This window comes from Ambystoma mexicanum, chromosome 1q (genome assembly GCF_040938575.1).
Source record: "Ambystoma mexicanum isolate Mex_15411 chromosome 1q, UKY_AmexF1_1, whole genome shotgun sequence".
Classification (NCBI taxonomy): domain Eukaryota; kingdom Metazoa; phylum Chordata; class Amphibia; order Caudata; family Ambystomatidae; genus Ambystoma; species Ambystoma mexicanum.
Window position 1 is genome coordinate 994,442,650 of NC_090922.1, and position 576,716 is coordinate 995,019,365.

Below are 576,716 nucleotides of genomic sequence, written 5' to 3' on the forward strand. Positions count from 1 at the left end.
TTACTTGAACTGTAACTATACACCTCGTCATGCCTAAATGTAACTATCAATTGGTATATGTTCTGCCCTGTTATTCACCCCATCACCACCACTCACGATCACGGGTTTTGCTAATTACCAATCTGTTGCCACAATGTGTTTCCATTCCTCATTACTGAAACTATTTATTAAATACATGCATATTGAATGGAATATATATGTCATAAATACCAATGGGTATCACTATGTCACTTCACGGTGCACATCACAACTTCACTAAATCACAGCCTTGAAAAAGACTTAGGTTGAAACGCGCGTCGGCTGTGTAGCGAGTTACCATGTCAAAACACTTGTCATTAATTTCTACAATGATGTTTTCTTTGGTGCTAACTAACCAAAAATAAACAAATTAATGACTATGACCTGATTGGACCATATAATTGATCAAATCGCTCAACAGCGACCATTGGACCACCATACCCTACCAGCGCCCAACTGATCCAGAGTTTGTCATCCCCACAATTCTAACTAAAAGAAAACTTGAAACTATTTGGAGACTCTCTCCTTCAGCCGAAAACAAACTTAACCTCTCCAAGGCATCATCCCAATACGGAAAAACTGTTGCCCATTATATTACCACAACTGAACTCGGTCCCAGACAATATGGATCCCAATGTGCTAGTTGAACAACATAATGAAGCTATTAATACAGCCCTTGACCACATAGCTCCGCTCAAACTACGGAATAGTAAACCGAAAAAACATCTTAACTCATGGTTCACTCCTCATCTAAAAAATCTTAGGCTAACTAAAAGAAAACTTGAAACTATTTGGAGACTCTCTCCTTCAGCCGAAAACAAACTTAACCTCTCCAAGGCATCATCCCAATACAAGAAAGACATCCTACTAGCCAAACAGGAAACGTATAATACTAGAATATCTCAAGCTAAATCTAGTGTCAGAGAATTGTTCAGCATTCTGAAAGAACTGGAAACACCTATTGTTCCTCAAGAAAACTGCACCAAGGATAAAATATGGTGCTCCAGCATACAGTCTGCCCTAACCAACAAAGTAGCCAACCTACAAACTAAAATTGCCCTAAAAAAAGCATCACTAACGCCTCACATCCCGCAGACTATAGCACCACCACCAAACCCCAAACAAGAATCACGATTCTGCTTCTCTAAGGTATTGACCATTGAGGTAGAAAAGGTTATTCTGGGACTTAAAGCGTCCAACTGTAAAGGCGATCAATGCCCAGTCCAACTGATTAAAGATGCTGCGAGAGAATTATCGCCATTCATAACTAAACTCATCAACTCATCCTTTACCACAGGCCCTGTACCAAATAACTTAAAAGAGTCTTGGGTACTGCCACTTTTAAAGAAGCAAACCCTTGACCCGGCCATTCCCACTAACTTCAGGCCAATCACGACCGTGCCCTTTCTTCTAAAAATTCTAGACAAAGTGGCGTACATGAGAATACAAAACTTCCTTGAATCCAACCATCTACTCGGACCCCGTCAATCCGGATTCCGCCCGCAACACGGGACTGAGACAGCCTTAATCGATCTTAAGGCCCAAATAGATCAGTGCAGAGACAATGGCCAAGCAGCCCTACTCCTCCTGCTAGACCTCTCAGCTGCATTTGATTTAGTTGACCATACAGTCTTATGCAGCCACTTAGACTCTGCAGCCCACTTCTCTAAAGAGGCCATAATATGGATCAAGTCATTCCTGAGTAACCGAACTATGAGAGTCTTCTCTCCATCAGCCTCGGCAGACCCGATCCCCATAACATGTGGTGTACCACAAGGATCTTGTGTGTCACCTACCCTTTACAATGTATTCTCAAAGCCCTTCTTTGACGAAATGGATCATCTGGGTATCGCCTACACGAATTACGCAGACGATACCCAGATCCTCCTTCCGCTATCAGGAGACGGTATCAGGTAATATGATCCCCATATATATGGTAACCGTAAATAATATTGCCGGGAAAAGGTTGCGGCGATATTATATGGGTGACCATATATATAGGGACAAGGTCAAAAAATGTATTTATATATATATATTTATTTTTTTTAAATTGGGGGTTGCGGGGGTGTCCCCCGCATGTTCAATGCAATAATGTCGCCACAAAAAACGGCCATTTTTCGGCAATATTTTTGCATGGCGAGATTTTTGTGGCGACATTATTACATGGAACCCAGGAGACTACGTCAAGGATCTGGCCCTAGTGAATAGAATCTACAGCATCGTTCAGGCATGGATGGCCACACACGGCTTATGCCTGAACGATGACAAAACAGAGCTCATTGTCCTAGGCACCCCGACATACATATCCAAACTCAGCCCTGACTATGCCAATTTCATTATCGATGGGAATAACATAAAAGTAGCTAAGGAAGTGAAGACCCTAGGCTTTTACCTAGATGCCACCATGAACTTTGCTAAACAAGTTAACTCTCTAGCCTCAGCTACTGCATACACATGCAAACTTATAAGAGCAAGCAAACAATTCCTCTCTACAGACAGCTGCATCACGCTTGCCAGAGCCCTTATACTTTCCAAATTGGATTATTGTAATGGACTATACATTGGGTCTAATAAACAGACCATCCATAAAATCCAGGTCCTCCAGAATAATGCCTTGAGAGCAGCTCTCAAGATTAACAGAAATGAGCATATCTTCGGTAAGAAGAGAATTCAAATGGCTATCCACTTCTGATAAAATTCAACTCAAAATCGCTTCCTTTACCCACAAGTGCCTCAACAACAAAGCACCCCCCTACCTCAAGGATAGGCTACGTATAAGAACCTCGACCAGACCCACAAGAACAGCGAACGCAAACTGCCTACAAGTCCCGCGATTTAAACTCGCTACTATAGGCGGACACAGCTTCCCAGTCAAGGCTGCTTAGCTGGGGAACTCGCTACCCCATGGCATTAGAGAACCCCAGCCCTTTGTGAAATTCCGACAGAACTTGACCAATTGGTTGAGAGCAAATGACACCTAACTACCCTGACATGCTTGTATCCCTTGACGCACTAACCTGAAGCTCTACTTGCACCCATTACCAGGCTATTTAAATCTGCTTCATTCTCCTTGCAATGTAATGTTCCTGGTGCCTGTATATTATTACTGTGTATATTATTATCTTATATCCTCTCAAGAATACCTGCACCTGTAAAACTTTGTTTCTGGACCTAGATCCTGCCTTGTATATATCTGCCTACAGTAACTTGTCTGATGTCCCTGTACTGTCCTACTTACCATGTACCTGTAACTAAGTTGAGCATATTCCTGTCATCCTCGCCCTGATGCCCCAGGGTCTGGCGTGCTCTATAAATAATAAACTAAACTAAACTAAACTAAACACGGAATAGTAACTCACACTCTCTTTGTGGCATTGAACTGCTCCTGTTACCGGACCTGAGAGTGCGCAGGCAGGAGGCCAGCACTCACCCCAGAGATAAGTCTCTCTTTGGCTTGCATTTGACCCATTTTGTACAATGTGTATGAAGAACATGGTGTCGCTGAATGAGTATGTGTTATTGTCAATAGTTGTATTTTGTCTTTGGCCTACTTTCCCTTGACCATCCACCTCCCCTCTCCTGACCCTCTATCCGGTTATCCTGAATACTGATGCCTATCCAAAGACCGGATCCCTAACCCTCTTGTCCAGGATGACATACATTGAATGGCATTTGATCATACATTCCATGCCCACTCTGGCTCAGTCCTGCATCACGCTGATGTTTAGGGTGTCACAGTCTGTGTGGGGCACAGGCCTCCCCCTGTTTCAGGCCCCCTGACTCTGTTCAACTGGTGTAGTGGCTTCTGCACACATCGGTGTACTACTGAGGGTTCATCATGTGTCCTGCTTACTGTCCCATTCTCATCTGCTGTGTTGTCAGTTGACTCAGATGATGCAATTGACGCTAGTCAACACTGTCTGCCAATGCACAGTTTTCTAGTCACACTTTCACTGCCATGCAATTCCTCCCTGCATTTTCACTTAGGGGGTGGGGTTTGCCTGTAGGCATGCAACCCATTGTATGCACATTGCACGTGATGCCTGAACTTGCCCTTACACTGCCTTCATGTTTATTTATTGACATCATAATGTACTTGTTCATGTAGATAGTGGGTAAGGTAAACATGTTCTGCACTGCATCAACCCACTTCTGTGCCGTGTTACACTGTTCTGCATGCCTACTCACTGCTGCAATGTCAAAGTGACCTGGCATGTAAGGTCAGATTTTAATCCCTTCTCTGTCATGTATGCCACGGGCAGAGGTGCATCATGTGACACATGTACTCAGTATTGGAACTCCCTAGTGGGTGTTTAGCTAAGTTGATAGGTCAATGTGCGGCCTAAACCAACTGGTATGGGGCACAGATTGAATGTATCCTGCAAATCAGTTTGTAATGACTGTGGAGCTGCCTTCACGTGTGTCTACTTTCACATACATCAAAGAAAGCAGCGTTGTAGCTGCTTGCTTTGCTGTATTGGATGCTGTTCATGTTCACAATACAGGTTTACAGGGAAAGGGGTGTTTTGGAATGCTTTCACAGATACATATGCAAGCAGCTTCAATGTTCTGTAGTGCAACATTGCAGCTACTCACTTATGTGTGTGTACAAGAGTTCATTTACACATGTCTTCCGCAGCTTTTTTGTTGACTGACTGATATGTAGTTGATTGATGTTAATGCTGGCTGGTGAGATTTCAGTATTGCGCACGTTATGTTCAACTGGCATAATCCTTAAGGTGCACTGTTGTGCAGTATGTGTACGCCTAGGCCCACTTAGCTGATATGGTGGGGCCTGGCCGTGCAGAATTTACACACGGAATAATGGAATAGGTCACATTCATAGCACAATGTGCTCAATAAGGCCCTGAGGGGTGTTCAGGAAGCTTCATGACCTGCAGCTCGGACCGCACTGGCCGTTTTGGTCCCTCATGCCTGGTTGCAGGCCCTTACTTTGCTCAGGACATTCACTATATATACATGGCCCATAACACCCGGTACGGGCCGAGCTGCAGATGCATGAAGCTATATTGGTCATGATGGTTTAGTGATGCATGTGTACATGCATATTACGTGTGTCATTGTGTGTTTGGATCCACTTGCAGCTGTGGTCAATTTTCAGTTCAGACATGCTTATGGTATGTGCCATCACTTTGTTGCCATCTGTCTTTTCTGCCTGTGACATGTGTCAGAACGAGGTGGTGTCTGATGGAGGTGATATACTACATTTTGTACTTGTTTAGGCTTTGCTATTTAGATACATTCATTTCTACTTTTGGGATGTGTTTGCATATCAATGCCACTGGATGCATACAAGGTTCTCATTTGTGTGTGACATGTCTGCTTCATGTGTTGGCTGTCGATGTGATGTCTATGTGTGTGTGGGTTATGTGCTTCTGACATGTAAACTCATGTTTGTTTTTTCCACTTTTCAGATGATGATGCAATGGAGGCAGAGGATGGTGATGTCATACCAGACACAGGGTTGCTATCACACCACTTGTGTATAGGCGCGTTACAAATGCCATAACATAACCCAGCACAGGTGGGGGTCGTGGGGTTGTAGGCCATGAGAGCCCACTTGTGCTCCAGACCACTGTGTCTAGGGCTGGCAATGAGTCTAGCCCGGATGATCACTCTGATGACAATGTTGAGTTGGATGCGCATCATGTCCATTCATCAACAGGGTGTGATTCTGATGTGGATGATCCTCTGTCTGCGACACCTGCACTGAGGGGCCACGCGGTGGTGGAACGTCCGCCTGTGGTGGATTGGGACGCATGGTCACACTCCACACCAGTTGCTGATGTGCCTGGGGCATCACGTCAATGGAGGAATGTAGTCCTGTAGCCGCGGGCGGTGACAACCCAACAAGGACCGCAGCTCCTTGGGCCCCGTGGGTGTCAGGCCCAGCAACGTGGTGGTCGTGTGCCACCGAGGTATACTGAGTGGGAGCAAGCCATGGTTGCCAATTCCGAACACCAGGGGGCAGCTACTGATAATATCGCTCAGAGCATGGAACGTGTGACCCAATCCGTACTCCCCCCTGCCAGGCAAGTGGATATCCAGCAGCAGGCAGCACATTCCACGGCCCGCTCGCTCAGGCTGGGCATGGCGGACTCAGACAGGGCACACCGGGCTGAAATGGTGTCTCTGCATCAAGCAATTGCTGCTCACGCAGAGGCACACAGGGAGGCCCTGAGGGATGACCATAAATCCCTCCGATCTACTCTGGGTGTGCTCTTGATGTCCAAGAGGCAGCGGACAGAGGAGAGGTTGGAACAGCTTGAGAATACCATCTCGGCTGAGTTACGTGCTTGCCGGGAGGTGTTCCAGATGTCATGCCAGGCCATGCAGGAATAACTCTGTGTTACACGTGCTACCTTGCAAGAGGAAGCACGCATATCACGCGAGGTTCTGGATGCTGACCTGCGTGTCATCGCCACACAGAACCAGGCTCACCGTTTCCGCAGACATGCTGGCGACAAGGGGCAAGCTGCGCATAGGCATGATCATGGTGCTGTGACACGTCCACCTGTTGAGTCAGAGGGTGAGGAGGACGACGACTTATCTCCCACACAGGTCGGGCCGTGCAGGCGTTGAGCCCATGGAGGTTTTTTTTTATCTCGACATCATCGCATGTGGGTGTTGAGGTGCACCCTGTACCTCCCCTCTCCTGGGTGCCTTCCCCCCCGGGTCGTATGTGGCCATTTTTGATTTTTATAGTTAGTTTAATTAGTTAATATAGTTTAAAATTGCTTGTCTATTGTGCATTTATGTGACGGTGTGGTGCTTTGTGGCTTTTGAAAGCCTCCACTGTCTGTTCCAGCTGGGCCCTTCAAGCTTGTCTCGTGTATGTGTTTGCAGCTTGGGGTCCTGACTCACATATGCCACTTCTGTTTCCCCAATCCATGGGCTTGCAAGGATGGTTCGGTGTTACAACCATTTACACAAGGGCATTGGACTTTCATCATATCTGTGGGCTGTCTGCTGCTGTACTACTTGTGTTAACACCCGTAGTGGGGATTTTGTATGCTTTCTCCACAGCATGTATGCAATCAATTTTGGTGAGTAGATTATTGATATGTCCAATTATTGATGTTGATGTATGATCTTTTCCTGCATATGTGCTTGATGCACTTCATGCTGTAGACAGTAGCCTGCACCCTTTGGCTGTCAAAGACACAGTGATGGTGGGAGGAGGTCGGATGTAGGTCTCAGACATGGCCCAGTGGCAACCAGCATGAAGGCACACACACAGGAATATTTCCAGCCTTATTAAAAGCTTTTATGCCCTTTCTGCAGGAAATTGAGCCTCCAGACTGCCTTTCCCAGCAGACATGGGGCCAAGAACTACAAAACCCTGGCCACATTGGGTGATGCACACATGTGCATGCATGCGCAAGTAGAAGTACTGGGCTTGTCGTCAGACGTCCGACAGAAGCAGACGTGTTCCAAGGAGCTCCTAGCAAGGTGAGCAGCACGAGGGGCCACACCCCAGATGACATTCCTCCAGGCCCCTCATACATGCATGCTAAGTAGCACCAGTGCTGGGGAGCTTGGCCAGGCATTGGGGAAGATGTGCACAGTACAGCTAAGCCGCGTTCAGGACCAAATGTCAAGTAGCTTTCAAAGTTGTCAGGGGCCCACACAGGGGGTATCGCCCATATCCTCGAGTCCCCCCTGCTCCATAGAAGCTAAGTTATTAGTGCAGTAGCGTTCCTAGCCAGAAACTAATTCAGTGCATGGGGGCACCCAGCAATGCATAGACTTGAGTGCAGTGCATATCATTTGCATATGCAAATTGCCACATGCGCTACCTATGGACATTTGTGGCCGCCAGAACACGACTTGTACTGAATTCATACCTCGCCACATGCGTCTAGCAGCTTACCCAAGGACCATTGTATCATGTGTGATCCTTGACACATTGCTCTTCCATTTACCGCGGGGCCACATGCGGCTGCCTTACCGCATTGACAGTGTATGACCCATCATGGGGGCAAGCAAAAGTATAAGAGCAAAGCAGCAGACAAGAGTGTTTCTTTGGGGAGGAGTCACTGGGCCTCATTACGAGTTTGGCGGCAGCCATGGAGCGATTAGCTCCATGGCTGCGGCCAAACTGGGCTCCTTTACCGGGTTCCCAGAATGGGGAATTACCAGGCCATTCTGAGTTCGGAGGGCCCGGTAATTCCTCCCTCTGGGAACCCGGGCCCGGACCTTCCCCATTCCCATCTGAGCCCCCATAGGGCTCAATGGGAATGGGAAAGGGAGCTAACAACGGGCCGATTACGACCGGCCTGTTGTTAGCTCTCTCTTTCCCTCGTGGGACTCGGTAACGATGCCTGGTTTTACCAGGTGTCCTTACTGGGTCCCGCGAGGGGACCTGGTTATGAGGCCCACTAAGTTTGAGACATGAATGGTGTTGTGTGTGTGGTGAAAACATGCCGACCGCCGCTACGGAGTAGGAGCAGTGTACCCCCTGGTGAAGGTGGAGCAGGAGCTCCCTTCATGAAGGTAAGGCCGCAGTCTATTCCTGCCTATTTCCACTGATTTTGCCACATCTGGCTCCAATTTGTGCAAAAGTGTGTTTAATGCGCACAGACACCGTGCACACCCCCATCTAGCCCAGCAAGGCTGCCCGTACCTGCACCTGAGCCATATTCATTTATTGCACCCTATTTGGATGCACGAGGCGACCACTCCAAGATGGCCACCTAGCCCCCTTTGTGTCCACTTCCTGGCTGCTCAGCCCAGCTGGGCCATGGACATCACCCATTGGCCTGCACCTTCCTCAAGAGACCCAATCCGGTGCCGGGAGCCGTGAGCCGGCCTCCGGAACGAAGGCCAACAGGAACTAAGGCTGATTCCTGTCTCAGCCTGTCTTTGCCTGATCTTGCCTCTTGCCAGAGACCCTGCTTCACCGCACCTGTAACCAGGGCACAGACCCAAGGTACTGTCGCATTGCACACTATTCTGATATCTACTACTACAGCCTTTTTTAGTGACCTACTTCCTGGCTGCTATCATGCATGTGCGTCGCCGCTGACACTATTCAAACGGTTTATTGTGCCATCCTATGGCTGATGCACAGCTACCAATTATACTATGTTTGCTCCTCTAGCCTCATACATTTCGGCACTCAGCCACTTGTAATCAACCTCCCCGATTGCTAGCATAGTCACTGTATCCACAGCGCTTCCTGTCTATTCAATGTATGTTTTGCATACTACGTGCTCTACGTTAGTCTCTCCCACTGGCCCTATGCCAACTAACACGCGCATGCGTATACATAAAAATGTACTCAGCCAAATGTAAATGAAGAACCCATGGCTTACATCGATTGATAGATGCAGGCAATATAACGATCACTACCAAGTGTGAAGGGGTTCTATACTTGCTTTTTGCATTTGAGAGCCTGCTGACTAAACTGCATCTCCACCTTGCTAACTGCACCCAGCCTACCTATATTCCAACTCCTGTAACTGGACCTTACCAGACAGTGGCACTTACCTTGTCTACGCTCAGCCAGATGACACTGTACTCAGCCTTGATAACTGCATTCAGATTGTTGTAAACTGTGAAACTGTACCTAGCCCATCTATGTCCTGCTACCTAAAACTATTCAAAGCCTAATAGTCGCATCTAGCCTGCCTATACTTAGCCATTTGAAAATGTACTTTGATATCTAAAACTGTACCTAACCGGATAGTCGCATCTAGCCTGCCTGTACTGAGCAATTTTAAAATGTACTGTGATATCTAAACGGTACCTAGCTTGTTAGTCACATCTAGCCTGCCTGTGCTGAGCAATTTTAAAGTGCACTTTGATATCTAAACTGTACCTAGCTGGTTAGTCGCATCCAGCCTGCCGGTACTTAGCCAGTTAGCATGTACTCTCTAAATCCAGGTAAACAAACTATCGCTGCCCATTATAGGATAGCTAGACCACCTCTCTACATCGCTTCTTCCATCATATTAATAGCATTATCACTTAGCTTGGCTACCAAAGCTAACATATTGATCCACTACACCAGGTCCCACCCTACTCACCTCACTTACCTCACCATGCCTGACACACAACAAATTACAGGACCTATAGTGAACCAGTATCAAGAAGATACTATCATACAAAGGCCATGTAGTACAGCGGACAGAAACCTAAGACTACGCGCGCGCCTGTCTAAACTGTATGAGCTACCAGCAAAACAAAATTGAACAACTAAATCTCCTAAAAAAAAAACACCTACCCTTGAAGGCAACTGCAGAGTGTATTAGGAAATATTGCAATCCCAAAAGACCTACACAAAACTGCACTAAACCTACCGCTATAGACAAACTCAGTATCACGCTCCCCAACTCAGAAAGCCACAAACATTATCTCAAAGGTGCGCTTATAAACGCTAGGTCTCTAGTCGCACACGCAACAGAGATCTCAGATATCATTCTCGCAGAGAACCTCGATTTCCTGGCTATTTCAGAATCTTGGCTTCATGATACGGCAGGCCCTGCCCTATCATTAGCAGTTCCCGACAATTATACCATCTTACGAGCAGACAGACACACCTCATAGCTAAGATCAGTCTTGACATGAGAATTACTACAACCCCCACTATGAAATCCTGTGAATGCCTCACGGTCAAAATTGCCACTGCTAGCTCCCAAACATTAAACCTCTTACTTATCTATAGACCTCCAGGTCCTATTGGAACCTTCGCTGAGGATATCTCTACGACCCTGTCCAATAACCTAAAAAATACCTCCCAAACAATAGTGCTAGATGACTTCAACTTAGGCTACAATGACATTAAGGCTATCCAGTTGTTAGGCGGAAACCTGTGCAGTTCCCTCTGGGACCACTGCAAAAGATTTAGGACTACAGGTGTTGCGATGAACCCACTTGGTAGCAGTCTGCACCACACAGATTCAAGTGGTAGCTGTGGCTGAGCAGTCAGACTTCTCTCAAGAAAAGTTGGTCAGTATAGGGAGTATACAAGATAGGGCAATCCCTTGCAGCAAAACAAGTAAACACGCAACGAGACTTAGTGTAAAGATAGTAAGTTATTTAATTATAACAGGACGTCTATAAAAAACACTAAGCAAACCACGGCAAACAAATCAAAACACAATTACTCTGCGGAATAGAAAACGATCAATCCCCCTGAACACAATATCGACAACTCTAGGTTTTTACAGTATCACTTATTTTCAGACAGAGGTGTATACCTCAACCTAGATGACACTCAAATTTTTAGTTAGGATGGGAGAGATAAGATAGGCAGGTAATGAAGTCAACACGGTTCACACTGAAGCGGACAAAATGCAAGGCAGGAAGGCAGTAATCACGATAGTCATAAAGTTCAGTGGCTAGGCCCACTCGGCGAGAGGCAAGGCACGATGTCCCAGAAAGTCTCTACTGATGATGCATTCAAGTCTTTGTTAGCAAATTGTTTAGCGACAGGTCGAACCAGTTCCGAACAAAGAATGAGAAAAGCTTGGAGGCAACCCAACGGAACGGAGAGGATACAGACACCTCACTCGGACCGATCAAAAAAGGAAGCCAGGCGGTTACGGTACCTTGTTGTGGATGGCAGCTCCGGCGGGGGCAGTTGTTCCTGGTGGTGGATGCACGATGGGTCTTGGCTAAGAGAAGAGATGATCTTGTCGTCGAAGAAAAGATAGTCCGGTGCACCACCAGGGAAGAGACCAGCCGCGGAGTGCTCCGTCACAAGGCACCACCTTTCGGTCGCGGTACAGGGGTAGTGGCTATCCGGTTGCCGGGTGCTCTGCACGGGCAATTCGACCACTGCGTCCTGGGGCGAATAAAAAGCACAAGAGAGACTGGTTGTTCCCACCAGCCAGGGGAAGAGACTCTCCGGTGGGGAGATCTCTCCTGTCGTCGGGAGATTGTGAGACGGTTCTGCAGGGCTCCACCGGAGGTGTCGTCGTGCAGGTCGGCTCAGCGTTACCCTCGTCGGATTCTTTAGGTCCTGTGGCGACTTCCAAAGATCCAGTCCTAAAAGCCCTGCTTTTATGCAGACGACCCCCATTCATTCAGCCTAGCTGTCAATCAACACATGCTAAGTGGTGAGCGGGAAGGTTCACCACCTGGGCCAATCACTCCAGAGTGCGACCTGAGTTGGCAAGGCAACTCGGTCCAGGGTGTCTAAACCCCCTCCCACACCCCTGAGGTAACCCAGACAGAATGGCACCACTTTGGAGGGTCTCTGTCCAGAGGCCCGCCAAAAGTGGAACAAAAGGGCTCAACCTTTGGTTTAGGAGTCACAGAGACGAACACAGACGCCATTTTACAAACCGAGTTCTGGCAGAAAATACCACTCGATAAACTTATTTAAGATAAGTAGATCGGTGGTACGTTAGAGATTAATGAGAAAAAGTATCAATCTCCAACAATGGGATGAATCCCATAGGGTTATGCTCGGGGTCGAACATAACAAGTGGTTTCCACTGCCACCAGCCAAAACTCGACGAGGGGGGACGGGACAGTGCCCCCTCAAGTAACAGATCCAGGAGTAATCAAATTACCCCTACAAGTACGTCCACAATAAGATGGTTGGTACTAGTTCTGTTAGCAAATTTAGGTCTAGTAAAGCCAATGGTGACTTTACATGCCCGGGGAGACAGTAGTCAGTCCCCGGGTATGGAGTCTATGGTGGGGGGACCCGCTAGGGCGCCCCCGTGCCACGACACGTAGGGTGCAGGGTGACACACATAGAAAAACATATGAGACCCTATGGAGTAAAAGACCCCATAGCCCATTGACCACATTGACATATCAAAGGAATTACACCCTTCCATGTCCAAGAGTGGGAGAAAAGAGCCACACTCTTGGCAGGATGGAAAAAAAACAACTCCTGAAATCCAGCAAAGCTGCTGGGGGACTCACTAGGTTAGGAAATTCAGCCTAAACAGAGAATTCTCCCTAACACTCGCCCCCCCCAGACTAAGGGACAGGAGGATTTAATCCACTCCTGGATGAATCTCATACCTCTAGTAGATGACATACATCCTAGAGAGACCATCAGCATTTTGGTGGTGACACCCTGACCTGTGCTCAATGGTGAAATCAAACCCTTGCAGGCAGATCGACCATCTCAGTAGTTTCGGGTTTTCCCCTTTCACTTGCATTAACCATCTCAAGGGTTGGTGGTCAGTCTGAATAACAAAAGTAGAACCATACAAGTACGGCCTAAACTTCTTCAGAGCCCACACGATAGCAAAGCACTCTCTTTCGATTGTTGCCCACCTTGTTTCAGGATCCTTCAGCTTGCGGCTGATGAAGCAAACGGGGTGCTCCCTACCTTTCCCATCCAGTTGACTGAGTACGGCACCTATCCCTACATTGGAAGTGTCTGTCTGCACAATGAAGTGTTGGTGGTAATCAGGAGCTCTGAGTACTGGGGCTTGGCAAAGAGCCTTCTTCAGGTTTTCAAAAGCCTGATTGCACTCCTCGTTCCATTTAACCTTTTTAGGAAATTTGGGCGAGGAGATGACATTCAGTGGAGAAGCTATGGTCCCATAGTTCTCTATGAAATTCCTGTAATACCCGGTGAGGCCTAGGAAGGCTCTCACCTGGGTTTGAGTAGTCGGTGTTGTCCAATTTTGCACAGCTTCGATCTTGCTGAACAAAGGCCTTATTTCTCCACCGCCTACCTCATGCCCAAGATAGACTACCTTACTCTGTCCAATTTGGCATTTACTCGCCTTTATGGTCAGATTGGCTCGTCCAAGAGCCTGCAAAACATCTCTCAGGTGGGTTACATGTTCTTCCCAGGAATTGCTGAACACTGCGATGTCATCCAAGTATGCCATGCAGAAGTCCTCCATCCCATTCAGAACCTGGTTTACCATCCGTTGAAATGTAGCAGGTGCATTCTTCAGTCCGAAAGGCATTACCTTAAACTGGTATAAGCCAACGGGAGTAGAAAATGCAGTTTTCTCCTTGGCATGGTCGGTCAAGGCTATTTGCCAATAGCCTGACGTCAAGTCAAATGTGCTGAGGAACTTGGCGGCGCCAAGTTTATCCACCAACTCATCTGTTCTTGGTAAAGGGTGGGCATCAGTCGTGGTGACTGCGTTAAGAGCTCTATAATCCACGCAGAATCTAAGTTCTTTAGATCCGGCCTTTGGTACTAACACAACTGGGCTAGACCATGGACTAGTAGAGGGCTCTATTACCCCGAGATCAAGCATCTTGCTGACCTCACCTTTGATGTGGGTTCGTACGTTTTCTGACATGCGGTATCCTCTGCTTTTGACAGGCAGACAGTCACTAGTGAGTATGTCGTGCTGGCCCCAAGGGGTCAAGCCTGGTGAGAGCGAGAACAGAGAGGCAAACTGATTCAACATAGACTTGCACTCCTCTTGTTGCTCAGGTGTCAGATTGGAGGAGAGATTTACTCCTTCAATTTTTTCATCTAAAGGTAAGCCTCTGAGGAGATCCGGAAGAGCTTCACTCTCTTCTTCTTCCTCGGATGATGCTAGAAGCAACGCTCCTACATCAGGTCGTGAGACATACGCTTTAAGTCGGTTGGTGTGGAAGACTGTCGGAGCCTCCTTGGGATTGCCCAAGTCCACCAGATAGTTAACCTCGCCGAGTTTACCCACTACTCGGTAGGGTCCCATCCATTTATCTTGCAAGGCCCTCTGCCTTGTTGGGATCATAACGAGAACGAGCTGGTCTTGAGCGAACTCAACCATGTTAGCTTTTTGATCGTGCCAGTGCTTGACCAATGCTTGTCCAGCTTTCAAGTTATCGCTTGCTTCCGTCATCAGGTGCGACATTCTCCTCCGGAGACCTATCACGTAGTCAGTCACTCTGACTGGCTTGGGGGAAGGAGCACTCTCCAACCCCTCCTTAATCAGGGCCAATGGACCTCTGACGGGATGACCATAGAGTAGTTCGAAGGGAGAGTAACCTACTCCCTCCTGAGGGACTTCTCTATAAGCAAAGAGAAGGCATGGCAATAGAAGGTCCCACTTACGCTTAAGGGGTTCTTCTAGAGCACCTATAATGCTCTTCATGGTTCGGTTGAACCGTTCTACCAACCCATTGGTTTGTGGGTGGTAAGCCGTTGAGAACTTGTAAGTTACTCCGCAGGTTTTCCACATGGCTTTCATGTAGTGGGACATAAAGTTTGACCCCCTGTCAGAGATTACTTCCTTAGGAAATCCAACCCTAGTAAAAATACCAAGGAGGGCCTTAGCCACAGCCGGAGCTGTAACAGTCCTCATAGGAATTGCCTCAGGATACCTAGTAGCATGGTCTACTGCAACAAGTATAAACCTGTTGCCTGAGGAGGTTGGAGGATCAAGGGGACCAACGATATCGATCCCTACTCTCTCAAATGGGACTCACACAACGGGGAGAGGCACTAACGGTGCCACATTCTTGGACCCCACCTTACCAGACAGCTGGCAGGTGTGGCAGCTCCTGCAGTGCTTTTCTACTTCGGCCCCCATCTTTGGCCAAAAGAAGTAGAGTGAGAGCCTTTCCTTAGCGTTCTTGAAACTCAAGTGACCAGCCAAAGGAATCTCGTGGGCTAACTGCAAGAACTGTAGTCTGTTCTCTTGGGGTACTACAAGGCGTTTGTAGTCTCCAGGTGCAGACTCGGTCGGTTCACTGTAGAAGAGGCCATCTTCCCAGTGCAACCTATGTTTCCCAGGCTCTTGTCCTTCAGCCTGAGCTTCTGCCTGATGGCGAAGACCTTCCAGAGTTGGACATTCTCTCTGTCCCTTACTGAAGTCTGCCCTGCTGGGTCCACCTTCTGCCAGTAACGACTGCAGCTCAGGATGGTCAACAGGATCCAGATCTCCAATGAGTTCTTGGCCTTCCATTAGCTCTTCCTCAGAGTCTAATTCCACCACACAGGGTTGTACCTCCCTCTCAGCCTCAGCTGGAGGTGGAGTTACGGGTGTGACGTTGGACAACCGCGGGGAAGTCCGTGTCAGTTGCATTGGAATGCGGGCTGTTGGTTTCGGGTTAGAAGTTTTAGGTTTCCCTTTTGCTTCTGTTTTCCTAGAGACAGCGGCCGCCATTTCCAATGGAGCAGGAGTGATTTCCTTCTTCATCATCTCCCCGAGAGTACCGCGCATGGTCCTCTCTCTTGCAGGTCTGGTTAGTTCCTGTAACCGTTTACTAGGAGGTCTGGGAGTATGCGATACAACTCCGAGAGTTTTCAGATCGTTACCCAACAGTACGCGTCCTGGTACCTCACTCTGTATGCTGACAGGTATCTTTACAGTCATGCCGTTACACTGGATGAGAACTGGTAATTGGGGAAGCATCTGCACAGGCCCTCCAGCTAACTTGGTGAGGCGTTTGGGTGCCTTAGCAACATCCTCAGCCTGAAAAAACGATGTATCCACCACAGTTATGCTGGCCCCAGTGTCCCTAATGGCAGGAGTCTCCTAACCATTCACCTGGACACTGTCCTTATAATACTCTTTAGTATTATCGGGGATAGAATTATAGACATCTAAATTCTGTTGTTCCCACAACCCCAGAGATACTAAAGAAACGCTGGCTGAGACTCCAATGGGTTCGTCAGCTAGCAGTAGAAGGTTTCCACTTGCCATTTGGACTTCCTCCTCTGGAGCGAAGGCTAAGGAGACAAGCTGGACCCCTGAAGGTTTACCCTTACATCTGGGATCTCCTTTCACATGATCAGTCGAGCCGCAAACAAAGCATTTACCGAACGCTTTCTGGAATGGTGGCTTGTTCTGACCTCCTTCCGGTTTGGCACCAGAAGACACACTATTCTGCTGTGGTTTTCCGGGTGGCTTACCCTTCTGGTTTTGTTTGGGGCCCTCTTTGGAATGTGAGTTATTCGAATTCTCTTTTGAGTCTTTTTTTGGCTGTTTTCCCTCATCCTTTTTCTGAGTTGCCCCAGAATCCTTAGGAGTGGCCCTGTTGGCAACCCATAAGTCAGCAGCCTTAGCTAGAGCCCTGGAATCCAATTCCTTCGAATCAGCCAAGTGCTGTCTGAGCTCAGGAGAACAGGCATCATAAATCGACTCCAACATAAAAAGATTTCGCATACCCTCGTAAGTGTCAACTCTGTAACCCTTAATCCATCCCTCTAAATTTTTCAACCCTTCACTCACCCAGGTAGCCCAAGGGGTACCATCATGCTTTTTGAGGGTTCTAAACCTCTTAAGATACTGGGAAGGGGTCTTCCCGAATATAGCTATCAAAGCTAGTTTCACACTTTCGTAATCCGTCTTATCCGCCTCCCCCAATTCCATTACCACATCAGTCGCAACAGGAGGGAGCCTAGAGAACAACCAGGGAAGCAACGCGTTCCCGGTGATGTCCTGGAGCCCATGATTGTATTCAAACAGTTTCAACCAATCCAACACATCCAATCTCGGTTCATACATACCCACTAATTCCTTCGGCATCCGGGGTCTTTTGGGACTGGAGCTCCTAGAGGAACCAGAGGAGAGAGAAGCACTTTCCATAGACAACTTTTTCATTTCTAATTCGTGATTAAGCTCTATTTCTCTGAGTCTCAACTCAGCTTGCTTCTGCTCAGCCTGGGCATTCATCCGTCTGAACTTGAGCTCTTGGTTTCGTTCAGATTGAGCCAAGAACCATTTATATTCTAATTCGAGCTTCATTTTTTCAAGTTCAAAATAAGCAGGGTTACTTGTGGGACCTGGTATGGGCCCCGTAGGCACAGCTGGTAAGGCAGGTAGAGGAGCAGGGGAGACAGTTTTGTTAGCCTCGCCGTCCTCGTCAGCCTCTTCATCGCTATCATCAGAATTACGATTCAGATCAACACCATTACTGTTATCTACAGTTGCTGGAGAGTTTGGTTCCTCTGAACCAGTACCCAGACTTTGGTTCGCCAGCAATCTCTCTATCAGTTCTGACTTTTTGCCTTTTACAGAAAGATTCTCTTGTCTACAGAGAGCTCGCAGACTCTCAGTATTTTTACCTGACAAAGACTCTTGGCTGTAAATTTCCATCGTAGACATGTTTTTTGAAAGTTGCTTTTTGTGCAAAGTTTTGTGGTTAGTTGTCCTACAGCGTCGAAAAGCACTCTAAACTGTATACTCGATACTAATCCCACCGCTGTACACCAGTGTTAGGCGGAAACCTGTGCAGTTCCCTCTGGGACCACTGCAAAAGATTTAGGACTACAGGTGTTGCGATGAACCCACTTGGTAGCAGTCTGCACCACACAGATTCAAGTGGTAGCTGTGGCTGAGCAGTCAGACTTCTCTCAAGAAAAGTTGGTCAGTATAGGGAGTATACAAGATAGGGCAATCCCTCGCAGCAAAACAAGTAAACACGCAACAAGACTTAGTGTAAAGATAGTAAGTTATTTAATTATAACAGAACGTCTATAAAAAACACTAAGCAAACCACGGCAAACAAATCAAAACACAATTACTCTGCGGAATGGAAAACGATCAATCCCCCTGAACACAATATCGACAACTCTAGGTTTTTACAGTATCACTTATTTTCAGACAGAGGTGTATACCTCAACCTAGATGACACTCGAATTTTTAGTTAGGATGGGAGAGATAAGATAGGCAGGTAATGAAGTCAACACGGTTCACACTGAAGCGGACAAAATGCAAGGCAGGAAGGCAGTAATCACGATAGTCATAAAGTTCAGCGGCCAGGCCCACTCGGCGAGAGGCAAGGCACGATGTCCCAGAAAGTCTCTACTGATGATGCATTCAAGTCTTTGTTAGCAAATTGTTTAGCGACAGGTCGAACCAGTTCCGAACAAAGAATGAGAAAAGCTTGGAGGCAACCCAACGGAACGGAGAGGATTCAGACACCTCACTCGGACCGATCAAAAAAGGAAGCCAGGCGGTTACGGTACCTTGTTGTGGATGGCAGCTCCGGCGGGGGCAGTTGTTCCTGGTGGTGGATGCACGATGGGTCTTGGCTAAGAGAAGAGATGATCTCGTCGTCGAAGAAAAGATAGTCCGGTGCACCACCAGGGAAGAGACCAGCCGCGGAGTGCTCCGTCACAAGGCACCACCTTTCGGTCGCGGTACAGGGGTAGTGGCTATCCGGTTGCCGGGTGCTCTGCACGGGCAATTCGACCACTGCGTCCTGGGGCGAATAAAAAGCACAAGAGAGACTGGTTGTTCCCACCAGCCAGGGGAAGAGTCTCTCCGGCAGGGAGATCTCTCCTTTCGTCGGGAGATTGTGAGACGGTTCTGCAGGGCTTCACCGGAGGTGTCGTCGTGCAGGTCGGCTCAGCGTTACCCTCGTCGGATTCTTTAGGTCCTGTGGCGACTTCCGAAGATCCAGTCCTAAAAGCCCTGCTTTTATGCAGACGACCCCCATTCATTCAGCCTAGCTGTCAATCAACACATGCTAAGTGGTGAGCGGGAAGGTTCACCACCTGGGCCAATCACTCCAGAGTGCGACCTGAGTTGGCAAGGCAACTCGGTCCAGGGTGTCTAAACCCCCTCCCACACCCCTGAGGTAACCCAGACAGAATGGCACCACTTTGGAGGGTCTCTGTCCAGAGGCCCGCCAAAAGTGGAACAAAAGGGCTCAACCTTTGGTTTAGGAGTCACAGAGACGAACACAGACGCCATTTTACAAACCGAGTTCTGGCAGAAAATACCACTCGATAAACTTATTTAAGATAAGTAGATCGGTGGTACGTTAGAGATTAATGAGAAAAAGTATCAATCTCCAACAATGGGATGAATCCCATAGGGTTATGCTCGGGGTCGAACATAAGTAGTTTCCACTGCCACCAGCCAAAACTCGACGAGGGGGGACGGGGCAGTGCCCCCTCGAGTAACAGATCCAGGAGTAATCGAATTACCCCTACAAGTACGTCCACAATAAGATGGTTGGTACTAGTTCTGTTAGCAAATTTAGGTCTAGTAAAGCCAATGGTGACTTTACATGCCCGGGGAGACAGTAGTCAGTCCCCGGGTATGGAGTCTATGGTGGGGGGACCCGCTAGGGCGCCCCCGTGCCACGACACGTAGGGTGCAGGGTGACACACATAGAAAAACATATGAGACCCTATGGAGTAAAAGACCCCATAGCCCATTGACCACATTGACATATCAAAGGAATTACACCCTTCCATGTCCAAGAGTGGGAGAAAAGAGCCACACTCTTGGCAGGATGGAAAAAAAACAACTCCCGAAATCCAGCAAAGCTGCTGGGGGACTCACTAGGTTAGGAAATTCAGCCTAAACAGAGAATTCTCCCTAACACCAGTCAACAGCTACTGCCTTGACCCTAAGAGAGCTGGGATTCTCCCAGAAAGTTAACCTTCCCACACATAACAAAGGTCGAACCCTTGACTGGATAGCGGAACACAACTGTGAAGTAACCATCACAGATACTGTACCCCAGATCTGGACTGACCACCATCTGCTATTATTTACAGCAGCAACAAACACTGCCACAGCCCAGTCCTCACTTGCCCCTCCTGTGCCCACGAGGAACAAAAACTCATGACAGCGGAAAAACTGTTGCCCATTATATTACCGCAACTGAACTCGGTCCCAGACAATATCGATCCCAATGTGCTAGTTGAACAATATAATGAAGCTATTAATACAGCCCTTGACCACATAGCTCCGCTCAAACTACGGAATAGTAAACCGAAAAAACATCTTAACTCATGGTTCACTCCTCATCTAAAAAATCTTAGGCTAACTAAAAGAAAACTTGAAACTATTTGGAGACTCTCTCCTTCAGCCGAAAACAAACTTAACCTCACCAAGGCATCATCCCAATACAAGAAAGACATCCTACTAGCCAAACAGGAAACGTATAATACTAGAATATCTCAAGCTAAATCTAGTGTCAGAGAATTGTTCAGCATTCTGAAAGAACTGGAAACACCTATTGTTCCTCAAGAAAACTGCACCAAGGATAAAATATGGTGCTCCAGCATACAGTCTGCCCTAACCAACAAAGTAGCCAACCTACAAACTAAAATTGCCCTAAAAAAGCATCACTAACGCCTCACATCCCGCAGACTATAGCACCACCACCAAACCCCAAACAAGAATCGCGATTCTGCTTCTCTAAGGTATTGACCATTGAGGTAGAAAAGGTTATTCTGGGACTTAAAGCGTCCAACTGTAAAGGCGATCAATGCCCAGCCCAACTGATTAAAGATGCTGCGAGAGAATTATCGCCATTCATAACTAAACTCATCAACTCATCCTTTACCACAGGCACTGTACCGAATAACTTAAAAGAGTCTTGGGTACTGCCACTTTTAAAGAAGCAAACCCTTGACCCGGCCATTCCTACTAACTTCAGGCCCATCACGACCGTGCCCTTTCTTCTAAAAATTCTAGACAAAGTGGCGTACATGCGAATGCAAAACTTCCTTGAATCCAACCATCTACTCGGAACCCGCCAGTCTGGATTGCGCCCTCACACGGGACTGAGACAGCCTTAATCGATCTTAAGGCCCAAATAGATCAGTGCAGAGACAATGGCCAAGCAGCCCTACTCCTCCTGCTAGACCTCTCAGCTGCATTTGATTTAGTTGACCATACAGTCTTATGCAGCCACTTAGACTCTGCAGCCCACTTCTCTGAAGAGGCCATAATATGGATCAAGTCATTCCTGAGTAACCGAACTATGAGAGTCTTCTCTCCATCAGCCTCGGCAGACCCGATCCCCATAACATGTGGTGTACCACAAGGATCTTGTGTGTCACCTACCCTTTACAATGTATTCACAAAGCCCCTCTTTGACGAAATGGATCATCTGGGTATCGCCTGCACGAATTATGCAGACGATACCCAGATCCTCCTTCTGCTATCAGGAGACTACGTCAAGGATCTGGCCCTAGTAAATAGAATCTACAGCATCGTTCAGGCATGGATGGCCACACACGACTTATGCCTGAACGATGACAAAACAGAGCTCATTATCCAAGGCACCCCGACATACATATCCAAACTCAGCCCTGACTATGCCAATTTCATTATCGATGGTAATAACATAAAAGTAGCTAAGGAAGTGAAGACCCTAGGCTTTTACCTAGATGCCACCATGAACTTTGCTAAACAAGTTAACTCTCTAGCCTCAGCTACTGCATACACATGCAAACTTATCAGAGCTAGAAAACAATTCCTCTCTACAGACAGCTGCATCACGCTTGCCAGAGCCCTTATACTTTCCGAATTGGATTCTTGTAATGGACTATACATTGGGGCTAATAAACAGACCATCTATAAAATCCAGGTCCTCCAGAATAATTCCTTGAGAGCAGCTCTCAAGATTAACAGAAATGAGCATATATCTTCGGTAAGAAGAGAATTCAAATGGCTATCCACTTCTGATAAAATTCAACTCAAAATCGCTTCCCTTACCCACAAGTGCCTGAACAACAAAGCACCACCCTACCTCAAGGATAGGGTACGTATAAGAACCTCGACCAGACCCACAAGAACAGCGAACGCAAACTGCCTACAAGTCCCGCGATTTAAACTCGCTACTATAGGAGGACACAGCTTCCCAGTCAAGGCTGTGCAGCTCTGGAACTCCCTACCCCATGGCATTAGAGAACCCCAGCCCTTTGTGAAATTCAGACAGAACTTGACCAATTGGTTGAGAGCAAATGACACCTAACTACCTTGACATGCTTGTATCCCTTGACGCACTAACCTGAAGCTCTACTTGCACCCATTACCAGGCTATTTGAATCTGCTTCTTTCTCCTTGCAATGTAATGTTCCTGGTGCCTGTATATTATTACTGTGTATATTATTATCTTATATCCTCTCAAGAATACCTGCACCTGTAAAACTTTGTTTCTGGACCTAGATCCTGCCTTGTATATATCTGCCTACAGTAACTTGTCTGATGTCCCTGTACTGTCCTACTTACCATGTACCTGTAACTAAGTTGAGCATATTCCTGTCATTCTCGCCCTGATGCCCCAGGGTCTGGCGTGCTCTATTAATAATAAACCAAACTAAACTAAACTAAACACAGAATAGTAACTCACACTCTCTTTGTAGCATTGAACTGCTCCTGTTACCGGACCTGAGAGTGCGCAGGCAGGAGGCCAGCACTCACCCCAAAGATAAGTCTCTCTTTGGCTTGCATTTGACCCATTTTGTACAATGTGTATGAAGAACTTGGTTTCGCTGAATGAGTATGTGTTATTGTCAATAGTTGTATTTTGTCTTTGGCCTACTTTCCCTTGCCCATCTACCTCCCCTCTCCTGACCGTCTATCCGGTTATCCTGAATACTGATGCCTATCCAAAGGACGGATCCCTAACCCTCTTGTCCAGGATAACATACATTGAATGGCATTTGATCATCCATTCCATGCCCACTCTGGCTCAGTCCTGCATCACGCTGATGTTTAGGGTGTCACAGTCAGTGTGGGGCACAGGCCTTCCCCTGTTTCAGGCCCCCTGACTCTGTTCAACTGGTGTAGTGGCTTCTGCACACATGGGTGTACTACTGAGGGTTCATCATGTGTCCTGCTTACTGTCCCATTCTCATCTGCTGTGTTGTCAGTTGACTCAGATGATGCAATTGATGCTAGTCAACACTGTCTGCCAATACACAGTTCTCTGGTCACACCTTTGCTGCCATGCAATGCCTCCCTGCATTTTGACTTAGGGGGCGAGGTTTGCCTGTAGGCACGCAAACCCATTGCATGCACATTGCACCTGATGCCTGAACTTGCCCTTACACTGCCTTCATGTTTATTTATTGACATCATAATGTACTTGTTTATGTAGATAGTGGGTAAGGTAAACATGTTCTGCACTGCATTAACCCACTTCTGTGCCGTGTTACACTGTTCTACATGCCTACTCACTGCTGCAATGTCAAAGTGACCTGGCATGTAAGGTCAGATTTTCATCCCTTCTCTGTCATGTATGCCACGGGCACAGGTGCATCCTGTGACACATGTACTCAGTATTGGAACTCCCTAGTGGGTGTTTAGCTAAGTTGATAGGTCAATGTGCGGCCTATACCAACTGGTATGGGGCACAGATTGAATGTAGCCTGCAAATCGGTTTGTAATGACTGTGGAGCTGCCTTCACGTGTGTCCACTTTCACATACATCAAAGAAATCAGCGTTGTAGCTGCTTGCTTTGCTGTATTGGATGCTGTTCATGTTCACAATACAGGTGTACAGGGAAAGGGGTGTTTTGGAATGCTTTCACATGTACATATGCAAGCAGCTTCAATGTTGTGTAGTGCAACATTGCGGCTACTCACTTATGTGTGTGTAAAAGAGTTAATTTACACATGTCTTCCGCAGCTTTTTTGTTGACTGACTGATATGTAGTTGATTGACGTTAATGCTGGCCGGTGAATTTCAGCATTGCGCACGTTATGTTCAACTGGCATAATCCTTAAGGTGCACTGTTGTGCAGTATGTGTACGCCCAGGCCCACTTAGCTGATATGGTGGGGCCTGGCCGTGCAGAATTTACACACGGAATAATGGAATAGGTCACATTCACAGCACAATGTGCTCAATCAGGCCCTGAGGGGTGTTCAGGAAGCTTCATGACCTGCAGCTCGGACCGTACTGCCCGTTATGGTCCCTCATGCCTGGTTGCAGGCCCTTACTTTGCTCGGGACATTCACTATACATACATGGCCCATAACACCCGGTACGGGCCGAGCTGCAGATGGATGAAGCTATATTGGTCATGATGGTTTAGTGATGCATGTGTACATGCATATTACGTGTGTCATTGTGTGTTTGGATCCACTTGCAGCTGTGGTCAATTTGCAGTTCAGGCATGCTTATGGTATGTGCCATCTCTTTGTTGCCATCTGTCTTTTCTGCCTGTGACATGTGTCAGAACGAGGTGGTGTCTGATGGAGGTGATATACTACATTTTGTACTTGTTTAGGCTTTGCTATTTAGACACATCCATTTCTGCTTTTGGGATGTGTTTGCATATCAATGCCACTGGATGCATGCCAGGTTCTCATTTGTGTATGACATGTCTGCTTCATGTGTTGGCTGTCGATGTGATGTCTATGTGTGTGTGGGTTATGTGCTTCTGACATGTAAACTCATGTTTGTTTCTTCCACTTTTCAGATGATGACGCAATGGAGGCAGAGGATGGTGATGTCATACCAGACACAGGGTTGCTATCACACCAGCAACCCAGCACAGGTGGGGGTCGTGGGGTGGTAGGTCACGAGAACCCACTTGTGCTCCAGACCACCGTGTCTAGGGCTGGCAATGAGTCTAGCCCGGATGATCACTCTGACGACAATGTCGAGTTGGATGAGCATCATCAGCATTCATCAACAGTGAGTGATTCTGATGTGGACGATCCTCTGTCCGCGACACCTGCACTGAGGGGCCAGACGGTGGTGGGACGTCCGCCTGTGGTGGATCGGGATGCATGGTCACACTCCACACCAGTTGCTGATGTGCCTGGGGCATCACGTCAATGGAGGAATGTAGTCCTGCAGCCGCGGGTGGTGCCAACCCAACAAGGACCGCGGCTCCTTGGGCCCCGTGGGTGTCAAGCCCAGCAATGCGGTGGCCGTGCGCCACCGAGGTATACTGAGTGCGAGCAAGCCATGGTTGCCAATTCCGAACACCAGGGGGCAGCTATTGATAATATCGCTCAGAGCATGGAACGTGTGACCCAATCCGTGCTCCCCCCTGCCAGGCAAGTGGATCGCCATCAGCAGGCAGCACAGTCCACGGCCCGCTCGCTCAGGCTGGGCATGGGCACACCGGGCTGAAATGGTTACTCTGCATCAAGCAATTGCTGCTCACGCAGAGGCAGACAGGAAGGCCCTGAGGGATGACCATAAATCCCTCCGATCTACTCTGGGTGTGCTCTTGATGTCCCAGAGGCAGCGGACAGAGGAGAGGTTGGAACAGCTTGAGAATACCATCTCGGCTGAGCTACGTGCTTGCCTGGAGGTGTTCCAGATGTCATGCCAGGCCATGCAGGAAGAACTCTGTGTTACACGTGCTACCTTGCAAGAGGAAGCACACGTATCACGTGAGGTTCTGGATGCTGACCTGCATGTCATCGCCGCACAGAACCAGGCTCACCGGTCCCGCAGACTTGCTGGTGACAAGGGGCAAGCTGCGCATAGGCGTGATCATGATACTGTGACACGTCCACCTTTTGAATCAGAGGGTGAGGAGGACAACGACTTATCTCCCACACAGGTCGGGCCGTGCAGGCGTTGAGCCCATGGAGGTTTTTTTTTTTATCTCGACATCATCGCATGTGGGTGTTGAGGTGCACCCTGTACCTCCCCCCTCCTGGGTGCCTTCCCCCCCGGGTCGTATGTGGCCATTTTTGATTTTTATAGTTAGTTTAATTAGTTAATATAGTTTAAAATTGCTTGTCTATTGTGCATTTATGTGATGGTGTGGTGCTTTGTGGCTTTTGAAAGCCTCCACTGTCTGTTCCAGCTGGGGCCTTCAAGCTTGTCTCATGTATGTGTTTGCAGCTTGGGGTCCTAACTCACATATGCCACTCCTGCTTCCCCTATCCATGGGCTCGCAAGGATGGTTCGGTGTTACAACCATTTACACAAGGGCATTGGACTTTCGTCATATCTGTGGGCTGTCTGCTGCTGTACTACTTGTGTTAACACCCCTAGTGGGGATTTTGTATGCTTTCTCCACAGTATGTATGCAATCAATTTTGGTGAGTAGATTATTGATATGTCCAATTATTGATTTTGATGTATGTTCTTTTCTTGCCTGCATATGTGCTTGATGCACTTCATGCTGTAGACAGCAGCCTGCACCCTTTGGCTGTCAAAGTCACACTGATGGTGGGAGGAGGTCGGATGTAGGTCTCAGACATGGCCCAGTGACAACCAGTATGAAGGCACACACACAGGAATATTTCCAGCCTTATTAAAAGCTTTTATGCCCTTTCTGCAGGAAATTGAGCCTCCAAACTGCCTTTCCCAGCAGACATGGGGCCAAGAACTACAAAACCCTGGCCACGTTGGGTGATGCACACGTGTGCATGCATGCGCAAGCAGAAGCACTGGGCTTGTCGTCAGACGTCCGACAGAAGCAGACGTGTTCCCAGGAGCTCCAAGCAAGGTGAGGAGCACGAGGGGCCACACCCCAGACGACATTCCTCCAGGCCCCTCATACATGCATGCTAAGTAGCTCCAGTGCTGGGGAGCTTGGCCAGGCATTGGGGAAGATGTGCACAGTACAGCTAAGCTGCGTTGAGGACCAAATGTCAAGTAGCTTTCAAAGTTGTCAGGGGCCCACACAGGGGGCATTGCCCATATCCTCGAGTCCCCCCTGCTCCATAGAAGGTAAGTTATTAGCACAGTAGCGTTCCTAGCCAGAAACTAATTCTGCGCATGGGGGGCACCCAGCAATGCGCAGACTTCAGTGCAGTGCATATCATTTGCATATGCAAATTGCCACATGCGCTACCTATGGACATTTGTGGCTGCCAGAACACGACGTGTACTGAAGTCGCACCTCGCCACATGCGTCTAGCAGCTCACTCAAGGACCATTGTATCATGTGTGATCCTTGACACATTGCTCTTCCATTTACTGCGGGCCCACATGCGGCTGCCTTACCGCATTGACAGTGTATGACCCATCATGGGGGCAAGCAAAAGTATAAGAACAAAGCAGCAGACAAGAGTGTTTCTTTGGGGAGGAGTCACTGGGCCTCATTACGAGTTTGGCGGCAGCCATGGAGCTACTAGCTCCATGGCTGCCGCCAAACCGGGCTCCTTTACCGGGTTCCCAGAATGGGGAATTACCAGGCCATTCCGAGTTCGGAGGGCTCGGTAATTCCTCCCTCTGGGAACCCGGGCCCGGACCTTCCCCATTCCCATCTGAGCCCCCATACGGCTCAATGGGAATTGGAAAGGGAGCTAACAATGGGCCGATTACGACCGGCCTGATGTTAGCTCCCTCTTTCCCTCGCGGGACCTGGTAATGATGCCTTGTTTTACCAGGCGTCCTTACCGGTTCCCGCGAGGTGACCTGGTAATGAGGCCCACTAAGTTTGAGGCATGAATGGTGTTGTGTGTGTGGTGAAAACACACACAGAATAGTAACTCACACTCTCTTTGTAGCATTGAACTGCTCCTGTTACCGGACCTGAGAGTGTGCAGGCAGGAGGCCAGCACTCACCCCAGAGATAAGTCTCTCTTTGGCTTGCATTTGACCCATTTTGTACAATGTGTTTGAAGAACATGGTTTCGCTGATTGAGTATGTGTTATTGTCAATAGTTGTATTTTGTCTTTGGCCTACTTTCCCTTGCCCATCTACCTCTCCTCTCCTGACCCTCTATCCGGTTATCCTGAATACTGATGCCTATCCAAAGAACGGATCCCTAACCCTCTTTCCCCGCTGGGGTCTCTGAGGCCTGTGTATGTTTTACCTTGCCGGCGCCCAGGCCGCGGTGGGGGTGGTTGGTTTGTGCCACTCTTGCGCCTGGAGACCAGAGCTGTGACACTACCTATCAGTTGTTGCATCCTCATTGATTATTGTGTACTGAAAATGCTACCCATCCTGTTTAACCATTGTTGAACTGTGTTACCTGGGTTGTACTTCTATCGTTCTGCTTGGACTTGAACTTGGCAATTTTCAGTGACTTCTATTCATCTACTGGAGACTCTGCCAGGATTTTTTTTTTGTGGCTACAGGCTTCTTCCCTAGTTTGGGGGTTTGGCTCTTTGGAGTTCTCTGCGATTTGGTATTTTTACCAGTCAAGGTGGCCTCTGAGGGGGCTGGACCCAATTTACACGCAAGGTAGAACATGGAAACCAAGGGGTAGGGGGATTCTGAAGCCAGGTAGACTAGAAGGAAGAAGGCAACGGACCCCAGACACAGTTCTTCAGAAGGTCATGGTGATGTGTCAACGAAGGAGGGCCTTTTGTTGTGGGACTGTACGCTTGGGCACTCTCTGACATTCAAATTGTGGGGTAGTATGTGCATGATGTGTTCTGATGGTCAATGGCTGTTCCTGTGTTGTGTTTACTTTTCAGGTGTCAGAGGATTGTTGTGGTTTGACATGCTGGGGTGTACACATGGGCAATGTTCACATGTGATGTGTACAGGACACTGAGGATCACTTGATTTCACATGCATGTATTGAGTGCATGTCCCTACTGACACACACACTTACACAATACTCCACCACACATACAACCACCCTTCCATGCCCACAAGTGCACACAGATTGCCTTCTCTGGCATGCTGTGTCCCTCCAGCGCATGATCACTTACCATTTGGGGATCGTGTACATGCGTCAGTAGGTTATTTTTGTTGCTTGTCCTTTTATATGATGCTCAAGGTGTATCTCCAACACAATGGCTGCTCACTGTGCTGTGTGCTGAGCAGAGTGTCGCAGGAGACACACACAGCACATGGGTTAGGGATTAGCGATTTTGGCTTGGCCAATGTGCATGACAACAGACATTCAGTGGGTCATTACGACCCAGGCGGTAAGTACGCCAACTTTACCACCATGGTGTAAACTACGTTTACACCATGGTGGATGGCGGATTTACCGCCCCATTCCAAGGTGAGTGGGGCGGTAAATCCCCATTTCCCATTTTACCCTTCCCCATTCCCATTTTTGCCCCATAGGGCATAATGGGAGTGGGGAAGGCGCTAATTACGCCACCGTAAATTATGGTGGCGTAATTAGCACCAAGGCGGTTTAGCGCCATGGATTTTAACGGCTGCTAAAAGCAGCCGTTAAAATCGGAATCAGGCGTTAAGGGTTAACGACGGCGTTAACCCTTAACGCCTGAGTTGTAATGAGGCCCTCAGTGTTTTGTTGATGCTACCACTGGTGGCATGCATTTGTGTATGACTTTGTATGTGTGGGAGGTTGTTGGTCGGTCATTTCATCTGATTCCATGTCAGGTGTGATTGTCTCGGGCCTCTTTCCATTTATCACATGCCACATTGTATCTAATTGGTCATGTGTTGGGCTTTTGCTGTTGCATGCCATGTCATGGTGTGGCTGACAAGGGTGATGTGGGCTGGCAGGGTTTGGGGTCATGCCCTGTTTTGCAGGGGGTGGTGTGATACACACCTTGCATGTGTTCCTTTTGGTCACACAGGATTGGTTATGTTTAAGTAGCTAGAGATGCACACAATGTAGCACTTCTGTGGCAACATTCTCAGGGTGGTAAGGTTGTGACAGTTGACTGTCTCTTGTCATCATCGATTGTCACCTGGTATGTGCCAGGCCTGTGTGCACTCCGCAGGGGTGGGAGTTTAGGTGAAAAATGTGGCCACAAGCTGGGTACGGGCTGACTCGCCACGTGCCCTTTCCCCACCCATGGGCAGCACCTGTGCCTGGGGATGTGGGGGCACCACCATGTCCACCGGTACGTCCTGCCGTGTTACAACATTGTGCAGGACACATGCTGCCACAATGATCCTGCACACTACTGGGGGTGCATATAGTAGCTGCCCGCCAGAGCGGTCAAGGGAGCGGAAGCGTGACTTGAGCACTCCGAATGTGCGCTCCACTATGCCCCTGGTTGCAATATGGGCAGCGTTGTATCTTACCTGGGGTGGTGTGGTGGGGTTCCGTATTGGCGTCATCATGTGGTTGCTCAGAGGGTAGGCACTGTCCCCTGGGGAGGTGAAAATGGTTGTGATTAGTTGGGTTTGTGTATTTGTCTGTGTGTGACATGCATGCATGTGCACAGGAATTTGTACTCACCTAGGAGCAATGTGTCGCCATGCTTCACAGCTTCCAGGGACCGGCTCAGGGTGGAAATTCTGTATATGAAACTGTCATGGGTAGACCCAGGGTGGTTTGCATAGACAGAGGTGATGATTCCCTTGGCATCGCATACAACTTGCACGTTGATGGAATGCCAGTGCTTGCGGTTTCGATAGATGTGCTCAGTGGCCCGAGGTGGACTTAGGGCCATATGGGTGCAATCTATGGTACCAAGCACTTTGGGGAATTGTGCCACCCTGTAAAAGTCCTGGACCATGGCCTGCCTTTCTGCGGGTGCTCTGGGCATGTATATGTGCCTGCGGACTGAGGGGCGCGCAGTCATTATTGCCAACACCTGGTGTAGGCAGCGTGACTGCGTGGCCTGTGAGACACCCCCGACTAAGGCAGTTGTCTGCTGAAATGACCCAGTGGCCAAAAAATGCAGGACATTGAGCACCTTCTCCAAGGGGCTGAATGCTTGGGAGCACAGGGTGGGTGATGTAAGGTCATCTTTCCACTCCCTGACCAGGTCTAGGATGATACGAGGTGGAAACCTATACCTGCCATAGACCTGGTCGTCAGGCATCCCAAAAAGGCTGGTCAGGGGCAATAAAATGTGGGGCCTGGCTATTCTCCTCCTCCTGCGGTGTCCCACGATCAGTGCTGCGACAAATGGGGCATTCATTGTAGCTGTGTATACGTGTTTGTTGTTTGCGCGCACTTTTATACTGCGCGGGGACACGTCCGTCTGCCTTCGTGTGGCAGACGTGTTGACACCTGTGCGCGTCTTTTGGCATGCGCGGGTTTCCCGTATTCGATTCCATGAATACGTGTAGTTCGCTTGCGTGTGGGCGTTCCGTGTATTTCCCAGCAGTACTTCCCCAGTTATGCCCTCATTTTCACCTGTTGTTCCCCATTCCGCGTGTTCTGCCCTGTGTTCTGCCCCCTTTTGGTGTGTGCACTACACGTTGTGCGCTTTAGCTGTGCGCGTCCACGCACGGCATTCGGGATGTTGCAATGACGTGTGCGCCCGTGTGTGCCACCCGCGGATTTGGCGCACGTCCCTGGGTAAACACGTGCAGGGCCTTCAATGAATCACACGTGTGCGCTTGCTTTTTCATTGTTGCTCCAACTTGCGCCACATTTTTTGGTGCATATTTGTTCCAAGAATTGGCCCCAAAGTCTATAGGCACTATATAAATAAACTATCATATCATACTTCCTGCATCTAAGGGGGCAGATGCTCAGAAAGGTGATATAGCTGTAATTGGGAGCTTTGGCAAGGGGAGACAGTGGAGTATAACAATGTAAATTCATTGCCTCTGGAGTCTGCAACCTCCCAGGCAGTGAATTTGAGGTGATCCCCTCTACTGTCAGCATTCCCAGTTGATTCTAGGCAGGATTCAGAGGCATCTAACCTTAATGACTCTGTTTTCTCTCCTGATATTCAAACTCAAAAACTGCAAGTAGGTGGGGCATTGATGTCGCAAATTCAATCCGTGATCATGTCAGTACTAACAATCTCCTTGGCGCTTTTATTAAACTGTATGAAGCAATCAGTGAGGATTTTAAAGACCAAGCAACCCTGCTAGCAATGGTCCACTCTAAGTTGGTCTACCTGGAAGCTGAACAATCTAAGAAATGGCAAAATAGATTATGGAACATGGCAAGTGTAGATCAGGCTGATAAAACAGCAATGATGGACGCGATCGTGGATTCGCAGAAATGGATCAGAAGAACTACCGATTTGAGAGACAATCGGGGCCCAAGTAAAGAAGGCAATCGAGAAAGAACCCCGCTCAGAAGAAAGGTAGAGGGAAAACAGAGACCCCAATCTAAACCCCAGGTACCTCTACTACAAAAAAAAGGAAATTGAAACCTGGGTGATGACCAGATTACACCCACCAAACCTAAAGTACTAGTATTGGAAGCCCCCCACGTTATTGCCTGAAGGACAAAACCAGGCTCGTAGTGGTATAACAACTAACACTGATGCTACTGACGCTACCCATAATCTATCATCGGGGATAGCAATATAAATAGTGTCCAAAAGGGAACAACAGGGGTAGTTTTAATCAATGAACCCGGGCCATTGCTCGTCAATCCAGCTAACCCAGATCCTATTTACTCCATTTTTGACAAAAAGCCAAAATCTAAGCGACCAAGCGATTTAATTCAACAGAAAAAATCCCAAAACCTGTCTCTGTGGAAGAAAGCAAAGTCAAATACCTCCAGAACCTTTATACCAAATTTTAAATCCATACAAGTTTCAACTAACACAGCTATTATACCAAGGAGTCTGGCAGAGGCTAATAGAGGCACAACCCCTCTACTTGAGAAATGACCAAGTGCTCAATCCGGCCCTGATAGCCCGAGAGAGGTGAGATTTCGAACCCCTGAGAATGATGGCAATGAATCGGCCTCCTCGATGGAATTTTCAGTGTACTCTATTGAATCGTCCAATGAGGCTCTCCCAAGGAAGCAGGAACTGGCTGAGGTTCAATATCAGATAGAGGCCATACGGGAGGACTAATCATGTTTTGCCCTTGGCACCGAAGAGGAAAAAGATCAACTCAACCAGACTAGGAGAAGAGAGGTTTGTGACATTGGGCCAGAAAAAACTGCTACCTAAAGATTCCCCTGTGTTTCTAGCAGTTGTAACCAATAAATATGGAATCGTAAAAGAGGTCCCAAAAGCTAAAAGAAACAAAGTGCAGTCAATAACTATATCTTTAGAGCGCCAAACTCAACTAAGAGCGTCTTATATTAAATAGAAGTAATTTAATGATTCTACTGCATCATATACCGACACTGCTCTCAAAATCCTCAAATGACATCCTTGTAGTGGAGTTTGTTAAAGAAGCGAGAACTGACTGGGTACTACTACATGTTAGATCCGAGCTCAATAAAAATACTTTGGGAAGCTGTTTCCACGTTTTGGTCATTAGGATTTGAGTTAACGCAAGAACTAACCTGCGAAGAAAGGTTCAGCGAACCAATACACAAGCAAGGAAACATCCTAAGGAGGAAGCAAAAAATTATTTGGACCGTCTTAGGGGGAAAAAACTGGAGAGTGAAGTTAGCCTGCAATTTGGTGAACACGAAATTAAAGTAGATTCTAGTTCACTGGTAATCATGGATATGTAGTCCAGTGATCACTCTCTTTTGAAAATTCAATGGGCCTGTCTGTTTAGAGCAAAGCGGGAAACCAAAGGTATATAGATTCAGATTTCACAAGGTCATAAAAGACTTTGGGCCTCATCACGACTAGGTCGGTATTACCGCCGGGACTATTAGCGTTACCGCCAAACCCCCCGGTGCTATTAGTGCTGGATCATGGGTTTGGTGGAACGGTAAGTCCCCATTCCTCATTGGGCCCATTCGGAATTCCTCATTCCCCATTGGGCCCAATGGGGAATTTTCAGAGCTATTACCGCCGGCAGTAATAGCACCGAAAATCAACAAAATCGCAGCTGATTTGTCCCCAGCTCAGAGCTGGGGATAAATCTGCCAAGCCCGTGATTTGGCGCAGCCTTAAATGTGGCGGTATTAGCGTTACCGCTGCATTTAAGTCTGAACCCATAGGCTGTCTTAGACATGACATCAACTTTAAACTCAAGACTGGATCTGAACATTGTAGATTACTTTCCACTATTAGCCAAATACGAACAGGTTAAGCACAATGTGGGCAAACCTGATTTTGTCCAGCAACATAAATTCAATACAAAACGTGTGAAAGAACGTAAGATGTATAGAGCTGATTTGAAAGCCTTAAATCACATGCGCCTGGTCAACGCAGTTTTAGAGCAGAGCGTATGCAAGTGGACAGGGAAAATATGCTCGAAGTGCTGAGCAAAAAGAATTCCAGATTAACGTTGGAGTGAATTAATAAGGTGGGTACCACGCAAGGAGCCTTACAGACCATAATGGTTGATGAACAACAATGGATCGACCATTTTGGATCTCTCTTCCCAACAAAATTGACCAACTCCCCGAAGCATCTGTCCACAAAGTCTACCCAGTGGACATGGGAGCTAGATAAACAGGAGATTTTAGACTCAATCCTGAAATTGAGCACCTCCAGGGCCCCTGGCCCAGATGGCCTTTCTAACCATGAACTAAAGCAAGCTCCCAAGCAGTGGACTGAATTTGCTTGCACCCTATTCCATCAAATACTGAGAGAAAATAAAATACCACCCTCCTGGAAAAAGGCGGTGATCATACCCATTTTTAAAAAGGGTTTAAGAACAGAACCGAGTAACTATCGACAGATAGCTTTACTTGATAGTCTTAAAATGTCCAAACAAAGTGGGCTAGCGACTCAGGACACCAAGATCCCCGTCAAATGGGATTCGTAAAGGGCATAGGCACCGGCTTGAACCTATTTCTATTGAACCTACTCAAGCTCCAATCCACCATGAAAAAAACTAAACTTGTGTACGAGCGCGATATAAATAAAATATCATTTCATCATTTCATTTCATTTCATTTAATTTGGAGCAGGCTTTTGATAGTGTCAACAGGAAACGTTTATGGACCAAGCTGAGGGACTGGAATTGCCCTGGGGACGTAGTTGAACCAATGGAAGAGTAGCATACTGATACAAAAATGCAAGTCCGCCTGATACGCCAGGGGCTTCTATCTGATGTAATCAGGGTTAACAAGGGCCTAAAGCAGGGCTGGGCATTGGCGCCTGTCCTTTCTAACCTCTATATCTCTGATATGGAGTCAACCCAAAACATGGTACGAGGATTTCTGCCTAAGATTAATAGGAGACCTGTACCGTGGATTGTGAATGTGGATGGTCTGCTCCTGGTGGATAGAACTCCCCTAGGACTGCAAAGGTGCCCAGAGGCCCTTCAATCTTACATGACCCTAAATGAATTGAGAGTCAATGTTGAAAAATCAAAGATCATGGTGTTCAACGCTAAAAAATGAAAACAAACCCTGACAGTCTGATGGTGATTAAACCAAGAACCACTAGAATGCATTGACTCAATTACCTACTTAGGAGTTTGTGTTAAGCAGAGTGTGGCAGAAACCCCCTGGGCCAACCTATTAAGATCAAAAGTAAAATATCTATATGCCCAGCGCATGATCTTGCATCAGAGATTCAGGAAATTTTCCATGACCCCACTGATTACTCTTTACAATCAAAAGGTAATCCCTATCCTTTCGTATGGAGCAGAGTCAAGGCTAAACCTTAAATGGCAAATATGGTAAATCCTGAAAGGAGCCTTCTGGAAGTGAGTTCCTCGACTTCCTAAGAGTCTCCCCACGGCATCTATCTGATTTGAACTCAGTCTTCTGTCCTCATATTCAGTATCCTTGTGGAAATCTGTATCCCTGTTTCACAAAATCCTGTTGGCACATAATGCCCTCCAACTGACCATCTTGGTAGACAATGCCCGGGCGACAAACACTGGTCACTTCAATCTCTGGAAGGAGAAATGTGTTAACTGCCTGACAGAATTAAATTTGACAACTAAGTCCTTAATAACCAATCCTGCACTGATAAAAAAGAAACTCTAGCAACAGGATTGGATATTGACCCAGGCAAAAAGAAATCATTTAGTGCTGATGAAAGACTATGCTTTGGATTGTAAGGCCCTAATGGCGGTCCACAAATACTTGAAGAAGTTCCCATGCCCAGCTATCAGAGGGAATTTTCTGAGAATGCGCTTCAATCTTTATCCTACTCGACAGGTGCTGGTAGCTCGGAAACCATTGAGTAAGACTCAGGCGATCTGTAGGTTTTGCTTAAAAACTGCTGAAACGGTATCATTGAAACATTTGTTAACTTCTTGTGTAGGATTAACAGAGTGTCACACATTGTTTTTGGGATCCACTTTCGCAAAAGCTCCTACACTATCTCTGGATGAATGGTGGTCAACATTTTAAATGGAAGAAAGCCAATCGTTAGCCTTTGAGCTTGTGAAGTTTGTAAATTGAATTTTTATTGAGCCATTGTGATGATTGTATATAAAGAATTAGGAGCCAACTGCAATGGAGTGGGAATTTTAACATAATTATCTGTGGCTCTCTTGGGGAGATACATGTTTAAAAGGAATGCATGGACATTCTTTGTTAAAGGTTTGAAATAAACTAATAATAAAAAAAAGAACTATGCCATCAATCGATTTGGGACAAAATATCAACCATACTCAGTCTGTCAATACTAATACAGATCTAATCCAGATTTAATGCAGAGTCCCTAGATACTGCATATAATCTCCTCACTATTTCTTGGCAGTTGAAGTTCCCAGCAGAAGCAGTCATATAAATCAGTGATTAGTTTTAGGGATTCTGTATAACGATTCCAATAGATGCCATAAAAAGTGAATTTAGAGGATGTGTCTGATGCGGTGAGGCTCCTGTCTGCTAAGTGTATGGCTTCTATATTCATCTCGGTTTTCTTCGATAATCGTCTGGCCAGTAGTTTGCCACGTTTATCTTGCTGCTAGTAGAATACTTAACATGTGAAGAAGACTGACTTCTCACACCTCATGGAGTTTTGGGAATTCAATTAATTTCACAATTTCCACAAAGAAGTCCCATTACCCGTGTATAGGGTTTTGGTATATCTAGGTTCTGCATATTTCAAGTTGTCTTTCAGTCCATTAACTTTTTATTTTCTTAATTAACTAGTATGTGCTGTCCAGCGGGCGAACTCAGCCGTAAGATTGGCTTTCAAAGCATCCCAAATCACTCATCTGTTGCAGTGACCTTCTTAACATCTAGAAAGAATTTTATTTTGCCCATTGTGTGCTTTTCCACCACTGCATTTCCTGCTAAAAAAAAAGTCAGGAAAACTCATCTGTTTTTGCTTTCCTGGTTAGTTCCAACTTGGAAGGGTAACATTTGCAAGAAAAGGGATCGCTATTACATCATTATCCACGGTGGACATTGCATTAACAAGTATTCTAGAAACAATGATATAGGGCCTCATTCCGGGTTTGGAGCTAACCATGGAGTAATTAGCTCCATGGTTGCCTCCGAAACCGTCCCAAATCCGGCAGGGTGAATGGAGTAATTACCAGTCCATTCCAGGGTTGGAGGGACCGGTAATTCCCCATTCCCATTTCTGCCCCTTAGGGCTCAATGGGTAAGGAGGTAATTACGGCACCGTAAATTACGGTACCGTAATTACCTCCGAAGTACCTTTGCGGGTCCCGTACTTTACTCCTGCTAAAAGCAGGAGGTAAGGAAGGACCCGCAAAGGGACCTTGGAATACGGAGGTAAGGGATTACCGGCATCGGCACCCTTACCGGTACCGGTAATTCCTTACCTCCAACTTCAGAATGACCCCCATAGTCTATTATAAAATATGAATCAAGCAGAAGTGAATAAAATGAGTATTGCCTTTCATAGGGGTGGTGAATTAACCAACATCGAACAAATTAAATGTATCTAACAATTTATCTTGCCTGGAAGAGGTACTAACTTGACAGTAGTGCCCACCTCTTTGATTGGTCTAAAGTGTTATTTAGTTCTAGGTTAATGTTTCCTCCCAAAATCGCAGTTGAACAGTGTAGGCTGAATAGCACCAGTGACAGATCATCAAAACATTCCCTAGACACCACGTTATGAACATAAATACAGCCAAATATATACTTCACCGCAAAGACCAACATCAATCTTAACAAATTTGTCTCTAAGGTTTGGGTTGCCGGTCGTGGCCCATTCGAAGTCATGGGGAATGCTCTTCTGCCCAACTTCAATTCAAGAGTCACCAATTGGCTTGCTTGGCTGGTGGACATTATAGGCCTCATTACACGGAATGCGGTAAGGGTTTGCTGGTAACGGTAAGGGCACCGGTACCGGTAAACCCTTACTGCCTTACTACGAGGTCCCTTTGCGGGACCTGACCTTAATGGCTGGTTTAACCAGCCGTTAAGGAACGGGCCCGCAAAGGGACCTTGGTGCTAATTACAGTACTGCAATTTGCGGTACCGTAATTAGCTCCTTCCCCATTCCCATTGAGCTCAATGGGGGCAAAAATGGGAATGGGGAAGTGCCTTGGTGAATGGGGAATTACCGCCCCCGCTCACCTTGGAGTATGGCGGTAATTCCGCCATCCACCAAGGCGGACACGGTAAAATACCGGCGGCAACCATGGCACTAATAGCGCCATGGTTACCGCATACCGTGTAATGAGGCCCTATTTCTCTAATCAAGCTGAAAGGGATTCTTTTAGCTTTTCCTCTGTTGCCCAAAGTACTCCTAACATTCAGTGGGGATGGATGACCTGTGGTTGAGGAGAAAAACACTGTTCCCTTTGCCACTTGATATTTCTACATTGCCACTCCCACCCCTCTATCCGGCATAACTAACCACTCAGAGTTCACTGTGTGCCCTAAATTTGAAAGGAGAGGCCTATAAATGAAGAGAATGTCCACCCAAGCAGTAGCTTCAGCGATTCAGAGGTCAAAAGACCATTCACATTTAAATCTCACTTGAGAGACTTGAAGTCATTTTGCAGATAGTGCGGCAGAATGGATTACATTCCTCATGCACGTGGCACATTTAGAGTCCTGGATTTCCGAGGGAGAGTTTGTTTTGGGACTATTGACTCTCTCTGTTGTCAGCTTGCTTCTGTCAGAGCATTCAGTAAGCCACAAACTTCATGGTGGAGGACTATGAATGCCATGTTGATGTGCATTGAGATGTCAAAATCAAGGTTGCACTCTCCTTTTCCTTTTTGGGACCATCTAATTGTTCTGAATACCCAGGCTTCTCTTTCGGAAACTATGGCAGACTTTATTTTTAATTTGCTCTACTTTAAAGTTTGTTTCCTGGGGTCCTTCACCCCAACTAGATGATTAGCTAAATTGGGGGTTCTTCTCTGTACTTCTCCTTTCACAGGTTCTCTTTTTTACATTCTCATGATTCCAAAGTACTTTCTAATTTCCACATCAATCATGATATTCTTCTTTTGAAACTCTTCCTACCTGGGGCATTGGGGATTCATATCCTGCCGTGCACTGGAAGAGCGTTGAGGATTCATCTTGAGTACAGTATGTCATTCCCTCTCTCTCTGTTCTGGTTGAGTCTGGGTGCAAGAGTAGGGAAAGGCTTATTCCCACTCCGAGAGTGGATCAGGTCAGCTATATATCTATGGCTTACCATAGTTCATAGGTTGCATTTTCTTCAATGATTACCAATCTACCAGGGGCATGAACAACTCCTGGTCATCTTTGAAAGCTGATGTTCGTATCTTATATCTGCAGGGCAGTGACATGGATTTCTCCTACCAGGTGTGTTTACAAACCTTTTTTTTGGTATTACCCAAATTGTTCGTTTACAATTGTTCGAATGAACAATTGACCGAATTTAAAGGGTCACAATTGACCTTTTCACAATTGACTGTATATATATATATATAAATATATATATATATCTGTTTGGTAATATATATTTATATATATATATTGGGGTTTTGGGGGTTTGGCGTTAGGTGGGTGGTTGTGGGGGTTTCCCCCCACAAATATGTTACAATTGACCTTCACAATTCGGTCAGTTGTGAAAAGGTCAATTGTAATTCGAGCAATTGTCAAACGAACAATTCGTATACATCCTTTTTTTTTTAGTATCCTGCAAAATGCCAGAGATAGCAGATTCCAATATTGATTCAATCTACATGTGTGATGCTGTATTGAATAAAGGATCCCAGATTGTGCAGTATGTTAAACGTTTTGTTTACAATCAATATTTCATGTCTGGTAGGAGGAATAGGGATGAAGTGGAAACATTCTGCTTATGAGTAATTCTTATTACACCGAGACCTACTCTTGCTTGTCACAATATCACTTCCAACCCTCCTTTACCCAGACAGGTGCTATCACTATCGGCTTTTCTGTTACTTTGCTTATCAGAAAAAGAGTTTGACCGGAAATATTCCAACCACTGATGGTAGGGGGGTTTAATCTTTTTTGTTATTAGGGAGGGAATAGGGTACCTGTTCCTATGCATAGGACACACTCACATTATTTAGATCTGTGACGAGGAAGAGTACGACTCGGTTCAATGAAAATTGCTAGCAAGTTAGCGAAGCATGCATTCTTCTGGACACAGTGACATCAAGAGATTTCAAAGACACCAGCTATGGGGCATAAGTGCACCTTTGGCCATAAAACAAACACAATAAAGCAAAGATAACATACATTGATTTCCTGATTTTTGTTAATGTAAAGCACTATTATTCCAATGTGTCTTCATTTTGTTTAAAGTGGAAATTGTGGGTGATTTTTCCTAGGTATTTTAACTTAAAAAACATACCGCACCCACATATAAACTAAACCATTTACATTGACTGGTGTATCCAATATGCGTTAAAGTGCTGATTCTGTTCAAATGTACCTATTAAATAAGCAATGGTTTAATAACATTATGCGCAGTATTTTGGTGAAAATGTGACTGCCATCATTTTGTCTTTCATGGCAATGAAGTAATGGAGTAAAAAGCTGGTAGTCTGTGCTCAGAAAATCGCCTACAGCAATATCATATATATTGTAGTTTGGGGTTTATATCCATGGCAGAGTTACAAGTCAGTCTTCAAAGTTCTGCTGTGTAACATGTTTTGGCTAGTAGAATAGGTAGTTGGCGGCATTGCAGCTTGAGACAAGCTCCACCTATACACATGAGGAGTATTAGATCGGGATTGTGTTCCGTGGTATAACGCAGTACATGGTACTTCGCAGAAAAAGTGGACTACACCACATTTCCTGCACTATTATGATTATGCTTTTACACCAGACAGAAACTGCATTCTATTATTTTGTGTTTTCCCCAAAAATGTAAATACGGATATATTTTTAAACAGACATCCGGTGAGTAGCTTGTATGGGTGTCTTAATACTGCATACATATATAATTCTATGTATTTTCATATGAATAAATATATATATATGAAAACAAAGCACTCTACATATAAATCATTATTTTGTTTTTCATGGAAATGTGTATTGTAATAATACATTTGTTAATTTCAGTGTTTTAAAAAGTGTAACAGGTGGCATTGATACCACTTCCCTCTTCAGTGACTGATTTTGTACAATTGTCTAAGATAAAATGGCCTCATTACGAGTTTGGAGGTAGCCATGCCCTTAATAAGGCTACCCCAAACCTGGGTCTGGGTCCTGCAAAAGGGGACTTACCAGGCCATTCCGACCTTAGAGGGTGAGGTAAATCCCTTTCGCGGGACCCGGACCAGGTACGTCCCCATTCCCATTTGAGCCCCCATAGGGCTCAAATGGGAATTGGGAGGATGGTAACAAAGGCCCCGTTGATAACAGGTTGTTGCTGCCATCCGGTACTGCTCGCGGGTGCCGCTCTGCACGCCTGGTCTGAGCATACTCGGAATGTTGTGGCGAGGTAACAACGGCGCCGGTAGCACTACCAGCGCCGTTGTTGCCTTACCACAATACTCCAAATGAGGCCTAATGATTTATTTAAATGCAAAGCCAACATGCAGTAGCCCATCAATTGACTAAGAGGAGCATGTAGAAAATGCTCCTAAAGCAAGACATACAATAAAAAAATAGAGATAGTGTAATGGCACTGGAATATATTTTTCATTATTTAATACAGTATGCACCTGTGCTTTATAATTGTGTGTGCTGTGAATGGCAGCTTCTGAACCTGTATAATTGAGAAAAACATTGCCCTGGTCAGCCAAACTATTAGTATCAAGGTATATTGTGGCTGGAGCAAATTGAGAGTATCCAGGTATAGTAGGGCCCCTTAGCTGCCCCCTGACCACGATCTTGCACTTTTCCCAAATATTCTAGGACTGGAGTTGGATTAGTAAATTAGCCAGTCCTTCAATATGTGAGAAGTGCTTTTTGCTATTGGGAAATAAATGGTATTCCAGCAATATTATCACACAAATTAGGTGTCATCGTTGCAACTAGCATCCAGAAAGTAGTTATGTATGCTTTAATAATAATGTTATATAAAAATGATAAGCAAAATACAAAATCACTTATTTCAACATATTTTGCTATTTTTAATATATATAATTTTTAGGAAATACTTTCTAAGTGTGGGGAGCCAAGAAGGGGGCTGTATCCTTTACGGGAAGCCAGTGGAGATTCCTTAGTGTTCCTCACATGGACTGCAAGGGATTTCCTCTCAACCAGAACCTTTCAGAGGAATTGTGCATATTTTGAAATTCAGAGGATGGTTATCTGTGAAGAAAAAGAGTATTTGGCTTTTGTGCAGCAGCTGTGGCCTTACTTGGGTGTGATTTCTGGAGGAGACATTAGCACAAGGGTCAGAACGTGCAGCGCATAAAGGAAGAGTCTATCTCGATCCAACCATCCAAGCTCTTGTTTTGGGGGTAACCTGGACGTTAGAAAATCTGGTGTTTGGTTTGAGGATACTGCAATATGGGTAATGATGCAGAGACAAAGCAGTTCTAGCATCTAGCTATCCATGTCTTTTAAGAAACAGTTATTTCTGTGAAAGCTGTTGAGGGGTCCTGTCAATAGGCACTAGAGCTGTAGGTCATCTGCACACGACTGCAGACTCACGCCGTGAACGTGTATGATAATCAAGAGCAGGTGCAAGTGAATGCTTAAGAGGATAGGAGAGAACCCTGCTGGACGGTGAAATTCATAGGGTAGGTGGGGACATGGCTCCAGGTTTCTACACTTTCCCAGGAATGAGCACCACGGACTCTGAGTTGTCGGGTAGGGCCATTTGTAAGGATGTGTAGTAGCAATCTACAGATGCTCAGTCTGTGAGAGGTTCCTTGAAGAGATGTGACTCAGCCTTCCTGATTTGAAGGAGAGAAGGGGCCAGCCTGATGTCAGGCAGACTGTTGTTTCATATTCTCAAAGAACTAAACGTGGTGCCACTATGGATAGTCCCATTTGTAAAGTGTGAGGTGATGTGCGTATGCTTCAGGTGGGTGAAGAACCTAATCTCGTCTTGCGTTCTCTCTACTTTTATGAGTAAGAAGCTCACAAGGTCTTCAAATATCATACTGGATGTTGTTACAGCAGAGACAATACATTTTTGGGAGATAAGAGGTCTAAATATGTTGAATATCTCTTGCACACTTGTATTCTTGCAGTTTTGTGTGGTGGGCAAATCAGCATTTTTTAATGCAATGACTGAATGCATGAGTTTGGCAAGGTTATCCTAGTAGTTGTGTTTTCTGTAGTCTTTCTTTGCTTTCTAGTGTTAGGTGGAGTGAGACCAGCACAATTTAATGATTTTCTTGTGGGCGTATCTTAGATGTACGCTTTTGGAAGGTAAGTCAAAGCAGCTGTCAGTAGGAGATGCATGCCCTGTGTTGGTGCCGAAATCTCAACTCGGTGCAAAGAATTGAAATTTGAAGGAATTTTGTCTGAGGGTGCCCCTATAAAAGGTCCTTGTGAGTAGATGTGAGCAGCACATGCCTCGTGTGTTACCATGTGCAACTGTGGCCTAGTTATTTTGTTTAGCCACAAAGTATCAGTTTAATTTAATGATTCATTGAGAACATGAGGCAGCATGTTAATTTTGGTTGTTGGTTGGGCTGCAGATATCAATTACACAACAGCAGTACAATTTTGGTTGTGCTAGACATCTTTGCTGAATTTGATGTTATATTTTCTAGCTGTGACGTCTCTCTGGTTGGGACTTTATTGGTTCTGTTTGGAGACTCAAGCATGCTTGAGTACGAGGCAGCTTTGCTGTATGAAGACAAATTGGTTAAAAAAAAATATGCAACTCAATTGCTCCTTTCAATTGGTGAACTCAGAACAGTGCATTTTACTTACAAAAATATACATATTGAATGCAAATAAGTGAAGCTCACTGTGCCCTTCAATGAGTGAGATAAAAACAACAGGGCAGAGCCTAAAAAACATGTGCCTATCAATGAGATGAGCAATGGCACAAAAATGCGCCTGCACAATCATGCATCGCATTGCGCTGCACGTGTTCAGAGAAAACAACCAAAAATGCACTTTGCGCAAGAGAGTGCAAACTGTTGTGAAAAAGATGTGCAAATAAGTGCAACATAAGAATGATTTGATGCTAATGAAATATGTATCAAATAAGGCAGCCCATGCCCACTGCTTATAGAAAAAAAGGGAACTCTCTACCACCAGGGGACTGTGCTCCAATTGTAATCAGACTTTTGGGGTCCTGTGTAGCAAAGACCAATTGTCAGTTGCCTTTTGATTCTAAATCTACTATGCTTCAAATGAGGTGGTGAACACGTCTGAGGTATCCAAAGTAGGAAACCTGAACTTGCTATGTAATGTAAAAAAAGTAATAGCTGTATGCAGGGGTGGACTGGCCTACAGGGATCTCTGGAGATTTACCGGTAGGCCTCTGCATCCTGGGCCTCTTTTGTGTGCTAACCTATTGCATTTTCAAATGTTCCCATATGAAAAGCGTTGGACTCGCTGAAAATATGTAATACGGGCTGTGCGAAGGAACACAGCTAACTCGAAAAGTCTTGCTAATCTGTGAACATCTGGCGCAGTGGATCAGAACCATACCAGTAGACATAAAAGGGAGTGCTATCATAAAGTGCTATCATAAAGTACATCTGCTACCTCGTAATCAAACACCATGCCAACCATACATTGCCCTTTATGGGCACAGCAGTGGCTAAGACCATGACAGTGGAGTCCTTTAGGTCTCCAGTCACACGCAAGAATACAAAGACCACATGCCTACTCACAAATTCATACTAAGCAACTCATGAAAAGAGTCTTGTAAAATAGTTTAACTTTCCAGAAATGGATATCGATTACGTGGATGGTAGCATTGGTACTGCTTTGCCTTATGAAAAGGCCCCATGCTGTCGCATCCTCTCATTTATGGAATCTACCCAATCCTGATATGTTTTGTCAGACGTAGAGGGACATAACATGCGGCATACAACCTTGTCAATGGCTGATGAAATCACTACTGACTTCTCGGTGTAAGGACTCAGAAGCAACCAGGGTATCCCAAGAAGCATTGATTTTGACCCAAAGGTCTTGCCAAAGAAAAATAAGAATGTCTTTATCAAGCCTGGCCAGAAATGGATACGTGTTACTGATTAGCACCATTTGATTCTTTACATCCCTTGAAACCTTTAGAATGTGGAAACATGACTTTTGGTGCACTCTTAAGTTCACAGAGACAGAAGAAAGTTGAGTTAGTGTCTTTTCTGAAAATACTACAGACACTATTGCCCTACCTACAAAAATGTTCTGAAGGCTTGTGTACCTACTCGAGAATGTGTACTGTTAATAGAAGCTGCATATCTGAGTGCAACATACGATGGAAAAAGATACCTATTTCAGAGCACTTCTAAACATTTCTATGACTCAGACACACCACAATCTTTAGGGTGCGGCAAATCCAAAGGATTCAAACAATGGTTGCTCCATCGAAATGGTGTGTGTTGCAGAGATTTCATCAGATCAAACAAAATCTGACGAGATGGAGGAATGGAGTCCAATCATTGGCATTCCAGGTCATGTCTAAAACCTTTCTGAAGATTTACTTCACACCCACATCATGAAGATGGAAACGCTGACACAGCATTTTTCCACAGAACCTGATATGTAAAGGAGAGGAACAGAAAATAATTGTGAGTCTTTTACTATTCCACTATTGTGCACTTGTTTATACAATAAAGATGTAGGCTGTACCAGGAGCACATAGGATAAGGCACCAAAGGCAGAATCAAAATGAGTGCTTGTTGTGGCAAGCAGTCGTGTCAATTAGGAGTAGCTAAGGTAGCAATCGCTAGCTCTATGTAGTAGCCTACATCCGGCTGCTTGCACCACCCAAGAAGTTACCATTCTTACTACTTATCCTTCATAAGGAAGTGTGCGTTTAGGTTGTTAGTGGCAGGTATCAATCACTGTATATTAACATGATGTTTCCTTGAAAAGTCTTACGTGATTGTTAATTTATTCAAATAATGCAATGAAACGCCGATCATTGCAGTAAAAGATAATGGGCCTCATTACGACCCAGGCGGTAGGGGGTTAACCACGCCGATAGAGCTGCCAGTGCCTTTAACCCCCTACTGCCTCATTACATGGTTTTACCAGGCATCCTTAGCGGGTCCCACAAGCAGACCAGGATTCTAACAACGGGCCTGTCGTTAACGGACCCGTTGTTAGCATCCTCCCCATTCCCATTGAGCCTATGTACCGGGTCCCGGTTCCTTGAATGGGGAAATACCGGGCCCTCCACGGTCGGTATGGCCCAGTATTTCCCCATTCAAGGAAGCCGGACCCGGTACCCGGTATGGGGGTAGCCATGCCACTAATAGCGGCATGGCTACCTCCATACTCGGAATGAAGCCCAATGTGGTTTAACATCTGGAAAGGTCATCTGGGCATCAAAGGGCACATGCCATCAGGTTTGATGCCTCTATTATTTAGGTAAAATGATGCACATTTCTTACCAGGATGAGAACCATACTTGGTACCCAATATGGGTATCAAGGAGCTGTGCAGTGAAATTGGATCGGCCCATTAAATGCATGTCTGAGTGCTGGGACCTATGAAGAACTCCATTATCAAAACCCAAAGATGAACGGGTAGAGGAGAGCATTGGAATAAGGCTCCAGATATCTGGAGCTGAGTCCAGAAGAAAGGCTACTCCACTAGGGCAGTACTATGTTCCAGATAAGCGGTACAGTATTAGATGGTATCTTTCAGCAGATAAAGATTCCAAACTGGGTGATGACATGTTAGACTCGCTCTCGGAAGATGGCGAGCTATTGACTATCCCCAGGCCAATGCTCCATAGGTCTCCTGTTCTCATCAGAAAGATCCTGCTCTCATCAGAAAGAGGGAGCAGGACAGAATTCCCAGCATCACAAAAACCAGATTCCCTTTTAGAAAAAGGAGCCTGACACATTATGAGCTGACTTGTCTCCAAATGGATTCATTTGCCCTCGTTGATGATTTAGGTTGAGAGTTCTCAGCGTTGGCTTTCACTGGTAGTGCAGCAACTCGAATGCAACAAGGCACAACAAGCTCATCAGAATATAAAGTGGTTATGTCAGGAATAAAAATGATCTCTATTGACTAGACAATTTTGGAACACAGCAGGCACATTGATATAGGGGTTAGGCCCTGGTGCGTAAAGCAGAAATCTTGAGTCGGGAACCTTTATTGACAGAGCCTGTTGCAAGATGGTAGCTGCGGTGCTGGGCCACGATAGTCTTTAGATGGTCTAGCAGCACCTCCACCATGAGCAGGGGACGCACTATCAAACCTTCAGTGCACGTTCAGCAGCAAATCATGAGAATTTAGTAGGAAATGTTACAGTCCAATCAGTGGAGAGAGCTGAAAGGATGGTCAACACGGGTGACGCAGCGTTTCCGGACCAATAAAATCATGAAGTCTGATTTCTATGTCAAGTAACCTGAAAGACAAAAAACACAGACATTAACAAATGGCAGTTCATTAAATCACACAAAAGATGGAGTACGTTTCTGAGCTAAAATAAATGAATTTATGTTGAACAGATCAAATGGATTTGAAGAAAGGAGCTATATTGTAACAAACACTGGTAAAAGCAACAGTGCTGGATTTTTGTAAACGCATGATTTGTTTAGTATAGAGTCAGGTGCATTGCAAGAGAGTGGGTGAGTGTATTGTTTGCAATGTGTTTGCATGTGTCAGTATTTTAGTTTCTGGGTTGTATTTTGTATATGTGCAATATTACAGTTGGAGTGTTGTACATGGTGTGTAACAGGCTGGGAAAAGCACAATACAAACAAGATGTGCCAAATGTTTAGGCAGGTAATATGGTCAAATGCCAGATACTTTGATAATATGAGCATGTGTCCTCTGAGTAGTCAAATAATATAGAATGTATTGCCATCGAGTCGATAGGTACTGGCACCAAATAAAAGGCGTTGCTATCATACGGCATATTTATATTAGATAGCCTAGTACTACTGACAAAAGCAAGACATTACCATCCGAAGCTAAGAACCAAATGTCACCTACTTCAATAATATGCCATGGTACTCGAATCATAGGCGCATGACCGTTCATATGATCTGGAACTCTCATATCTGATAGGTCTTGCCATTATATGACCAGCCATTCCATAGCACATGCCCAGTTAAAATCCTTAAATGCTACATATAGACAAGATAGGATTGTGAACTCCCATCATCAAACAGAACACAAAAAAACATGCACTAGCACATATGCAGGAACACAAATGAAGTAGATACTGATACACTCCCACATATTTATCCTTTCACTAAGATACAAATATGCATACACACATATGTATCATGGTGTGACGTTGCCGCGACGTATTTAGGTGCTGCTTGTAGCCTAGAAGAATCTAGTTAGCATGACATCAAAAGGTACCAGGAGTTACTTCTGACTCCCCAGCCCAACCAGTATCATCCAAATATACCTACCTGACATTGATGTTGAACCTATGTTTGGAATGTATCTAAGGGAGAATAGGGACATGTAAGGAACACATGTAAACCACATTGGGCCCGATTTATAGAAAAAGTGTATAGACCTTGCAAAGTACTATGCGCGTAAAAGTACGTTGTGCACAACTGCGCGTGAACATCTCTTTGCGCGTATCGCGTATTTATGGAATCCAAAGTGGTAAGTAACCTGACCCCTGAAGCAAACCGAGCTGCACTAGGAATGCCCACAACATGCCCACACGCAAACCAAAACCATTGCCAAAGACCAACCTATGAGCAAACTTTTGTGTCCAACTGTGGCCCGCAATCCAGCACCCCAGCGAAACTGCACACGACCCCCCGTAAGTCAGGGCTGCACTCCGGCGAAACTGCAAGTGAACCCCATGTAAATAATTGCTTCACCCATGCAAAATTACGCGCTGTCCTCTGTAAGCAATGGCTGCACCCCTGCTAAAGTACAAGCTACATCCCGTAAATCAAGGCTGCACCCTATCGAAACTGCGCAAGGTCCCCCGTAAGTAACGGCTGCACCCCGTCAAATTTGTGCAAGGTCCCCCGTAAATAATGGCTGCACTCCTGCAAAACTGTGCATGCTCCCCAATAAGCAACGGCTGCTTTCCTGGAAACTGTGCAAGCTCCCCTGTAAGAAACAGATGCACCCCTGTGAAACTGCAGAGCGTCCCCCTACTCCCAAGGCATAAAAACTGCTGCCAGATACCCCTAAGTCATAGGAGCCCCCTCTAGCACTGACAACACCTACCAGCCCCCCTCAACTCTGCCACTACCCCCAGGCAGCCCCCTCAAGTCCTGACACCAACCACCCCTCGTCTCCGCCACTACCCAGCCAGCACCCTCAAGCCCCCACACCACCCACCAGCCCCATTCTCTTCCAACACTACCTTAGGCAGCACCCTCAAGTCCCCATACCACCCAACAGCTCCATTCTCTTCCAACACTACCTCAGGCAGCACCCTCAAGTCCCAAGACCACCCACCAGCCCCCCTCACCTCCAACTCTACCCCAGGCTGCTATCTAGTCCTCACACTACCCACTAGCCACCATCACCTCCGCCACTACCCAAGCATCCCCATCAAGTCCACACACCACCCATCAGCACCCCTTGCCTCTGCCACTACCCCAGACAGCACCCTCAAGTCCTCACACCACCAACCAGACCCCTTACCGCCTTAACTACACCGGGCAGCACCATCAAGTCCTAACACCACACACCAGACCCCCTCACCTCTGACACTACCATAGGCAACACCCTCAAGTCCTAACAACACCCAGAAGCCCCTCTAGACTTCGCCACTACCCCATGCAGCACCCTCAAGTTCCCACACTACCCACCAGCTTCTTCCCTTCTGCCACTACCCCAGGCAACATCCTCAAGTCCCCACACCACCCACCAGCCCCCCTCACCTCTGAAACTACCCCAGAGAGCATCCTGAACTCGAGACACCACCCACCCCTCACCGCCAACACTACCCCAGGCAGTACCTCAAGTCCCCACACCACCCACCAGCTTCCCTCACCACCATCACTACCCCAGGCAGCACCGTCAAGCCCTGACACCACCCACCAGTCCTCCATCTCTCTGCCACTACCACAGGCAGCCCCCTCAAGTCCCCACACCACCCACCAGCCCCCCTCACCTCCGAAAATACCCCAGGCAGCACTCAAAAGTCCTTAAGCCACCCACCAGCCCCCCTCAACTCCAACAATACCCCCAGGCAGCAGCCTAACAGGGTACCACCCGCCACTCACCCCCTGAGATTGGCCAGTACCCCCAGGCTGGAGCTTTCGATCGACATTCCTACCAGTGCAATGTCATTGACCAACTCACCTCAACAACACCTGCCTGTAGCAAACACGAAGTACACTGGCCACATATCCACCTAAAATTTAAACAACTGGCAGCACTGCTGCAAAATCCATGTCCGGAGCTCATCACAGGACTCCCTGGTACATCGCACTGTGGGATGTTTTGACCCACTCTGCTGTGCCCTGCGGCATCACTGTGTGCTGGTGGCACCAGAATCATCATAATGGCCATGAAAACCCCATGCGCGCCAAAACCTAAGGAAATTGCACTCTACCAAGCACAAAAAGATGGCTGCCAAATCTACCATGCATGTTGTCAGTGGTGGAATGTAGACCGCACTTCTGAAACATGTCATTGGGCTGCCCAACATGTAAAAATGGAGCAGAGATGAAAAGCAGTGCTTGCTGAAAGAAATCCGAAATCTTGCAGTTAAATCTTTTCTTGGTTGCTGAAAATATGAAATGCTGGTCCTAAACACCCGCAAACATTCAATCTTCTTGTAGGGTGTCACATTTTACTGAGGTCAAGAAAGCATTGTGGAATTGCAATATCCTGGTAAGCTGAATCGGTCACAAAAACATCCACAGCCAGTTTGCCTGCCTGTGAAAACTGTCAAAATATGGGCGCAGTACCAGCGGCTGTCTGAAGGACTATTTCAAAAGCCTGTTTTAAAACTGTCAATTTGTACCATTAAGATCTGATGTCTAAAATCTAAGTGACCTGTTATCAAGAGCAAACTAGGTTGTAACTATTTAAAACTCATGGTTTAGAGTCTGGAATCAGTGTTCTAGATGTTTGTTTTAAAATTGCAAGTTTATTTTTAACAAAGAAAAATGTAACAAAGTGACTTTTAAAGTAAGCCTGTTTCAAGCCAAAACTACAAAACAACTTCCCCACTAGGCAAGGCACCTCCCTTCTGCTCTCTGGGCCAGGAAATCACATTAATGTGCTGATTAAGAGGGGAGCGGCACTGGGGCTTCTCTGGGAAGAGCACAATGGGCTTCCTCCCAGGCATGGAGATGCTAATCAGGAAGGATTGTGAAGGGCCTCTGCCAGAAGTAAGTGGGTGGAGATTGCTGCTGAAGCTGCAAGAAGGAGAATGAGGTAGGGACAGACAATGTTGTTGATTCACAATGGACAAAAAGCAGATTTCTAATAAGACTGATAATTTACTGTGGACAATTGTAGAAAAATATATAAACCCCAGACTTCTGAACCTAAATTATTGCTGCACATTTTAAGAGGAGCCAGAAGTCTGTGCTATGTTCTGGACATAACTGTCGAAATTGTGGTTTTATAGCAAATGTATTGATGTCAGGAGCTTGAAACCTCACACACTTATGCCCATATACAATGCGCACATGTGTACCAATTTTGGACAAACGAGATATTGAGTCCCGGACAAAAGTGCGAAATTCATTCAAATCCAGACCCAAGATACTACAATGAAGGGGATTGGAAGAATATTTGCTCCACAATTTATGTGATATAGATATGCTATTGTTATCAAGTTTGTAAAATTGTAAATATGTATTATATGAAAAGTAGATTTCATGTTCAAAAACCAAGGGGAGGATTATCTGACTCATAAAACCACATCATCATGATGACACACTGTTTTCTCCTCCAATCAAGGGAGAGAGCAGATTCTATACTATAGCCAAACAAGGGGGCACGCTTAGGATAATTCAGCATACACACCCCTTTATCAAATGCATAACTAGAGACAGGTGAGGACTTAGAAACAGACACATTCACCCACCAACCGATTGCTGGCAGAACACTTTGCAAGAGAACTATCCATATTCCAGACTGCAGAAACTTGGCAAGCAGAAAGGCCAAATTTCCATAGCTGAACCACTCTCAGCTAGGTCTTGAAAATTCCAGAAACCAGAATTTACCCCAGACCTCTAAGGGGAACCAAAGAACAGCCTGGCTGTGCTGTACTGCTTTCCTGCTAAGAATTATTGGCAGAATCCAAAAACCCAACCCAGTAGAGCTGTGCTGTGACCAGATAGCTGTGAACCAGAGCCATTGCAGATCCAGTCCAGTCCTACCGTGCAGTGACCAGAGCGTCTTGCTGATTGCAGACCAGAGCACCTTGCTGTCCAGTCCGGTGTGCCCAGCAGAATTCCTGTCCAGAAATCTTGACTGACCTGACTCCCTGACGGTTCTGTCCAAAACTATATAGTGAGTATCCTTAGTATAGGACTGTCACTAGCCTCTGTACTGTCCATAGTCATCCCTATCCAAACCCATCCTATTATACTCAGAACTGCATTGTTAGAATCATTTTTGAACTGCCTGAACTCTCTATCTCATCCCTATTATCTTCTGTACTAGTAGTCTTAAACCGATTTTTGCGCTCATATATATTTTTCTGAAGAAGGCGAGCATCTCGGCAGGCAAAAACCTGATCCAGAGAGCTGTCCTGGGCTGGTGGCTCTTCTATTGTGTAGTTTGTTTCTTCATAGTCCATCTCCAGTGTAAAGAAATCCTGCTTGCTTTTTTAAAAGCGCATCCTTGTTTTACAATTTGCCTCCATCTGAAAAAAACGACCTCCACAGAAATGTCCATAACTTCTTCAATTTTCATGCTAAAAATGGCAGGTAAGTATCTGCTTGTAGCTAACATCCCAAGCTTTCGAAAGTACCCAAAACCACATCTCAAATCTATAAAGTGTAAAATAGCTTTTCATTGCACCCGACCTCAAATTTAAGTTTTCACATTGCTTATTACTCTTAAATCATTGCTAGTGTTTGTCTACAACCATACAAAGCGGGTCCCATTAGAATTTAAATAATTTCAGTGATTTAAGCCCATTTTTAGTGTTTTCCCCATTCCATTCAAAGCCAACTTTAAAACCATTTTGACAGTTTGCCAATCAGTTCTGTTTCTCTCTTGTGTTTGCTGAAGGGAAATTGGGATTGATATATTTGCTTGAATTCTGTATTCCTGAAACCTGTTCTCTCTCCTTCTATCTCTCTACATTGCATATTGGGGGGTTGAGGGGTGTGCAGGGGGAAATAGTAACCACACTGCTATTTGATTTGAATATACCCACAGAAGTATTATTTCTGTGTTGCATTGTTTTTGCTCATTATTACTCCTTATGATTAAAGAGATTGTTTAAGATGAAGTGACGGATTGAAAGCACTTACAAGATTGGGGGCTCGTCATGAGATCTCTAAATTAGACATATCACTTGTGACAGTCTAATACAGCGTACTATCTGACGGGGTACATAAACCCTGGTGGGCTACCACACTGTGTTACTCTGTAAAAACACCCTTCAATACGAACACTCTAAGGAATTTGGCCTGTTTTGCAAAAATAAAATAACTTCTCTAAGTCAGAAAGGAAATTAATATTGCCGGAATGGCGAACCTAGTAGAAATTAATATGGCAAGGGTACACCTACTGCACAAATTATTTGTCAGGGGTGAATGGACAGAACAGGATCAGACCGTTTGGTTGCAGGAAATTAAAGAACAGGCCACTACCACAGGATTAGACATATGGAAGGATCAGGGTCCATTACACATGGCACTTAGTGAATTGTACATGGCCCCTAAGGTAAAAGAAGAGCAAAGTAAAATTACCAGAACAGCGGCACATCTATACCTCCATATTGGAGCAATACAGGAAAAATATGCTGAAAACCTAGATCTGGCAAATAGGCATGTACAATCACTAGAAAAAGCCCAAACTGATCTGGACTCTGCAGAGCAAAGGCTACAAAAGAGCCTAGAATCAGAAAATGAAACCGGACAGTACCTGGTAAAGATAAAAGGAGATCTGGATATCCTGCAGCAGGAGAAGGTAGAGCGAGTGCCAAGAAAGTTTGGACTCCCTACTATGGAGCCAACAAAAGCTGGAGCAGCAACTGACCTACAATAGAGTATGTGCAGAGCAGATAGTCACCCTGCAAAACCGCCTAGACCAAGAAAAAGAAGAAAATAATAAATTAATTCTCAAAGATCTTGACACCCAGTCAGAATTTGATGAAGAGCACCAGAACGCTGGTGCACTTCAAAGACAAAGGGATGACCTGGCTGCACAGGGGGGTACTCTAATTCAGGAAAGGGACACCCTAGGCCAGGAGGTCAGTTATCTAAAAGCCAAAATAGAGGAAAATCACCTGGCCCTTCGGGGACTGGGTGAACTCCAAAAAGACCACGGAAAACTGTTAGAGCACGCCAGGAGGGTGGAAGATGCTCTAGCCAAGAAGGACCAGGCCAGTAAGGACAGGACTCAGGAGGTAACCCTCCTGCAGCAAAGATTGGCCCAATATTCTAAAATGACCCAGGAAGCACAGAGAGACAATGAGGCTCCATAGGCAGGTGGCTATGCAGGAACAGCTAATGGAGACAAGTAAGGCATTGATAGAAGAGCAAACGGGCCAGATTCTTGCATGGCAACAGGGAGTAGGGCCTGAGAGAGATGAGGTCCGCTGGGAAAGGGAAACACCTGAGCATAACCTCAGGAACCCTAGTACCAGAGACTTTCCTCTCTTCAACTCCATGGACTCTGCCACCCCCATGTCAACTGGCGCACATGAGCCATGGGCCAGGGGGATGGCAGACTTCAACCCAATGAGGAATATGGGGCTCATAGATCAGCACCCCCGAGGAATGGATGGAAGGGCATCTGTGTATGGGTTCCCAATTGCTAGAGCCATATTCTCTGATCAGGGAGACTCCAATGAGGGGAGGGTCAGAGAACTGGATCATCAAAAATATAATTTACCCAGAGACCAGATGGTAAAATTTAGTGGGGAACTCCATGAGAGTAGGCCCACTAAGGGCATCCTGAAAACCTCTTCCCAGCTAGGACAGTGGGGGGGTATTCAGCCAATCCTGGGAGCAACTAAGAATCAGAAGACTCAAGACTCAGAAGACTCAAGAAGTGCCACAGGGCTCAAGAAACTAGGCCCCCACATTCTGCCAGCCATTCCCTAGCTCGCAGAATGCCCGAGAGCCTAGCAGACCAGACAGGCACCTCTGGTAGCAGTGCCTCTGTGTCAGAGGATGAGTGGACCAGGGTCAACCGAACCAAAAAAGCCAACAAGGTCAAGAGGGCCTTGCAGAAACAAAAAGAACGTTACCCCTGAAAATCTGATCCCACTGATCGCACCGACCTTGAATGCCATTCCGGATCACACAGATCCCTTCATGATGGTAGACATATACAATAGAGTCATGCTCTCATCTCTTGATGTCATAGCCCCATTGAAGCAGAAAAAGAGCAAACCTCGAAAACATATCAACTCGTGGTTCTCTCCTCACCTTAAAGCCCTCAGACAGGAAAAGCGACACTGTGAAAAAACTTGGAGAACACATCCTTCAGAAAAAAATAAGAAAAATCTGAGTAGAATAGCATCCCAATATAAAAAAGAAATTATCCTGGCCAAACAAATGTCCTACAGCACTCGAATCTCACAAGCCAAATCCAACACCAGAGAGCTCTTTACAATACTAAAAGAGGTTGACTCCCCTATCCAAGCTCCTGACTCGTGCCTCAAGGACAAAAATTGGTGCACGGGTATACAAAATGCCTTAGCAAACAAAATCTCCTCTCTCAAAACGAAGATAAGCATTAAAAAAGATTCCCTTCTCTCGCCACTAAACCAAGTATCCTCATTCCCAAAAAGACTCACCATACTCAGTCGCACCCCCCTGCGCACAATCCCCATTTTAACTTCCACAAAGTATCCACCAAAGAGGTAGAAAATGTTATTCTCACCCTTAAGCCATCGAACTGCCACGTGGACCTATGCCCTTCACAATTGATAAAGGACGCGGCTCGTGATCTCGCACCATTTATTACCAAACTAATAAATGCATTATTCACATCAGGCACCGTACCTAACAACTTGAAACAATCTTGGGTCCTACCCCTGCTCAAAAAAACGAATCTAGACCCCTCCACTCCCACTAATTACCGCCCTATCACTACAGTACCGTTCCTTCTTAAAATCCTCGAAAAAACAGCATACCAACAAATCCAACATTACCTCGAGCACTATCATCTCTTAGGAGTCCCACAATCGAGCTTCAGGCCACAACATGGTACCGAAACTGCACTCATAGATCTTAAGGCACAGATAGATTAGCTGAGAGATCAGGGTAAGACTGCACTACTGCTACTTCTTGATCCCTCAGCTGCCTTCGACCTGGTCGACCACGAGATCCTATGCGACCACCTACAAAAAGCAGCCCATTTCTCTCAAGAGGCAACTGACTGGATCCAATCCTTCCTAAATAACTGCACGATGAGAGTCTTCTCCCTACTAGCAGCAGCCGACCCAACGCACATCACCTGTGGCGTGCCTCAGGGATCCTGCGTCTCCCCAACAATGTACAACATCCTCACGAAGCCCCTTTATCGATGGTCTAGATGGTCTGGGTATCACCTACACTAATTACGCTGATGATACCCAGATCCTCATCCCGGTGATGGGGGATAATGACAAGGATTTGGCCCTCGTCAATAAGGTGTACCTCATCATCCAGGCATGGATGGCCACACACGGTCTATGCCTGAATGATGACAAAACAGAACTCCTCATTCTAGGGTCCTCACATAACCTCAACAAACTAGACCAAAACTACTCCTCTTTCATAATTGACAACAATAAGATTACTGTAGCCAAGGAGGTCAAAACCCTCGGCTTCTACTTAGACTCCACTCTCACCTTCAAAAAAAAAGTTAATGCTATGGCATCCGCCACATCCTACACATGCAAACTCATCAGAGCAGCCAAACCTTTTCTCTCTCCTTCTAACTGCATCACACTAGCCAGGGCTCTGATTTTGTCCAAGTTAGACTATTGCAATGCATTATATGTAGGCTGCAACAAATATATTACGAATAAAATTCAAATCCTTCAGAACAATGTCCTAAGAGCGGCCCTCAGTATCCCAAGGAAAGCCCACATTTCTGACTCCAGAAGGTCTGTCAACTGGCTATCTACTAAAGACAAAATATTCCTCAAATTGGTTTCTCTGACTCATAAATGCCTCCACCAAGCAGCGCCTCAATACCTCATCACTAGATTCACCAAACCTACTTCTTCTCGCCCCTCTAGAACGGCCAATTCCAATCTCCTCCTGGTGCCCAGGTTTAAACGTATAATGTCGGGAGGGAACAGCTTTCCTGTAAAAGCAGCACAATTCTGGAACTCCCTTCCACCTCCTTGCAGGGAGGACCTCCCCTACTGCCAATTTAGAGCTAAGACCATCCACTGGCTCAGGGCGCACAATATATAACAACCTCCTGCTGCCCTGATGCTCCACACCACAACGATTGTAAATATGTACACTTAGGTTGTCTACTGTTCGGCGTAGATACCTTTCATGAGATAACCGGCATCGTGCATATAGTATTGCTTATATTGTATATTTCTGTAACGTATACCTCTTCAGAGTGATGTGTTTCTTTTTGACGTTCGCAGCACTGTAACCACAGCTGGACCTCATTCCTTTGTATGTAACTAAGCTTTGCAATCCTCTTGATGCCTCTGTGCCTGGCTAGCCCCAGGTTAGATGTGCAATTTAAATAAATAAATACTAAATACTAAATGCTCAAGGATCCCCTAAAACAAATAAAAGCCATTAGGAGCGTCATCACGCCTTATCATAAGAATGTAAAATATTCGGTTTGGGAGCACCTTCAGCTATTTGAACAAATGATGGAAACTTTCCATTTGAAGGACAGCCAAAGCTGTATTCAATATTTAAAGTGGACCTTTTCTCCCGAGTACTCGTGCTTCTTTGTGGGGCTGGAGGATCAGAATCATTCCAGATGGTCCACCTATAGGGCAGTCATCTTGAAAAACGTTTCTATTCACAGGAATCCTCAGGAGGCTCACAAGGCAGCCTATAACTTGCAATGTGGGGAAGATCAGGCCCCACAGGAATTTGTTCAAGAGTTAAAACATGCCTTCGCGCTGACCACTAGAAGGGTGCGCACTGACAACAAAGAGTTTGTAAATACTTTCTTCCATGCTCTCCCTAAGTATAGCATGACCCAGCTAGTGAGGGACTTTCACAAGAAAAGATCACTAGACTGGGTCATTGAACAAGCCACACGCATTTATGAGGTGCAAAAGCCACCCCTGCTGCTGCTAAAGTAGCAGAGGTGAAGGTTGCTCCCATTTTAGATTTAGAGATGGGAAGGCCTAAAAATCTGCCCGCACAGAATCAAAACAACCCCAAACTCAGAAGGCCCTCGGGCCAATCACAAACAGGTAGCCAGGGAGGCAATCCCACAAATGGGACCCCTAACTCTCCTGACTACATCAGCCCACGCTACAAGGGCAATAGACCCATCCTGGGTTATGTGTGGACTCCTCCAGACCCAGGGGGGGATCCTACCAGACAGCAGCTCACCCAGGGAACTTCCCTCCTCACTTTCCCCAGGAGGGAAGTAATCCCCCAAATACTGGACAAAATTTCTTTCCAAGATACCCGCCAAACTTTAACGCCAAAACAATCCATCCTTCTTTCCCCACTTTCCTGAGCCCAGACAGCCCAATCCGGGAGAGGGGAGGCCAAGGGTGGAGGGGTACCCACATTTTCCTAACCCGGGGTATTTTGGGAGAAGGGATAGCTACCCTTCCCGGGATCAGCCCAGGGGAGACATGAGGACCCCGTACCAGCCCGAGTGGATGTCCCAAATAGAGCGCCAAGTCCAGAACATGGCACAGGATCTGGGTCGCATGCTGAGGGCTCAACAGAACCCTCAGATGAGCATGGCGGCACAGAATGCCTCAAATCCAGGACCTGGTGTTCCAGAGCAATGACGGGGGAAGAACCCTGACAATACACCAGTTCCCAGGGAGGAGGCACAAGTGGAAGGGGGGGTTTAAAGCCTTGGAGGAAGCTTCCCAGCTGGAGGAGGCCGCTGAGATAGCAAAACCAGAAGTCTTTCCAGGCTTCAGGCAGATGGTTGAAGAGAGAGTCAACCTAGCTGATGCCTGTGAGACTCTGGAGCAAAAGCAAAAATGTAAACAAGTTTTCTTAGATTTTCAAGATCTCTTTGCGGTGGACTCATATGATTGTGGTCGCACCGACATTCACACCACAACAATTCCCACGGACCCTGGCATGACTCCAGTGTTTGTGAAGCAATATCGCTTGCATCTCGCATCAATGGAGTCCCTTACTGAAATAATTAAGAACCTTGAGTCCCGTGGGATAATTCGTGCAGTCCACAGCACCTTCAATAATCCAGTGCTGGGGATTTTGAAGCCAAACGGCCAGTGGAGACTCTGCGCCGACCTTAGGGAGCTCAACAAACGGGTCCATACTTCCCGATGGCCTCTCCCCTACATTGACCAAGGGCTGGCCCAGATCCAGGGGTCACAGGTATTCACTGCAATAGACCTGACCAATGGGTACTGGACTGTACCTGTCAGTAGGGAGGAACAATACAAGCTGGCTTTCACCTTCGGGGGGCAGCAATACACATGGACCCGGACTCCCTTCGGATACATCAACGCCGGCAATGAATTTCACATTTTTCTACACAAGGCCATGCCCAACCTGGGTGAAAGGCGTAACCTGGCCTATGTAGATGATTGTTTTAGTCAAAAGCTCAACTGTGGAGGAACACATAGCAGAGATCCGTTATGTTCTGACACAGTTGAGGGCTGCTGGAGCAAAACTCTCCTTTCAAAAGGTACAGTGTTGCAGAACCCGTGTCAATTTCTTGGGGCATGAGATTACTCTTCAGGGTCTCTGTCCCCAGGAAAAGAAAGTGGAAGCACTTAAGAAATTAAAAGACCCCACAACTCTGCGGGAACTAAGGAGCCTCTTTGGACTAACTAATTACAGCAGAAAGTTCATCAAGGATTATGCAGAGATCATAAGACCCCTGATCCGTCTTTTGAAGGGTGAGCCAAGTGGGAGTGGGGTCCAGAACAAGCCAAGGCAGTAAGACAACTCAAAAGAAGCCTCTCACAAGCACCTTGCCTAGCTTACCCTGTCAAAAACAAGGAGTTCCTCTAGGAGTCAGGGTTCTCAAATACATGCTTGACTGCAGTATTATATCAAAAGCATGACAAGGTCAATAAAGTAATCTCCTATGCAAGTAAAACTTTATCCTCTGTGGAGGAAAAATTCAACGATTGTGAGAAGGCACTCCTGGCAATGGTGTGGGCATTGAAGAGTTACCGCCCGTTTATCCAGGGGGAATACATCATAGTGGAGACTCCACACCAGCCTGGGCAATATCTCCAAAGTGACAGAATCCAGGCCGAAAATGTGAGTAAATACCCAAATTACTTCCTGGATTCTGTCAATGAAAGGCTTTCCTGTGGAGTTCAGATATGGCCAAAACAAGAAGAGTCCCCTCGCGCAAGGTCTGGCTGACTTGCATGATTGTGCCAGAGAAAACTGTCTCGAGGAAGAAAGTCTTAAAATCAAGGACAACATGGAGGCATGCCTTAATTCCCCACACAAAGTCTATGAAGAAGACCAGTGTGAGGGAATACCCACTGTCTATGTGGATGGATGCTCCTACCATGTTGACAACAAAGGGGAAAAATAACTTGTGGCTGGCGTAGGGAATGCATGGGTGAACGATGCCCCAGAACCCTGCGCTGGGTACAAAATCGGTCCCCAAAGTAGTCAAGTGGCAGAGTTGATGGCTGTGCATCAAGCCATCCTCACTGCTGTCCAACACCAACTCCGCGACTGATCATAATCACTGATTCGGATTATGTACGGAACGGGTTTGTGGAGCACCTGGTTAACTGGAAAACCAGAGGCATGCTATGTGCTAATAACAAACCATTAAAACCTGGGAAATTAATCCAAAATATTGATGATCTGGTCACCTCGAATGGGATGACCATCTAGTGGAAAATGATCAAGAGTCATTCTAAAGTAGAGGGACCAGACAAAACTAGAAATTACCTAGTTGATCAGGTGGCCAAAACCAGAGCCATCCAAGGGGATCTACTTGAGATCAAGTCCCTGTTGGAGGAAATCCAGGTCACTGCTATCACTAGATCCCAGACAAATGCTCACAATGAATTCTCAACTGCACAATGGAGTAAGGAGACCACAGATGCTGATTTGATTACGGCTCAAAAAGCGGATCCAATAATTGGTAAATTTTATCAACACATTGAGGACCCTGAGAACTTTCCCCTGACCGATACCGATTGCATAGGGAAAGAGGACCGCATAGTGTTGATGAAATGTCCAAAAATGTTCCGAATCCAAGACGGTTTGTTGGTGAGGAGATCCCTAGCTGGCCATGATCAGTGGGTGGTCCCTACCTCATTCCGAAGCCTGATGCTTAGTCACGCCCATGATGCGGCCACAGCCAGTCATCGGGGGTTTCATACAACACTTGAAATCTTAAGAAAGGTTGCATACTGGCCACACCTGGGGCAGGACCTCGACCAATACTTGAAGGGGTGTCTTGTGTGTGCACAATTTCAGCCAACATCACTCACACACCATGCTCCCCTCCAAAAGAGGGGGATGACACTGCCTTGGTCAGATCTACAAGTCGATTTTATCGGGCCCGTGATTCGCTCCTCTGTGGGGAACAAGTACACGTTGACCATGACATGCTTGTTCACTAAATGGGGGGAATGTCTCCCGGCCCCAAATTGCAAGGCAGAAACAGCAGCTGCCCTGATGATCAACCACATATTTTTGCGTTTTGGACTACCCCAAAGCATCAAGTCAGACCAAGGTAGCCACTTCTTGGGGTCAAAAGGAAACTACACATTGCCTACCGGCTAGCCTCTAGTGGTGGAGTTGGGAGATACAAGACAATTGTGAGCATATCAAAAACATGTGTGGCAGATTCTGGGCCAAGTTGGGACATTTGATAACCTCTTGTCCTGATGGCCATCAGATCTATCCCTTCTTCTGCAAAAAAAATGGCACTGTTTGAGCTCATGACTGGATGAAGGATGGTGCTTCCCCAGCATCTGCTCGACAGAACCCAAGAGTAGACCTTGATAAATGCCTCCACAACTCATGTGTATGTTGAAAATCTGAGAAAACACCTTCAACATGCTTTTGCCTATGCTCAGCGAAATCTAGAAAGATCTGCAGACAGTATGAAGACCCACTATGAACTTAAGACAACTAGAAAAGAATACCAAGTAGGAGACCGGGTCTACTTGTACAATTTCCAAAGGAACCAGTCCAAACAGCGCAAATTTCTTACTAGCTGGCGGGGACCATTTGAAATTTTAGACAGAATCTCAACAGTAGCCTAAAAAATCCATATCCCCAAAGGCAGTTTGGCAGAAGGGGAAGATAAGTGGGTCCACAACAACCAGATGAAGTGCTGCCATCCTCGGCACACTCTGCAGCAACTAGAGAATTCATCTGGAAACCAAGAGGGGACATTCCAGGTCTCTAGGAAATTCTGACTGTAAAAAACATTCCATCTGTATAATCAGTAATAATTGCAAGTAGGAAAGAGTGTAAATTATATATCAAATGTATGCGCCTGCCCCACTACATGAATAGTGGTGGGGAAATGTCTACAAAAATGCTCTGTTTTGTCATCCTAGGACTGAAACCATGGGGTATTGCTCCATACACTTCCATCTGGAACCGGCGAGGAGAACCTGTCGATCCACTATTGATGGGAGAAGCAGACACATTTTTCCACGTGGATCGAAAAGAAAACTGAACATTCCAATCTCCCGACTTCCCCTTGACGGGCGGGTAAAAGTCTGCCGCGAGGGGGGGCTTTGTGGGATGTTTTGACCCACTCTGCTCTGCCCTGCAGCATCACTGTGTGCTGGTGGCACCAGAATCATCAAAATGTCAGCGAAAACCCCATGCGCGCCAAAACCTAAGGAAATTGCGCTTTACCAAGTACAAAAAGATGGCTGCCAAATCTACCAAGCATGTTGTCAGTGGTGGAATGGAGACCGCACTTCTGAAACATGTAATTGGGATGCCCAACATGTAAAATTGGAGCACAGATGAAAAGCAGTGCTTGCTGAAAGAAATCCAAAATCTGAATCTTGCAGTTAAATCTTTTCTTGGTTGCTGAAAATACGAAATGCTGGTCCTAAACACCTGCAAACATCCAATCTTCTTGTGGGGTGTCACATTTTACTGAAGTCAAGAAAGCATTGTGGAATTGCAATATCCTGGAAAGCTGAATTGGTCACAAAAACATCCACAGCCAGTTTGCCTGCCTGTGAAAGCTGTCAAAATCTGGACACAGTACCAGCGGCTGCCTGAAGGACTATTTCAAAAGCCTGTTTTAAAACTGTAAATTTATACCATTAAGATCTAATTTCTAAAATCTAAGTGACCTGTTATCAAGAGCAAACTTGGTTATAAATATTTAAACTTCATGGTTTAGAGTCTGGAATCAGTGTTCTAGATGTTTGTTTTAAAATTGCAAGTTTATTTTTAACAAAGAAAAATGTAACAACGTGACATTTAAAGTAAGCCTGATTCAAGCCAAAACTACAAAAAAACTTCCCCCACTGGGCAATGCACCTCCCTTCTGCTCTCTGGGCCAGGAACTCACATTCATGTAGAGGGGAGGGGCGCTGGGGCTGCTCTGGGAAGAGCACAATGAGTTTCCTCCCAGGCATGGAGATGCTAATCAGGAAGGATTGTGAATGGCCTCTGCCAGAAGGAAGTGGGCGGAGATTGTTGCTGAAGCTGCAAGAAGGAGGCTGGGACAGACAATTTTGTTGATTCACAATGGACAAAAAGCAGATTTCTAATAAGACTGATAATTTACTGTGGACAATTGTAAAAAAAAATATATAAACCCCGGGGGGTACACCAGGGGTAGCCATCAGACGAGAACTAAGCTTACAATCCTTAGAATGTACACTGACCTCTAACTCCATTATGTTATACAGGAAATGCAGAATGGCCCACAGCAACAAGGTTTTCAGGTTGCTGAAATGTGAAATGGAAATGTGAAATGGATACCAAAAATTGTGCCATGTTAAAATCCTGGCAAGATGAAAATTAAGCGGTTCTAAATAACATCACATCAAATGAAGAAGAACTCATCAACAATCCATGTAAAATCCTAAGAAAAATAAAAGATGACGACTGGGACTCTACAATAGATAACGCAGCGAAATTGAAACTCACTCTCCATCTACCAAGCAACACGCTAAAACGCAACGAGTTGCAGAGTTATGTAAAGCAATGTCCAAGCAGGCAGGCGCGAAATTCAATTCTGCGAGCACGTCTCAATCTATGTAAAACGAATGAGATTCTGCACATTCGAGGCCAAGCACCAACAATGGTTGCCGTTTTTGTGAAAATGGCTCCTATCCACCAAAAGAGACCATAAGACACCTGATCATGTTATTCCCAGCCACTGCCACCATCAGACAACAATATCTATCGCGAATGGCAGGCTTTGGCATTTTGGCTGAAGAATACACTTGGTGGTGCCGGCTCATTGGAGGCGAGAAAACAACATGGAAGATAGCAATGGCCAAAATGATAGAATACATTGAAAAAAACTTACTTAATGATGAACGAGGTCATTAAGTAGTCAAACAAACATTTTCAATACCCGACGAATTCAGCTGGATTCTGATACAACATCTATCCTGTGTCAAAGTCTTGTCTTTTCTTGTTTCCTGATGAAATTCGCAAGTATAAATGTATTATAAAAAATCTTATTTGATTAAACAATAAAAAATAAATGAACCCTGGACTTCTGAACCTAAATATTTGCTGCACATTTTCAGAGGGGCCATTACTCTGTGCTATGTTCTTGGACATAACTGTCGAAATTGTGGTTTTATAGCAAATGTACTGATGTCAGAAGCATGAAACTTCACACACTTATACCCATATACAATGCGCACATGTGTACCAATTTTGGACAAACGAGATATTGTGTCCCGGACAAAAAGTGCGAAATTCAGTCAAATCCAGACCCAAGATCCTACAATGAAGGGGATTAGAAGAATATTTGCTCCACAAAGTATGTGATATAGATATGCTATTGTTATCAAGTTTGTAAAATTGTAAATATGTATTATATGAAAAGTACATTTCATGTTCAAAAACCAAGGGGAGGATTCTCTGACTCATAAAACCACATCATCATGATGACACACTGTTTTCTCCTCCAATCAAGGGAGAGAGCGGATTCTAGCCTACAGCCAACCAAACAGGCGCCTTTAGGATAATTCCGCATACACACCCCTTTATCAAATGCATAAATAGAGACAGCTGAGGAATTAGAAACAGAAACATTCACCCATCAACCGATTGCTGGCGGAGCAGTTTGCAAGAGAACTATCCATATTCCAGACTCCAGAAACTTGGCAAGCAGAAAGGCCCATTTCCATAGCTGAACCACTCACAGCTAGGCCTTGAAAATTCCAGAAACCAGAATGTACCCCAGACCTCTATGGGGAACCAAAGAACAGCCTGGCTGTGCTGTGCTGCTTTCCTGCTAAGAATTATTGCCAGAATCAAAAAACCCAACCCAGTAGAGCTGTGTTGTGAACAGATAGCTGTGAACCAGAGCCATTGCAGATCCAGTCTAGTTCTACCGTGCAGTGTAAAGACTGGAGGGGGGTGTCTGCACTTCTGCTCTCTATATGGTAGAGGAGAGGCACAGAGGACCCCAGCCAAGATTCTCTATTCGGTAGCTATGGTCAAGCAATCAAGGCCTAGCTTCTCAGGAAGGTGATGCGGGCTGGTCCTTAAGTACAGTGTAGTCCCCAAGCACCCCTGCACATTGTATCGGTTAAAACACAGTCTTTATATAATTAATATTCAAGGTTATATACAATATCACGATAACGTACTTTGTAATCGGTTATCTATAATGGCAAATATATACAATTCTACGTGGTACCACAATTACTATTAGATCTCTTTAAAGTGCATCAACTGTACGGTTAAATGTCACGCAAATCAGTTAATAAAGGAAACCAACAATAGATATAAGAGAAAAGCAGTTGGTGAGCAATTGGCAAAATACTGGCATCGTTACCTAGACAAAGTTCTGCATGGAGATCCCCCCACCTGGGCAACCTGTAGAATAAAGAGATATAACAAGCCCAGTCCATATATTGTTCACAAGAGACTTCCCAATAGTTCTGCAACCCCAAAGTACCTGGCGCTGTAGCGTTCCTTGTCGGGGAATCGACGGCCCAGTGCTCATTGACGGGGAAGCGTAAACGTCCTGCAAGGAAGAGGCTTACGGGGCACCTCAGTGTCGATAGTTCTGGACAGCAAAGAGTTTGAATAACTGTGGTCCAGCAAGGGCGTTGAGTCGTCGGCGTCTCTGTGGTCTTTGGGTGGCAGGAAACCCACCGACGGATGCTCCTCGGCGCGTCAACAGTCAGGCCTTCTCCAGCAGGATACATCGGCGACGATGCGGACGAGAGCGTCCTTGGATCAAATGAAGTTCTTAGGCAAACGGGAGCATGGCCGCTCCGGTCGGCGATGGCGGTCTTCGACAGTGGCAGACAACAGTCCGGGTGCTTCTCCTTGGGATTCCGCAGCAGTCCCTGTCTCGGGTCAGCAGCCTGTCGAAGGTCTGTCTACCAGGGAGCTTTGGCAAAGATCAGCTGGTGCACGATGGTCCCTCGTAGCTCGGGAAGAGGGCGCCTTACCAGGTCCTCTCTGGGTCAGTCCTTGGAGACACAGCAGCTTTCAGATTGATGAAGGAGAGCAACAGCAAGTCTTCTCTTCCAGCAGGGCATCAAGGTCACGCTTCAGTTACTCCAGTTACTTGTCGTAGTGGACTTCAGCTTCTGAACACGAATTCTAGCAGTGAGAGGCCCCCAGATATACTAGTTGATCTCCCATTCATTCTGCTGGGTCACACTCTGGCAACCAATCAGTCAGAGGGCATTCATGCAGGCAGGCAGCCAATCAGGTGCATAGTGCATCAGGCCATTCACTTCTCTCCAGACACTCACAACAAGTTATGTGTATTGGGACAAGTACCCAGCCATTCAACACTCCACACTGCATTCATACCAGTTTCGGGCAGGGCTGTCTCAGTCATTGGGGGTTATTACGACCCGGGTGCAAAGGGATACTGGGCACCGGTAATGACACTGGTGCCTGTAATCCTTTTGCATCCTATTCCGAGGTCCCTTTGCGGGTCCCTCCCTTAATGCCTGGTTTTAGCAGGCGTGAAGGACGGGACCCGCAAAGGGATACCGGGGTCAATAACGGTACCGTAACTTACGGTACCGTTATTGCCGCCTTCCCTCTTCCCATTGAGCCCTATTGGGGCTCAAATGGGAATGGGGAATGGCATTTCAAATGGGGACTTACCGGTCCCGCAAAGGGCGGAATGGACCTGTAAATCCCCATACCGCCACGTAAGTGGCGGTACCGCTAATAGCACCATGACTAGCACCAACCTCGGAATGAGGGCCATTGTGTCAAACATCAGATACTAGACACCCACAACACAGAATGTGTATTTGTCACACACTCCATTCACCCAGGTCCCACCCACAGGCGTACCCACAACATACAGTCATTGGGAAGGCTCCAACCAGTCTGGCCTGGCCTTCACAACAACACCATATATGGAACTTCCACCCAACAGCCGGTCAGGGGGAAGGGACAGAGTCAGGGCTTCCCAGGACTTCGGGAAGATCAAGGTAACAGGCGATGGAAGGCAAGAGGCCATGGGGGCCATTTTGTCTCCATCAGGAATCTACTGATTCCAATGACAGGGCCTGGGCATCCCAAAATGGAGGAAGCTCAGGGCACCAGTCAATTCAGCACTGAGCTGCCACCAGCCAATACCCTGCTCTGTGGGTCACACACAGGTGTCCAAAAACATAAACTAGGGGCACAGGGTTGCACCCCTACCCACGGGTGCCATAAGGGTATCCCATGGGTCTCTTCACCAAAACCAAAGGAGAGAGCTGCACCGCCAGGAGTACCACATGAACTGCTGCGCGGAAAACACGACAGAACACATGATAAAAAGCAGTAAAGGACAAGGATACGGAGGCCCTGTCCCTCCGATGCATTTCCAGCATCACATGCGGTTACCAGAGCGCCTTGCTGATTGCAGACCAGAGCGCCTTGCTGTCCAGTCCAGTGTGCCCAGCAGAATTCCTGTCCAGAAATCTTGACTGACCTGAATCCCTGACGGTTCTGTCCAAAACTATATAGTGAGTATCCTTAGTATAGGACTGTCACTAGCCTCTGTACTTTCCATAGTCATCCCTATACAAACCCATCCTATTATACTCAGAACTGCATTGTTAGAATCATTTTTGAACTGCCTGAACTCTCTATCTCATCCCTATTATCTTCTGTACTAGTAGTATTAAACCGATCTTTGCACTAATATATATTTTTCTGAAGAAGGCGAGCGTCTCGCAGGCAAAAACCTGATCCAAATACGTCCTGGGCTGGTGGCTGTGCTGTCGTGTAGTTTGTTTCTTCATAGTCCATCCCTAGTGTAAAGAAATCCTGTTTGTGTTTTTAAAAGCGCATCCTTGTTTTACAATTTGCCTGTATCTGAAAAAAACGACCTCCACGAAAATGTCCATAACTTCTTCAATTTTCATGCTAGAAACGAAATTTAAGTGTCTGCTTGTAGCTAACATCCTAAGCTTTCCAGAGAATCTCAAATCCTTATAGTTCTCTTGCGATCGCGATTACCACGCGCGGAAAAGTTTGCTGCAAATTTTGTCTCAGGAGATTTCTATAAAGTGTAAAATAGCTTTTCATTGCATAGACCTCAAATTTAAGTTTTCCCATTGCTTATTACTTTCAAATCTTTGCTAGTGTTTGTCTATAACCATACACAGCAGCATCCCATTAGAATTTAAATAATTTCAGTGATTTAAGCCGATTTTTAATGTTTTCCCCATTCCATTCTAAGCAAACTTTAAAACCATTTTGACAGTTTGCCAATCAGTTCTGTTTCTCTCTTGTGTTTGCTGGGGGGAAATTGGGATTGATATATTTGTGTGAATTCTGCATTCCTGAAACCTGTTCTCTCTCCTCCTGTCTCTCGACATTGCATATTGGGGGGTTGAGGGGTGTGCAGAAGGAAATAGTAACCACACTGCTATATGATTTGAATATACCCACAAAAGTTTTATTTCTGTGGTGCATTGTTTTTGCTCATTATTACGCCTTATGATTAAAGAGATTGTTTAGTGTGACATCACCCAATTGGTGATTATTGTATCCCCATTAAAAATAGTGTGATTATCTTGTGAAAATACCTAAATAAATATTTTAACTTTGCAAACCAGCCTGATTCCTGGTTCAGTGTGACAGGGGGGATTCAAAGAGAGGGGCGTGATATAAGTGGTACATCGTTCAGAATAAAAGAACTTATAGACACAAATAATTAAATAAGGGTTTCAGTTGTGCATTCCACACTAGGCATTGACTTGGGTGAAGTGCCGGATTGAAATCACTTACAGCACTTATCTGCACATCAGCAGGACTGCATAACTTCACAAAAGCAACACTGTGACCATACCATGTGCATGTGACATGCCAATGAAATACAATGCAATGAAGATATAATTCTGCACATGTGCCATTGCAATGGACTCAAAGCACTGTGAATGGCTGTGTAGGCCCCAAGTGTGGGACATCACATCTAATCTGTGTGTGCATAGTAGCCCATACAAAGGAATGAAGGAAGTCAGTGAGGTAGGTATTCATGGGGTGGCAAAGCCCCCACAAGTGACACACGTCCAACTGGCATGTGGGTGTGTGATGTGAAAGCTGTCTGGGAGTGTGCCAGTCACAAAGATGGACAATGTCCACAGGCAGACCAAATAACAAAGAATCACAGAATCCTGCATGTCAGTGGCTGATGTGCAGTATGATGCGAGACCAGGTTGTGGGTGACTGCAGATGTGTGCTGGTGGGGCTCTATGCCTTGTGAAGGATACAACTAACGAATAATGCACGCACAAGTGATGAGTACAGCACACACATTCACAGTGAGTCCACAACCCATGTGACAGGACAGTCATAGTTGAAATGCAATATAAAAACATTGTAAAAGTAATTTTGCACCTAGATAAAATGAGACTGCAACAAGTGTGTGAGTATGAAACATAAAACTGCATTACGAAATGCACACAACAAAACCAAAACATGGGAAGGTTGAAATGTCCATGGGTGAAAGGAAAACAAAATACAAAATTAAACCTAACACTAAGAACTATGTGCACAGGCAGCGGGCCTACATGTCCTTCAAAGCGTCCACCAGGGCAGAGTCATATTCATCATCTTCCTCCTGGAGGCAGGCCTCCTTTCTTCCCTGATAGTCTTGCAGGCCCTCCATCATCCTCCTCTCCTCCTCTGCATCCCTGCAAGCTTCCTCCAGGATGGCATGCCACCCGCCAGCCCCTCTCACCTCCTAAACTACCCCAGCCAGCACCCTCAAATCCCCACACCACCCACCAGCCCCCCTCACCTCCGACAATACCCCAAGGTAGAAGCCTAACAGGGTACCCCATCCCCTCACCACCTGAGATCTGCCAGTACCCCCAGGCTGGATCTGCCGATCGACATACCTACCAGTGCAATGTCGTTGAACAACTCACCTCAACCAAGTCCCCAAGTGCCAGCTGTCCGACCACTGCCAGTGCCTGGGTTACTGCCTCAGCAGGAACAGTGACCTTTTCATCAATCGCATGTTGGACTTCCACCGGAGGCAGGGACATACTCACCACCAGACCGGGCAGTGTGGGTGGGATTGTTGTACAGGAGGCTGTGATGGAATGTGGCAAAGTCCAGATCCTAAGTCCAAAGAGGCATATGCTTCTACTGGAGAGGAAATAGAGGACACTGCTGTACACACTGCAGTGGCCCTGGTTTCACTGATCTCAGGGTTATCTACTAGGGTAGAACAGAATCTAAGGTGGAGGACACAATCGCTCCAGAATTGTGAGGCATGGCAGAACTGACTGAGGTGTCTTCAGCTGGAGGCCCAAGTCATGCTGACTTTTGTGGGGTGCAAAGAGCTGGCCCCACACTGGCTGCTCTGCGTGAGCATGCAGCAAGCAAAACAGGCCCACTGCATGTCCAGGATGTACTGGGAAGATAATAGCCTGTACAGTGAGCTAAAGAATTCTGAGACAGAATCCTGAGACCCCAGTGCCACAGAAGGTTCCTACTGGGCGTGGCTCATGACATTCTTTTGGCAGGTCATTTAGGAAGCTTTGGGTGAAGCAGGTTATAGTAGTCACGTTGCAGGTGTTAATAGGCAGTCCAGGTAAATCCTTCTATTGGCTGCACTCACAATGTTACCTCCCATTGCGGGAGATGTGGAATTTCTTACATTTAAGATCAGTCTTACCTATCTGGCTTTAAATACAGTGGCGGTGAGGGCCAGCATGAGCAACAACAGGTCATATCGTTAAAGGGAAACCTTATGTTATGAAGTCCTGTACCTGGTTATAAGGGCATCTAGGTGGGCGACCCAGATGTTCACATGTTCACCCTTCCTTATCCCCATTCACATGACCGAGGGAAGTCAAAGGAGGAATCTGTACATTCCCCGTCCCCATGTGAAAGAGCCTGAAGGTCCTACTAGTGAGACTCAAGGTCCCAGAGAAGGAAAACAAGTAAACCAATACATATGTACACATGATGCATTTAAACTCCATTAATGTTGCCAAACATTCCGCAGTAGAAAACAACTCACTTAAAAGGCCCAGGTAACGTCTCCCTGAGTCCACATTCCAGAGCATGACACAATGTGAACAGTTTGAGGTTTTCCTGCAACAATTGTATTGTCCAAGAGATAAACTTACCAGCCCATTGTATACTGGCAGTGTTCCATTCTGGATCATACAAAGATGGAATTCCTTTCACGCTCAAAGGGAGTAAAAAGGTTCTCAAAAGTTTGACCAACACCTGTTTCACATGATGGAGAGACAAGGGATATGTAGCGTTCCCAAACAAGGCTCTGAAGTAACCAAAAAGGGGAATTGGATTATTCAAGATGATGGAAAGACCAAATGCAAACCTTGCCCAGCCCATGAAAACCAGGAGTAAGCTCTGGTGGGCCTGTGAAAGGAAGCTAGCCTCAGCCCCTTCTCAATTTCAGGACACAGAGGCAGACCCTCAAAAAAAGCCCAGCCTGGTAGGGAGGAAACACAGGACTATAAAAGCCCACTGGCTCTGTCTAGCAGGTAGCTGTTTTAAGAGACAAGGTTTGATCTTAGAGAAGGAGCTGGAGTTGGAAAAGGACTATGGTTGAGGGCGGCAAGCTTGTGGAGTACAGTCAGAAGGTTGGAAGAGCGATCCAGGAGCCTCGGTGAGGCTAACCAAGGGAGAACTGTGGTTGGAAGAAAATACATGAGGCTTGTTGAGGCCATGTGGAGCTGGGTGAGCCCATGCCAGGAAGGACCCAACGTGGATAAAGAGGCAGGAGGCAGGAGGTGAGATCTAGAAAGCAATGAAGAGGTGTTTATGGAGAAGCTTGATGTCAGTATGGAGAAGGTTGGGAAACAGGGCGGTGGTGAGTTGGAGTTTAAGGAAGGGGTTGGTGAAGATATGCAGGATGTCTTTACAGAGTGTAAAGAGAAGATAAGCAAGTTTGAGCTCAAGGAGGACGTTGGGGAAAATCTGGAGGATGGGTTTAAGAAGGGTGCTGTGAGAGTAAGGTAGTACGTGGGGTACCTAAAGAGTAGCCTAAAGAGGAGATTGGTGAGAGAAAGTAGGAGCATGGTGTATGAAAGGAGGAGGTTGGAAAATGTAAGGAGGAGGTTGGTGAACATAAAGAGGTGGTTGGTAAGACTAAAGAGAGGGTTGGCAAAACTAAAGAGGGAATTGGTGAATATCAGGAAGAGGAGGCAGAAGAATGTCAATTAGTAGTTGGTGGAGAACGTCAAAAGGTGGCAGGATGAGCATGTTAGAAGGTGGTAAGAGTAGAATGTCACAAGGGGTAGGAGAACATCGGAAAGGTGGTAGGAGGAGAATGGCAAGAGAGGGAGTTCGAGAGGAGATTAAAAAGAAGCAGTTCAGACTCCAGAAGCAGAAAGGGATTCCATGTCATAACGTTACCATGAGATGATAGGACAACTAAGGAGAATGCCAAATATTAGGAGTATGTAATGAGAGAAAGGAATGGAGAGAATACCTTCTGGAGGAGAGAGAATATACTCGGCTCAGGAACGTTCCGGCAAGCTAGGTTGGCCCTAGCCAAGTGGTGAAATGAGCACCCAGTACAGAATTTACTACAGGTTCAGAGACAGCTGATGCAGGAGAGTAGGACCGATACCCAGATAGGAAGGGATAGACCGGTCCGGGAGATTAAGCCCTCAGCCGGACCAGAAGACCTTCCTCCTAAGTCTATCAACCAACAAGGCAGCATTTTCCCAAAGAATGGGAAATGGCGGATGAAGAGATAGGCAAGGTGGAACTTCCCCAAGAGCCCAAGGGCAGGAGATAAAAGGCTTTGTGAACCTCTGGAAGCCAACAATGCTACATTTCGTGAATCTATGGAAACCTGAAACATGGGACTATGGATGGACCCAGTTCCTAGCCTATCAGAAACATTTGTTGAGCACTTTATTTTCCCTCAGACACCCTTCCATCCATTCACTTTGCTTAGGCACAATGCAAACTCAGGAAAGAATATCCATCTTGTCTATTTTAGTTAATAAAGAGACATTGTGTTTGTTGTAATGGCCATCCTTGGTGCCACCTCTACAATGGAAACCATCTAGGATTCAACCACAACTTTGTGCCATCCAATATTTCCCTGTATTATAAATGGAGGTCTGTCTTGGGTTTTTGATTTGGGCATGGCCATTCAGGAGGACACCTGAGTGCATATATTATGATGTATCCCCCATAACAATAAATGTTCGGCTTACACAGCAGAAGATCTGCTTCAGGTGATACTGGTATACTGCCAGGATCCACAAGCATAACCTGTCGAATGCACCGATCCCTTGCAAATGTGGGAAATCTAGCATAATCTTAAGTGCCTTCAAAGAGCTCTTTGGCAAAATTAACCTAGTTTTAGGCATGTTCTTGACCCTATAACCTTTGCTGATTATATTACCTTGTTGACAACCCCCTCATCAAATCGATCCATGGCAGACAAATGCTGAGGAAAGTCATTGAAGTAGGAAAGAACAACATTTTTCAAAGCTGGAAAACAGACAGAATGCTTAAGGTCGACAAATGCATGTTCCACTTCTGAGACTTCTATGACGTTTCTCTGACCTTTGTTTGTTGCTGGATAGTGCGGTTTCCATTTAGCAAGCTGCATCTGAAGATGTAACGTTGAGCAAGGCATTTGTTGCTACAGCATTGGGCAGGGGTGTTCTGCTTTGTGAGGACCCCTGACCCCCACTCCACCATTTTGAATTTAGCAGCTGTCAACCTCACTGTTGTGGCCTTCATCTGGACCACAGTATGATGTCAGCAGGCCGACCAGCACCTGCAGGCCCCGGGGGTCAGGGTACGCAATGATACACGGTTGTCTGCTTCCAGTGCAACCTCTTTTATTTCCCTCTACATGGGTCTGGCCAGGATCTTGTATCCCCTCCTCTTCCGACCTCAACCCTCATGCCAAGTCCAACCTTCTCCTCCTTAAGGTCGTCCGTGATTTAAGGAGGCCCGACCTTGTTTGCTCTCCAACACTCACCTAGCATGACAGAGGTTGGTTGTGCTTATCCTGAACATTTTGTGTTTTGTACAATAAGTCACTGTGATGCTCTTTCTAGTACTAGTAGACAGAAGATGGCATGTGTATAGCACTCTAAAAGAAAAACAGAGTAGGAAAAGTGGGGAAGGGGGTGGGCACAGATTGCATCACTAGTTGGTGTCTGGTAAAGTATGGTGCCTGGGGCACAGTTGTTTGTAGTGCATATCTCGTTGCATCTCAAGTCTTGAATTGTGGGGTCAGCGGAGGAACACATACCAGGATAACAAAATTGTCCTTGGATGACAACTGTTGTGATTCCTTTGGCTATGATCTCGCTGATGGTGCTCGAGCACCCCTTTCCAGAGGGTGAATGGTGTATTAAATACACAAAATTGTACTTTTCTGGAGCTCTTGTACCTTCGGCCTAGGGAAAGGCTTCTGCTGATCTGGCACCTTGCCTCCTAATTGCCGTCAGGTGTTGGAGTCGTACTGACCACGTGGATGTGTACACAGACAGTCGATTAGGCAAAGACAGTTTTATGAAAGGCTTGAGGGAACTATATTTGCCACTTTCGAGCGCACTGATCTACTTTGGAAGTGTTGCAGTGTGGCCTTGAACTCCCATCGTGGGGTGCCTTTGGTATACAGTTTTCTGGGATGCAATGGTTGGGCTTTACGTTTGCTGTAAAACTTATGGTTGCTCTTGTTATTCTCCTGGGGACTATTCTGAGCTGGTGTAATTTCTCTTGAAATGTGATGCATATGTGCCAGTGCTGATTTTATTGAGGTAAATTGGTGATTTCGCCTAGAATCGCTTAAGATGGCAGGGTGGGTGCAAGGCTGAGAAGTGATTCTACACTGATAGGAGGAACTTGAGAATGGAGGTCGTGGTTGGTGAGGGGTAATTGTAGAGGATACAGGGAGCAGAGTTGAGAATACCGTCTAGGGAGCAATATTATATACATGGCCGGCCTTAAGGGCAGCAGTGCCCTGAGCGAATTGGCGCCCCCCATTGCCCACCGCGCCCCCCTGGTTAACAGGGGGCAGGGTCCAGAGGGGCCTCTTTTTTTTTTTACCTCCTCGCTCCTAGCACCCCATTGCCATTGAATGAGCCCGCCGCCGCGGGTTCATTCAATGACAATGAGGCGCCTCCCACGCCTTCTGCCACCACGCCAGCTCGGGGGAGCCCTTGAAAGACTCCCCGGAGCTGGCGTGGTGGGGGGGCTAATGGCTAATGGCTCCTTTTCTTGTGAAAAGTGCCCAAGGCGGAGGGGCGCATTTTAATGCACCCGCCGCCATGGGCATATTTTACAGTAAAAGGCCGCCTGCTGTGCCTTTTCCCACAACGCCAGCTCGGGGGAGCCCTTAAAAGACTCCTCCGAGCTGTAGTGGTGGGGGCAAAATGGCACACTGGGGGGCGTGGTGCCCTGGGTGGTCGCCCGGCTCGCCCCCCCCTCTCCCAGGGCCAGCTCTGATTATATATACCATCTGCAAATTAAAGTTGGGAGGACCCGAAAGGAGGTGATGAGTTGCCCACTGGAGGAGGTATAATGGGTGAATGAGAGGTAGGGACACCTAACGGTAGTGGGTTGAGTCCCTCTAGGAGACCAACCGTTTGAAGAGCGGTTCCCGGGATGTCAAGGCTGGTGAGGTTGAGGAGAGAAGCGTAGGCGACTCTATAGGAGGCGGCTGAGTGATGTGCAGAGGTGATGTTCTGAGACCTGATTAATGGCTGATTCGGTAAAAATGACTACGAAATCCGAATTGGAAATGGTGGCATAGATATTGAGGCCATGCCTGCTGAATGCCACTGATTGTTCTGTGCATTTGTGTGGCCTTGGTGCTAATTTGTTTAGAATTCATTACAGGCCAAATCCTCGGAACAAGCTTTGTGTTCCATAATATGGTTACTTTGCATGCCTTCTGACTTTTGCGGTGTGGGCAAGGTATGAGTGGCAGCATGAATCCAGGTAACCATGAGACTGTGCCAAGGGTGTTAAGAGCCTTAATACTGTGCCGACCTTAACGGTAGTGGTGTGGTGCCAGTGCCTCTTCTGAGCAAAATGGTGTATAGCAGGGGGAAGTGTAAGATAGGTGCAGAGAATGGGGATCATAGATACTTGCTTATGGAATCCGTACACTAATTATAGTGATCACACTGTAGCTGTGGGTGCAAGGATTCTGAGCAGCCACTGTACCGGTTTTATGTTGATGCACTTTGAGAGTAGCCAGTGTACTGAATGTAAGCACTACTAATCATCCCTGCTCCTCGCTCCTCTTCTGCATAGCTCCCATGTACCACACACGCCCACATGGGCTAGCCTTACTACACACAAACTCACAAGAACAAAACTGCTGCAAACAACCCAAACACTGTACGTTGCCCCTCCGGACGCAATAACCCAAGTGCACACAACCAAAACATACTCGGAACGCCAGCAAGCAGAGATGCCAGTTTCTCCTGGTTCTGCAAACATAGGGTGACCAGAGTTTAAAAGTTAAAAACCGGGACAGGGCAACTAACATGAAAGTAGGACCAACTCATGAAAGTGGCTGTCAAGGCACTACACTTCAGTAGTGTTCAGAGGGGAAGGGTTCTGAGTGTTACTGTCCAAAGAAACACATATTATAAATACATTTATCACAAACTAACACTATATTGAGTTGTAAAATGCAGTATTTCTTCTGTGCGAGATTGTGCATTCCTGCCTGCCAGCTATGAAGACCTACTACAAAAAAAAGGGACCACTGTAGTTTCCAATGGGACCATAATCTTGACAAAGGGGGACGGAGCACCAAAAAACGGGACAGTCCCGGTAAAACCGGGACGTCTGGTCACCCTATGCAAACACCAACAGAAGAGCACAACCTCTATCCTATCACTCTTCCCTCACTAACCTATGCCCCGCCCACTTTCCTACAGAGCCACGTGAGCGCCTGGAGAGCGTGCAAAGGGTAGTGGTGCACGGCATAAGTCAACATAGCATAACATAGCATGTGACAGGAAAAGATGCCATGCTTGAAGAGATATAGCACCCATACCTGGACCTCCATGAATAAAAGTGTATTACTGGGATCCTCCTGAACTCGGGGTACGGACTGCTCTTAAGTATTGTTTTACATGATATTGTTAAAAATACATTTTTCCATTTGATACTTTTCTAGTTTTCAGTTGTAGATTTAACTTGCTTATGATTCCGTGTTTAACTCCAATAAAGATTATAAAAAAGAACATTACTTTTGCAATGTTATCTTTCGAATAATTCTCATTATTGTGCCTCTAAATAGTTTAGCTTTTTTGCATTTTATATTGTTTTGTAAACATGCCAATTTTAATAACTGTTTGTAGTATCATTTTCTGTTAATTATATCTTAGTATCTTAGGACATAATGGCAGTTTTTTAAAACATCCGCCATAAAAATCAGGGTTTTAAGTGGGTGGGGCTAGCTGGGGCATAGCCCTCACCGTCACAAAAACATACTTTTGAACTGGGTCTCTTTCGGGCTCCCCTCGAATCCCCCTACTGATGGCTTTAAACGATGATGTTAAAAGTGGTTATTTATCGCCATCATGTGGCTAAAATTTGAAGTAGGTATTGTATACCAGTTCACATTTATTAGGGGGCCGTGTTCGGTTTTTCTCCCCTGACCACGCTGTAAAGTGATGGGCGAACATTCATTAACACGCTGCGAGTTAAATGTCCAGTTGCTGTCACATGATGTTAGGCCCCATCACATCACTGAGGACTCTGTTTTGCAGCAGGTCACAATTGCTGCCTGATTCATGGAATTATTTGTGTTAAAAACGCAGATTTGAGAGCCTTTCTGCCCGAAAATCCCCATACTTCTAACAAGGGTTTTCAGGCAGAAAGGGGCACAAATCTGCGTTTTTCACGCAAATAATTCCATGAATCAGGATGAGCGCCTGGGGACCGATTTGGTGACCGTGCGCGGTATATAACATTAACATTAACATTCACAGTTTACGATATTACTTGCTAACTTAATTCAGTCTATTGTTTTAAAGAAGTTGGAATACCGTACTATAAAGACGCACCGTTCAGATTTCTTTTGCTTTAAAATACACAGGTTCTTCAGAGTTAGTGCCATTTTAATTACTATTTTATATAGAAGGTATTAACTTCGAAGATCCTGGGTTGTTTCCAACTGCCCTAAAAAAGCTGGAGACGCTAGCATGGTCCAAGTTACAAAGTAAAAAAAAATTCGGACACTGAAAACCACCAGTTGATTTCTGTAAATTGTGTGCTATGTGGGAATACACACCCACCACTATTTAGGTCATGCCCTCGGTTAGAGCCAGCTCTCCTCAATTTCTCATCCCACTTAAAGCATTGTGCAATGTTTTTCTAAGGAGATTAGAAGACATTGGAATAAAATCTTTACTACTTCTGACAGGGAGAACGAAGACCACTATCCTGGCTGTCCACAGCCACACCTACCAACCTGTACAGTACCTCAAGGATCAGTCCTGGCACCTCGCCTGATCAACATTTACATTACTCCTCTGCTGGCTGGTCTGACCTGCCACAATTTCGCTGATGACAAAGATAATGCAGAAACTCAAAAATAACCACTCAACGGCATCACTTGACCTACAAAATGTCCCAGCAGCGATGAGCCCTTGCATGACAACAAACAACTAAAGGCTACCCCCACCCAAAACAGAACTCGTGATCTGCAGTGTGGCTGCATCAGACAGCACCTTATCCTTCGGCCCAATGAGATGGGCCCATCCCAGTACTAAAGTCCTCATTTAAGAAATTCAGAACCACCTCACCATGATAACCATGGTCAGAAGTAGCTTTTTCCAACTTTGCATTGAACAACGTATCATGTCTTATCTGTCTCTTGCTGACAGGAGCAAGCCATGGTATGATTAGTTCTGCCAAGACTACACAAACAGCCCATATCTCAGCCTCCCCGAATACCTCAAGAAAAAAGTTCAAAATGCAGCAGCTAGACTACTCCTTAGAATAATAACATGTGAACACATTACTCCTGCTCTGTGCATTCTCCGTTGGCTCCCGGATAAGAAAATAATACACTTCAAAACCCTGTGCATTGCCCACCACACTTAACATGGCCCAGTTTGTATTTATTTGGGTTTTATATAGTGCCTTAAGCCAAGGGGCTGTACAGAGAATCACAGTGGTACAATAAAAATGAATATCAATAAATGAATATCAATAACAATAAAAGCAATCTGTCATATCAGCCAGAGTGAAGAAAATGGGACTTCAATGACTAATGATATAAAGAATAAACAGAGATAGAGTGAAGAGGGTAGGGAAGAGCATCCCAGTGTAGGGGAGCCAAGAGGGTGAAGGACTGAAAGCGTGATTGAGCACAAAGAGGACGTGGAGCTACAAGAAGAACTTGAGAAGACGAACCGAGAGAATGGGAGGGAGTGTAGAATGAGACCAAAGAAGAGAGGCAGCATGGTGCAAGACCAGAAAGAGACTTGAAAACAAGACATAGAAAGTTCAACTTAAATTGAGATTGGAAATATAGCCAGCCAAGAGTAGAAAGGGAGGAAGAAATAGAGTCATGAGTAGAGAGAAGACAAAGAAGACGGATGGAAGCATTAAAAACAGATTTCAGGGGAGCAAGTTGGCCAAGTAGAAGAGCAAAGAGAGCAGTAGAACAATAGAAAAGCCGAGAGAAAATTAAGGAAGATATCAACATTTTAGTGGCTTGAAAAGTCAGAGAGGGACAAGCTTTCCGAATATTGTATAAATGGAAGTGACAAGTGTGCAAGGACAGAGAAATAAGGTGGTTAAATGATAAAGCAGATTTAAAATACAACCCCAAGTTGCGAGCAGTTGAAGAAATAGAAAGGAAATAGAAATAGAAATGTCCTTCATAAGTTCCAGCACTACACACCATTGAGGGCTTTTAGGTCCAGTAACACTTCTTTAGAACTACTTCCTAGCTTCAGCAGGAAAAGGCGGCAGGGTCCTCTTGTTCGCTACTGGCCACCAAACTCTGTAGCTCACATCCCAAACATCTTTGCATTGAAGAGGAACATCGGACTTTCAGGAAACAGATCAAGACGTGGCTCTAACGGCTGTAACCACCTATCTAAAGCTGAGCAAGGAGTCGGTCTCCTTTAAATCTCATTTATAAACTACAACGCAGCAGATACCTTTGTTTGAAAGCTTTATACCTTATCCACAATTGTCAAAACCGACTATACCCACAACAATTAAAGAAGGACTCCACCTTGCGGATGAGGATGTTTTTTATGGGCGCCCTCACTACCTTTTCCCCTTTCCCTAATTTTCCTAACTATGGAACACTGAGTGAGTACTCCACAGTCTGCATATTGTTCAATATACCAACTAGCATGGAACGGATTATGTGTGTTGCTTGGGTTGCACACACTGTAAGTATGTATTACTTTGGTTCTCGAAGTTATTAAGAGAGGTATTTTCCGCTTATTCAATTTCTGGAGCAAGGTTGTGAATTATTAAAATCAACAAATTAAATTCTGCTCTCTCACACTATCTTATGTAGACGGTTTCATGTCCCTTTGCCGACACCCATTTTTTCAAAGTCATTTTCTTCAAAGAAATTACTTCGGAAAAACTCTACATTTGTATATTTTAATTTTGGGTCGGGGGTCCCCCCAAACCCACCCCCTTTACTATCTATACTATCACGCCTATCCCAACACCCTCCTTTCAACCCCTTAATGCCATGTATTTCATCATAGATAATTACTTCGAAAAAACGAGTGTAGGCAAAATAACGCAATACCTATGTAGACTACATGTAACTAGGGATAAAGTCCATAACTGGAAAGAAAGTGCTTCTGAGACGACACTTTTTTTTTTTTTTTTGCAAACGCACCAGGTAGACCATGATGAGTGGCAAGAAAATGGTATTCCATTATATTATTGAAGTGAATTACATTGTGGTAATGCACATCAACAAAAAAACTTTGTGAGGAAGTAAAAACAAATACATGTATTGAAGCATAGTAGATATCGGTTGGTAGTAAAGTAATTCACTTTAAAATGAAAATGTAGAACCAGGAAAAGGGTACAAGTAAGCTTGTGTCAAGAGTTTCAACATGCGCAGATGACATGAGGAGTCTGTACAAAATGCAAAATAATATATAAAAGAATACAGTATTGCGCTAAAAGGAAATTTGCACACATTGATCAACTGCACTGTTTACCCTAAGGTACTATGAATTCCTAAGCAAACAATATTGAGTACTTCATTGACTGGAATAAAACTGCTTTGACAGCAAAAGCTTTCCCGTGAAAGCAATTTGTAGACCAACCCGCATGGGAGAAAACTGGTACTAGAAAGCTGGTGTAAAGAGTCCCAGGTGGTGGCACTTAAACTGCTCTGTGGTACGCATCCCCGCCCATGAAAACGCAGAAGGGGATGCTTTTTTGAAGTGAAAAACACAGAGGTCTGCCTCCTTGAAATGCCTGATAAAGGTTGCTTTGAAGTAATGTTATGGTAAACCCATAGAAGGGGGGGGGGCATCACAGGCCCTAGGCCATTGTGCAAGTCTGTGTCTTTCAAGTCTTATCTTTAACTACTGGGCTGGGGCAGGCACAGGTTGAAATGGAGAGTGTTAAAGGCCAGAGGCATAGACAGAGTAGGGCCTGAGTGGGCAAGGCCATGCAAAATCTGTAAATGCCCACACAGCACCACTGAATTGGCATTTACAGATGTTAATGTCACTGTGGGGGCCCAAGTACATTAGATTCAGACCCCAATTTTTAGACAATTGTGGCTCCACCTCTGCTAATGGCCCCCTTCTCTGTGAAATTACAGCTCACTGGGAAGAGGGTATTCCCACTCCAAAGCCTCTCATTCTGTCTATAACCCACAGTGAATACCTCCACCATTTAACCCTGATGTTGTGTTACCAATGCTAACTAGTCTGTGATGTGTCTAATGTGTTGATAATAAAGCATTGTATGTGCACGTGCACCTTTTTGTGTAAAACAATGAATTCTGTGTTGTGAAGACAAAAGGGTGGTACAGAGACATGTCTGTCTTTCTTGTGCAAGTAAGAACATTTCAAGCATAAGGGTGTTGTATTGTTTTACTGACTACTTTATTTCGGGAATAAGGGGTGTTTAAAATAAATCAATGTTGAAAACAAGGAAAGGGGGTGTTTTAAAAATAGTGCAGACGAGCATGGGTACAACTTTAGATTGAGAGTGCCACCACCGGTCTCCACAACATCATACATGAAGTGTCTATAAAAACATGGCAAAGAATGTGTGCAGTGCATGCTTAGGCAACTAAGGAGAAATGTATGCACATTAATAGACCACCCAGCCTTAAGGAAAACAATTCTAATAAAGCGAGTGCAGAGACATAGGGCGCTCAGAGATCATCAGGACCCATGAAGTTCACCCTACATAAAGAGTCAGTGTGAAATATGTCAAAGAATGGGCAAAGTGCAGCATCTGGATATAAAGGGAGACGTTTGTTCATTGGTCCACTGTACCACCAAACATTTAAAAGAAAAGTGTTTTCAGTGAAAGCAATTCCCCAAAGGAACCCCTACAGGCCAAACAAGGAAGGCTCGCTCACATGGTTAAACTGAACCATGCCCATACCCTGAAGACTCACCCTGATTTAATTGTAAAGCAGTGAAGCTATACACGGCCCTTAACAGGTCACTGTGCTACACGCTGAGTGTCCCTCTGGCCCAAAGCACACTGAAGGCCAATGATGAAAACATATATATTTTTTTACAGTAGAGATAAATTAAGTTACAAAATTCAAGCTGCAGAAAAAGGAAATTCAACAGTTGGGCAAGACACTGAACTGGGACAGGGGTTGAAAGCCACAGAATGGTGTATTTCTGGCAACAAACATCCTAATGTACTTGGGCTGAAATGCTCTCCAAAATAACAAGAAAATGTCAGGCGTTCAAGTAACCCCACTGTAAAAGGTTCATCAAATCATGTAGGCGGCACTAAACACTCTGCCACCCTCATGGTGAACTTTGCATAAAACATGGCTGGCGTCTCCCCAAAAAATCTTATGACTCCTGCACGGAAGATCTCTGGTGTGCTACAAGCAGCATCAGAAATGGGAGCCCTAAAGGGAGAAGAGGAAGTCAGCCTCTGTGTGAGTCATTTATCTCAGCGTCCCCGAGCAGGGAACCAAGAATCCAAAATGGCGGCCAATCGTAACATAGGCTAAGTCCACCTCACCACACATTGCGTTCATTAAGCACTGGTGAGTTCTCTCAGCCCGAATCACAGAATGAATGTTCACGGGTTACATTTATGCTCAACAGTGCTTCCCAAAACGGAGAGAGATAACCCAGAATGGCAGGTTTTCCAATGTAAAAGGGGAATTTATTTCGGACACATTGGGGGTGTTTGGAGGTGGACTAGGATCTGTTTACAAAAGCAGAAGGAGTTGGGACTAGGAGGATGGAGGCTAGACAACGGGGGCTAGAGGGGAGGAGAGTAAGTTGGAGGTGGCAATGAACAAGAATGTGGTTACGAAGAACCCGAAAGGAAGGAGAAGAAGGTAAAGGAAACAAGGAGGTGGGTAGGAGGAACATCAAAAGAAGAAAAAAAGAAGTACATGAGAATAAGGCGGTGATAAGGAAGAACATGAGGAGGAGTGAGGTGTAACTGGAGAGGAGTAAGATGGGGTAAGTAGAAAAAGCAGCAGGAGTGAGGAGAAGGTAAAGAGTCTGGAGGAGTTTGGCAGAGATTCCATATGAAAGTTTGCCATCTGGCAAGGTTGTAAATGTCCTAGCTTTTTTATTTTTACTAATACTAAAATGATGAAGGTAATCTATCTCAGATAGGGAGGTCTGCTAACCAGAACCCCTTTCATTAAACTCCATACCAAAATCATAGTGTATACCTCTGCCATGCTGCATCAGTATCCTGATCTGCAGTCCCTGCTCTTCAGTGGTGCAGTACAGGCTCGGAGTTCGAGGGTGCCTTGACAGCTCCTGTAACAGTCAAGTGACCACAGTGCAGCGGTTGCATTTAAGTCTGCACCTCTGATCCCAAACCATCATAACTAATGATGTAGGTAATCCATCTCAGAAAGGGAGGGCTGCTAACCAGACCACCTTTCATTAAACTCTGTGCCAAATTCATAGTGTACACCTCTGCCATGCTGCATCAGTAGTCTGCACCTCTGATCCCAAACCATCATAACTATGATAAACTACCCTCCTAGTGGCAGGATAATCTGGAATATATGACACATCTGATTTGTAGAAAACCAGTGTGATCCTGAACAGATAGGGGAACACCTCGAAAGCCCAAGCAAGCAGGGGGTAGTTCACAGATCTGATTAAACTGCTCTATCATGATCCTAAATCAGCAGTGGTCTCGAACGGCCGGAGGTCGGATTCCTTTCCGGCTACATATGGGCATACGACAGGGCTGCCCATTATCTCTGCTATTGTACGCATTGACTATCGAGCCATTAGTCTTCCAGTTACGAGAAGATGATACCCTTAGGGGCATCCCCACAGCCAATATATAACACTGTAGGCCTCATTATGACCCTGGCGGTAGCTGTGCCTTTATTACAGGCATGGCTGCTGCTGGAGTCATCTTTTTTTCTGGTGCCCTGGAATGGGCAAGTATTACAACCCCGGCGGACCCGGTAATTGGCCATTCCAGGGCGCCGTAAAAAAATCTTCCCCTTTCCCATTGAGCCACGTAGGGCTCAATGGGAATGGGGAAGCCGGATGCACCGGCACGATCGTTGAATGGTGCCGGTGCAGCCGACGTGTTGTGCTCGTGGGTGCCTCTGTGCCTGCCAGGTCAGACCTGGCGGGCAGAAAGGCGGCCGCAAGCACAACTCGTAGTCTGCCGGTCCGGGAACTACAGTACTGGCAAGTTTACCAGTACTGTAGTTCCCAGACCGGCAGACCCGTAATGAGGCCCAGTGTCTCCGTGTATACAGACGATGTGCTACTATATATTAGCAATTGATCTACAAAACTTACATGGGTATACAAAATACTGCAAGAGTTAGGCATGATTACTAGATACAAAATGAATTGCGACAAATCAGCAGTAATGCCACTGCAGAGGGATATTCCCTGCATCTAAGAGGGGCTTCCCCATTCGAACTTAAGATGCGGGTGATCAAATACTTACGTATATACGTGAGCACAGACTTTCAAGATCTGGTTCTAAATAACTACCCCCATATTCTACAGAAAATTAAATATGACATGATTAGATGAAAAGTCGTACCGCTATCTCTCACAGGCAGGATTAAAGCAGTGAAAATGAAAAACGTACCCAAACTTGTTTATCTGTTTTAAATGATTCCTACATGTCGGCCTGGATATATGATCTGGGATTTAGAAAGACTTGTTGGGAGATTTCTGTAGTGTGTTGGGATGAACGTTCAGATCCCAGCCCCTCCTAAACGATTCAGATTGCAGAAAACATATTAATACACAGGAAATGCATATGAGTGGGCACAGGGGCGAGGAGGGCTCTAGCGAGACATAGTTGAATGGCGTAGGACATGCTTACTGTAGGATTTTACATAAATCTAAGGTAGACTAATAACAATCTTTATAAAGTGCTAAGTGGATCTATTGCATGTGCATGACAAATACACATAGCATGACTCCCAATGGCAAGAAACGTGGAAGTGGTACTACATTTCAAGGTAGGCCTGAATCCTTGCAGGCCATGATGGAAACACAGAACAATGAGGCGCTGTGGCTGAATATTACCCCCACCGTAGGCAAAGTAGGGAACGACCCAGCATGAGTAAGGACTGCAGCCGGTTATGAAGGACATACTCATGGGAGTCAGGGCAGAGGTCTTGAGCTGCCAAAATGCAAGCTGAGAATTAGGGCACTAGCACCCCCAGGATAATGGCCATCCTGTAGAGGAGCAGTTACATGCCTCTGCAGGAAATCCCGGCCCCCTACCTCCTTTATGTTGGAAGCCTGAGATAGTGCCATGCTTGACACCAGCAGTTGTGACCATACCACGGCGAGAATTTGAAAGAAGATATCTGCTGAGAAAGCCCTATCAAATGTATCCCTGAAGAGACGACAATTTGAGGGAGGAACTCCCTGAAGGAATATGAAAAAGAGTGAAAGAGACGCCAGTGACGAGTGTGACGCCCTGAGGATACTAGCTGAAGAGAATGCATGGATCTTATAGAAACTGATGATGAAGTTAAGAATCGAGTAAACTTTCATATGCGAAAAGAAAATTGCACATGTGAGAAGCACTGAAGAAAATGCAAGCCGTTCAATAACTGCCAGATGCTGTAACGCAAGTAGATTAAGTAATCTTATAAAATGGCTATGTGTAGTGACTAAATTGCAGGCAAAGCCGCCATTATATAAAAACTGGACATCAGTGCTTTGAATTTTAGTAAGCCCGGACCCGTGGAGAGGAAAGGCCGAGAACTGTGTCGCAGCAAGAATAAGATGAGATTGTGGAAATGAATGGCGAGGCTATCTGGCTAGTGTCAAAAATCGGAGGTAGGCAAGGCCAGTTATCTATTCTTGAAGGCACTGAACGTGAGAAGCTGAATCATCCCTTGTTAAGGTGCAAAGAAAGAACACCAAGCGTGCTGAGCTTTATTCATTTAAGACATTTAATTGCTGCAAAATTGACCAAATAATGGTCTCTTGTCACTTGAGCCCACAATGGAAATAGAGTTGATCGTGGAGTTCTAGAACAATGATAGTGCATGCTCACACTCCCATATAATCCCAGAGACAAGAATACTCTGCAAAGCCAAGTTCAAAGATAATCTTCATGGCAGAAGGCATGGGTGATGAGTGATGTTGGGCTAATTGGGTGGGGAGTGTTAGGGAGAATTCTCCAGAATGGCTAATTTCCCTTACCTGTTGAGTCCCTCAGGAGCTTTGCTGGATTTCTAGGGTTTGATTTTTTCACCTGGTAAGAGTGTGAGCCTTTTTTCCCACTCTTACGTGTGTTTTGCTCCTTGTTGTACATTTTTATGCTCACGGACTATGGAGTCTCACCCACCCCATATGCATCATCTTTTTACTGTGTGTCACCCAGCACCTTTAGTGCAGTGACAGAGGGTTGTCTTTTCAGACTTCCCACTTTAAACTCCATTTTCTGGGACTGACAACTGTCCCCCAGAACATGTAAAGTTACCATTGACTTTACTAGTCTTTTTAAATGTACAGAGCCAGTACACGCTATCCTCCAATAGAGTACTAGAGGGGTTAAGAGTTATCCCCTTTTGTCTGATTGTCATGGAACATTATTATGTTCCCCTTTCTCTAGGATTTGGCTGGTGGCAGTGGTATCTACCATTTTTATTCTACCGCAGACTATGAAAATAGCCTTTGGTACCATTGGAGGCTATGGTGGTAGCCTCAAACTCAAACCCGGTAATCCACTTTTATTTTTACTTGGTTCCGGTCGAGTTCTTTTGCCATATCTATTTGTAAAGGTCTCTCTAGTGTTTTACTCTGAGCGCCAAACCAGGTTTGTTTCGTTTGTTTGCCGTCCTTTGGCGGGCTTCTGCACAGAAGCCCTCCTTAGGCGCCTGAGTGTCTGGGTGGACAGGATGTGAGGGAGGGGTTTGAGGCCCCATGCACAGGGTCTCCTTGGAGAGCCAAGTCGCAATTTTGTTTGATTGGCTAGGTGGCTGCCAGGACAGCCACCCTGGTGTGTGATTGACAGCCAGGCTGTGTGAATGGGGGTTTTGGTGCATAAAAAGCCTGTCTCTGGGACTGGAAGGCAGAGTCGCCACTGGAACAAGAGAACCAACGAGAAGCTGAAGGAAGATGACTGCTGCAACTACTGGACACCTCGTCAAACCCTGCTGCAGGTTCGAATCGCCTGAAAATTTCGACGACAGAGGAGATCTGCAAGGAATCTTCTTCCCTTGAGGTTGGTGGGAACAACCAGCTCGCCAAACAACAGACACCGGTCCTCATCCTGGTCGAATTTACTGTGCATCGCTGCAGTAGATCGGATAGCCAGTGGGAAGCAAACCAGTTTGGGTTTTAAGGAGTGCGCCTTTTATGCGTCGTTTTGCTCCACTGCTGGCTTCTTCCCTGGGCAGGACCATCCAGCTGTCCTCCTTCTTGTCACCACGACTGAAGCTTCAGGAACCGCGAGCCTGCAGGAACTTCCAGGAACAACTGCCTCAGCTACAGCATTCTTCTTCTTTAAATGTACTGTGAAAATGTGGTCGTTCTTCTGTCCGACTGCGCTGAAAGTGTGGGAAATCTTTCGCCTTCTGAAGGCTCATCCTTCTCTTCTCCTTTAAATAACTTTTCCTCCAACTAACTTTATTTTGAACTATTGGCAAAGACTTAACCGCAAACTACTTTGAACTGTGTGATCCTCTGCAAAGACTCTGAACCCTTAACATTGGCCCAGACCTATTGACATGAATCCTAGTTGTAGTAGCCTTTTCTAGATTGCCCTTCCTTTAACTTGTTGGTGCTATTGATTTTGAATAACCTTGTCTTTTCTCCCTTTTAAATTGCTGGAGTGCCATTATGCTCACACTTCATTTTGAGCTTAAATTGTTCAGAATTGATTGGGTGTTGTTGTAGCATATTAAGACTGTGATTTTCTGCTGCTTTATGATAGTGAACTGTTTTATAAATGATGGTGTAAATAAATGTATATTCTTTTACTCAGAAACACTGAATCAGTGTTTGTTTGAACCATAGTAATTGTTATCCTTTGTGTAATCTCTTGTACTGCTCACTTTACTCTTGAGATAAGTCTAGCTGCTCAGCCATCGCTACCACTTTACTGTGTAGTACAGGCTTGTACCAAAGGTGAATTTGTACTTACACTTGTAGGCTTAATTGTGTGTAGTGTTCCCAAAGGGTACTGCATATGATTCTGCCTAACAGGGAGGTAAAGTCATGTCCACCTCCTGGCTTCTGGGTCTGAGTTTACGTGCTGCTAAGTGAACCGAATGTTCCAGACATGGCACGAGCATGCCAACCAATTATAGAGGGCCGTATAACGAAGGGCGTTATAGTTGGAAGACCCATGATATACTATGTACTTAATATTGTTGAAGATGACATGTTTTAGAGATAGGCATAAGTTGTCCACCTGACAGTAGACACAATCCCAACCTGTATAGACAGTATACTTAGATGTTCCCTTTGAAAGTATCATAATCCCTCATAGGTTTTTCTCATTTGCCACTTAATATGACGTCACCTATGACAGGTTTTTAGTATATAAATGTGTTTTTATGAGAAATTCGCTGAGAGCTCGAGCAAACGTCCCTTGATTCCCGTTCTAACTCCCTGTTTTAGATCATTGTTGATAAAATAGCAACCTCTGCCATCTTCCAGAGTAGGTTCGATTATTTGGTGTCAGGGTTATTCTGCATCCCCATCCATTGCATGCACGATACCCAAAGGGCTCTACGCTCAATCCCATTTGAACTACTAGATGCCCATGAGCAAAACTCCTAAATCCTTCACTATTTAGACTGATTAGTGGGACCAGCAGGAAACCCAGATGTGTCCCTCGGGAGGAGTAGCTGATAAAGGCGGATCAGCAGATGAGGCCTGTGATTTGTACCAGGGAGAGCATGGTATCAGAGCTCCTGTCTGTTCTTTGGAGCGGGCGCTGGCCCCGGATTGTGCAGGCCGTTGATGGGATCCCATGATGGACGATTTCGGGTGAACACGTAGACGTTAGTGCACCTTTTTTTCGGCAAAAAAGAAGTGGGATACAGGAGGGGAGTAAGAATGTTTGAAGGTGTGACAAATGATGAGAGTGTAGTATGAGAAGAATGGTAAGTAGATTGGAAAACCATGTGGTGTTATATATAGTTTGGTGAAACCATGCACCTCTTTAAATAACACACTGCAGCAAACAAAGAAGGAAAAAGCAAGATTAGCCAAAATTGCATGGCTACAGACTCACAACTCAACCAAAAGCCCCCAATACCCAGAACCTACCAACACCAAAACTCTACTCAAAGCAAAAAGACTATCAATGGACATAACAGAAATAGAATCAATCATGTCAAGCCTTGACAAACGCAAAGAAATATTTAGTACAACTACAGGAAACCAACAATTACAGATGACATCAACCCTGTGTCTAACACAAGCAACCGGAAAAAGAATCCTCAAGACAGAAAGCGACACGAACCAAATAGGAAACCAGAATATTCCCAACCGATTTAACTACGACACGATAGAATCCTTCTACACACCAGATAACATAAACAAAAACGACAACCCAATGCCGCTAGCAGAACCAACAGAACGCAATTCTCCTACCTCAACACCCAACAAACCGGAAAACGACGAAAATACCAACCTAAGAATTCCAACTACAATGATCGATTTGCAAAACATGTTGATGGCAGTACTTTCTCAAACCATGATACCTTTCATCAAACTACACGAATCCATGAACGATAACATCAAAGACCAAGGAACCCTCTTAGCAATGATCCACGCCAAACAGATTTATATCGAAAATTTCCTAAACAAAACAGAGGCCTGTCTCAATTCAGAAGCAGAGCATTCAAATCGATGGCAACAACGTCTAACAGAAATGGCTAGAAGTGATCGACAGGAAAAAACCAACTTAAACAACAAACTTCTAGCTCTACTTAAACTACAACAACAACTTCAATCAAACCAAAAATTAGTCTCAAAGAGCATTCAACCTCAACTACCTCAGCGTTCAAACATCCAACAGACTGCCACACAAACTGAAAGCTCGGACACAAGCCTCGCACAACAACCCGTGTCATCGGCTTCTGCCACTCTAACAGAGACCCAAGTCTCTTGCCAACCACAAGCGACCAAACCAGAACAGTTCAAGATCTTCCTGAAAGAAAAACCAATCCCCACAACCAAATCAACACAGCCCAAGACAACTAAGAAAAAACAAACAGGCTCTAGAGCCTTCCTCAGAACAATAAAATCTACGGATCAAGCTATACAAGCGTCAAAAGAAAAAACACTGATACAGGCTCATCAAGCACCTTTGGATCAGGCACTACCACAGCTGGCAAAACCTTCAAACAGACTACAAGCCTCTAAAGATACTTCAATGCAACTGCCACAACTCCTCCCACATTCTCCCTCCACCGATGAAGAACTTCTAAACTGTTCAACACACGAAGACTGCGAACTAGATGACACACTGCCACCCATTCACTCTACAACACCACCAAGATATATTATTCTTGACGAATACTCCACCACCCGCGAATCACAACCCTCATATCAATATGAAGATATTTCAGAACATCCCTTACAGGAAACGTCCAAGATTTCCTCTAATACTTCCGACTGCAGATTACTTCCTGATGACTATGACCAAGTCTCAGATGGTTCCTTTGTCTCTCATACAATGGATTCTACTGACTGCACATTCCCTTCCTTCATCAATCCGCTAGAACAAACCCAAATCTATCAAATTCACATTGAAAATCAAACTACCAGACCAAAACCTTTAATACTCAATAGAACTAACACCCTTAGACTATTTGGAGCGATATCACAGCTAAAACACATAACAACTAACAAGATCGATTCAATAATTTTCAAAGACGAAAAGCACCTAGATAGAATCATTGTAGAATTATCTGACCCAGATGATCAAGAACTAATCATAACAAAACGCGACCAACTCCTCAAACTTGGATTCAATTGCTGGGCCTCAACGTCATCAAGGAAAAATCCTACAAAAAAGTACACGCAAAATCGTAACAAAAATTACTCAACGAAATACCCAAACTCGCCGTACTTCCCAATTCCAGAAGAATCGAACACACACGAGAGACCATTCAAGAGAATTTATGATCCAGAAACGTCATTTACAGATACCATCTCCTCAAGAAGTTCAACCTACTCCCACTCATAACAACTAATCAATAACAATATAACATGGTCACTCTGTTCATGGAACACAAGAGGAAACCTACATTTGTTTACTCAACCCTCGCCTGACCTCGAGAAATATCTTATCATTTGTCTCCAAGAGACTTGGATCACTGAAACACCAGCATGCGACGGCTATCTTACTTTCCTAAATCCTGCCATAAAAAAACACCAAGGAAGACCAGCATCAGGTCTACTCACACTAATCAAAATTACCCCGCAATGGAAAGTAGTGCGCAATGAAAATATAAATCCCTGGACTCAATTGCTTATAATAACAACACAAGCGCACCAACAACGAAAAAAAGGAACTGACGAAACAACAATCGCCATCTTGAACTTGTACTGGAATCCTGCAGCCATTTCACCTGTCGCATTCATCGATGGCGTATTCACGACAATAGACAACTTAGTAACGACCCATCAATGCCTCGAACTTATACTGTGCGGAGATCTCAATATCAACCTAATCACACCAAATGGAACCCCGCGCCCACTCGAACAACTGGCAGGCAAAGCAGCGACATGGATGAACGAAATCAGAACGCGAAATCTTACTCTCCTAAATCATGCAAAAGATAACTCCACCCCCTTTGTCCCAACATGGAACAGAGGCCATTCAGCAGCAATTATCGACTACATATTTCTTTCGCAAAACCTTCATGAATCGGTCAAGACAGCTCTAACACTAACGTCTGACCACAGCGACCATAACAAGATAACTGTCACCTCACACACCATCAGCCAACAAAACGCAAAAGTTGCAACGCTCGAACTTACTGGCACATCTTCAAGGCTACGAATACCACAATCAGCGCTATCACTCCTGCCGATGAAACTACACGCCTCAACAAAACCAGATCTTGAAAAGTTGAATTATGAATGGATTTTGCTCCCATTTCACCAAACTTTAAAAAACCGTCCGCAAAGAACTCATATACACTCCTACAATGAAGAAATAGCACAAAGAAAAAAGGAGCTAGCTAAACAGACACGCCAACTCAAGAAAAACAAAACATCAGAAAACATGACGGAGAGTAGAAAACTGAAACTTCGATACAACAACTGGAGGAAATCACAACAAGCAATCCTCCTCCAGACAGATGCAGAAACAATAATGAAGACCTATAAGGCAAATAATACAAGAGAATTGTGGAATTTACTGAACGACAACCAGCAAAAACAACACAAGCTCACAGCTAACGTACCAGAACAAACATGGATTACTCATTTCTCGACCATGTACGCAGCACACGAACAACAATCTCAAGAAAACTTCAACCCCAAACCCAAAACAAAATGGACTGTAGTCATCATGTACGAAGAGCTACTACACATGATCCAAAACCTCAATCCCTCAAGAGCTCCGGGCCCTGATGGACTTTCCAATGCTGTCCTTAAACAAGATCCTGCGGCATGGGCTGAATTTATGACACAGATTTTGGAAATTATAAACAGAAACAACCGAATTCCAACTACATGGAGAACAGCCACCATAGTGCTGATCCACAAACAAGGACCACGTGACCTTCCTCAGAACTTTCGTCCGATTGCCTTGCTTGACCCACTCGGAAAAATCTTTGCAACGGCTCTCTTGAGGCAACTCACTGCATGGGCCACTTCCACTGGACGACTATCACCGCGACAAACAGGCTTCACACGTAACGTTGGAACTAACATCAATCTTCTCCTATTGCACGTCATTAAGCACAAAGCAATAAACAACAAGTCCATGATCTACACGGCCTTCATTGACTTAAAGATGGCCTTTGATGCAATACCTCGCCAAAAACTCTGGGCTAAATTGAACAAATGGAACTGCCCTGCGAATATCCTAGAACCCATTATACAACTTTACTCAAACACTTCAATAAAAATTAGACTCACAAAACAAGGTTTGACAACGGAGCCTATCAACACAGCGAATGGTCTAAAACAAGGATGTCCCCTCGCAGCGACTTTATACAACCTGTTTACATCAGACATTGATCAATACCTCTCCAACACTCAAACAAACCCTCCGAAAATAAACTCAATAACGGTCCCCATTATGTCCTATGCAGACGACATCGTCTTGCTCGACAGAACACCATTTGGTCTCCAATTTTCTCTTACAGCACTAAGCGACTACATGAAACAAAATGAGCTAACAATTAACAGCACAAAAACAAAAACCATGGCTCTAACTAAATCTAAACCAAAAGCAAAAAAAACACTGGATTTCAACATCAATGGAATACGCCTGGAAAATGTCACAACATTTAAATACCTTGGCATCATTATCAATCAATCAAAGACAGAAAGAGATTGGCTAGACTACCTAGAACAAAAGGCTCAAGCACTCGCACGACAGGGTTCCATCCTACACAGAAAATACGGAAAATTTTCATTTAAGCCCATCATCATGTTCTACAGACAAAAATACATTCCCATCATAACATATGGAACGGAAACAATGATGAACGCAGACCAGGTAGACTGGGTGAAATTTGAAGCAATATTTTGGCGCAGGATCTTAACCCTTCCTCAATCATATCCCATGGCGAGAATTCGATACGAAGTAGCTACCCAATCCATCGGTTCCATGGTACGATGGAAAAGACTAGACATATACCGAAAAATACTGTCGGATGACAAGACCCTGGCAACCCAGATTCTGAAAACTAACTCAACTGCTCTAAATAACACAATACTACAAACCTGGAAAAAAACAATAACCAAAGAAATGGAACAAGAAAACATATCGGAAGAACTTCTAACGAAACGTCCTCAACACGCTAAAACCAAAATGCTACAAAACGATTGGATCAAAACCATCGAAAAGAAAAATACATACAAACGGACTTTGCAGTGCAACAAGGACAACAGAAAACTACATGAACCGCAACCATACATCTTGTCATTCCCTGATCCAACTATCAGATCAACCTTCTTAAGAATCCGCCTGAACACTTTACCAACTAATGATTACTTGGCATCAATAAGACAGATCCCAAAAAACCAGAACCACTGTCGATTCTGTGAAATCATCACGACACCAGAAACCATATTCCATTAGCTCATGGAGTGTCCCTCTCTCGCCAACCACCGCAAGCAGTTTGGGGCTTATTTTGACATGGCCTCGCAGCAAATGACAACAGATGAAAGATGGGCTGCGATTCTCAGTGGACAAAATAACAAATACACATTCACAGCTGTCCTTTACCTTCACAGCATTCTCGAGATTAATGGAGGAAAAATGCTTTCCTAGCAATGTAGACTACATTGCTGTCTATTCTTTTATCCACGTACTTCGCACGAATCACAAGATGAAAAAGTTTGAGACAAAACTAAAACATCAAAAAAAAAAAATATATATATATATATAGTTTGGTATGATTATGCTATAGAGGACTGTGGTGTCACAGGACCCTTCCCTATGTTATTAAGGGAGAAGACAGAACGGTGGACAAGGTATGGATAGAGGATCTGTATATTTAGTGAGCCTGGGATCTCTCCACCCAGTATAAGCATGGCGTGAGAATGAGAAGTATTTGTGGTAGAGGCCCCTTGTGGACCTTGGTGCTCCCCACCTAATATACAGGAGGTGTGTGAATGAAGAAGTAATTTTTTGTTATTGTGATTTTGGTGTTGAATTTTTTATTGTGGTAAGGAGAGGCCGAGGGGGTGGCCGTTTTTGTTGTTTGGGGGCGATTTGAGTATGTACGTGAGATTGTGAGAGGGGAGAGTGCATGGGATTGTGAGTGAGGGGGGAGGTTTACATGCAAGACCAGCCACGTTAGTTCAGAGCACGGTTAGGAAAAATATTGTATAATGATGATAAGGGGAGTGGCTATGATGGAGCCAACAACGCCATTGGACTATATGTGTAACGCTCTTCCCCTGTACCGAGGTAACATTCTTAAATACCATAAAGAATGGCTAGTAGAAACAAAGGGAAGCATGTATGAGCCATGGCCAGAACAGGGAACAAGAAATAAAGATATATTGAGCCATACATATACCTTTTTGGTAGCTATGTACAGAGGGAAAAAGTAGAAAAATGGAAAGGAAGTGCTAGAATTGTGGAAGATGGTGGAGGATTTGGAAGCTGCCCCTGCCGATGTGTCCCATACAGATTGTGTGGAACCTACTATTACACCTGCTGCTACTGGTGCTGCAGGATCCCCCGCCCCAGTGTCTTCAGTAGAAACAGAGCAGTCTCCTCACCCACTAAGGTGTTACCCCACCCATGCAGCATCAGGATATACCAACCCCACGTATGTCCCTTTGACCACTACTGCTGCCCCACATCCTGCACCGCCTCAGTACCAGAACCTCCCTAACTCCATAGCGTCTTCCGCGATGAGGGCTAGAGCATTGGAGGAAATAGACAGGAAACCACAGAAGGAGTTAGAAAAAGTGTTGAGGAAGGCAGATGAAGAACTAGCCAGGTTGAAGTTAGAAAGGAGAGACGGACAATAAGCACCTGTAGGAACCGATGAATGGAGAGCAGGAATCATTCTGTTTCAAATAGATAGCACTGCTATTAAGGATCTACATATAGAGAAAGAGAGGGCAGATAGAAGGAGAAAGCAGGCAGATAGTTTTGATTATGGAATGGAACGATCATATGAAGAGTACGAATGACGAGAATAGGGAAAGAGGAGTGGGATACCGTAGAGGAATAGCTGCCCGTAATCTCCACAAGTGAAGAGTTTGTGGGGATCTAGGCTACGAAATACATACAGACACATGGCAGGGACAGAGAGATTGTTAGTGGGGAAGAAGACAGCGGCCAAGACAGTGGGTGCGCAGTTCCCATTATTGCGCAAGGGACCAGGAAGGGATCAGTGCATACCATGGGCCCACATGGAAAAAAAACGATCTCCTAAATGTACTCCCTTCTCTCACTGCCAAAGCAGGTAAGTAGATATATGCATTTGAGAAGCAGACAGCTGGTACCACTTTGGCTAAAATGGATTTGAAAAGCTTATTTGTTTCAATATTGGGGGACCAGGGTGATGGCATTTGGGTTGAGGCAGGGTACCCAGGAGTGAAGTTCGGGGATGATAGCCTAGTGGACCACATTTCAACGCTATCAGGCCCCAGATATGGGCAGCGCTGCAGCATACTTTTCCGGCTATGCCTGGTCTTCAATAAATAATGCGGTAGAGAATGACAGATGAAAAAGATCCCGCTCAGGATATTTTTCAAATACAGGAAATGTGGAGGGCAGAAACAGGAGACACTTGGGACCCAGCAATTCAATTATTTTATTTCGTAGTAAAAATAGGACTCCCTAAGAAGGTGCAGAAGGCCCTTGATAAGATAGTGGAGATTGCAGCTAACGGCTGGGTGGAAATACAGACTGTTATCGTACATCATTGTAAACGGCTGAAAGAAAAGAAAGGAGAAGGAAATGGCTCAATGTGCACAAATAGAGGAAGCAAAATTAGTGCAGAAGAAGCTAGCAAAAATTGCACTGGAAGGGGCAGTGATGGTGGTACAGACAGAGGGACAGGCAGAGCCTAGGGTGGTCCAGGCAGACATAAAAGCGGTGCCTAGGTGGAGAGGTTGGTGCCTGGGTGGAGAAGTGAGTATGACTGGATGGGTGGGTACCAGCCTCAGTACCCAGGGGGGGGGGGGGGTTTCCAGATGGATTCCAGCGAGGAAGAGGCAGAGCAGGGCAATGTTGGACATGTGAGCGGGTGGGCCACTTTTCTAGGGAATGCAGGAGCAGACAATTGGAGCAGTACCCATACCCCCAGGGCAGCCTAGCCCAGTACCCCCAGCCCTATGTGCAAGCACCACTGACAGTTACATATGGTGCGCCACTGCCTGCAGCCCTGCCTGCTCCCCAACCCTCATTTTCACAGACATGGACCCTGGCTAGGACAGCCCACAGAGAGCCTCAGCATGCCAAGTTCTGTCAGTCACTATCAAACCAGAGGAGGAACCCTTGGTGGGCATGGAGATAGGCAATAAACCATTCATTTGGATGGAACATACAGGTTTAACAAAATCATGCATTAGCGATGGAGGATTCCCTTTGTCAGGTGAGGTAATGGGCATGCAGGGCTTCTCTGGGGCAGTACAATCAGTTCCGTTCATGAAGGAGTTACCCATTGAAGTAGGGGCATAGAGATACAAGCCCCAGTGTTGTTTTGTACTACAACCCCCATCAATTTATTGGACAGGGCTATCCTCCGTTAGCTCAACATGACCATCTTGTTCACTGAGAGGGGTGTGGTATGCTCGACCCCAGGCGTGTGTTATGTGATGGTCATGTTGATCATACATGCTTTGGGAAGAGAAGCAGTGTTAAGAGGAATACCAATGGCCCCTGATTTGTTTATATATGGAATCACAATCTTTTACAGTGCAGTTCCGCAGGTGGCCAATCAGTCCTGGTGGGTACCCTCTGAATTCTTGATCCGACCTGCTCAGCCTCAGGAACTCGTTGCAGGGACCATTATCATGCTTGATATAGAAGGAGTACTGGTGTTGAAATAAAGGATTGTGCTGACAGCAACTGATTCTGATAGAGGAGAGTGGTGCACAATTCTGGGTATTGATCCCACGCAGCCCCTGAGAGATATAACAGATGAGGATCTTTTTGAGAACAAAGAAAACGACAGTCCCCTGTGAGATAATGATACAGTACCTGCACGTCCCATGACCCATGTTATTGGTAAGGAATGTCCCTCTGTTTGCTTCAGAAGACTTATCCCTGGTACCTGATACATTTTGGATGTGTAATCCGCATGATGTAGGGCTTTTGCGGAGCGTTGCACCAATACGTATTACACTGAAAACAGGCGTAGTGTTACCTAGGGTTAAGCAATATCCTTTATCCAAGGCAGCTGAGGAGGGAATTTATGACACTATCATGGCCCTTTTACACCAGGGTATTATAGTTCCATAAAACTCTCCATGTAATACAGCTATTTATGCAGTGCAAAAATCAAAGGGGGCAAGTTGGAGGATGATCCAGGATGTATGCCCCCTCAATTATGTGGTACAGGCAGAGTTCCCTATAGTTCCTAACCCTGCCACAATATTGTGTAACATACCCACCATGGCCACACACTGTGGTGGACCTGAAGAATGCCTTCTTCTCGGTCCACCACAGTCTTCTTTGCATCCAGATTCCAAGTACCTCACTGTGTTTACATTTGCCTGGGGGCGGTTCCGACATACTAGGCTTTCTCATGGGTACTGTGAGTCCCATCGCATTTTTAACAGTGTCCTGCGTGAAGATATAGGGAACATCCATGTCCCAAGTACCATCATTCAGTATGTGGATGACCTGTTGGTGTGTAGCACTACTGAGCAACAGTGTAGGGAAGATTCCATCACATTATTACAGTTGTTGACTGACAAGGGGTACAAGTTGGACAGAGCGAACTTGCAGTATTGTCAGCAAGAGGTGTTATATTTGGGTCAGTTGATTTCAGTACATGGTAAGAGAGTGACTCCAGAACATGCCGCAGCAGTGCGCAGCACACCCCAGCCAGTAAATGTTAAGGACATGCAAAAATTCCTCGACCTGTGTAATGACTGTAGGGCACGATCTTTGACTTTTCATCATACACTCGACCACTGCTGCAGGCCCTTAAAGAAGCCCAATGGATGAACAATACCATTATCTGGACTAACGAGATGCTTACCAGTTTTCAAGAGCTGATTAATGTAATTTCCACTGCCCTTGTTTTAGCGACCCCTGATTACACAAAAGAATTGTACCCCTTTTTACACTCTGATGGCCAAATGATGACGGCAGTTCTGACACAACACAGTTCCATGGGCCTTTAGCTTACTATAGTGGTATGTAAAAGCGGAGTGACACCATGGAGGGTGTCAAGGAGAGAGGAATAGAATACCAAAGTTGTCGTCCTGACCCAGGGAGAAGAGTCTGTGAGACGCAGTCCCAAGACCACTAAGGTAACAGGAAGAGCGGGAGAACCTGCGAGGGTAGTGAGTATAATGAATGCAATACTCATACTGGTCTAAATAAGACGTGAGTAACCCAAAGAGTGACAATAACTACTACTGGGCCCTCATACTCATCCCAGTGAGAGACGAAGTAACAAGAAGACTGAGAAGCATTGTTGAAACAATCATACTCGTCCTAGCGAGAGGCCAAGTAATCAAGGGGGTAAAACTCAGTATGGGGCCCATCATACTTGTCCAAATGAGAGATGAAGTAAAAAGAAGAGTGAGAAGCACTATTGGGACAATCATGGGTGTCCCCGTGGGATTCCAAGTAGCCAAGAAAATGAGAGCCAGCACTGGGCCCATCATACTCGTACCAGTGAGAAATAAAGTAACCAGAAGAGTGAGTTTAATTACTGGGCACTTCATACTTGTCCCACTGGGAGACCAAATCCCGAGAAGAGTGAGAATCATCACTTGGATCATCATACTCACCTCAGTGAAAATCGAAGCAATAACAGGTTTGAGTACTGTTACCATAAGAAGGTTATTTATAATTCTCAAGATATAAGTTGGGCATCAGAGAGAGACTTTCAAGTAAATGTATATGTATATGAGAAATACAGATTGCAAGAACCTCCAGGAAACAGTGCACCTGTAAAGAGAATCTTACAAAGCTTGTGGAAAGGGAAGCCAGGGAATTGGAAAAGTCTGCCAAGTGAACTGAACAAACTGTTGCAGTTGATCGCCAAGAAATATTTAAAAAAAGACCTTGCTTAGAAATCAGCCACAGGAGAAGGGAGTCATTCTCCTGGTGCTTAGTTGTTTTGCATTAGCGGTATTGGATGGAGGACAGACTATTATTTGGACTTCACAATGGATGACAAGCACCCTAGTTCGTTGTGTTGGATAGGGAGACCCATAGCTCAGGGAAAATGAAGCATCTTTCTTATGATTTGAATAAAACCTTGTTGAAGATGGAAAAATCTAGTCTGTCTCCTTCTTCTAACACGGAGCGAGGCTTACTTCACCCCTGCAAGGCCTCATGTGCCCTTGTGCATTTTGTTACCCATCATCAGCACTTAGACCACATCACCACCACTTAGTGCACTACTTCCTGCAGCCATCTTCGATCAGCCCCATCTCCAGCTGAAGCCCATATGAGACTCATCTGGGAACACCAATCAGGAAGAAATCGCCTCATCCCAGCGACACCAAGGACAATATCAGAGAGCCCATCCACTGATGGACTAGGTGATTAGGTGACAAGAGTGTGCGTCATCCATTCTGGTTTTTGCCTTCACTTTCTGTCTGGAACTTCACTTCAAGTGGCCATCATGGATTGGTGACATCAGTACCAGCAGAAGCAAAAGATTAGGTAAAATACCCATTCATACAGCCGCTCTCTGAAATCCCAATCTGGGTTTTATGTTAGTTGACATTTTTCTAAATGCAGTTACTGTGACCATTACAGCTGATTCAAGAAAAAAATCAAACTTGTTGTAGTTTTCAATGTTGGTTTTATCCTTCAAACTAAAGTTTTTTGTAAAAAAGTAATGAATAATCACTAATATTGTCCTTAGTGAGGAGGAATATGCCACAAGTCACTCTATCTGTAGACGTATATTGTGCCAATGCATTTCGGAATAAAACAATTCCTTCATCAGGGCAAGTCTAATCCATTTAAACATAATATATGCATGAAATCGTGCCAGCCATAACATAGATAGTGTCCATATATAATCAATCCCATATCCAACAAAGCATGTGTATGTAAACATGAACATGAACAGTCATCATTCAAATGGTTAAATAAAATAACATAAAATAACATGTGAAAGATTGCACATACCCGGTAGTATCGTATGCAGAATCAGAAGGCAGGAAATGACAGAAAAATAAAGAAAATACAGAAAACAGATCAGTACCACGGTTAGAAGTGGTGTCAAGTAACCAATTCAGAAGGGAAAATGGTCCATTACCTTGTGTAGGTAAATAGTGGCGTTTTCTAAGCTTCAAAAAACAGACAGCAGCACCAGGCTCGGTGAGCAGTGGCTGCAAACAAGAAGGTGTGCATAAGGAGCCTTTTCAAGCATATAGTAACGCATCGAGTAGTGGCAAGCGTGGAAAATGCCTTGCCGCTTAAAGGAAATGGTGCGGAGCTGTTCTCTCCGTGTCTGCCGAAAGCAGACTGTCCTTGTTGCATCGGCGCGTCGCCGAGCAACCTCATTTTATGTGACACGTGATCGCGGCTCCTTGCTAGAGAGCGCGAGCCACGATCTGTGTCTGCAAGCAGGCCAATGGGCTTGAAAATCATGAAAACAAATAATTATGGGACATCCTGGGCATATTATAGAAAAAGTGATCACAAAAAATGAAAAGCAAAGAAAATTGCGTAATTCATGGAAATAGAAAAAATACCAAATATTACCATGCCGGTTAATCAATGGGGACATCAAAATCAATGGGGATAATCAGAGGGAAAAAATTAAAATAAAATCAAATAAAATAAAATGTTAACAGTAATTGTTGTTCGTTGAACACAGGTCGGGAGAAAATGTAGCACAGTATTTATGTGTGCCTAAATGTAATTATACAATCAACAACCCCTTAAAACCAAAACTCGTGGCTATATTATACAATATATGCGTTTCCCTTAATGCTGCTAGTGGTGTCGTCCAGGAAGGCGACACCTTGGGTCCTGGAAGAGACTCCAGGATGCGCAGCCTGTAGGTCACTATATGAGAATCATTTATATGTGTATGTGAGAAGTTATATCCATTCCAAATGACCATCAACATTCAGGTCATGTGTGTAGTGGTGCCATCTGTACCTAGGTGCTGGTCCAAACAGAAGATTGCGACATACACTAAGAGAAAACAAAAGATTGCGACATACAATTAGAGAAAACATTTAGAGGAAACAGTGAAAGTTAATCTCCTCATTTAGTCCATTAGGTACCAAACTGCCAAGTTTGTCAATCCAGTACGTTTCTCTGCGGTTCAAACGTTGGCATAAATCCTCATGAGGACTATTCTTGGTTAGCACTTGTGACACGTTATGTCCATTGGCCATCCAATGACGTGCCACGGCAGAATTAGTGTTTGCATTACGAATGCAGGACCGGGGTTCACCCCACCTCAACTGGGCTGTTCGTGTCAACTGTCCAACAAAGAATTTCCCACATGGGCATTTAATACCATAGATGACGTTACTGCTGTCACAGGTGCCAAAAGTTTCAAGCAAAATGTTCTGCCCTGTTCTTGGATAGTTAATGATGTTCCCTTTGATAACAAAGTTGCAGTTGACAGAATGAAGACAAGGATAAGTCCCAGTACGCATTGTCATGAGTTCTTTTGTTGTGGGTTTAGTTTGCACCAGTTCGTCTCTGAGGTTCCTACTGCATTGGTAAGCAAAGACAGGTTTCTCGCTGAATAGATCTTGTACTCGGACGTCATTCTTAAAGATCTCCCACTGTTTCATGATGGTTCTCTTGATTTTATTACTTTGCGTGGAAAACTTGGACACATATATAACACTAATTCTGCCGTGGCACGTCATTGGATGGCCAATGGACATAACGTGTCACAGATAAGATTTGTGATTTTGGAAGTGCTAACCAAGAATAGTCCTCATGAGGATTTATGCCAACGTTTGAACCGCAGAGAAACGTACTGGATTGACAAACTTGGCAGTTTGGTACCTAATGGACCAAATGAGGAGATTAACTTTCACTATTTCCTCTAAATGTTTTCTCTAATTGTATGTCGCAATCTTTTGTTTTCTCTTAGTGTATGTCGCAATCTTCTGTTTGGATCAGCACCTAGGTGCAGATGGCACCACTACACACATGACCTGAATGTTGATGGTCATTTGGAATGAATATAACTTCTCACATACACATGTAAATGATTCTCATATAGTGATTTACAGGCTGCGCATCCTGGAGTCTCTTCCAGGACCCAAGGTGCCGTCTTCCTGGACTACACCACTAGCAGCATTAAGGGACACGCATATATTGTATAATATAGCCACGAGTTTTGGTTTTAAGGGGTTGTTGATTGTATAATTACATTTAGGCACACATAAATACTGTGCTACATTTTCTCCCGACCTGTGTTCAATGAACAATAATTACTGTTAACATTTTATTTTATTTTATTTTATTTTAATTGTTTTCCCTCTGATTATCCCCATTGATTTTGATGTCCCCATTGATTAACCGGCATGGCATTTTTTGGTATTTTTTCTATTTCCATGAATTGCGCAATTTTCTTTGCTTTTCATTTTTTGTGATCACTTTTTCTATAATATGCCCAGGATGTCCCATAATTATTTGTTTTCATGATTTTCAAGCCCATTGGCTTGCTTGCAGACACGGATTGTGGCTCGCGCTCACGTGTCACATGAAATGAGGTTGCTCGGCAACGCGCCGATGCAACAAGGACAGTCTGCTTTGGGCAGACACGGAAAGAACAGCTCCGCACCGTTTCCTTTAAGCGGTAAGGCATTTTCCACGCTTGCCACTACTCGATGCGTTACTATATGCTTGAAAAGGCTCCTTATGCACACCTTCTTGTTTGCAGCCACTGCTCACCGAGCCTGGTGCTGCTGTCTGTTTTTTGAAGCTTAGAAAACGCCACTATTTACCTACTCAAGGTAATGGACCATTTTCCCTTCTGAATTGGTTACTTGACACCACTTCTAACCGTGGTACTGATCTGTTTTCTGTATTTTCTTTATTTTTCAGTCATTTCCTGCCTTCTGATTCTGCATACGATACTACCGGGTATGTGCAATCTTTCACATGTTATTTTATGTTATTTTATTTAACCATTTGAATGATGACTGTTCATGTTCATGTTTACATACACATGCTTTGTTGGATGTGGGATTGATTATATATGGACACTATCTATGTTATGGCTGGCACGATTTCATGCATATATTATGTTTAAATGGATTAGACTTGCCCTGATGAAGGAATGGTTTTATTCCGAAATGCATTGGCACAATATAAGTCTACAGATAGAGTGACTTGTGGCAAATTCCTCCTCACTAAGGACAATATTAGTGATTATTCGTTACTTTTTAACAAAAAACTTTGGTTTGAAGGATAAAACCAACATTGAAAACTACAACAAGTTTGAATTTGTTCTTGAATCAGCTGTAATGGTCACACTAACTGCATTTAGAAAAATTTCAACTAACATAAAACCCAGATTGGGTTTTCAGAGAGCGGCTGTATGAATGGGTATTTTACCTAATCTTTTGCTTCTACTGTTTTTGGGTTTGGGTGTCTCCAAACCTTTTTCAGCCGGCTCCTGTACATTAAACCATATTTCTTTAAAAAGACTCATCACATTAGAGACCTTTAAGGACACTAAACAGGTTTATACTCCCGTGGTGCCCACTCATTTGCTTCCGACATCAGTACCAGCAGCCATATTGGATTGTGACATCACTTCATGTGGCCATCTAGGATCGGTGACATCACCGCCTGTGGCCATCTTGGAACAGTCCCATCTGCAGCTGAAGGCCATGGGAGGCTGCTTTGGAAACACCAATCAGGAAGTAATCGCCTCATCCCATCAACGTAACATGTAACCTAAGTTGAACAACCCTCTTTCTGCCTTTGCGCCTGAATACCCTTGGGTCTGGTGCGCAATATAAATAAACAAACAAACAAACAAACAAACAAACAAACGCCAGGGACAATATCAGAGAGACCATCAAATTATGGAAAAAAGCGATTAGATGACAAGAGTGTGTGTCTGGTTTTTGGCTTCACTTTCTGTCTGGAACTTCACTTCCAGTGGCCATCTTGGATTGGTAACATCACTTCCAGTGGCCATACTTGGATTAGTATCGTCCCTTCCTGTGGCCATCTTAGATCAGCCCCATCTCCAGCTGAAGGCCACAAGAGCCTCCTCTGGGAACACCAATCAGGAATAAATAGCCTCATCCCAGCAACACCAGGGACAATATCAGAGAGACCAACCACTGATGGACGGTAACCCAGTCATTTTACTGAAAATAAAACAGAGTAGTAAGATTTACCAAAACACAAATACCAAAAAAACTACAGAAAATGTTAATTAAATATATATATGGTGGTGGGTAAGGGGTTAAAATGGGTGGGGAGGGGGTGGGGTTAAAAGGATAGAAAAGCAGGGGTTTGGGGGGAACCCCCCTAAATAAAACTAAAAAACTTTTTAGTATGTTTTCAGTATTTTGGCTTCAGTGAATTTTACCACTCTGATTTTACCTTTGGTAAAATCACATATAACCCTGATAGACTAGGCAATCAGGTGACAAGAACATGTGTCTTCCCTTCTGAACTCCCTAGGGGTGCCCAGCGAGGGGTGTCCCAGTTAAGGGTGGAACAATGAAGAGTGAAGACCAGCTGTTGACCAGCTTCTTTGCTTGTTCAGCTATGAGCTTTTCTTTGCTGTATCCTGCTACTTGTCTGTAAATACACTTAATTGCCCTTTCTTCTTAGCTGCACCCTTGCCATGTACTTCTCATACTATCTCTTCCTTTCCTTTCTACTTCTCTCTTCACTCTCCTACACTCAGAACCATCCTAACTCTCGCCCCATCCCTATCATCTCTTCTCCTGGAGGCCACCTCTCTTCTCATTCCACTACTCTTTCTATTCACAAAACCAACACCAACCCTAACTTCCATTACACATCCTCGTCTCACATCTACCTCCAGCTCCTCTCTATTTCTTAGACCCAACATCGCTATCCTTCTACATCGCTCTCTCTTTCCATTGCTCTTTGGAATGCAACGGCTGTCTGCAATAAAGCCTCCTTTACCTCTGACTTCTTCCTTTTTCATTCTCCTTCTCTTGACCTCAATACCCTTTCTGAAACCTGGATCACTCCCTCGGACTCTGCAACCCTTCATGACCCTGCCTTCACCTTCACTCACTCGCCCTGATCCACTGGCAGGGGTGGTGATGTAGGACTGTTCCTCCTCCAAACTTCCTATCTATCCTACTCCCCTATGTCCTGCTAATTATCCCTCACCAAATACACTCTCTCCACAATCACTGCCCCCTATAGCATACATATTATCTCTCTTAACTGGCCACCTGGTCCAATAGATCAATTCTTCGACCACATATCACAACAAATTGACTCTCTCCCTCCCAATCAGCACCTCATTGTCATTGGTGACTTCAACGTTCCCTCTCTCCCTGTTGCTCAAATCACTGACTTTAACTGTCTACTATCTGCACACCTATTCAACTGGAAAATCCCTTGACCTTATTATCATCTCCTCTCAACTCTCTGCCTCTAATATCTCCACTACGCCTTCTCCCTTTGATTACTCTATTGTCTTTGCCTTCATCTCTACTCCTGCTTCTTCCACTCTCTCATCTGCTACAACTATTACTAAATGCAAGTTTCTTCCTCCAAACTCCCCGATTACCTCTCTGACCTACACCCCTCTCTCTCCTCCTACTATGAATTCACTTTTCTAGCCACTGAAGAAGACTTCACTAACTTTAAGACTTCTCTTTATGCTCCCTTTTACTCTCACTACTTTTTGTGGCGGGTCGGAAGAAGGAGTCGGACCCAACGGGGACATTATGAGGTTATCTTATTTAAATAATAAAGAAAAGACCTATCTCACCCTATCTCCATAGGGAATTTCCGCACCTAGCTAAATTAATTAAAGGTGCTCGTTCATCATCAGGAAGTCAAAAACCACAATGTTCTCAGTCCAAACCTAAATGTACCTGACCCTACCGCTAATTAATAACTAAGCTAAGCCAAAAGAATGCCTCACTTCTGGTAGCCTCAACTTTGTCTATATCTTGAGATGTTCTTTCAGTGTTTTCTTATTCAGCATAATTCTCCAATGTGCAAATGTCTCTGTTTGGAAAAACAGCTACTTATGGTGATCTTTTCTGATAAGGTTTTAAGGTTTTGTTTACTAGCTCATGTAGCTCTTCCCAACTGTTCATGGATCTTGCCTTCCACACCATTTGACCATTATCTTGGTCCTTCTTCAGATAGTCTCTCAAACATCTTCCTTTTGCTTTATGTTGTTCACTTGATTTATCAGCTTTGTGAGTTCCCCAGCCCTGTGGTCTCCTTAATGAACTCTTCTCCTCCTTGTTTATCTCATTCTGTATTCTTAACTCCAACATGTGCTATAACCTCTCCTTAAATGATCTCCCCACACCTATTTATTTTTTTATTTGGATTCATCAAGCGCCCAGCAGTCCAGAGGCATTGTGGCGCCGTTACAGAATATTCAGTTTGTTACAGATTAGCAACAATGGTCACAAGCAGGTATAAAAACATTGTTTCATGTTCTGTGGTTACAGCGAAACCGTTTTGGAGGCAAGGCAGAGTAATGAAACAGTTTAGTTGAACACCTTTGTTTTCAGGGTTTTTCTGAAAGTAAAGATGGATTGTTCGCTTCTCAGATGGGGTGGTAGCGAGTTCCATGCATTGGGGGCTAGAACTTCAAAGCTGGTTCCACCAGCTTTCACTCTGTTAAATGCTGGGACTGAGAGTTGGTGTGAGTATTTGTTGCGTTTTGGCCTGTGGGTTGGTGCTTGGTGTATCTACTAAGTACGCTGGTGCGGTTTGGGTAAGGCATCTGTGTTTGATTGTGTGGGCTTTAAATGTTATGCGTTCTTTGACTGGGAGCCAATGAGCCTCCCTTCTTGCCTGGGTGATGTGCTCTCTCTTCGTAATGCTGAGTGCCGCTCTGAGGGCATTGTTTTATGCTACTTGAAAATGATTGATGTTATGTGTAACAGTGCTGAGGCGTAAGATATTGCAATAGTCTAGTTTTGCGCCTATTGTGGCTCTGGCAATGTTGAGGTGGTTCTTTTGTCATAGGTAGGGTTTCACTGCATTTATGATTTTAGAGGTGAGAGCTGCTGCTAATGAGATGGCACTGACTTGTCTGTCCATAGATAGTGTGGAATCTAAGTAGACACCTAAGGTTTTCACTGAGGCTGAAGTTGTAATGACTGTTTCTTCGATGATGAAGGAACTATACGTGTTGTCAAGTCTTTTTAGGGCTTCTTTGGGGCCTACTAGTAGTATTTCATTTTTTCCCCATTTAGACATAGTCCGTTTGCTGCCATCCAAGCCTGGATGCGGGTGTATAGGTCTTGGAGTGTTTTGAGGTCTTGGTCATAGTTGCCTGTTAGGGGAATAAGAATTTGTGTGTCGTCGGCATAGTTGGTGAAGACTATGCCGAAGTCTTCTAGGTCGCTGAATAGTGGGGGGTAAAAAGATTGCAGAGCGTGGGGGAAGTGCATGAGCCTTGTGGGACTCCACACTCGATGAGTGAAGGTAGGGCAGATGCTTGGTCTGAGAAAACTCTCATGGCTCGACCATCCAGGAAGGAGGTGATCCATATGGTGGCTTCCTTAGAGAAGTGGGCTGTGTTGGTAAGATGTTTACATAGGATCTTGTGGTCAACCAAGTCAAAGGCTGCCGAGAGGTCTAGGAGTAGGAGGAGTGAGGTTTTACCTTTGTCCATGTTTTCGAGTAGTTGGTTCTTGAGGTCGAGTAAGGCTGATTCTGTACCGTGGCGGGGGCGGATGCCTGATTGTCTTTTTCCAAGGATGTTGTGCGTTTCTAGGTAAGCTTGAATCTGTAGATATGCAGCTTTATCTAGAATTTTCATTAGAAATGGCACTGTGGTGATGGGGCGGTAGTTGTTTGGGGAGTCTGGGTCGAGGGAAGGTTTTTTTCAGTAAGGGCCGCACCCAGGCTTCCTTGACGGTGGTTGGAACAGTGCTGTTGGCGAAGGATGAAGGATGAAGGAGGTGATAAAAGGGGCAAGTGCTGTGACACAGTCTTTGATTAGGTTGGTCGGGCAGATGTCACCTTTGCATATTGCTGGTTTGATGTGCTTCATGATATGGAGGACCTCAGGAGTGTTTACTTGTCTGAAAGTGAATGAATTGGTTGGTTTGCTGCTGTTTTTGGCGTGTCCGTCTGGCTTGTCTGTGGATGGCTTATGTGCAGGGCTGGATTTAGGCAGTTTGTCAAATTGAGTTTTGATTTTGTTTTTGAGTGTATTGATTTTATTTAGCATGGCGTGTTGGATGCTGTTGCACCATGTGGAGTTTTTCTCAGTGGGTTGAGCAGAAGTGGTGGGGATAGTAAGCTCATTATAGATGACGAATAGCTCTTTAGACTGTGAGTTAGCTTTCTCAATTCTGGCATTGTAAGTGGCTGCATTGGCTGTAGAGATGGCCTTTTTGTATTGTTTAGCGACAGTGAGGTAGGTGTCCCTTGTGGTAGAGGACGGATTAACCTGCTAAGCGGTTAGTGCTATTCTTTTGGCAGTGCATGCATCCTTTACTTCTTGTGTGAACCAGGAGTTAGCATGGAGCATTTTTTTGGCTTTTTTCTTTTGTAGTGGCGCTACCTCTTCTATTATGTCTTTTAGCGTGTTGTTGTAGATCTCAACTAGTGTTGTAGGGTCTTTGGAGGTAAAGTGAGCGAGTGCTGAGGTTTCCAGGAGCGGGATTAGTCTATCTGCGGTGAGCCATTTTTTTGATCTTGCCATGGTAGCTGGTGAAGGTGGATAGGGGTTCCCTGTTGTTTCTGGTGGCATGAAGAAGTGTAGTAGGTGGTGATCGGTCCATGGTCTGGGAGTGTTAGAGCTGATGTCGGCCACACAGTTGTGAGGGCGATCCAGTAAAGGATTCGGCCTTTGGTGTGGGTAGGTTCATTTACTCGTTGAGTGAAGCCTAGATCTAGGAGGGCTTTGGCGAGGGCTTTGCTTTTTTTATCTTTTGGGTCTTTAAAGCCCAGGGTGAGGTCACCTAAGAGAATGACTTTTGAGTTTGCTTTCAGGTTATCACCTAGGATGTGCGTGATGTTAGACTGGAAGTCGAGAGTTTGGCCTGGTGAGTGATAGACAATCGGAAAGGGGTTTGCGGCAGCGTTAGCTGCGCCAACCCCTTTCCGCCAATTACGAGTTCCCTTTCCGCCATGGCGGTTTTTACACCTGCTTTTAGCGGGTGTAAAAAACCATGGCGGTAAGGGAACTTGGTGTTAATTACGCCACCGTAATTTACGGTGGCGTAATTAGCGCCTTCCCCACTCCCATTATGCCCTATGGGGCAAAAATGGGAATGGGGAAGGGTAAATGGGGATTGGGGATTTACCGCCCCGCCAAGGTCGGAATGGGGCGGTAAATCCCCTTACCGCCATGGCGTAAACGTAGTTTGCGCCATGGCGGTAAAGTCACGGCCCTGGCGGTAACTTACCGCCAGGGTCGTGATGAGGCCCAATGTATATTGTTATAGTGTCATTTGGCGAGGGAGATATTTTGGCAGATAATGAGTCAAAGTTGTCAGCATCATTAGTCTTTAACTGTCTGGCGTTGAGGATTTCTTTGATGATTAGGGCGACCCCTCCTCCTTTACTGGAGATTCTGTCTTGCTGCAGGATGATGTACCCTGCTGGCAGTGTTTGGCAGACAGCTGGACCGGAGGCTTCGAGTAACCAAGTTTCGGTTATAGCTAATATGTCTAGGTCAGTGATGAGATCTGTCGCATGCGCAGGTGGGGAGTGTGCGTTGATGAGTGCACATTGAAATTGTGTTTTCTGGTTGTTCTTAGGTAAGGTAGGGGCAGGGGTGACGTGGGGAGTGTCAGTTGTGCTAGATGTGTTTAGTGTGGATGTAATGGTTGGCGGTGGGGTATGAAGGGAGTGTTTTTTGGGGAGTGGTTGGTGGTGATTGCAGGTTGATTTGATCGACAGCAGCCTAACCTTAGGTTTCTCATGTGGAGAGGCATAGGTCTGGTATGATTATTTCTGGGTGGTTTAGAGGGAGTGAAAGTTTGGTTAGACCTACTAGTGCATGTGGCGTGACTAGGGATAATACTCCTAGTGGATAGAGCTGGTAGGAATGGTGTAGGTGGTATGGTGTGGGAGCAAGGGAGTGAGAGTGCCATGCTTTATGGGAGGGAGCAGGCAAGTGTGTGAGTTCGTTGTAGGCTATGCTAGGGAGTAGGGAGGGCTCCCAGTTAAGGGTGGTTGTGGTGGATGGAGTATTGTGATGACAAGCTGGCATCCAGGTGTTGTGTTCTGGTTCCCTTGCGCAGGTGGGGAGCAGTGCAAACAATTCACTCAAAGTAGGCTAGTCCCATTGGGCAACAGGACAGTGGTGCGCAGTGCAAACAATTCACTGAACGTATGCTAGTCCCACTGGGCAACAAGGCAGTGGTGAGCAATGCAGACAATTCATTTATAGTAGCAGTGGTGGGCAGAGCATACAAATCACTCAAAATAGGCTAGGCCCATTGGGCAACAAGGCAGTGGTGGGCAATGTATACAAATCGCTCACAGTATCAGTGTTGGGCAGTGCAAAACAATGCACCCAAAAGTAGGTTAGTCCAGTTTGGCTACGCAGCATTATTGGGCTAGTTGGGCAGTTTGGGTGTAGTTGGAACAGTGTCTGGATGACAGACGTAATGGGAACACTTTTTTAAGTACTGGGATTATTTAAGTACTTACAGTAAGTGTCAGAGGAGCGGTGTGCAGACTGTTTAAAGCGCTGACCGGCGCAGACAGGCGAAAGACAGGGTCGGCCCTTGCTCTGCAGCCCTTCCTGTGCCGGATCATGCCTTCCGGTGAGGCTGGGGCAAGGAAGTGGCTTGTTGGGCCAATGGGCGGCCTGGAGGTGTGTATGGTCGCCTAGCAATCTCTTGGCTTCATGACGGCGGCCATTTTGGCAGCGCCGTAGGCTGCAATAGACACACGGATTTCACCACACAATGAGGCAAGGTGGATGGCAAAATGGCACAAAATGGCACACACGTGCTGACGGGACGTAGTAGGCGGGCAGCAATGGTATAAATAAAATCATCAGGATGGGAACGTTGAGGGCATCACCTTTGAATGCAGGAAGGGCTGGACTGGAGGGCTGGTCTTCTCCTGACTCTGCGATCAGGTCTCGTCATTGATCCTGCTGGGGAGAGGCGGGCTCCTGCCCTTCTCCAGCTGGAACTGGATGCGAGTGAGGACAGGCAAAAGACAGGCTCTGCCTTTGCTCTGCGGCCCTTCCTGTGCCGGCTCACGCCTTCCAGTGAGGCTTGTGCAAGGAAGTGGCTCGCTGGGCCATTAGGCGGCCTGTGGGTGTGTATGGTTGCCTAGCAACCTCTTGGATTCATGGCGGCGGCCATTTTGGTGGCACCGTAGGCTGCAATAGACATGCGGATTTCACCGCACAACGAGGCGAGGTGGATGGCAAAATGGCACAAAATGGCACACACGCGCTGACGGGACGTGTTAGACGGGCAGCAATGGTATGAATAAAATGATCAGGATGGGAACGTTGAGGGTATCACCTGTGAATGCAGGAAGGGCTAGACTGGAGGGCTGGTCTTCTCCTGACTCGGCGATCAGGTCTCGTCGTTGAATCTGCTGGGGAGAGGCGGACTCCTGCCCTTCTCCGGCTGGAGCTGGATGCGAGTGAAAACAGGTGAAAGACAGGCTCGGCCCTTGCTCTGCGGCCTTTCCTGTGCCGGCACACGCCTTAGGGTGAGGCTGGGGCAAGGAAGTGGCTCGCTGGGCCAATGGGCGGCCTGGAGGTGTGTATGGTTGCCTAGCAACCTCTTGGCTTCATGACGGCGGCCATTTTGGTGGCACCGTAGGCTGCAATAGACACACGGATTTCCCCGCACAACGAGGCGAGGTGGATGACAAAATGGCACAAAATGGCACACACGTGATGACAGGAAGTAGTAGACGGGCAGCAATGGTATAAATAAAATGATCAGGATGGGAATGTTGAGGGCATCACCTTTGAATGCAGGAAGGGCTGGACTGGAAGGCTGGTCTTCTCCTGACTCGGCGATCAGGTCTCGTTGTTGATCCTGCTGGGGAGAGGCGGGCTCCTGCCCTTCTTCGGCTGGAGCTGGATATCTCCTGGGGTTCTTTCTCTTTCCCCCAGGATCTTTGTCTCTCCTTTGTCAATGCTACACAGTTATTCATATTGTTTAGGTTTCTGAGCAGTTCCTTAGTTAGCTCATTATGCTGGTTCCTTATTCCGTTATGACCCATATGGCCATCACAGTCACTGGTCTTTATATTCCCCTGGGTTTCTTTCTCTCCCCCCCAGTATCTTTGTCTCCACTTTCTTAATGCTTCACAGTTATTCTTATTGTGTAGGTTTCTGAACAGTTCCTTAGATATCTTGTTATGCTGGTTCCTAGTGCGTTATTACCCTTATGGCCATCACCGTCACAGCCTCCCGCTACTTCAGTCTAACCCCAGTATCTGTGTTTGTTGAGGGTGACCTTGCAGAGCTTGGCACTAACTCTGGCAGGTTAGTCTGCTTTCTCGCTTCCTCTTCTTCAGGTGTTTTGCTCGTTTCAATTTTGGCGTCTCTGCACCTTGCGTTTTCTCTGAACTACGGTGGATGTGAGCTTTCTACACTTCTGGTCTTCCAGGTTTCAGCACTTTTATGCAGGCACCAGGCCCACAACAGCACCTTTGTGGTCACAACATCTCATTGGATGGTTCCTTGCTCCTCGTTCTGACAACAGCTTGCCTGCTGTCCGCTTTGCAGGAGCTCTGACATTTCCAATTGGCGTCTTCTGCTTCTTGGAGTGCCACAGGTTCTGCTGCCACACTTGGCTCTGCCTCTCCACGGCATTTGACGTAGGAGAGATTCCCTTGCATACCGTTTTGTCCTCATGCCTCCTTGTTCCATTTGTATAGAAGCCATTTCTTAAAGGGGTATTCCCTTTTCATGTAGACGACTTGCTTGATTCAACATCATGGATCATGGAGTTCTCCCCATATTGACCTATGAGTTCCGTTCCCGGCTTCTCCTTTTTCGCTTGATTTTAACCTATCTGTACTGTTGTTTGTTTTGTTATTTTGTGTGAGCGCCTTGAGGCCTGCCGGCATGAGGCACGATGGTACAAGAATTCTTAATAAATAATAAATAAATAAAAAAATGCTTATAGCCAAACCGAAGGAAGAAACAGGGCCAGATTCCGGGTAATATGTGCCCAGTTCAAAGTAAATATGCACTGCTGAAAAGTGACCTTGCACTGCCGACACAAACCCTGATTAATGGAACCGTGCAAAGTGCACTTTGGGAATGGCAGTCCTTGTCCCCTAAGGGGGAGTCACTCCCACTGAGTTCCCACTTTCCCAGACCCCTATGAAGGTTCTTGCGGAGCAGGCTCACCTCCCTAGCCTCAAAGGGGGTGGCTTGACCCTGGGGAGAAGAGATTAATACTCCCAATTCTCAACGAAACTAACTAATGAGAGAGTCTTTCTCAGGATGTCCATAATAAAGTTCTACATCCTGTGTCCAAAACCTAATCTGACCCTCACACTCTGAATTCTACAAACCCGTGCGACAAGAGTAAAAAATAAAGTGTCTCTCGGCTGCTCCTCTGCAGCGTTGTGATGTTCTCTAACACAAAGTTCCAATAGGTAAAGTAAAAACCCAATGTTTTCCAAAAGATAGTTCCACATCTCCAAAGGGTCTTCAAGGATGTTTTGGGGACAACATCGGGACAGGTGCCCTTTTTCTCCACAGGACAAACAAGTAGGAAAAATAGGAAAGGGTGTGTTTATTCCAGTTATGTCCTCTCCAGAGGAGAGTCTGGGTTTTGTTGAAGATATGGATGGGATTCTTTTAGTGACTTCATCCTTTATTATGGTTTCTCGAGGAGATATTCTCTCAGGTCTATGGGATCTTTCAAGGTGTGAGAATCTGGGAGGTGGCCTAAGGTCTCTTTTTTGTTCTATGACTATACCAGTATTTTTAAGATACTTGGCGGCCAGAATGGAGCTGTGCTGTCTGGATAGCGGTTTCCAGGGAGGGATGAGGCTGTTGCAATAAACCTTGCTGGAGAGAGGGAGGTAGGGCACTCAAAAACTGCTCTAAGGCCAGAGCTTCTAATATTTCTGGTAGGGTTTTTTCCCCAGCCTTTGGGGACGGATGTTTTGCACCCAGCCTGCTCGTTTCAGGGGGATTTAATTCTGGAGCAGTTGCAGATCACAACATTTTAAACTATAAAAAGCCTCTGTTTAGTCCACATGATCTAGCAGGGCCCTCTTAATATTAGAGAAAGAGGTTGTCCCTTGGGGATTTACAATTTTGTACGAGGCGTCTATTTCTCAGTTTAGCAAGGGGGCCAGATAGCAGACCTTAAGGTTCTCATCCCAATTAAATTGGGCCGCTAGTCATTCAAAGTTTATGAAGAAAGCCTCTGCATCTTCCCCCTCATGATAATTTCTGAGTATACCATGATGTAGTTCCCAGTGAGTGGGAACTGCTCGTAGTTGGTTGAGACTCTCTTGGAAACATTGATCCGCCTCGATCTGGTAGTTTACTATTCGCTCTAGGAAGGTTTAGAGCCTGCTCATTTAAACCTCTAAAGGTTTTGAGGAGGAAGAAATCTCTGTAAAGATATTGTATACTTCTTCCTCCTTGTCAGAATCTTTAGAGGTCTGGAAGTGAATGCTGTGGAGTCTACTTTGGTTGGGCTACCAAGTTTGGACTTCACTTCGAGAGGTGGAGATATGCCCCAACGTCATATGGCTTGGTGTTTATCAATGGGCATTGCCATATAAATAGCACCTGGGTCTGACTCTCTATCGGGTTAACAAGATCCCACTACTGACACGAAATATGATGGATCAGAAGGAGTAGGACACAACATGCACATTTTGAGGTCCTTTTATTTAAATAATAAAGAAAAGGCATATCTCACCCTATCGCTATAGGGCAATTCCCTACCTAACTAAATAAACTAAAGGTGCTCTACATTGTCAGGAAGTCAAAAACCAAAATGTCCTCAGTCCAAACCTAAATCTACCTGACCTTACCACTAATAACTAATAACTAAGCTGAACCAAAAACATTTCTCTCTTCTGGTGGCCTCCCCTTTGTCTTTTATCTTGAGACATTCCTTCAGGATTTTCTGATTCAGTACAACTCTTCAATGTGCAAATGTCTCTGTTTGGAAAAACAGCTTCTTCTGATAGGCTCTCTTTTCATAGGTTTGAGGGTTTTGTTTTACTAGCTCATGTTGCTCTTCCCAACTGTTCATAGATCTTGCCTTTCAGACCATATGTTGGTTCTCTTTGAGATCGTATTTCAGACATCTTCCTTTCTCTCTATGTTATTCACTTGCTTTATCAGCTTTGCGAGGTCTACAGCTCTGGGTTCTCCTTAATGAACTCGTCTCCTCCTTGTTTATCTCACTCTGTATTCTTAACTCACAACATGTGCTATAACTTCCTGTTAAGTGGTCTCCCCACTCTTCAACATGTATCTCTCTTTGAGTTATCTCCTGGGGTTCTTTCTCTCTCACACAGGATCCTTGTCTCCACTTTCCTAATGCTTCACAGTTGTTCTTATTGTTTAGGTTTCTGAACAGTTCCTTAGTTATCTCGTTATGCTGGTTCTACATTGCGTTATTGCTCTGTCATGAGCACTGCTCCCGAGAAGCCAAGTCAAGCCCAGCATCCCCGGAAGCAGGCTCACGACCCTCGTCCCCGGCTCCTGCAAACCCCTATTGGGGCCCTTTGGACCATGTCCTGGCGCCTCTGGCGCCAGGCTCATAAGGAACCTCAGTCCCGGCGCCAGGGGCGTCGGGCTCATAATTCTTGCAAAGGTACTTGGGTGGACCTACCTGTAGCAGACCATGCTGCATACTCACCTTTGCAAATGCTGGCAGGATGAAGTCCCCAGCCTGCTGCTGGGAGGAACTATTCCCTGAACTGGGACTACTTTCTTACCTGGGTGGGGCTGGTGCCACTCCTTAGCTCTGGAACACAGGAACTCTTTTACCTGGGCGAGGCTGAGGAAGAAGACACCCAATCACTCCAACACTATTTAAACCACACCCGTTTGGGAAAACGTGCTTCGCGTTATTCTGCATCTACAGCAGGATGCTCACCGAGTCAGCTCCAGCATTCCAGTGACATCTCCAGCTTCAGGTCAACAACCTGTGGAAGAAAGACACGAGAACTATACTTACCATCCAGGAATCCAGACACCGGCAGAACCTGCAAGCAAAAGAAACATAAGGTTAGCAAGTTGCAACACGTTCTCAGCCGCGCTCGCTTACCTGATCCATCTGTGCTTTCACGGATTCTCCGCGGCCTTCTCTTCAGCAGCCTAACGGCACCTGTAAAGACAAAGAACATTGTTAAGTAGGAATCGTGTGAAGGCGGCCGCATTTACTTTTCTTACCTGCTTTTGTGCGCGTATTACGATCTCTTCAACCGCAGCAGCCCGGCACCTGAAAACAAGAAAAGACATTATGTAAGTGCCACTAAAGACTGCAAGAAAGCCTAACACTTACGTGTTTCCCCACGTGCATCCGCGACTGGGAAAACGCCCGCAAGGTCCCGACACCTGCAAATAAGAAAAGAACATTGTTAGAGGTGCTATAATAAGGTCACAGATCATTATACTCACGTACTTCGCACGTGCAACGGCAACGGACGAACAACGCCCGCAACATCTCAAGACCTGAAAACAGAAAACAAGGGACATTATTGAGGTGTCATTGAAATTCCCATAGCTACGTACAACCGCACATGTCGTGCTCTCAGTGACCACGCCCTCAGCATCCAGGCACCTGAAAAAGACAATGCAAAGACTTCATTAAAGGTGTTCATCTCTTCAAGACTATAAACTCTTTATACCTACTGGCATCCGCTCGTGCAGTAACGGCGGCATCACCTTTTGGCATCTCAGCACCTGTGCCACTTCTAAGGCCACAAAAGACTTTGAGGACCTCCAGTGACGTAACTGGAACCCACGCACCCCTGCATAAGTCGCAGGATGGAGAGCCGAGCATTTATACGCCTAAGGTGAGAGCTCACCAGGACATTGGACTTTAGGAGAGTTGGCGATTAGTGAGGAGGAAGTCCAGCCAAATGGTCATTAACCCTTTTTTCTTCCGCCTGCAGAAACCTTACACTGCAAGCCAGACGGTCAATAAGAGGAAGCCCAGTCCAGAGAGTCATCCGAGCTATACGCTTCTCAATTGAAGAGAGTATAACAGTTCAGCCGGGACCAGCGCCTCCGTGGGAATAAGGTGAGCGTTACAGCTCTTATGTCAATCACAGTCACTGTTCTCTATTAGAGGTTTTCCTGGTGGCCTCCCGCTACTCCAGTTCAAACCTTGTACCTGTGTTTGTTGTGGGTGACCCGTCCACTAGACCGGGGTGCCAGCATCTCTGATTGGCATCCTCTGCTTCTCTGGGTACAACAGATTCAGTGCCCACACTTTGCTCTGACTTTTCATAGCGTTGTGACTTAGGGGGACATCCCTCTGTACCGTTCTCTTGCTTCTTCTCGGGCCTCCTTGTCCCATTTTTATACAAACTGTTTCTTAAAGGTGTATTCACTTTTCACATAGATAATGTGCTTGATTCAACATTGCCTATAGCCAAACAGAAGGAGGACACATGTTTTGGATGAGGGGCAGCCCCATATATGCGGAAAGAGTCCTCCACAGGGAGTTCTCTTTGGGAACGGGAGTCCTTGTCCCATAACAGGGAGTTACTCCCAGTGAGGTTCCTCTTACCCAAACCTATATGGAGTATCAGGTGGAGCAGGCTCACCTCCCTAGCCTCAAAGGAAGTGGCTCCCCAAGATTTGTAACACCTTTTACTATACGCATTCCTAAATCCTCCCTTCTACGACCCAGATTACACATCTGATCTGCACCCTGAAAACATTAATGCAGAAATGTCTTCGCACTTGGCAAAGGTCAAGGCACTCCTCTGATCTCCAACTCTATCTCACTGCTCTTCAAAACTATTCCTCTACTCTTGACTCTGCCAAACGTGACTTCTATCTCTCTCTCATTTACCCTCAATCCTCCCAACCTGGGCATCTCCAAAAATCTCTCAGCTCAATTCTCTCACTTCCTAAATTCACCTTCATCTCCTCTACTCTTTCTGCAAATGATCTTGCTCTCTACTTTGCATCTAATATTTCTACAATTCACAATACCCTCACTAATTACCTTCTATCCCAACCTCCTTCTCACTTCTCTCCACCACTCCTACCCTCCTCTCCCAGTACTATGTCTTCCATTGCTCCCACCAATCTTGATGAGATTATTGCCCTACAACTAAAGGCTAAGCCTTCCTGTGCCGCCACTGACTCACTGTCCCTGCACATTGTAAAGTACATAGCTCTCAGTGTTGCTCCACAGTTTACTTCCCTCTTCAACTCCTCGCTTGACAGTGCCACTTTTCCCTCATCATATAAGACAGCTACTGTCATTCCTCTCCTTAAGAAACCTGATCTAGATCCTAACTGTCCTGCCAACCTTTGCCCTGTCTCTCATCTACTACACTATTGCAAAATCTTAGAGCAATTAGTATTCAACCGACTCACTGAGTTCCTTGATACTCACAACATCTGGGACCCACTTCAATCTGGCTTTCGACCTCTGCATTTCACTGAGACAGCTCTCTTCAATGTCAGTAACTTCATCTCTTCGTCTCGGCATTCAAACCTTTCATCTATTCTCATTCAGCGCGAACACTCTGCTGCTGTCGGTACTGTCGACCATTCTGACCATCTCTCTACATTATATCTCGTTGGCATCAGCCATAAAGCCCTCAGTTGGTTTGCTTCGCCTTGCACCCGAACACTTTCAGGTGTCAAGCAACAGCCTTACCTCCCACTCACCCTCTTACTGCTTGAGTTCCCCAAGGGTCTGTCCTTGGTCCACTTCTCTTCACTCTCTATACTGATGTCCTATCATGGATTCTCCGATCAACATTTTGATGACTACATCAGATATTCTACTCCTTTCACTCCCTATCCAACAAGCTGTTGTCAAAAATGTCAAACTGTCTCTCTGCCATCAAATATTGGATGGCGTCTCACTCACTCATGCTCAGCTCAACTAAGAATGAAGTTCTCTACTTCTGAGCCAAACAGGCTCTCTGTTCTCCTCCTTCTCATGTTCTCATCTCTCCTGACTACCTTCCATACTCTGCTTCCACTTAAAACCTCAGTGTTAACTTACACCATCACACATCTCACTCTTCATCTCCAAATCTGCCAAAGTAGCCAGACTCAGCCTCCTCAAAATCAGAAAAATCTGTCACCTTTTTCCTTGAATACCGCTAAACAGTTAGGCTCCTTAGTCCTGTCTAGATCTGACTACTATGCCAGTCTCCTGTATGGCCTTTCCAACTATGTTTTTTCACCTCTGGACTAAGTCCTCAACTTGACTGTCTGCAGACTTTTCAACCCTTCCCACTTTACCTCGACCTCCTCTGCCTATTTTGCTGGATATCTATGAAAGCATTAGTATGAACTTCTTCTCATCATCTTTGAATATATCCATAGACTCACCCCACCCTACCTATCTGCTCATCTCACTCCCTACTCTCCTTCTCACTTGTTAACATTGTCCTTGCCACCACTCGAGCCCCCTGTGCTCCCTCTTGTTTCTGTTCTCTCTCTCTCTCATCGCTCCCCTACTCTAGAATGAGCTTTCTCTCCATCTCCATACTACTCCAACTCTAAATCCAACCTCAAACCTCTCCTTCTTTCTGAAGAACCTGTTTCCTAACACTCTACACTACTTCATCACCCTGTTTTGCATTCTCCCTAACTCTTCATGGAAAACCCTACATCACGTTCCCAACACCCCTCTATCCTTAATACAACATTTTCTCCACTATCCCATTCCTATGTCATTCGGTCCCATCCTCGTCCGTAGTTTATGTTTCCACCTTCTCCTGCAACATCTGGTCTTCAAGTCACAATCTCTCACCTTATTGTAAAGGACCCATGTACCCCTCTCTGTTATCAAGTACATTCTATAACTGTTTTTGTTATAAATATATATTGCTTTCCCTGTGGTTTTATGTTAATAAATAAATACAAAACAAAAAATAAATAATATTGCCGGTGCCTCTATGCCTCGATGATAATAATGGCTGTCATTCTGCACTGTCCGAGGCTCATCCATATCCTCAGATCTATAAGTAAAATTTCACAACTGTCCCAGCATCTGCCCACAAGGCAATGGAAAGAGGTTCAAGCGCTAATGTAGCACTCTGTGTTGTGATGTGAATACTGTTGGGCTGTCTGGGAAGTGAGGTGGAAGCGTGGGGTTGTTGTGCAAGATGGAGCGGGGTTCGGGAGGTGCCCCCGTGTTGTCTGACATAATTCTGACAACACAAATGTTGAAGTGAAATACACATGTACACATGTTAGTGCCACTTCCACTGCACTGTCATCACATATGAAAATATCGTCATACACTTCAGTGTCCATAGAGAGTGTGTATGGCCTGATGCTTACTGTCAGAAGAACGCTGTCACTACATGCTGTCTGATAATCAGCACTGCTCGCACATCCCTCTTGGGCTATGTGGCTTCTTATCCATTTCCATCATCATCATCACTGTCAGGTTCTATGACAATTCTAGGAGACAGCGGCACATTGCGGTGTATGCATGAATTGTGCAACATGCATCAGACAATAATATGACCAACATTCTGACAGGGGAAAAAATGGTGCCACCAGTTTTCTGCTGGTGTCTGAACCTGGCTTTCAATATTCTAAAGGCTCTCTCCCTGTATGTACCCATGTATATCAATGCAGCAGTGTATCTCCCCAGGCCTCTGGAGGTCATGATATGTCAAAATCATCTAGAGCATGAGTGGGTAGCCTGAATCACCTGTATGCATGGGATGACATTTCGATTTTACATGTAACAATGTAGAGTTTGTACATGCTGTGGTGTATAGCCCTTGTTACTGCAGGGCCCATGATGTAGCAGCTAATTCCCACATCACCCCTAAGCAGACTTGCTGATGATCCTACTGTTCAACGTTACCCTGGGGATCACCCCACTCTCCCCACTACTACCTTATGTTTGCTTACCTAAAAGCTATGTAATGTGTCCCCTGTGCACAGCCTTGTAAGATAATAGGGTACTATTGGGCAGGGCCATTGAGTCGTTTGTTGATCCTGGGAAACATGCACAACACTGTGGGATGGGCATGTCGATGTCTCAGGTCATTTGCATGTTCAGTGTATGACGCTGTTTCTTGTTTTGGTACAATTGCTCAGTGGTTTTGGGTGCACCAGTGTCATGTGCATGCAGTCCAGGGCCCCAATGCTATTTGGGAATTGGGAACCATCACAGAAACATCCTTGGATGGCATTCGTTGCTGCAGGTTTGTTGACAGGCCTGTGTGTGCCGATGCATGGTGCAGTTGGGCTAGTAGGACTTATTTGTGGGCTGTGCCATTCCTGAATGAGCTGCAGGATGTACATGATGGTGGCTTTGTAAGACAATTATATTTGCATGAACTGCAAATCCGTTTCTGTCCCATGGGGACAGCTTGGGCATGGGTATTAAGCTATGTACTAGTTTAGAAATGCTCGAATATTTGGAGTGCAATCATAAATTGTTAGCCCTGACCATAGCTCTGTGTAACATTTCGGTCCGTAGAGAAATGGTACCACTGAAGGATGAAGTTAGACCTAGGGATTGTGCTGTACTTTGGCAACCCTCGGCTGCAAAACAGTTTAATACAACAGTACAGAGGTGTTATGATACAGGAAATTATGACTCCATTAACTCACAAGAATATGTTGCTATATTATTGTCAATTTTGAGAGGTCTAAAAACTGGAAAAAATCTAAATTTGCTATTCCTTGCTACTTGCTGTTTCACAGGCGTTTGACTGAGTTATTAGATCTGGATTATGGGAAATAATGCAAGTATCGGGATGTCCTCCTGCTCTAGTAAGTATTTTAGAAGCGAATTGATCAGAATGGTAAATTCACAAGGTGGATTGATACTTATCGTGCGTTGCACCAGGGATACATTCTAGGCCCCTCCTTTCTTTTTAATATTTATATTAGTGACTTGGATAGGGCTTTTGAAAACATTTTGGCAAGTCCAACAAAATTAGGGACATAACGCCTGCACCATTTGGTGTATGCTGACAATATTGTTGTATGTGGCCTTACTACTGTAGGTTTGCAGAGATCGCTGTCTGCTCTAAATGGATATTTGACTGATTTGGGTTTGAGGTTGAATTCCACTAAATCTAAAGTTCTTATTCTTAACCCATCAAGGAAACGTTTGAATAGAAATATGAGTAAGTGGTTTATAAATAATAACAAATTGGAGGTTTGTAAAAACTTTAGATACTTGAGGACTATGGTCTACTCTAAATATGTGAAACAGGATGATTATTGGAGCTGTTGGAGCTGGATCTGCTTTACAATTACATCAGTTCGATAAAACGTATGGTTGATTCTAATTGATACCAGTGCTGCATTTCTATAATCAAATTATCCCAAAATTACTATATGGTACGGAGACAATGGAACAAAGATTGAACTGGTCTAAGCTGGTGGCCCTTTTATGGAGGAACACTCTTTTTTGCCACAAGCGTTCCAGTTGCAGTTATTTGTCACAAGTTTGGTCTTGTTTCTCTACAGGCATGGATAAACTGGAGGGTTCTGTATTCATATGGAAAGCTTCTTTCTTCCCCTCATGGTAGTTTATTTGAAAGTCTTCGGGAGGAGTTGACCATGGGCACGTGTAAGGTATTGTAACAATTATAATTCCAGTATAATTCAAGTATACTTATAGTTTTCCAGAATTGGCATGGAGATTGTAGGACCCATGGAAAGATCTAAGTTAGGGAACAAATATATACTTGTAATAATAGACTATGCCACGCAGTATATGGAAGCCTTCCCCTAATTGTTCTTTTGAAAAGTTATCTCTGATTCCCTGTTGTTAGGTACTAATTCTATGGTAGAGGAATTCATTCTTCTCCCAGATAAAACTAAGACTAAGATTTGGGAGGTGGATTTGATAAGTAACAGAGAGTTGCTGATGAACTATCAACTATATGAATATTTTAGATGGAATAATACATCTTTTAATATAATATCAAAGTATTTATTAAAACATCCTTCACAAGATTTAGGAACGCTATTTTAAGAATCAAAATGAATCCCTATCTGACCAGAGATGTTTTAGGTCGAAGAAATAATATCCCAAAAAATCAGAGGCTTTGTCGCCATTGGAACCTTTCAGTAGAAACCTTAAGACATATTTTTATTGACTATATTTCCTTATTTCACGTGTGTTACCAATTATTTGGAAATTCTGTTTGGAATGCAGATGCTATATTGTCACCGGGCTGTTGGAAACTTATTTTAAATGCAAATTACATTTCTGTATGTATTGCTGCTATAGATTGCTTAATAATAGTTTTAATAGAGTAATGTCTCGTATTTGATAATGTTGTATATGGTTTTGTTTGACTATTTGTGTAAAGGTTTGTATTTAAGCAATAAACCCGGAGCCGTGGAGGCATTAGAGAGTCAGGTAATGCCCCGGGGCCCATAGTTATAGGGGCATTACCTGACGAATGCCCTGGGGCATTAGCTAACTCGGTAATGCAGCAGCAGCGAGGGGTTTAAAGCTATTAGTAGCCCGGCCTGCCGGAATGGGGTACTCGCAGCGTTTTGGAACAGGAAAAATAAATAAAAATGTCAAAGGAAACGCATCAAGGAAACGTTTGAATAGAAATATGAGTAAGTGGTTTATAAATAATAACAAATTGGAGGTTTGTAAAAACTTTAGATACTTGAGGACTATGGTCTACTCTAAATATGTGAAACAGGATGATTATTGGAGCTGTTGGAGCTGGATCTGCTTTACAATTACATCAGTTCGATAAAACGTATGGTTGATTCTAATTGATACCAGTGCTGCATTTCTATAATCAGAAAATTATCCCAAAATTACTATATGGTACGGAGACAATGGAACAAAGATTGAACTGGTCTAAGCTGGTGGCCCTTTTATGGAGGAACACTCTTTTTTGCCACAAGCGTTCCAGTTGCAGTTATTTGTCACAAGTTTGGTCTTGTTTCTCTACAGGCATGGATAAACTGGAGGGTTCTGTATTCATATGGAAAGCTTCTTTCTTCCCCTCATGGTAGTTTATTTGAAAGTCTTCGGGAGGAGTTGACCATGGGCACGTGTAAGGTATTGTAACAATTATAATTCCAGTATAATTCAAGTATACTTATAGTTTTCCAGAATTGGCATGGACATTGTAGGACCCATGGAAAGATCTAAGTTAGGGAACAAATATATACTTGTAATAATAGACTATGCCACGCAGTATATGGAAGCCTTCCCCTAATTGTTCTTTTGAAAAGTTATCTCTGATTCCCTGTTGTTAGGTACTAATTCTACGGTAGAGGAATTCATTCTTCTCCCAGATAAAACTAAGACTAAGATTTGGGAGGTGGATTTGATAAGTAACAGAGAGTTGCTGATGAACTATCAACTATATGAATATTTTAGATGGAATAATACATCTTTTAATATAATATCAAAGTATTTAATAAAACATCCTTCACAAGATTTAGGAACGCTATTTTAAGAATCAAAATGAATCCCTATCTGACCAGAGATGTTTTAGGTCGAAGAAATAATATCCCAAAAAATCAGAGGCTTTGTCGCCATTGGAACCTTTCAGTAGAAACCTTAAGACATATTTTTATTGACTATATTTCCTTATTTCACGTGTGTTACCAATTATTTGGAAATTCTGTTTGGAATGCAGATGCTATATTGTCACTGGGCTGTTGGAAACTTATTTTAAATGCAAATTACATTTCTGTATGTATTGCTGCTATAGATTGCTTAATAATAGTTTTAATAGAGTAATGTCTCGTATTTGATAATGTTGTATATGGTTTTGTTTGACTATTTGTGTAAAGGTTTGTATTTAAGCAATAAACCCGGAGCCGTGGAGGCATTAGAGAGTCAGGTAATGCCCCGGGGCCCATAGTTATAGGGGCATTACCTGACGAATGCCCTGGGGCATTAGCTGACTCGGTAATGCAGCAGCAGCGAGGGGTTTAAAGCTATTAGTAGCCCGGCCTGCCGGAATGGGGTACTCGCAGCGTTTTGGAACAGGAAAAATAAATAAAAATGTCAAAGGAAAGGGCCGCCGGTAAGGGAAAACGGTGTCTGTTTTCCCTTTCCATGGCAGCCATCGGGAGTGAACGCACTGGGGACAGAAGTGATCCCAGCGCGTTCGCTCCCAAAAAGAAGAAATACGAAGGTAAGTGGGGTTTGAGGGCGGGGAGGGGATTGTGTGCAGGGGAGTGGGGAAAAAAACGTACCTGATTCCCCGGTGGGGGACGATGGTGGCCTCCAGCCATGTGGAGGCTCAGAGCAGTGATGGCCCCGCTTCAAGCCTCCTCATTGGCTGAGGGGCTGCCACGCCCCCTGCCGGGAACAAAAGAGTGGAATCCCGGCTGGGTAAAGCCCCGGCGAGGGCCAATCAGAATGGTTGTTACATTCTGGTTGACCCTCGCCGGGTACTAATAAACTGTAACACACAATAAATAAATAATAATAGGAGCCTGAAGATTGTCCTCCCTGCCTTTAGTGGCCTCTGCCGTGTTGGGTGTCTTGACCCACGTTCAAGTTATTATGCTACAAAATTTGGTGCTGTGGGCTTAGAAAATCCAAGATGGCGGAAAAACCCACATTTGCGCCAAAATCCAGGAATCCCGCACAGTTTGTGCGCACACCAAAATGGTCGCCTGACCTGCCACCCACCAGGGTGAGCGTGAGGGGCCAGAAGCGCCATGAGCGAAATCAGTGATAAGGAATATGGTGCTGTTCAAAATCTGTTGTTATTAATGTCAAAAATGGGTGCAATAGTGATGCTCACCACTACCAGAAAGCCGGCGTTTTAAAACCACCAGACACTTGTGTAAAACTGAACAAATGAACCCAAACCAGGCCAAAGAAAGACTTGCTAAGAGGTGGATACAATGTAAAACTATATTCTGAAATGACGGGAAGGAAGTAATTGTCTAATGTATGTATTGAAAATAGCTGGGGATGTCAGCAGCTTAAGTGAATTTGGGTTTAAAGCCACTAAAATCGAAATGTTTAGAATAAATGAGTGACCTACTTTTGAGTGTCACATAGGTTGCAATTGTTTAAATGTCATAGTTTTGAACTTAGAATCAGCGTTCTAGCTGCATGTGTAAAAACTGCACGTTTGGTTTGAATGTAGAAAACTGGGAACCAAAGTGACATTTAGCTGAAGCCTGGCTTAAAATGATTGAATTCTGCCTGACAACTACCCCCGACAGGAGTTGAATCTTGATCAGCAGCTGTGTTCCCAGGCCCGGCTGCATTCTGCTGCCCCTGCCAAAAGGAGATGACACCTCTCTGATTGAATTAGGGGAGTGGCACCTGGGGACTGCAGGAAACTGAACAATGAGCCTTCCTTGGCCCAGGCAAATGTTAAATTAGGGGGGCCGTAAATGGCTTCCTCTTGGAAGGAAATGGGAGGGGCGCTCCATCTGTGAACAACTTGAGTTGGAGGAAGTGGACAAACCAGAAATTCCACCATGTGCTTTGGGAAACCACACCCCTCTGGGCCAGAGCATAATTTTAAAAAGATGGATAATTCATAGAACGGACTTGTCAAAATTATATAATTAATATCATTATTCTTGTGATTTTTCTGTGCACATTTTAAGAGGTGTTAGAACTCTGTACCATGTTCTGAGGCAAAACCCCATGAATTATGGAGATTGCAGACACAGGGTTCATGCTAGAAAAATGAAAATTTACTGGAATATGTGTAGAAGGGCAGTGTACATTTGTGCCATTTTTGGTAAACGTCCGACATTGGTAAACCAACTAAAAACGAAAATAAGTTGTCATTTTTGAATGCAAGCTCTTAGGAAGATTAGAGTTGAACAAGAATGTACCTTAAGTCATCTGCAATCTATACATGTAATGTCAACCACTTGTGTATCTGGGAAATATGTTTAGTTATGAAAAGGATTTTCTAAGGTAAAAGCAAAGGGGCGTTTCTTCAATAGACTGTAAGACTCTGACTCACTCTGACTCACTGCTCCCTTCTCAAATCAGGTCGAAGTGAAATCCCTGACCTATCAAATCGTGAGTGGGTTGGGCAAAGAAAGTTAGCATCCACACCCATTTTCAAAAGACATAAAAAGAGCCACTGGAAGCCAGAGAGGGACATTCACTTTCCACTTTCTTGCGGGACGCTTTTCCGGGAGACTCCAGACTTCAAATCCATCAATCTCCAGAGACCAGAACTTTGAATCCAGACTCCAGAACCTGTAGCAGAGAGGCCTGAATCCACAAGCTGAATCCTTTTTCAGCAGGCCTCAAAATCATTTGCAAATTATTCAAACAGCCGGGCTGAGCTGTCGGATTCTGGCCTAGAACCCTGTGCCAGAAACACCCAGAAAGCAGAGCTGTATCCAGGACCGCAGACCGGACCCTGACCAGATCACTGTGAGCAGAACCAGAGATCCAGAACAGACTAGACCAGAACCAGAGATCCAGAACCAGAGAACCAGTACCAGAAACCGCCCAGAAGTCCAGTCCAACCTGTTGACCAGATCCGTGACGAGGCCCATTCCTTCCAAAATTAGGAGTGAGTACCCAGCTAGAACTGTGCAAAACCAATCTCTTAGCTTAAAATAATCTGATTCAAAACATTTAACCTGTCCAAAACTGCATCATAGAATCGTGTCCCTTCTCCGATTTTAAGCCTGTAAAAGTGTCATTTTGCCATTTTGAATCATTATTTCATTTCTGAAAATCTACCTTCACGAAATCGTCCGTATCTCTTGAACCGATTTAACTTTCATTTTATAGCTAAGATTCTAGGCTTTCCAACGAACCCAGAACCGACTTTCTATTCATTATACTTTTTCCGTAATCGCGCTCAACACACTCAGAAAAAGTGCCGCGATTTGCGATTTGGCTCAAATTTCTTCACTTGTCAAAATAGCAGCTTCTTGCTTTCCTTTGCTGAAATTCGTTTGCAACCTGACAATCATTCATAGAACATTGCTAAAGTGATCCTGAACTAATTTGAAGTAGCTATCACGCACCCTGAATCTCTTATAGGGAATTAAACTCATTTTTAGCATATTTTTCCCTTCTTTGCATACCACCTTTAAAGTACTTTGCCTGTGTTTAAAATCATCCCTGTTTCTCTAAGCTTGCAAGGGGGGAACTGAATTCGTATTGTACTGTGATTGTATTCCTGAAGACTGTGTGTGTTACTTCCATCTCCTTACATTGCATAAAAGGGGAGTGAATTGTCAGAGAAAAAGTGATCATATTATCTTTTGCTGAAATCATATCAAGTTTATTCCTGTGTTGCTTCTTTTCCACCTTGCATTTCCTTGTACCATATAAAGCATTCTCAGCTACCTTATCCTCTATACTACTCCTAAGTAATTAAACCAGTGTGCTAGTATAACATCATCCAGTGTTGATCACTGTCATATGTGTAAGTGCGATATCAAATATTAATTTATTATAAAAGTGTGATATATATCTATTGTCTAATTTTTCGAATAAACCTTTTTAATTTGCAAAACAAACCTACTTCTTGGCTCAGTGAGGTCAGGGGGATTCAAAGAGAGGGGTGTTATATAAGGGTTTATTATCCAAAGTATAACTTGTCATAGAAATATATAAATAAGGGCTTCCCTTGGGCGTCCCAGACGAGGCACTGACTTAGTGGGATTGCTGAATTGAAGTTGCTTAACAGCCGCATGATGCCTGAATTCCGATGGACCTCATTCTGTAGGTACATCTCACGCAAGTGCAGTGGTAGTGCTCCTCTGGCCTGCATGTTGGTGTGTGTGTTGGGATTGGTTGTGGAATTAGCTTTTTATTCTGGGTGGTCTTTTCTGGCACCTGAAAGTGAATTCCAATCACCAAGTGCTAATTTACACCTGCATTTAGCAGCTGGTAATTACCACATGTGTTATTTCATTCAGCATTTTTAGTCATAATCATGCAGTTTTTACTGCATCCGTTAATGGAATGTTTCCGCCTCCAGTAGTTAACGCATACAGATGTGCACTGATACTGCATGCATTAACTTCGTATTCTATCCATCCGCTAGGCCCGCACACAGTATTTGCTCGCAATGTGGCGAAGCAGTAAAGCATTTCATCCTAGTTGGTCCTTTCTGGCACCTAGGAGTGAATTTCATTCACCTGGAGGTCATTTATACCTGATTTTGGCAGCTTGAAATTACCAGGCCTTTCACATGTGTTATTTTCCGCATTCAGTAATGACATGTTTTTGTATCTGGTATTTAATGCATGTGGCAATGGGTTGACGCTACATGTGTTCTAACTTCGAATGCTGTCTATTCGCTAGGTCTGCATGCAGTATTTGGCTCATAATGTGGAGGGGTGGTAAAACATCTGGCAGTGGACATTTCGGAATCTTTTACTACTCCGACCAAACTCGTAACCAGGCTCTGATTGCATTGGTAACTAGATGTTCATGCAGCGGCTGCTAGTGGATTGCCGGTGTTTAGGTGTAGCCTCACTTATTCAGCAGCAGTCATCGCTCATTATGTCATGCATAGCTGTGCATTTCAGGGGTGGCATCCAGAACACAGCAGCCTGGATACGTTCCCTTTCTTCAGTTGATCTGGGAACAATTGTTTGATTATGCTATAAGCATATTTTAATTAGACATTGAATTCCGTGCGACAAATTTTATATATTTTGAGTAAATAAATTTACTGAAACTTAAGTTGACAAGAAACTGTTTGGAAAAGTTTAGTGTCTAATAATAGCAAAATGTAATAGTCAGAATGCTTTCAAATGAATACTGCACTGAATCATTGTTTTGAGAATGGAACTATTTTTGTCCATGAATCTAGAAAAGGTAAGGACTGTTGCATATGTATGTGATGTATCATTTTAGTTTCCTTGTTCTTTTCAATTGTTTTCCTTTTATTGTATTGAATTTCTTAGTTTTTTGTGATACGCTCCTTCTGGGCTCTTTTTCGTTGAGCACAGTTGCATTCTGACATTTGCATCTTTTATTGTGACAAATTATGGAATGCATTTCAATTTCCTATTAACTACTTTTTGATAGGCATATTTGTAAACATTGAGTAAAACTTGTATTATTATTGATTGGTAAGTAAAGTATTGTCTTCAGGAACTGTATTTGTTTTTGTTATCAACAAAAACAGTGCCAGGCTCATCATGCATTTCAGTGCACGCAAAGAAAGTACTTGGTAAGGTGGAGCACTGGCAAGCCTGCAGCGAGCAAGAGCATAGGATGAGTGTGGGACCCAACAGGCCATTACACACAGTCTGAAGGTTGCTACAGCAGTGCAAAATGCCATGTTTGCACTCCAGTCATGAAGAGCATTTGCACAGCAACAATAGCATGCTGCTTGCTAGGGAGAAGATCAAGAAGGCTTGTCTGAGTATAGTGTAATTGCTCAGACCGTTAGTAACTACATCAGATAAATAAAGAAAATACAAGAAAGAATAAACTTAAGCAAAGTCCAAAGTGATGGGGAGTAAAGTTTAGTGACACACACACAGACATCAGTTGACAGTACAGTAAGGAACCCTCTGGACGTCTGCCAGCAATATTTGGGCATTGTACCAAGTGTTTAAGAGGGATACTATTTGGCTATGATGGCCCAAGAAGAGAGTGAATTGGTGGAAAATAATGACAGCATTAAGAGAGCATGAGACCACTTACAAATTCAGAGGACAACTAAAAGACTGCTGACTAATTTATGTTATATTGTAGGGACAGTAAAGTGAAGGAGGTGTTCTTAGTGGTGCTGAAGAGGGTTGACCAAATACTGCCGTGGTATCTCCTCTTCCCAATAAACCCTCGTTTGACCCCACTATACCCTCCAAATTCTGTCCAATTTCTCTCCTCCCTTTATCCACTCCTTGGCAGCTTTAGGGGAGGCATGGTATCACAAATGAAGACAGAAACAAATGATTCAATGTTCAAGAGTGTTTATTGAACAATGAGGATTGTATAAATGCCTATCTGGCCCTATCTCTAAGGATGGGAGCACGCTTGACCATCAAATAATAAATAACGCAGTCCTAGCAGTGTCTGTCAACAGAAAATGGCCTATACTAACAAAATCTATTGCCTGCCCTTACACTATAATAACAAATGTGTGTGGGGAAAATGTGCATGTAAAGAAAATAGTGTTCTGAAATGGCTGCCACCTTTTTAGCCCAGGACAAGGTGACACACTCGGGCTTTAGAACATATGGGCTTCTACAACACAAGGATGGAGCTCAGGACACAATGCAGGCCTTTCTACAATAAAGACTCCTTCCAAGACAAAGGGAAAAGTCTCTTTCTCGTAGGGTGCCTTGTATGTATACAAAAACAAAGTTCCTTTAATAGTTTAACCACATTCCTTTTTCAACTGGATTCACAATTCACCATCACTTTTAGAATTCATGGTTCATAAAACTCAAGATTCACAGTTCACCAAAAGGTCCACACCGGTCCCTCTCTGTCGGGCTCAGACCTCTTCAAACAAAAGTTCACATTACTTGCAGCAGGTCCCTTCCCCAAGCTTTTTACACTTCTTTCGACTTCACCACAGGTCTCCCTCTGCTGGGCTCGGAACTTAATTCTTTCGACTTTACCACACGTCTCCCTCTGCCGGGCTCAGACCTTAATTCATTACAATTTTCTCTGTCGAAGACTTTCGACTGTTTCAAGGTTTTCGCAAATGCCTCTGCAGGGCCACTTCGATTTATAGCTCACTACAACCCCCAGAATGCAATACTTCCTTTTCTTCTTTCCACTTCCAAACAATGTTCAACAAAAAGTTCATGCCGGTCCCCCTCTGTCGGGCTCAGACCTTTCGTAAACAAAGTTCACATGGGTCCCCCACTGCCGGGCTCAGACCTTTCACCAACACAGTTCACATAAGTCCCCCTCTGTCAGGCTCAGGCCTCTCAACTTATAACATCCACTTTTCTTCCTGTGCTACTTTAGCCTCTCACACACCACTGGGTAACTTTCCCTTTAACTCGCCCAGGTGGTGCGGCACCAGCATTCAACTCCTCAGGATCTGTGGATTGAGGTCAAGGTCTCACCGCCTGCCTCTCTGACTACCTAGGGACCAGCATCTGTCCCAGGAGAAGCAGAACTGGCCAGGATTTGGCCTGCCTGGAGCAGCCCTCCTTTGCTCTGGCGCCCTCGCCACGCTACAAGTCTCCAGCCACACCAGGTCAGCGTTCTGATGTCCCGCTCTGCTTTGGCCCAGGTAGCAAGTGCGGCTGCGATTGAAAAGGTATTCCCTGATTGACTCAGCCATGCAGCCTCCCTTCAGTTCTCCCAACTGCTGCTCCCTGTTCTGCCAGGAACTCCACCTTTCATATGCCTGTGCTCCTTTAAGAGGCTGCAGGTGTGAGTTCTGGGCTCTGCTGGCCTGACTTGCCTGACCCTCGTTAGTGGGACATTCGTTTTTTCTATAGTTGGTTTCCATTATTTTTATCAGGCTGTTCTTCTGGGAAATCATCATCCTTCCTAGTCTCCTCTTCCTCGTCCCAGTGTTAGATGGAAGTGGGGATGGGGAGTTGTGTCTTTGATAATAAGTAGGCGCTGTTCTTACCTCAGGACTAGAGTTTTGTGTATGATGTTCCTAACTTCCTCAGATGGGGAGTATCAGGATAACTGAAATGAATGGGTAGTTGTTCCTGTCTTGGTAAATTATTTGGGCAAGACAGTCAGGAAGGAAAGGAAAGGTTTGTTTTACCCTAAGCTGTAGATTTATTTATCTTCCTTCCTTTTGAGGGGGAGTCAAGGGGTAAGATGGGGTCTGGATGGAAATACCCCACGAAAGTCTCAGTGACTTTATCTTCCTTGCTTCTTGAGATGTGAGGATACCGCACTGCACCCAGGGTACCCTCCATGATTCCCCTACCCAGGTGATCATCCTACAGTGGTCCACCCCCAGGATCTGGATCCAAAGGTGATGGCCGTGCCCCGGCCACCTCAATAGAGGATCTGTAGATTTCTCACAGGGAGCTGCCACAGTCCAACTTCAATTGTCTGTTGAGAGGCATGACATTCTTGACCCATTTTAGACCACATTCTGCATGGGCTGAGGGACAGAGGCAACCCGGCTTGCTATCTTTGATTGCTATCAGCTTCCGGCTGACAACCAACAGTGGAGTGTCTTGCGATGCTTCACCTGACTGCAGCATTCAATATTGTGGACCATGATACCCTTTTATTTTACATTCTCATTTACCTGGGGCAGACTCAGAGGGAATGGGTGGCTCAGGGAAATTGTTCTCTCCTGGCTGTCATCTTTTCTACCTCTATGTTCCCGCTGTTGTTCAATATTTACATCCAACCACTGTTAAACTTCTTTTCGGAGTTTGGGCTGCGGTATTACTCTTATGTTGACGATATACACATTTATGTCCAGCTTGAACAACCGTATGACGCTATGGATCGAGTTCTTAAGTGTGCTGGAAAAATTAAAACCTGAATGCTGAATAAAAAAACTCCAGTTGAACCCATCGAAAACAAAAGTGATTGTTTTTGGTCCAAAACGGAAAGTGGTAAACATGCTCTAAACCTCTCCTTGCCCACATCTATTTGGTGCACCCACAAAGTTCTCTAATAAAGATAAGAATCTTGGTTGTATCTAGCAGTCCAGTATGGACGGCAATGTGTATGTTAATCAGTCAAATCCATATACTACCAGCTGAAATTGATTAAGCCATTATAACCTCTCATTGCAGAAAAAGATTGTTCAACAGTGATTGGTATATTAACAAATTCTAAACTGGACTACTGTAATGCACTTCTTATGGGAGTAAAGACTGCAGGTAGGATAGAACTCTGCAGTCAGACTGATTTTTTACCTTGCAAAGGAGATCATCCGTCTCTCAGTATCAGAAATGTCTCCATTGCCTGCCGATCCAACAGCAAATTCTGGTTAAGGTTCTGTGCCTGGTATTTAGATGCATTCATGGCCCCGACATACCTAGTGTCTAAAATCCAATGTCATCAGCGCACTCGATCACTTCGATCAGTCAGACAAAATCTGTTGGTCATCCCTTTTGCAAAAAGGAATACTTGGGGCAATAGGTGTTTTTATCCTTTGGCCCCCGTTTCTGCAAATCTTTATCTGAGGACCTTCGACAGATTGAGTCCTTACTTATATTTAGGAAGAAATTTAAAATGTATCTCTTTGTGTAACCATCTGAGTTACCTCCTAGTTTTTATGTTGGCATATTGATGCAACTATCGACTCTAATAACCATCGGCGCCTAGATGCAGCTCCTGCTTGGACCGTATTTTTTGCCTATGCGCTCGATAAATGCTAAAATCAAATCAAATCTAATCTATGATCTCACTATGTCTATATACCTCTGTTCTCATATACTTACCAGCCCTTTACAGGTGGTATCCGTCAAGATACACCCATGATCTTTATCTTTATGTGCAAACCTTTGCTTCTCTCGATCTCACCTATGGCTTTACTTTTTATACTTGCAGAGATGACACCCAAGTGCTAGTCCACCTGGACAGTGAGCTTAGTATCACCCTTCTCAGTTTTAATTGCGCATGCTGGCTCTTTCTCGATAAATTCTCTGTAATCCTCTCATGCTAAATTCAGACAAGACCAATGTCATTGTATTGTATAGCTTCTCTAATGGCTGGAGTCCTCCGTTTGAGTCTGCATCTCTTGGCAAATGCCATGTCACAGGGCCCCAGGTTAAGAACCGTAATTGTGAACTGGACAAGTCTCTTTCTCTGCTTCTACAGATCAGCCAGGTACCTCCCTCCTGCTCATACTATCTTCGCCATCTTCACAAGATATTCCCAATTCACTTTCAGTTCACTCACATCTCTGCCTCTTCAGGACTCATTCAATCCTGCCTTTACTATTTTAACTCCCTTTATTTTGTTCTACCTTTCGCCCACAATAGGCACCATCAAATTCTGCAGGATTCCACAGTCCCATTCATCTACAGCCCTTGTCACTCTTCTCACAGTTCTTGGTCACTTGTAAAAGCTCACTGGATGTCGCTAAAAGAGCGCATACAGCTTAAGACCCTTTTAGCTGCCTGCCATTGTATTTCTGGTACCGCCCTCAGTCTCTTTCCTTGAGAATTATTCATTGGATCTCTTTAATTCTCTTATCACAAGCTCCATGATCACTACATTGAATTTTTCCAGTGAAGGGGACTTTCCTTCCCTGCCCCTCTCCCTCTTTTGGATTCTCTTTGCCTGGAAATTTGCTTTTTCATCTCCTATTCCATCTTCCAACACAAGCTTGAAACCTGACTTTTTAAAATACACTTTATTTGCTAATCTAGCCTTTCACGCTACCATTGCCAATAATCGTCTCCTATGTTATACATGTGCTTTATAAATATAACTAGATATACAGTATACTAGAGAAAAAAAGTAAGGGGAGATAAGCAATGTAGAACAAACGCTACAGAGGAACATCCAAAAAGCATTACCAAAGAGAAGTGGTAGTAAACTCCCTCAAACCCCTGTCAAGAGAAGAATTGGAGAGAAGAGATGAGTCAGAGAAAGAATTGTCACAAGTGTGGCAGCTTGTATCATCTAGCTAACAGCCCATATTTCTCAGCTATCCGGGAGTTATGCAGAAAGTGTGGGTGCAAATATCCCTTTGCCTGGTGCTGAAGGTTTTGTCACACCAATATGACAGAGGAAGTATATCTAAATGATGGGCCTGTGGTACTCATGGTATGTTGTGCTAATGAGGACGAGTAAGAAGAAAATCCCAAAGCCTTAGCTATAAATAATATGAATAATGATAAACTCCTGGAAAAATATATGAAGCCGCAATGAAGGGTGCCCCAACTGTGAAGAAACCGAGGAGCATAGATGACAATTCTATAGCTTATGGTGGAAACACATTAACCAGTGGGATCATGTTGGGCCATAGTACCCTTTAAAGGAAGCAAGCCACAGGGTAAACATTATCCCTCAGAGAATAGATCTGCCCCTTTCCTTAGCTGGACCCATCAAAAGGGCCCCCAAGCAGAATAGGTCATTCATAAGGTGTTTGACGAGTGAGGATGCAGGAGAGTCATGCAGGAAAGGTGTTGGTTCATCTGAAGTTGTAGCCACAAGATTAGATTAAGGAAGGGTTCCTTTCAGGTAGTACAGAAGTGAGATCTGTTCCATTCACCCTGAGGCGTGACATCAAGGAAGAACTGGAAAGATGGGAATGATGAAATGAACTGTGGCATTGGAATGGGTTTCTCCACTAGTAGTTGCAAACCAGTAGGGAAGCTCACATTCTGTATGGATCAAAGGTCTCTGAACAGATGTGTGGTACAAGATAGGCATCCACTATTCAGAATAAATGCCATGCTGGAAATGACTGATAAAGCTTGTGTACCCCCAGTGAAGGAAGTGACCACATCATATCATCATATATGTTTGCACCCCTATTTAATACGATTTGCAGCTTATATCCCTGCAGGGTCTGTTCCAGTTAATTCACATGCCATTCAAGTTAATGTCTACAGATATTTTTTTCTACAGCATATTCATCATCTGTTTAATGGCAAAGAAGGCATTCTAATCTTTCAAGATGCTGTTTTAAAACACAGAAAGTAGGTAGCTGAACATGACGCTCCTTTGAACATAGAGCACTAACCATTATTTTTTTTATTTGCATTTTTGTATTGTGTTTTGGTGAAAACAATTGACTTTTCACACAAAACTAAGGCATATAGACCCTCTAGGTATCCTTTCCAAGAGTCCTCCATTACCGAATTCCTTTGTAGGAGGACTTGTGGATTATTAAAGTGATGTACGAGCGATCCGAAATTCTGTGTATTTTTTTTATGCTAGGGTATGTAACATTTGCTCTCCATCCCTTTGTGCGACTAAGTACCAGTGTGCTCTAAGCCAATTTTTATAGTCCTGTCTCAGGCATCTTTTCTTCATTTCATAATCTTTATTTGATATAATCGCCTTTTTTAGAAATCTCAAATTTCTTTTCAAATGCTTCTTTTCCTGTACCTCATGATGAAAGGTATGTCGCCGGGCCATTGTGGGATTACCAACAATTCCTTGAGCGGGATCTTTACCCACTATAAACTGTGCAAAATGTGTGATCGTCAAAGCTTTTACATTTTCAGACCATGATTCAGTCATTATGAATTTCCATATATTTTCTATCAGAATTTCCCCACCCCTAGAAAATCTGGACAGCCTATTACCCTTTCGATTAACTAGCACATTGGTATGCATAGATGTACCTGATGAAGTTATGCTGATGACATATTGTGATCACTGAAGGAAGGTTCCTCCACATAAAAAAAATGAATTTTGCAAACATTTGTGAGGAAACAATAATATAATCAATAACTGATGAGTGTGTACCATTAACCCAAATTGATTGAACAGATCTATCTCCCTCAATGCTTCCATTAGCCATTTTCAATTCCCAATCACTAAAGAATGTATTCCATCTCTTACCATTTTGAAAACGGGGGCATTCTTATTATTCACACATGCTTAGCCAATAAATTGTGAGTTTAAATCTCCTGCTAACATGACATAATTCTTGGTATGTGTATCATAAAATCCCCCAGGATCTCAGCCACATCATTAATGAACACTTCCATTTCAACACGTATAGGATTCTAGTATAAATCAACCAATATAATAACTATTGATGTTGTTTCATCCTTTAAATTAATGTTTGCAACCAAAATTCCCTCTTTTTCTATTGATACTGCCTCTAGCAACTTTACCACAGAATGTTTGTTGCAATTAGTAATCCCCCAGATGGCCGACCTCCATTTTGGAATCTTTGATTGTTGTAATATTGTATAACCATCTGTATTAATAGAAAAGGTACGCCAGGCCTCCTGGAGGATACTAATATCCAATTCTGTGAATAAAACACTTTGTCGAGTGCTTCTCAACCCTTTTGATAACACAACAGGTAACCAAGACCAGTCACTACCATTTGCAGGTGCTGCGTTGTAAATAGAAGCTTCCAGATGAACAGTGTGACCACAATCCACAGAGTTTTTACATGTGATTGTTAACTTGTCACTTGATGATTCATTTCCAAGGGAATCATTTTGGGTACGAGGATAGGAGAAATTCCCCTTGGTTACACTATTCAATTTCCTTGGATAGATATCATATCCTAATTCATAAATTGCCTCAGCTGCCTGTAACAATAGTTTATCCACCAGTGAAGATTTCATACACAATTCCACTCTATCGTTACTTTCCTCATGGAGAAAAAAAAACAGTTTCAATGTCTCATATGGATAACAGAGCTAATGATGGAACTTTGTGGAAGAGGGCCAGTAGATTAGATCTATTCAGTTGGATAGAATAATCAGATTTCACGGTACATTCCAAAATCAACTGGTTGGAAATCGGATTCTCCTTAGTGCTACATTATGGTTTGAATTTGATGTTTTTGAAAGGTCTTGAGAATGTTCTTGAGCTGTATATGAAAGACCACTTGTAGGCTGTAAGGAACGTAAGGAGACTGCTTTTGGAAAAGCTTGTCGACAGTCTGGGTTGTAGACTTTTGAGTACTTCAATTCGACTCACGACATTGAGCACTCGATGGGCCAAACATACTGCTCATTGCCATATTGGCCTGAGAGTATGAAGATACTACAGACTGTGCAGAATGGCTCCAGTGGAAGTTAGAGGGGTTTAATATTATGTTCTTCCTCCCCAAAAATCAATATTAATAGGAGGGCTTGGAAAGGGTATCGTCTGTGTTACTGCCTCTTCAGACTTCAGTGTTTCTGTCGTTCTGCTTAAAGGTGAGCTGCAACTGAGAGTTGAACATCTTCCAACATTTCCCACCTTCACATTCAATCGAGACATCTCGGCTGCTTCTTCTGATAAGCGAAGATTCCGAAGAAACTTCCTTGAAGTTTTCCTGTTGCTATTTTTACCTTGATTAATCATTTTGACATTTGCCACAGACGGTGAAGGTGGGGTAATTGAGTGAAGTGGTGTTAGTTTACTCACTTGATTTAGTCAGGGTGTCAATTCTCTTTCTTTTGCCTGTGGCATTTTTTGAATAATCTACAGTGTGATTTCTAACTTTCCTAAAATGTAAGGTGTGAGCGGATAATTTCAACTTAATGTTGGTGTAAAAAGTAACAAATGAGCTCAATACCAAGTTCAGAGCTGAAATCGACAAAGCCGTTATTTTGACCTGCTCGTCCAGTTCTCACAAAGTGTGATCTAGTGCCTGGTTAGGGGTATCATCTTCTAAGGAAGACGTACTGACTGAGGCTGAAAATGTATGTTCTGTTACGAATAATGGAATTTTCATCAAAATTACAGCTTTTATTTCAAGCTGAATAACCCCCTCTTGATGGACTTGAGTGACAACACACTCAGTCGCATTTAATTCTATCTCCAATAAACTTTTGTTGTTAATGAAATTTGACTAATTGTGTATTATTGTGCATGGGGCATTAGTTGGACGTAAATCTAGCATTTGTTTCTGCAGTTTAATCGGTGGGTTGTAATAGTTACTTTCTGCAGGAATTGCATCTGCAACTGCAATTGCAATTGCCAGTTGTTCTCCAGTCGTGCCAAGTCCAGACCCAGCTTGCCCTTCAGCAGAGCAATTTACTTTTAAATGCACAGCTTCTGGACCCTTTGATTTATCCTCGGAAAAATTACCTACATCTTGAATAAGCAAGATGACTTCGGGTTGTACTTCGCCCCGGGGAGAAGATGTCTGTTGGTTATGAACCACACCCCTCATATCAAGGTTTTCCTCCCCTATCAACAGGCCAAGTTGTTGGTTAGTTTGGGTGGCCAGTTTCACAGAATGCTGTGTTTCAAAAACTGGATCCCCAGTCCTGTTGATATGTTTTGTATGAAGCCCGGCCAGTAAACACTTTTCTGGCATTGACTTCTCAAATTATACATTACTCTGTGTATGTTCAAGTAGCAGAATGGCAAGCAAATATGAATAAGAATACCTAGTCCGAGCAAACCACCACCTCCACCGTAAACTACTAAACTGCAACACTGCACTACAAACTGCTGCACACTTCGTGCTCGCTACGCACTGCTGCCAAGATCTTGAAAGTCTTGGGGATGTGGCTCTAATTCCACACAGGTAGGCACTGTAGACAGACTCCATGGACAAACAAACTCTGCAGCGCTTCCTGCAAAACTGCTCTACACAATGTCACACACTTTGTGCCCACTTCACGCTGCAGCCAGGCTCTTGAAGGTCTGGTGGGTGTGGCTCCAACTCTGCACAGGTAGGCACTTTAGACAGACTCCACAGACAAATGAAATCAGCAGCGTTTCCTGCAAAACTGCTCTGCACACTGCTGCCCACTCTTATTAACAATTTTTATTTGTATTTTATACTTTAATGGGTTAGTCAAAGACCTTACACATAAAGGAGAAAAGAAAAAACAAAAATAATTAAATAAAACACATGTGTACAATATATTACAATATGCAAAATTAACATAATTGCAGGATTTACAGATTTACAGTATTTAGGGAATTTCAAGAAATTGCAGATTGTAAGCACCATAAAACCGTTAATAATTTAAGAGAGAATCCATAATTTGCAGTCATTCAAAAAGACATCAGAGACTCCCAAAGCAGCAGGTTAAGAGCAGATTATGTCCATGACATACAGAGTGAATGGCATAGAGAACGGTAGTATGGTAATATTGTCTATTTCCGTTTTCTGTTTGCTATTTACTATATTCTATTTTCTCGCTTCACCCCATGTTATCCGGCCAAGCTTGAATTGTATCTTCAGCTCAACACGTGTCAACATTTGCCCAAATGATAGCCATACACAATATAGCACCAGTTGTAGTTTGCTATTACTTGTGTTTAGGCAGCAAAGCCAGAAGGCACTGCCGCTGATTGAAGACAGATCATGTACGTATCCAGCCAAATTTGATATAATAGCTGTAACCATGCAGGGGCACTCAGTTAGGAAATGCTTCTCAGTCTCCAAGCAACTTTTGTTTTTACAGGCACGGCAGAATCGTTCACTGTGCTTCATTTGCCTTGCTGGTCCGGTGTTGCCAGTACAAGCAGCCTGTTTCTCCAGAGGAGCAATATGAACCTACAGAGATTTCTTGATGGGCATAACATGAGATAGCACTGTGCTACTCCCGGGTTATACAGCATATATGATGTAAACTGTTATGATTTCAACTTCTGTAGGTGTGTGTGATCTTTTATCCTGTCCCAGTCTAACATTTTGATCTCAAACTCCTTTTGGAAATTCCAGTATCCAAGATTCAAGTTTGGTGACGAATTGATTAGTCCAAACTGGTCCAAGACGGACTTGACATATAGAGAATTCTCTCTATTCTCAATATCCAGGCTCATCAGTTTTAGTAATGGACACTGTGGTTTAATTAAAGCCTTTATGTATAGCAGGCCACGCCTTATCAGGATCAATGTTTCCACTGAACAGAGACCCATTTCCAGGCATATGGCCTCGATTGGGATACAGGGTGGTAGTCCCAAGATACGTCGCCAAAAACAGGCCTCTGTGCCGGCAACCCAGGGCATATCCGTCAACGTGAAGGATTCCAGGCCATATATCACAGCAGTACAGAAACATTGTTTGTATAGCCTCAGGATTCCCTTCAGGCTGTACCCCACGGTGCTCTTACTGAAAGTGGCAATCAAAGCAGTCAATTGCATTGCTTTCCTTTTCCTAGCAGCTTCACACACCGGGTAATTCCGTTTGCTCTAGAACTCCACCCCCAGGTATCGATAGCTGTCAGTGTAATCAATTTTAACTACTTCAATCAGAAGTGCAGGACAAGCTACTCTCTTCTGATTGAATAGCATTAGCTGCATCTTTTGCCTATTAATTACTAAATTGTTTTCCGCAGCATATCTCCGTAAGCCCTCAGCAAGCTTTCTCATACCAGTAAAGGTCATATCAATAAGCACCAGATCATTGGCGTAAGCCAAATATTTAATATGCGCAGATGCTACCCTAGGCGGGCATGTTTCCAGCCCATCTAGATATTCTGGTGGATCTGCCAAATACATATTAAACAGAAATGGTGCCAGGCCACACCCCCGTTTGACCCCTCCTTGAGTTTGCCATGGGTCATGACAGAGTCCCCCATTATCTAACTTCACCTGTACGGTGTTATTAGTATGAAGCAGTTTTACCAAATTTAATAAGATTGGTGTACTTCCCATTCCTTCAAGCTTTAACCAAAGTCTCGCCCTAGGAACCAGGTCAAAAGCAGATGTAAAGTCCACAAAAAGCGCATACACGCCGTGACCACGTGTATTCCCTGTGCCCTCAATCAACAGGTCCATAGCCCTGAGCTTGTGGCTGTAGAGGTGCCTGGGTTCAAGCCTGTCTGAAATCGGTCTAAGATTATATTAGCATCAGACCATTTTTGCTGACGGTCCAATTTGAAGGAGGCAAACAGCTTCCCGGAGACTTCCAACATGCCAACAGGCGATAGTTTGTGACCAGCATCCTATTGCCTTTCTGAAAAACTGGAACTAATATTGACGGTAGCACTGATGCCGGAACCCTGCCTTCTCTCATCACTTTCCCAAACAGTATTTCTAGGATTATCGCCCAATGTTCCGGGGTGTTCTTTATCACTACCGCAGCCAACCCAGCTGGGCCTGGGTATTTGGATGGCTTAAGATTCTTAATTTTAAGGTTTTATCTTCCTGGTCGATCTTGAAATGACCGTCTCGCCAGTTCCCGCCTTCAGGGTTAGTCTGTTCAGTTGACACTGTTTCTACGTGGCCAATCCATTGCGCTTCACTCACCGGATTGACAACTTTTTCACAAACACTCCCCTTAGCTGTCCCCAGGGCTTGCCAAACCTTCCTCGTATCCCTCGAGCACAGCACTCTAGTTATCTTTGCCACCTTTCCTATTTTAGAGAGTGGCGCCACAACGTGGCCCCACTTCTGAATTGGTTTTTAATTGTTTTAATTTGCGATTGGGCATTTAAAGTGCAGGTCTTATTTTTTACTTGACGAATCTCCCCATCTCATTTCTCTTTTCCTATCTCTAAGCCTTTTACTATACTGGTAGCGCATATCATAATCTAGTATTGTGCAAGGGTTTTTACTCTGCATGGCCTTTAGTATAATAGCTGAAATCCATTCCTCTATCTCATCTACCGTCATATTGTCCAGATCTACAAATACCTCTTTTTTAATGGTATATAGGTAGTTATTAACCCACTGAATGTTTCTCTCTGTCCAATTGAGACAGTTGGCAGCATGATTTTCTTGCAGCTCTCCAACAGGTGAATAGGTTTTGACAGTGGCATTCAATGGAACCTCTAAGATTAGGGTGGCATGGTCGCTCCTTTCATTAAACTGTGTCCTTATTTGGATAGTGTGTTGTGTTAAGGTTGGATTAGCAAATAGATAGTCTAATGTGGCTTGTTTTTTACCTGTCCTCCTCGTAGTTTGACCCGGAATGTCACCCATTGTGCGACCATTAAGCATGTACAAGTTCCAATTGCTCAAAAGCTTTAGCCATTTACTACCTTGTAAATTTCGCTTAGGGTTGGCATTTTAGATTCACTGACAACGTTATCATAAGGAGTAATGCTATAAGGGCATCTACATCAGGCGTTAAAGTCCCCCCCAACGAGGATGAGTCCACCCTTATTTTCCCATTTCCAACCAGCAAAAATATTAGCTAGTGCATCCAAAATGTCATCAGTATGTATTCCTCCAGGGGCGCAATATTGACAAATAGCCAGGAAACATGTTTCAATGTCCCTCAACTTGACCTCGACCTCTACCACGAGGATGTGGTCCAAACACTCAGTGAGCACAATTCTAAAAAGTTTCAAAGGATGCCTCATGCCAATCAAGAGGCCCCCTATACGGGCGCCCGTTTGTCCCTATTTTTGCAAAAACCTGACTGATGTCAAATCCATCGACAACATAATGGTTCTGCATCCAATTCTCCAGTAGTATAAACGGTATCAGGTAATATTATGCCCATATATATGGTTGCCGTGAATAATATCGCCAGGAAAAGGTTGCAGCGATATTATATGGGTGACCATATATATGGGGACAGGGGCAAAAAAAATGCAATAATGTCGCCACAAAAAACGGCAATTTTTCGGCGATATTTTTGCATGGCGAGATTTTTGTGGCGACGTTATTACATGGAACCGCATAAACAGGTGGTTGGCTGCTAGCCATTTCATTGAGTCTCAAGACCCAAGGAGGTGAGCAAACCCCTGGGTGTTCCATGAGGAGATGGAAATTCTTCATTGATCTTTTATGGTTATTGCTAGAAACGCTGCCGCCAGAGTCGAGATCTCGTCAATGTTTGCCTCTCCTTCCGATCCCTCTTTCAGCTTCTGCTTTGAGGGAAGTTGTTAAGAGGGAATCTACTTCCCTGAATCGGCAGGTCAGGATCAAGAGTCTTGGGGTCCACATCTAGTTCCAATCTAAGTTTGCATAGTTGACTTTTATAGTTACGAATCAAGATGGGCGAGCCAAGGACCTTACAATGTATTTGAGATATATTTGCATTAAGATATTTAAGGGGCTCCACAAAGTCAATGTCTTGCGAGCTGTGGGCTGATGCATCTAGTGGGCAGCGCTTCACGCTTCTCTTTACTCCATCTGGGGTTGAGCAAGTATTTTGCCTACGTTCGTTAGGCTTATGCTCTATCTGATTTTCCCCATCTGCCACAGATTTGACATCCGAGTCATTACTATCCGTTGACTTATCACTGGGCAGCATCCAACTTGTTAGGGTGCCCGATCTCTTATCCGATCTCCTTTTCTGATGTGCACACTTCTTGAGAGCTCTGTTAAATTTCTTTGCCAGATTACCTGGATCCAAAGAAGCAACGCCGATCTTTTTTGTCTGACAGGATTGCTTCTTGATGTCCTTGCAGGCTTGTTGTTTTTCTCAACGTGTCTGATAGATGGTAGGGGATGCTGGGCCTTGGCCTCCATCTGTTCCCCCCGAAGGTATCACAATCTCGTCCTCTGTTAACGCTCAGTTAACCTTGGTCTGCCGTTCACCTTCTTCAGTCACATTGCCACTTGGTTTCCTATTGGATGGTAAGATTAAAGGATGAGGAATCTTGGCCTGAGCAGATCTAGTGCACTCCACTTCAGCCCCCGCCAAATTGTCACTTATCCGTCCACAAAGTTTAAGCAGACCAAGTTAAATCAGCTCTGCTAGTGTAAGTACCTGTTTGTGGGGCGTTGTACTAGGAAGATAGCTGAACAGAGCAGAAACAAGTCACGGGCGATCGAAACTTAATACAGTGAAACGATTGAAAAAGTGACTGCAATGTTGTCTGTTCAGAAAGGGTCTGTTTATACTTGTTGAGGAAAGAGGCATCCTGGCATTTCCATGGAGACACGTCAATAGCTTGGGCACAGACAACGTTAGCATGTGACGTGCATTGGCATTGTTAAAAGGGGCGTAAGCATCTAGTGGTGTCAGTTTGAGGGGCGGGCGATCTGTATTCTGGCCGCTAGGGCACTTGAATTTAGGGTGATGCATCAACAGATAAGATTACCACAAGATGGCAGTACCCAAACCGGTGTGTGGTGGTGTAGGCAATTAAAGCTATGAGCACTCTTCAGATTTCCAGTGGGAATTTCAATGCTGCTCTTCACAGTTTAAATCATATAGTTAGATTGTTAGAAGCTTTGCAGCATCAGGCTGAGGGATTATGGCTGCTGGGGATACTCAATGCCTCCTGTGAACTCCGCCCCTGTATCCTGATAATAGGTTGCAAGTTAAACTTACATCAATAGTTTGAAAGAATCCCTAGAGTATGCACTTTCAAACCTGCGTCTGCTCATCTTTCCAAAAGCGCTGTGCACACTATGCGTTTTCAGTGGACAGATGAGAATGGGCATGCATCATAATATCCATAGCGGATCTGTGTAGCTTCACCTTCATCATTATGTGCAAGGCAACAGCAGGTCTCCTAATCTTCCACCACAGAGCCCTTCTTCATGATGCGGTGCCCGCATAAGGACAGGGGCAAGCATTAGTTCCGTACTCCCATCTCACTGTAGGTACATGCTTCCAGCAAACATTTGTCAGGATTTTTTTCACCTTTCTGTCAGCAGTAAACATCTGACTGCAGCCAGCAACAATTCCACAAAAGTATGTGTTTCTGGGCAAATCATTAATATTACTGGGATTATCTGCTAAAATTGGGACTTCCTGATTGGAAGAGATTCAGTTCACAGAGTAGAGTGTATGCTGCTAGTGTACAGTGTATGCTGCTAGACAAGTGCTTCACTTATGGTTTGCTGGTCGATGATGTTGTTGCTCATTATACAATAATAGAAATGGTGCCCATTCATATGTCGCACACCACAAGGTTATTTATCTCTCGGATTACTCATCGCAACGTCTTGTAATGCCAACATCCTTAAAGGCCTCCAGTATTAAATACTGTGAGTGATGACACTAATGCCCTTTGTAATGGCATTAACTTTGATGATGGCAATGCAAATTAGGGGGTCCTATGTCTTTTGCTGCATTTATCAGTGTCATGATTTTAGATAGTGCTTCTTGTAATTTGTGTTTTTAATTTCCAGCTTAATGGTACTACATTTATCAACCTTGAAGGTCTGGGTCAGACGTGTCAGTATTTAAACCTGTGTTGTTCAAGCTGAACACAGATGTTTGGTACTCTCAGTCTGAGATATTGTATAACACTGACATTATACCACACCTGGCATATGCAGCAGTCAAGCCTTGCAAGGTTGTTTGCTTCTAGAACATATCCACGAAATACCTGCAATTCAAATGTTTATCATAACTAGTGCAGAGAACAGTGCTGAACCCAGAAAAGACCACGTGCAAAACCCCATTATAAACTTAAATGACCAGATTAGCATAACAGCTAGAAGTGCCTTAGTGAAGGGCTTGCCTGTCTTGTTGCCACTTGTTATCAGTCTGCCATTTGTTCCCTTTCTTATACCTATTATCATTATGAACACAGAGTAGCAGTTCTAGCTCACATTTCACTGACAGTTACAGAGTGCCAAGAGATGGTTTGGGTAGCGCTAGAAAAACTTGGCTCATGTACAAGTCTTATCTTCTTTTTTCCCTGCCCCTTGTTCCAGCTCTGCAAAGCCTCTTGAAGTTAGACACGTCAAAATGATTGGTAGGGCCTAATTACAAGTGTGGCGGTCTAGAATTACCAGGTTGCTCACCGTAGTGACCACCTTACTCCTAGTGCATAGTCCCCTTTCCTCCATACTTATGAGACATCTCTCCGTCCTGTGGGACATGACCGGAGCACTTTGTAAAAAGCATCCACATTTTTTTCCAAAAATGTGTCCCTCCTCTCTTTCCTGTGCCGGGCCGAGCACACGGCCGTAACCCCGCCCACCTTGGCTCCGCCCCGCACATCTCCCATCAGTCCTTTTCTATCGCAGGGTCAAAGACCCATTAGCAATAACAGAGGAACCTTATTAGAGGGGACGGCGGGCGGGCGTATGGAGGAAAGGGGACTATGGACTAGGAGTAAGGTGGTCACTACGGTGAGTAACCTGGTAATACTCCTACGTCCCGTCCCCTTTCCTCCATACTTATGGGAGATTCCCAAGCACTCCTTACAGGAACTATGGGTGGATGGAAATACCCCTTACTAAAACAGGTTCTTCAGCACAGCCTGGCCGAACTGAGCGTCAGCTCTAGAGCTCATATCGAGGCAGTAATGCTTACAGAAAGCAGATGGGGAGGCCCAAGTAGCCGCTTTAGCGATGGACTCCCAGGGAACATACTTCTGAAAAGCAACCGCGGCTGCGTTGCCTCGCACCTGGTGTGCATGGATACCCTTAGGAGGTTTCAGCTTTTGGACGGTGAAAGATTCCGTGATACAGGCGGTAATCCATCTGGAAATAGATGCCTTAGATGCCGGCCTTCCCTGAGGCTTACCGAAGGTCACAAACAGTTGGGAAGAGCTCCGAAGCTCGGAAGTCCTGTCCAGGTAGAACCTAAGAGCTCTTCGGACATCCAGGCAGTGTAGAACCCTTTCCGCCTCTGAGGCAGGGTTCGGAAAAAGACCGGAAGGGAAATCAACTGATTCAGATGGAATTCGGTCACTACCTTTGGTAGGAAAGCTTGGTTTGTCCGAAGGACTACCTTGTCCTTGTGAAAGACCAAGAAAGGGTGCTCCACCGACAATGCCTGGAACTCACTCACTCTCCTCGCTGACGTAACGGCTCCCAGAAAGGACACTTTCCAGGACACATACTTGAGGTCAACCGTAGCCATTGGCTCAGAGAGTTCATGGCACAGCGCCGTCAGGACTACATTTAGGTCCCAAGGTGGGTGCGGACTACGAACCGGAGGGTAGAGGAGTGTCAAGCCTGCAAAATGCCTCTTAACCACTGGGTTACTCAGAGAATAAGAGCATTGGTCTATAGCAAGATAAGCGGAAAACGCTGAAAGGTAAGTTCTGCATGACAGAACGTAAACACCCGACTCTGCTAGGGAGGACACGAGGGACAGCACCTTGTCAATCGTAGCCACCCTTGGATCCAACCGCTTTTTCAAACACCAATGACAGAACCTGAGCCATTTACTCCTGTATTGGGATCTGGTCGAGGGTTCCCTGGCTGGATAATACGCATGTTATCCGTAGACAAGTTAAAACGCTCTAAGACTTGAACTCAGGCACCATGCCGCCAAGCTGAGCGATTGTTGGGAGGGGTGCCACATCTGCTGTTCCTCTTGATGAAGAAGATCTGGGGTTACTGGTAACCTGATCAGCAGAAACACCGACAGGTGTTGAAGTTCTGAGAACCAAAAAACTGGCCGGCCACCACGGGGCCATGAGCATAAGGGAACAGTTCACAGAGTTCTTCAGCTTCCCAATTGCTCGATGAAACTAGAGGCAGAGGCAGGACGGCGTAAGCTCTCATGTTGTGCCATGGAATCTCAAGAGCATCCTCCGAGAGGAGGCTCTCAGCCCCCCTCTGGAGGCATACCGAGGAAGCTTCCTGTTTACCACCATAGCGTAGAGGTCCACCTCCGGTGTACCCCAACGCAAGAAAATCCATAAGAGGATCTCCGCCTTCAACTCCCACTCGTAGCTGACCACTGTCCGCCGGCTGAGGGCATCCTCTGTGACATTCAGCTGGCCGCGGATGTGCACCGCAAGCAGCCAGACGGCATGAAGCATGGCCCACTCCTATATCTGGATGGACAGATCAACCAAAGGTGCCCACCCCGCAGGCAACAAATAATTGTGCGGAAGGGGTATACGAGCATTCCGGTCATAAACTGACCGATAAGGATGCGCACAAGGCCGAGAAACCAGCCCTACACCTGAGGCCGATGGCGCAGCTGTAGGGGTAGTGTTCAAAATGGCCACCACGGTCGTGGCGGGAACGTGTGCCATTTTGTCATCACCTGAGGGGAACTGCGGCACGTGAGGAAGTGAGGCAGGGGTCCCCGTCGATGGATCAGGGGTATTAACTTTAGCCTTAACATAAGGAACCTCGGCAGAGCCGGTGCTATGAGGCCTGGAATGTTTCTGAGACATGCCAACCGCCAAATTAGCCTTCTCAGGAAGGACCTCGGCGCTGCCGGTAAAAGGAGAATTTCCCTTCTTTGCCCCCTCAACAGATCTGGTGTCGCCGCAAGAGCAGGAACGGTGAGAAACAACCTTCACCGATAAGGCCTTGCAAGACCCTCAGAAATGTTGGTAGCTTTAGCCTCTGTACGAGGGACCTCGGACCCAGGTCCGGTAACAGTCTTACTCGCGCGGGCCTCGAACATCCGTTCGGTAGCACCAAGCCCCACCAAGGCTTCGGGGCGGACCCCGGCATAAGAGCCAGTCGTCCAAATACGGATACTCATGGATACCCTGGAGACGAAGTTAGGCCGCAATCATCAACATCATCTTCGTGAAGACACGCGGCACCGAGCTGAGCCAAAAGAAGCACTTGAAACTGGAAGTGCTCCTCTCCCAAAGAGAAGCAGAGATATCTCCTTTGTGGGTTCCAAATCAGGATATGCATGTATGCGTCCTGAAGATCCACAACGCTGAGCCAATCGCCCATCTGCAAGGAGGAGCGTATCTGGCTGGGCGTGATCATCTTGAATTTCTCTTGGGGTAGGAAAAGATTGAACTGTGAAAGGTCTAGGATGGTGCGCAGGCCAGCCTGGTTGGGTTTGGGCACCGTAAACAGCCGGGAGTAGAAGCCCCCCCCCTCGCTCCCCAAGGGGAATGGTTCCACAGCTCTGAGGTGCAGAAGTTTCTGAACCTCGGCCTTGAGGGAGGGTGAGCCCGACAGCAGAAAAGGAGGGTTGAGGGGTGGGGTAGGGGTAAAGGTAAGCGGAAACCCGCTCGAGCGACTGACAAGACCCATCTGTCTTCTGTGATGGCCTGTCACCCCCCCCAATGAGACGCAATACATCCTCCCACCGGGGTCTGGTGCGAGCGCGGAAAACCCTCATTTGGCAGGCTTATCGTGGCAGTGCCACCTGAACCTGATGAGGAGGCTGAGGAGCGGGCGAAAACCCGCGTACGCTGTTGTCTACGGCAGTTATTCCCCGCAGGAGTATCCACTCTGCGAGATTTGCGGTCGAGGAAGCCCCTAAAACCAGAGGAAGGTCGACCTTGCGACAACGGCCTTTGACACTTGAAGGGAGCTTTAACCAGAACAGACAATGATTTAGCCGTCTGAGTGCTATCTTTGGTTTTGGTGAGCTCTACATCAGTAGAAGAGTGAAACAGCTCCTTACCATCAAATGGAAGGTCCAGAACCTTGTCTTGCACCTCCTTGAAGAACTTAGTGGCATGCAGCCACGCTTGCCGTGAGGTATCAACCCCAAGCATCAAACCCCGAGCAGAGGTGTCTACGTGATGAGCCGCAGCCTCCAGGAGATCCTGGGCCAAGACCCTGGCATCAGAAAGGCCTCCTCTGAAATCCTCCAACTTCTCGACCGGAATGTGGTCCTCAAACTCTGACAGCCCTCTCCACATCTGCATGTTAGCTCCTGCCAAAATCAATTCTGCATTGGCCTGCCTGAGCTGCAAGGCCGAATTGGCAAAGATTTTCCTCCCTAAGGAGTTCAGGAGCTTGTCCTCCTTTCCCAAGACCTGAGTAGCTGTTAGGAAAGATTTCGTATTAGTGGGTAATTTTCCATTCCATGTGGCGACCCCTAAACTTTTTGCTGTTGTTTTCACCATGATCTAGACTTTGCCAGAGAAGTGCAGCCTTCTGCTGCACTCCTCTGGGCTTTCGCTCCATTCTTACGGGGAAACTGGCATGCCCTTAAGACAGTCAGTACCGGGAAACGCTGTTTCCCGTAGTTTCTTTATCATGTTGGAGCTTTCGTGCAACATGACACAAGAGGGCACTGTAAGCTAAGTTACTGCTCTCTTGGGTCTCTAGTCTTCTACAGGCCCTAGATACTCTGCTTGGATTGTAAATGATCGGTGCAAGTGAATCACGGACGGGAATGGTGGCAGCGATCTTTTCTTGTGTTTTTGAGCTCCTTTTGGCGTTTTAAGCGCGTTTCTCGCGCTTAGCCCAAAATGGTGGCCTGGCTCCCAAAATGGCCAGGCCACGAGGCTCTTTGTCCTGCCGCTAACCGTCTTGCCCCCTTCACCTTCCCCAGGTCGAGCCAACCCGGGGCCTTCCTTATTTGGGCATGTACTTTCCCGCAAAACACAGATGCTTTTGCGGGCTTCTACAGGCCTTGTGTGTGCCTCCAGGATGTGGGTTGGGATGTCTGGTCCCAATACACATCCTGGATGCCAGAGAGTCTAGTGTGGTATGAATGCCTGCGACCACCATGGTCCGTGATAGGTCCATGTATGGTGTGAGTGTTTGATGAGCGGATCTCCCATTGGGTCCCCTCCGTTTTGGCGCAAAGGGAACCGTGGATAAGAGGGGGCTGGAAACACCACTACCAGGTCGATCTCCTGAGTTCTCACGAACAAAGGAATACAGGAGCCAAGTATCCTGCAACCACGAGGCTGAACCGAGGAATCGCTGGTGACCCGCTGAAGGACTGTTCCTCTGCACTGCTGTCGCTTTGTGAAACCCTTTCTACCTCTGATCGAACCAGAAGGCCTGTACTGGTACTTCGACCCTTGGAATAGTGGGAACAACTATTCTCGGCATCTTCACCATCTCCTGCACGTAAGCCTTCGGAAGTGTCTCTGGGCCATCCAGCAGACTGACCAGCCTACCCAGGAGTCTTGTTCTGTAACCGCCGCCAGGTTATGTTGTAATTCGAGTCCTTGTCACTCTCACACGATTCGTACACTTGGCATTCCCAGGTCTGAAGTGAGTAGTGTACATTTGGCTGAGATACACATGGCCGCTCAGTTGCCCTGCTGTGGTAACAAACGGTGCAGGTTCACTGCGTTTGGGACGCCCTCAACTCAACTCTGCTGCTGCAGAATCTACATGACGAGACGTCCCCTGCTCCGCTGAACCTGCCAGCACTGAAACTGACACTGAGAAGCCTGGGTCTGCTTGCATCGGGGACCGGTGAGTAACATAGCTAGGAACTGGTCGCCCTCCTGCAGGAGCCCATAACTTTTCCCCGCTGTGTCAAACAGCACACCTTTCCGTACTCGCGCTCTGCTTCTGCCCACGGTGGAGGCTGCGCTTGAGTCGCGGAGCTCTGTTCATCTTCATTTGTTCACCGAACTGAACTGCCTGATTCCCTCGAAGAGACTCCCCTTTTTGCCTGTTGGCACCAGCGTGTGCAGGTACTTTTGAGCACAAGGCTCCACTCTTGGTAGGGCTTGGACTTCTTTTTAGTTAGGTGCCTCTGAAGGCGGACTGGGTCTAATTATTATTTCGCACTGCCTGTTTTCCTCCCCTTCTAGGTGGACTACACATTTCGTGCGTCTAACTCTTTAGACTCGTTTGTATTTGTATATATATTGTATTGGTTTGGTATGTGTTGGTTTACTAGAGTTTTATTGTGATTTCTCGCTACGGTCATTGTTGCAAAGGCCTTGGAATAAATGTGTATATATTTTTAATATAACACCGGTTTGGAATAATTTGTAAGTGTCCTTGCTTTGTGTGCTCATTGCTGGCTTTCAGTCACCCTCACCCCTCCTGAGACCTAGTCTTGACCGACGCGATCGCTACCCTGATTGGTCTGGCTTGTCCAGAGGTTACCCTTTTCCAAGTAATTAGGTTGGCCTTCTGAACCTCTGCGCCTCCAGGACAGAGTTCAGAAATCCGTCTTAACAAATTGGTGTACAACGGTGGGATACGACTGAAGGTATCCAGTGTTGCGCACGAGCGAAGGCATTTCAAGTTATTCCTACCAGGACACGTAGTGAATTGTCGTAGTATAACTTTAAAAAGGCCATAGTCCTATCTAACAGTATGGAAACAAATACCTTATTAACTTTAAATGCTTCCAAATCCGAAACATTGAAAAAGATGTGTGCGGAGAGAGGTGTCTCCTCTCAAGGCACCAAATTGGATATGATCCCAAGAATCGTGGCGTGGCAAGAAGCGCAGCTTGACGCTATAACTTCTGAGGACAGTGCGGAAGGAGGTGGGGCTGCTCTCACTGGTAGAACCGACGGTTCTGCCGCTGCACTGGTCCACCGCGACCACGAGGACAGGGAGGATGTGATGTCTAATGTTTCCTCTGCCAGTGTCGATGGGGAGGCCATGCTTGAATTCAAGAAGCAAGAGCTGCTGTTTAGGCAGAAGGAGCTTGAGTTCAATATGGCCAAACTACAGAAAGAGCTTGAGTTCAATAGGGTCAAGCTAAAAATCTAGAAAGACAGGGATCACCAGTTGGAACTGGCCAAGCTTCAGGTTGCAAATGGATCCAAGGGTCCCGGACATGGGTCTGGGGCCTCCTCTCATCCACGGTTGCCGAAAGATCTGCTCAGTGTGTATGAGGAAAGGAATGACATTATGGACTGGCTGAATACGTTTGAGTATGCATGTGAAGTTCAACAAGTTGACAATGCTGATAAGATTGCCTGGTTACTCAGCAGACTGCCCCATTCTGGCTGTAGTGCCATTATGGAAATGTCGAAGGCTGAGCGAGCTGATTTCGCAATGTTAAAGCAAACTCTCATTTTAAAGTTTGGAAAGACTCCTGCCCAATATTTAAAACGATTCCGCGCGTACAAGAAAAAATAAGGTGGTACTTGGGTACCTTATGTAACCGAATCCTTAAAAAACTTGACTGGCTGGCTCGAAGGTTATAAGGTTTCTACCTTTGAAGGCATGATAAATCTTGTCATGCTGGAACACATTTTTGCATCTTCTTCCCCGGAGCTTAAGCAGCATTTGGCCGATTCGAAGGAGATAGATCCTAAGAAGCTGGCCATTGCAGCAGACTTATGGGTGTCACATCAAGTGTCCCATAAGGACAAAACTCATCCTGGTAAGCAGGAGGAAGGGAAAAAGTCCAAAGATAAGGAGGGTGGAGAATCTGATAAATCTTCTTCTCAAAAGGGCCACAAAAAGAAAAATAAGGGTAAGACACAAGAGAACTCACAGGGTAGTGGAGGTCAGCCTCCGAAACAGAACTCTGGTTACAATAAGCCTCCCTATGTAAACAGACCCAATGGATCTTGTTTTGCTTGTGGAGCAACTGACCACGGGAAGGGGGATCCCCAGTGTAAGGTTAAACCTTTGGGGGTCCACTCTGCTAATCTGGCCTTCTCCTCCTACGAGGAAGAAGAGATTACAGGAGCATCCTTCTCCTCAGACTCCTTCCCCAGTGGGATAGAAGCTGAGGTAGTTTTAGTTTCCCTGGGTTCCTGGGAGCCTAAAGTCGCAGAGGCTTATGCTAGGATTCCAGATAATACCAAGCACTACTTTAAAGACAGTGTGCTGATCAATGGAGTAGACACTCCAGCTCTTAGGGATGGTGGGTGCAGTCGAACTGTAGTGGATCCTACCTTGGTAGACTCAGAGGAAGTTGCCAGAGCTACTCTGATGCCCACTAAGTTGGCTGACGGGCCACCTCACATGTTTCCAGTAATACCTGTAAATCTTACTTTGAATGGTACAGCAGTCAGGATTCCAGTGAGCATTCAGAGAAACGCCCCAGGAAAGGTCTTGTTAGGCAATGATCTCAGAGCTTTAGGGCTCGTAGGAGACACTGCCGACAGACCCTGCACACGGTCTCAAACATGGGCAGCATTGGCCAAGACCAATACGCCGCCCCAGCCGAAGGGGAAACCCAAGACGAAAGGAGTAAACAAGTCAAGACGAGGGAAAGAGAACATTCCCCCGAGCTCGCCTACCACTGCGGTGGAGGAAGTTGGTCAATCGCCCGGGCCTGACGAGGAGATGGCGATGCCTGAAGTATTTTTTTTTTTTTTAACATATCTTTATTATTTTCATTAGTCGTAACACAACAAACAGAGAAAATTCGTGCCAACATTTCTCCCCCAACTCACCCTCCCCCCTCCCCCCCCCGGGACCTTGGGACTCAATTCGTGGACGTCTTTATGCATTGAAAATGTCCGTGACCTTTATGTTGTGGGGGCACCATTGTTCCATAAAGTCTGACTGCAGGTGTTCCAGAACCCGCCCCATTCTTCGGAGAACCTGCTCCTAGTGCCTTGGATTATGTGGGTGACTTTTTCCATTGCCAGCTGCGCCCATACTTTTTGAAGCCACATAAATATTAGCGGGGTATCCTTCTTTTTCCAGTTTTGCGCAATTGTTGTCCATGCCGCGATGAGAAGTCCCATAAAGCTTCTCCGTTGTGCTTTCGTGTAGCTTCTTGTAGTGTCGTCTCCCATGCCACACATCCATACGCTCTCATCTAGTTGTCCCACATCTGGAAAAATCTTGCCCATTTCTCCTTTAACTTCTTCCCAGAACGGCACTATCCCCCTGCAGGCCCACCAGATGTGTCTCCACGTCCCTACTTCTCCGCACTCCCTCCAGCATAGGTTAGATGTTCCTGGGAACATAGTATGTAGCCTCTCAGGCGTGTAGTGCCACTGAGTCACTATTTTTATCCACATTTCTCTCATCTGCACCGCTCTCGTCAGTTTAGGGATCTGGGCCCAAATGTCCTCCCACTGTTTTCTCATTGGTTCCCTTCCCAGCGTTTTATCCCATTTGCGCATATATGCCCATTTGGTCTCTTCATCTTGTTTGTTAATAAAGGAGTATAGTGTCGAGATCCATTTCTTTGCCCCCGAGTTGGTTGTGATGTATTTCTCAAATGGGGTTAGGGTTCTCGTGGCCGCCTTCGTTATTTCGGGGGTTTTTAGCCAGTGCTTGAGTTGTTCATAAGTATATCTGTTCCGTGTGGTTCTTGTTGGGAGTGCAAGGCATGTTTCGTATTGCATAATTTCATTGTTGCAGAACATTTCCCCTATTTTTGTTATGCCCGCCTCTTCCCATTTGTCTGATGTTCCTTGCTCCAGCCCTGGCGGAAACTGCGGGTTCCTCCATAATGGAGTGAATGGGCCTGTTGTGTTGGTCATTGTGCCCTTTCTTGTTTGGGTGTCCCATACCTCCAGGGTCGTGCTCAGTATAACGCTGATCCCTGTGTTGGGGTCTCTGTGTTGTTTCTGCTTCCAGAGTAATTCCACTAGTGGGGTTCTAGCCACCGCCCTATCTTGTGCGGCCCATAATTGTTGTGGGTCATCTCCCAGCCATTCCCGGAGCACCTTCAATTGGGCCGCTTGGTAATATTTTTGAAAGTGGGGCAGTGCCATCCCTCCTTCCCCAGTTGCCGAGGTTAAGACCGCCCTACATAGCCTCGGAGTTTTCCCATTCCACACAAAGTGTGAGACTACCCTCAGGAGTGATCTGAAGAATGATCGGGGAATCCCCACCGGCAGGGCCTGGAAGTGGTACAGAAGCCTTGGGAGTATGGTCATCTTTACTGCCTGAATTCTACCCCACCATGATATTAGCAGTGGGTTCCATCTTTCTATGTCTCTTCTAACGTTAGCAAGTAGCTGCGGGTAGTTTCTGCTGTAGAGTTGGTCTACCCTGTGTGTGAGAGTGATTCCCAGGTATTTAATACCCTCCGTTGCTATCTTTAGGTTGAGTGCCCTTGCTTCTCTCTTAATTTTATCCTCGTCGCCTGCTAGTATTAGTATTTCCGATTTGTTTCTGTTAATTTTTAGCCCCGAAATGGCTCCGAATGTTTCTAGCTCTCCCATTACTGCTGCTAGTGATCTATCCGGCTCCTCTAGTGCCAACAGCATATCGTCCGCATATGCGGTAATCTTGTGCTGCATGCCTGCCATCGCTATCCCCTTAACATCCCCAGCTTCCCTAATTTTCATCAGTAGTGGTTCCAGGAATATAGCATATAATAGGGGGGAGAGTGGACACCCTTGCTTAGTTCCCCGAGAAATGTACACCTTTTCCGATATCTCCCCATTGATGGCCACCCTGCAGGTTGGGGCATTGTAATTTGCTTTTATTCTGGCAATAAAATGTTCCCCAAATCCCATACATTGAAGTGTCTTAAACAACATGGACCATTCCACCCGGTCAAATGCTTTCTCGGCATCAAGTGCCAGGAGTATTGCTGGGTTTCGTTTTATACCAATCTTTTCCACCAGATGGATGACCCTTCTGAGATTGTCATGGGTTTGTCTCCCTGGGATAAAGCCTGATTGATCTAGGTGAATTAGGTTAGGGAGTAACGGGGAGAGCCTGGCTGCTAAAATCTTGGTGTATATTTTGGCATCTATATTTATCAGTGAAATTGGTCTGTAAGAAGCCGGGGAAGAAGGGTCCTTCCCTTGTTTGTGAAATACCAGGACCTTCGCTTCGTTCATGGAGGGGGTCACATTGCCACTTTCTTTAAAGGTGTTAAATAATCTGGTTAGAACCGGGGTCAATTGGACCGCATATTTTTTATAGAATGGGGCCGTATAGCCATCCGGTCCAGGGGCTTTATTTTTCGGTAATTCGTTTATAGCTTTACTTACTTCTTCTTCCCTTATGGGGTCATCTAAGGCCTGCTTGTCTGCCGGTGAGATTTGCTGGAATGTGAGGGTTTTCAGATAAGTGTCCTGTGCGTCTGCTCCCGGTTGGTCTGTGGTGTACAGTTTCTGATAGTATTCTCTGAAGGCTTCCCCTATGTCTTGTGTGCGTGTACAGTGTTCCCCTTTCATGTTTGTGATACTTTTGATTGTTATGTCTTTCTGTTTGGCCCGCAGTTGTCTCGCCAGCAACTTATCTGCTCTATTTGCTTTGATGTAGTACCTCTGTCTTAGGTATAGAAGGCTCCTTTCCGCTCCCTTAGTGCGCAGCGTTTCCAGCTGGCCCTGCGTGTGTCTAAGGGTCCTCTGGAGTTCCCTGGAGGGTTGTGTCAAGATTTTCCTTTGTATCTCAGTGATTGACCTTTCCAGTTCCTTTTCCCAATCCGACCTCTGTTTCTCCCTCGCCATTTTTAGTGCCATTAGTTTCCCTCGGATCACTGCTTTGAACGCCTCCCATACTGTGGAGATAGATACTTCCCCAGTGTCATTGTCCGTAAAGTATTCATCTATCATTCCCCTTATAGTTTCCCCCATGACCATGTCCTGGATTATGTCCTCCGGCAATCTCCACCTCCACAGGCCCCTAGATTTCCCTTGTAGTTTCATATCAAGCCACACGGGTGCGTGATCCGATAGTGCGATTGTCCCCTTTTCCACCTCCTGAATTCTGCCCATGAGGCCTACCGAAGCCCATAGGTAGTCTATTCGTGACATCGAGTTGTGGACATGAGAGAAGTACGTGTATCCATGTTGGTCCCCCCTGAGTTCCCTCCATACATCACTCAGTGTCAAATGATCCATTTGCTGCTTAAGACTCTTCGATGGGGCCCCCTGACTATATGCCCCTCCGGTACTTCTGTCCCTTTGTGGGTCCCACGCCATATTCAGATCTCCTCCCAGGATCACTTCCCCCCTTGCAAAGGATTCTAATTTGTCCAGGGTGTCTCTTAGAAAGCTGTCCTGTCCCACATTGGGCGCATATACTGACGCTAGGGTAATCCTCTGTCCTTCCAGCAGCACATTTGCAAACGCATACCTCCCCTCCTTATCTGTGACAGAGTTCTCCAGTACGGCGTCCCTTCCGTTCCTCATAGCTATTAAGACTCCCGCTCTCTTGTCTGTGGCGTTAGCCTGAGCCCATATTGTAAATCCCCTTATTCTTGTCTTTTGTTTGTCTTTTGCTCTTATATGTGTTTCTTGTATAAGAAGGAGGTCCGCTCCTTCCCTTTTGAAAAATTTCTCCAATTTCACCCTCTTTGCGGGGTGATTCATCCCTCTTATGTTATAGGTCACTATGCGTATCTTCCCCATTTTGTTAGGTAAATGTTCAGAGTACTTGTCGTCCATTCCTTCTCCGCTGCCCTCTGGCTGTTGTCCCGATCCCTCATCCCCCACCCTCTCAACTCCCCCCCCCCCAACTGATAACCAGAACTAAACCAAACTTGTTGTCCCCGAGTAGGGCACGGGTTCCTACTGATGCCCGAGCGTTGCGCCCGAGGCTCCCTGCCCTCCTCCTCTCGGGGAATGTGTGCGTGGGGGCTCCTAAACCCCACATAATAGTCTTGTCTTACCCGATTCCAAGCCGCCTGGTCCATTCCGGGCCGCCTTCTTCAGTTCTTGTGCAGCTGTTGTGTTCTCTTCCGCCCCCTTCCCCAGAGTCAGATGCGTTGTCATTTGGCGTCCTCCGTTGTCTCCGTGGGTTTTCTTCTTCTTTTCATGTCTACTTCCCCGGATTTTCTCTTCCTTTGATTGGTCTATTGCGCTTAATCGTTTCCCATCCTTTAGGTCTTCTCCTCTGCTCTCCGCTGGGGGCTGCTTGTTCCACTTCCTAAGTGTCACCCCTAAGGTCCATTATGCTGAGGCCTTCTTCCCAAGTGGTAGCTCTCCGCTGTTTCCCTTCCCATGTGAACATCAGCCCGAATGGAAACGTCCACTTGTATCGGATTCCTTTCTCCTGTAGGGCCTTGACTAGTGGGGCCATCGCCCTTCTCTTCTGCAGTGTACTCAATGCCAGATCTTGGTACAGTTGTATTTCTTGACCGTTCATTCTAATGTGATCCATATCTCTGGCTTTCCTCAGGATTTGTTCTTTTTGCGGGTAGGAGGTAAGTGCCACAAGGACGTCCCTCGGTCTCTCCCCCGGCGCCCCCGATCGTTTTGGGCCGACCCTATGGACTCTGTCGATTCCGATTGCGTCCGGCTCCGCTGTTTCTATGATGTTGCTGAACACCTCCTTCACTGCCGACATTAGGTCTCTGTCCTGTACTGTTTCCGCCATGTTTTTGATGCGGATGTTGGAGCGTCTGGAGCGGTTCTCCAAGTCCTCGCACTGGATCTCTAAGTTATGGGTGAGTCTCATCAAGTGTTCCTGGGTTTCACTCGTCTGCTGCGTTTCCTCATCTATCCCCTGGAGCGTTCTTTCCAGTATATCGGTTCTTTCCTCCAGTTTCGCTACATCTATCCTGAGGTCTTGGATCGCTTGCTTCATGTCGTTTTTCATCATCGTGAACTGTTCCTGTACGGAGGACATGAATTTTTCTTGGAGTTCCTGAAACCATGATTGCATGTCATCCCTGGATGGGGGTTGTGCGGGGGTCGCCTGTGCCATTTCTTCTCTTTGTTGATTGTCTTGCAACCTTCCCTTCGCTTGTGGCGTGGAGTCCGCCGACCACAGTTGCAGGATGTTTGCGTCTTGCTTCGAGGGGAGCGTGGTCTGCTGGGAGGCACTATTTTTACTTTTTGCCCTTGACATGGTATGATTGTCACTTGGTATAATTGGGGGCTTCTTATGGTCCCCTGTGCTGTGTGTTTTAGTGCTGTGCCCCCTCTGTAACTCGAGTGGGTGCTTTCTTGGTTCGCCCCTGAGCGTCCTGTTCCAATATGTCTATGCCTGCATTGGGTCTGCTCAGGCGGGTCCTCTCTTCCCCGGGTGTGTTCCTTTCCTTGCGAAGCTTTCCTGTCTTGGCCTCGGGGGTTCTTTCCTATGGTCCCAGCACTCGGCTGGGCCTCGGCTGGGGTTCCTATATCTTGTTGCTGGGTCTATTCTCCTTGTGTCCCCTGTCTGTGGGGCCCTGCTCCAGCTCTTCCTTTGGAGTCTGTGTTGTCTGAGGGGGTTGTATATCACCCTGCTGCCGTTAGGTGTGGCTGCGCCTGATGGTATCCTTCTACTTGTTACCCCTCCTTCACGCTGCTCCTGTCCCTTCTTGGGTGGGGGGGTATCTCTTCTCACTGGGTTACTGTGTTCTCCTCACTCTCTCCCCCTTCCGTGGTGCTCACCGTCTTTCTCCGCTACTGCGCCTTGGTCCTGGGGGTCTCGCTAGTGTCTCGGTGTCCCAGTGCCTCTGGTGCCGGTCTCCGGGCGTCTTCGCTGCGTCCCTCTTGCTCTGGGAGGGGCGCCGGGGGTGGGGGGGGGGGGTCCTGATCGTTCCCCCTCCCGCTGCTGCCGCCAGCGGTGGTCCGGTTCCCTCTGGAGGGGGGGATGCCTCGGCGTCGCCCCCTCTTCTATGCCTTCTTCTGCGGTTCCGTTGCTGTCCGTCCGCCCCCTCCGCTTCTCTGTGTGGAGGCGCCGGCTCGGCGGCGGGAATCACCCGATGGGGGAGGGGAGAGTTCCCCGAGAGTGCCGTCCGCGGCGTTCGGCGCCCCGCAGTCGAGCCCCCTGTCGCCTGGAGCTTACTGGTGGCGATTGGAGCGGCGATCCGCTCCCGTGCTGCGCTGCTTCGCTTCGATTTGTGCTGTTTTTGGCGGCCCGGATCGAGCGCGGCTTAGTCACGTCCCGTCTCCGCGGCGGCCATCTTGGAATCCGATGCCTGAAGTATTTGACCCCAACGACCATCCGGAACTAAAAGACTTGTTAGTAGAAGGTGGTCCTGACAGGTAAGAATTCAGTAAAGGCCAACGTGAGTGCCCGTCTCTGGAAGGCCCAAGGAGACAGGCCTGCTCCCAGCTTGAGGGTGAACCTCCTGGGATGCATCGGATTTATTGGGAAGGTGGACTCCTGTATAGTGAGCCCACAGAGTCTACAGAAGGAGACCATAGGAGGTTGGTGGTTCCCCTTGCTGTTAGACCCTTCCTCCTGCAGTTGGCGCATGAAGTGCCCCTTGCTGGTCACCTTGGTATTAAGAGGACCAAGCAAAGATTATCAATGCACTTCTACTGGCTCCAAGATGGGGGTGCAAGTAGAAAGTCACTGCAGGAGTTGTGCCTCCTGCCAGTTATCTGGTAAGGTTGGCTCGACAATCCAAGCTCCATTGGTACCACTCCCAGTTGTGGGAATACCATTCGAAAGGGTAGGGATCGACATTGTTGGTCCCCTTGACCCGCAAACATCCTCAGGCAATAGGTTTATCCTGGTGCTGGTCGACCATGCAACCAGATATCCTGAGGCCATCCCATTGAAAACTGTAACTGCCAAGTCAGTTGCAAAAGCGTTACTTGGCATATTTACTAGGGTTGGCTTCCCTAAAGAAGTTGTGTCGGATCGTGGCAGCAACTTTATGTCGAAGTATATGCATGCTATGTGGAAAGAATGTGGGGTCACCTACAAGTTCTCTTCTGCATACCACCCCCAGACCAATGGTCTGGTGGAACGTTTCAACAGAACGTTAAAGAGCATGATTGGGGCTCTGGAAGAACCTCAGAGAAGAAAATGGGATCTTCTTTTACCATGCTTACTGTTTGCCTACCGAGAGGTACCACAGGAGGGTGTTGGCTTCAGCCCCTTCGAACTTCTGTTCGGTCATCCTGTACGGGGACCCTCAGCCATAGTCAAAGAGGGATGGGAGATGCCCACTCCCCCTGTTACTACCAACATAGTAGATTATGTGCTGGGGCTCAGAAAACGGATGGTACTTCTGATGGGCTTGGCTAGTGATAAATTGAAGGCAGGACAAGCGCTGGTGAAACATTGGTACGACCAGAAAGCTTCCCACATCAACTTTACACCTGGTCAGCAAGTCCTGATCATGAATCCCATAAGGCCTCAAGCTTTACAGGACAAATGGTCAGGCCCTTACACAGTGGTGGAGCCCCTGGGTGAGGTTAAATATTTAGTGGACCTTGGAAGGCCTGGACAGGCTCCAAAAGTGTTTCACGTAAATAGGCTGAAGGCTTTCATCCCAAGAGTCGAAATCGCAGCACTGCTACTGGCTTCAGATGTTGAGGAAGAGGAATCTGAACCTCTCCCCGACCTGTTCCAAAGCGGTCCTTCAGATAGCTCCTTTGGGGGTGTCCGAGTGGCCCCTCACCTGACTTCTAATCAGCAGGCTGAGGTGCAAAGTTTGCCTAGGCAGTTTTCCCCCCTGTTTTCACAGTCGCCTGGTTTGACACATTGGTGCAAACATAACATATACACACGAGACAGTGTACCTACCAAAAGTAGGGGATACAGGATGTCAGACAAAGTACGGACTTATATTACGACCAAAGTCAACAAGATGTTAGACCTTGGGGTGATTGAACCCTCTAATAGTCATTGGTCCAGCCCTGTGGTTTTGGTTCCAAAGGCAGGCACTTCTGAATTGAGGTTCTGCGTGGATTACAGGGCTCTGAATGCTGTCACCAAGACGGATGCACACCCCTTGCCTCGAACAGATGAGCTGGTGGATACTTTGGGTGCCTCCAAGTATCTCAGCACATTTGACCTCACTGCTGGCTATTGGCAAATAGCTTTAGCAGAACATGCCAAGGAGAAGACAGCGTTTTCTACTCCAGACGGCCTTTACCAATTCAGGGTAATGCCGTTCGGGTTGAAAAATGCACCTGCCACTTTCCAGAGGCTTGTGAATCATGTGTTGAATGGGTTGGACGAATGCTGTCTTGCATATCTGGACGATATAGCAGTTTTCAGTGCCACCTGGGAAGACCATGTGAAACACCTCGGGATTGTGCTCCAGGCTCTTCAGAAAGCACACTTGACCATAAAGGCTAGTAAATGCCAGATTGGACAAGGCTCAGTGGTTTACCTTGGACATGAAGTAGGTGGAGGGAGGATACAGCCTCTCCCAGTAAAGTACAAGCAGTACAAGACTGGCCTACCCTCACTACACAGACCCAAGTGAGAGCCTTCTTAGGACTCACTGGGTATTACCATAGCTGCCCCTCTGACTGCCCTCACCACTCCGAAGAAACCCAAGAAGGTAACTTGGACCGACGAGTGTGAGAAGGCCTTCAATGGCTTAAAAGACTCCTTGTGCCAGGCCCCTGTCCTCAGGGCCCCTGATTATCAAAGACCTTTTATTGTGCAGACGGACGCCTCTGACACTGGGATAGGAGCTGTACTATCGCAAGTAGATGAGAAGGGTAAGAAACACCCTATTGGTTTTATTAGTCGCTAGCTTAAGGACAGAGAGCTCAGATGGTCCACAGTGGAGAAAGAATGTTTCTCTGTTGTGTGGGCCCTACGGAAGCTGATGCCCTACCTCTATGGGACCCACTTCACTGTGCAAACTGACCATAAGCCCTTAAAGTGGCTAATGAACATGAAGGGAGAGAATCCAAAGTTGCTTAGGTGGTCCATAAGTCTACAAGGCTTCGACTTCACTATTGAGCATAGGCCAGGTGTCCAACATAGCAATGCTGATGGGTTGTCCAGAATGTTTAACCGACCTGAACAAGAGACTCATCCAGGGGTGGATTAGTTCCCCCTGTCCATAGTCTGGGAGGGGCGAGTGTTAGGAAAGATTTCGTAATTGTGGGTAATTTTCCTTCCATGTGGCAACCCCTAAACTTTTTGCTGTTGTTTTCACCATGATCTAGACTTTGCCAGAGAAGTGCAGCCTTCTGCTGCACTCCTCTGGGCTTTCGCTCCATTCTTACGGGGAAACTGACATGCCCTTAAGACAGTCAGCACCGGGAAACGCTGTTTCCCCTAGTTTCTATCATGTTGCAGCTTTCGTGCAACATGACACAAGAGGGCACTGTAAGCTAAGTTACTGCTCTCTTGGGTCTCTAGTCTTCTACAGGCCCTAGATACTCTGCTTGGATTGTAAATGATCGGTGAAAGTGAATCACGGACGGGAATGGTGGCAGCGATCGTTTCTTGCGTTTTTGAGCTCCTTTTGGTGTTTTAACCGCGTTTCTCGCGCTTAGCCCAAAATGGTGGCCTGGATCCCAAAATGGCCAGGCCACGAGGCTCTTTGTCCTGTCTGCTGACCGTCTTGCCCCCTTCATCTTCCCCAGGTCGAGCCGACCAAGGGCCTTCCTTATTTGGGCATGTACTTTCCCGCAAAACACAGATGCTTTTGCGGGCTTCTACAGGACTTGTGTGTGCCTCCAGGATGTGGGCTGGGATGTCTGGTCCCAATACACATCCTGGGTGCCAGAGAGTCTAGTGTGGTATGAATGCCTGGGACCACCGTGGTTCGTGATAGGTCCACGTGATAGGTCCACGTATGGTGTGAGTGTTTGATGACCGGATCTCCCATTGGGTCCCCTCCGTTTTGGCGCGAAGGGAACCGTGGATAAGAGGGGGCTGGAAACACCACTACCAGGTCGATCTCCTGAGTTCTCACGAACAAAGGAATACAGGAGCCAAGTATCCTGCAACCACAAGGCTGAACCAAGGAATCGCTGGTGACCCGCTGAAGGACTGCTCCTCTGCACTGCTGTCACTTTGTGAAACCCTTTCTACCTCTGATCGAACCAGAAGGCCTGTACTGGTACTTCGACCCTTGGAATAGTGGAACAACTATTCTCGGCATCTTCACCATCTCCTGCACGTAAGCCTTCAGACGTGTCTCTTGGCCATCCAGCAGACTGACCAGCCTACCCAGGAGTCTTGCTCTGTAACCGCCGCCAGGTTGTGTTGTATTTCGAGTCCTTGTCACTCTCACACGATTCGTACACTTGGCATTCCCAGGTCTGAAGTAAGTAGCGTACATTTGGCTGAGATACACACGGCCGCTCCGTTGCCCTGCTGTGGTAACAAACTGTGCGGGTTCACTGCGTTTGGAACGCCCTCAACTCAACTCTGCTGCTGCAGAATCTACATGACAACGAGACGTCCCCTGCTCCCCTGAACCTGCCAGCACTGAAACTGACGCGGAGAAGCCTGGGTCTGCTTGCATCGGGGACCGGTGAGTAGCATAGCTAGGAACTGGTCGCCCTCCTGCAGGAGCCCATAGCTTTTCCCCGCTGTGTCAAACAGCACGCTTTTCCGTACTCACGCTCTGCTTCTGCCCACGGTGGAGGCTGCGCTTGAGTCGCGGAGCTCTGTTCATCTTCATTTGTTCACCGAACTGAACTGCCTGATTCCCTCGAAGAGACTCCCCTTTTTGCCCGTTGGCACCAGCGTCTGCAGGTACTTTTGAGCACAAGGCTCCACTCTTCGTGGGGCTTGGACTTCCTTTTAGTTAGGTGCCTCTGAAGGCGGACTGGGTCTAATTATTATTTCGCACTTCCTGTTTTCCTCCCCTTTTAGGTGGACTATACATTTCGTGCGTCTAACTCTTTAGACTCGTTTGTATTTGTATATATATTGTATTGGTTTGTATGTGTTGGTTTACTAGAGTTTTATTGTAATTTCTCGCTACAGTCATTGTTGCAAAGGCCTTGGAATAAATGTGTATATATGTTTAATATAACACCGGTTTGGAGTAATTTGTAAGTGTCCTTGCTTTGTGTGCTCATTGCGGGCTTTCAGTCACCCTCACCCCTCTTGAGACCTAGTCTTGACCGCCGCGATCGCTACCATGATTGGTCTGGCTTGTCCAGAGGTTACCCTGTTCCAAGTAATTAGGTTGGCCTTCTGAACATCTGCGCCTCCAGGACAGAGTTCAGAAATCCGTCTTAACAGTAGCCGTCACGGAGGAGGATGCTGCAGGCTTGGATTGCAACGTAGCTGCAGCCACCACTGTGGAGGAGGGAGGCGGACAAGACGACAAGGCCACTTCTTCTGAAGAATGCAGCCTGTACCTCGCTTCAATCTTTTTATTGACAAAAAGTCCCGAGTGTGGCTTTTCCCAAACTGTTCGGACCTCGGCCAGAACATCCTTCTGCAGGAAAAGGCCGGTACACTCCAAAGGAGACAGGGTGAACTCCCCAGAAAGCACGCCCTCCTGTGGAGCAGGTGCCTCGGGAACCGGAACATCTAAGAAATTCATCATGTCCAGTACCCGGTCATGAAAAGCTCTAACAGAGCGGGGAAGGTCCTCGTTGTCCTGCTCTCCTTGAGGGTCATCTGACAGGTCAGGATCCTGCTGAACCATGTCAGGCACTGCCTTGTCCACTGGGGACAACGGTGGCAAAGGCGGAAGAGCAGGGGCAGGCACCACGGGCAAAGGAGGCGCCGGCGGAACCACCAGAGGAACGGGTGGAGCCGCAGGCACTGGTGGACAAATTTCCTTAAAAAGCCCTTTGAACTACTCCCTCATAGGGTCGGTGCACATAAGCGCTTGAAATTTACCGAAAAAAGCATCCTCAGGAGATTGTTTCGGAACCTGAGGAGGCCTCTCATGGGGTGGACAAATCCAGGGACGTAACGGAGAAGGGTGCCACGTCGCGCCTCCGCCAACGTATCCACATAAATCAAAGGGGCCGCCCCTGCAGGCAACGAAACATTGTGCGGAAGAGGCATCCGGGCGTTCCAATCATAAACGGGCCGGTAAGGATACGCACAAGTGACCTTAGTTTCACCCAAAGGACCAAACCCTACACCAGGGGCCGATGGCGTAGTTGTAGGGGTAGTACCTAAAATGGCCGCTGTGGTCGTGGCGGCAACGGCCGCCATTTTGTCTTCATCTGAGGGGAACTGCGGCACATGAGGAGGTGAGGCAGGGGTCCCCGCCGATGGATCAGGGGTCTTAATTTTAGCCTTAACATAAGGAACCTCGGCAGAGCCAGTACTATGAGGCCTGGAATGTGTCTGCGACATACCAACCGCCAACTGAGCCTTCGAAGGAAGGACCTCGGCACTGCCGGTAAAAGAAGAACCTTGCTTCTTTGCCCCCTCAACAGATCTGGTATCACCACAAGAGCAGGAACGGTGAGAAACTGCTTTCACCGACAGGGCCCTGCCCGGCCCCTCAGAACTGTTGGTAGCCTTAGCCTCTGTACGAGGGACCTCGGGCCTAGGCCTGGTAATAGCTTTATCGGCACGGGCTTCGAACATCCGTTCGGTAAACACAAGCCCAGCCAAGGCCTTGGGGCACACCCCAGTCTTGTTTTTGAGGGAAGCCGAAAGAGAGGCCTCAGAGCAAGCTCCGGTACCCTGTGACTCAGCAGAACTGGGTCTACACACAGCCCTCACAGGAGGGGCCTCGGAAGTTACTCCTGTGTACACAGGCCCCTTACGGAGACCCTCGGAGAAAACTCCGGTAGAATTATTAGGCCCGACAGGCACCTCAGGGCGACCCCGGTGACAGAGCGATCAACGCCCCTCCCGGCTCGAGAGGAACATCGGAAGGTATCCCCTGGCCGGGGTGCTCTGAAAAGTAAAGAACTTACCGGGCGTTTCTTCTTCTCGTCGATGAACCCCTGAAAATGAGATGGAGGAGTGCATCGGAACACCTCCTCCCACCGTTCCAACCGACGTTGAAGAGCCCGGACCAAAAGGGAGTCACAGTAAAAACAGGAGTCCCAACGGTGTTCCGGACCCAAACACTCTAAACAAAGAGGATGGGGATCCGCCATCGCGAAGCGACGATGACACGAAGAACAGTCTGGAAAGTCTAATTTAAAGACATAGACAGACTAGAAGACGAACGCTAGCGAGAGCCAGAGAGGAAAACAGGGAAGAAAATCTTCCGAGGATGCAAGTGCGTCCGGCCCCGATCGAGCAGAGAAAAGGACTGATGGGCGATGCGTGGGGCGGAGCCAAGGTGGGCGGGGTTACGGCCGCGTGACAGGCCCCGCGCAGGAAAGAGAGTAGGGACACATTTTTGGAAAAAAATTTGGATGCTTTTTACAAAGTGCTCCGGTCCCGTCCCACAGGACGGAGAGATGTCCCATAAGTATGGAGGAAAGGGAACGGGATGTAGGAGTATTATGGGTGCCAGTCGCATGTGCTTCTAGACACAAGGAATATGCCTGTGGTACAGCATTCCATCCTTTCTAGTTTTACTCCAATGTTTAGAGCTGCTATATGCAAATTGGTTGATCCCAAGCTGTGAAGCCCCATCCTCCCCAAACGACTAAGCTAGTCATGCTGCAATGACGAATGCCAGCGAGGACTAGAAACAGCTGGCGTTACTTCTCTTGTCCAGATGCGAAATGCCAATGTAGTACAGCAGATAGTTGATCTATTTGGAAGAATTGTGCTATTGATAATAGTAAAATGAAACTTGGGGCAAACATACTACATATGGAAAGGTTTTATTTTGGCTATGAGGCCATCCCAGATTTGCCCCAACACTAATGGCAGACATTTAAAATGGCAGCCACAGAACATTATTAATCTGCTGTTTCGTATGTTATTTGATGCGTGTACTTCCATATTAATGTGATTTTACATAGCATATGTATGCTAGAAATTGTTTGCAAAACCTCCAATAGTTCATAGAAATGCATACACAAAAAAGGGTGCGAGTAGTGTAGTATTATTATCATTGTTTGTTCATAGACGAAGGAGTTTGTATGACAATTTAAGAAGAAAAATAAGATAAAGTACATAAACTAATGAATCTGTGCCTGATCCGTCTAGCCAAATCACAGAAAAAGAGTGGAACAAGTGCTTCATCTAAAAAGACAATTCAGAGGTTATTAGCTGTCCAGCAGAGACTAAACGTGATGCAAAGGGAGCTAGTTATAAGACAATATCCGGTCTGCTTTGGGGTTTAGTACTGTTGGGTGTTTACCAAGGACAATTAATCTGGCGCTTCTGGATGAAGGTGGATGGATCGAGGCAACATTGGTACGGTGTAAAGCTCGGTTTCACGAATCATGTAGATTGCCGTTCAATAAAAACAAAACTGCAAAAAAGCAGAGAAAAGGAAGATATCACCAGTGATAATGCTCATAATTCTATGAAATTCACCCATCAGAGTGTTCAAGAAAAAAGTTAAGTGAATACAAAACCAATATACTTTTTTTGTGACATGCCTGCCCCAGCTGGAAGATCATTGTGTACAGCATCTTCGCCCTTGATAACTTTCATTTGGCGCTGCCCTTAAACTAGAAGACAAACCCCTGCTTTTTAAACTGAGTGAAGGTAATCTTATTGCACAAGATTCCATGTACCATATGAATTGCCTCTTATTATTATATAATAGAGCAAGAGACAAATAATCAGCACAAGAAACTGAGATGGGCCAAATTAACCATGGTATTACATTTGCAGAACTTATGTCATACATCGAAGATGCTCGAACGGACAATGAAATTGTGCCCACATTTTAACCAGTTGACCTATGCAATCTATACAGCATGAGGATGAAGAACTTGGTAGTGATCTTCCAGGACGCATACATTCCATGAAACTGAAAAACATGATACTTGCATACTTTCCTCACATGGAAGCACATAAGCGAGGCTGTAATGTGATGTTTATATTTAATAATTAAATTGGATCTGCACAGAGAAAAGCATGTGGCTACGATGCGGATAGTGACGCTGTTCATCTTGCTAAAGCAGCAAATATAGTGAGAAGAGACATCTTTAAAATGAAAAAACTATTCAATTGATCTTTTGGAAGCAAGTGTCAGGAAGACTCTGTGCCAGCATCTCTGTTAGCACTTGTTGCTATGGTTATGAATGGCCCAAACACTAAAGCGCAGTCACATTTTTCAACAATGCCACAACCAATCCTCACTGTTGCACAGTTACTAATGTACAACAGTTTGGTGAGATGACGGGAGTATGAGCCTGAAATTTTCCCCTCTAAACGTGCGATTTGAATCAGAAGCCTAGTTCAGGCTCTGCACGCACGGTGTAGCTCAGAACTAAAATACCCAGTGGTATTGTAGTTTTGCCAGGCAATTTATTTGCAGTTCAGGCGCGAACGCAACTAGCTGGTTTGTGCCGGTTCATGCACAGGTGAGTGCAAGAGATTCTGCTTTCTGGTCTCTCACTACTGCAAGTTTCTCCTACCGTAAACTTCTCTCTATGTTTGCCTTTTCCTTCTCTCACCAAATGTCACGAAACGATTAGATTAGACAAATCCACCTCAACTGGAAAAAAGGCTGCAGGCTGAGCAATATGATCTGGACTCAGACTCTCCCTCTCTTTTGCTGGATAGAGCTCATAGCACTTCCCAAACTACTGGGTCGCCTGTACCAGCACCAGATTTGCCAGCTGTTGAATTACTCCCTGTGCAGGATGTCCGTGTTCAATTGTTTACACCTGAACCGATCTGCACTTACTTGAGTTGTAACATGCCGCTAAAAACAGACCTACTAAATATGCACTCGCTAGTTGGACACTCTACGGACATTGTGGATTACATCCTGTCCTTTAATCTCGATATCATGCTTCTAACAGAGACATGGCTCAGTGATACTAATCTACATTCCTTGCATCTGGCTACGCTGAAGGGCTACAAAATTATGCATACCAACTGAATAGATCAGAGAGGCGGTGGTGTGGCTATAATCTTTAGGGAAAAGTGTAATTTCTCCTTATCCAGCACTCTGGCATTGGATGCTTGCGAAGGCATGATGGTCAAACTTAGGGTCAGCTCCACTGCTACGTTCAGCCTCCTGATACTCTATTGTCCCCCGGTTAGCTTGCCAGACTTTCAGGAACAGTTTATTGCATTTCTTGGCTCCCATACTAAACAACAAACTCCCCTGCTGGTGGCTGGTGATGTTAACCTGTGGGCCAATGACCCTCGGGACTCAGAGGCTGGTACCCTCTTGAATCTCCTGGAGGGTTTGGGGCTTAAACAACAGATTATGGCTCCCACCCACCAAGCAGGTAATATACTCGACTGGATACTATGCAGAAATCAGCGTGTTATACCTATAGACATAAGTACATGCTGCTGGTCAGACCACTATATTGTCTCTTTCTCAATTCTGCTTCCCGATTATGCATCAGTCAATGCACGCTGGCGCTCTAGTTTGTGCAGAGGCACTCGGTCTATCACAAAAGCAGCTTTTAAATCAGCGGTCTCTCCCCAGCTGGAGAATATCATGGAGGAGGGCACCTTGAAATCATCTGCTGTTCACCTGCGCTATGTTTTAGATGCTGCATAGGATCACCTACAACCTCTGAAAAGCATAACACAGAAAGAAGTTCACTCTACTGCCATCCACTGGTTTTCCCCAGACATCCTGGTTTCTAGACAAATCAAACGCGCTGCAGAAAGAGAATGGAGGAAAAACCCAGATATTAACTCCCTAGCCCTTTATACGTAATCAGCCAAATACTATAAAGATGCTATCTTGGCTGCTAAAAGAGTTAACGTGGAAGATAGTATTCTTGAAGCCAAATCAAGTACCAGATAGCTATTTAGAATCCTGATTGAGCTAATGGGAAAATAACAAGAACCACAATTAATGGTGGATGATGCCTGGTGCCAAAGGCTGCATTACTGTATGGCCCAAAAAGTTAGACAACACCTAGATAGTTTCTCGATCAATACTCAATCTCCTCAGGTGGCGAGTGTCGATACTGGAATTCTCGATTCAGACAAAGATGCTTAAATTGATTCCTTCTCTTTCAAACATGTTTCAGTTGATGAACTGACTGCCTTGGTAACTATTATAAAACCTACCCAATGCAAAGGGGATGCCTTTCCATCAATACTGTTGAACTTGTTCCTTCTCCAGCATGGGGTCTGGCATGGATTCACATGCTCATGAACATAAGAATACATAGCAGTACACACATGCACAACCACAGGAGGTGGCAACGGCTCAACATTAAGCATTACATCAAAACTCAACATTAAACATTTCTTAACTCCTCACTCGCTCACCTTAGGCGAACAGGTTGCGCAGCACTGCTTGGCCGACCCTGGACTCCTCCCTGGAATCCCGGTCGACGCAGTAGAATCTCGTGAAGGTGTGCATCGACCTCCACGTAGCAGCCCTGCAGATGTCCAGCAGGGGCACACCAGACAAGAACGCCGTGGTAGCAGCGATAGCTCTGGTCGAATGGGCTCTCGGACGGCCGGGTAACGGTCGGTTTGCCAACCGATGACAGTGCATGATGCAGCCGGAGAGCCATCTGGAAATGGAAGCCTTCGAGAGAGCCTTTCCTTGGTTCACAGGTCCAAAGTTCACAAACAGCTGCAATGTCCTCCGAAAACTCTTTGTTCGGTCCACGTAGAACTTCAGCGCTCTAGCTACATTCAGCGAGTGCAAAGTCCTCTCGGTCGGTAACGAAGGCGACGGGAAAAAAACTGGTAACACCAAGGGCTCGTTGAGATGGAAGTCTGACGGCACCTTGGGCATGAAGGAGGGGGGCGTCCTCAGCACTACCCTTGTATTGTGAAAGGTCAGGTATGGAGGCTTGCAGGATAGCGCCTGGATCTCTCCCACGCGTCGTGCGGAGGTGATGGTCACCGGGAACGCTGTTTTCCACGACAGAAACTTCAACAGGGCCGAATGCAACGGCTCGAATGGCGGACCCATGAGCCTGGTCAGCACCACGTTGAGCTCCCACGCCGGGGCTGGTGCCTTCACCGGCGGGAATGATCGAAAAAGTCCTTTCATAAATTCCTTAACCAGGCGATGAGACCACAGGGATGACCACCCTGTAGTCCTGGTGTATCGGGAAATCGCTGCCAGGTGTATCTTGATTGAAGCGTGAGATATTCCAGCTTTGGCTAGCGACAGTAGGTACAGCAATACTTGAGGGCTGTAATCCGCAGAGGGTTAATCTTCTGTGCCCGGCACCAGATAGAAAACCTCTTTCACTTATGTCCGTAGCACTTGAGAGTTGAAGACGCCCTGGCCTTCGCAAGAACCTCTCTGCAGTCGGCCGGGATATCGTACCCTTCAAACTCTAGTGCTGCAGGAGGCAGGCCTGCAAGTTCAACGACTCTGGGTCATGATGAAGAATGGCACCTCCTTCTCTGGAGAGAAGATCTGCGTCCGCCGACAGCTTGACTGGTGGGGACGCTGACAGGTCCAGAAGTTCCGGGAACCAGATCTGTCTCGGCCACGCCAGTGCGACGAGGATCATCCTGCACCGGGACTTCTTGAGCTGGTTGACGAGTCGGAGCAGCAACGGAAACGGAGGGAACGCATAAAGGAACAGGCCGTCCCAGGGGAAAGAGAAAGCATCGCCCATGCTCCTCGATTGGGGAAACCTGCTGGCGAACCTCTGGCATTTGGAGTTCGTCGCCGTCGCGAACAGGTCGATCTGGGGTTTGCCCCATCGCTGAAAGAGTCGGTCCACTTGGTCCTGGCATAGTTCCCACTCGTGGCACGAGCGCAGCTCTCTGCTGAGTAAGTCGGCGATGGTGTTTTTTATCCCTGCCAGATGAAACGGTACCAGAAACATCCCTTGAGCAACGGCCCAATGCCACAGATCCTGGGCTTCCTTGAATAGGGCTGGGGACCTGGTTCCACCCTGCTTCCGGATGTAAAACATCGTGGTGGTGTTGTCGGTGAGGATCCTCACAACCTTGCCCTTGAGGGACGGGAGAAAGGACCTGAGGGCCCAGAACACTTCCCGGAGCTCCAGGATGTTGATGTGGAGCGGCTTCTCCTCTGGGAGCCAAAGGCCTCTCGCGTGAAGATCTCCGGTGTGCACTCCCCACCCCTCCAGGGAGGCATCTGTCGTCACCGTCACCTGGTGGGCGGGGGTCTGAAAATCTGTTCCTGTCGCCAGATGAGTGCGGGTGCCCCACCACCAGATCGCTCGACGGAAGGTCTCGTTGAGAGGGATCCTGTCTTTGAAGCTGCCCGTTGCTTGTATCCAGCGGGCGTCGAGGAACTCCTGTAGAGGGCGCATCCGAAGCCTGCACAGGCGCATGAGATATATGCAAGAGGACATCATCCCGAGGAGGGGCTTGATGGACCTCACCTTGGCCACGTCTGTGGCCAGCAGAAGCTGCACCTTGCCCAGGATGTCCTTTGTTCTTTCCTCCGACGGTGAGGCCAGACGCGCCACTGTGTCGAGCTTGGCTCCCAGAAACAGTGCGACTTGTGAGGGGACCAGGTGGGACTTGGGGAAGTTGATGGAGAACCCCAGGTCTGTGAGTAGCTGGACGGTCTTCGCTGTGTGTTCCACGGCGAGCTCCCTTGTCCTTGCGTGGATGAGCCAATCGTCCAGGTAGGGGTAGATGTGGATCCCATGTAGGCGCAGCCACGCCGCCACTGGAGCGAGGCACTTGGTGAAAACCCTGGGTGCCGATTTCAGTCCGAACGGGAGAGCCTTGAACTGGTAGTGCCGCCCTTGGACCACGAACATGAGGAACTTTCGGTGTCCTTTTAAAATGGGGATATGAAAGTATGCATCCTCCAAATCCAACTATGACAGGAAATCGCCCTCCTCCGGCTGTCCCAGCACATGCTGGAGGGTGACCATCCGGAACTTCTGTGCCTTGATGTACTTGTTCAGTCGCCGCAGGTCCAGGATGGGTCGCCATCCTCCTGTCTTTTTTTTCATGAGGCAGTGCCTTGAATATACTCCGGAGCCCCGGAGCCTCTTCGAGACGAGCTCGATGGCACCTTTTTGGAGCATCGCCCTTCCCTCCAATAGCAGTTGAGGGATGTGATTTTCCTTCCTGGAACTTCGCCAGCTAGCCTCCCACCGGGGTGCTTCGGTGGGGGCCCGACACCACGGTCGGTTCAATCTTGCTTGGAGGACGCCTTGCCGCCTTGGCCTCCCTGGCGACGATGGCGGGGTCCACCCGACTTGCCTCATCCTCTATAGGCTTCCTGCGATGAGGAGCGGGCCGCTTGGCGGCACGTAGAGGAGCCACCGCCGAATCCCTTGGAGGCACCCTGCTTGCCTCCGGTGCTCCGAAAGGACGGTCTTCGTTGCCGGAGAACGCCTAGGGCCTTAGCTGTCTCTGTGTCCGCCTTGATGGCTTGGAGGGACTCATCCACTGTTTTCCCAAACAGATTGTTCCCGTCGAACGGCATGTCCAAAACCTTGGCTTGTACGCCCTGGCGGAAATCCGTCGCCTTGAGCCACCCTCGTCGTCTAAGGCAAACGCTGTTGCTTAGCTGGCGGAAACCGGTGTCGGCAATGTCCGTTGCCACCGTAATGGTGTGGTCCGACGCCACTTCGCCTTCTTGCAAGATCTCCAGGGCCTCGGCCCTCTTGTCGTCCGGTAGGAAGTCCAACAGGGGGGCGATCTTGTACCATAACTCCCTGTCGTAGTGGGCCACGATCATGAGGGCGTTGGCCGCCTTAATCGTTGTTGCCGCCGAAGAGATAACTCGTCGTCCCATCGCGTCCAGCTTCTTTCCTTCGCCGTCTGGCGGAGAAGTTGACGTTGAGGCCGATGCCCCCCCCCCGCTTTCTTCTTGGCCGCCGCTGAGACGACGACCGAGTCAGGGGTCGGTTGTGCCCTAAGGCACAAAGGGGCCGCGTCGGAGACCCGGTACTTCTTCTCGTACCGATCCCTCTTGGCGGGCGTCTTAGACGCGTTCTTGAGGAGGGTGAGACCCTTGTCCCAGATGTCATCCAGAAAAGGCACGGCGAGGACTGTTCTCCTCTTGGCCTTGTGCCGTTGGTAAAGGAAACCTTCCTTCTTCTTCTCTTCGGGGCTGAAAAAGCTTGGATGCCCTGGCGATCATCGCATGGAAAGATCCGATCTCGTCGGGCGGGGAGGCCCGGGCTGGGGGCGATGGGAGCTCCGTCCCGTCGTCACCGCCGTCGGTACTCGTCGTGGCCGTGTCTGTTCCTGTGTCATCCCCAGGTACGGCGGACATGGGCAAAGGTTGAGTGGGCCGCGAGGGCTGAAAAGGCAGGTTGGATGGATCCGTCTTCTCGTGTTTGGGGGGCTTCCCGCCGGGCCTGGCTCTGGCTCCTCCGTCGAGCCTGGTTCTGGTTCCTCTGTCGGTGGTAAGGGCAATCTCGTCCTTATCTCTGAACATAAGGATTGTATTGCCAACAAAATGGCCGCCGAGTTGTCCTGCGGCTCTGTAGGCGACGGGAGCAATGGGTGACTAGGACCCTCGCCGGTGCCACCGTTGCTCTCGTCGTCACCTTTGTCGAGATCCCTCCCGTGGGAACGGGCCTCTTCGACGCCCTCATCGAGGCCCTCTAGGACTTCTACCAGCTCCTCCTCGGATGCTGTGTCCGTGTCCACAATGACCACCGCCCCCCCCTCTTTTTCCGCCGGGGTCTTCACGGGGGGCTTTTCGATGGGTCTGAAAGAGGCTTCCCTCCGCGGAGGCAGGGAGACTCTAGGCCTCGAGGACGCCTGCACTGGTGTAGCCTCCACAGGCTGCACCAGGGCCGCCGCGACTTCCTCGATAGAGGCTTGGCTGGGTGAATCAAGGCCTTTACCACCTTATGTGGGCCTGTGGCCTTCACCTTGAGGGGAGGGTCACCGCCTCGCTCCCCCTCGGCCGGATCCTTCGAGCTCGACCGGGGCCTCTCCAGAAGCTTCACCGGGTTCTCAGCCTTCCTCTTCCCTGAGCCAGAGCGTTGGCTCGTGGTTGATGGCGCTGGAGAGGATGCGCCCTGCCTGGCAGCCGAGGTGCCCGACCGTTCGGTGCTCCCGGTGCCTGCGGACTCGCGGTGCTTTGCCTTCTGTTGGGCCCCCGTCACCAGGGCGCCCTCAGAGGACTTAGAAGACCGCTCAGACTTCTTCTTCTTCTCACCTGACGGGCTCTTTCCTTCCAGCCAGTTGGAGAGACGAAGGTGTCGGCCCCTGATGGTCCGTTCCGACAAGTTCCTGCAAAACGCACAGTCCTTCTCCACGTGCGTTTTGTCCTCATGAAGGCAGTAGAGACATTTCGAGTGCTCGTCCTCCTTGAACACATTCTGCAGCTGGCATCCAGGGCAAACCCTGAACAACTTTCCGGGCGTCGAGCTTCCTTTCTCCAGGGCCAAGTTCGGGTAGGCCGCAGAAACTCCTGGACTCCTCCAAGAAGCATAACTCAACGAAATCTTCACCCTTGAGGGGCGTAGAAAAATCTGACACGGATCCCCGTTAATCGGATGTAGAGACGGTGGAGCTTGAGGCTCTATTTGACCGAAAAATGAGAAATTCTCTTTGAAAAAAGCACCAAAATGCAGCAAAAGCTCGAGAGCTAAACACGAGGAATCCCAACACTTGAGCGTGTGGTAAAAATCTGAGGATGGCTGCCAGAGGCAGGGCTTGGGGAGAGGGCAGTCATTGGCTGAGGGCAGTATGACCCAGAGACCAGTGATTGGTTACTACTGAGAAAGACGGATCAGAAACGAAACTGATACTGATTTTTTCTTTACTGAGGATTCCGGGCCTGACGACGGGGAATATTCATGAGCATGTGAATCCATGCCAGACCCCATGCTGGAGAAGGAGTTTTTCTCTAGTGTCGCCATACCAGTGATGTTTATCCTGAATCGGTCCTTTCAGGGGGGGAGGAATCCAGACTGCATAAAGCAGGCCTGGATCACCCCCTTACTAAAAAAGGAGGGGTTTGATCCTGTGGACACCCTCAACTACTGCCCAATAACTAAAGATCTGTTCCTGCTGAAAATCTTTGACAAGGTAGCTTGTCTATCTATTGTCCAGCAGTCAGTCCGGGTTTAGAAAAAACCACGGTACAGAAACAGCCTTAGTGGAGGTTAGATCTACCATCGCTGAAATAGTTGATCAAGGCAAACTGGCTATGCTACTGCTGTTAGATCTGTCCGCCGCCTTTGATCTTGTGGATCATGACAAGTTGGCGGACAGGCTAACTAAAGATGGTAAATGCACCAAACTTGCTGCTAATTGGTTCAGATCTTTCTTGGGTCATAGGTGAGCAAAAGCAGCTGTTGGGGACTGCAAGTCTAAGGAGATCCTCCTTTGCTGTGGTGTTCTGCAGGGGTCCAGTGTGTTACCTCATCTATACAACCTCTATTCCAAGCCTTTTTTTGACTTACTGGACAGCATGGGTGCAAAACACACAAATTATGCGGATGACAACCAGATTGTCCTGGAATTATCAGGCGACTATGAGGCAGACTCGCTTCTTATCATCAGGGTGTTTGACTCCATCAAAGATTGGATGGGAAAAATGTCTATGGCACTGAACAACAAAAAAACTGAGCTTTCTGATTGTGGGAAGCCCAGCTAAACTCCGGCTTTTAGGTTTACAATATGAGTCCTTTTCTATTGGAGGGGACAGAATTCAGGTGCCTAGCTAGGTTAAAACGCTGGGAGTGTTTTTTGACTGCCACCTTGATTTCAAGAAACATGTCTCCTATGAGACCTCCAACTGTACATACATGACCCAGCTTTTGTGGTGGATTAGGCCATATTTGTCGGAAGACAATAGAGCCTTGCTAGCTTCAGCAACCATTAATTCCAGTATCGACTATTGCAATTGCCTTCTGGTAGGTATCATATAGGCAAACGTCAAGAAATTGCAAGCTGCTCAGAACGCGGCCGTTAGAGCCACTTGTGGCATCAGACGGCGGGATCATGTCTTGGATGCCCGGAGAAAATTGCACTGGCTGCCGATACAGCAGAGGATTTGTTTCAAAGCATCCTGCATGGTCTATAAATGCTGTGCAGGGAATGCTCCCAGTTACATCAAATCCCGAATTAGCAGACCGCCGTGCAGGCGACCGTTGTGATGAAACAACAGAGACCTGTTAGGGAGAATTCTCATAAATGGTTGATTTCCCTTACCTAAAGAGTCCCCCAGCAGCTTTGCTGGATTTCTAGGATTTATTTTTCTCACCTGGTAAGAGTGTGAGCCTTTTTTCGCACTCTTACATGTTTTTTGCTATGTGTATTTCTACTGTTTGTGTGATCTTGGGCACTGGAGCCTCACCTACTCCATGTGCACCACTTTTTGTGTGTGTTACACAGCACCTTCAGTGCAGTGACACAGGGTTGTCTTTGAGACTTCCCCCTGACTCCATTTTTCTGGGGCTGACTACTGTCCCCCAGAAACAGGTAAAGTTCCCATTAACTTTATATAGTCACTTTAAACCCCAGACCCAGTACACCCCATCTTACATGGAGTACTGGAAAGGGTTAACTCTTATCCCTTTTTGTCTGTGCCTCTTGGAGCCTTGTTTCGCTCCCTTAACATTAAGACTTGGCTGGTGGCAGTGGTATCTACCCTAACTTTTCTGCCGCTTGACCAAATACATTTTATTTTGGTTCCGGCTGGGTTTATTCGCCATTTCTTTTTATTAAAGTCTTTCTCGTGTTTTTCTCGGTGCGCCAAACTGGGGATGACTCCTTTGTTCACTGTCTTTTTGCGGGCTTCTGCACAGAAGCCCTCCTTAAGGCGCCTGATAGTCTAGAGGAGCAGGATGTGAGGGAGGGATCTTCGGATCCCTGCCATGGGTTGCCTTAGTAACCCAAGTGGCACTCTTGTCTGATTGGGTAAGGTGACTGGCCTTGCCAGGCCAGCCACCCTGCTGTGTGATTGACAGCCAGGCTGTATGAATGGGGGAAAACTGCATAAAAAGCAGGTCTCTGGGACTGGAAGAGCAGAGTCGCCACTGGAATGAAAGAACCAACAAGGAACTGGAAGAAGAGGACCCCTGCCATGACTGAACCACCCAGTGAAGCTGTACTGCAGGTCCGAATCTTTGAATCCAACGACAGAGAAGATCCTCCAGGAAACTTCTTCCCTTGAGCTGGTGGGACCAACCAGTTCGCCCAAACTACAAGCCAGGACCCCTCCACTGGTCGAATTCGCTGTACAGAGCTACAGTGGGCCGGATAGCCAGGAAGGTCGGACCCTGCTTGGGTTTTAAGGAGCACACATTTTATTCGTTGTTTGGCGCTGCTGCTGGTTTCTTCCCTGGGTAGTGCAGGACCCACCAGTCTTCCTACTTCTGATCAGTCCGACAATCGCTTCAGGAACCATGAGCCTGCAGGAACTACCAGGAACATCTGCCTCAGCTACAGCCTCCTCTCCGTTTTAAGGTACTGTGCAAATCCGGTTGTGCGTTTCGCTCAGCCACAGTGAAAGTGTTTGAAATCTTTCTCCAACCCGAGGGCTTGTCCTTCTCTTTGAACTATCTTTTTTACCAACCAACCTCGTCCGAAATCTGTGCCACGAACTTTACCGCAAACTACACTGAACCTATTATCTTGAGCAAAAGACTTTTGAACCATTGACTATGGCCCTAAGCTTTTTTCTATCTGATTGTAACCTTGTAGTCTCTCACATGCCCTGATTACTTATCTGTTGGTTTGACCTAATTACTGCTAACTTTGTCTTTCCCTCCCTTTTAAATTGCTGTAGTGCCATTTTGCTCCCACTTCATTTTGTGAGCTTAACTTGTCTGGAATTTAAGGGAAGTGGTGTGGTGTATTTATGATTGTGATTTCTTAACTTGCTTAGAAAGGTGAACTATTATATAACTGATAAGTAAATACATATATATTCTTTTACTTAGAAACCTTGAGTCAGTGTTTTCCTGAATCATAGTAATTGCTGTCCTTTGTGTAACTATCTTGTACTGCTCACTTACTCTTGAGATAACTCTGGCTGCTCTGCTACTGCTACCAATAAAACTGTGTAGTACAGGCTTGTACCAAAGGTGAAATTGTACTGTCACTTTTAGTCTTAATTGTGTGTAGTGTTCCCAAATAGTACTGCATATAATTCTGCCTAACAAGACCTACTTGAGCAACCTTGCACCAAACTTAAAAGGTTTGGAGACCTGAGCCTTAAAGCATGGAGTTCAAGAGTCTGGAACAATCTACCTCTAGCAATTAGGCAATTACCCTCACTAGCACAGTTTAAAAAAGCACTCAAAACGTACTTATTTGATGGTGGTGGAATCTAATCTCATTTCCTGCCTGTACCTCACACCGACTCATTTCGTCTAGCCCTCACTGCATCTTTTTTCTGTTTTCTGTTTGTATAGTCTGTCGGCGCTCTGATGCCTGCGGGCGAGTTGGTGCTTTATAAAAATTCTATAGAATAGAACAGAAGAATGTAAAACGCCTTTGCCCATCTACTTAGGTATTTTAATCGATACAAAAACTCACAAGTGTAAACTTGTTGAAACCCTGCACGAGCTTGGATCAAGCAGATCATATGACCATGTTCTACACATCTCATCAGTACTTGGCAATGAAGTATGTCATTGCAATCACATGGAAAATGCTGTCAATCCTCTTGAGTTAAAAGGAGGGCTTTTCTTTACAAGTGCAGTCGGCAATATAGAGCACAATCCAAGCTCTACCACAGCTCATGACTCTTTCCATGGTACAAGAATATTAATATTTCAATATCCAGATGATAATTTTAAAGGGACTGATCAGACTATGACTTAAAATCCTTGTGCCGATAAAATGACTAAACAACCTCCTAAGTGCACCACCAGCGTGCCCCCTCCCTGTTCCTCCTATGCGAACTGATTGTCCTCTGCCAGAAGTAGAAGAGAACTTATTTGACTACCAAGTTATGCCGCAAGCTATGGTTAAAGAATGCACCTGGCTGAAGCATGAATCTACAAGGGAATCAAATTGGGCAGCACACCACACATGTCAACAAGAAGAAACTCCAACGGATTGTGAATTAACACTTTCATCCCTACTTCCTCTAGATCCACAGCATGCTATGCCAGTGGCTTATTTCCCCATTCAATGGATATTGTGAAGTCAGCAGTTAAAGGCCTTAATCCTGGACAGATTGCAATCATTATGTTTGGATGGAACAGGGTGAACTGGAGCACTTATTTGGGATGATATTACCACAGCTGGAAAAGCAGATTCATTTATAAAAGGTTCCCATGTGACTCGTACCCATAGGGCTCATTAAATCACAGACAGTAGTCTCTACTTCTGCAGCAGGCCTACAATGACTACAGCCAAGACATAGAGGCTAGCAGTCAAGGTAAGTCACTTGAAGATTGGTGTAAAGAAAGAAGTGACGTATGTACCCAATTTAGATTCTGGTACAACATTCTAAAACTATAACTCCTTTTGATGACTTTTGTAAGAGTGATACGAGAAAGAGATTTCCAGCTCTAGTTAGAGGCACTATCCAAGAGTTTTCCCTGGTTCTTTTCCTTGGACCATACTCATTATGAATGATGGATTCCTGTCCACTTAGGTGATATGGGTTCACTTAAAAAGCATCACCCAAACATCTATGCAGAATTCATGAAAGGAAAGTTTGGCACAAAAAAGTCCAACCATGAGTTCTCTGCTATTACCATTGATCAGTCACATGCACAAAATAACAAATCTGTCAAAGGTGATAGAGGGACTGTAGGCCTGACAGTATACCCAACAGCATTGCATCATTGAATGGTCTCTGGTCGGGAGATGGCCCACATAGTTGAAGAATGTAATTCTACAAAGACGAAGAGATGGGAAAAAGATAAGTGCCACCACAAGGCCAACAAGCATTCACAGATGGCTTTTGCAAAAGATATCAAGTCAATTACCATGCAATAGAAGATATGGGAAACCTATTTAGTGAAACTAGCTGTGATCTAATGATACGTAACAGCAGAAGTATAGTACATCCAGCAGTTGCAGCCACATCGCTAAATAGGTTTATTAATCAAAACAAATGTATCACAGATCCTATTTAGCTGAATAACCTCCATTTCTTCAGGCATCCTCCAGTTTGTGAAAAGTCAAGTAAACAGTTACAACTGGCATTGCTGAGGAATGGCTGCTTACTATTTTCAAGACTCTACATTGCATCACAGATACGCAATGGAGATCTGGATGATTTCTTTAGACACGAAAACCATGCTTATCCTCCAGCACTGTAAAAGTTAGGGAGTCTAAAAACCGTAGCAAAGTCTTTCTTTATTGATTTGCCTGGAAGAACTCACACTGGGGAAAAACACTACTTCCAAACCAACAGTCCAAATGACCATCCTTGACGGCACTGCAATTGTTAACATGATGCAACCAGAATTTGCGAAAACATTCGATGATTATGCCAGTACTGTGTTCATACCCTACATCAAATCTCAGCTTCAATATGTTACAATGCTATGTATCATCCGGGATGTGTACGGGTCTGATAGCTTGAAGAGTGACTAATAGTCACTCTTGAATAGCTTGAATTGTTCGAAAACTTGTTGAACCAAGAAAGGCACTTCCTAACAATTTGCAGGATGTCCTCTGGGTTAATGAAAATATGACTGAATTGTTCTCTTTCTTGACAAAAATCTTAACAGCTATTGACACGAACAAGCAGGTAAGTACCTGTTTTGCTTTTCGGTCACGTATAGGGACCTTAGACTCATGCACCCTATTACATAGACCCAAAAGTTATTGGACTCAGGATGGCAATGAACAACACTTAGATCAATAGTTGGAAGAAAAATGGCTCATTACAGGCCCTTTATTCACACACATTATACACACACACACACAACTAAAACATAACACATAGGCCCTCATTACGACCCTGGCGGATTTTTTCCGCCATCGGCGGACTTTTCCGCCATGGCGTAAAGTCCGTTTACGCCATGGCGGATGGCGGACTTACCGCCCCATTCCGAGGTCGGCGGGGCGGTAAGTCCCCATTGACCCATTTACCCTTCCCCATTCCCATTTCGGCCCCATAGGGCTCAATGGGAGTGGGGAAGGCGTTAATTACGCCACCGTACATTACGGTGGCGTAATTAACACCAAGGTCCCATAGCGCCATGGATTTTTACGCCCGCAAAAAGCGGGCGGAAAAGTGACCATGGCGCTATGGGAACTCGTAGTTGGCGGTAAGGGGTCGGCGCAGCTAACGCTGGCGCAAACCCCTTACCGCCAGGGTCGTAATGAGGGCCATAGTCAATTATAAATAAACATAAAACAAGAGCATTACCTTTAGTATGTTTGCAGAAGGAACCTTCATCTCGGCCACCACGACACTGCTTAGTACCAGAGCAGGTAGGCAGAGAGTTCACTTGTGCTAACAGAGTCTGGAGCAGAGCGTCCTGCCTCTCAGCGAGACTGCATCACCCGGGGTCCAACTCTCTCTGTTTTCTCTGTTTTCCATGAGGAATACCTCGTCTCTATATGCAGAGATCCCCGCCCCTTCATGGTTACCAGACTGCCCTTGGCAGACAGCAAGCATGGGGAGCAAAGAGTGGAAAATTCCAGCTAGAAGTGAAAAAACCCAGCTTCTCACCCTAGCATTTATTCCCAGCACCCCTTATCACTGCACCTGCATAGCTCCGATTCCTTTTTTGGCTCATCCTTCAGCAGACAATACAACTATGCTCCACAGTTAGCTCATCTGACATCATTATGTGACCTCGCAACCGTTGCAAATTCACATTTGCTTACTGAGCTCACGAAAGCGTAGGCTTTCATTGCGGTAATGGAAGTGAATGTCCAAAATGGCCGCACACCAGCGCCACCCCTTGGACAATCAACTGCCATAACCCAATGAACGAAAAGATGGTTCCCAGAATCTACAAAACATTCTCCATAAATTCAGAGAACATGAAATACAACAACTACAACTAATCAAAATAACAAAAACAACAAAAACTCAAATAAAAATAGAACGCAATGCCTCTGGAATACACGCAAAAAGCTGATCCCAGCAGCTCCTGTACTGGTCCTGAGTGGCTTGAGCAATTAGGTATTTCAACCGGCCAATATGTGTTTCAAAGGAACGGGAACGATCATCCAAGTCAAAACAACACATCCCTTCCACAGCATTGCAACCCAATTATGCTTAAAAAACAATTAGTCAATAGCAGCTCTATTCTGCAAAATAGCATTTCTAAATGTGTATGATCTAACAAGAGCTCTGTTAAAGCTTGATAAGTTTCATTAAGCCCTTTCACCACTAAACAGGCTAGTTTAATCAAAGATGAATATCTTCCAGCTGCCAAACCCCAAATGCCTATGAACAAAACAGCAAGCGCCAATACTTCACCTTCAGATAACAAATGCACATTAGAATCACAATCAGGTGACAAGGCGGTATAATGAATAGACCGTGCAGAGCGCCGAACAGCAGGCTGCAAAGGAAACATCATTAGGCTGAGACCGATGTTAAAGCACCGGGGCCCCCCGAAAAGTTAGCACAAATATATGAATATGTATAGTTTCCACAGGAGAATGACCACCCCGTAGGGAGTTTCACATAATTCAGGTGACTGGCAGTTAAAACAGTACAATTACAAAACATGTTATTGGATACATCAATACACACACTTGCTGGTCGAGCACATAAGCGCTTCTCAAAATCAGTTCTTCCTTGATCATTGTTCAAATCCAGTTGTTGACATTTACCAATATAGTTCGGATCACAAGTCATTTGATAACAAACATCAGCAGGAGCAATATTGTAAGTGATGATACGTGTCATGTTTCTCCACTTGCGGTCTGTGTCCGCACAGAACTTACAATATTCATAAATGGAAAAAGAACTCCGTACATCGGATTCCTCTACCAGAGAATCCTCCTGCAACAACCCAAAGAGATGTCGTGGGGCGGGCATTAGTACAGCCGCGAGGCACGTGGAAATCAGAATTACAGAGTCCTGTACATCCGCTAAGCAGAACTGTGAGATGTTTAACACCCGCCGAGCCTGAAAAACCCATATATTCTCGAGTTGCCGAATAGCCATGCTGCACAAAGGACATAGAAACTGCAGAAGGGGGTAAAGGCATCACGCTTACGCCTGGGTCGTTTTCTCAAGGCACCACGGTACACTGCAATTGATGCGTCATCCAGCGTAATGTTTGTAGCAATCTCGTGATCTTCCAGATCACTGATTCGGGGATCTGGATGATGACTAACCAGTTTGCTACAACCATTGCGCTGGATGATGCATCTATTGCGGCGTATCGTGGCGCCTTGAGAAAATGACGTGGGCATAATCGTGATGCCTTACCCTCCCGAAGACACTCCACACCTCTCCACATAGGCAACCAACACACTCAGGAACTAAAAAATCAGAATTCAAAAACAAGATATCAGTGGAGTACATCACTCACGCAAATAACATTTGTCAGCGGGAACATGAGTCCATTTCCTCTTCCCGGGTTCCATCACAACAACCACCTGATCCTCTCCTGCTGCAATTACATCCGCCAGGACAGGCGGACCATTAGGCTTTTCAACCCACACCTTAGCTCCCAGAACCAATTTATCTGATGAGCCAAAACCCCTATCACCACGAGTTGTTACTACAGTAGGAGGCTCTCCTTTCTTCACCATAGACAATTTCCCGGGTACAAGAATTAATTGCACCACCCTATCTCCCTTATGGATGGGCAACCCATCCTCTCCACTGTTAATGAGAATTACTTTTATTTCTCCTTGATAGTCTGCATCTACAATCCCTCCTAACACCTGAATACCTCTTAGTGCTAATCCAGATCTAGGGGCAATTAATCCCATATGGTCATACGGAATTTGTACTCCAATCTCGGTATTGATTACAACAATGCCCCTGGGTTCAAGTCAAATTTCTTCCGTTGCATGCAAATCCACCCCTACAGACTCAGGGGTGGCTTGATAAGGAGCTAAAGCCCCAGGAGACATGTCCCAGTACAATAAAGTTTCCACAACTCAGTTTGATTTGATTTGCAAGGCTGCCGTTAACATACGCATCAAAGGAGTCTCACCATTAGCAATTAATTGCCCTTGCTTCTTTAACAGCATATACCGCTAAATTCATCACACTTAGCAGGCCTCTCCTATCTTCCGTCAACTGCTTGACACTTGCTAGAGCCCTCATCTTAACAAAAATAGACTATTGTAATATCTTACTCCTAGGTACCTCTAAAAAAAATCTAACTAAACTCCAACTCCTACCTAACAAAGCCCTCAGAGCAGCCTTGGGCATTAAGAGAAAAGAACACATCATACAACATAGAAGAGAGGCACACTGGCTCCCAGTACAGGCTAGAATCCTACATAAAATACTCTCCATCACCCACAAATGCCTTTCTGACAGTGCCCCCACCTACCTCAACAGCTGCATAGCACGCAAAGCCACACCTAGATCTCTCAGATCCAACGCAAACATCCAACTGCACAGACCCCGCTTCACTGCTACAAGAGCAGGTAATGCCAGCTTCACCATTGCAGCCCCCCGCATCTGGAACTCTCTCCCACCCCATCTATCCAATGAAACCTCACTAACTAAGTTCAAAAAACAACTCAAAACCTGGTTGTTCGACAAGTACTAATATTCCTTAAATATATTTACCCTAGGCGGTAAATCCCGAGCAACACTAGATCACTACCATATAATATGATAGACTTTACTCACATTTGCCTGTCTTACTGCTGCAATCTAAATTGTATTTAACCCGGATTCCATAACGAAGATATATGTATACTGCTGCAACTTATAATGTATGTAACCTGGATTTGCTAACTAAGATTACGCCGTGATACCCAAGGGTTTGGGCGTACAACCAAATGCAATAAATAAATAAATAAATAAATACTCAGAATTTGCACCAAATCCAACACACGCTCATTACATCCTTTTAGGGTGTCTTCACAAGTCTTGCGCAACTGCTCGTTCAATAATCCATTCATTCTCTCAATTAACCTCAAAACCTCAGGGTGATATGGGACATGAAAGATCCACTCAACACACTTTTCCTGAGAATAGTATTGAATCAACTTCCCCTTGAAATGTGATCCATTGTCACTCTGAATCTATAAGGGTATTTCATAATACACACCCACTTGATCCAACAATTTAATCGTATTCAATTGCGTGGCTCTTTTGCATGGAAACACCATCAGGTAACCAGAATACGTGTCCTCAATTGTATGCGCATATTGACATCCCAGGCTAATGGGCATTGAACCGATATATAATCGATCTGCTAAATCTGTCCGGGCAATTTACCCCATTATAATGAGCCTTGAATTACATGCGCAATAGATCTCTGCTTCTGATGTTGACACACAGGGCATTGTAAAATCACTGTTTTCACGATCTCTAATGGAAGGCTAATTCCCCTATCTTGTACCCACCTGTAGTAGACTTTTCTCCGAGATGCCCACTTTTATGGTGGGCCCACTTAGCAATCCTCTCCAGATCATATTCCTCAGACCTTGTGTCCATGACAGAAATGAACCTTCGTTTCAATGAATCTGTTGCACAATGGGCGTCTACATGATAAACAGTTACTGCGGTATGCATCAACATTTCAGCAATATCCTGCCACAGTTCCTTTCCCCATACTTCTTTGGCATGAGTCGTCATCCACTCCATGTAGGCAGCCAAACAGTCAGACCATTCGCAACAGACCATGAGTCCGTATAGACATAGCAACAACCAGGCGTCTCTTATTTCAAAGCCTGATACATGACATATACTTCTGCGAATTGGCTACTTTTCCCTTTTCCAGAGGTGGTTAACACTTTCTTCAATTTAGGATTATATGCCACTGCTTTCCAGTGTTGCTCAGTCCCCACATGTTTGGCTGAACCATCAGTAAACCAGGCATGTTCAACTTGTTCACTCGTTATTTCTCCATACGGGATTCCCCATTTTACCGGAGACTCACCGATTTCAATACTCTCTGTGTGCTTCAGATCTACTAACTGAACCCCTGCCACTTGCTCATGTAATTTCGCTACTCCACCTTTCCCTGTCTTGGCACAATCTCGAATGTACCATTTCCATTTGATGATACTGGCATCTTGTGCATGCCCTGTCTGATGTGTCTTAGGGGAGCTCAGTACCCACTGCATGATCGGAATATCCAGTCGGATCAATACATCATCACCCACTGTCATTTGTTCGATATCCACAAGTGCCCAATAGCAGGCTAACAGCTGCTTTTCAAAGGGAGTGTATCGATCACCAGCATCTGGCAGCTTGCAACTCCAGAATCCTAAAGGCACCCGCTTCCTGTCCTGTTTTTGCAACAAACTCCAGTTGGCATAATTATCCTGTACTGACACATTCAACTCCACCTCCTCTGTCCGTAATGGCCATAAATCAAGCACTCTCTGTATGGTATCTTTCGCTAGCTGGAACACTTTCTCTTGATCCTCACCCCATTCAGAATGGAATTTCTTGCGTGTCACTCTGTAAAGAGGCACCAGAATCGGCCCCAAATGTGGAATATGCTGTCTCCAAAATCCAAACAACCCAATAAACTGCTGCCCTTGTTTCTTGTTCATCGGGGTGGAAAACTCAAGCATCTTTTGCTTAGCCTTTGGCACCATTTTCCGATGCCCATTATGCCACTGAATCCCCAGAAAAATCACAGTCTCTGCTGACCCATGGGTTTGGTCTCATTAATTTCCAATCCTTCCTTTTGTAATCCTTCGATGATAAGATAAAGGTGCAGTCGCATGCTGTGCTCATCTTTTCCCTGTATCAATATGTCATCATTGTAATGCACAATTTACACATCTGGCTTGCACAGAATTTTGTCCAAATGTTTTGCCACCAGCCGGTGAGAGATGGTCCGGACTATGCATGTATCCCATTGAAAGACGTTGGAACATGTACTGCCTCCCATTGTAGGAAAATGTAAACCGCTCCTGACATTCTTCGGCAATCGCTACGGTGACAAAGGCATTGGCCAAATCTAACACTTCACACCAAGTTCCCTCAAACTTCTGCACATTTTCAGTCAGAGTGGCTACATCAAGGACTGCAGGTATTAACAGAGGAATGTACTTGTTCAACTCACAGTAATCTACAGTCATTCGGTAACTTCCCGCCGGCTTCTTAACAGGCCAGACCAGATTGTTCCAAACCGTGGTTATGGGGCGCAATACGCCGGCTTCAACATATCCTTTAATAGTGTCTGAAATCTCTTTCTGCCCCCTGGGAATACAATATTGTTTCATAGATAATTGTTTTGTAGCTAACGGAACCTGCACAGGGGGCATCTTCAATTTCCCTACGATAACGTGGGTACAGGTCAAAGCAATTTTTACGTTGGGTGAATAGTATCAGTCTACGCACTCTGCCCATGATTTAGTTAATGCATTTCCTTTCTGTTGGTCCGTATCATTTGTAACTGACTTATCCACATTTAGTTCGGGGTCAGTGGCTGCATGGCTCAATAGGGGCCGATTTTTACCAATCGGTCATAGTGTTAAGAAACGTGGGGTTTGGTTCCTATGAGAGCCTTTGTGCTTTGTCGTTCTGATGTCCCCACAAGTTTCCAAATTGTATAATAATTGTGAGGTACTCACTTGTTAGTGTTGTTTATACAGGTTATACACTTTGTTAGATATATTCTTCATTCAAATCATCAACACAAGTTAATTCGCTTATTGTTGGTTCTGTTTTGATCCACATTCATCAGTATGTTACAGATTATTTCATTCAGTGCATTCTTTTGTGACTTTAGTGGTGACCTTTTTAGTGATAGGTGCGTTATTCCTAATATAGAGCACTCGTGACAGTGTGAATTGTGTTGTTTTTTTACAAAAAAACATTTGTGCCAGCATTTCTTTGCACGTGTTGTTTCGTCCTTTGTTGGGCTTTCTCGAGGCACATTCTTTACTTCGTGTTGCGTGTCACTTTTTGTATTACGCTTCATATTTTGGTGTAAACATTTCAAGTTAGTGTCACAAGTTTATTCAGTTTATCCACGCAGATATATACATAAGGTTATTTGATTTTCTCATTGTTCTTTCTTTGCGAGTGAAGAAACTTCAGTAGGTCTGAGGAGTGAAGAGTAGGAGAGGTTTGGGTTAGTCTATGCTGCCTGTGCACTGGAGATTGTGTCTATCAAACGTATCTTATGGAGTTGTAAGCATGCTAGCTTACCTTGGTTTCAGGCGTTGAAACTGGTTTATGGTCGAGGTTCTGCGATTGCTTAGGAAGTTTCCTTCAATTATTCTGGTCAAATTTGGTATTCAGTTGCTTTTATAAAGCCCTGGAGTTAGGGAAAGAATTGGTGTCTTAATTCCATAAATTAGGTGGGCTGAACAAGTAAATTTCCCTCCCACTGGGAACTTACCCGTATAATGATTTGTGAAACTTAGACGTGCAGTGGTTTGTGGTGATATAGACTATGATAGGTGTATATCCAGTGTTTCCTGTGCTCTTATTACCGGTGAATGAAGGCTTCCTCGTTACCTTGTTGCTGAGCTGTGATATGAAGACTTTGCATTAAGTTCATTGATGCAATGCCATTTGATAGTGCATACTTATGCTGCATTATTTGCTCTGTGCTCTCAGGTACGGATCTTTATGAAAAACATTTGGTCTTCTTGTGACAAATTGAATTACTGACATTCTATGCAATAGTATCAATACGTGCTGTGAGCGGGAGTAAGTCCCTTACCTGTTGGTAGCCACAAGCACCCCAATAGCACTAAGCCAACTATAGAATCACCTCACCAAGAGCAACATGGCACGTGCAATCTGATGCACCATTTACACATCTGAGCCCTAACCAAGGCTATCAGATGCAACCTTAACCATCGGAGCACACAGATAGAAACTATTGCATAGAATGTCAGTAATGCAATTCGTCACAAGAAGACAAAACGTTTTTCATAAAGATCCATACCTATGGATCTTGATAATCAAACCCTCCAAAAAGGATCCAGGTATTGGAAAAAAAACTAACACTTGATAAGTATCCCTTTTCATATCGGTTTTGGTCTGGACCGCAGGGGTCTCTTTTCACCCCAAGCCTGTGATAATAAAATGTTGTCCATTAAACCTTGAAGGATTCCCATTTATCAATGAGGCCACCGCCCGGGTATCAATTAAGGCGCGGACCTCTTGTATATTTTCTGATTGACAAAATAACTTCATATTCACATGAGGCCGTCTGTCTGCCTTAATTCAGGCAGTTGTCACTGGACTTTGACCACAATCCTATTCGTACTTTGAATGAGTGTATTTGGATTCCATTTCCACCATCGCACTCACCATTTTCCTCAAATCCACATAAGTCAGCCAGTATTGTGGGGACGTACCCGGGGACTCTTTGTCCACCTCCTCCGCGGGCGGCGTGGAAGGGACCTGATCCCTACTGGGTATATGTAAATCCTGCCGTTTCACTTGCATGTACCGCTCCTTACCTTCCAGCCCTTGCTTCTTAAATAACTGATACATATCCCGTGTCTCAATCCCATCAATGTCTTCCCGTGGCACCCCATCTTTTAGTCGCGCTAAACACATATCCTTCCTGGATACACAAGCGTCTCGGCTGTCAAACCTCTTCCCGGGGGTCCGTCATTCACTTCGCTCCACTCTCTCTCATTCTCTGGTCTTTCTTCAGCCTTTTCCCATTCCGCCAGGCATGCCAACTGCCTGATTGCATCCACTACCTCATCTGTCATTCTACCGTTTATTCCCACCAACAGGGTCATAATGACATTCTTATATGCTGGTGAAGCCGTTCGAATGCTAGCTGAGACTGATAACGCTACCACATGTTGGGGGGTATCTAAATGAATCGCTTCTTTCATGGCATGTTCCCTCACTCTTTGAATGGCCTCTCTCAAGGTGTGCCACTTCTTCTCCCCGCTAGGCCAGTCTGAGGCCAATCGGGTACTTGCAGTTACATCCTTGAGCCGCTAGCTGTAATAAAGACATTTGAATCTCTCCCGTCTCTCCCGTCATCCTCACGGGGAAGACCTACACGTAACATTTCCAGGATATGTGTTTCCTGCGACAATGGCAGAAACCTGGCGGCGGCTGTGGCATCTACCCAGAGACCTGCTGCCCCAACCTCTTGCTAAGAATAATCCTCAAGCGCTGTCAAATTCACCAACCCCACTCTGGGATTATTTGGATTGGGACCAGCCTGCCTGCGCATCACTGGATTAGCTGTTACCTCCTTCTAACCAGACTCGCCTGGACGATACCTCCTGCTCTGAACCACTCTCTATACTAGTACTGTCAAATACATCTCCATCCCATTGGTCGGGGTCCCAATCAACCCCTGCAGAAGCAATCACGGTTGCTACCTTGCGGGATTTCACCCTCCCTCTTCTCTTTCAATATGTGTATCAAGCAATCCTTACAGCAGCTCGCTCGGCTACCGCTTGATATTTATCCACTTTATCATGATACAATTTCATTTGGAGCTGCTGCATTAATGCAATCTGTTTCTCAGCTGCCAGCTCCTTTTCTAATCTCAAAACACTCGCCTGCAATTCCACATTCTGTTGATGCACCTTTCGGAATGCATGTAACAGAATCCAGCCTCTTCTACCTAGAGCCGAACCCTCTTTCCCTTTTTCCACAGGCACCTGTTGCAGACAACCCATCACTTCGGCCGGACTCGCCTCTCCTATATTTGTATCCCAGGTCTCACTCAGACCTGCACCACATGCCCAGGGTTGTGCCACTTCGTCATGCAGACCTTTGGTCCACCCTGGTATTGTCACTCCAGGACAGTCTCCACCTGCAGAGCTTCTTTTTCTCCTAAATAGGGAACTCATGTTATCAAATAATGTTTCAAGTCCCTATCATCAATACCTCACAACACACCCACTTTTCTCTTCAAACATCCACAATACATTGGCTCTCTGAGTCCAACACTTCAAATGTATTAGATTGGTAGGGTTCTTTGGCATCAATGTCAGCACAAATACCCTGCTCACAGCGCCAAATGTTTTGCTTTTCGGCCACGTATAGGGACCTTAGACTCACGCACCCTATTAAAGGGACCCAAAAGTTCTTGGACTCAGGGAGGCAATGAACCACACTTAGACCAATAGCTGGAAGAAAAATGGCTTGTTACAGACCCTTTATTCACACATGTCATACACACACACAACTAAAACATAACATGTAGGTGATTATACATAAACATAAAAATGAGCATTACCATTAGTATGGTTGCAGAAGAAACCTTCATCTCGGCCACCATGACACTGCTTAGTCCCAGAGTAGGTAGGCAGAGAGATCACTTGTGTTAAGGGGGGCTGGAGCGGAGCGTCATCCCTCTCAGTGAGACTGAATCATCTGGGGGTCCAACCCTCACTGTTTTCCATGAGGAATACCTCTTCTCTTTATGGGGAGATCCCCACCCCTTCATGGTTACAAGACTGCCTTCGGCAAAAGGGCAGATAGCAATCATGGGGAGCAAAAAGTGGAAAATTACAGTTAGAAGTGGAAAAACCCAGCTTCTCTCCCTAGCATTCGTTCCCAGCACACCTTATCACTGCTCCTGCATAGTTCCGACTCCCTTTTTGACTCGTCCTTCAGCAGACAATACAACAACTATCCTACACAGTTAGCTTATCTGCCATCATTATGTGACCTCGCAACCGTTGCAAATTCACATTTGCTTACTGAACCGACAAAAACGTAGGCTTTCATTGCAGTAATGGAAGTGAATGTCCAAAATGGCAGCACACCCGCGCCATGTTCTTTTAGTTCATTTTCGCACATGCACTGCAGTACCACACATAGTAACAATGTTCTTTCTATAAAACATCAAGATATCTAGGGACTGGCTCCATGCCCACACAAAGAAGCTGACACTCGCATCCTACTCCATTTATGTGATGCTGTGCAGCAATCATATAATAAAGCCAAAACAGCATTGTGGATACCAACGTAGTAGTTCTCGCAATCACATCTGCACAACGTCTGAACATTGAAGAACTATGGGTTGCATTTAGAATTGGGAAGAACTTCTGGTTCTTTGCTGCTCATGAGTTAGCAAGAGCTTTGGGTCCTGATCGTTGTACTGCCTTACTGATGTTTCACGCAATAACTGGGTGTGACACTGTGTCCTTTCTTGGAAGAAACGTCAAGAGGACTGTATGGGACACCTGGAATGCATACAGAGATGTCACCTCAGCTTTTTGTGGATTGGCTGACAGGCCTAGTCAGCAGGCAGTAGAAGAAATGCTGAAGCCATTAGAGAGATTTGTAATTTTGCTATATGACCGTAATAGCAGCAATGGACATGTTAATGAGGCAAGAAAACACCTATTTACGAAGAAAGATAGAACAATTGTCAATCTGCCGCCCATGCAAGATCCGTTCATTCAGCGTACAAAAAGAGATGTCTACCAGGTTGTTTACTGCTGGACCCAAACGATGGTTGCAACACCACAGCTTCAATCGCCAAGTGATTGGGGGTGGAAGAAGAAGGATCTAGGTGTATGAGAAATATCTTGGCCAACCCTACCAGAAGCTACGCAAGCTTGCAGGGAACTCTTATGATGTGGCTGCAAGAAAGGATGCACACTACACTGCATGTGTAGGAAGGCTGCCCCACAGTGTGCCGCTCATTGAACTGATTGAAATAAGGGGGCAGGGGTTATTACCAATAATCTGTTTGGGGAATAGTATCAATATTAATTCACTAATGAAAAATAACATATACATCAGTAATATAAGACACTGTATTAGTATTACATAAACATCAATCAAAAATTGTTAATGCTTTTGTTTTTCTTCCCCTGACTAATTCAATGAATTTGTATACTCTGATATAAATTATGAACAAAACATTAATATTTACTATTACGCTTCATTTATACTTCTAAGGTGTACAATAGGCATCACATGACCACAAATAAATGATTGAACAATGAATATCTACAAAAATTAAGAATATAAATGACAACTAGTTGGCGTTTTTTAAAAAGGGCTGCCAACTTTGTTATATGTAATATCGTAGATGGTCTTGTAGCCAAAAATATTTATATGGGTGTGGTCTAAAAGTGTGCAAAAACTCTGCTTCTATCATCAAAGGCACACTTGTTTCACCTATATGCAGTACTATAGCGGTTTGGCCTGGATTCCCTTTTGGAATAATAATGGGCTGATTTGCTTATGGTTTCTCACATTCTGTAAAGTCTAGCAGCTATAGAATGCTTCACAAAAAATAATAGTCCCATTAGGTCATAGATGCTGCTTATAGAATTTCTGGTGCACTTTATGAATTCAAACTGAGAGATAGTAATCAATTTGGACATTTTTGTGAACTCAAATTCTCTTGATGGATGGCCCAGAAACAAAGCATCATCAAGAACCATATTGTAGTGTAGTTGTCATCTCATGTTATGGATTTAAAAATAAAGAAAAAGGAATGTTTCAAATTATTTTACATTCACTAGACTTAGATAAATATTTTATAACAATAACATTACCTTATTAACCAGGAAGATGTTTCTTCAGTATTTCCTTTGACGTTGAAGGTATGCTCTCTGGGAAAGCCACGTCGAATTCTATAAGCAAATCACCCCTTTGGTCAGGGTTTTTGGGAAATGGTAGACCGTAGCCCAAAAGTCGTCTTATCATTCCAGGTTTCACCACCTCGTTTATCGTCATAGATATATTTCTTTCTTCCAAGGTAGGTACACTGACTGAGCAGCCACACAATGCCTAGAATATATTACATAAACAGATCACTGTTCAAACATTGCAGTATTTTCTGTCTCTACATTAATAAATACAAGGTTGAATTTTAACCTGTTATTTTAATACTTGCACATAATTATATAGCATTTATTGAAAGGGTGTGCACTGATCGACTGCAAGGGCTGACCCTTTAAACATGTTAACTATTAATGGGTCAAATGATTGAAAGTGTTTTATCTTGCACATTTGCAGGGGGAACATAGTTCAAATCATACAATGCAATCTTTATCTGTAAACTATCTCAGAGGTATGAGGACCAGGGGAACCTTCATTTTCTGCCTTCCTAAATGGAGTGCCTCCATTCATCAATTAGGCTTTCCTGCAGTCCCTGGGTCGAACTTAGATGGTGCCATGTTTACGCATGCATGGCCCTCATTATAGGAATGTTGGTTAATCGGCAAAGGGTCTCCAAACATTCTGATACATCCATGGCCACTTAACCTTTCATCTGAGGTTTCAATTTATAGTCTTGGGAATATTCTGGACTCCTTCCAGCTTCACTTGGTGGATGAAATCAAAGAGAGGAAGCTCAGTCTCCATCAGCAATCAGCTGAATGTTATGCAAACAATTATGATTCACAGCCGGCGAAGGGCGCCCAGCCAATCAGGTGGCTGGAAATAGGGGCGAGAACACACAGTGTACCACCTGCATTCTCTAGCCAGTCATGGCGCTTCCCCAGGTTACGCCATCTTGATTGTGGGGAGGAACAGGGAGCCTCTCTGTGTGTTGCTTGCGGCATGATTTCCCTAAACTGGTTTCTATCTAGTGTGAGAAACCTGAGGGTATCCTCACTCTTACTCCCACTGGAGTGTCTTCTCTGGTGGCCAGGGAAAGGCCATTGCTTTTGGATCCTGACCTTGGGGATGGAGAAGCAAAGGTGTATCACCTGGGTGGAGGGTCTTTTGGGATTGGGAAAGGGTACCCACAGGCGAGACATGGTATCCCCCTTTCCCTACTGAGAACCAACCTAACCCTCCCCCGGCAACTGTAAAACAACTCCCCTCAATGTTCCTCATGCAACCTACTAGAGTACTGGGATGAGATAGAGGCGACTAGGAGGAGTGAACACCAGTAGACCATTTCATCACCACTCTAGTACTGCGACAAGGAAGATCCCTGCAGAGTACAATAAAGGTCAGGCATGTCCCTCTAATTGTTGTCAGGCAATGCTAATTGGAAACTCACACCTGCAACGTATGAAATGGTTGCAGGTGTATAAGAAGGGAGGAAACCAGCAACACGCAGACCAACAGGGAGGCCTGTGTGGGAGAGTCCAGCACGGAGTCCTGTTAATCAGGAGGTAGTCGTGGTAGGTCCTGCAGGGGAGCCAAAAGTGCCAATTTGAAAGCAACATACGAAATAAGAGAACAATTGAGGAATTTTTGCAAAAGAGCATGACAGAAAGGCGGGAAAGAAATAAAACCACCTCATAGTGAACTTTATACATGAATGCAGAACAGCAAGGCCAAAGAGTGCCAGAGGATATGTGACATATTGTGCCAAAGCAAGAAGCTAACAGGATGAGCCAAGTGAGTGTGAAGAGCCTAGGGTTCCTGGTTGCGCAACCTGTAATGGGTGGACCGTGTGGTCTGGCTACCGCACCTAGACCAGGGAACCCTCAATTGTGAAAGCCAAAGTTATTGTTGAAGTAAACCCACAAGGAGCAATTTAAGTGAACTGTGAACTCAATCCAGAAGGAGTGTCCAGTTGATCTGGAGTTGTTTTGTACATTGAAAGACTGAAACCAAGCATACGTTGGCAACTTGAAGTCTTGGGGAAGGGAACCTTGAGACTTGATAAACTTAAATGCTATCTTGAGGACAGAGCCTCAAGACCCTTTTCTTTGCAACTGTGTTACCTTGATCTTGGGGAAGGGAACCCCGAGAATTGTGTGGAACTGTGTAGCCTTGAACTTGGGGAAGGGCGCACCAAGGATGTGAGGAACTCTTTTGGACTTGAGAAAGGTAATCTTGAGACTTTTGTGGAACTTTCTTGAACTTGGGCAAGGGGAGCTGAAAAGGAATCAAGGTATTGTTGCCATCCATACACATTGTGTAGCGTTGGTTGTGAGGGCAAGGATATGTTTTGGACACAGACAGACTTTTAAGTGTAACTTTCTGAATCAGACTTTCTTTAGTTTCATTCCGGTAGGGAAAACCCAATTTACCATAGGTCAAGTTAAACCTTCAACCATCCTGACATTTGTGTTAATAAACCATTTTCTTTTGAACTTTGAATCTGTTGTCTGTATCTTGGGGCCTTCACAATAGGCACTTAGTTCTTTAGAAATGACCCAGCTTCATAGCTTTCCGATACTGTTGATGTAAGTCATTTCATCAAACTGTTCTTGCACATATCCTTCTCTGCCATTGCAGAAACATGTTTAGAAGGTCCTAGATCCAATGTCTACAGGATTTTGGCATGCTATTATTCTATTCATGTGCTACCTCGGATACTGCCTGTTATACACTACTGGGTACTGGCATGATTAAATAATATATAACTATTCTACAATTGCAATTTATTTTGTCTGTAATTGTGAGAACTGTAGTGAACTATGGGATGTGGGCAAGCTGGAGGGACTCTAAACTGAGGAGAATTCCTTTCTCTCCCGACTTGTGCCACCAACTAAGGCATCACTCATTACACATCTCGAAACAGGACTTTGCCACATTTCTGATAAGCTAAAACATATTCTATTATGATTCTCTTTGTGGAGGAGCCGAGAAGAAAATATAACCAAAGTTTTGATTAGAAACATATTGTATTTGGGTAATCATAATGAAATCGAATGGGTATTTAATATTAAACAATCTCTTGGCACTGTGGGTTAAGAATGTGAGATTTACAAATCCATCTATTCTTGCTGCTATGTTTGTGAAAGAACTAAAAAGCAGGTTTCTGACTCTCTGGAGTAGCAGGAGGGAGGACATAAATCTTATGTAAGACAGTATCTCCCTCTTTTGCCACCTATAGGGGAGGGTGCGTATCTTGATTTTGTGACTAAATTCTATCACAGTTCACTTATGTCTTGAGCTAGGCTATACACTTTGCAGTTAAAGCCTATTAGTTGCCATTGTTCGGGCACAAGGTACGCAAATGACAATAGTTGTTCATGTGGTAATGTTGAAACCCTGGCACACTGTCCATTATATAATGATTTGCAGAGACAATACCTTTTAACTTTACTCAGGGGCTTTGGTCTTAATCACTGGAAACTGACTTTTGTGTTACTACTTTTAAACTTACATGTTACCATCGCTATGCATGGAAAAGAAGAACTGGACTGTCCTCTTTGTGATGTGATTTATTAACTGTAATTTTATGTTATGCACTTTGTGTCTTAATTATGCTGTATTTGGCCCAGGTTTTATGTATGCTGTGGATGTTTTTTTGTTGCTGTTTTATGGATTTCTGGTGTAATTCTGAAATAAACAAAGTTCATCAACAGTAATGTATTTTAAAGTTCCACATATTCAAATCTTTGTGTAATACCAAAAGACTTCTATGTGCATTTATAAAGTTATCGCTTTTATATTTCAGACATATTATTTCTCATTTTCTGAATGAAATATGCCTCAAGCTGACTTGCCTGGTATAATATGAAGCTTCATTTGAAATTACATGACAACATGCTATAGAATAACATGATTGTGCACTGTGATGCTTCATTTGAAAACACATACCATCATTTTGGTGTATAATATTACAGGTGAATACATTACAATATTTTCCATGTAGTGCAAAATCTAGCATCAAAGTCCTTGGCTTTCTTTCACACTGCTCACCACTTTTGTTCGGGAGTAATGTTATTGGTGATTAGATGCAATGCTGCTTTACATTTTGCAGACTCCACATCTCTTCATTAGTAGAGTTCTGTTTTACTTTACCACAAAGAGCTCTCAGAATTTCTTGCTGTGATTTTAAAATTGGTTACTAGCCAGTCCTTTGGCCAGTTCAGTTCCTGGTGTGTGGGAAACTCTGTGCCATTTCTCAGGTGCTGTCTCTCAGGGGAGCAGGTACCTACCTGCATCCCGCAAGTGTACCCTTTTCATGGTAGCTGATGAAAAACATTAATCATAAATACAATTAGGCAATATTCTGGTGTCCTTCATTTTAACTTGAGGCAATCTCCATGTCTCTTAGGTTCTCCCACAAAATGTATTCATTTTCATAGCTTGGATCGGAATTATAGAATGCAAATGGAAAGAAACTGTGTCTAAGTAGAAGCTATATTGGCATCTCCTAAAGTTGTCTTATACTGTTGCCTGACCATTTCTATAGAGCTGATGCTAAGGGGTGAAAGAAATGTTCCCAAATTAGGGTGTCAGACCTTTTATCTGCATCTGGGCTATGCAACCGCTTTTGTGCTACATCTCTTCATCTGCAGTATATCTGTCAAGGTGATTCCTGTGTAAGTAGTCTCACAGTCCATCCGGTAAGTTTCCCCCTCTAAACCTAAGCTCTTCAAGAATGCATTTGGAATATTCATGTTGCTCCATCTATTTTTGGGTTAGCTTGCTGGGGCCAGATGGTCTGACATTTACACCAGTGCTAAAAATTGAGCAAATCTATGTGACTACTTAGGCAATGCAGAACAGAGCAAAAAGGTTTGTTTCCAAGTATATTATCTAAAAACATTTGCACTAAGGGCAAACATGAATCTACTACATGTGTTCTTTGTTTTCTTTGTAACATGAAAATACTAGAGATTGGGACAAAACCAGTTTGCTCAATGTCCTATTATACAAGCAGGAAAATTGGAGGCAAATTCATTAGCTCAATGTTTTGCATATGGACAAAGTTTTGATAATCTTGTCACAGGTAAGCATGCTATGCTTCTTCTGTTAACACAGGAGCAATGTGGTGAGTCCATCTTTCGTTGGACAAGTTGGCCCTCCTTACTAGCTATTCACTAGCAAAGTGAATGAAGACGGTAGTGACTTCATTTTGACTATATCTCTCCAATCAAGCTGTAGGTACAATAACTGGATGATAGCCTGTTGTTGGCTGGCTTGCATTTCTAAGTGTGTTTCTCCTTGTGTTTTCAAGGCTTTACGTGAGCCCTAGCTAGAAATTCAATAAGCTGTTTCATGTTTTTAGACTGTGCAACTGAGAGGATTTGGTCAGCCCAGGAGGATATGGAACATGTTTGAACAGCAACAGAAAATGAGTGTCTGTCTTTGGTACTTTTTTCGGGTGAGATCTTCTCCTCTCTAGTGTCTTGCTCAGATGCTGAACTATGATGGCTAAACCTAGGAGGCTGAGTAAGATATGACCTACTTTTCACAGGCATCCTTGCTCAGGTTCTGCCTATGTTCACTAGTGTCCCACGCTTTACATCAGGTCCTAATGTATCCCACTATGAGCACCATCTGTGACAGGCTGGCACAGCAATGATGTACTCAGACACACAAAATGTGTGTTTTATAATTTGTATTCACAGTGAAGTGCCCGGAATGTTCAGGAATCCAAGGAACTAAAAGTCCCATCAGATCTCCATTTGCTTGCATGTTTCTGACACCTTTAATTCTCTTTTCTTTTACAAGGCTTCTCAACAGGAGATCCTAGAATGCTCTGAATCTCAGATGTTCTTCTCCATTTCGAATTTAGTAACCCATTACGTCTCATGACTACAACAGAGTCGCTAACGAGGGGGTGAACTACAGTTCCCACAATGCACTTCACTTTGATCGAAAGGTATGCTTTGCAACTTGCGATGCTATGTGTCCCACCATGCAAATCACTGTACATGCATTATCTTGGTAGTCACTGGTGTGCAGCAGATGATGATTCCCAAAAGGCATTTCACCTTACTTGAACCATTCCTGTATTAATATGGTCTATTAGCAAGCGTAAGTTTGTTACATTTATGATGTGTGTTGCAATCATTTTTCCAGCATCTCAGCACCAATATGTTCCATCGAAGAATGGATGCTGCTCACCATTTTACCATTTTACTTCATACATACATTTTGATCATTATGCACAAAAGGTTGGGGACCCCTGTCCTAATACGATTTAACAAAATCTAGGGTGAACCACCGCTTCAGCAAAACAGAACGACAAATTAACAAAGAAATTGACCAAATCTTCAACTCCCATTTTGCAGGCACACTTAGTACTTTCCCCTGCACAACTTTGTTTATTAGATGGAACAATATGAATGAAAAACTTTAACGTAACTTTAGCATCAGCCTCCTTCATTTTGGTGATCTTATATAACAAATTTCTCCTTGCTGGCACATATGTGTACTTAAGTCTGCATATCAGCTTAAGGAGGGTAGCTTATGTATTTTATGATCATGTGCCTCTCTCCCCATTTGACAAGCTCTTGCTTTAAGAGCTAATTAGAATTGACTTCATGTGCAAAATTTTGTTATATTTCGAAGCCCCCACCAGCTCCCCCATCGCCAAGCGGGCAGTGCCTTTCAACCTCCCTTATATCACGAGTATTTGTCTTTTGGAGTGGAGGCCACAATCTTACTTATTCTGATTCGCATTATGATTAGCAGAAAACCCTAGATGTGCTTTTAAAAAACCTTAATTGGGCCTACACCTTTAAATTGAGCACCCCCAATTCAGATCATAAGGTGTTACCAGCTGTATCTGGAAGGAGACCTGCTATTTGGTTCAGGACTTTATTTTGCAACACCCCCAGAACATGACTGTTCGAGTAACCTCAGATTTTGCGGCTATAACTTATGCTGTTGCATAAACCCATTTCAATAAAATTACAATTGCCAGACCACAATGTGCTCCCAGATTCTAGTAATACCAGAGGGGATACACAAGGCTAAAATGGGAAAGGGTAATGTGCTGGAAAGTTCTTCACTTCCTCAAATATGCAAATTATATTACATTTTTATAAACCAGGACACCCTGCTCCCTCAGCTGGAGAAACATAAACCAGACAACATGAGTGGAGCAGAGGATAAGAACTGCAATTCCGATAACACACACAGCAGTTCCGATAACACACACAGCACATAGACCGTTTGCAATAATGAGCTGTAACTAACTTTCCTTAATTTTAGATTGACATTTTTATATATTGTTTTTGTTCATCAATGAAATTGGCTATCACACCAACATAAGTCTTCACTATTTTGGACCCAACTCCTCTCCGGTATGAGCTGGAGACCGCGTTCAGAGATGCCACGGCACAGAATAAGTGCTATTGCATCACAGTTTGCAATTGAATACCGAGGGAATTACTTATCATTTACAGCAACAATAGCAACATGAATTGTAGGTCGGTAGCACTCTCCTGTGGGGGCTCAACACTGTTGTGCTGCAAGAAAAGACAATCAGAGACAGAGACACTCATGCCAGGCTTGGAAATGTTGCAGAGAAAGTATTGTTTTAACAGCTAGTACAGATCCATGAGTAGAAGACACAGCAGAAATCATCCAAAAGCATTTTTTCTATCACACTCGCGACGAAAAGGCACAACAGAAATTGATCAACATTTGTGAAGATTTGAGTGGCACTGGAGTAGCATTAGAGCTGCTAAATGGGTGGCAATGCAAGGTGGCAGACAACCTCTTGGCTGATTTGTAGTAAGGAAAGCTGCTAGCCCTCGCAGAGAAGCAGGTACAGGGCTGGAGCAAGTCCAATTCCTATGAAGTGAAAGAGGAATGGGGTGAAAAAGAAGGGAAGTCAACAAGCCTAAAAGCAGCCTCCTCTGTAACCCAAGAACATTCTCTGCACCACAAAGCCATGCTAGTAACCTCCCCCAAATCTTACCTTGAGCCCATTTCCAAGCATAATTCTGATTCCAGAACAATCGCTACAAATGGCCTCAAAGATTAGGAACCAGCAGTGACAGTTTTAACTGCAGAAGCAAAGGCTCAAACAAGAAAACAATCTCCTTTGGGTGAGTTTTATAACACTGATAATCTCAGTCCCCGAAGATATGACACTGTTCCTAAGAGGTAATCAAACAATCAGTGCAGCCATAATGAGATATTTATAATTTGGATAATATTTACTGAGCTTTTAACAACTATTTGGGAGCAGGGGAGTAATATCAACCCTGACACGAGATAGTAATACAATCTACAATAAAAGGTGTCCAATCTATGTATACTCCCGTCCCCTTCACACCTTAATGCTGAGAAATCAGCCAATGTTATTAATAAAGATTAAATATTGCCATGTTTATTTCCAACGGCATATTCAACACACACAACTCTATTGAAGTAATCGTAACTTCTTTATTTTTCTTTATTTTTTTTATTATCTTTTTATTAGTTTATCAACAAAACATATTTCCATCACACAGGATGTAACAGGGTTGTACAATAAAGTTATAAGGTGAACACATCAACAACATCTTATTACTACCCCATCAAACAAGATACGGAATATCAATTCTACCACCCTTAAACATGTCAAGTTATTATCTCCCTATGTAAGTAGCAAAAACATAATATAATATCTATAAAATACACAAACAAACATTGAACCAAACAAAGGACGAAGGGAGAAGAAAAAAATAAAGGGGCCGGGTATTTCACTCCTCTCATCCATCCTGACCCTAGACACTCAATCATATAAGGCATTAAATGGTCCCCATAACAAAAGGTATTCTTCCTCATTATCTTTACCCTTTAATGAGATCTTTTCATACTTTGACAAAATCTGTAACTCCACTAACCAGTCCTCAACAATAGGTTTCTTCCTTGTCTTCCAGACCCTAAAATTCACCTTAATTGCTACCAACATGGCCTTATCTATCCAGTAATTATGTTTCTTAGTACTTTTACATCTTCCCCTATGTTGAAGCAAGATTATTTTCTCTGCTGATCTTTGCATGACAACACCAAAAATCATATCAACTCTATCAATTATCTCTTTCCAGACATCCTGAACTCTTGAACAGTTCCAAAGTAGATGCAAAAGAGTACCTCTGTCACTTCCACAGCTCCAGCACAGTTCATCTGTCCTCAACTTCAATGTGTGCATCTTGACTGTGTCCAATATACTCTGCCAACTATTTTCTGTCTAAAAAAAACAGATTTAGATCTGCTCCCAAATTCGTGCTGAGTATATTCTTCCAATCCTTATCCGTAAAGTCTATATTTACATCCACTGACCATGTAACCTTCAGTTTATCCCATGCATCAATATGCCCAATTTCCATGGGCATAAAATTCATGTAGGTACGTACATTGTGATCCTGTCCTATCAGCGGTTTGCACATCTCTGGCTTATCCCCAAGTGAATCATTTTCCATATTTTTCCTTTGGTTAATCAGTGAAATCAATTCTATATACTTACTCCGTTCTCTTCTACTTAGATTATATTTTCTCTGCAATTCCTCAAATTGTAATAGCCTGTTACCATCCAGTATATCACTTAGATTTAATATACCATTTTTGACCCAACCCTGCCAATTTAAGCATCTATTATCAAGTTGCAATGCCTCATTATGCCAAAAAGACGGATCTTCGTTGAATCCATAATTCTGCCCATTCTCCTTAAACCACAACCAAAAAGCCTGCCTAGTCGCCACTATCGGCTGTAATTTCAACTTCTTATTTGACAGCTTCCCCATAGTATAAAGAATATTCATTTCTTTTTCCATGTGCAACCAGATTGGTCCCTTAAAATTCTCATCTCTAAAATAATACGAACTCTTCTTAAGCAGAAAAGCCTTACAGTATTTCACCAAGTCTGGGTAGCCGAAACCACCTTCTTCAACCTTTTGCATTAATATATATCTTGGAATTTGAGGTCTTTTTCCAACGCCCCATAAAAAAGACTGAAAAATGTTATCAATCTTCAGTAGCTGTTTTTTACTAATCAATAATGGAACTGACTGGATAATGTATAAGATTTTAGGCAACAAGACCATTTTAATTGCATTCATTCTTGCCCACAAATTCAAGTTCAACCATTCCCACCTTTTGATAGAGATCGAGATTTTATCCATTACCTTATCTATATTATGTTGAATCATTTTATTCAAGTCACCAATTATATGTATACCTAAGTATTTAACACCTTCAAGGGACCATTTACAATTCCATGATATTAGGATGTCCTGGCCACAAGTTTTTGATAGTGGAAAAATGTCGGTTTTGTCCCAATTTACTTTATGTCCAGTCAATCTTCCCACATTTGCTTCAACACAGAACCACGTGTATCTGGATTTGACAGTAGAAACAGCATATCATCCGCATAGCACAAAACTTTAATCACTATTTTCCCGACACATAATCTCTACACATTGTCTGATGTATGCAGCCAATGGCTCTAGTGCTAAGTTGAACAAAAATGGCAACAAAGGACATCCCTGACGCGTGCCTTTAGACAGGGGAAAGCACCCAGAGACCAGCCCATTAACAAACACCCTAGCTTTAACATCATGATGGATACAATCAATCATTCCCATAAACACTGGACCAAACCCCATTCTCAACAGTGTATATTCCAGGAACCTCCAATTAACCCTATCACAGGCTTTTTCGGCGTCAAAAAACCATATAATCCCATTTGAATCTTTTCCATAATGTACTCCCATAACATTTAACACAGTCCTTATGTTATCATATCCAAATTTTCCTGGGATTAAGCCCACCTGAGATTCATCAACCAGATCTCCCATACTAGTCATACGTCTATTTGCCCAGATTTTGGTAAAAGTTTTGAAATCCACATTCAGCAAAGAAATTGGCCTATGTTCCCACACTTTTTATGATCCTTATCTGTCTTTGGAATAACAATGATCAGCACATCCTTCATCGAGTCATATAAGATTCCAGATGTTAGAACATCATTAAAGAGCACACATAAAATTGGCGATAGTTGACTTGCATACTTCTTATAAAACAGAGACAATACCATCTGGCCCTGGTGATTTCCCATCTTTATCTGTACAATTGCATTATTGACCTCTACTACATCAATCACAGATTCAAGTGCTGATTTCCTATCATTAGTTATCTTTGAAAGACTTCTTTTATCAAAGAAAGTTATCAGGTCTGCCTCACTGGGATGTAATTCCTCCTTATACGTGTCTCCTTCATTGATTTCAATGGAACAGATACATGTATCTGTCATTAGTCCTTTAAGCTTAGTTGCCAGCAGTTTACCATTTTTGCCACCAAACTCCCAAAACCGCTGTTTTGTAAAAAATAACCCTTTTCCTGCATGTGTTTGCACACGATTCTTCAACTCCTCTTCTAGTTTTTTTTAACTTCATCCTTGTTGAGTCTGTTTCCCGAAGTGCACAGCCTTTTTGCAACTCTACAACATCTTCTTCCATCTTTTGAATCATTTCCTGATTTTTCTTTTTAGCATGCAAATTTCTACATATCAATTCACCACGCAAAACTGCTTTAAAACAATCCCATATTGTCTTCACATCTGCTGATCCTTCGTTCTCTTTAAAATATTCCCTAATAAAGTCCTCTAATCCTGTACTTATTTTTGGATCACTAAGCGTATTAGCTTGCATTCTCCACCTTTTCGATTTTTTCCCCCATACTTGTTAAATTGAGTTTCAGGTCAAGAAGTGCATGATCAGAAATACCTCTCTCTTTGATATTCGAGCCCAATACTTGATTAACTAGTTTATCACTAATTAGAAAGTAGTCAATTCGTGAGTATGAATTGTGAACTGGAGAATAAAACGAATACTCATTATGTCCATGTTGAAGTACCCGCCAGATATCAACAAGTCTATATATAAACGCAAACTGCCTTAATTCCCCACTACCTTTTTCCCTATTATACCTACAATCGGATCTCCGATCTAGTTTACTATTCATCACCAAATTGAAATCACCACTCAAAATTACTACTTCTCCCTCCAGCTCATCCAGGAATGTACTCAACTCACTCAAGAATTTTACACTCGGGGTGCATGGAGCATATATCGTCCCAACAGTTAACTTCCTACCATTATATAATACATCAATCAATAGAGTACGACCTTCCTCATCCTTTACTGTCTTTTCTATTTTTATCGGCAATCCTTTCCTGAACATTATACTTACTCCTCTAGATTTAGAGTCATAGTAATTCGAAATTACCTGCAGATATTTAGGACTAGTTAAATAGCATCCAGTCTGTTCACTCAAAAGCATCTCCTGGAGGAAGACTACATCTCCCCTACTCCTGCAGATCCATGCCATAACCTTCTGCCATTTAATAGCACAGCCAATGCCTTTCACATTCCACGAAATAACATTTTATGGATCCATACCTAAATGCTCTAACTTATCTTAACATTGCCTGAACATGTGTTCCACATCATATATACAAGAATGATCCAATTTCCAATACCGAGAGTGAGATTGAGATGTGAAAAAGGACAAGAAAACAAAGGAAAATACACAAACAAAAAACGTACACATAGACAAACATTTAGAAACCATAAATGTTTTTATCCATAAAGTCTGATAACCACCAGACCTAAAATGACCCATCATATGATATAATATGATATATTTTATTTATAAATCGTGCTCATACACTAGTGCTTCAGAGCTCATATATACAATTAACACTGTATCCCGTACTATACTATACTCACCGGTAATCCCATGCCCATAAAAACACGTTATTCATTATTTCTCCTCCTAACTTAATATCTCTAATATCTAAACTTTTCCCCCATTTCTCATCAAATTATCCCCTTTCAAACAAAAGTGCAATCTTTTAAATTCTTGTCCTTCCATAAATAGTCATTTAATGACATGACCTCACTCACCTTATACTCCACCTTTCCATCCACCATCATTTATATCATCCATAGCATACAAGCCTCCCCAAGCTCTAGCCATTGTCATTTGTATAATGCCACCAATAACCGTCTTTGCACTTAAAAGCTGTATTCCTTTACACTTGTATTTCCTCACTATCTCTAATCTGTAGTTAATATATACTCAAGCAGGCTCCCAAATTAACATCCTCACTGCAAATCACCCCTAACATTAATATAAAGGTAGTTTAAAATTCGCAACTTTTTCAAAACTTTTAGTAAGTGAGTGCTAGGTTTCAAGGACTGTAACACCATTTGTGATTCCCTTCATCCTTAAAATAGTACCTTTTTTACAGTTTATCCTACTGAAGAACACCATTAAACCATGAAATCCTAAGCAAATGGTCAATGTCAACATACTAATCTTCCTACGGCAGATCATGCAAATAACCTCAGCAATTTTTGAAATTATATTTGTTTTCTAATTCATATCTCTCCTGTTCAGTTCCCTTTATGACTCTCGGTATTGACGTATTACCCTTCACTCTGTACCAAATTTAAAACAGAGTAAATATTTTTCCACTCACAAGACCCTGCAATGTTACCATATTACATGACTAAGCCATAGCATTTCCTTCTATGTCCATCTCTCCTCCAGGTTCAGGAATCTTTATACTTAAAGGAATGGTTCGGTAAAAATGTTTTATTGCCCCTACGGGTCGGCCATGTGTTTTTAAGCCTAAGTAGCTCGATTTTAGAAAAATTTCCTATGGACCTTACCCGAGTTTTCGTCCATTAAACGCACGCGAAAACAGGCATCAGGTAGCTGCCATTTTGTGATAATCCTATCACTTGCCGCATCGCCCTGGCTGACCTGCTTTTGCGGCACTAAATCATATCCCCCGCCCCTGTGCCTGACATTATCAAAACATTCATATTTCCCGCCTCTCTCCGTGACGTTTCTGTGCTTCGTAGGCAAACGCGCCCAGTCGTCTTCTACGCGACTTCACACAGAACCCGGAAACCAACACAGATCAACTCACAACACAGCGCGCCACAATTCGGAATATGAAACTGTACTTTAAAATCAAACAGCAAGACAGTACATTTGGTAAAGTACATTTATTTGACATTAAATGTTTATAGAATATTCAGCAATTGCCATATTAACTCGGAATCCCATTTATTTTCTTTTATCTCTATCCGCAAAAACTGTTCCGTTTTATCGTGAGTCACGCGCTGTTCCTTTATGGTACACAGGGTGTTGGTTTTCGTTAAAAGAAGCACTTTGATCACACGGTGAACCGCAAGGCTGTTCCATCAAGTAGGCACTAGGCCAGCGTAAAGGTTGATATGTTGCTTCTAGCCGCTAGTACCACATAAGGGCATATAGGCCCTTGGCAATCGTCCCATAAGATCGTCAAAGTGGTGCAGTTGTTGACAAGAAGCTGCAGCTGGCGGTTGAAGAAGCCGTCTGCCGGGGTCTGAAACTGGTGGCAGTCGCAGTAGGGAAGGATGTACTTGTTTTGAAAACATAAAAATTATAATTAGTCTCGCCAGCCAATCTTTATTAATATTATTCATTTTATTTATTACGGCCGAGCTGAAACTATTTGCTTTCAAGGATAGTGCAATGGAGTATGTTCGGCTCTAAAATCAATGCGAAAAGTAACGAAATAAATCGAGGTTAGCACAAAATGAGAAACAACTGTTTATCTACATGCGTGTGGAATGTGGACCTGCATGCACATGTGCCCGCTACAAGGACGATCCCACAAACGTTTTCCTAGCTCTTCATTCATTCATTTATTCATGCATCCATTCATTAATTCTTAATTCCGGTATAAAAGCGTCTAAAGAGTTACTTACAATATATTTGCAATTTCCATTGTGTCTCTGCGTAATGCAGTCCGTAAATACCACTGTGCTCTTGACAACGATTTTTCGTATACTGAACTAACATGAAACTCGGTCTAGTTTCAGAATTTTCTGCCTTATCGTCTCTTACGTTATTGCACCCCCCCTTCAAATGAAGTTCTTTCAGCATGGTCCCTGTCTCTCAAGGACAAAAAACAATAGAACCTTATATTGCCAGTGCGAGTTGTGGGCCTCTTCAGGCCGCGAGCTGAAAATCAAAGCCACTGACCTTCACTAGAAATGAGTATATATTCTTTCTTTGCAACATCCCGTAGTAAAGCCATCTGTGAGAACTTGAAGTTTCGAATCCATCTATGTACTGCGCCTCAATGTGCAAACGCGAACTGGCTTCTCTCCCATCTGCAACGGCTCACTTGGCGCGTTATAAGGCCCCCAATTTTGTCCTCGTTGTCTGCGAGATTTGCAGCCCCAAAGAACCATAACTATTGAGACTTTAAATTTTTTGGGGAAGGTCAGGGAAAGTATAAAGTACCCGAGGAGTTGAGTTGAAAGTGAGATTTATTGTTTGTTTGTTTTATTATTTGCAATACGCAAGCCTCCCCTCGGTCAACAGTGTGCAGCATTTACATGAGATTGCGAAAATTAGTTACATCAACAAAAATATATACATACACATATAAACAAGGTCAGCAATATGAGGTGAATAGAGAGAGAATTCAAAGATGACACCCAGGTTGTTCGCCACCCAGGATGGTGAAGGTAGGGGTTAGGGTTAGCATACTTTTTATGTACACTGTACAATAACATTTATTTACAAAAAGATAATCGTATTACAATTATTTAAACCGGGATTTGTACTTCTCAACCAGCTCTCCTTTGGGTGGACATGGCACAGTGGCAATGTTTGGTGGCAATGGATCAGTGCTCTGCACAGAAACGTTCAAAATTCCATATCTGTGCTTCTCTAATACAGCAACAATAAGGCTTTTGACAAAGTCGAACTCCATTTCCTCATAGACTGGTTTGATCACCCATTGCTTACTTCTTTTTGAAAAGGCCTTAGTGTAGCGAGGCATCCTTACATTACCCGTAGTCCTAGATTGTTTACGGCCGAGATTCTCGTTATGGGCCAAGACGGCACGTAGAGTCCTATGTCTCATGCCCTGTATGCTGAAATGCAAGTGCTTTGGCCTGTACTTTAGGCACATATTGTGGAACACCTCCAAACCTCCTGTGTGACAGAATTCTGTCAGTCCCCTCAAATCTCTTGATAGAGTTTTATCGAAAACAATCTACTCAATGGCTTTGTGTGTCGGTGAAGATGGAATCTACCACTTCTTCTTCCGTGCCTCCACTGGGGACAAAGGGCCATGTTCACATTGGTGGAAATGTAGGTTTTCTGACCAGCGGTGCACGTTGGTACAGTGGTGCATCAGTGACCACCATTTTTCAAGTAGTATTTCCACTGACCCTTCACAAGTTTTGGAGCTTCACCAAAGATGGTTGCTGATAGACTGGGACCACTCTGAAATACTTTCCAAACCTTTTTTTTCCCTGCAGCCGAGATTTTCTTATTGATTGATTTAGCAAGATGCCATACGTCAAATTGATGTTTAATATGTGGGAACTGCTCTCTCATTGTCTTGGCAATTGAAACGTGTCTGTCCGTGGCTATGAGGTCGATGTGCATTCCCCTCGATTGTAGATATTCCACTGATTTTATAAATCCTAGTTTCTCCATGGCCACTGAGGATGTACATTGTGTTACCTGCAAGACCACCAAACTCACAATTTTCTTACTATCCATGTCCTGAAAGTGGTAGGTGCAGTACTTGGCAGAAAATCCAGGGTTGTCGCACTGTCCATCGCCGGCTAGCCTGAATCGTTTGCCTTCGATTGTACTTGCTACAGACAATTGTTCAATTTTCCAAGCATCACTAATGGCCGGAAACAGATAATCATGTTGGTATTTGTAGTATTGCGTTTTTTAAATGAAATGGAGTCCCACAAACTGAAAGAAAGACTCAAACTTTCTAAAACTGGACCCACTCAAAAGTGATGCAGCTGCACACTGTAGATTGCCTGCTGCCAGTTTCCCCAGCATCGGTTGTGCAGACCATGAGAACGTATGATTTAATCTACAGGCAGCATTTATTTTGACGTTACTGCCTTTTTTTGACGAGTGACATGAATCAATGACTTCCCACATACTTTCCCTCTAACGGAACGCCCACATTTCAGCATACTTATAATATTCATCAAACAACTGTCGAATACTACGTATTTGCCCTCTTTCATTAGACTGTCATCCGGCGTCAAAGTTGTTTCGACCTGTGACGTTGAGGACATATCACCATATTTGAAAGAAATATTGCTGCTATCAAGTTCTGATGCGTCGGTGAAGGCTGCTGCTGGTTCATTCTCTGTCATTTCCACATCTGCTACTTCAACATTGATGGGAGAACACAACAATGTTGACAGCTTTTTTGGTGGCAATTTTTTGGCGGGTGTAGATTGTGTGAATTGATCTGCGACTACTTCAGAGCTATCTTCAATACATCCAGTATCCTGTTGTTGTGGTGGTGCGGTCGTACTGTAGCAATGGTCCAACACAACTTTGCTGGATTCTCTGGACACATTCATTTCATGTTCTGGCCATTGGACATGGGCATCTAGAGTCTCAACACGCTGCATCTGAATTAATAGTTCCTCCATAGTGTAAATGGTCTGGCAAGCAACATCTCTCATTCGCATCACTGTCTGTGTATGTATAGTTTGGACACCCACGGGTAACTAGAGGATAGATTGGAAAAGGGATGTTCAGTTTAAACACAAGATAAAGTATAGTACAATTGACTGGAAAAAAACATAAAATAGTCGCCAGCACAAACTTTTTTCGAAAGTTATGAACTGTTTGTAACTAACCTTATTTTTGTTTCTTTTCTTTGCAACTTTTTTGACTCGACCTTCAACATCTGCACCATGTCGGTCCAATTCGTTTCCGCATCTCTACCCTTCCTGTTGCGCTGCAACGACTATATTTTCTGTATCCGCATAGACAGCATGGAATGATTACTATGTATCAAAATATTGTTAGTATAAAACACACGAGAGGACAAACACACAGGTACATCTGAATAGCCAAACACGATTTAAACATTGTGAGGAACAATCAAACGACAAGTATTCGAGCTCTGATGACCTAGTTCGATGGAGCTGTCAGTATCCATACCTCTGGCTCTGCATGGACTGCCACGAATGATTGTATTGAAGAGGATGCATCAGCAACTCCCTGAAACACAGTACTTGCGTTAGTATGGTTTTCAATATTGTAAACATACACACACTTGCGGTTGACGGCACAGGTACATCTAAAGAGATACCCACAAATGATGCATTGTCTAAAAGAATCAAGGAATATCTAAATATGATCAGATTTCATCAACTTATTTCTTTACATCTGCATCACCTACAAGGGATGTTGTAATTGTAGAGGAAGCTCCGTCGTCTCCCTGAAACACAGTACTTGCGTTAATAGGGAAGAAAGTATAGCAAATGGAATAACGTTATATGATCACGCTTGATGGAGCTGTCAGTATCCATACCTCGTGCTGCTGAAGAATATCTATGGATGTTGTAAATGTGGTGCGCACTTCCGAAAACTGTTGCGCCGATTCGTATCCGCATGGTCCCGCTTCCACTTCCCCTGGAATTACTTGAATGTCAGGCTCTGCATCAAGTGCATGGGTTGACGCTTCAACAACTGCCTGAAACATATGATTTGCATTAGTAAGGATTACAATATTCAAAACACAACACACACTTGGGGTCGACCGCACAGGTACATATCAATGGCTAACCACAAATGAAACATGGTGTAGAACAATCAAACGACAAGTGTTCCAGTCCTGATGATCACGGTCGATGGAGCTGTCAGTATCCATACCTCGTGCTGCTGAAGAACATCTAGGGCTGTTGTCAATGTGGTGGACGCTTCAGCATCTCCCTGAAAGACAGTACTTGCATTAGTATGGATAACACTAATTATAACTGAAAACAAACACCAGGGGATGACAACTAAGGTGTATATCAATTGGAAAGCACTAACCAAACAATTGGTAAAATAATCACACGATACATAAAAACTATTACTTGACATGCATAAAACAAGTCTGTAGCGGAATAGCCATGTATGATTACCTGATACGCGCTAGAAGTGGTTGATAACTGCGGGCACGTCACGGATGTAGAATGTTCTTGCTTCATATTCAGTGGATAGTCAAGCAGTTGTAAAGGTAAATTATTGTTTGATAATGAAATGCAAATATTAAAAAATTGCCATGTAAACCAACAGAATACTTGAGAATAATGCTATTGAAAATGCACGATATAGTACAGTTCCCTGTGCCCATAAATAGATTTCCTTTGGGGGTTATAAAATCGAAAAATAATTTATTGATAAATGTCATTATTCAAAAAGCTATACACTCATATCAATATCGAAAGTATTACAGGGACACAACACCTAAAATATCAATTAATCCATTTGGCTACCTACACACTACCGCAAGGCCTAAAGCTAAATCCGGACACTTGACTCACCAGTGGCGGAATGTGGATGAATAGAGTTGGAATAGCGTTTGCGAGCAATTTTCGTGTCGTTCGCGGTTTATTCTTCTTTGTTACCCAAGATGTGGCGTACATGTTTGAGGAAAAGTGCCGGCTGCAGATGCGGTATCGATCACCCCTCTTGTCCTCTAAGACTTGTTGGACTCTACTTTCCAGCTCATCCAGTGGATATCCGCAATGTCTGACCCATTCTCTTATTCGATCAACAGTTTTCGGGAATACATGCATTGTAGTGCCTTCAGATTTAGCATGGGTCTTCGAAGGGAAACCGCTAATCGAACAGGCAGGCATTGTTGAAAATTCTGAAAAGTAAATATCAAGATTATTATAAAACCTTGATGAATAAAAATGTCATAAAAAAGTAAATGAACCATACCATGTTCAATGCAAGGTTTGTTTTGGTTGCCGGAACTATACCAGTTCATCATGTGCGGCTTAGTATTTGCATAAGTTACAGAAATCTTTTAAATGATGTGACTAAACTCTGAACATGTGACTCATCCCTTGGATGTTCTGTCTTGCACGAAAAGGAAACATGCTTACATTATAGACTGGACCCCCGAAGGATGCAATTCGATGAGAATTGACACAGATGAAAATAAATAGATCTATTTATAGCATAACAATTTAAACTCAAGTCAATAGCAATGAGACCAATGACCATAGCTCTATTGGGTACTGTAATCGCAAATAGATAGAAATGTAAAAATGACCGAAATATGACTAGGATACATGGCCTTACCTTGACCAACAAACAGCTGGATTCAGCAGGCCGAGCAGTATGTTGCAGGAGAACAGGTAGATGGGCACACTGACGAGTTTGCTCGAAGCGGTCACAGATAGCATGACGACGAGCAGATTAGCATAGATCTCAGTGCTTCTCAGGTAGAAGGTTCAGGAGTTGACTTGCAAAGCACAAAGATGTTCTCATGAGACATATCAAGTGGTTTATAAAGTATTCGAAACAGGGGTGTTTTTGTAAATGAATGACGTGTGTATGTCGTGGTATTATGTGGTTTGCAGGGGGGCGGCCTGCCTCAGGGGAGGCCTGCCTGGAGAAACGGGGTCTGAGGTGGCCATGTGAGTGATGGCCCCTGGACGTGGGATACCTTTTGAAGTGTACATGCTGTTTGGCACCTTGGCCATTTGCGCCTGTGACAGCCCCCCATGCCAGCGCTCATCCCCGGGTGCGAACCGCCTTTGATAGAGGGGGGTGGGATGGATGGGCCTGGGGCGTGGAGATAAGGCATAGGAAGACTGCTGAATGGAGACACACTTATGTGGATTGCAGGGGGGCGGCCTGCCTCAGGGGAGGCCTGCCTGGAGACACGGGGTCTGAGAAGGCCATGTGAGCGATGGCCCCTGGGCGTGGGATACCTTTTGAAGTGTACATGCTGTTTGGCACCTTGGCCGTTTGCGCCCGTGACAGCCCCCCGTCCCAGCGCTCACCCCGGGCGTGAACCGCCTTTGATAGAGGGAGGTGGGATGGATGGGCCTGGGGCGTGCAGATAAGGCACAGGAAGACTGCTGAATGGAGACACACTTATGTGGATTGCAGGGGGGCGGCCTGCCTCAGGGGAGGCCTGCCTGGAGACACGGGGGCTGAGGAGGCCATGTGAGCGATGTCCCCTGGGCGTGGGATACCTTTTGAAGTGTACATGCTGTTTGGCACCTTGGCCATTTGCGCCCATGACAGACCCCCATGCCAGCGCTCATCCCCAGGTGCGAACCGCCTTTGATAGAGGGGGGTGGGATGGATGGGCCGGTGGACATGCAGGCAAGTGTGTGGGAGCGAGGGGCCATCAGGCCCCTCTCATCCTTTACTTCTCAGTAGAAACTCGGACCAAGTGCCTCCAGTAGTGGGTTCGCCCCTTGCCCTTATGTGATGTTAACTCTGACTGGAAAACTCCAGAGGTATTTGCAACAGCTAATAAATGTAACATATCAGTCTTCCTCTGAGATCACTGTCCTGCATGTGAACCAGCCTGAACTAAGCACATAGCTCGTTCATCTCCACAAACGTGTCCTTGCCCACGCACCCTCGCCAGAGGAAACTTACTGCCATTCTGACCCTGTGTCCCTGCAAGCTATTCTCTTCATGTGCCAGACCACTGACCACGCCATGATGCCCACCTAGCAGATCCCCAACTAACATTAGACCCCTACTGCAGTATATCGTTGCCTATCAATAACAAATGCCACATACCGGAGATTCTTGTGAGCACAGACCCACACTTCAAACAGTGTATTATAGTGGTCAAGACCCTTAACCTAAGGCCAGTATAATCCAATGTTAATTGATAGTATAGATTTATGTGTTACTTTTATAGAGACATAACCGACTGAAGGACTTTGAACAAGTGTTATTTAGTGCATGCATTATTGAGAATATATTATGTTAGCTTAGATAGTGACCACCCTGCTTCACAGCGACCTGACCTTCACCCATTCGGAGCACAGATGTCTGACGTCCATCATTGAATGGAGACACACTTGATTCATTTAAAAAATCGAAACAACCGTTGTTAAAATATATGTGGTGTTTTCTTTTGTATCTTATTTTGATGACACAAAAATACAAGACTTTACACATTGTACAGGTCAGGTTGCAGCACAGTGAGAGAAAATCCCCTGTCCTGACCGCTGTCACTCGGGAACGTTTCTCTTATGGCACGAACGGCACAGGCGGGTATTACTCTTCGAACGCGGTGTCCAAGCCTCCCGTGAAGCCACCATGTAAAGGAACGATAGGCCACCAGCCTGTACCACCTGTGAAAAGGAATGAAACAAACTGTTTTTAAATGACCAAGATAAGTTTAATAAATGTTTTTTGTCAATGACAATTCTTGTAACTAATGGCATTCTGCTCGGAAAAATGCTATTTAGACACTGCACACTATTGAACGACTTTCATGCGTTACAATGATATGAATATGTAATTTTGGATATAGTAGAAGACCATGAAATAGGAGTGGAATGACAAGCAAAGTATACTTACTCGGATTACGAGGACGAACAGTTGCGTGAAGTTTGTGTATAAGCACCATCATTATCCTCAACACGGACCGTATGAAGCAGGTTGCCCTGAAGTCTGGCAGCTCGGTGATGCATTGTGGTCGTGGTTCGCATTCCGAAATGTAGGCCACGCATCCCGAGTTTTCACAGCAGCAGCAGTTCTCGTCCTCGGTTGGTATTAGCTCGCACCGATTGCATGTGCACCAGGTGGAAACACCGTCCATGCGACTAGGTCCAGGCTCTTCAGCTGTTGAATCGTCCTCCCAACTGCCGTCCGAAGACCCATCATTTTCGCGTGTTACCCTTTCCAGTATACTCGGGCTCGTACATGTAGGGCATTATTGTAGCCATTGTGTGTTAAACAAACTAAAATAATTTATAGCGGTGGTACTGGTATCTGTTCACACGGGCTACAAGCAACGAAGGTAGCTCACCAGAGCACAGAAACGAGTCACAGAATACTCAAAGTAACACAGAGAGAGGAATGGAATCGAAAATCTGCTGCAGTGTGTTGTGAAACGGTCTGTTTATACTTATTATAATAATAATAATAATAATAATTAGGCATTTATATAGTGCCACGTTTATATAGCGCCACGAACCCTCAGGTATCTGAGCGCGGCTTATTATTACCCACGGTGTGTGGTGCTCATTTATTGACCTCGGAAGGATGAAAGGCTGAGTTTGGCCCCGCCGGGATTCGAACCTGCATTAACAGGCTCTGCACGGATGTCAAAGCGAGCACTCTACTCACTGTGCCACTTGACTGGCTGATCAAGTGGCACAGTGAGGAAAGAGGCGTCCTGCCATTTCCATGGCGACACATCATTAGCTGAAGCGCAGCGAATGTTGACATGAGACGTGCTTTGGCGTTGTGAAATGGGCGGTACGCGTCTGCTGATGACAGGCTCAGGGACGGGGATATGATTTAGTGCCGCAAAAGCAGGTCAGCCAGGGCGATGCGGAAAGTGATAGGATTATCACAAAATGGCAGCTCCCTGATGCCTGTCTTCGCGTGTGTTTAATGGACGAAAACTCGGGTAAGGTCCATAGGAAATTTTTCTAAAATCGAGCGACTTAGGCTTAAAAACACATGGCCGACTCGTAGGGGCAATAAAAAATGTTTACCGAACCATTCATTTAAACTTACTAGTGTTATTAAAACTCATGAATCTGAGAACAACGGCTACCAATCCAGCCTGCCCTTATTTTCTTTAAACATCATAGGACCAGATTGTACTCTAGTTTTAATCACTACATCTGCTGGAGACCACACGTGGTGCATAGTACCTCCCTTAAATTGTATGCTGGAAACAATCACATTACTGCTCTTGCATAAAACATGAGAAAAAGTAAACATAAGTTTTGCCAAATCAAGTCCAAGTCATTTTCTACTAAAATTCACATTTTCAAGTACTCTTCACAAGCAGGTATTAGTTTTGCAGCAATGGTGGATCAAACCCAGCTAAGCAGATCTTGTGATTGCATTATTTATAGCAATGCAGCGCTCGAAATCTTGCTCCATAACATCTTTTCTTATGCAAATTAGATTGTCCAACAAGAAAAGCGCAGTACTTGATAGTTGCCATTGTAAAGTTATCATTGGTTTCTAATATTAACAGTTCTTTCATTCGGGCTGGTGTTCATTTATTAGCCCAGTTATTAGCTGTGCCAGATCTCAATATAGGCATTCCGCCTATGAAGACATTACTTCACAGCCCTTTCATGGTAATTCAATGATTCAACACTACCATGCTACGTGACCCCTGATATGCAAATCACAGGATTTGCCTTGCTCATCTGGATGCGCAACCAAGATCAATCAGACTCACATTGTACTACGTGCCCCATATGTCATCTATCCTTCTGCAGACGTTCAGCTGCGTTTGTCTTCGCCATTAATTTCACAATCATTTCTTTATGCCTTTGTTACTATTGACAGGGTGCAGAGTCACCATATGCGTAGTTTCCTTTTCTGCATACTCATGCCGTTACTACAGACTCACCAATTTCTGTAATTTTTATAATTGTGCAATTGTTATTCCTTGATATAGCCAACACAAGCAGTAGGGCATGGCTGAAGTTGCACACTAGGTCATCATCAGAATCTAGGAGTGGTAGGGGTGAACAATCATTATCTGATAGGTCATAGCCTATGATTCACCATCTTAAACGCTTTTTCCATGTAAGTTGCATGCCCCAAGTATAGATAAAGGCGTTAGCATTGACTTCAGGTAGTGCACTATATGGGGCAACAAACGAAGTCCCTTCACAGGTACTCGCTACTTTCAACTCATGCTCAGTTTTGATTCAATCTAGCTGCACGAAACACGAAGTCACGTGAGAAGTTGTTAACGGTCACTCCCTCTTACCATACCTCTCGATATTTGTATCTCATCCGACCACGGTGTAAACCAACCTCAGTTTACTGACACCTTTGTGGGTCATTATGCTGCAATGAGCACTATTGTCCGATTAACACTATGTTCAATAGGCAATGAGATTTCTCACCTAATCTCTGTGCACCTCCATTTTTGCAGCGTAATCATCCCTTTGCTTCTTTACATTCCAATCCGATATTGCAGAGTAGTTAGTGTTACACTGGTCTCCTTTCTCACTGCCATATCTGTATTTGTCGTACCGTTTTGTTACGTTAAGTTCACGTTCACGTTACGTTGCTCCCAATATCATTGGTACTTTCCTCTTCCTAAAGCTTGCTATGACGGTGCGGAGAGGATGAGAACTAAGCCCGCTTATGCTTACATTCAACCACAAGTGCAACATTCCAAACAGTTTCAGTAAAGATATTCTTCCGGCGGCCATCTTATGTTCTTAAAATCTACAATATATTAAAGGCACAATGAGAAAATACATAAATAAAAACATGAAAAACATGCAGATCTAACCCTTAGCCAACTTGAATAAAGTAAAAGAGTCTAAGTCCAAAGCCAGTCATCGACTAAAGCAGTTTTGCCCTTCCTTTTTTTTTCTTCAGTTTACTTGTAGCTCCCACATCAGATGACATGCCTTCCATAGGATCTGGGTCTAAATCTGTTAAAAAGACTTCTGCTGACTTGTTTTCAGTGAAAGAGTGCAAATGGCCCTCAACCACAACCCTGAGAATGGCACGATAAATCATATAATATTTTAAACCTTTTACCTTTACCTTGTCAAATGTCTGCCTCTTCTCCAGCACTTTTTTCAAAACAAGTTCTTTCTCTGGAAATCTCAGTTATTTAACAATAAGATGTCTTGGTCTCTCACCTAATGAGGGCTTAGGTCGATGTGCTCTCTCTATTTCCAATGCAATGGCAGAGTCCAAATTCAGTAGTTTTGGTAATGTCTTTTGCAGAAAGTCAATTGTATTACCCAACTCTGCATTTTCTAGAAAACCAGTGAAGCGAAGGTTATTTCTCCGGGAAAAGTTTTCTTGCTCTGACAATTTCATGGTGATCTTCTCAGTAATGGTTTTTAAATCCCTGATCTGGTCCATCAACTTCAGAGTCCTTTCACCCACAGTAGTCAAATGTATCTCTGTTGAGTCTACTTCTACTCTCTTGACAACTGCCTCAAACTTCTCCTCTGATTTAAAAAGGGCTGCCTTTATTGCTGCAATATCTAATGTCCTCTTCCTCAGCAACTCCAAGAGCTTCTCTTCTCTGCTTTCCCCCTTATCTTCTCCCTTATCAGCTCCCTTTTGTCTTTTGACTGGCTGTGTTTCTTCTGGGGTGCCTGGCACAGACATTTTAAAAATGTCAGGGAATCAGCCTAAGGCCCAGAACAGGAGCACAGCTTCTATGTTGCCATCCCTGGAGCTGACAGTTCTAGAATCTTTATTTTGTAATGTTCAAAAGGAGGCCAAGAGTGCTCTACACATTTCAGGGATACTTTCCCCTTCTTCAGCAGCAAACAACATTATAGAAATAAATCAATAAAACAACAATCATACATGTATATTGCATAACTCGTATGTATCTAACTGCATCATGTTCAATCTGATAGGTATGCTGTGAATATTATCACCATCACCTGTATAAGCATGCCAGGGGGTGTACAGATTAGATCCAATGGTATACTGTGAACAAGCCTCAGTGTATCGTGAATAATTGGCAAAACGCCATTACTAACATTAGAGGATGAAAAAGAGTCATGGTATGTGAACCTTCACAGACTGGGCACCCACCCGCGTGTCGGGGGGGTATTATGCACACCTACCTGGCCTCTTAAACTTCTTGCAATCTTAAATGAAGACAGATAGCAAGGTTCTAGGAGTCACAAACAAAATCGCAGGTTCACTCACATGTATTCACTTAACTATAATCAAACATGTACAATATGGGCCTGTTCTCACCTCAACCTTCCTATCCCAAGAATATTGAACTCCAACATTCAACCACTGTCCTTTTTATGCTGAAGGATCACCAATTTGTCAGCGCTTCACTACGAACTGCAGAGGGTTGTTTCTAAAAGGTAATAGAGACTGATATATGTATCAGGCTGTGCAGCTCCTAACAGCATGTCACACGTCCTATAAGTGCGAGCGTTATATAAATATTAGCCAAATACTAAATCTTCTTTCCGCACCTACCTCCACTATTCTAGTCTAACGTGTGTTCCAATGTCGGCGACATCCATCAGAAAGTCATGTGACACATGTGAGTATCTATCCTTGCAACTTTGCTTCTGATTTGTACTTTCCGATCCACACCAACCAGAAAAAGGAAGAAAACCAAGGTACACGAAGAAACCAGCTGTATTTACTCCATTCGGCCTGTAGAGGGTCCGCAGACATTCCAAATTACTTCCTGGTAAACCAGAGGTTATAAACTAAACACATTACATCATCATATTAATAAAAACACAATATTCACAGGTTACAATTGGTTGTTAGCGTAAAATCCCTGATAGTATTCCATACATTACTTCTTCTAATTGGAAAATCATTATCTTTCAGCCTACCCAGGGTTCCTCCGACTATGCAAGATATCATGTCTGGGCATCATCAGACCCTGTTCTGATTGGTTGGCACCACAACATGCTGACATCATTACAATGCTGGTGCCTGTTACTGGTGTGGCCTTGGGTGTTACACTTATCCACAACAGTGGGAAAGGAGAGATCGAAATGTTGCCTTGGCCAAAGAACTATCAAAACTCACTCCCATCTCATCTTTCCACGTTGGGCCCCAATCTTCCAGACAGTTTGCCCAACCTCAGACACCTCGTCATGTTCTCCCTTTGGATACATGTTGCTGTTTGCAGGTGTTTGATCTAACTGTGTCATGAGATGCATAGCTCATTCATTTTGTGTGAGGCCAGTGTATGAGACCTTCTGCCTTCAATTTATTCAACCTGTTAATGTGTTCCTTGCGCATGCGTTGAACTGCTTTCACCATTGGGGACGCTGTGGGTACATCTTGCTAGTGTGTTATTGCCCACGTTACTGCATGCACCTGGCAATTATCCCAGGTCCCAGGTTTCCTGTATGCTTATGTCAGTGTGGGGGGGAGGGTATTTGGGTAGTTCCATAGGGGAATTTCCAGATTGTAGGGTATCTCTAGGTTTAATTTCTTGTATATTGCCCCCCAGACTCTTACAGTACAACTCACAGGGTCATATTCACATTCATCTCTGTATCGTGTATCAAAAATAACCAATCTGATATCCGTGGGTGAGGTGGTATGTGTCTCTATCCATGTGTGGGGCGAGTTGTCTATTGCTTCATACCAGAATTTCGCGAACTGTGCCTGCGCTACCAGGTAATACAACTCGAAATCTGCGGCCGCGATTCCGCCACTGTCGTATGGTTCTATCATCTTCTCCCAGCTCATCCTGGCCACCTTTCCATTCCAAATAAATGCCACTGCCAGGGATCGGAGTCTGGGGAAGAATTCCTTGCCTGGCCATATAGGGATATTTACAAATAAATATAGCAGTTTTGGGAGCACAATAATAGTATAGCGATCCTACCGTGAAGCGAAATGGGGAAATGTCTCCAGATCTGCAGTTTGGAGTTGAGTGTCTGCAGTGTCTGTTCATGATTATCAGCGTACAGGGTTTGTCTGTTTCCAGAGACCAGCATCCCTAGGTACCTGACATGTCGCTCTGAATACTTACGGCCACATGTTAGCGCAGGGCACTTTGTGGAGGGGGTGAGTGGGAACATTTCTGACTTCGCATTGTTCACCGTGTATCCGGAGTATTCAGCGAACTCATGAATGTCTGCCATTATGGGGGCGATGTTCTCCTCGGGTTCACGTACATATAGCAGTGTATCATCTGCGTACAGTGAAATTATCTGGGTGGCTCCCTTCAGTGTGATACCGCTGTTTTTATGTCGCATTCGAACAGCTGCTGCCATGGGCTCTATCGTTAGGGCAAATATAATTGGAGAGAAAGGGCACCCTTGTCTGGTGCCTCTGCCTAGTTCAAACAGCCCCGAGATGGTTCTGTTGGTGCACACTTTTGCGCTAGGGGCAGTGTATAGTAGCCTGACGTATTTGATAAAGTTGGGGCCTATTCCAAACGCCTCGAGTACTGCAAAGAGGTATTCCCAGGGAACAGAATCAAACGCCTTTTCGGCATCGAGGGACAACGCTACCGCCTGTTTATTAGGGTTTATTTGTGCCAGTATGGCGAATAGCCTGCGTAGATTCAAGGCAGTGGATCTTTGCGGGATAAATCCACTTTGGTCTGCATGCATCAGCGTGGGTGTTATAGGCAGCATGCGGTTCGCCAGTACTTTAGCGAAAATTTTCGCATCCACATTTATAAGCGATAGGGGCCTGTAGGATGACATGTCTTGTGGTGGGCGCCGAGGTTTGGGTAGCACCATGAGTATGGCCTCCCGCATTGTTAAGGGTAATATTGGTTTCCCCAGGGCCTCTTCCCATGTTTAGAGCAATATAGGGACCAGCTCTTCCCGAAACTCTTTATAGAATTTCGCACTGAGCTCGTCTGCTCCAGGTGCTTTACCAGATGAGAGGTCCTTGATTGCTTCTGTGAGCTCTTCTGCTGTGATGGGCTATTCTAGGGCCAGTTTGTTATCATCTGGAAGTGTCGGGAGATCTAGCGTGCCACAGTAATTTTTAATTTCGGTAAGAGATTTCTTATCCTTGTTTGCATATAGGGTTTTGTAGAAATTACACAAAAGGTAGCAGGCGCTCCTCTCCAGAGAGAACATGGCATGATAACCTGTTCTGAGGTGAGAGTTTGCAGCACATGCCTTTTGCTCACTGTACCTTTCACAGATGGGAAATATCCATTTGCATATCAGTCTTTGTCCCATCCACATGGGCAGTCCAGCACCGAAATGCTTTGACAATTCCTCTCTGAACAAGAGTACCGAGAGCAACCCCAGGGCGCCTGCTACCTTTTTTGTATTTTGTAGAAATTAGCAAATTCATCATTTATGCCCTGTTCACTTGTGATTATCTCGTTCTGCGCTGTTTGGATAGTGGTAATCTGGGTTTATTGCTTCTCGTGTTTCACTAGGTTAGCCAGCAATTTTCCCGCCTTGTTGCCCTCTCCATATCTGCGTGCTCGGGTGGGGTCCGCAATATACTGTATTTCCCTTCTTGCCAGACAGTCAAATTCCCTGAGGAGTTTGTGTATCTCGGCTAGAGTATCCCCCACCTGTGTGTGCGGTTATAGGTTTCTTCTAGCTCGTTCAATTTCACTTCCACTCCTTCTAGTTCTCGGCATACACCCTTCAGGAGTCCCGTGGTTTTGGATATTAGAACTCCTCTAATCCAGACCTTAAAAGCTTCCCAGACCTTAGACATCTGGTCCACTGTCCCCACATTATCTACAAAAAAGTTAGCAATCTCAACATGCAAAGTTTCAACAGTGTTTGGGCCTCATTACGACCCAGGCGGTAAGTTACTGCCTGGGTCGTACCTTTACCACCATGGCGTAAACTACGTTTACGCCATGGTGGTTGGCGGACTTACCACCCCATTCCGAGGTGAGTGGGGCGGTAAGTCCCCATTAACCCATTTACCCTTCCCCATTCCCATTTTTGCCCCATAGGGCATAATGGGAGTGGGGAAGGCGTTAATTACGCCACCGTAAATTACGGTGGCGTAATTAACAACAAGGTCCCTTAGCGCCATGGATTTTAACACCTGCTAAAAGCAGGTGTTAAAACCTCCATGGCGCTAAGGGACCTCGGAATCAGGCGGTAAGGGTCGCCGCTGTTTACGCCGCCGTAAACCCCTTACCGCCTGGGTCCTAATGAGGCCCTTTGAGTCCTTCAGTATATCCCTAGGCATTCTCCATCTTGATGTTGGCCTGGGAGCATAAGCCAACTTGATCTCCATCACCAGCGGGGAGTGGTCAGACAGCGTGCAGGGGAGGATTTCACAGTTTTGTAGTGTATGTGCAATATTTGAGGCTATAAACCAATAGTCTATACGTGACTCACTGTCATGTACCGATGAGTAGAATGTCTATCGTCTATCAATAGGATGGAGAACTCGCCAAGCATCTAGTAGGGACAATTGGGTAAGGATTTGACCCAAGGTCAATGCCGTCTTGGTGGGTGGCCTGGCCACGCTGACAGATCTATCTAGTGCAGGATCCGGCGCTACATTGAAGTCTCCACCCCATATTATGCTAGTTGTGTCATGTTTACTAAGGATATTAAACATATTCAGGTAGAATTCTGGGTCATCCAGGTTGGGCCCATTTGTGTTCACCAGGGTTATTTGTTTCCCAGCAATTTCCCCCCAAACCACTACATATCTCCCTGTCGGGTCCGCCTTTTGTCCCTTGGTTAGGAAACGCAGCGAGTGGTGTATGAGTGTGCAAACCCCTCTGGATTGCGAGGAGTACTCCGTGTAGTATCGTGACTTGCCCCATTTAGCCAATATATTTTCATTAACTGTGCTCTGTGCATGTGTTTCTTGCAGCATTAAGATCTGAGGCCTGTGTCTATTGACATAGTTCCCCACTTTTCTGGCTTTCATCGGGTTATTTAGGCCCCGGACAATCCAGGACATTAGTCTTATTTTTAACCCGTCGCCCATTTATACATGTATAGAAGCTGTGACATGCGACATTGGGCATACAGTAATAGTCTGCCATTATTTGAGTAGCACCAGTGTCTGTGAGACCATATTTTCGTTAAACTATAACTTTCGTTCACACATTCCTCTCCCCAAGACTCAAACTCGTCTTGGTGGCCAAAACATTCACAACTTCCCCACCCCCCCCCCTCCACCCACATCATCTACCCCAACTTGACGATGGACCCTAATAACCATTAGGAACTTTCCTGAGGGTACCTTTGTTGCTTACACTGGGCCGCCAGACCGGGCTCACGGCCCGCAGTAATATAACTTGAAGCCCCCCGTGGGAGCCGAATATTTATAACAAAAGGATACACATTTGACCCGAGGCAACAGGTGGGGTTCAGTCATTTGCCGCAGGCGACTGTCCCCCATTCTGGTCTAGCGCACAGCCCCTGGGGGGGCAGCGGGATAGTGGCCTCTACATAAGCCAGAGCTGCAGCCGGAGTCTCAAAGAAATGTGCCCTTCCTCCATATTGGATACGCATCTAGGCTGGGAATATCAGTGCATATGGGACCTGTCGTGCTCTCAGCTTTTTTTTAACTGGCTCATACGATCTTTGGCTGGCCTGCACCCGGGCCCCGAAGTCCGGGTAGATATGAATGCGGCTACCATCGTATTGCAGTGTCCCAAACTCTCTCGCCTTTCTGAGTATTGTGTCCCTGTCACGGTAATTAAGCAGCCTTGCAATAATCGTGCACGGTGGAGCCCCAGGTTTTGGTACAGGGGCCAGGGTGCGGTGTGCACGCTCAACCAGGAAGTGCCCTGAAAAGGAGTCAGAGCCAAGGAGAGTCTTAAGGAGTGATTCAATCTGTAGTTCCATTTTGTCTTCACCAAATGTCTCGGGTATTCCAATAATGCGCACATTGTTCCTTCTGGAACGCGATTCCAGGTCTTCGCACTTATTCTGAAGTTTATTCATGTTGTCTTTGAGCAGGGCTATGTCTTGTTCGTGTCACGCAACATTATCCTCTGTCGTTCCAATCCTATTTTCTGCTTCCATTAATCTCAGGCTGTGCTTTTCCACTCTAGTTTTCAGTGTTCCGAGGGTTGTTACAATATCTTCCAATTTTACATTTAGGGACAGAAAGCCATTTTGGACTATGTTGGTTAAGTATTCGACTTTATCCCCACTCTCCGCGACGGATTCGGAGCTGGATGGCGTGGCCGGCTCGAGCTCGCCATTCCCTGACTGGCTTCTGGTGTATGAATACATTGCCCCTTTCTTTTTGGCTCCTGCTCCTTCCACCATTTTGTCCTGTTTCCACGTGTTTCCCATAGTGCTGCAGCTGTTGTGTGCTTCCCCTCACTTTGTGAATATGGTGGCCACAAATCCGTAGTGTATCAATCTAGGGGCACCCGCGGGACAACTCACCAGGGCATTCGTGCAGCCGCGCAGACCAGCAATGTCTCCTAAACTGAGAATGTTTTACAATCCGGATTAATTCCGCCGCCTGCGGCCTTCGTATGAGGGGTGGTCGTATGTTAGGGCTGGGCCGCCGGGACAGGCCTCCGCGTCTTCCCGCCCCCGCTGCTGCGGCCTTCAGGGTTTCTCGTAGGGCATACGCCCCGCAGCTCCTGCCCCAGACGCAGGCCCAGAGGAGTCGGCAGGGGAGGTACCCTCCGGAGGACCGGCAACGCACGGCGTGTGCTCGGCCACTGTATGCGGGTGTCGGCCGGGGCAGTATCCGACAGCCGGCCCCTCCGCGTAGCCTCGGCAGTCCCTGCCACTGTACAAGCCAGTCAAAGTTGCCCACTCAGGTCTGGCTCCTCTCACTGCAGTGCCGGCGTTGTTTCGCCACATGCCCCTCCCCACGGTGCCAGTCGTCCAGAGTGCCAAGGGCCCGGGGTCTCGATCTTCCGGATGTGTGGGTTGGCTCGCGTCCAGGCCTCGCCCCGCTAAAACTTCCACTTGACGTATCTCCGCCGCCGATGCCTTATCAGCTTCAGGATTTTCTGTGCAAGTGTGTCGGCGTCTCCTGTTCGCCTTCCCCGTTCGGCGTCCCGCAGCGAGCTCCAGAACCAGGATTAATTTCAGAACAGATTTCTCACGGGCCGGAGCGCTCGTATCAGGCAGCCATCACTGTTGTGCGCAACAGCGTCCCCCATCTTTACTCTCATTTGAGAACAGGTGGGGGTGTGGCCTTACACATCACTGGCCTTATCTGCAGCATCACATTCCCCCCTGTGGTCAATGTATTGACCAAAGGTCCTTTATTTGCCATGCTGTCATACTCATCTTTAGGGATCCAAGCTCTACAGACCCCTACCTACCTCCTCTTTTCACATATTCCTCTGGTCCACAGGTGATAAAACAGCAGTCACCATCGCCCTCACAATCTACCCAGTGTTGTGTATAGTTCCCAGGATCACAAGGGGGCATACATCGAGTTCCAGGTGGTCCAACAGGTCTCTCTATCGGAACTATTCTAATTTTACCAGGGCAACTAGGGCAGCCGTCTGTGTATCAGTGTGGACCAGGCCAGCAGTAACTTCTATAATAGCAATAGTAACAGGCATCATGCTACTTTCTTCCTTCCCCTTTTTACTACTTTACAATATCCAATTATTATGTGCAAGATGTGCATACTTACTAGTAGCAACAAAAAAAGAGGCACTACTACTTTGAAAAATGTAGCCAATCAGGTAGGCACCCATGAGAACATCCAAAGATACCAGTCCTCATCTACTGCTTTAGTATTCTCCTTTTCCATATTGTGCAGGGTGCGCAAAGTAGATATAGCTTCTGTTAAACTGCTAAACTGCTACGTGCAGCAGATTGCCCCTATTTTTGCACACACTTTTACCTTCATAACTGTGAGGTGTTCTACCACATACCTATTCTGGAGAGTAGTTAGTCTGACAGCATATAATTCTCCCTTAATTGTGTTCATACCTCTCTCTGTGGCATTGGCCAATTGCAACAACTCCTACCTCATTATTTGGAGTTATTTCCCATTTGCTGCCACCTGTACCCCAGGGGCCAGCAGGGATGCAAAAAATACAGCTGCCTTACTGAACAGCCTGAATCTTGCCGGTATTGCTGCTAATCTGTCTGCGGAATCTTGTGAGAAATAATTCTCTCTCTTACTCCTCTGTAAGCCCAAACTCCTATGAGCCCCCTTCTTGTTGGCCACATCCATTACTGCAGAATGTTCATTGATAGGCACAACGTAGCTCTGTGGTACTACAAGCGCTGGTGATTGCAGGGTGGTAAGAGAACAAATGCTGTTCTACCATGGTGGGAGGTGCATGTATGCTCGTGTACCACAGGACCAATAATAGACCATCAATACTGCAGTGCCCAATTTCATACCTGGCAAATCCATAATCTGTTTGCATCCTGAATTGTTCCCTATATGCAAACATAGCAACTGTCATTCGATCTCTCTCTTCCCACCTCCTGCATGTGGCCATACCAAGTGTTATCAACCTCCAATCAAAATCCCTCATAATTATCTCCTGGTGTCAAAATTAAGATTGCATTAGGAGAGCTAAAAGCAGCTTCTGGGTATCTAGCATTAATCAGTAACCAGGAGCTACCAATGGAAAACAAGGAGCTAGTGAATAGCGTTCTGCAAATCTAACTTCCACATAAGACGCAAACATAACATTTTGTCCATTATTTATTGACCCATATGCTTTAAATGTTGTATAGATGTGTCCTAATGTGTATTTATAAATTGTCCCAAATGCACAGAGTTCAATTCATATAGGTGTGTTTGTTCAGCATCAGATCTCATGGGGAGACAAAACTAGCTCTTGGTAGTTGTTGGTATCAAGCTAACCGGGCTCTTGAAGGTCACAAACAGGAGCTAAATAGCACCCAGCCCCCCTCAATTTTGAACCCTGATCTATCAAAGATAATTCTTCTTTATATATTTCTCTTTTTATTCTTATACTTCTCCTACTACTTTTCTCTACTTTACTTGTACTTTCTACTTCTTCTTTTCTCATATTTCAACTATATTCTAACCAAAGGAAAGAGAGAGAAAATAGGAAAATTACAATACACACTACTATCCACAGCAATTTTGACCTCAAAGAATTACTCCTCACAAAACGTGGGACAGATAAATTAAAGTCTGTGTGCGTCACTGGCCGCACAATATTTAAAAAGTTCAAATAGATTTAGGGTCCACATCCTCTTCTTCTTCTTGCTTCTAGTTGTCAGAAGGGTGCCCCTTTTTTTGCTCTTCTTGGCGTCTCCGAGGTGGAGCCATCCTCGCCTTCCTCGTATCTTGACAGGCGATTCAGTAGTCCACTGTACAATATATGGTCCTAAAGAATGTGGGGTATCCCATATTCTAACAAAGTTCCTTATCAACACCCTATCACCAGGGTATAGTTGTAGGGGTGTTGGTATCTGGGCTGCTGAATCTTTATCTTCTCTCTCACTTCTGGTCACTGTAACTGGTGCCTGCTGTCGCAGCTTCACCTGGCAGGATATAAACTTCAGAGCATCAGTCATGGCGGTCAAATATGCATGAAACTGATCACCCAAATCAGTGGCAGTACTATCGGCATCAAATTTACTATGTGCAGAAACAAGGGGAACATTCATTCTCCTGCCAGTAACCAATGCATGCAGGTGAGGTGGTAATCTGAACCTGGATGATTGCATAAGGCACAACGAGCCAGCGGCAGGCAGTAAAGCCAATTTATCTTGAGTGTAGCGTGCAACTTAGCAATACACTCCTTTAGCAGGCCGTTGAGGAATTCTACCACGATGTTCACCTGGGGGTTATAGACACAACATAAATTATGCTTTATGCCTAATAAGGTGCCCATTTCTTTAAACAAATAATTAGCAAAGTGCTGTCCATTATCGGATCGTAACACTTCGCACACTCCCCAGCAGCTGAAACACCTCAAGTACAAGGAATTTGGCTGCAGACTTTGCATCTGGATGAGCGCACGGAACTGCCTCTATCCAGCGTGAAAAGGGATAAACCATAACAATCATATACTGATAGCCATTACATTGCTGTATCATATCAATGTAATCAATATGGAGATGCCGAAATGGCCCTGAAGGGGGAGGTAATATTGCCTTCATCGTCCTCAATGTATGCCCTGCAGTAAACTGCCTACAGACAGCACAGTTAACAATAAATATGAAATATGCTAATGCAAATTGGGAATGAACCACTGCTCATGCAATGCTGTGGAAACATATTCTCTGGACGCATGTGCGGGATAGTGTAGCAGTTCTAATGCTATTGTCAATAATTCTAATGGCATTACAGGCTTTCCTTTTATATTTTGCTGCCACATCAAGTCTGTAGGAGACAATGAACAGCCGCTCGTTGTCCACACTTCCTGATCTTCCTGTGATACACGTCCTTGTAATTCAAAAATCTGTGTCAGGGGTAATGCACTATATGGTTCTGCCATTTCCTTCTGATGTACCTTATCATTGCCTGTTGATAGTACTAACTCTAACATGTCTGATAAATAGGCTGTTTCTTTAGCTGCCCTGTCTGCTGTGTCATTGCCATGTGCTAGTAAATCAATATCATTAGAGTGGGCTGAGCACTTCACAAATTATTTGTATTATTATTTGGATTCCTGGTTACACTAAGACAACCTTACACAATGTTAAAACAGCCAATCAATACAAATAAAAACAATCAAATCATCACAATTCACCACAATACAAAAACGTCATAAAAGCAACATATAGCTAATTCGTCAACCACTTAAACCAGCTTCATAGTTAGGCTTACATTATCTTAGGTTTATCAAACTTGCCTCTTGTAACATTAACCTTGACTCTTGTAACATTTTTGAAACAGCAATCGTACATAATATTTCCTCTCCACTAGAGATTCTGGCAAAAAAGTGATCAGTATTCAGGACTGCTGAATTGGGTATAACCAAGTTAAGTATAGAGATCTGACTTGGGTCAGTGCCATGCAGAAGAATAAATTATGTTTTCTGTTTTGGACTGCCGATGAATTACATGCTACATTTACTTCATTCTGCACTATGACTTGGCAGATCTCTCCGGTCGGGAGAAGATTAAGATGGTACCGCAAAAACTGGTCTGCCCAGTAGGAGTTTGGACATTTCTTTTAAGTCATTTGCAAGTCTCCCTAAAGCATTATCTCAATGGTTGTCATTGTGGTTATCTAGTCTGCCCTCAACATAGCCTTTTTTACATCATAAGGATAGCTTGTGAGGTCCTCTATTGATAGCTCCAATCATTTCCATTCTTCGAATTAATTTATTAACCACCTTATGTCCTCCCGATTCTAGGATAACCGCCAAATCAGCATACAGGGAGTCCTGTACAGGCACAGTACATTTTCTGTGCAGCACTACAATTCTTAGATCTACCATACAGCTTAGTGAAGTCCACCTTAGCTCAACATGCAAAGAAGCCATTGGGACACACACTGGTAATCCTAGAGAGCGTTTCCAGATCCTAGATTCTATTTTTCTGAAGAGAACGGAAAATAATTTATCATTGATCTCAATTCCATACTTTTGTATGGAATTGAGATCAATGATGAATTATGTTCCGTTGGGGATCACATTCATTTTATAATAGTATAAAAGGGGAAGCAAAGAAAATTATCAGTATTTAGATTTTATTTTTCTCATCTGCGCACTAGCTTGTGTAGCCTTCGTCAATAAATTGTTTAACCGCTCCTGAAAGTTGTCAGCTGAATTCATGTTAAAGCCCAAATAAGTCAAAGATGTAGAGTGCGTTATCTCTTGATCCCCCATTTACCATCTGAATGCCATTTTCTTTTTGCTATTATGAGTGAATCTTATAATCATAGTTTTCTGTTTGTTAATAGACAGATTATTCACTTGTACATATTCTATGGTGGCATTTAGCTGTTTCTGTAGGCCAATTTGTGTACGATCCATCAGCACAACATCATCAGCATAGGCTAAATATGGTATTGTCAGATTTAGAATTCTTGGCGCAGCAAGCAGAAGATCAGACAGATACAGGTTAAACAGACTTGCTGCTAACATGCAACCCTGCCCAAGGCCCCTATGAGCAGAAAAGGCCTTTGTGGTGTTTGCTAGCCCATTAACCCGATCTCATAGGGTGGTCTGATCTTGTAGTTGATCAATATCGCAAGTAGATGGTCCAGTATTCCCCATTCCTTTGTCTTATGCAACAATAGGTTACTATTAACACAATCAAATGCTTGCGTCAAATCGATTGCAGTGAAGTAAAGGGGGAGATTACTTGGAGTAAGTGCTTCATCCCTCAGCCAACTCACTACCACACCACTACCACACTTCACAATTGCCAATGACATAGGCAGTGAGAGCACGTCAATTTGGACAACAATGCGTCATGCTGCACCGGCATGCCATTTGACTGCTAGGACCGCCTTCATTTCCAGCGGGACAATCCTGAATGTACGGTGGATGTCACATACACTGAATCAGAGTGGATCGTCAGTGTAGAACTGTCAGTGTAGAATTGTACGGCTGTTATTAATGCCACTAGTTCCACTGCTTGCGCAGAGTAGTGAAGAGGCAATCTACTTCTCGCTACAACCTTGAGGTATCCATCCTCTCTATGTACAACTGATGCACCAATGTGTCTCAGTCCTGTGCTCCGATCGATTGTCAACGAACCGTCAACAAACGCAATCTCTCCCCCCTCAAGTTATTTTTCCTTAACCTGGGGTATGTCATCATATACATCAGTATATGTGGAACAGTCATGTACATAAACGCCTTTCTTTACTGGTTCGGGTGATAAAGGTTGCCAGATTCACAGTGTGGCACTTTATAATCTTAACTGCAGGATTGGATATGATCACTTCATAACCAGATTCTTGCTGTGTAGTGAGCTTACATTTTGGTTTCTGCAAAATCTCAAAAGGGCGTGGCCCACATACAGTGTCACTGCTCATCCCATCAATATTGTTGATGATTTCTCAATTGCAAAGGCTGCTGCAGCCAATGCTGGCTCACATGGAAAATGTCCCTTCATCACTGGATCTAACAATCCACTGTAATGGCCTAGGGGCTTGTAGCCCATCGAAGATTTCTGTGTTAGGATAGTCATCATCACATACCCATTTGAATGGGAAAACAAGAAAAACTCCTCTGCATAAACTGGTAGTGCTAAAACTGGGGCATGTGTAATTGCATCTTTCAATTAATTGAATGCTCCAACCATCTCTTCTGTCCATCTAAGTGTTTCTTGCTCTTTATGTGCATTTTTTAATGCTTGCAACAGGGCTATGAGATACGTAGTATAATCAAAAACCCATGATCACCAGTAAATGCACAATCCCAAACAACTGTTACATTTACTTGACTGTGGCTGGGCAGGTCGTTTTAGGAATAGCTTCTGCTTTTTCTGGTGTCACATTCCTTCCTTCTGCTGATATCATGTGTCCAAAATATATCACCTCTTGACACAATACTGTACTTTTTCCTTGTCAACTTTGTATCCCTTTTCTGCCAATAGTGTTAGGAGCTTCACAGAATATTCCCTACATTGTTCCTCCATGGTGCTACATCCCAACACATTGTCCACATATTATATCACTGTGCTCTGTGTCTGTATGTTTGCCAAGTCCATTTGTAACACTCTGCTAAACATACGAGGGGATTCACAGTACCCCTGTGGTCATCGTGTCTGCTGGAATAATTTCCCTCAATAAGTAAACAAATTGAGGTATTGTGAGTCTGGATGCACTGGAACGGAAAAGAGGGTGGTTTTTAAATCATAAAATGCAAACACTTTGGCAATAGTGGGTATGTTACACACAATTGTGGCTGGATTAGAAACAACTGGGAACTCTGCCTCCACAATGTTGTTCAAGGGACCTACATTTGTATGAATCTCCATCACCCTCCATCACCCTCCCTTTGCTGTGTACATAGACGTGTTACATCCAGATTGTGATAGTACTATTATGCCTTGCTGTAGTGATATAGCTATTGTCTCTTATATTCCTTTGTCTGCCTTTCTGGACAAAGGATATTGCTTTAATCAGGGTAATATTGCTCCCTTCTCCAATGTGATTCTACCTACGTGTGACCTACGTCATGGTGATTACTGGTCCATAATTCTTTGGGCACTTTCTCAAATTCTTCGTGACAATGTGGTGATACCTTTTTAAACAATAATATTCTCTGGGTAACCTCTCCATACTCTATTCTCAATGGGCATGTGATGCTTGTCGGAAAAATAAACTCATCATCATCATCCTCATCTTGGAACAACTGTTTGTCAGTAATGATGGTCAGTTGCAGCGCTGGATCAATCGCTAAAACTGTGTGCCAGTCAATAGCTTCTTCATCTTTCGCATGCAAGATCACTCTGTCCTCCCTTACCACTGCTGCTTCAACATGCACCATAATATCTGTCCACACTCAATGTCCATCTGTACTTTAGGCCTAAAGAAATACTCTGTGGGCAATCGCAACACCATGTCATTTATTATGGGAACCCATCCCAATAACACCTGAACTCCAAAGGAGAACAAGTCTGCATTAAGTGGCACTCCTCTCATAACTTTTTTGGCCTCAAAATGCTTAAATAAATGTTTGGGCATTTACATAATGAATACTAAGCATGGAGCACACTATGCCCTTCTCTGTAAATGAAATGGTCATGTTCAACTTGCGCATAAAATCTCTACCTAAAATATTCACTGATCTGCTTCGTGAATATAGCAAAACTACTGACAGCGTACGTGACCCAATTGTAAGTGATCTATCTCTGTAAAAGGAACCATTAACATAGCCACAGAGAATCTCTGTGAGTCCACAATCATGTCTGACAATGGAAATTCCCCCTGTGTGGCACAGGACCTATTTGCCCCTGTGTCTACTAAGAAGGATAATGTCCTCTTCCTTGTCCTCACTACCACCCTCGGTTCCTCTTCTGGGTCTGGAGTTACGGATAGTACTGGACACACCAGAGCCCTCTGTAGAATGTCCTATTATGGGTACATGCTTGTGCCTGTAGGTAAAAAGGGATTCCCTCCCATAACTGTGCCCCCCTCCAAAATGCTGGAATCAAATTATTGTCCCACTGTTGTGCTGACTACTGTGCTTGTGTTTGTAAAGCATTTGGTTACTGTTGTTGAACTTGAGGGTTTGTGTCTGTTTCAGTGTATAATCAAAGGTATTTGTTGGAGCATATGGCATCTGCTGTGCTTGAATAATATGGGTATCATTACAAGTTCGGCAGTAGCCTTAATGATAAAACCGGCAGGCTGCCGCCGAACGTGCAAATTTTTCCAGAAATACAGGGCCATTACAACCCTGGCAGACCCTGTATTTCCCCATTGCCAGGGGCCGGAAACTTTTATTCCCCATTCCCATTTGAGCCCCATAGGGGTCAATGGGAATGGGGAGGCCAGTAGAACCGGCTCCATTCAGAATGGTGCCGGTACTACCAGCAGTGTCTGCTCAGGGATGCCGGTATGCCCACCAGGTCCCACCTGGCGGACGCAAAGGCACCAGCAAGCAGAACTCGTAGTGTGCCAGTCCAGTAACTACGGTACCGGCAAGCTTACCGGTACCATAGTTACCAGACCGGCAAACTTGTAATGTGGCCCTATGTCTGCTGCTGTCAATGGTATATGGGTGCAAAATGTACTGCCCTTTCATTGTGACCCTGAGGCGCCAATCCATATGGTGCCATCCCTCTGCTTCTGCATCCTCTCGCATAATGTCCTGTCATTCTGCATGTCCAACGTGGTCCTGCAAAATTCCCATAGCTAACAAATCTAGTTCTACCTCTGTCAAATCCTCCTCCATATACTTGTCCACATCCTCCCCCCTTCCTCTTTGAGGGTTCCCTCTCCCTCTGGGAAAATACAGCTGTTCTCCTCTTCCTCCATTAAATCCCAATGGTCCTGCCTGCTGGTAACCTTGCTGATTTTGTTCCTCCCATGAGTTTGTCTCCTCTTCCTCCATTAAATCCCAATGGTCCTGCTTGCTGGTAACCTTGCTGATTTTGTTCCTCCCATGAGTTTGTAATCAATGTTCCTTCTACTGCTATTCTCGCCAACTGCTTTTGTACTAATTTTGCTGGTTCACTCAATCTGTCTTCTACTTTCTTCCATTCCTTCTCCTGTTTCGATCTTCAAAAATGAACAATATGCAATTGTATTTCGGGCCATGTTTTCATCTCGATCCCTTCTACCTTTCGCAATTGAGTTTGCACGTTGTCAGGAAGACATTGGTATATAATGTGATAAAAACAAGGGTATTTTTTTTTCCCATCCCTCTCTCGTTTCTATACCTCACATTTCTTTCATCTCCTCAATGTACTGGTCCCTATCTGGTTTCATTTTCCATGTCATTATGCCAGTCATGTCTCATGTATCTGGATACATTACTCTTAATGCCTTCCACACCTTCACCCAACAATTATTGAATGGTGATCCATCATGCTGATAACTGTTTTGCTGTTACCCCTGCATATGCTGCCCTTTTCCACAGATCATCTGCCTGGTCCCCCACTATTGAAGCAAATAAACACTTAAAATCCCCAACAGCTAATGTTATTCCAGCCATTCTCTTTTCCAGTTCATGAATCCACTTGCCCGCCCCTACTCTAAGGGATGGCAACTTGACTATTAAATGATCCTAATATCCTTATATGTCAAGGGCAACAGGAGGTACTGCGCCAATCCCTTCTCCTTCTGTAACATGGGAAGCAGTGAACTCTGCTTCATACAAGTGGGTACAATCTACTTTTTTCCCTGTTGCCACGGCCATATGGCCTGGCAAGCATCGAAGTCTATTTCTGTATAAAGATTCTCTTCTAACATTTACCAGGTGCATGGGGAACGGAGACCCTGGTAGCCCTTCCTCTTCCGTTTGCTGGTCTTCACCCTGGACATTGTCAAATTCATCTTCATTATCCTCCCATTCCTCTTTCTTGTCCCTATACACTGAATCATATTTTATTATTATTTTTTTATTCAAGCGTTTTGGTTAAATTAAACCTTTTAACACTACTGTCATAAACAAACAATATAAACAATAAAGATTATCTAATTAAAAACAGTAAAATATTACATTGTAAACATAATTACATTGTAAAAATAATAACATAACTAATATTCAAGATGATACACATTATATATGGGGCAACATACAATCCACACACTAGTTCACAAGCTTTCATTCAACAATTTAGTGATCTCTTGCCATATATAATACAAGGAAAATTCAGAACCATGCTGGTCCCTGAAAATAGGTGAGCCCAGGATTGATCCGTAGAATAATTCTGCAGGGGGTAACAGATGTGGAGGTAGCCTTTGGTATATATTCCGATAAGTGCCCTACAGCCAAAAAGTAAATGCCTGGAGGTCTCTATCTCAACTTTACAAAGGTGACATAGGGCCTCATTATGACCCTGGCGGAACGGGTTAAATGGCGCCGTAAAAGGTAACAGCGCTGTTCAACCCATTCCGCCACATTACGAGGTCCCCTTGCGGGACACGGCAAGCACGCCTGGGTAAAGCAGGCGTGCTTACCGGGTCCCGCGAGGGGAAGAGGGAGCAAACAACGGGCCATCTCGTAATGGCCCGTTGTTAACTCCCTCTCCCATCCGCATTCTGTCCTATGGGGATGAGGAGCACAGCATTACCGCCACCCGCAAATGGGCACTTACCGGCCCATTCAACTCGTGATGGGCTGGTAAGTGCCCATTCGCGGGTGACGGTGACGGATGCGAGTTCGGCGGTAGTCGTGCCTGTAATGCAGGCACGGCTACCGTTCGAACTCGTAATGAGGCCCATAATCTTTCTGGGTACGGTATATTGGTCCAGGCACCTAATCTAGACATTGTAGGCAGCAGGCCAAATTAGAGGTGTAGAATGAATTGTATATGTTTCCATTACTCTTTCCTGTAATGTAGGACAAAGCCATGTTTATCGGGAAGGCCTGCCGCACCTCCAAAGTGAATGTGAGTTTACTAGCATTATTATTCCTGTCCCAAATGCAGGCTTTTTCTTTAATCTCCTTATTTACCACCATGATGTTAATAGGAAAATACAGTACATAACCAACGTCTTTAAAAAATGTTAGTACATCATTCATCCACACTTTTAAGGTTCACTATGGAGAAACAACCGTAAGCATATCCACAAAGTTAGAGTACAAATCAGAGTTGCCTTCTTCTCCCATCATTTTAGGATGCGCTGGTAATTCTTTTCAATGTATAAATTGAGGTCAAACCAAGTTCACTGATAATAGATGCAGTTGGGGTACAATTAGGAAGGCCCAGGGCCCTGTGCCATAGTTTCCACTCAATAAGCTAGAGCCATGCTGTTTCTTTATTGTTATAAAGCTCCAGGCCATAGAATACACTGGGAATAATGCTAGCAGTATACATCTTAAACAGGCCTGCAATAGAGTATCCCCCTTTGGGTTTTACAAAGTTCTTAACAGCATTAAACCTTTTCTGTGATATGTTCATTATTGAACTCCCCACCTTCAGACAATAGATAGTATTCAAAAAGGGAATACCCAGGAATGTATATGTGTCAACAACTTCAATGATCTCATTTTCCATTTTCCAAACAAAGGTGTTCATCTTGCTTTTGTTTGCCTGGAAGACCATGATTTTAGTTTTTTTCAAAGTTAACTTCTTGACCACTTTCTGCCGAGTATTTGTATAGTGAGTTCTTACTACGGTGAAGACCTACAGGAGTCTGATCAAGTAAGATAGTATTATCAGCGTACGACATCCACGCCACTTGTTGTTTATCAACACGCAGTGGGAAATTATGACACTTTATCAATGCATTCTGTAGGTCCGCAAAGTAGAGATTGTATAACAAGGGCATCAGAGAGCACCCCTGTTTTAATCCCTGATTGGTTGAGACTGTGTCAGTCAATATGCCTTCTTGTTTGATACAAGGTTTTATGGAGGTGTTCGTATAGAGTTCTTTGATAAAGTGGAGAACTGTAGGTTGGAGACCTCATCTCCCTAGCATACTCAACAAACGGGTTCTGTTCACTGTATCAAACGCAGCCCTCTCGTCGATACATCATACATAAAGAGTACAATCCCTACATTCCAAGGCAGCCCTTATGCCGTTTCTGAAACCTTCCTGCTGGTTCTTGAGGAGCTTCCTTGACTTTTTCCAGTCCTTCATCTTATCCATCAAGAACTGTGCAAACAACTTCGAGTTGGCATTCACCATAGCAAGCAAGCTATAGCTGGTGGGGATGTCCCTGGCACCATTTTGTGTATAGAGATTGGTATTGATTTGTTCCAGGTTCCAGGGGCAGCCCCAGTGGAAACAATCATTGAGAAAAGACAGGATAAAATATTCGACCATAAAATGGGATCTGTTTTATAATAATATTGGGGAACCCATTTGGACCAAGGGCTTTAGATGGTTTGAGTTTGCCTATCAATATTTCAATATCGTCAGCAGTACAACATAGGCAATCTTTCTTGCCTGCTGCTATGTAAGGGTCCGAGGCATCATCCACTATACCACGGGTACTGTATAGCTTAATTATATGTGAAATTCATTTGTTTTCTGTGATAGAATTGAATTCTTTTTTTATCCACCGTAGTTTCAGACCAAACGAGGATCCGACCCACTGAGTATTTTAAACATTAGCTTACATTGTGCAGATATAATTTAGAATTTATGCATTCTGATGGCATTTTTATCTCTGGTTTTCATATTAGCTAAAGGATTATCCTTCTGGTCTGGGTCTACATTTGTGGCCATTGCCAATTTAATGTAATTTCTAAATTGTCTTTTTTTGGGGCAATTCCACGATCAAAGATGTTATCATTTTTTCAATGTTCAGATGATATTTCTTTTGGGCAGACATTACATGTTCCGAAGCTTCTTCTATTGCAGTAACATAGTCATTCATGTAAAAATGTTTGATTAGTTCCTCTTCGCGGAGAGTGCTGGTTGAAGACTGTAATATTTTGCACTGACCCACTTATTCTATTGCCCGCTTTATTCACATTATAGTTGCCTTTCAGTCTATTCTTTTTCCCCTGGTTATACTGTAGAACTAATTTGGTAACTACATGATCACTAGTTATAGTAGGAATCAAAGTGAATTATCTTACGATATTTAACAGAGGCCGCGGGACAAGAAAATAGTCTATCCACAAAGATGCAGTGTCATTAGACCAAGTGAATGGGATAGGCAAGCAATTCTCTTTTACCTTATGGAGCTGGTATAGCAGGTGGGTATCCATAGGCTCCCCCACAGCTCCACGATCCCCAGGAGAGACCCGCCTTAATGCTCTATGGCCTTTACCCCATATGCGTTCTCAACAATATTACCATTACTAGTAGGGATAGGCCTCCCATGATAATAAAGAGGCCTGCCCTACTGTGAATGAATTATTACATCAACTAGCTCTACTTTGACTGACATAAAAGATTATCCAGGGGGATTGTAAACATTTATTATTAGAATCTGGTGAATAGTCTTTTCGACCCTGATAGATATAATTGCAGGCACTATGTAACGGCAGAAAGTCATTTTGTATTTTGTATTTTATTAGGATTTATATAGCGCTTAAATCCAAAGCGCTTTGCATGAGGATAGAGGAATACATAACAAGCATAAGCAACAATGAAACAAGTATCAGAAAACAGTACTTAGAACAATTTACATGAACAATAAGGTATTACATGACTGGAACGGGACCGAGGTGGGGGAGGTGTAAAAATGTAGGAAGCGGGGTAGGACCAACGTGAAAGAGATTGCTCAGGTATTATGAATTATGATGGAGATTGGAGGAGGTAAGACTTGAGAGAAGTGTGGATGGAGGTGTAGGAGGAGATGGAGCGTATGGGGGGGAAACGGCTCCAGTGGAAAGGGGCGAGAAGTTGAAAAGATCTGAGGCAGGATGGGGCACAGGGCAGGGGAGGAGAGGTGAGAAGGAAGAGATCAGCAGAACGAAGTGGACGGGGGAGAGTGGAAGGTGAAGAGAAAGTTGGGGCGAGACCATAGAGGGATTTAAAAACAAGGCAGAGGAATTTGAATTTTAGAAGGGAGTGGAAGGAGAGCCAGATTAGGGGGGGCGAGAGAAGAGGAGATGTGATTATGAGGAGAGAGAAGACAGAGCATGCAGATAGCAGAGTGGTACATAGATTTGAGAGGGGAGAGATGAGAGGAGGGGAGAACGAAGAGTAGAGAGGAGCAGTAGAAGAATCTAGAGAAGATGAGGGAGGAAATTAGGAGTTTAGTAGCATGGAAGGTGAGGAAGAGACGGATTTAACGAATGTTATAGAGGTGGAAGCGGCAAGAGTGGGAGGTGAGGGAGATGTGGTGGGAGTGGGAGAGGTTGGAGTCGATATGAAGTCTGGGAAGAAAAGGACTTCAGTTTTATCTGCATTGAGGGTCAGAAAGTGGGAGGGCATCCAGGATTTGACAGCGGAAAGACAGGAGGAGAGCTTGAGATGGATGTCGGGGGAGAAGGAAGAAAAGGAGAGGAAGATCTGGGTATCATCAGCGTAGAAATTGTCATAACATACTACAATGAGCAAATATTGATTCTTCACGCCTATCATCAATCCGCCATAAGGTCTGCCCAGGACATTGTGCATAGCAGTTCTATATAGAATATGGTAGCCATCTAATGCCATTTCTCGAATGAGACAAGTTTGTTGCAAAGAAAAAAGATCCACCGAAAGTATGTGACCCTCCTTGTTAGTTGTAAAATAATTCAATCCTCTGGTGTTCCGGGAGTGAATGCCCAACACTTCATTATAAACAGGAGTAAATCATGCGTTATCACTTTCCCAGCGTGAAGGGACGTGGCATTAGAGTTCAGTGTGCCTACTATTCTTTTGACCAGTGCATCAATGTCAGTGTCAGAGAATGTAGGGTCTTTTCCTGTATTAGGGTGCCACTGGTGTTTCACCTTAGCTAATATAGGATACCCTGCTCTAATTAGGTCATAGCCAAGTTCCAGAAAGCTAAATGCGTAAAACATAATCAATTAGATAATAACTGGTGAGACGAAACTGACTAATGCCCAATTAGCCTCTGTAGATGTATAATTTGATTTGTTTGATTTGATTTTTATAGTTATATTGTGCATAACCAATGCAACTAAGAAATAAAATAGCATCTGGGCGCAGATGATATAGTAGTACAAAAACATGGAGCTAAATTCATTGTGGACGGTTATTAAAAAAGAAAGGTCTTCCGCTTTTTCCTAAATTTGCTCAAAGTTTCAATTGTCCGAAGATCAAGTGGTAGGGAATTCCAAGCACAGGGACCTGTACAAGAGAAATGTCTATCACCCCAGGAAACTGACCTTGAAGGTGGAATCGCCAAAAGGTGTTGTCCTGAAGACCGTAGATGATGATCTGGGTGATAGTGAACAATCTTCGAGGAAAGATATATAGGAGCAGTTCCTCTGAGACACTTAAAGACCACGCAAAGGACCTTAACCAGAACTCTTTGCTGAACCGGTAACTCCTTAAATGGGAAATGGGCGACCGTCTGGGCAGGGAGTATATCAGCCCAGTGGCTGCATTTTGAGCAACCTGCAGACGCTGGGTTTGCCCTTTTGGAATACCCAATAACAGGGCATTGCAATAATCTAATCTGGAATTTACCAATGCACCAACTATCAAAGGGCGGTCCTAATCAAAAACAAGTGGCAACAGAGGTTTCAACAGTTTAAGGTGGCAGTACACAGATTTTACAATTTCATTTACCTTTAGATTACAGCCTAAATTCGTCTGCCAGGTACATCCAAAGTTTTTTTTACCTTGGATGCAAAAGATAATGTAACCCCAAAAAGTGCAGGGCAGGGCATATGATGTGACATTTTGGTCAATGTTGTCTTCGATTCAAATAGTATGATCTCTGTTTTGATTGGGTTAAGTTGAAGCTTATTGGCCAACACCCAACTTTTAATTTTACTGGCACAGGCCAACACTCTGTCCATTGCTTCCAAAGGTTCTCTTAGCTGAACATAGATCTGCATGTCATCGGCATAGGATTGATAGTGCAAGTCAAATTCCAGAAGCATTTCCAACAGGGGACAAATGTAAAAATTGAATAGCAATGGAGAGAGTGAGAGCCATGAGGCATTCCACATTTGACTGGTAAAGAGTTAGAGCTAAATGGACCCAGTTTGACTTGCTGGGTTCGTTTAGTCAGAAAGGATGTGAACCATTTCAATGAATCATTGGACACTTGAGCCACTGTAGATAGAGATAAGAATCTCAAAATCCACTGTATCAAAGGCTGCCGATAGGTTCAGCATAACTAGCATGCTGACATTGGCCTCATCGGCAGCCTTCAAAATATCGTCCCAAACTGACACCAGTGCCATCTTGGTCCCATGTCCTGGCATGAATCCTGATTGGTATGTATCCAATATCACCTTACCCTCCTGAAAATCTTGCAATTGCACCGTGATGATTTTTTCCAAGATTTTGGATGGCCATGGTAGGCATGCAATTGGTCGATAATTAGAAAATACTTTGTGATCAAGTGCGTTTTTTTTTAGAAGTGGTGTAACATAGGAGTTTTTTAGCTTCTTTGGGAAGAGCCCCTGAGTTAGTGAGGCATTTATGACAGAAGAGAGCATCCCACTAAGGGCTGCCACATGCCTCTTAGCTAGGTATGCAGGGACGGGGTCGTAATTGTGATTGGTGGGCTTTAATCTAGCGATAAGATTAGAGATTGTTTCCAAAGCCACAGGGCTAAGGGTAAATTTAGGACTTATCTGATTATCACTGTTAGTTACTTTTTCATTTGACATGGTAATTTGCTGGGTTACGGATTGATGGTCAATTTCATTCCTGATCTGATCGATTTTGTCGGTGAAGAAAGTATTGAATTCATTTGTTAGGGACAAAAATGGAGAGAGATGTGGAATTGTACAAGATGGCGACGGAAAGGTTTTTATGGTTGTAAATAATGCTTTTGGCCTATTCTGGGCCAGGTCGATCTGTTTTTAGAGACACAACACTTTAGCTAAGACAATAGACTTCTTGGAGGCTTTTAATGCTGTTTTTGCCTTTAGACGGTGTACAGGTGACCTAGTCATTAACCATACCTTTTCTTTCCAACTGTACTATTTTTTCATAATTCCCAAAGATTCATTGAACCACTGGTTATTCCTACTTCTAGTTTTGTTTGTACTTATAATAGGGGCGAAAAGGTCACAATTCTTTTGAAGTCAGGACATAAGATTGGGAATTAACTCTGGACATTTTACATTAGCCGGAGCCACAGTTAGTCCATTGAGTAGTTGTGCGCTTGTAATATCATCCATTTTCTTTTTACTACATGCCAGTTGAACACTAGCAGCTAAACCTTTTCCATGTAGCATCTGTCCCAATGGGATAATAAACTTGACCACATAATGATCTAACCATGTGACTGGTATGTTGTCCTGGTGGCACACAGTTTTCCCTCCAAACATTACTATGTCCAGACAATGGCCACCTACATGGGATGCCATTTCAATCAATAACGTAAAATCGTGGGAGTGCATAATGTCCTTAAACTGGATAAATTCTAAGTTATCAGGTACATTGCACCATACATTGAGGTTGCCTATGATAATTAGTTTAGAATAATGAAGTGCTTCAGTTCCAAGATACACGTCGAGGTCATGTAAAAAAGGCCTGACTTGACCCGGGGGTCCATAGCAAAGTACTATCGCCCTTAATTTCCAAGCTTATCAACGCTTCCTTTGCCACCGGTACCATTCCCACTAACCTTAAAGAATCATGGGTGCTTCCATTATTATGAATTATGCCACCTTAGACCCCCAGATACCAACTAATTATAAGCCAATCACGACAGTTTCCTGTCTCTTAAAAATATTAGACACGCAAATTCGGAAATATTTGTAATTACATCACCATTTAGGAGCTAGACAATCAGGTTTCCGTCCACAACATGGAACGGAGACCACCCTCATCGACCTGAAGGCCCAAGTTGACGAGCTCAGAGATAGTGGGAAATCAGCCCTACTTCTCCTCGACCTCTCAGCTGCTTTTGACCTGGTGGATCACAAGGTCCTATGCAGCCATCTCGATTCAGCAGCACATTTCTCCAAAGAGGCCAACATTTGGATCAGGTTATTCTTAAGCAACAGAACAATGAGGGTCTTCTGACCATCAGCAGCGTCAGACCCTATACCCATCACCTGCCCCAGGGGTCCTGCCAATCGCCCACATTGTACAACATCTTCACCGGGCCCCTTTTCAATGATCTGGACCATCTTGGTATCACCTACACCAACTATGCAGATGATACTCAGATTCTCCTCCCACTTTCAGGGGCTTATGGCAAGGATTTGGCCTTGGTGAATAGAGTGTACCTCATCATCCAGGCATGGATGGCAACACACTGTCTATGCCTGAATGATGATAAAACAGAACTCATCATCCTGGTTACCCCCACCACCTAAAAAAACTAGGCCTTGAATACTCCTCCTTTATAATTGACGCCAACTCATCTTGGTGGGCAAGGAGGTAAAGACCTTAGGATTCTACCTCGACTCCACCTTGTCCTTTTCTAAACTAGTTAACCCACTAGCGTCCACCACCGCGTACACGTGTAAACTTATTAGATCTGGCAAACCCTTTCTTTCTAACAAAGGTTGCATCATCCTGGCCAGAGCCCTCATTTTGTCCCGGTTAGATTATTGTAACGCCCTGTACATAGGCTCTAATAAATCCAGCATCAAGAGAATCCAAATCCTACAAAACAACGCCTTAAGAGCGGCCCTTGGCATAGCCAGAAGAGATCCTATCTCTGAGAGAAGGTGACAAAACAATTGGCTCTCGACTAATGACATAATCATACTAAAAACAGAGTCACTCACTCACAAATCACTAAACAATGCCGCACCCACCTACCTCTCTGAGAGATTCCACAGACGGACATCCTTGAGACCATCCAGGCTAGTTAACCTGAACTGCCTGTCCATTCCCAATCTCAAACTATCCAAGATTGGAGGCAGCAGCTTCCCCGTCAAAGCGGCCCAACTCTGTAACTCCCTGCCTCCCTCACTTAGAGAAGACCAATCCTATCAGAACCTCAGATCCAACACTATCACATGGCTCAAATCCTCTGACCAGTAAACCGTGGCGGTGTAACCTCCACACAGGAATGACCCTATGTCTTTGCTACTAAGATGTAATATAGCACAGCCTGCTTGTGATCCCTATGAGAAGAACTCTAATTTTTGTATTGTTTGCAATATTTGTAAATCCTCCCTTAGTTCCTCTAGTCTTCATCCACCTGCATATGTACTGTATTTTATTCAATGTATCATTGTAACTACGATTTGCACATTCTTGTAACTGTTGCGCCCTGATACCCCCGGGTCTGGTGCACATAACAAACAAACTAAATGATGAGAGCCATTGTGAGAGGTAAACAAAGTGCATGCAAGGAGTTTGGAGTTCATATTCAGGATAGTGTTCGAAAGTTACGTAGGTCCAGAGAGGACCTTGCAATAATGGCAACTCATCCTCCCCTCATGAGTTCTCTGTTTGCCCACTTAATCTGGTAATTTTCTGGAACTAACAAATGAAAGTGTGCAACAGAGGTAGCTTTAAAGCAACATTCTGTTATAAATAAAATATCAAAATTCAGTGAGATAATAAATCCTTGAGTGCAACAGCATTCTTCAGCAGAAAACACTTTAAATAAAATTCCAATCCAACTCACACCCTTTCTTAGACATCATCACAAACCTCAACTCTCCTCAATCCAAAACCTACTCTACCAAAATACAAAAATCAATAACTATACAAGAAACACCACTCCTATATAACAAGGTCCTCTCCTCACTTATGGGACCATCCTACACTACACAGCAAGCCCTTCCCACTCAGAGAATATCATAATCTATTCACAATACTAAACCTTTGTGATGCTGCCTTCCCTTAATTCAATAGGGGTATCCCTGTCTTCAATATCTCCTTATCATTTCTACTTCTACATCTGTGTGGTCTCTATGGTCAACTCAACAGAATATTACTCCCTAGTTCACCATAAATAGCTCTTTTTCCTCTTCTTCTTGTCCTCAACACTTAAACAAACAACAAATCATACATATATATACAAAGCTATCATTCTTCGTGAATGGGTATACTCACGTTCTGAGATCTCATAGAACTCTGCTCCTGCTACCTCCTCATTTTGCATGCGTAGTCCAGTCTCGGCAGACCAACCCAACTGCCTAATGGGTGCGGCTACGAGCCTTCGACCTCCTAGGGATGCTTAAAATCTCGCTGGGGCCTCCAAGTGCAAACACGCTCACAATAATCCACACCAACCAAAATAAGGGAGAAAACCAAGGTGCACAAAGAAACCAGCTTTATTTACTGCATTTGGCCGGTAGAAGGTCCATAGAGGTTCTCACCGATGGAGGAAGGCGATCTCAGGGGCAATGCATTTGTCTTGGAAGCAAGACAACGCAGCGCAACACAGGTTTGAATCCCAATCCCGCACTTAGAAACCAATCGCTGGTATTAAGCGTGTTATAAATGAACAATAAAATAAATAAATAAATTACTTCTTGCTAAGCCAAGGGTTAAAAACTAAACACATAACTACATCATATTCATAAAAACACAATATTCACAAGTTACCATTGGTTGTTTGCATAAAATCACCTTTATTATGCCGTGCATTACTTCTTCTAATTGGATGATCATTACCTTTGAGCCTGCCCTGCGTCCCTCCCACTATGCAAGATGTCATGTCCCGGGCATCATCGGACCATACTCTGATTGGTTGAAACCACAACATGCTGACATTGTTACAATACTGGTGCCTGTTGCTGATGTGGCCTTGGGTGTTGCACGTATCCACAACGGTCCAATTAACTTCTGGTGGGAAAGGAGAAATCGAAATGTTGCCTTGGCCAAATAACTAACAAAACTCGCCATCTCATCGTTCCACGCTCGGCCCCAATCTCCCAGACAGTTTGCCCGACCTTGGACATCTCATCCTGTACTCCCTTTGGATACATGCTGCTGCTTACAGGTATTTGATCTAATTGGGTCATGACGTGCATATCTTATTCATTTAAGTGTGAGGTCAGTGTATAAGACCTTCTGCCTTCAATGTATTCAACCTGTTAATGTGTTCTTTGTGCATGTGTTCAACTGCTTTCACCATTGGGGGCACTTTGGGTACATCTTGCTGGTGTGTTATTGCCCAGATTACTGTGTTCACCTGGCATTTAGAACTTGTGTATTTCTGTATGCTAGCAACAAAACTAACTCAATCATTGCTTATGTAAACTGGAACCATGGAAAAGGCCTATTAGTGCAGTTTCAGCTATCCTCCCTTTCTCTCAGCCCTGGCACTTTCAGTCACCTGGACACCCTCAAAATCTCTATTAAAGGAATGGTTCGGTCAAAAATGTGTATTGCCCCTACGGGTCGGCCATGTGTTTTTAAGCCTAAGTCGCTCGATTTTAGAAAAATTTCCTATCGACCTTACCCGAGTTTTCGTCCATTAAACGCACGCGAAAACAGGCATCAGGGAGCTGCCATTTTGTGATAATCCTATCATTTCCCCCATCGCCCTGGCTGACCAACTTTTGCGGCACTAAATCATATCCCCCGCCCCTGAGCCTGTCATCAGCAGACGCGTACCGCCCATTTCACAACGCCAAAGCACGTCTCGTGTCAACATTCGCTGCGCTTCAGCTAATGACGTGTCGCCATGGAAATGGCAGGACGCCTCTTTCCTCAAAAAGTATAAACAGACCGTTTCACAACACACAGCAGCAGATTTTCGATTGCATTCCTCTCTCTGTGTTACTTTGAGTATTCTGTGACTCGTTTCTGTGCTCTGGTCAGCTACCTTCGTTGCTTGTAGCCTGTGTGAACAGATACCAGTACCACCGCTATAAATTATTTTAGTTTGTTTAACACACAATGGCTACAATAATACCCTACATGTACGAGCCCGAGTATACCGAGGAGGAACTACTGGAAAGGGAAACACGCGAAAACGATGGGTCTTCGCACAGCAGTTGGGAGGACGATTCAACAGCTGAAGAGCCTGGACCTAGTCGCATGGACGGTGTTTCCACCTGGTGCACATGCAATCGGTGCGAGCTAATGCCAACCGAGGACGAGAACTGCTGCTGCTGTGAAAACTCGGGATGCGTGGCCTACATTTCTGAAGGCGAGCCACGACCGCAATGCATCACCGAGCTGCCAGACTTCAGGGCAGCCTGCCTCACACGGTCCGTGTTGAGGATAATGATGGTGCTTATGCACGAACTTCGCGCAACTGTTCGTCCTCGTAATCCGAGTAACGAGTAAGTATACTCTGCTTGTCATGCCACTCCTATTTCATGGTCTTCTACTATATCCAAAATTACATATACATAACATTGTAACGCACGAAAGTCGTTCAATAGTGTGCACTGTCTAGATAGCATTTGTCCGAGCAGAATGGCATTAGTTACAAGAATTGTCATTGACAACAAACGTTTATTAAACTTATCTTGGTCATTTAAAAACAGTTTGTTTCATTCCTTTTCACAGGTGGTACAGGCTGGTGGCCTATCGTTCCTTTACATGGTGGCTTCACAGGAGGCTTGGACACCGCGTTCGAAGAGTGATACCCGCCTGTGCCGTTCGTGCCATAAGAGAAACGTTCCCGAGTGACAGCGGTCATTACAGGGGATTTTCTCTCGCTGTGCTGCAGCCTGAACTGTACAATGTTTAAAGTCTTGTATTTTTGTGTCATCAAAATAAGATACAAAATAAAACACCACATATATTTTAACAACGGTTGTTTCGATTTTTTAAATGAATCAAGTGTGTCTCCATTCAAGGATGTACGTCTGACATCTGTGCTCGGAATGGGTGAAGTTCAGGTCGCAGTGAAGCGGGATGGTCACTATCTAAGCTAACATAATATATTATCAATAATGCATGCACTAAATAACACTTGTTCAAAGTCTTTCAGTCAGTAATGTCTCTCTAAAAGTCACACATATATCTATACTATCAATTAACATTCGATTATACAGGCCTAAGGTCAAGGGTCTTGACCACTATAATACACTGTTTGAAGTGTGGGTCTTTGCTCACAAGAATCTCCGGTATGTGGCATTTGTTATTGATAGGCAACGATATACCGCAGTAGGGGTCTAATGTTAGTTGTGGATCTGCTAGGTGGGCATCATGGCGTGGTCAGTGGTCTGGCACATGAAGAGAATACCTTGCACGGACACAGGGTCAGAATGGCAGTAAGTTTCCACTGGCGAGGGTGCGTGGGCAAGGACACGTTTGTGGAGATGAACGAGCTATGTGCTTGGTTCAGCCGGTTCACATGCAGGACCGTGATCTCAGAGGAAAAGTGATGTGTTACATTTTTTAGCTGTTGCAAATACCTCGGGAGTTTTCCAGTCAGAGTGGGAATGAGGGTGTGGGCCATGTGCTCTGCGCGCTGTACTATCGCAGTGAGGCTTGGTCATCAAGCTGGAGTGGAAAGGGGGTACAAAAATGGATGCCCCGTGTCCTGCTCAGTGTTCCCATCTACGCGAATGTCATCCAAAGTTAACATCACATAAGGTCAAGGGGCGAACCCACTACTGGAGGCACTTGGTACGAGTTTCTACTGAGAAGTAAAGGATGAGAGCCCTCGCTCCCACACACTTGCCTGCACGCCCCAGGCCCATCCATCCCACCCCCTCTATCAAAGGCGGTTCGCACCCGGGGATGAGCGCTGGCATGGGGGGCTGTCACGGGCGCAAACGGCCAAGGTGCCAAACAGCATGTACACTTCAAAAGGTATCCCACGCCCAGGGGCCATCGCTCACATGGCCTCCTCAGACCCCATGTCTCCAGGCAGGCCTCCCCCGAGGCAGGCCGCCCCCCTGCAATCCACATAAGTGTGTCTCCATTCAGCAGTCTTCCTGTGCCTTATCTGCATGCCCCAGGCCCATCCATCCCACCCCCTCTATCAAAGGCGGTTCGCACCTGGGGATGAGCGCTGACATGGGGGGCTGTCACGGGCGCAAACGGCCAAGGTGCCAAACAGCATGTACACTTCAAAAGGTATCCCACGCCCAGGGGCCATCACTCACATGGCCTCCTCAGCCCCCGTGTCTCCAGGCAGGCCGCCCCCCTGCAATCCACATAAGTGTGTCTCCATTCAGCAGTCTTCATGTGCCTTATCTGCACGTCCCAGGCCCATCCATCCCACCCCCTCTATCAAAGGCGGTTCGCACCCGGGGATGAGCGCTGGCATGGGGGGCTGTCACTGGCACAAACGGCCAAGGTGCCAAGCAGCATGTACACTTCAAAAGGTATCCCACGCCCAGGGGCCATCGCTCACATTGCCTCCTCAGACCCCGTGTCTCCAGGCAGGCCTCCCCCGAGGCAGGCCGCCCCCCTGCAATCCACATAAGTGTGTCTCCATTCAGCAGTCTTCCTGTGCCTTATCTGCACGCCCCAGGCCCATCCATCCCACCCCCTCTATCAAAGGCGGTTCGCACCCGGGGATAAGCGCTGGCATGGGGGGCTGTCACGGGCGCCAACTGCCAAGGTGCCAAACAGCATGTACACTTCAAAAGGTATCCCACGCCCAGGGGCCATCGCTCACATGGCCTCCTCAGACCCTGTGTCTCCAGGCAGGCTCCCCCGAGGCAGGCCGCCCCCCTGCAATCCACATAAGTGCGTCTCCATTCAGCAGTTTTCCTGTGCCTTATCTGCACGCCCCAGGCCCATCCATCCCACCCCCTCTATCAAAGGCAGTTTGCACCCGGGGATAAGCGCTGGCATGGGGGGCTTTCACAGGCGCAAACGGCCAAGGTGCCAAACAGCATGTACACTTCAAAAGGTATCCCACGCCCAGGGGCCATCGCTCACATGGCCTCCTCAGACCCCGTGTCTCCAGGCAGGCCTCCCCGAGGCAGGCCGCCCCCCTGCAATCCACATAAGTGTGTCTCCATTCATCAGTCTTCCTGTGCCTAATCTGCACGCCCCAGGCCCATCCATCCCTCCCCCTCTATCAAAGGCGGTTCGTGCTCTGTGCAAAACGCAGATAAGTGTCACATGCCAGAAGCTGACATGCTGTCACATGACACTTGCGAAAATACCCAGCCAATGGGTTGCAATGGAGATGTAAGTAGAGAGGTCCCAGACAATGGGGAAAGTACAATGAGAAATGGGGGGGTGAACACAGTGGACCCAAGTCAGACGGGCAGTCAGTGGCTACGCTCCAAATGGGTTTTGAGTCCAGGAGAGTAGACAAAGAAATTCAAAATGAAGTGGGCAAAAAGGAGGGTAAAATGTCATTTCATGTACCCATTTGCCAAGCAAAGAGTAAAAAGCAGCTGAGAAAAGTAAGTCCTGAAACTAGCAAAAATTCACACTTTTTATGGTTACTAAAAGAGGTTGAAGACAGGTACTATGCTCTTATCACTGTTGAGGAAAAATGTAATGCATTTGCAATGATTGACACCTGTGCCCAAGCAGCAATACTTTCAAAAGAACTGGTGAAAAGTATCAGTGAAGGGAGAACCCCACAAAATCATATAAAAGTGAGACAAAATGAAGGCCCTGTGCACAGTTTCAATGAGGAAGAAATACCTATCAAAGGTGTCAGTGAAATTGACATAAAAATAGGGAAGCATCAGATGAGACAGGAAGTGTTGATCACATCCATTAATGAAATACCGTTTCTCATAGGGACAAATTGCCTGGATAGGTTATCGCCCCTCATTGATGAGGTAAATGGAGTATTGTGGGCATTAGCTAAAAAGCTATTAAGACCCAAGAATGTAATGACCCAAAGCAACAGTGTAAAAGAATGCCATACCGTTGCCAGGATGAAATGTGAGGAGAAAAAGAGAAGCAATCTTCGGAGATTTATTTGGCCCCAAGAAAAACTGGCAAACAGAAATACATGAAAACACTTTGCGTTTTTATCTAAATGAAGAAACGTGCAAGCTAAGTGTCATTCCAGGATTAAATCAAGAAAAACACATTTCAATAATCTCATAATTACTCATGGGAGAAGGGTAGCCATGGATCCCTCTATCTATGTGAATGGGCATTCTGAAATGATTGAAGCCACTTTTGCGCTTGAACATGAAAGGAGTTTCATTAATGAAAAGAGACTCCGGTAGATAATTATCAGGGAGGAGATCCTAATGTTCAGAATAAAAAATCAACACATTTTTGGACTAGATGACCCCAGGTTGGGACAAAGAATTATAGGAAGGTGCGTGTTAAAGATTACAATTGGCCCTAAGAGTATTCATCACAAAGTGTGGATCGCGAGCGGGACACAAAACAAATTATATTTGGGAAATTACATCATGCACAGGATGTGTATGGTATTAGACTTTCTAAATCAAAAGGTTTGTGTTAGGCAGAATCACCTACAGTACCCTTTGGGAACACTACAGGCAATTAAAACTACAAGTGTAAGCACAATTTCACCTTTGGTACAAGCCGGTACTACACAGTAAAGTGCTAGCGATGTCTGAGCAGCCAGACTTACCTCAAGAATTTAAGTGTGCAGTAGACAAGTTACACAAAGGACCAACCAATACAGTGATTCAAGCAAACACTTACTTAAGGTATCTCAGTAAAAGAATATACATTTATTTGCTCAATCATTTATAAAACATTATACTAGCACAAGCAGCTCAATATCACACACTAATACACCACAAAAATACAACCGGTAAGTAAATAAACAAGTTTAGCTCAAAAATGAAGTATGAGCAAAATGGCACTTTAGATACTTAGAAAGGGAGGGAAAAGACAAGGTTATAAGAATAGACAGCCCAAATACAATCATAGGCAGGGCAAAGGGTTCAAGTTAAATACAACCAGCAATTCTTCTCAATAGGCCTGGGTCAAAGTCAATGGTTCAGAGTCTTTTGTATAGGATAGCACAGTTCTGGTATGTAACGGTTAAGTCTTTGCCACAGATTTTTAAAGGATTTGGCTAGGCAAAATGTTTGACGAATGTTTGGGGAAGGGCAAGCCTTTGTAGTTGAGGAAAGTTCAATGCACTTACTTGATGGCGGAAAAGATTTCCGGACCACTTTTGCAGAGTACCTTTTAAATGAAGAAAGTGTAGCTGAGGCAGTTGTTCCTGGCAGTTTGAGCAGATCTCACTGTTAATGGGGTTCAGTCATGGGGGCAAGAAGGAGGACGTCGGGAGGTTCCTGCATTGCCCAGGGAAGAGGCCAAAAGCTGTAGCAAGACGTCGGTTTAAGGTGTGAGTGCCTTAAAGTCCCCCTGGTTTCCTTCCCTCTAGTTATCCGGTTTTCAACAGCACTCTGAAGAAAATAGTGTCCAGGTGGCTTGCGAGTTGGCTGTTCCCACCAAACACAAGGGAAGAATTTAACCTTGAAGGGCGTCTCTGTTGTCAGAGTTTCAGGCAATTCGGACCTGCAGCAGGGCTTCACCGGTCATCCAGGAGTTGTAGCAGTCCTCTTCCTTCCTCTCCTCTTCGGTTCTTTCATTCCAGTGGGCTGTCACTCACACAGTAGGGTGGCTGTCCTTGTCGGACAGTCAGCCAGCCAATCATACCATAGTGCATTCATAGTGCATTCAGGTCTACTAGGAGACTAAGCACAGGGAGTTTCAGGCACCTCCCTCACATCCTGTCCACCCCAGACACACTGGCACCAGAGGAGGGCTTCAGCACAGAAGCCCGCCAAAGGGCATGAACAAAGGGAGCTACCCTGGTTTGGCACGTAGAGACAAACACAAGAAGGACTTTTCCTTAAAGAAATGGCGAAAAAAGATGACCAGAGTCTGTTTTAAAAACTCTGTTACCAAATAACACAAAAGTAAAACACACACACAGAATTCATGAAAGAGTGGGAAATAAAAATGCTCACACTCATCCCAGGTAAAAAATCATATCCTAGAAATCCAGCAAAGTTGCTGTGGGTCTCAAAGTGTAAGGGAAATTAGCACATTTGGAGAATTCTCCCTAACAGTTTGGTCCAGGTTGGGTGGATCCAAACCTGAATTTGAAGATAAAAGCTTACCATTGTGCCCAAATGACGCCATATGCAATTGAGCTTCAGGTGAAAAAAGATGTTACTATTCCTGCATTCACCAAACAATTTACAGTAGTATTAAATTACAGGAAGGGACGACAGATAAAAGGTTCTGTGCATTTGTATGCCTATATGAATCCATAAGGCAGCAAGGGTAAGAATGTGAATATACACCATTGATAGAGATTGGGGATGGTCCCATTCAAGTCCTGGTGGACAATAAAGGGTGTCAAGAGATTCATTTGGAAAAGAATTCAGCATTGGGAATGGAAATACAGAAATCTTACTACACTGCCGATTTCAGTAACCCAGTGTTCGGGAACATTCCTGAAAGCAATGTGACTGCACAGGTTGAATTACTAGAATCACTGGAGAATAAGCCTAAAGGAATCTTTAAAGTTCAATCTGTATACCCTTATGATCCAAGTGAAATACAGTGCTGTCATCAAGTTGATTGTATCCTATTCGAATTAAGTGAATCTAAAAGAGAAAAACAGCATATTGAAATGGAGGTCAATATTCAAAAATATTTTAGCGTACCGACTCTCCAAAGAGACACTGCCACACAGAGGAAAGTACAGAGGTTCCTCCTCTGGAGGTCTTCCCAGAGTTTTCTAAAATGGTAGAGGACCAGATTCAAGCTGCAGATGATTGCACAAGTGAGGAGGAAAAAGATCAATTGAGAAACATATTTATGGAGTTTAAACAGGTTTTTGCCAAAGATGCCTATGACTGCGAGCTGACCAATTTACATGTTGCCACACTACCAGAAGCATGTGGTAGGGAGCCAGTATTTGTGCAACAATATAGGTTACCCCAGGCATGTTTGGAATCACTAGCTGAAATAATAAAACATTTAGAATGTAGAGAAATTATTAGGCCTATTCATAGTACATCAAATACCCCTATATTAGGTGTGCTAAAACCCAATGTCCAATGGCACTTATGTGCAGATCTATGAGAATTAATCCAAAAGGTACCTGTTTCAAGATACCCCCCTCCATTTATTGATTAGAGTTTTGCACACGTTTACAGTTCAAAGGTGTTTACCACATTAGACCTTACAGCTGGATACCAGTGTGTGCCACAAGCTGAAGAAATTCAAATTTATTTTGCATTTTCATTTGCCAAATCACATTATGCATGGTCCCAGACCCCTTATGGGTATGTCAATAGTGGAAGTGAGTTTGGAATATTCCTGAGCAAGCCACTTCTGAATGCGGGTGAAAGAGTGGCAATAGTCTATATGGATGATGTGCTAATCAAAAATGAAGTTCTGAAAAGCCACTTCATTGAAATTAGACATGTACTCAGTCAGCTACAGAAGGCTGAGTGTCTCTTTACAGAAAGCACAGTGGTGCAGAAAAAGGGTAAACTTCCTAGAGCATGAAGTGACAGAGCATGGGTTAAACCCACAAAAGAAAAAAGTGGAAGCCCTTCAAAAGAAAAAGATACCACTAATTTGAAATGTTTAAAGAGTTTGTTAGGAATGGCAAGTTACAACAGGAAATGTATTGAAAATTATGCAGAGATTACATAACCATTAGTGAGATTACTGAAGCAGGGTGGCATGGAAAAGGGAAAAGCAACAAAGTGAGGCAGTGGCCATGCTAAAAGAGTGTCTAATGAATGCACCATGTTTGAAATATCCAATGAAAAACCAGGATTACTGTGTACAAATAGGATTCACAGATCAATGTATGTCAGCAGTGTTGTACAAAAAACATGACACAAATAATAAAAACCATTTGATATGCTAGCAAAACATTGTCATAGGTAGAGACCAAATTTAGTGAACGTGAAAAATCGCTTCTGACTACTCTCTGGGCATTACAACATTTCCGCCCCATAATTCAATGGGAGCGGGTGATTGTTGAAACAAATCACCAGCCTCTGCGATTATGCAAAGTAAGAGAATCAGATCAGTGAATGTGGCCTTACTTCTTGGACATTAGCACTTCAGATATTTCCTGTAGAAGTGAGAAATGGATAAAATATAAATAGCCCAGTTGCTCAAGGACTAGCAGAGTTGCATGATTGTGCAGCTGTCTGTGCGCCTGATGACACAGCGCTAGAGACAAGTTTGAATGAATTTGAGCAATCCCCACACAAAGCATTCAACAAAGAAACACTTAAGGATTTACCAACTCTGTATGTAGATGGATGTGCATACCATGTAGAAAATGATACAGGAAAAGAGCATGTAGCAGGAATAGGAAATACATGGGTTAAATGTGACAACATTCCAAGAGTAAGCATGAGGATAGGCCCCAAAAACAGCCAAGTGGCAGAATTGGGCGCTATTTTTAAGACAATATCTACAGCAGTAGAAAATAGACTCAAAGAAATAGTTCTAGTAACTGATTCTGATTATGCGTGAAATAGTTTTATGGAGTATTTACCTGGCTGGAAGTTGAAAGGCATGCTCACCTATAACAAGAAGCCACTTAAACATGGCAAGATGGTTCAGGCTATAAACAAACTTGTGTCCGAAAATTACCTGATAATCCATTGGAGGAAAATACGTGGTCATTTGAAAACACCAGGTGAGGATAAGGAAGGAAATGACAAGGCAGATCAATTGGCCAACATTGGAGCTGTAATGGGGGACTTACTTCCTATTGAACATCTGCTTGGTGAAATACAGGTAGATGCAATAACACATTCCAAAACTCCAAAAACTGTTGAACAGCCTGTGGCACAATGGAGTTTTGATACTCCAGATCAAGACTTGATCAAAGCGCAAAAAGAAGATCTTATTCTAGGCCCATTCTACAACCATTTGCTAGATGCAGAACAAAATCCTCTGACTGAAGAGGACTGCAAAGTGGAAGAGGAATTGAGGGTGCTACTAAACAATAAAAGTAGAATTAGGATACAGGAGGGACTAATGATTACAGAATCCCTACCAGGCCAAATCCAATGGGTAGTGCATTTGTCATTTCGAGGATTGATGTTACATCGTGCCCACAATGCCATAACTGCAGGACACAGAGGTTTACAGAAAACTTTGGACATTTTCAAAGAGTATGCCTATTGGCCACACATGTCCCAGGATGTTGAGCTCTACACCAGAGGGTGTTAGGGTGTTTAGTGTGTACATAGTTTCAGCTTGCGTCACCAACTCATAGAGCACTGTTAATGAAAAGGCGTTTGACACTCCCATGGTCTGATTTACAAGTCAACTATGTTGGGCCTGGGAGGAGATCAGCAAGGGGAAACAGGTACATTCTTACAGTAGTTTGTCTAATATCTAAATGGGTGGAGTGCATTCTAGCTCCACACTGCAGTGTGCAAACGGCAGCCACTTGTAAATCATATTTTTGCAAAATTTGGTTTAACTCAAGGAATAGAGTTAGACCGTGGAAGTCATTTCACTAGTGCATTAATGACTAGAATATGGCAAATCCTGGGTGTGATGAGGAAGCTGCACATTTCTTACTCGCTCTTCTCTTCAGGGGGAGTAGAACGGTGTAACAGATTGATAGTTGATATGTTGAAAATGTTTTTAGCTGAAGCAGGATCTAGTTGGGATTTGCAGCTTCTATTGGTACTAACGGCTCTCAGGTCGACGCCCTCTGAATCAACAAATCTCAGCCCCCATGAAATCCTGACAGGAAGAAAAATTGTTTTGGCACATCACTTACTTTACAGAAGAAATGAACAGGTGCTTCTAAATGCACCCACAATTCATGAATATGTGGAAGAATTGAGAAAGCACTTGTAATATGCGTTTGCATTTGCACAGCAAAATTTGGAAAAGCCCGCTGAAGGTGCAAAGACATATTATGATAGGAAGGTATCTGTGAGAGAATATGAAATAGGAGACCAGGTATACACGTTTAATTTCGGAAAGAATAAACATAAAAACTCATGGGGAGCATGCGAAGGGCCATATAGGATTGTAGATTAGGTTTCACCTGTGGTCTGCGGAATTGCTAAAAAGGAGGGAAAATTAACGGTGGAACAGTTTGTCCATGTTAATCAAATTAAGCCCTTTCACCCGAAACATGAAGTGAAAACACTAGGGCGAGTTGAGACTAGCAGGGAGTGAAAAAGTGAAGTGCTTACCTATCAAATAGAATTACCAAAGCAGGTGGATAGGTGTAAATAGTGCAAAGATGTCAAAATGAGATTTAGAGAGGTAAAAAAGGGAAAAAGATATCAAGTTAGTGAACAAAAAGGTAAATAAGTAACTAAGAGAAAGGAGTGTTGTGTTTGAGACTGTTATCTGAAAGATACCATGTGATATTAGTGTGCTTAATTCATGTTATTTGGTATAATCTGCATTTGTGTGCATAACTGAATTTGATTTCATATATCCCAGTGAGAACAGAAACATAAAGGGTTTGATGTGCTTGATGCTTTAAAAATAATTGATTTCCCTGTCAGCGCTGGATCATTGGCGCGCACGATCCCTGGAGGATACCACTGGAATGGAGTCCCCTGGAAAGCCCCCTGGACCAAAGAAGGGGGTGAAGATGATGACACTGAACGATATGAAGATGATGAACCCGAAAGAAGTCCCATGAAGTCGCAGGATGGAGGTTCATTTCACCAAGAACGTTTTTCTGAGTGATTTTTAATTTATTTAAAGACTATTTCAATTTTTATAATTATTATTTTTACAAACCGATATTTTGTTTTTTCACAAACTGATGTTTAGTGATTCTTCCATCTGACTGAGGCCAATGGCACAGTTCTATGGACTTATGTTTTCTGGAAGTGACAATGTTTTTCTTTAATATTTTATAAAAAAGATACAAAAGATTTTACACAAAAAATAAATTAAAAACAAAAAAAAGCAGATCATCAATTAAAAGAAGATAAAAGATAAAGATAAACCAAAGTAAAAAGAAAAGAAAAAAGATTTTAAAAAGAGAAGTTTTTAAAAAAAAACTTCTTTTACATAATGTTCTCGTGTATGAATATTATCAGTTGCATGATGTTTGTTTTTTGGCTGATAAGATTAAGATCAAATTGTGCTCAATATCACACTCTCAAAATGTTGTGAAGTTGAAAGAAGCGCATGTGTTTTAGAGCATGTATGTTTGTTTTTCCTGCAGTAATTTCGGGTTATATCCCAGCAGAAAAATAGGAGGGGGTTTGCCCCTGAGCTATCCTCCCGAGAACATGAAATTAATATACTAATTAACCCAACCCCATTTAACATGTAACTGATTCCCATAATAACATTTAGTGCAAATTATCCCATGATATAAACTGGATGCAGATTGAGCTAAATGCATGAAGCTCAAAAGATAAATGATTTAAACGTGCAGGCTGGATCTGTGTTGTAAGCTGAGGAATGTGAAGATCCTTTCCTAAAGACATTGCACTGTATTGGAGCAAGAAGCGCAAGAAAGGTGTATTATTTTCTATTCAGCAATGCAGTGTGTATTTTGGCTAAAAGGCACAGAGGAAATCGAGTGATGTTTTAGTGGGATGATCTTGTCAGAGGGAACTGCTCCTAAGTGACAGGGGTTTTATGAAAAGGGTTTGAGGCAGAGAGGGTGGGCATTCTTTAACTTGCACTCACTGACAAAGGAAGCTGAAGTACTGGTTCCTGGGCAGACAGAGTGCACTTTGTGCAAGCTAACTGATCTGCTGGGCTGTCTGTCTCCTGTGTTAGCAATTATTAGAACAGCTGCAAAGTCTCGAGCGATCTTATCTGTGCAAGAGTCGGAAAATATCACCAGCTTAACCAAGGTAATGATCTGTTAATGGAAGGGTGTGTGAAGTGAGTGACACTATGTAGCAGAGCTTAAATAGTTGAGTTCATTTTAGGTGCTGCATTAGTGACACAAATTTAAATGTGCATGTAAAACTGTGTTTATATTTCTCAGAGTTTTGCTGTTATTCAGAGTGTATTTTTTCTGCCAGTTTGGTTGCACTTTATCACAGATAAAGCCTTGTTCATATTGTGAATCACAACATGGACACACAGGTCATTCTGTGTAACTTGCATAATTCTAGTCTATGATAAAGAACAAGTTCAAAAAGGTAATTTAGTTTCAGTGTATTTCTTCTGCATTCAGACTCATTGATTTGACATGCGTAGAGAGATAAACGTGCGGTAAGAAATATCTCAAAGCAAAGTTAGCTGCAGTAAATTGATTTACTTGGAGAGGCTGACTGAATGTTTTATATTTCATTTGCATGTTTTATATTTGTTGACCAACAGCCAGAAGGGCATAAGTGTGATGTTGTTAATAAAACATCACAGGAGAGCATGAGCCATGTATTCAGATTGTATTAAGCCCGGTATTTGTTTATTGTTAGTGACCGTGGTAAAATTATTATTAGGCAGTATTCTGAAATTGGTCTCGCCACTATAAAATACCACCATAGGAAAAATACCACCATAGCAAAATACCACATATAACCCCAAAGAATCTCCTACAGGTGCAACCCTTTCTTGAAAAGAGAGTGGTTGTGCCTGGAGAGCCAACCAGCAAAGTTGTCAGTAGGTAGAAATTGGGGACGAACTGGGTAGGCAGTAGAGAGTACGGGTGGCAAAGTTGAGAACTTTGTCAAGGGGGAGGAAGGACTAGCAATGAAGGCCAAAAAGTGGGCTTGATTAGTAATCCAGGTTGCTGAGCACAAGAGTGGAGATTACATTTTTTGTAAAGTGATTAGTAAGAAAAAGATACATTTTCTCGATGTTGAGGAGGTTAGTAGGATTAGCAGGAGCAGTGATGAATTGCTGTAGTGGTAGGTCGCTATCGGAGAGGACCCCAAGATTATGTGCTTTGAATGAGGGAGCAAGAAGGTCAGGCGGAAAGGTGATAAAAGACGGAAGAGTAGGAATGGCATTGGAAGCTGGGAGAAAGATGACTTCAGTTTTTGAAGAGTTCAGCATGAGGCAGCAGAGAGCCATCCAGTAATGATTGGCAGTGCAACTGTTCATAATATGTTCTGAGATTGATGGGGTGAGGGTGGGAAATGATAAAAAATATTTGAGGGTCATCAGCAAAAAGGTGATAGTGAAAGCCAAAGGATGAGATAGGTCTTCCTAGGGCAGTGGTATAGAGGGAGAAGATCAGAGGTCCAAGGACTGATGATCCTTGAGGGATGCTGACAAGGAGAGAGGTTTGATCAGAGGTTTGCAAGTTTAAAGAGATTTTAAAGGATCGACATTGTAGCAGGAGGTGATCCGTACAAGAGTAGATTTACGGGGGGAGGGCTGAAGCACCAACGATGAGGCTGCTCCCTTAATGGCCTCCGTGTGGAGCCCTCTTTCGTAGCAAATATGATGCAGTTCCCACTTATCGATCTGGCGGCTGGGGCCATCTGCGGTGACCGTAATGTTTCAGACACATCTGGCTGCATTATGATCTCCCAATGCTTGCTCATTTCACCCGACCTCACGCGGTGACTGTGGCATCGGCCAACAGAGCTCTCCAAGATGGCGGGCAGACCCCGCGACTCAAAGAGGAGGAGAAATGCCTACTCCGGATCCAGCAGAATCAACCCAAAGAGGACCTGGAGGATAAATACTCACCGTCAGTGAGTGAAAGAGATTGCCTTTGGCCCGCACGCCCCCGCCGTGAGACAGCCGGATCCCCACTTATCAACACAGGTGCGGAGAGCAATTACACACCATTCTGCACTACACGGAAACGCGGGTCCCAGCTCTCAGCTGGGACCTACAGCAACATAAGCTTCAGGCACCCAGCCCTTTGCTGAGTAGCCAATTATAGTGTGGGTGCCCTCGGCCCCAACCAGCAGTACAATCTCCACAGTGGTATCACCACTGCAACCGCAGCACGGCCGAGGCCCAGCCCATTGCCTCAGCCGCAGAATGTGACTCCATAGCTCGCCGCACCAGAAAGAGGGATGAGCCCCGGCTCCTGAGTGTAACATATAACAGAGGCTACAATCTCCTGGATACCTGAAGGGCCCGATCCATTGGCGAGCAACGGATCTTAGTGAAGGCTCACCCAACCCCAACAAGCACCTTGGCGCTCACAACAGCTCATCAACAGCGGCCATATCACAGCTGAGATTTTTCCCATCATCACAGGCGAGGGAGGGTGATCCTCGATATCCCACGCCATGTGGCGACTCGGACCAGATCTCTCAACCACGGCTCTGTCTTCAGCTGGGGTCTCCCTCTGGAACAGCCTCCCTGCCACTCTAAAACTTGAGGAGAACCATCTCTGGTTCCTGGAAGCACCTCAAGACCTTCATCTTTTCTTCTGCCTTCGCTCCCCCTTTCACCTGCTGATCTGTTCTCTCTTGCCACCGTGCACCTGGCCACCCTCTGTCCTCCAGGCCCAGGTACCTGCTCACCATGCCACCCTCCCGCACTGCCCCCGGGCCACCCCTTGCACTGGGGTCTGTATCTGTACCCATACAGCCCCCCCTTTTTCTTCCTGCACGTATAAGACCTACCCTGTCTGCTGCCTTAAACCTAGCACTTGCAAATTGCTGGCTGCACTATCATTGTTTGTTGCCTTTATTATTTATTTATTTTTATTTATCTGTTTCTCCTCTGCTTCGCACTTTCCACTTCTCCCCCCTTCCATGCACTTGTCCCCTCCCCCTCTCCCATGCACTTGCGCGTTCTCAATGTCACTGGGCCTAGTAAGATTGCTGTTTTGTTCTCCCCTGTTCCCCTCCCTTGCCTTGTTGCGCTCTGAAACACTTGTGTACCAGCGCGATAGAAATAAAATACAAATACAACAGGGGCTGGCATCACCCGCACGCCTCAAAGACCTGGCGCCCAATCAACCAGCTACCCCTGCGAATGAGAGAGATGCAATCAGTCATAAAGAGCTCCCTGACTTGGTTGGATTTCCTGAGGACAGCCACCGCCACTTCAACGGCGCCCACAACACCATTTTGAGGATAGTGCAACCCACCAAACCAAACATTGGAAGCCTAGTGGTACACTGATAGATGAGATACTGAGAGAAAGATGGCAGCCTTGTGCTCCCCTTGCCCTGGGAGTCTCCACCAAAGAAAAAGGGCAAGACATCTCCCTAACGAAGGGGACTCAGGACCGGAGCTCTTATCGGCATCTGCACGGCCTCCTTCACGCCCCAAGGAGCCCAAATCGATAAAGACTGGAAAGTACAGATGCCTCCGTCCAGTGGATCCCTGCTGCAGCTCCTGTCAATCATATCTCAGAGGTGGCACACCAAGATATACTAAGGCTCTGCAAAAATGGCAAAACACCTTAAGGCCCCTAAAAGTGCTGATATCGCTACCATGATGCTTCCAGCTGAGAAGGGTAATAAGTCTGAAACATCGAAATCTCCACCTCAGGCTTTACCGGATGGTGCTGGTCAGCTGGCGAACAAAGGAGACATTCAAGCCTTTATGTTAGACATTAAGGCAGAATTCTGATCCTGTATGTCGGAGCTCTCCACCAACTCGAGCGGGCGGAGCAGAGGATCGTGGAGGTGGAGCAGAGACTGGGAGACGTGGAGGACCTAACCTAGAAACACTCAGCGATGCTTCTGGAAGTACAATGCAAAATCCAAACCCTAATTGACAGGAACAAAATTTTTGAATATAAACAAAAGGATTTGGAGAATAGGGCCCGACAGAACAACCTGTGTATAAAGGGGGTCCCCTCATCGGTCCCAGACCGAGAGCTTGCAGAATAAGTGGGTGACCTATTTCAATCCCTGCTACCACACTTTGAAAAATCTCAACTCATGCTAGACCGCACCCACAGACTGAGGACCCGACGTGGGATGGAAGCGGATTCCCCCCAGATGTAATCATCCGGATCCATTTCTACACGACCAAGGAGGCTATCATGGCAATAGGACGCTCCGAAGACAAATTGTCCTTCCAGGGGTCCCCTCTCCAAATCTTCTAGGACATGGCTATGGTGAAAATGCAGAAACAGAGGGCCCTGAGACCCCTGACATTATTCCTTCGGGATCAAATACATAGATACTGCTGGCTGTTTCCAACTGTGCTCCAATTCTTCTACAAGATTGGGCATCTGGAGGATGCGTAAATGATCTTGCAACCCAAATCGCCTACAAGCAAAGATGGTGCCTCCGCTGACTCTCCGGTTGGTGGTGCTGAAGCACTCCTCCCGAAACCGAAGTGGACGACTTGGACGAAAGTCCAGAAAGGTCGGAATGCAAAGTGACCGATCCTCGAGTCCCGAGGGACTGGAGGTATAAGACCACCAATGTCTTCACAATCAGCTCTACCTCTGACTTGTGATCTCGGACAGCCAATCTAGTAGACACTGAAGTAATGAAGAACACATAGTAACCAGATATCTACAGCGGGCTTCACACGGCTCATGCCTGACTCCAAGGTGAATGTCACCTGAAAGCCCTTGGAGGGAATTACAGACAGTTTAACTTCAGTTGATTAAGGAGGTTGCCAACAGAAAATGGTTGGCCTCCTGTAAGTTTTCTGTTACGGCTTCATGTTTGAAGCTCAAGTTAAAGTCATGGACACAATTAACCTAGATGTGGAGTGAGTCACACCCGGCCCTACCCCTCACTCACAGAACAAGGACGTCCTAGGGGAACCCCCGCCACACCAGAAAATGAACTTTATCTCGTTGAATATAAAAGGCCTGAATTCTCCCCCTAAACGGAAATCAGCATTAAAACGGCTCCAGGACATGGAAGGCTCAGTGGTCTTCTTACAGGAGACACACCTGCTACCGACGTACTTCACGCGCCACCGAAACAGACAATTCCAACTCCAGTACCTAGCCGCCAGTGGAACTAAAAAAGGGGGAACAGCGATTCTGCTTGCCAGAGTTGTGCAATTTAGGGCACTAGAGACATTACTGTATCCAGAGGGGGGATACACACCGGTCAAGGGCTTCATATATGGACAGCTTTACTCCCTCATCTCGATTTACGCCCCCAATGATGGGCAAGAAGCATTCTATGAAGCACTAGGAGATACTCTTCTCCCCTTTGTTGATGGCCAAATAATTGTGGGAAAGGATTTTAATGGGGTCCCGGACCCCCTGATGGATAGATTACATCCCCCGACCCCCAGAGTCTTTAGGATCGCTATAAGCCTGCTTCATCTATTAGGGAAACAGGGGTTCGTGGACTCATGGAGGGTGCTTCACCCAGGCAAGAAAGACATTTCCTTCTTCTCGGATGCACATAGAACATCCTCTCGAATAGACCTTATGCTGACCTCTCCACAAATCTTGCTTTCATGGATTATGTGGCCATAAATCAAAGATACTCTCGGACTATGCCCCGATTAAGCTGACTCTTTCGAGCACACAACCCCGACCCGCCTCCCCGACACTGCTGGATCTTATATAATCCCATCTTGAACGATATGCCACTGAGAGACTCCATGGCTAAGGTGATCCAGAGCTTTTTCCAGGAAAGGCCAGGAGAAGACACATCCCCACCTAATACTTGGGATTCAATGACAGCCGTGGTCAGAGGAGAGTTGATTTCACATGGGGTGGCTCAGCGGAAACGTTAACAACGGATCCGCTGGGAATAGGAAGAAGTCGTCTGAGGGGCTGAGGCCCAATGCAAAGAGGAGGGCTGGTCCCCGAAGACCCATCGTGACCTACGCAGAGGAGACGGTTAATTTGCTGGCCAAATCTAAACAAGGCAATTATGCCAAGTACAATAAAGCGAACAAACTACTGGTGGAAAAGCTGGCAAAGACCAAGAGAAGGAATACCATAGTGGGCCTGTGCGACTCGCAAGGCAAGGTCCAGTACGCTGATCATGTCAAGCTAAAACTGGCATTGACCCATCTTTCCAAAACGATGTATGCTACCCCTCGAAACAAAGCTGAACAAACAAACTACTTGCAGGGAGCCTCCCTTCCACAACTCGAGGAGCTGGACAGAGAGGAGTCGGATGCCCCAATTGCAGGTGAGGAGGTGGGGGCAGCCATCAAGTCCCTAAAACTTAGAGCCCCAGGCCCAGACGGGTTTACGACTAGGTTATATAAGTGTTTCGCCCCCAACAGGTAGCTCCGCTGATGGCCCTCGGTAATTCATTTGGCGTCTCGGGCTCTATCACTCCATCCATGAAAGAATCTATCACTGTTCTTCTGCTCAAACCCGGTAAAGACCCCAGGGAAAATAGTTCTTACAGACCCATCTCCCTACTGAACATTGATGCCAATATTTACTCCTAAATCCTGGCTAATCGTCTGGCGGCTGTTTTTCCCAATTTAATCAAACCGGACCAAACGGGGTTTATAACACATAGGTCGACCAGGGATAATATTTGGAAGGCCTTCAACTTGGTAGACATAGCGACCCAGGATTCATTTAAACTGGCTCTGTTGGCTTTGGATGCCTCCTAAGCTTTCGATAAGGTGGACTGGACCTTTCTACAGCTCACCTTAAAAGTCTTTCACTTTGGTCCGAACTTCCGCAGGATGGTCCTGGCCAACTATCAGTCCCCTAAAACCCTTCACCGGGTCAACCACAACTTATCAGATCCCATACCCCTGACGTGCGGGACCAGGCATGGTTGCCCCCTTTCCCCTCTCCTGTTTGCCCTGGTAATGGAGTCGCTCGCCCAGTGGATTCGTATCAATCCTAACATTAAGACCCTGCCAATCGGCGCCTCCAAACATAAGATGCCGCTTTATGCAGCTGATGTACTGCTATCTCTAACAGAGGTCTGTCCCTCCCTGGTATCAGTTCTTCAGGAGCTTTGTAGATTTGGGAGGGTTGTGGGGTTTGCCATTAACTTCGGGAAGTCACCAGCTCTGGGGGTAGGCTTGAAGCCCAGGGAGTGGGAACGCCTTAAACCATTATGCCTGATTCAATGGAGCCGGAAATCTATACCCAACCTGGGTGTCTGGATCCCGGCTCGCCCAAAGGATGTATATCTAATGAACTTCCCCCCACTCTTTAAAGAATTGGAGAAAGACCTTGAGTGGTGGACCTCACAGGAGATATCTCTTTTTGGGCGGATAACTGCCTGCAAGATGAATCTTCTCCCACTATTCCTTTATGCCTGTTCCTCGCTGCCCACTATGATCCCACTGCCCCCCCTTAGGCGCCTGCAGAGAAAAATGCTATGGTTCATATAGTGAGGTAGAAGGGCGAGGATATCCCATAAGGCAATAATGGACAACAGACAGACTCTCTTATCTGCAACTTACACACTGCTGGTCCCAACCCCAGGTCCGACAAGTAGCTACACGAAATCTCAGTCCCCTTGAATTAACCTTACAGGACCTGCCACTAAGGGGAAAGATCTCCTATTTATATAAACTGCTGCATGCAGATACGCTTACAATTAGGCCCCCATATATTTCACAATGGGAGTTGGACCTGGGACACCCTGTGGAGGATCAAACCTGGGTAGATATATGGTCTAGAACCCATTCTTCCTCCTTTTTTCATCACTAATCGGGAGTGTGCCCATAAACTGGTCCTGCGCTGGTATTACCCCCCAACTCGCTTCCAACATTTCAACCAATCCCTTAAACCCCACTGTTGGCGCAAATGTGGACAACCCAGCTCGTATTTCCATTTGTGGTGGTCATGCCCCACCGTACAGTTCTTCTGGAACCAATGTATCGTCGTCATAAAATACATTACGCAAATTACACTCCCTAGAGATCCAGAAGGCATTCTGCTAGACGCTCCTGTGCCAGGGGCCTACAAGGAGCAGGGAGAACTGGCAACTTTCTTACACAATTACTACTGCCGGGAAGAATCACAATTGCTCGTACATGGAAGACCACTGAGGGCCCCTGAATGATTCTATGGTGGATCAAACTCTGGGACATCTTGGTGGCAGAAAAAGTCACGGCAGCCAAGGCAGGCCTTTTACATCGGTTCACAGACATCTGGACCCCGCTCTTGGAATATGACCAGAACTTCCCTGCTGACCCACAAGCCTCGACTGGCCTGGGTGGCCATACAGTCTGGCTCCGATCTAACTACGAACGAACTGGCTCCACTGGGCCAGTGGGAGGCTGGAACTGGAGAACAGGGAGGGTTGGGGGAGGGGGTGGTTTGGGGAACCAGGACAATTATTGCTCAGCCATATCATGTCAGATTGTGTGCTCTGTACTTATGTGCTAACTTTGCTTGTGCAACCGATTTAAGATAAACATGTTTTAAAAAAATAAAAAGAGTAGATTTACGAAACCCAAGTCCCTGAAGAGTGAGGCGGGAGGCGTGGTCAAACGTGTCAAAAGAGGCAGAAAGATCCAAAAGTATGAGTAAAGAAGAGGGTTTGGAGTGGTGAGAATTAGGGAGAAAGTTGGAGACATGCATGAAAGCAGTCTTGGTGAAGTGTTTACTACTGAAGACAGATTGTCATGGATCTCGAAGGCCATTATTCTCAAGGTACTTAGTGATCCAGTCAAAGACCACCCACTCAAGGACTTTTGAACAATGGAGAAGGAGAGATAATGGGCGATAGTTTGCTGGGACATTTGGTCAGCAGAGGGTTTCTTACATCCGTGCAATGACATAAAATCTCACTAAATGTGTCTTTAGGCATGTTAAATTACACCCGACAACTGATTGATATGAAGCTCTCTGGGGTAGATGGATATTAAAGGATAGTTCCGGGACTTTTTTTTTATTGTCCCTACGGGTCGGCCATGTGTTTGTAAGCATAAATCGGTAGATCGTAGGAAACTTTCCTATGGACCTTACCCGACTTTTCGCCCATTATCGCACTCGAAATCAGCCTCCATTTTGTGATAATCCTATCATTCCGCCGCATCGACCTGGCTCACCTGCCTTTGCGGCACTAAATCAAATCCCCCGCCCCTGAGCCTGACATCAGCAGACGCGTACTGCCCATTTCAAGCACGTCTCGTGTCAACAATCGCTGCGCCTCAGCTATTGACGTGTTGCCATGGAAATGGCAGGACGCCTCTTTCCCCAATAAGTATAAACAGACCGTTTCACAACACACAGCAGCAGATTTTCGATTCCATTCCTCTCTCTGTGTTACTTTGAGTATTCTGTGACTCGTTTCAGTGCTCTGGTCAGCTACCTTCGCCGCTTGTAGCCCGTGTGAACACCTGTACCATCTCTGTAAATTATTTTACTATCTTTACCGCACAATGGCCACAATAATGCCGTATATGTACGAGCCCGAGTACACCGAGGAAGAACTACTGGAAAGTCAAGCACGCGAAAACGATGGGGATTCGGACGGCAGTTGGGAGGACCAGTCAACGGATGAAGAGCCTGGACCATGTCGCATGGACGGCGTCTCCACCTGGTGCACGTGCAATCGGTGCGAGCTAATGCCAACTGAGGAGGAGAACTGCTGCTGCCGTGAAAATTCCGGGTGCTTGGCCTACATTTCGGAAAGCGAGCAAAGTCTGCAGGAAGGCGAGCAAAGTCCGCAATGCATCACCGAGCTGCCAGAGTTCAGGGAAGCCTGCCTCTCACGGACCGTGTTGAGGATGATGATGGTGCTTATGCACGAACTTCGCGGCACTGTTCGTCCGCGTAATCCGAGTAACGAGTAAGTATACTCTGTTTGTGATGTCAGTAATGCCACCACTATTTCATGGTCGTCTCCCACATATAAAATTACATTTACATATCATTCGAACGCATGTAAATTTGTTCCATATAGTGCATTTTCTAGATATAATTTTTTTCTAAGAAAAATGACATGTGTTACCTGAATCGACATTGATAAGAAAGTTTGGTCAGTTTAATACAGTTTGCATCTTTTTTTTTCACAGGTGGTACAGGCTGGTGGCCTATCGTTGCTTCACTTGGTGGCTTCACGGGAGGCTCGGACACCGCGTTCGGAGAGTAATACCTGCCTGTGCGGTACTTGCCATTAGACAACATTTCCCCAGTGACAGTGGACAATACCGCGGATTTTCCCTCGATGTGCTGCAACCTCAACTTTACAATGTGTAATGTTTATTATTTATGTTTAATTAAAATCTAAAATAAAGCCCAACATATATTTTAACAATGGTTGTTTTGATTTTTTAAATGAATCTAGTGTATATTCTCCTGGGAGGGTGAGGTATTTATAAACTCACCCCCCTGCATTCCATGTAGTAGATCCTGCAGCCATCCTCTTACATTCAGTTAGATGGCCTCTCCTTGGTGAGGCCCTGCGGCAAACGGGTCTTGTCTGCACGACCACCGCCCCGATCCACCCCCCGCCCTATCAAAGGCAGTTCGCACCGGGGTACTTGTGCTGGCAAGTGGAGCTGTCAGGGAGCGATAAAGGCCAAGAGGTGCCAAAGACCATGTACACTTCAAAGTGGTCTATAGAGCATGGGTTGTTGTTCCCATGTCTACCTCCAGACCCCGTGTCTCCTGCCAAGCATCCCCCCTCACGCTGGACGGCCCCCTGCAATCCACATAAGTGTGTCTCCATTCACGAGTCTTCCTGTGTCTTGTCTGCACGACCACCGCCCCGATCCACCCCCGCCCTATCAAAGGCAGTTCGCACCGGGGTACTTGTGCTGGCAAGTGGAGCTGTCAGGGAGCGATAAAGGCCAAGAGGTGCCAAAGACCATGTACACTTCAAAGTGGTCTATAGAGCATGGGTTGTTGTTCCCATGTCTACCTCCAGACCCCGTGTCTCCTGCCAAGCATCCCCCCTCACGCTGGACGGCCCCCTGCAATCCACATAAGTGTGTCTCCATTCACGAGTCTTCCTGTGTCTTGTCTGCACGACCACCGCCCCGATCCACCCCCCGCCCTATCAAAGGCAGTTCGCACCGGGGTACTTGTGCTGGCAAGTGGAGCTGTCAGGGAGCGATAAAGGCCAAGAGGTGCCAAAGACCATGTACACTTCAAAGTGGTCTATAGAGCATGGGTTGTTGTTCCCATGTCTACCTCCAGACCCCGTGTCTCCTGCCAAGCATCCCCCCTCACGCTGGACGGCCCCCTGCAATCCACATAAGTGTGTCTCCATTCACGAGTCTTCCTGTGTCTTGTCTGCACGACCACCGCCCCGATCCACCCCCCGCCCTATCAAAGGCAGTTCGCACCGGGGTACTTGTGCTGGCAAGTGGAGCTGTCAGGGAGCGATAAAGGCCAAGAGGTGCCAAAGACCATGTACACTTCAAAGTGGTCTATAGAGCATGGGTTGTTGTTCCCATGTCTACCTCCAGACCCCGTGTCTCCTGCCAAGCATCCCCGCTCACGCTGGACGGCCCCCTGCAGACCGCATAATGCCACGACATATACACGTCATTCATTCACAAACACACCCCTGTTTCGAATTCTTTATAACCCACTTCATATTTCTAATGAGAACTTCTTTGCGCTTTGCTAGTCAACCCGTGAAGGTGCTGGTTATCTGCTCTTCGTCTCTGTGAACTTCCGTGACCACTTTGAGCAAACTCGTCAGTTTGCAACCTGTGAACTGCTCCCTGTTCTACGACAAGAAACTACTCTGATCCCTGCATCTAACTGTTTGTTCGTCAAGGTAAGTCCATGTACCATAATCATTTTGCGTCCAATTTTTTAATTTATATCTATTTGCTAGTAGTCATCAAATTGCATCCATGTTTTCTTTTCGTTCACGACAGTACATGCAAGGAACTAGTCACATGTTCTGAGTTTAGTCAAATTACTTTTTCTATTTTTTGAAAGTTATTGAAATACTTATCCGCATGTGAATAACATGTATAGTTCCAAGAACCAAAACGGACCTTGCATTGAACCTTTTATGTGTCATTTAATGTTTTAACACATTGGTATTCATAGAGAATTTTTGATCTTTACTTTTCAGAACTTTCCATAATGCCTGCCTGTTCCATTGGCGGTTGCCCTTCGAAGACCCATAACAAATCTGAAGGTACTATAATGCATGTTTTCCCTAAGACAATAGATCAGATAAGAGAATGGGTCCGATATTGCGGATATCCAGCCTCTGAGATAGAAAGTAGAGTCCTAGAAGTCTTTGCGGACAAGAGGGGTGATCGATACCGCATCTGCAGCAGGCACTTTAGCCCAGACATGTACTCCACATCATTGCTAATAAGGACGAAAACACCGCGAGCGAGGCGAAAATTGCTCTCAACCGCTATTCCCACTCTATTCGTCCACATCCCTCCACTGGTGAGTCAAGTTTACGTATTTATCTCTCGGCATTGCGGTAGTGCGTAGCATTAGCTAACAATAATTTCCCCATTTATGTATCCACTCAATATGAAGGCTGAAGATTCTCCATCCGTGTCGTTATTGCAGTCATCAGCCACTTCAAGCGCCTATCGGGTAATCTTACTTAGCTATTCTGACACTGACTTGTTTTAGGCATGTAAATCAATAGTTTTAATTGATCGTGTAATTATTTTACCTAATGGTACACCACAGTACTCGTCCTCTAGTCTTTGTTTTCAGTTATAATTATTGTTATCCAAAATAATGCAAGTACTGTCTTTCAGGGAGATGCTGAGGAGTCCAACGCATTGACGACAACCGTAGATGTCACTCAGATGCTCGAGGTACGTTTCCGGACAGTTCCATCGATGGAGATCATCAGATCTTGCATTCTTGTAGCGTGATTGTTACACACAATGTTTCTTTCGTTTTTAGCCATTGGTATGTCCTTCTGTCGTCGCCCTCCTATGTGTCTTCTTTTTTCAATATTGTGTTCATTACTAATGAAAGTCCTATGTTTCAGGGAGTCGATGGAGCATTAGTCCAAGAGGAAGGGGGAGCATGCAGTTACGGGTCGGCGCAACAGCTTGCAGAAGTGTGCACCGCAGTTACAGCGTCCCTTGATGTTCTTATGCATTTCGAGGTATGGATACTGACAGATCAATCATGCGAGATCAAATGACGTGATTACATCCGCTATACTTCCTTCTTTATTAACGCAAGTACTATGTTTCAGGGAGCTGACGGAGCTTCTTCAACAAGAACATCACCCCTAGTAGTTGATGCAGATCTCTGGGTGGTGACACTTCCAACGATGGAGCAAATCGAATCATATTTAGATATCCATTATTTATTTTAGACAACTGATCATTTGTGCAGGTCTATTTAGATGAGCCGTTGACGCCTGCAGAAAGTTTATGTTCTTTTAAACAAAATACAAAACCATACTAATGCAATTACTGTGTTTCAGGGAGTTGCTGAAGCCTCATCTTCAATAATATCATCAATGGAAGTCTATGCGGAGCCCGAGGTATGGATCTTGACAGTTCAATCTAACTAGATCAACAATGCGTGAACTATTGTCGTTTGAATGTTCTACACAATGCGTTCATTCGTGTTTTGCTATTGAGATGTACGTATGGGTATTGGTCCCCAAGTACATTTTGTGTTTTCAATATTATTATACATACTAATGAAAGTTCTATGTTTCAGCGAGTCGATGGAGCCTCAGTGAGTGATGGATGTGCTTATCATGAAAGTATAGTCGTTGCAGCGCGAGAGGAAGTGGAGACATGCACACACGAGTCGGAGCAACAGCGTCCAGATGTTGAAGTTCGAGGAAAGAAAGTTTCAAAGAAAAGAAAGCAAAAGAAGGTTAGTGTCCTGTTCACTATATTATGTTGTCTTTCACTGTCAATAGTTCAATACTGTAAGTTGTGTTTAAACTGAACATCCCTTTTCTAATCTGTCCTCTAGTTGCGAGTGGGTGTAAGAACTAGATCTACACAGACAGTGAAGCGAACGAGAGATGTTGCTTGTCAAACCTTTTGGCAGGGACTTGAGACTGGAGATGCATCGTGCCAATGGGAAGAATATGAAGTGATTGACAACGGAGCTATACCACCACCAGCCATTGATAGTGAATGTCCTCCTGGTAGTTTGGATGCAGTCGTAGATCAATTCACAGAATCCACACCCGCAAAAAATAAGAGCACGCGAAAGTTGAAGACATTGTTTTTTTCTCCCATCTCCGGACAAGGAACAGATGTTGCAATGGAAGAGAATGAAGTGGACGACAATGAAACACCATCAATATCACTCAGCATAGCGGAAGACGATATCAGAGATTGTACCTTTCATGCGAGTGACATGTCCTCAACGTTACAGGCCGAACCAGCTGGGATGCAGAGTGACAGTATAAGGAAAGAGGCCAAATTCATTGTATTCGATAGCTGTTTGATGGATATTATTATGATGATGAAATGTGGGCATTGGGTTGGTGGGGAAGTATGTGGGGAGCCATTGATTAATGTGACTCGTGCAATTCGAGGCACTAACCTTAAAATACATGCCACCTGTACACAATATCATCCGTTCGCATGGTCTGCACAACCCATGCTGGGGCAACTGCCAGCAGGCAATCTACTTTGTGCAGCGGCCGCACTTTTTAGTGGTTCAAGTTTTAAAAAGTTACAGTATTTCTTTCAGTTTGTGGGAATCCATTTCATTGCGAAAAGTCAGTTCTACAAATACCAAACCGATTATCTATTTCCAGCCATCAGCGAAGCTTGGAGAATGGAAAAAATGTCAATGGAAAGTACATTCGCGGGCAAACGCTTCAGGCTAGCCGGTGATGGACAATGCGACAGTCCAGGATTTTCAGCCAAGTACTGCACCTACCACTTTCAGGACATGGAAAGTAAGAAAATTGTGAGTTCGGTGGTCGTGCAGGTGTCACAAAGTACATCCTCAGTGGCCATGGAGAAATTTGGCTTTGTAGCATCATTGCAAGAACTACAATCGCGGGGAATGGTGATCGACCTGATAGCCACGGACAGACACGTTTCAATTGCCAAGACAATGAGAGAACAGTACAAAAATATAAATCACCAATTTGACGTTTGGCATCTTGCAAAATCAATCAATAAAAAATTGTCGGCTGCAGGAAAAAAAAAAGATATGCAAGGTATTTCACAGTGGTCCAAGTCAATCAGCAACCATCTTTGGTGGAGCTCAAAAACATGTGAAGGGTCGTTGGAAATTCTACTGGAAAAATGGCGGTCAGTAATGTTGCACTGTAGCAACGTACATCGATGGTCGACAAATGAGCATTTCCACAAATGTGAACATGGCCATTTGTCCACAGAGGAGGCACGGAAGAAGAAGTGGTTGATTCCTTCATCACCCACTCACAAGGCCATTGAAAAGATTGTGTTTGATAAAACTATAACAAAAGCTTTGAGGGGACTCACGGAATTCTGCCACACAGGAGATTTGGAGGTGTTCCACAATATGTGCCTCAAGTACAGGCCCAAAAGATTGCATTTTGGCATGGAAGGCATGATAAATCGGACTCTTCTAGCGGTCTTGGCACATAACCATAATGTTGGCCGTCAACAAAGTAGGACGACCGGAACTTTAGGGACGCTTCGCTACAATAAGGCCTTCACTAAAAGAAGTAAACAATGGGTGATCAAACCAGTGTTTGAGGATATGCAATATGAGTTTATTGAGAGACTTATCGTAGATGTCCTCGATAGGCACATACATGGAGTGGTGAACGAACCTATGCAGGGGACAACTGCATTGCCACCCAACATTGCCTCTGTTCCATGTCCACCTAAAGCAGAGCTCATTGAGAAATACACATCACGGTTTAAATGATTGTAATTCGATTGTCTGTTCTCTCGAGTCTCCTCATGTTGCAGGCCCATTGCAATTAAACCAAACAGTAATATAAATCATTTTTACAAAAATTATAGAATGTTTCCGTATTACAAACACATGGCCGACCCATAGGGACAATAAAAAAAAAGGCACGCAGACAAGATGCCCTTACACTAACTGGAGCTAACTAGAAATGTGTGCTCGCTCAAAGTGAAGGTCAGCTGCTTTGATGTTTTGCTCGGGTGGCGGAACGGCCCACGACCCAATATAAGGTTCTATTGTGATTTGACCTTGACAGGCCGGGACCATCCTGAAAGACTAAGAAAAGATAATGAATAAAATTTCAGAAACGAAACGATGAGCCACGTTCATTAGAAGAAGTAACGTCGGCAAAGAAGGAGTGGTGTTTCGGGTCTGCCCTACACAGAGACACAATGGAAAATGCAAATATAATGTAAGTAACTTTTGATGAGTTTATACCGCAATTTCATTACTATACAGTGGCTTTAAAGACGGGTTCAGTTGTACTTGTTCGTTCTATGTGGCATAGTGTTTTCTACCGCGCACTATCTGGAGGAGAAACATCTGCTTTTACTGAAGCACCTCAAAACCTTCCTCTTTGCTTCTGCTTTCTCTCTCCCTCTCCCCTGCTACAACTGGTCCACTGTCTGCGACCTCGGTCCTGGGCCCTTCCACTCTCCACCTGCACTGCCTCCCTGTCAACCCCTGCACTGGGGGACTGTCTCAGTATCCTACAGCCCCCCCTTCCCAGCACTTGTTCTGCACTTACCTTGCACTTGCCACCAGCTGGCCCTATTTATTTATTATTTTATGCTACTTACCTTGTACTCCACTCCCCCCCCCTCCATGCCTCGCCACGCCTTTAAACACTTGTGTACACCCAGTAGCGCTGTCCTCGCTATGAAATGAATAATTTTAATAAGGATCTGATGGTGAGACTAATTTCATTTTTTATGTTTTTAGGTACATCATTCACTACTGTCTGTGTCACGAGTACCAGACACCGGCGGACGGCTTCTACAGCCGCCAGTTGCTTCTCCGCGTGAACAACGTTACCACCCTGACCATTTTATGGGACGATCGCCAAGTACAAGTATGCCCTTACGCGGTACTAACGGTTAGATGCAACATACCTACCGTTGTGGTGGCCTAGTGCCTCGTTGTTGGAACAGCCATGCGATTATCAGTGCGACAGAAGAGCTTATTTTTATCGTAAACCAACACCCTGTGTACTGCACACGAACATCGCTTCCCTCAAGACGAACTAATTTGGATCGAGAGCAAAGAAAAATGCAAATCGCTGAATATTCTCTAAACATTTGATGTCCAATAAACGTACTTTGCCAAATGTACAATCTTGCCGTTTGCTTTTAAACCACGGTTTCACATTCCGAATTGTGGTGCTGTATTGTGAGATGCTCTAAGACCCTGTGTACAGCAAAGGACCATCGCGTTCCTCAATACGAACTTTTTGGAACATGAGCAAATAAAAATGCAAATCGCTGAATATTCTCTAAACATTTGATGTCAAATAAATGTACTTTACCACATTTACAATCTTGCGGTTTGATTTCAAAGTACAGTTTCATATTCCGAATTGTGGTGCGCTGTATTGTGAGCTGATCTGTGTTGATTTCCGGGGTCTGTGTGGAGTCGCGTAGAAGACGCCTGGGCGCGTTTGCCTACGCAGCTCAGTCACGTCACGGATAGAGGCGGGGAATATGAATGTTTTGATAAAGTCTGTTTCAGGGGCGGGGGATTTGATTTAGTGCCGCAAAGGCAGGTGAGCCAGGTCGATGCGGCGGAATGATAGGATTATCACAAAATGGAGGCTGATTTCGAGTGCGATAATGGGCGAAAAGTCGGGTAAGGTCCATAGGAAAGTTTCCTACGATCTACCGATTTATGCTTACAAACACATGGCCGACCCGTAGGGACAATAAAAAAAAAGTCCCGGAACTATCCTTTAATTACCAGGGTACAGTCTACTGGAGACCCTGAAGAGTTAAAATCTCTTTTTGAGTCTTCTAAGGAGGGCAGACAGCGGTGTACGGAGCAAACATTGTGGGATCCAAACAAGAAGAGAGACTCTGAGGTCAGACTCTAAGGTACAGGCTGATGAATCCTTTCCAATGGTGGTTACCTGATCAATAATATTAAAAAACGAATTCTTATACAGCACAGCTATCACCAGCAATTTATAAAGTCTACCACGCAAAAGAAAAAAAACACATCTCTAGTCCGAATTTTCTGGAAGAAGCAGTCTCAGTCAGTGCTGGTCATTGGGCCAGCTCTCGGCGGATCTGAGATCGGCACCAGATCTGGAGCTGGATCCCGGGATCCGGCCCAAGCCCATGAACCGCGCTGGAATACGTAAGAAAAACACCATTGGCGGCAGCATTGCCTTTTACCGCGGCTTTGGCACTGGTGTGTAATGCACAATGCTCGCTACATGTACAACTGATTCCTTTCAGTTGTATATGTAGCGAACATTGTGCATTACACATCAGTGCCGAAGCTGGCGGTAAAGGGCAATGCTGCCGTCGCGGGCGTTTTTTCTTTTAAAGTATTCCAGCATTGCTGGATGTCCACTACGAGCCCTGCCCCTTAAGACCACGCCCCTTGGGTACCACGCCCCAAACTCCTCCCCCACCCCAGCCCTTGTTTTGTGGGATCCCCCACCACATTTTTTTCCATTTCCACCACTGTTCTCAGTCATGTTTAGCAGAAGGTCAAAGGCTATCAAGACAAGGGGCACATACAGACTGGGATTTGATCATGGCTATTTATTTATTTATTTATTAAATTTATATAGCGCGCAGACAGCCCAGGGGCATTGTGGCACTGTTACTTGCAAGGAAGACTTAGTTACAATGTGTGCAGGTTGTGCCTTGGGTTACAGTGAGGCAGTGACCTGTGATCAGATATACCACATAATACATCATACAATATAATCATGTGGGCTAACCATGTGCTAGCGCCAAGATGCCGTCCAAATGGCACATGTTGTGTTAACTAAGACCCACTTACATCACGTTCTCACAGCAAAATCGTCCTCATGATTTTATGCTGCGACTATGTGGCACGTCTACACAGCAGGTGGCGCTGTTTCCCATCAAATTGTAAAGATTAAAGCAGGTTAAATGCAAAGGGAAAAACGAAAGGAATATTACAACGCTAGAAATGCCATTTGAAGCATAGCAAAGACGAACATTCGATGGACTTTTTTAAAGGGTGTTTGCTTTAATTGGACAATTTGGATTTTGAAACACATAAAATCACAAACACTTCAGAAAAACTTCAGAATTTGACAGATTATTGAACATGCTTCAGCAACTTAAAACTGCACCTCAAAATAATGCTCTCTGAAATGTACACATTTGTATAGATGGTGATAATTAGTCGTTTTAAAGTCTCTCAAGTGTTAAATTAGATGCCTCCTCTGTAGTAGTGGTCTTTCATTTTCCCAACTCGAATGTAATCTGTGAATAGTGTAAGTTGAAATAGACTTCTATCTATGGAATGCATTCACTTTTCTAATGGTTCATCATGGAGAAATATTGCTGATCTAGTACCCTTCACCACAAAAATCCCACCCCAAAATCTGGGTTTCATTCTGAAGAGTCTGTTTTCTTTTTTTTAAATCAAGTAATTAAGGTGGTCCCCGAACTTTCAGTGCTGTGGAAGTCACCCACAATATTCTACATGAATACAGAAAAAAAACGCAACCTGCCTGCTATTACCTCACCAATGTTTTCATACCAATTCACACAAACACCCATACATACAAAAATGTGTTAAATACGATTAAATGTAAACAACCATTTTAGAGAAATTGGAATCTTTGAATAGATAGCAAACACATACATTGGCATTGATTTTCATGAAAGTTGAAATGCAATACATTGGCTTACCTCAAAATTCATTCAAGTGCAATACATTAGCTAGCCTCAAAATGCATCATAGTGCAATACATTGGCTACCCTAAAGTTAATCTAAGTGCAATACATTGGCTAACCTCACCATTCCTTCAAGTGCAATATGTTGGCTAACCTCAAAATTCATAAGTGCAAAACACTGGCTACCCTAAAGTTCATCGAAGTGCAATACATAGGCTAACCTCAAAATTCATCTAAGTGCAATACATTGGATAACCTACAAATTCATCTAAGTGCAATTCATTGGCTACCCTAAAGTTCATCTTAGTGAAATACATTGGCTACCCTAAAATTCATCAAATAACAATATATTGGCTACCCTAAAATTCATCAAAGAACAATATATTGGCTAGCTTTGGAGCGCACCAAGATTCAACACAGTGGTAGGAATCGCATGGTAATGATAAAGTAATAAAGTAATGGCAGGATTTAGGAAGCACAGCACTGGCTATGCTCCCAATTCCTACCACCTTACCTGTTTACAGGAGTAGCCCGCTTTGTACGGTTTCCCACAGCAAACAGGCAAACAGGCAGTGGGGGAAGTGCCCTCTGGCGGTGCTCTTTGCCGTGTGGCCCTTCGCCGGATGCCGGGCAAGGCTGCCTTAGGGGAGCGGAGGAAATGGGGTGATTCTGGTCACGTAGTACAGCAACCCTCCAATCCGGAGCAGTGTGGGCGGGAGGGGAAGCGGGGAGAAGAGGGTCCGAGGCTGCAGCTATGGTGCAGGCAACACAAGGCCAGCCACAGTTGGGTATTAGGCCACGAGGAGGGTACCTGCTGTGAGACGCTGCCCTGGCAGCGGCAGCTGGAAAAGGCATCTAACGAATGATCTAATGAGGGTTTTCTAATATGGCATCACCAAAGTCTCTATTGCTGTGAACCCAAAAATACTCGTAAGTGGATGTTTTTGTAGCAGTGTGCATTAGAGGTGTTATTGTTACCCAACTCAGCATCACTATTTTATCGAAAGAATGCTAATATTCAAACCTATGACTGCAGATATCTGCGGCAAGTGCACTAGCCACCGATGTGTCTTGCTGGCTTCAAAATATACAGATAAATATGTTCCAAGACAAGTTCCTTTTCAAGAAACTTCACGGTGGCGCCATCAAGCTTCAATAAATAATGGAAGGTGCCATGCTGCAGGCATGCGGATGTAGGAAATGACAACATTTCCCAAACAGTAGCCGCAGTAAGTGAACTTAATGGGCGATTTCACTTTATTGTTATTTGAAACTGCTTTTTCAAAAGCATAAGACAATGTATATTCAATTTTGGCATCCAAAATTCGAAATTTGTGAAAAATAATCAAAGGCTTCCCTTCACGTGTATTTTATTATGTTTCCCTTTCCCTCTGTTGATATATACCTTTCGGGTTTTAAAATATGAAAAATATCATTTTTTTAGTTGATGCAGGGATAATGTTTTCACCTTGATAATATAAAAATGCTGTCAGACTTTCTCTTCTGTTACCACCGCTTTCGAAAAATGTAAGCGCACAGATGCCCGTGGGCTAGGAGCGCTTTACAAATTCTAAATGAATAAATAAATAAATAAATAAAATAATACTTTTGAGGAGATACAATAAAAAAATGACAATCATTTAATATGCTTTGTGACTAAACACAGAAAAGTAGAGACAAATACGGATTAAAATGTAGGCTGAATGGTAATTGTTCTAAATCATGAGATGTAAATAGTGAGTGGCGCCAGAGAGCCCGTCCAACATGGCAGACCCTTCGTGAGCTTCGTTGGCTAGCCCACATTAATCCTGTAACAGAGCGGTCTGGGGGAATCCTGTGACCCAAATAGCACCCGGGATCGGCAGAGGCATTGGAGAACTTGGAGACATTTAATCGCTGCGTGGCAGCAGAGCCCTTGCGTGATCCGGGTGTGCTGCAGGTTGCTGCGAGGCAGGGTGCGGTGGGGCCGGCTGACGCCAGACAACTGCCTGCAAGTGCCCATGGGCAGATGTCGGTGTGCGGGGCAGCCACGACTGAAGAGAACCCAACGGCCGGGCCTGTACAGATACATGGGGAGCCAGGTCCCGGCTCTGATAGGCCTGTGGAGCGGACTGGGGGTCTTGGACCCCCACTGTTGGAGTGCAGATTGGAGCTGTGTGCTCCTGTGTGCCACAGTGGTCCCCAGTGGTTCTGCGAGGCAGCACACCCAGTGAGGGAAAGCCGTGAAGGACCAGCTACTGCTGCAGTTTGCCACCTTGGGTACGCGGAGGAGTGAGGCTCCAAAGGAGGAGCGGCAATGCCACAGCTAGCCTCCTAACAAGACTTGGTTGACTGTGTGTGTGCCCCGTTGTCAACGTAGTATAATGGAAGAGGTGACGAATCTGGGACTCTGGATGGGTTTGGAGCTCGGCCAGAGGGGCAATTAGGCCAGGTTCATGACCTGTGCTGTGAGTGGTGCTATTTAATTCTCAATATTTTCCAGTTGTGCTTGCATTCACTCCTGGTTTATCCCTTCAGTGCATGCAGAAATGGGGAAAACTGACAGGTCACAGAAGACTCTCTCCTCTGCAGCAAAGAAACCCTGACCCCCCCCCCCACACCGCAAATGGATCCAGGTCTCACTGCGGCATAACAGGTGGTGCCTGCCTCTGAGCAGGAGTCTGGCATTCGGGACATCCTCTTGCAACTTAAAGCTGACATTTGGGGGCAGGATTCTAAACTCGACTCCCTGTCAACTAAAGTGGACCTGCGACACCAACGGAAGGATAAGCGTGGCCAATGCTTGGAGGGGGTGAAGCAATGTCTTTCTGGCCTTGAAGACAATACTGCTTCCCTTGCATCCAGGATTTCTGCACTAGAGACCCAAGTTAAGATGGTCTCAGCCAAAAATGAAGATCTGGAAGGTCAGGCCCGCCGAAATAATCTCAGGCTGGTGAGCATTCGGGAGTTTCAGGGTCAGCCAAAGATGGAAGACTTTGTGGAGCAATTGTGCAGATCTATCCTTGGAAGCAACAGCCTCTCTGCTTTCTTTGTAATTGAAAGAGCACATTGCGTCCCAGTGACAAATTTGGTACTGTGAGCTACCCCTTGCCCGATTATCGCTTGTGTCCTGAATTATCGAAACCGCAATGCCATCCTTCAGTTGCCAAGCCTTAAAGGAGTGCTAAAGTTTGATGGGGACAGATTTCAAGTTTTCCCAGATTTTTCTGCCACTTTACAAGCCTCCAGAAGATCATTTACTGGGTTCGAACGCAGGCTCCTGGATAACGATATACAGCATTGCATGCTTTTACCTACCAAACTTCGGATTCAACTGAATGGGACAACACACTTCTTTGAATCTACGGAAGCAGCAAGCTTGTTCCTGGATCGCAAGGGGAAATCAGCTCAGAAGGACGATTCCTGGTCCCGTGACTGGTCCAGAAATCGTGAACTGGTTGGACAAGTGGATCCCTGAACTGTAGGCTGCAGCAAAAGTTTGGTTACATCTTGATGCCGCTGTGTGAGATTTAATATTGTTTGTTGCCTGCTCGGCTTGCTAAACCAGGGCCTTTGTTGACCGCTTGGGGTGGATTGCCATATCCTTGTGTGTTGGGCTGGACAGTACTGAGGCAGGTGCCCTGTGCGCTGCACCCTAGTTTATATTAAACTGGTTGGGGATTTAGGGAGGATGTCAAGCACATTTGTGCTGCTTGTGCGAAGGGGGGGGATTGGGGCATATTTGTGGACTGGGGTGGTGGTCTGGGGGGCATTCTGGGCAGATTGGAGTTGCACATGTGGGTGAAGAGGGTGTGGGACCTTGTGAATATGGCTTGGAAGAACCATTACAGTGACTTATATGAGCACTCGCTCTAGAGATTCTTGAAGTGAGGGTGAAGGTGATGCCTTTATAATGTATGACTTCCTGACCCCGCAAGATGGCTTTTAAGGTAGCTACATGGAATATCAGAGGGGGTAACCAGCCCTCTAAGTCTAGGAAGATCTTACAGTATTTGTGTCGGCACAGGGTGGATGTGGCATTTATTCAGGAGACACATCTTACTCCTTCTGTGGAGTCCCGTTGGGTCTCCCTTTGGGGCTGTCACAGATATTATTCCCCCTATTCATCCTATTCAAAGGGGGTAGACATTTTGATCAGTAAGGCTGTAAAGTTCTGACTGTTATCTGTGCTGAAGGACGAGGAAAGGAGGGCGTTGTTGGTCAGTAGGGTCCAAGAGGGAGAGAAGTTATCATTGGTCAACACCTAGGAGCAAAATATGGATATGTCGACTTCTTTGAGTGGGTGTTGGTCAACCTAGCTATATGCCAAGATACTACTATTGTGTGGTGAGGGGATCTGAATACTGTGCTTGATCCTGTGCACGATAGATCAGGTAGTACTAGGGGATACCAATCCAAAGCTGGTAAACATAGGCAGGAAATTTGTGAGATCTACGACCTGGTAGACATTTGGAGGGTGCAACATTGGGATGGTCGTGACTACACCTTTCACTCACGCGTACATGGCACTAGTCCCAGACTTGACTATTTGTTGATGTCCCGCAATGGAGGAGGGGGTCCTCTGGGTGTGTGTCAGACACTCCCTAGAACTTTGTCCAATAAATCGCCGGTTGTTTTGAAGGGTAGTGATGTTGGGGACAAACGGGGATGAAATCATGTAATCTGAAGTCTGGGGCCCTAACGGACACAGGGTTTTGCCAGACGGCTGGCTGCTGAAAGAAGACCTCTGCACATTGAGATGATAAGAGATATCCAGGGGCAGCCCCTTTGCACAGAGCAGGACATTGCAGATGCGTTTTGGGAATTCTACAGATGCCTTCATGCCTCCAGATATATACAGGATGCTACGAGCATGCAGCAATATCTGGATAATATCGAATTGTACTGGAAAGATTTGCAACTTAGGGAGGCCCTCAACTGAGGATTTGGCTGTTATAAAGGAGCTCCCTGGATCTAAGGCTCCCAGCCCGAAAGCCTTCCCGGGGAGTTTTATAAAGCAAATTGCGCCTCTCCTCGCTTCTATACTGTTGCAGGTGTATACCGAATCCATTGGGAAGGGCTCTTTGCCCCCTTCATTGTGTGAGGCCATTATCATTATATTGCACAAAAAGGGGAAGCCACCTGAGGATTGTGCCTCCTACAGGCCATATCTTTGATCATTGTCGATAATAGGATTTTTGCCAAGGGTCTGGCTAACCGGCTCCTCTCACTGATGCCTAGTTTGGTGATGGCAGATCAGTCGGGGTTTATAGCAGGTAGGAGCTTGTTGTTCGGCTTACGCCATTTCTTCTGGGTCCTCTCAGTGATGGATCCCGATTCACAGGTAATAGCAGTATGGTTGGATGAAGCAAAGGCAAATGGCCCTATCTCTTCTCAGTCCTCCAGAAGCTCGGTCTGGGGGAACACTTCATCTCATTGGTAACACTGCTCTATACAGCCCCAGTGACGAGGATTGTGGTGGGGCGATGCTAATCTGACGTCATTGAGATGGGACGAGGGGTGAGGCAGGGGTGCCCCCTGTCCCTGCTCCTTTTTGCCTTTGCAATGGAGCCCCTGGTGGCTGTCCTATGGCAGGGGCCTACCGCTTGGCCACATAAGCAGAATATTTCTTTATACTATGTGGTTTTGTTTTTCAATGATCCCACCCATATCTACCACCAGTAATGTGCCAGGTGTTGAGATTTGTAGAGGTTTCTGGGTTGAAGGTCAATCAAAGTAAATCAGTGGTTTTCGGGCTCATCAACAGGATAGTGGCGTTTGATGATGATTTTGGATTCACGTGGGTGTGCACCAGTACTCGTTAATGGGGTTTGAGATCTCGGGACCCATCTAAACTGTTTTGTGACAATTATGGTAGGACCATTAACTCTCTTTAGGACTCAGGGGTTACTTTGATGGGCCGCATCTCGATAGTCAAAATTACATTATTATTTTGCCAAAATTCCTCTACCTGTTCCTTAACATCTCCCTATTCCTTTCTACTGGCTTTTTCTCTGTCTACGGGGGCTCATTCTTAACTTGATTTAGGCCAGGAAACAGACCAGGGTAGCTGGCACAGCCTTTTGGAAAAGTGGGGCTGGAGGTGACGGATCTGGAATGATACTACTGGGCGGCACAGGCACATTACTTGGCATTTTGGTATACTTCACACTTCATTCAACCGTACGTCCATGTGGAGATGGCGCGTGCTGCCCCCAATCTCCTATGTACTGTGATCATGGTAGCCCCAGGGGCAGTGATGTGAACCATCCATATTGTGAATGTTACCTGTGCTATCTGGCACAAAATAGCTCGGACAATGGCATTCCATACTCACCACTAGTTTCTGTTAGGTATCCAGCTGGAATAATTATAATTGGTTAAACCCAGAAGTTTCTAAGCGCGGACTCGTGGATCGAACCTGTGTTGCTCCACGTCGTCTTGCTTCCAAGGCAAGCGCGTTGCCCCTGAGCTATACTCCTGAAACGAATGGCAATCACAAGGAAGAGGGCCTATATTCAGTAGGTGGAGAAAATTGGTAAACAAACCTTTGGTGACTATTATGTGGATAATGTATTTATGTCTCTGCAACAAGCGAAGGACATTGGACAAAAGTAGGTACTTTCGAGTGTGAAATGTTTTAAAGACTGTATTTCTCTCATTCCCCAAGCATCCAGCTACATGGGCATTGCTGCACAGACTGATACTGTCACAGGGAGATGGCCGTTAGGTCTCCCGATTGCATCGTAGTCTTATGTCTGATGTCGCCTGGGTGAAAGACACATCTAGGCTCCGCTGGGCCGGGGCTCTCGGTAGAGAGATCAGAGATGATTGGGCCTATGTGATAAGTTAAACCCAACAGGCTCCCTAAATGCCAAGTTCAAATTGATTCATTTTAATTTTGTGCACCAGGTCTACCACATCGCAGCAAGACTTCACAGATACACAAACAAAAAGAATGTGCCCTTCTTTCACTGTGGAGTTCAGGCGAGATCCCGCATTCACTGAAGGCAAACAGATAAGAGAAAGGTCACTACTCAAAACAGAGGTATTCAAAACAGAAGTAACAATAGTCTTTTTAGTACCAATGTAGGCAGGTAGCATGTTCCGGGCAGGGAATTCCTTATCAGAATGGGAGTCCTTGTCCCTCTGAGGCGATTCACTCTCAGTGAGGTCCCACTTGCCCAAACCCCTAGGGACAGTTTGGCTGAGCAGGCTTCCCTCACTAGCCTCAAAAGGGGTGGCTCACCATAAGGGAGAAGGGAACAATACCGTCGATCCACTGAATACCCCTCTGCTAAACCCTGGCTCTCCCCTATTGGGGTGTCTATCACCCGAGTCATGATACTTCTCCGCCAGTCATAAGGGCTACTCAAGAGTGCCTCCCGTTATTCCTCCCATGATGACAACAGAGAGTAGGTTTCGTCGAGTTCTTCTACTGCTGGAACGGAACCATGGTCTCATATTTTCAGAGAAATCCCGAGTAATCTAAAACATCCACTGATGGAACTGTGGGATTTTTCTACCTATGATCAAATCTTAGGGTAGGTTAGGGATGACTGCCTCCTCTACATGCAAAGTTCCCCCTAACAGGTTCACGCATACCTGAATTAGGGCGTTCCAGCATGTAGGAATTTATTTTTGTTTATTTTTGTTTTTTTCTTATGGCCTCCTATTCTAAGTCAGAGACTTAGGGGTGCCTTTCTTTCTCAAAGGTGGAGATGTTATCACAAATTGTGTATATAAGACAATACATTGTGTGTCCGTAATCACTGTGCATCAGTGATTAAGGGCACACACGCTCTGTCTGAGAACCCAGTGGTTAATATCAAACATAGTTTGACAGACAGCGGCATGCTAAGCGGGGTGCTATGTGAATATTAAGACCCGCCAAACTAGGTCCCCTACAACCAAGCAGTAGCGGACCCCTGACATCCGTGCGCAGACACACGTGCATGACACACACAGGAATTCTCATTAATAGAGAATCTATCAATTTTACCCGTCCCCATGAAGGTCGCCTTACTAAGAGCGTCTTCAAACTGCTTCTTGTGGCCGAAACACTACAGTGTCCACATCCGTACACAGTATTGAGTGTTCATACTGTTCATTAAGCTGTTTTTTTCAGCAAATAGAATATTCTATGGCCCCAATAATTGCAACAGTACCTTTCTATCTTTGACAATGATTTTATGTTATCAATTTCTCTTTTTCTTTACATGTCTAATTGTGCTTTCACATTGTATTGTTGTTTGTATTATTAATTCTTCTGTCCTGTGACACATTTGGTTTACACCATTGTTAGCAAATGTCTTACACTGCTATGATATATGGAATTGTGATGTCTATTCTGTAACTAATCTATTAGTAAAACCCATTCAAAATTCTTTCTTCTGGAGTCATTATGTATTCGGGTTTGCCCTGATCATCTTGTGCTGTTCAGTATTGACCTTTCGACCTAGACCGGTCAGGGAATTGCCAGGAGCCCGTTAATGTATGCTCCATTTCATAATCGCCCATGATTTCTCAATTTGGAGTGCCATTAGAGGGTTGTGTGTCCTGGGGAATCTCTTCCTGATCAATCGCCCCCAGCTATATATCAGGCCCATCTGAGTAGTATGTTACATCCTCAAGGTTCAGTCATTCTTCGACTCCTTCAATTTCCCCAGAAAAGCTTTTTCTGTGGGAAGAGAGAGAGAGAGAGAGAGAGAGGATGTGGACGCGGGACTCTCAGGTTTTTTATTTTTACAATGGAGGAGAGTTTACAGGCAGTGGAGTAACTTTGCTGAAAATGTTGGCAGGGACATGACATCTAAAGGAAAGGGGCCCCTTCCAAATGAGGGGAACAAAATGGTGTGCCACAAAAGTTGGGGGGTGATGCTGGAAATGCATCGGAGGGACAGGGCCTCCGTATCCTTGTCCTTTACCGCTTTTTATCGTGTGTCCTGTTGTGTTTTCCGCGCAGGAATTCATGTGGGACTCCTGGCTGTGCAGCTCTCTCTTTTGGTTTGGTGTACAGGCCCATGCAATGCCCTTATGGCACCCATGAGTGGGGGTACAACCCTGTGCCCCTAATGTCTGTTTTTGGGCACCTGTGTGTGGCCCACAGAGCAGGGTATGGGCTGGTGGCAGCTCCATGCGGAATTTGGCAGGTGCTCTGAGTATCCTCCATTTTGGGATACCCAAGGCCCTGCCATTGGAATCAGTTGATTCCTGATAGGAAACAAGATGGCCCCTGTGGCCTCTTGCTTTCTATTGCCTTTTACCTTGTTTTCCCAAAGTCCTGGGTCCCCCTGGCTCTGTCCCTTCCCCCTGACTGGATGTTGGGTGTAAGTTCCATATATGGTGTTGTTTTTAAGTCCAGGCCAGACTGGCTGGAGCCTTCCCAGTGACTGTATGTTGTGGGTACGCCTGTGGGTGGGACCTAGGCGAATGGAGTGTGTGACCAATATGCACTTCTTGTTGTGGATGTCTAGTTTCTGGTGTTTGACACAATGACTGAGACAGCCCTGCTCAAAACTGGTATGAATGCAGTGTGGAGTGTTGAATGGCTGGGTACTTGTCCCAATACACATAACTTGTTGTGAGTGTATCTGGAGAGAAGTGAATGGCCTGAATGTACTATGCACCCGATTGGCTACCTGCCTGCATGAATGCCCTTCTGACCGATTGGTTGCCTGAGTGTGACCCAGCAGAATGAATGGGAGATCAACTAGTATATCTGGGGGCCTCTCACTGCTAGAATTTGTGTTCAGAAGCTGAATAGAAACTGGAGTTGAAACTGAAGCTTAACCTTGAAGCCCTGCTGGAAGAGAAGTCTTGCTGCAGCTCTACTTCGTCAATCTGAAAGCTGCTGTGTCTCCAAGGACTGACCCAGAGAGGACCTGGTAAGGCGCCCTCTTCCCGAGCTACAAGGGACCATCGTGCACCAACTGATCTTTGCCAAAGCTCCCTGGTAGACAGACCTACGACAGGCTGCCGACCGGAGATGGGGACCGCCGGGGAATCACAAGGAGAAGCGCCCGGACACTGTTGTCCATCACTGTCTACGACCGCCATCGCCGGCCGGAGCCGCTGTGCTCCCTTTGCCTAAGTAACATTTGATCCAAGGACGCTCTCGCCTGCACCGTTGACCGCTTTGTCCCGCTGGAGAAAATTGAGGCTGCTGACGCGGCGAGGAGCATCCGCCGGTGGGTTTCCCGCCACCTGGTGACCGCAGAGACGCCGGATGACTCGACGCCCTTGCTGGGCCACAGTTCTTCACACTCTCTTTGCGGTCTTGAACTATCGTCATCCGCGTGCCCCGCACGCCTCCTCCTTGCAGGACGCCAACGTGCAGTCATCGATGAGCACTGCTAGGAACGAAGCTGCCACCTCACTGTTGTTGTTAAACCCTTTAACTCATGGGATCTCGACGATCCGTGGCTCCTGCCTTAAAGCGAGCCGCTAAAGAAGGTTCCGTCGAAGAGCCAACAACGAACTCTGCTATTCCAGGTACATTGGGGTTGTAGAACTATTTTAGAAGGAAATAAGACTTCTAGAGCAATATATGGACTGGGCTTGTGATATATCTTTATTTTACATGTTGCCCAGGTGGGGGATCTCCACACAGAACTGTGTCTAGTGGTAGGGGCCAGTATTCTGCCTATTGTTCTAACGAACTGCTTTCCTCCTGTGTCTATTGTTGGTTACCCTTATTAATTGATTTGTGTGACATTTAACCAGAGTACAGTTGATGATCTTTAATGGGATCTAAAAATAATTGTGGTACCACTTAGAACTGTATATATTTGCCATTGTAGATTTACTGAGCACAAAGTGAGTTATCGTGATATTGTACATAACCTTGAACATTAATTATATAAAGACTGTGTTTTAACTAATACAGTGTGTGGACATTCCTTTGTGGGGGCTTGGGGACTACACTGTACTTAAGAACCAGCCTGCATCACCTCCTGAGAAGCTAGGCCTTGATTGCTCAATCACGTACCAATAATAGAGAATCTTGGCTGGGGTCCTCTGTGCCTCTCCTCTACCATATAGAGAGCTGAAGTACATACACCCCCCTCCAGTCTTTACAGGGGGTCAAACATTTTGCCCCCCCTAAAATTTCAAACCTGTTCACAAGGCCTTTGATAATCAGAGGCCTGCATGTTCTCCAGGGAGGTGGTAAGTCCTATCTGTATTCCGTATGGGTATAACTCACTCTCTAACTCAGTGGGAGTTAGAAAACAATGTTGGGATTTTGTCCTAAGGTCCTGTCTCACAAGACTTCCTACACTCCGCTCTCCGGTCTCCTGATTTGATGGCTCTTGCAGGAGTACCTCATATCGAAAATACACCCTCAACTCCCCTCTCTGAATCCTGACAGGTTTGGTACTGTAGTTTGGGAGGATGAGTTGTAACTTGCCTTCACAGGGAAAAAGGGCAAAAACTCATAACCCAGTATTCCACCAAGGTTTTGCTGGCAGGTTTATATAGACCCAAAATCCTGGGCCAATGTCTATGTGAAGACTAAGATTAGCGTTGTCCCTCCCAGGTTTCCACTTTTCATGGGGACTAAAGATCTGACAGTTATTCCCCTCTACGTTCTTCCGAGCAGGTAAGATGTATTTGCAAGTAAAGGAGTGGAATGTGACGCCCAACCTACTGCCATTAGATTTTGGGTGATGACAGCACTCTGGCCAATCGGGGTGTTGAAGTACTAACTCTACTGGAGAGTGTGCCGACTCCATCTCAGGTGTTAACGTGGATGTCAGGTGGATAGACTCTACTATGTGGGTCAACTGTGTGGAGTTGCCCACATCCCCCTCTGACATCATATGTGGCAAAACAGAAGGAGTCAGACAAATGTATGACATGTGTCCAGGGTTGTATTCAAATAGAAGAATCAAAATGCCTAACTGTCAGGCTGAGATTCTGATCTTGCATCTGCGGAAGCTGCTGAACCCCCGGACAATCCACCTAAATTTAGCACTCAGAGCTCCAGATTGTTTTTCAGCTCAGTTTACCACACTTCTAGGGGAAAGGGGGAAAAGTGGATTAAATAACAAACACCAGGCTGGATGCTATTGACTAGCTGGTTCCTCACCTGTAGTTGAGACAAAAGCATATACAACACCACAATTACTCATTGAGTCACTGACCTCATAAACTATATCCCTTACTAAATAGTTTAAAAGACCATACCTGATATTTCTCCTGAAAATACCCTGAGAAGTGATTTAGTAGATAAGACTTCCTTACTAGTTGCCAGGAAAACTTAGGGATCATTCAGCCTTCTTAGATAGGTCCTTGAATGCATTAACAGTCTTTTCCTGTAACTTCCTAATCTTCCTTCAACTTTTACAAACTTTTTAAATTCAAGATGAAGTAGGGAAGTTCCAACGAAATCCAATCTGGTAAAGTTTTTTGTATGCTAAGATTAGTCTCTTAATGATGAAGAGCTTGATATTTGCGAAGGTAATTCACGTAATAAAATTCACACTTGCGCGCTAAAATTCCACGTAGCAAAAAACACGCACACGCGCTTTAAGTCCACATAGCAGAAAACGCGCACACGTGCTTTAGTTCCACGTAGCAGAAAACACAAACTCGCGCTTTAGTTCCAGTAGCAGTAAACACGTACAGGCGCTATAGATCCACGTAGCAGAAAACACGTACACGCGCTTAAATTCCATGTAGCAGAAAACACACACACGCGCCTTAGTTCCAGTAGCATTAAACACGTACACGCGCTATAGATCCACATAGCAGAAAACACGTACACGCACTTAAACTCCACGTAGCAGAAAACACGCACACACGCTTTAGTTCCAGTAGCAATGTTCTCGCACACGCGTGATTAATTCCCGTAGCAAACACGCGCACACGTGCCATTGATTCACGTAGCAGGATTCTCACACATGCGCGGTTGCTTTATTTAATGGCTCAAACACGCGATAGCTCTGAAAAGTCACATAGTTTATGAAAGCATGCGCGCGCATTACAGTTTTGCGTGGATAAGATGAACTTGCTCGCGCTCGTGAACCTTTTCAATTAAATTAACCTTTTACAAAAATTACATAAGACTAAGATAGTTCTGTATTTAAGTTTCCTTCCACTTAAAAATTACTAGAAAGCACTTATCTCATGAAAGTGTCCAAAACGAAATCCAAACTCTTTTCCAGTTTATTACTCAAAGAAGCCACTCGACCGCTTGAAACTTGAAACCCCTGATCAAGTTAAGCAGGAGCAGCTTTTCACACGACCTCTCAGCTGGGCTTCGACGATGAAAGGCAGTTTAGAATGTTCACTGTCCTTCCTATAAACAATCACCAGCCAATCAAAACTTATGCTGAGCACTTCCATCTTGGCTTGGGGCCCTTTCCTAAGGCTGCAATTAAGGTTAAGGCTAAATTGTCTGTATCACAAATAAAACCAATCATAACACACCAAAACCCTTCCTCACTACATATGTGCCACACCTGACCCAATGTACGTAAAAATAAGTCAATGTATGTAACCCCTGACCTAAGAACATGTCAATGTATGTAACACCTGACCCAATGTAAGTAAGAATGTGTCAACCTGACAGTATCCCACTCCTAAAGCCCAGTCCCTGGGCCACTTTTAAAAGGAAATTTCTTATGAAATTTTTCTACCAAACGAGGAGCATGCACATCTCTTGCTTCTTCCCAAGTGCGCTCCTCCGGTCCAAAGCCTTACCAATCAATAAGATACTGCAACTTTCCTCTCACTCTTCTCGAATCTAAAATTCTCTTAACTAAAAATTCTTCTGAAGCATCTTCTTCAACCACAACTGCCAAAGGAGAAGGTTTTAATCTAGTTCCTTTAACCATAGGTTTTAACAAACTAACATGAAAAGTTGGGTGAGTTTTCATATGTCTAGGTAATTTAAGACAAACTGCCACAGGATTTATCACTCTTTCTACAACAAACGGTCCAACAAAATGAGGACTAAACTTAATTTTTCCTTTTATTCTCAAAAACTTGGTTGATAACCACACCAAATCTCCCTTACAATACTGAGGACTCACCTTTCGTTTAAGATCAGCAAACCTTTTGTATCTTTGTTTACTTTCCACCAACACACCTTTAGCCTTCTCCAAATTTCTTTTCATAACTTCTAGTCTTTCCTCCACCCCAGGGTTTCCTGAATCACTATTTACCTCAATACTTAAAAAACGAGGATGAAAACCCCGTCCCAAATAAAAAGGGGACATAGACGTGGCATATTTACTGCAGTTGTTATATGCGCATTCCACAACCCACATCAAATCCACCCACTCTTCACCTGCCTGCAGATAGCATCTCAGATACTTTTCTAACTCTTGATTTATCCTTTCCACCTGACCATTAGTTTCGGGATGGTAACCTGAAGAAAGACATACCTAGACTCCCAACCTTTTACAGAAAGCCTTCCAAAATTTCAAAATAAATTGAGACCCTCTATCCGAGATGACCTGACTGGGAATTCCATGTAGTCTAACAACTTCTTGCAGGAAACTGTGAGCTAAACTATCGGCGGTAACCTCTCCCTCCATCGTTATAAAATGTGCCTCTTTAGTGAGTAAATCAACTGCAACCAAAACCGAAGTACACCCTTTATCCAGCGGAAGATCCGTGATGAAATCCAAGGACATTGAATACCAAGGCCGCGATGGAACAGGTAAAGGCTCCAATAACCCAGACGGCTTTCCGACGAGGCTCTTTGATCTTGCACAAACCTCACAGGTCTTAACAAAATTAAGTGTATCTTGTTGAATCTTATTCGACCAAAAATGTCTTCTGACCAACTCTAAAGTCTTTCGATACCCTGGATGTCCTGCCAAAACAGATTCGTGACACTCTTTCAAAATCTTTTCTCTCAGTTCTACAGAAGGTAAATAGAGTCTGTTATCGAGATAAGGCAAACCATCTTTAATCTTGCGAGCTGGGTCCAGACGAGCCCAATCTTCAAGTTGCGTCTCAGAGATGCATTCCTGTACCTTCTTGAAAATTTCACTCTCCTTTTCAATTCCAGCAAGAACAAAACGTTCAGGAGCGATTAACGGAATTGGCTCACTCACCGACTTAACTTCACTTTCTGGAAATTGCCGAGACAAAGCGTCCGCCTTTTTATTTTGATTTCCTGGCTTAAAGTTACTACAAAATCATATTCTGCGAAGAATAATGACCACCTAAGTTGTTGAGGCGTCAGAGTTCTTGCTGTTTTCAAAAAAAGTAAATTTCGATGGTCAGTTAATACCGTCACAGTGTGACGTGCTCCTTTAAGGAAATGTCGCCATTCTTCAAATGCAACTTTAATAGCAAGAAGCTCACGGTCTGAAATGGTGTAATGTTCCGCAGCTGGTGAAAACCTCTTATAAAAATAGGCCACTGGATGTAATTGCCCAGTTACATTATGTCTCTGAGACAACACTGCTCCCATTGCCACATTGGAAGCATCCGCCTCTACAAAAAATGGTTTAGATGTATCTGGATGAATCAAGATCGGACTGGAAACAAATATCTCCTTCAAAATCTGGAAAGCTTCATCGGCTTTAGTCTCCCAAATAAACGGAACTCCTTTCTTCAAAAGCCGAGTAATTGGAGCTACTAAACTGGAGAATCCCTTAATAAATCTTCGGTAGAAATTTGCAAAGCCCAAAAAACTCTGGATCTCCTTTACCTTAGTTGGAGTTGGCAAATCTCGTACCACTTGCACCTTCTTGGGATTCATTTCCAAACCACTTGGAGTCATCACAAAACCTAAATATTCAACTGAATCAGTATGAAACTGACTCTTCTCCAATTTAGCATAAAGATTATTCTCTCTTAATTTCCTTAAGACCTGTCGAACATGAATCTTATGTTCCTCTAAGTCCTGAGAAAAAATCAAAATATCGTCAATATAAACGATAACAAAGATATCAAGATATTCCCTAAGAGCCTCATCGATAAAGAATTGGAAAGTCGCTGGGGCATTGCAGAGACCAAAAGGCATCACTTGGTACTCATACAGTCCAAACCTGGTCTTAAATGCCGTTTTCCACTCATCTCCCTCTTGGACTCGTACAAGATGGTAAACTCCACGTAAATCCAACTTAGAAAAAATGGTGGCACCTTGGATCTGATTTAACATTTCTGAGATGAGAGGGAGAGGATACCGATTCTTCACAGTCACTCTATTTACTGCCCTATAATCAATACAAGTCCTAAGGGATCCATCAGATTTAGGCACAAAGAACAATGGTGAAGCTGCCAGCGATTGAGAGTGCCGAATAAATCCCTTAGCCAAATTTTCCTTTAAATATTCTTTCAAATAATCATTCTCTTTTTCTATTAAAGCATAAACCCTACTGCTAGAAAGAAGGGTCCCAGGCTCCCAATCAATCTTACAACCAAAGGCCCGATGTGGAGGCAACTCTCCAGCTTCCTTTTCATCAAATACATCCCAAAAATCCTGATAACAAGCAGGAAGTTCACCCAAAACTGCTCCGATGTCAAAACCTATTGCCCCTCCTTCTGCAAGCAAAAATGAAACTGAATTCACAACTCTTTCTCCCTCTTCTGGACACATTTCGGAGAAACAATGTTCCTGACAAAAAGTAGATTCTAAAGCTACAGTTCTTGCACCCCAATCAATTCTAGGATTATGAAGGGAAAGCCAGGGCATACCCAAAATAACTTTCAGGATTGGAGCATCTATTAACTCAAAAAGAGATATTTTCCTTATGACCTCCAGTCAACTCCATCACAAGTAACGCTGTAGTATGAGTGATTGGACCTGAAGAAAGAGATGTTCCATCAACTGCTCTGACCTGCTCCACCTCCTTCTTTGCCACCAAGGGAACCCCTAACGTCTTTGCCAATCCCTTGTCCATAAAATTACCTGTAGACCCAGAATCAATTATAACTGGCCCAGAACCTAAAATCACCTTTTCAAACAGCAAGGATACGTTCATAGTTATGTGAGGAACAGCTGTCTGTATAGTGTTAGCCACTTGTTGCATTCTGCCGGAAGAACTGAAGATCTTCTTGGGGGTAAAAGGACAGTTTCCAAGAAAATGGCCACTCCTACCGCAGTATAGACACAAATTATTCTCCCTTCTTCTAGCCTTCTCTTCCTTGGACAATGGACCCCTCACCCGACTCTGCTGTTCATTCCCTTTTGGCTTCACTTCTCTGTTCACCATCTCAACCTTAGACCTCTCCATCCTTCCCTCAAACCTTACATCTCCCTGAGAACGTCTACGCTCTAGACGTCTTTCAGTTAGACGAAAATCTAACTGAACAACCAAATCAATTAGAGCATCCAAAGTAGTAGGACGCTCCAAAACTCCCGCCAGGGCATCTTTTAACTCATCCTTTAAACCTCTATAAAATAAAGAAGCCCTCTTCTCCTCTGGCCACCTACTCTCTAGAATTAGAGATCTAAATTGAGTGATATAAGAAATCAACTCCTTACCTCCCTGACGAAGCTTCAGTAGTTCACCATCAACCTCTAAAGATACCTGTCTCTTGTCAAACATTTTTTTAAATTCAGCCAGGAAAAGGGAATAATTATTCAATGCCAAACTCTTTTGACTCGCCAAAAGACTTCCCCAAGCAGAAGCTTCTCCAGATAAATAGGATAAAGTAAATGTCACCTTTGAGGCATCCGTGGTGAATAACGCTGGACGACTTAAGAAATGTAATTCACACTAAGTCTGAAATATTTGAAATTTTTAGAATCTCCCAAAAAGCGCTCAGGGGCAGCCAAAGGAACAGGCATAACTAAAGTTCCTAAACCCCCCACCGCCTCCACTCTTCTTGGAAGCCTAGGTTCTTGTTCTTCCCCTTCTCTCACCAACTCAGGGGGAGACCCAGCACCCCCAAAACTTCTACTTCTTGCATTTGAGTTACCTTTAAGTTTAACTCATCCAACCTCTGACAAAGATTTGAATACTCCTGATGAGCAACCCGTAACTCTTCGCGCATTTCTCTAACCATTACTCCCAACGCCTCCATGGTTGTCTCATCGGGGTTCATAACAGCTCGGGCAGACTACCTTTATTGGCCTTTCATTCTGTCAGGCTGAGATTCTGATCTTGCGTCTGCGGAAGCTGCTGAACCCCCGGACAATCCACCTAAAATGTAGCACTCAGAGCTCCAAATTGTTTTTCAGCTCAGTTTACCACACTTCTAGGGGAAAGGGGGAAAAGTGGATAAAATAACAAACACCAGGCTGGATGCTATTGACTAGCTGGTTCCTCACCTGTAGTTGAGACAAAAGCATATACAACACCACAATTACTCATTGAGTCACTGACCTCATAAACTATATCCTTTACTTAATAGTTTAAAAGACCATACCTGATACTTCTCCTGAAAATGCCCTGAGAAGTGATTTAGTAGATAAGACTTCCTTACTAGTTGCCAGGAAAGCTTAAGGATCATTCAGCCTTCTTAGATAGGTCATTGAATGCATTAACAGTCTTTTCCTGTAACTTCTTAATCTTCTTTTAACTGTTACAAACTTTTTAAGTTCAAGATGAAGTAGGGAAGTTCCAACGAAATCCAATCTGGTAAAGTTTTTTGTATGCTAAGATTAGTCTCTAAATGATGAAGAGCTTGAAACTTGCGAAGGGAATTCACGTAGTAAAATTCACGCTTGCACGCTAAAATTCCACATAGCAAAAAACACGCACACGCGCTTTAAGTCCACATAGCAGAAAACACGCACACGTGTGATTGTGCCACGTAGCAGAAAACACGTACACGCGCTTTAGTTCCAGTAGCAGTAAACACGTACACGCGCTATAGATCCACGTAGCAGAAAACACGTACATGCGCTTGAATTCCACGTAGCAGAAAACACGCACACGCGCCTTAGTTCCAGTAGCATTAAACACGTACACGCACTATAGATCTATGTTGCAGAAAACACGTACACGCGCTTAAACTCCACGTAGCAGAAAACACGCACACGCGCTTTAGTTCTAGTAGCAATGTTCTCGCACATGCGCGATTAATTCCCGTAGCAAACACGCGCACACGCGCCCTTGATTCACGTAGCAGGATTCTCGCGCACGCGTGGTTGCTTTATTTAACGGCTCAAACACGCGCAAGCTCTGAAAAGTCACGTAGCTTATGAAAGCATGCGCGCGCATTACAGTTTTGCGTGGATAAGATGAACTTGATCGCGCTCGTGAACCTTTTCAATTAAATTAACCTTTTTCAAAAATTACATAAGACTAAGATAGTTCTGTATTTAAGTTTCCTTCCACTTAAAAATTACTAGAAAGCACTTATCTCATGAATGAGTCTTAGAAAAGTTCTTCTCACTGATAATGGAATCTTCTCACTCCTGTCCAAATCCAAACTCTTTTCCAGTTTATTACTCAAAGAAGCCGCTCGACCGCTTGAAACTTGAAACCACTGATCAAGTTAAGCAGGAGCAGCTTTTCACACGACCTCTCAGCTGGGCTTCGACGATGAAAGGCAGTTTAGAATGTTCACTGTCCTTCCTATAAACAATCACTAGCCAATCAAAACTTAGGCTGAGCACTTCCATCTTGGCTTGGAGCATTTTCCAAAGGCTGCAATTAAGGTTAAGGCTAAATTGTCTGTATCACAAATAAAACCAATCATAACACACCAAAACCCTTCCTCACTACATATGTGCCACACCGGACCCAATGTATGTAAAAATAAGTCAATGTATGTAATACCTGACCCAATGTAACACCAGATCCAATGTAAGTAAGAATGAGTCAACCTGACAGTCCTAACTTGCCCTATTTCTATGAGAGAAGTTCCCTACCTAGCAAAACAAAAGCTATGGGTGCATGTTAAAGTCCAAAATAAAGTTCTTTAGTCTGAATCATATCCAACATACTGGCCCTTCCACTTTAGAAAACTCCTAACTAAAAAGGAAAAAATGGGTGGCTTTGTTCAATAGCCTCAGCCAAGCTTCTGCCTGGCCCAATGTATGCTTGACTTGTTCTCAGTTCTCAAAGTTCCTTTTACACAGCACAACATTCTTCCCAGTCTTTGCATCAAGATAGGGGTTTTAGTCTCTCCTTTTATACAAAGAAAAATGTCTCTCCTTTCAACAAAGAAAACTGTTGCTTGTTTCGAACAATTCCATTCCTCCAGGATTGTTTAGCATAAAACAAAACTTGTCTTTTTCACCTTTGAAAGTCCTGTAATCCTCAGATAGGTTGCTTTCTTTCAAACAAGTTATTTCATCTAGGGTGGCTGTCCACCCAGGTTTGTCAGAGTTGTGGAACTTCTGTAACTTTCTCAGCCTCAATTCAAAGTGTTCATGTCTCTTTCTTTTGTCATTTCATGGGGTATTGGCACATTTGGGTTTCTCAAGCTGCCTTCGCCTGTATAGCTTTCTCAGAAGTTATTCACAATGTTCCTATAACTCTCAATCCCCCTTTCATTGAGTATTTGCACACTCAGGTTTCTCATGCTCTCGTAACCTTGATAGCTTTTCTCAATCCCACTCTCATAGGGTGTTTGAAAACTCGGGTTTCTAAGGCTCCCGTAATCTTGGTAGTATAAGGCTCCTGTAATCTTGGTAGCTTTTCCAGCTGTTGGACACAATGTTCAAACCTTGTAACGGAATAGTCTCAGTTGGGTTTCTCAGGCTTCCATAACTTCATCAGCTTTCGTAGCCTTTACTCAATGTCTGTTGGGATTGGCAGGCTCCCGTAACGTCGTCCGCTCCTGTAGTTTTCACTCAATGTCTCTGGTTTGTCAGGCTCCCGTAACCTTGTCATCTCTTGTAGCCTACACTAAATGTCTCTGTTGGGTTCCTCAGGCAACCATAACCTTGTGCCCTCTCTCTGTTAGTACTTGGCTCGGTAGCTACAGTCGAATGTGTGAGGAGCTCAGGGAGCTAGGGTCCCTCATTTGATCTGGCCACGGCATCAGTTATAGGCCTGCTGGTACACCAAAGCTGCTTCATGGTCGTGCCACCAGATGAGATGATTGTGTTTCCGTCTCTGCCTCTCCTCCGACCTCGGCTTCCCAGTCGGTTAGAACTCCAACTCAAAGGCGTTCAGCTTGTGCTTCGCTTGCCCTCCTCCCACCACAGGATCTGCGGCCCTGCGTGGCGCCACCACTCCAGGACATCATCGATGTGGACGAATGCCTCTGCATAGTGGTTCTCCTGCCTCGCTAGGAGTCTCTCTTCTTTTCAAAGTTCCTCGTACTTATATCTATGGTGTCACAAACAAAAAGGTTGTGTCCTCCTTCTTTGACTATGGCGCTCAGGCGAGATCCAGCATTACCTGAATCCAAAGAGATAGGAGAAATGTCACTATTCTGTGAATTCAAAACAGAAGTATTCAAAACAGAAGTAAAAACAGTCCTTTTAGTTCCAATATGGGCAGATAGCGTCTTCCAGGCAGGAAGTTCCTTATCGGAAGGGAAGTCCTTTTCCTTGAGAAGGGAGTCAATCCCAGTGAGGTCCCATTTGCAAAGAAACCCTAAGGAGGCTTTGGCGAGGTGGGCCCCCCTCTCTAGCCTCAAAAGGGGTGGCTCCTCTAGTGGAGAAGGGAGGAATACCATTGATTTGTCACATCAGGCACTGCAGATCGGGGTACTGATCCAGCAGGGCACAGGTGTACGCTATGCTTTTGGCATAGAACTTATGAAAGGGGGATCTGATTAGCAGATTTCTCTTTCTGAGATGGAATGAGCTGCATAATTGCTAGCAAGTAATACAAATTAAAAGGCCTGGGCTTCCACACCCTTGATGGTAATACCTCACAATTTTCAAATGAATGCATAAAGCAAATAAAGTAAGCCAGTGCCATTGGGGCACCCATAGAAGGGCCATATGTTTGTAAATAATGTCATGGATCATGAGGAATTCATTTTGTGGTCCAATGTGTCCTTCTGAGAGTAAACCCCACTCTACTCCCTCAAATGCTTTGACTTGTAGTACTGTCGTACAAAGAATGTTCATATCAATTGTAAATAGAACAACCTGAGGTTCAATAGTGGTGGTGGGTAATAATTATAGAAAACTAGCCGTCTCTTTACTATAAGTAGATTTGTTTAATTAAAGGTTGCAAAGGTAATCAAGAGAAGTGCCCAATGGAAGCAAACGCCTGTCGAACGCTGCAACTCATGATCTGGCAGGAGGTGATATGGGATGTTTACTCCACTGAATATGTTTCCATCCTGCCAGTACAGGAAATAGTTTACCCTTCAATCAAATATTGAAGAGCAAACAGCAATTAATATTGATGCAAAACAAATTCCTTGAACGAGGTTACCATGTAGATGAGATTCAGGCAGCCTAAAACAAGGGTTCACATTTCGAAGAGAAAATCTATTGGCTTGACCTATGTTTCAAAGTAATGTTTAAAAAGAAACAGTGTTAAGAGAATTACATTGGACAAGTGTAATTTGTATTAACACAACAGTAAATAATACCTTATTCCAAGCACCATGAGTATTTGAAAATCAACATGGTAGTAACGTAAATGATTGTTTTTAGTCAAAGCTGAACCACAAATTAGCCTGCACAAACGACTTTGCTCACAAGGAAATTAGACACTTTTCTGTACCTCAAACGCAGTAATATCGCAAAAGGCAACGTTGTATTTCATCCATATTCAGGAGAATAGTGTTCATCGGGCATCACACCAAGTGACTTGCATAATACATCTATAGTATATAATGTCCATGTGGCATTTATTGCGTAGGTCGATGTCACATAGCCCAAAAATCTGCTGGAGCAAACGTCGATCCAGCATGAGAAACAAGAACCTTAAATCATCCCTTGCTACGTTTTTTGTGTACAACGAAGATAAAATCCCCCAAGTGTGGTTCCATATTTCAAAGATTATTGAAACCACACTTCGGAATAGTAGCACCAGTCGCTATTTGCTATGAGGTTGCAATGTATTCACATCTGTGTGGTACAGTCCTTATTTTACATAATGTGTCCTCCATCCCTACTACTAGAAAGTGGCACTGCAAAAAGCCATGACTTTCGTTTTTGAAAGAAAATGCAAATGCGCCAGTGCTGAGTGTGCCACACATGGTGGGCATTCCCCTGGGCCAGATTGCTGTGGTGAAGCACTCCCAACACCATCCTCCTACGGATCCGCCCATATAATTCAATCCACAGATGACCAACCATAGGCAATGTTTACAAACAAAGCGTGCATGCATGTGGTGTGTGTCAGTGTGGGTGTGTGGCATTCACTGTCAAAGACGATAGTATTGTATTTATTATGCAGAGTTCTGCCACTTCAACCCATTATTTGAATGTTTCCTTAACTCCCCAACATTGGATTGGGCTCCCCCGCTATGCTCAGCAGCTCATGGACTATTCTTGAAGAATGAAATGAAGTGTCATGCATTTCTTTCTGAAAAGGTGGCATCTCTAGTATTCTACACCTTGAAGCCTATTGGATCAATGCACTCATTTCAGTAATCCCAGGGAGGATGAATGAGGACTGCAATTTGCATTGCTTTGTGTTCTTGACTCCTTATATGTATTCGCTTTTTTTGACATCCATGCCATCCTGTCAAAACGTCAATATTATCAAATGAATGTATTCATTGGTTTGTGATGTTATTTCATTTAAGTAATGTATGTCACCTTATAAGTGATATTATCTAACTTTAATTGCCCATTTATTGTTAATTGTTCAGCGTGTTTAATTTTCAAAAATATGTTTGCCGTATTTCTTATTTAATTAATCAAGTTGATACTTGTTTATTTGCCTACTCTGAGTTTTTCTGTATAGTGGTAGTTTTAAGTCCTTTCTCATTCTGTTGGTTTAATATTTTATTGACCAAATATTTGACATTGTTAATAAATGTTATACATATTAAGCAGGTTTTGTACATGAACCTTGCGGTGTTAGGTTTTATTCATTAATGCTAATGTGTGAAGTACATTTTATATGTTATTTAATATGTATGTTTTTGTTTACTGTAATGCCCATCAGATGTTCGTGTTTATTTGTCCGACACGGAAGGTGCATGCATTTCCAAAGTGAAGGTTTTTTCTTTATTTTTGTGACTATGGGTATCAATGTAGTGTCATCATCATGCTGATACAGTTCCTTTTAACTTTTTGGCGATTAGGTGGCATTGAAATTGCTGCCTATAAGCCAAACCTATTGTCATGGGAAGTGAAGATAGAAGGGAGATTAGATATGAGAAGAGACATACAGCCTTTGGGTGTTGTTTCGTTATTTGCCCGTCCATTTCCACTACCACTTCCCACCCAAAACACACCTACCTGAGATCTCTTTGAGTCTAATTGTATGCATTCTGAGCAGCCTTCTGAAAGGTAACAGATAAATGACAACTATAAACCAGCCAGGCCATCTCTTGATTAAATAAAGTGTCATACCAAATGTGCTTCAAACCAATTCATGTATATGCAGTGCGGGTGTCCTTGCATCTGTTCCTTGCACCACTTTCCTGTTAAAAACAAGCACTGGCAAAGCCACATGTACTGGCTTTTGTTTAGTCATTAGATAGGCACTACCGTAAAAAGCACAAGTAATAGCACCATGTGGTAGCTGTTGCCATCTTATGGCCAGGTGGTGGAACCCTTAGGGCAGTGCCTGGAAATGTGGCACCTGTGCCTCTACACGAGCTTAAAATTGCTGGCTTTGCCAATGCGTATTTCCAACGCATTTTCAATAGGAATCCAAGAAAGCTGTGGTCCAGGTGCCTGTTACTCTGAAGAGTTGGTACCTGCTGGACATTCAAATCCAGATGCTGTGCATTCAATTCAGGAACTGCCATCACTTTAAACTCAAGATGTTTTTCTTATTAGAACGGGCCATGTCAGTCGCCCACGTGCATACTGAAAATAATAAACAAGTATGCTTATTTCCAGTCCATTCAGGTGTTCAAAGCATATGTCTTATCTTAATTTTATTCAACAAATTCACAGGTGCTTTCCCAGTCGAAGTATCAAGGAGGTTCTTAAAGGCAGTGGAATTCACAGGTCTGCTTCTCAACGTGCACTGGATACATTCATTGAAATAAGACTCTCATGATATCAGTTAGAGTTTGGATTAAGACTGGCTGGGAGGGAAAATAAAGTTCAAAAGCCAGCATAAAGTAGAGGGGGCCACCACATGAGGTAAAAAATGGTATTTTCGCCTCACAATGGGCAAAATAAGTTAATACGGGCCAGGTCTTCACTGGTGTGCACAAAGGAGCCGCTGGGGGCTGGGGTGCGCTACGGACAAAGAAATGTAATCATGTGACACATGATGCAAATTACATTTTGTTAAAAAGAAATCAAGTGGGAGCACAGGACCGGGTTTCAAACACCTGCGTAGTGTCTTGTTTACAAGATATTCTACTCCTGAGCTATCCTCCCGGCCCTGATGTTTAGACATGCAGAAAAGCTATTTTTTCGCCCACCAGTCATTAGTGCATGAGTTTCAAAAGATGGAAAATGAAGGAAATTGACATAAAAGTCATGAGTAAATTATGAATACACAAAGAATATTCTGCTGTTTGCATAAACATTTCTATGGCGGGGACAATATCATTGTTAATTGCATAGCACGCTCACAACTTACCTCCCTCAGGCCTATTCGGGCGCGGTAGATGATATTCGAGCCATCCCTTTTAAAGCATTCATGGGGCTTATCTTTAATGACAAATACAATATCTGCGGGAATAGTGTTGGGCAACTCGTCACCCTCATTTGGGAAAGTAATTTTTGTGCCTTCCTTCCACCCTTTTCTTATTTCAATGGTGAGAATTTTGTCCTCGGTCCGGACAGTTCGTCCATCCGGGTTTATCCTTTTCCTGGAAATCTTCATACGTTTAGTGCCCCCATTGTAGATCTCCTCCAATGAGACCCTAAGTTCATGGATAATGGGAGGGTCTTGCTTGCGCCGGAGTTGCCCACCCACTTGGTGCCTCCCTCTGGGAAACCCGTTCATGCTAAAACTGGTGAAAGCGCCAAAGGGGTCTCCGTCCACTTCCATGTCTTCATCGTCACGGCGACTAGGCATTCTCCGCCCAAAGAAGGCCTCAAAGGGGTTCGCGCCTCCGAAAAAGGCTGCAAACGTGGCATGTGGGTCTCCATGGAAAGTGTACTGAAAGTTACCACCTTGCCCGCCGGATCCTCCAGCTCCGCCTTTCAACCCTGAAATGGATAAACGGGCAGTGTTAAAAAAAAGAAATACACTGATAAGAAATTCAAGCATTTTGTCATGCACAAAATATGACTTCTGATTAATTTAAAATAGTACTTGTAACAACGTCAACCGTTTTATGCCTTTTACAATTACTAAGTAAGCACTCCGTGGCTTCCCAAAGCTAGGTCTGCGCTCAATACATACCCTAATAATAATAATAAGTGATGATGAACACTAATGCAGCTTTTTTGTTTTACGAGAACTGTAGTCATCAATGAAGCATGGTATCGTTTCCATATCGGTCCTTTTGACCGATCAAATGAAAGAATGGGCTCACCGTTTTGGGCACAGATACCCAAATGAAGGGCATGGCTAATAAGATAACATCTACTCACTATCCGACTGCATAGTTTATGGGTTAAGCACTCTCCTCTGAAGGGGGCTAGCCTGGACCCTGCAAGTAAGATTCACGGCAGCACTAACTCAGCCTTTCATCCTTCAGAGGTTGTTGGACTGTAATAATAACAATTATTACCTGCATGTACCTCATCACAGTGCATACTCTATGAAGGCGCTTCACCTTCCGATACAAACCTTTCCCAATAAATCTTTTAGCCCCTCCCCTTCATAGCCCGGTTTATAAAACACCCGGTCTGGCCCATCAATCCCCCTATTTTGCTTTCTGTCCTTCCCAACAATGAATCCTAGATAGGCTAGCTAGGGTGGTCTCTTGTTTACTGAAGATTTGCTCCCACTGCTGGGCTTTGTGGGCCTTGAAGGCAAGTCCCTGTTAACGCTCACGCCAGAGTAAATATAACGGTCTAGGGAAATAGGTCAAGAAATAGCTTGCAAGGATAACAAGGTGTAATTGTACAGAATACAAAATATCAGCAAAGGACTCTGCTGCTCGAGACCGTTCTGCCTCCAGTTAGCACAATCAGTGGTTTAAAAAGGGAAACCGCGTCACAGGTATCAGTCAAAACTGTCATCGTTGATTGGTGGCACTATATACATGGGCCTGCTCCATAGGGGATGCCAGGCTACAATTGGTTCCCTTCTCCGCTGAAGAGGGAAAATGGGATGGTCCCTTCCCCCGACCTCCATACAAACTATGGCCAATGATGTCACGACCCAAGCACCCGCAGCGGGATGAGTTCGACCCTCTGACTTCTGCCCCGGACGTCAAGATCCACCATGGCCACGCACCACCTCCACAAGCCAGCCGCACCCCATCCAGGGCACGAGGTGGGAAACCAGGCAGAACTGAGGCCGAACATATGGACCAGCTCGACTAAACGTCACAAGCCAATACCGCCATAATTAGAGATGACATGACGACTTAGCCACAACGGACAGTAACACACGTGCTACCAGGCACCTGGACCAGACACACACCAACCCACACGAAGAACACACTCAGTGCTATGACTTAGAAGACCGCGCACACTCACAGATATGCATCGTTATTATTTTTCACAAAGGTCAACTACCGCATCGCAGAAATGCAAGACGCCAGAAGAGCTCATGTACATGCTTGCAGACGCTTCATGCTACTAACACCCTGAAGACAAGAGCCTGTGGATGGACTGATGTATAAGGAACCAATCCGCACCCTCACGACCCTCGCCTTATGGACCTTATACCGCCACATATAACCAGGCCAAGGTAGGTCGCAAACCAGAGGCACCAGACCCGAAGCAGAGCAGCTCAGACAGAGCTACAAGGTGCTGATCATGCAGAACAACCCTGATGAGAGCCCCACAGCCAAGGTTGCGAAGTTGCAATCAACATGCTGTGCTCCAGACGCCAAGGCCACACCTGCCATTGCTAAAGACTCCTCGGAGCAGAAATACAAATCAAATCCTCGTAATTCTGCCTCAGCCACGGTCTCTCAACTCGTGACCAGGCTGACCTGATACGATGCCAAGCTCCAACAACAAACGAAGCTCTGGGGTCTCAGGTTTGGGACCCAGCCTGCAACAAAGGAGTAACAAGTTAGACACTGGCAGAGATGGGAAAGGGAGGCTCAAGTAGTAAGACCTGTCCATTGTCCTCCACTGACACATAGTCACAGATTGTTGCCAGCACCAGGTACATCGCAAGCTGGGAACAATGATGGTCCCAGGCTTGGGGGCTCGCGGATGAACCAATCAGGACACGGGGGGGCTAACCACTGACGACACCAAAAAACAACCAAGCACTAACTTTCTTCATGTAACTATTTTCATGTAGAATTTCTTCAGGACGACCCAAGCGTACCCCCTGACCTCTTCTCTACCAATAACAGTTTCTCCTATACTGTCCTATACTGACCCTACCACTCGGAGAACCAACCTGAGGTAGCGATAGGTTTGGGGATGAGTCTTCAGAGGTGACGCACATTGTGGTGTCACTCTGCTACAAAATGGGCCTGCGAGCCCATTTCGAATGAGAAGTTCCTGGGTACCTACGCTCCACGAACCTGTCCCTGTCTGTTTCTATGCAATAAACAGCAGTAACCCTTTGCTCTTGTGTGTGCCTCCTACTCCTTTGGGCCTTTGGGACACGAAAGGAGTTGGGGCCTTCCCACCGCTGGGGGTCCGCGGACGGCTCTGCCGACCTCCAGAAAATTGCACCAACACCGCCGTCTGTCAGTTCCCACGTGGGTCAGCTGGTCTCATCTCTCCGTGGAGTGAAGGTCAGGTCTCTCATAAGTTACATTGTAAAAACTGTGATTATATGCTAAGCCTACTACAACATCAATATAGCATGCACCTGGGAGGCTCAGGGTTGGTGCCCGGGGGAAGGGAGGAAGAAATACAGTCACACTGACCCACACATTCTGTGCTTTGTTGATCCTGCTCCTCTCGCACCCAAGGCTTCCACCCTTGTTTTTATCTATAATGTATCCCTCCCTGTATCTTGCATTACAAAGGAGGTATTTATGTGACAAGGTGAAACAGTCGCTCATGCTTAGGTCTGTTATGGCCAGTGGGTTCATGATTTGGTATGGGGTCATTCACTATCTTAGAATGCAGGGGTGTGGGGAATCAGGTCAGTGGTGTGGGCCATGGCTCTGGGTAGGCTGGGTGGGGGTTAGAGTACTGCTGGCAGCTTGACTGTGATGAATGGGAACTGCCAGGAGCCTGGTGTCTCGCGGCCTTGCAGGATGCATTCCTCCCAGTGATACTAAGTAATTGCAACAATGGAGGAACAAGAGGCTGCTTCATGGAGGACGGGTTATGCGAGCCCATTTTGTCTTTATGATCTGGGCCTATTCGAGTCCTTTCATGGAGCTAAGAGTTGTGCAGCGCTGCCTTGTCAGACTGTGCATCTGCCATAATTGCAAACTGGTGTTTCTTTCTATACGCACGCTAGGGCTATGCATCTATCGTTCGTGCTATATTATGTCCGCGCCAAGTTTCATAGCACAGCCCTCTCCCCCCTTGTACACTACAAAATTTCATATGGGATTCGCCTCAGCTTAAAGCACCTGGGGGAGGGGTGGGAGGCGGCATAGGCTAATTTCCATCCCAACAGTCTCACAATGCTGTTTTGTGATTTCCCCCTTCAGTCTCAGGCGGAGAAGGCAGTCCCAGGCCTGGTGAGTATGGGGTCCCCCAGGAGCTTATGCTGGGCTGAGCCCCATGGCTGCACAGACTTGTGTGTGGCTGTCCCTGGAAAGGACAGGGCGCTGGTAGTGGGCAGCTAACTGGGACCCACACATTGGCCATGACTTAAGAAAGAAGAGCTGCCTGGGGATTTGTGGATTGAAGACATCTCCCTACAAGAAGCCTTGAAGTCACAGTAAGTAGGGCAAAATAGGACTGCAGTCACTGTGTTATTTTTTATGTCTCATGGTCTCATGTACATTGACACTGTTCTGTGCATGCAGTATGGCGGTTCCCTATTCTCAGATTTGCAAACGATAAAGCCTCTTGCAGGTCAGATTATGCTGGCCTTCCCAGTCTATTGGTTTGAGTAGAGGTCTGACCACTGCCCTCTGTTGATGTAATATAAGCATGAGCATTGACCATGGTGTAGGGGTTGTGCAAACATTTGGGCTGTGAATCCTCTCACAGAGAAGATAAATGTTGAGGAGGCTTGTATAACCCTGCCTCCTGCCTCCCCTCCCCAAATTGAAGAAGGTCGTGCTGCATGGGGATGTGTGGATTACAGACGCCCCTCCAAGGTGCCTTGAGGTCACAGTGAGTGGGAGAGAACAGAACTACGGTCACTGAGATATTCTCTATGTCTCATGTATGTTGCCTCTATTCTGTGTATCAGTTCCCCAATCTGAGTTTGGCAGTTCCCCAATCCGAGGTTTGCAACTAACATGGCCTCCTGTAGGTTTACTGGGATTCCCAGTACCTTCAAGGGGATACGGATCTGGGTGATGCCCCATGTCGCATCGATAGCAGGCAGACTTATAGAGTGAGTGCTATTTTGGCTGTGAATCCTCTCTCAGCAAAGTGAGCAGGCTGCCAGTGCTGCTTGGAAACCCTATCTGCTACCCCTCTCCCGCATATGTTGGGGGTTTCGCTGTTGCCTCGGTTAAAGTGTCTGGCAGGAAGACTGACCTAAAGGCTTCCCTCTCTCCCACCTTCACTTATCTATTATTGTCCCTGAAGTTCTTTACAGGCAGTCCAGCTTGTGCTGAATAACATGTGAAAGCTGGTGGTGGCACCCTTCAGTGCTCCATGCATGAGGAGCGGGATTCCTATCAGCAAGGAGAGGGCATTTGCTTCTGTGCTATCTGGACTGCCTGTCCTTGTGAATGGATTCGTTTTTCCACTGGTTACTATAACGATGCAAGCCGGCAGCTGAACGTAATTGGTGAACGAATGAATCCACCTCCCAAGCAGCTCGGCAGTTTGAAACAAATTCAGGTTTGAGGTGTTCATGCCAGTTTTTGTGTTACCTTTTCCTCCTTGCATATGTCTGTTTGATCACACACAAATTATGTCCGTTTCAGGCTTTGAATGTTTATGAAGGGAAAGGTTAAGGTGGTACAAGCATGAATGTGGAATTACATTGGATTTAAAGAGTTATTTTCATGTAAATCTTAATTTTGCTACTGCTTTGGTAGAGCCTGAAAAACACAATGGTTCGAGCGTTGGACTGTGTACCCTACAGCTGGGTGCACAGTTCCCACACAGTGATACATTTTGGGATTGTACATCCTACTTCTTTATATTTGAAGAAAAAACATGTTTTGACTGCACAACGTTTTGTACTTGTTAGGAAAGCAGGGATGTCATCATTACATAGTCACGTTCCCTTTGGATGTGGGGAGGAACATTAAGGCTTCGGCTAATGTATTTATTTATTTATTTATACATTTGCAACCCCGCAGCACTGTTACTTGCAAGGAGCTTAGTTACAGGGAGGTACAATATAAATAAGGGAGGTGCAATATACATATTTTACATTTTACATAAGTTACTTTGGTAACACATAAATGCAGTCAGCTAGTTGCAGATACATTTGCAGGTTTATAGGGAGAGGTGGCGCGAGGTCCTATAGGGACTGTGGTGTAGATCAGGTGAACAGAGTGGTTTTCATGGCTTTGTGGAAGGCAAGGAGTGAGGCTTTGGCAAGGCCGGACTGGGAACCAAAAGTGGCCCTGGAATATTTTTCAAAGTGGCCCCATACTTCACTGAGCGAGCGTGCACAGCACGGGAGCCCAACCCTTCTATGAGGGGATTTGAGTATCCCCCAAGAAAATGTTGACTAAAATTAGTCGAAATTGGTGTATTTGAAGCATGTTTTAAGCATATATGGATTGAAAAGTCATGTCTTAAATAAGTTAATGATCTCTCAAAGTAGATGATACCGTGGACGTTCCACATTTTGCAGATGAGAAACACAAATTCATCTGGTATTAAAGGTGCCCAGACAACATGCATCTGATCCATTTCATCCTATTCTCATGCTGGGAAGGGCACACAGATAAAAGGCACTCTTAAAAGAGCACTGGCAATGCCAACAGTTTTGGCTTGTGTGTAGGCATGGTGGGAGAGGAATTTGTCAGGCACTGCTGTAGTCGTACTAACTGGATTGTAGCAGGTGGAAAGTGGTGAGTGTACCTGGGCATATAAAAAGCAGTGCCTGGTGAATGCCTAATATTGATGCACAAGCGTAAACTGTTGGCTTTGTCAATGCTTGTTTTGAACAGGACTTCAGTGAAGGACAGGTATAGTGCTTATAAATCGAGTGGCTGAAGGCAGACCTGGTTGACATTTTGATTACACCAGTAGCGCTTTTGCAGTTCCAATTAGGTGATTGACTCTCAGAAGTCTGCTTTGAGAAAACACTGGAAGGCACTTTGAGCACACAGTTTGATGGTAAGGCTTGATAATGATAGGTCAAAGAGACCCCAGGAGGATGTGTTTTGGTTGGAGAGGGGCTGAACAGGTGGAAATGGCCATAGGGTTTAACATGGCCATGGGCAGTCAATAGGTGAATAAATAACTAAACCCGTACAAGCTTTGTGTCCCACCTCGTGATATTTCTCCCTAGCTGTACTCTAATGCAATCGTTTCAGCTTCTATGTAGCATTTTAGCCAATTCCAGTAGTCGAAGTGAGCGGGAGCCGTTGGGAGCAGTGCTCCTCTACTTTTTTTAATTAAGTGTTCCTGTTTTTATACTTTTATTTTAGAAAGAAACCATTCCGGAATAGTTTCATTTTAAAATAAAAGTGTAGGAAACAGTTGAAATATGCACTTCAGTGCATTGCACTGAACATTCCTTAAACTGCAGGCCCTTTTGTTTGGGGGTTTGTATTGTGAGTGGGAGGGGCCATGGCGATGGGGGTTGTGACAAGTGGTGCAGGCCAGTAGTGAACATAATTCCACTACTTCTTTTCATGCACTTCGACCACTGGCCAAAACCAATTTCCGGGCTGCCAAATTTCAAACCTTGTGAAGCTTGCTGCATATTGCTGTGGTTATGCCCAATACGTAGATACCAAGGGACTGCATAAGGACCTTCAACCGCACACCAAGAATCCGAAAGAAAGCCCATGTGAGACAGTGTAGAGGTGACAGTGTAGATGGCTAATGCATCATCGTGCCATAAATGTGCTTAAAGCATACCATGTACACATTGCAGTGGCACATTATTTTAAAGAGATGTGCTTTTTCTGGAAACTTTGAAAAAGCAAAGTTGGGAGGGGAACACCAAGAGAGATCAATATTACGAATCATATTTCGTTTTTAAATCGTATAGTTTCAGGAAAGGAAATCTTATAATTGTTTTACTGATGTGTATTTTTTAATTGAAACATCAAATCGCATATCACCGCATCGGAAGCCGTCGTCCGCATGCACGTGCAGTGTGCACTATGTCTCTGGATTGACTAGTACCTTAGAGAAGTGACCCCACTTTACAGGACATGGCAGCAGCGTGACGCCTGTAACGGCATCCGTACAGCGAGAGAATGCAGGAGCTCAACCTGACGGTGACGGTACGGCAACATGAGGTAGCACTATATAAAACCCCTTCTTAAATAAACAACTCATTACAGCATATTCACGGTATGCAGGCCCTTTCCCGTATGCAGACATTACATAATTAGGCACATCACATAATATGAAGAGTTTGCAGACCCATCACAGACTATGTGTACCTTGAAGGGTGATCTGTGCCATCACACATCAATCACAGTGCAGGCACAAAATGGTTCCCCATCATATGGCCCAGCCAACTCTCTAAAGCCGTGCTATTGAAACTTACAGCATGGATTGTTGCATGGTCAGGAAAGCCTCCACATACACAACACATGGAACTATAGTCGAGATTAACTGGCGAGCGGGAACCCACTCGCCCCTTTTATTAGATGAGTTAAATGGTGTGTTCCACGTGTGCACAGCACGTGATGTCGCAGACCCCCCAGGAGGTCCTTCGGGCATAACATGGACCATGACATGAGAAGAGATTTAGGCACCCCTCGATACCTTTCTATACTAATGTACTGCTATAAATGAAGAGCAGAGCCCACAATGTTCATCCAAATCCCAGTGCCAAGCACATTGCTACCTCCTTCTTTGTGTTCGCCCCTCTGTATCGCTCTTCTGTTTTCTATCTAGGTTTGCGCTATACTAACGTATGGTACATACAGTGTTTCCCAGTGCAGCGTCGCCTAACTGCTCACTTAACCTTATGATTATGAACCATTTCAGATCCCAATGCCATTCACATGTATTTACTGTCGGGGTGGAAAGGAATAAGGGAGAACTTCTCATTACGTGCCTGCAGTCGCTCACAGAAACAGCATTGTGCAGTGCTCTGACAGACTTAAGTTAGTACTCATGCTGCCTTACCTTTCTATGAAACAAGCGAACCCTGTTGTCCTGTGCCAGTGCCAAACAGTCGATGCAGATGGCGCAGGCCTGCAGCCTACCTCATCGTCGAGTCGCCAAAACTGTACTGGCATGCGTTGGGCCGTACACGCGCATGCGAGCAGCACACTAGGAACGTGCAGTTTCCATGATGTGCCTGGGCCGTGCCTCCCATAATGCGAAGTCGCACGAGCCACACGCAGAAGGGTCATGCAGGCAGCACGCCACACAAACTACACCCAGCACAGCCTGGCTGGATGGATGGGATTATGTCATGATGTTCCCTTTTGATTATGTATCCCTCCACCAAGCAAAGAGGCCCTATGCCTCGAGGCCCACTGGGGTAACTCCTGGTGTCCCGGTGGGCCAGTCCAGGCCTGAGCTTTGGCACGAAGCATCATAGGAAGGGAGTTCCAGTGTAGGGAGGCAAGGTAGGGGAAGCTAGCACCTCCTGCCCTGGCTCTTTTTACCCTGGGCACAGTGAGCATGTTTGCGTAGGGTGTTCTGGTTGGCCTTGCAGATGTGGCGGGATGGATTCTTTGCGATAGGTAAGCTGGTGCAGAGAGGTGGATGCATTTATGGGTGAGAGTCAGGGGGTTGAATATAACTCTCTCCTTTATAGGGAGCCAGTGGGCAGATTTCCTGGCGGACGAGATGTGTTCTCTTTTAGAGATACCTTGGGATGCACGCAGAGCATTGTTCTGGGTTACTTGCAGTTTTTCTAGATTTTTAGTGGAGGTCCCTAGGAAGAGCATGTTACAGTAATCCAACCTAGAACCGGTGATAGCTCTGGCTATGTTGGAGCAGTTCTCTTTAGAGAGAAAGGGCCTGGAAGCGTTAATGAGTTTTGAACGGTAGGCTGCAGAGGAGGCAATTGCATTGACAGATACTGGGATTTTGATGGAGTCAATGGTGAAGTGGCTGAACTGGGTGTCAAGATTTTTGAGCGTGTCGGTGGATCCTACCAGCAGGAGTTCTGTCTTGTCAGAGTTGAGGCAGAGTCTGTTGACAGCCTTCCACGTTTGGATGGTGTTGTAGATGTTGTTAAGAGTCGTGGAGTCTGTGTCGTAGTTGCCTGTGAGGGTGAGGAGGATCTGAGTATCGTCCGCGTAGTTGGTGTAGGAGATACCCATGGCGTCAAGGATGAGAAAGAGGGGGCGTGTAAAGATGTTGTAGAGAGTAGGGGAGAGGCAGGAGCCTTGGGGCACTCCACAGAGCATGATGGTGGGTGAGGCTGAGGCTAGATCAGATTAGTTAATTAATGGCACTATCTCCTTGGGAAAGCAGAGGGTATGGTTGTTACTAGTCTCTGGACATGTATGACTGGTTGTGCATTGCCAGGGAGTTTGGATGGACAGTCCCCTCTTGTTAACTTCTGTATATTGCTCCTCTGGGGGGTCAGAGGGTTTGCTGTCTTGTTCAGGGCTGTATGGCCAGGAGTGTGGATCTGGGTCCTGTATCCCCCATGGTCTGGGTGTTTATGAGGTGAAGACTTTGGTTGGGTGAGCCGCGATAGGCCTTTGTGTAGTCCTTTGTCATCCCCGACCTGGGGTGTGTGGTTTGAGCATGCTGCAGGATATGTGCACAGACTGGTGCAGGTGCTGAATAACCACTTTCATGGTTCTCCAGCTGTCACCAGGTTTTGATCTTGGCTGATTGTTGTCAGGTGCCAGTTGTGCCTCGTTCTTTGTGAGCCATGGAGGCCCAAGCAGGTTCGCTCCCCTGGCTTTATTGTGAGTAGCAGCAAGGTAATTTGGGTCGGCCTGAATGCTCTCTGGGATCCACCTCCTGCCTTTTTACAGTTTCTGACCACTGTCTTAGGTGGGAGTGTGCTCCTCTCACTTTCTGTTATGGTGGTGACAGATTTCAGGGATGCCACTTTCCTCCTGTCTGAATGGGATATGGTGGCTTGGGGCTGTAGTGAAGTACCCTAGAGAGGTGTCCATTTGGCGGCCATCCAAACTCAGCCCTATCAGTAGGTTGGTTGGTCATATCTGGTAGTAGTACTAGGTAGGATCACAGTTCTCAGGGAAATTCTCTGTCTCTGGTTTCTTAGGTTCTGTAACATCCTTGGCTTGGCCTAACCTACTCCCAGAGCTTCAAGAATACCAGAGAGTTAGAGCACTTTGCCTGTTCCACAGCAGCATCAAACCTCTGTGGATCATGACTGACTCTGCTTATGAGCGATAGAAGTGGCCTTGTCGTTGGGCCACTTGTACAGTTGCACCCACGGTGTCTAATAGGGGGTCTAGGTGTCTGTGAGAGGTGGCCTTGGTGGCTTTGGCCATGTCCTTGTTTCATCGAGGATTATGAATGGAGTGGGTAAGGCTAGCTTTTTTGGCAAGCTTATTAAAGTTGTTTGTGTATGGTGTGGACAGCTGGTTAAGCCCTCATTAATATATAACCTTTGATTGGCACTGTACTAGGTACTAGGTGATGACACTCCAAGTTCTATTGAGCCCCCCTCCCTGCATGGTGAGGAAATAGAGGAGCTATAATACTGTTTTGGTTCCTACTTTCTGCCTGCTGAAGGCAAGAGGCCTGCTCTTGCAGTGTTGTAGTGTGGCATGTTTAGAACATTGGAACATGGTTGAGAGGGATTTCCCTTTCAGCACTTGGACACTATTCTGTTAGTTGAGAGGCTAAGCCCGATCTCACACTGGGTATGGTGGAGGTGTGTGTCCAGCAATTTTTAGGTGATTTTGGGGTGCCTGTTCTCTGAATTAACATATGGCCTCCTTTGGCTCCCACGTCAGATCTTTCAGATTCCGTGGTAGCAAGCAGGATCTGCTTGGGTGACATGTTAGAAGTTGTGGATGGGGTCTGAATCTGTGCAATTTGGGCACCTGATTCTTCTCCCTTTCAGTCTCTGCTTCTTCAGCACAAGGGAGATGCTGCTCTAGGGGCTGCAGGCTAGAGGGTTGGATGACTTGTTTATTTTTTAGATGCTGCCTGTGGGTAGGAGGTCTACAGTGTCGCCCTCTTGTTCAGGGGCTGTTTCTCTCCCTCATGCCTTAGTGGGGGCAGGGTCATAGGAGCCCCAACCTAATTTTCCTGTCACTTTGAAGAGTACCTGACCTTGTGCTCAATTTGCAACCTGGCATCCTTTTTGAAGCCCTTTTGGTTCCCTGTTCCTCGGTTGGGGCAGACCTGCATTTAGACTACCGCAGGCAAGTAGTCGGTGCGTAATTGCAGATAGGGGTCCTTCTGTAATGGTACTCCTGATCATCTGGCTCTGGGAATAGAGTTGCAGTTGATGCCAATTTATGCTGGAGGGGGTGCTTGGCCCCAATTCTGCTCAATTCGTTCCTTGGGGCTCCATGACTTAGAGGATGGCCTGAGAAAGGCCTTATTCCTTTCTCATTTGCCTGGTGCGGCTGTTACTCTTGTGGTCCCTGGGTTGGATTGCTATGACAAGAGCCCTTGGCTTTCTAGAAGTGGTCCCGTTTAGTGGTCTGTGTATGTCTTTCCCTAGATTCAAGTACTGACACCCTCTTCTCCCGCCCGTTGGTAAAATCATCATTTCTTTGGTATATACAGGAGGATCATAGCACAGGCCAGGTGCTTTATATCCCAGGCTATGAGGGGGAGGGGCACAAAAAACCAAAAAGATGTGTTGGGAAAGGGCTCTGTCACAAGGCGAAATGCCTTCATAAAGTACTGTGAGGAGGAAGAGTGGGACTAGGAGTAATGAGGATTACAGTAAGTAATCCGAGCATTGTGGCGTTTTGAAGCAGAGGAGTACAGCAAAAGCAAAATATGTAAAACAGATATTATTCATTATAGGGAAACCACTACCAGCCATGTTAGCCCATGCAAATAATGACAGCATGGGCAATCCTGCCAATCGATGATTACTCCCTATTTTTGGAAAGTTCACATTTGTTCAATTTGGAAAACATTATCCTACATTAAGAGCAGTTGTCGCAGTGCTAGAAAGCTGCACAAACCAAACTAAACTAAACCGAAACGCGGATTCAGTTCCTTCAACAAATATTCAAATGTGCCCGAAAATCGAAAAAGGGCCAGAAAGAGAGCGGGTGTGAAGCAGAGATGGTATTATCCTTCTTTTCCTTACCCGCAAATGACCTTCTCGATGATTCGATATTACGCCGAGGATCCCCGTTTACACCAGCATGCCAGGAAAACACAGAGCTGAGTGAGATCTTCAGCAATGAAGAGGTACATTGTGATGTGTCAGCTCACGAGGCCACTTCCTACAACTATGACAGCTCAGGCGAAATAACGTTCCCAGTGCATGCGGGGGATGCAGGGACAGAAGTTCCTCGCGCATCTTGTCTTGGGAAAAGAAGAGGTGGCATTAGTTTCCAGTTCCTACAGACGACTAAAATAAGCCCTGTTTACCACAGGTACCAAGGACACAGGGCCTTATTTACAAAACGTTTTGCCCACGGACAAACGATTTTGTAACTCGGGCCCAAACTCGTTCATTGTACCTTTGTCCGTGGATCACATGGTGGGAAATTACACCCTTATTTTTTTTGGTTGGGTATTTATGAACTGCTATGTGCCCTCGTCAGCTGCTTGACCCTCAAATCTTTAGATTTCAGGATAATTCTGTACAGAATGAAAGGTGTAAAAGTGCATTAAGACACATATTTATGGCAAAAGAAGTGTGTTTTTCTTCTTGTAAAATGTAGTTTCTATGTAATTTGTGTAAGATCACATTCACAACGGGTAAAAACTATACTAAATCAAGTACTAAAGGTCTAAGCTGAAACTGACGCCAGAACTTGCCAGCATTGTGAAGCGTCGGCAAATGCACGAGGGCATGACAAATGACAGAGGAGAACACGTGCGACGATTCAACTTCCGGGGCACCAGTGGTCCAGGGATAAATATCAGTTTCTAAACCATCATTTAGCCCCACACCTCTAGTACACCAGAAGGCTTCCGAACAGATTAGAAACACAAGTACATTGTAAACCTCCTTATCCAATTTTGGTAACATGGACGGAACATAAGGCTTATCTGCGCAAGTTCGTAGATCATTGGTTAGTTGAAACACAGCGAAAATACAATTATTACCCAATGATAAAAGGGATTGTCCTGTCAAGGTTGTATACATCTACATTATTATTAATACAACAAACAATTCTAGCACACTACAAAATACAAACCACCCTGTAAAGGAACACAGAGGACAGACAGTTTCACAAAGGAAAGGGATGCACTCTGGATACTGACAGGAGGGTAGTCAGTAAAGCAATCAGTTTTAACTGTTCAAGGTTATTTGGTTTCAGCCTCAAGGGAGCAAAAGGTCGTAAATGTCACTAGGTGTCTTTGGAAAAGGACCAGGGAGACAAAACCACAATGTGCCTGTTGCTTGAGATGATCTTGATGCTCAACAGCGTCAAGTCGGTTCCAGGACGCTTTGCAGCTCCGTCAACAGAGTTCAAGATGGCAGACAGCTGCGGGTATCAGGCGGCAGGCAGTTCGGAAAGCGAGGCTGGACGGGTGGCTGCAGGCTGGCCTACACAGCGTTTCAGGGTCAAGAATCGTCTGGTCAAGGTGTCTCGGATGGCTTTAGTGATTGCAGCGTGACAACAGTCAGTGGTTCAGCCAGTGGCGGTTCGAGGGCTCGACTTGAAAATGTCCTTAAAAGATGGACGCTGGTTGATGCTTGTTGTGGCCCTCCTCCTAGCTTCTTTGCAGGGCTCATGTCCTCCTTTAAGGCGGACGGCCCAAAGATTAGGAGAGTGTTTGCAGACAACAGCCTTGTCCTTTGTTCAGAGACTCTCTGGCACTTCCCACCTAGGAAGCTTGCTGGCATAACCTAGCAGGGCACACTGTGTGCTGGCTGGTTCCAGGTTCTGGAGCTACTGGACAGGTCCTCTGGGGTTGGTATCTCCCTCTGTTCCCTGGGAGATGTTTAGGGGGGGGATCTTGCTTCCCTCTTGGAAATCCTGGCCTTCCTTCACTGGCGGAAGCTTTAAGGCAGACTGTGCCTTCAGACAGGATCCAAATGAGTCCTTCTTACTCCTTTTGAAGTCAGCGGATGATCTGCCAAAAGAGGGTCTAAACCCTCTTTTCAAGCCAAATGGGCCCCAGTGATTGGTGCAGGCTAAGCCTACCTTATTGAACCAATCATGGGTCCCCACCAACGATCTTCTGTTATGCGTGAGGTCATACCCAGAGTGCTTTGCAAAAGTAAAGGTAAGAGGTGACAACATGTACTACGAAGTCCCACCCATCTTCCTGTCTGTTGTGGATCAAAGTGTCTCTCTGGTTAATTGAGCCCTCTGTGACCTCTTGATAAAAGCGCAGGTCTCCCTTGAAGTTTGTGTTGAGAACAGACTTTCTGTCTCCATTAATACACATACTTCTTCCCTCTGAAAGGGAGTCTCCATGCAGGGGTTGCCTACTGTAAACAGTTGTCGCAGACATGCCATTCACTGCCCTTTTATAGAGAGGGTTGGGAGATAGCTTCAAGTTGGCACATTGCTTATCAAAGAGGTGTTGGTGTTTCCTGTCCCTTGTGTTCTGTGAACAAGCCCCTTTGCAGGCTTGCTTCAATGAACTCTCATCAGTATGTCCAACCACCAAGAACTACATTAGAACAGGAGGGATCCATGGAGCCTTTGATATTAAAATTAGGCTGGCCATGGCCGGAGGAAGGGGTTGCCTTCCCCCTCCTTGAGATGCTTTGATGTACCTGTGGCTGTCACATTTCAGCTCAACATGACAGGGAGGACTGAGCCTGTAGGCTCTCTTGTCCCCAGAGTACACTTGACTATGTGTTTGTTGTGCAGAGAGCATAGGCAAATGTGTGCAGATTAGCACCACACATTTTCTGAGGTTCGTCTCCCATCATTCCATTTCTTACAAAATTTAAAAAAAGCCCAGGCGAGCGCACACTCCCTGTGCGGATGGTTGAACTCCTCACATGCCCCCCAGCTTCAACATGTGAATCACCACCCTACTAAGGGTCTGGTTCCTCATCAAGGCCAAAGTACCGGCTGAGGCAATGTGCATTTCCATGCTGGGAGCCTGGTTTGTGCTGGATGTCCATATCTAAACCTTGTAGGGCTATAGCCTCATGCAAAAGCATAGGGTTCTCCCCTTGCATGGTCATTAACCATTGCAGAGGCTGGTGGTCTGTCTGGATCATAAAGTGAGACCCAAAGATGTAGGGTTTCAGCTTGTTTATGGCCCACACAACCACGTCCACCTCTTTTTCTATGACAGCCCAGTTCCTTTCCATTTTTGTCAACCTCCTGCTAATGTAGGCGACAGGTTGCACTACCCCTTCAGAGTTCAGCTGTGCTAACACTGCTCCAATCCCAAAATCATAGGTGTCTGTCTGGATAATGAACTTCTGACCATAGTCAGGCACTTTCAGAACTGAGGCCCTGTACAATCCATCCTTTAAATCCTGAAAGGAAGTTTGACAGACGGGGGTCCAAGTTACCTTTTTCTGGATCTTATTGGAAGTTACATCCTTCAGGGGCATGGCAATGGTCCCATACCCTCTGAAGAATGACCGGCAGTACCTGGTGAGACCTAAAAAGGCACTCACCTGCGCCTTTGCAGTAGGTATGTCCCAATCCTTCAACTCCTGTATCTTTGCTTCGAGAGTTTGTTTCATACCTCCACCGACCATGTGGCCTAAGTAAGTCACTGTGCCCTGTGCTATCTGGCACTTCCTGGCCTTGAAAGTCAGATCTACCTTTTGCAGCGCCTGAAGCACTTGTTTCAGGTGGGATAAGTGATCCTCCCAGGTGTGGCTGAAGACAGCAATGACTTCTAAATAGGCGACACTGAGATTTTCCAGACCCTACAAAACCTGGTTAACCATCCGCTGAAAAGAGGCAGGGGCATTCTTGAGTCCGAAGGGCATTACCGTGAATCGATAATGTCCTTCCGGGTTGAGAATGCTGACCTCTCGCTTCATCTGTGAAGCCGACCTGCCAATAACCTGCCGTGAGGACAAAGGTACTCATATACTTGGTAGTGCTGAGCTTGTCAATAAGCTCATCTGCCCGAGGAATGGGGTAAGATCTGTCTTCGTGACAGAAATGAGTCTCCTGTTGTTCACACAAAAGTGAACTTCATTCTTCCCAGTACTGGTCTTTTTAGGGACCAGTATCACTGGGCTAGCCCAGGGACGTTGGGATGGGTCTGTCACTCCAAGGCACGGCATCTTGAAAACATCTTCCTGGATGGTGTCCCTGACCTTATTGGACATCCAGTGAATCCTACCCTTCACCGGCTTACTGTCTCCAGTTTCCACATCATGGTTGCACCATTCTGTGCGACTTGAAGTCAGAGAAAACAGACGGGCAAATGGGTCCAGTAAACAGCAACAGTCTCTCAGTTTCTGTTCTGACAGGTCTGTTGCATGGTTGACACCTTCAACTGACCCAGCTGTTGCTTCAGTGTGCAAGAGGTCTGGGAGGGGATCGGTCTTCTCAATTTCTCCACCAGTCACTAATGCCATGACCAAGTCATTCCGGATATAATGGGGTTTTAGCAGGTTGACGTGTAAGACCCTGCACATGTGTTTATGTCCTTTCATGTCAATGAGGTAATTCACCTCACTGACCTTTTCCAGCACACAGTAAGGCCCAGTCCGCTTGTCCTGAAGGGCACTAGGTTTGACCGGCTCCATAATTCAAACCCACTGGCCTGGAGAATAGACTGTCACTGTAGCCTTCTGGTTGTGCCAGTGCTTCATCAGCTCCTGACTGGACTTTAGGTTCTTTTTCGACGGTTCCATGCACTTTGCCATTCCAGACCGAAAGCCGAGTAAATAGTCCACCACATCTCATGTAGGGGATGACGATTTGCTTTCCCATCCCTCTTTCACTAGACTGAGGGTACCTCATACAGGGTGTCCAAACAGAAGCTCAAAGGGGCTAAACCCTACTCTGTTCTGTGGCACTTCCCTGTAGCCGAACAGAAGGCATGGCAGGAGAATATCCCATTTTCACCTCAGGTGCACTTCCAAATCACCTATCATACCTTTCAGGATTTTGTTGAACCGCTCAACAAGCCCATAGGTTTGTGGATGAAAGGATGAAGAGAACCGGTAGGTGACTCCACACTCTTCCAACATGGCCTTCATATACGCTGATATGACGTTTGATCCCCTGTCAGAAACTACTTCCTTGGGGAATCCAACACGGGAGAATATCCCAATCAGAGCCTTCACAACCACAGGGGCTTTGATGCTCCTCAGAGAGACAGCCACATGGTATCATCTGGCATGGTCTACCAACACCAAGATATATCTGTTCCCTGAACTGGTTTGAGGATTCAAATGACCCCCAGTATCCATGATTATTCTCTCAAAAGGCCGCCCAACCACAGGTAGTGGAATTAAGAGGGCCTTTGTGGCACCACCTGACTTGCCAGAAGCTTGACAAGTCGGGCAGAACCGGAAAAATTCCTTAACCTTTACACCAAACTGCGGCCTGCAAAAGTGTGCAGACAACCGGTCTGATGTCTTAGTCACTCCCAAGTGACCCGCTAAACGAATTTAGTGAGCCAAATCCAAAAGGAACTTTCTGTGGCATTGGGGAATCACCAACCTTCTGGTGCCCTAGTGCTCAGAGTCTTTTGGGTCACTGTACAGGAGTGCATACTCCCAGTACACTTACAAAAGTCCAGGGGCCTGCCCTTAGCATGCTCCTCCGCCTGCTTCTGTAGACCCGCCAGAGTGAGTCACTCTTTCTGGGCTGTGAAGAAGTCAGTCTAACCAGGGCCACCAGCTGATGCAAACTCATCCAGCTTGGGCAGGCCCTTCCGATCTGCACCCACCTGGTTCTCCACCTCAGGTTCCTGTGCTGCGCCAGGCAACTCTGAAGAGTTCCCTGCTACCAAAGGAGGGTCCTCAGTGGCTACTAGCCCCTCTCCCGCAGGAGTAGGCCACTCAGAAGTCTGTGGAAATGGACTAGGGGCTACTGGCCATGCCAGTCCTTCCAGCAAGCACTCCAGGCCCTAAGGCTCTCAGAGTATTCAGTCTGGTGCTCTCTTTAACCCTCGATCGGGTAGCCGCTGCAACTATTTCGGGATCAGGAGAATCATTACCCAACAGACATGGGACAGGGATGGAGTCTTTCACCACTACACGGTCATGTCCGTTCCGGTACACAGGGCCTAGCCCATCCCCTGTGGTCTTCTCCCCAACTTCCCTCGCTTCTACCCAAGCTTGGAGGCTGGTCAGCAACTCAGGTATATTAACCCTAGTGCTGTGGGGAATTCCCCTCTCTTGACATAAGACGCGCAGGGCATCCTTGGTCCTGCCTTTTACACTCTCCATGTCAAGATCTATGACTTTTACTAATACCTAGCAGTGGCTAAATGTTGCCTGTAATAGTACTTTTATCGGTGGGTGACTAAGCTGTGCACAAGGCTCCAACTGATCCGACCGCTTGCCACCGATGTGACAAATCAACTTCCGGGGCACCTGTGGTCCAGGGATGAATATTGGTTTCTAAACCATCAATCAGCCCCACACCTCTAGTACACCAAAAGTGATCCGAACAGATTGGAAACACAAGTAAATTGTAAACCACTGTGTTCAATTTTGGTAACGTGGACGGAACGGCCGGCTTATCTCTGCAAGGTCGTGGATCGTTGGTTATTTGCAACACAGAACTGCAGCAACTAAGCTGCTCTTGAAACTAGCTACATTTCCCAGTACTAGCTGGGTTTTAAAAAAACGTCGGCAGCGCATTAGCGCTGGCGCGTTTGTCAGGCCAGTTAGTGCCAGTTTGTGCAAGGTGGTGCTTCTTCGACCTCCCTCCTCGCATCTGTTTCCTAAAGCATTTGTTGACAAGCCCCCTCCTACTGCTAGGTAAGTCTTATTGCACTTGATGATGGATGCAGATTGCACACACTCTGTACCCAGGACCCGCAACCAATGCAGAATGGTGGAAAAAACACTGCTTCCCAACCCTGTATCATGCGCTGACAAAAGAAATATAGAACAACCTTCTACACTGTATGAGGCCGGGAGAACCAGGTATAAGACACTGCCCACCCGACCCACAAATAATAATGTCATTAACAACTTTGACGGTACGAATGCGGAGATTGAGCTAAACACCACATTGACCACATTCATCTAAGCGACTCCTGGTAACAATGCTTTGAATCTCCTACAGGATAACATACTTTCCATTGCCGTGCTGAACACAAGGTCTCTGGTACAACATGGTACAGAGGTTGCTGACCTCATTGCCATGTACAAACCAGACCAGTTTGTGTTACACTCAACTGGTATCCACGGGCACGCCACCCAGCCCTGGTTGGATGATTTGCACTCTCGAACCCTCTCCCGGTCCCTTGGTAAGGCCTCTGGTTAAAGATGGGTCTGCAATATAGGAGAGCTGAATTCAATACGAGATTGTCTTTGTTTTCCCACCTCCCTTGGCCTCAACTCCTTCCTCCCCCTTGGGTGTTCTCCTCACATTTATATTGTAAAAGGTGTATTCTCCGTCCTGCTCCTCATGGCAGGGGCGCGTAGATGTGGGAGGCGAGCAACGACCAAGTTACTTCACTGGTGCAAGCCCTGTAGTGATACACAAAATTGCAACTTTGCCAATCAGGGCTTTAGATGACAGCATTAGCCGCTGAAAGCCAATAGTGTATTCAAAGTATGTGCCAAAAATGCTGACAGTAGTCTGTTGTAGCACTTCCATTATGCAGTAGTGAGCTACAAGGAATATGCAGGCCTAGTATGCGTGATAGGTCACATTATGCATTGTTGCTAGACAGGCAGGGCGAAGGCCCCAGCTCTGTAAGCTAATAGACAATATTGGAGTGTTTGGAACATTATGGCACCTATATAGCGCTTAGATAGCCAGTCTTAAGCGCTATGAACACTAAGCTATGAGTGCATGTCTTTTAGAGAATATTCTGCCTCACTAACGGTAGCCCTGTAAACTAATCTCCCTTTCTCTGGGAAGGCACTGATAAGACATTCCTGAGCTTTCACGCAGATGGGCTCCAGGGAGGGGCTCAGAAGAAGGAGCACAGTGGAAATTTACAGAGCTGGGTTTTTCCATGAGCCAGCCTATATTTTGCACAGGGAAAGTTCTGGAACTGTGCGTCATGGACGGACAGCACGAGATTATAAAATATGCATGCTCACATGACTCAAGTGGGAGATTGTCCTGTGGACTTGGTTCGAGCAAGATCAAGTGCCCGGAATTGGAGCTCTGACGGCACCCAGCAGCGCTGTCCTCTGAGCGGGGCTTGTTACAGCTAGCTTATGAGGGCCAGGGTCTCCCAGTGCTGATTGAAGGGGCGTAAGACTGTGTTTCTCTATGTTTCTCTATGTTTCTCTATGTTTCTCTATGTTTATCTAAGTTCTATGTTTCTCTATATTTTGCATTTCTCTAAGTTTTGTGCTTTGTAATCTTCTCTAACTTGAATCCCAAAATGTATATTCACTCACTGTTTTAGAATAAATACTAAAACTTATTGAAGGTGTCATTTGTCACTAGCATGAGTGCACTGCTCAGCACAATAGAACCTGTATTTTGGGCTGAATTGGGTATTTTTTGCTCTCAAAGGGCTGGCCCCGAGGAAGATTTTGCCCATATCAAGACATTTGGTGGCAGCTTTGTGGGATTTGTGAAGAGCAGTGCCTTGCTGTGAAATGACAAATTGTGTGAGAGAACACAGTGCAGAGTGAGGAGCAGGCTGTCGCATTTCCTTGGTGGTCTCACTGCAGCTCTGAGACTTCAAAAGACAGCAACGTTGTGTCGGCTTGCCGTGGCCGATAGCTTGTGTGGTAAAGACTCCCTTCAGTAAATCAGTCGTGACTGACTTATTGCTTGGGAATGGAGCCAGGGAGTACAAGGCGATAAACAAGCGGGAAATGGCTTTGTTTAAAGCGCTCCGATGAATGGTCAAGAAAGATGTATGTTCAATTAGGAAAGAATTTTATCATGCGGTTTCCCCAGTTCAAAGTTGTAATTTGAAATGCAAAGTGAGACGGAGTTCTCAACTCTATTCTGTCATGAGGGCAGGGAAAAATAATTGCGAAGATTTGACATGCAAATTGTGAATAGTAATCTAACCATTGACTCAGCCCCAGTGTGCTAGCGAGTGGGGGGCTGTAATGTACGGAGGCGAAGGTTCGTTTTTTTTTTAAGTGTATGCTTTTGAAGTGTTGACATTCCTGAAGATAACGTGGTGTATGAGCCGTGCTTAGGAGAAAGAGTAACATCTGTGCTGAGAGCCTAAAGGGTTTGTTTTTCTTTTGGCAACTGTAAATTCCATGTGCTGGTGGTGCATTGTGTTTAAAGGAAACACACTAAAATGGTTATATTGCATTTTAAGCTGTGCCATACTTATAATGGGTGAGAGACTCACTTAAAAAAGAAAGTGAGTGAATGTTATTTGGATTTTCGATTTTTGTGTATTGATTTGAAATTGCAGAATCAGTTTGCAATGGTTTGGGGGGAAAAAAAAAGACAATTTATATTTTTCTAAATTGCCCCTAAATTGCCCCAGGAGTATTTTTGACTGTTCCCACGCTATGCCATGGATTTGGACTGTTGCCTTATAAGTGATGTATGTTTTTGGAAATAGTGACCTGTTGACTGTGGTACATGGTGAAAAATGTTGTTGACACATTTAACAGCCCACAAGCAATATAGAGTGTGGGTTGCTCTTGCAGAGAAAAAAAACGTGCAGGGAGCTGCACTAAACATGGCATTTTTTAAATGCACTGAAATAAGTGGTTATATTCTGGCAATGGTACAACAGAATGAAAAATCTGTGTGTGATAAGACAGCACAAAGATTTAGTGGGTTGTGGGTTCTTTTTAAAGATCGCACATTGCATTGGAGTGAGCTCGTGAAGCCAAACTACAAGGTTACGAGGAAGAAGAAAAAAAAACGTATGCTTTTAAATGGGACATTAATCAGTTCAAAACAGGCTAAAAGACGCTTTGACATTTTGCAAAATTACATGGAGTAGAATCTGATGACAAGAAAAAGTGCCTCTTTTGAAAATAAGAGTCTTGCTGTGTGTGCAGAGCTTGTGCCTTGAAGATAACTTGCACTGTCTTGGGCGAGGTGCGCGAAGAAAAAAAAAACTGTTGGAGGAAGGCAGACAAAAGCAGAATACTGCACTCCTGTTTAGTGAAATGGTGTTTCAGATATGGGAGCTTTTCTGAGTTGCTGGAGAAAAGCAGTGCAAGAAAGAGTTAATCTGGATGAACTGTCTGAAAAGAGTGCCTTTCATTGAAGCCGCCAGTTTAAGAGTTATAGGCAAAGAGATAAGCTTGCTGCGTGCTCATGGCGCTGCCGTGTGCACATGAAAGATAAACAATGACATTCCTGCATTCCATCCCCTGTGAGAGACACCGTCAGTGTGAGCAAAAACTGAGGGGGGGGGTGCAAAGACAGGAAATGCTGAAACAGAACTGAAGGCAATAATTGCTGTGAGTGAGAAATTGAAAAAGAGCACAATCTACCGTACACATGCTGATGTACGCATGCTTTCTAACAGCATGCAATAACAGAGCTGAGCAGAAGTAAAGCATTTGCCCAGTATTAACACTGGAAGGAAAACAAATGCTGCACGCAGAATGGCAGATGGGCACATCACATCTGAACATTTGGGGAACCTGTGCATCTGTGAATGGGCTAAGAAAAGACAGCTGCCCATTTCAAGAGACATTGCCGTGCAAGCTGCATTCCCATGCGCCATGTGATGTGATGTGAAGTGAAGAGACATTATTGTGCAAGCTGCATTCCAGTGCTCCATATGATGTGAACTGAAGTAAAGCGCTGTGCACTGGAGAAGAAACCTCTAGGCGCTTTGAGAAGTGAAAATACACAGCTGGCAAAATGCAAGCTACATTGCCAGGGCTGGAGTAACTGACAAAGACATTATGGCATTCAAGATGGAAGCAAAACTGACAAAAGCGCTTAGCCGTTTTGCAAGAGAAAACATGCAGAGCGGGGCTTTGGAGTATAACATGAACACTGCACATTAGCCATGATCCAGAAGCCTCACGGCTTAGTGCAAGAATGAATGATTTGTTGAAGCAACAAAAGAAACTGACTTAGACTATCGCGCTCAAAGGGGTGGTCCAAGAAATCAGCAAACACCCTTTGAGAAAATGATAAGTGAAAAACCAGAGGCTTGAAAGACACTAGCTGTATGGAGAAAAATAAACAAAGCTGCTTTTACAACTGCAGGCGGTATTGGACTGAAAGACTTTACCTTTGAAAAATGGAGTGATGCCAGCAGGGCAAACTAAATCAAGATCATGAGACACTGGAAGCAAGTTGGCCCCTGGCATTCGTGATCGCTCTGATGACAAAGGAAAGCATTGATCCATTGAGAAGTGCGACCTGGGTACTTATTATATGGCTTTTGTAAAAGCACAGATCAGTCTGAGGTACCATTGACCAACTATGATCGCATTGCACAAATGAGTTTGTGATTAGGCAGTTACACCCCGTATGGTTGAGTGTAAATAAGCCCCCAATAACATACAGAAGGGTGACAGATAATTGCAGTAGCAATGATAACGTGTGTAGTTAACTGATGAGACTTCTGAAGATGGGGTGGTGTTAAGGGAAGGGGTGGATAACGCTGATATTGAAGTTTTGATGACATCCTAATGTGAAGAATAATGACATTGTACTTTTGATGAAATCCTAACATTTCTGTTTGCATTTTGCCTAGGCAAAAAAGCAAGACAGTTGCGTGCCATTATTGAAGTAGATGTGTGCAATTTGCGGGTGACACTGATCAGTCAAGCAGACGCATTCTCAGAGAAAGCGAGTCACTGCGTGATGAAATATGCGAACATTGAACGTGTCCTGCACCGCACTCAATGCTGCTAACATGCATGACGTATGAGGACATTTATTCTGCAACCTGCGAAAGGTGTCCAACAGAGTAATAACTTTTGCTGAACTGGCACGGTGCAGACTTGGCTAGTTATCAAATATTTGATGCTACACATTCAAATGATTCAGCTGATATGTTTTGCCTTTCTTGTTTAAAGGACTGTGGACAATGAGTTGTGGACTGTGACATCATGCACCACAAACAGCTGTGTGACACAGCACTTGAATGCTAACACATTGAGAAATGGTTTTTTAAATGCATTTTTGAGATGAATCTGAAAAAACGAAATGGTTTTGCTCTTCCAACTGAATTGCTTTAACCAGAGATGCTTTGCTTTTTTGAAAAAAAAAAACTTCTACGTTGCACGTAGGCAGGAAAATGATTTATGAATTGTTGGGGCAGCAGGATTATGCAAGCAGGAGTGTTATTTATTTTGAGATAAGATGAGTGCGCACATCAAAGTCACCTGTGCGTAGGTTAAGATCCTTAATTTGAAGTAATGCTGCCAAGTGTGTGAGCTCTAATTTGAAATGGTAACTTTTGAAACACTGGATACTTTTACAGCCTTAAGGCAGGTAAATGAAACCATGACTGACTTGATATTTGATTTTATGACACAGTGTGTGACACGGTTTTTGTTAAACCAACCAGTTTCATGTTTTTGTGGGGACAGCTGTCTCCAGCACACTAATGCAAAGAGTCACCTTTTGATTGTAGACATTTGGAATAATTCTTTGGAAAAGCGCTACAAATGAGTATCCACATGGAATTGCTAGCGTTCTGGCCTGGCACATTGTCAGACATCTTTTGTCACTGACTCATATGACTGGTGTCTATGAAACCCTAGGCCCAAATGTTTCAGTGAATGGATACAACGTTTTGTTTAATTTGTTTAATGTGATGTTTTTCTGACCAAGAACTGCAGCGAGTGTTCTCGCCAAGATTTTATGGGCTATAATTTGACTAAATGCATTTCACATAATGGTGTGATGAAACAGCCACTGCCGGATGGTAGTATGGTGTTTGTAGCTAAAACTAATATTGTATATGGTAGATATCCCACTTGAAGAAGGGTATTCTCCAAGTCATATAAGGTAGATACTGTGAACGTGTTAGATTTTCCAGTAGTAAGGCAACATTTAAATTGTAGGCTGATAATGCACACCTCCATTATTACAGTGATACACTTAGACATAGATTTATCATGAGGCAATGTTTCCTTAGTACTACCAAGCTGCTACAAATGGAGTCCATTTCTATGGCCCATCACTAGAGTGCGCGTAGCTAGGGAGCTAGATTCATTAATTGCAGGAGCAGCGGGGAGTAACAGGAGCTTTGTATGCTTGTGACATAGAAACTGTGCACAATAAGCTAGCCACTATGGGTTCTGATGCCAGCTCTGCTATAGAACTTCTGGCCTAGTGGGGCCCATTGATACGCCCAACACTGCTACAAGTATTGGCAAACACTGGAGATGGCAGAATTTTAGGTATGAAGACATTTTTTCTGCCATAGGGCAGGTCAACAAGACTGCTAAATACACATGATGCATTTTATGGCAAACATTGTTAAATTAGCAGGTGTTGGCTTTTTACTGAGTGGGGGTGACCATCCTCCACACACTGCACACAGAGCTACAGTTACCAGCATACATATGGATCAAATTGCTTGCTTTTGATTGCATGAATAACACATGCCATGCTTGATGCAAATTAGTAGAATTTCTTTTATTTAGATAACCTGGTGCCCATGGGTTCACCTTGTTCACGAAATTAGATGGTTTCTGGTTGGGTTCCACATATATGGGGAAGTGTCTAATCACACAGCCCATAGTCACGTTTGAATGCCCTGGGATCAGGGGGAGGGTAGGCCCTTAGAGTGAAAGGCTGCCAGGTTTTAGAATTGGTAACCATACATAAATGCAATAGTGCATTGTAGATTAGACTACACTGGATTGCCTTGACATTCTAACTGCATGCTGCTTTTTAATTGACAATCAGTTATACAATAAATTATTTAGGTATTGTTGTGTAGGCCAGGTTTTGGCTAGAGTAAATGTCCATGTTCACTTTGTGCAGGTATTTTTGTGTAGGCCAGGTTTTGGCAAGGGTATATGTCACTGTTCACTTTGTGTACATTTTTGTTTAGGTAGTGTTTTACCTTGCATGCCACGCTGACTAACCGCTAGAAGATAGTTTGCTTAAACCTCTTGCAAAGCCCCAAGGTCTTTATCACTGCACTAAATACTATATTGATGAGTATTAGTCAGCATTGTCGCACACACTTTGAATAGGGGTGGAATGTAGTGATACATGCATTGTTGATGGACAGGCAGGGCGAAAGGCCCCTGCTCTGTAAGCTAATAGACAATATTGGAGTGTTTGGCACCTATATAGCGCTTAGATAGCCAGTCTTAAGCGCTATGAACACTAAGCTATGAGTGCATGTCTTTTAGAGAATATTCTGCCTCACTAACGGTAGCCCTGTAAACTAATCTCCCTTTCTCTGGGAAGGCACTGATAAGACATTCCTGAGCTTTCACGCAGATGGGCTCCAGGGAGGGGCTCAGAAGAAGGAGCACAGTGGAAATTTACAGAGCTGGGTTTTTCCATGAGCCAGCCTATATTTTGCACAGGGAAAGTTCTGGAACTGTGCGTCATGGACGGACAGCACGAGATTATAAAATATGCATGCTCACATGACTCAGGTGGGAGATCGTCCTGTGGACTTGGTTCGAGCAAGATCAAGTGCCCGGAATTGGAGCTCTGACGGCACCCAGCAGCGCTGTCCTCTGAGCGGGGCTTGTTACAGCTAGCTTATGAGGGCCAGGGTCTCCCAGTGCTGATTGAAGGGGCGTAAGACTGTGTTTCTCTATGTTTCTCTATGTTTATCTAAGTTCTATGTTTCTCTATATTTTGCATTTCTCTAAGTTTTGTGCTTTGTAATCTTCTCTAACTTGAATACCAAAATGTATATTCACTCACTGTTTTAGAATAAATACTAAAACTTATTGAAGGTGTCATTTGTCACTAGCATGAGTTCACTGCTCAGCACAATAGAACCTGTATTTTGGGCTGAATTGGGTATTTTTTGCTCTCAAAGGGCTGGCCCCGAGGAAGATTTTGCCCATATCAAGACAAGCCCCCCTGTGGGAATCCAGGCCTGCTGCGACTCCCTGGTTTGCTGCTTTACAGTCTTTATATGCAGTTCTTATGTTCCTCTTAGTTCGAATAATAATGTCTTGCTTCTTTCCTTTTAGGTATGGAAAGGTATTTTGGTCTTGTCATGCAGTTTGAAGATGAGCATGGGCCGGCAGGCGAAAGCGCGGTGTGCGCGATGCGTCCGGTGAGTAATGCATGATGCGCGGCGCTGTTTCACCTTTTATATTGCTAAACTGTGTCTTTTCTCTCCTTGCAGGTTGCGATATTCCTCGCCGAGCGCCGTAATGTTCCAGCAATGATACTGACCAGGAGATAACTACCCAGGTAAGAATTGTGTGGCTTTCTTCATTCGGGAGGAAACGTGAGTAAACGCTTACTAATGCTATCTTTCTTTCTCCTCTTTCCAGGTTATGGTATTCCCGGATGCATGCGGTGCCGGATGATGGAACAGGTGAGTGGAACTGAAGTCGGCGATGGATTGAAGACAGGATACTGTACCAGGTAAGTTTCGTAGTGTTCTTTCTCTCTCTGCAGGTCCTTGGTTTCAGATAAACTGGCATCAAAGAACTGGACACGGTGAGCGTTACGCTGCCCACAGAAGAATAATGCAAAGCAGGTTCTGCTGTTTGGGTGTGGTTTAAATAGTCTCAGGCAAAGTAGTCCAGGTTAAATAGTCCCAGGCCTGCCACACCCAAAGTAGTCCAGATAAAGTAGTCCCAGGCCTGCCACACCCAAAAGACTAGACCGCATAGCTCAGTTCATTGTAACTGAGCTATGAGTGTGCCTCCATGTTGGCTGAACCCCCCCAAGTTAAATAGTCCCAAGTAAATAGTCCCATTCTAATGTTGGTCTTCATGATGGTTATGAGCCTGGCACCAAAGGCGCCAGGACTGACTCCAAGAGAGTCTTGGATGAGGTTTTAAGGCCTTTAACCTGGCCCTAACTGGAAGGCTGACTTGCCAGTGAGGGCCAGGGGCAAGGGTCATGACAGCACTCCCCCCCAAGGCCCCTCTCATGGTGGCACTTCTGCCTGGTCCTGGTTTGGCTTGGTAATTCTGATGGAACTTTTTAATTAAGCGATGTGCATGGATGTGTTCACTAGGTTTGCATGATCTTTCCTTCCAATCAACTAAGTAGTATAGTTTGGATCTGGTGTATTTTGAGTCTAGGATATCCTTCACTTCAAACTCTGGTTCTCTGTCAACTAACACTGATTTTGGTGGTGTTCTAACCCAAGTACTGGGTTGTACAGGTTTCAGGAGTGATAGGTGAAACACAGGATGAATCTGCATAGTGGGTGGTAGGGCTAATTTAACTGCCACTGGATTTATTATAGATTTAATAGAATAAAGTCTCAGATATCGGGGACGAAAGGTCTGAGTCCCTTTTATGGGCACATATTTTGATGCTAACCAGACCTTGTCTCCAATTTGATAGTCAGGGGCTTTACTACGATGTTGGTCAGCAAATTTCTTTTGTCTGTTCTTGGCTTGGAGTAAATGTTCTGCTGCTTATTTGAAGGCCTGGGAAATAGTCGTATTTAGGGTTTTTACTGCTGGCATTTCCAAAGGGGTTAGGAGATCCAATTCTGAAGTACGTGGATGTCTACCATATATAGTGTAGCAAGGGGTTTGTCCAGTGCTGGTGTGCAATTAATTATTATAGGCATATTCAACTATCCATAACAAATCCTTCCAATTTCTTTCCACTTGATGTAACATGCAACGTAAGTATTGCTCGAGGGTTTGGTTTGTTCTTTCTGTTTGACCATCTGTTTGAGGATGGTGTCTTGTGGATAGTCGAATGTCAATTTGGGCCATTGAACAGCATTTCCTCCAGAAGTTGGATACGAACTGACTACCTCAGTCTGAGATCAAGACCAATGGAAAGCCATGTAGCCGTACGATTTCCTCCAGGAATACTTTTGCTAAATTGGATGCATTTGGAAGACCCTTAAAAGGAATAAAGTATGCCATTTTAGAGAACAAGTCTACAACTACTAAGATGGTGTTGAATCCTTGACTGGGAGGTAGATCTGTAATGAAATCAAGGGACAGTGGGTGCCATGGTGTGGGAGGAATTTCCAATGGTTGGAGAAGACCAGCTGGTTTCTGCTTTTGGGACTTGTTTTGTGCACACACACCGCAAGATTGGATAAATTGTATGATGTCTTTACGCCATGTAGGCCACCAATAGTTTCGTTTTACTTTAGCTACAGTTTTGGCAATTCCAGGGTGACCCTCAATCAGGGAGTCGTGATAACCCGAAATAACCTGCTCTTGTAAATCTTTACTTGGCAAGTATAGACGGTTCCTAAAATATGGTAACTGGTCTTTAATGGGGTAATGTTCTCCTTGAGTACACCACTCTTGTGAGAAAGTGGGATCCATTAAGAGTTGGATCTTGTTTTGGAATTCACCCTGTGTCAATGTTGTCGTAAAACCCAGGTGTTTGTCTTCTGGAATGATGACTACTGGATCTGCAGTTATGTATACCTTTTCATCAACACCCATGCGGGACAAGGCGTCAGCCTTTCCGTTTCAGACTCCTGGCCGGTAGGTGATCACATAGTCATATTCAGCGAAGAAAAGAGCTCACCGCAGTTGACGGGATGATTGAGCCTTTGCTGTTTTTAGGTATTGCAGGTTTCGATGATCAGTTATAAGCGTGGCAGTATGTCTAGCACCAAGGAGATAGTGTCACCATGCCTTGAAAGCTGATTTTATAGCCAAGAGTTCTTTGTCTGTGATAGCATAGTTGAGTTCGGGAGGTGAGAATTTTCGTGACCAGAAGGCCACAGGGTGTAACTGGCCAGTTCCTGGGTCCTTTTGTGAGAGAACAGCTCCCATAGCCATGCTAGAGGCATCTGTTTCAACTATATAAGGGATGTCTGGACGAGGATACCATAGAACTGGAGCAGAAGTTAATTTTTTCTTAAGTTCTTGAAAGGCCTTCTCTGCTTCTTCGGTCCAATGGAACTTTTTATTGCTTTTTCTCAATAGTGATGTAATTGGATGCACTATTTGAGAAAAATCTTGGATGAATCGGCGGTAAAAGTTTGCAAAGGCCAACATACTCTGGATTCCTTTAAATGAAGTTGTGGCAGCCAGTTAAGAATGGCATCTACCTTGTGCCTATCCATTCTGATACCTTTTGGTGTGAGGATAAAACTGAGGAACTCCACTTCGGTGACATGAAAAAGAGCATTTTTTAAATTTAGCATACAGTTTATGTTGGCAGAGTTTAGTAAGGACGGAGCGGACATGCCTGACATGGTCTTCTTTTGTAGCAGAATACACTAAGATGTCATCAATGTAAACCAGGGCGCAAACGTCAATTAACTCTCGCAAAACATTATTCATAAAGTACTGGAATGCAGCAGGAGCACTGCAAAGTCCAAAAGGCATTATCTGGTATTCATACAAGCCGTATTTGGTACGAAAGGCGGTTTTCCATTCGTCTCCTTTCTTCACTCAAACAAGATGGTAGGCCCCCCTAAGGTCCAGTTTCGTATAGATTTGGGAGTCTTTGACTTGATCCAATAATTCGGGAATAAGGGGCAGTGGATAACGGATTTTTACTGTGATCTGGTTTAATGCGCGATAGTCGATGCAAGTCCTCAAATCTCCTTCCTTCTTTGGTACGAAGAATAAGGGACTGGCTGCCAGTGATTTAAATGAGCGGATAAATCCATTTGCCAGTTACTGATCAAGATAAGATTTCCAATGGAGGTTTTGTGGTTCAGTAAGTGCATAGATTCGACCAAAAGGAATTTGCGCACCAGGTATGAGGTTTATCTAACAATCGTAGGGCCTGTGCGGTGGTAGAGTATTGGCTTGTTCTTTCTGAAACACGCCTTGAAAATCTTGGTATTCATTTGGTAGAGTACTAGTCACACCTACTACAATAACCGCCGTACTGGGAGTAGCAGATGTACATAAGTCTGTTTTCCCATGTTCTTGGTAATAACAGGTGCGAGCACAATCATCGGAAAAGGCCAACTTCTTGGCACACCAATCTATTCGGAGGGTTGTGAGCTACCAACCATGGCATCCCTAAGATTAGTCGAAACTGAGGAGCTTTGATGAGATCGAATGCAATAGATTCTCAGTGTCCAACCTGGCACAGTAGGGTAAGTGCTGTTGTACATTGGGTTACTGGTCCGGAAGCTATTTCTGTCCCATCAACAGTAGTAACTTGTTCAGTAGACGACTTAGAGCATAAGGGAAGCCCCATTTCTGCTGCCAGATCTTGATCTACATAATTCCCAACTGCTCCGCTTTCTATGTATGCTTCGACAGCATGTATCCGAGACGGTTGTTGGTGATTGATCAAAATTACTGGTAATGCAAAGTGTGAGGTCTGTGGCTCATCCTTCTCGCTCGACAAGCGGACCTCTGCGCTTGCCGGGCTTGGTAGTTTTCCGACTCCTTGTTATTATCTTCCCTCTCTGTGGCTCAAACAGTTCTCCTTGGTGGTTTCACTGGACATTCTTTGAGGAAGTGGCCTGATTTTCCCCAATATAAGCATAATTGCTGTTGCCTTCTCTTGTCCCTTTCAGTTTTAGTTAATGGGGGCCGTACACCTCCGATTTGCATGGGTTCTACCAGGTTTTCCAATGTACGTGGAACATTATCCTTGACTGGACATACACAGCTCAAGTGTCTAACCTTATCGGGCCCGCTTTTCGGTCTTATAATCTGTGATATAAATGCACCAGAGGTTGATGAATTCTCCACAGTCTGTAGGTGGGTTAACCACTTGAGCAAGGACATCCTTTAGTTCCCCTCGCAGACCCCGATGAAATAGTGTGGTCCTTTTTTCCTGAGGCCACCTAGCTTCAATGACTAGTCTGTTAAATGTTGCTATATATGTAAGCAAGTCTTGACTTCCTTGACGGAGTGACAAACGTTTGTTGTCTAATGCTTGGCCTTGGGTATGACGAGCAAAATGTTTTTCCATTTCCATCTGGAAACCCCCAAAGTCATGTAACAACGAGTTATCCTGACTTACCAATGGTACCGACCAATCCGCAGCACTGCCACTCAGATATGACAAAACAAAAGCAACCCGCGCTTGGTCGTTAGGAAAAGCCCCAGGTCTGCAAAGGAAATGAAGACAACACTGGTTCATTAATGTTGCATACTTCTTGGGGTCCCCTGTAAATCGTTTAGGTGGAGCTAAAGGAAATGCCCCAGGAAGGGTTATTTCTACTGGATTGGTGGAAGAAGTTGGTACAGGTGCTGGTGGAATGTTACCAGGCAATGGGGTCTGTCCTGCCTGTGATTGGAGCAATTGTCTACTTATTTCGTCTGTACGATCCTTAGTAACAATCAAATCCCACCTAAGAGCATTGGTTTCTTGCCTAGCTGAATGTACTTCAGCGCGTAATTGTCCCAACAACTGAACTAACTGGTCTGTCTCTGAAGTCTCCATGACGCCCAGGTGGATAATATTATTGAGGCTTTGCGTTCTGTTACTCTCACCTGGTATCCACAGGGACGCCACCCAGCCCTGGTTGGATGATTTGCACTCTTGAACCCTCTCCCGGTCCCTTGGTAAGGCCTCTGGTTAAAGATGGGTCTGCAATATAGGAGAGGTGGATTCAATACCAGATTGTCTTTGTTTTCCCACCTCCCTTGGCCTCAACTTTCCCCCCCCGGGCCTTCTCCTCACCTTAATATTGTAAAAGATGGATTCTCCATCCTGTTCCTCATGGCAGGGGCGCGTAGATGTGGGGGGCGAGCAGCCCTGTGGGAATCCAGGCCTGCTGCGACTCCGTTGTTTGCTGCTTTACAGTCTTTATATGCAGTTCTTATGTTCCTCTTAGTTTGAATAATAATGTCTTGCTTCTTTCCTTTTAGGTATGGAAAGGTATTTTGGCGTTGTCATGCAGTTTGAAGATGAGCATGGGCCGGTAGGCGAAAGCGCGGTGTGCGCGATGCTGTCCGGTGAGTAATGCGCAATGCACGACGCTGTTTCCCCTTTTATATTGCTAACCTGTGTCTTTTCTCTCCTTGCAGGTTGCGATGTTCCTCGCCGAGCGCCGTAATGTTCCAGCAATGATACTGACCAGGAGATGACTACCCAGGTAAGAATTGTGTGGCTTTCTTCATTCGGGAGGAAAAGTGAGTAAACGCTTACTAATGCTGTCTTTCTTTCCCCTCTTTCCAGGTTATGGTATTCCAGGATGCCTGCGGTGCCGGATTATCGAGTTAGTACCTTCAGGTGAGTGGAACTGAAGTCGGCGATGGATTGAGGACAGGATACTGTTCCAGGTAAATTTCGTAGTGTTCTTTTTCTCTCTGCAGGTCCTTGGTTTCAGGTAAGCTGGCATCAGAGAACTGGACACGGTGAGCATTACGTTGCCCACAGCAGAATAACGCAAAGCATGTTCTGCTGTTTGGGTGCGGTTTAAATAGATTCAGGTAAAGTAGTCCAGGTAAAATAGTCCAAGGACTGCCAGACCCAAAGTAGTCCAGGTAAACTAGTCCCAGGCCTGCCACACCCTAAAAGACTAGACCACAAAGCTCAGTTCTTTGCTATGTTTGTGCCTCTATGTTGGCTGAACCCCCCCCCCCCCAAGTTAAATAGTCCCAAGTAAATAGTCCCATTCTAACGTTGGCCTTCATGATGGTTATGAGCCTGGCACCAAAGGCACCAGGACTAACTCCAAGTGAGCTTTGAATGAGGTTTTATGGCCTTTGACCTGGCCTTAACTGGAAGGCTGACTTGCCAGTGAGGGCCAGGGGCAAGGGTCATGACAGTTTGCAATCACAAAAACATGATACCACCCAACAAGCAATAGATGAATCAGTACCTTCAGGTTACAGAATACATAGGATAGATTGCACTGACCAAAGAAAGGGGGGGTCGCACTTATCACAAAAGACTCCTTTGACTGTCACACAGTTAATTTACCCAATCTGGAGGGATGTGAAAATCTTTTGGTAAAAATGAAATTCAACCCAAACATCTCACTGTCCGTACTTACACTCTACAAACCGCCCCATAACATACCCCTTTTTTGAAGAACAATGTATCACCTTACTGAATAACATCTCAAAACCCAACTCCTTTGTGATCTGACTTCATGGGCAGAAGATACCTCCGACAATAAATTGAATTCACTATTATCTACCATAAGAACTATTGGCTTCACTGAAATCATAAATAATCCCACCCACCAAGGCGGTCATACCTTGGATTGGATAATGACACACAAACTTGAATGTAAGGCGATTGACATCTCACCCTGTCCATGGTCAGACCATTTTTTGAGTAACATATCCATAGCATTACCAGCAGCCCCAAAAAAAACAATACTAATTTGAGAACAAGGAAACGTAGACATTTCAAAAATGTCTCACCACTTACCTTCTCTACTCTACTAGCCAGTATATTAAACAATGTTGAACAATTTAAGGAAATTACTGACCTAGTGACACACCTTTCCTGAGCCATCAATACTACATCTGATATACTTGCACCAGAATAAACAAGATAATCAAATCTGAAGTCGTAAAGAAACATGGTTTAATGACAATGGGCCTCATTCTGAGTTGGGCACAAAGGGATTACCGGCACCGTTAAGGACACCGGTGCTGGTAATCCCTTTGCGCCCTACTATGAGTTCCCTTAGCGGGTCCCTTCCTTAACCCCTGGTCTGACTAGGTGTTAAGGACGGGACCCATTAAGGGACTTTAGAGCTAATAACGGTACCGCAATTTGCGGTACCGTTATTAGCTACTTACCCATTCCCATTGAGCCCTATGGGGGCTGAAATGGGAATGGGGAATGGTTTGGTGAATGGGGATTTACCGGTCCCGCCAAGGTCGGACTGGACCGGTAAGTCCCCCTTTCACCAAACCGGAGCCGATACCGGTATGGGAGGCAGTCATGGCGCAAATAGCGCCATGATTACCTCCATACTCGGAATGAGGCCCAATGTCATTAAAACTAGAAGGACAAAAATGGAGAAAGAATCCCTGTCCTCCTTCTCTAAGTAAATATAAGGAAGCAGCCCACGCCTTCAAGAAAAGCACTGTTAAGGCCAAACCAGAACACTACAATGCCTGAATTAATAGTGCTAAATCAAACTTTGGTGAATTGCTCAAGATTCTTAAAGAATTTGAGAATCACACCTCCATTTTCCCCCCACAAAAAAGACTCAGCATGGTGTCAATCCATTCAGAATGAATTCTCCTTTAAATCATCTGGCCACAAAACGGCCATTGCTAAACAACAGGCCAGCCTAGCATTCAAAACTATCGAAGCCTCTGTAAACACCACGCCTGAATGTAACAAAGACACCAGAATCCCTAGATTTGCATTTTAAAGTTGTCAGAACCAGAGATTTTGGATATTGTTAAACTGAAATTGACCTCTTGCCTTGGGGATGTCTGCCCTACTGACATCCTAAAGGGTTAATTGGACGTTTTAGTCCCTTGGATCATCAGAATGGTCAACATGTCCTTTAGGGATGGGTACATTCCAGCATCATTGAAGGACATGTAGATTACCATGCTCGATCCAGCCAATGCCAAGAAATACAGACCAATCACAAATGTTCCCTACTTATTGAAGATCATAGATCGAGCAGCATATTTACAACTGAATAAATTCATAGGGGAAAACAAAATACTGAATGTCCATGAATCAGGTTTCAGAGTTCAGCATGGAATGGAGACGGCCCTATTGGATCTTAAATCCAATATCTTGGGTATCGTAGAACAAGGCCACCCGGCCCTCCTAATGCTCCTAGACCTCTCTGCAACCTTTGATCTTATTGATCACAATTTGCTGCATGAGAGGCCTAAAACCATTGCAAATTGCTCAGAGGGGGAGTGGCACTGGATTAAGTGTTTTTTTGCCCAAGAACATCTAGAGTGCAGTGGAAAATGCCTGGGTGCTACCAATCCTGTCCACTTGCAGAGTTCTTCAGGGCTCCTTCTTGTCTCCAATCCTTTTCAATATCTACATTAGACCCCTTCTTGACCTTCTGGATGGACTGGGTGTCAATTATGCAAACTACGCAGATGACACTCAGGTACTTCTGAAACTCATGGGGATATATTCACAAGACTATAAAATCCTGAATGAAGTCTATCGGGAGTTTCAATCATGGATGGTACAGAGCTCCCTTGCATTGAATAGTGAAAAAATAGAGCTTCTCATAATCGCCTCTGGCCACCATATAAAAATACTTGATGATCTCTATGATATGATATGATATGATATGATATGATATTATATGATATGATATATGATATGATATGATATATGGCATTTATAACGCACCAGTACACAAGTGTTTCAAGGCGCAATGAGGCAAGGGAAGGGGAACAGAGATAAGACAGAGACAGAGATCCTACTAGGCCAGGTGACATTGAGATCGCGCAAGTGCAGGGGCTGGAGGGGGAAATGTGGAGGGGGAAAAGGGAGGGAGCAGTGCAGTACATAGGATAACAATAAAATAAATAAAACCAATGAATACAATAAATAAGAAGTGCAGCCAAGTGGTGGCAAGTGCATGGGTAAGTGCAGACATCAGGTGCTGGTAGAGGGCTGTAGGGATACAGAAACAGCCCCCTAGTGCAGGGGAGTGCCAGGGGGGCAGTGCAGGTGTTCAACTGGCGGTGAGGGATCCTGGGCCCGAGAACAGAGGGTAGCCATGTGAACAGTGCGATTTCAGATTCAGCCAGTTCAGAAGGGGAGAGGAGGAGAGAAAGCAGAAGCATAGAGGAAGGTCTTGAGGTGCTTCCGGAACCGGAGATGGTTCTACTCAAGTTTCAGAGAGGCAGGGAACCTGTTCCAGAGGGAGGCCCCTGCCGAAGAAAGAGACCCCAGCAACACGTTGCTTGGAGAAGCGACTGCCCCTAAGGGAGTTGGAGGCGGATGAGCGAAGGGCTCGGGAAGGAAGATATTTAGTAAGAGAGAGTTGAAGGTATTTAGGCCCCAAGTCCCAGAAGGCCTTCTGGACGATGCAGAGTCTTTTGACTCCTTGCAGCCACTGGGAGCCAATAAAGGGATTTCAGTCCTGGAGAGATACGATCCTGGGCTTGAGGCCAAGGACAAGTCTTGCAGTCCTGTTTTGGATGAGTTGCAGAGGGCGGATAGTAGAGGCAGGGAGATTTAGAAAGATGCTGTTGCAGTAGTCAAGCCTAGAGAGAACCAGAGCTCTGGAGACAGTGAGCCTCTGGGGGAAGGAGAGGAAATGAAGAATACCTCAGAGGAAGTGCAGCTGGTAGTGTGACTTCTTAAATACATCAGAGATGTGAGGAGAGAAGGAGAGTGTGGAGTTGAAGATGACCTCGAGGTTTTTAGCCTCACAGGTGGGAGCAGGAAGCGGGCCAAGAGAGGCTGGCCAGAGAGTGACAGGAAAGGAGGAAGCAGGTGTGCCGATGAGGAGAATCTCAGTCTTACTGGCATTAAGCAGAGATCATTGGCGGTACACCACTCCTGGATAGCAGACAGACAGTCAGAGATGAAAGAAGAAGAAGACGTGCCCGAAGGGAGCCTGAAAATTAGCTGAGTCTCATCCGCATAACACTGAAAGTTGGGGCAGAGAGCAGCAATGCGGTGGGCAAGAAGTGCCAGGTATTGGTTGAACAGCCAGGGAGAGAGGTTAGACCCCTGGGGAACACCACAGGTAGAGATAGAGGAGAGGAAGGACCCAAGTTGGACCTGGTAGGGTCGATCAGAGAGGAAATAATTCAGCCAATCCAGGGCCTGATCGGTGATACACAGGTTATCATGGAGACGGTTGAGCAGGATGGCATGGTTGACCGTGTCAAAGGCAGAAGAGAGATCAAGTAAGATGATAACACAGGGGGTGTTGGAATCGAGGATGGTGAGCATGTCTTCACAGATGTTCAGGAGAGCAGTTTCCACGCTTCTGGCAGCTCTGAAGCCAGACGGATGATCATGGAGACAACCAACAGATTCAGTGTGGAGATTACGCTGGGAGATGGCCAGCTTTTCTAGGAGTTTGCCGAGGAAAGGAGTGATGGAGATTAGGCGATAGTTAGCTGGGCAGGAGGGGTCGGCAGAGGGTTTCTTAAGAAGAGGGTACACAATGGAGTGCTTCAGGAGGGAAGAGAAGACTCCTGTGGCAAAGGAGTGATTGCAGAAGTTGGACAAACCAGGAGCCAGGGTGTCAATGAGGTCCTTGATGGTTTTAGAAGAACAGGGGAGAACCTGTTTTGACAAGACTTTCATAGATTGGAAACCTTGTCTGGGGAGAACAGGGGAAAGGCAGAGAAGAGGATAGGAGGAGTGGCCAAAGAAGGGCCAGAGGAGGAGAGGGGAGTAGAGGAAGGAGGAGGAGAGGAAGAGAGAGAGTACAGGATGTCCTGAGCTTTAGAGATGAAATGAGAAGCCAGGGCCGTGCAGAGGGCCTCGGAGGGGACAGGAGAGGTAGAGACTGCAGCAAGATTGGCCAGCTCCTTGCAGATTTTAAAGATTTCGGCCAAGTTGTTGGATGCCGCAGAGACGCAGGCTCGGTTAAGTGCTCTCTTCTTGGTGCAGACAGAGTGCTGGTATTGCCTTTGGAGCAGGCGGCAGGCCAGTTTGCCAGAGAATAAACAGGAAGCACACCATTTCCTCTCAGCTGTCCTGCACTTGCGTTTGAGGGTGACAAAGTCTGAGTCATACCAGGAGTTGCACTTGGCTTTGTGCTTCAAGCGGATCCTCATGACAGGGGCAAGAACATCCAGATTATCAGATATAGCAGAGTGGAGCATAGAGAGAGGTGTGTCAGGGTGTGAGTCAGCCGAAGGGGGAGAAAGTGGTGGCAAAATCCTCAACTGTCACACGCTTCATGGGTCGGATAACCGAGAAGGTCGGTGGCAGTGCTGGAGTTGGCTTGGCGTGAGGGGTAGAGAGGGTGAGCTTGGAGGAAAGGAGAAAGTGATCACTCCAGGAGAGAGGAGTGGTGCTCATTTCTTCATCTCCGGAATTCAAATTACAGTCAGCAACAACAAAAAACGTTAAACATTAGGTGTGGTCCTAGATTATGAGCTTTCTATGAGTCTGCTCTTGTTGTGGCCATGTGATCAAACTTATCCAGCACACAAGTCACTATCTCTCCATCGAAAATAGATTGCTGTTGGCAACAGTACTAGTCAACTCCTGCCTCGACTATTGTAACATCCTGAGACCAATCTTCAGCGTTTGCAGATTTCCCAAAATGGCAAAATCAGAGCCATTTATGGACTTACCAAACGTAAACACATCTCTGCATTCAGGAAAGCCCTTCATTGGCTCCCTGTGAAACAAAGAATTAGGCACAAGATCTTATCTTTGACCTACAAGTGCCAACACAGAGCAGCCCCTCAGTATCTTCTGGACAAAATATCCACCAAACAATCAGTTCGGTCTGTACGATCCAATGACACTCTCTCATTGAACCAACAATGCTACCGTTTGGAGAAATGTTGTGGCAGAAGCTGTAAAACTCATGCATCCAGGGAATGGAACTTACTCTCGATATACATCAGAGCATTTCCTTTGTTGATTATCTTCAAGAAATCAGTGAAAACCCTATTTTTTAACCTAGCCAAATCGCTCTTCGTTGGCCTGCTCTTTCCTTCCTTTCTCTCTTCTACTCTCTGAGGCCCACGGGCATGTAGCGCATAAAAAGAATTAAAATAGGTAAATAAATAAATAAATACAATTATTACCTAATGATAAAAGGGACTGTCCAGTCAAGGCTGCATAGAAATATCAACTTTATTATTATTACAACAGACAGTTCTAGCACACTACAAAATACAACTCACCCTGTAAAGGAACACACAGAGGGCAGACAGTTTCATGAAGGAAAGGGATGCACTCTGGATACTGACAGGACGGTAGTCGGTAAAGCAATTCCTTTTCACTGTTCAAGGGTATTTGGTTTCAGCACCAAAGGAGCAAAAGGTCGCAAATGTCACTAGGGGCCTTCGGAGAAGGACCAGGTGGACAGAACCACAATGTACCTGGTGCTTGAGAGGATCTTGATGCTCGACAGCATCGAGTATGTTGCAGGATGCTTTGCAGCTCCTGCGACAGAGTTCAAGACGGGAGACAGTTGCAGGTATCAGGCAGCTATTAAGTTTGGCAAGCGAGGCAGGACGGACGGCTGCAGGCTGGCCTACATAGCGGCTCGGGGTCAAGAATCATTGTCTCTGCGCTGTTTGGTGGATCTGGAACTCTGGTCGAGGCATCTCGGACGGCTTTAGTGACTGCAGCGTGACAACAGTCAGTGGTGCAGCCGGTCGCGCTTGGAGGGCTCAACTGCCTCCAAAATGTCCTTAAAAGATGGACACTGGTTGATGCTTGTTGTGGCACTCCTCCTAGCCTCTTTGCAGGGCTTGTGTCATCCTTTTAAGACAGATGGCCCAAAGTTGAGGAGAGTGTTGCATGCAACAGCCTTGTCCTTTGTTCAGAGAATCTCTGGCACTTCCCACTGAGGAAGCTTGCTGGCAGAACTTAGCAGGGCACGCTGTCTGCTGGTTGGGTACCGGTTCTGGAGCTGCTGGACCAGATCTCTGAGGTCAGTATCTCCCTGTCACATTCCAGAGGCTGTGGGAGGCTAAAAACCCACGGATCCAGGAAGACAGGTCACTCAGGGGGAGTTCAAGTTCTGGAACACCGATGTAAAAATACTTGATCCCACAAGAGCGCAGCCAGCAGAATAGTAAAACACCTGACCTGCTAGGGGCTTGAGTGAAAAGGCAGGAGCAGCAACAGAGCTAAGGGAAAAAAGCAGATACAGCGGATGTAAGTACCAGTAACAAGCCAATAGTCCCAGCCGCAACACCTGCAGCAACCGCACTCTGACCTGCAGTGAATAGTGGATAAGCCAGAAACCTACTTGTAGTAGCAAAGGATAGTTCAGCTTAGAATGTCAGAGTGTATTAACATGAGGATCAAGTCCCAACTAGGAAGTCTTTTCCAATGAACCCGGACCCGAACGGCACGAGGGCGCAAGCTAAGGGGTCTTGTAATCCTGAGGAAGAAAGCAGCAGAGCGTCCCAGAAAAACCCTAACAGCACAATCCAAAAGTAGTACCCTGTAAATGATCCCAGCAGAGCGTCCATCAGAAAAGTAGTGTTCAATGGTTATTACATCCGTGAGAGCTTACAGTAAAACAACACCAAAGTGGGATAGATACTGGCAGTCAAATGACACATGGGGAAGAGATGAATAACGGAAGCAGTGCTTGCGGGAAAAAATGATACGCGGGCACTGGTGTAGTCACAGGATCCAGGAATTAAACGTCAGGCTTAGGGATAGAACACAAGCAAATCCGAAGGACGTAGCCAGAGGTCGGGTAACCAGGGGAAGCAATCAAAGGGTACCAGCAGACAGAAACCGACACGGGAAAACCAGAAGCAGAGTCAATGAAAACGGTCCAAAGGTCAGTGATCGGAATATTCCGAAAAAAAGGAAACGAGTTGACACGCTACTTCCCGGGGAAAACTTGCAATGGTTTAGGAGCACTGAACAGTGGCGTTGGGCTGTACTAAAAACCACAACACTGGGAGGGGTTAAGTCACGTTAATGACGTGTCACGTGACTAAGTGGTGCTAGAGCTGCTGGGTAGTGTAGTTCGCCCATGCCTGCGGCGTAACCAACGCTGGGAAAGGTGCCAACGCAGTTTCCAAGGAATATGGGGAGTGAACCTGTGCCGATAGAGGAGGACCCGAGGCATGACACTCCCTCTGTTCCCTGGAAGATGTTTAGGGGAGGGATCTTGCTTCCCTCTTGGAAATTGTGGCCTTCCTTCACTGGCAGAAGCTGTAAGGCAGACTGTACCTTAAGCCAGGGTCCAGATGAGTCCTTCTTGGTACTCCTTTTCAAAGTCATTGAATGATCTGCCAAAAGAGGGGATCAAACCTCTTTTAAAGCCAAATGGGCCCCAGTGATTGGTGCAGGCTAAGCCTACCTTATTGAACCAATCCTGGGTACCCACCAATCTGCTCTTATGCGTGAGGTCATACCCAGAGTGCTTTGCAACAGGAAAGGTAAGGGGTGACAACATGTACTCTCTATCAAAGTGTCTCTCTGGTTAATTGAGCTCTCTGTGACTCTTGATCAAAGCACAGGTCTCCCTTGAAGTTTGTGGCAAGAACAGACTTTCTCTCTCCATCAATTCACATACTGTTTCCCTCTGAAAAGGAGTCTCCCTCGCAGGGGTTGCCTACTGTAAAAAGTTATCCTTGACATGCCATTCACTGCCCTTCATACAGAGAGGTGAGAGCTAGCTTCAGGTTGACACATTGCATATCAAAGAGGTATTGGTGTTTCCGGTCCCTTGTGATTTTGATATTGATATTTTATTTCTACCGTGCTCGTTCACAAGTGTTTCAGAGAGCGACAAGGCAAGGGGGGGGGCAACAGGGGAGAAAAAAATAACGATCTTGCTAGGCCCAGTGACATTGAGAACACGCAAGTGCATGGGAGAGGGCGAAGGGACAACTGCATGGAAGGGGGGAGAAGTGGAAAGTGTGAAGCAAAGGAGAAACAGATAAATAATAATAAAAAATAAATAAATAATAAAGGCAACAAACAGTGGTAATGCAGCCAGCAATTGGCAAGTGCTAGGCTTACGGCAGCAGACAGGGTAGGTCTGATAAGTGCAGGAAGAAAAGGGGGGGCTCTATGGGTGCAGATACAGACCCCAGTTCAAGGGGTGGCCCGGAGGCAGTGTGGGAGGGTGGCAGGGTGAGCAGGTACCTCGGCCCAGAGGACAGAGGGTGGCCAGGTGCACGGTGCCAAGAGAGAACAGATCAGCAGGGGACAGGGGAGCGAAGGCAGAAGAAAAGAGGAAGGTCTTGAGGTGCTTCCGGACCGGAGATGGTTCTCCACAAGTTTTAGAGTGGCAGGGAGGCTGTTCCAGAGGGAGGTCCCAGCCGAAGACAGAGATCCACCCCCAGCTCATTTCTTTGAAAAACGACTGACCCTGAGGGAATTAGAGGTAGAGGAGTGAAGAGCTTTAGAGTGGAGGTATTTGCGGAAGGATAGCTGAGGTATTTTGGATCCAGGCCCCAGAAAGCCTTGTGGACAAAGCAGAGGGTTTTGAATGTAATCCTTGCATCCACTGGGAGCCAATGGAGGGATTTCAGAGCTGGAGAGATACGATCCCAGGGCTTGCGGCCAAGGACAAATCTCACAGTCCTGTTCTGGATTAGTTGCAGTGGGCGGAGAGTAGAGGCAGGTCAATTTAGAAAGAGGCAGTTACAATAGTTCAACCTAGAGAGAACCAGAGCTTGGAAGACCATGAGCTTCTGAGGGAAGGAGAGGAAAGGCAGAGAACCTCTAAGGAGGTGCAGTAGGAAGGTTGACTTTTTGGAGACATCAGAGATGTGGGCGGAGAAGGAAAGTGTGGAGTCAAGATGACCCTGAGGTTCTTAGCCTCGCAGGTGGGGGTAGGAGGAGGGCTAAGGGAGGCTGGCCACAGAGTGAGGGGAAAGGATGGTGGAGGTGTGCCGATGAGGAGTTGTGTTCTGTGAACAAGCCCCTTCACAGGCCTTCTTCAATTAACTCTCATCAGTATGTGCTGCCACCACACAGAACTACAATAAAACAGGGTGGATCCATTGAGCCTTTGATATTTTAATTAGGCTGGCCATGGTCAGAGGAAGGGGTTGCCTTCCCTCTTCTTGAGATGCTTTGATGTACCAATAGCTGTCACATTCCAGCTGAACATGACAGGGACGACTGCCCCTGTAGGCTTTGTCCCCGGAGTACACTTGACTATGTGTTTGTTGTGTGGCGCACATAGAAAAATGTGTGAGGATTAGCCCCACACGTTTTCTGAGGTTAATCTCCCATCATTCCATTTCTTACAAAATGTTAACAAAGCCCAGGCGAGCGCACACTCCCCGTGCGGATGGTCGAATTCATCACAAAAGGCCAGCGGCATACTAGAAAATACAGATGTGGAAGAAAATGCAGGTAGATGAGGTGGGAAAGGGAAAGGAGGCTGAGCAGGTTGGAATGAGAGAGCACATTCGAGCACATAGAGGTAAGGTGTGAGTAGTATCAGTGGCTGCAAACAAAAGGAAGATAGGTAGGTGCAGGTGGTTGGTGGTGAAGTGCATAAGCAGGAGGAGCACATGGGTTTGTGGTGCACCCCCGTCTTGAAGTAAGGCACCCAAGAGCAGGAAGGTCTTAAGATGAGTGCAGGGTGGAAAAGAACAATGAGTTCTGAGGGATACCTCCAAAAAAGAAAAGAAAATGGGCACATCAGAGGTACACAGAATTGCTGGTATTAATACAAACAGGCATTGGCAATGCCAACAGTTTGGGGTTTTGTGGGCCTCTAATAGCAGTGCCTGCGAAATGACTAATACTTTATACACATGGTCAATCAATGGGTGGGCAAATAACTAAACACCTACAAGCTTTGTGTCATCTCCAACATACAGAACTCACACAATCCCAAGAGATGCAACAAAATGCACCAAATCGAAAGCGCCCTCAACTTCAAGTTATCATATCTGGGAAATGCATGGCTGGAAGATAAGCTAGCAACCAAAAGAGTGTATGTCGCTGCGCCTGCAAGAAAAACATAGGTTTCAGCTCTGTGCTCCCTGCTACTAACAAGGAAAAAAATATCCTGAAACATGATTTTCCTATTTCTGGTCAATCACAGATGGATGAAATCCTGATTCTACCTCCATGGGATTCAAACATGTGTCCTATAGATTGCATTCTGTGCTCAATCAGCAGCATTCACACAACCCACCCATCTATCCTAGCTAGCAAAGCTAAAAATGTTCCCTCTAACCTGCTTCTATCCCTCACTTCCTCTGCCTCCACTCTAGCACTTTACCCATCATGGTTACAGCCTAAGCGCAGCTGGCCGTACTGCCTACCTGCACTTAAAAATGTCCAATGTTGTTTGTCCTTAATCTATGTATGTCCACTTATCGGGGTGCAGCCTTGCAGCAGCAGCGAAGGTGCAGAGATAGTGTGAGGCATTCCTGTCCCGGTGTTAAGTGGGTTGGACATGAGCCTAAAACGCTGGCAAGCCTCCAGATTGGCCAGCGATGTCTGCTAACTGGAAGAAAAGCAACCATGAGATACTGAGTGTTTTCCTGCCAAGGAGAAAACAATATGCATGTAGCGCCTGCTTTAAGGGTGTCACTTTCAGGAAAGCACTACACCAGAGAACACTGCTGCACAAGCAAGCCAATAAGATTGGAGTTTGGGGGGCATTGGGAGACACGCAAGTCTCACTGCAGTTTTTTAGTGTGGATAACTGGCATAAAGCCTAGCTTTATCACAGAATGGCCAAGTAACCACCTTTGGTTGACCCAGAAATACTTTCCGGGATCTAAACCTGCACACTTACTAGCATTCTGTTCTACTATCCCATGAGCACACTTACTAGCATTCTGTTCTACTATCCCATGGAGTGTATTGGAGGAGAGTACAAGTCTCCTGTGTCTTCAGGTGAAGACACTACAAGAGTTCAACCTCATGTCTTCGTCAGGTTCTCAAAATCAATTGGGGGGTGGAGAGAACACCTTGTTCACCCGGGTGAGATGAACATTTAAGCTCCATTATGTTTGAATAAAGGAGGTGGCTAATCAGTGATACACAAAATGTACCTGCAATACTCACCAGCCACCCCTCTGTAATGTAGTCTTTGTGCTTCAGAACAGGTGAAAAGCCGCCCCATCCGACAAACTCGCTTGCTGCGAAAAGAGGAGCCTCCCAGCAAGGTCAAAATTGCCCTAAACCATCTGAAATGCTTGCTTACCATTTCTCAAGGAGGTGGAATGTTTAAATGACAGTTCCCAAGCAGTAAGAAGGCGCTTCTACAAGCAGTTAATTTATTCTGGAAGCATTGACATTGGTTTTTGCATTGAAAATCTATTTTTCAAATAAGGTGCATCATTTTTACTAACAGATAGCCTTGTCACGCAGTTTTGTTTTTGTGGGTCTTTATGACTTTACTAAAAAGCTGCATAACACAGAAGAGTTTTATAGGCTGACATAATTTTGCATTCATATACTAGTATTCTTCCGTTCCAAATAGGGAATACAAAGTTAATACTATTTTTGCTTCACTTAAGTGTTTATATATTTGTCATTTCAGTTACAATGTAATTTGTGTACAAAATCTCGCAAACACACAGAGGACAGTGCTCAGAATCCGCGAGCACCATCCTCTGTGTGCTCACTTGATTTTGCTCACACTTCGGATTCCTAGCTCCTGCTGCCAGCATGCACCACATTGCCGGAAGCGGGGAGCTAGAAATCGGAAGTGAAGAAAAATCCTGTGAACACAGAGAGGACATTGCTTACGTGAGCACTGTTCTCTGTGTGTTAGTGGGATTTTGCTCACACCTTTGGGTTTCTAGCTCCACGCTGTGAGCAATGCGGTGCATGCAGGCAGCAGGGATCAAGAAATCCTGCCTGCGGGCAAAATCCTGCGAACACGCAGAGGACAGTGCTCACGTCAGAGAGGATCCCAGGGCTAAAGACCCTGAGATCCTCTCTGACATGAGCACTGTGGGGTTTCATGTCTTATTGCAAGTTTCTTATTTGAACACTTTACAGTTGGTTTAAAAGGGTCTGGGAAGGAAAACAACAGAAAGGTAATGCATCGAAGGACAGAAAGAGGTGGAGTGAGCCAGACAATTTATGTGTGATGTCGAGCGCAACCAGTCGGATTGCGCGACCATGCAGGGAAAGCATCTGCATGACCCTTCTCAGCTGACAGAGGCAATCATTGTGCCAGTAAGGGTTCAAGCACTACATGACATGTATCACAGCATTGCCGATTTTGTGTTGTAAGACATTGATACATATTAAAACCGATTTAAAAAAGACGAGCAACAGCCCTAGCTATATTAAATAAAACAAGGAAATGAAATGCAGAAAGGACAGAAATTATTACTGCTGTCAAAAGTATTGTAAGCTATAAAAAAAAAGATTGTACTAATACGATTCAATATATCATTTTATTTGGAAGATGCCTGGTATCTTTCCTTTTCAAAGATGGCTGCTAGTTTCGGCTTGTTTCCAGAGAGCTTCCTTAGAGACAGTCATCCGAGATGGCTGCCTCCATGGAAGAGCTCAAAGAGTTCTGAGATTGGCAGGAATGGGTGGGATTAGCCTTAGGGTTTAGCATGGCTAGGGGCAGGGAATGGGAGGGATTCAATAATCTAACAACTGTGTATCCCTCCTAAAATGTCCTCTCGATTGGAAAAGCATTACATAACCTCATTCAAAGCCCATATTTGAAACTCTTATTGTAATGACAATAGTTTCAGCTTAAAGGTAGCGCCACTTAACGGGCCAAACTAAAAAGACTTGGAACTGCATGATTTTTTCAATGTTATGAGACTCACTAGCATTGTGGGAGGCAAACAGTGAGGCCACAGAGATTCTGCCAGCAGCATCGTGGCAGCATACATTGCAGCCAATGCCAACAGAAACATATTGTGTATTGCATACCATGCAGTCTTTATCAAGTACAGCGATGGTCAGCACAATCAAACAGCGTTCGAAATTATTGGGATCCGGGAGATATTTAGCTCTTGCTTCTAGCCCTGGAAAACCTGATTGGCCTGACACCAACAGCTACCAGGAGCTACTTTTGGCTCCCAAGACAAACTGGTGCCATACAAACATACCTATGTGACATTAACCTTCTGTATTTTGAAAGACTTGGCTTTTTGGCTTAGCTTTTTCTTAAACGTATCTTCTTTTCCACATTGTTTCGGCCTTCAGTGCGAGGAAACCCCTTTCTCGGGAATAACAGTGTTCTACAAAATCTATATACCATACAATACTCAGGATGACAATGACATGCTCCTTTTTCTTTTCTCTCCAGATACTTTTTGATGCATTGGAGATGGATCCACAGGAAGAGGTTGTAAGGCAAGATCTCCAGACAACTAGACAATAAAAAAACACTCCTCTAAGGAAAAAGCCTTGGTGCACCTCTTTGCAAGGAACGCAATATTTATTTTGTATACAAAAAGGGAATAGGTGACAGAAGGTCCTTTAGAACCAAACTGGCATTGAGCTCTATGTTAGTTCAAAGCAAAAACGAGGTTTTAAGGAAAGAAATCATCACTTGTGACATAAACAATACACATTGTTAATCCCCCACCCACATTGGCTACCACCTATATACATACTACCAGTCCCCTATAGTTCCTTGACCGATTTGCCACACCCAAATCTACCCCTGTCCTCTAACACGTGGTCCCCCTACTCCATCACCTTGATTCCCGCTACTGGATTAGCAAGTTACCTGGAATGTTACCCGCCCCATCAGCCTAGTCACATGGTGTGCACCTGGTCGTTAACATAAGCTCAGTGGATACATTTGCAGTCAAATTGGCTCCTTGCAATATTAGTGCACTTCTCTTGATGCCAGGCACACAGGAGCCCACACCATGCTTCCCCAGCTCTACACTAGATTTGTTGGCATCACCATTTGCTCCTTATATTGCAAATCATGAGATGTTCTGATGCTCACTCCCGCCTTATCAGTCGCCCACCCACAGTACACCTTGCTCTCTCTCTCGAACCACATTAATTGGCCTAATTCTGATGGATTTGGGTACTCTATGTTCCAGTTGTCTGGCAGTTCAAATGTGACGGCCATCATCCAAGGGGGCGCAAGTGCCCTAAATTTAGGCCGAGCATGTTGGCAGCTCAAGACCTCTGACCTCTCTCCCATGGGTTTGTCCTTCAGAAAGGGCACTGCTCTACCCTTGCTCTGCCGATCACATTCCATTCTGGTTTCGCAGACCTATGGCTGGATACAATTTTAAACCATTATCTGATTGGTGTGAATGCTACTATTCTCAGCTTCACTACTGGGGCTTGGGAACAGGGTGAAATGTTCAAGCTCTTCATTATGCCCCACTGCTACACCTCCAACAAAGAATACAAACTACTAGGCCTCCCTTCCAATAGGGTGACGCTTCAGGGCTTCCCGCAGCCAGGCCCTATGTATACATCCCCATCGTCACACATTATATTTCACTACTGTGACACAATGTCACACATGACCTATATGTGGGCCTACCTACGCTTCTATCACTACATTTATTGCGCCCATTTGCGCTCCTCACCCTCCTGTGGCTGTGCACTTTCACTAATAGATTCTTCTAAGCCTGAATCGTTTAGGAGGGCATGGGAGCTGTACGTGCAATGATCCTTAAAGTCATCTGTGTACCTGACTCAATATCCAAACGCTACCCTGGAAAACATTCATCATCTCTTGTTGGTTCAGTGACGCAAATTTGGCTCCTGGTTAATCCTCTGAAGCGTGGCGTTGTATTGCTGAGAAACAGACACACGTTTATTTTAAGATACATACCTCATGGATGCAGTGGCCAGGGAGTGTGCGACATAAGGAACACACCGGAACTACAGACATTTGAAATTGATTATTTATAACGCGCTTAATACCCAGAGGTTTCTAAGCACGCACCCGGGGATCAAACGTGTGCTGCATTGCGTCATCTTGCTTCCAAAGCGAGTGCATTGCCCCTGAGCTATCTTCCTGAGACCAATAACGTCTGTTTGTTTGGAACAGTACAATAATGTCTGTTTGTTTGGAACAGTGCGTCTCTGGACCTCAGGCAAGCGCCAGCTTTTAAACTTCTCCCATTTTGGAAACCATCCAGGGGTCACACGAGGCAACGTGATTGGCAGGACTTGACATTTCCAAGAATAAATAGGGACTCGGTCGTGTTGAACAAATGTCACATTATGTCAGCACATGTTTTTAACAGTCACACACAGGAGCATCGGCAGGCCCGGCCAGGGGGGCTTAAGCACACCAACATTAAGGGGATTGCAGGAAGAAGGCAGCACGCTTTCCAGATGCCTAGCCCAAGGATGCTGGTGGGAAAGGGGTGCTGTACAAGAACCTGTCAAATGTATCACCTGGGAGAGCAGAGTAATTACGTTTAAACAATCATTAACGTGGCAGCAGCAGCAGCAAACGCATAGGGGAGGAGAGCAAAAGCCTGTTCAGGCACCTCAAATGATTAGCATCTCTTTGTAAAGCTCAATATCCTCTGAATCAGAATAAATAAAAACTGTATCTGATGGGCCAAAGGAAGGTGTAATAGCCTTTCAGCTGGCCTCAGGGGAAGGGCGGGGTCGACAGCCCAATGGGTTCATGACTCCACTCACAACGAGTTCTCAAAACTGTCATCCCTCCATCCCTCATAATTTTGAGGCTGGCTCCGACCCTGGCCACACAGTTTGTCACATTTTCATCAGGCTACGTGGCTCTTTACTGTTCCATGGGATAGGGACGGGGTCTTTATGCATGAACCCAGTGGTGGAAATGGGCAAATAAATTGGATGGGGGATCCCACAAGGGCAGGGGTGGGGCGGATTTTTTGGGTAGGGGCGCTGCCCAAGGAGGCAGGGTTTAGGGTGGGACAGAGCTGGCAGTTGACCTCCGATCAAAGAAAATTTCCAAAATATAGTTTAAAATTTCTTTCATGCTGCTTCTTTTCCAAACTTTATATCAATTCCGCTTTAAACCACTTCCATGGCACTGGTGATGAGTTCCTTCACTATGCGAATAATAGTTTGACCTGTGTTGCACAATTGCAAAAATGCACAATTTGCATCCTATTTTATTAAACAATAAAATCCCCCTTGGGTACTATTCAAACAGGGTCAGAAAAGGAATGAATTTCCATTTACAGCTATGGGCCACTTTTTCATTGGTGCCTGAGACAATTTTATGGGCCAGTCCGACCCTGCTCAGTATATGTATACACAGGATGATCGGCACATGTACACAGGAGCAAACCGTACCAGCCATCTACCAACAGCAATGTTAGTCTGCACTGCAATCTGAGCTCATACAGCGGAGTAGTTTAAGCATACAGTGAAAGAATCATTAAGAAGAGCAATTACTCCAGCTAATGGTGAAAGAGCAGATAATCTGTGGGGAAATCCTGGTTTAAACAGAGGGATTGTCCTGCAACCTCATTCTCAAAACCTGCTGTTTTCTGTTCGCCATAAGCAACGTTTTGTTTTACTTGAACCACACCAGGTACAGCTCCTGCAGCTCCCCTCTGAAAGCAGTTGGGTGGCTGCATCGTGTGGGATAGTTTCAATGTTAATTGGGGTATTTATTTATTCATGCAATGTTTGTCAGATGTCTGTATACTTATTTATTTATGCACACCAAACATTGCAGAAATAAATAATCCGGGTCCATGTATCCGACAAACATTTTAAAAAGTAAATCAATAAACCGGGTTGTGGCTGAGGACTGTAACTTCCTCTTGTGACATCTTGCACGGGGTCACCAGAGGAAGTTACTGTTTGCTTTTCCTGCAGCTGAGACCTGTATCAAAGTGAATCAGAGAGCGTCCTCTATATGTACAAGGATACAATTAGCTGATGTATAGTATAGTTGTATACTGCTCATGATAGGACTAGAACATGTTGTTAAAAATACTTAGCCCTACGGGAATTCGTGCCAGTGGAAAACCAAGTGTGAGTGCCAACAGAAGGCTGACGGTTCACAGTAGAAAGATCACACCACCTGTTTGAAGCCAGGGATTTTAAGCATCCGTAAAAAAAAGAGAGGGCTTAACAGCACAAGGCCATACAATGCTCTGATTACAGGCCTTGGGACTGTTCAAGGAAAAAGGGAACAGTGTGGGCTCTACAGGACTGAAGATTTGAGAAACAAAAGTAGTCCAAGAAACAAAATTCAGACGAAACGACTGCTGCTCTTCATGAGCACAGGGATCGGTAGTGCATTACAACTCATGCTTATCCTTATCCCCACACTACTACTAATCCAGCAGTGATCCCAGTCATAAAGGTGAAACGGACACAACTCAACTGGAGTTCCTCCTTCGCCACTCAGTGTAGAGCAGGCCGATGGCAGGCTACACTCCTCAGGAAGGGTAGCAGCTGGTACAGAAGCAAATCAAACAACAATAGTATCGGGGTACAAAATAAAATCATGTCTGACAAAGGTTGTACAAAAAAAAGGGTACCTTAATTAAACTAGCAAATACAAACAACCTACTCAAAAACACGATAACCTGTCCCTGGATAGGTAAACACAGATAAACCACAACTTTGGAATAAAGAGGGCACTCTGGGTTGAAGACAGGAGTACCCAGGCACTAATGTCAGCCAAAAATGTCAAAGTTATTGTAGATGTCTTTAAAAAGGTAGAGTGGGTTCTTATAGATCACTAGAGCTCTTTAAGGCAGGCCAGAGGACATGACCACTTCAAATACCTTTTGATGCTTGTCTATGAGGCTTAAAAGTATCAAGCCAAGTTTCTAGGTGCTGCTACATTTCTGGAGAGTGTTGAGACGTCCAAGGGTAGAGCTATCCCAAGGGCTAGTCAGCATCAAGATAATTCGAGGTGAGGGCTCCTAGTGGGGCAAGTCGGCTTTCAAGATGGGTTGAGTCCATGGCTTCTAGCGGGTTGAATTGGTGCTCAAGACGGGTCAAAACAAGGCTTCCACCAGATCAAGTCAGCTCTTGAAAATTGGTGAGTCAGTAGCAGCGGCGGGGTCGAGCCAGAGGTCCAGTCAAGGGGAGATGATTGGCTTCAATGGTGTTAAAAAGCAGGTTAGCACATCAAAGTGCTTAGAAAACCTAAGGCAGCACTGCAGGTCCCACAGCAGCTCGAAGTGAGTTGAGCATGAACAAGTAGGTTCAAAAAGCATCTCAAAATGGGAAACAGGTTTTGGGTTGTTTCTGGGCATGCCCAGGGTGTCCAGGGAAAGTTCAATCCTTTCTACGACACTTCCTAACCATGACGTTTCGTGGAGAGCACTTGTGCGGTTCTGTCACCTCCAGGGAGCAGGGTCTTGGGTACCAGTGGTCCCCACTGCAGTAGGTCTTCTCCAGTCAGCAGTCACCCCAAATATTTCCTTGGAATGGTAAGGGGAAGAGTGTGTCTCTTTTGTTGAGCACTCTATTTTCACCTCTATGGCAGAGAACATTGGAGCAAACTGCCCATGCCCTCTGACAAAGTTCCAGGGCAATCCTTCTTTCAGAGTCCAAAGATGAATTAACTAAGAGGGGGGTCTCCCCATCCCCTCCTTCTATAGGCAAAAGTCCACAGTGAATTGGTTCCCTTCTAGTGTTCTGTATATGGTCCAATCCTCACTGCTGTAACAGTCCTTTTGCCTTGTGATGTTACACCCAGAGTGCTCTGCCTGCACGAAGTGGAAAGGGGGACAGGGATTTTGGGAGTTCTGGAAAATCCATTATGGAGGGAGCCCTATTTGGACTGTAACTTTCTCCTGGGGTACTCTAAAGTGCCCCTTCCTCTGCCTGTCAACATCTAAAGGACTCCAGTAATCAGCATCATTGTGGGAATGGGCGATTGTGCTGACAGGACTGTCTTTAAAGCACTGGTTCCTTGCTAACCTCATAGGGTGAGTTCTTGTGTTTTGGAGAGGGTGGGAAGCATTCTCTGAAGGAAGGAAGTGGGGGTTTCCTTGCTGGAACCCAAATGGTTGCTTTGGATGAACCCAGCCCAGAAAGCTGATCACACACCAGACCCTACCATGAATGAGCCACTGCCCACCAAGCTGACAATACAATGACATCAATTGCTTTTAGCTGAATTGGTTTATATTTAGTTATTAATCTAACTGCCCAAATGCTCTGGGTTTGGACAACTACATTATTTTGATCAGGGCTACCTAAGGTAGACGCCAACAACTGTGTTCAGAAATGCACATGTGATCTTCTAACCTGCCACATTGTCACTACAATGTAGCTTCTCAGGGGTGTCAGTAGACCGTCACGGCAGAGGCACATGCGTGCACTATACATTTTGGCATGGAGCATTATGACAGTGAACTTGATTAGCAGAGCTTACTCTCCGAGGCAGAATTGCCTGCATCATTTTATCACAAAAAACAGGTCTTTTCTGCCCTTGCAGATGGAATTCTGTCACACAAATTAACTACAGGCCTTCAGCCTAGCACTCAGGGGAAGGTCGACAGTAAATAATAAGTATATTCCAACTTTTCAACCTTAAAGCTGAAGGGCATTCCAAGACTTTGGGGTGCTCTCGACAAACCACAGTGTTCACCAAACAACAGAGTATGTTACAATGTTTAAGATGTCTGTTACACACACAAATTTTGAGGTCGCCAGAACACAACTTGAGAAATAAAAAAAACAACAATAAGGGGCATGGTTTGATGAGTGGCATGCTATTTACTGCCAGATGCCTTTATGCCTTGCCTCTTTGTGGTATCCCAGAGCCCCAATGGCAAATATGAATGGCACCTTTTGGCTGGCTTTTAAGACCATAGTGAGCAATGACTACAATAGAACGCACCCAGTCCCGATTGTATCGCAGGCACAAACCATGCTAGGCAGCGTCGGCCACAATGGTCCCCTAAAGTTGTACACAGTCTCATTCCGGTATTCCATGCAGGGCAAGGGTAATATGCGAATATTGGTAAAATGCATCTCCACTCATAAGATTATATATTATATTTTTGTTTTCCTTTCATTGGGACATTTAAATCGCTGATCTAGCCCCAAGGGACATTGACACACTTTACAAAGTACATAACAGCCACATTCAGAGCTGTCGAGGTGAAAGATGAATTCACAGGTATTCACAGGCATTCACCAAGCTAGTCTCAATTGGCAAGGCAGAGAGTTCCAAGGAGTGGGATTGAAGCCTGTGAATGCTCATTTCTCTGTCTTTTGGGAATCTGATTGTATCAGAGCTGCATGCTTCATGTGGTTGCCTCCAAGCAGGGCCCCGCGATCTGAGAAGGTCTCAGTTTCTGCCCGTGAAGACATTGGAGACCAGGCGTGGAGGCAGGGAGTGGCAACATCAGCGTGGGCCAACCTTATTGGTGGAAAGGCCAGTGCTGGAAAGGGAGAGTGGTTTGTTTCATTGTTGTGGTGTAGTGAAAGGGAGAGCTCTGCACATCGCTGCCCTCTACCTCTTTCTTTTGGGACACCGTAAGCACAAAGAAAACAAGGGCAGCAACCCCAGAGACATAGGAAGTCTCGGCCGCCAATGCTTTGCTGAAAGCAGCAGGGTTTACTAAAAGACAATGACAAGTGGCTCAGGAAGAGAGAGTAGCCTGGCCAGCTAGAAGGGCAACTGCAGCTGTGGTACACTCTGTGGTATTTTCCTCTGAGGGCCCCAAGAAAAGTAGGAAGAGCGACTGTGGGGAAACGAACAAAAGCAAACAGTAAATAGCCTGTGTTGACAATGACACAATGAAAAGTGGATGGGTACACAGTTAACATTCGGAGGCCTGTGTCAAGGTGGAATGAATGCCAGGTCAGAGGAAAAGCCACGAGCCAAATAACACCTCCGGAGGAAAGACCCCACAACAAGGAAGCCTTCTCCAACTCAGCCTCCTCATACATAAAAGCCGTTATCACCACCAAATCCAGCGTCTATAACACCAGCATCAGCGAAGCTAGCTCCAACACCAGAGAACTTTTCAAGATTCTCAAGTAGCTTGAATCCCCAGCCCCCATCCACCAGCTTCCTCAAAGCCAAACGCTGGGTGCTCCCTGGTCCAATCAGCCCTTATGAATAAAACTCACAATCTCTGAAACAAAACCACCGCAAAAAAATCCATACTGCTCCCCACCAAGAACTCCCCCCGACCCAGCACCTCACTCACCGCAAACACCCCCCTTTTTCCCCCGACATACTCAACACCATCTAACGCCTCAAAGCCTTTTACTGCGTAGGTGACATCTGTCCTTCTAACCTCATCCAAATCTACGCAGAACCCCTCGCTCCCACCATTGCTATATTTAACAACACATCCTTCAATACCCGCACAATCTCCAAATCCATCAAATAAGCATGGGTGACACCACTCCTGAAAAAACACACCCTTTCCACCAAATGCCGCCCCATCACAACTGTTCCCTATCTCCTGAAAATCCTCGACAACACTGCTTACTCCCAACTCCAAACGCACCGGAAACAAACAACCTACTTGGCACCAGACAATCTGGAATCAGTCCCAAGCACAGCACTGAATCTGCCCTCCTCAATCTTAAAATACAACTTAATCACAACCTCCACCCTCCAGACCTTGACATCCTCCTCTTACTTGACCTCTCAGCTGCCTTCGATCTTGTTAATCATGACATCCTCTGCCACCTCCTCAATGATTTGTTCAACCTCTCCGTCGAAGCAGCTGACTGGATAAAGGCCTTCGTTAGCTAACATACCTCCAGAGTTTTCGCTGGGTCCGAATCTGCAGATCCAACCCCTGCCTCCTTTGGCATCCCCAAAAGTTCTTGCCTTTCACCCACACTCTATAACATGTACACCAAGCCACTCTTCGATAAAACTGGATATATTAAACATCCCCTACACCAATTTCACGGATGACAAACAGGTCCTCCTCAAACTCACTGGCAACTACGAACTTGACTCTGACAATGTCAACCAGATCTTTAGCATCATCCCGGCGTGGATGGCAAACCACCACCTGTGCCTCAACAATGATAAGACAGAACTACTCATTGTTGGCTCTCCCTATCGTCTCAAACACCTTCACCCCGCCTTCACCACGTCCTGCATCAGTGGCAACATCACCCCTGTTTCCACCCATGTCAAAACTCTAAGGGTATATGATGTATCTACTGATGGTATAAACTTCAAGCAGAACACACAGGAACCACCAGGGAGCCAGGTATACAAAAAGTAAGTCTTCTTTATTTAGTTACAGCATCAGTAGGAAGGTGAGAATAGGAGATCAATAGTATGCTGTCTTCAACCCTGGCTCTCACCCTGCTAGTCCCTAACCGTCCAACATGGAACCCTCTCACTCACCACCTTCCATGCCTCACACCAACATTCCAAGCACCACTCACAGACCCATAGCAATCATACCAGATATAGACCATACGCTTACTGGGATACAACACCATCCCCCTCCTTACAACCCAAAAGAAACTTTCCAAAGTGCAAAGAAAATAACCCTCAAGACACTGACCACCTTTTGTCCTGGTCTGCCCCCCAGGACCTTGGGGCTGCCACCCCCAAGCACAATCTGCTCTCTATGAGCAAACCCCACTAACAAACTAAAACCCTCAAAACAAAACCTACCTCCTTCCGTTAGGGCCTGCCACACCCAAACCCTGAACCTGCCACGCCCAGGCACAAACCTCACCCCTATTGCAGGACACTACCGTCAAACTGCACAGCGGGCAAAACCTACCTACTTCCAAAATCAATACAACATCTGGAAAACAACTAAAAGGTCTGACAACCTCCCTCTAACCTAGTAAATAATTCTAAACACACAACCAAACAACATCACCACCTCTCTCCACATAAAGTAAGCACGAAAAATTATAGGATAGCCACTAACAATACAGAGGTCACAATTAAAACACGACACACCCACAAAAGACGTGGTGTGCTAAAAGGTAATGTGCACAGATACAACCTTGCAAACACAGGAAATTCTTACACAAATGTTGAAAAGATGGAAATAAAACACTTGCAGAATATTCCCGAAAACTACAAATATACACACAAAATGAAAAATGTGGTGCCTTGCAAAACATAATTTTGCACAAAAAATTTAGTTTAGATGCACATGAGAGATTAAAAGTAAAATGTGCAAATCTAAACTCTCCCAAAACTTTTAGAATAAATATTAAAACGGGTGTCAGTGTAGTTCAACTCAGTTTAACACTGCAAACTCCCAAAAATACCACACTAACAAAAACTCCAAAACTGTGTGCCACCCCAAAACACAATTATGACAGCAAAATCAACTGGTGAGCCACTACTCCTCTTGAGGCATCGCCTGGCACCACAGAAAACCCATTAAAAGTGTAAAATTCACTCTCAAGACAGTAACCTCCACTGTGAGGAAACAATTGTGCGATAACCTACAACGCACCAAAATCTACAAAATGGTCCACGTGACCTAAAACTCTAACGTAACAACTTACGTAAAGACCTCCAACTATGTTTTGGGCCCCTTGCCCTGGCAACTACGCCACTACCCAAAACCAAAAGGTTTAACTCCCTGGAGCACTCAACAGTAAATTGTCCAACCCCTGAAGGTTTTTCAAAATACAAACAGCAATCACATCTGGCCACAGTGTGAAAGCAAAACCCCATTATTTGCATGCAAATTCACTACAAACGTGCCACACATGACACGTACAATACTACTACATAACATGCTACACTCACATAATTACTAGACTCCTACTAAAACCTGTGCGCCCCCGTGTCACACACCCACAACTACACAAGCAACTCCATGCGCTCACAGACGCAACTCCAAAAACACTGTCCACACAACACATAAACACTACATAAATATGTATTAAAAATCTTCATCTCCTGAGTTAAGGATGTGTTGCACCATCCCATCCTCGTCGCCAAATGATGTATCTACTGGTGGTATAAACTTCAAGCAGGACACACAGGAACCACCAGGGAGCCAGGTATACAAAAAGTAAGTCTTCTGTATTTAGTTACAGCATCAGTAGGAAGGTGAGAATAGGAGATCAATAGTATGCTGCGTTCAACCCTGGCTCTCTCCCTGCTAGTCCCTAACTGTCCAACATGGAACCCTCTCACTCACCACCTTCCATGCCTCACACCAACATTCCAAGCTCCACTCACAGACCCACAGCAATCATACCAGATATAGACCATACACTTACTAGGATACAACAGTATACCTTGGTGCTGAACTTAACATGCACAAACACCTCAAGGCTATCACCTCAGCCGCAGCCTACTCAATGAAACAGAGCCATCATATGTAGCAAACTTGACTATTGCAACGCCATACTTCCACAGAAAAACCTAAAAAAAAATGCAACTAATCCAAAACAACGCCCTCAGAGCAGTGGGGGGTGGGGGGTGAAACGCTCCGACCACATCTCCAATGTGAGACTCAAAGCACACTGGCTTCCAGTCCAGGCTCCCATAGAGTTTAAAATCCTACCCATCACCCATCACTGCATACAGAACCCTGCCACACCCTACCTCACCCATCGCGTCACATTAAAACCCATCTCATGTAGCCTGCGCTCCTCCTCCTCCACCTCTCTAAATACCCCAAGGGTTTCCAGAAAAAGAGCAGGAGGATCTAGCTTCACAGCCATCGCCCCAATCCTCTGAAACATGCCCCCCAACATCAAACAAGACCCCTCCTACATGTCCTTCCACAAAAAGATCAAAACATTTCTGTTCAACGGTTATGACTGACTACAAGTACTCTACCTGTACTATTTTATGTCTGGATAAGCACCATTTGACACAATGCCTTTACAATATGTCTTTCAATGTACAGTTCACGTTGAAACCTCTAGTGCCGTGATACCCCCGGGTCTTGGGCGCTATCAACAAATGCAATAAATAAACAAAAATAAATAAATAAGAGGGGACAATACTGAAAGCAGGAAGACTGTATGTGGAAGGTGAAAGGGGCTTTGGTTGAAAAAAAGGTTATCATGAGAGCAAAGGACGCATCTGCCACCCATTAGTTAGCAGCAATGCCCAGCTTCTTAGGATTTAACGCCTTAGAATCTGCTAACGGCTGCTTCAGCTCAGGGGAACAAGAAGCAAAAATGTGTTCCAGCATGACCAGATTGATCATGCCTTCAAAAGTGCCTACTTTATGGCCCGATACCCAGCGATTCAGGGTTTTCAGGGAATCTGTAACAAAATATACCCCAGTATTATTTTCTTTGTTCTTGTACTCTGAACCTCCACAGACTTGAGGAGGAGTGCCTGCTTTAATTTGTCAAAGTCCTTTATGTCAGCTTTGAACATTTCCATAAGGGCATTGTGGCCAGAATGGGGCAGTATGCAGTATGCTGAGAAAGACTCACCCACTTATTGCACCTCACAAGCATACTCAAAAGGTGTAAGCCAATCTGTTGTGTGGACGTGTGTACATAAATTCCTCGTAGCCTTGTGTTCAGTTCGTTACTTAAGTTTATTTGCTAATGGAGAGCTCCCTCTCTAGGTCCGCTGCGTCCTTCCTCCAGCTGGCTTCCGAATAGAATGCAGCCCGAGGAACGACACATCGAACCAGAGTCACGAAGGTTCTAATAACCTTCACGTTATAACATCTCCCTCCGTTAATACCAATAAACGAATATAGACAAAAAAACAAGCAAGGCAAATAAAATTACATAGGATGAACAATAAGCAGCTGAGAATTATTGACTGACAGGATACACCTTGTCTCATCTCCATCAAGATAGCATAGAATCCAAAGCTGATAAAAAAATGTTTACTACTAATAATAAATGAAATCCTCTTTCACAGGTGGCACTCTTTTCCTGGGTCCCAAACCAGAAGCATCATTGTTCATGGTGCTGGTATGGCATGCACCCTTGGATGATGTGGAACCTCCTTCCTCCAACATATCTCTCCTCTCCGTCCTGATGTTGTCATTCATGATCCGCTCTACTCTTCCTTCAGTCATAATGATATCATCACATGACCATTTACTTCCATCTTCCAATGTCACAGATTTATTCAAACAGCTCACCACCTTTTGTGGATTACGATACTTAGATTCTCCTTTCAGCACTCTTCTGGGTTCTTTCACCCTGATCCAGTTCCCCACTTCAATCTTGTTTTCTTTCACATGTTTTTGGCTATCATAGTATTTTTTATACTTCTCTTGTTTATCCTTCACTCTCCTAATAATTGCATCCATATCCACAGTTTTATTCTTTTTTAATGGTAACCAGGCTGGTCTCAATCTGTTGGAGGCAATTCTTCCTCTCATCATCGTAAAAGGTTCTTCCTCTGTTGTAGAATGTGGTGCGACTCTATATGTAATTAAGGCTTCCTTGAGAGTCTCTCTCCAAGGTAATTTATTAGCCATGGCTAATTGAATGGTATCTTTAATAAAACGGTTCATTCTTTCTACCAACCCATTCCCAATGGGATGATACAGGGCTGTGGTCCTGTCCTTATCGCTCTTTCTTTGAGAAACTCTTGCACTTCTATTGACAAAAACTGTGCACCATTATCTGATATAAGCTCTTGAGGTTCCCCTTCTCTATTGAAAATATCTTCCAGAAATTTCTTAATCTTCATGGCTGTAACTGAATCTTCCATTATGCCACATTCTACCCACTTAGAGGTATAATCAAACAACACGATGATATAGACTTTGTGAGGTTCCAGTATTTCAAATGGACCTGAAATATCAACAGCCAACTTCATCCAAACCGATTCTGGTATAGTTACAGGCTGCAATGGTGTAGCTCTGGTCACCTTCCCTTTGTCACTCACTGCACATGCAGAGCATTCTCTTACAGTGTTTTCTAGGTCACTCCATATATTGGGCCACCAAAATGTTTCTCTTACTCTCCTTTTCGTTAAGTTTCTTCCAATATGCCCCTCGTGCGCTATTTCCATTATCTTCTCTCTTAAATTTGAGGGTGGAACTATGCAATCTCCACGGTAAATGCACACCCCATCACAAGACATTTCATCTTTCTTATTCTCCCACGATGAAACATTTCCTGTCACTTCTTTCCAATCACTCCTAATTGCTCTCCTGAGTTGCTCTTGTTCAGCATCCATTTCGCAAGCTTCAACCCATTCTTCTTTGGAGAAACTGGGGTGTATTTGTGCTATCACACAATCCATTTCCATCTCTTCCTCCTTAGTTACATCATGTGTTGCGGGGCATGGCAAGCAAGATAAGCAATCAGCAACTTTGTTCATTTTGCCAGGTGTAAAACTGACAGTAAGATTGTATTGCATTATGATTAAAATCCACCTCCTGATGCGTGGAGACATTAAATGCGAATTTTTGGGATTTAAAATATGAATGAGAGGCTTATGATCCGTCTTTATTTCGATGGGACTTCCCCAAATCAACCCTTTGAAATGTTCTAGTATCCACATCACTGCCAGAGCCTCTCTTTCAATAGTGGAATAATTGTTCTCTGCATCTTTCAGTGTCCTAGAGGCAAAAGCAATCGGGATTCTTGTTCCATGCTGAATCTGTTCCAACACACCTCCTAAACCCACTTTGCTTGCATCAACTGATATAATGGATTTGGCTCTGCAGTCAAACATCTTCAACACAGGAGCTTTGTTTATTAATGTTTTGATAACTCGTAGTTCATTTCTACATTCAAGTGACCAATCAAAATTCACACCCTTCTTCATCAAATTCCTCATGTGGTTCGTTCTGAGTATAATGATCAATAAATTTGGAGTAATACTCCGTTAGTCCCATCAAGCTCCTCAATTGATCCTTACTAGATGGATCCGGCATTTTCAGTATAGTATCCACCAAAGTTTCTTTAGGCCTTATCCCTTCTGCGTCAATACGATGACCCAAATACGTTACTTCCTGTTTTTTTATTCTACATTTTTCAATCTTTAGTGTGAGTCCTTTTTGTTGTAAAATCCTTAACACACCCACAAGTTTGGCATCATGATCTGCTTCTGATACTGTTGATATCAAGATATCATCTTGGAAAAAATATACACCCCGTAGGCCCTCAAAAAGATACTGCATTAGTCTTTGAAAAACGGCAGCTGCGGATGCTAATCCAAATGGCATCCTTTTAAAGCGAAAAGCACCCAAAGGGGTTATAAAGGAAGTAAGATGCTTAGATTCCTCATCCAACACTACCTGATGATATGCGGAAGACAAGTCGAGTGTGGTAAAGTATCTAGCCGGCTCCATCGTGGAAAGCATTTCTCCTATGTTTGGCAGTGGATGGCGATCAACCCATATACTGTTGTTTAAATCTCTCAAGTCAACACACATGCGAATCTCCCCCACAGTCTTTCTCACTATCACTATCGGGGATAACCATTCAGAGCTTTCTATCGGTTCAATTATGTCTTGGGCACACAATCTTTCTAATTCCTTCTTCAAAGGTTCACGGGTACCAACCGGTATATTCCTTAATTTATGTACAATGGGTTTAGCACCCCTTTTTAGAATAATGCGATGCTTGAAACCCTTCAACATGCCTATTCTGTTGTTGAACACTTCTGGAAAACATTGTACTAAACTTTCATCTGAATTGCAGCACTTGTCTATAACACTCATGACGGGAATGCTTTCTCCTGGATGAATTCTAATCTTGAAAGCTGCTTGTTCCCACCAGCCAACTATGGCATATCCTTCTCGGGCAACATATAATTTGCAATAGGTTTGTCTACCTTCAAAAGCTAAATGGACCCAGACATAACCTATAATGTCTATCGGAGATTTGCCATATCCTGTTGCTTTGACTTTGCTCAGACACAGATCCTCATGTTTCTTCTTAAGAAGTCTTTGAAACGTGTCTTCATCCACTATGGTATACGGGGATCCAGTATCCACCATGACTTGTATGGTAATCCCATCAATGGACATTGGTACCCACGAGCCTATCCTATTCTCCTTAGCAGAGAGGGCCAAAATTTGTACTTCCTCATCAATTTCTTATGCGACTGCTACAACATCATCAGATCCGGATATTTTTTCTACGGCTCTCACTCCCGAGGCATTTCCTCTGATTGGCTGGCGATAACTTCTGTTGACACTCCCACGCACAATATTTCTTCCTCTCCCTCTGGTGCTTCTACACATTTTGCCATAGTGCCCCACTTGGCCACATTTGAAACACTCCATACCGTTAGCTGGACAGTCTCTATCAGGATTAGTATGCTTGTACCAACCACACCTACCACAGTTGGTTTGGGTCCAAGATGACACTTCCTTACTTTGTCTGGGACCCTTGTTAAAATCAGTTCTTACTATCTTCTTTACCATTGCAATTAATGACTCTTCATCTTTACTGATTTCATCACCACTTACAGCCTGGACAGAGCCTCTGTCAAACAGTTCTTGTTTATTTTGTACTTCTCTCATGCACTTATCACCCAATTCAATGGATCGTGCAATCTCCAAAGTCTGTTCCAAGGACGGATTCTTGGCTTGCCACAGCCTTTGTTGTATTTTGGGATCAGCAACATGAAGAACGATCTGGTCTCTCAGGTACTCATTTGTTAACCCGGTAAATTCACATGTAGCTATGAGACCTCTTAACGCTGCAACATACATGTCAATAGACTCATACTTGAGGAGTTGTTTCCGAGTGAAAAATCTGTATCTTTCCAAAACTACATTAGTCTTGTTTCCGAAATGTTTGCTTAATTTCAACAAGGCATTTTCATATTTCCTAGAACTGGATGTGGAGTCACCAGAGCCACTTACAGTATCACCACCATCAGGTAGCGTCCGAAAAATTCTCAAGGCCTCTGTCCCAATACAGCTGAGTAAGGTGGCCCCCTTTAAATCATTGCTGAACTTGGCACCGCCAATGGCCCTCATATAAACCTGGAAATTGTCCAACCATTGTTCCCACGAAAAAACTGGAGTTCCAGGTTGTGCCAAGAATTTTTCCGGTGCCACTATGCTTTGCATGCTGATATTGTATGTCTTCTTCTATCCTCTCACTTTTTTTTTTGCCTGGAAAGTATTGTTTGTAAATGTCTCACTGCTACCAACCTGTATGAGTTAGTTCGTTTTGCACCATATTGGTGCACACCTTTGTGACATCAACATTCTAATTTGGCAGCTTGCTTTACGTCCTGCATTAGCATCCACAATTGATCAATGAAATGACAGACTTTAAGTTCTCATCAATAGTTTGTTAGGTGTTTCGCATAACGTGGCTTGATACAATGTTGTTCTTTACTAATATGATACGCGTTTCGTGTTCGTTTCCACTTTACACGAAGTAACCCAAGATGGTGGCACGCACAGGGCGCTTTAAGGTCCTTTCCTCTTACGTCGCAGGGGACGTCAGTACGCTTCACATCATACGCGTATGCCGTTTTTCATCGAGGCTCGTGCCCCCTTTGAAGGATGTACTATTCTGTTGGCCGATCACTACGTAAATCTATATATATTTTCTTCAATTATATTGTCGCCGCAGTACCTTATATAAACCAGTGATTCTGGATCCTGTAGTTACGCCTCAGTTGTCCGTGCTGGTTCCGGCCGCCCGCTCCTTGTAACACTGTGTTACGGGAGCTCTCCTTCATGCGGATCAAGCGGCCATCCTCGTCGCCACTTGTTGTGTGGACGTGTGTACATAAATTCCTCGTAGCCTTGTGTTCAGTTTGTTACTTAAGTTTATTTGCTAATGGAGAGCTCCCTCTCTAGGTCCGCTGCGTCCTTCCTCCAGCTGGCTTCCGAATAGAATGCAGCCCGAGGAACGACACATCGAACCACAGTCATGAAGGTTCTAATAACCTTCACGTTATAACACAATCTATGATGTCATTCTTCTTATCATGCATAGCAGATCCTTTCCTTAGGAAATCTAGGATGAGAAGAGGAAACCAGAACCACTCCCAGATCCTCTGGATGGGCACTGAGACCCTTGTAGTCTGGCCAACTCCAACTAATGATCCCTATCCTTTTGTTTCTCCACCCTGTCAAATTCCAGCTCGGCCATGTTGAATTCAAGCTCCTTTAGTCTAAGCCTTAGATTCTTTCTCTTATGACCTCAGCCTCAGAGGTTGTCAGGGAAACATTGGTAGACTCATCTTCCCCTACCTCTTCCATCTCAACAGTGGCAGTCACTGCAGGGCCATTACTACTGCTAAGGTCAGCCCTGGAACCTACTTCATCACTGTTAAGAGGCAAAGGAACAACCTTTGACTCCTGCTAATCAAATTATCTCTGCACCAAATCAGCCTTGTTTCCAGAGGATGGCAGTCCTTGTTCTACACACAATTCTTTTAAGTTATCTTCTTTTAGAGCAGCAAAAGTAGACATGGTGACTGTTACGTTTTAGGTTTTGTGTAGTTGATTGATTGATTGATTTATTTATTTATTGAGCGCCTTACACCAAGGCGCTGTACAATGGAACAACAAATACAGAGAAATAACAACAATTAACATTGTGAGCAAGAATACAACTTGAATCATTCTACAAAACAGTGCAAGGTGCAATTAACTGAGAGGGGGGGAGAGGAGTGGGGATGGGAGTGTTGAGGGGGCAGGAGAAGGATAGAATAAGTGTTGAAGAAAGGGAGAAAGAATGTAATGGGAGAGGGGAGAGAGGAATTAAAAGAGGGGAGAAACAGGGGGGGAATGGAGAGGGTAGGAGGGGGGCTTCAGGGTGGGGAATGCAGAAGGATGGATTTAAGGGAAGTGCGTAATGAGGTGAAGGTAGAGGAAGAGTGGATTGGGAGGGGGAGAGAGTCCCAGTGCAGAGGAGCAAGGAGGTGGAAAAAGCGGAACCGGGAGGAAGCACAGGGGGAAGGAGGTACAGTGAGAAGGAAGCGGTCAACGGAACAAAGGGAGCGAGAGGGCGAGTAGAAGTAGAGAAGGGAGGAGAGATAAGGAGGAGCAAGACCATGGAGGGATTTGAAAACAAGGCAGAGAAAGTGGAAATTTAGTTTTAGGTGGAAAGGTAGCCAGCCAAGGTGAGAGAGCAAAGAGGGGATGGAGTCGCAGGAGGTAAGGAGACAAAGGGTACGAATGGCAGAGTGGTATATGGCTTTCAGAGGGGCAAGCTGAGAAGAGGGAAGTCCGAAGAATAGAGAGGAGCAGTAGAAGAGGCGGAAAAAATGAGCGAGGAAATTAGTAGTTTGGTAGCATGGAATGTAAGAGAGGGGCGGATTTTGCGAATATTGTAGAGGTGGTATCGGCAGGTGCGGGATGTGAGTGAAATGTTTTGCGAGAAGGAGAGAGAGGAGTCAAATAGAATGCCTAGATTGTGAGCATGGGAGGAGATAGGGAGATCGGAGGGAGGAAAGTGGATAAAAGGGGGAGGAGAGGGAGGGGTAAGAGTATTAGAGGGGAAGAAAAGGACTTCGGTTTTATCAGTGTTGAGGGAAATAAAGCGGGAGGACATCCAGTTCTTGATGGCTGTGAGACAAGAGGAGAGTTTAAGATGGAGGTCAGGTGTGAAGGAGGAGAAAGAGAGAAAGAGCGGAGTATCATCAGCATAGAAATGATTGGAGATGCCAAAGGAGGAGATAACAGGGGCGATAAGGGAGGTGTAGAGAGAGAAGAGGAAAAGCCCAAGTACAGAGCCTTGAGGAACACCGTAAGTTAGAGGGAAGGAAGGAGAGGTCTGGCCTCCCCATGAAACAGCAAAGGAACGGGCAGAAAGATAATAGGATAGCCATTTTAGAACAGGGCCTTTGAATCCAAAGGAGGAGAGAGTGAGGAGCAGGAGTGGGTGATCGACAGTGTCAAAAGCAGCAGAGAGATCAAGGAGAATAAGAATAGAGGATTGTTTAGCATGACGAGCGGAGAGGAGTGAGTTGAGAATAGAGGTGAGAGCAGTTTTAGTGGAATGTTTGGGACGGAAGCCAGATTGGAAAGGGGAAGGGGGTGCAAAGGGGAAAGGGGAAGGGGGAGGGGAAGGGGAAAGTTCTAAATAGATTGTTCTGGAGTCCATGGGTAAGTATAGAGTATTTATTTAGACTTGCTCAGGTTGTGACAACAGGGTCAAATAGGTTGCAGGCATTGAGTATAAATGTCTCCAGGAAGACATCCACCGTCCACCCTTCAGTAGTAATCTGGTCAACTGACAAGCTTAGAATGCAGCTGCTACCTGACACATAAACATTCTCAAGCAACATTCCACTTGTGATCACATGTACACTTCTATTATGTATGGGTGCCAGTATTTTATTTGGGCATAATCTAACAGTGACATTTTCCATATTTAAATAGAGTAGGTGACTGTTATATTACTACTAGGTTCAAATCACAATGTTATATGTAAGTAGAATCAGGGTACTCCACCAGTGGACAACACTAGGGTACCCAAGACCTTATCCTCACCGCTGTAAAAAACTATTTGTCATGATGAATTACTCAAATCTGGCCTGGTGGACAGATTTCAGGTGGCCACCCTCGTTGTAGCGAACAGGGAAACTCTGAGAGATTAGCCAAACCCAAGCAAGGTAAGTGTGGAGTGTGGTCAAGGCTTAGTCCCAGGAGAGGTGAGTGGGATCATGGGTCCACAATGAGTCCACAAAGTGAAATACACAATGATTCTGCTAAGAAAGGTAAGTACAAAAGTACTCTATTCATTATGAGCCCCAAAACACACTTAACAAATGAATCAAGCATACAATACTATCACACAACATTCAGTTATAAAACATATATACAGTCACCTTTGGTCTGTAGAAATGCATACAGTTCACTTAATCACCTGAAAGGAAGGAAAGTAATTATGCAGTAAGAAAACCAGTTCACAAGAATGAAGACCCTAACTTTATGAGTCCGATCCCTATGTTGAAGGGTGTCTTGTGCCCAAAAGTCACAAAGTTCCTTCTAGAAGAAAGGACAAAGACATGACGAGTTCTTGTGGTGGTGAAACATGCTCCAGAAGACTTCTCAAGGAATTTACAGCTAAGTAAGATACATTTTCTATCTCTTAGAAAGGATTTGAAAACAAACGGTTAAAAAGCAAGGGAATGGAATAAATCAAAGTTATTCACAAAGTTTATTAAAGGGGATACAGGGGTTGCTGTAACTATTGTGATTACTCACCACCTTTATTCCAATTTTCCCATAGGCCCTGGCAGGTGAACTAGGAGTCACTGGAGATAGGTTTTCCCACCATTGTATCCAGCAGAAGCTTCCCAGGAGCTGCGGGTGAAAGGAAGATTCCGGTCAGGGCCAGGTGCTGAGTGCAACCCTTTCTGAAGAAGAAATGCAGCAGGCACTGATGCAAGCCTCTTTAGGACACTTCCAGATGGAAGGAAGCCAGTTCGAGCGACAGTCACTGCACAAGGGTAACAGCGGGTGTCTAACCAGTCGCGAAAAAAGACGTGCTTCCAGTACAGTATCCCTTGATGCTGGAATGCTACAACCTGGCTGGAAAGTGACTTGTAGGATGAGCTGGTGACCACTGTAAATCCAGATAAAAACGCAGAACAGCGATGCTTCTGGGCAAGTAGCCCACCCAATTCATAGCTGGTCAGTCCACTGGGTGGTCCAGGGACGATTCCGAAGGCTCGAAGACGTCAGGACTGGTTGGTCCCGCCAGTCCAAGGGTCAAAGTACCGTAGAGGAACTTCTCAGAGCAGGTAGTCCAGCAGGTCTTCACGGGACAGTTGCAGGAAAGGACACCAGGCCTCTTCAGGAGACGTGCACGAGTCTTAGTTGGCTGAATAGCTACAACGGTTATGTGGCTCTATTTCTGATCTACTGCTCCTCTTCTTATCCCAAATTCAGATGAGTGATCAAACTAAGTCCTCCAACAGCAAGGATCTGCACCACTCATTTAGCCAGCAGTGGTCCAATTGGAAAAACACTGGGGATTTCACTCATGCATGTACACTAGACGCACCACAGTTTGTGAACTGGGACAGACAGTCCCAACCACTTCCTGTTTCCACACACAAAGGGCATGTACTGGCCCATGAACGCAGTAGCCTTCCCTGGCAAATGCATGACCATATTAGGGATTTATTGACCCGAGAAGGCAGGAAGATGGGCAAAAACCAATATAGCCAAAGAACAAGCAAAAAACATTGTGGCATGGTCACTTTAGGGCACTAGCCACGTTTAGTAGCGAGAAGTGGTAAACGTGAATGTGCATGCTAAACGTACTGCAAAATTGGTAAAAATGTAACTGCTGCCACCAGCTTGCCTTTAGGCACAAACAAAGTAACCACAAATCCCAGTGTAAAAAGAATAGGGTTATACTAAAGTATCCCCAAGCACTCACTGCATTGTAAGATGCTCTGTGCACTGTTAGAAAGTTATCAAAACAGGTAAAACGTAAAGTACTGATAATCTGAAGGGCTGATCAGTTTCCCCCTGACAAAATAAGCAAAAAGGGGAAGTGAAACCTAAGCCTTTGCTTCTCTGTAAAAAGTCAGGACAGGTCAAAAACAAAAAACAAAAGCAAAATGTTTGGCAGTCCATAGAATATGGAGGGAACGTTGCCTAAAGGAGAAATCTTTCCTAACACTAACCAAGCGCATCAAGTCTCTTTTAGATCTGCCAGAGTGGCTGGAGACCATGTAAATGGCAGCAGTGTGTAGTAACAGTCCTAATAGCATCACATAGCCAAATAAATTATGAATCAGTTATTCATCTAAGTCCCATGTCCCCTAAGGTGCATCATTTCTCCCTCAAGTGTAAATGGCTGGGAGCATAATCGGAATAACTTGAATTTCAATGCAAATATAGAGGAGGAGCCACTGTAGCTGCATGAGCATGAGGGTGATGCAATGAAATTTGTACTCATCTGAGATAATGCTGAGGTATGAAAGATGGCCTTGAGAGTGTCTAGTATAGGGCTGTGGAGGCCACTGTAGAGGAGCAGATGGATGTGTGTTCCCTGGCTCCCGCCCCTCACTGCCATCATACTGGGAAAGCAGGAGAAGAGCTATATGTGGGTCCCCATGTGTTGTCCCTATACCGCATCAAGTGTATGAGAGACGATATGCACTCAGGCAGCCATACCGAATGTACCCTTGTGCTGAAAGAGTGGAAGGATATCAGCACGCACCAATATCATGTAGTAATCATATATACAAAGAAGATAAAGTAACTTGCTGACCAATAAGTGTAAATACGCAGTAACTCAAGGTAAATGAGACATATAGACGCTTGCTATACAGCAAAATATAATGTGGTCGAGGACGGCCATGATAGGAAGATGGACGCCGGCTCGTGTAAGGATTCAGTCCACCTATCAGAGTAAAGAAGAAGAAAACTTTTGCAAGAGCCAATTATTAGACAATTAACAATGGATAAGACGCATATAAGATGGAGTGAGCACATCTGAGCACGTCTCTGGAGGCCAAGAGGAGCAAGAACACCCAGTATAAGTAAATCGAATAGCAGTAAACAGGAGGCTGAAATTGACAAATTCGTGGTCTCATCACACGTGATTCAGAAGTCAAAAACAAGGGCTATTCATTAAGCCTCGGATGAAGATTGTGATGTGCTAGCACTCCCTCCAATGTCCCAGAACAGAGAGAAGCCTACAAGGTCAACTACAGACGGGAAACTTTGACTTATGGTTGGACTGATGAGAGATGATGGACTAATTGGGAAAGTAGGGAGTAATCTGACATTACTCAAGCACCTGGGTTTCGTTTTGCTTACGTGCTGCTAACAAGCCAAAATTCCAAGGTTGGTTGAGCATGCCAACTAATCATAGGTTCTATGGGGCAACGTGCTATACAACGTTGCAAAAACCAATCCGCTGCCATTTTCTCTACTATAATCAGTATTATACGTATTTACAGGTAGTTCAAGGCGTGCCCTACAGATAAGCGCCATCCAATGAAGTACTAACCCCTGTGCATGCCATAGGTACATATGTTCCCCTAACCAATCCTTCCCTCCAATAGGTTTTGAAGTTTGCCACGCATTATGATGTCATAGATAGTGCATATTGGGATATATAACCTCAGTGTAATCAAGTTTGTTTGTGTGTGTGCAAGCATGAGTCCTTTGTTCGTCAGTTCACCTTGCTTTATTGATCTCAGAATAAAGTCGTATTTTGCCATATTTTCGGAGTCTGTCGGTTATTTGCTTGAGCTCTTTATTGGTAATTACATCTAGCACAAGAGACGCTTCAAGGTGCACACCAGTGAGGATGGTTGGTTTTATGCCATTAATTTGGGGCATGAGTGGGGCTTGCCCTATTTAGTGTAAGCTGTGAGGGGATAGGAAGAGTTTGATCCCCTTGCAGAAACTCAGCTTGTGTTAAGCCACTTGTTTTTTAATGTTGTCCAAGATTGTATGGGAAATACCTTGCCACGTTTGGAGATTGAGATTTTCATTCCACCTATTGTGGGTTCATTGTAAGGCATTTCATTTTAAATTACTGTTCTTACTTTTTTCACAAACCTGAAAAATGTCACTTGATCTGCTATTACCTAAGCCTCAGTTGAAACACCATTTCTTTTTTTTTTTTTATATATATATCATTACCCTTTCTTCGGCTGAGTATCTCCCTTGTTGGTAATGTGTTCATATGTTCAGCCTGAATCTCATGAACTGATCCCTAAAATACCAGTTAGGGAACATCCTAAGATATCTAGGAAGGTTGTTTAGTTTTCGTGCTTCTTGAATAGACTTTCCATATAATTAAAATTGCCGGCGCTCCTTTTGGTTTGCTATCCAATCATGGATGTACACTTTTCTTTTAACCTTGTCTGGGTTATCCAACAAGGTATCTTCAGGTTCACCCAGTTTTCGTATGATTGTGTGGCACAGCACTCGCCATTCTGTCAAAGTTGAGTCCTCACTTGACAATCTCCATCACTCCTTTCTTGGGCAAACTCCTGGAGAAGCTGGCCATCTCCCAGCTCAATCTCCACACTGAAACTGTTGGTTGTCTTCATGATCATCAGTCTGGCTTCAGAGCTGCCAGAAGCACGGAAACTGCTCTCCTGAACATCCGTGAAGACCTGCTCTCCAACCTCGATTCCAACACCCCCTGTGTCCTCATCTTGCTTGGTCTCCCCTCTGCCTTTTGACACAGTCAACCATGCCATCCTGCTCAACCAGGCTATCACTGGTCAGGCCCTGGGGTAGCTGGCTTCTTTCCTCTCTGATCGACCCTTCCAGGTCCAACTTGGGTCCTTCCTCTCCTCTATCTCCATCTCTACCTGTGGTGTTCCCCAGGGGTTGAACCTCTCTCCCTGTCTGTTCAACCAATACCTGGCACTTCTTTCCCACCACATTGCCGCTCTCTGCCCCAACTTCCAGTGCTATGTGGATGACACTCAGCTAATTTTCAGGCTACTCTCAGCCACCTCTTCTCCTTCACCCATCTCTGACTGTCTGTCTGCTATCCAGGAGTGATGTGCCACCAATGATCTCTGACTTAAAGCCAGTAAGACTGAGATTCTCCACATCGGTACACCCGCTCCCCCCTTTCCTGCCACTCTCTGGCCGGCTTCTCTTGGCCCGCTTCCTGCTCCCACCTGAAAGGCTAAAAACTTTGGGGTTATCTTTGACCCCACACTCTCCTTCTCTCCTCACATCTCTGACGTCTCTAAGAAGTCACACTACCAGCTGCACCTCCTCAGAGGTATTCTTCCTTTCCTCTCCTTCCCCCAGAAGCTCACTATCTCCAGAGCTCTGGTTCTCTCTAGGCTGGACTATTGCAACAGCCTCTTTCTAAATCTGCCTGCTTCTACTCTCCTCCCTCTTCAACTAATCCAGAAAAGGACTGCGAGACTTGTCATTGGCTTCAAGCCCAAGGATCATATCGCTCCAGGACTGAAATCTCTGCACTGGCTCCAAGTGGCTGCGAGGATTAAGTTCAAAACCCTCTGCATTGTCAACAAGGCCTTCTGGGGCCTGGGGCCTCAATACCTTCAACTTTCTCTTCCTAAATATCTTCCTTCTCAAGCTCTTCGCTCATCCGTCTCCAACTCCCTCAGGGTTAGTCACTTCTCCAAGCAACGAGTTAGTGGTAGATCTCGCTCTTCGGCTGGGGCCTCCCTCTGGAACAGCCTCCCTGGCTCCCGGAAACTTGAGGAGAACCATCTCCGGTTCCGGAAGCATCTTAAAATCTTCCTCTGCGTCTGCTTTCTCTCCCCCTCGCCCCTGCTGAATTCCTGGCAGAAACTGAAACGGTTACCTGGCGACCCTTCTGATCTCGGGCCCAGGACCCGCCAGTTGCACAACTGCACTGCCTCCCTGGCAACCCCTGCACCTGGGGACTTGTTTTCTGTATCCCTACAGTTCCCTACCAGCACTTGCCTTGCACTTTCCACCAGCTGGCCATATTTTTTATTTATCTTATTTATTCTATTATCCCATGTACTGCACTTTCCCCTCCCTCTTCCCCCACCCACTTTTCCCCTTCCCCCTTCCCATGCACTTGCGCCATCTGAATGACACCTGGCCTAGTAAGATCGCTGTCTGTCTTCCCTCTGTTCCCCCTCTCTTGCCTCATCGCACCTTGAAACACTTGTGTATAGGCACGTTATAAATGCCATATCATATCATATCATATCACTTGCCACAAGCGCTTTCCTTAGAACTGCGAAACATCCTGTTTTTGGGTCATCCATACACTTCCTATACAGACATAACAATTTCCACACTACTATTTATTTCATGGCTGTGAGTCCCAGCTCCATCCGAATTGCTTGGATTGGGGTGCTCTAGGGCAAAAGAAGCACTCTCTTCCAGACATGTGCAAAGACACCAATACATCTGCCAAGAAACTCTGGTAGGACACCACTGTCTCTGAACGCTCTCTGGTCACATTCCATACCCTGCGGACCCACAATCGTGGCAACTCACTTGAACTAATGCTTCCCTCCTCCTCACTTGAACTAATGCTTCTCTCCTCCTCACCCACATTGTCTGCCCCAGAACAGGACTGCGAGACTTGTCCTTGGCCTCAAGCCCAGGGGCTGTATCTCTCCAGGACTGAAATCACTGCACTGGCTCCCAGTGACTGCGAGGATCAAGTTAAAAACCCTCGGCATTGTCCACAAGGCCGTCTGGGGCCTTGGGCCAAAATACCTTCAACTCTCTCTTCCTAATCCTAAATATCTTCCTTCTCGAGCTCTTCGCTCATCCGCCTCCAACTCCCTCAGGGTCAGCCGCTTCTCCAAACAACGAGTTGGGGGCAGATCTCTCTCCGCTGCAGGGGCCTCCCTCGGGAACAGGCTTCCTGCCTCCCTGAAACTTGAGGAGAACCATCTCCGGTTCCGGAAGCACCTCAAAACCTTCCTCTTTGCCTCTGCTTTCTCTCCCCCTCTCCCCCGTTAATGCTACTGAAACTGCAATGAATCTGCAACTGGGCCACTCACCGTTCTCGGTCCTTGGCCCAGCCACTCTCCCCTGCACTGCCTCCCTGGCAACCCCTGCACTACGTGACAGTGTCTGTATCCCTTCAGTCCCCCTTCCCAGCACTTGTCTGCACTTACTTCCACTTGCCACCAGCTGGCCCTTGTTATTTATCCTGTATGCTGTATGCTAATAACCCTGTACTGCACTTTCCCCTCTCCCTTTCCCCCTAGCACTTTTCCCTTCCCCTCTACCCTTTGCACTTGCGTGATCTGAATGACACCTGACCTAGTAGGATCGTTGTCTGTCTCCCCTTGTTCCCCCCCTGCCTCGTCACGCCTTGAAACACTTGTGTATAGGCGCGTTACAAATGCCATATCATATCATATCATATTGACTCATCAACCTCTGACCACACCCTCCTACATTTTAGTATCTTTGTGCTTCCTCCACTCTCGTGCGCCACTCCTTCCAAAATCACTTAATGAAAATTCAAGCCTGCTTCCGTGGCCACAACCAAGACCATGTCAGAACTTCCCTTCAAGTCCACTTCCTACCTCTGAATCCATTGAATTAGAATTTGTATTTCTGAGTTCAATTTTCCAATGGCATCTCACTTTGAACATTCGTGTCCTTCACTCCCCACTCGCCGGCACCCTCAACTGTGGATATCCACAGCCATCAAACAGCTGATGACGACCATGTCCCTCAGCCTGTACCACATGGACAACCTCACTCTCTATATCTCCCTGCTTCATGCAAGGAATCATTCCGTGCTCTCACTGCTCCTCTCGACACAGCCAAGTCATCTATAACAACAATCGTATCTGCTCTCATCAGTGCAAGCTATCCATGACCTTCCAATCAATGCTTGCCCGCCTCAACTCTGCCCTTCCCCTCTTCACTCTAACTGATGGCAGGTACTGTACCTCAACAATCTCTCTCCCTCATTCCTTTCCTCTGCCACACTCCATCTCACCCTCTCCTCACTATTGGATTCGTCACCAAACAGCACGGTTGAGCTGGCACCTCTCCTTTGGGCTTTCAGGCCTTCCTGTCCTACTGATGACCCCCCTGCAATGCATGCAGTCATTCAGCTAGTACCCCTGACCTGCTACTGTTCTCTCCTCTCTTCAGCCCTTGACTTTCCTCTGTTATCTTTCCAGCCTCCTTCAGAGTGGCCACTGTCCTTCCCAACTATTGGCCTGCCTCCCTCCTTAAATCTTCCAAAGTTCTCGAGGAACATGAACTTGGTGACTCTCCCCAATATATTAATAGCAGAGGCTGAATGGGGATAGTGTTCACCTATGCCAACAACTCCCTCACTATGGCTCATCACTGCCTTCTTTCATCACTCCTCATTCACATGTATCACTTTGACACATTTGACATAGTTGACCATCCCTCCCCCTTCAGAATTTCTCAAATCTTGGCTTTCAGGGAACTATTCTCGCTTGGGTGACCTCCTCCCTCACTGATTGCTCTTTTCTATTTCCTGGAACAATGGGACCATCTCTGCTACCCCGCTCCCAGTAGGAGCCACTGCAGTGTCTCTCCTGTTCATTTGCTCCTCACACCCTAAGCCTACAGGCAAACTCCTCTCCTCCTTTGGACTACTGCTCCAGCCTCTTCTTTGCTCATCTGAAATGTGTAATAACCCCTTCACTCCTTTGCTCATCTCACAGAGTATTAAACATTTCAATCTGCACCTTCGACAGCCTCCCACAATACTTACACACCTCCATGCCCTGTCTTTATGTGGGCTTTCTATACTAGAAATTGCTCCCTATTCAAATTCCTTCTTCCTGTGTTTAAATCAATGCATGGCCTAGACCTCACCCCCGCTTTGCTCAATCTTTCACCTAAGTCTCACCCAGTCGCACTCTGTGCTCCCTAGCTCTCCTCAACTGAATCCTTTGCTGTCCACACTGTGCTTATTTCTACTTTTGCCCTTCACTCTTCTGGTTTCCCATCACTTGAACTCCATACACTTTGAAATTAAGGATATTCCATAAATGACTGGCTTCAACATCACCCTTAAGACCCCCTTCTCTCCAAGGAGGGAGCCCCAAAGTCTAAGTATGCTAACAATTCCCAGACCTCAATGATCCAGCCACTGTCACCACTGGATTGCATATCTATACAGACATTACTGCCACTACATAGTGCAACCATTTTGCCCCATACCCTAGGCGGGTCTGAGGGCAACAGTTTTGGGCAGGTAGGGATCCCACAGCAGGGTACCTTTGAAGACCCTCATATACAGGTGATGGCTCCAGGCCCCGATAGCGTCTCACTGAACTTTATGAAATGTGAACCACAAATCTGGGCACAGATACAGACCATGATTTTTAATTTGATGAAGAAGCTGGTCTTGACATCAGGCTCATGTAAAATAGAGCAGATGGGAGAAGGAACAGGTGGCTAGTTGCCTTTGCCCGATCTCTGGGTTAGATTCTCATACAAAATATTACATGACAATGACTTACAAGAGATCAGTGGACTAGGCAACAGACACTATGCTAGCAAGGGTTCCAAAGTAAAATAAGAGCACCATAGATCAGTGATTAATCCTCCACCTGATATCAACAAAGAGTTGACAGCTAAAAAAGGGTTTGGTTAAATGTGTAACCACTCTGTACTCAAACAGCAGAGCATCAGTTAGATTTGGGAACTGTGGTGAAACCACGACTGATATGCATGGGATGAGGCAAGGATGTGTCCTTCCTCCTCTCATGTTCCTCCTACATATAAATGGTTTGCGCAGTGCACCGAAAATACATCAGGCAACGTGCCCAAAATCAAAAGTAGCCCAACACCATTGATTTTATGTGCAGAAGTCGGAGGAGTAATAACAAAAATCGATGGACACTGGCAAAACCTTTGTGACGATCATGATCATACCTTTAATACAGGTCATGATGATAGGACTAAATAATGCCCTAACTTGAAGTTCACAATAAACGATGAAGCACTTGGAAGACCTGGGAGTCCATTTTGCTAACAATATTTCATGGGCCTGCAAGGAGTTCATGCACAGCTGAGAATGTACCAGGCTATGTGTACTATGCTTGTTTTTCCTGGAAAATGGGTGGTGTAGAGATTAAGTCTCCCCTGAACGTGTATCAGCAGAAAGTAATCACCCAAGGCAAGAAGGGGTGGACAAGACTCAAAACGTGCCCTCGGCAATATCCATTGGCGAATGATAATCGACTCTCAGCGAGAAAGAAATTGTGTACTGTGTAATGTGGAAAACAAAGGGGGTGAGTGACATTGTATGCCGGGCTATTAGATTGCAACATAAACTGTTTACCCCGCTGATGGAACAATGGGCGCTGCGAGATAGGACTTGCCCTAGATGTTACTGAAAAAACCTTTTAAACTATGTGGCTGGGGTTACTTGATCTGCCACCAACATTATCATAAACAACGCCAATGCAATGGCCAACTTTCTACTAGGGACATAATATTAGATAGTGCCACAAAATAATGGGTGCACATTTGGCAAGATGGCATCTATTCATTGTGCAGTGATTTAGGTGGCAAGCCAACTGCACACGTTGGAAAAATGATGTGGCTTAAACACATAAGGCTGCCCAGGTTTCTAAAGAGGTTCTTTTCCCCCCAGAGCCAATGCCAAGTATTCTAAACACTACGACAAAGCCACTGTTCAAGCAGATAAGGGTGAAGAGAACTGGATCCTGGCACAAGAGAGATCCGCCTAGAAGAGATCTCCTTTCAGAAAAAACATTGCTACATAGAAGATTGCAGTCAGGGAATATTGTTTATAAATGTGGGATGGAATGAAAGAACACAGACTCCACTTTCTTTTATTTTGAGACTTGTATTGCTACCTTGGGAAACGTTTGTTGATTCCTATAGAAGTGTTGGCTCATAACTACAGGCAGGCCATGAAGCTTGTTCTTACTTTTAAGAATACAATATAAACAGATTGCGTATGTGTGTCAGACCCCAAAGATTAGAACAAGCGCATGGGTCTAAGAGGGAATAATGGGAAGTAAATGAAATATTAAGTGAAATGAGCCATAATGGACTGCCATTATTAAATAAAAATTGGCCACACCTCCTAAAATGACACAGTCCTGGACCTCTGATGTCCCCCCACCCCCCACCCTGACATGGACCATTCGGAGTATACTCCATTCGGAGTATGTGCACTATACCTGCCTAAATGTGATGTTCAGAAAGAACTGGTGCCAAGGTCATCAGCACCCATGACCCATAGACTGGTCGGAACTGGTAAGGACAATGGGCTGCTCATAAAAGAGTGTAAGTTGTTGTCATGGTGGGCATTGCAGGATAGAAAGTCATCATATGACTTGGTAACCAGAAGTGGACCCTGCAGGAGGGACAGGGATTAGTGAAATGATTCATTGTGTTGTCAGGAGGCGGAATACGTGTACCGGAAGGCCTGGTGATGGTGTGTTGACTCATCTCCAGTTCAGAACCAGGTAGGTGATCAGTGATCTATACAGATGAGGTGTCTGGAGGTCAGGTTGGGTGAGAGCGGTCAGTTCCAGATAGACGCAGGATGCTGTTCCTTGCCTTGCCAGGAAACATATGCGAGAGCCGATCATTTAAATAAATAAATATATAAAGTTTTCAGTCGCAGAGCAGGGGTGAGGTATTTTTTTCTTTGCAGGTGGACCTTTTTTAACGAATCTCCTCGACCCTGAGAGTGATGTCATTCCACCCTGATCCTTACTATTATTTTTCCTTTTAGTGGACCTTTTATTAGGCACCCCAATACATCTTTGCCCTTGGCAATGATTGTTTTAACTATGAACTCATTCACGCATGAGAATAAGGATCGAGGACTGCAGGTCTTAGACCGGCCAGGGTTACTGGGACATGGTCGGCGGCCTGAGTACAGCTGTAAGAACTGGTTTGGACCAGACGAGACAGTGTGGTGTTCATCGACACAGGAGTCATCACCGAGATGGAGGTCCAACGCCCCTCAGCTGAGGAGGAGATACCAGAAGTTATCATGAAGGATAGGGATTTATGCTCACGCGTTTGGGAGTTGCGTGACTGGAAGGTTGTCACTATGTCCCACATCTGGGACTGGTCAATAACAGAGGACTGTACTTTCATGAATCAGGGCATTGTTTTGGCAGGAGTTGAGATGTGTGTGCCGGGAAGGCCTAGATGCTGTACTTTCAAACATTCCCCAGTGACCAATGCCGAATAATGAGGGCTATGGAGGGTGGGTCAGGCCAGTCAGGTGGGGTCCCGTCAGATGCAAGATGCTCGTTTACCTTGACTTGCAAGCCAAGAAATGCAGTTGCTGAATTATGTTATTGTCATTTTAAGAAAGTGCAAATGATTTGAATTCACTGCTGCGGGGTTCGAAATTGAGATTCAATGAGCAGGAGCTAAAACCAGCACCTGGGTGTCAGGTGTCACCCGGTCGGCAGGAGCTACCGCCGGGGAACCAGGAGCTACCAGAGAAGCTCCTTTAACTTTTTGTCCATTTTGGATGAACCATTGTGTTTAAATGTGTATTAGATGTGTTCTAATTATTTTCTATTAACATTCTCAAGTTAACATTCTCAAGTTAATGTCCTATTTAAATGTTTGGAAGGCCCCAGTTGGTTCTAGGATCCCAAAGTTGCTCCTGGTAGCTGTTGGCTTCAAGCTAACCAGGCTCTACTGTGCTAGAAGCAGGAGCTCAATTTCGAACCCTGCTGCTGCCACATCTGAACTGTACAGAAGTGGCAGCTTGAAGTTACACTTACATATTAGTTACATTCTAGTTTATTGTTGGTTTTGGTTTCCTGTACTCTTGGTGTGGGTTACGTTTAGAGTTGGTAGCGGTCTGGTTAAGAATTGATTAGAGCCCAAGTTACTGTTAGATTGGGTCTTACACAGACATGAGGAGGTTCAGTTTACTGTTTGTTGGGATTTAGTTTACTTCTGGTTAGGTTCTAGTTTAGAGTTGATTTGTGTTTAGTTTACTTCTGGTTAGGGTCTAGGTTACAGTGGAGTGGGTTCTAGTTTGTAGTTGGTTAAAATCGAGATCACTGTTGTTAATGACCAAATTTACAGTTGATTGGTGTCTTGTTTATTTTGGTAATGGCCTTGTATAGTTGATTATGGTCTAGTTTACCACTTGTTATGGCCTAATTGCTAATTGGATAGGGTATATTTCAATGTAGGTTAGGGTCTAGTTTAGACTAATTTAACACTGAAAATCTATGTGCCAAAACATAACTTCAAGAACTTGAAAAGGATATATGAAAATGGTACTTCTGCATTGTTGCAAGAGTAAGACAAATGTTGAACTAGCAAATTATCTACTCCAATTCTGTACTGTCTGAATTAAAGTTAATGTTGTTCAATCGTAGGGGTGCATTGGTGTGCATGCTCCCACTATCTGATATTGTATACAATATAATATAATACATTTTTGCACCTTTTTGACAAAATCAAATGTATCTCAATCATTGTTTTGCACATATTTTGGTGCTTTAACACCGCCTTTTGGCCAAAGCATTGCTGCAGAGAGAAGAGGGACAGGAAGGGACCTTGAGAAGCAGAATATTTGGTTGGTATGGCAATATGTATGGTATCAGCATGCATTTGCTGCATCACAGATTGTTATTGTATGTGTCCTGCCATTTGCCATGATTTCTTCTGTCAGCAGGTCTCAGTGCAGGCACAAGCAAACAAAGGAAAAAAGGAGAGCCCAGATAATTACGAAACATAACTAGCTATCCTAGTCCCTTACCCCTATCCTATTCCCAGTGTCTCACACAAGTCTTATACCAACAAGAAAAACCTCAGAACAAAAGGAGGTATGGTCCCTCATCCCAGTCCTATTCCTAGTCTGGTCCTACTCTTAATTCCACATCCCAGTCCTACTGCAAACCGCTCTTCCCAATCCTACCCTTACTCTCTCCTCCCAGTCCCCCTCTCAGTCCACTCTTAGTTTTCCATCTCATGTTCATGTCCCAATCCCTACTTCCAGTCCTATTCCTAGTCCCTCGCCCCAGTGCCTAATCCCAGTCCAACCCTAGTCCTTCATCCCAGTCTCTCATCATAGTCCCTCATTCCAGTCCTTAACTCCAGTCCTACGCCCAGTCCATGGCACTGGTTTCTCAACTCAGTCCTACTCCTAGTCATTCGTCCCAATCCCTTGTCCCAGTCCTATACCTTTTCCCAGTTTCTCATTTTAGTACTTAATCCCAGCGCTCCATCTCAATCCTACTCCTCCGCCCAGTACCGCATCCCACTACCACATTCCAGTCCTATACCTAGTTCCTCATCCCTTGTCCAGTGCCTCATCTCAGCCCTACTCCAGGTCCCTCCTACCAGTCCCTTGTTCCACTACCACATTCCAGACCTGCACCTAGGTCCTCACCCCAATCCCTTGATGCATTCCTACTCCAATTCCCAGTCCCTTGTCCCAGGCCCTCGTCTCAGTCATACTCCTATTCCCTTGTCCCATTTCCTCATATTAGTTCTACTCCTGGTGCTTCGACCTGAAACTCAGCCCAGTCCTATGCTCAGTCCTAATCATAGTCCCTTATCTAAATCCTAGCCCCTCATTCAGATCCATTGATCCTGTTCATCTCCTAGACCCTCATCCAAGACACTTGCTCCAGTCCATCCCTCCAGCCCCTTGTCTCAGACCTACTCTTAGCCCGCATCTCAGTCCCTCAGCCCAATCATACTCCCAGTTACTTGTCCCTCATCCCAGTCTCTTGTCCCATTCCTAATGCTAGTTCCTCGTCCCAGTCCTACACCCAAGTGCTGCATATAAATCCTTCTCCCCAGTCCTTCTTCTAGTCCCTCATCCCAGTCCCGCTCATAGTCCCTGCTCCCGGTGTCTCGTCCAGCATTACTCTTAGCACCTCAGTCCTACTCCTAGTCCCTTGTCCAAGTTCATCATATAAGTTCTATTCCTGGTGCCCCGACCTGTAACTCAGCCCAGTCATATGCCCAGTCCGAATCCTAGTCCCTTATCCAGTTCCTGGCCCCTTATTCCAGTCCCTTGATCCGGTTCAACTCCAAGACTCTCATCCAAGACCCTTGTTTCAGTTCATCGTCCCAGCTCCTTGTTCCAGTCATAATCCTATTTACTTGTCCTTCATCCCAGACTCTTGTCCATTCCTAGAGCTAGTTCCTAATCCCAGTACTTCACCCTAGATACAAATCCCTTTTCCCAGTCCTTCTTCAAGTCCTTCACCCCACTCCCTTTTCCTAGTCCCGCTCATAGTCCCTGGTTCCGGTGTCTCATTCCAGTACTAATTCTTGCCCCTTGTCCCAGTTGCTTGTGCCTGTTCTAGTCCCTGTACAGGTTCCTTCTCACAGTCCCTTGTCCCAGAGCTGTGTCTCAATCCAAATCTGAGTCATGCATCCTAGTCCTTCGTCCCACTGTCACGTTCCAGTCCCACACCTTTTTCTTCATTCCAGTCCCTTCACCCGGTTCAACTCCTAGACCCTCATCAAAGACCCTTGTTTCAGTTGATCATCCCAGCCCCTTGTCCGAATCATAATCCTATTTACTTGTCTGTCATACCAGTCTTTTGTCCCATTCCTAATGCTAGTTCCTCATCCCAGTCCTTCACCCTAGATATAAATCCCTTTTCCCAGTCCTTCTCCTAGTCCTTCACCCCACTCCCTTTTCCTAGTCCCGCTCATAGTCCCTGGTTCCGGTGTCTCATCCCAGTACTACTTCTAGCCCCTCGTCCCATTCACTTTACCCAGTTCTAGTCCCTGTGCCAGTTCCTTCTCATAGTCCCTTGTCCTAGAGCCTTGTCTCAATACAAATCCGAGTCATGCATCCTAGTCCCTCGTCCCACTGCCATGTTCCATTCCCACACCTAGTTCTTCAGGATTTGGGTTGTTTGCCTGTAACGGAAATGTTTGCGGCCGTAAAAGACCATAGCTAACTTGACCATTATAGTCAAACAACCAAAAGTACATGCCTCCTCAAATATACCCTACAAATACACTCCCCCTTGCTCATCTTTTGGGGGCACACCTCGGTGTGTGCAGCCGACTCCCTGCGACACCGGTTCAGTTCACTTACGTGCTTGGGAAACGGCACTGCAGGGTCCTTTCCTTTTTTCTCTTGTTCTTTTTTCTTCTTCTAACCACATTCCCCTATGTGGGGGACACCCCTGCAACTCCCATTACCATTATAGCGAGCAAGGGGAGGAGGGGACACCCCAGCAACACCCTTCCCCTTGTTCGCTATAATGGTCATGTATGCCATATTTGATCGAATTTTTGGTTTTAGGGGATTTTCGTACAGCCTAAATTCGGTCAAATATACCATACTTTTTTTTTACAATCTTTTTTGGTATTTTCAGTCCCTCTTCCCAGTCCCTCATATCAGTCCTATCCCACCTGCCTCGACCCATCACTCACTCCAGTCCTATGCTCAGTCCAACTCCCTTACTCCTCCCTCTCCTAGTCTCTCGTCCCAGTCCCTCATCCCAGTCCCTCATTCCAGGCCTGTTCCTGCTGCTGCGGCCCGTCACTCACCCCAGTTCTGCTCGCAGTCCTTTTTGCGTGTCCAGGTCCTTCATCTCAGTCCCTTGTCTTGGGCCAACTAGTAGTCACTTGTTTCAGTCCCTCAACCCAGTCATACTCCCAGCTCATTTTCCTTCACCCCATTCCTTTGTCGTCCCTTGTACCAGTCCCTCACCCCAGTACTACTCCTAGTCCCACCTCCCACTCCCAGTCCCACCTACCAGTCCCTTTTCTCGGTTCCTCTCCCAGTGCCTTGTCCCAGACCATCTTCCCTGGTTATCATTCCAGTTCCTCATCCCAGACCCACTCATAAACCCTCATTCCAGTCCATTGTCCCAGTCCTACGCCTAGTCCCTTGTCTCGGTACCTCACCCCGTCCTTCGTCCCAGTCCCTTGACCCAGTATCTAGCCTACTCCCTTGTCCGCTTTCTATTCCTTGTCCTCGTGCCGGTCCTTCTTCCAACCCCTACTCATCTCCCCTCATTCAAATCCCTCTTCAAAGTCCTACTCATCCTGCCTTTTTTCCAGTCCCTCTTCCCACTCCCCCATTCAAATACATGTTTTTTGAATAGCAAGATGTTGGACCTTGTTTACAAACCCAGGTGAACAGAGCTTGAACGTGTGTTTTGACATTATTGATACTGGTGTGTCGGATGTAACCGAGATAACAAGCATGTTAGGGGCTTCTGTAGCAAGCTGGTGAAGCCGCAGGCTTTTTACCCCTGTTTCTAGTCCAGCCCTCAGCTACCAATATACAATATTAGAAATATGTAATCGGCCAGCAGAGTCTAATAATAGTTACGTGATGAGCAGCCCTCCAGCTTAGAGCCCATTCTTCATGGGGCTGACACAAATGCATGCCTATAAAAGTGAAATGCAATGAACAACTACAAATCCAAACCTTTTAGCTTTGCCAGAGCTTGTTTCTACCAGACCGAATGAATCGAGTGAAAATATGTTACCTTGGATGTGTAATTTATTAACCAGTGTTTCTTGTTTAGAAACAAAGATTTTGCTGAGAAATAAAAACTAACTTGCTCAGATGATCTTTTGAATAAAGTGTGACTTTGGTGAGGGTGAGAGCACTTCACATGGGTGATGTATTAATGCGCTGTTTATAATTAGACTACAAAAGCGATCTTGGTATTTCATGACATCATATACATTTCCTTCCTGCCCAGGCAAAAAGACAGAAACATTTGGAAGGGTTTGTGTTGGCTTCCTCTCCCCTTCCTCGTGCCTCCAAAGGCCAAGTGGAGCTCTCGGTGCACAAAGAGGCCTGCTAGATAGTTAATAGGGAAGAGCTCGCTGTTGATGTTGCTTTATTACCACATTCTACATTTGAAGATACAAGCAAAAGCAGACAAATCTTTTCCAAACACAAAATGGTCTATTACTTGCCACTGATAACACAGCTGCCTATTCATCATCCCTGAAAGGTTTCCTTTTTAGGTTTAACCTCATAGGTGTCACTATAAGGAAACTTAGTGGCGCAAAAACGTTTGGTATGGATTGACACATGACAAATGTGCATATGAATATATATATACCTTTTTTAATGTGTCATTACTCCTCCTTGCGTGTGCTTGTTTCTGGAATTCTGATTTGCTGAAAGTTAAACACTCTGTGTGTGCCTTCATGGAAAGAGTACCAGATGTCTGCGGCTTGACAGAACAGTGTGTGTGTGTGTGTGTGTGTCTGTGCGTGTCTATGTTACTTTTTTTGTTTGACTTGTGTGCCTGTTTTCTATGAAGCACTTCAAGACTTTTTATTGCTATAAATGGTCAACCATTATTGTACTTTATTTATGGTTTGAAGTTGATGGGCCTCATTACGACCCTGGAGGTAACCATAGCGCTATTAGTGCCATGGTTGCCTCCAAAACCTTACCGATTCCGCCATGGTGAATGGAGCAATTACCGCCCCATTCCAAGGTTGGCAGAGGCAGTAATTCCCCATTCACCATGGCCCTTCCCCATTCCCATTTTAGCCCCCATAGGGCTCAATGGGAATGGGGAAGGCTTTGATAACGGTACTGCAATTTGCGGTACCGTTATTACCTCTAAAGTCCCTTTACGGGTCCCTTCCTTAATGGCTGGTTTTACCAGCCATTAAGGGAGGACCCGCAAAGGGAACTCGTAATAGGGCGATAAGGGATTACCGGTACCTGTGCCTTTACCGGTACCAGTAATCCCTTACCGCCAGGGTCGTAATGAGGCCCGATATGTGTATTTGGGCTGCACTTGATATATGGCAGCTAAGCCCCATTGGCTTTGCCAGTGCTTGTTTGAATCAAATTCTGTTACCTTTCCGATATATTCCAGGTATGAGTATTCTCTAATATTAGCCATTTTCTTGTCCCCGCAGGCAGCACTGCTTTGACGAGGCGGTGGCTAGGGAAAAAAAAATAACTCAAAAGCAACCTATGGAATTTAAGATATGACGATATGAAGGACGATTTTAAAAAACAAAAAAAGACTAAAACATAGCTACAAGAAATGGCAAATAATTCATGATACAAAAGAGATGCATCCAAAATGTTGAGAATTCTGAATTCCAGACAGTCCAAACACTTTTGGCACATAATTAATAATGTGGGCGGTACGCATGATCACCCCGTAATACATTCTAAAAGGGAGGAGGTCTGGATAGCGCACTTCTCCATGATTTACATACGGAAATCTATTAAAGAGGATGTGGGAAGGCTTAGCTTGGGATATGGAATTCGCTAAAAATGACATACTTTAGATCTTAACAAAAGCTAAACCCTCAACGGCTGCAGCACCGGGTGGAGTACAAATGGTGGTTTTTAAGGGAAATCCCATTTTGTGGTCTGAAATTCTCTATAACTTCTTCCGGAGGATCCTGTTTTAAAAAAAAAATCTTAAATCGTAGAAAACTGATCTTGGTTCCTATTTTCAAGAAGGGCAATACAGGCAGTCCGGGCAATCACAGACCCTTTGTCTAACTTAATTCAGTGAGCAAGATCTTCTCTGCAGTTGTCCTGAAAAATCTCATAACTTGGATGGAGAAATACAAATCATAGGAAGTAAATCAGTCAGGATTCAGGGAAGGGTTAGACACAGCATTAAACACCTTCACTTTATATCTTATCCAGCAACAATCCAAGCTATTGAGTCAACCCACTTATGTGGCATTTATTGGTCTGTCGCAAGCTTCTGATAAAGTTGCTTAACATTCGGAGACATCTACATATGGACACCATGATCCAAGTCTGTTTGGACGGTAAGGGTTTCCTATCAGAACCAATTCCTATGCACAGAGGGTTGAGACGAGGGTGCGTACTAGCCCCAGCATTATTTAACCTCTACGTAGCGGATATGGAAATGGCTTTAGCTTCTCGAGATACTTATCCCCCTAAACTAGGCCAATGGCAGATCAGGCACTTGGCCTACGCTGACGATATAATTCTGTTCGATCAGAAACCCATAGGACTAAAGCGCGATCTGAATACGATCGCAAAATATATGAGAGAGCTGGAGGTGGAAATAAGCTGCCTGAAAATAAAATTGTAAATGTTATCCCCAATGTTATCCCCGAAAAGACCAGAAAACCCCACTTTGACTGGTACCTGAATGATATAAAGCTAGAACAGGTATCTAGATTGAAATACCTGGGTATTCATTTTGAATAATGAATTTGATCTTCTGATAAGTCTGACACTTAGCGCAGATGAAAAAAATAGCTGATATGGCAATTTTTCTATGTTGTTACGTTGCTGCTTATTAAGTTCTACCGTGGTAAAATCATTCCTTCACTGGTGTATGGGGCAGAATCCCTACCATTGAAAGCCCAATGGAGCAAACTGGAGGGCATGATTTGTAGAGTGGCTCTAAATCTGGCCAATGGCGAGCCTATTGCAACTCTATGGTTTGAATTCGGACTCAGTTCTCTTCAATTCCAAGGGCAATGGAAATATTTGACCTTATATGGCAAGGTGTCTGGATGTGAGTAATGAGACTCTCATTAAACAGCTTTTAAGTGTAAAAGAAAGTTTCAGTAATTGGACTCGGTGAGAACCAGAGAGTCAATTCTCAATTACAGACATTTCCGCATCTCGCATCTAACAGACAAAGGCCTTGGCTCCATTCCTCTATATGCAAGAAAATCCCTGAGTCGCAGGTGGAGGTATCATTTTCTAAGATCTGAGCTGAATTTGCTTCCCACCAGCAAGATTAACAACATCAGATCTGGTGGGACGGAGGAGAGGACTGCATGCAGACATTGGCTAGAGTAGGCAAAGCCAGAAACGTTAGAACACTTGAGTTTGAGCTGAACGAATTTGCAACAAAAACATACAGTACATTTTTACCACATTTATAGATTCTTTTAAACTCAACAGCGATGAGGATATTTGGTCAAGGATTACGAGCGGGAACCACATTTCTCTCAGCATCTCCATGACAAACTACGAGCATCTCTAAGACAAACTATCTATATGATGTTTTTAGATTAGACTGGCATAGTAATGTATTGTGTCATATGTAGTATTTCATTGTGAGTCCTCACACTTGAAGTCTCCCTCGCTGGGGATGTCTCACAACTTGGAGCACAGTCTCACTCTTGACCAGTCTCAGTGGCTCTATTACCTGCTAGCCTGAATCCTAAAACGTAGGTCCTAGGCCATTACACTACTTCAATGGCAGGTGTTGGGACTTGGGGCTCATCCCTTCTTGCGGGTGCCCCCTCAAGTGCCATAAACAATGCGGTTGGCCAATACCAACAGAACACAAGTCCTAGCCTGCACCTGGCATACATATGAACTTCTAGGCAGTTTCGTCCTTTGTCCCCCTGTGTTTGACTATCTCCACCACAAGTGCATTGAATCTGCCAGAAGGTTGCATCGCTCTTATCTCATGTTTGAGTTGGGATTAACCTTATCTACATTCAATGGCTGTGGAACCCTTCAACATCTCTGGCATTCTAATGCTCTCTAACAGAGGACAGTGAGGGCTCTTGAGGGACAGGAAGCGATCCTGCTACATACTTCTCAGCCTAGTCTTCAGGGTTACACTAACCTCTACAGAGGAGCCGCCACTCAGTATGTGGCTATACTGGTATGGCACTCTGTGGGAAGACCCGAACACCTGATTGCTATTCCCATGTGTATCCAGTTTGTTCGCCTTGCACACAGTCCCCTCCGGGCTGCCACCTCTGCAGTCATGTGAGCAATACCAGATTGGCGCTGTTAGACAACGGTCGTGGCTGGCATAGCATAAAACTCATCACATAGAACGGTACTAATCTCCAAAATGTAAATAAACTTTATTGCAGCACTGAAACTGAAAATCAACTTCTTGGTCAAAATAGTGCTTTTGCTAAGCCTCGCAAGGCACCTCCATAACTCTAGGTACCTGAGATCTCTTAACAGCAGTGGGGGGAATGTGTGTGTGTGTGTGTGCGCGCGCGTGTGTATGCCCTCTCTTGGGGCAGAGTTCACTCACCTTCTTCGCCAAACTGGTCATAGATGTCCCTCTTCTTGGGATCGCTGAGCACCTCATAGGCCTCGGCAACCTCCTTGAATTTGGCCTCAGCTTGAGAGGCCTTGTTCTTGTCGGGGTGCCAGCGCAGAGCCTGCTTCCTGTAGGCTTTTTTGATTTCCTCTTCAGAGGCGCCCCGCTCAATGTCCAGCACATCGTAGTAGTCCTTACCCATTGCCTAGAGGTGCATCTAGCCCAGAGACGTGTCCAGTGCCACACACTTCTGGCAGCTTCTGCGAGATCTCGAAGTCAGGCCCCAGAGGGTCTTGAAGGCCAGTGTCTAAATGTGTTCTCGTGGTTATATTGGCATAGGCCGGAAACTCAAGCCTTGAGTTCCAGTTCTGAATCTCCTACTTGACAACTGGGTGATCCTGGGCGAAATATCTCCCTCTGCCTAGTTCCCTTATTTGCCTAAACTGGAACACTAAGAAACATGCACCTTCGGGGCCTCTCCCGAATGCCTATGTGGGGGCTGCCGCCACAGTTCTACCAGATCAGCATTTATGGATCTAGAAGCGGAAGCATTGCTGCCTATCAATATCAGCTTCTGCGGGCTGGCTTACGGCAATGTCTGCAACGTATGGGCTTCTGCTTACTTATGAATACAGCATTTGGTCTATGGCAACTGCTTCAGGGAATCGTAACTCCTGCACAATATACCAGAGCTGACACTGGAGAAAATATAAAAGCAGCTCCTGCACACTCGATTCGGGCAACTTCCTATGGGCTGCGCTCTTTGGCTACCTGCTGGCACTCTGCTGTCGGATCTGCAATGCGCGCTTTCGAGGGGTGATCCCTGCACTCACTCTCTCTCTGCAGGATCCGCTCCTATACTGTACTTTCCGCTGCTGCTTCTCTCTCTGCCTGGGCGGTTCCCCGGGCCTGCTCTCCCCTGCAGCTGTTCTCTCTCCGGCACTCAGGCTACAGAGTTGTTGCTGCGGGTTCTTCTTTCCGGTGGCTCTGCGTTGCGCATTTTCTAAGGACGGCGAAAACCGATTTCTTCTCTGGTTTTCTTCCGCAGCAGGCCTCCTCCCTGTGGGAGGCTCCGGCAGTATCTCCCGGTGTCTCCGGCAGGCTGTTCCCCTCCCTGGGAGATACTCCGGCGGGCTCTGTATCAGTCCGACCCAAGCGCTGCCGTCACTCTATTCCCCCGGGCTCTTATTCCCTCCTCTGATGCTCATATATAGAGAACGGCTCCTCCTGTCCGTCCCATCCCCGGCCTCGCGTGGATATCTCTGCCGCCCTCGCTCGGGACCTGCAGCTCATTATAGAAAGACCGAGAAGCATCCAGCAGCCGCAGCGGCCAACTCCGGGACCTAGCAGCGGCCAACTGCGAGACCCAGCTGCCCTGATTACACTGTGGGCCTGGGAGTCCTCAGCCATGCCAGGACCATCGTTCAGGCAGAGACCCCCCCTTACCATCCCGTCACAGGAGGCCTGTCTATTTTAATCCAGCAACCCGAGGATTACATGGACCTCAGACGCTTGCTAATAGCTACAGGCAAAAGAGTTATGCAGATAGTTGTTCGTTGTTTTTTTACATTTTTTTTAAGGTATATGGCTTTAAAATTGATCGCCTGTAAAGCTATCGACATTCTCGTGAACTGCTGGGTACTTGCATCAACATTAGGTACACTTGAGCAATCGTGATTAACAACCTTGAATATTACTATGGGGTCAGAAACCCACTTTCGTGACAATAAGTCAGACCCATTCTTTGGGAGGGTGGGGGGGGGGTTATGAAAGGGGTTACCCTCTGCAAGAATGTTCTTAAATCAATGTGGGAAAATCCTGCATTTTACAGCACATTTTTCAAAATAAATTGGGAATAAAGCCACAGGATTTACAGGATGTGCTGCACTCATCATATGTAAACAACAGTAAGTTAACTTGCTGTGCTACCTTTCCAGCTTGTTGTCTCATGAATCACCATTCAACAATTTCAGTATTGTAAGTTTCACTGCATTATCAATAATAATATAGAAGTAAGCATCATCTTTCCCAATGTGCAAGACAAAGGGGGCATGTCCCCCTTTGCTCCTCTGTACTCTGTGCCTGTGATAACTTTAGGACACTTATCCAACCATACCTGGTCCCTGTTAGTGGAAGCAAAAGACCTGGAAGTCAAATGAGTCCTTGTGAGAATCAGGAGTCTTGGGAGAGGCGTCCTATTGTAGCTTCCATCTGGTCGATGACACCCTAGCATATTGGATGTCTCTCTACTCTTTAGAGGGTCATTACGAGGTTGGAGGTAAGGGATTACCGGCACCGGTAAGGACACCGGTGCCGGTAATCCCTTACCACCCTATTCTGAGGTCCCTTAGCGGGTTCCTTCCTTAACACCTGGTTTTACCAGGCGTTATGGAAGGGACCCGTTAAAGGCATGGTCTAGTAAACATTTTTATTGTCCCTACGGGTCGGCCATGTTCTTTTAAGCCTAAGTGGCTAGATTTTAGAAAACTTTCCTATGGACCTTACCCGAGTTTTCGTCCATTAAACGCACGCGAAAACAAGCACCAGGGAGCCGCCATTTTCTGATGATCCTATCTTTTCCCCGATCACCCTGGCTGACCTGCTTTTGCGGCACTAAATCAATTCCCCCGCCCCTGAGCCTGACATTATCAAAACATTCATATTCCCCGCCTCTCCCCGTGACGTTACTGCTGCGTAGGCAAACGCGCCCAGTCGTCTTCTGCGCGACTCCACACAGAACCCGGAAACCAACACAGATAAACTCACAACACAGCGCGCCACAATTCGGAATATGAAACTGTACTTTAAAATGAAACAGCAACACGGTACATTTGGTAAAGTACATTTATTTGACATTAAATGTTTAGAGAATATTCAGCAATTGACATATGAACTCCGGAAGCCATTTATTTTCTTTTATCTGTATCCGCAATAACTGTTCCGTTTCATCTTGAGTCACGCGCTGTTCCTTTATGGTACACAGGGTGTTCATTTTCGTAAAAAGAATCACTTTGGAAGCACGGTGAACCGCAAGGCTGTTCCATCAACTAGGCACTAGTCCAGCCTAAAGGTTGATATGTTGCTTCTAGCCACTAGTACAGTGTAAGGGCATGTGGGCCCTTGGCGATCGTCCCATAATATGGTGATCGTGCTCCAGTTGTTGACACGAAGCTGCAGGTGTCTGCTGAAGAATCCATCCGCCGGTGTCTCAAACAGATGGCAGTGGCAGTAAGGGATCAAATACCTGTTATGAAAACAAAAAAATGATAATTAGTCTCGCTAGCCGAACTTCATTAATATTACTCATTTTATTTATTACGGCCGATCAGAAACTATTCGCTTGCAAGGATAGTTCAATGGAGTATGTTCGTCTCTAAAATCAATGCGAAAAGTAACGAGATAAATCAAGGCCAACACACAATGATAAACGACAGTCTACATGCGTGAGGAATGATATGATATATGATATGGCATTTGTAACGCACCTATACTCAAGTGTTTCTAGGCGTGACGAGGCAGGTGGGGAACAAGGGCAGACAGACAACGATCCTACTAGGCCAGGTGTCTTTCTGATCGCGCATGGGGAAGGGCTGTACATGGTTAGTTGAATACAAATTAAATAGTAGGGCCAGCTGGTGGCAAGTGCAAGGTAAATGCCGGGAGAAGGGGCTGAAGGATACAGAGACAGTCCCGTAGTGCAGGGAAAAGTGGCTGGGCCAAGGAGCGAGATCGGTGAGACCAGTGGACCTGCATGCCCATGTGCCCACTACGAACAGTTTTACTTGCTTTTCCTAGCTCTTCATTCATTCATTTATTCATGCATCCATTCATTAAATCTTCATTCCGGTATAAAAGCATGTAAAGATTTACTTACATTATATTTGAAATTTCCATTGTGTCTCTTCGTAATGCAGTCTGTAAAACGGACCGTGCTCTTGACAATGATTTTTCGTATACTGACCTAAAACTGAAGTTTCTGAATTTTCTGCCTTATCGTCTCTTACGTTATTGCGCACTCCCTTCAAATGTAGTTCTTTCGGCATGGTCCCTGTCTCAAGGTCAAAAAACAATAGACCCTTATACTTGCAGTGCGACTTGTGGGCCTCATCTGGGCGCTGTCCTTCGCATTCTTTATTTGCAACATCAGGTAGTATAGGCATCTGTGAGAACTTGAAGTTTAGAATCCGTCTATGTAGTCCGCCTCAATGTGCAAATGCAAACTGGCTTCTCTCCCAAATGCCACGGCCCGCTTGGCTGGCGCGTTCTAAGTGCCCCAATTTTGTCCCCGTTGTCTGCGAGCTTTGCAGCCCAAATTGAGACATTTAATTTTTGGCGGAAGGTCAAAAGTGAGATTTATTGTTTGTTTGTTTTATTATTTGCAATACGCAAGCCTCCCCTCCGTTAACAGTGCGCAGCATTTACATTTACATGAGATGAGACATGAGAAAAATATATACATACACATATGTGAGGTGAATAGAGAGAATTCAAAGATGACACCCAGCTTGTTCGCCACCCATGATGGTGAAGGTAGGGGTTAGGTTTACAGGTACACTGTACAATAACATTTATTTACAAAAAGACAATTGTATTGCAATTATGTAAACCGGGATTTGTACTTCACAATCAGCTGTGCTTCGGGTGGGCATGGCACAGTCGCAATGTTCGGTGGCAATGGATCACTGCTCTGCACAGAAATGTCCAAAATTCCATATCTGTGCTTCTCTAACACAGCAACAATAAGGCCTTTCACAAAGTGGAACTGCATTTCATCATAGACTGGTTTGATCACCCATTGCTTACTTTGTTTTGAAAACACCTTAGTGTAGCGAGGCATCCTTACTTTACCCCTAGTCCTAGATTGTTCACGCCCGACATTGCTGTTATGGGCCAAGACCGCTAGTAGAGTGCGATGTTTCATGCCCCGAAAGCTAAAATGCAAGCGCTTTGGCCTGTACTTTAGGCACATATTGTGGAACACCTCCAAATCTCCAGTGTGACAGAATTCTGTCAGTCCTCTCAAATCTCTTGATAGAGTTTTGTCGAAAACAATCTTCTCAATGGCTTTGTGTGTCGGTGAAGATGGAATGAACCACTTATTCTTCCGTGCCTCCTCTGGGGACAAAGGGCCATGTTCACATTGGTGGAAATGTTCATTTGCTGTCCAGCGGTGAACGTTGGTACAGTGGTGCATCAGTGACCGCCATTTTTCAAGTAGCATTTCCACTGACCCCTCACAAGTTTTTGAGCTCCACCAAAGATGGTTGGTGATAGAATGTGACCACTGCAAAATACTTTCAAAACCTTTTTTTTCCCCTGCAGCCGAGATTTTCTTATTGATTGATTTAGCAAGATGCCATACGTCAAATTGATGTTTAATATGTGGGAACTGCTCTCTCATTGTCTTGGCAATTGAAACGTGTCTATCCGTGGCTATGAGGTTGATGTGCATGCCCCTCGATTGTAGATATTCCACTGATTTTATAAAACCTAGTTTCTCCATGGCCACTGAGGATGTACATTGTGTTACCTGCACGACAACCGAACTCACAATTTTCTTACTATCCATGTCCTGAAAGTGGTAGGTGCAGTACTTGGCAGAAAATCCAGGGCTGTCGCACTGTCCATCGCCGGCTAGCCTGAATCGTTTGCCTTCGAATGTACTTGCTAGAGACAATTGTTCAATTTTCCAAGCATCACTAATGGCCGGAAACAGATAATCAAGTTGGTATGTGTAGTACAGCGCTTTAGAAATGAAATGGAGTCCCACAAACTGAAAGAAAGCCTCTAACTTTCTAAAACTGGAGCCACTAAAAAGTGATGCAGCTGAACACAGTAGATTGCCTGCTGGAAGTTTCCCCAGCATCGGTTGTGCAGACCATGAGAACCTATGATTTAATCTACAGGCGGCATTTATTTTGACGTTACTGCCTTTTATTTGACGAGTCACATTAATCAATGGCTTCCCACATACTTTCCCTCTAATGGAATGCACACATTTCAGCATACTTATAATTTCCATCAAACAACTGTCGAATACAATGTATTTGCTCTCTTTCATCAGACTGTCATCCTGCGTCAGCGTTGTTTCTGCCTTTGACGTTGTGGAGATTTCAACACATTGCAAAGTATTATCGCTGATATCAAGTTCTGATGCATCTATGGATGCTGCAGCTGGTTCATTCTCTGTCATTTCAACATCTATTACTTCAACATTGATGGGAGAACACAACAATGTCGACAGGTTTTTTGGTGGCAAATTTTTGGCGGGTGTAGATTGTGTAAATTGATCTGCAACTACTTCAGAGCTATCTTCAATACATTCAATAACATCTTCTTGTGGTGGTGCGGTCGCACTGTAGCTATGGTCCAATGCAACTTTGCTGTAGTCTCCAAACACAATTAATTCATGTTCTGGCCATTGGTCATGAGCATCTCGAGCCTGAACACGCCTCGCCTCAATTAATAGTTCCTCCATAGTGTACACGGTCTGGCAAGCCACATCTCTCATTCGCTTCACTGTATGTGTGTGTATAGTTCCGACACCCACGGGTAACTGGAAGAGAGATTGGAAAAGGGATGTTCAGTTTAAGCACAAGATGGAGTGTAGTAGAACTGACTGGAAAAAAACATAAAATAGTCCCCAGCACAAACATTTTTTTAAAGTTATGAACTGTTTGTAACTAACCTTTTTTTGTTTTTTTTTCTTTGCAACTTTTTTGACTCGACCTTCAACATCTGCACGCTGTTGCTCCGATTCGTTTCCGCATGTCCTCCCTTCCTCTTGCGCTGCAACGACTATATTTTCTGTATCCGCATATACAGCACGGAATGAGGCTCCATCGTCTCCCTGAAACATAGTACTTTCATTACTATGTATCAAAATATTGTTAGTATAAAACACACGTGAGGACGAACACACAGGTACATCTCAATAGCCAAATACGATTTAAACATTGTGTGCAACAATCAAACGACAAGTATTCGACCAGTGATGATCTATTTCGATGGAACTGTCAGTATCCATACCTCTGGCTCTGCATGGACTGCCATGAATGGTTGTATTGGAGACGAGGCATCCGCATCTCCCTGAAACACAGTACTTGCATTAGTATGTTTTTCAATATTGGAAACACAACACACACTTGGGGTCGACGGCACAGGTACATATAAAGAGATAACCGCAAATGATGCATTGTCCAAAAGAATCAAGGAAAATCCAAATATGATCACATTTCATCGACTTATTTCAACGATTCCTTTACATCTGCATCATCTAAATGAGATGATGTGATTGTGGTGGAAGCTCCGTCATCTCCCTGAAACACAGTACTTGGAATAGTATGGTTTTCAATATTGGAAACATAACACACACTTGGGGTCAAACGCACAGGTGCATATAAAGAGATAACCACGAAAGATGCATTGTCCAAAAGAATCAAGGAAAATCCAAATATGATCACTTTTCATCGACTTATTTCAACGATTCCTTTACATCTGCATCATTTAAATGAGATGTGTGATTGTGGTGGAAGCTCCGTCGTCTCCCTGAAACACAGTACTTGCGTTAATAGGGAAGAAAGTACAGCAAATGGAATCACGTTATATGATCACGCATGATGGAGCTGTCATTATCCATACCTCGTGCTGCTGAAGAATATCTATGGATGTTGCAAATGTAGTGCGCACTTCCGAAAGCTGTTGCGCCGATTCGTATACTTGAATGTCAGGCTCTGCATCAAGTGCAGGGGTTGACGCTCCATCAACTGCCTGAAACATAGTACTTGCATTAGTGAGGATTACAATTGTGAAAACATAACACACACCTGGGTCGACAGCACAGGTACATATCAACGGCTAACCACGAATGAAACATTGTGTAGAACAATCAAACGACAAGAATTCCAGCTCTGATGATGATGCTCGATGGAGCTGTCAGTATCCATACCTCCTGATGTTGAAAAACATCTAGAAATGTTGTAGATGTGGCGGACGCTTCAGCATCTCCCTGAAAGACAGTACTTGCATTAGTATAGATAACACTAATTATAACTGAAAACAAACACCAGTGGACGATAACTAAGGTGTATATCAATTGGAAAGCAGTAACCAAACATTCGGTAAAATAATTACACGATAGAATAAAACTATTACTTGACATGCATAAAACAAGTATGTAGCGGATTAGCCTAGTAAGATTACCTGATACGCGCTAGAAGTGGTTGATAACTGCGACCACGTCAAGGATGTAGAATGTTCTTGCTTCAGATTCAAGGGATAGTCAAGAAGTTGTAAAGGTCAATTAATGATTGATAATGAAATGCCAATATTAAAAATAGCCATGTAAGCCGACAGAATACTTGAAAAATGCTCAATACAGCACAGTTCCCTGTCCCCATATATATATACATTGTGTTTGTGGGTTATGAAATCGAAAAAGAATATATTGAGAAATGTCATTATTCAAAAAACTATACACTCATATCAATATCGAAATTATTACAAGGGATAGAACGCCTACAATATCAATTAATCCATTCGGCTACACACTACCGCAAGGCCGAAAGCTAAATCCGGACACTTGACTCACCGGTGGCGGAATGTGGACGAATAGAGTGGGAATAGCGTTTTCGTGCAATTTCCGTGTCGTTCGCGTTTATTCTTCTTTGTTACCCAAGAAGTTGTGTACATGTCAAAGGAAAAGTGCCGGCTGCAGATGCGGTATCGATCACCCCTCTTGTCCTCTAAAACTTGTTGGACTCTACTTTCCAGCTCATCCAGTGGATATCCGCAATGTCTGACCCATTCTCTTATTCGATCAACAGTTTTCGGGAATACATGCATTGTAGTTCCTTCAGATTTTGCATGGGTCTTCGAAGGGCAACCGCTAATCGAACAGGCAGGCATTGTTGATAAATCTGAAAAGTAAATATCGACATTATTATACAAACTTCAAGAGTAAAGATTTGATACTAAAGTAAATGAATCATACAATGATCAATGCAAGGTTTGTTTTGGTCGCAGGAACTATACCAGTTCATTATGTGCTGCTTAGTATTTGCATAAGTTGCAGACATGTATAATTGATGTGACTGAAATCTGAACATGTGACTCGTCCCTTGGATGTTCTGTCTTGCACGAGAAGGAAACATGCTTACATTATAGACTGGACCCCCGAAGGATGCAATTCAATGACAATAGACACAGATGAAAATAAATAGATCTATTGATAGCATAGCAATGGAAACTCAAGTCAATACCAATGAGACCAATGAACATAGCACTATTGTGTACTCTACTCGAAAATAGATAGAAATTTAAAAATCTGCGAAATATGACCAGGATACATGGCCTTACCTTGACCAACAAACAGTTGGATTCAGCAAGCAGAGCAGTATGTTGCAGGAGAATAGGTGGATGGCCACAGGTAGCGCACTGATGGGTATGCTCGAAGCGGTCACAGAAGTTCACGGATAGCACGACGACGAGCAGATTAGCATAGATCTCAGTGGTTCCCAGGAAGCACGTTCAGGAGTTGACTTGCAAAGCACAAAGATGTTCTCATGAGACATATCGAGTGGTTTTTAAAGTATTAGAAACTGGGGTGTGTTTGTGAATGAATGACGTATGTATGTTGTGGTATTAGGGGGGCGGCCTGCTTGAAGGGGAGGCCTGCCTGGAGACACGGGGTCTGAGGAGGCCATGTGACCGATGGCCCCTTGGCGTGGGACACCTTTTGAAGTGTACAAGCAGTTTGGCACCTTGGCCGTTTGCGCCCGTCAGAGCCCCCCATGCCAGCGCGCATCCACCGGCACGAACCGCCTTTGATACAGGGGGGTAAGATGGATGGCCCTGGGGCGTGCAGATAAGGCACAGGAAGACTGCTGAATGGAGAAACACATGTGGATAGCAGGGGGGTGGCCTGCTTCAAGGGGAGGCCTGGCTGGAGACACGGGGTCTGAGGAGGCCATGTGACCGATGGCCCCTTGGCGTGGGACACCTTTTGAAGTGTACATGTAGTTTGGCACCTTGGCCGTTTGCGCCCGTCACAGCCCCCCATGCCAGCGCGCATCCACCGGCGCGAACCGCCTTTGATACAGGGGGGGTGGGATGGATGGCCCTGGGGCGTGCAGATAAGGCACAGGAAGACTGCTGAATGGAGACACACTTATGTGGATAGCAGGGGGGCGGCCTGCTTCAAGGGGAGGCCTGGCTGGAGACACGGGGTCTGAGGAGGCCATGTGACCGATGGCCCCTTGGTGTGGGACACCTTTTGAAGTGTACATGTAGTTTGGCACCTTGGGCGTTTGCGCCCGTCACAGCCCCCCATGCCAGCGTGCATCCACCGGCGCGAACTGCCTTTGATACAGGGGGGTGGGATGGATGGCCCTGGGGCGTGCAGATAAGGCACAGGAAGACTGCTGAATGGAGACACACTTATGTGGATTGCAGGGGGGCGGCCCGCCTCAGGGGAGGCCTGCCTGGAGACACGGGGTCTGAGGAGACCATGTGAACAATGGCCCCTTGGCGTGGGACACCTTTTGAAGTGTACATGTAGTTTGGCACCTTGGCCTTTCGCGCCCCTGACAGCCCCCCATGCCAGCGCGCATCCACCGGCGCGAACCGCCTTTATATCAATATACAGTATATCGCCTTTATATCAATGATAGTATATCGTTGCTTATCAATAACAAATGCCACATACCGGAGATTCTTGTGAGCACAGACCCACACTTCGACCGGTGTATTATAGTGGTCAAGACTGTATAATCCAATGGTAAATGTTAGTATAGATATATGTGTGACTTTTATAGAGACATAACCTACTGAAAGACTTTGAACAAGTGTGTTTTAGTGCATGCATTATCGAGAATATGTTATGTTAGCTTAGATAGATAGTGACCACCCTGCTTCACAGCAACCAGACCTTCACCCATTCGGAGCACAGATGTCTGACGTCCATCCTTGAATGGAGACACACTTGATTCATTTAAAAAATCGAGACAACCGTTGTTAAAATATATGTGGTGTTTTATTTTGTATCTTATTTTCATGACACAAAAATACAAGACTTTAAAGATTATACAGGTCAGGTTGCAGCACAGCGAGAGAAAATCCCCTGTACTGACCGCTGTCACTCGGGAACGTTTCTCTAATGGCACGAACGGCACAGGCGGGTATCACTCTTCGAACGCGGTGTCCAAGCCTCCCATGAAGCCACCATGTAAAGGAACGATAGGCCACCAGCCTGTACCACCTGTGAAAAGGAATGAAACAAACTGTTTTTAAATGACCAAGATAAGTTTAATAAACGTTTGTTGTCAATGACAATTCTTGTAACTAATGGCATTTTACACGGACAAATGCTATCTAGACAATGCACACTATTCAACGACTTACATGCGTTACAATGATATGTAGATGTAATTTTGGATATAGTAGAAGACCATGAAATAGGAGTGGCATGACAAGCAGAGTATACTTACTCGTTACTCGGATTACGAGGACGAACAGTTGCTCGAAGTTCGTGCATAAGCACCATCATTATTCTCAACACGGCCCGTGTGAGGCAGGCTGCCCTGAAGTCTGGCAGCTCGGTGATGCATTGCGGTCGTGGCTCGCCTTCCGAAATGTAGGCCAGGCATCCCGAGTTTTCTCGGCGGCAGCAGTTCTCGTCCTCAGTTGGCATTAGCTCGCACCGATTGCATGTGCACCAGGTGGAGACGCCGTCCATTCGACTAGGCCCAGGCTCTTCATCTGTTCATTCGTCCTGCCAACTTCCGTCCGAATCCCCATCGTTTTCGCGTGCTTCCCTTTCCAGTAGTTCCTCCTCGGTATACTCGGGCTCGTACATGTAGGGCATTATTGTAGCCATTGTGTGTTAAACAAACTAAAATAATTTATAGCGTTGGTACTGGTATCTATTCACAGGGGCTACAAGCAGCGAAGGTAGCTGACCAGAGCACTGAAACGAGTCACAGAATACTCAAAGTAACACAGAGAGAGGAATGGAATCGAAAATCGGCTGCTGTGTGTTGTGAAACGGTCTGTTTATACTTATTGAGGAGAGAGGCGTCCTGCCATTTCCATGGCGACACGTCATTAGCTGAAGCGCAGCGAATGTTGACACGAGACGTGCTTTGGCGTTGGGAAATGGGCGGTATGAGTCTGCTGATGACCGGCTCAGGGGCGGGGGAATTGATTTAGTGCTGCAAAAGCAGGTCAGCCAGGGCGATCGGGGAAAAGATAGGATTATCAGAAAATGGCGGCTCCCTGGTGCTTGTTTTCGCGTGCGTTTAATGGACGAAAACTCGGGTAAGGTCCATAGGAAAGTTTTCTAAAATCGAGCCACTTAGCCTTAAAAAAACATGGCCGACCCGTAGGGACAATAAAACATTTTACTAGACCATGCCTTTAAGGGACTTCAGAGCTAATAATGGTACCGCAAATTGCGGTACCGTTATTAGCTCCATCCCCATTGAGCCCTATGGGGGCTCGAATGGGAATGGGCAATGGTTCCCGGAATGGGGACTTACCGGGTCCTCCAAGGTTGGAATGACCCGGTAAGTCCCTATTTCGGGAACCCAGACCCAGAATGGGGTATGGGGGTAGCCATGGTGCTAAAAGCACCATGGCTACCTACAACCTCGTAATGACCCCCCTTTGTGTCAATGTAAACCCTGTGGCCTCAAGTGTTTCTACCCTCCGCCCTGATGGGGCAAAACGAAGGACTAAGGAAATGTGCCACCCTAAGCACTGACCAGCCCAACCCAGCCAAGCGAGAGAATCACTACCCTCGGCCCCCCCCCCCAAGTGCGGCAGTGGAAACCGCAAAAAGTTCTACCCTGAGGCTTGCTAATGCCTATAGTGGATGTCGAATAACACTGGACCATAGTAGTTACTCCCAGTATCTCAAGAAACTACTGTACAAAAACCCACCCAAAAGGAAGAACAGAGAGGTTTCAACAGACTGGAGACAGCAGCATTCTTGTGCATAGTTCCAGGGGTGATAGGTAAAGTGCTGAGCACAAGTAGGACATCTTGTTGAAAACAGGAGCGATCATTGTTAGGCAGAATCCTGTGCAGTGCCCTTAGGGACCACTACACACAATTAAGACTACAAGTGGTAATACAAGTTCACCTTTGGTACAAGCCTGTACTACACTGTTAAAGTGGTAGCAGCAGCGGAGCAGCCAGACTTATCTCCAGAGCAAACGAGCAGTAGCAGAGATTACACACAGGACCACAGTTACTATGACTCAAGCAAACACTGACTCAAGGTTTTTGGTTGAAAAGTAAAAGTACATTTATTTCTAAACCATATGTTGGTAAAACACTTCACTTCTATTAAACTAAAATCACACGAAACATACACTACACACAACCAATTCTCTTTGTACAGGACAACTCAAGGTAAGTACCTGATGATTAGACGGTCCGGTGTTGTGCAACAAAAGACGTTACCGGGAATACATATGCAATCACTTTTTTACAGTAATGACAGTTCGGTCTTACTAAAGATACGCGTATCCGCGGAAAGAAATGTTATCGGGATAAAACCACACTTAGCACCTGAGTTAACAAAAGAGAGTTGGGGGCAAAAATCATAGGCAATACTTTTGTCAAGGCAGACAGAATCAGAGAACACTTGCTGACGGGAAAATAAAAGTCAATAGGCCTGGGCCAATGTCAAGTGGAACCAGGTCCCTGTGGTCGATGATCACGGAGTCAAACAGTTCAAGATTCAACGTTGCCATGAGTACTTGGATATTGTCAAAAGAGGAAGCAAAAGTTATAAGAGGGAAGGAAGACAAGGACAAACCTTGAATGAGGAGAAAAGGGTTCACCCTAGTTCCTCGAAGCTGGATACAGTACCTTATTCGTTGAAGAAGCTGGTGCCAAGGCAGTTCCTGGTAATTTCCTGCAGACTCACAGTTCCTGGAGCTTCAGTCATGGGGACAAGAGGAGGATGTCAGGAGTGAGCTGCACTACGCAGGGTTGAGGCCAGCAGCAGCAACAGTGAATAAAAGGTATGCTCCTTTAAAACAGGTGAGGCTCTACAGATGGTTATCTGGACCACTACAGCAGTGTGCAGCGATTTCGACCAATAAGAGGATCCTCTGCCTGTGGTAGAGGTGCTGGTTGATCCCACCAGGCTCAAGGGAAGAAGACTCCGGACTGGATATTCTCTGTTGAAGGGTAGATAGCTCAGGACTGCAGCAGGGCTTCACCGGGACTCGGTAGTTGCAGCAGCCGTCTTCTTCTCCGCTTCTCTTCAGTTCCTTGCAGTTCCAGTGGCGACTCTGACTTCCAGCCCAAGAGTCCTGCCTTTTATGCAAAAATCCCCCATTCACACAGCCTTGCTGTCAATCACACAGCAGGGGGGTTATCCAGCCCGGACAACCACCTCAGCCAATCATGCCAAAGTGCGACTTGGGTTTCCAAGGATACCCTGTGCAGGGAGTGATTACACTCCTCCCTCACATTCAGCCCACCTAGTCACCCAGGCGCCAAGAGGAGGGCTTCTTGGCAGAAGCCCGCTAAAAGACAGTGAACAAAGAAGGCAAACTTGGTTTGCTGCGCAAAGTAAAACACAAGAAGGACTTTAACAAAAAGAAATGGCGAATAAACCGGACCGGGGCCAAAAGAAAGAGCATTTGGTCAAGCGGGTTTATGTTCGAGGCTACTATGATAGCCTGGAACAGTACCACGTTTATATAATATAATCGTGGTAGAAATGTTAGGGTAGATACCACTGCCACTAGCCAAATCTAAATGTTAAAAGAGCAAATCAAAGCTCAGAGAGGCACAGACAAAAAGGGATAGGAATTAACCCTTTTCAGTACTCCATGTAAGATGGGGTGTACTGGGTCTGTAGTTTTAAATGACTACATAAAGTAAATGGCATCTTTACCTGCTTCTCAGTGACAGTAGTCAGCCCCAGAAAAATGGAGTCAGTGGGAAGTCTAAAAGACAACCCTGTGTCACTGCACTGAAGGTGCTGTGTAACACACATACGAAATGGGTCTCATGGAGTGGTGCCCTCCAGAGCCACTATGACACAAACAGTAAACTACACATGGCAAAACACATGTGAGAGTGGGAAAAAGGCTCACATTCTTACCAAGTGGAAAAAATAACACCAGAAATCCAGCAAAGCTGCTGGGGGACTCACTAGGTGAAGGAAATTAGCCATAGAATTAGAATTCTCCCTAACACTCGCCCCCCCCAGACTAAGGGACAGGAGGATTTAATCCACTCCTGGATGGATCTTATACCTCTAGTCGGTTAAAAACATCCTAGAGAGACCATCAGCATTTTGGTGGTGACTTCCTGCTCTGTGCTCAATGGAAAAATCAAACCCTTGCAGGCAGAATGACCATCTGAGTAGTTTGGGGGTTTCCCCTTTCATTTGCATCAGCCATCTCAAGGGTTGGTGGTCAGTCTGAATAATGAAGGTAGATCCATACAAGTATGCTCTAAACCTCTTCAGTGCCCACACAATAGCAAAGCATTTGCGTTCTATTGTTGCCCACCTTGTCTCAGGATCCTTTAACTTTGTGCTGATGAAACGAATGGGATGTTCCCTACCTTTTCTATCCACTTTATTAAGGGCTGCACCTATACCTACATTAGAAGCATATGTGTGTACAATGAATGGATGGTGATAGTGAGGAGCTCTTAGGACTGGTGCTTGACCAAGGGCTTTCTTGAGGCCTTCAAAAGCTTGATTGCACTCCTCATTCCACCTGACCTTTTTAGGAAATTTGGGAGAGGAGATTACATTCAAGGGAGAAGCTATGGTCCCATAGTTCTCTATGAAGCTCCTGTAGTACCCAGTGGGACCTAGGAAGACTCTCACTTGGGTTTGAGTAGTAGGGGTGGGCCAGTTTTGTACAGCTTGTACTTTGCTAGGCAATGGCCTTATTTCACCTCCTCCTAGCTCATGTCCAAGGTAGACCACTGTGCTCTGACCGATTTGACATTTACTTGCCTTTATGGTCAGATGGGCCTGTTCAAGAGCCTTCAATACATATACTAGGTGATCAATATGTTCTTTACATGTAGGGCTGAACACTGCAATGTCATCCAAGTATGCCATCCAGAAGTCCTCAATCCCATTCAGAACTTGATTGACCATCCTCTGAAATGTAGCAGGTGCATTCTTCAATTGAAAAGGCATTACCTGAAATTGGTAGAGGCCCGCTGGGGTGAAGAATTAGTTTTCTCCTTGGCATGGTCTGTCAGGGCTATTTGCCAATATCCTGATGTTAGGTCAAATGTTCTGAGGTACTTGGCTGCACCAAGTTTGTCCACCAGCTCATCTGTCCTAGGTAAAGGATGCGCATCAGTTTTAGTGACTGCATTTAGAGCTCTATAGTCCACGCAGAATCTCAACTCCTTGGATCCTGCCTTTGGTACAAGCACAACTGGGCTAGACCATGGGCTAGTGGAGGGCTCCATAATGCCGAGATCAAGCATCTTGTTGACCTCATTCCTTATATGAGTTCTTACATTGTCTGACATTCTGTAACCCCTGCTTTTCACAGGCAAACAGTCACCAGTGAGGATATCATTCTGGCCCCAAAGGGTCAGGCCTGGTGAAAGTGAGAACAGGGAGGCAAACTGATTTAACAGTAATTTGCACTCATCCTGCTGGTCAGATGTCAGACTGGAAGAGAGATTAACTCCTTCCACTTGCTCATCTAAATGTAAGCCTCTGAGGAGGTCAGGCAGAGGTTCACTCTCCTCCTCCTCCTGAGCTGAAGCTAGGAGCAATGCTCCCATGTCAGGTCTAGAGACATAATGTAACGCTCACCTGGTTCCCCCGGAGGCGCAGGTCTTGATCTGGCGAGGATACTGTCTTCAGTGTTAGGCGCAGGGTTCGTTTTGCTCCCGGACTGGGCCCCCTTCCCACCGACAGTTTAAGCTGAAGAGTGAGATGTCTGCAAGGGTAAACCAAGGTATTAGTGTTTGGAAGGTTCGGAAAGTTCTTAGCCCCTCTCGCCCTTTCTTTCCCCGTGGAACTGGGTTGATATTGCGCTTACCTTATATAGGTAAATGCCGGGCTCTCCATCCTGCGTCTTGTGCAGGGGCGCTGGGTCCAGTTGCTTCACTGGATGCGAGCTCTGCCTCTTGATAGCTGAGGATTTGCTGAGAGCGAAGACGCCGTTAATGCACGAGCGTGCCTTGTAAGTATTAAAGTTCCTTTTGCATTGTTCTCTTCTCTTTCAAAAGTCTTAAGTCTGTAAAGTCTATGTCTTTCCCTTTTCAGATGCTGTGACGATGAAGATTATCCTTCTAATGGCACGTGAGTAGAAAGACTGCACTAGCGCTGGAGAATGCTCCGTAATGTCTCTTTTGTCTTTGCAGGTACTGAGGTGCAGCGCAAACAGATTGAAAGCGAACGTAACACAGGTAAGCAGTCTTGTAACTAAGCGTTACTAACCGATGTATCTTGCCTTGCAGGTGCCGGAATGCAGCGCGAGCTGAGTTGGAACGGGCGTAACACAGGTAAGCAGAACTTGTAGCTGAATATTACTGACCGATGTTCTCTCTCTTTGCAGATGTCGGATGCCGGAAGAGAAAGGCAGAAAAAGGCGCCTTGGATGCTGCCGTTGGATTAGGTAAGTAGATTCACTGCCTTTACTTTAGCCTAACCTGTGCCTTTGTTTTGCAGGAGCTGCAGAAGACTAAAGAAGACTGAAGATTGGATTCCAGCAGGTTATTTCGTGTTCACAGGATCTGGAGCTGGAGGTTTCCTGGAGCTGACACGGTGAGCGTCCTGCTGTAGATGCAGAATAACGCGAAGCACGTGAAACCAATCGGGTGTGGTTTAAATAGCCTTCTGTAGTGCTTAGGCGTCTCCTTCCACGGCCTCACCCAGGTAAGAAAAGAGTTCCAGATTTCTAGAAGAGTTCCTGTGTTCTGCTTCCAGGGAGTGGCTCCTGCTCCACCCAGACAGAAAAAGTAGTTCCAGGCAGAGAAGGATCAGGAGACCAGTTAGCTGGTAAGTAAGCAGCATGGTCTGCTACAGGTAGGTCCACCAAGCACTCTTATCTAATATGAGCCCGGCGCTTCCTGTGCCGGGACCAGTCATCATCATGAGCCTGGCGCCACTGGCGCCAGGACAAGGTCCAGAGGGTCCCTATAGGGACTGGCTGGTTCCTGGGATCAGAGTCATGGGCCTGCTTCCAAGGTCGTGGGGCAAGTCCTGACCCCTTGGAAGCAGGGATCATGACAGCACCCCCCCTCAAGGCCCCTCCCAAGGTTGACTTCTCCGGAGGTCTTGGTTTGTTAGGAAATGTCCGATGAAATTTCTTGATTAGTCGGGGTGCGTGTACATGTTCTGCAGGTTCCCAAGATCTTTCTTGGGGGCCGTAGCCTTTCCAGTCAATCAGGTAATGTAGTTTTGATTTGGAGATCTTGGAATCCAGGATATTTTTGATTTCAAACTCAAGTTCTCCGTCAACTAGGATAGGTTCAGGAGATTTAGTCAATCGGGTTTCTGGTTGAACAGGTTTTAGTAGTGAGACATGGAAGACTGGGTGCATTTTCATGCGAGGGGGTAACTCCAACTTGACCGCTACTGGTTTTATTATGGCAGTAACAGAGTAGGGTCCCAGGTATCTTGGGTTAAAGGTGTGTGGTCCCTTGAGGGGTAAATATTTGGTGGATAACCAGACTTGATCTCCTATTTGGTATTGAGGGGCTTCCTTTCGATGTTGATCTGCTCCTTTCTTGTATTGTTCCTTGGCTCTTTGAAGGTGGGTGGTAGCTTCCTTGAAGGCTTGGGTGATGGTTGAATGTAGGTGGTCAACTGCTGGTGTTCCAAGATCCTGAGGTGGATCCAGGTTAGAGGTTCGAGGATGATTACCATACAAAAGAAAAAACGGGGTCTTTCCGGTTCCAGAGTGGACTGAGTTATTGTAAGCGTACTTGGCTATCCAAAGGATGTCCTTCCAAGTTCCTCCTGTCTGTTGCAGCATGCAGCGTAGGTACTGTTCCAAAGTCTGATTGGTCCTTTCGGTCTGACCATCGGTTTGTGGGTGGTGACTGGTGGAAAGCCTCACATCAATTTGAGCTAACCGACAGCAACTCCGCCAGAAGTGGGAGATGAATTGACTTCCTCTGTCTGAGATTAAAACTGAAGGAAAGCCGTGCAACCGAACGATGTTTTCAAGAAATTCTCGAGCCAGGATTGCTGCTGACGGTAACCCCTTTAGTGGGATGAAATGTGCCATTTTTGAAAATAAGTCTACGATTACCAGGATTGTATTGTATCCGGAACAGGGAGGTAAGTCAGTGATAAAGTCCATGGAAAGGGTATGCCAGGGATGAGGTGGGATTTCAAGTGGTTGTAAGAGGCCTGCTGGTTTTTCCTTAGGACTCTTGTTCTGGGCGCACACTCCACAGGACATGACAAAGTTTCTGATGTCTTTTCTCCAAGATGGCCACCAAAAGTGACGCTTGACCTTTTCCGAGGTCTTGGCCATACCCGGGTGTCCTTCCATTAAGGAGTCGTGATAACAAGAGATGACTTGTGTTTGTAAGCTGGTACAGGGTAGATAAAGTCGTTCCTTGAAGTATAATAAGTCGTTCTTTACTGTGAAGTCTTCCCCCTGAAGCTGCCATTTTTGTATGTCCGTTGGAGTTACAAGTTGTTTAACCTGGGTTTCAATTTCTTCAATGGATTGCATGCTGATCAAACCCAGGATTCTTTGTTCAGGAATAATAGGTACGAGCTCAGGGTTAACCATGTGTTCCTCTACTCCGATTCGAGAGAGGGCATCCGCTTTACCATTCTTATTGCCTGGTCGGTAAGTGATTATAAAATCAAATTCGGCAAAAAATAATGCCCAGCGAAGTTGTCTGGAGGATTGAGCTTTGGCTGATTTAAGATACTGTAGATTACGATGGTCAGTAATGACAGTGACTGTGTGTCGGGCTCCTAAGAGATAATGCCGCCAGGCCTTAAAGGCGGACTTAATAGCCAACAGTTCCTTATCGGTAATGGTGTAATTGATTTCTGGGGCTGATATTTTGCGAGACCAAAACGCCACGGGGTGCAACTGGTTGGTTTCTGGATCTCTTTGTGAAAGCACTGCTCCCATAGCAAGGCTGGAGGCATCGGTCTTGACGATGTAAGGTAGTTCCGGGCGGGGATGTTTTAAAATCGGGGCGGAGGTAAATTTAGTCTTTAGCTCCTGAAAGGCTTGTTCTGCCTCGGTAGACCATTCAAAACGTTTGTTTTTTCTGAGGAGAAAAGTCTGCAATAAACCTGCGATAGAAGTTGGCGAAGCCCAACATACTTTGAACCCTTTTTACAGATGATGGTGAGGGCCACTTGATTATTGCATCTACTTTCCTCGAGTCCATGTGAACTCCGTTAGGTGACAAAATAAATCCCAGAAATTCGACCTCAGTAACATGAAAGACGCACTTCTCTAATTTTGCAAAAAGTTTGTGTTTGCGGAGCCTCTCCAGTACTGCGGTTACATGTTTTCGGTGTTCTGCCTCAGAGGACGAATAAACCAGAATGTCGTCAATGTATACAACTACACACACATCAATGAGTTCACGGAGCACGTCATTCATAAAGAACTGGAATGCGGCCGGTGCGTTACACAACCCGAAGGGCATCACTTGATACTCGAACAGTCCATACTTGGTACGAAAGACCGTCTTCCATTCATCGCCCTCCTTTATTCGCACCAAATGGTAGGCTCCTCTGAGGTCTAACTTAGTATATATGCAGGCGTTTTTGACTTGGTCAAGTAGTTCTGGGATCAATGGCAATGGATACCTGTTCTTAATTGTAATCTGGTTCAGGGCACGGTAGTCTATACACGTTCTTAAGTCTCCCTCCTTTTTTGGCACGAAGAACAGAGCTGAGGAGGCCGGGGACTTCGAAGGATGGATGAATCCGTTAGCCAGGTACTGGTCCAAATATTGCCTTAGGTGGAGATTTTCAGGTTCAGTAAGGGCATAAATCCGACCGCACGGAGGAGTGGATCCGGGAATCAGGTTTATCTGACAGTCGTATGATCTGTGGGGAGGCAAAGAATTAGCTTGGTCTTTCCAAAAGACATCTTGGAATTCCTGGTATTCAGGAGGCAGTTGCGGACTCTCAGAAACAGTTGCAGCTAGTTTGGTGGAGAGCTGAGGGTAGCAGGTAGAAGCGCATTCTGGAAACCGGATTGTCTTTGCTCGCTAATCAATTTGAGGATTGTGTTTCTCCAACCAAGGAACTCCCAAGATGACTTGAAACTGAGGGGCCTTGATCGCATCAAACACGATCTTCTCTTGATGCCCATCTTGGCTTACTAACGTTACTTCCATGGTGGTGTGAGTTACGGGTCCGGAAGCTATTTCTGTCCCATCCACGGTGGTAATGACGTCTTTCACCGTCTTTGGACAAAGAGATAGATTCATCCTGGCGGCCAGCTCACAGTCCAAGTAATTCCCGATTGCGCCTCTATCAATGTATGCTTTAATGGCATGCATACGATTAGGTTGTTCAGGACTCACGAGGACCATGGGCATGATGAAATGCGAGGTCAAAGAACTGGTTTTAACGCTCGGCAAGCGGACCTCTACACTTGCCGGGTGAGGTCGTTTCCCGGCTCAGAATTCTCGGTACCTTTATCAGACGCCCCTACTATCTTCTTCTTGGGCGTCACTGGACAATCTCGAAGAAAGTGCCCTGAGTTTCCGCAATAGAGGCATAATTGCAGTTGTCTCCTCCTTTCCCTCTCCTTTTGGGTTAAAGGTCCTTTTACACCCCCTATTTGCATGGGTTCCACGGAATCAGTTCCTTTCGTAGAACTTTGTGGCCTTGAAAAAAGTCGGGTTTCAAATCTGGATCGATCGGCTTTCCGATTCTGTAGTCGATGATCCAATTGCACTACCAGATCGATATATTCGGAACAGTCTTGTGGAGGATTTACCACTTGAGCCAGAAAGTCTTTTAATTCCCCACGCAGACCTCTGTAAAACAGTGTGATCCTCTTATCCTCCGGCCATCCGGTTTCCACCACTAGTCTGTTAAATGATGCAATATAAGTCAGAAGATCTTGATTGCCCTGTCGTAGTGAAAGAAGTTCATTGTCCAAGGCCTGTCCCTGATAGTGCCTTGCGAACAGTTTCTCCATACTGGCTTGGAAGTCCTGGAAGTTATGGAGAATGGGGTCATCTTGAGACACTAAAGGAACAGACCAATCTGCGGCACTGCCACTGAGATAAGAGAGCACAAAGGCCACTTTAGCCTGGTCCGTTGGAAAAGCGGCGGGTCTGCACAAAAAGTGCAAGCGACATTGATTGAAGAACACAGCAAACCTTTTTGGATCACCTGAAAAGCGTTCGGGCGGAGCCAAAGGTATATTTCCTGGTAGATTGATTTGTACCGGATTCGAGGAAGCTGGAGGAGCGTGGCCCCCACTTGGGGTTGGTAGAGGAGTTTGTCCAGCTTGGGCTTGCAGCAATTGTCTAGCCAAATCGTCTGTTCGCTCTTTGGAGACCACTAACTCCCTCCTTAGGGCATTTCTTTCCTGACGTGCAGCGTGTACTTCCGCCCTCAACTCCCCGAGTAATTGGGCCAACTGGTCTGTGTCTGAGGTTTCCATTGCGCCTGGGCGGGAATTTTGTGGTAAGGCTTCGCGTTCTGTAACGCTCACCTGGTTCCCCCGGAGGCGCAGGTCTTGATCCCGGACTGGGCCCCCTTCCCACCGACAGTTTAAGCTGAAGAGTGAGATGTCTGCAAGGGTAAACCAAGGTATTAGTGTTTGGAAGGTTCGGAAAGTTCCTAGCCCCTCTCGCCCTTTCTTTCCCCGTGGAACTGGGTTGATATTGCGCTTACCTTATATAGGTAAATGCCGGGCTCTCCATCCTGCGTCTTGTGCAGGGGCGCTGGGTCCAGTTGCTTCACTGGATGCGAGCTCTGTCTCTTGATAGCAGAGGATTTGCTGAGAGCGAAGACGCCGTTAATGCACGAGCGTGCCTTGTAAGTATTAAAGTTCCTTTTGCATTGTTCTCTTCTCTTTCAAAAGTCTTAAGTCTGTAAAGTCTATGTCTTTCACTTTTCAGATGCTGTGACGATGAAGATTATCCTTCTAATGGCACGTGAGTAGAAAGACTGCACTAGCGCTGGAGAATGCTCCGTAATGTCTCTTTTGTCTTTGCAGGTACTGAGGTGCAGCGCGAACAGATTGAAAGCGAACGTAACACAGGTAAGCAGTCTTGTAACTAAGCGTTACTAACCGATGTATCTTGCCTTGCAGGTGCCGGAATGCAGCGCGAGCTGAGTTGGAACGGGCGTAACACAGGTAAGCAGAACTTGTAGTTGAATATTACTGACCGATGTTCTCTCTCTTTGCAGATGTCGGATGCCGGAAGAGAAAGGCAGAAAAAGGCGCCTTGGATGCTGCCGTTGGATTAGGTAAGTAGATTCACTGCCTTTACTTTAGCCTAACCTGTGCCTTTGTTTTGCAGGAGCTGCAGAAGACTGAAGAAGACTGAAGATTGGATTCCAGCAGGTTATTTCGTGTTCACAGGATCTGGAGCTGGAGGTTTCCTGGAGCTGACACGGTGAGCGTCCTGCTGCAGATGCAGAATAACGCGAAGCACGTGAAACCAATCGGGTGTGGTTTAAATAGCCTTCTGTAGTGCTTAGGCGTCTCCTTCCACGGCCTCACCCAGGTAAGAAAAGAGTTCCAGATTTCTAGAAGAGTTCCTGTGTTCTGCTTCCAGGGAGTGGCTCCTGCTCCACCCAGACAGAAAAAGTAGTTCCAGGCAGAGAAGGATCAGGAGACCAGTTAGCTGGTAAGTAAGCAGCATGGTCTGCTACAGGTAGGTCCACCAAGCACTCTTATCTAATATGAGCCCGGCGCTTCCTGTGCCGGGACCAGTCATCATCATGAGCCTGGCGCCACTGGCGCCAGGACAAGGTCCAGAGGGTCCCTATAGGGACTGGCTGGTTCCTGGGATCAGAGTCATGGGCCTGCTTCCAAGGTCGTGGGGCAAGTCCTGACCCCTTGGAAGCAGGGATCATGGCACATAAGCCTTTAAACAGTTGGTGTGAAAGACTCTAGGAGCCTCCTTAGGATTGCCTAAATCCACCAGATAGTTCGCCTCTCCAAGTTTACCCACAACTTTAAAGGGTCCTATCCATTTGTCCTGTAAGGCCCTCTGCCTTGTAGGTACCATAACAAGAACCAGCTGGTCTTGAGTAAACTCAACCACGTTAGCCTTCTGGTCATGCCAATGCTTGACCAGAGCTTGAGCGGCTTTCAAGTTATCACTTGCTTTAGCCATCATGTGTGACATTCTCCTGCTGAGACCTATCACATAGTCAGACACTCTAACTGGCTTGGGGGAAGGTGCACTCCCCAACCCCTCCTTAATCAGGGCAAATGGACCTGTGACTGGATGGCCATAGAGAAGTTCAAAGGGACTGTAACCTGCTCCCTTCTGAGGGACTTCTCTATATGCAAAGAGAAGGCATGGCAGTAGAAGGTCCCACTTTCTTTTAAGGGGTTAGTCTAAAGCACCTATTATGCTCTTCATAGTTCTGTTAAACCTCTCTACCAACCCATTGGTTTGGGGGGTGGTAGGCAGTAGAGAACTTGTAGGTGACTCCACAGGATTTCCACATGGCTTGCATGTAGTGGGACATAAAATCTGATCCCCTGTCAGATATCACCTCCTTAGGAAAACCTACTCTGGTAAAAATACCAAGTAGGACCTTAGCCACAGCCTGAGCCGTAACAGTTCTCATAGGTATTGTTTCAGGATACCTAGTAGCATGGTCTACTACAACCAGGATAAACCTGTTACCTGAAGATGTGGGAGGATCAAGAGGACCAACAATGTCAATCCCAACCCTCTCAAAAGGAACTCCCACCACTGGGAGAGGCACCAAGGGTGCCACATTCTTGGCTCCACTCTTGCCAGAAGTTTGGCAAGTGTGACAGCTCCTACAAAATGTGTCTACTTCTGAACCCATCCTAGGCCATTAGAAGTAGAGAGAGAGCCTTTTCTTGGTCTTCTTAAAACTTAAGTGACCAGCCAAAGGTATCTCATGGGCTAACTGTAGGAACTGGAGTCGGTTCACTAGAGGTACTACAAGTCTTTTGCAGTCTCCAGGGGTTGACTCAGTCGGTTCACTGTAGAAGAGGCCATCTTCCCAGTGCAACTTATACTTTCCAGGCTCAGTCCCATTGAGCTGTGAAGCTGCCTGTAGGCGAAGACCTTCAAGAGTAGGACACTCTCTTTGTCCTCTGCTGAAGTCTGCTCTTTTGGGTCCACCTTCTGCTAGTAAAGAGATCTCCAACCAGAGTAAGATCTTCTTCTAGATCTGATTCCTCAGTATCTAGTTGAACCATACAGGGTTGAACCTCACACTCAGCCTCAGCTGGTGGAGGAGTCACAGGTGTGACTTTGAACAGTCTCAGAGATGGCCTTCTGGCACAGGGGTGATTGCTGGTTTCTTGCTGGCAGACTTGGGTTTCCCCTTTCTCTCTTTCTGTCCTGCAATAGCAGTAAGTAAGTCCTGTGGACTTGGGGTGATAGTTTCCTCTACCAAGTCCCCAGGAGAGCCTCTCAAGGTTCTTTCCCTTGCAGACCTTGTGAGCTCCTGCTTCCTTTTGCTGGGAGGCCTGGGGGTACTAGACACAAATCCAAGAGTTTTAAGGTCATTACCCAACAGGACTCTCCCAGGCACGTTATTTTGCACACTTACAGGTATTCTGACAGTCATGTCATTGCACTGGATGAGAGCTGGTAACTGGGGAACCATTTGCACAGGGCCTCCAGCTAACTCGGTAGGTGTTGGGTGCCTTAGCAACATCCTCCACCTTGAAAAAACATTCATCAACCACAGTTATGCTGGCTCCAGTGTCTCTGATGGCAGGGGTCTCCTGGCCATCCACAAGAACACTATCTTTATAATACTCTTTAGTATTATCTGGGATTGAGTTATAGACATCTAAGTTCTGTTGTTCCCAAGGACACAAAAGAAACACTAGCTGAGACTTTCATGGGCTCATCAGCTAGTAAATGAAAGTTTCCACTGGCTATAGGTACTTCATCCACCTGGGAGAAGGCTAAGGAGACAGTGTGGACCCCTGAATGTTTACCCTTACATCTGGGATACCCTTTCACATGGTCAGTTGACCCACAAGCAAATCATTTTCCAAATGCTTTAATGAGTGGGGGTTTGTTCTCACCTCTATCTGGTTTGGGTCCAAATGGTGCACTAGCCTGATTCGGTTTCCCTTGTAGCTTACCCTGGTTATGTTTGGGGCCCTCTTTTGGATGGGAATTCTTGGAATTCTCTTTGGTGTCTTTCTTTGACTGCTTTCCCTCATCCTTCTTCTGAGTTGACCCAGAATCCTTGTGAGTAGCCCTGTTGGCAACCCACAAGTCAGCAGCCTTAGCTAACTTCTTAGGACTTATTTCATTTGAATCAGCCAAGTGCTGTCTAGGCTCAGGAGAGCAGGCATCATAGATTGACTCCAACATTACAAGATTCCTCAAAACTTCATAAGTGTTCACTTTGTAACCCTTAACCCAACCATCTAAGTTTTTCAAACATTCACACACCCAGGTAGCCCAAGGGGTACCATCATGCTTTTTGAGGGTCCTAAACCTTTTAAGGTACTGGGAAGGGGTCTTCCCAAATCTAGCTATCAAAGCTAGCTTCACACACTCATAAACCTGCTTATCCTCTTCCCCCAACTCCATCACAGCATCACTTGCAACAGGGGGAAGCCTAGAGAAAAGCCAAGGAATCAATTGATTCCCTGAGATACCTTGAATCCCATGATTGTACTCAAACATTGCTAACCAATCCAAAACATCAAGCTTAGTCTCATACATATCAATCATTTCCTTTGGCATATGGGGTCTCTTAGGGCCGGAAGACCTAGAAGACTCGGGAGAGAAGCATTTTCCAAAGACAATTTCTTCATTTCTAGAGCATGAGCCATCTCCATTTCTCTGAGCCTTAATTCTTGATGTTTCATGTCAGTTTGTGCATCAATACGTTTCACTTCTAATTCAAGTCTCATTTTCTCCAGAGCAATAAAGTCAGGAGTGAGTGTAGGACCTGTGGGGGTCCCTGTGGACAGAGGTTGTGCTTTCTGAGCAGGAAAGGGAGTTGTAGGGTTTCCTAACAAGGACTCATCTACTTCTTCTTCTAGTCCAAAACTCTCAGAATCAGAAACATCAGTATCCATATTTGCTGGAGGGGTAGGCCCTTCTGACCCACTCTCGAGACTTTGTTTTCCCATTAACTTACCAACCAGTTCAGATTTATTTCCTTTTCCAGAGAGATTCTTTTCCCTACACATGGTTCTCAGAACCTCAGCAGTATAGTTTAAGAGACCCTCCTCACTTTAGTTGTCCATATTTGACATGATTTTTCAGTTAACAGAATAAGTGGTGTTTAGCCTTGTGGTTAGTTGGCCCAAGGTAATAGCAGCACTTTAAAGTGTAATCTCTATACTTAAAAATCCTCACTGCTGTACACCAGTGTTAGGCTGAATCCTGTGTAGTGCCCTTAGGGACCACTACACACAATTAAGACTACACGTGGTAATGCAAGTTCACCTTTGGTACAAGCCTGTACTACACTGTTAAAGTGGTAGCAGTAGCGGAGCAGCCAGACTTATCTCAAGAGTAAATGAGCAGTAGTAGAGATTACACAAAGGACCACAATTACTGTGACTCAAGCAAACACTGACTCAAGGTTTTTGGTTGAAAAGTACATTTATTTCTAAACCATCTGTTGGTAAAACACTGCACTTCTATTAAAGTAAAAGCACACAAAAAATACACTACAGATAACCAATTCTCTTTGTACAGGACATCTCAGGGTAAGTACCTATGATTAGACAGACCAGTGTTGTGAAACAAAAGACTTTACCAGGAATACATATGAAGTCACATTTTGACAGTAATGACAGTTAGGTCTTACTAAAGATACGCATATTCGCGGAAAGAAATGTTACCGGGGTAAAACCACACTTAGCACCTGAGTCAACAAAATCATAGGCAATACTTTTGTCAAGGCAGACAAAATCAGAGAACACTTGCTGACGGGAAAATAAAAGTCAATAGGCCTGGGCCAATGTCAAGTGGAACCGGGTCCCTGTTGTCGAGGATCACACAGTCAGACAGCTCAAGATTCAACGTTGCCAGTAGTACTTGGATATTGTCAACAGAGGTAGCAAAAGTTATAAGAGGGAAGGAAGACAAGGGCAAGCCTTGGATGAGGAGAAAAAGGTTCACCCTAGTTCCTCGAAGCTGGACACAGTACCTTATTTGTTGAAGAAGCTGGTGCCACGGCAGTTGTTCCTGGTAGTTTCCTGCAGACTCACAGTTCCTGGAGCTTCAGTTGTGGGGACAAGAAGGAGGACGTTTGGAGTGAGCTGCACTACGCAGGGATGAGGCCAGCGGCGATAGTGAATAAAAGGTGTGCTCCTTTAAAACAGGAGAGGCTCTACAGATGGCTATCCTGATCACTACAACAGTGTACAGCGATTTCGACCAAGAGGAGTATCCTCTGCCTGTGGAAGATGAGCTGGTTGATCCCACCGCTGCCACCAGTGTTAGGCAGAATCCTGTGCAGTGCCCTTAGGGTCCACTACACAGAATTAAGACTACAAGTGGTAATACAAGTTCACCTTTGGTACAATCCTGTACTACACTGTTAAACCAGTACCAGTAGCGGAACAGCCGGACTTATCTCAAGAGCAAATGAGCAGTAGGAGAAATTACACACATGATCACAGTTACTATGACTCAAGCAAACACTGACTCAAGGTATTTGGTTGAAAAGTAAAAGTACATTTATTTCTAAACCATCTGTTGGTAAAACACTTCACTTCTATTACACTAAAATCACACGAAAAATACATTACACACAACCAATTCTATTTGTACAGGACAACTCAACGTAAGTACCTTATAATTAGACGGACCGGTGTTGTGCAACAAAAGACGTTACCGGCTATATATATGCGATCACTTTTTGAAAGTAATGACAGTTCGGCCTTACTAAAGATACGCGTATCCGCGGAAAGAAATGTTACTGGGGTAAAACCACACTTAGCACCTGAGTTAACAAAAGAGAGTTGGGGGCAAAAATCATAGGCAATACTTTTGTCAAGGAAGACAGAATCAAAGAACACTTGCTGACGGGAAAATAAAAGTCAATAGGCCTGGGCCAATGTCAAGTGGAACCGGGTCCCTGTTGTCGAGGATCACACAGTCAGACAGTTCAAGATTCAACGTTGCCAGGAGTACTTGGATATTGTCAACAGAGGAAGCAAAAGTTATAAGAGGGAAGGAAGACAAGGGCAAGACTTGGATGAGGAGAAAAGGGTTCACCCTAGTTCCTCGAAGCTGGACACAGTACCTTATTTGTTGAAGAAGCTGGTGCCACGTCAGTTGTTCCTGGTAGTTTCCTGCAGACTCACAGTTCCTGGAGCTTCATTCATGGGGACAAGAAGGAGGACGTCTGGAGTGAGCTGCACTACGCAGGGATGAGGCCAGTAGCAGCAACAGTGAATAAAAGGTGTGCTCCTTTAAAACAGGAGAGGCTCTGCAGATGGCTATCCGGACCACTACAGCAGTGTGCAGCGATTTCGACCAAGAAGAGGATCTTCTGCCTGTGGAAGATGAGCTGGTTGATCCCACCAGGCTCACGGGAAGAAGACTCCGGACTGGATCTTCTCTTGTCGTTGAAGGGTAGATAGCTCAGGACTGCAGCATGGCTTCACCGGGACTCGGTAGTTGCATTAGCCTTCTTCTTCTTCGCTTCTCTACGGTTCCTTGCAGTTCCAGTGGCGACTCTGACTTCCAGCCCAAGAGTCCTGCTTTTTATGTGAAAATCCCCCATTCACACAGCCTTGCTGTCAATTACACAGCAGGGCGGTTGTCCGGCCCGGACAACCACCTCAGCCAATCATGCCAAAGTGCAACTTGGGTTCCCAAGGATACCCTGTGCAGGGGGTGACTACACCCCTCCTTACATTCAGCCCACCTAGACACCCAGACGCCAAGAGGAGGGCATCTTGCAGAAGCCCGCTAAAAGACGGCGAACAAAGAAGGCAAACCTGGTTTGCCGGGCAAAGTAAAACACAAGAAGGACTTTAACAAAAAGAAATGGTGAATAAACCGGACTGGCGCCAAAAGAAAGAGCATTTGGTCAAGCGGGTTTATGTTCGAGGCTACTGTGATAGCCTGGAACAGTACCACGTTTATATAATATAATCGCGGTAGAAAAGTTAGGGTAGATACCACTGTCACCAGCCAAGTCTAAATGTTAAAAGAGCAAAACAAAGCTCAGAGATGCACAGACAAATAGGGATAGGAATTAACCCTTTTCAGTATTCCATGTAAGATGGGGTGTACTGAGTCTGTAGTTTTAAATGACTACATAAAGAAAATGGCAACTTTACCTGCTTCTGGGGGACAGTAGTCAGCCCCAGGAAAATAGAGTCAGTGGGAAGTCTAAAAGACAACCCTGTGTCACTGCACTGAAAGTGCTGTGTAACACACATAAGAAATGGGTCTCATGGAGTGGTGTCCTCCAGAGCCCACTATGACACAAACAGTAAACTACACATGGCAAAACACATGTAAGAGTGGGGAAGGCTCACTCTCTTAACAAGTGGAAAAAATTACTCCAGAAATCCAGCAAAGCTGCTGGGGGACTCACTAGGTGAGGGAAATTAGCAATAGAATGAGAATTCCCCCTAACAATCATGTCCTAATCAGTTTCTAGGGTCCAAGTGGAATGAGGGGAGCACTTCAGAGTCAACAGTTCCTGGATTCAATTCTTGGTGGGCTGACGCAGTCAGACACGGAGTTGAATGTGGATGCAAGCTGACCAGGCTTAGTTCAGGCATGTAGGATCGTGGAGGCCCCGGCAGCAAGCATGTGGCGAGTAGTGGCAAATGCGGGTGCTCAGTGTGGTAGTAGGTCAGCTCTCAAAGATGCAGGTTGGGGCGGTCTGTGATTTATTCCACAGACTCCTCACCAACACCCTCCCTAAATTCTCCTCCCAGTTGGCCAGGGAAAGGCATACGCTTTCTAATCCTGACCTTGGGGTGCGGTGTTCTGCGGGAGGATCACATGGGAGGACAAAGGGCCCAGGGGAATGAGAGGACTCTGTGGGATTAGACACAGTATTTGTCTTCCTCCAGGGAGGACATCTCTTCAATGCCAAAGTATGCAATGGCTTGTTGTCATAACAATGTTCTTGTTCCACAAGTTGAACATCTTAATGTGGTTAAAAAAAATCAGACACCCTTAGACACCATAGGCCTAGAGAGAAAATAAAAACCCTTCTAAAACCCCGTAGACTTATAAAGCTAGAAGCTCCCCTTACGCCCAAAGGTACTGTGAAAGGAAGTCTGTGAATGAAAACAATTCAATCTCTAAAGAACTTTATTCCTCTATACAATCCAGTCTTATGATTGATCCTATAAGTACTGGGATGAATAAGAGGGCTAAAGAGGAACAAAACTTCGGCAGTGGTCAGCCTGTTCATGGGAATGACCCACACCTCAGGGAGACTGGGAGGTTTAAAAGGCCCCCTCAGGTGCAGGCAATTCGTGAGGAGAGAGAGAGCAGTGTGATTAGCAGAAGCAGAACCTGGAGGAGGGAGAAGTTGCCGGGACCACTGTTGAGCAAAGAACAGTAGCCAGTACTGAGAGTGTCTTTGCCTCCAGAAGCTTTAATTACAGAGGTCGCACAGCGGGAAGCCTGAAAGAGGGAAGCCTACCCTCTGAAGACCTGTTTTGCAGAGGCTGCGCAGCAGGAAGCGAAAGCGTGGAAAGCTTTCTTTCCACAAGGATGTTTCTGGTGACCGGTGAGCACCAGAGAGCATCCGAGTGAAGGAATCTCCTTCTACAAGTGGCGCAGGTGATGATGAACCAAAAGCTGCAGATTTTTGGTCACGAGGAGCCACTGAAGCAGAGTACCTGTGAGCAGTGAGGAAATCAAACCCGCTTGCCTTATCCAGTGAGTACAACAGCGGATAGTGACCCGGATCGCTCCGATGCCTCTAGCGTGCTCGATACAGCTGTTTACAGAGTAGAAAACACTTGCGTGTGAGTGAAAGTAAAATTGAAGGCAATTTTAATACCGAACTATCAGAAACCAGAGTAAACAGTATTTTTAAAGCCAAGTGACTGTATCTTTAGGCATGCAAGTTTATTGAGAACCCGTCAACAAGATGGGACAATATTTTTAAAACCTAATACAGACAACTATTGCGCAAGCCAAAATAAAGCAAAATCATGGCAATTTAAAACCAACAGATATTGCCAAAGGCAGGAGGGAACTGTGAGGACCTATTATGCAAGATCTCGGCAGAGCAAGATCTCGTGAGATTATGCAAGGGAATCCCTCAATGAGGAGGAAACCGGGCAGCGCTGAAGGAGGCACCAGGAGGATAGCCGGGCCTCAGCGCTCCTCCTTGATGAGGGAATCGAATCATCCTTTGAACTGAAGCCTGCCTTACAGGCAGATGCCTCCTACTGCGGAGAGTAGTTGCATGGCTGAAAACAAACCTCGTGGGAGCTCTAGCAGGCAGGGGATGGAAATAACATCCAATGTAAATCCAGTGCAGTGAAGCGAACTGCACTGCTCTATCAAGACTGAACTGTGAGTGCTACCCCCACCCCCTGTTCTGGACAAACCCCACGCCACCCTGTGTATGTAAGGTGTCATAATAAACACCAAGCAAAAGACCACAGTCTTTGAGGGAGCCACCGTAGACCTATTGGGCTACATTAAAGCCAAACTCAAATTTAACTATAGATGCACCACTACGAAAGTCTACTTCTCGACCGAAGGTCCTGCAGTACTGGGGTCGGATGACCAGCATAAACTGAGCATCCAGTTAGACTCCAGCACTGCCGAACAGGTGCTGCTGGTCTCCTAAGGAGGAGTGTCAGATCTGAGAAGTGAATTCCCTTTGCTGTTCTCCAAAAACACCCAGAAAAATAAAAAACAATGTGCACAAAATCTGCTTAAAACCCAATGCTGTGCCAGTTAAACACAAGGTCAGGCCCGTTCCATCGACAGCAAGGTCGACCCTGGAATCCCAGCTTCGCAAAATGGTCAATGAAGGCACAAAACCGCTGAGTGCTCCAAGTGGGTAAGCCCAGTGGTCCTAATAATGAAAAAATCTTCCAATGACTTGAGAGTGTGCATTGATCTTCGCAGCCTAAACTTGGAGGTGGTCACAGACACTTTTCCCTTGCCCAGCATCAATGAAATTATACTAATGATGAAGGAATCATAAATATTCCCAAAACTTGACATGCAGGATGCCTACCATCAGATTGACCTACACAGGGCCTCACTTTCCCTCACAGCATTCATAACGCCATTCAGTCCATTCCAATACATACAAATGCTGTTTGGGTTATCATCCGCCACATCAGCATTCCAAAGAATGATGAACTCGCTGCTGCATGGCATCAACAACATGTCATACTGACGACATCCTGGTGTATGCCAAAGACACAGAAACCCGTGACAGAGTGCTGAGAGAAGTCCTTGGCAAACTACAGAGCGCAGGTGTCCACCTTCGCGATGAGAAATGCATAATTGGAGCATGTGAATTAGTGTACCTGGGTTACCGCATCTCGAAGGAAGGAGTGAGCCCAAAGAAAAACCTGCTCCAAGACATAGTTGACACCCCAGCCCCTACCTCAAAAGACAAGCTCAGGTAATTCTTGGACCTAACAGAGTATTACGCAAAATTGTTCACAGAGTTTCTGAAATCACATACCCCTTGAGAGAGTTCTTGAGGAAAGGAGCAGAGTACGTGTGGGAATCACATCAAATTGAGGCCTTCACCAAAATCAAGAAGAGAATCCTACATACCCCTTGTCTGAAACCGTTCAATCCCAAATGGGAAACATACATCACAGCACCACCCTCACCCAAAAAAGGGGAGACACTAAAAACATAGTTGCCTTCACGTCAAAAGCACTGTCTACTTCAGAGAAAAACTACTCCACGGTTGAGACGGAGGTGATGGCATGCGCCTGGGTTGTAGAGTACTTCAGGTTGTATGTTTGGGGAAGCAAGATCCGCCTGGTCACCAACCATAAACCCCATGTACACATGTTGAGCCGTGGGGGCACAAAGACAGCAACGCCACACCTAGCAAGAATTTCCTCCAAACTGCAAGAGTACACTAACGAGATCACCCATATTACCGGCTGGAAGAACGCCCAAGCAGACTGCATGTCCAGGTTACTGGATCAAAGTACTCCAGGCACCACATTCCTGGAGGACAAATGCATTGTAGCATCCATAGGAGACCTAAGAAACAAGGACTTTACGGAAATGAGCGAGTCTCATTGGTAGGAGGAAATGAGACTTGATGATTCCCTCGGCCGAGTAGCAGAATGGGCACAGAAAGGATGGCCGAAAGAGAGAGCGATCCCAGAAGGTCTGCAACCATAGTGGAAGATCAACGATGAGATTGTAGAAATGGATGGCCTAGTAGTGAGAGGCAACCATGTAATTCCCCCAAGAGGCATCCGTAAAGTGGGCTGGTAGAAAGGGTGAGCCGATTCGTTAAAGGGACCTTACAACTGGAATGTGCATCAGGCATGAATCCCTACAAAACTGTCAAAGAGGCCCTGGCGGCGCATCGCTTGACACCTAATGCCATTAAAGGTGTGTCTCTGTTTCAGATGTTTAGAGGGAGAAGGGCGGCATCCACACTGGTACCACCTTGGCTACACAAGGTCAGACAGGATGACATCATCGACATGACCGAGATCGCTTTCAGATTACAGAAGAGCAAAGAGATCATGAAATCTCAGAGTGACAAATGCAGGGCAGCATATCGCATGGAGGTCAACAAAGGGGTCTTGGTGAAGATACCCCTGCCCCACAAAGGCACTTCAACAGGTTCCAATACAGCCAAGCTATATAAGTCACACCGGAAGGCACCAACCATATCTACAATAGTGATGGGAAAAGGTGGAACCTCGAAAGGGTGGCCATGTACAAGAAAAGGGCGTTGACACCCCACCCCTTCATGGGAATAGGAGATGGCAATGACCCATTGGAATTAGACAACATCCCTCAACAGCAAGAGACGGAGGTCAGGGTAGAAGAAAACCAAAGTGAGGGTGCCCCCATTAGTCCCACACCCGTGCCAGAGAACCACACTGGGAAGCAACCTCAGCAGACCAAACCCCAAGCGACACATCTCGCATAACCACCCAATCCCCTAAGGCAGACATTGACCAGAACCGACCACAACGTGAAAGAAGGAAGCCAACCAGAGTCACAGACTTCATCATAGGACCCAGCTTTTCCAAAGAAAGGAGGAGTGTGAGGATCTATCACGCGAGCTCTCGGCGGAGCAATATCTCACATGATTACGGAACGGGAAGCGCGTAACGAGGAGGAAACCAGGCAGAGCTGAAGGAGGCACCAGGAGGACAGCTGGGCCTCGGCGCTCCTCCTTGATGAGGGAATTGAATCATCCCTTGAACTGAAGCCTGCCCCACAGGCAGATCCCTCCTACTGCAGAGTGTAATTCCATGGCTGAAGACAAGCCTCATGGGAGCGCTAGCAGGCAGGGGATGTAAATAACATCCAATGTAAATCCAGTGCAGTGAAGCGAACTGCACTGCTCTATCAAGACAGAACTGTGAGTACCCCCCCCCCTGTTCTGCACAAACCCCACTCCACCCTGTGTATGTAAGGTGTCATCATAAACACCTCTACCTCAGCCAAGCATCCTGTGTTCATTGGTGGCCACCACAGGAACTAATGAAAGTTCCAAAGGTTGTGAAGCTTATTGCCCAAATTTGAAGAAGCATATCACAAAAGCTCGTATAAACCCACACTGCCAAAGCCAAGGAAGATGCAAAAGCGAACCAAATCTCTATAAGTGTTTGGTTGTTAACGCAGTGGGGTAAACAAGAGTGGCAAGAAGGCTGCCTGGCTGGAAAACGTAATTCAGAAGGAGAGGAACATAACTTGCACAGATTTTCGAAAGTGCAAATGAGTACTAAAGTATGGAAAGCCATTCAGGTCAAAATTACACCTTTATGAATGTGACATATTGAAATGAATACAACATGCATTACAATGAGTAAGGCATGCATTGAGATGAATATAAAATGTATTGAGATTACTATAACATGTATTGAAATAAGTATGACATACATTGAAATTCAGCGAATAAGACAGGCCTTGAAATGAATAGGACACCCATTGAAATGAATATGACACACATTGAAGTGGGTACGGAATGCAATGGAATGCATATGAAATGCATTGAAATTAATATGACACCCATTGAAATGAATATGACACACATTGAAGTGAGTATGACATGGAATGGAATGCATATTATACACATGTGAAGGAAAGTAACACCCATTGAAATGAATATGACACACATTGACATGAATATGACACACACTGAAATGAATATGACACACATTGAAGTGTTTACGACATGCAATGGAATGCATATGACACCAATTGAAATGAATATGGCACACAGTGAAATGAATATGATACACATTGAAGTGAATATAACATGCATTGGAATGAATAAGAAATGCATTGAATTGAATATGACATGTATTGAGATGACTATAACATGTATTGAAATGAGTATGAAATGCATTGAAATGAATATGACATGCATTGAAATTCAACAAATGAGACATTTATTGAAATGAATAGGACACCCATTGAAATGAATATGACACACATTGAAGTGAGTACGACATGCAATGAAATGAATATGGTACCCATTGAAATGAATATGACAGCCATTGAAATGAATATGATACACATTGAAGTGAATATAACATGCATTGGAATGAATAAGAAATGCATTGAATTGAATATGACATGTATTGAGATGACTATAACATGTATTGAAATGAGTATGAAATGCATTGAAATGAATATGACATGCATTGAAATTCAACAAATGAGACATTTATTGAAATGAATAGGACACCCATTGAAATGAATATGACACACATTGAAGTGAGTACGACATGCAATGAAATGAATATGGTACCCATTGAAATGAATATGACACACATTGCAGTGATTACGACATGCAATGGAATGCATATGACACCCATTGAAATGAATATGACACACATTGAAGTGATTACGACATGCTAAGGAATGCATAAAACACCCATTGAAATGGATATGACACACATTGAAGTGAATATGACACACATTGAAGTCAATATAACATGCATTGGAATTAATCAGAAATGCATTGGAATGGATATGACATGTATTGAGATGACTATAACATGTATTGAAATAAGTGTGACATGCATTGAAATGAGTATAACATGCATTGAAATTCAACGAATAAGACATGCATTGAAATTAATAGGACACCGATTGAAATCAATATGACACTTTGAAGTGAGTACGACATGCAATGAAATGAATATGGCACCCATGGAAATTAATATGACACCCATTGAAATGAATATGACACACATTGCAGTGATTACGACATGCAATGGAATGCATATGACACCCATTGAAATGAATATGACACACATTGAAGTGACTATAACATGCATTGGCATGAATAAGAAATGCATTGAAATTAATATGACATGTATTGAGATGACTAACATGTATTAAAACGAGTATGACATGTATTGAAATGAGTATGACATGCAATGGAATGCATATGACATGCATTAAAATGAATATGACACCCATTGAAATTAATGACACACATTGAAGTGAGTACGACAGGCAATGGAATGCATATGACACACATTGAAATTAATATGACACACACTGAAGTGAACATAACATGCATTGGAATTAATATGACATGCATTGAAATGGATAGGACACCCATTGGAATGAATATGACACACATTGAAGTGATTACGACATGCAATGGAATGCATATGACACCCACTGAAACGAATATGACACATATTGAAATGAATATGACACACATTGAAGTGAATATAACATGCATTGGAATGAATAAGTAATGTATTGAAATGAATATGACATGGATTGAAATTCAACAAATAAGTCATGCATTGAAATTAATACGACACCCATTGAAATGAATATGACACACATTTAAGTGATTACGACATGCAGTGGAATGCATATGACACCCATTGAAATGAATATGACACCCATTGAAATGAATATGACAAACTTTGAAGTGAATACAACATGCATTGGAATGAATAGGAAATGCATTGAAATGAATATGAGATGTATTGAGATGAATAACATGTATTAAAATGAGTATGACATACATTGAAATTCAACGAATAAGACATGCGTTGAAATAAATAGGACACCCGTTGAAATTAATGTGACACACATTGAAGTGAGTATGAAATGCAATGGAATGCATATGACAACCATTGAAATGAATATGACACACATTGAAATGAATATGACACACATTGAAGTTAATACAGCATGTCGTGGAATGAATACGAAATGCATTGAAATGAATGTGACATGCATTGAAATGAATATGACACCCATTGAAATGAATATGACACACATTGAAGTGAATTTGACACACGTTGAAGCGAATACGACATGCAATGGAATGAATATGGCACCCTTTCAAATGAATATGACACACATTCAAATTAATATCGCCCCTACGTTACTGACAGTTGCCTCCACAGTGCATGTTAATATGAATCTTAATACTGCCAGACTTGCTGCCCCCATGCTACCGCCAGTTGTTGCCTGCAGTGTGCCTGTTAGAATGACACCGCCAGCTGTTGCCACTAGGGTGCCCGTAATCTCCAACAATGACACTGCTTCTGGTTACCTCAATTATACCACAGTCAAAATTTCTATGGCATTCTTTGCCTTATAGCTTAAACTTACTTTGCAAGCAATCTTGATAAAACTTAGCACTCAAATCATAGAGAATTCATGCCTTTTGAAAACATAAAAGATATTTTTTGTCTGCTTCCCCACAGGGTCCAGTTGTTGTTGTTTCTTTCGCCCTGAGGAAGCCAAATTTTGGGAGTTAATTGACAGGTGGCCTATTTGCCGAAACGTGTTCCTGATGTCTTTTTAAAAAGTTTTTTTTGTTAAAATGTCTTTTTCCCAAAAGGTTTTCAAAGAATATTTATGTAAAAGACACCTACACGTTGGCAGACCTGTTTTAAGTCATAGTGCCTCATTACACGGATGGCGGTGAACCATGGCGCTATTAGCGCCATGTTTCATGCTGGTAAAATACCGGCACCGCCTTGGTGGAAAGGGGAATTAACGCCCTATTCCAAGGTTGGCGGGGCGGTAATTCCCCCTTCCACCATTGCCCTTCGCCATTCCCATTTTTGCCCCATAGGGCTCTATGGGAATGGGAAAGGCGCTAATTACGGTACCGCAAATTGCGGTACTGTAATTAGCTCCCTGGTCCCTTTGCGGGTTGGTTTTTACCGCCTGCAAAAAGCAGGCGTTAAATTCCCCAACCCGCAAAGGGACCTCGTAGTAAGGCGGTAAGGATTTACCGGTACTGGTAAACCCTTACCGCCACCCGTGTAATGAGGCCCATAGTTTGAAAAAATCACCACAATTATTGTGGAGATATATATTGTTTTACAAATTCAAAATGATCTATTCTGTTTTTCTTGTTTAATGTTTAATGTTTTTTTGCTCAAATACTTTGCTGCACAATGCTTTCACTGATTTCATATGTTTTTTCTACTGATTCCTTGGTCTAATCTTGACTTTCGTAATACAATTATCAAAATAAATGTTTTTCCCCCTTTTTTCTTTTTCTTTTCTAATATTGTCTTGATTGCTTTCAAAGTCTAACATAGCCATCAAATTTGTTTTTAGTGATATCTTTACATGATACACTGCATATTTAAATCATTATTTCTAAACATATTTTGTTGAATTACTTAACCAGCAGTTCGGACTTTATTGTTATTGATATATTGTGTGCCGCTAGCATACCCACAGTGGCCACTGACGCCAGCCCCCCCATGCCCTGGACATTCACGACTTTATCACCAGCTGCAACCTTGATCTACTAATCATTAGTGAAACCTGGCTACACGAAGCATCTGGGCCTACCCTTGCTCTAGCCCTCCCCCAGGGTTACACCATTTTTAGGCAAGATCGCACCCTTCAGAAATGTGGTGGGGTAGCTCTCATAGCCAAAGAGACCATACCAATCAGAATGGTGCAAGGAGAACTAGGCTTCATCAGTGACTACCTGCTCTTCAAAGTCAACCCTTCCCCCAACTGCACCATTGTGTACCGACCACCTGGCCCAGTCACAGATTTCCAAGATGCTCTTTTACATGCCATCTCGGATAATATAAAAAAAAACACTAAAGCTATTCTCCTGGGAGACCTCAACCTAAGCCTTAACGACACTGCCAACTCCCATGCAGCCACCCTAAAAAAACTCTATCCTCCTTAGACTTCAAACAGGCCATTACAAAGCCCACCCACATTAAAGGATGCACTCTTGACTTGGTCACCCACCACAACTGCCCTCTTGCAGTCACAGCCGTCTCACCCATCCCCTGGTCAGACCAACACTCCATTTGTTTCAAACTTAACCTAGCCAAGGAGCCTCCCCGGCAAATGACTCCACTCCCCCATGCTCTCACCACGAGCTCCCGTCAGCTCACCAAGGATAGGCTTATACCCTCTCTCCTTTTGCCTGCCCTCCAGCCCCCTTTCTCCAGTGACCCAGATACCCTTGCCTCCACCTACAACACCATCATAACCCAAGCGGTTGACGCCATTGCCCCACTCACCCTCAGGAAAGCTAAGCTCACCAAACACATGAATGCCTGGTTCTTCTCTGAGCTTCTTGAGTTGCGCACTAGAAAGAGAACAGCACACTCCACCTGATTAGCCAAGCCTAGTGACTCCTCTAAAATAGCATTCAAGACCATCTCCAGAGAATATAAAGCTGCCATAATTAAAAGTCCAATTCGTTCAACACCAGGATAGCAAACGCTAAATCAGACTCTAAAGAGATCTTTGCCCTTTTCAGGGAGCTGGAATGCCCAGTTCCCACACCGCCAACCCTCACTAAAAACAGTGAGTGGTGTAACAGTATCCAGGCTGCCTTACTTGACAAACTGAACATCCTTCAAAACAAAATCATCGACCACCATCAAGCCCTAAGACAACAAATGTCCAACCTCCACCGTAACACCTCTTGTGACGTCCCCTCCTTTTCTTTCAATGAAAAGAATGAACAGGAAGTCATAGCCCTCCTTAAATCAACCAAACCCTCCAATTGTAAAGGGGACGCCTGTCCTGCTCAACTTATTAAAGAATGTGCCTCCACCCTCACCCCGTTCCTTACAGCCTTTATCAATGTCTCCTTCAGGTCAGGCCACGTCCCAGCTTGCCTTAAAGAAGCCTGGGCACGCCCACTCCTGATGAAACACACCCTCAACCCAACCATCCCAGGGAACTACAGACCCATCACCACATTCCCTTTTCTCTTAGAAATCCTCAACCAATCAGCTTATCTGCAGGACGATCAATTCCTAGAAGCTAATAACCTTCTTGGTCTCCGGCAGTCTGGCTTCCGTCCAGGCCATGGGACCGAAACCGCACTATTAGACCTCAAAAATCAAATTGATGATTTCAGAGATGCAGGCAAACCAGCCCTCCTTCTGCTCCTCGACTTATCCACAGCTTTTGACTTGGTGAACCATAACACCCTCTTCCATCTCTCTCCTCCGCTGCCAATTATTCACCTAATGCTACAGCTTGGATCACATCCTTTCTCCCCGAAAGAGTCATGAAAGTCTTCTCTGACCAAACTTGCGCCAGCCCTAATCTGATCAAATGCAGAGTTCCACAAGGTTCCTGCATCTTACCCACTCTCCACAACTTGTTCATGAGGCCATTATTCAACTTCCTGGATGCACTAGGCATCACATATACAAATTATGCTGATGACACGCAGGTCCCCATCCCCCTAAACGGTGACTGTGAGTCCGACAGGGAAACTCTGAACTCCATTTACTCCATGATTCAAACTTGGGTGGCAGAGATTTAGTTGTGCCTCAACGGTGATAAAACCGAACTTCTACTCACTGGTCACCGATCACGGGGAACCCTAAAGAAACTTGATGAAAAGTACAGATATTTCATAATTGACAACACTCTAATCCCTGTCTCCCAGGCAGTCAAAACTCTGGGAATCTACCTAGACTCTGACCTATCAATGGTCAGACAGGTTAACGCCATAGTGTCTGCTGCGGCATACGACTCTAAATTGCTCTCTGCAGCCAGACCTTTTTTGTCCGAGCAGAACTGCCTCACCATAGCCTGAGCAATAACCGGGTCATGGCTTGATTATTGCAATGCCCTCCTAGAAGGCACCTCAACTAAAAACATCAGAAAACTCCAGACTATCCAAAACAATGCACTCAGGGCCACCACCGGCATATCCAAAAGGGACCACATCTCAGCAACCAGGAAACGAGTCCATTGGCTCCCCATCAAGGAATGCATAATTTTCAAAACTCTCGTCCTCACACAAAAATGTCTCCATAAAACTGCCCCTCTTTACCTATCACAGAGAATTGCCAAACCGACTACAGCAGACCCACAAGAAATGCATACACAAACCAAATCACCATTCCTAAAACCCTTAGGATTTGCACTGGAGGAACTAGCTTCCATGTCATTGCCGCAGCCCCACTGGAATGCTCTTCTGAGAAGAATTGACTCACACACAGCCTTCAAGGAAGCTATCAAAATGCTATTGTTTTAAACCGAGCCCTAATTGCCTTTTTGCGTTCTAGTGTTGTATGATACCACTAACCATGCTTTGAAACCTTCTCGGCTAATGTATGACATGTACGATATATGTATCAATTCAACCACCTATGTACTTGCCTACCTTCCCCCTGTTAAGCTTTCACTCTCTGTAACCCTGAGTGCCTCGGTGCCCTTGGGCTGTAGTGCGCTTTACAAATCCAAAAAATAAAATAAAATAAATAAATGTTGGTTATCAGTTGGTTATCACTGCATCACATGTATCATCCATTTCGAATTGCAAGTTATGTTTCCTAAATTGGGTATCCTTTGCAGTAAGCTTTACAGGCCCTCCTGAAAATGAAGGCACCCCCAACCAGTTGGGAAGGAGGGAGAGCAGCATGATAGAGAAATATATTTATTTCTGAGCTTGCTTTATTGAAATAATAATCATCTGCCTGTATTCACCAAACTTGTCAAGTGGAGATACTAGAGAAAAATACCTTTGTATTACATGGATAGCACAATCTCATGTCCTAAATTATTGGATTCAAGGGTCCAGGTCACCCAATCTTATATGAATATTTAAAATGTGGGGAGGTCTTCTCTTGTTAGTAAACCATACAGGTGGCTGGTGCTGTGCTTTGCACTTCATTCATTAACTGTCATTATACTTCTTGCTGTGAGTACTCTGATTGGCGGGGTACCATCAGAGCATAAACACAAGATACAAAATGTGCTGACCATACTTCAAAATTCCATCATAACTTAAATTTGATTCTATTTGTAAGGTTTAAAAATGGGTGTCGGACCCTCTGCACATTATGCCTCAAACAATAGACTTTTTCAAGGCAGTATCACTTCTATTTTACTGTTTTTGAAAGTATGAGATAAATATTCATCATTCTAACGGTCAGCGTGTATCTTTTTCAGGTACATTGACAGTAACCAAAAGATCATACACTGGAGGTTTGTTTTCCATGGCTGCATCGATGGCTTCAGCAGATCTGGTATTTATGTACAATGCCATACCAACAATCATGCTGTGACAGTGCTTAACCTCTTCAAAGATGGAGTATCCAGTTTTGGACTGCCACTGAGGGTCAGGGCAGACATAGGTGTTGAAAACGTCCTTATTGCACGTTCCATAATACACAAAAGAGGATTAAACAGAGGTAGTTTTATTTGTGGTCGAAGTGTTCCCAACCAACGTATAGAACGCCTATGGGCAGAGGTCAACAGAGTTGTTGTTTCCTACTTCAAAGATGTGTTCTTTTGGATAGAAGAGAACAGAATATTAGATCTTCAGAATTAAATTCATATTTTTGCATTACACTATATTTACCTGCCAAGAATAAATAAAGCCACTGCTGAGTTTGTGAGCCAATGGATTAATTCCTGTATGCATAGAGAAGAGCATTTTTCCCCTATACAGTTGTGGACAAGTGGTATGCTCACTGCCACCTCAATGTTAGACGCATTCTGCAATGGAGATGATTATGGTTGCGATAACTATGGATTTTCATTCACTCCAGAAACAATCAACTCTGTAGTCGTCCCAGAAAATGCTTTAAGTTTGAGTGAGGAAGACTTGTTGACATTACAACAAACAATAGAACCCAATACCGTTGACTCTAATCATGGAGTAGACATTTTCATTAACACATGTAACTTAGTTGCAAGCCAGAATTTTAATATTGACAATGTTTAATGTTTTGCTTTCTTAAACTTGCTGCAACCTGCACATTTTTCCATCACATCATTGTATGTTTGAATTCGGAAAATGTGCGTTATTAGCATGCACATTATAACAAATAAATACAAACATCTCTCATTGATTCTTTTGTGTTCGAATGTATAAACTATGTGACAAATCTGATAATGTCGTCACTGACACTCTGGAGGGAAGCCACTCTTATGTGTCAAGGGAAAGGCAGAAGCTAACTGACTCTGACCCTGGGGGTGGCTATCTGCGGGAGGACATCGTGGGGGAATACCAACTCCTGAGAGGTAGAGCACCCATAGTGCAAAATAACCTGAAAATAACCTGAAGACCGTAACTCCTCTTGACACATATTCAACATACATATATGGCCTATTGCAGCAAAGAGGAAGAAATCAGAGTTTTTCCAGCCAAATACCCCTCCGCATATAAGTACTGAGACGAGGAAGAGTGGAGGAGTAATAAAGATGACAAGAGGTGGGAAGCCAACACCACGCTCTAGTGTTTGGAAACGTTCAACCTCTGCTGGGAATTTTAAAACCGGCACAGCTGATGATAATGAGGTAGTGTGGCAGAGTAGAAGGCTGTCAGTAACCAGCAAGAGCAGCCCAGAGGACCTGAGAAAGCAGAGGAGTGAGAACGGCAGCGCAGAGGTGAGGAGCAACGGTGTGAGGAGAAGCCGTGTTGAAGGCAGCCTGCCACCTGCTAACCGGGAGCCAAAGAAGCCACCAGAAGCAGCAGAGACATGAGCCAAGAAGTACCATCCTTTCATACTTACTTGGTCCAGTGTCATACCTGTGTCCATTCCTGCCTCTCAAGTTACAGAAAACACATCAGGTAGAATGGTTGGAACAGGTTTTTGTGGCACACAATGACATCATTATCCTTGAAGAGTGTATGGAAGGGATGAGAAATTATAGCAAGGTATGGAGAGAGAGTGACCATCAAAGAATAAATTGGAGGGTGAGGAAAGATGCTATGAGTTCAAGGATGAGTTGAGTATGGAAGGAGGTGTGGTGTGCAGGACTGAGAAGATTGTGGTACCTGCAGGGCTAAATCAATTGGTTGACGTGGGCCATTTGAGGCAGATAGGTGTGGCCCAAACTAAAGCAGTCCTAGGTAAGGATTACTGGTGGTCAAACTTTCATAGGAAAGCGGAAAGGAATATGAAAGTGTGTGTGGAGTGTGAGGAATCAGGAAAAGGGTTTCAAATTCAAAGCTGGGGTAAATGCGCCAGGAAATTCCTGAGTTTTGGTGCAATTACCACGCGGTAATACCGCCAACGGTAATTGTGCTGAAAATTCCCCATTTGATCCAGTGGACCCAACGGGAATGGGGAATTACCGTTGCGCCAAAGCCGTGATCCGGCTCTAATAGCACCAGGGGGGTTGGCAGTAACACTATTAGCCCGGGCGGGACTGCCGGGATGCCGCCCAACTCGTGATGAGGCCCATGGAAATTGTGTTTGGAAGGGTGGGGTATCTGAGTAGCATACTCCCAGACAATGGCGCGCAGAGTGTCAGCAGGAAGATGGAAAAGCACCTATCAAATAATGGGATCAAACACAAGCGACAAATGTGTGCAGGGAAAGAGTAAACAGCTCTATTATGGAGGCTGTAAGAATGGCTGAGGTGTGTGGGAAAGGAAAGAAAGAGGCGCTAGAGAGGGTGAGAGTACTGAGAAACTCTGCATGTACCATTTTGTGTTAACGAGGGGTCAGAAAGGGAAATAGCATGGTGTGCCCTCCATGGCTGAGGTCAAGGAGGATAGACATAAGCATGGAGTATGTACAGAGGAAAGAGTGTGTGAAGTGGGGGGATGATAGCAGGAAGGGAGTGGAGGGATGTGAGTTTAATGTGGGAAAATGGATACGTGTGAGGAAAGCAGGGATACGGCATAAAGGTGAGAGTTTATGGAGTGCGTCAATGCAAGTGTAAAGGATATTGAGAAGTACTGTGGGCCTAAAGGAAGGACATGTGTGCAACATTAATCAATAGTGAAGGTTTGCTCTGGTGTGAGTGTGAAGGAAGGAAGGTGTGTTGTGAGTGGAATGTGTAGTACAGTTTCTAGTTCTGGATTCCAGTTCGTGGAGTGGCATTTGAATGAAGATAGATCACAGTGAGTAGGTGGGGTATTTCTCTCTATGAGCTAAATGACCTTGTAACTGAATAAAGAAGAGTGAATCCTTACTGGTGTCTGCCTCACAATTCTAACACTATGTGGAATCTATGGTACTGCCCCAATCTGCACCTTTATCCACTCTTCCCCAAAGCTGTAATTAAAAGTTAGTCTGATTCATCAGCACAGTTGATTATTTTAAAAAGTCCTAAAGTCATTATTAGTACTGGTCCTTCCTCTGATACTGTGTCCTGTTTACCTGAGGCAGGATTCCGCATTTAAAGAAGTCTGCTGGCATACCACTTGAAAGTGCTTGTTTCCACTGAAGATGATTCTTTCAAAATCAGGTATTTATTTAAACGCTTTGCACTAACTGCAAGTGTTCCTGGCATGTCCTCCCTGGATTCCATAACTCGAAGCAGAAGGCAAACGTTTTGTGAGTTTCAAACATCTCATCCAAATATCAAATAAAATGTCACTTTAACTGAGATTATGCTTGTGTGTTTGTGTCTCTCTCGATACAGTCTCTCTGGCCAGTTACGCTAGGTCAAATTTGTTTCCCAGTCATACAAGTGTAAAGGATAGCTGTGTCTTTTTACAATGAACTCACTTTTACATCCCAATTCAACATAGTTTCTTCTTCATAAGCCCCTTTTAACTTTAACACTGCAAGTCATTTAAACTAAAGCCTAGTTCCTGAATGTATTAATGCAACTTTGTCTATGTCAGCCTCCCCAAACCTTCCATATCCAGTCTGCAACTTGTCCAAAATGTCATGGCTTGAACCCTTTCACACTTTGATCCTACGGCCTCTGTCTCAGCAGGAGTAGCACATAGATTTCTAGGTTCTGTGCATGGTCAACTGCATTGTGCATGACTTTTGTCCGTGCTTTCCATCCAAAATATTTTTGCATAGTAATTTATTGCATTCCTGGATTCATAACCTGTTTATCATCACTACAGCTGCTAAAGCCGCATAGGCCCTTCACTGCTCATGTAAGTAACCACAAGATCATACACTGGAGGTTTGTTTTCCATGGCTGCATCGATGGCTTCAGCAGATCTGGTATTTATGTACAATGCCATACCAACAATCATGCTGTGACAGTTCTTAACCTCTTCAAAGATGGAGTATCCAGTTTTGGACTGCCACTGAGGGTCAGAGCAGACATAGGTGTTGAAGTCCAGTTGAAGACATAGGTGTTGAAGTTGTTGTCCAGTCCCACAGCTGTGTAATCATCTTCCCTCTCTCCTTCGATCAGTGTCTAATAATTTGACATTTTGCAGATTACTGAAGACCTTTTCCTTCTACGTGATTTAGCTCACTCCTTTATCCCACATGCAAGCTGGTTAGATCTCTAATGACAAGAAGTCCTCCAGTATGAATTGTTAAAATAAATGGAACCAAAGACTATTTCCCAAAAGCAAACTGATGCCAAAAACTGCGAACTATGCTGCTCCCTGTAAGTGCGAGGCAGATGGTTAAATTGTAGGGAGAACAAAAGACCAATGCAGAATGCTTCAAGTTTAAGTGAGAGAGGCACTGGTAAAAAATGCAACATTTGAGTTATGATATCTGCCCCTTACTTGCCACCATTACAAGGGTGCACCTGCAGGAAGCGAGTAATCACCTGCGCACTTAAGAGATAAAACTCAACATCTTGGTCCTCTGCGCATATTTCACCCAAATACTAAGTTTCAAAAAAACCTTTAAGTTGATAATGCTTTCATGGAGAGCTGTGCCTGCTAAAATGGAACTGCCCAAACAAAATTCACATAGCTCAAGTGTCCCAATTTGAATCAGCAAGGAAATAAACCCATTCTGCACTGTGGAAATATGAATGTCAACCAATGCGCCAATATTCAATTGTGATGTTCTCAATTAACTTGTTTTTTGCTTTATAATACAGCACAACTCATTGATAAGTGGATTGAATCCTGCAATGTAAAATAATGTTCAATGTAAACATGATACAATTATAAAAGAACAAAATAAAGAAGAACTAGATCTTTTGGTTTGGATAGCAGTGTATTTAATTCAGTTGACACTTTGCTGACCTGAAGTTGACCTGCATTTCAACCTGGAGCAAATTCCCTCCCACCTTTGAAATTCTTCAGGGGAGGATGTTAGGAAAACACCTAGAACTTCAAAGAATATACAACCTTTTGGCTTCACACAAGATTGACATGTTATGTTAATTTGACTTATACCACGCACCGTTACAATTGGCATGGTCTTCGGGCACTCACATGGTTCTGTAAGAAAGTGGGTTGGGTAGGTTGGTGAGGGAAGAGGGACTAGGATAGATTTCAACACACTTTGCCCCAACACCACACTTACTTCATTTAACCATGTGTCACATCTAACCCCTTCATTTCCCACAAAGCTGTACTATTCCCCCAGCACACCACTTCCCATAATGCTCCACCACTATCAAGTCCCAACGCTTTTCTACGCATCACCATATTCAAGCCCATATACCAATAAACACCACAACCAAAGACCCACACTTTAGCAACGTACTCCCATCACAACTCACCACTCTGCACAACCCTACTTTTCAATAAAATCCAACACATGAAGAATTTGAATATTATGTGTGACCATTCAACTAAGGAAAACCTACAACCTGGCACCCTTTTTACTTAATGAGCTCTACATGGTCAGTAACAGTAAAGAGAACTTTTTTAATAACGATCTGTGGCTCCATTGTATTATGCTATATCAGTATCCCAACAGGGCGAGAGATTATGAAATTTGAAACAGGAAGCTTGGTGGATTAACATCTTGCACAAAGCAACACAATCAAGAACAAGATCTATACTATTTTCTTTGCGTGTAACAGAGAGCTTTGTCTTAGTGGTAGAATGGGGCGGAAAACGGATGCACCCCTGCCGTATTATGAAATTCTGTGTTGTCTTGTTGGTGATTCTGTATACTATGTCCCCTGCTAGATGTGCATTTTGGTACAGAGGATGAAATACTTTTTCATAAACTCTTTGAATTGGCAATTCAATTAAAATGTATATTTACTATTACAGGAAATGACACTACGAGCCTTAAATAAAATAGCAAAGCATAATTATTTAATGCCTTATTAATGTATGATTACTAAGCACGTCCAAAACCAGGGGAATTTAGTATTCCGAAGTCCATGTTGGTTTTAAATTCTTCATAGGTCACTGAAAGAGGTAGATGCAATATATTTCCACATGTGTTTGCCTCTGGGAACTTTGATGGTTCTACTGCTCCATCACTTTTATTTATAAACTCAATTGCGGGTTGAGGATAAAAACCAAGTGGTGGTGCAGTGTTTTCTCCAGTCACAAAACACAGGTTGTCTTCCAATTTAGCTTGACATGCCAACTCTAAAGTAAAAACAAGAGATATATATTTATAAACTTCGCACATTTTCTTTGTCACTCACACACACTAACCAACAATGAAAACAAACATCAATAAAGATTCAAAACTAGATTAATACTGTGCTATCCGAGGGAACAATTACAGCTAGCTGTGAGTGTAAACTCACATACAATAATAAGTTGCTACAATCTTAGTTTGTTACCGATGATGTACTTCCCTATAAACTTTTCTTATCATAGAGCACTTAAAATCTTTTATAATGCACCAATATTATTTTGTGGATTGAGACAAATGGACAGACTATGTCTGCAACACTATTGCTAGCATTGCATTTCTTTCGCACCATCTGCTTTTGCTATTTGTCGGAAGGGTTGCCAGGCGTACTGAAAATCCACTTGAGATGTATTAATTCCACTTCTTACTGTCCCCAGAAGTGCAATAAGGGTGAAGATTTGAGTGATGGGAGGAGACGGCATTGATTTGCCCGCAGGGAGGGTGGATAAGGGAATAAAAGGGGTATGAAGGGGGTCAGACAGGGATAAAGTTAAAGGAAAAGGGGGACCTTGGGGGAAACCCCCAAAATAAACATAATTCAATGAGTTTGTTCAATGAACATTCTTTTTAAAAATGGACATCGAAAGAAAATTTGGCAGCAAAACAACATTGAACCAACAGAAGGCAGCTCGGTCTATACTTTTGCAAAGGGGCTAACTAAGAGCTCCTCAGCTGATTCTCTTCTGCATTCCTTTCCTCAACCATCTGTCCTTTATTTTTGAATGGTTTCCTGGCAAACATAAAGGTCTTCTCAATTTCAAATGCAATGTAGACAAGTTTTAACTGACGGTAAATTGAGCCATGCCATCATTTACTTTACAACAGGAAAATATAATTTTTGCATATATGTTTGAGGACAGAATATGACAGTTGAGAAAATATACATATTAAAGGTTTACTTGCCTTCACAATCTTGGAGCTAGTCTCTCTAGTATCCAATGGTTTTTTCTTCCTGCACTCTGTCGTTACTTCCAGGAACACTAAATGTAATGTCAAACATTGCATAGAATGTATCAGTGGTGATTTCTTTTTCTATCCAAATAAAAGCCCCTTCAAAAAGTTGCTTATGTACTTCCATCGCATCCAGTACTCCTAGCGTTTTTAATCCTTCCTTTTATCTGTAACATAAAAAAGTTGAATAATATTTTTAGAAAATTACAGCATTGTAAAATGATAATCTGTGATGACTTTTCAATAAGCATGTCAGATTGTTTATCAGAAACCCAAATAATAATTCTATTTGGGCAATTATGTTCGGCCAAACTTTTAATAGATTTGGAAGAAGGATTCTGGTGAAGCTCATGACAATTTAATGCTGATGAAATGTTGCAGTAAACATTGCGTTGAAGAACTGACCTTTTCCTGCAGCACACACTGAAAGCAAATATATGACTAAAGGCTTGGCATGGCTGTTTCTTTACTATATAAACAAAAATTAACTCTTAGCAGCTGACAAATAATTGTAAACCTAAAAGAAAAGATTGCAAACTTCAAAAAATAATGCAAGTAAACAAATGAATTACTGTCAGAAAAGCTCAGGTCACCTTATTTGCAAACTTTGTAAATAGGGCACATCTGTTGTTTGTGCACAAGTGAGCAGATGCACTATTTACATCTCATGACTTATGCTAATAAAACCTTTGAGTGCAGGCCACTTAATGTAGATATAAGTTGTGTGTTTTTTCCACTGGTACAGAACTCCCAACGTTACAATTCTACCCAACTAAATGGTATTACGTTAAGGTACTTTACAGCCTACATCGGGAATGCTTGACAAGTGACTGACTCTGCCTCAGTGCCACTACACTTCCATAGGTCACTTATCTGTAGCCACAGACCTTCACAGTGATTAAATAAATAAACATGGAAGCAAACTCAACAGGATGAAAATTCATGGACATGTAATGCATGACTGATTCTTCAACATACCTATTGTCTTTTTTAGATGTGACTGACTGTCTGTTAGGAATTCCCTATGTTTTAATATTATAAAACTTTATGATATTCAGGGTTTCTAACTCTGAATGATGAAGAGCCGACTCAGGCATTCATGATGTGAATGACTCGGCTGGTCTTAAATGTAATCTACAATTACACACTTCAACTTTACTAATTGGATCAACTTCAGATGGGTGAAAGGATGAGTTCTTCGTACCGAGCTTCAAATCTAGGACCAATCGGTTACACATAGATATCGGCAGTAGGTCCATTAATCTACATACATATCATAAAGCAGATTAATGTGCTGTCCTACTTGGATAACATTCACAGATGTACAGTATTCGATTTCCTCTTCCAACTCTCCCTTACAGCCTCACCTAACCCCTCCTTTCCCCCCAACCTTTCTTAATGCCTTTTAAGTTATTGTGATGGTTTTTGTTCTAAGAATCAGATTAAATTTATCCCAAAATTCCCAGAAGATATATGGTTCTTGAAAGAGATTTAGCCAGATTTGGGCATGAAGAATAAATTCTGTGAGAACCAGTAAATCTACCCAAATCTGACTAGTAGATTCACGGCAGCCCACAAATCATATCTGAGAAAGCTTTCCCAGGCTTCCTAATCAACAGGTATTAGAGCACCTATTTTGAAACTCTGACCATAATGGCTCTAGAGAGAAGTGTTTTAACTTGTCCTGGGAATTTATCAACTTGGAGATGACAATGTGAGGTCACAGGGCTTTTGTCGTTTACTTTAGGTGTTGAGATGTGATTGGAAGGAATTCCATCTTGGATTTATTCCATATTAGTCAACTATCATTCATCCAATCCTCAGCAATGTCAAGGAATCCTTGCATGCAGTTCAAGTTGTCATCCAAATCTTATTAAAGCATACTGTCTTCATAATTGTGTCACACTCCTTCCATGAGCTATATAATTCATGAATGGGCTAAATGTAGAAGTTATACAGTGTTAGGGAAACTGGAATCTTGCAGAACTCCCCATTCAATAAGGGAAGAATAAAACTCATACGCTTCATATTTAAATGGTGAGGAGCTTCCATTTTGAAACCCAAACCAGTTTCCCATCCCCTTCGGGCAGCCTTAACAAGCCTTAACAAGGAACAAAGCAGGTACTCTGGTTACACAAAGGAGCCAGGCAGCTACCATGGACAGAGATGATAAGCTGTCATGCTGACCCTTTGCATAGTGTTTTGCTAGTTCAGAAGCAATTTCTGGTTTTGCTACAAGTTGTAAGGGTTCATAACCTAAGATGGGAATATGATAGGACTTGACATGAGAGTAATGATAGGTTTGAACTTTAGAAGAGTCAATTTTAAAATGGTATCCGATGACCTTTCCAAGTCTGCTTACTTATTCTGATATATAGATAAAAATGAGAGACTTACGAATGACAATCTGACAGAATTGATCACAACGAAATCTGACCCAGGCAACCGGGCTTCGAAGAAATCTGCCTGTGTGGAAACATCATAGATCCACGATGGATAATGATGTTATGGCTGCCCAGTGAGTTACATAATAATAATATTGCATTTTATTGGCATATGCAAGTAAAAAATAATTCAACAAAATCATCATACTACTCATCACGTGAAGGCATAGTCCTCCCCAAAAGGTACCAGATGATGACATCTTGTGACAGCTCCTTTTTGTCATTGAGGCATTTTACTGCACAGAGGCATCCTGCTACACTTAAAATAGAGCTATGCTTCAGAATTATTCCTTGAAGCATTTCAAGTGAAGAAGCGCTTTCAATCTATGGAACAAAATTAAAAAAAACAATGTCCTATATGGTTAAGTTGCAGAAATGAAATGATACATTTTTACTTTAGAATAATATTAGAATTAATGCTAATAGTGTATAAATTGTCCTGAACTTAATTAGTTCCACAACCATGATTAATGTTGCTGCTGAATCAGTGGTTTGATGGTCCACCACATTACAACAATTGTTCAGCAAGCCGAAACATTTTAAAGCAAGCCTAAAGAACCAATAGAGTAACATAATATTAACAGACATAGAAATGTTCCAGTAATCACGTAGACTGTCCTTCCCAGATGACCTGCGTAGAAATAAAGTGCACTAATTCTTTTAATATTGTAACCTAAATATTTTCTAACAAATGGAGGGAGTGAACATTGAGCATGTAGCGCAGATGCCTTGCTTTAGACTGAACTCGTAATGAATAGTGGCTGTGAAATAGTGGTCTGCAAATATGGAGAACAATGAATACATGCAATGTAGGGGTACACAGTGGACAAAGGAATAGTTTAGAAAATATACAGTCTAATCTGCAAGCCAAGAGTATATTTTTACACAATTGACCACGGGGTAGCAATACATATGTTTACAGTGTACAAGGTTAACTATTTTGTTTGTTTCACACACAATTAGGCTCAAATATTCATTATAGATGTAAGACTAAAGCATAACAAATGAAAGGAAAACATTTCTGCAACAGTTCTATTTGTTTATGAAGAATCATTAAGACCAATGATCACCTCATGTAACATTTCTTGCGTCTCGGGAACCGTAACATCTGCCAAAACAGGGTCACATTTTTTCATTCAGAAACTAAACATCTGTCCAAATTGGAGACAGAAAGTTTGTAGCAGGCCCTCCGTGTACAAGAGAAATAGCCATTGCTTCACCAGCAAGGTAGTATGCATCATTTCGAAGGCCTTTAAAAAGAAAACAAATTAGAAATGTTTATTCACTATGAATCTTATCCTTATAATGACTAGTTTTAATTCTTAATTGTGTGTTCGATTCTTTTTAAACTGACTGAAAACAACTATCAGAGAGAACATATTGCCAAGTGTACCTTCTAATCTTGTGGGAGAAAGAATTTTCAAGCTAGCCTTCCTTTTAAAATCTAACACATTTTTTTTTTAAAGTATCAGCTTCTGCAAAATGAGTTATGTGTATTGTAATCCATTGTTAACATATTTCAGCCATACAAAACATTCCCAGGCTAGCCTCTGCAACAAAACCACTGCTACATGATGCTATTACATTCAGATTGACTCCCGCCCACCTAAAACAGTAAACCAGTGGATCTCAATCTGTGGGGCTGGCATATCTAAGGGGGTCCGAAGTGGGTCCAGGTTTTCGGGGGGGAGGGGCATGATGCTCTTTTTAAGGGGATTACGCTCACTGATTTTTTTAAAAAACTTTTCTTTATTGGCAAGAAGTAGCAGCTGGTACAGTACAAGTTACAACAACGACACACATTTCATTTGAAGCGTGAATGATAAAGCACAAGTTCTACAGAAGATCACATGCAATCCTAACAGAGGTTGAGTACAATAGAGGCATTTATCATATAGTGTGATCCGCCCCTTGATCAGTAGAAGGAGGGGATGACAGAAGCTCCAGGTCCACCTTGCGGTTCAGATAACTACAAAACTCTGTCCATATGTTTTTAGGGCGAGCATTACTAGGCAACATGTTAATGTAGTCTTCTTCACAGGATTGTGTCCAGGTGAGGGCCTTCAGCCACATTTCTAGGGAAGGGGGGGATCTGCGCTTCCAGCATTCCAGAATGCATTTCTTGGCCACAATCGCCGCCACATTCAGAAACTTAGCTTCCCGTTTCGCCTCAGCCCCCTCCCAGAGCCCAAACAGAAGAGACAGAGGTTCAGGATCTACACAGAACCCTACTATTTCGGAGAGGGTCTCAAGCACCGCATTCCAGAACGGGGCCAATGCCCCACAAGACCAGAACATGTGTGCGTGGTCCGCTTCGTTAGATCTACATCTTTGACAGGGGTGGGATTGATCCCGGGCAAATTTCCCAATCGAGTAGGGAGTGTAGTACAGGCGATTGAGTAGCTTGTATTGAACACATCTAACTCTGGAATTGAGAGAAACCTTGCGAGTATGCATGCACATTTTGGTCCACATATCATCCGTGATGTCTAATCCCAGATCCCGGCTCCAGGCATCCCGAACCGTGTGGGGGGGGGTTCAACAGCACGCGCCATTAACATTTTATACAAGGAGGATACAATGCCCCTACCACCAGTGGAATTGGCAATGTAACAGACCTCGGGGGACACAGGGGGTTCGTCCGGATACGAAGGCCACATGTCTTGGACTGCCGCCCTTAGTCGGAAGTATTGCAGCAGCTCCAGTGAGGACCTCGAGTGCCCTGGCTTCCACGTATCTGGGGTGATGAATTTCCCATCGGGGGACAGGTCGGAGAATGATCTGTATCCCAGGTCCGACCAGTGATGCATGAGGAGCTTATCCTGTGTGGGGGTGAGGCCAGGGAAAGACCAGAGGGGAAGCCATTTGTAATACGGGGGGGGGAGCCGGAACCAGGATCTGCCGCCACGCCCTTATAGTGGAGGCCACTGGGTCAGCAGGGGCCTGCGATCGATACGAGTGAAAAAGGATCAAGGACATGACATGCACCTCCTCGGTCTCCAGGATTCCAAGCTTAACATGCGGGGGGGGTTCCTGGTGATGGTACCAGTATGTAGCATGCTGGGCCTGAGCGGCTATCCAATACTGGGTGAGATCAGGTGCACTGAAGCCACCCCTCTCATAAGGTAGGGTCATATGCTGCCACTTTCTGTGCACGGCCCCCGAATGCCAAAGAAAACGGGCGCACCCCGCGTGCAAGTCCGCAAAGTACTATTTCCCATGCCAAAGTGGAACGTTAGCAAATATGTACAGAAGTTTTGGAACGATTATCATTTTTATGAGGGACAGTCTCCCTGATAGTGAAAGGGGGAGGTTTTGCCATCTTTCCATCCTGGTATTAGCATTTTGCGCGGCAACCCCATAGTTATCAGACAATAAGGAGGATTTTGAGAGGGACACCTGGACCCCTAAGTATTTGATGCCCTCAGGTGCCCATTTGAGAGGGAATTCGCATGCAGGTTGGGAGGTTGCAGGAGTAAGGGGAAAGATTTCTGATTTAGAGTAATTTATGGTGAAGCCCGAGAATGTGCCAATTTTGATAATTTCACGCATGATCGGGTCGAGGTGGACTGAGGGGTCTCTAATATATAGAAGCACATCATCGGCGTACAGTGATATAATTTCGGGAGTATCCCGCAGAATCCCTTTGCGCACGTGGTTGTTTCGTACACTATCAGCCATGGGCTCGATGGCCATCGCGAATAACAAGAGAGAAAACGGGCACCCCTGTCGTGTCCCACTGTGGAGGGAGAAGGGAGCCGACAGGTGAGAGTTAACCAGGACTCTGGCCACGGGGTTGGTGTATAGCAGTTTAATGCAGGACATCATGTATGGGCATATCCCTATCCTCTCCAGCACCGCCCACAGATATTGCCACGAGACCATGTCGAACGCTTTTTGGGCATCCAGCGTCACGGCCACAGCGTTGGCTTGGGGGTCAATTCTAGAGATGACGTTAAATAGTCGCTGAATGTTTAAGGCAGTGGAACGGGCAGGGACAAAATCGCTCTGGTCTGGGTGAATCAGATATTTCATGATGGGGAGGAATCTATTTGCTATGATTTTGGCGAAGATTTTGGTATCGGTGTTGATGAGGGGTAGAGGTCTATAAGAGCCACACTCATTGAGAGGCTTACCCGGTTTGGGGAGCACGGTAATGACACCCCTCACGCAGGGACCAGGGGAGGGTAGTAAGACGCATTGACTCCTCCCAAACCTCATGAAGGCATGGAGCAAGGAGGGCAACATGTTCCTGATAAAACTCGACGGTCAAGCCGCCTGGACCGGGGGCTTTACCCTTAGGGAGGGCCGAAATGACAGCAGTGATCTCGTCAAGATTGAAGGGAGCGTCTAATTGTTCTTTGGTGGCTAGAGATATAAGGGACATTGAGATGTGGTCTAGGAGGTTGTCAAGATCCTGCGGGCTGTGCTCTGGTTGCTGGGCATGAAGGGTAGCATAGAAATCTTGCGAAGGTCTCGAGAATGGGCCGGTCAGACCAATGTCGCACTCCGTCATTGTCAATGATACTATCAATCCGAGCTCTACCTCCCTCGGCCCGGGCGAGGCGGGTGAGGGTACAGCATGGCCTCTCTCCTTCACCATACTTTCGGGCCGCAATGGGCCGGGCAAGGTATCTTATCTCGCTGTGGGCGAAGGACTCCAACGTGTCCAGTTCAGTTCTAATCTGTGCCAGTTTGGGCGGAGAGGGGGTGGTCGCATACTCGCGCTCTAGCTCCCCAAGTCTGGACTCACAACGACGCAGAGAGTCTCTAATGTCTTTCAGGGCCCCAGCCTCCCTGGAGATACACATGCCCCTGATGAAACCTTAAAGGCCTCCCATTTCACCCCATCCGTTGTGTCGTGGCGTTTGTTATTATCAAAAAACGAGGTGATATCTGCAAGGATGTCAGCCTTGAAGACAGTATCGTGCAGTGCGTCTGACTTAAACCGCCAGTTAGAGTGCTGGGGGAGGGCCGGATGCAAGGCAATGTCCAACGTGATCGGGGAGTGATCGGATAATGTGCGCGGCAGAATCTGTGTGGTAAGTGTTTTGCCCATGAGCCCCGCGAAGAGAAAGAAAGATCAATTCTGGAATGACTGTCGTGGACGGAGGAATAAAATGTAAACTATTTCGTCATTGGGTGGAGTACTCTCCAGGCATCTACCAGACCGGCAGTGAGCATGTGTGCATGGAGGCGGCGAGCGGCTCTGGATAGTGTTCTAGGTGCAACACCGGATCTGTCCAAGTCAGAGTCCAGGATGAGATTCATGTCCCCCCCCCAGATGATGGGAACCCCAACATAGCCTAGGAGGATGTCAAGCATGTGGTCGAAAAAATCAGGTGCATCAATGCATGGGGCATATGTGTTGACCAGGAGGCATTCTGTATTAGCAAGGAAACAGTGGAGGATCACATATCTACCCTGGACATCTATATGGCTGGTGCGAAGGGAGAACTCCAAGGACTTGTGAATCAAGGTGAGGACCCCTCTGGATTGTGAGGAGAACACAGTGTAGTATTTGTTGGGGCCCCATGCCGGGGCAAGAGAGGACGATAAATGTGCGAGGGTGTGAGTTTCTTGTAAGAGAAGTATTTTGACCCCGTGTCTCTGGACGTAAGCCGTGACCATGCGTGCCTTCGTGAAGTTGCTGAGCCCTCTGATATTCCAAGACATTAGCCTAATGGCCATTCAGTAGCAATTTAGGGGGGATCCGAGTAATGTGTGTCATAGTTCGTTGCACAAGTGCCGGCCACTAGTGCAGAGACCAGATGTATCATACCAAAAGCTACCACTGTCTCACCATTTTTGTTAAAACATTCCCCAACAACACCTCCCACCACCCTCACTGCCTCCCCCAGCACAGCAGTGCCCAAAAACCCACCCAAAGTCTCATGGCTTTTGTGCCAAACCCAGCGGGGCTGGACCAGCCCCCACACCAAACAGGGGAGCAACCAATGAACAAAACAAGCCAAACTCAGCGTTGCAACTGCAGCGGGGGTAGCTGCTGCCGTGAGCCCGATTAAAATAATTGAACGGTGGCATACACCAAATAAGGTACAGCGGTGACTAAGTTAAGTTTTAGAGGAGACAACATAGTAGGGTACGGTAAGCAGGGGGTATAGGAATAGAGGATCCCAGTATAGGTGCAATATACCGTAAACCATACAGCTGTGACCCATATTGCGCTTCATGAAACTTCACAATGAGTTACGACAATGAGTGAATACACAAGGGAAAGAATACATGAGATTACAAGGAGAATGCAAATGACAGATGAGGTAATAGTACCACGATGATTCGAGTAACGGGTGCATGGCAGGCCGGCTCAACCCTCATCCACAGGGTCACCCTCAGGGCCTGGGACAGGAATATGGGACTCAATAAATGTCACCGCCTCCTCTGGGACTGTGAAGAAGTACAGTTTATTACGGTGGGTGAGCTTCAGCCTTGCAGGGAACAACATGGCATATTCCACCTTCCTCTCTCTAAGCATTTTTTTCACACCATTGAATTGTCTGCGCTCCATTTGAAAGTTGACCGAGAAGTCAGGAAAGATGCAGATAATCTGGGACTCAAGTCTTAGTTCCCCTTTTTCACGGGCCAGCCGTAGAATGTGGTCTCTATCTCTGAAGCTGAGAACCTTGGCAATAATTGGTCTGGGGAAGTCACCCGGCTTGGGGCGTGGGGCCAGTGAACGATGGGCGCGCTCAATAGTAAAGAAAGGGGAAAGTTGAGGATCACCCAGGAGGTCTCTCAGAAGGGTGTCGACTGCAAGTTCCATTTTGCCTTTGAGGGCTGCCTCAGGAACCCCCACAATGTGGATATTATTCCTGGGGGATCTGGACTCTAAGTCATCGCACTTCGCCTTGACCTGCTTGATATCTCGCACCAAGTCAGAGACCGTATTCTGGAGCATGTGTACCTCATCCTCAGTGGCCCCAATTCTGGTCTCGGCCTCCACCAGGCTAGTGCCATGCTGATCCAATTTGGTGCGTAGTGAGGCAACATTGGCATTTATGTCATCTAATTTTTCATGAAATGACGCAAAGTTTTTGGCCATAGACTCCATGAGTGTCGTAAGGTCCGGCTGAGGAGAACATGAGGATGCATCCGGGTCGTCTTGAAGGAGGGCAGCCCCAGCCTGGTCTTGCTTAGCAAGCGATTTGGCAAACTTGTCCATTGCTCCAGCCTTGTTGGCCCCACGTGCTTTGCCGGACATCTTTGGGGGCACTCTGAGAGCAGCAGAGAATGTATTGTAGAAAGACAGCAATGGGGCCCAGGGGGTTTATAGAGGGACTAGGCCCACAATCAGCGATGGGTCGGCAACTGCCTAGGAGGCAGGAGCAAGGAGCACTCCCAACAGGCATGTTCTAGGGCGGGGGGACAGTATAATGTGGCGCCCGCCTCTGAGCCAGGAGGGCCTAGGCAGAGGAAGCCAGTATTGGAGGGCAGCACAGTCAGGGGCGCCTGGTGCACCCAGGGCGGAGCGAGTAGGTGCGCAGACTGGGAAGAGGAGAATGGTGGAACGCCCAGGGTGGCATCAGCGCAAGGTGAATGGTCGCGGGGGAGCCTGGTGAGCGTGGGGGCCACTTTCCCTCGTGGAGTGGGACAGGCGCCGCCCAAGGATGAGGCAGTCACAGATGGGCTCAGTGCGCAGCGACCCGCACCCCCGACCTCCTCACCTTGGGATATTGCGGGACGAAGTGTGGATGACGATCCGGGTGGGAGCAGGCCTCCAACCTGTAGCTGAAGATGCGGGCGGGAGCGGGGCCCCAATCAATAGCAGGAGCCCGATCACAAGGAGGCTCCGGCACGGCCGCCACTCCCGGCCGTCCCACGGGACCAGCAAAGTCAGCGGCGGAGCCGCAAGGCAGGAATGACAGGGTGTTGTCAGTGCGGGGGGCCGCTCCAGCAGCCCCCGCTATATTCCGGAGTGAGTCCACCCGTCAGGGGGCCGGCGCCGACACCACCGCCCACGAGCAGGTGCGGGCCGGCGAGAGAAGCCGCGCCGACAGGCCGCGAGCCCAGGCGCACCCCCACGGGGAGAGTGGGGCGCAGAGAGCAGCGCCACTCAGCAGCGCACAACGGTGAAGTCCAGGGTGGGAGGGCGGAGAGGAGGGAATTCCAGTGCCTCAGGCGGCCGCGCAACATGCCGGCAGATGCAGAAGCCAGGCAGCCGACCGCCGCCGTAAAGTCATCCTTCCGAGGGTGCAGGGGGGGATTGGCTACAGAGGAGTCACGCGGCCCAGGAGGACTCAGCCGGCGGCGAAGCAGCCTCAAAGCTCCGATTTCACCCCAAAACAGGGCAGGATGATGTAGAGGCGGTGGGCAGCAGAATGCTCAGGGTCTCGGCTCCAGTATGTTCGTAGAACCGCTGATTGAGGCGGATTTGCAGCCAACGGGCCACAGAGCGTTAGAGCTAAGCAGCCATTTTGCTGGCTGCTCAACAGCGCCCCCCACGCTCACTGATTTTAAAGGTAAATGTGGCATGTGGGGATGCAGAAACAAGTCTGACCCAAGGACAACTCACAGGACTTTGCAAATTGGACCCGACCCTCCTTGAACGGCACTGGATCCCGCTGCAAACATGTATCATCTTCAAAGGCTGCTAAATCATCTACAAGCCTGTCACCTTGATATGATATGATAGGTTATTTATAATGCGCTTAATGCCCAGAGGTTTATAAGCGCGGACTGAACCTGTGTTGCTCTGTGGCTTCTTGCTTCCAAGGTGAGCATGTTGCCCCTAGGCTAGCCTCCCGAGACAAGTCCCATACTTTGAAGTCCCCATGACAACTCACTGAGAAACTAAGCATCTCTGGAGGCCTATGATCCACTAGAAGAACAATGATCTGGAGGATTGCCCAGAGCAGTGCCAGAGGTTAAGGTTAATTCCAAACCTTCCAGCCATCACATCTTGTGTTTTTCCACCAGAAGTAGGGGCATGTGCAAACTTGAACTCCACCTGTGCAGGAAGGAAAGAACCAAAAGACAGACATTCTCTGCCTATGGCCCAAGACTCTGGAACCTCCTGACCATCATCTTCATCATCATACTCGCCCCCTCGATTCTACAGTTCAAGAAGGAGCTCAAGGCATGGCTCCTCTGTAACACCTAGGTCCACACCCTGTCCTCTCCCCTCCCTGCGTGAGATTGGGTGATGTGATGGGGAATCCTGCTTCTGGCCATGTAGCACCAATCTTCAAGTAGGTGGATTTAGGTTAAAACTACACAAAGGACAGAGAGGGTGAACTTACAACTGATCAGAATAAAACATTTGATTTTCATATTTCATAAATCAACCTTAGTTCATAAAAAGCAAAATGACAGTGTCAATGTAAGACACCTTGAGCATCACAACGGAGTGTCTTCTTGTTTTCAGGGCCTTCAAAAAGTGTCCTATTTTGTAAATGGTACATTAGCAATCGAAGAAATTCTCGCGTGGGACCACCAAAATCGTCAGCTCCTTCATAGTTGCCAGAAGAATCAGTGAACGTAACTGATATGCTGTTGGTAGGTTTATAGGTTTTGCGAAGAAAGCCGCAATGTGCTCCATCCCAAATGTCTATTCTATTAATGTTAAACTTTGAGATCTTTTCACTGTCAATTTGTAGAGCAAGGTTCACTAGCAGATCCTTCAAAGTTACTTCATTGCTGTCACTGAAATATAGGAAATAGAGCTTTCTAACTGTTTCAATTCAAAGTCAACTATTTATTTATTTAATTTATTTATGTACTTATATTGTGCCGAAAGCCTGCAGACATCAGGGTGCGTGGGACACAGAACAAAATATCAAACAGGGACAATCATTTGCACAGCTTGTGACAAGCGGTTTAGAGTGCAAATAACAGGTCTTCTCATCTAAACAGATGTGTTTTCAGAGATTTCCTGAAAGAGAGCAGGTTCGTCTCCAACCGAAAGGAGCGAGGTAGCTTATTCCAGTAATGTGTAGCCTGTACTGTAAAGGCTTTACCCTTACCGGTGGCCCGGCAGAATCGCAGTACGTTTCATAAGCCCTGATCTTCTGATTGTAAAGACCTGAGGGGAATGTATCCAGGGATGTCATTTCACCAAAATGCCAGGGGTAGCGGAAGTGACATCACAATGCCACACCCCCAAGAGTGACATCACAGGAAGTGGTCATGTGAGCCCGCCCCGTGTGACATCACAGGAAGTGATGTCATTTGACCACACCCCCACGTGACATCACAGGAAGTGGCATCATAAAGCATTATCCCTCAGTACAGTAAGAAAAATATGGTTACGACATCACTGTATTGTGACATTTCATACAAGAATCGATCTGTTGCTACTGTAGGTATGGAGGTCATATGTCCAAACACCCCTGTGACATGCCTAGTGTTGAAATCCCATGTCTAACTTAGCATCACTTTTGCCAGGATATGTTAACATACAGCCTACACTTTCAAATGAGAGTGACATTTTTGGAAAAATAGATTACACAGCAGCAATAGATGCTTTTGTGGCAGCAACATCAAGCTTGAACATATGTTTTTACCATAAACCTCATCACTCACTAATGTGCAATTTGCTGAGCGCACGATTGCGGCCAAGGATCACACACCTGTAATCACAGTTTTCACAGCTCTTGAAATCTTGCACAACCTCAGGGACCCACTCTTTAAGCAAACAAATACTGCACTCACCTCTAAGTGGAACAACAACCGTCACAATAGTGATATGTTGCAGTGGCCGAGGGCCACTTCAGTCCAATCTTACAACACAGTGGCATTTTTGTCCTTCAGACACAGCAGAGAGAGCGAGCAATGAAATGCCTCGAAGAAGCCTTCCCAGTGGAGCATAAACTTTAGCAGGAGGAGGCTTCAGGTGCGGGACCACCAGCCAACCTCCAAACACATGCTCTCAGTCACCTCAACCCCCTCCTTAGCCAGGAGCTCAGCTGCCCTTTCCTATTGAGCAGTAAACAGACCTCCAGCTGCCACCTCCTCGAAGTACATGAGGGCACATCACAAATCCCAACTCCGTTTTCATCTCAAGCCTCTGCCACCTGCCGCAAGCAGCACTGATGCAGGTTGGCCATTATTATCACACTGTAGGATCAGAGTAGGGGAGCATCATGTCGAGGTACTTAACATGGGGCCTTGTTTTTCCCCAGACCCTTGCCTCTGTGTTCGTACACACACACACAGACCCACCCTTTCAGAAGCGCACTAACACAATCCGATGGACATAAAATTCACACACGTACTGTGTCACATGTGCAGACACAAGTCTTAGGTCTGACGCATGTAGCCTGGAGGAGGTGTGTGGGTGATATCAACTCGCTCACAGCCAAGGCCAGGATGGTGATGACCAGAGGCAGTTTCTGCCTGCAGCATTAATTGACCACATCCCAGCAAGTTGTACCGGTCCAAACATGGTCTCACTGGCAGAGAGCTGTAGTTAGGCCAGCTCTTGGGTGACAGCCGGCCAAACATGTGCTCACTCCAGAGAACCATGTGTAGCCTGCAGGCCACAGGGACTCTGCCCAACAGCACAACAACCACGAGCCACCAGGGGACACCACCGCTCCCATATCGGGCAACTACATTCCTGGCACTCAGCTCCAGCTGCAGCGATAGCTCAGTGGGTTAATGGACCGATTACCTGGGTCTGGGTTCAAGCTGCAGGTTGTATGGCCAATAAGATAGCTCACTGGGCAATGCGTCTGCTGCAGAGATCTGGGCATAAAGCCACAGGTTTCAGTTGCAACAGGGTAAACTGAGCTTTTCATCTGTGCAGGTGGATAAAAGGAGTGCCACTGATGTGATATAGCGACACCCGTCATTTACAGCCCAGGGGAATGGCAAGCATGCAGGAAATGGGCTAGATAAATCTATCGCCATTTATGAACAGAAGCCAGGGCGTGCGTTCAAGGCATAGATTGGAAGCAAGGGGAATATGCATGCACACATCCGAGACAAAACTCAGGGCAGAAGGGACCGTGCACACAGGAGACATGAAGGCACGGAAAGCACCCACCCACATCAGAAGCAATGCACAATGGCTGCTACATACAGGCAAGGGACATGGCGAAACCAAACCCACAGAAGAAAGAACGCCAAAAACACAGGACAGCAGAGAGTGCTCGGACTTCAATCTAGTAGCGACATGCAGCACTATCAGGGCAGCAGTAAAATATTGCACATTTCAAAGCGGAGACGTCAACCCGAAATCAGGGGCTTATGAATTCCATCAACCCTATGGAACTAACTCTTTAGGATAATAATGAAGAAAGGCGGTGTCTGTCCTGTCAGTATTCAAACCAGACTGAAGAAGACAGACCTCTCTGCAGCAGGCACTTTAACCCACTGAGCTATCTGGCCGAGAGAGCCGCCTGTTTGCTGCTGCAGATCAATACCCAATGGTCGTCATTGGGAGCTTAGCGTGTAGTTTCAGCTGCGGGAGCAGTTGGGATACTAATGGGAAGTGAACTGTGCATAAAAAGTGTTTGGACAAACAGCCTAATCAAATCAATCGCCTGGCGTTCTGCAGGCTGCACGCTGTGAACACAGAGAATATGCGTCTATCCAATGGAGAAGAAAGCAACAAGAAGTACCTTTGGAATATCTAGCACACATGTGCAGCGCATTCTACACCATGCACAATGGTATTCATTTGGCCGATGACGAGTTACCTCATATCACTATTGTGACGGTTGTTGTGGCTCTTAGGAACAAGCTCACATAAGGTCATCCATTTCAATCATTTAACTGTGCACAATGCACGAAAGGTAAACCCACTGATGCGGAATGTCAGATTGCCCACATTGGAGAGCATGCGCCGTGATGGGCAAGTGTGCACAGAGGCTAGAGGCAATTCAGCTTGTATTGGCAGTCTAGCCCAGTCTCTTGAACATTTTCTCACCCCTCGCTCAGTGCTTTTGGAAATAATAAAAATAGAATTCATTCTTGTAGAAATAGAAGCTGGCCTAAAGTGCAATTTCAACATATTTACAAAGCTAATTTGTGGGGCTCACAGGGTTCAGCCAGTAAAACATGCACGGAAAGTTGGAAACATTAAGTAGTAAAGCTTCTTACCTGCCTAGACCTGCATCTTGTGACTGAAAGTGGAAATGAAGGAGACGGTACACTTTTTTTCTCCTTCACTTTACTCAGGTTCGGCCAATGATTAGGAACTTAGCAAGGCCCGGGTAGGCTATGCATTATTACTGACACTCAGACGGTCGCAGGAGCCAGAGGAGAGCAATTTAGTTAAAAAAAAGTACGAGCACACAGCTCAGCTCACACATCCGGGCCAGCCACAGGCGGGCAGCCCCACCCCCACCATTTGTTTTCGTTCTACTTTGACACTCTGTGAGAGAGTGCGTGAGGCCAGGACTGCATCCTGGCTGGCGGCGCCGCGTCGCCGGCAGATCATGGGCCTGTGCAAGCGAATGGAATGGGCCCAATTCACAGAACATTTGCCAATGGTGTTTTGCCATTTGAAAACGCTTCTGTGAATTAGGCCCTGTGTCTGCCACTCTGCTACTCTGCGCCAGTGCTTTGCTTATCATGCAGCATTCATCAAAGGAAAACTTTCTTTGATGAATGCTGCATGCAAAAATCGGCCCCAGGGGTGGCTCATAAAACTGGCCCATTCAGAATCCAAGGTCAATTTTGTTCGGCCACGGTAGGGCCAATCCAACCCTGGAGGAGGGCTCATTAGCTCCAGAGAGTTAATTTATAAATAATGGTGGTTGAGGCTGGCCTGGCTGGGCGCTAACTATCTCTCGATTTCACACGTGTGCAATATTGTAGCAGTCTGGGCCTGGGCAAACCCTGCCTCCAGTCCCAGGCTCGTCGCTAACTGCAACAGAAGCCAGCCCTATGCCACCCTTGCGCTCGCATTGCAAAGTCATCTTGCAAAGTAGCTCCCCCGCACCCCACCATTCCAACAACGTTTGTTCAGCTGAGTGTGACACTCGACCGGGCCGGACAGAGAGACACATAATGCATCTTCTCTCCAGCCCAGCCCCAGATGGGGCTCAGCCCTGAATGAATTCTCCTGATGGGGGCCTGGGACCGGGCCCCAGAGTCCCCACGTACTCAGCACCCCTGAGTGACAGCCCCCAAAATCACAAAGGTGCGAGGCTGGTGTCGGTGTGAGTTCTGCCTGGATGGCCACGGCTCTGCAGGCCGCAGGCAGGTGCACTGACCCATGAGCAGCACGCCACACGACAAGGAGACGAGGACCCACCCAGCAGAGCACACTACCCACTCCCGCGCTGTTCTGCTCTCACTCCTACCTTCTTTCAGAGATAGAGGGATGAAAACCAGCAGTGATGCACACGAGTCACACATGCTGTTGCTGTGCGCAAGGCGATGTGAGGCAAAGTGGAGGAACCCACACGCGGCACCGTGCTTGCTGTGGTGGCCACGCCCCCTCAGAGGTCGCAAGAGATTGGCAGAGGTCGCCAGCCAATCGGCAGAGGTCACTCTTGCGACCTCTGGCGACCCCCAAATGACGTCCCTGAATGTATCTCGAGAACTGTTTCTCTAGGTACTTCAGAGCTGTGCCATAGATACATCTGTGGACTATAGTCATAGATTTGAAGATAATTCTATCCTCTATTCTCAGCCAGTGCAGTGATTTTATTCCTTGCGTAATATGCTCTTTGCACTTGATGTCCTTCACTATTCGGATGGTATGATTTTCCATGACCTGACACTTTTCTATTTCTTTCTTAGAGGCTCCTAGAAGCAGGGCATTACCGTAATCCATTCGGCACATAATAATTACCCTAGCAACCTTGGCCGTATTTTCCTCATTGAGGAAAGGATGGATGGTTCTCAACAGATGTAGATAATAGGCATTATTCTTGTGGAGGTATTTCACCTGTGCTTCCGATCCCACTGATGCTTCCATCATCATCCCCAATGTTTTAACCTGAGATGAGACAGAAATAATTGTCTCCTTTATAAGGCTTCATATTCTGAGCCCAGTTTGGCTCTGGCCTGACGTGAGCCAAAAACCATCAGTTCTGTCTTAGAACCATTTAGGCACATCCAATTTTGTCTCATCCATTGGTCTATTGTATTGTGGACTTCCGTTATTTTAGCACTGTCTACAGCATGATCCCCACCTAGTTTAAAGATCAATTGCGTATAGTCGGCGTAGTTTATAAAGAATACACTGACGCTTTCTAGGTCACATAAGCATCTCATATATAGATTAAAGAGAAGGGGAGATAGACTAGCTCCCTGTGGCACCCTAAAAAGATAGGCAAAGGTTCCGAGAATTTGTGCCCCCAGTGCACTCGGGCACTTCGATCTGCCAAGAAGGAGCTCAGCGATGCCAGTGCCGTTGGGGAGCAGCCCGTTATGTTGTCCAGGGCTTTTTGCAGGAGTTGGTGATCCACCAAATCAAAAGATGCGCTAAGATGAAGCAGCATCAGAATTCCCGCCTTGCCCTTATCAACAATTTCCAGCATGTGTGTTTTCAGATCCAGCACAGCAGTTTCTGTACTATGTGCTGCCTGAAAACCTAATTGTTGTTCATGCAAGGAGCCACAGGCTTCTACATGCTTTTGTAGTTGATCAGTAGTCAACTTATTCAAGATTTTAAGAATCAAGTTGGAGTTAGTGATGGGGCATAGGTTCCCTGGGTCTTTCGGGTCTTTCAGGTCAAGGCCTGCCTTTTTGACCAGTGGCGTGATGGTTAACTTCTTTATACCCCTAGGTACTAAGGTCTCTTGAAAAGAGGCATTCACTATTCTAGTGAGAACAGGCGCGGAAAGTTATTTGTTGTCCAAGATCACTTTCCCCGGCAAAATGTTCTCCGCACAAGAGGTTGGTTTTATCTTACCCAGTACCAGAAGCATCTCTTCCTCTGAAACTGGAGCAAAACTGAAACTGGCTGCTTCACAATATCTGGGAGCAACTGGGGATTGTGCCCTGACTTCCCTAGTTTCTTCTTGGACGCTATAATGTTGTCTCTGGCCTTCTGGATTTTGGCCGTAAAGGCGTTTTGCACTGTCTCTCAATCCTCCTTACTTGTATCAAAGGGCGTAGTGAGCATCCTAGGTTTTTCAATGTTTTTCAAGATCTCAGAAATGTTACGGGTGGAATTAGGGGCTGCTGCGATCTCTTTATCATAGTAATTGGATTTTGCTTCTCTAATGGCTTCCCTCTATTTTATATTTGTAACTTTCCAGAAATCCTTATTAGCTGGGATTTTTAGGCAGGGTTTTAATTGGTCAGGGCTGATGTTTTCTAGTTACGACTATATACTTTGTGGCGGGAGATTTTTGCACATACTGGTGCATGGTTGAGCAGAACATCAAGAGTAACCAGAAAGTGGTCTGACCATATGCAAGGTTCTGTAGTAATATTCTGAGTGTTCAAGTTCTGGTTTATAACCCAGTCTAACTGATTGCCTTGAGGTGTGGTAGGTTCACCATTCACCACCGTAAAGTCCAAAGCATTCCGAGTTTTTTCTAGTAAAATTGCTTCTTTGTCCAGAGAGTTCCCACGCCATCTATTCAGATCTCCTACCAGTATAGTTGCTGTATTGCTTGATTTAAGATTGTTTAACTGGGATGGTAATTCATCGCAAAAATCTGACACAAGTGAAGGAGGTCGATAGATAACTATGATATTTAACCAATCATTGGGAATGTTGGTGAATTTAAGATGTATGGATTCACAGCCACTGCAGGTTAAGTTGGCTTTGAAAAATGTAATTGACCTTTTGGCAATTACTGCTACCCCTCCCCTTTCCCACTTACTCTATTTTTGTAGTATAGTGTATAGCCCTTTGGTACTGCTATATCGCATACAGGGCCTAGCGGGTCCTTTAGCCAAGTTTCCGTGATGCACATAAGGTCTAAATTTTTGTCCTCGGTCAGTTCATGGATACTAGTAGCGTGTTTCTTCATAGATCGGGTATTTAGAAGGCCTTCATTCCAAGTTTTGGACAGAATAGGAGTTGGCCTCTCCTCCCCCTCTGCTAAGGCAGATGCCTGTATCATCTGAATAGGTTCCGGTCTTACTCCACCAATTTCCTCTATCTTTAATTTCTCCATGACACTATTATGTCCTTTATGCTCCAAGGAGCCCTGATGTACATCAGGCACTCTTGGAGTCTCCTCGTGTGACATGGTCATGTCTGACAAAGGTGCTGTAGTTACTGAAAGGGGAGCATATATGTAGATACATTTTAGCAGGGGTTTTGTCCGTGTTAGTACGATCATATGACTCACCCCTAGCCTGTGAAATGGCTTCCAGTACTTCCTTTATGCGCATAATAATGGGTGCGGGCTGTGTTTATCGAGCTTGGACTAGCCGCACTTCCGCTCCCTTCCACGGATTGCCACAGACTGCCCGGTCGCGCCTGCGCGTTCACGCAGGGTATGTAGGGAAAATAGCACAGAAGACTACAATCTCTCAGGGAGTTGTAGTTTTTCACAAGTGAAACCACGTGCGTGCCGCGACTAGCTCGCTACTTTACCTCACAGTGGTGAAGAATACTAGTTATTTGAAATGGTACCAAAGGAACACAACAAACAGGCAATACACCAATTGAACTCAATATTTAATAATACCTGTCATATGCATAATTTTCTTTAACAACATTTAGGTTTGAATCAAAGTCATCCTCATCATGAATATGCACACTGTCAGACAGCAGCTCAGTAAAGATGTAAAGATATTTTAAAGTTATGTTCACGAAAAAACAAAGAAGGTTGAACCGCAATACTTATACACAACCTACTGTTATAGGTTGGCTTTTTAAGAGGGGCATGTTAAGTTTCATTTCTTGGGCATTGATTAGTATGTCTTTAATAGCCAAACACGTAAAAATTAGCATGGAGAAAAGGTCTAGCTTACCAGAGCTGGAAGAGAGGAAATCGATATGAACGACAAAGTGCAGCCATGTGAGGATAGGTAACAGAATAATCAATATGCACAACAAGGTTGCATGAAATAGGTAAGGAGTAAGGGTGAAAGAGATGAACATATGAGGGAGAGGAGGAGGAATGGAGGAAAGAGGGGAAAAAGAGAACCTCTGCCTTGGAAGAGATAAAGGACGTGGTTAGTCATCCAAGAAAGGATAGCTAGGAGGCAGAATGAAATAGCCTCATGAATAACAAGGGTTGAAAATGAAATAAAAAGTTGTCTATCATCTGCATAGAAGTTTATAATCTACGTAGAAGTGGTGGGATAGACCAAACAAGATGATGATGGAAGCAAGTGGAATAGTATAAAAGGAGAAGAGAAGGGGGTCCAGGAAAGAACCCCGAGGTTTATGATTGTAGAGCTTTGTAATTCTGCTATTTTTATGACAATTCTCCTTTTGGTTAATCTCTGAGAGTCAGATAAAGTTCCTGGAAGCTGTTTGGAGTTTAGACACTGGAGGGTTTAGATCCACACCAATCTCTGGATGAATCCTGAAGGACAGGGCACCAATGGTGGTGGTTCATGATTCACACCACAAACCTGCTGTCACATCTAAGGTATTAATACGTGTGGTACCTTACCCTTCCAACTACAATACCAGACCACTGTGTGCACTTCTATGGAGTTAAAATCTGGTAAAACTGTTAATGTAAGAAAAACTACATACCGATAGTGGTGATGAAAATCGTGACTGATGTTATTTTGGGAAGATGTCAGTAATGTGTTTTCTCCAACTGTATGTGAAGACATTGGCGCTGTCATAGTGAAACCAACATGCAAGACCTCTGATATGTCCTCGTTATGGGGATATTCTGATGCTGCTGAATTATTATCGAAAATATGCAAATATAAATGTATCCCACCCACGAAAGGGAACAAGTATGGAAAAATTAATTCTAGATAGCACCCGATTGTTACTTCTCGGGTGGCACTTGTGCAACTTCAATCATCCAAACCAATTGTTTCGTAAATGTCTAAGGATAATTGAACGTATTGGAGAGGGAACATTTATAATATGTGCTGTTTAATTCACATTATTCACATCATCTTTCAAAAAACAAAAACACAAACATTGCAATGAACAAACTTAATCTTGATACATCACGACAGAATCATGAATCAACATAGAGAACAAAAAAATATAAATGAATTTCACAACATTGAAAGTGGTTTAAAATTGTAAAAGTTAGATTCAGTTTCCAAATCTGCACCCAGTCCCGGGTGTCCTGAAACAAACCCTGTGTCACCCTATATATATTATTATGTATAGTGAAAAGCAGGGAATTGCGAAAACAGAATAGTGTCCTAAGGCTCAAATGGGGCCTGTATCCGGATCTTTGGGTTAAAGAATTCTTTGCCTACGCGGGGCTTGGTATCCAACCAAACTCTTCACGTTTCGGCGGTCTTAAACACACTTTTAGTCCGCCTTCATCAGGGCGTCTGTTCGGAGACCCTGCCGATACTGTGATCCCAAGTCTTGAGTCGTGTTCGGTATCGAGCACTAGGATATCCCCAGACTCAAATGCGGTGCATACTGTATTTCTTAATTCCAACTGGTGTCGAAGTGCACATACAAATTTTGCTATTCCTGTTGGTTTCCCCTTGGTGTAATATGAAATTACCTCGGCGTTCCTCGGGGCTTCCTTTAAGGAGTAAATGCAGAGTGGGCTTTTGGATTGCAAAATGCGAGGAGGTGTTTTGGTATTTCATTCAATTAAGCTTCCAAATTCCAAAGTGCGCTCAGTTGCAGCTGTGCTCATTGGCGTGTGAGGTGAGTTTTTGAAAACAGTTGTAGTGGAGATGGTCACGTCTCCCTTTGGTCACTGTCCCTGAAAAACCCTGGTGTTGGGAGGATGCCGGTCGTGAGTTCTGATTGTAGCGCGTATATATCTAAATGCTGCTGTTATCGAACAGGGTTCCACTCTCCAGCCAATTTGTCAAATCTGATTTCTATGGTGTTAGTTTTATCCCATAAGAAACAACAAAATTATAAAACATAATCCTTGCACTACATCAATATCATTGATGATATATAAACAATATAAATAGTGTATAAATGTACCTTAAAATATATGTTGTTTATTTACATAGGACTTCATACAAGGTTTAAATTAAAATAGTAAGGAAAGTAGGATGTGCTTTTTGAGTTCTAGAGTACACAAATCAAATATGAACATTTTAAATTTGAAAAGGGAGCCATGTCCATCTTTAAAGATTCCCAGTGGTCTGTCCTTAATTCCCACCCCAGCCTCCAGTTTTAACTTTTCAGGCAGGTGGAATAATACTGTGATCTACACCATGTATTTGCTTACGTCAATTTAGCTCTCTCACACAGCTGTTGTAATCGATATAAAAAAGGTTGAAAAAGGGCTTGGAGAAAAATGCATCTTTTCAGGTGGATTCAGTCCCATTCTTATAACTTGGTGCTGATGCAGGGCTATTTGCTGTTGCTTCACTAGTAGGTAGGGGACAATCCCAGTGCACCACTGTGCCCTGTCTCTTGTTTGTCATTTATAGTGAAAGCTATTGGACTGACACGTTGTGGTCAAATGAACATAATGGCACATGCCTGTGGACTTTGCTTTGCAAATACTTTTCTAGTCTATAGAAATAAACACAACCTCACAATTTACATAACCATTCTTATGGAAATATGAAAATATTATTGAAAAGAAACTTACAAGCATAGTATTTTTCCAGAATGTCAAGTATTTGTTTCGATGGCAGTAAATAGACTGATTTTTGTTTGAAAATCTTTAGATTAAAAGACCCGACAGACTTTGATTATCCATTAGCAACGGTTTTACTAATTTGTTATGGCATGGCATAAGAAGTTGTATGCTATATTAAAAAAATCTAAACAAAAAAAGAAATCAGAAAAATATTTTCATAAACATGCATGAAAATGGACATTCACTTTTAAAGATCATCTCTCAATCTGCCTAGGGCATTTCATAATTTTGGAGGGCCCTGAATATGCTTTGGAAGGGCAAACACACAGTATTTTCAAACACACAGTATTTTAAAAATCTTTGCTTAATGGCGTAGATGTTACAAGGAAAAGGTACATTGCAGTGCCTTGCAAAGGATTCGTAGGCATCACTACAAGAATTGTGAAATTACTACCACATCAGATGTTTGTACCACAGGGTTAAGCATTTTTCCAAATGTAACTTGTGTGTGCGTTTTTCTATGCGTGTGTGTACACGTGCGTGCCTCAAACTGGTAATACAAATCACTGATTTGCTTTTTACGAATTGCTTTAAGGTTTAAGTCTATAGATATGACCCTTGGCCTTCAATGATTCTAGGATTCAGCATGTATATTTCATCAGTTTGCATCTAATTGTGGTCTGTCTTACTACGTAATCCTTAACATACAATTTATAAATTTCCCACCAGAAAAAAAGAAAGAATAAATATTGATTAATTTCTTTGAAAGCAAGCAAAAGTAATACTACACTGCAAATAACTGATTTACAATAGTTAACTCTTATAAAGTGACGCACTACCATTGATTACAAATTGTGTTATTAGATGCAACATGCTCATTTTTTAACAGAAAATGCATTCTTCTTCTTCTGAAAAAATATATGAAATGGAAATATTCTTACTAAATATTATCAATTCTTGGACTAAGTGCTCTACGAAGATTTTCTTGCACCTCAATGTTAGTCCAGAATGTATTAAACTCAAATGTAGTGTTGATATGTCCACTTTCATAAAGTAACTGTTTTGTTCCTTGCTTGACGACTGTCTCATCATGAGGACCAGATAAAAGAGTTATTTCTTTTGTGAACATAGGCGTGCCACGGAATGCCTGAAAAGTAAAGTCAATGTAAATTTTAACCTTCAAAGCTGAATGCACTGCTAGACTATGAACATGTCATTATACTACACAATTTAAAAAACACAAAGGTTGCGAAAGGCAAGGATGCATTCTTGGATGCTACAATGTGATGAAGATGTACAAGATTCTAAGGATTTATATACCTGGAGACTATAAAAGGGCAGGATGTGTACAGGGACGTGCACATGGGATTAATTAATGTAGACTACATTAATTTGTGCTGGAAAACCATTTCATTTCAAAATCGAAAATTACATTGTTGGTCTCCATCATAGAGATCTACTGGCAGAGAACTCCCCTCTGAGTCATGGTGATGTACCAGAAAATGAAAAGGAGAGAATTTGTGCCTTCACCTAGTCTTCAAAAAGGTGCACATCTCAATGGCGTTGTAATATTAAACACCCTGAATGAACTTGGTACTGTGGCAGGACCCAGTACTCTTGATTACTAGATGACAGTCAATTAAGCCATGGAACATTGTATTTACTGTGGCCTGGTGCACCTAACTGTTCCCTTTCTCATTTTTACTTATTGGAAAGTTACATTTCCTAGAGATGTCCAAATGCCTTCCAGGTTAGGCTTCCTTGTTTTCAATACCTTTTGCTTTGTAACACTGCATGGCCACCCTTTTTTTAAAAGATTTTTTATCGTGTGTTTTGCCTTCTGCCTTTGGTACTATAGTAGTACCAGTTCTAAAAGGGTAGCTGCATATGAGCTTCAGCTACGTCAGGCACAACCTCACTGACACCACACATTATTGGGCCAGGGCTTATATGTTTTATCAATGCAGATTGTAATCAACCATTTTAAAGCTCTGCACAACCCATATGAATTGATGTACCCACACAAAGACTCGATGTGGCGGTCAGTGTGAGTAGATGTGGAAGATGATTGGTGACTAGTTGTGAGGTGCGAGCTGAGTAAGGGGCAATAGTGAAACATAGATGGGACACATGTGCGGGCACCTTTTCCACGTAATCAGTGTAAGAGGTAGAAAGAACTGCCGATTTGTGTTAGAGTGAAGTGGAGGAACAAAAGGAAGAAGAGAAAGTGAGATAGAGGTCAGTGAAAGAGAGAACGAACAAAGAGAGAAACACGACTATATGCTTTGTGGACTCCTAAGACTGCTGCACAAGTCAAGGCACAAGTCAGAATAAGTGCATATAAAGAATTATGCATGATTTTAATTGGAGTCCAAACCGCCCAGCGTCAAGCAGGGCATGGAAAGTGAAATGCTGAAGTGACAGAAGAAGGTCACATTTAGTTAAGAATAAATCTATCCTCAGTGCGGGAGTCCCTCAGGTATAGGTAGAGGGGCTACACTTAATCATGACACGGTGTGGGCTAGGAGTAATATTGCTGATCTGGTGAGAGTAAAGCAAGCTCCTGATTGAAGAAGTGTGTCAAAGCGCTCGCTATGTGTTGCTTAAAGACTCAGCTTGTGTCTGGCAATGATGTTAGCAGGACCGACTCCTTGTGGACACTGGATACTAGGTAATAGGTCGACCTGTTGGATATATAGCATAGAGGGTTTGCAGGCATGTGCATGATTCCTAGAAAACTAGGGCTTCATATATTAAACGTATAAAAAATAAGCTTGTGATATTCAAGTATTTCCTATGTTTGTCAATGAGTCCCTCAATGTGTAAAGGTACCCTGTAAATCTAATTTCAAAACATATACATGAATATGCCAAATGGCATTTTTTGTTACCATCATACCTCGGCTAGAATAATACATATATAGGCTAGAATAATAACTTGTGTTGCCTCCCTGAGTCAATATGCGGGTATACTTTATGTTTCATGTTCCTGTCTAATGTCTAGTCTAAGCTGGAACCCAATGAGGAAATATGGTTTCAGGCACAAATCGATACAATGGTTAATAGTGTACTAAGTAATTATTTGGCCAATTGCAAGACTCAACTTAATGTGCTGTCAGCAGCACCCATGTTATCTCAGGTCAAAAGGATACATAGGGGAGGGCCCTTTTCTTGTTTACCATAAAATTGCTCATGTTTATTCAGCAAGCACCGCCCCTGACTCTTGCAGTGCCTATCCTTGACAGAGCACACCGTCTTCAAAGCATCCGTACTGCGTCCATTCCCTGCTTAGGGCTAGTGAGCTGAAACACCCTCTATTGTAACTCAGTGGAAGGGATGAATCACAGTGGGTGCACCCCAGAACATCAAACTGAGTGCCAAATAGTGCCCCGAGAAAGGAACCAAGGCTTAGGGTCATGTGAGTCACTCATGGGGGAGGGCATTGGATGAGGAGGCACCCTGGATGAGCTACAAAACAGTCATGTGCAGTTGCTTCTCACTCACGGGTCACCCCGGCATGCACCCCTTCCGTGTGAAGACAGCAAGGCAATTCCTGCTCAACACGTTCATTGTCCTGGCAGCAGGACACCTTACCTTTTTCGAACGGGAGAGGTGTCCCGCTGCCACACAATGTCCCAAGGAGCTCTGCGAGCTATTCTGAGCCATTAGGCACTGATGGGAGGGAGGGTAACTATTAGCAGGGACTTTTTCCCTTTAGAAATGTGCATAGCAGAGAGTGATCAGAGTGAGAAGGGTGAATCATGCTACAGGCTTTATGAAATGAAACCTTAATAAATATCTATATCAACTAAACCTATCATTTGCTTAAATTGTCCACATCCCGGTTTCACCTATAACCAAAGTGTGTGATCCTGGGAAGATCATTTAATCACACCGTGGTTTATCTGCAGCTCTGTGATTCACTTCAGAGCTTATGTTAATATATCATTTGCAATTTAGGTATTTTGCACCACAAAGTTATTTGCCACTGGGCTTACTTATGGCAACTTATTCTAAAGTTGCTTCCGTGATGCCTCCAAGTATCAAAGACTGATGATACTCCTTGCAAAGCCTTTTTCTATGAAGCCATTTCTGTTGGTGCTATCCATAAGCAAATTAGGAGGTTTGTATGTATTTTGCCCCAGCACGCCAGGACAGAGGTCTAATAGATGTGGTTTCTGCATCTGCAATGATTTTTATTTATTTATTTGTGTTATGTGTTAAAATGCCATCTATCACTAATCTTACCATAGATTGGGGCAGGGGTGGGCGGTTTGTGGGCGCAGATGAGGCCATATTCACCCACCCCCCACTCTTGCAATGCTGGATACTCCCCATGTGATCTGTGGCTGTGCACCGGGCAGATTAGGTCACAAATCTGTCCTGCGCACAGATTTAAAAAAAGAAAAGTGTTACAGTCACTGGTAAGCAACGCAACGAAATAATGTATAATTTAAGAAAATTAAACCAACGGTAATGTAATGTGCTCTGTGGCTGTGCACAGGGCAGATTAGATTACCGAATCTGCCCTATGCAGAGCCACAGAGCACATTACATCATCATACACAAGGGACTCACCTTCCTTTGCTCTGGACCTGCAACGAACCACTGAGGAGCACTGCCAATTGTTGGAGGCCCCCCTCCGGTCACCGGGGCGGGCCTCAGCATGCGTCGGGATCATACGACATGGGTCACCAGTGCTGCGATCACACAGCAAACAAAGGAGCAGGTGGCACCCTGCTCGCCCCGGATCACCAGAGCAGACCACGTGGCTGGGGGCACCCAGCTCACTGCAGCCCCGACTCTGGGGGCACCCAGGCCGGGGGTTGCAACCTCAGCCATGATCACATGGCTACACCATTGAAGGAGGACGGCGTTGCCCAGCAGGGGCGCCGACCTCGTGCAGGGCCCCGTCCCTGGGCCTACTGCATGCGGTATTGCACCAGCAGGGTGCACACAAGAACGACACAGGAGTCAGGTTAACATCGACTGACGAGCCGGAAGTGGCTTGTCCCTTTTATTTCCATGGTCACATGGTTACCCCATGTAACCAGAGGGAGCTTTGTTACTCCCGCCATTGCTTTTGCATGTCATCCCTTCTGGGGGACATGGTACCTTCTACATTTGGTGTCATGGTCACATGGGATAACCATGTGAATACATGTTTATGCTGAAAATACACTCGAATGTTGCATTGATATGAAGCTTACCGTCAAAGAAAATGTAGCGGTAAATCTCTGTGGACTGGTCCCTCAGCTTCTGGTGGGGGTTCACTAGTCGGGCGGTGTTCTTTATACACTGCGTAAGAGTGCGGGAGTAACAAAGCTCCCTCTGGTTAGCCTGGACACAGTCTGTTGACCAGAGTGTGGCAACGCCAATGGATGGCGGTGTAGAACCACAAGTCTGGGAAAGGAACGGAAAAAGGATGTCATATAGTCCCTGGATTTCCATGAGAAAAAGCCTTTCCTCCCTTAAAAATAGTACCGAGTGGTTGTCACTTAGTTGGGAAGTGAGGCATGCATGTGTCTTTGGATTACAAGGATACGCGTGGTGACAGCCCATTCCTACTGGGTGGTTTATAAGGAGTCAAAGTAAGGTAGGCCAGACTCTATCACCTGGTGGCGAGTGCAAGGCAACTCAGTTTGTGCTTATACCACGATCGAACAAAGGTGCAGTCCGTAGTGGGGGGGTATTCCCTGCGTAGTGTTACTTACTTGAGAGTACGGCATGAGTGTGTACCTCGCTGTGCGAACGGCAGTGTAAACTGCGCGTTGCCCAGGAGATTAAAAGATATCGGTGTTAGACTGCCCGTGGATAGGCCATGCCCACAATTGGTCGCTGGGACAGATGGGCCAATGGGGAGAGGGGTGTGCATGTTGTAGCGCACTGTAAAAGGGAAACTAGGTTGTCTTCCTGGTTATTTTCATCCAATCACAGTTGGATAGCAGGACCAGTGGCAGGAGAGGTGTGTGTGCTAAGGCCCTGTCATTGGTCGGATATATATTGTCATGTGACGTACAGAACAAGACCAGAAAAAGATCTGAAAAAAACCCAAGCGCGAGCGAAAGCCTGACTTCTACCTAGTGTAGTGAGTACAGGCAGTGGTCGAAGTGCATGAAAAGAAATAGTGGAACTATGTTCCCTGCTGCCCCACACCCCACAAACCCCATTGCTACGCCCCCCTCCCACGTGCATTCCAAACCCCCAAAAAAACACACCTGCTATTTAAGGGCATGTGCAGTGCACTGCCGTGCATGTTTCAACTGCTTCCTACACTTTTATTTTAAAACAAAACCATTCCAGAACGGTTTCTTTTCAAAATAAAAGTATAGGAACAGGAAAACTTAATTTAAAAAAGTAGAGGAGCAACGCTCCCAACCGCTCCCACCCACTTCGACCACTGAGTACAGGCCATTCCTAGATGGACACTGGTCGTAGTGCGTGATGCATCCTGGGGTCTGTGGTCCTAACAGGGAGTGATACACTATCTTTCACGCATTCAGTGGCGTGCGTGTGCAGAATGTGATAGCATAATGGCTGCTACGTGTTCTGACAGTCTAGGAATATTTGGAGGGTGTAGAGAAAACCGTCCATTCAGTTGCCAGTCCGCTGCTAAAGCGGGGGGAACATTCTGAATATAGAGGAACCCAGTGTTGGCTACATGTATGTGTGTGGATATAAATACAATAACATGTTTTCATAAAATACTACCTGGCTGACCGGATAACAGTTGCTGATAAATACAGTCATACATTTGTGTAATTAGTACATTTTTCATCAAGTATAGATGCAGTGTTCTTGGATCAATGCCAGGTTTTGTGCAAAAGGGATTTTTTGATATCTATTGTGGAATGTCCACGGTGGAGTTGATAACAAAATACATTGACAAAATACATTACATGGGGATCTGGAAGCCCACATCTCAAACTCATGGTGTATGCAATCCAACATCGACAAAATCAAAACTCTAGGGGCATAGTCAGAGGTACCATTGGACATAGGTGATAGTGGTGCCTATGTGGTCTGTGTAATAGCTTGATGGACTGGGGGAGATGCGTGCTAGTGAGTGTGGTGAAGCTCTTGTCTCAGGGCCTGGTGTGAAATCTCAGTGACCTGATCAGCAGGATTATTCTCACACTGTTTTTCAGTTCCAAAAATGCTTCCATTCGACTCTGATATTCAGTCCATCCTTCACAGTATCTAATATATGCACCCATTATTGTTCCAGCTTGGTGAGGGATAGATTAATGTCTCCACCTCGTTTTTGAGGGGTCAGTTGTTGTACAACTGTCCAAGTGAGGTCTTCATTGGCGTATCCTTTCCTGGTGAAATGTTCGACAAGTGCTTTGTAAGCCACTGTATTTTTGATGCATGACCTGTGCTCACTAATCCGTTGTTTGATGTGTCTGATTGTTTTGCCGATATATATCAGGTCACAAGGGCATCTAATAACATAGATGACGAATTTACTTTCGCAATTGGTGTGAATTCTGAGAGTCTAGTGAAAATCCTTGTAGGTGAATGTTTTGCTTGATTTTGTGTATCTGCATGCCACACATCGGCCACAACTGAAATGTCCCACCACAGGTGGTAGATTCCACAACGTATTTGTTTCTTTTTCTGGTTCCAAGAAGGTGTGTACGAGCGTGTCTCTCAAGTTTTTCTTTTTTTTAATGCAAATAGGGGTTTCTTAGCAAGCGTCCCCTTATTTTTTATGAGGTACCAGTGTTTGTTGATGGAAGCCTTGGTAAGGTTGCCGATCGGGTTGTATGTGGTGACACATACCGCCCTGTTGATGGGGTTCTTTTCTTCCAGGGTAAGACAGATGGTCTGGTCTGTGTTTGCCGCTTTCTTCTTAGCCATTTTTATCAATTTTCTGGGGTAACCTCTCTCTGTGAGATGTGTTTGCAGCTGTTTTGCATGGAATTCAAATCATTCTTTTTCAGTGCAGTTTCTTCATACACAGAGGAATTGGCCGTGCAGTAAATTGTATTTTAGTCCTTCTGGATGATGACTTGTAAAATGCAAATGCCTGTTCCCATCTGTAGTTTTTCTGAATAGTCCGGTCTTGAGGTTGTTCCCAGAGCAATATATGTGCAGGTCTAAGAAGTTGACTGTCTGGAAGTCCCATTCTAGGGTAAATCGTATGTGTTTGTTCTGTATATTGAGCCATTGGTCGAAAGCTAAAAGGTGATCCTTAGCGCCCTCCCGGATCAAGAGGACATCATCTATGTAGCAACGCCATAGTCTAATACTGCCTTTGTAGGGATTGCTGTTGTTGTAGATGTGGTCGTCATCGTATTATGCCATGTATAAATTTGCCACATCAGGGGTGAAAATGGCGCCCATGCTAACTCCCTTCACTTGTTGGTAAATTTGTTTCTCAAACAGAAAAAAGTTCTCAGACATAGCTAACCGGATGCATTCCAAAATGAAGTTTGTTGGTGTGGTGGTGATATCATGTCTTTTGTTGAGACAGATGGTTAATGCTTCTAAACCTTCTTGTTGAGGGGTGGAAGTTTATAATGATTCCACATCCATAGTCACCAAAATGCAGTCTGGGGTAAGATCAAGGGTCTGTAGAGTCTTGATGGTATTGGTGGTGTCTTTCAAGTAGGACTTAATTTTTCCTATAAAGGGTTTCATAAAGAAATCTGTGAATAGCGAGATAGCGAGAGTGGTTCCAGCAATGTGTCGCAGGCTGAGACGATCGGTCAACCAGGGGGTTTGGTAGCATGTTTATGTATCTTTGGTAAGATGTAAAATGCCGGTATTCTGGGGTGTATTTTGTTAAAAAATGTGCGTTCATCATCGCAAATCCAGCCCTCCTCTTCTGCATGTCTCGTGAGGCTTGTGATTTCCTCTTGTAGCAGTTGCGTGGGGTCTCTAGTCAATTTGTTGTAAGAAGTGGTATCTGCTAGGAGTCGTAGACATTCATTGTTGTAAGCGATGGTGTCCATTATCACTACCCCGCCTCCTTTATCAGCTGGTTTGATGGTAATCGATCCATCAGTTCACTTATAGCCTTCCTTTCTTCCCTACTCAAATTATCTTGGTAAACGTTTTTGTGGGATAATCCTTCTGTGACTGTTTTCATAACCACTTTCTCAAAAGTGTCGAATTCCACTGGAATGGTATGTGGCGGTGGCATGAAATTGGACCTAGTTTTGAGGCCTGTGATGTTGTCTTGTCTTTTCTCTTGTCTAGGCTCAGTCATGCTTTCGGTGTCTTGGTTTTTTGGTAGATATACTTCAAAGAAGTATTTCAGTCTAAGGTTTCTGAAGAATCTTTTAAGTTAAGCTTCAGTCCGGAATGAGTCGGCTTTAGTGTATGGCACAAAAGAGAGCCCTCTTTCTAGAAGAGCTTGTTCTGCATTGTTCAGAGTTCTAGAGGATAAATTGAAGATTGGTATTTGGGTTAATGCTGATTGGAGTACCATAGTTTGGTGCGCATATATTGCCCTGTTTGCTGTGGTCTCCTCTTGGGGCGTCTCCGTTGCCCCGGTCTCTTAAAAAAGGGTGTTGGTGAGGCGGTACTGAGGGGGTGATCCCACCAGTTAGGCTAGAATATCTCCCGCTAGATGTTCCAGAGTTGACTGAAAAGTTGACAACTCTGTTGCGTCTATTGTAGTTACTATATTGCTGTTGTTGTAGATCAATATAGTAACTCTCTCTAGAGTCGGGATATGTTTTTCCCTCTCTGTAGTTATTGAGGTCTTTTTAAAATGTTTGCACCTTCCTGTCTATTGTGATTTGTTTGAACTTTGTGACCTCTTCTTCTAATCTTTCTAGTTTTTTCTTGGTTTCTGCTATAGTGGTATTTAGGGAGAATTCTCATAAATGGCTGATTTCCTTTACCTAAAGAGTCCCCCAGCAGCTTTGTGTGAGCTTTTTTCCCACTCTTACATGTTTTTTGCTGTGTGTGTTTTTCACTTTTTGTGTGATCCTGGGCACTGGAGCTTCACCTACTCCATGTGCACCACTTTTTGTGTGTGTTACACAGCACCTTCAGTGCAGTGACACAGGGCCTGATTACGACTTTGGCGGTAACGCCGGCGGTATTACCACTGGCGGTATTAGCCCTACCGCCAAACTCCCCGACGCTAATAGCGCCGGATCACGAGTTCGGCGGTAATGTAATTCCCCATTGAGCCCATTCGGGAATGCCCCATTCCCCATTGGGCTCAATGGGGAAAATGTGTGCTCTTACCGCCGGCGGATTTCCCACCGGCGGTAATAGCGCAAATGTTTGCCGGATTTCCCCCCAGCTCAGCGATGGGGCGAAATCCGCCGAAGTCCTGATTTGGCCGACCCTTAAATCCGGCGGTAATAGCGCTACCGCCGGATTTAAGGGTTACCGCCAAAGTTGTGATCAGGCCCACAGTGTTGTCTTTGAGACGTCCCACTGACTCCATTTTTCTGGGGCTGACTACTGTCCCCCATTAACAGGTAAAGTTGCCATTAACTTTATATAGTCACTTTACACCACAGACCCAGTACACCCGTTCTTACATGGAGTATTGGAAAGGGTTAACTCTTATCCCTTTTTGTTGTACCTCTTGGAGCCTTGTTTCGCTCCCTTAACTTTAAGACTTGGCTGGTGGTAGTGGTAACTACCCTAACTTTCCTACCGCGATTATCTTATACAAAAGTGGTATTGTTCCAGGCTATTATATTAGCCTTGAACTTTAACCCGCTTGACCAAATACATTTTATTTTGGTTCCAGCTGGGTTTATTCGCCATTTCTTTTTGTTAAAGTCTTTCTTGTGTTTTTCTCTGCACGCCAAACCGGGGAGGATTCCTTTGTCTGCTGTCTTTTCGCAGGCTTCTGCCCAGAAGCCCTCTTTAAGACGCCTGATAGTCTAGAGGGGCAGGATGTGAGGGAGGGATCTTCGGACCCCTGCCATGGGTTGCCTTAGTAACCCAAGTCGCACTCTTGTCTGATTGGCTAAGGGGACTGTCCTTGCTAGGCCAGCCACCCTGCTGTGTGACTGACAGCCAGGCTGTATGAATGGGGGGAAACTGCATAAAAAGCAGGTCTCTGGGACTGGAAGAGCAGAGTCGCCACTGGAACGAAAGCACCAACGAGGAACTGGAAGAAGACCACGACTGAACTGACCGGTGAAGCCCTGCTGCAGATCTGAGTCTCCGAATCCGACGACAGAAAAGATCCTCCAGGAAACTTCTTCCCTTGAGCTGGTGGGACCAACCAGTTTGTCCCCAAACTACTGCCAGGATCCCTCCTCTGGTCGAATTCACTGTACAGAGATACAGTGGGCCGGAAGACCAGGAAGGACGGACCCTGCTTGTGTTTTAAGGAGCGCACCTTTTATTCATTGTTTTGCTCTGCTGCTGGTTTCTTCCCTGGGTGGTGCAGGACCCTGCAGTCTTCCTACTTTGTGTCAGTCCGACAGTCGCTTCAGGAACCGTGAGCCTGCAGGAACCATCAGGAACGTCCACCTCAGCTACAGCTCCCTCTCCGTTTTAAGGTACTGTGCAAATCCGCTTGTCCGTTTCGGTCAGCTGCGGAGAAAGTGTTTGAAATCTTTCTCCAATCCAAGGGCTTGTCCTTCTCTTCTCCTTGAACTAACTTTTCTACCAAGCAACCTCGTCCGGAATCTGTGCCACGAACTTTACCGCAAACTACCCTGAACTGTGTGATCTTGAGCAAAAAACTTTTGTCCTATTGACTTTGGCCCTAAGCCTTTTCTAGCTGATCTCCTCACTGTAGTCTCTCTTGTTCTATTGCCCTGATTACTTAGCTGTTGGTTTTGCCTAGTTTCTAATAACTTTGTCTTTCCCTCTTTTAAATTGCTGGAGTACCATGTTGCTCCCACTTCCTTTGTGAGCTTAACTTGTCTGGAATTTAAGGGAAGTGGTGTGGTGTATTTATGATTGTGATTTTTTGACTTGCTTAGAAAGGTGAACTGTTCTACAACTGATAAGTAAATAAATATATATCATTTTACTTAGAAACCTTGAGTCAGTGTTTGCCTGAATCATAGTAATTGCTGTCCTTTGTGCAACTATTTGTACTGCTCACTTACTCTTGAGATAAGTCTGGCTGCTCCGCTACTGCTACCACTATAACTGTGTAGTACAGGCTTGTACCAAAGGTGAAATTGTACTGTCACTTGTAGTCCTAATTGTGTGTAGTGTTCCCAAAGGGTACTGCATATAATTCTGCCTAACACTGGTGTACAGCGGTGAGGATAAAAGTATAGTAATTACACTTAAAGTGCTGCTATTACCTAGGATCAACTAACCACAAGGCCAACATCACTTAAAAGCAATATTATTCATGTCTGATATGGAAATCCGCAGTCAGGAGACCCTCCTGAGTTACACTGCTGATTATTTAAGAAACATGTGTAAAGAAAGGAAACTCTCTGCCAAAGGCAAAACGATTGAATTAGTTGAAAAGTTGTTAAAGAACCCAAGTATAGAGAGTAGGTCTGAAATGCCTGACTCCTTTGCAAATGTGGAAAGTATTGAGGATGATGCTATGTCTATTAATGATGAGTTGGAAGAAGTAGATGTGTCTCCTAATGTAGGTCTCTCTGCTCGCTTGACTACTCAGCAACCTCAACCCTTGTCCACTGGGACCCCCAAAGGTCCTACACTCAGTCCTGAGTTCATTGCTCTAGAATAAATGTGGCTTGAACTGGAATTCAAATGGTTAAATGCTCAAACTGAACAAAAACATCAAGAACTGAAACTCAGAGAAATGGAGTTGAATCATAGGCTTGATATTTTAGATTGGTTGCCTATGTTTGAATATAACCATGGTATTCAAGGTCTCACAGGGAATCAATTCATTCCCTGGCTCATCTCTAGGCTGCCCACTGTTGCATCGGATGTTGTACTGGAGTTGGGGGAGGTGGATAGAATGTATTATGAGTGTGTGAAGCTAGCTTTAATTGCTAGATTTGGGAAGACCCCTTCCCAGTACCTTAAGAGGTTTAGGGCCCTCGAAAAGCATGATGGTACCCCTTGGGCTTCCTGGGTATATGACTGTTTGAAAAACTTAGATGGTTGGATTAAGGGCTACAGAGTAAACACTTATGAAGGAATGAGAAATCTTGTAATGTTGGAGTCTATTTTTGATGTCTGCTCTCCTGAGCTCAGACAGCACTTGGCTAATTCTAAGGAGATAGATCCAAAGAAGCTAGCTAAGGCTACCGACTTGTGGGTTGCCAACAGGGCTACTCACAAGGATTCTGGGGCTACTCAGAAGAAGGATGAGGGGAAACAGCCAAAGAAAGACAACAAAGAGAATTATAATACCTCCAATCCAAAAGAGGGCCACAAACAGCAAAATAAGGGTAAACCCGAAGGGAAACCAAATCAGGCTAGTGCACCATCTGGACCCAAAACAGATGGAGGTCAGAACAAACCCCCATTCATCAAAACATTTGGGAAATGTTATGTTTGTGGGTCAACTGACAATGTGAAAGGGGATCCCAGATGTAAGGGTAAACCTTCAGGGGTCCACGGTGTCTCCTTAGCCTTCTCGCCAGAGGAAGAAGTACCTATGGCAAGTGGAAACTTTAACCTACTGGCTGATGAACCCATGGGAGTCTCAGCTAGTGTTTCTTTAGTGTCCCTGGACTTGTGGGAACAAACAACAGAACTTAGATGTCTATAATTCCATCCCAGATAATACTAAAGAGTATTATAAAGATAGTGTTCTTGTGAATGGTCAGGAAACCCCTGCCATCAGAGACACTGGAGCCAGCATAACTGTGGTGGATGAATCATTTTTCAAGGTGGAGGATGTTGCTAAGGCACCCAAACACCTCACCAAGTTAGCTGGAGGCCCTGTGCAAATGCTTCCCCAGTTACCAGCTCTCATCCAGTGTAATGATATGATTGTCAAAATGTCTGTTAGTGTGCAGAGTGATGAACCTGGGAGAGTCCTGTTGGGTAATGACCTTAAAACTCCTGGAGTTGTGTCAAGCACCCCCAGGCTTCCCAGTAAAACCTTGAGAGGCTCTCCAGGGGAGATGATAGAGGAAACTATTCCTCCCACTCCACAGGAGTTGCTCACTGCTATTTCTAGAAAGAATGAGGCAAAGGCGAAACCCAAGACCTCCAGGAAAAAGTCAGACAGCACCCCTGTGCTACCAACAAGGACATCACCGAGATTGTCCAAGATCTCACCTGTGTCCCTCCACCTGCTGAGGCCGAGTATGAGGTGCAACCTTGTGTAGTTGAGCCAATATCTGAAGAGTCAGATATGGAAGAAGTTATTAGCACCATGGCTTCCCCCTTACCGCATTCCGGGTCCGGGTTCCCGAAATAGGAACTTACCGGGTCATTCCAACCTTGGAGGACCCGGTAAGTCCCCATTCCGGGAACCATTCCCCATTCCCATTGCCCCCATAAGGCTCAATGGGAATGGGGATAGAGCTAATAACGGTACCGCAAATTGCGGTACCGTTATTAGCTCTGAAGTCCCTTAACAGGTCCCTTCCATAATGCCTGGTAAAACCAGGCGCTAAGGAAGGGACCCGCTAAGGGACCTCGGAATAGGGTGGTAAGGTATTACCGGCACTGGTGTCCTTAACGGTGCCGGTAATCCCTTACCACCTACCTCGTAATGATGTTGAACATCCTGAGCTGCAGTCTTTACTGGCAGAAGGTGGACCCAACAGGGCAGATTTTAGCAAAGGACAGAGAGAGTGTCCTATTCTTGAAGGTCATCGACAACAGGCTGCTAACCAACTTGATGGGCAAGAAGTTGGGAAGCACAGGTTAAGCTGGGAAGATGGCCTCTTCTACAGTGAACCAACTGAGTCTACCCCTGGGGACTGCAAAAGGCTTGTAGTGTCCCTTTCCACCAGACTCCAGTTCCTACAGTTAGCCCACGAGATACCTTTGGCTGGTCACTTGAGTTTCAAGAAGACCAAGGAAAGGCTCTCTCTCAACTTCTACTGGCCCAAGATGGGTTCAGAAGTGGACAAATTCTGTAGGAGCTGTCACACTTGCCAAACCTCTGGCAAGAGTGGAGCCAAGAATGTGGCACCCCTGGTGCCTCTCCCAGTGGTGGGAGTTCCTTTTGAGAGGGTGGGCATTGACATTGTCTGTCCCCTTGACCGTCCCACTTCTTCAGGGAACAGGTTTATCCTGGTTGTAGTAGACCATGCTACAAGATACCCAGAAGCCATACCTATGAGAACTGTTACGGCTCAGGTTATGGCTAAGGCTCTACTTGGTATTTTTACCAGAGTAGGGTTTCCTAAGGAGGTGATATCCGACAAGGGATCCAATTTTATATCCCACTACATGCAAACCATGTGGGAAAACTGTGGTGTCACTTACAAGTTCTCTACAGCCTACCATCCACAGACAAATGGACTGGTATAGAGGTTTAATTGTACTATGAAGAGTATGATAGGTGCTTTAGAAGAACCCCTTAAGAAAAAGTGGGACCTTCTACTGCCATGCCTTCTCTTTGCATATAGAGAAGTCCGTCAGGAGGGCTTTGGTTACAGTCCCTTTGAACTTCTCTATTGCCATCCAGTCAAAGGTCCATTGGCCCTGATCAAGGAGGGGTTGGAGAGTGCTCCTTCCCCCAAGCCAGTCAGAGTGACTGACTGTGTGATAGGTCTCCGGAGGAGAATGTCACACATGATGGCAGAAGTAAGTGATAACTTGAAAGCAGGTCAGGCTCTGGTCAAACATTGGCATGACCAGAAGGCCAGCATGGTTGAGTTCTCTCAAGACCAGCTTGTATTACGTATGGTGCCAACAAGGCAGAGGGCCTTGTAGCACAAATGGATAGGACCCTTCAAGGTTGTGGGCAAACTTGGAGAGGTGAACTATCTAGTGGATTTAGGCAGACCTAAGGAGGCTCCCAGAGTCTTTCACACCAACCGTTTAAAGGCTTACGTCTCGAGACCAGAAGTAGGAGCTTTGCTTCTAGCTTCAGCTCAAGAGGAAGAGGAGAGTGAACCTCTGCCTGACCTCCTCAGAGGCCACCCTTTAGATGAACAGATAGAAGGAGTTAATCGCTCGTCTCAACTGACTTCTGATCAACAGGAGGAGTGCAAAGTTCTGTTGAATCAGTTTGCCTCCCTGTTTTCACTAGCACCAGGCTTGACCCCTTGGGGTCAGCATGATATTATCACTGGTGACTGTTTACCTGTAGAAAGAAGGGGTTACAGAATGTCAGAACATGTGAGATCCCACATCAAAGGAGAGGTCAACAAGATGCTTGATCTCAGGGTTGTAGAGCCCTCTACAAGTCCATGGTTGTAAGTGATTTCAACCCGGCACTCCACCTAAGTCAATGCCTAGCGTGTGATGCACAGCTGGAACCCTTAATTATATATTTTTGTCTATAAGTTCTTTTATTTCTGAATGATGTACGCTTATATCACGCCCCTCTCTTTGAATCCCTGCCTGGTCTCACTGAACCAGGAAGCAGGCTGTTTTGCAAAGTTAAAAGATTTATTTTATGGATTTCAGAATATATATATCACACTATTTAATATTTCTACAATGATCACCAATGGGGTGATGTCACAACAACTCTCTTTAATCATATGGAGTAATAATAGGAAAAATAATGCAGCATAGAATAATACTTTGTGTGGGTTCAGTCAAATGTAATGTCACTCTTTCCCCCTGTACACTACTCAATCCCCCCAATATGTAAGATAAAGAGATGGAAGGAGAGAACAAAGGTTTCAGGAATACAAACTCAACAAATACAGTATTAATCCCAATTTCCCCAGTAACTCAGAGAGAAACAGGAATGATTTTAAACGGGTCAAATGCTTTTGAATGTGGCTTTGAATGAATGGTTAAAAACACTGAAAAATGGATTTAATTCACTAAATTGGATTCAAATCTAGTGGGAGCCGCTTTGTATAGTTTCAGATAAACACTAGCAAGGATTATTGAGTCACTAGCAGATTGAAAACTGAATTCTGAGTTCAGATGCAAAGAACAGCTGTTTTACACGTGATGAAATTGAGCCAAACGAAAATTTGCGGCAAACTTTTCCGCGCGCGAGAAGCGTGATTGCGGAAAAACTAGAAGGAGTTGGAATGCGGTTTTGGATTCGTTGGAAAGTTGAGGATGTTAGCTTCAATATGACACTTAAATCGTTTCTAGCATACACGGTACGGAAGTTATGAAGGTTTTATCAAAGGTCGGTTTTTCTCAGAAAGAGTCAAAATTTCAAATGAAAGATGCGCTTTTTAAAATGACAAACAAGTTTCTTATACTAGAGACTCTATGAAGATACAAGATACCCAACGGTACAGCCACCAGATCAGTGACGCCTCTGTCTGGCTTTTGCCCGCCGAGACACTTGTCTTTCTTCAGCAAATATATTAGCACAAAGATTATATTATCAATACTATTACCAAAGGACTATAGGAATGAGAGAAAGATTCAGGAAAGACAAAAGATTTTCTACAATGCAGTTCTGGATATGATAGAATGGGTTTGGATAGGATTACTTAAGGATAAGAAACTTGCTAGTGACAATTCTATGCTATAGATACTCACTACTATTGTTTGGAATGGGCCCGTCAGGGATCTGGTCAAAGATTTCTGGACTGGAATTCTGCTGGCCCACCGGATAGGTTTCAGGGCGCTCGGATTCTGCACTCAGCACGGCACTCTGGACACTGCACGGCACTCTGGACTGGATCTGACAGGTTGGTTCTGGTTCACAGCTATCTGGTTACAGCTCTGCTATACTGGTTTGGATCTCTGGATTATAGCAAGAGTTCTTGACAAGAAAGCAGAAACAGCACAGCTAGGCTGTTCTTCTTGGTGTTCCCCTTGGAAGTCTGGGGTAAAACCTGGTTTCAGGATTTTAAAAGGCCAAGCTGAGAAGAGTTCAGCTTTGGAATTGGGCCTCTCTGCTTTCAAATGTTCTGGAGCCTGGGATATGGGATTCTCCTGCAAAGTGCTTCGCCAGCAATCAGTTGATGGGTGAATGTATCTGTCTGCGTCCTAAGCTGTCTCTATTTGTGTATTTCCCAAAGGGATGGGTAGGCTGAATTATACTAGGCACACCCTCTAGGAATCCTATTGGTTAGGGTCTGTCCTCTCTCCTGATTTGAGAAGAAATTGGGGTATCATGATGATGCTGTATTTTACAAGTCAGGGAGAACCTCCCCTTCGTCTCTGCACAGTAAATCTATTTTTCATATAAAGCATATTTACAATATTACCAACTTGCTAGCAATAACATATTTACATCACAGATTTAGTGGAGCATGTACACGTCTGAGTTCCATCTCAGTGAGAGCTTTAGTTCAGATTTGACAGTTTTTGCTCTTTTGGTTGGGTACCCAATGTCAGATTTGTCCACATTGCTATCCATATATGCGCATGACATCTGGGCATAATCCTGTGAAGTTTCATATTTCTAGCATCATCACAATTGCTACAAAATCAAAAATTCCGTAGTCATGTGCCTGAACATAGCACAGAGTCCTGAGTAGTTTCAAAATGAGACCAGGATTTTCATGTTAACAACACTACATTTTACAGATTTTTACAATTTCGCCCAGTTCTCTGTGAGTCTTTTTCAAAAAGATACTTTCTTGTGGTTTAAGGATACACATATCTGTCTGGCCCGCCCCCAAAGCTTTGCTGGGCAAGAGCAATCCAGGCCTCTCTTCCTGCTGGCAGGTTTTCTTGTTGACACTTGAATTTGCAAAGCCTTTCATTCCAGGAAGTCTATTGTCTCTCCTCAGAGCAGCAGAGCAACATCTCCTCCCCCCTCCATTAACATCCAACTGAGCGTTCTTGGCTTTGCTGAGAAGCAAGATAGCTGCCTTTGTTGGAGCAAACTGTGGAATGTGCTTTGAAGTCCTCTGGCTGGTATCAGTCCACTTTAAAACAAACCCAACTTGTTTAAATTTGTCTTTGTTAAATAAACTTACATTTCAAAATAGCAAACAGATCTCTGATTCCAGTCTTTTTAAAACAGAGATTAAATAGTGGCAACCTATTTTGCTTTTGATAGCAAGTCACTTCTTTTCAACAGTTTGACTTTAATGTACAAGTTAAACTGCCAGTGTACTTTAATGACAGCTTTGATACAGGCGGCCAGCGGTACTGCGCCCATATCTGACAGATTTTCCACAAGCAGGCACACTTTTTAATGTGGATATTCTCTGATAGATTCTGCTTTTCCTGACATAATGCGCTTATGTGGATTCCTTAAATAAGGTGATGGTTAACACCCAGCGAGGATGTTGGATCTTTTCTAATGTTTGGGAACCATGATTTTGCAATTTTAACAGCCAAGGAAAACGGATTTTAGAGCACTTCTGGTTTTCCTGGCAATGTAGCACTGCCTTTTCAGGTAGTTCCATTTCCTTCTGTGGGCAGCCCAATGACAGGTTTTGGAAAAAGTTAACTGTTCCCCACTGACACAGGCAAAGGAGATTGGCAGCCAACTTTTCCGGTTTTACTGCACAATTCTTCAGAGGTTTCGCACACATAGGGCTTTCTGCAGCCATTCTGTTGGTTCTGGTGAAAACAGCACACAGTGATGTCGCAGGGCAGAGCCTAGAGGGTCAATACATCCCACATGGTCTAGTACAGTTGTTCTAGTACCAAAGGCAGGATCCAAGGAGTTGAGATTCTATGTGGACTATAGAGCTCTAAATGCAGTCACTAAGACTGAAGCCCATCACAGATGAACTGGTGGATAGACCTGGTTCAGCCAAGTACCTCAGTACATTTGATCTAACCTCAGTCTATTGGCAAATAGCAGTGACAGAACATGCCTAGAGAAAACTGCATTCTCTACCCCAGCAGGCCTCTACCAGTTTAAGGACATGGCTTTTGGGCTAAAGAATGCACTTGCTACATTTCAAAGGATGGTTAATCAAGTTCTGAATGGTATGGAGGACTTCTGCATGGCATACTTGGATGAAATTGCAGTGTTCAGCCCTACATGGAAAGAACATATTGATCACCTGGTTGTAGGTTCTTGAGCAGGCCCATCTGACCATAAAGGCAAGCAAATGTCAAATTGGTCAGTTTACACTGCCGTTCGCACAGCGAGGTACAGACTCACGTCATACTCTCACGTAAGTAACACTACGCAGGGAATTCGTCCCCACTACAAACTGCACCTTTGTTCGATCGTGGTATGAGCACAAACTAAGTTGCCTTGCACTCGCCACCGGCCCACCTTACTTTGACTCCTTAAAAATCACTCAGTAGGAATGGGCTGTCACCACTCGCATCCTTGTAATCCAAAGACACAATGCATGCCTCACTTCCCAACTAAGTGACAACCACTCGGCGCCATTTTTAAGGGAGGGAAGTGTTTTTCCCATGGAAATCCAGGGACTATATGACATACTTTTTCCGTTCCTTGCCCAGACCTGTGGTTCTACACCGCCATCCATTGGCGTTGCCACAGCCTTGCCAACATACTGTGTCCAGGCTAACCAGAGGGAGCTTTGTTGCTCCCGCACCCTTAACCCTTTAAGTGCCATGGGTATTTCCCCCCAATGCCAAGGCCTTTTTTGGTGATTTCGGTATGTGGCCATTCAATGCCTTGTAACTTTTTTGTTACATGTGATATCTCGGCCAAATTCGTCCCCTTTTCTTCCCACATGTAGGTGGTCGTCACAACACCCAGGAATCCTAGGTTGCTGTAGGGGGGTGAGAGAAAGTAACCAAAAAGGGCGAAAATGTTGTGTTTTTTCAAAAAATGCGAATTAAATGATGTACAAAGAAGCCTGTGTTTATTTCATTGTAAGAGCTAGAAACAAATGGTTTGCTGTGCTGGATTCCCCAACTTCCTGGCTTTCAAGAACAGGTTGAGTGGAAATGAAAATAAATTATTTTGATGTGGTTATCAACCGTTTTGTGAGAGGTAGGCGATTTTCACCATTTTTGCCGATTGGACATGCATGGATGGAATGGAAAAAAAGGGTAGGAAAGCCGAATTGGAGAACAGAAAGGCATATATTTCTGAAAAGTAGACAAAATTCCAAGTTTAGGGAGGGGTGATTTTTGCGCAGGTCGGGCAACAACTAGGTAGGGGAAAATGCCATAGATTGGGGAAAATGACCGAAAAAAAGGTATGTGATGGACATGGTTGGCTTGGTACGGCAATGGCTTCTATGGATTTTGAGAAAAGCAGTGCTCTGCTACATTCCCCTGACTCTTGCAGTTAGGAAAGCACACTTTATTTGTAGTGTTTCACAAAACAAGCAATGCCACAAGCCAAACACTGAGCCATGGTACACAGGAGTTTTATGCTTACGGCCTGAACAGATGCATTAGTATGTGTAAATCAGGAAAACCAATGTGGTGAGGAACGGCAAGCATACATTTTTTGAAAGAGCACAGGTCGCCTTTTCAAGGGTAGGTGACTTGTGCAGGTTACAAAAGTGTGTGGTGCCTGAAGCAGCGACTAAATGTAGGGCACATTTAGGAAATTAAATGGTTGTGTGACAAAGGGCACCAGCAAATGGGTCAAAACGTTATGAAAGCCACACAAACACAACAAATGTCATACCTTCTCGCGTTCCCACACATGTCCTGATGAAAACAGTACCTCACATGTGTGGGTGCACCTACCTGGGCGCCAAGTGGAAAGCCTAAAAACCCTTACCCCAAAGTCTGTTCTGACAGCTGAATTTCACACTTTTTCCAGACGGGCGCACCATACAGATATGGGCCTCGGGTGTCCAAGCCACCAAGGAAAACAGGGAACCCCATGCATTTCTGAAAAGAGGACACCCGTGGGAATCCCAGAGGTCTGATTTGTGCAAATCGGCCCAGAATGTTTTACCCAGAAACCCTGGCAAAGTCCGAAAACTGGTGAAAAAAACACATTTTCCGCACATTTCTCTCAGCTCACCCACCAAAACACGCCGCCAACAACACATGGCCTACCGTCCCACGTTCCCACAGGTCTCCCGATGAAAACACCTCACATGTGTGGATGCACCTACCTGGGTGCCAAGGGGAAAGCCTAAAAGACCCCTAGCCCCAAGTCTGTTCTGACAGCTGAATTTCACACTTTTTCCAGATGGGCACACCATACAGATATGGGCCTCGGGTGTCCAAGCCACCAAGGAAAACAGGGAATCCCATGCTTTTCCTGAAAAGGCCCACATGAACAAAATGTGCTGTGCCGAAAGGCTTGGGGTTACCAGTGGGTTACCCTTTTCCTTTTGTGCCCCGGTAGGTGCACCCACACATGTGAGGTACCGTTTTCGTCGGGACACCTGTGGGAACGCGAGAAGGTATGACATCTGTTGTTGGCGACGTGTTTCGGATAGAGGGAAATGTCTCTGAAATTGGCTGGAAATGAAGACAATTCTCAGACATTTCGCTCTGGACACCCTCCGAAATACACCGTCAACAATACATGGCCTACCTTTCCGCATCCCCACACGTGTCCCGATGAAAACGGGATACACCCCATAACCCATACACCCCACATCACAAACGTATCCCTGGTGGTCCAATGCTGTCACAAAGGGTGTCATTGGAAAGGGAAGAATCTCCCCTTTCCAACAACACCTCCCTTGATCTCTGGCTTGAAATACAGCCAGAGAGCAAGGGGGAGAAAGGTGAACACTCACCTTGCATTTTCACAGCAGCAGCCCGAAATGGCTGCTGTGGTGAAAATTGCTTTCACTTTCATGTCAGCGTGCTTTACGCACGCTGACGTGAAACTGAAGGTAATCCTGCCCCCTGGCAGTGAGGGGGGACATCCCCCTCACATAGCCCGGGGGTTGGATTACTGTTTTGAGTGATCCCTGCTTTACAGGGATCGCTCAAAACGGGGTGCCAAAAAGGACGAGCTATCTCGTCCTTGGCACTGCAGAAGTAATTCCAAGGACGAGATAGCTTGTCCTTGGCACAGAAGGGGTTAAGCAGTGTATTAACAACACCGCCCGACTAGTGACCCCCACCAGATGCTGAGGGATCAGTCCACAAAGATTTACTGCTAGATTTCTTTGACGGTAAGCTTCATATCAATGCACCATTCGAGTGTATTTTTAGCATAAACAAGCAACTAATAACTACTTTGAAATTACGAAATAACACGCAACAGAGATCACACTTCATTATAACAGCCTTTCCCATTCTTCACTATACTCTGACAGATACCACACGGACAGAGAAAACCCCTCAACCTAATCCTGAAGAAGGCCAGCCCAGCAACAAGCTCTAATCAATTGCTATATTTGGCCGAAACACTACAGTGTCGATTTTTGACACAACGTCTTGTCCCACCTTTTGTCTCACATGCTATTGTGTGTTATGCTTTGAGACCCACGGACCGCAAGCTGTCCTGGGTAGCACCTACTCATTTTTTTACAAAAACTGTATTATGTACAAGAGAGAATGTGCATAAATGTGAGGAAATGTCCTCGATATTGAAGAGGATGGTACTTAGCAGTACCCGCAAACTGTTAAAGTGAAAAAACTGTCCGTTTTGTGTTGGGTCTGTCACAGAAGAAATGTACTAAAACGAAATTGATTTTTTGATATTAAATACATCAATCAAGAACTTGCTGTTTGATCTCTCACCCTGATTTATTTTGTTATATATTATAAGTTACTCCCCTGGGCATATCAGGGCTTAGCCAGCTGCCCTTTATTGTTTTTTGACCTAGCACAACCCACGGTTGTAGGGCCAATTTTGATCCCAAGTATGGATTAACAATAATACTCACACATTCTTACATTTAGCCCAAATTATGGAAAAAGTTAACATAGTGTCATACACAGACAAATACTTCCAGAAATTTCTAGGAACCGCTTCCGCCTTTGGATCACAAGGAGGGGCCATTACACAAGGATGCAATAAAATGACTTAGAAACGATACACCAAAAGAAGAAAAAATTGATTTGCACTGAGATGCATGGAATCTTTATGCTACAATGTTTAAAAGCTGGCATGATAACTGAGGGACTACAGGTCAAAAATATCCCAAGAGTCTTCACAGACAACCCAAAATTCTAAATCAATGTCAGTGGAGTGGGGAATAAGTGCAGCCACGATTGGATAATATTAATCATTGATACAGCGGAAGAAGAGTGTAAAAAACAAGGAGAAGAACTGCTTGAACTCGAGAGGAAATTCTCAGAAGATAACACTATAGCAGAAGCCAAGAAAAAACTAGAAAAATTTGAAGAAGAGGTCACGAAGTTCAAACAAATCACAATAGACAGGAAGGAGCAAAATTAAAAAAAAAAGACCTCAATAACTACGGAGAGGAAAAACATATCCCTACTCGAGAGAGAGTTACTATAGTGATCTACAACAACAGTAATATAGTAACTATAATAGATGCAACATAGTTGTCAACTTTGCAGGCAGCTGTGGATCATCTAGCGGGAGCAATTCTTGCCTAACTGGTGGGAACACCCCCTCAGTGCCGCCTCCCCAACACCCTTTTTTTCAGAGAGGGCGGCAACGAGGAGACCACAACAAACAGGGCAATACATGTGCACCAGACAATGGTACTCCAATCAGCATTAACCCAAATACCAATCTTCAATGTATCCTCTAGAACTCTGAACAATGCAGAACAAGCTCTTCTAGAAAGAGGGCTCTCTTTTGTGCCATACACTAAAGCTGATTCATTCCAGACGGAAGCTAAACTTAAAAGTTTCTTCAGAAACCTTAGACTGAAATACTTCTTTGAAGTATATCTACCAAAAAACCAAGACACTGAAAGCATGACTGAGCCTAGACAAGAGAAAAGACAAGACAACAACACAGGCCTCAAACCTAGGTCCAATTTCATGCCACCTCCACATACCATTCCAGTGGAATTCGACACTTTTGAGAAAGTGGATATAAAAACAGTCACAGAAGGATTATCCCACAAAAACCTCTACCAAGACAATCTGAGTCGGGAAGAAAGGAAGGCTATAAGTGAACTCAGTGCGGATCGATCGATTACCATCAAACCAGCTGACAAAGGAGGCCGGATAGTGATAATCGACACCATCGCTTACAACAATGAATGTCTACGACTTCTAGCAGATACCACTTCTTACAAGAAATTGAATAGAGACCCCACGCACCCGCTACAAGAGGAAATCACAAGCCTCACGAGACATGCAGAAGAGGAGGACTGGATTTGCGATGATGAACGCACATTTTTTAACAAAATACACCCCAGAATACCAGCATTTTACATCTTACCAAAGATACATAAACATGCTACCAAACCCCCTGGTAGACCGATCGTCTCAGCCTGTGACTCATTGCTGGAACCACTCTCGCTATACACAGATTTCTTTATGAAACCCTTTATAGGAAAAATGAAGCCCTACTTGAAAGACACCACCGATACCATCAAGACTGTACAGACCCTTGCTCTTACCTCAGACTGGATTTTGGTGAACATGGATGTGGAATCATTATATACTTCCATCCCTCAACAAGAAGGTTTAGAAGCATTAACTATCTGTCTCAACAAAAGACATGATATCACCAACACACCAGCTAACTTCATTTTGGAATGCATCCAGTTAGCTATGTCTCAGAACTTTTTTCTGTTCGAGAAACAAATTAACCAACAAGTGAAGGGAGTTAGCATGGGCGCCACTTTCGCCCCTTATGTGGCAAATTTATACATGGCGCAATACGAGGACGACCGCATCTACAACAACAGCAATCCCTACAAAGGAAATATTAGACTATGGCGTTGCTACATAGATGATTTCCTCTTGATCTGGGAGGGCCCTAAGGATCATCTTTTAGCTTTCCACCAATGGCTCAATTTAAGGAACAAATACATACGATTTACCCAAGAATGGGACTTCCAGACAGTCAACTTCTTAGACCTGCACATATATTGCTCCGGGAACAACCTCAAGACCGAACTATTCAGAAAAACTACAGATAGGAACAGTCTTTTGCATTTTACAAGTTATCATCCAGAAGGACTAAAATACAACTTACCGTAAAGCCAATTCCTCTGTGTACGAAGAAACTGCACTGAAAAAGAAATATTTCAATTCCATGCAAAACAGCTGCAAACACGTCTCACAGAGAGAGGTTACCCCAAAAAATTGATAAAAATGGCTAATAAGAGAGCGGCAAACACAGACCGGACCATCTGTCTTACCCTGAAAGAAAAGAACCCCATCAACAGGACGATATGTGTCACCACATTCAACCCTATCAGCAACCTTACCAAGGCTTCCACCAACAAACACTGGTACCTCATAAAAAATGTGGGGACGCTTGCTAAGAAACCCCTATTTGAATTAAAAAAAAAATAAACTTGAGAGACACGCTAGTACACACCTTCTTGGAACCAAAAAAATAAACAAATACGTTGTGGAATCTACCACCTGTGGTGGGACATTTCAGTTGTGGCCGATGTGTGGCATGCAGATACACAAAATCAAGCAAAACATTCACCTACAAGGATTTTCACTGGACTCTCAGAAATAACACCAATTGCGAAAGCAAATTTGTCATTTATGTTATTAGATTCCTGATATATATCGGCAAAACAATCAGACCCATCAAACAACAGATTAGTGAGCACAGGTCATGCATCAAAAATGCAGTGGCTGACAAACCACTTGTCGAACATTTCACCAGGAAAGGACACACCAATGAAGACCTCACTTGGACAATTGTACAACAACTGACCCCTCAAAAACGAGGTGGAGACATTAATCTATCCCTCACCAAGCTGGAACAACAATGGGTGCATAGATTAGATACTGTAAAGAATGGACTGAATATCACAGTCGAGTTGAAGCATTTTTGGAACTGAAAAACAGTGTGAGAATAATCCTGCTGATCAGGTCACTGAGATTTCACACCAGGCCCTGAGACAGGAGCTTCACCACACTCACTAGCACGCATCTCCCCAGTCCATCAAGCTAATACACAGACCACATAGGCACCACTATCACCTATGTCCAATGGTTTCTCTGACTATGCCGCTAGAGTTTTGATTATGTTGATGTTGGATTGCATACACCATGAGTTTGAGATCTGGGCTTCCAGATCCCCATGTGAATGTATTTTGTCAATGTATTTTGTTATCAACTCCACCGTGGACATTCCACAATAGATATAAAAAAATCCCTTTTGCACAAAACCTGGCATTGATCCAAGAAAACCGCATCTATACTTGATGAAAAATTTACTAATTACACCAATATATGACTGTATTTATCTGTCATCTGGTCAGCTAGGTAATATTTCACGAAAACATGTTGTTGTATTTATACCCACACACATACATGTAGCCAACACTGGGTTCCTCTATATTCTGAATGTTTCCCCTGCTTTAGCAGCGGACTGGCAACTGAATGGACGGTTTCTCTTCACCCGCCCAATATTCCTAGGCCGTCAGAACACATAGCAGACATTATGCTAACTATCACATTCTGCACACGCACGCCACTGACTGCGTGATAGATAGTGTATCACGCCCTATTAGGACCACATACCCCAGGATGCATTGCACACTATGACCAGTATCCATTTAGGAATGCCCTGTATTCACTACACTGGATAGAAGTCAGGCTTTTGTTCGCACTTGGGTTTTTTTCTGTTTTTTTTCTGGTCTTCTTCTATAAGTCACGTGACGATATATATCCAACCAATGATAGGGCCTTAGCACATACACCTCTCCCGCCATTGGTCCTGCTATCCAACTGTGATTGGACGCAACTAACCAGGAAGACAATCTAGTTTCACTTTTACAGTGTGCTGCAACACGCACACCCCTCTCCCCATTGGCCCATCTGTCCCACCCTGATTGGATGCGACCAATTGCGGGGGTGGCCGTTCCACGGGCATTCTAACATCGATATCTTTTAATCGCCTGGGAAACGCGCAGTTTACACTGCCGTTCGCACAGCGAGGTACAGACTCACGCCGTACTCTCAAGTAAGTAACACTACTCAGGGAATACTTTCCCCACTGTAGTGATACACAAAATTGCAAATTTGCCAATCAGGGCTTTAGCTGACAGCATTAGCCGCTGAAAGACAATAGTTTATTCAAAGTATGTGCCAAAAATGCTGACAGTAGTCTGTTGTAGCACTCCCATTACGCAGTAGTGAGCTACAAGGAATATGCAGGCCTAGTAGGAGTGGTAGGTCACATTATGCATTGTAGATAGACAGGCAGGGCGAAGGCCCCAGTTCTGTAGCTAATAGACATTATTGAAGTGTTTGGAACATTATGGCACCTATATAGCGCTTAGATAGCCAATCTTAAGCGCTATGAACACTAAGCTATGAGTGCATGCCTTTTAGAGCTTGCTCACATAGGGTTAATTCATCTCGACTTCTCTTCGAATATTCTGCCTTTCTAACTGTAGCCCTGCATGGTTTCGTAAACAAATCCTCTTTTCTCTGGGAAGGCACTGATAAGACATTCCTGAGTTTTCACGCAGATGGGCTCCAAGCAGGGAGGGGCACAGAAAAGGAGCACAGTGGAAATTCACAGAGTTGGGTTTTTCCATGAGCAAGCCTATATTTTGCACAGGGAAGGTTCTGGAACTGTGCGTCATGGACTGACAGCACGAGATTATAAAAATGCATGCCCACATGACTCAGGTGGGAGATCGATCTGTGGACTTGGTTCGAGCAAAATCGAGTGTCCGGAACCTGCTGCTCTGTCGGCACCCTGCAGCGCTGTCCTCTGAGCGGGGCTTGGAACAGCTAGCTTATGATGGCCAGGGTCTCCCAGTGCTGATTGAAGGGGCGTAAGACTGTGTTTCTCTATTTTTCTCTAAGTTCTATGTTTCTCTATATTTTGTATTTCTCTAAGTTTTGTGTTTTGTAATCTTCTCTAACTTGAATCCCAAGATGTTGCTGAAATTCACTGTTTAGAATAAATGCTAAAACTTTTTGAAGGTGTCATTTGTCACTAGCATGAGTTCACTGCTCGGCACAATAGAACCTGTATTTTGGGCTGAATTGGGTGATTTTTACTCTGAAGGGCTGGTCCCGAGGAAGATTTTCCCCATATCAAGACATTTGGTGGCAGCGGTGGGATTTGTGCAGAGCAGTGCCTTGCTGTTCCGACTTGAATGTCGTGTAGACCGATGAGACCTCTGTCCCCAAGTTTCGCACAGAGGAACTAAATAGAAACCCGCTGTGCGACCTTTGAGGCCACAGGTGGGAGATGTCTTCCCAGATCCACAGAGCCTCTGGAACACCGATGCTGCTGTCAAGAGGGAACGAGGTTAAGTACCAGGCAATCACAATACAGTCAGGTAAACAAAAGGATCTAAAGTGTCTTACCTATCTGGTGTAGGGGTGACCCAGGTAACCTAGTAGTGAAGTTCGAGACTCAGATGATGCGGCAGTCCCTGGAATGGTAGAACCGCAGGTTAGCGTGGATGAAGGGTTAGCCACCTGTAGGAGAGAGGGCTTGACTTGAATCCCAAGAAGGGAAAGGGCGTAGAAGTTCAGCAAGGTACCAAGGGATGATCCAAAGACAAGTCGAGGTGAAGTCCAAAAATCCGGCAACAGGTGAACAGTTCCAAGCAAAGGTACAAAGGGGTGTCCGAGGGAGTCCGAGGTAGAGTTCCGTGATCAAGATAACAAGGAGCAAGTAGTAACGCCAAACAGGGTCTTAAGCCAGCTGAGAAGCAATGAGCGTTCTGTCTCTCAGACCTTTATACTGAGTGTCCCTGGGTCATGTGACTTCTCTGGGTCATGTGACGTCCACCAAGATCACGTGAGGAACGTCACAGTGTATCACATGACCGACGTGAAGACGAAACGCCGCCCCTTCTACTATATGTTAACCAAGGCAATTGCCAATGCAGAAAGGGTTGTAATCGAGCCCGTACACTAAAGCTGGTACGGAGTTTTCGGTTCTGTGGGTTCACCGAATCACTTGAGCCTCGAAGCTTGGGAGGAGATGCTGGGGGAATGTGAGCAGTGTTCTGTGTAGTGGCCTGGTGTGCAGAGGATCGCCTAACACTTGCTGTGAAATGACAAATTGTGTGAGAGAACACAGTGCAGAGTGATGAGCAGGCTGTCGCATTTCCTTGGTGGTCTCACTGCAGCTCTGAGACACAAAAGACAGCAACGTTGGTGTTGGCTTGCCGCGGCCGATAGCTTGTGTGGTTAAGACTTTCCCCTTCAGTAAATCAGTCGTGGCTGACTTACTGATTGGGAACGAAGCCAGGGAGCACAAGGCGATAAACAAGCGGGAAATGGCTTTGTTTAAAGCGCTCCGATGAATGGTCAAGAAAGATTTATGTTCAATTAGGAAAGAATTTTATCATGCAGTTTCCCCGTTTAAAGTTGTAATTTGAAATGCAAAGTGAGACGGAGTTCTCAACTCTATTCTGTCATGAGGGCAGGAAAAATAGTTGCGAGGATTTGACATGCAAATTGTGAATAGATTTTGACATTGTGATCCAGCCCCAGTGTGCTAGCGAGTGGGGGGCTGTAATGTAAGGAGGCGAAGGTTCGCTTTTTAAATGTATGCTTTTGAAGTATTGACATTCCTGAAGATAACGTGGGGAATGAGCCGTGTTTAGGAGAAAGAGTAACATCTGTGTTGAGAGCCTAAAGGGTTTGTTTTTTGGCAACTGTAAATTCCATGTGCTGGTGGTGCATTCTGTTTAAAGGAACACACTAAAATGGCTACATTGCATTTTAGGTGTGCCTTGCTTACAATGGGTGAGAGACTCACTTAAAAAAGTGAATGGCATTTGGATTTTCGATTTTTGTGTATTGATTTGAAATTGCAGAATCAGTTTGCAATGGTTTGGGGGGAAAAAACAATTTATATTTTTCTAAATTGCCCCTAGATTGCCCCTAGAGTATTTTTTGACTGTTCCCACGCTATGCCATGGATTAAAGTACTGTTGCGTTATAAGTGATGTATGTTTTGGAAATAGTGACCTGTTGACTGTGATACATGGTGAAAAATGTTGTTGACACATTAACAGCCCACAAGCAATATAGAGTGTGGGTTGCTCTTGCAGAGAAAAAACGTGCAGGGAGCTGCACTACACATACATGTTTTAAATGCACTGAAATAATTGGTTTTAATTTGGCAACTGTACAACAGAATGAAAAATCTGTGTGTGATAAGACAGCACAAAGATTTAGTGGGTTGCGGGTTCTTTTGAAAGATCGCACATTGCATTGGAGTGAGTTTGTGAAGCCAAACTACAGGGTTACGAGGAAAAAGAAAAATGTATGCCTTTAAATGGGACGTTGATCCGTTTAAAACAGGCTAAAAGACGCTTTGACATTTTGCAAAATTACATGGAGTAGAATCTGATGACAAGAGAATGTGCCTCTTTTGAAAATAAGTCTTGCTGTGCAGAGCTTGTTCCTTGAAGATAACTTGCACTGTCTTGGGCGAGCTGCGTGAAAGAAAAAAAAAGAAAAAAAACTGTTGGAGGAAGGCAGGAAAGCAGAATGCTGCGCTCCTGTTCAGTAAAATGGTGTTTACAGAAGCTGGCAGATATGGGAGCTTTTCTGAGTTGCTGAAGCAGTGCAGGAAACAGTTAATCTGGATGAACTGTCTGAAACGAGTGCCTTCCATTGAAGCCGCCACAGTTTAAGAGTTATAGGCAAAGAGATAAGCTTGCTGCGTGGTATGGCGCTGCCATGTGCACAGGAAAGATAAACAATGACATTCCTGCATTCCATCCCCTGTGAGAGACACCGTCAGTGTGAGCAAAGACTGAGGAGGTGGGTGCAAAGTCAGAATGCTGAAACAGAACTGAAGGCAATAAATTCTGTGAGTGAGAAGATGAAAAAGAGCGCAATCTACCTTACACATGCTGATGTACGCATGCTTTCTGACACTGGCATGCAATAACAGAGCTGATCAGAAGTAAAGAATTTGCCCAGTATCAACACGGGAAGGAAAATAAATGCTGCATGCAGAATGGCAGACTGGACGTATCGCATCTGAACATTTGGGGAACCTGTGCATCTGTGAATGGGCTAAGAAAAGACAGCTGCCCATTTCAAGAGACATTGCCGTGCCCCCATGCTCCATGTGATGTGAACTGAAGTAAAGCGCTGTGCACTGGAGAAGAAACCTCTAGGCGCTTTAAGAAGTGAAAATACACAGCTGGCAAAAATGCAAGCTACATTGCCAGGGCTGGAGTGACTGACAAAGACATTATGGCGTTCCAGATGGAAGCAAAACTGAAAAAGGTAGCCGTTTTGCAAGAAACAACATGCAGAGCGGGGCTTTGGAGTATAACATGAACACTGCACATTAGCCATGATCCAGAAGCCTCACGGCTTAGTGCAAGAATTAATGATTTGTTGAAGCAACAAAAGGAACTGATTCAGACTATCGCTCTCAAGGGGTGGCCCAAGAAATCAGCAGACACCCTTTGGGAAAATGAAAAGTGGAAAACCAGAGGCTTGAAAGACACTAGCTGTATGGAGAAAAATAAACAAAGCTGCTTGTGCAACTGCAGGCGGTATTGGACTGAAGGACTTTACCTTTGAAAAAATGGAGTGATGCCAGCAGGGCAACCTAAATCAAGATCATGAAACACTGGAAGCAAGTTGGCGCCTGGCATTTGTGATCTCTTTGGTGACAAAGGAAAGCATTGAACCATTGAGAAGTGCGACCTGGGTACTTATTATATGGCTTTTGTAAAATCACAGATCAGTCTGAGGTACCATTGACCAACTATGATCGCATTGCACAAATGAGTTTGTGACTAGGCAATTACACCCCGTATGGTTGAGTGTAAATAAGCCCCCAGTAACATGCAGAAGGGTGACCAATAATTGTGGTAGCAATGATAAAGTGTGTAGTTACCTGATGAGACTTCTGAAGGTGGGGGTGGTGCTCAGGGAAGAGGTGGATAACGCTGATATTGAAGTTTTGATGACATCCTAACGTGAATAACAATGACATTGTACTTTTGATGAAATCCTAACATTTCTGTTTGTATTTTGCCTAGGCAAAAAACCAAGACAGTTGCGTACCATGATTGGGGTAGATGTGTGCAATTTGCGGGTGACACTGATCAGTCAAGCAGACGCATTCTCAGAGAAAGCGAGTCACTGCGAGATGATATGTGAACTTTGAACCTGTCCTGCACCGCACTCAATGCTGCTAACATGCATGACGTATGAGGACATTTGTTCTGCAACCTGTGAAAGGTGTCCAACAGAGTAATAACTTTTGCTGAACTGGCACGGTGCAGACTTGGCTAGTTATCAAACATTTGATGCTGCACATTCAAATGATTCAGTTGCTGGAAATAACCTGGTTGATATGTTTTGCCTTTTTTGTTTAAAGGACTGTGGACAATGGGTTGTGGACTGTGACATCATGCACCACAAACAGCTGTGTGACACAGCACTAGAATGCTAACACATTGAAAAATGGTTTTTAAATGCACTTTTTGAGATGAATCTGAAAAAACGAAATGTTTTGCTCTTCCAACTTAATTGCTTTAACCAGAGACATTTTGCCTTTTCTAAAACTACTACGTTGCACGTCGGCAGGAAAATGATTTATGAATTGTGTGGGCAGCAGGATTATGCAAGCAGGAGCGTAATATATTTTGAGATAAAATGAGTGCGCACACCAAAGTTAGCTGTGTGTAGGTTAAGGTTCTTAATTTGTAGTAATGCTGCCAAGTGTGTGATCTCTAATTTGAGATAGTAACCTTTGATACACTGAATACTTTTACAGCCAGCCTTAAGGCGAGTAAATGATACCATGACTGACTTGATGTTTGATTTTATGACACAGTGTGTGACACGGTTTTTGTTAAACCAACCAGTTTCATGTTTCTGTGGGGACAGCTGTCTCCAGCACACTAATGCAAAGAGTCACCTTTTGATTGTAGACATTTAGTATAATTCCTTGGAAAAGCGCTACAAATGAGTATCCACATGGAATTGCTAGCGTACTGGCCTGGCACATTGTCGGGCATCTTTTGTCACTGACTTATATGACTGGTGCTTATGAAATCCTAGGCCCAAACGTTTGAGTGAATGGATCCAAAAATGTGTTTGTTTTATGTTTTTTCTGACCAAGAACTGCAGCGAGTGTTCTCGCCAAGATTTTATGGACTATAATTTGACTAAATGCATTTCACACAATGGTGTGATGAAACAGCCACTGCCGGATGGTAGTATGGTGTTTGTATCTAAAACTAATATTGTATATGGTAGGCATCCCACTTGGAGAAGGGTATTCTCCAAGTCACACAAGGTAGAAACTGTGAACATGTTAGATTTTTCAGTAGTAAGGCAACATTTAAATTGTAGGCTGGTAATGCACACCTCTATTATTACAGTGATACACTTAGACATAGATTTATCACGAAGCAATGTTTCCTTAGTACTACCAAGCTGCTACAAATGGAGTCCATTTCTATGGCCCATCACCAGAGTGCGCGTAGCTAGGGAGCTAGATTCATTAATTGCGGGAGCAGCGGGGGGGGTAACAGGAGCTTTAAACGATTTTGACACAGAAACTGTGCACAATAAGCTAGCTACTATGGGTTCTGATGCCAGCTCTGCTACAAAACCTCTGGCCTAGTGGGGTCCATTGATAAACCCAACACTGCTACAAGTATTGGCAACCACTGGAGATGGCAAAACTTTAGTTATGAAGACATTTTTTCTGCCATAGGGCAGGTCAACAAGACTGCTAAATACACAAGATGCATTTTATGGCAAACATTGTTAAATCAGCAGGTGTTGGCTTTTCGCTCCGAGTGGGGGTGACCATCCTCAACCCACTGGCACACAGAGCTACAGTTACCAGCAAACATATGGATCAAATCGCTTGCTTTTGATTGCATGAATAACACATGCCATGCTTTAATGTAAATTAGTAGAATTGTTTTCATTTAGATAACCGGGTGTCCATGGGTTCACCTTGCTCATGAAAATTAGATGGTTTCTGGTTGGGTTCCACATACATGGGGGAAGTGTCTAATCACACAGGCCATAGTCACGTTTGAATGCCCTGGGATCAGGGGGAGGGTAGGCCCCTAGAGTGAAAGGCTGCCAGGTTTAGAATTAGTAACCATACATAAATGCAATAGTGCATTGTAAATTAGACTACACCGGATTGCCTTGACATTCTAACTGCATGCTGCTTTTTAACTGACAATCAGTTATACAATAATTATTTAGGTATTTTAGTGTAGGTCAAGTTTTGGCTAGAGTAAATGTCCATGTTCACTTTGTGTAGGTATTTTTGTGTAGGCCAGGTTTGGCAAGGGTATATGTCACTGTTCACTTTGTGTACATTTTTGTTTAGGTAGTGTTTTTACTAACCTTGCATGCCACGCTGACTAATCGCTAGAAGATAGTTTGCTTAAACCTCTTGCAAAGCCCCAAGGTCTTTATCACTGCACTACATACTATGTTGATGGGTATTAGTCAGCATTGTCGCACACACTTTGAATAGGGGTGGAGTGTAGTGATACACAAAATTGCAAATTTGCCAATCAGGGCTTTAGCTGGCAGCATTAGCCGCTGAAAGCCAATAGTTTATTCAAAGTATGTGCCGAAAATGCTGACAGTAGTCTGCTGTAGCACTTCCATTAGGCAGTAGTGAGCTACAAGGAATATGCAGGCCTAGTAGGAGTGGTAGGTCACATTATGCATTGTAGATATACAGGCAGGGTGAAGGCCCCAGTTCTGTAGCTAATAGACATTATTGAAGTGTTTGGAACATTATGGCACCTATATAGCGCTTAGATAGCCAATCTTAAGCGCTATGAACACTAAGCTATGAGTGCATGCTTTTTAGAGCTTGCTCACATAGGGTTAATTCATCTCGACTTCTCTTAGAATATGCCTTTCTAACGGTAGCCCTGCATGGTTTCGTAAACAAATCCTCTTTTCTCTGGGAAGGCACTGATAAGACATTCCTGAGTTTTCGCGCAGATGGGCTCCAAGCAGGGAGGGGCACAGAAAAGGAACACAGTGGAAATTCACAGAGTTGGGTTTTTCCATGAGCAAGCCTATATTTTGCACAGGGAAGGTTCTGGAACTGTGCGTCATGGACTGACAGCACGAGATTATAAAAATGCATGCCCACATGACTCAGGTGGGAGATCGATCTGTGGACTTGGTTCGAGCAAAATCGAGTGTCCAGGACCTGCTGCTCTGTCGGCACCCTGCAGCGCTGTCCTCTGAGCGGGGCTTGCAACAGCTATCTTATGAGGGCCAGGGTCTCCCAGTGCTGATTGAAGGGGCGTAAGACTGTGTTTCTCTATGTTTCTCTAAGTTGTATGTTTCTGTATATTTTGTATTTCTCTAAGTTTTGTGTTTTGTAATCTTCTCTAACTTGAATCCCAAGATGTTGCTGAAATTCACTGTTTAGAATAAATGCTAAAACTTTTTGAAGGTGTCATTTGTCACTAGCATGAGTTCACTGCTCGGCACAATAGAACCTGTATTTTGGGCTGAATTGGGTGATTTTTACTCTCAAGGGCTGGTCCTGAGGAAGATTTTCCCCATATCAAGACACCCACTACCGACTGCACCTTTGTTCAATCGTGGTATGAGCACAAACTGAGTTGCCTTGCACTCACCACCTGGCGACAGAGTCCAGCCCACCTTACATTAACTCCTTATAAATCACTCAGTAGGAACGGGCTGTCACCACTCGCATCCTTGTAATCCAAAGACACGATGCATGCCTCACTTCCCAACTAAATGACAACCACTCGGCACCATTTTTAGGGGAGGAAAGGGTATTCCCATGGAAATCCAGGAACTATATGACATCCTTTTTCCGTTCCTTCCCCAGACCTGTGGTTCTACACCGCCATCCATTGGCTTTGCCACACCGTGGCCAACAGACTGTGTCCAGGCTAACCAGAGGGAGCTTTGTTACTCTCGCTCCCTTAAGCAGTGTATTAACAACACCGCCCAACTAGTGACCCCCACCAGAAGCTGAGGGACCAGTCCACAAAGATTTACCGCTACATTTCTTTCACTGTAAGCTTCATATCAATGCACCATTCGAGTGTATTTTCAGCATAAACAAGCAACTAATAATTACTTTGAAATTACGAAATAACACGCAACAGAGATCACACATCATTATAACAGCCTTTCCCATTCTTCATTATACTCTGACAGATACCACACGGACAGAGAAAACCCCTCACCCTAATCCTGAAGAAGGCCACCCCAACAACAAGCTCCAATCAATTGCTATAGTTGGCCGAAACACTACAGTGTGGATTTTTGACACAACGTCTTGTCCCACCGTTTGTCTCACATGTTATTGTGTGTTATGCTTGGAGACCCACGGACCACAAGCTGTCCCGGGTAGCACCTACTTGTTTTTTAACAAAAAATGTATTATGTATGAGAGAGAATGTGCATAAATGTGAGGGAATTTCCTCAATATTGAAAAGGATGGTACTTAGCAGTACCCCCAAACTGTTAAAGTGAAAAAACTGTCTGTTTTGTGTTGGGTCTGTCACAGAAAAAATGTACTAAAATGAAATTATTTTTTGATATTAAATACATCAATCAAGAACTTGCTGTTTGATCTCTCACCCTGTTTTTTTGTTATATATTATAATGTCCCAGGCCCCAGAAAGCCTTGTGGACAATGTAGAGGGTCTTGAACTTGATCTTTGCAGACAAAGGGAGCCAGTGGAGGGATTTCAGCGCCGGTGAGATGCAGTCCCTGGGCTTGAGGCCAAGGATAAGTGTTGCGTTTCTGTTCTGGATGAGTTGCAGAGGGTGCAGAGCAGAAGCAGGGAGGTTGAGAAAGAGGCTATTGTAGTAATCCAGCCTTGAGAGAACCAGGGCTCTGTAGACAGTGAGTCGCTGGGGGAAGGTGTGAAATGGAAAAGTATGTCTGAGGAGGTGCAGCTGGTAGTTGGACTTTTTTGAGATGTCCGAAATGTGAGTGCAGAAATAGAAAATGCAGTCGAAGATGACCCCAAAGTTTTTTTCCTCACAGGTGGGTGCAGGTACAGGGACAAGGGAGGCGGGCCAGAAAGAGAGTGGGAACGCGGGAGCAGGAGTCCCGATGCGAACGATCTCAGTCTTACTGGCACTGAGGCAGAGGTAGTTTGCAGCACACCATGGCTGAATTGCGGACAGACAGTCAGAGATGAGCAAGGTGGAAGAGGTTGCTCAGGGTAGCCTGAAGAAGAGTTGCATGTCATCAGCGTAACACTAGAAGTTAGAGATGAAAGTGGCATTCACACATGCCAGGGCAGCCATGTAGACGTTGAAGAACCAGGGGGCTGTGTTAGAACCCTGGGAAACACCACAGGTTGAAAGAGTGATAGTAGAAAGAAAGGACCCAAGTTCCACCTGGGTTGGACAGTTGAAAATGAATGAGGTTACCCATGCCAGAGCCTGACCTGTGATTCCCAGGGTGTCACGCAAACGTGCAATCAGGATGTTGTGGTTTACCGTGTCAAAGGCAGAGAAGAGGGCAAGAAAAATGAGGACAGGGGGTGTTAGTGTCGAGATTTGAGAGCAGGTCTTTACAGGTATTCAGAAGAGCAGTTTCCGTGCCTCTGGATGCTCTAAAGCCAGACTGATGGTCGTGGAAGCAACCAGCAGATTCAGTGTGGAGGGTGAGCTGAGAGATAGCCATCTTCTTTAAGAGTTTGTCCAGGAAGGGGGTGATAGAGATAGGGCAGTAGTTTGCCGGAATGGAGGGGTCGGCACAAGGTTTCTTAAGCAGAGGGTGCACAATGGAGTGCTTAAGAGAAGATCGGAAAACTCCAGTGGCAAAAGAGAGATTGCAGAGATCAGACAAGGCTGGAGTCATTGTTGTCCTTAATGGTTTTGGAGGGGCAGGGGTCCACCTGTTTGGATAAGGCCTTCATAGACCGGACTTGTCTGGTGACCTCATCAGGTGTAATGGGAATGGGAGAAGTGGTGGAGGGACAAAGGGAGGCACCAGAAGTGTTGGTGTATGATGTGGTGTGGAAGTGAGAGAGGATTGCCTTGTGTTTCTTCAGTGAAGTGTGCAGCCAGAGCCGAGAAAAGGTCATGGGTGGGTGTGACAGAGGAGGAGGAATAATGAGGATTACCAGTAAGTAATCCGAGTATTACCTCCACGTCCCTCTTTCTCGTCCAGGTACTTACCTTTGAGTTGTACCAAAGCAGAAACAGGAAGGACGCCCATGCCCACCACAAAAGACACAGACACCAAGGGTAATGCGAAACCCACCCAACCCCAATTTATTCAAGATACAGTAAAAAGCAAAAGGCATGCTGACCATGACTCCTATTACCACCTCAACCAGACACAGCCTCTAGAACACTCATACCAAAAGAAGTAGGCTGGAGCCCCTCCATATTGAGTTGGTAATGCAGAATTAATGTATTAGGTGTAGCCCATGTGGCAACTCAGCAAATGTCCAACAAAGGTAGCCCCCGCAGGCGTGCCCAGGATGCGGTCACCCCTCTTGTGGACTGGCCCTGGACCCACCATGCAGTACAGAGGCCCACAGACTCATAAAATCAAAGATTTAATCCACCGGCTAATTGTTGGAGTGGAAGCCTGGTGACCACAGCCCCCTGCCCCCTGATCAGTGAAACAAAAGGACTCTCTCTGGGACAGATAATGTAAGACTGCCCGCTTGGCTTCCAAACAATGCCAAGCCTCCTCCTTAAGAGAGGATGGAGCAAGAAAGAAAGCCTCCTGAGACCGATGGAACCAAGAGGCGACCTTGAGCACAAACGAGGGGTCACAACCCAGCACCAAAGCCTCCTCCTGGGCCACCAGAAATAGGGGACTATGCAAGAGGGCCCTGATTTCCTCCAAATGCTGAGCCAAAGTAATGGCAATCAGGAAGGTAGTCTTCAGCCTCAACCATTTCATCTCCACTTCCTCCTGGGGCTAATATGGAGGCTTCTGCAATATGTACAGGGCCAAAGGAAGGTCCCACGGGGAACCCAAACTGGGCCCAAGGGATGAGTACCTGCTACCCCTTTCAAGAGCGGTGAGACCAGAGCCTCGCACCCTCCAGGAGGGGACCAGGAAACATGAAAAGCCTGAATGTCTGACTACTGAGAACAGAGAGTAGAGACCACCAACCCCTTCTCCGCCCCTTCATGAAGAAATTGTAAAATGTCCAGGAGGCCACACTCCAGTGTCAGCACACACTTCAGGGAATATGAAGCCAGAAAATTAGCCTAATGACGGTCATAGGTGTAGAGGACTGACACGCCCTCTGGACCATCCCAGCCATTGCATCTGAAAGTTCTAATGCCAGGAGATCCCTCCTCTCAGATTCCAGACACCCCGCCCCTATGGATGAGAGAGGAGAATTGGGACATTGACCACCTGCAATGGAGACAGCCACCTGAGCAACACAATAGGAGAAGCTAGCTGCATCTCCAGAAGGCCTGGGAAGCACCCCCTCTGAGGCCAGTAAAGGACCACCAGGCAGAGATGATCTGATTATGCTGATGACCTGCAGAATCAGGGGATTTGGAGGAAAGGCATAATGAAGCTCTGGGGGCCAAGTCAGGGGAAGTCCTCAAGCAAAACCAGGAAAGTTGCGAGTTGCAGGGAGAGGCAAAGAGGTCCATCCAGGGATGCCCGAACCACTGACACACCTCCTGAAAAATCTTGGGATGAAGAGACATCTCCCCTGAGACCGGAAACACCCTGCTCAGCCGGTCCTCAGTCACATTGTCCACCCCCCCCCCCGGATATGGACCGTTCTCAAGGAGACCAGTTGTGCTGCGGCCCAGATCCAAATGGACAAAGCCAGATCCTTCAGGGAGTGGGACCCAGTGCCCCTCTGATGGTTGATAGAAGCCAGAGCCGAGATGTTGTCTTTCCAAAGCAGAACATCCTTCCCCTGGGTCGAAGATCTGAAGACCACCAAAGCCCTTAGAACACCTGGCAACTCCTTCCAATTGGAGGAGGCCAGCTTGAAAAGAAAAGAGTTCCAGTGAGCACGGAACATACTCAAAGGTAAGTACTGGGAAGAGGAAAAGGGACATGGAGGTAATGTCTTATTCATTCAAATTTATGTTATATTAATTTTAATACATATTAAATTCACTTCAATGTGTGTCATATTCATTTAAAAGGGTTTCATATTGATTCCATTGCATGTCCTATTTACTTCAACACGCGTCATATTCATTTCAATGGGTATCATATTTATTTCAATGCATGTCCTATTAATTTCAACAAATGTCTTATTCATTCCAATGCATGGTATATTAATTTCAATGCATGTCCTATTCACTTCAACGTGTATCATATTCATTTCAATGGGTGTTATATTAATTCCATTGCATGTTCTATTCACTTCAATGTGTGTCATATTCATTTCAATGGATGTCATATTTATCTCAATGCATGTCCTATTCATTTCAATGCATGTCTTATTCATGCCAAAGCGTGTTATATTCACTTCAATGTGTTTCATAATCATTTCAATGCATGTCCTATTCATTCTACTTCATGTCTTATTCATTCCAATGCATGTTATATTCACTTCAATGGTTGCCATATACATTTCAATGGGAGTCATATTCATTTCCACATGTGTCATATTCATTTCAATCAGTGTCATATTTATTTCAATGCATGTCTTATTCATTCCAATGCATGGTATATTAATTTCAATGAATGTTACATTCACTTCAATGTGAGTTATATTAATTTCAATCGGTGTCCTATTCATTCCATTGCATGTCCTATTCACTTCAACGTGTGTCATATTAATTTCAATGGGTGTCTTATTCATTCCAAAGCATGTCGTATTCACTTCAACGTGTCATATTCATTTCAATCGGTGTCATATTTATTTCAATGCATGTCTTATTCATTTCAATGCATGTCTTATTCATTCCAATGCATGTTATATGCACTTCAACGTGTGTCATATTCATTTCAGTGGGTATCATATTCATTGCATGTCCTATTCACTTCAACGTGTGTCATATTGATTTCAACGTGTGTCATATCAATTTCAATGGGTGTCATATTCATTACATTGCATGTTGTATTCACTTCAACGTGTCATATTAATTTCAATGGGTGTCATATTTATTTCAACGTGTGTCATATTAATTTCAATGGGTGTCATATTCATTCCATTCCATTGTATATCGTATTCACTTCAACGTGTGTCATGTTCACTTCAATAGGTGTCATATTCATTTCAATGTGTGTCTTATTCATTGAATTTCAGTGTATGTCATACTCATTTCAATACATGTCAGACTCATTTCAATACGTTATACTCATTTCGAAACGTATTATAGTCATCTCAATGAATGCCTCACTCATTTCATTGCATGTTGTATTCATTTCAATATGTCACATTCACAAAGGTGTTTGACCTGAAGAGCTTCCCATACTTCCCATACACTTGGTCTTTGAAATGCCTGAGAGGGTGTGGAGGATTAAGGACATATATGTGGTGGTGGTAGCTGAGGACCCCGTTTTGTTTGGCTGACCTTCTCAGATGGATAAAGGATATAGTAAAACACTGATTGTACTAGATGATTCTATTCGGGGTACCACCAGGACAGGACGATCGACGCAGATTGCCTACGCGGAGAGCACTGTTGAGAGCAGGCATTCTGGCAGTAGTGCAGAAATGGAAAGCCGCCCTTCTTCCAGATAAAATGGACTGGTTCTAAAAGGTATGGAATATTTTCATGACGGAGAAGGTGATATATTTGATTCATGGTGACTGGGAAACCCTTGTTAAAGAGGGATGGGCCTTCGTAGTGCAGCACTCGCAGCACCTGGAGTTTCTTCCAGTGCTGAAAAGCCTTTCCAGTTTTCCTGATATTTTAAAAGGGAAAGAGAAGAGAGACGGTCAGATGGGGTGTGAAGATGGCAGAGGAAGGCTGGAAGAACGAGACACCGGAAAAGCTGCCGTGAAGTGTGAGAGAGCATTAGTTGGTGTGCGTTTGTGTTTTCCCCCTGGACTGCCTTCCCTTCCATTCCATTCTGAGAGTTGCATGTAAGGCTGGGAGGGTGAAGAAGATAGGGAAGATGTTAAGAGAGGTGAGGGTGAAGTATTGTGAGGAGGCGAGGAATAAAGGGTTGAGAAAACTGCTTAGCTTCAGTTTTGCATTCTAAAGAAATACTAAAGGAGTCAACTGGGTATAAAGCTTACATGGTCATAAATGTTTACTGCACACTTTGCATGTAGATATGGAAAGGGGGCACGAGGAGTACGCACAAGCATTTTCTCCCAGGGTGGTTTGGGGCACAGCACAGGCCTGCAAGCTGGCCTGGGATCGTGGGCCCCTTTCCTAGGGGCTTAAAAGGGGTCAGGAAAGGTTCGGGAGCAAGTGACGGTTGGAGGCATTTCGCTCCATAGCTGAATAGCTGAATAGATAAGGAAAGAAGCAATGTATATATATTGCAGAGAGCACAGCAGTTTTGCGGTCCTCTGTTGGGGGCTGTGCAAAAGGGGTTTTGGTCTTCCCGGTTTGGGGTTTTCTCTGTGGCATTTCTGGGAGGGTTATGAGGGTGTGGGGATCATGTCAGGTGTAGTGGATGCCCAGGCTTTGCGGGAGGCCTTGAGCATTATCACCAGGGCGTCAAAGGTCCAGCTGGAAGGGGAAGTGCAGGAAGTCACAGGGGACAAGAGGCCCAAGGTTGGGAGGCCCAAGCGCAGAGCAGCTTCGGACAGGGCCCTTGCAGCAGTGGTGGATTGCAGCCTGTCGGCAGGGAAAGGGGAGGCTAGGGGGAATGGGGCTAGGGGGAGCAGGGTGGGCATGCCTGGGAGGGCGTTGAGGAGCAGCGGAGCAGAAGAATAGGGGTCTGGGTGCGGGCATGGGGCCCCGGATGTGGGTGGGCGTGTGTGAGGGGGCAGAGGGGGGTATAGGGCACATAGGTGAGTTTGCTAGGGGGATGGAGAGGTTTGGGGTGCGGTAAAGAGGGGGCAAGGTAGGAAATACTTGCAGAAGAGTTCAGGGGGGAGGAGCAGAACACTCTCCCCTGTGGATGGCAGTGACTGGGAAAGGTATGGGACAACCTCCCCGACAGAGAGTTGAGCACGAAGGGCGTGGCACGATCCCCGTTGCAGTGGATGAGAGGGAAGGAGAGGATGTTAGAGCGGTCCCTCTGGTGAGAGGAAGTGGGCAGCCTAGAGGGTGCGGTACAGCCCCTAGCACGTTGAAATGCAGGGCAGAGTAGGGTACACTATATCAGAGAAGAAAAAAGGAGCAGGAAGGGGCCCTGCCAAGAAGATATCACAGGAGCATCGGGGTCGATCCGCCCCGCACGAGTGGGCGTACGCAACATGACTGGTATATGACTGGGGATGATGAAGGGGTGAGGAGGATTAGTTGGTGTTGGAGGAGAGGGGCTAAGAGGAGTGGATTTGAGGAGAAAGGGGATGATGTGGTGAGAGTTTTATAGGAGAGAGCGGGGCTGGAGGTAAGGGGAGTATGAGGAGAATGCAGGAAAGATGGGCTGGAGACTCTGCTGATGTTTTTTGTCCCCACAGTAGGAACCCATTGAGGAAGGAAATGAGGAGTAGCGGCGTGGAGGCCAGGATGATGCAGCTGGGTGAAGACAGGGCAGAAAGAGGTGAGCATGGCAGGGAATGGTCTGCGGCATGGGACAGGTTGGGGGCTAGGTGGGGCACAAAAAGGGGGGCTGTCAGCTGGGGTCTTGGGGAGGGTGGAAAGGAGAGGTTCAGCCTCAGTGAAAGTACAGATGGGTAAGGTCTCAGATCCTGTGGCACAGGGGGTGGTGGAGGTGCCTACAGCAGGTACGGGAGAGAGCACAGAGAAGGCTAAGAAGTTACCCTATATGGGTATTGCAAAGCCGTAGGGTGTGCATTTGATGGTGGCTATAAAGGAGACAATTTGAGCCGGAGAGTTTGTAGATGTGTTCAAGCTTTTACATAGGAAAGTGAGAGCAAAAGAGGGGTTGAAGGAAGAGGAGCTGGCGGCAAGGCTGCAGGTACCAGTTGCGATCATAAATTGAACATCAGCATTTATAATATATTTACTTATGTATTTATTTATTTGTGCATTTATAGCAGCGCTCACCGCCCGTAGGCATCTAGGCGCTAGTTACAAGAGGAGGAAAACAGGAAACGGTAGGGAGAGGAAACAAGTCAGTTAAACAACAGTTATGAGTTCCTTTCTGAAAACATTGTAAGATGGTTCATCCTGCAGGTGCGGGGTAGCTTATTCCAGAGGGAAGGTGCTCGGACTGGGAAGCTGGTGCCCCCAGCTCTGGCCCGAGTGAACCTTGGGGTGATGAGGTTGTGACTGTAGACCTCCCTGGTGGGGCTTGCTGAGGTGTGTTTTCTAAGACTGGACGCCAGGTAGCTTGGGGTGTTGTCCGAGAGACATCGGTGGGTGAGGGATAGGATTTTTTTTTTGTAACTTCTTTTTATTGGTTTCAGCATATATAACAAATCAATTTCAAAAGAATAGGAACAACCACAACAACGTCCACGTCCCTCCCTCCCCCTGCCCCTCTCCAACGGTGGTCGTAGCGCCCATAGAACCTACAGTCCCGGTAACTCCTTGCTAACCTTTCAGCCATGAATGTCCAGCAGCTTTAATCTTTGGGGGCACCATTGCACCCTAAACTCCCTCCTCAAATATTCCAGCGTCTCACCCCAATCAGCAGCAAAACTCCCCAGCTTCCCATCAGCTGCATATGTGGCCCATTCCAACGAGACAATGTCCCAAATTTTCCTTAGCCACTCCTGTTCCATGGCAATCGTTGGGATCTTCCATTTTTGTGCAATTAGGCCCATCGCTGCCAAGACAAAGACCGTTTTCGCCTTGGAACCTCCTCTTTTTCCCTCTTCCTCTCCTGCCACTCTCTTCCCCAGCAAGATCTCCCAAGGGACTTGGCTACCCCCCAGCTCTAAGGCCTGAGATTGGGCACATGCAATTCCACGCCAAAAGGGTCTAATACGCGGGCAGTCCCACCATATATGAGTAGCCGTGCCCACCTCCTCACAGCCTCTCCAACAGTCCCCTGAAGTTGCCAGATACATTGCATGCAACCGGGCCGGGGTATAGTGCCAACCAAAAATATACTTATACCATGCTTCCCGTAGTTGGGTCGCCTTAGCCACTTTTGGAATTGCCCTCCATAGCCTCTCCCAGTCTTCCCTGTCCATTTCCGCCCCCAATTGCTGCTCCTATATGGCCAGGTGACCTTCGGGCCCGTGTTCTCTAAGAGTTTATATAAATCCGAAATTAGACCTCTAGAACAATCATGGGTCAGGAGGAACCGTTCGAATAGTGTTAGTTCGCGTGTAGAGGCCCTCTTAACCTCCGCTGACATGACCCAGTGTCTAATTTGGAAGTATCTGTGCATTTCCTCCTCACCAACTCCAAATTCCTGCTTACATTCCTCGAATGTTTTCACCTTTCGATCATGGAACATATCTCTCAGCGACCTGCATCACCCTCCCTCCCATGCTCTGAACGCTCCCCTCTCCAGCCCTGGCGTAAAATCCCCATTGTTAAAGATAGGTGTAAACGAGGATGGAAAAGATGAGATCCCTCGTTTCTCCACTGCCCTGTCCCAGGTGGCCACCATCCCCTTTGTAATATCGATCAAATAGATATCTGGCGATCTCAGCCTCCGCGGAAGCCATAACACCTCTCCCAGGTGATGTCAGGCAACTGCTCTGTCCATTTTTACCCAGTGCTTCTCATATTCCGTCGCAAACCACTCCCTAATCACTCGGAGAAGTGCAGCTTCATGATATCGCCTAAAATCAGGGAGACCCATGCCCCCCCGCCCCTTGGACGCCATAAAGAGGTGCGATGACAAATGCAGCCTCTTGCTCTTCCAGATAAACTCTTTGACCACTCAGTCCAGTTCCCTAAAGAAGCCTGCAGGGAGAGACAGCAGAATCGCCTGAAACAGATAAACCATGTGGGGCAGAATGACCACTTTAATAACTTCCCCCCTCCCTAGCCAGGAAATCTTAAGAGCACTCCACCTCCTCAAATCCTTCTTAATTGCTACTAACACAGGGGAGTAATTTGCACCGTACCAGCCGCCCAGGGAAGGGGTTATCCGGATCCCCAAGTATTGTATCCCGCCCAGACTCCATTTAAACGGGGAGAGAGCTTTCAATTCCCTTGCCTCGTTCTCCTCTAAGGATAGGTTCATCAGTTCAGATTTCTGCCAGTTGACCCGCAAGCCCGATACTTCCCCAAATTTGGTCAGCACTTCTATGCTCGCCCTAATGGACTCCTTCGGTTGCGTCAGCATGAGCAACATATCATCCGCGAATGCCGCCACTTTGTGCTGACATCCCCCAAATGGTATACCCTGAATTTTGTCCGTCTCTCCTATAGCCAATAAAAGGGGTTCCAGATATATGGCATAAAGAAGGGGGGACAAGGGACACCCCTGTTTCGTCCCTCACCTGAGCCTAATTGAGTTTGACGTTTCTCCATTGACCAAGATCTGCGATCTGGGGTTCTTATAATTTGCCTCAACCATGCCAATGAACTCTGACCCGAGACCCATCATTTCCATGACTTGGAACAGGAACGACCACTCCACCCGATCGAACGCTTTTTCAGCGTCGATCGCTAATAGGATCGCCGGAGTGGTCGTCTTTCGCGTTTTCTCGACTACATGGGCTACCCGTCTAACATTGTCAGCCATCTGCCTCCCAGCCACAAACCCTGTCTGGTCCTGGTGGACCAGCGAAGGTAAGTACTTTTCTAGCCGCCTGGCCAGTATTTTAGTGTAGATCTTCGCTTCCGAGTTTATTAAGGCAATGGGCCAATACGATGTGCACTCTTCAGGGTCCTTGCCTGCCTTGTGTTTGAGTGTTATTTTTGCCTCCTCCATCGAGGGGGCGATACTGCCTCCGGACCTAAATGAGTTAAACAATTGTGTTAGGTGTGGAACTAACAGATGAGAGTAGAGTTTGTAAAAGGAGGCTGGGTAGCCGTCTGGACCCGGGGCTTTACCACGGGGGAGAGCCGCTATGGTTGCCCTCACCTCATCTTCCGTGATAACTCGGCCTATCTCTCTCCCCTCGTCCTTAGCCAGCCATGGAAGGGGAAGTGCCTCAAAAACCTCCCTCTGTGGCCCAGGAAAGGGATTCTGTGAGGAGTATAATTCTTCATAGAACTCAGCCAGCCTCCCCTTTATCTCGTCTATCCGAGTGAGTCTTTCCCCCTCCTTATCCCTCATGGCCATAATAACATTGCGTTCCCTGTCCCCTCTCAGTAGGCGCGCCAGGAGCGAATCTGCCTGGTTGGCCTTCGCATAAATTCTTTACCTGACCCTGAGCATAGCCCCCTCTGCCTTTTTTGTATTAAGGATCCTCAACTGGCCCTCTGCTGCCCTATACTCCTTGTACACTTTTCTAGTGGGGTTTTCCCCCACTCGTACCCTGGCGGCCTCCACCTCACTTTCCAACTGTGCTTCAAGCTTTCTTAGCAGCCTGTTTCTTTCTGCCTGTAGAGCAATCAATTCTCCCCTCAGGGTAGCTTTAAACGCATCCCACCTGATCTCGAGGCTCGTGTCCACGCTGTTATTCCGCTCAAAGAAGTCTTGGATATTACTTCCCATCTCCTCCCGCATCACCTGATCCCTCAGATGCGCCTCAGGAAATGTCCAGCCCCACACCCCCGAAGCTTCATCTGAACCACCTTATGGTCCGCCATCCCCATGGGGCCTACCTCTACTGAGTCCACCCCTCCAATTAGGCTTGCTGACGCCCAAATATAGTCAATTCTTGACTGAGTTCTATGAACATCTGATAGAAATGTGAACCCCTCCTCCCCTCCCCTCAGCGCCCTCCACACATCTCGCAATCCCGCTTCCTCCCACCATTCCTTCATTTGAGGTGAGGCCACCGCACCCCCGCCACCCCCCTCATGCTGCGTGCGGTCACTCCTCTTATCCCATGCCAGGTTCAAATCCCCCATCAGTATCACCTGCCCCCTCGCAAAATCCTGTAGGGTCCCCAGTACCTCCCGCAAGAACTAATCCTGGCCCACGTTCGGGCCATATACCGAGGCTATGGTGTAAGGCGTACCCATATACTCTCCCTGTACCATAATATATCTCCCGCTCTTGTCCCAAAGAGTGTTGGTCACTCGAAAGTCCATCCCCCTCCCAAATGCCAAAGCCACTCCCCCTTTCTTAGTGGGGCCTGATGCGAACAATATCTGTGAGAAACCCTTTAGCCGCAGGTGGTTCTGGTCCCTCCACAGTAAATGGGTTTCCTGTATCGCCAAGAGATCTGGCTTGTGGGACCTGGTAAACTGCTCCCACTTCATCCGCTTAAGAGGGGAGTTCAGCCCCCTAACATTATGTGTTAGCCACTTGAAGACTGAATTGATATGCAAGAAGCTCCTCTTTGTCGGCCCCCACCCCCCTTACCGGGTCCGTCCTGCCTTCTTTTACCTTCTATCTCCTTTCCCTTATTCCAGAAAACTTGAGTTGACTAGCCAGGCTCTACGACCTTCTCCCAAGACCTCCCTCCCCTCCCTGCCTCTCCACCCTGCATCCCCAATTTAGGGTGGGACCACTCCCTCTCCCCCCATCCCGCCCAACTTAACAACCCCCCGGAACAATTGCCCCCTCTGCTCCTTCCCTCCCTCCCCACCGGGCCCCATCACCCTTACTGATCCCAACATGTTGCGCTCCCTACCCCCAAGCTCCTCTGTCACCTTTAAGGGTCCACCACCCCTTGCACATTGTAATCCAATTCAGACGCTCCCCTTGCTGCCAATTCCCCCCTCAGCGCAGGCCCCTCCACTCTCCCTTGGCGAGCTACTGCCATTTCCTCTCGGACCCCTTCGCCTTTTGTCTCCCGCTGTAGACCACTGCCAAGGCCTCTGCCTTGGCCTGCTGCCTGTGGCCCGGTCTACACTACCCGCGGGACCCTCATCTAGGTCAATCCGCAACACATTGGCACCTTCTTGGACTGACGTTATCCTTTTCTGAGAACCTTCCCAATCGAATACCAGGCCAAAAGGAAATGTTCACTTGTATCGTACTCCGCGCTCATTCAGAACCTTCAGCACCAGCGCCATCTGTCTCCTTTTTATCAGCGTAATATTATCCAGATCTTGGTATAGAGCTATCTGTTGACCTTTAAACACTATTGGTTCCTTTTTCCTCGCAGCCTGGAGAACCGCCTCCTTCTGTGCGTATCTGGTAAAGGCGGCGAGAACGTCCCTCGGCCTCGGGGTGGGCCCCTTAGTGAGCCTGCCAACTCTATGGAAGCGGTCCAATTCGATGTTCTCCGGACCCACCTCCCCTAAGATATCTGCGAAGATGTCCTGGATTTCCTGTTTCAGATCTTTGTCCAGAACCAATTCCGGCAGTTGCTTCACCCTTATATTGATCTTCCGAGACCTGTTTTCGATGTCCTCCATCTGAATCTCCAGGTTCTTGGTCGCTACATCTAGGCGCTCTATAGCCTCACTATTAGCGGTAGTTTCTTTCTCCACTTCCCGGAGACCCCTCTCCAGAAGGTCCGTCCTTTCTCCCAATTGCCTTAGATCTCGCTTGATCTCCCCAAGCGCCTCATTGAGGTCCGCCCGCATAAGCTGAAACTGCTCTTGGAATGTCTTGGCCAAATTGGTATGAAGTGCCTGAATTTTGCCAAGAAAGTCCTGTCTATAAACCAGGGTCAGCTCCTACGTCCCCTCCACCGTCCTCCTCTCCTCCAACCCCTCATTGCTGTTCTCCGTGCCTTCATCCATATTTTGTACTGGCCACAGGGAGTGGAAGGTGCTTTGCGAATCCCGCGGGTGCTGCGATGACTTTCCACTTTTCCCTTTATTTCGCGTGGCCATCAGTTCAGTCTATTGCAGGCCACGAGGGTTCTGGTTCCACCTTTTCTTTAGTTCCCTTGGCTCTTGCTGAGATCACCCCTCCACCGGTTCTCTCCACGGAGGCCAATTCACTTGCACACCGCCTGCCGCAGGCCAGAGCAATGCCGCGGACCTCCCTTTCACTCCTGCCCCCTCTAGGTCCACTGAGATAGCACGATAGAGCCGCTATACCCCCGAGGCGCTGGAGAGTCAAAAAAAAAAAAGGGGGGGGGGTTTGTTCGCTGGTGGGGTGGTCAGGTCAATTATAGTCTTAAGCAAATTAGCCCCAGTTGCCAGCCCCACAGGGTGCGGCTACGCAGTCAATGTTGAGGTCCACTCCGATAGATATGTTTTACATGCAAGAGCCCTCAGCTGCAGTCAGACGTGATATGGTGGAATGCAAGGCACGAGGGACACCTTTAACACAGAGGCCTAATTGGGGGGGTCAGGCCTCTTGGCCACGGCAGCTGCCGTCTCCACCTGGGCTCCCTCGACCGTGGGGGCCGCCGGGCTAGCTCCCACCACCCGCTCTTTCTTTCTCTCACCCTTCGACGGGCAGGGGCCCACCCACCCCACTACGGGCTGCCTCCCCAGTCCCCTACCTCTCCGCAGTGTCCTGCGCTGGCTGCCGCTCTCGCCCTCGCGGTCCTCAGGAAGCCACGCAACACTCAGAGGAGCCGAGCCACACCCTCCATCTCCACCCGCGGGGGCGGGCGCCTGCTCGGAGCCGCAAGGCCACGTTGCCCCCGGCAATCCGCCTGCGGGGTGCCGAAAACCGCAGCCAGAGGGCCCCCGCGGCCAGGTGATCACCGCAAGCAGCCCGCCGGCTCCTCCTCCTCTGCCCGGGCCTCGCCGCCTTCTCCTCCAGCTGATCCGGCCTGGGGTTTCCACACTACGGGCGGCAATCCTCCTCTGCTCCATGCCTCGCAGTGTCAATGTCTCCTGATAGGTGCCAGGTCCGTTCACCAAACCAAAAGAGAGAGAGCTGCACCGCCAGAAGTCCCACATGAACTCCTGTGCGGAAAACACGACAGAACACACGATAAAAAACAGTAAAGGACAAGGATACGGAGGCCCTGTCCCTCCGATGCATTTCCAGCATCACAGTTGCCCCCGCCAGACTGAGGTGGAGAGTGCCTAATCTCCCACGGGATAGACACCCTCATCCAGATGGTCAACATACCTTCTGGAAAGGCCATCTGCATTATCGTGACTCTTCCCTGGTCTGTGCTCTATGGTGAAGTCTAGCCCTTGCAGGCTAATGGACCACCTAAGCAGTTTCTCACCTTTCATCTGCATAAGCCACTTCAGGGGCTTATGATCTGTTTGGACCTTGAAGGTTGACCCCGTAAGGTAGGGCCTAAAATGCCTAAGGCTCCAAACTATACTAAAACATTCCTTTTCAACAGTAGCCCACCTAGGTTCTCTACCCTTGAGTTGTCTACTGATGAATATGATAGGATGTTCTCTCCCTTTGTCAACTAACTGGGACAAAGACAGCTCCAATTCCGGTGTCGCAGGCATCCGTCTGGACGATAAAGGGTCAGCTGTAGTCAGGCGCACACAACACGGGTGCCCGACACAGACTTTCTTTCAAGCCATCAAAGGCCCTCTGACAGTCTTCAGTCCAATTAACCATCCTAGGCTGCTTGGGTGAAGTCAGAGCTGTCAGTGGTGCAGCTATGGTTCCATAGTCCGCCATGAAATTTCGATAATACCCGGTGAGGCCCAAAAAGGCTCTCACCTGAGTTTGAGTAGAGGGAGTCTCCCAGTCCTGTACATCCTGTACCTTACTGGGGAGAGGTTGGATATGACCCCCTCCTACCTCATGACCAAGATACGTGACTTTTCCCTGAGCTATCTGGCACTTGGTGGCCTTGATAGTGAGGTTAGCCCTTTTTAAGGCCTGCAACACTCTACCCAGATGTGTCAAGTGCTCTTCCCAAGTGGAACTGTAGACGGCAATGTTGTCTAAATAAGCCACACAAAAGGCTTCCAGCCCACTGAGAGCATGATTGATCATTCTCTGGAAGGTGGCAGGGGCATTCTTCAACCCAAAAGGCATGACCCTAAACTGGTAGAGTCCCTCTGGTGTTGAGAACGCTGTCCTTTCCTTGGCATGGTCCGTCATAGCTATTTGCCAATAGCCTGAGGTAAGGTCAAAGGTGCTCACAAATTTGGCAGCACCTATGGTGTCCACGAGCTCATCAGCCCTGTGCAATGGGTGCGCGTCAGTTTTGGTGACGGCATTGACTCCTCGGTAGTCCACACAGAACCTCCAATCCTTGGTGCCTGCCTGGGAACTTGCCTTGGGGACAAGGACCACGGGACTGGACCAGGGACTGTTTGAGGGTTCAATAACACCCAGATCCAACATCTTGGCGACCTCAGCCTGGATGTGGTTCTTAACCGTATCTGACATTCGGTAGCTCCTGCTCTTGACAGGCACGCTGTCACCAGTGTCAATCTCGTACTTACACCACGGTGTAAGGCCTGGCGTCAGTGAAAACAGAGAGGCATACTGCTGGAGCAACGTCCTGCAGGCACTCTGCTGCTCGGTTGTCAAATCTGGAGAAAGATGCACTCCCTCCACTGAGCCATCCTGAGGGTTGCTATGCAGCAAATCAGGAAGGGGCTCACTCTCATCCTGTTCTTGCTCTGAAGCCAGCAAGAGACATGAGACTTCGGCTCGCCTGTGGAAAGGCTTGAGCCTATTGACATGGGATACCTGAGGGGCTACCCCTGGGATTCCCATGTCAACCAGATAGTTGACCTCGCCCATCTTGGAGATTATCCTGAAGGGTCCAGTCCATTTATCTGCCAATGCCCGAGGCTTGGTAGGCTCCATCACGAGGACCTCCTGTCCCGGAGTCCAATCCACTTGCGATGCTTTAAGGTCATGCCAGTATTTGTTCAATTCCTGGCTGGCCTTGAGATTCGCTGTTGCTTGACCCATCATCTGTGTCATCCTCCGCCTGAGGCCTAACACATAGTCCCCCACTTGTTTGGCGGGACCGGGAGGGGTGGCTTCCAAACCTTCTCTGATCAAGGCAAGGGGCCCCCTCACGGGATGTCCAAAGAGTAACTCAAAGGGGCTGAAACCAACACCCTCTTGAGGTACCTCTCTGTAAGCAAACAGCAGGCATGGCAGGAGGAGATCCAATTTCCTCCTTAGGGGCTCTTCCAAAGCACCTAGCATGCCCTTGAGAGTTTTATTAAATCTCTCAACCAGACCATTGGTCTGGGGGTGGTAAGAAGTGGAGAACTTGTAGGTTACCCCGCACTCTTTCCACATGGTTTTCATGTACCTAGACATGAAGTTGGATCCTCGGTCAGAGACAACCTCCTTGGGGAATCCAACACGGGTGAAAATGCCCCGGAGGGCCCGGGCAACCACCTTGGCAGTAACAGTCCGAAGGGGTATAGCCTCAGGGTACCTGGTGGCATGATCTACCAAAACCAGGATGAACCGATGTCCACCTGAGTGGGGAAATGACACTGCCTCCAGTCTTGCCAGACAACTTACAAGTTAGGCAGGTCCTGCAGTGGGACTCCACTTCTACTCCCATTCGAGGCCAGTAGAAATGGGCAGAGAGCCTCTGCTTAGTCTTCTTGGTACCAAGATGACCAGCCAAGGGCACCTCATGCGCCAACTGCAGTAGGAAGGGCCCGTAAACCTGGGGTACCACCAACCTCTTGAGGGCACCAGGTTCAGGCTTAGTGGGCTCACTAACAAGGAGCTCACCCTCCCAATAAATCTGGAAAGTCCTAGGCACTTCTCCTTGTGCCTGGTACAGGGCCTGTTTCCTCACACCCTCGAGAGAGGGACACTCTCTCTGTCCTTTACAGAAGTCTGCCAGGGAGGGTCCCCCTTCAGCTAACAAGCATTGAAGATCGGGATGATCCTCCGGGTTGAGAACCGCTCCCACAGGAGTCTTCTGGCTCTTCTCCCACAGGAGTTGAGACGGCGTTTACCACTGGACCCAGCCCGTCCGGAGCATGGATCCCAATGGGTGCTGTAGGAACAGCAGGAACAGAAGGAGCTCCCTCATCAGAGGTGGCCTTCTTGCTCTTCCTTCGTCTTGCCTTAGGCCGCACCTTCGGCTCGGGTACCTGACTCACAGCCAGACCCTGTGTCACCTGTGACCTAGTGACCGCAGCAGCAGTCATGGGAAGACCATCCGCGATCAATCCCAACTCGACTAGATCGTTACCTAACAGAATGTTAGCAGGGACATTGTCCTGAACCAGGACAGGAAGCTTTGCTGTCTTGTCTCCAATTACGAGTGTGACTCGGGCTACAGGCGATAATTTGGGAGGCCCACCAGCTAACCTGGTGGTTCTCAGAGGAGTATCTACATAGTCCTCTGGCTTGAGCAGGGTCCTGTCCACCACTGTCATGCTTGCCCCAGTGTCTCTCAAACCAGTAGAAGGCTGGCCATTCAGGAGGACACTTCTCAAAAACCTACGGGTGTTCTGTGGGATAGTCGCCAGTACTTCCGCGTACTGGTCCCAGGCCCCAAGGGACACTAAGGAAATTTCTACGGGAGCACCAAAAGTGATCCCGGTAGAGGAGGGGAGGACAGTGGCCTCCACCTCAGACATGGGGTAAGGGTAGGTTAGGCTGACAGCCTGTACTCCGGGTGCCTTACCTTTACACTTGGAGTCACCCCTTTTGTGATCCAGAGCCCCACAGTCCCAACAAGTGCCGGGAGTGCGGGGTACAGGTCTGGAACCACCGGGAGCGTGTTTTGCAGCAGGTGGACCACTACTCTTATTCCCACCCACAGATGACTTATCCCCGCTAGATTTTTGGGTCTTAGGAGAGGAGGGTTTAGGTTTATTCGACTGTGACTGCTTTTGGGACTCATCAGCTTTCTGAGAGGCCCCCTTTTCTTTGGCCTTGTCCTTCCCACTGGAGTCCTTAGGGGACACCCGGTGGGAGACCCACTTGTCAGCCAACCTAGCCAGCTTAAAGCGATCCAAAATGTTCTGGTCAGCAACATACTGACGCATCTCTGGTGAACAGGCTTCAGAAAAATGCTCAAAAAACAACAGGTGGGACAATTCAACAAAGGTTTTCACCTTGTAACCATCAATCCACCCCATCATATTCATGTGCGCAGCACTCACCCAGTCAACCCAAGACACATTCTCTCTTTTCTTAAAATCCCTGCACCTTTTAAGGTATTGGGTAGGCGTCTTGGCAAACTTGGCAATCAAAGCAGATTTCATACACTCATAGTGACCCCTTTCTTCCACACTCAGCTTCAGAATACAGTCATATCCAGTTTAAGGCACTCTGCTTGGCAAACACTTAGCCCAATCTCTTTTGTCAACATCATGAATTGCACAAGCCATTTCAAACACTTCAACCCATTGGAGGATATCAGAACCCTCCGAAAACACACCAACCAAATCCTTCATAAATGTAGTGGCTGGGAACCTGACACTCTCACTGGGTTTCGCTGAAGTCTCCACTCGAGCTTTCTCTAGCTGGATTCTCTGACATTCAGTGTCCTTGTCTTTGAGTTCAAGATCCCTATTCCTGAGTTCAAGATCCCTATTCTTGAGCTCCACTTGTTGCGCCAGCTCCTCTTTCTTAAGATCAGCATCTATTTCCAACTTGCGATATTCACAGGCCAGTTTCATCCTTAATAACTCAAGTTCCAAGGAATTGCTGGGGTTCGGAACAGAGGCAGCAGGAATGGCGGCATTCCCAGAAACAGATTCAGTAGAAACCCCAGGGGCGGAGTCCTCATTGGTTGCATTCCCCCCCTCATCAAGAGTTTCACCATCGGTCTGATAGTCCACCAGGGCAGCTATTAGCTCAGCCCTAGACTTATCCACAAAGTCTAACTCCCTGGTTTCACAAGCACTCTGGAGAGCCTCTAAGCTCATCCGAGTCAATTTACCATTCGCAATAGACTCCATTGCTTGTAATGCAGTTATTTTGTACACCCCCAAACCTTAATCGAATATAGTGCAGATATTTTGTAAGTGGCACGGTTATACACTGTTTCTTAAAACCATAAGCATCCCACCGCTGCCACAAGTGTAAAGACTGGTAGGGGGTGTCTGTATTTCTGCTCTCTATATGGTAGAGGAGAGGCACAGGGGACCCCAGCCAAGATTCTCTTTTGTGGTAGCAATGGACGAGCAATCAAGGCCTAGCTTCTCAGGAGGTGATGCAGGCTGGTTCTTAAGTACAGTGTAGTCCCCGAACCCCCACAAAGGAATGTCCACACACTGTATTACTGAAAACACAGTCTTTATATAATTAATATTCAAAGGTATGTACACGATCACAATAACGCACTTTGTACTCGGAAGTCAATAATGATAAATATATACAATTCTAAAATGGTACCACTAATGTTATCGAATCTCATTAAAGTGCATCAACTGTACGGTTAAAATGTCACACAGATTAATAATGAGGAAACCAGCAATAGAGATAGGCAGGAACGTAAGATGGTTGAAACAATAGGCAGAATGCTGGCCCCGTTACATAGACACAGTTCTGTGTGGAGATCCCCCCACCTGGGCAACCTGTAAAATAAGGATATATCGCACAAGCCCAGTTCATATGTTCAATAGTCTCACTTCTTCCTATTAAGGTTTTACCCCCCCCCCCCAATGTACCTGGTGGAGTAGAGTTCTCCGACGATGCGTCGACCGATCCTTCTTGAGTGCCTTCCTTTCAGGCGGGAGCCACGGATCGTCGAGAGGTGTTGGGGAACTTGGCGTTTGGTGTCGGGGAATCGACGGCCCTTCTTGAGTGCCCTCTCTTCAAGGCAGGAGTCACGGGTCGTCGAACGTCCGACGGTGAACAGGGTGAACTACGGCAGGGAAGTGGCAGCTTCATTCCTAGAGGTGCTCGTCGACGACAGAGTGTTGGCATCCTGCAAGGAGGAGGCGTGCGGGGATCCTCGATGGCGATAGTTCTGGACCGCAAAGAGATAATGAAGAACTGTGGCCCAGCAAGGGCATCGAGTCATTTGCTTCTCTGTGGTCTTTAGGTGGTGGGAAACCCACCGGTGGATGCTCCTCGGCGCGTCGACGGTCGGGCCTTCTCCAGCGGGAGACAAGCGGGTGACGATGCAGGCGAGAGCGTCCGATGATCAATGGAAGTTCTTAGGCAAACGGGAGCACGGCGGCTCTGGTCGGCAACGGCGGTCGTCGACAGTGGCGGACAACAGTCTGAGTGCTTCTCCTTGGAGTTCCGCAGCAGTCCCCGTATCGGGTCGGCAGCCTGTCGAAGGTCTGTCTACCAGGGAGCGTTGGCAAAGGTCAGCTGTGCACGATGGTCCCTCGTAGCTCGGGAAGAGGGCGCCTTACCTGGTCCTCTCTGGGTCAGTCCTTGAAAACACAGCAGCTTTCAGATTGTGAAGGAGAGCCACAGCACTTCTTCTCATCCAGCAGGGTTTAAAGGTCAAGCGTCAGTTATTCCACTTACTCGTCGTAGTGGACTTCAGCTTCTGAACACAATTCCTAGCAGTGAGAGGTCCCCAGATATACTGTTGATCTCCCATTCATTCCACTGGGTCACACTCAAGCATCCAATCACGACTACGGGCATTCATGCAGGCAGGCAGCCAATCAGGCACACAAGGTATTCAGGCCATTCACTTCTCTCCAGACACTCACAACAAGTTATGTGTATTGGGACAAGTACCGAGCCATTCAACACTCCAAGCTGCATTCATACCGGTTTCGGGCAGGGTTGTCTCAGTCATTGTGTCAACCACCAGATACTAGACACCCACAACACAGAATGCATATTCGTCACACACTCTATTCACCCAGGTCCCACCCACAGGAGGTACCCACAACATACATCACTGGGAAGGCTCCAGCTAGTCTGGCCGGGCCTTCACAACAACACCATATATGGCATTTCCACCCAACAGTCAGTCAGGGGGAAGGGACAGAGTCAGGGCTTCCCAGGACTTTGGTAATGGGGAATAGAAAGCAAGAGGCCACAGGGGCCATCTTGTTTTCCATCAGGAATCAAGGGATTCCAATGGCAGGGCCGGGGTATCCCAAAATGGAGGATACTCCGCGCACCTGTCACTTTCAGCATGGAGCTGCCACCAGCCCATACCCTGCTCTGCGGGCCACCCACAGGTGCCCAAAAACATACACTAGGGGCACAGGGTTGTACCCCCACCCATGGGTGCCATAAGGGTATCCCACGGGTCCGTTCACCAAACCAAAAGAGAGAGAGCTGCAACGCCAGAAGTCCCACATGAACTCCTGCGCGGAAAACACGACAGAACACACAATAAAAAACAGTAAAGGACAAGGATACGGAGGCCCTGTCCCTCCGATGCATTTCCAGCATCACAGTAATTACTTATTCAAAGATTTAAAATAAGCTGCAAAATTACATGTATCTCCAGCAGATTTAGCACAGGAATCACAATAATTACAAAACAAAGATCAACAATTGGTGCAAATAGTTTTAACCCAAGGAGACTGCCTTGGATTGTGATTCAAACAGAAGAACGTACATACCCTGATATCATAGAGAGGATAACATGTGTTATAACATTATATCTACAAAAACAGTACATGGTGTGCAGCTGCACATTGATAAAACACTGAGACTTGAAGTCATATGGTCAACACAAAGTGTTTCGGCCTTTTAAGGGGATGGATTTATAGCCATTCGTGTGTAGGCCTTCATCAGGACAGATAACTGTAAAATAGGCATATCCTGCGTACTCATGTCTTATTGGATTTGAGCCACGACAAGGAAGAGGCACGGGCCTTCTGGTGATGGTCAGCGGTCCGTGTAGGACAAAGTGAATCATTGGAGGCAGGTCCAATCTTGTATGTGCAATTAATCACGGGTAAGTCTCCGGCAGAGGCTCCGATCAGCAGCAGCAGCCTGTTCCCCTGCAGACTTAAGGTGCGATCATCCAGACGCACCATGGACTGACACACCAATCCATTTAGACTTACCTGTGATTAATTACACATACAAGATGAACAATAATTACACATGCAAGCTGAGGCGGCTTGCTGCATGCGTGTGCACCCAGGCGCTGAGGGCGGACTGGTGCCTGTGCCTGGACATCCGCTCCAACTGCCATCGCTCAACCGCTGGGTGGGTGCCCAAAGCTACTGCCCCTGGTAGGGGGACTGGACCCATGAGCTGCCAACATTTTGGACCCGACGGGAGAGTCGCCGTATGCCTGACTGCTCCCTGCAATGTGGTGGGCGGAGGGCCGGCACTGGTGGCCCAGGCTCCCATCCGAATGGATGTGCACGCCTGCCACTGTAAGGGACCGGTGGTGGCCCCCACAGGCCTCGCCCTGCCTGTGGGCCCCGGCTTGAGCCCAGCTGTCAACCGGAGGAGAAGGGAGACCTGGCGATGCTCGGGGCGGTGACTGCCATCATTTCTGGGACACACCGGCGGCCGGACGCACCGCATCAAGGGAGTGTGCCCGGAGCTGGCAGTCTGTTGCCCCCCTGATCCTGTTTATGAAACCTGTATAGCCCCGCACGGCAGTGTCTTGGCTGTGGGCTCCCGGCACCTCCTGCTGCTGGCGTCAACCTCCCGCGCTGCCCTGCCACAACGTTAGACTGCGGGGCCCACATAGGGCCCAGACTGCTGGAAACTGCCTATTCCCTTGATCATCTCAGTGGCACCGCTCGTTGGTGGGTGCTGAGAGCTGGAGCCAAGCTGCTCACCTATGCCAATCCTCCGATAGCCTGCTGCTTCTCTGGCCCCGTGGCCAAATATTAATGCCCTCATCCTGCTGACCGGTGTCTGCCGCCCTGGTCTGTCCCCGGCCTCTGGTTGTTCCGATGACATCTTGATGGACATAGCGTTGCCTCCCCTACTACCTGGCATCTATAGATGTGGCAATTGCTGTGCATGGTGGGATCTCTGACAATGGGCGCCTCGCGTCAGTGACCCCATCTCTTAGCCTGAGACATCACGTACCGCCCCACTGGGGAACCCTTGAGAACACGCCTGGGTTCTGGCGTCGCCACCTCCTGGGCCTCCATGAGCTTGAGCCAGACATGATGGGCCGGGGGATGGCCACTTGCCCTGAGAGTGCCTGGTGTGTCCTGAGGCCCAGTGACACCGCTTGTGCCCAGCGCTGATACGCACCCCACCCGGATACCCCACTGGGAAGTACTTCTGCTGGGTCCAGCCACCGCCTGGACGGCCCTTCGCTGGCTAAGCTCACGAGTCCGGGTGGAGAAGACGTGGGGTTGCTGAGCTATTGACACCTTGCTTAACACCGTCCGGCTATCCCTGCTCTCCAAACCACTTGCCAGTCCTGCTATTATTCTGAACTTTAACACCTGATGAGGATCCTGGGGGGTGCCCTGAGCTTGTTCGCATTGGAGGACACCGGTGGTCCCGGGGTGTGCGGGAGATCCCCGAACTGTGTCAGAACGCCTCACGATTGAGGTCACTCCCTGCGCCTCCCTTTACCGGTGCCAGTATCCGCATACCACAGCCACGGAAGCCAATTTAAGCCGCATAACGTGCGACCGGCTCGCAGGTACGCCCTCCACCTAGACAATGTCAAATAGATCACGGGGTGCTAACAAGGTCGGCGCCATGCACAAATTTACCAAAGTGGCACCCAGGCCTGATCAGGGGCAATCCTCAACTAGCCAAGAGGAGGTGTCAGCGCCCACAGACATACCCCCGCCAGACCTAACTGCTATGATGGAGTCTATGGCCAAAAACTTTGCATCCTTCCACGAAAAATTGGATGACATTAATGCAAATGTGGCGTCAGTCAAATCGCAATTAGACCATGCAGGCACCAGAATCATGGAGGGTGAGGCCAGAATCAGCACTAATGAAGATGGAATACATACGCTACAGAGCACGGTGGCCTCCCTCACCAGGAATATGAAATTTGTTAAAGCAAAGTGCGATGACCTGGAATCCAGGTCACGCAGAAATAACGTCCGAATAATTGGTGTGCCTGAGAATGCCCTTAAAGGAAGAATGGAACTGGCAATTGAAAACTTGCTTAAAGAGCTGCTGAGCAATCCCAAACTGTCTCCCTTCTTCACTGTGGAGCGGGCCCACCATGCGCTGGCTCCGTGCCCTAAACCTGGGGATTTCCCAAGGCCCATAATTGCAAAAATCTTAAGCTACAGGGACAGGGATCGGGTGCTCCGCCTTGCACGAGAGAAGAGGGAACTCAGGCTTCTCAGTGGGGGTGCAACAGGAGAGGTGCCAATTCACTGGAGTAAAGAAAATGCTCAGGGAACGGAACATCCCCTACGCAATACTATTCCCGGCACGCATTAAATTCACCATTAGAGACAAGCTCTACTTCTTCACGGTTCCAGACGAAGCAGTGAAATTCATCGAGGCACACGTCCCACTGAACAACCCAGCTGAGGACCTGATGGATAATGACTGAATGGTGGGAGAGTCATCCTCGATGTGTCCCCTTCATTGCCCTCTCTTGTCCGGAGGCCCGTGTGTGGATAGCGGCGTGGGCACTCATGATCAACCTGCCGCAGGCTGCACTGGTTGGCTGGGCGAAGGTTATTGCCACATTGAAATGTTTTGGTAAAGGCTCCTATGACCCCTCTGCCACGAGGTGCAGGTAGCCCGTACTACCACTTTTGCCCACCATGTACTGCAATGTCGGTGATGACTGGGGGGGGACCGGTTCTGCTGGAGGGCTCCGCCTCTGAGCAGGGACGTCATTTCACCAAAATGCCAGGGGTAGTGGAAGTGACATCACACAACCCTTGACCCCCTGATGACATCACAGGAAGTGATGTCATTTGACCCCACCCCAAAGTGCTGCTTGCATGGAATCGCATGTTATCCCCGATGTCGGACCTGCACCCTTACTACAAATGGCTTCCCATCTGGGGATTCCCCAGGCTAGAACCCACACATGCTAAACTCCTATCTCAACACTGGATAACATTAGGATATCAAGCATTGACTGATCTATTCCCTGAAGGGAAGTTTATTACCCCACAAACATGGCGATCTGGTCACTCTGGATCGGCACTTGAGATGCTGCAATACTACAGGCTTCTGTCCGCTGTTCGTGCCATGTGGCCATCATATCCGGATGAACCCCCGACACACCCGAGATATGCTACATAGCGAATTTGGGCCGTGCCTGTGGGGAGGTCTCCTCTCTGTATAAAATACCACTAGCAAAGTCCCCAGACCAATCCCGTAAAGCATGTAATGAGTGTGCTGAGGAACTCGTCATCGAGATCACGGATGATATGTGGAAGAAACTTTGCTCTCATACACGTAGAGATTCTCTCAACTTTAGGTTACGCTGCATGCAATACAAGCTACTGAACAGATGATATTATACCCCACATAACATTTCTAAGTTCAATCGAAACCAAGTACACACATGTGCAAGGTGTCATACTGAAGGGACTGACCACATTCACATGTTCTGGACATGCAGCGGACTTAGTGGATTCTGGGATTAGGTCCTGCGGGCTCTCTCTGATATCGTGGGTTCTGCAGTGAACCCAGAGCGATTGGTGTGTTATTTGGAGTGTGGAGCAGTGACAATGCCAAGAAAATGTGCACGTTTCTAAACATAGGCTGTATGGTGGCCAAGAAATGTGTATTACAGTGTTGGAAACGCTCTTCTCCTCCCACCTTTAAAATGTGGCTAAATGCACCTACCTGGGCCCAAACCTGAGAGGAGGAATATATCAACTCCCTCCCCACATTCTCGCCCCAAAAACATGTGAACTGCATTCTGTAGTTTCCTTGTCAGGCAGTCTGAAAGTGATTCGAGGCCACCCTCACCGGTGGCCCCACAGGAGTAGCACAAAATGCTGGGGCACCATGCTAATCTGTGCCATGTACAATGAGTACCAAAGTGTCTCTGAGCTTTAATTACCACTGCGTTGAGAGAACTGTGTCTATGTAACTGTAAGATGATATCTCACTGATAGTGTCTATTTGACTGTATGATGTAGTTTCGCTGATTGTGTATACTGTAACATCTGCCTATAAATAAGTTTTTTTTAAAAAAGAATGAATCAAGAAGTGTCGTTTTGTAAGACATGCAGTTTTTGACAAAGGTATTTGATAATTGTTCTCACAAAAGATCCAGGAGTGATACAAAATTAAATCACCCCTGCATCTTTCGTGATAACAGTTCAAGAGATGTACATTTTAGGAGAAATGTGTAAACTAGTTAACTGGGATTCATACCAGGATTCTACACTTTCAGGTGGATTTCACCAACAGGAATCTGCCAATAATAGTGGGCGGCTAATCCTTACCTATGCTAAAGAAGCTTACTGTTCATGCTCGGTGTGTAGCTATGTATGTATGAAATGTACAGAGTGCAAACCTAGCTGCGAAACAACAGCATGCTGTACATAGGGTATGCACCCAAGGCATTACAGGGAGGGGAGGCGGAGGTGGCAGAGGAGCTGTAATGTTTAGGATGAGCAAGGAAGGTGGGGGAACCGGTGGGGAGAATTAGGGTTGAGTGAAGCCCTTTTGAGATACATTCTTTGAGGAGTGTGTTCTTCAGGTCCTTCCTGAACTGTAGGATGGTGGGGGCCAGTCGTACCTGCATTGGTAACTTTTTCCTGAGTCAGGGTGCCTCGCAGTATCATTTAATTATATTGAACCGAGCAATCACTTTTGAGTTAGCATTGGGGACATCTGTGGCTAGATAAAATATATGCCTTCTCTTAAGCAAGAATTAGGAAGTACAGAAACTAATTGGGATGCACAAAGTGAAGATGGATGCCCTGAAAAGGCCACTATTCTGGCAAACGGTGGTCTCTCCTCCCTAAAAAGGGTGCTTTGTAGGCTTGACAATGTTTTGGCACTGATTGTTGACACTGAGGTTCCAGTGATGTGCTTGCACCTAAAAATGACTGCTCATGGCTCTGAAGTAAACCTCTATTGGAGATATTGGTCCTTGGTGGATGGAACTTCTAGCCAACCAGTTCCAAATCGTTTTTCTTTTCTGGTTTTGTTTGGTTACATGTGGTTTTTGGTCATTGCGACAAAGAGTTGCTTCCAACTCTGCCTAGGAACTGATTATTGATGTTTAATGATCTCTGATGGTGTTATTTGTACAACATTGCTATGCAACTAGAAGCCTTTCGCTTGGTGTAAGGATGAAGAAGTAAGGCTCTGACACAAAGGTGGCATATTTTTGGTTGTAAACATTTATTAACTAGTAAAAGGGTTGGGAAAACGGCCTCTCTGTCCCTAAATCTAAGAGGGGTTTCCCTGCCTCAAAGAAATTTAAGGAAAACGTCAGGATGTCAAACAGTCAGTCACTGTTGTGTGCAGGAAACCTGCTTCTGACCCTAACACTAGCAACTTAAATCTAAAGTGAAAAGACATATTTTTCAGAAGTAAAGTGGTAATGACAGTTCTTGCCAACAGAAAATTTCCCAATATCTAGGCTGCCAAAATAACAAAATAAATGTCTCTTTCAACAATGAATTACACCAATGATTAGGGGTTAGCTCCTTGCCTCTGGGTTTCTTCTGATTCTACTTTAGGAGCTTGTTTCCTCCTTCTGTGTTTCCTTTCCTTTGTTAACTCCTTGGGTACCAGACCCTGCACCTTCTTGAATGAACTTCACTGTGTTCATAGATTTTCATATGGGTGAGAGTGCTAGACTCGCAATGCTGTATTGTACCAGCTTGTGTATTCTCCGGCCAAGCATATGTTTTCTTCTGATCTGTCTCCTTTGCTTTCAGGGTCGCAGAGCCTGTTATTCTTCTGGCGCTCATATGGACGTGGGTCCCAGACTCACAATGCACTGTTGCAATAGCTTGGTTTGCTCTACTACCAAGAATATGGTTTGTTTTGTACTTTCTCTGTTTCTCTCAGGGTCCTAGACCCTCTTATTCTCTGGCTCTGATATGGGTGCTGGTCCCAGACTTGTAATAATGTCTCTGTCTGCTTGGTTTACTCTCCTGCCAAGCATACAAGTATTTCTTTCTCTCGTATTCTCGGGGTCCTAGTCCCTCTTATCTCTTATCTCAAGTTCTACAGTTGTTCCCTTTCACCTGCCGGACCTCTATCACCTCTCGGTCTGCCTGCGTACCTGTTTCTGTGCTCCACTGTGAGGCTTGGGCAGCATTCGGGCATTCTCTCTGGTTGGCGGCATCTCCATGGGTCAAGTCTTCTTTCTCGGTCTGGACCTTCATTTTCCAGCCGCATTCGGGCTACTCTTCTGGTCTGCGGTTGTTCCACAAGTCGCTGCTCCCTTCATAGACTGTACTTTTTCTTTCCGGTGGCTTGACAGACTTTGGGACACCCATAGGATTTCTTGGGCAGCGGTCGGGGTAGGAACTTCCTCCGGGACTAACTTCATGCTCCCATTTGCCTCTGTACACGGCATCTCATGCTGCTCTCCCCTGTTTGTCGGGTCAGCGTCTCCCTATGTTTCCTCATCGGAGGATAGCTCTCACTGTCTTGGTTTCACTATGCTATTTTGCATTTCCTTTGACCAACCAAATGCAGTGAGAGACTAGATCGTTCACTTCGGTTCTCTGGAGTGATCTTCATACTCCTGATCATCTTCTTCTTCACAGTACTTGCATTGGAACTATATTTGAAGCAATTTGTCTTTTCAGGGCCGCTAGTTAGGTCTAACATACTAGGTTGGTTGAACCTACAATAAAAGATATTGCCACTGGTTGGAAAGAGAGAAGGAGAGTTTGACTTGGGGAAAGAGGGATAGTCTAACAAAGGGGAGGTATACCTCCTTCTCAGGGAATGGTCGTCCCTAGTCCCAAAAGGGGCTTCCTCTCCCATGTGATGCTCCCCCGGTGCACCACCCCCACGGGGACCATTGTACTGTGGACACACAACCCTGGCCCCATGGGAAAGGTCTCCACCTAGGGGAGAAGGGACAACATCCACATACGCGTCACATTGGCTGGCTTGACCATGGTTACTTGTGGTTTTACAGTATTGGCTGCAGTGTTTGAAAATGGAATTCATGGAACAGGAGCTGGAAGTAGCTCTTGGCATACTTGCCAACCCTGCAGATTTAGGCAGTAGGCTACTGCTTTTGAAGCAGTCCTACCGCCTACATATTTCAGCGACAGATCCTACTGCTTTTTACAGTGGCAAGTCATTTATGTGACTGTTATGTGACTCTAGGGCAGGAGGCTCCAGGACAAAGCATGCATCACATTAATTAGTCAGTGGACTGGTAGGTCATTACTTTGATTAGGCTCAGACCAATACACTGACCTGACAGCTGCGTGACTCTGTTCTGCACTCCTGCCGGGACAACCCTTAGGTGAACCACCAGTGAAAGCAAGTGGCAGAGTGTAACACCATCACACAGCATCTGCTGACAATTGGGTGTTAACATTCAGAATTATACATTTTTAACATTTCAACATCTTTCCATGTTTTGCTGTTTGTATGTTTTGTATTTTCCTGTGATTTCATTGTTATGGGAATTATTATTCTTCAAACCTGAAAAATCCTACATATTTTTGGTGACAGAATGTTGGCAAGTATGTCCTGGGTGTCAGAATTTTGCTCTAACCAGACGCTACTCATCCTGCACCAGGAGCTATAAAGTCCAGTCTCACAAATTGAAGGCCCGAAAGGTTTTGGAACTTGCTTTTTTCCCCATCTGTGGCGTTCACTTAGAAATGTACCTCTTGGACCCCTCTTACGAATGCTTTGTCGCTCTATCTTGTATGCTACTACTCACTATTTCTGTTGAATCCTCAGCCTCTGACCAAGTTGTTTTACATGTCTTCACTTTTGACATTCTGTTTGCATTGTTTCCCTATTATTTATTTTACATTTCTTTTTTGTCAGTTCTTGGATCTCGCTGCTACCTGTCCTTTAGCCTTTGCCCAGCTTTGCTAGTACAGCATAACTCTGCCACTATCTCTTTCACTGCATTCATCTCTGTTACTGTCTCTTTACTGCCACATTTTTATTGTATTTTTATCTCTGGTGACACGTTTGTCTGTGATGTGATCTTGCTCACTCTTTCTCTGCCGCACAATCAGACACTTGTACGTAGCATGTAACAAATCTATCTTCCAAATGATCAGATCAATTTTGGGGGGCTGGGTGACAGTTTTGAAATCTGGTAGTGAGTGGGGTCATTCAACTCATTGTGCTTTTGAACACCCCCTTAGCCCCAACCGCCCCTGCAGCGCCCTGGGGACTGAAAAGCTATTTCACCTGCTTTTGGCCAATTAGATGCATCTTTTACCCATATTCAGAGGCTATTTAGTTTCACAAGAAGATGCTAATCATTGAAGGCGGGAACCATCCAAAAGCTAAGGCCAGCAGTTATTAGTACCCCGGGGTACTAATAACATTTTGTTCTGTTCTGAAATGCTGCCACATTTCAGAACATTAAAAAAAAAGTCAAATAAAATGGCTGCAGCGAAAGGGAAAACGTAGTCCGTTTTCTCTTACCAGGGTGGCCATTGGGAGCGGACGCGCTGGGAATAGAAGGGTTCCCAGTGCGTTCACTACCGTGAAAAAAAGAAAAACGAAGGTAAGTGGGGTTGGGAGGGCGGGGAGGGGATAGTTTGCAGGGGAGGGGGATGGAGGAAAAAAAAACTTACCTGGGTGGAAGAAGGCAGCCTCCAGCCATGGGGAGGATCGGAGCGGGGATTGCCCCGTTTTGAGCCTCCTCTTTGGCTAAGGGGCTGCCACGCCCCCCACCGGGAAAGAACGCAGGCAGTGCACGTACGTCATCCACGGGATTACACTGAGGTATGGCTAGGAAATGAGCCAATCACCTTTTAGTGTAATCTTAGGGCAAATGGCGCCACGCCCCCAGGGCGCTATTAGGGTGCATTTAAATGCGCCCCTCTGCCGCGGGCACTTTTCATAAGAAAAGGTGCCATTAGCCCCACACCACGCCATTTCAGGGGTGTCTTTCAAGGGCTCCCCGAGCTGGCGTAGTGGCAGGCGCCTCATTGTCATTGAATGAACCCGCGGCGGCAGGCTCATTCAATGGCAATGGGGTGCTAACGCGCCCTATTTAACCTCCTCGCCGGAGCGAGGAAGTTAAAAAAAAATAGTGGCCCATCCTGGCCCCGTCCCCTGTTAACCAGGGGCGCGCGGTGGGCGAGGGGGGCGCCAATTCGCCCAGGGCGCTGCTGCCCTTAACACCGTCCCTGGGAACCATGATAAACAAGCTGAGACTATTTTGTCTTCTGGTTCTTTGCACAAGCATGTCCACACCCTAGTTGCTCATCCGAGGAACTGGATCAAGTTCCTGTAGAGGTCAGAATGCACTACTTTGAGCTCAGGGCAGTACCCCACGGTCCTGGCAGAACTGCTGACTACTCCTCTGTTCCCCGCTCCATCAAAATGTGAAACAATTCTGCCATTTTGAGCCCCTGCCTATTTGAGTCTTCAGAATCATAATGACTGGTGCTGTCCAATGCAAATCCAAAGAGACTGCCTATCCCATGGAGGCAGGTATTCTTGGATTTGCATACAATAGCTCTCAAAGCTCCTGTCTACCGGAAATGTATTCACCAGAGAGTGTATGTTGTTTGCGCACCACCTGCTATTTACACCTGGCAGTGGGTTAAGAAAAGAGCAAATTGCAGAGCAAGGATATGTAGGGGCATCATTGGGCCATAACAAGTAACATTGATCAAGTCACATCCTAGTCTGGGAAAGATAATGCAGTGAAGCAGGAAGCATCACTGCGCCGTGATGCTCATCCCGTAACCCTGATGGCAAGAGTGTGTCATATTTCTAGCGTAACCAGATGTCCCGGTTTTGCCGCGACCATCTGGGAATTAGGTTTTGGGAAAGGGAGGATGCCCGCTGCAAAAATGCAACACTTTAAGATGGCATTTTAAATAATACAACACTTGATTCCCCATTTTCCCATTATCACCCTTGTATTGAAACCCCAGGGTAACCTCATACCACCAACCTTTTGGATTATAGCCATGTGTATTTACTGATTGCGCCACAGAGACCGGTTAACAAACAAACGTAGCGAACCCTGCAACAATCAAAGCAAAATACCCTCAAAGCGCTAGTAAGATATCATTTTGCAACCCTGCAGTTTATATATATATGAGAAGTGCTGGAGATATGTATTTTAATGTTTGATCCCAAGGGGAGGGGTGGGAGCAACAGAGATGGGGGGTTCAAATGGTCTTGGGGTTCTAGTTCTACTTGTATAGTTGTGGCCTGTCCAGTAGCTCCTGGTAGTTGTTGGAGTCAAGCAAACCAGGCTCTAATAGGCCCTATCCAGGAGCTAAGTAGCTCCCAGCTCCCAAAAATGTCCAACCCTGAATAGTCATACTAACAAACCAAATGACAGTCCCTTCATCTAAGCGGAGAGAGGTCTCACGTCTCCTATTGGGGCTGCCGCCAGATGTTAGGTGCCGGGCATCGCCAAACCGTGTGACAGCTCTGTGGAAAGACGCACAGCAGACTGGCACAAATCTACCCACTGGCTTGTGGTGTAAGCCTAAATTCCCTTTAAACTGTTTTTTTTATGTACACGTGCTAGCCATGCCAAGCCTCTGCCAACATTGTTGCGTAGTAAGCAATCGTTGTGAGCATGCGCAAGCCTCGTTCCGGCTCACGCATGCGCGTTGTTAATAAAGGAGATCCCAGAGAGGCAGTTGCCGCTGGGACCCCGTACCAGCAACACGCGTCCCGTGTCTCTCTTCGGAGTGTGTGCGTGTATGCGTGTGGGGGGTCCGGGGGTCTTACGTGGCATCTAACACTGGCAACAAGGTACCGTGGCAGGGGGGAACGCGACATTGCTCCGGCGGCGTTTAAAGTCGGAGAAAGTGTTTGCCTCCCCAAGCGGTCACAGACCCGACGCAGTTGGCCGGCGGCCATCTTTGGAACACGCGGATCATGGCGGTTGCGGCCCACATGGGTGCTCGTGCTCCGGCTGTGATCTGAATTCAAAAAAACAATTTTTGGACACTCCATGGCCCTTTGAGGACAAAGGGCCGTGGCTACTGCCTTTTGGAAAGGCTGATGGCACACCAAGTGTGTTGAAAACACCCCCTGCTGCAACTACAGGCCCCCATCATCGAGCTGACCAACCAGACCGTGGACTTTTCTCCCAAAAAAGGGAAGGTTAGTGTGAGACACATTTGGGCAGACCCTGCTTTCACACCCTCACCCCAGTCACCACCATGGGTGAGCAGGATGGAGAGGATGGGGCCCCTATGCCAGTACCACGCAGGCTAAAGAGCACCTTGGCACCCATGCCTGAATCCAACACATCGGGCCCACCATCCAAACTGGGGCCTAAGTGGCTGCTGTGGGTGAAGGAACTGGAAATGTTTTTTAGGGCCTCTGGTGAGACTGATGATGATGCGAAGGTGGCCACGATGGTGTAATCGGCTGGAACAGAGGTCCACAGGATATTTGACTCGCTGAACCTTCAGGTGGTCACCTATGATGCGGTGAAACAGGCCCTCCAGAACCACTTCCTCCCCATGGCGAATGTCGACTTCGACAGATTTGTGATGTATGCGGAGAAGAAGCAGGCGAGGAGTCCCTGGATCAGTTCTGTGCAAGGCTGAGGCCCCTCGCAAGCACCTGCAGGTGGGTGAATGAGGAGGATATGGTGCGGAATCAGTTGATACAAGGGTGCAGCTTGGGGAAATTGCGGAGGCAGGTGCTTAGGGAGCCAGGCCTGATGCTCACGCAAATCCTGGACACGGGGGGCGCATATGAACTGGCAGAGACCAGAGGCACGAAGATGGACGCTGCAATGCATCCGGGGAAGAGCGAGGATGCCTTCGCCATTGGACGCTCGGCCCCAGGGAAGACGCGCTGGGGTCCTAAAAGAGGGGACAGTCCATCATCGCCCGTGAACCCGCAGTCCTGTCCGTACTGTGGGTACGACCTGCCACATGCTGAGGAATGCCCTGCGAAGACAAGAGTCTGCGGAAGGTGTAGCATGCCAGGACACTGCGGAAGGTGTAGCACGCCAGGACACTACGCGAGAGTGTGCAGGGCTATGACCCCAGTAGCTGCATCTAGAGGGCCGGCAAGGTCAAGCGGGGGAAACCCCAGACGCTTCAGGAGCGTTTCGGCGATCGAGCAGGGTGTGCAAGATATGGACATTGCTGAGGAAGAAGAAGATGAAGAGGAGGTCTTCTTCATCTCAAGCATTGCCACAGGAGTGAAGCAGAGCAGGCAAGCAACATGCACTGTGAACATTGGCGATGTGCCTACTCCTGTCTTGATCGACACGGGAGCGTCAGTCTGCGTCCTGGCAGCTGAACACTATGAGGCCCTCCCAGGTCCTCCCAAGATGGAAGAGTTCAAGGCTCAGATATACTCTTTTGGGAGGGACACGCCCCTGCCAATTCAGGGAGTCTTTGTGGCCCCAGTATCACACGGGCTGAATAAGATCAAGGCCAGGTTTTTTGTGACTCATGTAAGCCTGCATTCCCTGTTGAGCTGCGCTGCCTCCGAGGCCCTAGACATTGTACATTTCACCTTGGAAGTGTACCACACAGACATTGACCGCCTGCTGAATCGGTTCGAAAGCGTCTTTCAGGGTGTGGGCAAGTTGAAAGGTGACCCTATAAGACTTCACATTGATGGGTCCGTGAGGCCGGTAGATCTCAAGCACCGAAGAATTCCATTCCATTTTAGGGCGCAGGTGGAGAAGGAACTCCAATCACTCATTGACTTGGACATCATCGAGCGGGTGGAGGGCCCAACACCATGGGTCTCCCCCATAGTGGTGGCCCCCAAGCCAAAACAACCAGGGGCTGTCTGCATGTGTGTGGACATGAGGCTGCTGAATGCCGCCATAAAGAGGGAACGTCACCTCACGCCCACGCTGGATGATATAGTGGGTGAGCTGTAGGGGGCGAAAGTTTTTTCCAAGCTTGATTTAAGATCTGGGTATCACCAGCTGGAACTCCACCCGGAGTCACGTTACGTAACAACATTTACCACCCACAAAGGGCTGTAATAATTTAAAAGACTCCGTTTCCGTGTCTTGTCAGCAGCGAAAGTCTTCCAGAACGTCATCCGTGGAGCCCTGGCGGGACCAAAAGGTGTCATTAATATGTCAGATGACATCTTGATCTTCGCCCAGTCAGAATCTGAACACCTGAAGAGGCTGCAACGAGCATTGGAAAGACTCAAGAGCCTAGGGCTGACACTAAACTGGAAGAAGTGTGAGTTCCTCAAGGCCCGAATAGAGTTCTTCGGGTTTGTGTTCCATGCAGGAGGCATCTCAACCGACCCGGCGAAGGTGAGAGACATACGCGAGGTGGCCCCCCCAGAGTCACCGGCTGAGATAAGAAGTTTTCTTGGTATAGCGAATTACTGTGGGAGGTTTATTCGCGATGTGGTGTTGCTGTCGGAGCCCTTACGAGCTCTGACGAGAAATGACATTGCATGGGCATGGACATCCAAGGAACAAAGGGCATTCGCCAAAATCAAGAATGCACTGTCGGGCCAGGAAACCATGGCATACTTTAGACCGGACAAGGAGTCAGAGATAGTCGTGGATGCCAGCCCGGTGGGGCTGGATGCAGTTCTGATGCAAGCAGACTCACAGTGACTCATGCGCCCCGAAAGCGTATGCCAGCAAGGCGCTCACGGAAACCGAGAAAAGGTACTCGCAGATTGACCGGGAGGCCCTGGCCATTCTGTGGGGCTGTAAGCACTTTAGGCTATATATCCTTGGAAAGCCTGTTGTTGTCATCACTGACCACAAGCCACTCATTCTGATCATGGCGGGCACCTCCTCCAAACCCCCTCCATGCATCGAACGGTGGATGCTGTCGCTGATAGAGTATGGTGTCAAATTGCAATATCGCCCGGGCGCCCATAACGCAGGTAGTCTGCTGGGTTATGGGTGCCCGGGCGATATTGCAATCAGGACAGGTGTCCAGGAATCCAGGGGCCGGGCACCCCCGAGTCACTGCTGAGGTGGAGGACTGTATTGAGATGGTACACAATGTTGTGGAGGCGGCCCTGCCGGTGGCCCTGTCATGTCAGGAAATTGCTGATGCTTCTGAGGAAGATGAGATTTTTTTGGTCATCAAGGGTGCCATGGACAACGGGGAGTGGAGAGAAGTCCTCACCAACAATGCCAACCAGCTCAAAAGGACCTCCAAGCACTGTGGAAGGTGCGCAATGAGCTCTCAGTGACGGAGGACGGCCTTCTGTTACAAGGCCGTCAGATTGTCATCCCACGAGCCTTAGTGACCAAGGTGCTACATCTGGCGCACAAGGGACATCAAGGAGCCGCCAAGACTAAGGCACTCTTAAGACTGAAAGTCTGGTTCCCTGACCTGGAGCAAATGGTGGACAAATTTGTGCGTGCCTGCATCCCTTGCCAGGCGGCCAGTCCGGCGGAGAGAGGACCACCGATCAGAGCCATGGAGAGGAGTGAGCAGCCGTGGGGCACAGTGCACGCCGACTTTGGCCCCACGGGTCGAGGCATGTATTTTCTGGCAGTGGTGGACCAATGGTCGCGGTACCCAGAGGTGGAACACCATCTTGGCACTGGGGAAGATTTTGCCACCCACGGGTTCTCCACGGAACTATGCTCCGACAATGGCCCGCCATTCCATGGACAGCAATTTGCCAGATATTTAGAGGAGAGGGGCATCAAGCACCGGAGGGTAACTCCGCTCTGGCCAAGAGCAAACGGGGAAGCCGAGCGCTTCATGGGAGCGCTCAACAAGATCTTCAGAATCTCGTTGGATGGAGGAGGGGAACTGCGTCAAAACCTGTTCGAATTCCTCCAGGAGTATCGAACGACCCCCCATCAGTCCAGCGGGGTCGCGCTAGCCGAGGCACTATTCAACCACTGCCCCAGAGGATTGTTGCCAGAGGTAGAGGGGCGCCGTCCACGGGTGATCGACAACAACCGCGTCTGCCTAGAGCAAAGGGTCAAGAACGAGCAGGAAAGTATACGCAGGAACCTCCAGGAAAAGACCATTGGAGTAGGGGACACTGTACTGGTCCGAAACAGGCGTCCGGAAGGAAAGCTATCCCTCACGTATGAGGCCCAACCACTAGGGGTGACCCATGTAAAGGGGTCCATGGTCACGGCGTCCAACGAGAGGGGGACGATTACGAGAAATATATCCTACTTCAAGAGGATCGAGGCAGGCCCGCCAGGAGCACCACCAAGGGCACCACCGGGAGATGAAGGTGCCCCAGATATTCCGGGGGCACCAAGACCACCTCGAGAGGAGGGCAGAAGGTACCCGAGCAGGGAAGGTTGCCAAAGCCCGTCGAGGTTCCAAGACTTTATTATGGACTCGGTCTCTTAGGAGGTCAAGAACTGTTCCTGTGCACTCAGGTTCTGTTTCGTTATGGTTAATGTTTATGTATGTTCATTGTTCAGAAAAAAGGAGGGATGTTGCACAGTACGCAATCATTGTGAGCATGTGCGAGCCTCATACCGACTCGCGTATGTGCGTTGTTAATAAAGGAGGTCCCAGAGAGGCAGTTGCCGCTGGGACGCTGTACCAGCAACACGCGTCCCTAGGGTGGCCAACTGTCCCGCTTTTCGCAGGATTGTCCCGCAATTAGGGACTCTGTCCCACCGTTTGCAGAGTAGTGCGGGACGCAGGTTGTCCCGACTTTTGTCCAGTGGTCGAAGTGTACGAAAGGAAGTAGTGGAACTATGTTCCCTGCTGGCGGGCACCCACTCCCCACAAACCCCATCACCACGCCCCCTCCCACACACAATACAAACCCCCAAACACTTTTCCGGAACGGTTTCTTTTTAAAATAAAAGTATAGGAGCTGTAAAACGTAATTTAAAAAAGTAGAGGAGCACCGCTCCCGCTCACTTCGACCACTGCTTTTGTCAGGAAAACCTGCATCCATCACAGCCACTCTGCGAATTGAAGTGGGCATTTAAACAGCATGGCGCTGCCGCCTGCTGCTTTCTTTCCCCGGCAGCTCTGCAGCCCTGGCTCTTTTAGAGCTTGCAGGTCGAGCTGTAACGCTCGACACCTGGCTTTATTCAAATGCTAATGGTTTGTTAATGGGTCGTGATGGTCATGTTTGCAGTTAAAAAACGTGACCATCACCTCCCAAGGACATACCATTTGCATTTCTATTAAGCCTGGTGTCAGAGCTTTACAGCTCGACCTGCAAGCTCTAAAGGAGCAATTAAAAAAATGCAAATTAAAAAAGGGCGGGCCAAACGTGAACGACGTTGTGTCATCGCCGCCTTGTGGGCAAGTGTCGCGCAAAATACTATCAAAGAGTTGGCCACCCTACGTGTCCCGTGTCTCTCTTCGGAGTGTGTGCGTGTTTGCGTGCTCGGGGGTCTCACGTGGCATCCAACAAACATGACAGAAAAAGTGCGCATTGAACAACGCCAACTGCGCACTCTTCTCGAAGCGAGAGACGTTTCACCCCTTAATGTATGTCCTTCCAAATCCCATGCTCGCGGCAACGCAGCCCCGCTCCTCACTCATTCATTATGGGCACACGCTGCCCATGTGGGCGAACAAGCTATCGCCGAGTTACATGCCAGCCCCACCAAAATATGCTGCCACTTGGACGCTAGAGTGCGCAGTTGCTTTAAAATCGATGGACAGTCTGTGTGGAAACATATTTTCCTTTGACATAGTTTACACAAATCAAGCCCCATCACTTGCAATCAAGGCGTTACAGAGAGGAGAAATAGATTTCATTGGTCGTGTTTGCTTTTAATTGTGTTTTTGTGGAGGTGACTCTTCTGTGTTCTCTGTATCCGGGGCACATGACTGAAAATAATTCAAACGTCTGAAATGTCTTAATTGTCTGCCCCATTCAGAATCCCCTCAATTGACTTGCAATAATTTAGGTACTTTGCAAACCGCAACGGTGTCCAGTTGCTGTACTGATTTCGGTATCAGGAAAATAACAAAGGTCACTTTATATGCACGCTGCACACTGGTCTTGTTTCATCTAAAAACTACAGGCAAGTAAAGCACAACTGTTTGAAACAGTAACACTAAAAACGTGTTATTACGTTTGCCTTGATGCATAGGGCCGGGCGCTGTGGAACGGAGGGGGCGTAGTTTGCCCCATGATCATGAGTGGCTATAAAGTGGCACATAAGCCCTGCCTTCCTGACCTCTGGTAATGGAGGTGGCTGAGAGGCACAGCAGGGGGGCTTTTGTGGTTTTCTTTTCACAGGGGCTTTCCGAAAGTCACACGTAAACGGCGTTGTTAATGTCGCAAACAGCCGCTCATCTGCTGTCCTGGCCATTAGCGTCCCACTGACACGAGGGTCCGGCAGGGGTCCCAGGAAGAGGGTGGCCTTCCTACCTTAACTGATGTATTCAGACCCAGCTAAGTGAGAATCCGGCCAGTCAAACACCTGCTGGCGACTTGCTTTCCGTATGAGGAGAGAGTTAATATCCCCATTGTCCTGGGCCTGGGAGGAGGCTCTTTTCTGCTGTGCTGCGGCGAAAAATCCATAAGGACCACATTAACCCCTCATCTTCTGCCTCTTAAAGTTTACAATGGGGGAGTCCACTACACGAGACAGGCCAAACATTGCTAAACCCCAACCTTGCCGTGGGAGGGACTTTGGGAAAGCACTTCTGCTACAATCCCTCCTGTATTTGCATCTTTCCATAATCTACGTACGGCGGGGGCCTGGAGTAGGCTGTTACACACCCCAGGGTTGGATGTTGGGCACAGCACTAGGCGGTCAGCGCTGCACGTGGGTAGGGTCGCCTACTGGCAGGCGCAAACTGACATGCCGCCAGCAGCCCTGGGTGTAAGAGACTTTTTGAAACTTTTAAACATGTTCCCTTTCATGTACCAATGTTACAGGCAGTGTCCACAAGTTGTAGCATAGCGATTCTTTGGCTATAGTGCTTTCTGCCCTGCTTCACAGCGCACATGACTTTAGCCATCGTAATGGTAAGTAATTGATCAATCCCAGAAGGATGAATAACTGGACCTAGTCCTTCCTGGCTTGAACCTGGGATGTACTTCGTGAACTTTCATCAACGTGTCTTGAAAGGTGTCTTGAAGGCGTGGGTTGGCATTCTCCTGCACAGTAAGTTAAAATGTACTTTTATGATCTTGATTTAGGTCACTCAATCAAAATAATGTCATGATTTTGTTTATGTCGAGCCCCCACCCCCCCTTAATATGATGGGAGAAGGGTCAGCGACCGCAGCAGCAGGGAACCAGCTCCGATGTAGCCCGTCATCGGGTCAACGCCCACTCACTTTAATGGTCAGTCTGCACCTGCATTGGGTTTGATTCCAGGTGGGGAAGGTCTGTGCTTTTTCTACGTTTACGGTCGACATTTTGGGAGGTTTGGATTTGTCAAATAAAGCAGGATGATATTGTTTTGACTTCAATTATTTAATTGGCTTTATAGCGCTCTTGTTACCGAAGAGATTCGAACCTGCAGTCTTTCTCTGCATCATCTTGCTTCCAAGAGGAGTACGTTTCCACTGAGCTATGCTACCCACGCCTGTGTGGGTTGTGTTCTTTGGCATAAATCTTTGACGTGGAGCTTGATAAAAAGATTACCAGCCTGGCTCTTCCAGAGAAGGAATTGGGCCAGAAGGATAACTCGGGGCAATGTGCTGGCTTTGGAAGCAAGACAACGAGTTTAGAGACTGGTCTCCGGCTAATTTAACTAGTTAACAAGACAGAGCTGCGCTCCAGCAAAAACTGTCTTGCGGGTTAGGAGTCTCTATGTGTGCCATGAGCAGCAATATGGAACAACTTCTCAAACTGCATCTGAAAGTCGTCCTTTGCTTAGCGGGGCAGCCCAAACTCAAACAATGAAACAATCCAAAGCTGTATGTATGTCTTGTGCTTTGCACACATTTTACTATGTCATACCAAGTGTGCACTGTATGCTCAGAAGGAATGCACATTTGAATTACTCTTCCAGATGTAAATTGATGGTCATTCTTATGTTCCCAAAATGCACTTTGTATGCAAAGCAGCCATCATCCTATATTCCCGGCACACATATTAATCAACACCTCTCTCCCCTCTCAGTCTTGCCCGCACCACCGACAATCCACCTGCCCTCCCACCCCAATCTTATACCCCCAACCCGGGCATGCGCAACGTTGGCAAGGGGAGGGAGTTCCCACAGTAAATTGTGTCAATTTCCAGCTGTGGGTTCTACTACTTACAGCCTTATGATGAGGTACACTGAGACGCAGAGGACCGCACTCGCCCCTTTACAGGAGATTGGGGAAGGGGAGAGTTGGCTGACTACCCTTAGTCACTCATGGTCCTCTGTGTGCGCGGCATGGGCCCTGTGGTGAAGAACTATGTGTGTATGCGCTAAGTGATTCTTGTCACCTATATTCTACTCTCCTCACCCAGTCTGGATGGAAGACTTCTGTGAAGTGCTGCAGCTATTTCTAATGGCAGAAGTGCTGCAGGCCAGAGTTTGCTGTTATTGTACTGGAAATAACGTTTCAGTCTGTAGAGCCGCTGTGCCCCTCCGAGGGCTTGCGCCCGTTCCCCACTAAGATACTAAAGCTCTGTCACAAGTAATGGCTCCTAGCAGTCCAGTTTTGGAGCCCAGCAGAAGGCCTGTTCCCACAGATCCCATTCTAGGCTAGGCCGGTTCTCCTCCAGGACCCCTGGTCACAGCCAGGTTGCAGCCCCGGGGGAAAGCATTGCTGTGCAGTCTACCCAGAAATGGACCAGACCCAATCCAGTGAACGGGGGAAAGGATGCTGCCATTTTGTTTTCTCTGGCCTCCGTGGCTCCTGGGCTAATGATGCTTCATAACCCAAGGAAGGGCCGCAATCCTCTGTTCATCCACTCTGAAGTCAAGGCGCTACTGCACTTTACTCTTTTAGCCAAACCTCAAGCGCTTTAGAGTCTTAGCCCCTGCAGATGCCTTCTTTAACATGTGTTGTTATCATAGTCCAGGGGTTTAAGTGCATGGCTTCGTATCCAGGAAGAAGTGGTGCATTTAACTGTGACATTTTTTATTTTGGATAAACCAGACTCAGTTCTCTTTTTTTGCTTCCTAGCAAAATCCTGTTTTGAAGTGATTTGGAGTAAATTGGATCTGCCTACTCTCTCTGCCAAAAGAGCTTGGGTTGCTAACTCTCAGTGTTGATGGATCAAGCCCCTCATTGGTTAAAAACTTATAATTCTGGCATAATATCTCCAGCCAGTACTTTCGGTGGACACAGTGCAGGTTATTCCTGAGACAGTTACAAAATGGCAGATGCTATCCACACAAATGCCGTTTTGCTCAGTTTCCCGGAACTTGCATGCTTCTTCTTTGTGTTGCATGTGTGTATTCATAAATAGGTCTATACACTGGGCAGGGTAGAATAAAGGAGATCTTACGGGCAGAATTTCTACAACCCTATACCCAGGGTAGTTGCTAGCTCAGCCATTTACAAAATAGCTGATCCTATCCGCACAGATGCCATTTTGCTCAATTTCCAGGGACTTTAAAGTCTTCCCCCACACATACCTGCCTCACTCCCATACTACCACCTCCATCTCTGACACAGAGGCACTGTAAGGTTATACCAAAGACCAGTGGGCTTTTTTGGCCAAACCGACCAAAGTTGCAAGGACCTGGGGGCGAGGAGATGGCGAAATCACTTGTGCCTCTGGACTCCTCACTCAGTCAAAGACCATTCCCCAGGGAGACCCACATCTCCACCCACCAAATACTGGGAAACGTTATTTGCCACACCCTTCTGTTAGGAAAAGATGATGGCCCACAGGTGATGATGCCATGAGTGAGCCAACAGATAATTCAGCCTGTGGCATGCACCACACAAAAGAGCGACATGCCATCAGAAAAGTACTGCAGTCCATTACCCTGTATAACAGAGGCTTTTTGTTTAATGTATGATTGTATATTTTGGGCTGCAAAATTACCTGACATTATATTTCTCCAGGTCTCTCTCTCTACTGGACCTCAATTTGTGCCACAGCATTGACGGTCTCAGAGGACACAGGGGTGTCAGGAAAACAATCCAAATAGATGGCTGATCTGCTGTCTCCTGTGTCAACTAAACATGAACTGCTGTGCTCAACGACTTCTCACAGGCATGGCAAAAACTAGGTTGGCTACCAATTGAAGCAATGATTCAAGAGCGGGTACTCACGCATATTTGGAAAATAACAAACGACCTAGTGCCCGATTGCCTACAAGACATGGTTCAGAAATGTAAAGAAAGATATAGTGTATGGGTTCGAAAGTATATCCGTGCGCTAGCGACCACCTCTCTTTATGGTTAAAGTCTTCACCGGCAGCTTACATCCTTTCACAAAACCCACCCAACCAGGGTTTTGAAATGGTAAAACTGATAATAAGGCAGAAATGGGTGACTCGCGCTCTGACTTTGTAATGGTTAGCATTCGTTCTCAAATTTAGAGAAAATATGGAATTGCAAAATTATGTTGCGGAAAACAAATTTATTCCTGCTGTGAACAGCCGACAGGCTGTAAGAGGGATTCGACCCTAGGACCGGGGACATGCCATTTGAGGTGGGATTTGTTTACAACAAACTGGACGTTCCCAGTTACTCGTGTGAAATCACGCTAGCATAAAGCAGACGCTATTACGCACACTTACCAAACCTTGAGAACGACCAAGAGGTCGAAACACGTGTCAGCTGTTCACAGCAGGAATACATTTGTTTTCTGCAACATAATTTTGCAATTCTATATTTTCTCTAAATTTGAGAACGAATGCGAACCGTTACAAAGTCAGAGCGTGAGTCACTCATTTCTGCCTTATTACCATGGTTCAGAAATGCGGGCCAAGCAGATCCCTACGATCTATGTCTAACGATCTGTTGGTGGTTGGCAAATTCCTCAAAACATATCACGGTGGAAAAACTGTGCATATTTTGGGATGTCGATTGTGAAATAACTTGCTACTGTCCACCAGAAACAGCTCTATATTACAGAATGCTCAACTTCAGCTGAAAAAGTACCTGTGTTCATTCCTTATACCTTAAGCAGAGGATACAAGGTAATTTGTTGTCTGTTATTTTCTGCTATCAATTTGTTTTTACTATTCTGATGGTTTTCTATGTATTGTCCGTTAGTCTGTATAGCTCTTTGAAACTAGTAACTGGTAATATGTTTGCACTCAATACATATCGGTACCAATACTAATTGTGTTAGGTAAACGAATCGTCCTGGATAGTCAAGACAGGTTACCAGACACCTAAAACCTAATTCATGATTTTCCTGTGGGGTACCTCTGCCCCTTCCTCATCCTCTCCCCATGAGCCGCCCCACCCCCTGAAAGTCTCCTTTCTTTCCAGCTGTTCCTATCCTTGGAAGTTCTGTAACTGTAATACCATCAGCTTCTCTCCATGTTTTTTTCTTTGTTCTTGATTTCCTTCGCAATGTTTTGTGGCAGTCACAAGTTCTGATAGTGGTCTATTCTGCCACCCCATACATATAATTTTCATTTGGGCTTGGACTTTGGGATGGAGTCCTGTGACAAATGCTTTGGCTACTGCTTCCTGGGCAGTCGCTTTGGGCTTGACTATGTTTGAATGTTGGACAAACACTATTTTCAACTGGCCCAAATAGTCAGCTGGTGTCTCTCCCTTACTTTGCTTGCAGTGAATTCGTTTTCCTCACTTGGTCCTTCGCGGACACACCTCAGGGATTGTTGCAACAGTTGCTTTCGAGCTTGTCCTAATTCAGTTCCCATTCCTGGGTCCATTGCTGCATTTGCCCAGTTAGTTTGTGGTCTTCTAGTTCGACTCTTGAATGTTGATTCTTTTTTTTACATCTGTATGTGTGCATTCTGGGATAGTATGGGGTTGATGGGTGCAGTAGGGACTGGGAGGGGATTATGGGGGGGGGGGTCAAACTAGAAGACACCCAATCACATGAGTCCCTGTTGCTGGCCATTGGCACTGTTGAGTGAGTCTCTGTCTAACCTCCAGTAGCATAACTACCCCCCTTAGTGGGTTCAAACCAGCCCAGTGAGATCTATAAAACTGCATAACAGTTTGGAATTTCTTTGACAAGTCTCTGAGTTTCCTGTCTAATAATAATAATAATTTATCATTGATATAGCGCTACGAGCCCTCAGGTATCTGAGCGCTGCTTATTATTACCCATGGTGTGGAGCGCTCATTTATCGACCTGAGAAGGATGAAAGGCTGAGTTCAGCCCTGCCGGTATTCAAACCTGTGTCAGCAGGCTCTGCACAGATCTCAAAGCGCTCTACTCGCTGTGCTATCGGACCAGCTGAATGTTCTTTTTTTTGTCCATGTTCCTTAGGGATCCGGGAGTCCATGGAACATATACTATGCTAGATTATTTTCATGCATGCTAATGCCAGTTGCCCCCAGCACAGGTGCTTGAGATGCCAGAGAGTCCCTTCTATAATTTGTACCTCCTCTTGTCAGAGAAGCTGTAAACAGAGACATGATAGCCATCCTCGAAAATCCAGGGCAGCAAACTGCAGAGGGGTCACTAGCTGGAGGTTACAGGATCCTGCTGGGGATTGTTGAGCATTGCTTGGTGTTTGATTGGACAAGGACTGTCAGACAGCAGGCCCCTGGGGATGTTGTTGCCCCGCTGTCTGTTGGCGTTTGCCAGTCATAAAACCATTGGTGCGGGGCGTTTGCACCGTCCACATGCGTCCCTTGAGGAACCGGCATGCATGCACTAGTGAAAAAAGTCTAGTACACCCCCCACAGTCCCATCATCGCTTGCCAATTAAGGGTAGGGTAGAGCGGGTGCCAGCCTATTTTCTTCCCTGATTGGCCCTTTTTTATTTTGTTCCCGTATGTTTTCGTTGGAATCTTTGAGTCCCCTAATTTTGGATGCATTTCTTTTTCAGGGGCATTCTGCTTCCTGGTGGCATAAGCCTTCTATTGTTTCAGACCGATCATTCCCTTCCTTGATTCGAATGCGCTTTTAAGATTAGTTAGCCAATCTAGAGGAAAGTATCTTCAAGCAGGAAGGGATTATGCCATTTCTCCTGCATCAGACTGTGCCAGGCTTCAAATTATTCATATCTGGCACTGGACAGGAGTCGCTTTAGGTGGTACTGTGACCTGCTCAGACTCTCCCGTACCCATGTCTGTCCCTGATTTTGGCTCCGTTCAACCAATATAGCAATCGCCCCTAACACATGCACAAAATGACTCCACTTTCTTTGCGGCCCTGCGAGGGAAAGGAATTGAAATACCAGAGAATCCACTGAGTGGTCCTGAGGAGAATAACCATCCATCATGCACATGCCCCATCTATCTAGATTTAATTCAGGCTCGATTTCAATTTATCAATTTTCCAATTTAATCATGACCAAACAAGTTTTTACCACAGGGCACGTTTATTCTATTTTTTTTTCAAGCCAACCACCACTCTATATAATTTCTATTGCAACATATATTTACTATATTTATTTACCAGAAATTACCAGACACAACCTTGTGGGTGCGATTTCTCGCCGTCACCATAACCAGTACAATGAGGGACCCTGCAATAACTCAGACAGAAAAGAGCCAAGTAAACATTACTTTATTAATGCACAAGCATTCGCGAATGGGCCGCAAGTTCAAACGTCTCGCTAAGCAAGTCGTCGAAGTGCCGCGCCTTCCTCTACACATCGTGCTCTTTTATACTTTTCTGTTTACATTGCCTTGCACATAGCACGCATCCACCCCAGGGCGGATCTCCAGTTGGAGTTTATCTGAAGTATCCAGTTGGAGTTTAACGAACAACCATTGCACATTTGCTATCGTGGTCTATCGTGGTTTCCTGTTATCCCGGTCTTCACATTCTTTCGTGCCCCTTTGTGCCCGTATCTCTGTGCTCGAGGCCATGCTTACTCATTCCTTCCCCCCACCCGTATTCTGCAGATAGTTTTAGCAGGCTCAGCATGCTTCGACATACAGTGACCAAACACAATTCTTCTGTTAAAAACAAGTTCTTGCCGGGTCAGCAGGTCTTAAACGCCGCCGTATAAAAGAGAAGGCCTCTTCTTTTAGCAAAAAGTACATTCATTTAACGCATATGGTGATTAGTACAAACTCCAAGTGTGAGCACAACGTTACATATGCATGCGTACCTTCAATCCACCCTTTGCTCACACTTGAGCATCTATCTAAGCAGTCCTAGCATAAGCAGATGGCAGGAAAGCAACATCATTACATAATGTATGTACCATAATCTTCTCCAGGCCTCCCATGTCAAAAAATTCCTGTTGTACATCGCTTTTATCCATTGGATTTAGGCGCGTTATGCTGGAAGAACACATGGAAACACAGCACGACACACATACCGGGAAGCATTGGATGCAGAGACAAATTCCTACAACTATTGCCGCTAGAACCAGTATGGGCGTAAGGAGCTGCCACCCGATTTCTTTTAGGAGCTTCATCCACCAGCTATCTCCTGACCCTTCCTCCTGGTGGATACTATCCGCTATTTTATGTAGTTTGTTTATTCCATCTAAGATTCCTGTACTTTCTTCTGGTATGTAAACACAACATTGGAACCCCACCATGAAACAGACCCCGCCCCTTTCTGCAGTGAGTATGTCTAAGACATACCTATTCTGGAGAGCCACTAGCCGAATTGCTTTCATTTCATAAGTGATGTTTTCCATTAGGTCTGCGGATTCTTCGATTACGAACTCAAGGGCCCTGCTTAGATTTTGGATTTCTTGACTGTTCATAAAGATGCCCGATGGAGGAACCAGGGCCCCCATCAGATCTATAAACGTTTCCCATCCTGTAGGTTGATACGTAGGAATTTTTGGGTTTACTGCTCGTTTATTTCTGATGTGTATTTCTTTATGCAGAGTAGACGGGGCATATACCATCACAGCCGGCATTATTCTGGCTATGTAACATACCCCAACAAAATCTTTCGCTAACCACAAATAAGCCCCCTTGTTACAGACGTAGGCATGTCCTTCTATCTGTAACAATCCCTTCGTGTAGTTATTTAGATTCACCATTTGACTGCACCCCGAGATCATTCTTTGATTACCTCTTGCGCTTCTCTTAAAACATATATTCTTTGGCCTAAACTCTTGTGTAATGGTGATAGGGGGAGGAGGTTCTCTTACTATCTATACCATAGCAGGTGCAAGCCCGATTCCCTCAGTTTTGATTTTATAGCGTATCTTTTCCATTAGAAGGGTTTTGTTCTCTCCTCTAACATAACAAGCGGTATTCGGTATCATGTATTGCTGTGCTGACACTATTCTCATGTAAATTAATGTACACCCGGCATCCTCAGTAACTGGCGACGCGTACACTGGGATGCCTTCACTGCTATGTCGGGGCATGTGGGTGCAGATCCAGCAATCAGTTTTATTCACTACCCCATATGTTGTGTTTATTATCTTCACGTATTCATTTTTAGCATAGTCTTCCGGGTCGTGTTGGTCATAGGCATCTCGATTCCTGCTCTTGACCCAATCTATTCTCCCTGTTCCGTTTGACACGGGTAACAAGTTCTTTAATTCATATCTAGATGGATGTTCCAAATACCAGAATAATATGGCGAACGCTATTAATACTACTATCGAGCATACAAAAAATAAGATTTTGTTCCTTGTGGTGCAAAGTGGTGTTTTTCTCTTACCTTCTGTGTTTGGGGAGCATACATTTATCTGCTCAGGGATTAAACCAGCAATACGGGTGCAGACATAATTCAGTATGTGGCTCAATTATAGGTACGTATGCGTATCAGATGCAACCTAGCGATATAGCTGTATTCCCTATTTAAAGCACCAGTGTCCTTATTACTCTAATAGTGGTAGGTCTCACTGAAAACCTTCATCCGATCTGTCCCACGCCTCGTAGTGCCTGTCCCATGAGGGGAACGCCGGAGGCCCTTCAGGCTACAAGCCCGTTGTCTTCAGTAAGGCACAATCCTGCTAAAACCAACAAGAGAGTCCAAATGTTCATCTCCCTAATGATCAAAGTTCAAAACAGTGTCCTTACACGTTGCTTGGCACATACACGTCACAGGATCAGAGACGATGGGCACACCTACTAATGGCGTCTGGCAGTACTGTTGCAACCTGGGGTTGGTTGGTTCCCTTTTCTGGAGGAATCAGTAGTGGAAGCGTCTTCTTGACGTGATTCACATGGTACCAGTGCGATTTGCCATCAACTTTTACCGCAGTTTGTGTCGCGAGGAGCACTTGAAACGGGCCCTTCCGTCTGGGTTGCAGTCCGCTGGTGCGATCGAAGGCTTTTATAACAACCCAGTCACCGGGCTGCACGTCGTGACCTTCTCCTATCAGAGGAGATGGAGCTACTGCGTTCACCTGTGCATTAATAGAAATCAGTCTATTAGTTAACCCAATACAGTACTGTTGTAATGCAGGCCATGCTTGCTCAGACAATCTCTTAGGTGATATGGGGGTCCCAATACTTGGTGGACGCCCCATAACAATTTCGAAAGGAGGTAAACCATGTGTACGCTTAGGCATAGTACGCATACTCAATAATGCAATAGGCAATGCATCCGGCCATTTCAGTCCCGTTTCAGCACAAGCCTTTGCCAGTTTGTTCTTCAGTACCTTATTTGTGCCCTCTATAATCCCAGCTGATTGAGGATGAAAAACTGCATGGAAGCGTTGATCAATACCAAGGGCCTTGCAAACTTTGCGTACTACTTCACCAGTAAAATGAGTCCCATTGTCAGACCAGAGATATCTGGGGACCGTATACAAGGGCACCCAGTGTTTCAATATGCATTGTGCTGTGGAGGTGGCACTATTGTCCCGCAGGGGATATGCTTCCACCCATCCTAAGAACCCACATCTCATCACCAAACAGTAGGAATGTTTATTTACAGGCTCCAGCTGTATAAAGTCCATATACACCACCTCAAAAGGGCAGGTGGGTAACTTACTGTGGCCCGCCGGGGCTGGTACACCTTTCCCCACATTGTATAGAACACATATTTCACATTGTTTTGCCCATTGACGACAATACATTCCCAATCTTTTGTTGTACCACACAGCACTCAAAACTTCTTCCATAGTCCTTGCGTTAACGTGAGTTGGACCATGAGCCACACTCACTATCACAGGTAAGTATGCATCAGGTAGTACCCAAGTATTCATATTGGTATGTGCCCATAGCCCATCTACCGTCTCCTTGTATTGATCATCCTTGTGCCAAGATAGTCTTTCTTCAATGGTTGCATCTGCTTGGATTTCCTTTACGCGCTCCTTCGTCCCTTCCATAGTCACATCCCTCCCCACTATGAGTTGTCGGGCCTCCCACCGTGTATCCCTTGTGGCAGCTAGTTTAGCTAGAGTTTCCTTGCGTGACATAATCTAGAGTCCTTTTATGCGCTGGGCATTTCACTATGGCCACCATCTTGGGCAACGTAAGGGCTTGTAATAATTCAGCAATCAATTGGGCATGTTTAATAGTATCACCTTGGGAGGTTAAAAACCCACGCTCTCCCCAGAGGTTACCAAAACTGGAAACCACCCCATGAGCGTAGGCTGAATCAGTATAAATTGTCACTTTCATACCGCTGCTTAACACTAATGCTCTCGTTAGCGCAATCATTTCTGCTGCCTGGGCCGATTTTTCACACACTTTCCCACTCTCAATCAACCGCTCCCCTGTGGTTACAGCATACCCTGCTGTTGTCTCCCCATTTGGCAGTTTGAAACAGGAACCATCACAGAATAATATACCCTCATTATCAACCAGCGGGTGTCTTGCAGGTCTGCTCTACCCTTAGTGTGTTCTTCCATTTGGATCACACAATCATGCCTAATGTCATTAGGTGAGACGGGCAAAGGAAGCAGTGTCGCTGGATTCAAAGTGTTACATCGTTCGATTTTTACATTACTGGCAAACAGAATCATCTCATACTGTGTGAGTCTAGCTGTGGTCAAATGCTGTGTATGCACTCTATTCAGGAGAACGTCCACCGCATGTGGGACTTTTACTGTCACTTCGCTCCCTAGGATGATACCTGCACTTTGTTTTAGGGCTGCCGCTGCTGCGGCCACTGCTCTCATGCATGGGGGTAGGCCTCGAGCTACTGAGTCCAGAGCACTGGAGAAATATGCACATGGTCTCTGTTTACCCCCTTTTTCCTGCGTTAAGACTGACACAGCGCAACCTTCCTGTTCATCAACGAAAAGGCAAAATCTCTTGGTATAATCAGGTGTGCCTAAGGCCGGTGCATGGCATAGAACATCTTTCATAGCTGTCAGGGCTTTTTCCATCTCAGGTGTCCATTCTAATGGTCCGTTTTCTTGTACTTCTTTTAAGGCTTTTAGCATGGGCTGGATCAATACAGAGAATTCAGGAATCCAGTGCCTACAATAGGATAAAACACCAATTATCCTTCGGAGACCTTTTGCCGTGTCGGGGCCTTTTATGGACTGTATCAAAGCAATGCGATCAGTAGATAGAGTTCGCCCCTCTTCGGACATCTCAAAGCCTAAATAATGGACCTTTTGTTTTACATACTGCATTTTGGCTAGGGCTACCTTGTGCTTATTCTCTGCTAAGTGCATTAGCACCAATCTGGTCACATAATGGCATTCCTCTTCGGTGGCTGCACATAATAGCAAATCATCAACATATTGTATCAGAGCAGTGTTAGCGGGTAGGGCTAGGTTATCCATCTGTGTTTTTAGTGCTTGGCTGAATATAGCGGGACTTTCTGTATATCCCTGCGGGGCTCTAGTAAATTGGTACTGTCTATCTCGAAGAGTGAAACTAAACAGGTACCTGCTTTCTTCAGCAATAGGAATGCTGAAGAAGGCATTTTTCAAATCAATTACCGTAAACCACTTCGCTGTTTTGGGAATTAAAGTGAGTACACTTGCAATATTAGGGACAACTGGATATCTGGGTCCTACTATTTTGTTTATCTCCCTCAAATCAATAATGAAATGATAGGGTACCGCTTCATCACCTTTCTTGTGTACTGGAAGGATCGGAGAGTTACAAGGGCTATCATTTGTTGGCTCTACCACCCCTAACCGTATCATATCCTGTACTATTTGATATAGTGCCTGCTCTCCCTCGTGTGATATGCGACATTGTTTTATCCTGGGTAACCTGGCACCGGGCTTTAGTTTGATTACTACTGGGGAAACATCCAACACCCCTACATCATTCCCATGAGTGGCCCATAGTTCATTCGGGATGTCTTGGAGTTCCGGGGGCAGGGTTTGCGTTACTCCTATCATACCCATAGGTTTGCTTATAGTCATTCTCACCCCCTGAGGGGAGCAATATATTGTGGCCCCTAGTGTCTTTAATGCATCAATACCTAACAAGTTTTCTGGGCAGTGATTGGTCAATAGCCACCCATTCTCCCATTTTACCCCATGAAGTTCCGCTTCTACTATTTCACTTACAGGAGTCTTTATTGGATTTCCCCCAAATCGAACTGATACCTTGCTTTTATCCGATAATGGGACAGCGGGGACGGCTCTGATATTCATGGAACTGTTTCCAGCTCCCGTGTCTACCAGACATCTCAAGTTTCGGTGGGGGCCGATCCTAATAGAGGCATAAGGCCCCCTCTGATCTATAGGTACTTGTACCACTCCCGCTGTCTCATTTCGCCCTCCTCAGGACATATCACTTGTGTTATCCTGGAAGTCGTCATTATAGTATACCCCTTCCCCACATCCTTCGCCCTGGCATACACCTTGTACTTGTGTTGTTTGTCGTGGCTGATACAGTAGATTGGGGGGAGGCGGGGCCGGCCAGGGAACATCCCCTCTTGCTTGTCCGTCAAAGGCATTGGGTTGAGGGGGTTTAAACATTCTATTGTCTTGGTTGCCGTACCCACCAGTCCTATTTCCTGGGGCAAATGTTGTCTGTGAAGGGGGCCGTACGCCCCTTCCTCTCCCACCACTCGGGGGACATCTTGGGGTAGCCCATCCCTCCTCCCATATAGCGCACCTCCTTGCACTGTACCTCTACCTGTCCCTTGGCCCCCTATCATGTTGCTACTATAGCCCTGTGACGGGCCATTATTATTGTAGTTATACCTACCTTGGGGCCCTTGATGCAACTGTTGCATCAACACTTTGCTTTTTAGATCCTTCTCTTGTCGTGCCTTTTGTTGTCCCTTTACTCTTTCCCCTCTTTCATAATACCTGGCCATTTCGAGGAGATCCCGGGGGTTTCTAGTCATCCACGTACTTTCTGCCTTCCTAATGTTCTCCTGGATTGGCCCGTGGAGCCCTTCTATAAAGTTTGTGGCAAAGTACCGTTGGCCCGTCTCAGACCCTATCTCTAGCCCACTGTGTGCTTTAAATGCTGCTTTGTAACGCAGGAAGTACTGTGCTACTTCCTCACTTGCACCCTGTATCACAGCAGACAGTTTCTCCACATTCACATCAAATGGGGGTAATTCCTTTTCTAGAGCCCTCAGGACTGCCATGCCATGCCTGAGTGATATTCCTCATGCAGTTTCCTATTTTTACTCGCCTCCATTACATCTTTCCATTTTATTGTATCATTGTCTTTGGCACGGAAGGGAGTCCATATTTCCTCTGGGACAATAGCTAACAATATGTTATCTACATCCTCTACAGTAAATAACCCGGGTCTGAATAGCTTTCCTACTTCTTTGTAGAATCCTGCCGGGTCTATACGGGGGTCGGGGATGGACTTGGTGATATGCATCAATTCTATTCGAGATAAGGGGACATACACATAGGTGCGCATCATGTTACCAGTAACTGCATCTATGGTGGGTTGACACTCTCTCATTGGCATTGATAGTAACTTTTCCGTGTTTGTTTGTTCACTTACAAGGGCCTGCACTGGTGATGAAGCAGAGGACTGGTGACTAAGGTTTTTCTCTTTTATTTTTTTATAATCTTTTAACAGTTTCTCCACCTTAGCCATTCTCCATTCTTCCGCCCCAGAATCATCCACTCTTATATTAGGTAGCAGTTTCTTATCCAATTCCGTCTTAATCCTATTCCACTGGGACACATATCTAGGCTCCTTTTCCTCTTCTATATCATCCACCCTAATAAGAAGATATTTAATTACGTTTACTTGTATAGGCCAGCCAAGGCCCTCCATCAGACTCACCAGGGTGGACATGGACTGCGAGTGTATGGATGCTATCATACGATTAGCTACGTTTTGGCCCGCCTGGTCTGCATCTTTGAGTTTAGCCTCTCTTTCCCTCACCTCTCTTTCCCATGCCCTCTTTTCCTTCTCCCATTCAACACCGCCCCTTATGACTTCCGCTATTATGTCGGACATACATCCCCATAACTGAACACTGGACGCAGTCACTGGTAGTAACGCGACAGCGTCCTGATATGCTGAGGGCAGATCCGCAGTACTCTGTCCTCTCAATTTACAGTTACCCTCATAAAAGGTATATAGTTTAGTGGCCACTGTCCTAAATTCCAAAGGTGTCAAACGCCCCAATTGGTCCCGTAGGCTGTCATTGAGGGGTGTGCCATACAGCCCGGTCATAAGGATTTGCAAGTCTCCATCTCTATCCTTTTCTACAGTAGTCGTTCTCCTATGGTCTATCAACCTATCTGGGTCTCCATACTTCATTGGGAATTCCGCCCTCTCACCCTCACCTTCTCTCGGAGGAGCCGTAGCCCCTGGAAATAACAATTCGGTCGTTGTTTGTTCTGCTTCTAGTCCTATCACATCTTCATACCGAGGCGCCGGCAAGGCAGGATACATACCCCCGCTATTCTTAATCATCATACGTCTATCCAACTGGTCTAGTTTCTCATCCTTCTCTTTTATCTCTAGGTCACGTAATTTTTGATTTACTGTTCTCTTCTGCCCCTTTGCCTTTTGTTTGTTCTGAGCATTGCGCCTGCGCATTGCTTCTACCCTCCATAGTCGTATAGCCTCAAACTGTGCGGGTCTGACCCGTCTTTTTACTAATTCTATTTCTACTTTGGATATGCGGTCCACATCAAAGGACCCGGTGTCTGGCCATTTATGCTCAATCGAATCTTTTGTATATTCAGACCACTCCCTTAAGAACAATGTTGAATTCAATCCATGTTTAATCAACATATCAAATGCAGGGGTTCCTTCAAGAGGGGCATAGTGTCTCTTGCCTATACCACTCTTGCTGGAAGCCGCTTGACCCATTTTGTTGGTATACCGCAATTGCCTAAAAACACTCACCTTTCCCAAATGTGCATTAATAGGCTAACATTAACAGTACATCCTCCTGACATATATCGCCATACCAATATCAATACATCAACGTTTCATCATTATTATTACATAGACGGACATACCACCGTCCTCTTCATAAACCCTAAATCGTTATTTCCTTATTCCATCATGCATCCATCCATACCACTTACCTTAAGGGTCCCGCCAGAGTGTTCCGGACCCGAAGGGCGACAGCCTGCTGTTCCACCGCCGACGGAGCCGGAAAAACAAGGATGACGCGTTGGTTGCAATCAAAGTTGCGGATTCAGTTGTTGGGGCCCCGTGATCAATTCCTTCTCCGGTTCCGCCGCGGCGTTCCTCACCCAGTGACGGACTGTCGCTCCTTCGCATCCCACTTCTGACACCAAAATTGTGGGTGCGATTTCTCGCCGTCACCATAACCAGTACAATGAGGGACCCTGCAATAACTCAGACAGAAAAGAGCCAAGTAAACATTACTTTATTAATGCACAAGCATTCGCGAATGGGTCTCGCTAAGCAAGTCGTCGAAGTGCCGCGCCTTCCTCTACACATCGTGCTCTTTTATACTTTTCTGTTTACATTGCCTTGCACATAGCACACGTCCACCCCAGGGCGGATCTCCAGTTGGAGTTTATCTGAAGTATCCAGTTGGAGTTTAACGAACAACCATTGCACATTTGCTATCGTGGTCTATCGTGGTTTCCTGTTATCCCGGTCTTCACATTCTTTCGTGCCCCTTTGTGCCCGTATCTCTATGCTCGAGGCCATGCTTACTCATTCCTTCCCCCCACCCGTATTCTGCAGATAGTTTTAGCAGGCTCAGCATGCTTCGACATACAGTGACCAAACACAATTCTTCTGTTAAAAGCAAGTTCTTGCCGGGTCAGCAGGTCTTAAACGCCGCCGTATAAAAGAGAAGGCCTCTTCTTTTAGCAAAAAGTACATTCATTTAACGCATATGGTGATTAGTACAAACTCCAAGTGTGAGCACAACGTTACATATGCATGCGTACCTTCAACCTGATATTCTGCCTTTCGTCTTACCACAGTTGAAAACTCTTTTCTCTGCACCTCTTGCGGTCATCCTCCTCCCGAACACTTCACTAGAGTTTGGCAATATGTCTCCTTACCTCCTAGTTCGGCATGCGTTCAGTAGAAAGTGGTCCACAAGCAGTCAGCTATGTCACCCCGAGTGGGACGGGTATGCCCAGACGTGGGTCCCGTGCCTGCTGGGCCTAGAGACCCAGGCTACTCCTCACTGATGAGCCCCAACAAGGGCGAAACATGTTTGGGGATGCTTGTGGTCTCGTGCAGAGGGGATGTGGCCTAGCAGTTCGGGCTGGACTGCCCCTTTTGGGGTGGGGCCAAGCCTGATTTGCATATGGTCTTTCCCTTCTGTAATGGCTTGGCAGGCGAAGAACGGTGGTCTGGAGGGTTGCCCAGAGCACTGCCAGTGGTTAAGATTAAGTCTAAACCTTCCAGCCATCACCTCTTTGTTTTTGCTATGTCACCCCGAGTGGGACGGGTATGCCCAGACGTGGGTCCCGTGCCTGCTGGGCCTAGAGACCCAGGCTACTCCTCACTGATGAGCCCCAACAAGGGCGAAACATGTTTGGGGATGCTTGTGGTCTCGTGCAGAGGGGATGTGGCCTAGCAGTTCGGGCTGGACTGCCCCTTTTGGGGTGGGGCCAAGCCTGATTTGCATATGGTCTTTCCCTTCTGTAATGGCTTGGCAGGCGAAGAACGGTGGTCTGGAGGGTTGCCCAGAGCACTGCCAGTGGTTAAGATTAAGTCTAAACCTTCCAGCCATCACCTCTTTGTTTTTGCTATGTCACCCCGAGTGGGACGGGTATGCCCAGACGTGGGTCCCGTGCCTGCTGGGCCTAGAGACCCAGGCTACTCCTCACTGATGAGCCCCAATAAGGGCGAAACATGTTTGGGGATACTTGTGGTCTCGTGCAGAGGGGATGTGGCCTAGCAGTTCGGGCTGGACTGCCCCTTTTGGGGTGGGGCCAAGCCCGATTTGCATATGGTCTTTCCCTTCTGTAATGGCTTGGCAGGCGAAGAACGGTGGTCTGGAGGGTTGCCCAGAGCACTGCCAGTGGTTAAGATTAAGTCTAAACCTTCCAGCCATCACCTCTTTTTTTTGCTATAGCATTGTCCGCAGCACAACAGGTCAGAGTCACGGCACCAGAATTGTCAGAGAAAAGAAACCAAGTCACACATCAGTTTCAGAATTGGCGAACCAGAGATGGCTTTGTCTTGCAAGGCAAAGGAGCAACTACAACTTCCCCTCACAGGAACGGAGCGCACCAACCCGACCCGCCCTCCAGACTTCCTGCCTTGTAGGTCACTTGTCCTGGGACTGATACAAAATTTAACAAGAATCTTCCAGAACCCTCAGCTTCGGCCTCCAGGCGGAAAAAGGCCATCAGCTCTATAAATGCTTTGCAAACCTTTACCACAATAGTCTGTCGTCGATGCAGATGTCCACCTGATATATCACATGACTAGCTGCTCTAAGTACCCCCACTGGAGGGGTTTTGTCAACCCATGCCTACAGCAGCAACTCCCCCTATTTCTTCAACGGCTCCTTTGTACAGAATCAAGCCAGTTCCCTTAGTCACATGCTCTCAAGGGACCCTGGCACTGAATAGTGTCAGACCATAGTTTTTAATTTCCAGTCCGTGCATGTCGGAAGACCAACTCTGTGGTTGCAAGTATTATCAAAGCCAAATGTTAAATATCACACACTGAAAGTTAGAAAGCCTGCTGCAAGTGAAAATAAATGATTAGTAATGTAAAAGACTGCAACAGTAACACATCAGACTTCAGTTGCTAGGACATAGGAGATAGATATACATCAGAAAATAAGCCCCTGCAGGGACCAATTCAATGGGTCTTCCTCTACATGGTGAAAGCTGGGTGGGCAAAGTCCAGCACTCTGGAGTTGGGTACGAGCGCTGTGTCTTATTATTGAATTATTCCAGTGTGGCGCTTGTGAGGGTTCCTAAACCGCGAATGAGCCTGCATCATCCGGCCAGCATTTTGTTTGTTTTAAGGGCCTCATTACTAGTATGGAGGCAGCCATGCCCTTAATAAGGGCAAGGCTGCCTCCATACCATGTTCCAGCACCGGGTTCCTTCAATGAGGAATAACAGGGTCATTTCAACATTGGAGGACCTGGTAATTACTTCTTGAAAGAACCGATCCCCATTCCCATTTGAGCCCCCATAGGGCTAAATGGGAATGGGCATGGAGCTAATAACGGGCCCGTTAATAACGGGTCCGTTATTAGCTCCTTGGTCCCCTCGCGAGACCCGGAAAGGAAGTCTGGTTTTACCAGACATCCGTTCCGGGTCCCGTAAGGGAACCTCGGAATTGCGCATCCCGTAATGAATGGTGCTGGTCCCGTAGTTGCACCCTTCATTACGGGAGCGCAAGCCTCGTAATGAGATCCTAACTCTTTTTCAAAACCTGAGATGCCAACAGCTCTTGCCCCCTTTCACCAAAGTCTTTCCTGTATTAAACACGGACATACATGGGGCCTGATTCATGGAAGTGTTTTATAATGGCGCAATCCCATAGGAAAACGTTCTGTGAATTAGGCCCATGAGCTCTTTGTGTCACTCTCATTGTCTGCCTGAATTATCTATCAAATGTTATCAATTAATTCTGCCTTTCATCCAAGCACAGAAAGAAAGAAAGAAAGAAAGAAAGAAAGAAAGAAAGAAAGAAAGAAAGAAAGAAAGAAAGAAAGAAAGAAAGAAAGAAAGAAAGAAAGAAAGAAAGAAAGAAAGAAAGAAATGGATTTGAGGCTCCGAATTCCAGGTGAACTGGCTCAAAATACATTCCAGTCTGGTAAAAATGTCAGTGAGTTTTGCTCTCCGGTAGTCCCAGATGAGGACTTTTCACCACTTATGTTGTTCACCCTGGAGAATGGGGAAAAACAAGCTTCTACCTTCGGCTAAATGCTGGTCTTGTAACTCTGGAGGAACAACTCTGCACATGTTTTGGAGTTGCGAAAATGTCAAGCCATTTTGGGAAAAGGTTAACCAAAGTATTAAGTCAGTGCCTTTATTCTGCATTCTGGGGCTATTTCCAGCTAACATCCACCTGTCTTTTGATCTTAATAAATGGACTTATAGAGCACTAATCATATCACCTAAACAATTTTTGAGAAACTGCAAAAGTAAAAGTAGGTCAAACTTTGAGTAATGGTATGGTATCCCAATCAGCGAGGCAGAAGGTATCTTACTCAAGGAAGGACTTGCTGGATGGTAGTGATTTGAAGATAATACAGTTTAATGATTGTAACAAGGCCAGTAATAAGGCCTTGTCAGGAGAGGATGGGAACCCCTCTGAGCCGTGGTTATGAGAGGCATACCGGGGAGCTATCCAAGGCCAGTCCTACCCCCGAGTTGGACAGTGGCAGCAAAGAGAGCCCCAATTCCTGTCCCCACCCATTTGCCATCATGCTTGCATGTGGACCCTAAGCTCTAGCCATGCCCTTATTACAGGATGCTTGTCAATCTTTCTTCATTCTTCCTAGAGCACCAGCAGAAGATGATGAGACTGGGGGAGAAATCAACTAAAATGCCACAATTGCCCTGAGGAAGAACCAGAGACTGAGTGACCTGGAAATAGTACAAAAAAGTCCAGGAAGCCGTATAGCCAACGTCACACACAAGCAACCAAGAGATGCATCAAGATAGAGAGTGAAACCTCAGGATTAACACAGTTGCCGCACACATAGCAGATCACCACAGTGCATCAGCATTATTTCTTTGGATCTCCTATTGCCCCTGGGACACCAGCCCTAATACTTACCATATAGGGCACAGGGAACCAGCCCCGCCTACAAACTGGGGCACTGCCCCACCAGGGCCGCCATGGATGCTCCACAGAAGGAACGGGTGGAAGAAGTGGGGGCACTTAGCACCCATGTTATGTCTTTCCCTTGACATACACCTTCCTTGGGAAAAGACAGCAGACAATTTGCCAGGGAAAGGAGGTCAATCTCTAGAGAGTGGGGACAAAACAAGACAGGAACAGGAAGGAGAAAGTGTGGGGTTACCGATCGAGGGCAGTGGTGGAGGTGGACTAAACGGACCAAGAGACCAGCAGGAGTAAGGAAGGAGCAATGGATTGTGGAGGAGATTGTTTTGAGGGATTGGATTATGAGTGATAATGGTTCTGCAGTGAGTGTACATGTGGGTGAAACAAGTGTGTAGGAAAGATAGTGTAAGTTGTGAGTATGACAAGGCTAGTAATGAGTGTATGGAAGATGATTGATGGAGTGGGAGGAGGAGTGTAATACTGTGAGGAGGAGTGTAGGAGGTGCAGGAGGGAGAGGAGAAGTGGGGTAGTGCGAGGAGGAGTGTAGAAGTGGGAGGAAAGTAGTAGAAGGAAGGGAAAGTAGAGGACTGAAGAGGGGGGTGGTTACATCAAAGGGTGGAGATGAGGAGTAGGAGGAGTGAAACACCAGAGGGATGAAGATTTGGTGGGATGAGTACTTTGAGGGAAGTGGTAGAAAGAATAGTGGAGAGGAAGTGACTGGACATGACCGATCTAGCCTGAATACCAGAGCAAGTGCAAGGCACGGACCTAACTACCAATACAGCACTAACCTATTGCTAGAGTAGGGACAGTTAGGGAGTTCTTGAGGGATTTTAGACAGCCTGCCTATAGGAAAGCCACACATAAGAGAATAGAAGATCAAAGACAGTAGGGGTTGCCAATTGATAGAATTAACCAGGGCTTACTGGAGCCTGCATTAGAGAAGAGGTTGATGGGCAGACAAGAGAAGACAGACAGCCTCAGGCCCCTCAAATAAAAATATAACCCCTTAAACTGTCCTCAAGACCCGGAGTGTTTTCTGTGCCATATTTGACAATTGTTGACAAAGGTGGGACTGACTAAACCCTCATACAGAGGTTACCCAAGGCTGTCAAAGATGCTGAGAGTGATGAGAATAATCAACATCGCTAGACTTCCCACCCAAGTCACAGCATGAGTAGCAGGGTGTGACCTATATGGGCATGAAGAAGTCACCCTTGCACCAAGGGGACAAGCCTTTGTTCAAACTGGACTGAAGATAGAAATATCAAAGGGAACATATAGAAGAGTACCTCCAAAGTCCGGGTTTGCCATTAAATATTCCGTAGAGGGAGGAACCGGAGTGACTGACCGGGATTATAGGGGGGAAATCAAGGACATTCAGCTGGACATTGGGAGCCCCATTTACACTGAAGTCATGCAAACCCATTGCCTAGTTGATCTGTGAATGTGTGCTCCTTCCGAATATTAAAGAAGACAACTGAATGAGAAGAATGTGGATTCAGGGAACTGACAGAAGCACAAGAACTTGACAACAGAACCCAATACCTAACTAGATCAGGATTGTTAGAA

The 576,716-nt window shown here is 45.5% G+C and overlaps 1 protein-coding gene and 1 long non-coding RNA gene across 4 annotated transcripts; both read right to left on the minus strand.

Moving 5' to 3' along the window:
* Positions 1 to 46,291: 46,291 nt before the first annotated feature.
* DNAJB4 (DnaJ heat shock protein family (Hsp40) member B4) lies at positions 46,292 to 404,761 on the minus strand. Its single transcript, XM_069641647.1, has 4 exons — positions 403,393 to 404,761; positions 312,767 to 313,341; positions 200,292 to 200,526; positions 46,292 to 48,092 (listed from the first exon to the last, which is right to left on the minus strand). Exons 1-3 carry the CDS (start codon positions 403,601 to 403,603, stop codon positions 200,296 to 200,298), a joined length of 1,017 nt encoding a protein of 338 aa, XP_069497748.1. The 5' UTR covers positions 403,604 to 404,761; the 3' UTR covers positions 46,292 to 48,092; positions 200,292 to 200,295.
* A 47,289-nt stretch (positions 404,762 to 452,050) lies between these two features.
* Positions 452,051 to 470,079, minus strand: LOC138539962 (uncharacterized). Of its 3 annotated transcripts, XR_011288037.1 has the most exons (6): positions 469,922 to 470,079; positions 457,927 to 458,106; positions 457,005 to 457,180; positions 456,810 to 456,878; positions 454,365 to 454,579; positions 452,051 to 453,409 (listed from the first exon to the last, which is right to left on the minus strand). It is a non-coding gene; the product is annotated as an uncharacterized lncRNA (long non-coding RNA). The 3 variants fall into 3 exon arrangements; XR_011288031.1 differs by lacking the exon at positions 456,810 to 456,878; XR_011288025.1 differs by lacking the exons at positions 456,810 to 456,878; positions 457,005 to 457,180.
* Positions 470,080 to 576,716: the final 106,637 nt, after the last annotated feature.

Coding starts and splice junctions, on each gene's coding strand:
- DNAJB4 (XM_069641647.1), bottom strand. CDS start 403,603: ATGGGTAAGGACTACTACGATGTGCTGGACATTGAGCGGGGCGCCTCT. Junction 313,342..403,392: donor TGACCAGTTTGGCGAAGAAG/GTGAGTGAACTC, acceptor TATCCATTTCAG/GGTTGAAAGGCGGAGCTGGA. Junction 200,527..312,766: donor CCCGAATAGGCCTGAGGGAG/GTAAGTTGTGAG, acceptor AATATATTCTAG/GCATTGTGTGGCTGCTCAGT.